Genomic DNA, 479,491 nt, shown 5'->3' with positions numbered 1-479,491 from the left:
GGCGCGGGCCCGGGAAGGGCCCCGGCGAGAGAACCAGGCTCGCTGTGGCAAGCTCCCGCGCCTTGTAGAAAGCACAGTCAGCAATTTGGTATTTTTCTCTTTTGTTTTGACTTATACACCTTTATTTAGGGGGCTCCATGTTCACTCCTCAGTAGATTTCACGTATTTTATATGCCTCTTCACTCATTCATCTAGTTCTGAAGGGTTTCTCCGTGTCATCTTGGCGGGCCAGCCCTCCACGTGACAGGACTTGTTGACAAGTCCCGGGAACTTCCGCAAGAGCGTCACCAATTTCATGGACTCCTCCTGACAGAGGAGAGCTCACGAGCTCTCACACTTTCCAAAGCACCAAACTCATATACCAACAAAACCCCAAGATTCCACCTTAAGAAGCGTGTTTGCACCATTTTGTCCCAATTTCAGGCACACTACAGTAAACATCTCCCAAAACTTCCTGTGCAAAATTGCTGAATCCCACTGTTCCATGCCATTTTGTGTTATCCATTCATGTTTCTCTCTGACTTTACACACCAACCGAAGATTGAGGTACCTGCTGCTTGCCCTCAGGCCCCAAGGTAGAGGGGTGAGGGGAGAGGGGAGAGCAGGGCACTGCGAGCGCCCACGCAGAGTGCAGGCTACAGGATTTGGTATTTTTCTGAAGGAAAATTTTTAAAAATATATATTTTATTGATTTTTTTTTTTTTTTTTTTTTTTTTTTTTACAGAGAGGAAGGGAGAGGGATAGAGTTAGAAACATCGATGAGAGAGAAACATCAATCAGCTGTCTCCTGCACACCCCCTACTGAAGATGTGCCTGCAACCAAGGTACATGCCCTTGACCGGAATCGAACCTGGGACCCTTCAGTCAGCAGGCTGACGCTCTATCCATTGAGCCAAACCGGTTTCGGCTCTGAAGGAAATTTTTGTGCTGCGCATTGTTTCAAGCTTTAAAAGATTTGCTTTTTTTTTTTTTTTTTTTTTTTTTTAAGCAAACATCTATTGAACATTTTAAAGAGCCAGGTACTACTAGCTAGAGTAAAGGCATGGAGACTGTAGGGAGCTCTGTGCACACACCTTCCCTGCCTCTTCCAGTTAAAAACATTTTCACATATTGAAAAGATGCCCCAATGTTAATGTAAGAAACATTCAAACCTATAGAGAATTTGTGTGAGTTTATTTGAGCCACACTGACAATTGCTGGGAAGCAAAAGCTCAGGGGATTAACATAATCCTCCAGAGACTGGCCGTTTTGCTTTGTGGGGTGCTCACTGAGTCTGCCCCTTGAATCTGTTGCTTATGGATATGAAGAATTGTAATCCGTATAGCCTAGGAAGTGCCCAGATGAGGACCAGCTGTGAAGCAAGGTGAACTGGTGTTGGTGCTGGGTCTTGGGCCTTTAGGTTTGGGGCTCTCTGACCCAGACGCAGCTTATTTGATAGGTTGTTAGACCATTCATATGCAAAAGCCGCTGTGCACAGCTTGGGTGGGGTGATAAATTGGGTGGGGTGGAGTCTCAGGTAATCTCCAGGGCAAGCAAACAGCAATGGCTGTCAGTCAGCCCTGCACCACAGAGGTCCCAGCACAGGAACAATGACTGTTGGGAGCATCTCCATCTGAAGAAAGCCACCCCATGTTCCTGCCCCAGTGCTAGACAGTCCAGTTTCCCCCCATATCTATCTGGGTCCCCCAGGGCACTGGAGCTCAGAGAAAACGGGAGCTTGTATCTCCCTCCTGATTAAAATGGCACACTGAACCAAAGGGGGAAATAATGATTTTAAAGGAATCTCCTAAGAAGAAACTAATCTTGAGACTGACTGAATGTTTGCTGTCTCTCAGGCTCTTAAGGAAGTTAAGAATGAAGAAAAGATGGTTAGCAAACATTCAGCCAGTCTCAAGATTAGTTTCCTCTTAGGAGATTCCTTTAAAATCATTATTTCCCCCTTTGGTTCAGTAGCTGGTACATTTAATTCTAAATACATATTCTTTTGGAAAAAGTATATGTGGGCATCACTGATTTCTAGTTGAAAGGAAACAGGTTTTGATTAAAAAACAGACATTAGTTAAATATTCCTGTCATTTATACAGAAGCTTTACTGTGAAGGAGAAGACACCTAGTTGGGTGTGGTTAAGAACAAATAAAGTAGTGGCTTCCCTTTTTATGATAATTTGAACTTCTCCCAAATGATCAGTAAGAAAAGGAAACACCCTTGGAGCAATCCCATTTGCTTTTGTTTGTTTCCTTTTTCTAAATCCTGTTTTAGTTTCCTATAGTCCTTAAAATGGACAGTTTTCTTGAGGAGCTTATTTAGTAATGTTGTTGCTTTTGCTCCCTGAAACCAGTAGGTATATTAATTGGAATAGGTTAGAATAGCCAGTGTTAGAAATAAGGCCAGCCCCCCATTCTGGTAGAATACAAAACATACTCGGGAGCCAGGCAGCAAGGCAAACATCTTTACTTCTACATAAAAGGGTGCACACACATGGTCTGGAAGCACTCGCACACCAAGCAGGTGGACTGCTCAGCTTTATAATCTCTGACATACAGGACCTGCCCTTTGCTCTCCATTGGAGCTCAGGCGCACAGTCTTTCTCGATTGGCTAATTGAAAGGGAGGGGTTGGCCTTTGCTGTTTCAAGATGGTGGCCCCCAGAGGAGTTGTAAGCCATGTGGCCAATATGGCAGCTGCCAAGTCATGCAGTACAAAATGGCAGCTGTCTAAACTGTTCTTTGACAGAAAAGATTATTTGTTTACTCACAATTCCCCCCATTTCTTTATTTAAACTCTTTTCTTCAAACTCGGCTGACATTCATTGACTTCCATGCTCTGCAGGGTCTAAGAGGAGACTAATTTGCTGTTTGGTCAATGTGGTTTCAATTAACCCTTGGATAAGACATGGGATGATGTGACATCCCTTCACTAACTCCTAATCAAAGTCGGTGAAGTGGACACCATTGCTCTAGTGCACATGTGTCAAACACAAGGCCCGCAGGCCAAATCCGTCCCGCCAGGCCTTGCAATGTGGCCCGCACCGCGCTGTCATCACTGCACTCCGCTGCGTTTCCATCACAATGACAGTTTATGACTGTTCAGTAAACCATTCGGTCCGCGATTTAGGCTGGATTTTAGATTTTGGCCCCTTCTCTGACTGAATTCGACACCCCTACTCTAGTGCATCAGAGAAAGGACCCTTGGACCCAGGTTCCAGCTCACTCGTGAAGCTGCTGTTGGGGGAGGGGGGGGGTGCTCACAGTGACAGTCTATGTGCTGTGTTGTCAGGGATGAATGTACAGCACTGGCCCCAATATTACACATCTTCCTCCTTCTTCTGCCTGTTCTCCCAGGGCACCCTGATGCTGGCATCTAGCTCCTCACTATCCCTTTAACTGCATCTCGTGTATAGTTAATGAGCCTTTGCTGGTTCTATAAAATATAGCTAAATCCACCACATTCTTGTTCACAGTGGGCTGCCAACCCAGGACAGACTCAAACCCTGCAGCAATCTGACTTCTACCCTTGAACTCCTTGGCACCCCTCATAGAACCCCAAAATGTGTATATGGGGGTCAAAAGAAACCCTCAGACTCTTTCCTCTTCCTAGTCTGCCTGACCATTGAAAAAGGTTTACGATATGCGAACGTGAAAGGGATAGCCAATTGTATCAGAGTGGAAACTTCACTCCATTTTCTGGACAAGGCCACAAGTCAGGGTCCCCCATAACACCTCCAGACATCAGCATGGGGTACCAACAGTGCAGCACAATGGGCTTCTGAGGATACTTGACCATTTACGTATCTGGATACATTTCTCATAAACTCCGAACACTGTTCCCCTCCTTGAGAGGCAGGAGGTATAGTTAACGTTGGAGGACGGGCCAGATTGTTTTTTGGGGTTTTTAGCTCTTTACCTTTGCTGGATGGGAACAACAGGGTGAGAGTCTTTTAGGAAGCATTTCCCCAGGTGGTTTCCTCCCGGTGCAAGGCAAGCACACATTCGTTACTGTCTGAGGTCCAACCGAATGGGAATGGGATCACTTGGGCCTCTAGCCTTCCTGCCACACAAGCATAACATCCACTTTTATTTAGGAAGTGTGCAGAATATCTAATCCATTCCACTCAAGCACTCGTTCCCTTATATTCTACTTCTATTTACATGGTGGTGGCAGTGGCCTATAGCCCTGGTATGCAAACTGTAGCTCGAGAGCCACATGTGGCTCTTTGGCCCCTTGAGTGTGGTTCTTCCACAGAATATCATGGCCTGGGCGACTCTATTTTGAAGTGGCACTAGAAGAAGTCTAAATTTAAAAAATTTGGCTCTAAAAAAAGAAATTTCAGTCGTTGTACTGTTGATATTTGGCTCTGTTGACTAATGAGTTTGCTGACCACTGGCCTAGGGGATCTTGTCCTGTGAAATTTACTCCTAAAACTAGTGCTAGCTTATCTTTTGACCTAAAGGCTAAAATATCCAACTCATTCAAGTTATTTATAACCAATAACTTAACTGGGTAAGCATGATCCAGAGTGTACACATTTCTCCAGCCCACATTGTAAGCCCCTGCAATTTGCCAGATTCCTTAAGCAAATAGAGCCCAGTGAATGATGATTATTAAGACAGCTCACAGTTTTTAGCATCACTTTTAAGGGGATATGTCCTGGTATGGCTGTTCAAGTTGAGGTGTGTCTGTCCTTAACCTATGTGTGATGGATCCCACCTCGCTCTGCAGTCCAAACAGCAGACTGTGGTAAGCAAGACAGGTAAGGTCTTTCCCAGGAGGGTTCCAACTTGCTTCCCTTCCAAATCTTAATTAGAACAAATGTAGTGTTCTGTTTGATGGCAATAAACTGGAAACTCAAGAGGAGAGCGTTGAGTCAGAAGGCCTTCTAACTTGAGAGAGATTAAAGTAGAAAAGATGACCAATCATCTTCTTAAGAAATTGGTCCCCAGTTTCCCTTGTAGGAAGATCTTGAGGCATTCCATGGCCTATTGGAATCACCTATAGCCAACTCTAGGTAAAAAAACACTTTTCTTAAAATTCAAACTCTAGGAAGGTTGTCAAACTTGATTTTACCAAAAGTTTATATATTAAAGTATATTCGACAGGAACGTAGGCCAGCAAACTTCAGTTCCTATGATTAAAAGATGGTCCTTTTATTAAATATACAATTAATATAATAATTTTAGTAGAAAAGAACTAACCTAAATAAGGCTTATTTTATAACTTCATTTGTCCTTGGGTGTGGATAACAAATGACACTATCTGTTATTTCTTCAAATAGGTTTTCAGTATCTTGCTCTCTCTCTTCTTTTGGCACCCCAATAATTCTGATGTTGGTGCACTTGAAGTTGTCCCAGAGGCTCCTTACACTATCTTCAACTTTCTGGATTATCTTTTCTTCTTGCTTCTCTGGAGGAGTGTTCTTTGCCTCTTTGTATTCCAAATATTTGACTTGATTCTTATGTTCCTCTAGACTGCTGTTGGGTCTCTGTGTAATATATTTTTTTTTATTTCCGTCAGTGTATGTTTAACTTCTAGTTGGTCCTTTTTCATATCTTCGAGGGTCTCATTAAACTTATTGGCCTTTTCTGGGAAATTCTTGAAAAACCTTATAACCATGGTTTTGAAATCTATGTCGTCTTTTGTTCTCCTCCATTTCTTTCATTTGAGATCTGTTTCCTTGTCTCGGCATTTTTGCTGCTTCCCTGAGTTGGTAGGGTGGCTTTTTATGCTTGGTGACCTATATAGCCCGGTGGGTCAGCCTCCCCAGTTACCTGTGGTAAACACTTTTGGTGCTCCCCTTTGTGTATTGCGTGTGTAGCCTTGTGGTAGGTAAGTCTTAATTGTTGTTGGTATCACTGGGAGGAATTGACCTCCAGACCTATTGGATGTGAGTATCAGCTGTATCTACACCAGGATACCTTCTGTATTGGAGACAGTCTTATAGGATCAGTCTTGGCTTCCAGTCAGTCTTGCCCTTGTGCGTGCCGCCTCAGACCTCTGCCTTCCACAGATCCCCTGAGTTTCTGCCTGACAGTCCAGATTCCCCTTGTAAGTGTGGGTGCCCCAGGGGCTCGCCCTGAACTGGGTTTCAGTGCTCAGTCCAGTCGGAACTGGGGATTCAGTGCAGTTAGGAACTTCCGACTCCCGCTATGGAGAGACCACAGCAACCTCCGTGGTCAGACCTCTCTGCACGCATTCTCTCTTGCGCTGCAGCTCCGGCTCCCCTGGTCTCCCAGTCTGGTCAGACCTCTGTGTGCTGCGGTTCGGGCTCCCCCGGATCTCCCAGTCTCTGAGTCTTTGGGTGCCTTTCTCTACAGTCCAGACTGGGTCCGGATGAGCCTGGGTCCATGAGGTTTCAGCTGGGGCTGGGGTTCAGTGCAGTTGGAACTGGGGTTCAATGCAGTCGGGGGCTTCCTTTCCCCTCCCGTCAGCCCAGGACTCGGCAGCCCTTCCTCTCTTTCGCAAGCGTCTCCCTGCCTCAGCGCCTTGCAGCTCCTGATTTGATCCGTGAACCTCTCTCCTTCTTTCTAGTTGTAGATTTCCTGCTCAGCCAGCTTTCCTGTGGTTTTGGATGATGTCCATTCTGTCTTTTAGTTATTTTGAAATTGTTGTGGGAGGCGGCAGTTTAGGCACTTACCTAGGCTACCATCTTGGTTCTCCTCCGGCATACATGTTATAATACTTAAATTTTGTTGTAAACCCATCAGATAAAATTGGGAACAATTGTTGGTTATTCTCTAGCTGATACCAGCTTTTCTCCAAAGGGAGGTGTTAGAATTCCTATTCTATAATAATTTTCCCTTCAATCAGTATGGAACGACAGTGGAGGAGATAGAAGGGGAAAGAAGAAGGGAGAGGGAGAGCAAGTCTGGACAAATAAGCTCAGAAAGCAAAAGATAAAGGGGAAGAGCTATAGAAGGGAGAGAATGGGGCATAGTTAGTAGCTTCAAAATAGTTCAGAGACAGTCTCTAACATTTATTATTAATTTCTTTAAGAATTTATCTGTCCTTGCTGAAACTGGTTTGGCTCAGTGGATAGAGCGTCAACCTGTGGACTGAAAGGTCCCGGGTTCAGTTCCTGTCAAGGGCATGTGCCTTGGTTGCGGGCACATCCCCAGTAGGGGGTGTGCAGGAGGCAGCTGATCGATGATTCTCTCTCATCGATGTTTCTAACTCTCTATCCTTCTCTCTTCCTCTCTGTAAAAATAAATAAAAAAATAAAAAAAATTTATTTTTATTTTTTAATAAACCTTTACTGTTTATATTATTACAAAAGTTCCTCATTTTTTCCCCCTCCACCAGGTTCCTATCCCACCCTCTGCCCTTTCTTCACCCCCCATTGTCCTCATCAATAGTGCACAGTTTATGTTCAGTCTCTTCCCGAACCCCCCATTCCTCTTTTTCCTGAGAATCATCTGTCCACTCCCCTTCCATACCTCTGATTCTATTATATTCAACAGTTAATATTGTTCATCAGGTTTTTTAATCCCCCCCCCCTTTTTTTTTTTGGCTTCCAAAGGGGAGTTTAAGGTCAAAAGGAGTTTTGGGTGTGCCCAGATCCTATTCATCAAAATCTGGGTAAGCACATTTTTTGGTACAAGATTTAGCATATCGAGACCTGGGTGAGTCAAGGTCCTATTTGCTCCTCATTCCAAGCACATGGATTAAGAAATCAGTACCGATAAGAGGATTCTGCCAGTGCCCTCAGGCTCAGCTGATAAGAATTAAAAGAATGTCCATGTGCCTTCTCAGGCAGCTCTCTACATCTCACCCTTTTTTACTAATTAAAATAAAATTTAAACACCAATAATAGGGCTCTAAAATTAAAAACAATTGCAAACAATGCCAATGCAAAAACATAAACCACATACATGTTATTTTCAAAACTTGAATGTCAAGAGCAAAACTCTGGCTATTAAACAATAACAACAATGCCAATGCAAAACAACAAAATGAGAAATCAGAAATATGGACATATTAATATTTTTAGCTACTAAATGAGTCTCCTTTGTTGCTGGTGTAGATTTACTCAGAGTCCTTGGACCTGCTGCACAAGAGTTTGCAGAAGACCGGAAGCTAACAGATGCTAGCATGAGCAGGAACATGATCAAAGAAGTAGCTTCCACTTCAGTCTTTAATTTCTTCAGATGACTCCATATTGGCACCTCAGTCCCTTGCATAGCCTTCAGCCTTCTTCTCCCACTTTGCTGTCGTCTGGGCAACTCTCCGTCCCTTTGGGTGAAGGGACACAGGAGCTTCCCTGAGTCCATTGTGATGACGGATATAACACTCTGGTACCTGAATTGGCTGCATTGCTCCTTCTTTCCTTTCATTTTGAACTCAGGGTTCGACCCCACAACACTCCGGGCCTGGCTGCTCTGGGCCTGGCTGCTGCTGCTCCAGGCTTTGCTGCTGTGGGCCTGGTTGCTGCTGCTCTGGACCTGGATGCTCCTGGCCTTGCTGCTCAGGGCCTGGCTGCTCTTGGCCTAGCTGCTGCTTCGGGCCTGGCTGCTCTGGGCCTGGCTGCTCTGAGCCTGGATGCTGCTGCTCCGGGTCTGGCTGTGTAGTTATTAGCTTCAGAATAGTTCAGAGACAGTCTCTAACATTTATTATTAATTTCTTTAAGAATTTATCTGTCCTTGCTGAAACCAGTTTGGCTCAGTGGATAGAGCGTCAGCCTGTGGACTGAAAGGTCCCGGGTTCAATTCCTGTCAAGGGCATGTACCTTGGTTGCGGGCACATCCCTGGTGGGGAGTGTGCAAGAGGCAGCCAATTGATGTTTCTAACTCTCTATCCCTCTCTTTCTCTCTGTAAAAAATCATAAAATATATGTTTTTTAAAAAAGTGATAAAAAAATACTGTATGTTTAAAAAAAAAAAAAGAATGTATCTGTCCTTCTCCTTAGAAATTCTAATTTACAAACCAAGATACAGTTCCCATTCATTCAGTTTAATTTTAGAGCTGGTATTTTCTGAATTTTTGCATGCACAAAGTTAATTTAGGCACCCAAAGACAACTGCATTTTGGCCATTTAAAGTTGATATCATTTCTAGTTAAATCTTCCCATTTCTGAAAATCACTTGCAAGTAATGGTTTCCTATTAGTATTAATGAGGGCTGGGGTCTTGGAGTTCTCAGCCTTAGAGATAGACTTCCCATGTCAATTTTAGTGTGTCCCCCCCCCCCCCCCAATATATCTACAGAGTCTGAGCAAACTTTTGAAAGTATTTGGAGGCAACCGATTGCTGTGTCTCCCTCACATCAATGTTTCTCTCTGTCTCTGTCTGTCTCCATCTCTGCCTCTCTTTCTCCTCCCTCTCTCTCTGTCTCTTTCTCTTTTCCCTTCCCCCCTCTGCACTCTAGAAATCAATGGGAAAAATATCCTGGTGTGAGGATGAAAAATAAAAACAAAAATAAGTAAAACCAAAGTTAAAAACAAGCCACCCATTTTTTCTGTATCACTTTAGCTTGTGTTCTGTTAACCTTTAACCTCGAGGATTTAAAAATACAGCCCAAATAAAGTCTCTACTACAAGCAAGGGAAGGTCCTGGATCCAAGAGACAACTCACCCAAGTTCACCCAATGGTCAGGGAGCTGGCAGGATCAATGTGCCCTTCGTTGGATCCTACCACAGGTCCGGGTCCACGGGGTGGTCCTGGGTGAATTTTTGAAGCATACCGATAACTGCTGGGAAGCAAAATATCAGGGGATAGAGAGAATGCTCTGGAGAAAGCCAGCTTTGCACCTTTATTTATACTTTACAATCAGAAGAGGCTTATGTAGATTACCTGAAATTCATTGGTGCTAGATTAGGGAGTGGGGAGAAAGCAAAGCCTGAAGGGATGGAAAACCTCTGGGATTGGATAAAAAGTAAAAAGATAGACATACTTATTTTACCTAGGTGGGTAAAATATTGACCGTTTACAATTAACAATTAACGTGAAAATAATACCATTGAGAGGGTTTATGGTTGCTGCCCTAGTGCACTGGTTGTGCTCTGTAGGATCTGGAAAAAGGGAAGTTACCCTGACATTTCAAAGGAATGTTATAGTAGAGGCAAGATAACAGACAGGCATAGTTAGGTAAAGATTGACCTTTGTCAAGGAAAATGCTAGCCTACAACATGAACTGCTTTTAGGTAAAAAGTTTTAATTTCAGACCACCTTTTGTGGTTACTTTAGGTTTCTGAGTTTGCAAGGCTTCTATGCAGACCTTACCTGACCTTGTCAGGTTTAAAATGTAGCCACTTTCTGTCCACATCAGTGAAACTTAAATTTTTGAAAGAAATAAAACCCCATACTATTTTTATTGTTTATGACAAGCTGTCACCAACTTTTCAGACCTCACAGACCACCAGTGGTCCGAGTACCATGGGTTGGCAACCGCTGGCTTTTGACTACATGATTTCAGAGAGAAAAGGAGAGGGAGAGAAAGGGCAGCCAGTGTGGCTCAGTGATTGAGCATTGATCTATGAACCAGGAGGCCATGGTTTGATTCCCCATCAGGGCACATGCCTGGGTTGCAGGCTTAATCCCCAGTGTGGGACGTGCAGGAGGCAGCCAATCAATGATTCTCATCATTGATGTTTCTATCTCTCCCTCTTCCTTCCTCTCTGAAATCACTAAAAATATATTTTAAAAAATTAAAAAATACAAGTAATTAAAAATACGAAAACTTAAATTTCAATCACTTAACCTCACATCTCTCCCTCTGAGTGGCTTTGTGTGGAAAATAAAACTTGCCATTTAAAATTATGGGGTTTAGCCGAAACTGGGTTTGCTCAGTGGTTAGAGCGTCAGCCTGAGGACTGAAAGGTCCCAGGTTTGATTCCTGTCAAGGGCATGTACCTTGGTTGTGGGCACATCCCTAGTAGGGGTTGTGCAAGAGGCAGCTTATCAATGATTCTCTCTCATTGATGTTTGTAGCTCTCTATCCCTCTCTCTTCCTCTCTGTAAAAAATCAATAAAATATATATAAAAAAAATTATGGGGTCTAAGGTAAAGGACACTAGAATAGAAGGTAGAAGATCAGTGCTTTAGTTTTATACTTATCTGCTATGTAATCTTATCATTAGTCACAGACTTCCCATTTTTCTAGTGTAAAATCTAGTCCTTGCCACAGCTCAAGAGACATTGCTCTCTGGCCTCCTGCTGTCTTTCCATCTCCATTTTCTATGAATCACTTTTCAGTTATTCCACCCTGATCTTACCCCAGAACCTCTTTTCAATTCCTGCATAGGTGCCAAATGAGTCTTGTCTCAGGGTCTTTGCAGTCGTCGTACCCCATTCTGGAACATTCTTCTTTCCGATATCCCAATGATATCAGATAGCTCATTTCTTCACTTTCTTGTCCAAGTAAGAATGTTCAAAACTTTAGAGAATTTTCATAAGAATTTATTTGAGCCAAACTGACAACAGTATAGGAAGCAAGATCGTAAGTGCTCAGAGAATAATAGTTTTGCTGTTTCTTATATAGCTATGCATTTGAAGTTAGGGGAAAAAAAATTATATGAAGGGGGAAGAAAGTAAGTTACAGGATAATTAACAAGATTATGTGCTCCCTTGAGGGGTCTGGAAAAGAGGATTACTTCTGGCATTTCAAAGGTGTGTTAATCTAGATGCATTAGGGAGGGTTTGTTTAAAAGCCTTAACAAACAAATACCCAAATAAACCCTTTACTGAATAAGTTATAAGTCTGGGGCATCGCTGCTCACCTTGACCTGCCCAGTTAGTAATTTATGATCAGATCACCTTGTGTGATTACTTTTTTAAAAATTAATCTTTATTACTGAAATTATTACAGTCCTTCCCTCCTATGGGGGGCCCCCCCCCCCAATAGCTCTCTATCCAGTTCCCACCCTGCCCTAGGCCCTCACCATCCTATTGTCTGTGTCTATAGTTAATGTATACATATATATATGCATATAAGGCCTTTGTCTAATCTCTTCCTGCACCCCCACACTCCTTTACCTCTGAGAATCATCAGTCTGTTCCATTTCTATGCCCCTGATTCTATTCCATTCACCAGTTTATTCTGTTCATCAGATTTTTTTATTCCTTTGATTTTTGGATTCAGTTGTGACAGATATGTATTTGTCAATACTTTGTTGTTTATTTTTTTTAATCTTTACCTTTTTCTTCTTCCTCTTCTTAAAGAATACCCTTCAACATTTCATATAATACTGGTTTGGTGGTGATGAACTCCTTTCGCGTAGAAAATGTAGATGGAAAGACAGCAGGAGGCCAGAGAGCAATGTCTCCTGAGCCATAGCTTTTTCTTATCTGACCTTCAATTCTAAATGATAACTTTGCTGGGTAGAGCAATCTTGGTTGTAGGTTCTTGCTATTTACCACTTTGAATATTTCTTGCCACTCCTTTCTGGCCTGCATAGTTTCTGTTGAGAAATCAGTTGACAGTCATATGGGCACTCCATTGTAGGTAACTGCTTTTCTCTTGCTGCTTTTAAGAATCTCTCTTTCTCTTTTGCCCATGGCATTTTATTTTATTTTTAATTTTTATTTATTTATTTATTTTGGACACCACCCCCATTGGAGATAAGCTGTGTTAGTGCAGATTGTAAAATATTCATGCATTGTTGATGTGTTTTGTTTTGTTTTTGTCCCTAAACATGTTCCCCATGAATCTCTGAGAGCTTTTAAAATGCTACAGAAAATGCTGCCACAGTGTGCATTCCATCCTCATGCTCTCATATTTTAGAAACTGTAGCTCTTGTGCCCATGGCATTTTAATTATGAAATGTCTTGGTGTGATCCTCTTTGGGTTCCTCTTGTTTGGGGTTCTCTGTGCTTCCTGGACTTGTAAGTCTATGTCGTTCATCAGGTGGGAGAAGTTTTCTGACATTATTTCTTCAAATAGGTTTTCAGTGTCTTGCATTCTCACTTCTTTTGGCACCCCCATAATTCGGATATTGGTACACTTGAAGTTGTCCCAGAGGCTCCTTACACTATCTTCATATTTTTGGATTCTTTTTTCTTTTTGCTCTTATGGTTGGGTGTTTTTTGTTTCCTCCTATTTCAAATATTTGACTTGATTCTTGGGATCCTCTAGTCTACTGTTGAATCTCTGTATATTATTCTTTATTTCAATCAGTGTATTCTTAATTTCTAACTGGTCCTTTTTCATTTTTTTTATATTCTCACTAAGATCCTTGAAGGTCTCACTAAATTCCTCAGAGGTTTCTAGAAGATTCTTGAGTAACCTTATAACTGTGGTTTTGAGCTCTATATCCAGTAGTTTGCTTTCTTCCATTTCTTGCATTTGTGACATGTTTCTTTGTCTCCGAATTTTGGCTGCTTCCCTGTGTTTGTTTCTATGTATTGGGTAGAGCTACTAAGTTGATAAAGTGGCCTTGTGTAGTAAGTGTCCTATAGGGCCCAGTGGCTCAGCCTCCCAAATCACCTGAAGTGGACACTCTTGGTGTGGGCTGTGTGTGCAGTTTGTAGTTGAGTTTTGATTGTTGTTGGTATAATTGGGAGGAACTGACCGCCAGGCCAGTTGGCTGTGAGGATCAGCTGTGTCTACAATGAAGAGCTGCTATGCAGGAGACACCCTTATGGGTCAGGACTTGCTTCAGTGGGGCTTGATGCTCATTGAGACTGCCCCTTTAGTGTGTTACTTATGGATGTGAAGAGTTGTAATCTGGTATGGTCTGACATTGATCACTGGCTCTTGGATCACCAGGGATGTGCAAAATCAGCCACTGCCTGGGGCCACCCAACAGGAACTACATGGAGATATGCAGATTCCTCCTCTTTATGGGGTTTGGAAGTGCCCAGATGAGGCCCAGCTATGAAGCAAGGCAGGCTGCTGCTACTGTGTTTCCCCGAAAATAAGACATCCTCCGAAAATAAGACCTAGCGCATGGAAAGATAAGACATCCCCTGAAAATAAGACCTAGCGCAACTTTTGGGAGAAAAAATTAATATAAGACACTGTCTTATTTTCAGGAAAACAGGGTAGTGCCTGGTCTTGGGCCTTGTTTTGATAGGTTTGGGGCTCCCTGAATGCTGCAGCTTGTTTGATAGGTTTTAACCTGAGAAAAGACAGGGCATTCATATGCATAGGTGGTTGCCCCAGCTTGTGTGGGGTTGTAAATTGGGTGGGGCAGAGTCTCAGGGACTCACCAGGGCAGAGCTCACAGCAATGCCAGTCAGCCCTGCACTGGGGAGGTCCCAGCACAGGAACAATGACCACTGCAAGCACCTCTGTCTGGAATAAAGCTCCCCTCGCCCCCCCCCCCACCCCCCCTCGAGTTCCTGCCTTGATTCCAGACTATCCAGTTTTTCCTCATATATGTCTGGGTCCACCAGAACCTTGCTCAGAGCAAGCAGGAGCTTGTAAATTCAGTTTATGGTGCCGGCCTTTTAAGAGGAGCAGCTGGGTCTCCAGCAGCCCATGTGTTACTCAGCTCCAATCCACACTGGTTTTTACAGCCAGTTTATTTTATTATTTTTATTTTATTGATTTTTTTACAGAGAGGAAGGGAGAGGAATAGAGAATTAGAAACATCAATGAAAGAGAAACATCAATCAGCTGCCTCCTGTACTGGGGATGTGCCTACAACCAAGGTACAGGCTCTTGACCGGAATTGAACCTGGGACCTCTCAGTCCACAGGCCAACGCTCTATCCACTGAACTAATTTGGCTAGGGCCAGCTTGTAGTTCTTATTGCCCATAGGAACTTCTTTTCCCAGTTCTGGGACCCTTGGCTGGGCATCTGGTATGGGGCTGGGACCCCTTGCTCCTCTGAGAGGCCTCTGCAGAGGCCATGTCTCTCCCAATTAAAATGCAGCACACAAGGGTGCCTGACCAGCCCGTTTTTTGTGCCTCCACACCTCCTACCAGTCTCAGGGTGCTTTCTTCTTTACCTCTCTAGTTGTAGTACTTCCATTCAGTCAGCTTTCCAGCGGTTCTGGATGATAGTTGTTCTGTATTTTAGTTTTAATTTTGATGTGGTTGTGGAAGGCAGCGAGTATAGGCGTTCGCCTATGCCGCCATCTTGGTTCTTCCTGTGTGATTACTTTTATTAGATTTATTACAGTGCCCCTCTTTTGTCCACATTCTTCATAGCACTTATCTGCAAGTTTTAATTGTTTTATTTGCTTATGTTTTGTCTGTCTTGTTAATAAAACAGGAACCATGCCTGTCTTGTTGACCATCACATTCTCAGTGCCTGGCACAGAGGCAGGCCTAACACTTATTTGTTGGATTAATTGGAATATTGGGATGTTCTCTGTTGCATAAACCTGAGAGAAGGGATGGTTATTTCAAATCCATATCTAACAAAGCATTTGTCATAAGTGCTAAACAAATAACCATACATGATTTGCTTATATTAATATATTTTGATTCTGAGGCTCTATGCCTCCTAAAGCAAATGTATTGTTTTTAGTATAGCCCAGAACAATCATTCAGCACCTTTTCAATCTTGCAACCTTCCCCAAGTCTGTTTTCTTCTCCTCCCTCTTCCTTTCTCTCTCAGATTTTAAAGATATATTTTAGAAGTATCTGCTTCTCACTACTGGTCTTTTAAGGCAGAGAAACAAGGTCATATGAAGATTCATTTGTTGAGTTTGGATTAACATCTTCTCGCCTTGGCTTCCAGGCCAATCATCTATCTTACTACCATTCTGCCTGGCATACTCTTAATTACACTGGCTACACATGAGTGAAACTTGTTATCCAGGTGCTGCTGTTTCACTGCTGATGTTTATTTTAATCTTCACCCGAGGATATTTTTCTTAGAGAGAAAAATATTGATTCTTAGAGAGAGAGTGAAGGGAGAGACAAAAAAACATTCATGTGAGAGAGACACATTGATGAACCCCGACCAGGGCCGGGAAAGGAGCCTGCAACTGAGGTACGTGCCCTTGACTGGAATCATACCTGGGACCCTTCCGTCCGCAGGCCAATGTTCTATCCACTGAGCCAAACCCTCTAGGGCTGATATTTAGTTTACATGATTACTACCCTAAATTTTGCAGACTTATTATAAAATTAATTATCTGGTCCTTACCAGATGCTTAGGATGGTAATTTTTTGGTTTTTCCAGAAAGGTCTCAGACCTCTGTATTTAAAATGTTACTTTATGAAAGTACTTTATTTGTTTTTTTTTAATATATATTTTTTACTGACTTCAGAGAGGAAAGCAGAAAGAGAGAGAGAGAGAGAGAGAGGGAGAAACAAAAATGATGAGAGAGAATAATTGATTGGCTGCCCCCAGCATATCCACTACTGGGGATCAAACCTGCAACTGGGGCATGTGCCCTGACCAGGAATGGAATCATGCCTCCTGTTTCATGGGTTGATGCTCAACCACTGAGCCACACTGACAGGGCTAACTAGCATTCTTGATAATGCTTTCTGTTAGAAAGTTCTGTTTTTTACTGTTACTTAATCTAATGCAATGTTTCAAATTAACAATAGCATAACGATAACATAAACAATAGCAATCTAGGCTGAAACCGGTTTGGCTCAGTGGCTAGAGCATTGGTCTCTGGACAGAGGGGTCCCAGGTTCGATTCCGGTCAAGGGCATGTACATTGGTTGTGGGCACATCCCCAGTGGGGGGTGTGCAGGAGGCGGCTGGTCTATCTTTCTCTCTTGTCGATGTTTTTAGCTCTCTCTCTCCCTTCCTCTCTGTAAAAAATCAATAAAATGTATTTAAAAAATAGCAATATATTCAACTGACACACTGCTTATCCATGGAACTTATAGCACTTCATGTTATATATGTTCACAGTCTCTCAAGATTGGTAGATGAATGTAGATGCCTGTTACCCCTTTATAAATGAAGGAGCACAGAGGCACAGGATTAGTCGATTTGCCTGCAGCAGAGATTATTTGCATTTCACCCACAATCCTTTTATCTTTTTCAAAGGCCTTAGGCACATGGCTAGGCTAGGCTTCATATCCCCAAATACTTTCAGTTATCTTACCAAACAGAAGAGTTCATCTGCCTGCACGCACAAACCCAAAGCAAAGCAAGAGCAGAAGTTTACAGTGGAGAAAAGTAATTTGTTTATTAGGATTGGTGCCATTCTGGAGGACAGGTGTGCTTGTGCTCCAAAATACTTGACTCCCAATGGCTTAGGCAAGAGGCTTTATAGAGCAAAAATCATAAGTCATCCTGAGTAAGAGGTTTTGGGCAATAAATAGTGATTTTACATCTATTTCCCCCCCCCCCCCCCCCCCGTCTCTATTTCTTTTGTTTCTGTTTTTCCTCAGGTCTTTAAAAACAATTTTTTTAATGGAAACTTAAAAAAATTTTTTTTAAAAATTTATTTCAGAGAGTAAAGGAGGAGGGAGATAGAAACATCAATGATGAGAATCATTGACCAGCTGCTTCTTGCACATGTCCGTGTCCCCCCCTCCCCCCTCCGCATTGGAGGCTGAGCCTGCAACCCAGGCATATGCCCTTGGCCTGATTTGAACCTGGACCCTTCAGTCTACAGGCTGACACCATCCACTGAGCTAAACTAGCTAGAGCAAAAAAAAAAAAAAAATTATTCATTTTAGAGACTGAGAGAGAAAGGGAGAGGAAAAAAGAGAGAAAAAATATATGGGGGAGGGGGAGAGAAACAGGGAAAGACTTGTTTCACTTATTTATGCATTCATTGGTTGATTCTTGTGTGTTGTCTGATCAGGGGTTGAATTTATGATCTTGGGTTATGGGGACAACACTCTAACCAGCTGTGCTACCTGGCCATGGTCATGACTTCAGGTCTTTAGGTCAGTTTCAGAGTAATTGGGATGTAGTCAGGAGCTGCCTTAGGGCTCAAGAGCTGAAATACAATTTAGGGCATGATGCTACTTTTAGCTTAAGGAAACCCATACCTTGTGACCATTAGTTATGATCTGGCCATGTTTTCTTGTTGCCTCAAATATAAGGGAAAGGTTGTTGTAGTGTAACCGCCATCTTACAAAGGACACCTCAAAAAAGTCTAATTATGGAGTCATTTATTTTTTATTTTTATTTTATTAAAAATTTTTTTTATTGATAAGAAAGAGAGATTTAATATATATATATATATTATTGATTTTTTACAGAGAGGAAGAGAGAGGGATAGAGAGTTAGAAACATCGATGAGAGAGAATCATTGATCAGCTGCCTCTTGCACATTCCCTATTGGGGATGTGCCTGCAACCAAGGTATATGCCCTTGACCAGAATTGAATATGGGACCCTTCAGTCCGCAGGCTGACACTCTATCCACTGAGCCAAACCAGTTTCGGCTATGGAGTCATTTATTAAAGGCCAGTGGCAGGCGAGGGGCTAAAGCTTAAAATCTGAGCCCCGAACAGCTTGCCAAGCCTGGCTTACATGGGCAGAATATCACAAAGCTATCGATTACATCTTTGGGTCTGGAATGCGGAACCTGTTTCGAGAAAAGCATTTTACAGAAGTGAAACTGAGCAAGTTATTTATCTAAAGTATCTATGAATCATTGAATCAACAGAAACACATTATCTGGGACGGACCCTCTGGACAATTTAGAATAATTGTGCTGTCCAGATTCTGGGATCACTGAGTCAACAGGAATGCACTATCTGTAGCTACTAAGGCAATTTAGGATCATTGAACTGTCTTGGGTCCCAGGAATGTGCTTTGAGGACTAGTGAGATCACAATCAGTGGGATATTCAAACCATCATCAATGGAGTATTGGGATAGCATTCATAAGTTCAGAACATCAAAATAACTTTTATTTTATTTATTTTTAAAAAAATATATTTTATTGATTTTTTACAGAGAGAAAGGGAGCGATATAGAGAGGTAGAAATGTCCATGAGAGAGAAACATCGACCAGCTGCCTCTTGCACACCCCCTACCGGGGATGTGACCGCAACCAATGTACATGCCCCTGACTGGAATTGAACCCGGGACCTTTCAGTCCACAGACCAACGCTCTACCACTTAGCCAAACCGGTTTCGGCCAAAATAACTTTTAAATGATACGGAACACAAAAGAGCAAGGTTAAAATATTAAATAGCAAAATGTACCCAAGTATAGTTGCTACCATACTTCACTGTGAAGAAATTGAATTGAGTGCTGCAGCTACATGTTAAATCGAAATCATACATTAATTCAGGACCCTGGGTTTCAGTTAGGTATGGCTCTATAATCTTCTACTGGCCAGTGGAATGTTATTAGAAATGCTATTTGCTTTCTTCAGGCCAAGGTTTAAAGGAGTCCTTTGCTCCTGTACATTCTTTCCCCACTTTGTGGCTGGGTACAGGCAACCTGAGGCCACGAGGAATGGCAGTCACAGGACAGAAAGCCCTGGGGCTCTGAATCACCACATGGAAGAGAGCTGCCTGCTGACAAGGGTGTGCTCCTCACACTATTATGTGAATGATAGGTGGACTCTGTTGGGTTTAAAGGATTATGTACTTTGGAGTCCTTCTGTTACCTCAGCCCAGCCAATTTTAACTAATTACATTGCTGCAGGTTATTTACTAATAGAAAGTCAGCAATAAACCTTTGTGTAGGGAGTCAGCAATAAACCTTCCGTCTTCTGAAGTAGAATTAGAATTAGGCAAGTGATTTACCAGAACACTGCTTAGTGCTTGGACAATAAGTCAAGATTTTAAAAGAACTCCAGCCAGAGCTCTGCACTTACAATCAGTTATAATCACAAATTTGCAGAGTCACAAAATGGCTGAAGACCAAAATTATTTTTGCTTATACCATTAGGTGATTGATTTTGTAATTGCATCATGAAGTAACCTACTGAGCCAAAGAGGGAGGCTGTCATTTACAATGTGCTTCTCTATGAGCTTTTCCACAGACATTCTCAGACCTCTTTGAATGTGCCTTTCTTTTACCCTCTGGCATATTATAACACAAGTACTTTTTAAGCCAACACAATAACAAGAGTGTGAGTAAAGGGATCTACCTGCTGAGTCAACTCTCTGAAACCTGAAAGCTTCTTTGTTGACTCTCCAGATTAATATGAAAATGTAAGAAATACTGATAACCTATAGACCTTTTCTGTTAGTGGATTCTTTTCTTTATCTTTCCAGTTTCAGTTCTGAGTTGCTTCTAGTCTTATCATTATATTCATTTATCAATATTTATTTATCTGGCAAAATTGACATAATAATTTTACATAATAATGCATTTAATGAGTTTTAGCTATCTTGAATCTGAAATTTAATTGTTCACTGGCTAGGGCCATGGTCGGCAAACTGCGGCTCGCAAGCCACATGCGGCTCTTTGGCCCTTTGAATGTGGCTCTTCCACAAAATACCATGGCCTGGGTGAGTCTATTTTGAAGAAGTGGCATTAGAAGAAGTTTAAGTTTAAAAAATTGAGCTCTCAAAAGAAATTTCAATCATTGTATTGTTGATATTTAGCTCTGTTGACTAATGAGTTTGCCGACCACTGGCTAGGGCATATTAATAAGTTGTCGACCTCCAATGGGTTGAATTTGCACAAAAATACCCTTAAGAATGAATTATTTATTGCCATTGTAACTTTCCACTGGAGATACAACCAGTGTTACAAACTTAAAGGGTTAATGCTTTTTGTTTTGTTTGTTTGTTTACATATTATCTTAATTTGGGTCTTCAATTTGTGGCCTATTTAAGGCAAAAATGACATTAAATTAATAAAACTCATCATATGACTTGTGGAATAATAAACGTGGTCCAGATATAGTTTATGTTATTTTGGTAAACTTAAATTCATTTATCTTGAAGGCTCATATATTAGAGATATTATTTCCCCCCACTCAATTGTACATATAACATTGAAATGGATATAAAAAATGATACATTAAAGATCACTCTGAATTACTGAACCGCTATAATTTAATGGAGATTAACTGTCACAATATGAAAAGACATTCACTCATCTGTATATTGCCTATAGCCTTGAATTTAAGGAATATTACCTGCTCTAGACTTTGAAGGAGAAGCTCAATATTCATTATATAAAGAAAGGATGTAAATTACATTTTGCCATTAAAAATCATTAACCCAAAAGATAATAGAATAACCAATTTCACAATAAAATTACTGCCTCTGCTGTGATAAAGAGGTTGGACTAGGTCAGGAGCAGTCCTTTCTACGTTGCTCAAGAACACTAGAAGGATTAAAAATTTATGGATTACCTCCTAGAAACAATGATCGGGTACAGAAATGTAATTAAATACCCACTCTCCTGTGTCTTCCCAAGCTGCCCTGTGCCATTTCATTTTATGATTCTATTAGTGTGACAACTTTCCAAGGCTCTAGAAACTATCTTTTGATGAAGGTGAAGATTTTCAAACCAAAAGATTTTTCATTGAAAATCCAGAGGCAGATGGCGTAGAAAGGTAATGTTAGGATGTGAACCAAATAGCATTTCATTTTGTATATTTGTAATTTTATCTTACTTAGATTGCTGGTAAGTTTAAGCAAAAAAAAAAAAAAAAAAAAAAAAAAAAAAAGTAAAAGTAAAATAAAAGGATAGTATTATTAAAAATGTCATGCATGCAATATAAATGTTTTTCCTGATAAAATTGTATGAAAAATACGATGTATTTTTTTATTTTTATTTATTTAACGATGTGAAATTTTATGTGAAATCTTTCCGAAGATAAAGCTGGCAAAGTTACTTCTTAAAAAACTATATCTAGTTTTCAAAAAGTACTTGTTTCTTTAACCTTTCAGACAGTTCTAAGTTTTTGGTATTGTTTGTTAAGAGTATTTTAAAGCACACTGTGTTTATATAATAACGCTGGAAAATAATCTCAGGGGGATAGTTGGTGACAGATGTAATTCCTTCTAAGGAATTTGGGGGAAATTGGGTCTTTTTACTTGTAGATGTCTAAAAATCATGTATTTCCTAAGTATTGATGGATGCTTTCATAGAGAAAGGTGTTTTTCTTTCAGTGACCCCTTTTCTATCTTCGTTTTTCCATTGATGGCTTTTTATTCTTCAATAATGAAACACCTGAGAATATACACCGTTTCAAACTTTCCATTTATCTGTTTTTGAGCTAAATTGCCTTGTGGTTTAGCAAAGGTAATGGAAATATGATTACCCAGGTGGAACATTACCATACAGGCATTTTCTGCTTTCTACAATTTCTTGCACTTAAAGTAATGTACTGAAAACTGAGGCTTGGGAGGAAAGAATGCCCATTCACAGCCTGTATAATAGAATATATGTGAATACATATCTCAGATTCTGTAGTCAGTGAATCCCTGAGGATTTCAGTACATCATCTATAGGAAGTAGCCAGGAGATCTGTTGAAAGGCATATCATTCCAAAGAAATGAGCCATGTAGCTTGCACTTGCTAGAAATATATCAACCGAACCAAACTAATGGGCAATCTTAATGTCAGATTTCAGTATGTCTTCACAGAATAAGCAAGAAATCTTCCCTCCCCCCCCTGAAGAAGTTGACTGATTTTTAAAGTTCTGAATAGTATAGATCTTTTCTGATGTGAGCTAGAAAGGCCTTTTTCAAAGTTATCACTGACGATAAAAAAAGGAGCAGTTTAAAAAAAATATTTTTGTCTTGGAGGCTGGTGGTGCAAAATAGGTTTCAGAGGCAAAGCCAATGTGTTTGTCATTCTTAAGTCTGACAGAGGGTAAATGTATTAACATGGGGAAACAAATGAGAACTAACCTTTTATGAAAATATGTATTAGGCCCTCATCTATCAGACATATCATTTCATTAGATCTGTTCTTTTAGGAGCTATAAGTAGTGCGTAAGACTGAGCAGAATAAAGCGAAGACTGACTGTGCAGTCTCATGGTGTGGCTTTCCTGCTTTATGATTACCTATTCTCTGAGATGCAGATTGGGAGGAAACAGCATTTTTTATTTATTTATTTATTTATTTATTTATTTATTTATTTATTTATTTTTAAATATATTTTATTGATTTTTTGGAAACAGCATTTTAAAAGCTGAAGAGAACACAGACCCAGCTTTCTTTTAGCCAACTGCCCAGGTTTTGAATCTAGTTTTATTGAAAACCACCGCCATCAGATATATGCATACTAAAATACTTTACTTTCCACTTTAAAACAAAAGGATAAACAACAATCTTTTGAGGACTCAATAGTATTTCTTTCAGTAATTATTTAGGCAGTTCAATTTTGCATAGACTCAATTACGCAAAGAATCTTGTCCAGGATAGGGACATTGGAAAACTACATCGGACACTGTTAGATCATAGCACCACACTTCTGGCACTTTGAGTTTTTAATATGTTCCTTGGTATAGGGGAGGAAAACGTTTTCCTTAGCCCTCTTATGTTCTGTGGCTGGTCTGAACATTCAACTGACAAAGATTAACAAGAGAAAAGCATGCAACTTCATTTAATATAAGTTTTACATGACACAGGAGCCTTTGTAAGGAAATTAAGACCCAAAGAAATGGTTAAAACCTGAGTGTATTTATGATAGGCTTGCTGGAGAATGGGAAGTCGGATAGGACGAAGAGTATAAGCTAAATGTAGTCAACTGGGGAAACTCGAGGAGGGTGCTCCTTTCCTCTGGGTAGAGAAAAGGCACCTCTCATATGAAGGTTTTATGACCGGCCTCAGGGGAAGGCCCAAAAGTCCTTTCTGTACATGACAGCTTGAAATATTAAATATGCCAAGGTGCCATATTTTGGTAGCATGTTCTGAGCCCCGTCACTGCTATGGAAATAATTGTCGCTTACATTGAATTTTCATACATATTATCTCCTTTAATATCAACCCAGGACAGAGCAAGGATGTTTATCCTTGTTTTATTTTGGGGGAAATGGGTGTTGCTATAAACGAAGTGACAGAGCCTGTCTCTGTAGAGGTAGAGCCTGTACCCATCGCCATAGTGTTCATCCACAACACCACCCTGCCTCACTGTCCTGGGACTCATCTGGGATCTCAGCCTTTGGCATGCAAGGAATCACTGATAAATAAGTGCTAATGTTCCAGTGGTAGTCCCAGGTAATATGCATTTTACCTGAGCTATGTCACTGGCATCTCTTACTGTGGATGTTTCAGGAAGATAGGAAAGATAATTTTATGCTAGCAAGACAATGGGGCTGGGTTGTGAAGGAAGAAAAAAATAAAAATGTTCATGCCCATAAAATTTTGGAAAGTATTTTTTGCAAGCCACTCCTGCTTGGCTTTCCTCTGAATTTTGTGACTGAGCTTTCTCTGCCTGGAGCTGGCCACAGGCTTCCTTTGTCTCTGACTTCTCCCCTCCTAAACAGCTCAGTACATTCACTCCCACAAGACTGGACTTAGGAAGATGTTTCTGGCTTTCCCTCCTTCTCTGCAGGTGGGGCAAATAAGGCCAAGGGGCATGGGTGCTATGATGCTTTCAGGGCCTGGGGGCTGGTGATATAATCCTTGGAATGTCCAGGATCTTTACTTAAAATTTTTTTTAAAATGATATATAATTGGCATATGACATTTTTTACTTTCAGATGTGTGACATAATGATTTCATATTTGTATATATTGTGAAATGATTTTACAATAAGTCAGCATCTATCATACATAGTCACAATTTTATCTTGTGAGAGAACTTTTAAAATTTATTTTCTTAGCAACTTTCAATTATTAACTATAGTCAGGTATTATATTTTAAGTATTATTAATTCTAGTCATCATATTACACATTACATCTCCATGACTAATTTTATACCTGGAAGTTTGTATTCTTTGGCCACCTTCACCCATTTCACCCACCTCCCACCAGCTACCTCTGGCAACCACCAGTCTGTTTTCGGTATATCTATCAGTTTTTTTCTTTTCACTTACAAGTGAGATCATACAGTATTTGTCTTTCTCTGCCTTATTTCACTTAAGGGCCTCTAGGTCCACCTATGTTGTTATAAATGAAAAGATTTCCTTCTCTTTTATGGCTAAAAGAGATTTCATTCATATACCATATTTTATTTTATTTTTTAACCTTTTTTTTATTAAATTATTATCTGTGTACATATTTGCACCTCCCCCTATACATACCACCCTCCACAGAGTTTTGTGTCCATTGGTTGTACTTATATGCGTGTATACAAGTCCTTCAGTTGATCTCTTATCTCCTCATATTTTTTTTAAATGTATTTTTATTGATTTCAGAGAAGAAGGGAGAGGGAGAGAGAGACAGAAACATCAATGATGAAAGAGAATCATGGATCAACTGCCTCCTACACACCCCACAATGGTGATTGAGCCTGCAACCTGGGCATGTACCCTTGACTGGAATCGAACTTGGGATACTTGTTTGCAGGCCAATGCTCTATCCACTGAGCCAAATATACCATATTTTATTTATCCATTCATCCACTATTACTTAGCTTGCTTCCTTCACTTCCTTCACTTTTCTTAGCATTTTTCTGCTCATAAGAATTTCCATCATGTGATTAGAAGTTGGGAATGGAAGTTAGAAAAGGGAAACTAGCAACCTAAAGCAATTTCTGGTAGTTAGCTAGGGTTGAGTTCCAGATGGAGTCACTTAGAGAGGCAGAACTGGATTGATCCTTGGTGACAGATAGGGCTAGGATAGGCTGAGAGATTAGGAGATCTAATCCTTTATCTGTATGTTTTTTTTTTTTGTGTGTGTTCTCACCTGAGGATATTTTTTCCATGGATTTTTAGAGAGAGTAGAAGAGAGGAGAGACACACACAGAAAAACATCAATGTGAGAAAGATGTGCTCTTTGACCGGAACTGAACCCTGGGTCCTTCAGTCCACAGGCCGACACTCTATCCTCTGAGCCAAACTGGCCAGGCATCTTTCTGTATGTTTTATTAGAGAGAAAATAATGGGTTTTCTTTGGGGTGAGATTCTTGAGTACTATTTCTTAAAACACTTTTGGAAAAAAATGTTCTCTTTCCTCCCCTTTGCTGTGTTATACTAAAGCTGCACCTCACCAATAGCTTTAACATGCCCACCATTTGAGCATTTTAGAAAATCAGAAAGCCAAAGGAGAATTTCAATTTTCACCCCACCACCTGGGAGAAGTCATTTAACTTCTCTGGATCTGAAAAAAAAAAGAGGGTTAATTAATAATACATACCTTAGGAAATGTGGGCAAATTAACTAACAGCACCTTACCTGTAGTAGAGGCTCAATCAATAATAAGGTCTTGTTCCCTTCTCCTAGGCCCTAAGTGATAGATTTGTTTTATCAGTCTGGCTCCTGGCAGCATGTGAAGAATGTGGTATCTCTGCTGAAATGCTTATCTCTGGAATTTGGGTCAACCTTCTTGAAAACCAAATCCTACCTTCTCACTGGTAGCCACCCACCCAAAAATCCTCATTTCTGTCTGGGAAATGGATGGTGGTACACTTCTTGGTACATTGCCATCCACAACCCTGAAGAGCCCTGGAACACATGTTAGCTGCATTGGACTGGAAAGGGCTGACGCCAGGCATATACGTTAAAAAGTGAGGGCATTTGTTAGCCATGGATAAGTGTGTACTGCTAGGACCTGGTAATCAGAAGTTTCCCAGTGAGCTGATCTAGCACAAAGCTACAGTAATTTTTTCCCCCATATATATCCCTGGGTGGCCTTCTATATAATCCTACTAGTGGCCCAGTGCACAGATTTGTGCACATTGAAAATAAATTAATTAGAAGAAATATTTTATTTTATTTTTTATAGTTTATTGATTTTTTACAGAGAGGAAGAGAGAGGAATAGAGAGTTACAAACATCAATGAGAGAGAATCATCGATTAGCTGTCTCTTGCACACCCCCCACTGAAGATGTGCTCACAACCAAGGTACATGCCCTTGACCGGAATCGAACCCGGGACCTTTCAGTCCGCAAGCCGATGCTCTATCCATTGAGCCAAACTGGTTTCAGCAGAAGAAATATTTTAATATTGCTATTTGTGCTTTCTCTACAATAGAATGTCAACCAAATTCATGATCAACAATGACAGGTAGAAATAAACCTGCCATTGGTGCCAGCAAGAGCTTTATATGTATCGTGCATGCAACGAGTCAACTTAGCCATATATATATATATATATATATATATATATATATATATATATAATAAACTTGCTTAATTAGACCTGCTTTCTGATGTAGCTAAACTTTTTTTCAGCCCAGTGAAGCACTCCAACTTCTCTTTAGGTAATTGTCAGCAACACAGCAGTAAAAATCAGCACAAAGCAGATTATTATTGTAGATCACACAAGGAGAACAAAGGGTAAAATATTTAACTGTAGGAGTGTTTAACTATATTCTGCACAGTGAGAAAACCTAAAGTCATTTTCAAGGCCCACTATTTCTTCAGGTCAAGTTTCTACAGTAAACTTTCTAAATCTCTATTTTCTGGCTAATGAAAAGAAAATAGGATACTACTGAGTCTCCTATCTACCTACTCTAGGATTTCTGGGAGGATCAAATGAGATGAGGCATGGGAAAACGCTTCACAGACATTTGGTTAAAGTGTAAAATGTTTGCACATGGCTATAAAGCAAGTTGTGTTCCTGGGCTGGAGAAACTCCAAGGAGAATAGTCTCTAGGGAGAGGAAGCCAGGCATTGCTACGTGATGTCATTACCTGGTACCCTTAGCCATCGTTTCCAGGCTGGCCTGGGCTGTGCATTTTGTGCCATGGGGTCTTGGCAGCATTGGCTGCGATTTGCTGGGGTGTCACTCTGGGGTAGTGGCAGGGCCTGTGTCCCATTTGGGGGAGCCAAGTATTGCTTTGTGGGCACTGGGTCCGTGGTGTCAGTGTGGGTCATGGTAGCTTCTGCATTGAGTATCTGCCCCTGGTTGTCAGTTCGCATCATAGCGACAGGTTGGATGGTTGGACACTTAGCATATTAGCCTTTTATATAGATATATAGATATATAGATATATAGATAGATAGTAGTGCAATCAGATGGGACAGATACGCTGGTTAAACCTGCTCTCTACTAGCAGAGAGGGAGAAATGACCTCTGTGCTCTATTAATTGAAACATCATACTGGGCAAGTAGCCAGTATGAGAGGAGAATCTGGTTTTGAAAATTGTTCTAACCCTAGAAATTGAAGAAAAGGGGAGGTTGCATGATCATAGGCTCTCCAGCAAGCTAAATACCACCCATTTAAAAGCTAAATGTAATTTCAGAGTGAATCAGATACACACCTATAAGTCCTTATGCTCCAATGTCACCCCAATAAATTTAATATATATTTTTAAAAGAATGATAACAGCAATGGCAGTGTTTCCAATCAGAGAAACAAATCCAAGGCCAAAAATCCCCCCAAACCTTGAAAGGTAAAGCCATCTGTTTTATCATTTGCTACTAACCCCAGAAGGGAAGGACTTTGGCGGCTCTGAGGAATTGCTTCTGCTGGACAACCATCTCCTTCACAGCAAGGTCACCATCTTCCACGTCTGCAGGGGGCCTCTGTTTTCCAGTCCTTGCTCTAACTCCTAGCTGGTCAGTAGGGAGGGATTGGATTCATGTTGGAGAAGGTGTTTATCCTTTGGAAGATGAGGTTAGGGTTGGTGTTGGGGACAAAGCCTTAGAGACGCTTTTAGACTGAGAAAATGATGTTGTTGTTACCACCTTCCTTTGTTTTTCTCACTTTAAATAGTCTTAAAAAGGATCACTCATCTGAACTGTTTGAAAATAAGCTTTTAAAGTTTTATGCAGCTGACTAAAGTCTTAATCAGAGTAGACTTGAACTGGAAAGTTAAGTGGTCGCCTGGTGGAAAAGGGAAATTAAAGGTATTATAGTTCCAACTATGTGATGAGAAAATTGACAGTCCTTTACTGTTACTTAATTATGGTGTGATATTCAGACTCCATTTAAACTGGGTCCTGAGCCTGTGTAAGGTGATGGCCTAAGATAGCTCAGAAAAAGATACCCTAAATAAAGTAGAGGATGGAAGAGGAAAGGATTTTCTTTAGGGAGTGCTTTTGCCCTCCCAAAAGCCAAAGGTTAAGTTTTCTGTGTCCCCAAGGTTCATTATATTTCTGAGGTTAATGATTAATTGATGTTGTCATGAACCCTCTATCCCCTTGACTCCTCTCCTCCATATACAAATCCTAGATTTTTTTTTTGTTTTGTTTTCAATATAAATAAAAGCCAAACATCAAGTTATCACAGTATAATCTAAGTCATCTTTTGTGTTGAAAACTTGTTTTCAATGGAAATTTAAGTTTAATTCTGTTCTTTTAAAAACATTTGAAACAAAATATTTCAGGGTTTTTAGATTGCCTGTGATAGTTAGGATTATACTGAGTTATCTCTAAATAACCAGTCAGGTTGAAAAGATTCAGCATATATACATTAAAAGTTATAGCAGCCAAAACTGGTTTGGCTCAGTGGATAGAGTGTCAGCCTGCAGACTGAAAGGTCCCAGGTTCTATTCCAGTCAAGGGCATGTACCTTGGTTGCGAGCACATCCCCGGGAGGGGGTGTGCAGGAGGCAGCTGGTTGATGTCTCTCTTTCATTGATGTTTCTAGTTCTCTATCTCTCTCCCTTCCTCTCTTTAAAAAAAAAAATCAATAAAAATATAGATATTAAAAAAGAAAAGCTTGCTTCCTAAAAAAAAAAGTAAACGTTAGAGAAAATTAAAAGCATGTTGTGTCACTGATTAAAATGTAGGTGTACTAGGGCATAGCAAAATCGGGAGGTGAAATCATTATGGCAGGGATTTTTAATCTGGGACCTGTGGATGGTCTTAATTTTTAAAAAAAATTTATTTTAGAGAGAGAGAAGAGAAAGTGGGGAGAGAGGGAAACACACATGAGTGAGAGAGACATCAATCTGCCACCTTCTGCACATCCGCTACTGATGAAATCTGGGCATGTGCCCTGACCGGGATCAAATCAGTGACCTTTTGGTGCAAGGGATGACACCCAACCAACTGAGCTACACTGGTGCCAGGATTTATGGGTGGTCTTTAGAAATTATATGAAGGCCCTGTGATTAAAAGCAAGATTTTGCACATCTATGATTTTGTCTCGGGAGAGGATTTTACCAGTTTCTCAAAAAAGGTCCATGTTTTCCCCAAATGATTAAGGGCCACAAACATTTGAAAATGTTTAGTACATTGGACTAAACTTTAAAAATAGACAAAAAGAAACTTCTCTGAGCATCTTACCTTCTCTTTCCACATGAAAGGCTGAGAATGTTTTACATGTCATAGGATATTCTACTTAGCATTCTATCAATAATTTTAAAGCCAAATGGCATGGTTATAAAAATTATTTAAAAAATAGAGAAGTTATTTAAAAAGAAAGATCTCGATTTACAGTGTGGTATAATCTTAATAATTCAAATGAAAATTTTCCTGAGAACTGGTGGGCTATAGAGAACATGGAAGCCGCGGTGCTGTGGGTGGAAAAATGTTACCCGAACGCCACTGGGAGGCGCTGTGGCACAGGGAGTGAAAGGAACCCAGCCTCTACTATTAATAATTCTCTGCTTTCAACTTCTTGACATTTTGAACAGGTCACTTAATCCCATCCTGAGTCAGTTTTGTTGTTTGAAAATGATATCTGTTCTCAATGTGTTTCAATTAGATGAAAATCTGATATATAGCAAAGTGTTTTTTTATTTAAAAAGTGTACCGTGGCTATTAAAATAAATATGTTGGTAAAGATTGCCAAGAATTCAGTGTTTGGCAAATTCATTAGTCAGCAGAGCCAAATATCAACAGTACAACGATTGAAATTTATTTTGAGAGCCAAATTTTTTAAACTTAAACTATATAGGTAGGTACATTGTTATTAACTTAATCAGGGTACTCCTAAGCTGGCCTTTGCTATAAACTCAAGGGGCCAAAGAGCCGAATGTGGCTCGCAAGTTGCAGTTTGCAGACCACTGGCCAAGATATATTATTAAGTATAAAGAGTGAGGTGCAGAATAGTAATTATAGTATGGTGCTTTTTTTGTGTATGTATGAATTTTTATTCAAAATTTTGTATATGCTAATAACATATAATGTCATTATTATTACTATTATTTTACTAGAAAAATAAATAAAACACTGGTTAGGGAATTCAGAGAGGGGAGTCAGGCTTCTACTTTTTATTAGTTAAATTAAAATATTAACAAGTATGTCTGGGAAGCTTTTGTTTTTATGGGCTGCTTTTGTTTTTATTATTTTCTCTTTAAAACTAAAAATAATTGTTTATATTAAAATGAAATATCCATGGGGAAGGGGTGCTGTGTAGATGTAGGATTATTATGAATGAAGACTAGTCATGGCTGATTTCAGGCCTGGTCTTAGAAAGGAGGGTATTTTCTGGAAGATGCTTCCCAAGGATGAGGAAGCACCCCAGATTCACTTCTGCACGCCCCTTAATTAGAGCCAACTCAGAGACAGTTCTTTTTTTTTTTTTTTTTTAAATCAATCTTTATTGTTCATATTATTACACAGGTTCCTCGTTTCTTCCCCCCTCCACCAGGTTCCCACCCCACCCTCTGCCCCCTCATCCTCATCCATTGGTGCACAGTTTATGTTCAGTCTCTTCCTCCCTCCCTTTCCCCAATAGTAAATCCCTTTTCAGATAGCAAATCTGTTACTTAGCATTTTCTCATATCAATAATACCTCCACATGCCCAATGATACACTTCACACAAAAGACATTTCCAAATAGGACAACCAGCCTCATCCAGGCCCCACCCAAGGCACTCACAGATCAACACCCCAGCACTATACTAACTCAACACATCCAGATATAAGCCTTCATCACTTGATTCAGCAGACCCTCAAGTTCCCGCAAAAGTTTCCAGCCATGATAAGCCTTCATCACTTGATTCAGCAGACCCTCAAGTTCCCGCAAAAGTTTCCAGCCATGTCTGAGAGGCAGCCATGGGGCAGGGGCAGGTGAGGAGCGAGCTGTTTTGGGCCAGGCTGCTCCGGGCCTGGCCTCAGAGACAGTTCTTGCTAAGAAACCTGTGCCCCTGGCATAATGTGGCTATGAGAATTGTGCTGGACTTATTTGCAGGTAACTACCTAATGCCTACGCTAGAGCATCACTCCAACAACTGTGCCCTCTCCCAAATGCTTTCCCTTTCTACTGGACCACGCTCTCATAGTGTACAAACCTTCTTGGATGTCTGCCATTTTCAGAAAACCCTGCGTCTCCCCATGTTCTTTTCCAGCTACTGCTGTGCTTTTCTGCTTCCCTTTACTGGCTTCTTTAAAGCGAAATCTATAGCTTGCTCTCTCCAGGTCCTCCCTCCCATTCTGTCTTTCAACCTTTTTTTTTTCATGATGAATTTTAAAAGATATAACAGCTCAGAGAGAATAGTAGAATGAACTACCAGTTGCTTCCCACCCAGCTTTAACAATGATCAATCATGCTATTTTGCTTCACCGATATCCTTATTTATATCTCCTTATTCATATTTTGAAGTTTCCTAGACCATGTTCCTTTATCTGTAAATATCTCAGTGTGTATTATAAAGGATAAAGACCTTTGTACATGACTAATACCTTAAAAATTAATGATTTTTAAATATCATTAAATGTCCAGGGGGTCTTGAAATTTCTAATCGTCTCATCTATGTACAACTTTTTCTTAATAGTGTTTGAAACAGAATTTAAATAATGTCCATTTGTGGCTTTTGTTTTCTGTTCTCTCTCTTTCTGCCTTTCACCTTCCCCTCATTTGTAATCTGTGTTTTGAAGAAACCATGATGCTTGCCCTTTAGTTTTTCATAGTCTGGATTTTGCCGATTGCACCCCTGTGTTGTAATGTAACAGGTTTCTTTACATCTGTAATTCCTAAGAATTGGTAGGTGATCTAGAGGGCTGATCAGATACAGGTTTGATTTTAGGGATCCAAAGGCGGTAGTAGAATCTTCCCTGATGACAGTTATAAAGTCTGCTTGTTTGTCTTTTTGAGGCCCTAGTAGCTGTTGATGATCAGTGTTTATTTCCACTAATTCCACTAGGGGTTCCAAAATGGTGATATTTGAATTTTATCCATTGCCTTTTTAATTATTAGCTGGGATACCTCTTGAAATGAAATTTATGTGCATCTCCTATTTGGATATCCAATGGTACAATTGATACAGGAAAGGCAGGATACATTCTTGAATCTTTTATTTACTAGTTTCAAAATAATGAGTTGGTTTCTTAGCATCTTCTAATCTGATTTGGGGTTACTTTTTGTGAGTTTTTTCCCAAGTATCATTATGAACTAATGCACAAGGTGTCCCAAAAAATGTATATACGCTTTAACAGCTGATAGCTCAATTTTGAGAAAGAAATGTATTTTAACAAACAATGCCTGCGACCCAGGCATGTGCTCCGACCAGGAATGGAACCAGCAACCCTTCTATGCACTGGACGACACCAACCAACTGAGTCACCTGAACTGTGACAAACACAGGCCAGATCAATATTAACTCTTTTAAAGTATACATTTAAAAAAATTTACTCATGCCGAAGCTGATTTGGCTCAATGGATAGAGCGTCAGTCTGCGGACTAAAAGATCCCAGGTTCGATTCAGGTCAAGGGCATGTACCTTGGTTGCAGGTACATCTTCAGTAGGTGGTGTGCAAGAGGCAGCTGATCGATGATTCTCTTTCATCGATGTTTCTAACTCTCTATCCCTCTCTCTTCCTCTCTGTAAAAAATCAATAAAATATATTTTAAAAAAAAGACTTAAGCTGTTGAGGAAATCTGGGGAAAATGTAGAGATTTAAAGGGAGTAGCATGATGAGAAAGGCCTTTTGTTAAAGAAAAAAAAAATTTACTCATGAGGTTGTGTAGGTACCACTAACCTCTAATCCAAGAACATTTTTGTCACACCCCCCACCCTCAAAAAACATCATATTCATTAGCAGTTACTCCCCATTTCTTCCCCCCCAAGCTTCTCGTCACCATTAATCTGCTTTCTGTCTCTATGTATTTGTGTATTCTGAAAATTTTATGCAAGTGAAATTATACAAGATGTGGCCTTTTGTGATTGGCTTCTTTTTACTATTATAAATGTTTAAGGCTTATCAGCGTTGGAGCATGAATCACGAAACCTCATCCTGACCATCAGGAGCATTTGATGTAATTGGCTTCTTTGTTCGTTTGACTTCTGGAGCACCTTCTCTTTTCTGTTCCTCCTATTCCACCGACTACATCTCATTCTTCTCAGGTTCTTCCTTCTTATCTTTCAGTTCTCTTAATGTTGGTGAGCCTCAAGGCTCAGTCTTCAGACCTCTTCTCTTCTTTGCATTTATTCCCAAGGGGCCCTCATCTGATCTCATGGGTTTTCATCATATATATATGCCATTAGCTCCTAAATTTGCTTCCCCAGCCTGGATCTTTATTCTTCATCTCTTCTTGGATGTCAATATGCATTGCAAAAACAACATGTCCAAAATGAAATCCTGAGTCATCCTCCTCCCTGCTTTTCAATTTGTTCCTCCCATAGCCATTCTTCTAGTTGCTCAGACCAAAAACTTTGTCATCATGCTTGACTTCATTTTTCTCACTTGCATACTGCATCTATCAGCAAATCCTGTTGGACTTTCCTTCAAAAATACATCCAGAATCCAGTTCCTTCTCATTACCTTCATAGCCAAGTTCCCTTGACTAAGCTCTCAAAATTGTATACTTAACTTAAAAAATTGTATACTTAACAGAGCACTAAGTTAAGTATACAATTTTACCTATATGTTCCCAAAAATTCTAGTTTAGCACTTCTTAGTTGGGATTCAGGAATCTGTATTTTAACAATTCCACCGGATGATTCTCATCATGAGAGAAGTTTGGGAAACACTGCATTGATGCATACACACACACACAGGTGTATGCATTCCCAGGTGCACACAATTTCTGCCTATGCATGCATGTACACCTACTTGCTTACTTGTTTATTTACCTATTGCCTGTCTTCCCCACTAGAATGTAAGCTTTGTGAGTACAGGAACTTTGTTCGCTGCTTTATTCCAAGCATCTAATAGAATAATGCCTGGCACATCATAGGTTCTCAACATAGTATCTTCATTGTATGAGTGAATGAATTGTCCACATACTTCTTTCTCCCAAACCCCATCCCCTGGAGACAACTGGCAAGGGTAGAAAATTTAAAACATTAGTTTGGTTGCCTTTTGCTTGACATGAAATGTCAGGGGCCTTCTGTTTTCTTTCCAAAACTTTGGCTGGTCAGGGATGACACAGTCCCTCTGAGCTCTGGGGTCACAGTGATTCATTCCTACTGGACCTTCAGTCAGTAAGCCTTTCCCTGCTTTGATCTCCCTCAGAGTCCTTGGGAATTTAACATTTATGCCCATCTGTGAATCTGGCACGAAGCCTTTCTTCCTACCAGATATATAGATGCTTGGCTTTTGTGGAGATGCCAAACAAAGGAAGGAAGTTTATTTTTTTTGGGCTGGGGATTACTTCCCAAAGCCAAATGTGATAGAACTGTTATCACAAAGGTTAGCACACCCAAATTGCTTGAAAACTGGCTTGAACAATTCTGCTTGCTACAAATAGAGATGAAAAGAAATTCTAAACATAGTCCCAAACATCAGACTTTCAGAATCCCTCCTCTTTCTTTCTTCCTCCCTCTCTCCCTCCTTTATTTCCTTCTTTTCTCAAATAGGACATCAAGGATTAGAGAAAGGAGGCAAATCTACAGGGTCACACAGATAATGGCAGAGTCAGAGCCCAAACACAGGTTTTCTAATTTTCATTCTTTGGAATACATTATGCTGCCTTCCTGATAAACAAGAAAATAATCAGAAAAATGCCCAGTTAACTGTTTAGCTCTCAAAAAGCTCAGTGCCTATTTACTAGTAGCTAGAGTATCACCCAAAAGATGGAAAAATAAACATTTCTTGGTCTTTACTCACTCCAATTTACAGTTTATCTCTCTAATCCCGAAGATTTCTCCCAAGGCTATTGCTTTTTAGCTCAGATCTTTATTTGCTCATTTGCTTGCATACAGCTTATACACTGCATGGGCTAGAGGAAACAGAGAGGGTCCCAAGGAAAATGTACTAGTTACAAAATTACTACAAAATAACTTAAATGTACATTAAACATGATAAAATAATAAGAGCTAACATTTGTTGAGTTTATTTATGCATGACAGATGCTATTATTATAGTATTTAATTTTTGTAACCTATGAGGTAAATACTGTTAATTCCATATTACAGGGGCAAGACTGAGGCTTGGGAAGATTAGGTAATTGGTATTGGTTTATTTCCAATCTTAAAAGTATTTTTAGTCTTTCAATGGACAGTTTTCTTCCACTCACATACTCTTTGTCTCCCTGTGGCTTAGTGAGTATGGAATTATTTCACTCTATACGAAGTTTTCTGTTTGTTTTATTTTTCACATTAATGGTTTCTAATGAGAGGACAATCTATACATATATAAAGATTGATCGCTATGATGTGCACTGACTACCAGGGAGCAGATGCTCAACGCAGGAGCTGCCCCCAGCCTGTAGGCCCCAATTGCTGATGGGGCTTGTGAGCCAACCTCCTGGTCTCTCCCCCTCAGCTGGCAGGCCCCAATCACCTGCTTGGTGTTGGGAAACCAGGGGTAAGTGGTGGAAGACATGACTACGCCTGCCAAATTCTGTGTTCTGCTGCCTGCTGCCAACACCCACCATGTTCCACTCATGTCCCCTGGTGGTCAGTGCACATCATAGTGGCGGTTGTTTATTGTTAGGTTGTTCTGCTGTTCAGTCTATTTGCATATTAGCCTTTTATTATCTATCTACACCAATAAAAGAAAAAGATGCAAATTGACTGTACCAGCCAATCAGGAGTGAGTATAAAAATTAACACAACAGCTGAGACCGGTTTGGCTCAGTGGATAGAGCATCGGCTTGGGGACTGAAGGGACCCGGGTTCGATTCCGGTCAAGGGCATGTACCTTGGTTGTGGGCATATCCCCGGTAGGGGGTGTGCAAGAGGCAGCTGATCGATGACTCTCTCTCATCGATGTTTCTAACTCTCTATCTCTCTCCCTTCCTCTCTGTACAAAATCAATAAAATATATTAAAAAAAAAATTAACACAACAGCTGAACCTGGTTTGGCTCAATAGATAGAGCATCAACCTGCAGACTGAATGGTCCCGGGTTTGATTCTAATCAAGGGCATGTACCTTGGTTGCGGGCACATCCCCAGTAGGGGGTGTGTAAGAGGCAGCTGATTGATGATTCTCTCTCATCGATGTTTCTAACTCTATCTCTCTCTCTTCCTCTCTGTAAAAAATCAATAAAATATATTAAAAAAAATTAACACAACAAAGATGGTGGGTTAATTTGCAAAATCAGGCACCACCCCTGGCTGCTCTGGGCCTCTGGGCAGTGTGAGAAGGCGGAAAGGTGGCTCCAGGCCCGAGCAAAGGCAGAAAGGTGGCTCTGGTTCAGAGTGAAGGCGGTGCAGGCAGCCAGGGGAAGGAAGGACCATTCTTGCACAAATCTTTGTATATTGGGTTTCTCTCTACCTATAAAAGCCCAAGTGACCATTTGACCATTTGCTATGATGCACACTGACCACTGGGGAGCAGACACTCTGACTGGTAGGTTAACTTGCTGCTGGGGTCTGGCCAATCAGGACTGGGCTAGATGGGCTGGACATACCCTGGAGCCCTTCCATGGTCCCTCCCAGTTGGCCAACCTCCCATGGTTACTCTCTGGCCCCAATCAGCTCCAATCAGGACTGGGGGAGATGGAGCTGGACACACCCTGGAGCCCTCCCGCAGTACCTTTCCAGCCCCTGATTGTGCACCAGTGGGGCCTTGGATTATGAGAGGGCACAGGCCAGGCTGAGGGATCCCACTGGTTTGAATCCGTGCACTGAGCCTCTAGTATAGGATAACATTGGCAAATATGTTCTCCCACTCAGTGGGCTTTCTTGTTGTTTTGCTGTGCAGAGCTTTTTATTTTGATATGGTCCTATTTGTTTATTTTCTCCTTAGTTTCCATTGCTTTAGGTGTTGTATTGGTAAAGATATTGCTTTGACATATGTCTGATATTTTTCTGCTTATGGATTCTTCTAAGATTTTTTATGGTTTCCCTTCTTATGTTTAAGTCCTTTACTCATTTTGAGGTTTTTTTTTTTTTTTTTTTTTTGTGTGTGTGTGTGTGTGTGTGTGTGTGTGTGTATGGTATAAGTTGGTGGTCTAGTTTAATTTTTTTGCATGTATCTGTCCAACTTTCCCAACACCATTTATTGGAGAGACTATCCTGACTCCATTGTATGCTCTTGCCTCTTTGTCAAATATTAATTGAGCATAATGGTTTGGGTCAATTTCTGAGTTCTCTGTTTAGTTCCATTGGTCTATATGTTTGTTCTTGTGCCAGTACCACGCAGAAACATCAAATTCTTATTTCATTTATGCATTCATTGGTTGACTCTGGTATGTGCTGTTACCTGGGATCCAATCTGTTGTAACCTTGGTGTATTGGGAGGACATTCTAACCAACTGAGTTACCCAGCTGGTTATACTCTTTTCAATCAGGACACACAGATTCTCTGAAGGAGCTTCTTAGATGAATCCAGGATCTGACTCCAGTAAGAATGATTTACATTATAATCCATTATGCTACAGAAGATGAAACTAAAATATATTTGTTTTCTTTTGTAATCCTTTTACAAAGGAAGCTTTGGCATGATAGTTATCTTACATAAACCAAAACATAATTTAATAAAATGGCATTTTGCAAAGCTATAAAACTCTTAGCAGGAAACAGGTGTAAATCTTCATGATGGTGGAGTAGGCAATGGTTTCTTAAATATGTATGGCATCCAAAGCATAAGCAACAGAAGGAAAAACAGATAAACTGAACTTTTTATTTTTATTTATTTTTTAAACATATTTTTATTGATTTCAGGGAGGAAGGGACTGGGGAAAGAGATAGAAACAAGGATGATGAGAGAGAATCACTGATTGGCTGCTTCCTGCATATCTGCTACTGGGGATTGAGCCTGCAACCCAGGCATGTGCCCTGACTGGAATTAAACCGTGACCTCCTGGTTCATAGATGGACACTCAACCACTGAGCCACACCAGTTGGGCTATTTTTTTTGTTTTGTTTTTGCTTTTAGAGAGAGAAAGGGAGAGGGAGAGAGAGAAAGAAACACAATTTGCTGCCTCCTGCCTGCCCTAAGGGGGGATCGAGTCAAAACCAGGTATGTGCCCTGACCAGGAATCAAACCAGCAACTTTTTGGTGCATGGGATGACTCCCAACCAACTGAGCCACACTGGCCAGGGCTGAACTTTCAAAATTAAAAACTTCTCTACATAGAAGGACACTATTAAGAAAATGAGACGACAACTCATAGGATGGGAGAAAACATTTGCAAATCTTAAATCTGATAAGGGTCTAGTATCTAGAACTTATAAAGAAATTTTAACCCAATAATGAAAAGTCAAACAATCAAATTTAAAAATAAGCAAAGGACATTTCTTTAAAATAAATATACAAATGGTCAATAAAAACACGAAAAGGTACTCAACATTTTTAGTCTTTAGGTAAATAAGTCAAAACTACAATGAAATACCACTTCATACCCACTAGGATGACTATAATAATAATAACAACAACAATAATAATAAATGTGGAAAATAAGTGTTGGTGAAAATGTGAAGAAATTAGAACCATTATACATTGCTGATAGAGGTTCAGACACTTTGGAAAATAGATTTGCAGTTTCTCAAAATTTTGGTTACTATATGACCCAGTAATTCCATTTCCAGGTATATAACCAAGAGAATTGAAAGCATATGTTTCCATATAAAAACAAGGTACACAAGAACTTGTACATAGCAGCATTAGTAATAGCCGAAAGGAGGAAATTACCCAAATGTCCACCAACTGATCAGTGGGTAAACAAACTGTGGTGCATCCATACAATGCAATATTATTTAGCCATTAACAAGGAATGAAGTACTGATAGATACTTCAACATGGATGAACCTTAAAAACATATGAAGTGAGAGAAGCCAGATAGACAAGGCCATGTATTGCATGATTTCATTGAGATGAAATGTCCAGAACAGGCAATTTATAGAGACTGAAAGTAGATTGGTAATTAATAAAGTGTTGGGGGAGGGAGGAATTAGGAGTAACTGCTAACGGATTAGGCATTTCTCTTTGGCGTAATGGAAATGTTCTGCAGTTAGATGGTGGTGATAGTTATACAAGTCTGTGAATATACCCCTGAATTATAGTTTAAAAATGGTTAAAATGGTGAATTTTATGTTATGTGAAATTTATCTCAATGAAAAATAGCATTTCACAAGCTTTAGATGATATCTATATTTGTTTTTTAAAATTCTTTATTATTGAAAGTATTACATATGTCCCTAAGTTATACCCTTAGTTGAATCATCTTATTTAAATTAAGCTTCTGTGCTCTTTATTGCAAGAAAGATTTGCTTCTTTTTATATTCTTTCAGGGTTTGATTTTGAGACAGCACCAGATTGGGGAAGGCACATGCTTCTTGAGTCATGTCAGGACCTGTACTGGGTCATTGTTTTGCTTCAACTTCTCTCTCTTTTTCTATTTATTGAATTTATTGGGGTGACCCTGGTTAATAAAATTATATAGTTTTCATGTGTAAAATGCTATAATACATCATCTGTATATTGTAGTGTGTGTTCACCACCCATGCCTTGACTTCTGACCAGCTAGCTTTATAGTCTCACCTTCAGAAGGTAGGGCGGAAACCTGGCCATCACCCAAACTGGCTCTATCTAATGGCAAAACATTTGACAAATTTAGTCTAAAAATCAAGCTAGAGAAATGGACTCTTGGAAGTTAGGCTTATGGTTGGTATGGTGGGGAGAGGGGATGATTAGGATTGGAAGGAAACGTGAGGGAGGTTTCTGCAGCGCTGGGGATAATTCTGTGTTATGATCTGGACACTAGTTATATGGGTGTGTTCAATTTGTGAAAATTCACCTGCTTATAATACCTGCACCATTCTGCATTCTTGTTATACTTTGATAACAAGTAGGCAATTCAGTTTAGCCTTCTGATGTGTGTGTATGATTTCAACAGTCACTTAAATGGGGACCAGAATCCACTGAACTGACCTGCTGCCTTAGAGATGACACCCTGCCACGGCCATTTTAAAAGTTTCTGTTTCCATGAATACGACTCTGAGCTCAGCATCAAACTGCTGATTTCAAGAGCAAGGCTATGGCTAACCTGTGGCTCCTGTGCACTGGGGCTGCTGGAATGGAACCCCTTTGGATGAGGTGCCACCCTGGGTCAGGGATAGCGCTGCTGGGCAGGTGTGCCCCATTCCCTGCTCTGTCGTCAATGTCAGACTCAGAAGCTGCTGACCTGGTGCTTGCTCTTTCCACCTGGCCCCAGAGATGTCCTTGCGGGTGCCCACTGCAAACGGATCCAACTGGCCTTCTGGTCCCATATCTAACATGTTGGTGCTGAGTGTACTTTGGCATCAAGGGGTTTTGGGTTTTAGAAGGGTGATACACTGCTTATACTGTGGAGTCTGTAATACTGCCAACACGGCCTGGGGCAGCTCTCTAATGGGACAATGATGAATATTACACTAAGTAGGGTGAAGACTACATATAAATGGTCTCCTGTCAGTTCAGGCCAGGGTGTGCTATCAAAGGGGTTTTCATCAAATTTTAAAAAACGTTTTGGTTTTCTAAGTTTAGGGTTTGGAATTGCTCATGAGAGAACATAGATCTGTATCAGCCAGTGTTGCCATCAGGCCTTTCTTTCTTAAAAAAAAATAAAATAAAATAAATAAATAAATATATATATATATATATATATATATATATATATATATTTATATATATATTATTGATTTTTTACAGAGAGGAAGGGAGAGGGATAGAAAGCTACAAAGATCAATGAGAGAGAAACATCGACCAGCTACCTCTTGCACACCCCCCACCAGGGACGTGCCCACAACCAATGTACATGCCCTTGACCAGAATCGAACCCGGGACCCTTCAGTCTGCAGGACGGATGCTCTATCCACTGAGTCAAACAGGTTTCAGCATCAGGCCTTTCTTGACAGAGGTTTTAATGGGCGGAGTTGCTAAGTAGGAAAGGGAATGGGGGAAAGAATCAGATAGGGAAGGTCACAGTGTGCCTAGGCCAGAGTGTGCTACTGGGCCACTCCATGTCAGTGGAAGAGTGGCCGGAAGACAGCCTCGCTGAGGTGGGACGGGGTGCCTGTGCAGCACACTCCTTTTTTGGATTCCACTCTCCTCTGTGGCACCTGCTAAGCTGTCAGCGCTTGTTAACATTTCATTGATTCCTGCAGCACATTAGGGCCTTCCTGAAGCGCTCAGCCATAGCCAAGTTTATAATGTAAAATTTCTGGAGATTAATATTTATATAAATTAAGCTAATTTAGGGATGATAAAACTCACTTGGACATGTGTTTTGAAGAGATGGGAGTTGAAATCCCTAAACAAGAAGCCAGCGAAGCCTTTCTTGGAAAATTGATTTGTCATCATTCCTGCTGATCATTCAACAGGACATAAGTCCACTGTGGGAATGACTTCTAGATGCCTTTCTTCAGGATCATCTAACGCAGTGGTTCTCAACATTTCTAAGGCCTAGACCTTCTAATACAGTTCCTCATGTTGTGGTGACCCCCAACCATAAAATTATTTCGTTGCTACTTCATAACTGTAACTTTGCTACTATTAATGAATCGTAATGTAAATATCTGTGTTTTCCATTGTTCTTAGGCTCTACAGCGGCGGTTCTCAACCTGTGGGTCGCGACTATTACATCCATGTTGTAGCAACCCACAGGTCGTGACCCACAGGTTGAGAACCGCTGCTTTAGAGTCTAAGAACATCGGAAAACACAGATATTTACATTACGATTCATTAATAGTAGCAAAGTTACAGTTATGAAGTAGCAACGAAAATAATTTTATGGTTGGGGGTCACCACAACATGAGGAACTGTATTAAAGGTCATGGCACTTGAAAGCTTGAGAACCACTGATCTATAGGGACTGGAGGGGAATAAGCAGACAAACCTTACATCACATTGGGAAGGTGTCCCCTGGGAACCTAAACATTGTAATTTCTTTGAGATTCTTTCCAACCAGTACCCTACCCCCACGCATCTCCCCAGAGGCACCCAGACAAATTGCCTTTGGTTTAGGCATTTTCCATAGGAAGAAGGGGAGGAAAGACAATCCCATGGAGGGAACATGTGTAAAGGCATGGACATCTGAGAAACTGTGACATACGGAAGGTATCTCCAGTTCTCTGGCATCGTATCTCTGGGGCTCAGGGCATGCCCTCTCTTTTGGATGAAAGTCTGACATTGGTGAGGCTAGGAGCCAGTCACCAAGAGAGAGGAAGTCAAGCAACTTGACTTTCATCCTATAAGACAAAGGGGCATGGAAGGGTTTCAGGCAAGGCACTGGTACTAGTATTAAGACCAGTGTACTTAAGGCCGTGGCCGGGTAGCTCAGTTGGTTAGAGTGTCATCCCAATATGCCAAGGATGTGGGTTTGATCCTCAGTCAGGGCACATACAAGAAGCAAACAATGAATGCATAAATAAGTGGAATGACAAATGGATGTTTCTCAAAATCAAATTTAAAAAAAGAGACCATTGTACTTAAGCTTTTAAAAGTTAAATTAAATTTATTTTTTATTGATTTCAGAGAGGAAGGGAGAGGGAGAGAGATAGAAATATCAGTGAGAGGTGATAACATAAAAATCATGCTCAATAGGATTACGCTGAGGCCCAGGGTTTTTTTTTTTTTTTTTTTTTTTTTTTTTTTTTTAATCAATGATGAGAAATAGTGATTGGCTGCCTCCTGCATGCCCCCTACTGGGGATTGAGCCTGCAACCCTGGCTTGTGCCCTTGACCAGAACTGAACCTGGGACCTTTCAGTGCACAGGCCAATGCTCTTTCTGCTGAGTCAAACTGGCTAGGGCCTTAAGCTTTTTTTTTTCCCCCCTCTAATTTAAAAATTAAAAAAAATAATTAAAAATATTTTTATTGTGGTAAAATATGCACAACATAAAATTTACCATCTTGCCATTTTTAGGTGTACAGTTTAGTGGTATTAAATACATTGTACAACTATCACCACCATCCATCTCCAGAACTCTTTTCATCTTGCAAAATTGAAACTCCATTCATTAAACAATAATTGCCCTTTTCTACCCCCCCACCTCCCACCTTTCCCTGGAAACTACCATTCTACTGTTTGTACTGATGATCTTATATTAGTGGAATCATGCATTATTTGCCTTTTTGTGGCTGGCTTATTTCACTTAGCATAATGTTCTCAAGGTTCATCCATGTTGTAGCAAATGCCAGAATCTACTTCCTTTTTAATGCTGAATCCTTTGTATGCATATACGCACATTTTGCTTAGCCATTCATCTATCAATGGACATTAGGATTGCTTCCATATTTTAGCTATGTGAATAATGCTGCTATGAACCTGGGTGTGCAAATATCTGTTTGAGATTCTGCTTTTAGTTCTTTTGGGTACCTAGAAGTGAAATGGCTGGATTAAATGGTAATTCTATGTTTAATATTTTGAAGAATAACCATACTATTTTTCACAGTGGCTATACCATTCATTTATATTCCCACCCACAGTTCACAGGGTTCCAATTTCTTCACATCTTCATCAACAGTTGGTGTTTTTTTTCCCTTCCTTCCTTCCTTCCTTCCTTCCTTCCTTCCTTCCTTCCTTCCTTCCTTCCTTCCTTCCTTCCTTCCTTCCTTTCTTTCTTTCTTTCTTTTTTTTTATACTAGTCATTCTAATGGGTGAAAAGTGCTATTTCATTATAGGTGGTTTTTTTTTGTTTTTTGTTTTTTTGTTTTTGTATGTCCCCTTTCCATTGTGATTTTGATTTGCATTTCCCTGATGATTAAGACCTTAATTTTAGAGATCACTTCTGGAAGCAGTGTGCCTGGGAGAATGAAAGGGAAATTGAGTAGAGGCAGAAATGCCCTGTTAGGAATGATTACAGTAATCTAGATAGAGGCCTGAGGTAAGACTGTGAGTGGGTGGTGAAAATGGAGAAAGGAAATGGATGGGAGAGGAATTAAGGAGATAGACTCATGCTTAGTGCTTAGCTGGAGATTGAAGGAAAGGAAAAAATTTAGAAGGTGAGGTACCTACAGAGCAGTAAGCACATGGTATTTTCTTTAGTAACACAGATTTTTGTGCCTCTCTATATGTCAAGATTTTGCTTATTCAAAATTACCAGCTAGTTAGCGGAGAATATTAGGACTCAGATCCCTGGCGCTCAGAGCAGGTGGGGAGAAGTTTTTTCTACTGTAACTTTAGAGCTTCTTAAATGTCTCAGAAATGAGCCAGTTGTCATGCTTAAACAAATCAGGGTTGGGTTCCTTTCCTCAAGGAGTGACTGGCATCGTCAATCTATTATTTTCAAAGAATAGTTTTAATAAGATATGATTCACATACTATGCAATTCACCCATTTAAAGTGTATAATTCAATGGTTTTAATATGCGCAGATTGTGCAACCTTCACTTCAACCCATGTGAAGATATTTTCATTGCCCCAAAATGAAACCCTGTACCCATTAGCAGTCACTCTCCTATCCTCCTCCCACCCCCGGCCCTAGACAACCACTAATCTGATTTCTGTTTCCATAGATTTGCCTATTCTGGAATGTTCACATAAATGGAATCATACAGGATGTGGTCATTTGTGACTGGCTTCTTTCACTTAGCATAATGTTTTCAAGGTTCAACCATGCTGTAGCATGTATTAGTACTTTTTATTGCTGAATAACATTCCATTGTATGGATATGCCAAATTTTATTTATTCATTAATCAGTTGATGGACAGTTGGGCTGTTTCCACCTTTTGCCTAATATGAATAAGGCTGCCATGAACATTCATGTACAAATCAATCAATGATTTTAAGTGGGAATGTCTATCACATGGGGCTTGTTGCAAGAATAAAGTGAAAGGATGCATGCAAGACATCAAGTACAGAGCTTGGTACACAACAATGCAAAATAAATGGTGATTTCATATGATGGGTTAGGGATGATGATGGGAGTCTCTTTTAGGAGCTGGTGGTGACTGTTGATGGCTCCCAAACATTTCTTTCTTTCCTTTTATGCTATTCCATGGTTCCATTCCCACCTTTCCCTTTTTAGTTTCTCCTTCTTTTCTTCTGTATTTCTTTTTCCTCCCCAACTCGTGTCTTAACATTACCTGTGATTCCCTGGTATGTTGCTTAGCGCTGGTACTCTGAGGAGAGCGCCACAGCCTTTGCTATTCTTTGGGAACTAACAGGACTAAACCTTGGGAGCAAGGAGGGCAAGTCTGGGGTAAGTCTGTAAGGATTTTTGTGGACTTTCAAGGCTCCTTTTTGGTGGCAAGACTGAATGTAAGGTTTTTAGCCATAATTATCCAAGTTTTACAACTTCTTTTTTAATATGCAAATGCTCGGATTTTTATCCTTCAACCAAATGAGTGCTTCAGAGTTTTCTGTACTGCTCTGCAAGATAATTCTTTTTTATAGACATTTATCTTAATAGTAAATAAATGATCAGCTCAGAGAAAATAGAAAATAGCTGTGGAGACAACTTGCGTTTTAAAGTTCAAGTTTTTAAAACCATTTTTAAGGCAAGGTTTTATTTTATTGATAGGAAATTATTAAATTTATTCCTTTGTACAATACAGTAATCTGACCTTTTATGTGAAGAGAGACAAATATCTAATTCAATAACATTGCTTGACATCAAGTAATTGATCAAATATTTCAGTGAAGACAGTTTTATGGTTGGTGTTGGTGTTGGATGGTGTCTGCATTTGAAAGTCGCTTTTGTATTAATTTAATATGTCATTGATGTCTCTCTTACATTCATACACAGGAAGAGATGATTTCTTTTTTCTGTAGGGAGGGCCTCAAAAGCAGAGATGAACTGATACTGCAAAAAAAAAAGAAAAAAAAAAAAGAAAAAAAAGAAATAAGATTCATTAGGCCTTTTTTTTTTTTTTTTTTTTTTTGGAAAGCCTGCTATGTGAGTGCACTTTCTTCTAACTAAATTGATAGTTTATTTGCTTTTAAAGTGTAAAAGGGAAAAACAGTTACTTGAAAGAAACTCCAACTTCTGGAGCAAGGATGGCCTGCCTGTCTTTGGGAGTTCTTACTCTCCTCTTGACTGGTTTTGTGAACTGCTTCTCTTTAGTCTTCTCCAAGGACAACACTAGAATGCAAATTTGTTTTTAAAGTTAAAGTTTTCTTTTCATGTTTAAAGATATAAACTTGGGTGAGTAATCACTTTCTCAGTGTTTTTAAGCAAAAATTAAGAGTACAGATCATGAAAACATGTCAGAAAGACAGTTACATAGAGTAATATGCTACTTCAAAGGAACTAAAATATATTAAGGAAGTGATAAATGACATAAAAGAACATTAGTCAGAATTAGAAACACTTACTAATGAGGTGACAGAATTCAAGAAAGAACAGAAATAAAGGGGAAAAAATCATTTTAGAAAAGAAGACCACACCAGAGGAAACAGTAGAAAAAATAGATAGAGGGTAAAAAGAAATATAACTTAAATGTCAGAAAGAGATGAATAGAGAAATAAAAAGGAGTTGAGAGAAGTGACAAATATAGACAATAAGAAAAAAGTCTGAAATATGGATCATAGAAGCCCCCAGAGAAGAAGAAGCCAAAAGAAAGGGAACAAAACAAGCACTAAAGCTGAAAGTCGAGAAACCTTTCCTGAACTATTTCCTGAATTGTTCTGGGCTGGGATTGGAAGAGCACAGAGTGTACCTAAGTGTACTGACACAGAACTACTGACACCAGGGCATTTTCTAGAACAATTACTGGACTCTACAGAAAAGCAGATTTCTTTGAGCACTTAAGGCACAAATATCTTGTGACTTATGAAAGAAAGTAAATTACATTATTATCAGGCTTTTTGACAGCAAAGATTTATCACAGAGAAAATGGAATAATATGGGCACCAGGCCTGAGCGGGAGAACAGAGGTGGGAGTGCTGGCAGAGAGACCGATGGGTGGTGTCAGACCTGCACCCCAGCTTCTAGCAACAGGATTTGCCTTCTGCTTGCAGTGTACTGAGGTACCCATGATGGGGTTACCCAAAAAGGAGAAAACCTGTTCCGGTGAGCCTGGGCTGCCCCGGAAATGTGATAGCCAAGGAGCAGGCACCAAGGGCCAGACTGCTGTTGGATTTCAAACCAAGAGACTGGATTCTACTAGTTTAGATAAAGAGCTCTGAGTGTGTAACAGTGAAAATGGCACAATCTGCATTAACAGCACACACTGGAAGACATGACAGTTAAGGAACACACATGGACTTGTGGCACCTGGAAACGTGCACAGAAAAAGAAAATCTATAATTCTTTAATGACCAGAAGACATTCTTTCTCACCAAAATGGGTACATTCTGCTCAGTTATCAAGTTTGAAAATCTCCAGGAGACTGTGCCACTGGGCTTCCATTGTAGCCCTTTATGTTACAGCTCTATGTCCTACCACAGCCATGGTTGACTCTGTGCTGTGGTACTGGCCCTTACATACATCAGGAGGAAGTGTGAATTTAATGTCAATACATTGGACTGTCATGATTCTCTGTAATTACTCCAGCGCCATACTTGTTGGTCCTGGCTTTTTCCTTCTGGGGCAGAAACCCCCACTGGAGATCAAGTTTGCAACCTGGGCATGTGACCTAACTGGGAATCGAACTGTGATCTCCTGTTTCATGGGTTGATGCTGAGCCACACTGGCCGGGTTCTCTAAGATTTTTTATGTGCTGCACACTGTGGGCCTCACTTGCAGGTGTAGTTTCCCCTTGGCCAGGAGCATCTGCATATGATGCTTCTATCTCTTTCTCCCTCAGTTGATATTTCTTGCATAACATTCTAGATATTATAGAACTTAATTTGTCAGATTCAGTTCAAATTTTGTTACCTGTCTTTTAACAGTGCTTATTTTATCATCTCTCTCTCTCTATATATATTTTAAAAAATATATTTTATTGATTTTTCACAGAGAGGAAGAGAGAGGGATAGAGAGTTAGAAACATCGATGAGAGAGAATCATCGATCAGCTGCCTCTTGCACACCCCCTACTGGGGATGTGCCCGCAACCAAGGTACATGCCCTTGCCCGGAATCAAACCCGGGACCTTTCAGTCCGCAGGCGGACGCTCTATCCACTGAGCCAAACCGGTCCCGGCTATCATCTATATTTTAAAAACCCAGTGGCCCAACCCCCTAACGACCAGTCACCAGGAGGTGCGGCAGATCTGGGGTCCTGTGGCCCAGCGGGGTCTGCAGCGGGGTCTGAGGTCCCACAGTAGGGTCTGGGGTCTCATGGCTCCCTGGGGTTTGGAGTCTTGTGTGGGTGGAGCCGCGCAATTTTGCATGGTGGGCCTCTAGTGTCAAATAAAGATCAATGGGTGTTTTTTATAAATAGAGAGGAAAATTAAATAGTATACTTAAGATACAGAAGGAAAGCAAATGTGAGCAACAGGTTTTATATCACCTTCTTGTGTTACTTTATGGTTTTATGGAGTAAGATTCACATGAACTGTGATCAACATGCAGGAACTTAGGGGATATTGTCCTCATGGGCCCTTAACATGTCTATTAGAGATTAAGTCCACCACAAAAATACAGAGACATTGACACTGGAACTGATTGATGAGCATGAAAGATATGATGCTTGCAGAGCTAAGATGTAATGAAGATTATAGAGGGAAATTGTAATATGTAAAGGTTACATGATTTGTCAACATAGATCCAGTACAACCATTCAAAAACAAAAGAGAATAAGATTAGCCTACAATTATACTTTTTCTAATCATAATTTTGGTATTATTATTATTCTAAGATTATTATATAATTATTATAGATTAGGACAAATGACCAGATATTCTAACCCTATCATCCCCTGGGTCCTTAGAACCAGGGTTTTTAGTATGGAAGAAAGGAGCTGCAATCCCCTGGTAACGATCCTCGAGTGTCCACATTATGGTCTTGAAATACTATGTTCCACTGAAAGAGACATGGGCTTCTGGCAGAAATGACTGATTCAGGTTCTGGAGTAGGAAACGCACAAGACGAACTGGAGCACTGTGACCTGCCATGTAGGAGGGAGGCTATGAGGGCTATTCGAGTTGTGGACAGAGGCTCCCTGGTCAAAGGGGAAACAATTTGAGCCTTAACGAGGATGATGTTTAAAATGTTTAAATCCACAGACTTCATAATGATACCTAAAAAGAAAGCGAATTTATCACCTTCTGAGGATGACAGATAACCAATTCATTATTATGAAAATTGTGTGAATAAAAACAAAGAATTGACTGTTTATCTTTCCTTTCCTTTATGAGCTGTGCAGCTGGGTATCCAAATGGTAGATGGAGGGAAACATCTTGTTATAAAATTATTCCAGCCAATAAATGAAAATAATGTGATAAAATGTCACCATCCTAACTATCTCAAATGAATTAATGAACCCTTGCATTGAGCACAAATAATTGCCAACATTAAAAAAAATGTGAAAAGCAGACATTATGTATCCCCTGGTGAAAGAAAACACCACCATTTTGTCTTGTCAAAGGGATAGAATTTGAGTCTCATCCATCCTCTAAATTCGGCAGCCCATTTGCAGCACAGGCAGAGGACAGAAAGGAATCTGCTGATTTGTACCATAGTATACAGACATCGAAGTCCAAAGTGGAGGAAAAAAATAGTCCAGAATGAAGGAAACTTGACAAGTGAAACAGCCTAAGCCCTTCAACAGATACAGTGTAAGAGAAAGAAAAAGACAAAGGGGGATCTACCAAGTTAAAAAGGGGAGCAAATTAAACAACTGTGCACACTTGGGTGATAAAACCATAAAGTAACACAAGAAGATGATAATACTTTTTTAAAAAATATGTTTTTATTGATTTCTTAGAAAGAGGAAGGGAGAGGGCTAGAGTGAAACATCGATGAGAGAGAAACATGGATCACTGCCTCCTGTACACCCCCTACTGGGGATTGAGCCTGCAACTCCGGCATGTGTCCTGACAGGGAATTGAATCAGTGACCTCTCAGTTCAAGGGTCAACTGCTGAGCCACACCAGCCAGACTCATTATACTTTTAAAAGGAGAGATGGAGGCTGTGATTAGTATGGGCCATGTGGAGGATAGTTCACCAAGTGTTCTAGCATTAAATATTACTATACTTGCTTTATCACATATGTAGCCATCTATCTATCCCTCCACCCACCAGTTGGTTTTATTTTTGGATGCATTTCAAAGTAAACTACACACATTTACGTACTTCCTCCCTCAATACTTCAGTACTCTAACACCCTTAACTAGAGTTCAATATTTATTTTGATGTAAAATTTCCATAAAGTAAAACACAAATTTGAAGTGTACATTCACTGAGGTTTGACAAATGCATAATCTAACTCAGATTCCTATCAAGATATATATTATCATCACCATGAAAAGTCTCTCATGTTCCTTCTAACTCTCTAAAATCTGAATATATTTTTCTCAAATGGTTAAATTCAAGAATGGAATTGCCTTCCCTTTGAGTAAAATGGAAAAAAAAATTACACGCTTTACTTCCTCTCTTACTCCCCTGACATTGTCAATTTTTGTAGATATTCTCCAGAATCTTACTTTGGATTATTGTTTTGTTGTTGTTGTTTTGATTATTGTTAATGGTAGCAGAGGCAGTGTAGAATGATAGTTAAGATTTGGAGTCAGCCTGGATGGCGTTGCTCAGTGGTTGAGGGACAACCTATGAACCAGGAAGTTACGGTTCGATTTCTTGTCAGGGCACAGGCTTGATCCCCAGTGTGAGGTGTGCAGGAGGAGGCTGATCAGTGATTCTCATCACTGATGTTTCTTTCTCTTTCTCTCTCTCCCTTCCTCTCTGAAATCAATAAAAATATATATTAAAAAAAACCCACCACACCAAATTAGAGCCAAACTGCTGTGGTTTGAATCCCAGCTCTATCCCTTATCAATGGTGTGACATTGCTTACTTGATTCATCTGCCTCAGTTTCCACCTTTGAAAGATGGAGATAATACCATCAAAGGGTTGTGAGGATTAAGAGAGGTAATATTCGTAAAGCACTTACAATAGTACCTGACACATAATAAACAAGATATAAGTGCTGTTTTTTTTAAAATTTTTTATTGTTTAAAGAATTACATAAGTCTCCTTCCCTAGTGCTTGCTTTTATTGTCATTAAATTACCATTTTACATTGTGTATTATTTAAAGAACTACTAGTATTTTGACAATTGCATTCAGATTTAAAATTACATTGACATAAGTTATATAAAGAACAATTATTTAGATATAACTAAATCTGAGGGCGGATTGGAGGTATCCAATGATTTAGCGATGGGTGGTGCATGTAATCTGGAACCATTCATTCTTGTGTCCTCCAGAGAACATCTATCCAGCATAGATCTTGTGTGGCCTGGAGGAAGCCAGACACCTGCCTCCTCTCTTTAGTTTCCTCTGGTATGAGATATGAGGAGTACCATAGACTCATGAGGAGATTCATCAGACTCCTCACAGGATCTACTTGGCTATAAATTAGATTATTTATGTGAAAACCTGTGGAAGTCTCTGGGAAATCAATACTCTACAAATGTCTGTGATTGTTGCTATTTATCATTCTCCAAGTGAGTTAGTCCTTTTCATCACCCAGGCATCCAAACTGTAGCAGCTGGGGTCAGCCTGCAGATAACCCATTACTGGTGTCTGCTTTCTTCTTCTGTGAGTCATCTTCCCCCAGGACACCTCCATCTCCACACCATCGCCCAGCCATTTCTCCTGTAGAGCATGGTCAGCAGTCATTCCATTCCGCAGCTCCAGCCCACCCACGACTTTGCTAGAGGCTGGATCTACCTTTACCCTGTAAGATAGCAGGGAGATGGCTACCTTTCTTTGAAATAGGTAGTTTTGCAGCTATGGAATTTAGTGCAGTCATTTGAAATTCTGTTTGATTTTTACCTTCTGCATTTTTATGTCAATGTGAGCAAACCTCAGAGGTTTACTGACAGAATGTGGAGTAGATACCTATTCCTCAAGATATATATATATATATATATATATATATATATATATATATATATATATATATCTCGCTTGTTTCCTGTTTTTCTAAAAAAATATATTTTATTGATTTTTTAAAGAGAGGAAGGAAGAGGGATAGAAAGTCAGAAACATTGATGAGAGAGTAACATTGATCAGCTACCTCCTGCACAACCCCCACTGGGGATGTGCCCGCAACCAAGGTACACGCCCTTGACAGGAATAGAACCCAGGACCCTTCAGTCTGCAGGCCGATGCTCTAGATGCTCTATCCACTGAGCCAAACCGGTTTCAGCAGCTTCCTGTCTTTTGAGGCACTTAATTTCTCCTTTCTCTTACACAAGAGAATCTGCCTTTAAAGTTAAAAAATATTAAAGCTGTCAATAATTGTTATCTTGTTAAAAAATCAGATTGAATTTTAACTCTTTTATTTCATATGTTCTCTGCATATATGATAAAGACATATCAAAGTCATGTTAAAATTTTTAAAGATTCAGTAGAATTTTATATTAAATTTTAAAAATGTCTAATATATGAAAATATGAATTCATAGTAATTCTAGCAAACTGAAGGACATAAACCTTAAGGAGGGGCTCAAAAAAAAGGAGGGGCTCAAAACCACATCTATGGTACTCTTCAATCTAAAAAGTTCAAGTATGCAGAGAGATTACACTTTCCCTCCTGTTCTGTTGTTTCTCTACCAATAGCCTTCCTTTTGTCTCTACTGTGTTCCTTATTACTGTCTATACCCATGAGATACTCCAGGTTATATGATCATGGATAACCACACTATATCAGAGAAAAGCAGCTAGATTGTCAGTTATGCCTCTTTATCTTCCACTTGCAAGAAACAGACAAGATTCTTGCAGCCAAGAGAACTGTATCCTTAGAGATATACAGAAAATGAACCTTATCCCTGATCTCCCATGTGATCTGTGAATTTCTGGGTACTTACATTCTCATGATCATCTCTAGGTATAACTTAATATTCTTCTTCTTTAAATCTTTGTTGTTGAAGTTATTACATATGTTCCCTTTTACCCCTCATTGACCTCTTCCAGATGCCCTCGTCCCCGATCCCAGGTTTTCACCACCCTATTGTCTGTGTTCCTGGATTATGCATATATACATACAAGTTCATTGGTTGATGTCCTCCCACCCACCACCCTCCCCTACCTTCCATCTAAGGTTTGACAGTCTAAGGTCTAACTTATTATTCCTTTGAACTCTAGATTTCATCTCTCATTAGATGTTCTCTAGGTCCTTGAAGCTTGCTTGGATATGAAACAGAACACCTTTGCTTTGCACATCCCAAGATGCCATATGCAAAAAGCATTATGTATCACAGATTTAGAACTACAAGGAAAACAATTTTAAAAAGTAGTTAACAGAGTCACTCAGCAACATTTTTCTATGGGCATTTCCTTCCTCCTATCATATTGATCTGCTCTCATCTTTTCACTTCTCTTTTCTCATTTCTCCACCCAATCTCATCACCAAGTTGTTCTTTATTTCTTGGGTAGAGGAGTTGAGTGAGTTATCTCTTGGTTTCCTGTTTCTCTCTCAAATCATGACTAAGGTCTCACTTTTGGACATCTACATTAATTCTATTGCTACACAAAAGTCTATGGTTCTGGAGGGAATTGTTCCACTTCCTTTGGGTTAGAAGAGATTATAGTTAGAAGTGCTTTTATTTTTATTTTTATTTTTTAAAAGTGTTTTTAAATAGTAGCATTTATTTTTTTCCTTATGGTGGAATTCTGCTAGCAATTTATCTCTTCTTAGTTGATTCTTTTTTTCAGTTCTTAAGTAAAGCACTATAGAGGCCTTGGTTCTACCATATGGCAATCAGACTTGACAATCCGAAAACACTAGATTAACTTTATGGAGTTACTGCTTTTTATTATACACAGTGTGTCTATGTAGATATTTCTGCATGTAATCTAATCACTTCTTTATATAATTGAATAGTAGTATCTTGATTTGATAATACAAATTTATTAAAATTGATTTGGGATGCTGGTTCTGGAATAAGATGGAGTAGATGCAGTTTTCCCTGATTCTTTCCTCCAAATACAACTAAACACACTTGGAATTGTTGAGCAGACAATTATGAAAGGACCCCAAGGCCATAAAAAAGCTGCAGACTGGTAAGAAACCTTAAGACATGAGAAACAACAACATGGTGAGTTCCCTGGCTTTTCTTTTTGTCTCCCATACGCTCTAGGCCTGGTTTCCAGAGAGGCCTGCAATCTGGAGCCACCAACAGGCATAGACAAAAGAACCCAAGAAAAGCCTGCTCTCTCTGGCCAAAGGATCAAGAGAGGGGAAGCCCAGCAAAGACCCAGTGGGGAGCTACAACCCCTGCTTTACACCCCAGACCAACGCAGGCAGTCAAGTCTGTTGGCAACAATACTCCTCAACCAGGGCACCAGCAGGCAGTCTGATCTAAACACAGTAATGGGAGCTGTAAAACCCATGTCTCCTTGTCCTTTCTGCTCAGTAGCATAAGAAGACCCAAACTTAGTGGGTTCCACTTCCCCCACCCCCTCCCCAGGAAGGTCACCAAGTGAGAGCAAGTGGCTGAGGAACTGCCAGATGGAAGCACCAGAATAGGATAGCAAGGCCTCTCAAAACTAAACTGTCACTGCAACCAAAGCCACAAAGTAGGTCAGAACTTGCAGGCTACACCTGAACAGAGTGACAGTCTGCTAAAAGAGAAGGTTTAAAAAAATATATATATTTTATTGATTTTGTACAGAGAGGAAGGGAGAGAGATAGAGAGTTAGAAACATCGATGATAGAGAGTCATCGATCAGCTGCCTCTTGCACACCCCCTACTGGGGATATGTCCACAACCAAGGTACATGCCCTTGACCGGAATCAAACCCGGGACCTTTCAGTCCCCAAGCCGACGCTCTATCCATTGAGCCAAACCGGTTTCGGCTAAAATAGAAGGTTTTACAAAAGGTTTAAATAGGATCAAAAGTCTCCTAAAGTTATAACCAAAGTGTCCAGTGATGAAAGAAATCACTCATTATACCAAGAACAGGAAAACCACAATTTGAATGAGAAAAGACAACAACTGATGCCAATCCTGAAATGAATCAGATGTTGGAATTTATGACCAGGATTTTAAAGTAACCATCCTAAGATTGCTTTAGGAATCAATTACAAATTACCTTGAAACAAACAAACAAACAAACAAACAAAAAAAAGAGAAAATGTCAGCAAAGAAAGGAAAGTTATAAAAAAGAATTACTACATAGACTCAGTGGTAGAGTGGAGCTAATGAAGGATAGAATCAGTAAACCTGAAGACAGAGCAATAGAGTTTACCAATCTGAACAACAGAAAGAAAACAGACTAAAAAGAAATGAACAGAGCCTCAGAGATCTCTAGTGGGACACTAGCAAAAGAGTTCACATTTGTGTCATCAGAGTTCCAGAGGAGAGGAGGCACTCAATGGTGCTGAAAGAGTATTTGAAAAAGAAATGGCTAAAAACTTCCTAAATTTGGTGAAGGTCTCAATTTACATATCCAAGAAGTGAGTAAACCCCAAAGAAGATAAACAAATCTACACCAACTTCTGAAATCTATCAACTTAAAAAAAAATTATTAAAGTATAGTTGCCATACAATATATTCATTTCAAGGGTACAACATAGAGATTCAATATTTATTATCCTTTTACTGTGATTTAAGTCTAGTAACCATCTATTACCCTACAAAGTTATTATGATAACATTGACTACAAAACAATAAAAAAAACTATAAAATGATATACTAAAAACATTATAAACAAATAATGATGGAACTCTAAAAAGTATACCCCAAAGAATTGAATATATGTTCAAAAGAATTAAAAGCAGGAACTTGAAAAGATATTTGTACACTAATGTTCACAGCATTATTCACAACAACCAAAAGATAGGGTCAACCCAAGTGCCCATCAATGGATGAAAAATAATTAATAAATAATAATACAAAAATAAACTGTGTTGCCCATACAACTACAAGCCTACTTTAGTCCACCCTGTATCTATATAACAACAATAAAAGGCATGTATGTAGAGTATACAGCTCCTATAGCTCACTGGTAGGGGCTGGTAAGGGGGAAGAAACAGTTCAGTTATTAGTATTCTTAACTGGCCTGTAGTGGAGGATCTGTATACTCCAGGTAGGTCTCCTGAGCAACCTGTTTAGTGGAACCTTAAGCAGTTAAGACAAGGCATGGAAAGGAAAGCTACGTTCTGGACTGTCAGACTTGAGGGTCTTTAAGTAGACATGCAGTTCTGAGTAACAAAGTCGCTGAACTTGATGCAATCAGGAGAGTGGAGAGAGCTTTGCATCACTAATTTCCACTCCTGTGTTTTCAGATGCAAATCTGATTATCAGCTGTGGAGTGATAAGGAGATGTACTGATCTAGAGAAGAGAGAATGCTTGTGTTTTCAGCCAGGACTGGCAGCCCTCAGGTTGACCTTATCTGATGTCCTTGAGCCATCTGCCGTCCCAGCCAAGTGAAATGCTCAGTTCACTTTGCCTTGGGGCCGGTATGTCCCTCTCTAAGTGACTAAGGCTGCTGGGGAAGTGGCCTCACATAGGAGGCGCATCCCTTCACCAAGAACAGGTCCCTAGCAACCCTTATATTGCACAGAGTAGACTGTTTTGATGGGATTTGGGCTGAGTTATTCCTGAAATTGGGCTGTTGAAAGATTAAATTTGGCCTTAGCTTAATTAAAAAAAGAGAATATTAAGATAGCTTGAGAGGCATATACTGTTTTAAGAACAAGATCCTTTATATAAACATTTATTGCACATGTGCATATGTTTATGTTGACCTATTAAATGTATCAGTTAAGTTCTTAGTCATTACTTACAGTTTTAATATATCCAGGAGTGTCGAATCCCAAGTACAGGAAGTCCTTGGGTTACGTCATACTCGACATACATCATTTCATGATTACGTCGATATCTCCCATTTATTTATAAAAAAAAACCCAACTCTGTCATTTCGACATATGTTCATATGTGCTTTATCTTTTATTTATTATTTATTTACCACAAGTAAAGGTCAGGGATTGTTATCTTTCTTTTAATTTTTTTTACTCTTTCACTTCATTACTGCAGTGTATGTGCACCATGTGAGTGACATAGGTGCTTATGTAGGTGGGTTCCGCCTACGTAACTAACATCACGCCTTAGAAACACATCTTGGACATAACCTGAAGACCTACTGCAATTTGTATCAAAGGAAGCATTGCTAGCTGGGAGACCATTCATTCAATTCATTACGCATTTAATCAAGTAGTGTGTACAACATTCTTCGCTATGCCTTGAATCCACATCTGAAAGTACTCTCCCTACACCTTTACTGCCATCAATGTTCCAGAAGCAGGGGTTTACCTGGAGGCCTTGGCAGGATGCCTCGCACTATACAAAAGCTGTTGTTCTCTAGCAAAGCCTAGGATTGTTTTGCTGACTTCCCAGGAATTTAAAGAACAAGGTGACCAGGTATTGGTGTTTGGCGTATAACGTTTCCTTTTCTTTTAATCATATCGATAAAGGGTTTTATTAATTTTCCATGTCACCAAGCATTTTCTCCTGAACATCCCTGGAAAGCAGGTGGGCTTTATCTGTTGCCCCCCCCCCCCCCCCAGAGAGTGGAGCCTGAGACACAGATGTGCATTGGCCTGCTCAAGTCATGGACAATTGGGGATCCCAGGTGCCAGGAAAATAAAGCATTTCCACCACCTTTGAAGGTCCTCACAGTCTTTCCTCCTGTGAGAAGCCTTCCTTCACCTTCCCAGGGAGTCCTGATCTCTCTCACCTCTTCCCTACAGAACCTACCCTACAGATTCCTGCCACAGCTTGGTGCTGTCTCATTTCCACAACTGGATTGTGGGCTCTATAAGTCTCTCAAGCCAAGGGTCACACATAGTGGCCTTCTATGGCAATGCTTTTGTATCAATCTCCTCTTCTTCCCCTTCCAAAATCGTATCTGTGCTTCTCCATGTTTCCTCTTGTAAGGGAGCGTGACATTCCCAAAACACAGGTGGATTGTCTCTTCTTGGGACAAAGCCTCCTGTTTATGTCTTGTGATCTACCAGAAAAGGAGCACTACTTAAGGTCTTGAAATACGTCTAGCTAGAAAACATGGTTTTCTTTCTTTTAAAATAATAATTTTAAAAAATTTAATACCTAAATATGTTTATGTGTACACACACATAAACATATATGTATGTTATGAAGATTAATAACAAAATGAATCCCAATGACATCATTACTTAACTTTATTATTAAGAGTAACCAATACTATTGAAACTACCTTTGAATTTCTTAATTTTATTCCTCTGCTTCTCCAACTTCATCACAGTCAACCACTATCCTGAATTATTTCCTTTATAATATTAATGCATAGATGTATATCACAAAACAATGCATTGTTTAGTTTTACATTTTTGGATTTTAGATAAATTATATCATATGGCATGTTTTTTAGGTATCTTGATTTTTTTTTTTTTTTTTTTTTTTTTTTTTTTTTACTTAGCACAATATTTTTTATACCCAAATGTTGTTGTGGGTAGCTGTACTTCACATATTCTCACTTCCGTGTCATATTCCACTGTGTGACTATTATGCATTGTTTTTCATTGTTTTCCCATTGATGAACATTTTGGTTGTTTTTCTTTTTCTTTTTTGTTTTTACTAACAGTGCTGCTAGAACATTCTTGTCCATGTCTCTTGGTGCAGATGTGCAAGAGTTTTTCTAAAGTATTTGGTATTCTTGGTTTGATTTACTCTGACATCTATTTCTTGCCCTTCTGCTGACCTGCTTGTGTTGGAGGAGGCTGACTCCTACAGGCTGTGTTTCAGGCTGTTGTGTCAGCTGGGTTTGGTGAGTGGGAGGCACGGGGTGAGACTGGAGGGCACAAGGAAGAGAGGCCATCTATTTCTTCCCCTCTTTCTGTCTTGCATAGTATTTCCGGAAGTGATGGTGGCTGAGTCTCCTCTTGGCTCTAGCTTGTGGACAGGCCACTGAGGTTCTGGCTTCTGCCAGGCAATTGCTGTCCACATGTTTTCTGTAACATTGTTTTCTCCCAATGTCCCTCTTCCTAGGAGTCATCAAATGTTTTCTATAAAGGGCCAGGTAGTACATATTTTAGGCTTTGCTGAACATACATTTTCTGTTGGAATTACTTGACTCTGTGAATGGCATGGCTGTATTCCAATAAGACTTGATTTCCTCAAACTGGGAAACATGAGACTGTTGGATAATTGTTCTATAAATTCCTGAGGCTCAGTTTACTTTTTTGAGTTTTATTCTTTCTGTTTTTAAGATTGGATTTTTTTTTATTGATTTGTCTTCAAGTTTGCTAACATTTTTTTCTACTTTATTTTTTTTAAAGAATAGTTTATTGATTTTTTTTTTTTTTTTTTTTTTTTTTTTTTTTTTTTTTTTTTTAGAGAGAGAGAGAAAGGAATAAAAAACATCAATGTGAGAACATAACATTCGGCTGCCTCCTGCACACCCCCTACAGGGGGTCAAGCCAGAAACCCTGGGCATGTGCCCTGACCTGGAATTGAACCAGCAACCTCTAGGAGCACAGACAAGGCCCAGCCAACTGAACCACAGTGGCCAGGGCTAACATTTTCTTCTATCAAGGCTCTCCAGCCAAAACCTGTTTGGCTCAGTGGATAGAGATCCGTCTGTGGACTGTAAGGTCCCAGGTTTGAGTCTGGTCAAGGGCATGTACATTGGTTGCAGGCACATCCCCAGTAGGGGGTGTGCGGGAGGCAGCTGGTCGATGTTTCTCTCTCATCTATGTTTCTAGCTCTCTATCCCTCTCCCTTCCTCTCTGTGAAAAATCAATAAAATATATTTTAAAAAAAGGCTCTCCAGTGCACTTTTCATTTCAGTTATTGTTCTTTTCAATTCTAAAATTTACATTGGATCTCTTGAAAAATTTGTTTTACCTTATCTGTTCATTCAGTGAGGCCATCCTGGAACATACTTATAACTGCTTAAAATTGTCTGCTATTTACAACTTCTGTGCCATCTCTGAGTCACATTTTTCTGTTTCTTTGCATGTCTAATACTTAAAAAAAAAATCTTTATTGTTGAAAGTATTACAGATGCCCCCTTCTTCCCCCTTTGACCCGCCCCCCCCCCCCCTTGCTCTCACCCTGCCTTCAGCACCCTATTGTCTATCTATGGGTTATGCATATAGACATATGAGTTCATTGGTTGATCTGTTCCCTCACTGATGATACCAAACACTTTGGTCATCCAGGAGAACAATGGGTGGGGCAAGGAAGTATAATTACACAGGGGTCACCACCCGGCTTCCCCTCTGTATGACACAAAATCAAACCACTGCTCCTTTGTGTGTAAAATTAAAGAGAGGTTTGTGGCTTGCGTGGACACCAAAGGAAGGGACCATCACTACTTCCTCCTGGGAGAGGTGCAGAAAATGTAACAAAGACCTTGTCTATACAAAAAGAAATTGACAGCCAGTTTGAAATGGAATTATCATGGCCTAGAGCAAAGAATATCCTTACATGATATTATTCTACAATATCATTATAATTTTTTCAGATGTATGTCTAATACTTTTAATTTTATTTTGTTAATCCTCACCCGAGGATATTTTTTCCATTGCTTTTCAGAGAGAGTGGAAGGAGGGTGGGGGAGAGGGAGGAAGGGAGAGGGGAGAGAAAGAGAGAGAGAGAGAAAGAGAGAGAGAGAGAGAGAGAGAGAGAGAGAGAGAGAGAGAGAAACATTGATATGAGAGAGAGACACATGGATTGGTTGCCGTCTGTGCATGCCCCATCTGGGGGCAGGGAAGGAACCCATAACCCAGGTACCTGTCCTTGATGGGCAATCAAACCCATGACCCTTTGGTGGGCAGTCTAATGCTCTAACCATTGAAGAACACCATCCAGGGCTGCATGTCTAATATTTTTGAATTGCATTCTGTGAATCGTTGCTGATACCTTGTAGAGACCCTGGGTTTTGTGATATTCATCTGAAAAGTGATGATATTTGTTCTAGTAGGTAGTTTAATTATTGGCAGATCACATTGAATTTGTGCTGAATTAGTTTTATCGTTTTTAGGATAGATCTGGGAAAATCCCGTATCATGCCATGCCCATCCCAGTTTCTTAAAACTCTGACACTGTCTCCCCTGCGGATCTTGTCAAGGCTGCTGAGCCATCTTGTCCTTATTATTGTTTACGTATTCCGAATACAAATCCTTTGTTCCTTGGATATGTTGCAAATGCATTCTCTCAGATTATGACTTGGTTTTTCATTTTCTTTATGGTATCTCGGTTGACAGAAGTCATTAATTTTAATGTAATGAAAAATTTCAATTTCTTTTGAAGGTTAGCACTTGTTTCCTTCTTTAGGAAATCTTTTCCTATTCCAAATCCATAAACATAATCTCTTCTAAGAATTTAAGTTTGCCTTTCCCAGTTAAGTCTTTAAAGCATCTGGAATTGATTTTTATACCTGTGTGAAGTAGGAATCCAATTTAAGTTTTTCATGTAGATAATTAGTTGTCTCAGTACCATTTATTGTTCATCATTCCCCAGGTGATACACAATGCCCCTTTGAGATATATTACATTTCTACACATGCATGTTGCTGTTTCAGGTTGTCTTTATTCTGTTTCACTGGTTACTTTGTCAATCTGTGTGTCAGTAAACATCACCTTCATCACCTCAGCTTTCTAAATCTTGATATCTGGTGAGGAAGTCTCCTCATATTATTATTCTCTTTCAGGAGAGTTTTGGCTATACTTTGATTTTTGTTCTTCCATATGTATTTTACAATCCTCTTATTAAATTCCTATTAGGGACCTATCATATTTTCAAGCTAAGAGTTTAGAATATGTGATGTGGGTTTTGTTTACGACGAGCTTGCATTTAAGTAGCTAAGAGGACTAACAGACATGAGCAATGAATAGCAGAAGATGTGAAGGGAAGAATTGTGTGGAATATATTAGATACACAGGAGAAACCCAGAGGAGAGTTGATAAAGAAGGTGGAAGAGGTTAGAGAGATCCCAGAAAGGGTGGTTAAGACTTGAAGCATGAAGGGAAGACAAGGAGGAAGAGGAGGAGAAGGAGAGGTATGCTCGGGGGTGATAGAAATAAAACTTATCGGAGTGTTCATGCACCCCAGTTTACAAAGTGCTTCCACATATATTACCTCCTTTGGTTTTCAAAAAATACGTTGGGTAGGGCAGGTAGCATTCTCATTTTAGGGACCTACAGGTAAAGTGATTTGCCTAAGAATCCAGTTCGTAAGTGCTAGGCTGGGACGTCAAACCTCATCTTCCGCTTTTAGGCCAGAATTCTTTCCACTGCATCCCCTTATCTCTCCATAATTAGGAAGGGGATTTTGAAGAAAGCCAGCAGGTCTGTATCTGAGGTCTGCGTTATGCACACGCCTTCTCCCTTACCCAGTGCAAGTCAGAAATCAGGACAAGCTGCTGGATCTGAGACCCGGTGCAATGTTTTTAGCCTCCAGGCCCACTCAGCTATGGGGCCTGAAGAGCTTACTGGGAGCAAATAAAATGAAAGTGGCAGATAAGAATCACCTGGCCTCCACGAGATCTTACATACCTCTTAGGACATTAAATTTAATGTACAATCATTTGTGTTAATACAATGGCTCTATTATAAGAGGCTTGTTTTTCCTTAAACATTTTCACAAAGTAATGATATTTTTTTAATCAGACAAAATTTGGAGTTACTGCAATTTGCTCTGAGCTTACAATAGGCACAGCATCGTTTTTGAGTGCAGGGCTAGGCCTCCAATGCAAAGCAGCTGAAGCAGATCAAGTTGAGACTCATTTCCAGCAATTTCCCTTCCCCCATCTGTCCCAGCCTTTCAGTTCCTGAGTTCACCTGGTACCCAGGGCCCACTTGATGACTCTCCCTCACTTCTGAGTAACACAGAGCTCAAGATTGAATGTGAACAGATTCATGCTAGTAAACTGACTTGTACGCTATTTTGACATCTTTCAGGAACATTTTCATTTAATTGAAGCAAAGCTTTAAGCTGAAGATTTGAAGGTGTGCAGTGGTGGGCTTTCCGGCAGTCAACACTGTTGGGGTGGGAGGTGGGAGAAATAAAATTTTAGTTTTAGTCCATCATCTTATATCTGAAATAAAACAAAAAAAAATTAGCAAGCATTTATTGAGTACCTATAAAATGCAAATCAGCAAACTTTTACTGAATGCCTCTAATATGTCTCACTATGGGAAATATGCCTTAATCTCAAGAAATTTAGGGTCTATAAGAGACAATGTAAATTTGGAATTCTTAGAGTTTATAGATATTCCATAAACTATTTGAAATTTATGCAGTATTTTTTTAAAGTATATTTTAATGTATTTCAGAGAGGAAGGGAGAGAGAGAGATAGAAACATCAATGATGAGAGAGAATCATTGATCAGCTGCCTCCTGCACACCAACACTAGGGATTGAGCCCACAACCTGGGCATGTGCCCTGAGCAGAAATCCAACAGTGACTTCCTGGTTCATAGGTCGATGCTCAACCACTGAGTCATGCTGGTTGGGCTCATGCAGTATTTGATGCATATATGTAAATCTTTTGGTGGGGGGAAGGGTTCAGACCATTCATCAGAATCTCAAAGTTTAAAAGTTACTGGCAAGTATTCTCTATTCTGCCTGCCTATAGACTCCAGGGCTAGAGAGGGATAGGCTCAGTTCCTTCTCAAATGGTGATGTCATGGTCAGGATTTGGAATCACAACTCACTGCTTGCTCCAGGTTTGTCGCTGCTGCAGGTTAGGTTGGGAAGCAGACTGCAACTGAGATTAGGATTCAGAAAGTTTGTAAGGAGTGCTTTTGGACTTAACACTTGTAAAAGGGAAGGGAAGAAAGCAGGACTGCCTGGCCCTCGTGGCTCAGTGGTTGAGCATTGATTGACCTATGAACAGAAGGTCGTGGTTCGACTCCTGGTTAGGGCACTTACCAGGCTTGCAGGCTCAATCCCTATTGGGGGCGTAAAGGAGGCAGCCGACTGATGATTCTCTCTCATCATTAATATTTCTATTTCTCTCTCCCTCTCCCTTTCTCTCTGAAATCAATAAAAATACATTTTAAAAGAAAAAAGAAAGCAGGACTGAACAGAAGGAGAAGCTGAGTTTTTATGCCATCTCATAGGACGCCAAATCGAAGCTGGTGTACTGAACTGGGCGAGGAGCTTGGCCTTTACCCTTCGTATTGGTCGGTCATTGGGTGTGGATGGCCCAGTGAGGAAGTGTTACCGTGGGTGAGGTGGCTAACTTTATCTAAGGCAGTCCCAGGCAGCAGTGGGTGGGGACTGACAGCTGGGGCTTTCTGCTGGCGGTCCTCTGAGCAGGGGAATTCTTCCTCTTCAGTGTTCACAAGTGTCTAGCCCTGTGCTGCTCAGATCTACTCTTTTGTGTAAATTCTGGGAGAAGCTGCTCCAGTAAAATCCATTTATTCAGGTCCTCCTGGGTAAATGGATTTTACTGATGCAGCAGTAAGTCTTGGTAGGCTTTATCTCCCACCCTCTGCAGAGAAGATGTCTTAACAAGTTCTTGTGTATTGGCCCATCTGGTCTATTAGCAGAATTGCCATCTATATAGAGAATCAGTATGATATTCCGTGAGGTTTCCAGCCAGACCACCAGGTTCATATGGCTCTGGGGCAAGACTATAAATGCATACTGTATATAAGACTATAAGTGCACACTGTTGTTTGTCTTCATTGAATGTGAATTGTATGTAATCACTTTTTCTCAGAGAGATAGAAAGGAATTCAATCCCCAGATCATACCGCATACCTGAGGCACCTTAAAATGCTCTACCAAGCACAGACCACCTAGCCAACAGCTGCAGTGGGGGGCGCTTGGTTGATTTTGCAGTAGTTCCATTCATCCTCCAGGATTTGTCTTGTTTTTGCAGGAGCCAGACTGGTGAGCTAAAGGAAGACATGATGAGGACCATCCTCTCTGCATCCTTTAGGTCTTTAAGGGTTGTGCTAATTTGTGTCCTTTCCCTTGGACTCAGATTTGATTTGGATTTACTATCTGGGCTTGGTGCTATTTTCGGCCTCTGAAAATTAATGTCCATTTGGACCCCGTGCCCAACAGTCCTTTTGGATAGTCCCCTGTCCTCATGTGTGGCTAGATGGGTGATGGATATAGGCCCGTGTGAGGAAAAATATGGGGAAACATTGCTGTGTACACTTGCTGTGATGTAACAGGTTCCTTCCATCTGGATTCCCCTTATTTATTTCTGTCTAACACTGGCTCAGGTTCAGAAACTGTGCAAGGGACCATGATCTTTTATTGGGGCTGTAGTCCACAGCCTCCTGATTATACATCGTGATTCTTTTGATTTTTATAGTTTAAATAATAAATACCATGTTGGCTTCCCACTGAGTTTCTCCCTAGTGACCCTATGTTCTATTAATGTTCTCCATGGCTGTGAGTCTCAGGCCTCTTGGCTTTCCCTCTGACCTTGCTACTCTCTGTGATAATTACTTCCACCTGCTCTCTTACCATTAAGCATTGCCACCTGGCCTCCTCTAAGTGGGGGCAGTACAGGGTGGTGGGGGTGGGTCCTATCACCCTCCTCCTCATTGCTAGAATAAGTTCAATTTTGTAATGGCGGCTCTACCCTCAACCCTGGCCCACAGAGGGCAGCCACCACAGAACATCTTAGCTTTGGTAAGCGGTACATCCTCTGGTGGGTTTTCTGGCCTTGAATGGTACATGCATGCCAGTACCACCCACTCTGGCCTTTTTAAAAAAAATATATTTTATTGATTTTTTTACAGAGAGAAAGGGAGAGAGCGAGAGAGTTAGAAACATTGATGAGAGTCATCGATCAGCTGCCTCTTAAACGCCCCCTACTGGTAGTGTGCCCACAACCAAGGTACATGTCCTTGACCAGAATCAAACCCGGGACCCTTCAGTTCGCAGGCTGATGCTCTATCCACTGAGCCAAACTGGTTTCGGCCACCCTGGCCTTTTAATTCTTCTTCCATCTTCTGCCATGGAACTCCTGGCATTTCTACTTCACCTAATGTGGCCCATCACCTTTCTGTGCTTCTAGGAGTCATCTTTGTAATGCATTTGCACCATTTCCTGGGATCCTTGCCAGGGAGTGATATCATGTGTCCCAGGAGAGTGCTCCCAAGGCTGTAAGCTGTCCACTATTCAATGGTATGTCCTGCCTTCCTTGAGGGAGCACCCTCAGGACCCCGGCGGTGTGTGCCCTGCTCCCTCCTGCATTGCATGCTGGCCTGGTTCTGCATCTCCTCTGTGGTGCAGTCTCCTTCCTCCCTAACAGATCCTCTTCTTTCACTTCTCTACCATGTTACCTAAACTTAGAGAGCATTTACTACTTACAATTACACAGCTGGATTTTGCTGTGACTTAACCCTTGTTATTGGCCTAGTGACCCGAAGAGGAGGTGAAGGTGAATCCTGAGGAGCATAAGCTGTTTTGCTGGGAGAAGCCTCTGCATCATCTACAAGCAAAAGGGAGGTGCTAGTCCCCAACAGGGAGGACTAGGCCGCTTCTGAAGGCTCAGAAGTATTTGGGGAAATATGGGGATTTAACATTTTCAAGCGGATCAACACAGATGTCTCCATCCTATATGTCATGGTCCAGTTTTCTTCCAACCAGGACTCTGTCCTGGGCCTGGCAAATCCACGTTGGTGGGGTGTTTGATCTACTGGGAGTTGGTTATTATTAAGTCCCGGGACTGATCCTGGCTTTTTTTGCTCTCCCACTGATGGTGATAAGAGCCTCTTCAAATGCCATGAAAGAAGCCATCTGCCTTTCTCGCTTAGCTTTTAATTGGTGATTAATCACTCTCCTCTTTCAGTGTCATTGTATTTAGCAACAGCCACCCAATTACATTATTCTGTTGTTACTTTTTTGCCTATATTTCAATGCCTGATACATCACACCAGCCAATGCCTTCCTTTCCTCTAGTATACAAGCCCAGGTCACCACAAATACATATTTTAACAATTGTACTGCTTCCTCAGGCCACCCAGTTCCTCCACCAGTGATGGGATCCTCATTGCCAACTGGTAATCCTGGTCCAAAATACCTACCCTCATGTTTGCTTTCTCATCTATGCCTGGTATTGATGTGAAGATTAGTGTGCAAGAGCCTCATTAGGAATTGCTTGTAGGGTCAAAATCTGTGGAAGAGAAGGAAAGGTGAACTGCGAGGCAGTCTCAGGGAAGCCCCAGCTGACTACACAGGGAGCTCAGCAGTGGAGATGGCATGACTCTTTAGGATTGTCCCAAGTTGGGGCAAAAGGACTTAGTCTTTAAACCTCCATGTCCAAGAGTTATTGGGTGCGGTGTGCCCAGGCCAGGGGCCATGGCCTTGGCAATGTGCTGTCTTCCACCAGGGTGACGGCTGAGAGCTTTTTGCTGGCAGCGCTCCTACAGCTGGGAGTGACTTTCATCCCCATGGGCACCAGGGTGGAGCCACAGCATCCATTCCAATAGTTAGGATTTCTAAAATTTTAATTGTGACACCTCCTGACCATATATGCCTTTGTTGATGATCCAGGTGTGATTGTCTTAAAAATAAAGAGTAAATAGTAAACTTGAAAATTAAGTGCTCTTTAACTTGTTAACCGAGCGGACCTATAAATACGTCAAACATAAACACTATTGGGAACGGGTAGGACATATGAATACGTCCTTGAAATACGTATATGTTGTGTCCTGAGAGGCACGGTATATATTTTTTGTAATCTTTATAATTGTTTGTAAAATTTATAATTTTTTATATTTTATTGATATTTTACAGAGAGGAAGAGAGAGGGATAGAGAGTTAGAAACATCGATGAGAGAGAATCATCGATCAGCTGCCTCTTGCACATCCCCTACTGGGGATGCGCCCGCAACCAAGGTACCTGCCTCTGACTGGAATCGAACCTGGGACCTTTCAGTCCGCAGGCTGACGCTCTATCCACTGAGCCAAACCAGTTTTGGCTATAATTTTTTAATTCGATGTTTCCATTTTTTTGTTGGTATTCTTTTCTATTTGTTTGTAATTTTGTATTTTCCTTTGTGCTTTATATATAAATAAACGAAAAAATATATATTTCATTTATTTTAATTAAGTATAAAAAAAATAATATAAAATTATGTCCGCTGGGCGTGACGTATTGACTCGTCCTAGTGAAAGAGTATGCGCCCGTTGTACGTTGAGAATTAAAAAGGGAACTCCCCGGTTAACAGGTTAAGGTTAGGAAAGCTAAGTGAGAAGAGCAGAATCTGGCCCCATGGTCTTGAGCAAACCTTTCCTTCTCTGTAAACTAGAATGCCAATCCCTGCCCTGCTTGCCTTCTGTTGATTGAGTACCTTATCAGTCATTAGACAATGCATTTGGCTAATTTCAGCCAACATAGCATGGTTTTCTGTGCAGAGTACGGCCTGTTACAAGTGATAGGTGGTGGAAGGATCCCCTTTGCCCGAAGAATTTCCCTACATTTTAAAACTTAATTTTACTGGAAGTCTTTTCAGAGCCCTCAACTCTTGAGAAAGCAAGCATTGCAAATTGCTAGCATTCATTCATACTCCAATGGGAAGTATGAGGGGTCCCAGAAAGAAGATACAGTACTCCCTTTAATTGGGATTTCACTTCCTGCAGTTTTCATTACCACAGTCAACCACAGTCCAAAAATATTAAATGAAAAATTCCAGTAATAAACAATTCATGAGTTATAAATTACATGTCATTTTGAGTAGCATAATGAAATCTCACGCGGTCCCACTCTATCATCACTGCCTGCGATGTGAATCATCCCTTTGTCCAATGTATTCATTTCATATATGCTACCCAGCCATTAATTACTTAGTAGCTATCTGGATTATCAGATCAGTTATCAGAGAGAGTGCCCGCAACAGAGTTACATTCACATAACTTTTATTACAGTATATTCTCATAGTTGTTTTATTAGTTATTATTAATCTCTTACTGTGCCTAATTTATAAATTAAGGGTTTGGTATTACCTACAGGTTCAGCCAGGCCAACAGGAAGTCTAGGAATGTAAACGGGGATTGCTATATGTGAGAGTGTTAACAATAAGCTGACCACCATGGCCATATATTGAACACTTGCCTCCCTGGCTCAGTTACTAGAATGAGTGGGCTGTTGTTTGCTGGTTTGCTCTGGTGGGAAGCTTAAAGTTCTCCTGCAGCAATAAAGTGATTTGCCTATTTTTCTCTTTTTGTTAATCTTCACCTGAGGATATTTTCCCATTGATTTTTAGAGAGAGTGAAAGGTAGGGGAAGAGACACAGAGAGAAACATTGATGTAAGAGAGACACATAGATTAATTGCCTCCTGCCCTTGTCCTGGTCTGACTGGGGATCCAGCCAGCAACCAAGGTACATGTCCTTGCCCAGAATTTAGTCCGAGGGCTGACACTCTATCCACTGAGCCAAACCAGCTAAGGCAGGGGCTTGCCTATTTTTCTAGTTAGATTCTAAATCACCAATGTTTTCAAGTCTACTGAATTCCACAGAAACCCAGAATCCCTCAGTGTTCTTCACAACCCCGCTCCTGGCAGTGTGTAAGAAATAGTGCTAGGATTGGCACTGCTCACTGTCTATTCAGTAGAAATTGAGGGGATAAAGAGAACTGATAAAAATGCAGTTTTGAAATTTACCTCATTCATCATTCCTAGTGTTTTAGATGATAGCTAGTGCACTCCACTCAATCACCCCTCAACTCCTGGCAGGAGGTAATAATGACACCTATTTTGGGCAGAGTGGATAATGATAAAAACCCTCTGCTTCCACAAAGAGCCAGCTCGCAATGCTATTCTCTGCTCACGGAGCCCAGCTAAAATGCATCTAGAGTATTCAAGCCCACTGAGAAGCAGACTTCAAGTTGGCATGAGACATGCAAGAGGTTTCTCATGGGTGGGAACAGGAGGAGGCAGACAGTGTGATGTGGGTCTGACACCTGAGGAAGGAAAGGGCAGAAGAAGGATTTGGTGAGAAGAATCTTGGACTGCAGCACGGGTCCAAAAGAGGTTCAGCCAGGCCAACGGAGAGTCCTTAAGCCAGTTACCCATTTGGAGGAGCCCCATGTCTTGCTGGAATGAGCCTGCCTTAATCTCCCCACTGTGCTTAATCATTGGTTGGGGCTGTCAGTCCATTGCATGCCCCACAGCAGGAGATCGGAGCTTATCATATCTGTTTAAGTTAGTAGCAGCCCCTACTCCACCACTCTTCCAGGCCCCTGAGTAAGGGGCCAGCCACTGGCCACAGCTCCAGAAACTTCATGTATCCCCACTTCAGGCCACTCCTACACATGTGCTTGGATTCCACCCATTGGGAGGATTTTCCTCCTTGGATGTCTTTCCAGGCCAGCTCTGAAAATGGCTGTAATGCAGCGGCTGTCAATTTTCAGCTCATATCCCCATTCAGCTTGTGACCAACATTTAAAAAAGTCGAGATATAATTCACATATCATACATATTTGGAGGTCAAACTTGGGCCTGTTCTGCTCTTTCAGCTGGTTGTTTATGACCAGAGGTGCAAGCTGGGAGAGGCACAGGCACAGCTGTGGTGCGTGGCCTGGGTCTGGGCTACCTGCTTATGCAGCTTTCTTGTGCCTTTTGTTCCTGCTCAGGCTTAATCTCAGGTGTACCATTTCCACCTTGGGGGCCTGTTCCATTTTATGACCGGTCAGACCCAACATAATCCAGATTTTAGTGGGCAGATATATGGTCCCTTGACTACTGTCTCTATCAGGCCCAGTAACACATCAAAAGCTGTTTGTTTGTTTTTAAATATATATATATATATATATATATATATATATATATATATATATATGTATATATATATACATATATATATATATATATATATATATATATATATATATATATATATTTTACAGAAAGGAAGGGAGAGGGATAGAGAGTTAGAAACATCAATGAGAGAGAAACATCAACCAGCTGCCTCCTGCACACCCCCTACTGGGGATGTGTCCACAACCAAGGTACATGCCCTTGACTAGAATTGAACCTGGGACCCTTAAGTCTGCAGGCCAACGCTCTATCCATGAGCCAAATGGGTTAGGGTAAAAGCTGTTTTTTTTTTTTTTTTTTTTTTTTTTTTTTTTTTTTAAGGCATAAAATCCTTCACTATAGATGGCTTGGCCTAGCTCTAGAATCCCAGGCACTTGCATTGAGAGTCTCCCATTGAGCTTGTCATAGACTTCACAGTGCATCTTTCCCCCTCACTAATACCCTCTCCATGATAGGGTCTGCTGGATTGTGCAGCCCAAGTAGCAGGAGGCTCTGCTGTTCCTGCCATATAGCTCTTTCCTGCTTTGGACTCTACCTGAGGCTGGCAGCCTTCCATGTCATCGGATACAGATTGAAGCAGTATTTCTAGGGGTGGAATGTGTTTCCTTCAGAATTTAAAGAGGTCTACCAGGCACTGTGTATCCTTCTTTATGGTAGGGAATCCAAGATACAGCAGTCTGTTTTTTACTTTGAAAGGGATATGTTGGCAGGCCCCTGACCATTGAATCTCTTAAAACTTTGTTGAAGTGACAGCTCCCTAATACTTCTTAGGGTTTATCTCCAACTCTCAGCAGCATGTGATTTACTGAGGCCTCCAGCAGACTGCCTACCTTTTGCTCATCCTGTCACTGATGTTCTTTGGGATGTCTAGGTGGCCAGATAACTTCAGACTATATCATGACACATGGCAGGAGATTAAACCTATTCCTGAGACAGTATGGTAGGTGAATGTTGTCATTGGTCCTATGTGAATGCAGAATGGAAAAGAATGCATTTGCCAAGAATACAAAGTCTCAAGTACAGGTCACATATCCTGTACTTGAGACCTTGTTATCTGCTCTAGCATTAATACTATGCCCAGCATGACAGTTACATCAGGATTACTATTTGCTTGAGCTTTAGTTTACAGGTGTCTTCTAGGATGTGTGCAGTTTCTGCAGGGGCCAGACTGGCGAGTCAATGGAAAAATGATAGATCTTCCATCCTGTACGTCTTTAATAATAGCACTAATCTCCACCCTTCCCCAAGTGAAATTGTCTTTGATTTACTATCTTGGATTGCGGGGCCTCAGTTTCAGAGTTAACTACTTGGTCTTCTCAACTATGATAACTCTTCTTTAATAGGCCAAGGTCTCAATATGCGTATTATTCCAACTTCCAAGTATATCGATTCCAATTATACATTCAGGGACTTAGGGATCACTGGGAACAGCCCACTGTGAACCAGGCTATAGTATGATAACAGGGAGGTCCTGGCAATGCTTTGGGTCTAGGTATCGTTGTTACTCAGAATCTGTCCAATCGTTTGTAAAATGTCTGGAAACTTCCATATCTCACTATGTAATCAATGAATAAATGGCCCTGGTTCTTTGGAGTAGGACTAGCAGAATCACTATAGTATGTACTTGCTATGCTGTTGGGGGTCTGAGGGATCTGGCCACCTCACCTCTTTTAGACAGTGACTTCCAGATATAAAAGTTACCGTGGGTCTGGAAACTGAGAAGGGAAGGTGATTTTGATTGAGGTGGCCACACTTAACCTCTTGTCCCTCCATTCTTGCCCCTCCATTTTTATTTATTTATTTATTTTTTTGCTTACAGATATTAAATGAAGTAGTGCTCTTGATGGCAGCCTATCTAATTTACCTCTAAGCATGCTATGCTCTATTATCCATCTCCAAATTCTCTATGTGTCAAGGCAATCACCCTTGAAGGTTCATGTCTATTACTTTGGGCCCCCTCATCCCCATAGATATTAGCGAGCCCAGCTCTGTGATTGCCTTTCCCATCATGCTCTCTGTCTTGCAGAGGAGAGCCATTATTTAACATCTTCATGATACCATGTGGATAGGGAGTGTAGGCCTGTTAGATTGAGTCTGTGTCTGGCTGGAATGAATGTGCCTTAGTACCCCTGCTATGTTCAGTTATGGGTTGAAAGCAGCCAGTGGGAGCTTGGCACAAATGTGGTGGCAAATGTAGAGAAGGAGCAGCTGGGGCCACCAGTCAGCTATGCTCTCTGCAGCAGGAGACCTTAGCCGTGTTTTCCTGGCTGCTGCACAGCCTCTCTCGGGAAGGCATACAAGAGTGACGAAGGCATCTAGCTCATAACATGGTAACAGGAAGAAATAACTGCACCACTAGGCATAGTTTCTGTTTGTTTCCCCACCCCTAAAACATTTCTAGAAACCTTACTTTCAACCACTACTTCTCTGTGCTCAACATTTAGAACATTTCACACAATTCACATAGGATAAAATTAACCTATTAAAGTATACAATTTAGAGGTTTTTACTATATTCACAAACTTGTGCAAGCATCATCATGATCTAATTTCAGAACATTTTCATCGCACCAAAAGAAATCCCCTACCCATTAGTAGTGACGTCTCACTCTTCCCTTCCATCTTGTTCCTGGCAACCGCTAATCTACTTTCTGTCTCCATGGGCTTGCCTATTCTGTTCATTTTATATAAATGGAATCATATAATATATGGCTCTTGTGTCTGGCTTCCCTCACTGAGCATAATATATTCAAAGGCCATTCGTGTTATAGTATGTATTGGTGCTTCATTCCTTTTTATGGTTAAGCAGCATTTAGTTGTATGGATACCTCACAATTGGTTGGTCCATTTGCCAGCTGATAGATATGTGGTTATTTCCACTTTTTGACAATTATGAATAATGCTACTTTGAATATTTATGCACACATTTTTGTGTGAATGTATGTTTTCAGTTCTCTTGGGTATAAGAGTGGATTGCTGGGTCAGAGGGTAGCTCTTTGTTTAACTTTTTAAAGAACTGCCAAACTGTTTTCCAAAGCGTGTGCCCAACGTTTTATATGCATTTTGAAAGACACAAAAGTGAAAATAATCCCTCATTCCAAAGAGCTTGCAATTTATAGTAGATGGGGTGATGAGATTAACATGCACACATAAAAGTATAATTACAATAGCCGATCTATAGTCATACACTCTTAGAGCTGAAAGAGAAGAGAAGAGGAGGGAACAATGACTGTGCAATAGATAATAAGGGCTCTGTCCCCCAAAGCTTGTGTTTCCACAATCCTCTTCAACAGACCAGGATGGGACTACGAAATGAATGAAAAAACAGCAAGTGCTTGAAACTCTGGAAAGCTTGCCTGTCTCAGGGTGTCTTCTGCTTTATTCTGTGAAGGTTCTGATGTAACGGACGTGGTTTAAACCTATGTTTTATATATTTTCCCCAAAAGTGGACATAAATTTGGGTAGAGCTATCCTCATTCACTGATTCGGTCTCCCTTGTGATGTATGTTTCAAATTTGCTGCTTGACTTGTTGGCATTATGGCTAAAATCTGTGGCCCAAAGCAGAGAAAAAGCAAGTAGTTCACAGAGGAAATGGAACCTAAACTATGCACTCAGGGTCATGGAAAGAAGTATCCTGGGGTATTTTCTATTTCATGCTAAAATAGTATTGTCACGTTAATATTCCACCACTGTTCTTCCTCCAGTGGTCTTCTTAATGGATGGAGTCAAATACTTTCCATTTTCTATCCATTTATCTTTCAGAGACCATATAAGTGGTAGAATGGAAGTTATTCTCACTGAATTATTCTGTTACTTCATAAGTAAAATGGGCATCACATTCGGTCCATTTCACTTTGATGTTTACAGGTGATTTCCCCCTCTCTGGCTCTCATAACTCCTCCTCTCAGCATCGGAGCCTCATTGCCCTAGAAATCAGCAGCCACTGGCAGCTTGGACTGTGCTCACCACACACCTTCACCTGAAACTGCTCACCTAGTTTGTCCTTCACAAAGAGATTTGCTTTGAGCTTCACACATCTTCCTTTCTGAGTTTCCTCCCTTTTTTTTTTTTTTTTTTTTTTTACAAGGCTCACACTCATTCTGAATCTTAAGTAAGAAAATAATGGGGGGGAGGGAGAGGGAAGCTTTTCTATTTGTGCACTAAGGAGCATGTCCTGTTCCCTTTTTGAAGGAGCAGAGACACGATAATGGGCTGTTTCCCTCTACTTGTTAAAATTCTCATCTCTTAGTATTTTTAAAAAAACACACCCCACCAAATTGCATGGTGAATCTGTCTTTATTTTCTCCATGACTAAACACTGCTTTTTTCAGCACTTAACAAGTCATTGTTCTGAAAAATTGGTTTCAGATCAGACCCTGCTTCCTAATGAGGCAATGACTTAGTTGGTAATACTTTTTATTTTCCCTGGACTGTAAACTGCAGCACACTTAAAGGCATAAAAATGGATGAGAAATACAATTTATGCAGTTGCCCCTTTTCTCTGGGGTCTATGAGAAACAAAGAATTGATGGCAGACCCAGGTCTTTGATTGAAATTCTATTAATCAGAAATGTTAATTAAACAACTGCTACATTACCAGCCCTGTTGAGGACCCAAGAAGAAGAGAATTTCTGCAATCTAATCTGCGAGGCAAAATTTTCATCTTGTCCAGCCAGCATGACTCAGAGGTTGAGCATCAACCTATGGGCCATGTTCATTTTCTGGTCAGGACACATGCCCATGTTGCAGGCTCGATTTCCAGTGGGGGGTTTGCAGGAAGCAGCAGATCAATGATCCTCTCTTCACTGATGTTTATATCTTTCTCTCCCTCTCCCTTCCTCTATGAAAAAAAATTATATATATATATATATATATATATATATATATATATATATATATATATATATATATATAAAGATTTTCATCTTGTTATTTTTGGGCTTTCTATTTCCATCACATGAAGTCAGAACCCTTCTCTTTTCTTGGAGATCTTTCATAATGTATTATTCACCCGCCCTTACAACTACTTCCCATTTTCTTGCCCAAAAGAAACTCCTTAAGTCTGTTTGGTCTTCTCATGTGCCATTTTCATTAGCCTTTGCTCATTGCTTTCCTTCACCTCATCCAAAACCCCAAGCATTCTATCTTTTGGAATCTGATTCAGGCTCCACTTTGTTTGGAAACTTCTCCAATCATGAAGCTTTACTGACCTTTTTACTCAATGTTCTCAATTTCACAGCACGAATCTATGTTAAATAATTTAGTTCTTGCTTATACATTAGTCTGTATTGTTCAGTAGTCCCAAGTGCTCCATGAACATTTCCTTTAGAGTTGAGAAAATATCTTAAGTTGTTTGCCTTTCTCAGAACATTTAATATCCCTCCATCAAATCAAAGATATTTATTAAGTGCTTATTCTGTATCAGTAATTCAAGTTACTAGAGATACAAAAAGTGGAATGCATGAAGTTTCTGTTCACATTGACCTTACATTTTAGTGAGGGAGGTAAACAAAACCAATACAAAATCTAATACCAGACAATGGGAAGTGATGAACACAGTTTGGAATACATGTGAGTTCTTGATAAATTGCTTGTTTGGGGAACAAGTAGTGACCAATTAGAGAATAACAGTAAATAATCTCATAGTAAAAAATCTCATATTAAACAATTACTTGCCATTTTACACTGGATTTATGGTACCATCTTGGGCATTTAACTTTGCAATGTTTTAGTTTCTTCATCTCTAAAATGTTAACATCTCTATCACGTTATGTTCCCCAAAAGCAACAATCCAGCTTTGGGGAAGCTGACTGGGTCATGTCTGTAGGTTGTGCTGATTCTTGATAACCATCACGCTCATGTTCCATAATGTGTACATGCATAATCACATCAGAAAGAATATCATGATCCCTTTCCACACTCTAGTAATCACACTTAGTTACTTGCATAATTCACTGGTTGACCAACTGTCCAAAACTAAGCATCTGATAATTATTCTCAGTTTTGATTCATATTGGGTTAAAGGGACCTTAGAATCACCTGATCCACTGCCTACATTATAGGTAGGGGAACTGAGACTCACAATGTAGATGTGCAATGCCCTAGAGTGATTTATTGGCATAATCAGGATGAGAATGTGGACTTCACATACTTTATTTTGCTGCTGTGATTTTACTATCTAATCTGAAATGGCTCCTCCCGACCCTTACAGGCCGCCAAGGCCAGTGACAGAAGCTACTATATTTCCTGAAGAAGGGGTATTTCCCCACCAAATAGTACACTCTGAAATCCTACCTTACTCAAGGCTCTATCCCCATCCTATATTGTACCTCTTAGTACATAGATGTATCTACCCTGTTTCCCTGAAAATAAGACAGTGTCTTATATTAATTTTTGCTCCCAAAGATGTGCTAGGTCTTATTTTCAGGGGATGTCTTATTTTTCCATGAAGAAGAATATGGTACACATTTATTGTTAAATGAAAATAAAGGAAATTTATTACCTGTATATGGTACGGTAGTACGGTAGTTGTCAACACAAACCAGACAAACTATGAATCCTACAGTATCAAGAATTTACTCATTTTTTTCAATGACAATCATGTCATCATCTTCTGGAACATCATCATAACAATCCAATTCCTGAATTTCCTGGTGAATTTCTTGTGACTCCATTTCTTTCAGAATCAGTGGACCAAATCTCTCATGTTTAGCCTAGGGGGGCCTTATTTTCGGAGGGATGCCTTATATTTCATTCAGAAGGAAACCTGTAAGTAGGTCTTATTTTTGGAGGATGTCTTATTTTCGGGGAAACATGGTAGTAAATGTTGACCAAATGAAGGTACTAATTAATGAATCATTTAAGTGCATCTTACTTTGCAAGAAATGCATTTCTAAAAAATGATGTGTAAAATGAATTTCAGTAAATTGAATGTGACTCTCTTCTTGATTTGTATTCAAATCAATGCCTTTGATTCACATTTTATTCCTTACATTTTAAACTTTAAGTATTTTGTTCAGCTTAGGGACTTTTTAAAGCAGTTCATAGTGTATAAACTACCACCGGAGTATCCAGAAGGAATTACTACTTAAAGCCACTGTGATTAATTTTTTGTTGAAGAATAATTTATTCTGTCTCTTTCCTCAACCAATTATATATGTCTATTTGCTACTCCTGAATTTCACATATTGAATTTTCTTAAAGTGAGGTTCACCTTTGGTATGTGTGAGTGTGTGCGTGCGTGCGTGCGTGCGTGTGTGTGTGTGTGTGTGTGAATAATCATAGCCAAGGGTGGATTTCCAAGAGTGAGAAAGAGGAAAGTATAAGCCATGTCATAGAACAGTCAGTGTCAGCATAAAAGGCTATCAAGAGAGATAGAGGACTAGGAGGTAGACTGAGCCACCCTGGATAGAAGAGCCTTTAGAGCAAAAATGAAGAAATGGCATTGAATTTGGTAAGTCTCTGAAGGGTTTCAGCAGAGTGTTTTTTAAAATTATTATTTTTAAAGTATTACAAAATTTCTTAGGGTAAATCAACTGCTTTTTTTGCATTTCAATCCAGGCAAGACTTCATATGCCCAGGAAAGTAAGGTTTTGAGCCTGATTCAAGGAATTTGGTTGAAATTAAGACCATTGACACAAGAGGCCTCTCTGGTGTCACAGTGATGGCAACTCTTTGAGGATAGCACCTATGACAAGTGATATTGTCTCCCCTCCCTGCACCCGAGTCTGACGTGTGCCCAGACTGCATAGGTGGGATGCATTGGTCCATGGCAGCTACACTGTCAGGTCAGGTGGCAAATGAAATGTTCTCTCGGGTAGGACTACTTTCAGAATTAACATCTGGCAAGAGAGCAATGCTGAGGAAGTTTGCCTTTGGCAATTTTGGTCACTTTCTCTCCACTTCTTTTTTTTCTTTCTTTTGACACTTATCCACTTTGACACTCAGTGTCTGATCTGGGCAAGGAAGTCTCTTGAAAGGAGTAAGATCATACCATTCAAAATGAGGTGTTAATGTGGGACCATAACTGACTTTAATTCCCTTCTCTGTGGCTTTCCTGTTCCAATAAGGATCGGATTCTCAGTAAGAGCTGAGATTGTTGGGAAGTTGCTCATTCCAGAGGCATGGTGCCTGATGGCAGAGAAAGGAGGGAGGGTCCTAGGTTCTGGTTTTAGCACTATTATTGACAGACTTTATGACTTGGACAAACTGAATGGATTCTCAGTTTTGTTTTTTATTTATTTATTTATTTTTTAAATATATATTTTATTGACTTTTTACAGAGAGGAAGAGAGGGATAGAGAATTAGAAACATCGATGAGAGAGAATCATCGATCAGCTGCCACTTACACACTCCCTACTGGGGATGTGCCCGCAACCAAGGTACATGCCCTTGACCGGAATCGAACCCAGGACCTTTCAGTCCTCAGGCTGACGCTCTATCCACTGAACCAAACCAGTCTTGGCACAGTTTTGTTTTTTTAATTTACAAAATGAGGTAGTTAAATGTAATCAGTGGTTTTTAGCCACATCAGTCATATCAATGTCTGCCCTTTCATTTTAAGCTCCCTTTTTACTATTTTGAAATATAATTCAGGAATAACATGCTTCTTATACACATACATAAAAATTTATATAGTATCTTAACTGTCATATAAAGGAAAAATAAAAGGAAAGCATTTTACATAAAACAATCTGCATTTCAAACCTTGAATGCTCAGGCACACCTATACTGGATGGCATTTTAAAGTAGTGAGACATTTGCAGCTATACCTAGAATCACCATAAATGTGACAGCAACAGGCACTGCAACCATGAGTGTGTGGTATTGGCCCTCTTTATCATTTTTATTGGCCATCAAATACAACTAGTGGCATTGCTGTCAGAAATGGTGATGTTCTGAAATTGCGAACATTTCTTGGTAAAGTTCCAAACAAAATAAAGTGTGATCTTCCCTTCTTGGTTGCTTTTCTTAAAAAAAAATTAGTATATATTTAAACTTTGCAAAAAAAAAAAAAATACCATGTGCTTATATATAGAAAGGAGTTTTGATCTAGGATAAATATCTGTTTTTCACCTAAGTAATTGGCTAGCTGGATGTGGGAAAGTCAAGGAGGAAGTGAGATAGTTCTGTGTGGGTGGGATTCTTCTCCTCATTGCATGATGTTGAGTATCTCTCATCACCACCCACCAAATGCTAGTAGGTTTTTCCGAATTATTGGGAGAACAATAAAAAATACCCACCACAATTTCCAAAACACACTTGCAGGGGCAGGCAGTATTACCTCCCTTGAGAATTGCTGAACTAGATGGTATTCTAAGGCTGTAAAGACTCTACCACAGGCAGATCCAGTCACTATGAGGTACAAAGCTCATTTAATTTGGGGTCCCTTCTTTAAACAAACAAACAAAAAAAATAAAAATTACAAATACAAAATTAAGTATAAACATGGACATTTATTTACACTGAGAAAAAAATGCATAAACAAGAATTAGAAATATTTTTAGTATTTCTCAAATGATGATTTTAGGCTGTCTATTCATATTTAAGGATGAGGTCTAAACATGAATAGAATGGTATGTGATACAAATGTTTGTGTATCTCAGAATATATCTGGAATCCTACCATCCTATCACTGTTACCATAATCTTTTGGTTAAAGTCAAGTCACACATCCTATCCATGCTCAAGAGGAAGGAATTACACAGAGGTGTGAACCTCCAAAGTTGTGTATCATAGGGTGCCACTTCAAGTCTGTCTTTCTCAAATGACCTTCAAGGCCATACATGATCTGGCTCCCTATTACCTTTCTGACCTCATTTCTTACAGTCGTCATTCTTTTTTTCTATCTTTCTTTCTTTTTTTTTTTTTTTTAATATATTTTATTGATTTTTTTACAGAGAGGAGGAGAGAGGGATAGAGAGCTAGAAATGTCGATGAGAGAGAAACATTGACCAGCTGCCTCTTGCACACCCCCTACCAGGGATGTGCCCGCAACCAATGTACATGCCCTTGACCAGAGTCGAACCTGGGACCTTTCAGTCTGCAGACCGACGCTCTATCCACTGAGCCAAACCGGTTTTGGCAAGACATCATTTTAATCACTCTACTCAGCCACAGGAGTCTTAGGCTTTGGCACATCTCATTCCCTGCCTAGAACTCTCTTCTCATGGCTCATCCCCTAACCTCCTTCCAGTCTGTGTTTGAGTATTACCTTCTCAGAAGTTACTTCTTTGACCACCTTATTTAGAATTCCTGGCACTCTCTATCCCCCTTTGTTGTTTCATTTTCCTTCATATATACCATACCATTTACTTATTTGTTGTATTTATTGTATATTATCTTCTACTAGAATGGAGGTGTTATGAAGATAAGAATTTCAATCTGTTTTATTCACTACTAATCGCTTAAAGTTAAAATATAGTAGTAGCTTCATAAATATTTATTAAACAAATGAATATGTATGTGCAAGTTGCTTGATGAGCTTAGGAATGGACAATTGGATAGGTGGCTGGCTAGCTTTTCTGGTGGGTTTCCCCATATGTCAGCATAGGATCTTCATAGGTCTTTGCTGAAATTTCATGCAGTTTCTCTAAGAAAGGGTCATCTATTTTCCTGCCCAAGGGGTGTAAGAATCAGCTGTAAGACTCTTGGTTGCCATTATTTTATAGGTATGCAGTGAGAGGGGCGGAAGTTCTCATAGTATGCAGGTTTTCACTTGGTCTCCCAGTTGTAGTTCTGTTCTTCAACAAACACTTTCTATTGTCCCAGGCTTAATGTCCTCTGTCTGAGTTGAAAATGATATAATATGATATACTTTTTTATTTAATGTCTCTGGTAAGAAGGGGAATCAATTGAATATGCCAGGTAGAGGTTGAGATCTTAGCTGCTGCCTCTGGCTCACCCTTGCCTTTAAAGCTTTTTATTTATTGATTGATTTTAGAGAGAGGAAGGAGAGAGAGAGAGAGAGAGAGAGAGAGAGAGAGAGAGAGAGAGAGAGACATTGATTTGATGTTGCACTTATTTTTGCATTCATTGTTTCATTCTTGTCTGTGCCCTTACTGGGGATTGAACCTGCAACCTTGGCATGTTGGAATGATACTCTAACCAACTCAGCTACTGGGCCATGGCCCTCACCCCGGCCTTCTATTTCCTGAATCCATCCAAGTTCTCGAGGGTGTATTAGCTTCTCTTTCACTGGCAGTGTCTTTTTTTAAATTTTTTTTATTTTTTTATTTTATTTTATTTTATTGACCAGTTGCCTCTTGCACACCCCCTACCGGGGCTGTGCCTGCAACCAAAGTACATGCCCTTGACCGGAATCGAACCTGAGACCTTTCAGTCCGCAGACCGACGCTCTACCACTGAGCCAAACCGGTTTCGGCCTGGCAGCGTCTTTTGCATGCCCTCAGATTTGACCTTTCTCTGTTCTGTGAAATCATTCATCCTTCCTCCATCCACTTTATGACTTTATATGGAGTTTCTCTTTCTGTTTCCTTCTCATTTTGGAAAGTCTTGAGAGGAGAAGAAGGCCATATTGATACTAAAAATCCTAAAAAACTTTTCATCCAGATGTTTGACATCTCCTTGGGGATAGGCTTCAAGTCTAAAAATAGTAATGGCAAAAGGAAAATCTTATCAGAAGCAGCCTGATTCTGTACTAAAGGTGAACATTAGGAAAAGGATTCCAAATATTCAAAGTGTTAAACGTAATTGGAGGAAGAGGTGAGAAGTACTATCTATAAACAACACTTCAGATAATTCTTTCCTTTTAACAGTGTAATTGCCATCATAGGACTCTGAGTTAAAGAAATAATCAGAAACTTGGGCAAAAATAAAAGTGTAATCATGTTTATCACAATATTAGTCATATGGTCAAAAGTGGAGAAATCATAACAAAATAAAACATGGTACATTAATTGGAATATTATGGATACATTAAGAGGTATATTTTTGAAGGTACTTGTGAAAAATCAAAGAAACCCAGAGATTTTTAAGACTGTTTTGAGGACATGAGAAAGAGCTCACTTTATACAAAATGACAAAAACAATATGAGCAGTTATTACTCTTATTGTAAAAAAGCTTTTGTTAAAAAAATACATTTTATTGATTTTTTACAGAGAAGAAGGGAGAGAGATAGAGAGCTAGAAACGTCGATGAGAGAGAAACACTGACCAGCTGCCTCTTGCAGACCCCCTACCGGGGATGTGCCCGCAACCAATATGCATGCCCCTGACCGGAATCAAACCTGGGACCTTTCAGTCCTCAGACCGATGCTCTACCACTGAGCCAAACCGGTTTCAGCTGTAAGAAAGCTTTTTAAAGGCACAACTAAATTAGAAGACATTTAATCTATTTTAAACCATTAAAAATATTCTTAAGCTACACAAAATGAGAAGTATTTGTACCAGAAAGCACCAAATTATGATTTATTAATTAGATCACAAGAAAATGCCTATTTCTTTTCTGAGGAACCCATTGCTTCGACAGGTAGATGTGAAAGGGAATAAAGCAGTTACTCCTTTCCAAGGGAACCAGTTACCTTTCCTTCAGACTGTTTGGTAAATTTATAAAGGCCTCCACTTTCCAGATTTCCAAAATAATCTTTGTACGTACTTGAAAAGAATGGCCTTTTCCAATAGTCTGCCAAGCGTTTAAAAAAAGAACTATTCTTGACCAAGTTTGGAAAAGCACATTAAGTTGAAACTACACATAAAATCCGTGTACTCATTTCATAGAAAAATCCTCCAGCATGAAGGCTGTATGAAGATAACAGGCACTCTGATGTTGATTATTAATATAAGAAGAGTTTAATTCAGGAAAAATTTGTTTATTTAGTGAAAATGTCAGTTCTTGTCCTCTAACCCTTCACTGTATAACATAGGTGTTGGGAAATGTCATGGCTTGGGAAATACTCAGCACAATAAATTTTCATGCTCAGCCAGCATTTATCTATGGAAGGCATAGTACCTATGAATCTAGTTACACATAACATAGCAACTTTCACAGGAGTAGAAACTATGAAAGTTCCAGGAGGATACCTCTAGCCCTTGTGGGGAGCAAGCACTAGGATGATAAGCAGAAGTTACAATAGGGTATGCTTTCAGTCCCCGTCTGTCTTCCTTCTCTTATTCTTTTTGTTCTTTGTTCCAAGCCCTGCCCCCAGCTCTATTGGAGGAGAGCTACGGTTTGTATTTGCTTTTCCAGCTCCAGAGGAGCTTCTCAAACACTCACAGCCTGACACCGACTGCACAGTTATCTATTTCCATCTCCCACCTTTCACAAAGTAAGATGCTGTATGACATGCATGGCCCCAAGGAGCGTGGGCACAGTTCAGTGTATACCCTGTATGGTGTGGGCAGACAGGGAGAGAGATTATAGGGCTAGATGCCATAGGGACTCACTTCTGCTCCGGGCATTTAGCTTTTTGGACTAGGGGGATTTTCCTTTTTTGTCAGCTTAAATTTTATTGTTACAGCCATGGATCAGACTTAGCAAACAGACTTCTCTGCCTCTGAAAGTTAGACATTGACTGCTGCAAACTTAGATGTGAGCTTTCCCTGCATTTCTGCAGAATGGCAGAGTTTGTGTGGCAGAAATGTTAAACACAGGTACTTTCACTAAAAGGAAGGAGAAGAAGAAGGAGGAGGAGGAGAAGAAGAAAGAGGAGAAGAAGGAGAAGAAGAAAAAAGAGAAGGAGAAGAAGTAAGAGGAGTAGGAGAAGAGGAACTACTAATGAAAAATAGATTGAGAGTCTCAGTTTTCATACATTTTAAACACTTCAAGTGTCTTTGTTGAGAAAATTGTACTGATCAGAGAAAAATATCTGAATCAGCCTCTACAGCACTTCAATAGACCAGTCCTTTTATTTCTCTGATGCACCTTTGGAGGATCCAGAATCTCTTTAATATTCTTGGATCCATGTGGCAGAGGTTGTGGTTTTTTAAGTTTTCAAGTTTTAGTTAACTTGAAAGGGGCTGTTTGGGATGACCGTAGCACATCCATTGTTCCGTTATGAAATCTTGTTCACAGGTTTCTAAAAACGAAGCAGAGCTTTCTGGAAGCCAATGCAATACTTCTGGCTGTGAAGGTGAATTTAGTGTTAACTCAGTCTGCTTTGGATCTTCACAAGGATATTTCATTTCTGAGAGGCACTTAGCACAACACTAAACACACCGTAGGAGTGTAATACGCAGTAATTCTTTGAATGACCAATCTTGGGGGAGCAATGCTATTATGTTTTTTTGCTTTGTTTTGTTAATTCTCACCAGAGGATATTTTTCCATTGATATTTTTCCATTGATATTTTTAAGTAGAATGGGAGGGAGAGGGAGAGACAGAGAGAGAAACATCGATGTAAGACACATCAATTGGTTGCCTCCAGCATGTGCCTGACCAAGGTCAGTGATTGAGCCTGCAACCGAGGTATGTGGCCTTGACCAGAATTGAGCCTGGGTCCCTTCAGTCCATAGGCTGACAGTCTCCACTGAGCCAAACCTGCTAGGGCTGCTATTATATTTTTAAGGAATTCCCATATGTCATGTAAAGCAGTGATATTTTGAACAACTTGTTTGTGCAGCTACATGGGACTGAAGGACTACTGCTGAAAGTAAAGAGGGTCTACCCCACTCTACAAGGAGAAAAGGGAAATTTAAATGCATTTCACAGCCCATCCTAAATCTCTGAAGCATTCTCTGTCCACTTGGTGCTCATTGTTTTCCCTTAGATTTCAGATCTTGCAGCCTCTGCACACAGTTGAGAACTGTTGATATGTACAAAAGTTACCGCTGTGCTTGGTAACTGCTTTGTGCTGGGCGCTGTACTCGTGCTAGATGTGCAGAGACATACCGATTCCTGCCCTCCTGGATGCTACCAAAGAGAGAGAAGGGCAGACAATATAAGTTATAAGAATGGACAGTTCATTGAGGATTTTCAATTCATTTGGATATAAACTTGTAATAGCTTTATTCCCTGCCTCCCTTGGCCCCAATGACTGCTTTCACTCAATTTCCTACCTCTTAGTGAATGTTTGACAGATTCTATAACTTTCCAGTCAATTTGAGTGGTTAAAATGCAGCCCAGGCAAGTTTAAAATTCAACCTGACTTCTTATTCAAAGAAAACCCTTCCTCCAATGCATGTTGTATTCTGTTAAGCCAGCCCATCTGGGAAGAGATTCGCAGGGGATGTGGTTGGTCTTTTTTTCCCTAGGGAAACTTACAAGAGCAAAGTTAGAGGGATGGAATACGTCTGTACCTCAGCTGGTCTCAAGGCTGCAACCAATCACCATTTCCTTCCTCTGTACAGGTTCTAAATTCCCCTCACCCCAGGCTAGCACAGCTGCTGGCTTATCTTCTGTGGTGAGGGCTGAACCCCAGGTCATTTCTGAGATCCAAGACTACTGTACTTGCCAGTGTATCATCAAATGGAGAAGGGGTCAGTGGGTCACTGGTGCTGAGCACACTCTTCCCTGTCCCTCTTGTGTAATAGCAGTTCTGCCTCCAGATTTTTTTTTAATTTCTTTATTGATTGGGGTGTTACATATGTGTCCTATTCCCCCATTACCCCCATGCCCCCACTCATGCCTTCACCCACCTGTTGTCTGTGTTCATTGGTTAGGCTTATATGCATGCATACAAGTCCCTTGGTTGATTTCTCCTCCTTACCCCCACCATCTCCTACCTTCCCTCTGAGTTTGATGATCTGATAGATGTTTCTCTGTCTCTGGATCTGTTTTTGTTCATCAGTTTATGTTGTTCATTATATTCTATAAATGAGTGAGATCATGTGATAGTTATATTTTTCTGATTGGCTTATTTTGCTTAGCATAATGTTCTCCAGTTCCATCCATGCTGTTGCAAATGGTAAGAACTTCTTTTTTTTTAATTGCAGCGTAGTATTCCATTGTGTAGATGTACTACAGTTTTTTTAATCTACTCATCTGCTGATGGGCACTTAGGCTGTTTCCAACTCTTAGCTATGGTGAATTGTGCTGCTAGTATCATAGGGGTGCGTCTATCCTTTCTACAATAATTGGTATTTCTAGTTTCTTGGGATATATTCCTAGAAGTAGGATCCCTGGATCAAATGGGAGTTCCATTTTTAGTTTTTTGTGGAAACTATATACAGTTCTCCACAGTGGCTGCACCAGTCTGCATTTCCATCGACAGTGCATGAGGGTTCCTTTTTCTCTGCATCCTCTCCAGCACTTGTCAGTTTGTTGATTTGTTGATAATAGCCATTCTGAGAGGTGTGAGATGGTACCGCATTGTCATTTTGATTTGCATCTCTCCGATGATTAATGACTTTGAGCATGTTTTCATACGCCTCATGGCCTTCCTTCTGTCTTCTTTCAAAAAGTATCTATTTAGATCTGTTGCCCATTTTTTGATTGGGTTGTTTATCTTTCTTTTGTCAAGTTGTATGAATTCCATGTAAATGTTTGAGATTAAATCCTTATCGGTGATAATATTGGCAAATATGTTCTCCCATACAGTGGGCTTTTTTATTGTTTTGTTGATGTTTTCTTTTGCTGTGCAAAAGCTTTTTATTTTGATATAGTCCCATTTGTTTATTTTCTCCTTAGTTTCCATTGCCCTAGGAGAGTATCTGTGAAGAAATAGCTTCGGCATATGTCTGAGATTTTGCTGCCTGTGGATTCCTCTAGTAGTTTTATTGTTTCCTGTCTTATGTTGAAGTCCTTTATCCATTTTGAGTTTATTTTTGTGTATGGTGTAAATTGGATGTATCTGTCCCATTTTCCCAACACCATTTGTTGAAGAGACTGTCTTGACTCCATTGTATGTTCATGCCTCCTTTGTCAAATATTAATTGAGCATAGTGGGTTGGGTCGATTTCTGGATTCTTTATTCTGCCTCCTGTTGATGAACAAAAGTAATGGCTCTGCCAGTATGGTGACACCTTTCCTTGCCTAGTGGTCTTTTGGGACAAGGAACTCAAAGTGACTAGGTGGCAGCTGTACCTTAAAGTTTAGTGGGACCCTCTTGTCTCCCCTGCTAGAAGTGTTATTCCTAGGGAAACAGGACGTCTAGTACCATCCTTAGTCTGAAGTTGGAGGGAGAAGAAACACACATTCTATTAGTGGGTCACCAGGGGTGATAGCAAGTGGGGACACTCCTACTTTTATCCCTTGGTTCCCAGACCCTGTATTCTTCTTGGGACACAGAACAATGTAATGGTCATTGCTTTAGGTGTAAGCTTTGTGTGTTCCTGTGGATATCATCTCTAATCTGTCACCTCAGTTGCAGCTTCAATAGGCTGTTACATCACTCTGAATGTGGCAGCTCCTAGAGAGATGAACAGCATGATTGGACCAGAGAGTCTCATGATTATGTGCCTCATCTCCTTTTCTGTAGAATGAGTCCCTTGGTCTAGTGCACTGTTGTGCAGGAATCTGTGTTGGTGGCACAAACACTCTGTAAATCCTCACATGATGGTGCTGGCCAAGGCCATGAAAGCATGAGAGACAAAGGTAAGTTGTAAAATCCCAACAATGAATTGCTGCCCCCTCCAGATAGAAGGGGTCTGGTGCAATCAACTTGACACCAAATAGCCAGTTGGTCTCCCTAAAGAATGATGCCATATCAGGCATCAATATTGTTCTCAGTTGCTAGCAGTTTAGATATATGTCAGCATCAGTGGCAAGATCATCCTTGGTGAATGAGAACCTATATGTTGAACCCATGCATGTCCTCTATCCTTGAGCCTTGACTACTTCATTCATGAGCCCATCATGCCAGCACTGGAGTGGCCAGAGGCTGGCTGGTTCATCTGGCTACAACATTCTGTCTACTTGATTGTTGAATGCCTTTTCTTTGGTGGATACTATCTGATGAACATCAATATGGGATATAAATATCTTCACCCTTTGTTTTTCTACATACAGTTCCATCCACATGCCTCTTCTCCAAACTTCCTTGTACTTCCATGCCTGTAACCAACCTGTCAGGTCATCCACTTCTGCCTATAAATTTATGTATATTCTCACTTGAGGCAATTTTCTTTCCACATAATGGGTGGCCAGGTGTAAGACACCTAGCTGCTATCAGCATTACCCAGAATGCAATAGTGGTCCATTTTTGGCTTGTACCTTCACGTCAAGTCATGTTTGTGAATCATGCTCTGTCCTTTTCCTCCTCTGTCAGCTGTTCACAAAGGACCTTCTAGGTGGCCAAAGTGGTGAACTACCTGGGGTCTCAGCTACCTGCTTCATGCAGCTGTTTTGTGCCCTCTGTCCCTGCTCATGCTCAACCCTGGATATACTCTAATACTTCAGTCTTAAGATGTATCACTGTTGGGCCCATTCAAACAACTTATGACTTGGTGGTCCTGACAGAACCCCGTTCAAGATGGGCAATTCAGCCATATGGTCACTCAATGTCTTATGACCACTCTATCTCTCTCACAGCCCAGTAGCATACTAGAGGAAATTTACAAAATGGTTTATAGTTCTCTGTTGCAGATATCATGGCCTTGCTTCAGAACTCTTGAGATTTATGTTGTGAATCTTCTGCAGGAGTTTATAATATCGGGTCTAGTAATAATTAATGTCGTTTTTAAACATTCGTTTAAAATCTTGCTTGGCGTTGACTTGTATTGACATAACCTTCAAACACGTGGTATCTACAGAACGTGTGAAGTGCAATTAACAAGTTTTGCTTGAAAAAGTTTGTGTTTGGTTTGGTTTTTGTTGCAAAACTAGGGCTAAGAAGATGGCAGATGAAGAGCATATTCGGCACTGCATGCTTTACGAGTTCCAATTAGGAAGAAAAGCAAGTGAGGCTGCAAAAAACATCTGTAGTGCTCTTGGTCAAGATGCAGTTAGCGCCAGAAAATGCCAGCATTGGTTTGAGAAATTTCGTGAGGGAAATTTTTCGTTAGATGACAAGAGTGGTCGAGGCCGTGTGTCCAATTTTGATCAAGAAGCTCTTCAAGCTCTTTTGGTGCAAAATCTTTCAAATTACCCAACAAGAGCTTGCGACAACTTTAAATTGTTCACAAAAAACAATTTCCAATCAATTGCGTGCACTTGGCAAAGTCCAAAAGTTTGGAAAATGGGTTCCTCATGAGTTGACGGACAACAACCGTAATCAAAGAGTCACAATTCGCAGTTCGCTCCTTTCTCGTCAAAACCGTTTGCCATTTTTAGAGCAAATTGTTACCGGAGATGAAGAATGGGTGCTGTATGTTAATTTGAAAAGGCGGCCTCAATGGTTGGACAAAAATGAGGCTCTGCAGCCCACGCCAAAACCTGACTTGCATGCGAAAAAAGTGATGTTGTGTGTTTGGTGGAATTTTAAAGGAATTCTTCATTATGAACTTTTACCATCTAACCAAACCATTACAAGTGCAGTGTATAGTGCCCAATTGGAAAGGTTAGCCCAAGCTTTAAGAGAAAAAGAACCCACGCTGATTAATCGGAAGGGCGTAATTCTTCACCACGATAACGCACGACCGCATACTGCAAGAATCACTGCTGAAAAACTGTGCCAGTTGGAATGGGAAGTTCTCCCTCAACCTGCATATTCTCCTGATATTGCCCCTTCCGATTACCATTTGTTTCGTTCTTTGCAAAACTTTCTTCTTGGAAAAAAATTTAATAATGAAGAATGCCTCAAAAATGCATTGACCGAACTTTTTGCATCAAAATCACAAGAATTTTACAGCAGAGGGATTAAAATGCTTCCTGAGCGTTGGGCACAAGTAGTAGAAAACAACGGCAACTATATTGTTGATTAAATTTTGTTGTATTGTTTAAATAAATTCGATTAAAAAAAAAAAGTATTAGAAACGACATTAATTATTACTAGACATAATAAACTCCTCATGGCATTTCCACCTTCCCCACTTCCATTGCCGAATCTATTTCCAGGTTCTGCCAGGTCAGATGGTCCAAGTTACAGAACTGCTTGGACTCTCTTTATTTTATTTTTAAAAATATATATTTTATTAAAATATATATATATATTATTGATCTCAGAGAGGAAGGAAGAGGGATAGAGAGATAGAAACATCAATGATGAGAAAGTATCATTGATCGGCTGCCTCCTGCACACCCCCTACTGGGGCTCGAGTTCACAATCTGGGCATGTGCCCTTGATCAGAATTGAACCCGGGACCCTTCAGTCCACAGGCTGACGCTCTATCCACTGAGCCAAATCAGCTAGGGCTGGACTGTCTTTAGAGTCCTTTCCTACTCCATACTCACGACTAACAGACTTTCTACTCCATACAAATGACTAGCAGACTTTCAGGCTACTTAGTAAATGAGTTTGGACCCAGACATGTTTCTAGAACTCATGGGCAGACAGTCAAGGAAGATGCCTAAATATATCCAAGCAGGGAGGTTTTGTCAGGGGAGTGCAAGAGAAGGAGAGTGGCAAGAGTGTTGAGGGTTTTTGCAAGAAAATGATTATATAAATGGAACATGGAATCCAAGGAGTATAGGAAGGAGTGGAGAGAGAGAGGACTGTTGATCAATTTGTGCATGCGAGAGAGGGCATTATAGTTCCAGAGTGATGTTGAAGAATTGCTGTAGTTGGGTTACTTGAGCAAGTAGATAAAAAGAGTAGGAGGTTGGAGTTTGAATTTGGAAAATAACAGACGTGACGTGTGTTGTGCATGCGCATGTGCACATTGATAAGGTCAAGGATGTCAGAAATGGGACATCGCAACAGTTATTTGAAATTAGAAGACATAGAGGCCAATACACTCCTCTGTTTTGTTTGTTAATTCCATCATAGTGTGTTTCTTCCTGAAGGCACTCAACACAGTGCTGAGCCTGTTGTGGGGATTCAATTTGTACAGAAGAACTACAGCCTTAAGATCTCATGTTACCCATGGAAAGAACCGTGTGAGACTCTAGACCAAAGAGCTAGAGCTTTTTAAACTGAGCTACAGCGTGTGCTCACCTATTAGCGGACAGTGTTACAGTTTGTAAGGAGGCCAGAGAGGCAGCCATGGAGAGTATATTTAACTAATTTTTTTTATATTTAACTATTTTGGATGTTTGCATTTGGTAGGGTGCCTGGGGGACAGGAGACATGACAAGCACACAGAATCAGTACAGAGGTTTGGTTTTGTGTTTCCAAACCAACCTTGTATACAGGTGTTGGCTCATTATTTTTAATACCAAGGAAAGCCTGCATAGATGTTTCTTTTCTCCTTGTGTCACAAATTGGTTCCTTTCCTTTCTTCTTCTGGGGGTGGCTTTGATTTCAGGAGCACCAAGAAGCTTCTGTAGCTGGGGTGTTTCTGTTGGGGGGAGCAGATTTTCTTTAAAGTGACTGGCTAATGCTGAAAATTCCTTTCACTGATGTGGTGTTTTTCTTTCATGAAAGAAAAGGCTTAACATGCAAACTCCTGGAAAGAAAGATGACATAAAGCCTTAAATACATAGTAAGGTGCAAATGAATGAAGATATAGAGTCTTTTCCAAGAGAAAGGTATATGTATATATATTTTTTTTTTCTGGGAGAAAGGGGAGGTGGGTCAGAAGATAGCGATGGGGTGGGTATGGGGAGAAACTGCTCTAAGAGGAGCTGAGATGCAGGAATAAACTTTTTGCCTCGTGTTGGCTCTCCCTCCATGAGCCTCTGGGTTGCAAGCCGAGTGGTGAATATTTTCTGTGAGCTCCCATGTCCCGATAGTGCTCTGGAATGACTTTGAGACCGGGCTGTGCTCACTTTCTATCACTCCTCTAGGAGTTCACCTGGTTTACCAAATTTACATTTCCTCAAATGAATGGAAATTCAATGTCCACCCAGTTTTCTTGTCTATGTGTTCCAAATCATTCTTTCAACTTTTTTTTTTTTTGTGGTTTACATATGCAGAAATGAGTCAGCTTACGCAGGGACTAATCAGTCATCAAATTAAAATGGGACCTGTTCCAATGCTTAGAAAAGCTGAATTCTGAGCTTTAAAATAAATAAAATCTTTTGAGAATCTTTTTTCATGTTAAGTCAATAGAGATTCCGAAGGTCTGAGTTTTATTTCTAGTTTTATCATGAAATAATTATATGACCCTGGATGAGTTGTTTTACTTTTCCAGAGCCTTGGTTTCTTCATGAAACATGAGAAATGCTGCCCGAAGGCAATTAATGTATATAAAAGTGCTTAGTAAACTCGAAACTGCCCTGTGACCATTGGATGGCAGTGCTAATGTTGCTGTGAACTCTTGGTAAATATCCCACAGTTCATAACTGTTTTTGGAAGGTGGTCGGGCTTTTTCTGCTTTTGGTTGTTTGAATTTTGCACCCATTTTAGGTGGTTGAAGGCAATATTGGAATCATTGATGAGTTTTATTTCTGGCACACTCGCCTCCTGAAAGCTGACTTTCAGAAGTGGTGTTGACTTTTCTGGCATTTTACTTCTGCTCTCCCTTGAGGCCTCTTAAATTTGAGAAGTAATTTAATTCCCCATCTCCTGTGGAGAGTGTTTTTTTTGTTTTTGTCAAAATGGACTTTTTTTATTCTTAATAAAAAAATGTAAATACACGAAATTAAGAATAAGTATATGTAATGATGAACAAACTTCAAGATGCCCATCACCCCAGATTCAAGAGTCACCAATTCATGGCTAAACTTGTGTGTTTTATAAATCTACTAACCCCCCACCCTTACCCAAGAGTATTTGGAAGCAAATCCCTTCATTATATTAATTTACCCATAAATCTTTCATTATGTATGCATTTATCCATATGCATGTATATCTTCTTTATATCTTTGAAAACTAACAATAATTTCTTAACAAAAAATATTCAACCAGGATTCAAATCTTCCTGTTATATCATCATTTTTTTAAAAATTTGATTCAGAATCCACACAAGGTCAATACATTGCAATTAGCAGAAGTTTCTCTTGCTTCAAGGAAGTTTCAGGTACAGGGGGAAACACTTCTTAGCATGTGAATGGTAGTTTTGGAGGCTAGAAGTCCAAGATCAAGGTGCTGGCAGATCTGTGTTTGGTGAGGACCCTCTTTCTGGTTTGCAGATGGCTGTCTTCTTGCTGTGTCCTCACATGGAACACCAGTGGGCAGTGTGCTTAGTTCTGTTTCATCCAAGGTCTGTGAGGAGACTGCTTGCTCATTCCTAATCTTTTCTTGTATTGTCAGAATTGAGCACAGTACCTGACTTCCATTTTTTGCAGTTTTCTTTTCTGTTAGTCTATTTCCTAACCATTGTTGCATCCACCTTTACCTTTAGTTAGATTCAATGATTACTGGACATGTGATGCTTCCAAAATGTGTTGTTTAGCCAAAACCGGTTTGGCTCAATGGATAGAGCGTCGGCCTGCAGACAGAAGGGTCCCGGGTTCGGTTCCAGTCAAGGGCATGTACCTTGGTTGTGGGCATATCCCCAGTAAGGGGTGTGCAAGAGGCAGCTGATCGATGATTCTCCCTCATCGATATTTCTAACTCTCTATCCCTCTCTCTTCCTCTCTGCAAAAAATCAATAAAAATATATATATTCAAAATGTGTTGTTTGTAGCCCAGCTCTTCGAATTCAGTCCAGTACCTTGATAACCAGAAAATGTAAGAGTTTCTCTCCTTTCTTTCCATTTCTAACTCTGTGACTCCACATGACTAAGGATGCACAGAATTTTACCAATTTGTGTTTGGGGATGGATTGAGTTTACCAGCGTTGGAGTCCCAAGGTACAAATTTCCATCCCAATTAGCCATCTACTTGGGGCTTTACTTTATCTCTCTGAGTTTCCTGATTCCTTATCTGTGCAATTGATGTCATAATTTCTTGCTTGTTTCACAGTTATGATGGGGAAATGGAAGAAGTTTTGTGATTTATAAAGTATTACATACACAAGTGATCCTTGTCCATTATTATTATTGTTATGGCTGATTTTCCAGGAGTTTACTATTAAAGTTACCAGTGATGGGGCTCTGAGATAGGCTGGCTCCCTGGAACACAGGGAAGGGTGATATGAGATTATTAGGGAGGGGGCAGACTAACAATGTGGAGCTGAGGTGCCTGAGATTCCAAAAAATGTGAGTGTGCTAATGAGTAAGACTAGGACACAAGGTCGTATCTTTTTAAAAAAATTATTATTATGAATTTATTTGAGCCAAACTGATGACAATTGCCAGGAAGCAAAATCTCAGTGGATTGAAAAAATACTCCCACTAGGTCTATCTGGATCCGCAAGATTGGAGCCCTAACCTCCCCAACAAGGCCTTCTCCAGTCTCTCTCATCTTTATAGCTCATTGTCAGTTTCTGACTTCCTATAATGCTAGCTATCCATACCATTTACCTGATTAAATCAGGGTAATCTATACTGTTTATCTTTTAATTTCCAAATTCTTTCTCTCCTACCAAAGTATAAGTGTTTAAAATCTAGACCATTTGCTTTCATGTCTTATTCCATAGTATAATAATGGCACATCGCAGTGATTTATAGCTGGTAGGCATCATTATTGTGTGGTGTTCATACAAAGCTGGGCCATGTTTTCCTTTATTAAAGATTGGTGAGAAAATAGTCTTTTCTGTATGCTCTGATAGTCTTAAATTTTTTTAACTTAGTCATACATGAACATACATTGAAAAGTTAAATAGTGGTAAAAGACTTATAAAAACAGTCCCTGCCAACCATACGTTTTAACCTGTTCCCTAGAGAAACTACTTAAAAAACAAATTTTTTTAATTGATTTTTTTTACAGAAAGGAAGGGAGAGGGATAAAGAGTTAGAAACATCACTGAGAGAGAAACATTGATCAGCTGTCTCCTGCACACATCCCACTGGGGATGTGCCTGCAGTCCTGGTACATGTTATTGACCAGAATGGAATCTGGGACCCTTGAGTCTGCAGGCTGATCTTCTATCCATGGAGCCAAACCGGTCAGGGCCACTTCTAACTCTTTAACTGCTTTCTCCTCCATAGTATTGTCCTTGATATTTATAAATAATATTAGAGCCCCCATGTACAAAATTTGTGCATAGGTAGGGTCCCTAGTGGCTACCAGCTGCTAGCTGGAACCTCCCTTCTCCTGGCTGCCTGTTGTTGCTGCTGGCTGGGGCGGGGCTTGCTGGGGGGAGGGGCTGTGGGTGGTTGGCTGGCCAGCCCCATCCCCTGGTTGAACTCCCAGTGGAAATCCCAGTTGAGGGGACAATTTGCATATTAGGCTTTTATTATATAGGATATGTTTATACATATAGATTTATCCACCATATTTATAAATTACATGTATGTCAAATAATATCCCATTATCTGGATATACCATAGTTTGCCCACTTACTTGGTTGCTTCCAAGGTTTTTTTTAAAAAATTTATTTTTCTATTTCTTACTGTTAAATTTTATTTTATTTTATTTTATTTTATTTATTAAATTATTATCTGTGTACATATGCTTCCAAGTTTTGATAATTATAAATATACTATACGCCTAGTGCACAAATTCATGCACATTAAAAGGAAACTAATCAGAAGAAATATTTTAATATTGCTATTCACCTTTTTTTTATAACCAAATTCATGATCTACAATGATAGATGGAAACACACGTGTGTGATTGGTGCCAGCGAGAGCTCTATATATATAGATAAACTTGCTTAATTAGACCTCTTTCTGACTTAGCTAAACTTTTTCTAGGAAGAGGAAGCCGGGCGTTGCTCTGTGATGTCATTACCTGGTGTCCACAGCCACCGTTTCCAGGCTGGGCTGGGTTGTGGGTCGCATTTTGTGCCATGGGGTCTTGGCAGCATTGACTGCAATTTGGTGGGCTGTTGCTCTGGGGTGGTGGTGGGGCCTGTGTCCCATTTGGGGAAAGCCGAGTGTTGCCAGGTCTGTGGTGCCATTTCTTTGTTAATGGCCAGTGTGTGTCATGGCAGCTCCTGCGTTGAGCATCTGCTCCCTAGTGGTCAGTGAGCATCATAGTGACTGGTCAGATGGTTGGAGGGACACTTAGCATATTAGCTTTTATATATACATATAAATGTGTTTGTATATATTAACATATAACATAAATAATATATGTAAATAAACTGCATATATATTACTATCTCCTGGTTTATTAATTTTATACATTATTTACCAACTTAAAAACTTACTAGATGGAGATTTTTCTTTTCCTTTCAGTTCTCTTTTTTCTTCCCATAATCCAGTCAATTTAGTTATATTTTAAATCTTGGTTAACTCAATTGTCAATGTTCCAGTTACCTAATCCATTGCTGCTTAAAGCAACTGCAATCATTCTATTCTCCCCCAGTTTCTGTGGGTGATTGGGAAGGGTGTGACTGGCCTGTTCTGGCCCCAGGGGTCTCAGGATACTGTGGTCAGGAAGTGGATGGAGGTAGAATGGCAGGAGTTGGACAAAATGTCATAGAATTGGAATCCTACAGCATGTAACCTTCTCAGATTGGCTTCTCTCACTTAGTAACATACATTTAAGGTTTCCCCATGTCTTTTTGTGGCTTGATAGGTCATTTTTTTTAATGCCAAGTAATATTCCATTGTCTAGGTGTACCACATTTTATTGTCCATTCTCCTACTGAAGGGCATCGTGGTTGCTTCAAGTTTTGGCATTACAGAGGAAGCTGCTTTAAACTTGCATGTGCAGGGTTTTGTATACATTCATTTTCAGCTCTTTTAGGTAAATGTCAAAAAGCATGAATGCTGGATTATGTAATAAAAATATATACTTAGTTTTGTTTGTTTGTTTTACCTTCTCAGCTTTTCCTATTGGGTTCAGTGGTATGGGAAGCATGCCTGTGCCGTGAAGCCCTGCAGGATGAATTTTCTGCCTCCACTCTCCCAAGTCCCCTCTTCAGTGCTAAAGTACGTGTGAAAGTGATAATCACTGTTTGGACCCCTAACATCCTGAGCAGTGATGTTAAAAAAAAGAATATATTTTTATTGATTTTGGAGAGGCAGGGAGAGGGAGAGAGAGAGAGAGAGAGAGAGAAACATCAATGACAAGAGAAAAATCATTGACTGGCTACCTCCTGCATACCCCACACTGAGGATTGAGCCCAAAACCCAGGCATATGCCCTGACCTGGAATTGAACCATGACCTCCTGGTTCATAGGTCATCGCCCAACCACTCAGCCACGCCAGCTGGGCTTTACTCAGCTTCTTGAAACCTGAAGTCTCGTGAGTTATTCTTACATGTGTTTAGATATTAATTCTTCTTGGACTAGGATAGCGTCTCCTCTGCATTCTCTCAACACTATGAATTTATAGGAGCGGCATTAATAAACTGCATGTTGAAATCCAGGTGCTTTGGGCACACAAGGCTCTCTGAAAAATGCCCGTTTTTCTGGTTGGTTTGGCTCAGCTGCTGACTAGCAAACAAACTTTAATATTACTGTCTCCGTGAGCCATTGGTCCTGGCGTCCACTTAGCCAGTTTTCTCTCAGGGCTAAGGCTGATCCTTATGCTTCTCAGTGATGTGTAGATCATCCTGAAAGGTGAACATCTTTTCAACAGACAAGGCTGCAAGTCTTAGTGCTGTCCTAGGTTTTAGGAAAACGATCAGCCCCCAAGCTTTTAAAAACAGTGCGTATGGCTGAAACCGGTTTGGCTCAGTGGTAGAGCGTTGGTCTGCGGACTAAAGGGTCCCAGGTTCGATTCCGGTCAAGGGCATGTACATTGGTTGTGGGCACATCCCCAGTAGGGGGTGTGGAGGAGGCAGCTGGTCAATGTTTCTCTCTCATCGACGTTTCTAGCTCTCTATCTCTCCCTTCCTCCTCTCTGTAAAATATCAATAAAATATATTTTTTAAAAAAGGAAATAAAAACAGTACGTATGGGGTGGCAGTCTAAAAGTTCAGCATTAGGAAAATATATTTATTCTCCAGGTTCTGACCTCTCTAATGTGTTTATTTTCCTTTCTTTTCTTTTAAAAGAAATATATATATTTTTATTGATTTCAGAGAGGAGTGGAGAGAGATAGAAAGATAGAAACATCAATGATGAGAGAGAATCATTGATTAGCTGCCCCCTGCATGCCCCCTGCTGGAGATCAAGCCCCAAATCTGGGCACGTGCCCTTGATGGAAACTGAACCCAGGACCCTTCAGTCCGCAGGCTGATGCTCTATCCACTGAGCCAAACCAGCTATGGCTCTAAGATGTTTCTGAGAAAAAATAATGTAAAACAGTGGCAGATCTGACCTATCAAGAACCCTGTTCATTTTGAAGATGAATCTAGCAACCTGGGTTCATGCCACCCATGTGCTACCTGTCTCAGAGGAGCTCCATGAATCCTCCTTAGCTACTAGCTTTCTCATCGACCAATAAACTTCTCTGTGCCTGGAAGCAGCTGGCACACAGACATCCACGTGTGCCCTGGAAATGCTGGCGTTACTGTGTAAAGTCTGTCAATCCAAGGATGAAGGGTGTATATGAGAACCTCTATTTTTTAATTAGCCTTCAGGACACAGCCTGCTCTCCATGCACTGTCACAACAAAGGGATCTTTATTCTTTGGGGAATCAGATTAAGATGCTGCAATTGAAATGGTGTACTTGTCATGTCTGAAACCACATTTATCTACTGTTTCATCAGTAATCTTTGAGAACTGATCTCCAATGCTGGCTTCCCCTTTTACTAGTTGTGTAACCTTGGGCACACTCATGTCCTAGCTTCATTCATCCAGTTTACCCCTTTATAAGGTGGGGGTGATATTTTCCCTGATCTCCTACTTCAGAAGCTTTAGTGAGGCTTAAATGGTAGCATGGAAATGGAAAAGCATCATTAAAAATATAAAGATAGATTGCTGATATTATGGCTTAGAGACAGTTTTCTTATGAGGAGGGGTACATTATAAAGTGAAGTTTTGGTTGCCTCCTGAGAGAGTCCAGTTCTTGGGGTAAACGCTGAATATAGGACAATCTGGCACTGAGTTTGTGGAAGACTCTACCCCACTGCCCCCTCCTCCCCTCCCTCTTCCTCCCCTTCCTCTTTGCCCCTGGGTGGAGACAGTGATCCACACTGGGCAGGCCTCCCCTTCCCTCCCCTGTGCTGCCAGGCCACCTATGCCTTGTCAGAGTGCCGACAATCAGCTCCCTGCTGCTTTCTCATCTTTTAAAATCCAATTAAACATCTCTGGCCACAGCGTGACAATTGTCTGGACTCCACACAGTGGAACTTCACCTGAGGTGGCCTTAGGAAGCCAAAAGAGAAAAGCTCCTTTATCACACCCACAGTTCCTGAGAGGGGAGAGCCATTGTGAGGTCTGCACTCCTGTTCAGACCTAGCACAGCACCAAACTTCAAGATGATAAGGTCGTGTAGCAGATGTAACCGTGTCCACAGAAGCAATCTGGTGGTTTAAAAGTCAGCAATGGCCAAGGTACGAGTGGGAAATAGCAAGCTTGAGTGGAATGTCCCAGCAGGGAGGGATGCTGAAAGATAAGATGGGCCAGATTGTGGGGAACCTTGAAGCCAGATCATCAGGACTCTTATACTGGATTGTAGGGCATGACCTCTTGTGGAAGGCAGGAGGATTCTGCTATAGGTAGGGTGTTCTACCTTGCAGATTGGCATCTTTAAAAATTTTAAAAAATATTTTTAGAGAGTGGAAGGGAGTGGGGAGACAGACAGAAAGAAACATTGATGTGAGAGACACATAGATACATTGATTAGTTGCCTTCTGCATGTGCCCCAACCAGGGCTGGAAATCGAGCCTGCAACCGAGGTACGTGCCCTTGACTGGAATGAACCTGTGACCCTTCAGTTTGAGGCTCTACCCATTGAGCCAAACCAGCGAGGGCCAGATTGCCATCTTGTAACATCTTGCCATCATACATGGTTCCTGAGGTTAGTCACTGTTTGGCAGGTCACTTATTTACTACCATGTGGGGCAGGTGTAGGTTTACAGTTGTGAGTACGAGAAATATAGAGTTTATTTTTGTATTATTATTTATTAACTATATTATTTTCCAAATTGTAATCCTACATTTGCTCCACCTTGTACAGTAGTGGCTCTTCTTAAACTTAGGAAATGCTGCATCTGGAAGAATCAAAAGTTTCTTGTTCTAGCCGGGACCAGTTTGGCTCAGTGGATAGAGCATCAACCTGCGGACTGAAAGGTCCCGGGTTCGATTCCGGTCAAGGGCATGTACATTGGTTGCGGGCACATCCCCAGTAGGGGGTGTGCAAGAGGCAGCTGATTAATGATTCTCTCTCATCGATGTTTCTAACTCTCTATCCCTCTCTCTTCCTCTCTGAAAAATCGATAAAATATATAATAAAAAAAGTTTCTTGTTCTAAAATGAATGCCAAGTGGCTACTGGATCAGACAGAACAGGGAAAACTCTGGTTCTGAATCTGCTGCTAACCAGTTGGTCAGTGAAGAAATGCTAATCTCTTCTCGACATCAGCTGCATTATCTATATAATAAAAGCCCAAGTGACCCTTATGGCAGGACGACCAGAATGACCAGTTGCTATGATGTGCACTGACCACCAGAGGGCAGAAGCTAAATGCAGGAGCTACTCCTTGGTGGTCAGTGCGCTCCTATATGAAGCCTGGCTCATAGTTGGCAAGAGCAGTGGCGCTGGTGGGAGCCTCTCTCGCCTCTGCAGCAGCGCTAAGGAGCAGCAAGCTGAGCAGTAAAGAGCAGCAAGCGGTGGGCAGTAAGGAGCGAGAGGTCCTGGATTGCAAGAGGGATGTCCAACTGCCGACATCCCCCAAGAGGTCCCAGACTGCGAGAGGGTATAGGCCAGGCAGAGGCACCCGTCCCCCTTCCCCCGCTAGTGCACAAATTTCATGCACCGGGCCTCCAGTCAATAAATAAAATGATAGGGAGAGAAACAGCTGCATCAGCATCTCTAAGGTTTCTCTTAACTTGAATGTTCTGAGAAATAGTTTCAGCTGCTGAAATGTCTACATTTTGCTTATTACCATTTGTCCTCATGTCCATAGGACCAAACTGTGGGACCAAGTTTCTGAGACATTTTAAAGATAAAATAAGTGACTTAAAAAAGGTCCACTGATCTAATTTGGCCTTTACCAGGTGGACTTTCTGCATTTGGGGCATTTTGCAGAAAGGGAAATGGCTTGCCAGCAGCTGCAATGTGCCGACAGTGGTGCCCATGTCTTCCCCATTGGTCTTCCTCCTGCTGCCAGTGGCTGAGGAATGACCACCACACTTCCTATAGTTGTGGGAAATTAGAGGAAAAGAGGACTAATAGGCCTTAGAGTGGTGGGGGAAGATAAATTATAAAGGGGGCCTGGGCTGGATCCTGTTAGAGGGGCCAGATTTAACTACACACAGAGAAGGGATTCAGGCATGCCAAGCGAACCAGGTGAGGAGGCAGGCCTGGTGTGTGAGGAGGAGTCAGGAGCAGGCCTGCTGAGAGCAGGAAGCAGTGGGAAAAGAGGAAGGGCTTACAACCACCGACACTCCCAAGTTATGCCGTGGTCCTATGCTTGGTGCTCTAGGACCCGAGACCGAAATAGGAAGTGTGGTCTGGGAACTAGAAGCATGGCATGCCCTGGGCTCATTAGAAATCAGCATCCTGGGCTCACCCAGCCCTCCTGAATCCAAATCTTCATTTTAACCGAGACCCAAAGGTGAATCCTCTGCATCTTAAAATTTGAAAAGTATGGTTTAGGATAATGATTCCCAGTGACAAAGATGCCTGGGCCCTACCCCAGGCTCCCTAAATGAGAATTTTCTGGGAGCGGAGCTCTAAGAAGCTCTAACTTGTAACCAGTGTTAAGGAATACTGTTTGCACGACTGCAAGGCAAGAATGAAAATGTTGGAAGAGAATAGTACAGTGAAAGGAGAGGTAATAAATATCGCTCAGGCAGCAGTGTGAAGAGCGTATGCAGGAGCAGAAATTAATGTGATGAGCCAAATAGGCAATGTGAAGACAACTCCATCATGTCGAGTCTTGGTGGCTGAATAAATGGTAGTGCTAGAAGTTGCTGTGGGGAGCTGGTTTGTAGAGGATAATGAGGTGTTAGTTTGGCTTAAAATGTTTCCACGTAGTTTTGATGGTGACCACGTCTGGCAGGTGTCACATGGTATGGCATTGGAGCTTAGGTCAAAGGGCAGGAAAAGAAGTATAGCTTTATAATCCATTATCACAGGGTGGGAGCCTGAGACATACAAATGGCACAAGGAGACTGGATAACTGAATAAAGACCTTTGTTGAGTATAAAGTAGAACAGTAGGCTTGGATGAACTTTAGAAAACCCCCGGCCTTTCCCACTTGGCCTCAGGAGTCAGGAAGGACCACGTCCGGGCCGTCGTGCAGAGCCCCAAGGAGGTCACCAGAAAGGACTGGCCTGTGTGAGTTCCCTGCCAACTCTGTGACTCAGATGCACCTTCCACAGTGGTAGTTCCAGAGTACAACTCTCTTTTCATGGCTCACAGAGAGGAAGGACACAGTGGGAACAAATTGGGAAACTGCTAAAACATGGGAGCCTAGGATCACACTCTGCAGCCCGGCTCCGGAGCCTAGCATCACTCCCCTAAGGGGGTGTGGGAGTTGAGCAGTGATGCACAGATCACCCAGCAGCAGGGTGCAAACCAGACTCAAGATATGCACGGAGATGAAAGAAGCAGGCTTGGCATTGGAAAGCCAGGGTTTAAATGCCAGGAAGCTCTGCTACTTACTGGCAGTAGCCTCGTTCGAGTTTCCTCTTCAGTAAAGGAAGGATTTTTCTGCTTCATGGGCTGTAGTTAGCAAGTGAAATACTGCATGTGACAGTGCTTTGCAAACTGTAAGGTGCAGTATAAATATAATACTTTTTAAAAAAGGGACACTAGAATGTCAAGGTCTTGACAAATGAAAGAAGAAGAACACCAATCGAAGTTGGAAGACCCATTTCCATGATAGTTAGGTTTTTTTTCTATCTTTCCTAGTGGCCCCAAAAGTAGAAATCTGCCCATTTGGTTCTGTCTCTGCTGTGACCTCCTGGTTCTTCCTTCTGCCTGAGACAATCCTTCTGGTTTTTATGCACTTACAATGTACACCTGGTACTGGGTACACTCATGGCCTTTGGGAAAATTGTGAAGGAAGTGAAGTTGCCTGTAGTGACCCCATGATTGAGGGCATGCTTCCCAAAAGCAGGCGTGGGCATCCCACTTCTGAGAACAAGGTGTTCGTGTTCTCGCCATCCCTCTCCCCTGGCGGAGAAGGAAACGGCTGGCTGTGATATTTCCAGGGATATTGGCATTTCAGGGGAGGACTAAAGCCTTAAGCTGTGATGATGGAATTTCTGGCATCAGTGAGCAGGGTGGAAATGTGTAGAATTTGATATTTCTGGTATGTTTGAAACCGCACTACATAAGCTTCCATCAGGTTGTTGGGCTGGTCTTGTGGTAGAATATTTCCCAGCCTTCAGAGGTGTCATAAATTGTAGGACCCACAGTATAAGTGATCTGGGATTCTGTGCATGGATCCAGTTGCATTCCTTTGTTGGGGTTTTGTGAGAATTGAGGAGAGAAGAGAAGAGAATAAGATATTGTGCTCCTCACATTGGCATACGGGGCATTAACATTCCTTACACTGCAGAGTCTGTTCAGAATTATAGCAGCTACAACCAGAAGAAATCTCCCAAAAAACTATTCATCTGAATAGAGCAGCACGTATCATCAGACTCCAACGTGGATTAGAAGCACTTGGAGGACTCGGTGAAGTACAGCTTGCTGGGCTCTCCCGGCGGAGCTAAGATTCAGTAGGTCTGGGTGTGCAGACAGTCTGCATTTCTAAGTTCTCAGGTGCTGCCGCTGCCAGGGGAACTGCACTGTGGAAACCATGGGTCTATATAATTTATTTATTTTTTGTTATTAGTTTTTAATCCTCACCCTAGGATACTTTTTCCCATTGGTCTTATAGAGGGAGAGTAGGATAGAGAAAGGAGAGAGATACATCCACTGGTTGCCTGCTATATGTGCCCTGATGGGAACTGGGGATCAAACCTGCAACTAAGGTATGTGCCCTTGACATTGGGAATCAAATCCTTGACCCTTTGGTCTATGGGTTGGCACTATCCACTGAGCAAACTGAGCTTGTCCTTTATAATTTGCAAAATGCTCTCCCACACCCATCTTTTAGGATACGCTTACACTTTGTGACCTTATGAAGTAGGCACGTCACAGGTGAAGAAGCAAACTCAGAAAGACTGTGACTGCTGGCCACCCAGCCAGAGACGGGCAGAACCTCTCCTACTGCCCTTTGCTACTTCTAACGTGTACCATGTCCAAGGTCTAGGATGTCAGCCAAGTGAGGCCAAAGCAAGAGCCTCAGTCTTCTGACTCTTGGTGCAGGATTCTTTTTACTCACATTGCCTTCAGCAGTCTATAGTGAGTTGCAATAATTGGGTCATTTTGGAGATTTATTGTGAGATATCTGGAGGAAGAAAAGGGACCAGAGGGAAGGAGCTTCTAAGAATAAAGGTCTAGGGGTAATAGAAGGAACCCAGTGAGGCAGGAGCTGGGAAAGAAAGCCAAGGAGAGGCCTGTTGAAGGGAAGGGAATGGGGAGCAGCAAGTTAAGAATCTCCTAAGGCCTTTTCTGCCATGTAAGCGTCTAGCCTCATGGGACAAGATGTTCTGTCTGTTGGCCACTTGGTCACTTTGCCACCGCATCAAAGGTCTAGTCTGCTTTTGATGTAGTATGGTTGCAAAACTCTCCAAGCCACCCTGGCTGGCATTCTTTGTTTTTTTACCATTAAAGTAGTGTCAGTCTTTGAAAAATTATGAAGCTCTTGATCTGTTTCTCTTTCAGCCCCATGTGTTCCTTGTATTTATCAAAATGGAACGCTAACAAATATTTATTCAGTTTTATAGACATGTTGACAATAAAGACTACCATGTGTGTCTCCCTGCCTTGGTGATTATTTTGCTCAATACATGATTGACTGAGATGTCTTCAGCGTATTATAAACACACATTAAAAATAGCAACCTAAAAAAAGATAAAACTGACAAATAGAAAGTTCCATATTTTTTGGATGCAACCCAGTGCCACCCTGGTTATTAGGACACGAAACAGATAATCCACTGAGTTATCTAAGTTTGTATAATGATTCTCCTTCATGTAAGTGTTTTTGGCTCCTGCAATGTTCCTCTCATTTATAAAAGTTTCTCAAATTGGAGCCTTTTAAAAGTCTCATTCTCCTCTGCCTCCTTCCTGATGTGTATGTTCTAATAACCTAGGATATATAAAGGTCTGGCTATTTACCTAAATTTCAAACCCCAGGATCCAATTCAAATTTTTAGCATCTATTTATCACCATAATTGTGAAGCTAAGAGAGGTTGCTGCATGAAAATATCACATTTTTGTCAAACAGAAATAAAATGTTCCTAAATTGGCTAAGTACTCTCTACTTTGCTAACCAAAGTGGATTAAAAGGATACAAAGAACTCAATATTTGTGCTGCTTATTTCTAAGGGTTTATTAGTAAAACAGATGAAATGGAGATTCTTAATATTTTGATTATTCACACTTAATGCTCCCCCAAAACATTGATTTGGAACTTGAGAAGGCTTATATCAGTGAACAGGTCTGCAAATATGGTCTGTGAAATATAGTGTAAACAGCAGCCTTTTAAACTTCAATTTTTGTTTTGTGAATTGAATATTTAAACGATTGCTCTGAAGAAACAGAAGAGAAATTGTAATGTTGGAACTATAAAATTTCTGATGTTTATTGACTCTCTGGATCTCCCGAACAACTTCCTGTCCTTGTAAATTTGCTCCTGTGGTTGATCAGATGCACACTTGGGTTATTTTTCCATTACAGTGTGTGAATATATCAGTTTTATTTCCAGTGGTTAGCTAATGCTTTTAACCTGGAGGTGACTATGCAGTAGTGTTGACTAAACCCCATACCGGGCATGATGTGTGTGTGTGTGTGTGTGTGTGTGTGTGTCCATTGTTACGTTGCACTTATGCGCACGTATATAAATACCTACTTTTACTATTATCTCTGTCCTTCTGTTCTATCTGTTTTGGGGGTTATCAGTATTGACTGTTGAATCTTAAATACTAAAGCATGTCCTGGAAATTGAAATGTAAGCAAAAATACGAAGACTATTAACGCCCCTCCCCCACCCACCCCGCCCCAACTGTGTTCTAATGCTTTGGTACCATGTTGAATTACAGAATGCTGCTCATGAAAAGAAGAGCCACCATGTGGGTTTTATTTGAATAGGGGCAGGGATTTAAATTTGAAAGTCAGGGCATATAAGTAAGAGCTAAGACCAAGCAAAAGAAGGGCAGACTCCTGCCAGCACTCCTCCCTCCCTTGCCCCCTCCCTTTCTCTCTCTGTAACTGTATATTTCAATCACATAAGCTATATGATTCAACTTGATGTATGTGTCAGAGGCTCTACAACATTATTTTTACTCTTTGCAATAAATCAATAAGATGGGTGATATTATCCTTGTGTTACCCAAGAGAGTGAGTTTCCCAAAGCAACCTAGCTAGTAGCTGACAACAGCAGGAATTGAGCACCAATCTAGCTGGCTACAAGGTCTAGGCTCTCCACTACCCCACCTCAGAATGGCAAGAACTCTCAGAGATCATGTTTTAGAACCAATTTATATCACAGATGGAAAACTCAAGACTCGTCTCCTTCACTGCTTCCCCCTCTCAGCATGGAAAATGGGGTCGTGTTGACAGTATGTATTGGACTTTGCCACAATTTCCCTACTGGGGAAATAGAGAGGATTTGCCACATCAGAGAGTGGTGGGTAAGACTTAATATTTGGGTCAACGGGGATGGAAATGAACCAGTTAAAGAAACTGGAATTACTTAGTCTGATGTAAAATGTAACTCCTACTCTTCAAGTGAATAGTTGCTGAAGGATAAAGACCAGCTGGGCTCTACTTTCCATGTGGCCAAAGCAAAAACAAAGGCCTTTACATTTTGCTGGGTGGGGCATAAATCAGTTGGGATTAAGAAGCCCTGGTGTTGGGTGTGGGTTAGGGTAGGAGCGGGTGTCTAATTAGCATGACAGGACAGGTGACCCCACGAGGCTAGAGGCTGTATTCAGCAGGTCTTTCCACTTTCCTTGCTTAGAATAATAGCATTTGCCCTTCTCAATAACTATAATTAAGAAGTAACATATTTTTTAAAAAAGATTAAAAAATATATATTTTATTGATTTTTTTAAGAGAGGAAGGGAGAGGGATAGAGAGAAATATCTATGACAGAGAAACATTGATCAGCTGCCTCCTGCATACCCCCCACTGGGAATGTGCCCGCAACCAAGGCAGGTGCCTTTGACTGGAATCAAATCTGGGATCCTTCAGTCCTCAGGCCAACACTCCATCTACTGAGCCAAACCAGTTTCAGCTTTTTTAAGATTTTAAAAATGATTTTTAGAGAAAGAGGAAGGGACAGGGAAAGAGTGAGATACATTGATCAGCTGCCTCCTGCCTGTGGTCATGCTCGAAACCCAGGCATGTGCCCTGACCAGGAATCGAACTGGCAGTCTTTCAGTGCATAGAATGACACCCAACCAACTATATACCAGGCAGAAGTAATACCTTCTTAATTGATCCATCAGAACAACCTACACCTACAAAATTTTCCAGCACCTGATCCATTCTGCCTGCTGGGATTAGAGCTGTTTTCAAAAAGCACAATTCTAATAGCAAGTCTCTGCTTAGCTCAAAAACAGCCTGTAACCTGGTGTTGTTCAGTGGTTGAGCATCCATCTATGAACTAGGAGGTCACAATTCAATTCTAGGTCAGAGCGCTTGCTTTGGATTGCAGCCTCGATCCCCAGTAAGGGGCATGCAGGAGGCAGCAAATAAATGATTCTCATAATTGATGTTCCTATCTCTCTTTCCCTCTCCTTTCCTCTCTGGAATCAATAAAAAGATATTTTAAAAAATGGCCCCAGAACAGCTGTTTTCACAGCTTGTTTTATGGATACCCAGAGGTAAGGTTGCTGGTTGTAGCAAATAAAGCTATTGGGCGCCCAATTACATTTGAATTTCAGATAAACAACAAATAACTTTTTAGTATATATATATATATGTCCCATGCAACATTTGAGTATCCTGTATTTTATCTAGTAATCCCACCTGGGGGACCTTAAAACCTTTTCAAGGGATCTTGGAGGTCAAAACTATTTTCATAATAGTGAGACTTGTTTTCCACTGTGTGGACATTTTCACTGATGGTGCAAAAATCAACAACAGAACCACTAGTGTCAAGGCAGTGGGACCTACGTGTACCAGCTGACACTGTGTTATGTACAATCTCTGTCATGCATTCACGGTAAAAAAAAAAAGTGGGGGGGAGGGAAAGTTTTACTTAAGGATCTCTTTGATGAAGCATAAAAACCATTATTTTTATTAAATCTCAACCCTTGCATAGATGTGTAGATATCTCTTCATATACTGGGTGACAAACTGGGACATATGCATAAGACAGTGTGCTGCATAGAAGGCTTGTCTCACTTGTGTGATGCTTTGAGGTGACAAGCTGAGTATATTGCTTTTCCATGGAATACCATTTTTTACTGACAAACTTTGGTATTCAGAACTAAGTATTTGGCAGGTATTTTCCTGAAAATGAATGAAGTGAGCCAGTCACCTCAAAGAAAGAGCCTGACAATATTTGTGCCATTTATAAAATTTGAGCTTTCAAGTGAAAATTAGAATTTCACTTTGAAAAACTTCTATCTACCACTGAGAACTTGACATCTTCCCAATACTTACAGTCTTTCTAATGGGATTGGTGGTGATAACAATGAATGTTTCAATACTATCTAATGAAATGTTTTGACATTTGGAAAGTCTGTGTAACTCATTGAACCAATATTTTACAAATAACCAATGCGTGATGTTACCAAATTACACATGGGTAAAAATATCCATTCAAAATGCATTAGGAGCTGTTAGATTTTAACGTAATAAAGCATGAAAAGTTTCAAATTCCACATCTCAACTAATCTTTAAAAGTTTGGTTTTTTAAAAGTTGATTCCAGAGAGGAAAGGAGAGGGAGAGAGAAATAGAAACATTAATGATGAGAAAGAATTATGATCAGCTGCACGCCCCACATTGGGGTTTGAGCCTGAAACTTGGGCATGTGCCCTTGACTGGGAACTGAACCATAACCTCCTTGTTCATAGAGCCACGTTCAACTCCTGAGCCACGCAGGCCGGGCTAAAAGTTTAGTTTTGGTGTCATAGCAAAGAAGAATATCCACAATAATCTGAAAAAGCTATTAAAACAGTTCTCCCTTTTCCAAATGTGTGAGGCTGGATTTTCTTCACACATTTCAACCCAAATATTCTGTCACTACAGATTGGATATCGAAGAAGATATAAGAATCTAGCTGCCTTCCTTTCAGCCAGACTAGAGAGATTTGTGGAAATGTAAAAGAATGCCATTCTTCTGACTATTGCATTTTGGAACATTTAGTTACTTTTCTTTCAAAAATTATGTTAACATGTAATGGGCTTATTACTATTTTAAAATGAATTGTAAGTGATTTTTAATTGTTCCCAGTCTGAACTTTGAGTATGGTAAAGATCAGTTGATATAACTTACATAGCAAGCAAAAGCATTTTGGGGTCTACCATAATTTTTAAGAGTGTAAAGAGTTCCTGAAGCCAAAAGCTTCAGAACCACTGGCTTACAAGACAACACCCAGAATGCTGAGCGAGATATTGGGGACTCTGCACCATCCCACTCCATCCTGCCTTTGCAGCATTTATTACTATTGTCTCTGAAGGACCCCAGGTCCCAGCCTAACCACCTAGTTAGTTATTTCTGCACATGTTCTGGGCTTTTGTGCCTGACATTCTCCTACCTGGAGCACATGTTCCCACCCCCTTCATCCCCCTGCCTGGTGGTTGGTGGGTCAGGGACATCCTCTGAGCACAAGGGCCTGAGGCTGGAGAGATGCAACTTCATCGTTGGTTGATGGGCATTTTCTGCATGTGGCCTTCAGGGTCCGTTTATTTGCCTTCCTTAATTAGAATTCCTGGAGTGCAAAGGACCACAATTTTCTCTCTGTTTATATTTTTTATCATCTAAGGGCCAAGTGTCCTGCCATAAACTTTATGGGATTTTTGTAAATAGTAGCTAATAATTTCTAGTGATATCTTTGGGCTTTTATGGCCCTATGCAGACTGATCAGAGTATTTAGTGTGTCTGCTGCAAACAGGACACGTGGCAGTGGAGGGAGGGGCCAAGGAGGTGATATTTGCGTAAGAACCTGCACTATGGTTGGGGAGACAGGATTTGTAGCCAAGAAGCAATCACACAAGACACAAGGAGGTATGTCATCCAAGGAATAACGAGATGCCATAGGCCTTTGAGGAGGAGAGATGGGGATGGGGAGCACATGTGTGTTTGCAGTGGTTGGAAAAATCAGAGTTGGCTTCTCAGAGGAGGCAGGGACTTGTAAGGGACTTAGCAGGGAAGGTTTAGTTAGGGGTCAGCAAGGCAGGGTTTCAGGTCAGCGAACAAACAAAATGCGGGGCAGGGAGTCAGAAACGAGCACAGCATGTCCATGGCCTAATGAGGAGACTGCTGACCACAGTGAAGGTGAATGGTGCGAAACGATGAGCTGAAAGCTAGTTAGAGGAGCTTGGATTGGACATGGAAGGAAGGAGAAACCACTTTTTTTTTTTTTTTTTTTTTCTTTTTTTTTTTCGGTTAGGGAAGTGACTTGGTGTTTTTTGAGCATGGTTATTTGTGGGAGGAAGAATGCAGATGGGGCATGTGGTTAATTACCCAGGAGTGTGAGGAGGTGAGGCTCTGGACTAGGGTATCAGCAAGGTTCTTTGAAATGAAATGCATGCAGGTAACCATGTCTAGAATGTCAGCTCAGCGGTGCCTTTAAATGGGCGTGTCTTACATGCCAAGGCACGGGGATTAAACCTCCACAGTAATGTGTTAGTGACATAATTGGGTCTCATCGCATGTGGCTGATTTAGAGCTAAAATCTTTTTTTCCCCTAGCCTTTCCTCATGTCTTATTTATGTCAGCCACTAAATAATTGTGTGTAGTTTGGGGCAGGTTACTTCACTCCTTGCTGTTTTGGTCTTGTTATCTGTGAAATGAAGGTATTGATATTATCTGTCTCATAGCTAAGTTATGAAAATTATGAGTTAATACATGTAAACTACCTATCCTAGTGCCTGGCACATAGGAAGTCTTTAAAAATATTAGCTATTATTTATTTACTTATTCAGTAATTTGCATTATTATCAGAATATAAATATTTAAATTACCTAGTGGGCCAAAGCATTCAGAGCTGTGCTAAATCAAGGTCCTCAAAAAAAACAACAACCCCCCCAAAACAAACAAACAAACAAACAAACAAAAATAAACAAAAACTTCCTTGGAGACATTGCAAAGATGAGACTCAGAAGCTGTGGTGGAAAAGATGAAATATTCTGATTCCAAAAACTCATTAAGATCTAAAGTGTAAAACCTGGGGACCCAAATCAAAATGTAACCACCTCACTACTCAGCTTAAACACAGGCTCCCACTGCAGAGAAGATAAAGCTGGTCTCCTTAGCAAACCAGCAAGCCTTTCTCCAATGGCTTTTGGCGGCCATCCCAGCCTTCCTCCCGGAGCCCAAGTGGCCTGCACCTCATATCCCATTTATGCCCTACAACGTCAGCCATCTGTTTTTAAAAGACTATTTTTTTAGAGCAGTTTTGGGCTTATAGAAAAATGTCACAGAAAGTACAAAGTTGTCCATATACCCTCTCCACAAGTCTTCCTTATTATGAACACCTTGCATTAGTGTGGTACATTGTTATAATTGATGAACCAATATTTGTGCATTATTATTAACTAATGTCCATAGTTTATTTTTAAAATTTTATTTATTGATTAAGGTATTATATATTTGTCCTCATCCCCCATTCCCATTAATGTCTATAGTTTACATGAAGATTCATTCTTTGTGCTGTACATTTCTATGCGTTTTGACAAATGCATCATGTTCTATATCCACTACTTCAGTATCATACAGAATAATTGTAAGATACTACTGTAAGATACTGCAGTATCATACAGAATAACTTCACTGTCCCAAACTGCCCTGATCTCCACCTATTTATCCCTTTCCCTTCAGTTTTTAAGAATCAGTAAAAATCTTCTCTCTTCTGTGAAATGTTTCTGTTCCCCCAATTAGAATGACTTCATGATGCTTGCATAGGATTCTTTTATAATGAATTAAAAATATTTTTATTGACTTTAGAGAGGATGGGAGAGGCAGATAGAAACATCAATGATAGTAATCATTGATCAGCTGCCTCTTGTACAACCCCTACTGGGGATTGAGCGTGAAGTCAGGAATGTACCCTAAAGGGGAATTGAACTGTGACCTCCTGGTTCATGGGTCCACCTTCAACCACTGAGCCACACTGGCTGGGCGCACAGCATTCCGCATTACCTTTTACACACCTTACGCTCTGTATGTATTAGAGGCATACACACACTTTTTTCCCTTTGTCCTTGTGGAAGAGGCCAAGCCATTGTCCAGACAACACCTAGAATTGCCCAGACAATACTTAGCCTAGACCTAGTTCTTAATAGATCTAGAATACCAGCTGAACTGAACTGAATTGTGAGCAAATATTAGGATGGGATTGTGCAGACTAGGTCTCAAGTGAAAGGTGTACTTGTGAGGTCTGTGCATGCTGCAGGACTCAGGGGTCGGTGGATGAGAAAATCCTTTGAAAGCAAACGGGCTTAGGAGCTGCCTTGGGTGGGATGGCCCAGGCCAGCTTTATATTATTACTAGGCCACAGAGCTCTTATCCACTTCTCTTCTCTCCAAAACAACAACAACAACAACAACAACAACAACAACAACAAAGGACAAGGAGCCTGGTTACTTCCATCCTTCCAACCCAGACCCCCGGAGAGTGTTTTGTTTGGTCCTCCCTGTCTCTTCCCAGGTGGCCCCCAACAATTGAGGATGCCCAGTGTGCCTTCCTTGGTCAGGGAGAACCTTCCCTTAATTTCTTATTTTCTTATTTCACGCCTAGCCTTTGGCTCTAAAGACACCGTTCTTAGACTCTCTAAAACGCAGCAGGAACATGCAGAACTGAACAAAAGCAAATAAATTGAATCTTGTGAAGTCGCAAACCAGACACCCTTCTCCAACAGCCGGCACAACACTAAATGAGAAATATCAGTCACCCACTGGATACAGCATTTTCCCTTTAGACTGCAGCTGCTGCTGGCGCCCCCCTCCCATGAGACGGAGAAGGTACCATAAAACAAATCACTCCCCTCGGCTCCTACTGGGGAATCAACAGCCTTAGCAGCACCACTATTCCTTTAAGCAACACAAGCTTTTACTTCCCTGTACCTGCCTCCAGATACAAATGGGGAGGAGATGGATGCAGAGAAAGGGAGGAAGAGGGGTAGAAGGAGTAGGGGGGGAGAGAGATGTTTCCCTGGTCGCAGCGTCTAGAGCCCACAGTGGCGCCAGAACGTGCGCAGGGTGAGGGCTGGAGGGGGGTACGCTCTGGAAACCCGTTAGCTCTGAAGGTGCTGTGACCTGGGGCAGTGAGTGCTCTCCCGCTCTCCCAAGCGCCTGGCTCTCCCATTCCTCCTCCACCCAATCCCCCTCAACCCCCCCCCCCCCCCCCGCAACCAGAAAGAGTCGTAGGGAAGGGGGGGGGGGCGCCTGCCTGGCTCGGGAGCCCTAGGGGAGCTGGAGAGCCCTCCACACCTGAGCCTTTGCCCGCTGCACCTGTGCCCTGGGGGGCGGGGCCTCCCTCAGGTGTGCGGAGGGGAGGGCACCGGCAGGGCGCGGAGCCTGGCTGCCGGAGCCCTGGCGATCCACCCCCGCCCGAAGCCAAGCCAGGGGAAGCGCAGTTAACCCGCACACAGCGTCGGCGGGATCCGCAGGCCCCGCTCGCCTCCTGGGGGGGCCGGAGCCGGGGAAGGGGCGGACACACCGCGGCGCGGAGGGGGTTAAGCGGGCGGCCGGCGGCTGGAGCGCGCTTAACCCCTTGGCGCCCGTGGGTTCGCGGAGCCAGGCCAGGGCGGCAGGCAGAGCCCGAGTCCCCCGCGGCGGCCACCCCGAGCGCGCGGGCCGTGCCGGGAGCGCCTGGGCCGGGCGGCCGGCCGCCGGGGCGCAGCGTGGCCCGTGGGAGGCTCGGGCGGGAGGAGGGAGTACGGGGACGGCGGCGGCGGGCGCGCAGCGTCGCTAGGGCGAACCGGCGTGCGGCGCGGCGCGGCGGGCGCGGAGCAAGGGAGCGAGCGAGCGAGCGCCTCCGTCCCCGGATGTGAGCGCGGGCTGCCCGCGGTCCCGAGCCAGCGGCGGCGGCGGCGCGGGCGGCGGCGGGCACCGGGCACCGGGCACCGCGGCGGGCGGCGGGCATGGGGGGCGCGCGGGGCGGCCCCGGCAGCCGGGCCAGCATCGCCGCGGCGGCGTCCCTCCGCTAGAGGAGGGGACCAAGCCAATTCTCCTTTGCAGCAAAAGCAAAAAAAAAAAAAAAAAAAAAAAATTAAATGTATATATTATTAAGATAATATATACATCTGGTCTTATTATTTTTTTTAAAAAAAGTTTATTTTGCTCCATTTTTTTTTGAAAAAGAGGGAGCGTGGGTGGGCGAGCGGTTTTTAGAAATTATTGTTTTTTTCTGTTATCTGTCCCCGTCCGTCCCTCCCCACCCCCTGCTGAAGCGAGAATAAGGGCAGGGACCTCGGCTTCTGCCTACCGGGAACCCCTCACCCGCCCCACCCCCGCCCTCACGCCCAGCTCGGTGCCCTGCACGCAGTAGGCGCTCAATAAATGTTCGTGGATGATGATGATGATGATGATGAAAAAAATGCAGCATCAACGGCAGCAGCAGCAGCAAGCGGACCACGCGAACGGTGAGCAGCCAGAGCCCGGGCACCCGCTGCCAAGCCTCATCCTTGTCACCGTCCTCCTCCCGCCCCCTCCTCGTCCTCACCCCTCCCGTCTCCGCCGCGCTGGGTGGGCTGGGGGGCCTGGAGAGGATGTTTCTGGCCCGGTGGGTGTCATCCACAGAAAGGGGATGTGCGCGACAGCAGCCACCCCGCTCTCCCCTCCAGGCCTTGAATGTCAGAGCAGATTCTGCATTTGTGGGGTGGGGGCGGCCGCGGGGCTGGCGGAGAGCGGTGTAGCAGGGGGGCCTCGCCCCGAGGTGATGTTGGGTTCGTGTCCTCGGGCTCAACTTTCCTCCAACGCTTTCCCCGGAGCGATGGAAGAGGGGTGGCTGTGAGTCTTCGACCGGAGCCCCCTTTCCAGCCTCCTCTCGCCTTCACCCCGTTCCCAGCCCCTTTTGGACTCGGAACAAGGTCTCTGGTGGCACCCTTAAAATTCTAGGATTGCTGGGTTTCACCCTGCGCACACCCCTCCCCGGAAAGGGAGGCCAAGTCTCCCCGATCGCTGGCCAGGGGTCGGCGGAGCTCGTGTTCCCGCTCCCCGTGCCGCCGTGCACACGTCGGTAACCTAGCAATGCCGGGGGAGCCGCCGCCGCCGCCGCGGGGCTCTCTGCCCCAGCTCCGGCCGCCGGGCACCACGTGCAGCCACCCAGCCGCCGGCTGTGCGGGGTCCAGGGAGGCTGGAGCAGCTGCTGCTGGCCGGCCCTCCTCCTCCTCCCTCCCAGGAGGTCGCCGGTGCCCTCCACAACCCCCGTGGGCATGCAGCCTTCCCAGGTGAGCGCTCCCCAAGGAAAGGCTGGGCGCCACACCTTTCCAGGCCGGGACTGGCTTCTGCCCCCTTCCCAGGGGGCTGGGCAGGCAGACCTGTGCTGGCTTGGACTCTCCCTTGTTCTGCACTTAGCTTTGCAAACGCCCGTACCTCCTCTTCCTCTTCCACCACTCTCACTTGGACTTCTGTCTCAGTAAGAAGGTTGTGACCCTTTTGAGGCAGGTGCGGGGACAGGCCAGTTTAGGTAGTGGCCTGACCCGAAGCCAGAGGGGGTGTTGCACGTCTGTCTCCTTGGGGTTCTGCCCTTGTGCACCGGGATGGGATGCCAGCTACACGGAGATGATTCCTGCTTAGGCCTCGAGGCCCCCTGGCCTCCGCCTCCTGCCCGTCTCTCCCAGGCGCAGGGGCGCAGGCTGCCTGCCTGGTCTGTTTCTCTGGATGCTGCTGGCGAGGCTGCTGCGGCTGCAATTTAAAATGCAAAAAAGCCCTAAAGATGTTTTCTGTTTTCGGAAGAAGCCCGCGGAGGAAATGAGTCCCAGCCATCATGAATTTTCATTTGCAGGAAGTGTCAGTGCATAATCTAGATATTTGTTACGGGGCTTTGGCTATGGCCCTGGTGCCAGTGGAGATTTCTTTCTTTCTTTCTTTCTTTCTTTCTTTCTTTTTTTTTTTTCCATGCTGAAAAATGAATCTGTGGCTGTGGAAAGATGTTGGAATAACACCTTGAGAATGATTAAGATGATTGAATTATTGGCATTGCCTTTTTTTTTTTTTTGGGTGTGTGTGATGGTGGTAGTTATTTTAGAGAAAAGCTGTTTGTACGTATCTGTTCACCCATGAGAGATACATGGGTTTTAAACCAGAAAAGTTGTGGAATAAAGGTGGGCATGACCTCCGTTTGTCTGGAGACATGCACTAGAGGATGCCTTGTGACTTCATGGACGGAGCGAGGTGTGCACACACACCCTGGGCGCCTGGCTGCGAGGTCCTGTGTGATGGCACTCAGGGCAGCATGCTACGTCTGACCGAATCCCGGTCACTGAAAAACAGAACACGAGGTTCAACATGATAACGTGGGGAGGTTTCCTCCTTGTTACTTATGGGAAGCAATCTTTGCTTTCTTTTGACACTGGGTTCTCATTTAAAAAAATACACATACATACATATATATTTTTTTCTTTTTTTCCAGAGGCAAACTATGCAAGAGGCACCAGGTTCTCTCTTTCTGGTGAAGGACCAACTTCTCAGCCGAACAGCTCCAAGCAAACTACTGTCCTGTCTTGGCAGGCTGCGATCGATGCTGCGAGACAGGCCAAGGCTGCCCAAGCTATGAGCACCTCCGCACCCCCACCTGTCGGATCTCTCTCCCAAAGAAAACGTCAGCAATACACCAAGGGCAAGAAACAGGGTAACTCGTCCAACAGCCGGCCTGCCCGCGCCCTCTTCTGCTTATCACTCAATAACCCCATCCGAAGAGCCTGCATTAGTATAGTGGAATGGAAGTATCCTTTTTTTTGGAGGGGAAAGTCTTTCTCATTTTCTTTTGCCATCTGTTCATGAAAAGGATTTGTGTTCTGAAATGGCACTTCCAGAGTGGTGGCAGTCTGGAATGTGTGCAACAGAAGCTGTGTGTGAAGGGCTTCATGGTATGCTAGTATACCCTTCTGTCTCCTCCAGGGGCAGAGGGTGGCTCTGTGGGTATATTTAACCTACTGTGTGTGTGTGTGTAGTGGTAGTAATGAGGGGAGAGGGTGACATCCCCAAATTTCAAAGTGGTAGATAATAACAATGTGAAACTTAACTTAACTTTTGGTCATTTGGCATTAGATGGCTAGTTTAAAGCCACTGTTGTTTCGGGGTAGGGGTATGCATTGAACCTGTTGCAACTAAGGTCTACGGATGAACAAAAACGAAAAGAGTGTATGAGACTCCACCAGAAGTAAATACATTTTGACCTTTCATGGAATCTTCTCATTTTGATGTTTGGGATTTGCTTCTGAAATTCCAATTAATGCTGAGGTTGCTTCCAGCTCTGACATTTGGCGATTCGGATGGTTCAGGGAACTACAGATACGAACCCTGGCCTCAGAGGGAGGGAGCATTGTGCTCATCAGTGTTACCACTTTCTGGAATCTCCTTTTGACAGGGTCCTGAAAGGCTTTTGAGATGTGAGCTTGAGGGAGCATGGGAAGGGAGAGGTTTGTGGCTGCCTGGGAGGTATTTGAACAGCCCTCTCAGTGGAGGAATTTGCAGTTGCTGCTTTTCTAAGAAATTCTGTCTCTGTCCTTGGGCTGGAGTTACATGTCTGGATGTCCCTTTGCATTTTTATTTTTTTCCCTTTGCATTTTCATTTAAAACGAACTCCACGTGCCCCAGGATGGTGGTTATGTCCCAGGACTTGGAAAACTAGGGTGCCAACCCCTTCCCCAAATCTGAAAGCCAGGCTCCAGGATCGCCTCCCTTCAGAAAAGGTTGACTAAGGCCTTCTTTCTATGCAAATGACTTTCTAATTAGTCCGTCCATTCACTTACCTGGGTAAAACAAAGCTTTTACCCAGATAACTCCTCTCCCCAGAAGTATATTTGGGGCTGAGGAGGGGCCTTAGAGCAGTTTCTAACTGTAGGAAGGCGTGTGAATCTAGGGCCTCCCCAACACCCACATCCTGTGGGAGGGGCCACCCTAAAAAGGGAGGATGTTGGAAAGGGCTAGAAGGTAGAGCAGAAACCCTCTTACAATGTGAGTACCTAGCCAGGCAGCTGTTTACATTCCCCCGTCTTAACTGGCTACCTCTGTGCTCACGCACACGGAGTTACAATGAGGTAATTCTCTAGAAAGGTTTCGGAGAGAGCAGCCAAATGCAAGGACAGGATTTGAGGGGTTTTCACGTTCTTTTCCTTTTTCGAACAGATGTCTCTTCTCTAGAGGGAGTTACGGTGTCTCTCACACGGCTGGAGTGGTGTGGATGTGTTTTCTCTGTAAGCTCTTTTCTGGCCTGAGAAGGAATACCAGTGCCGGCCCAGAGGGAGTGAGGCGAAGAGGGTGTGCCCGTGGCATCCCTGGGGTCAGAGGCTGTGGTTGCCTTTTGCCAGAAAGATCTCCTTCTCTTTAGGCTGGCTTGCGGGGGCTCTGAGTAAGCAGAGACCCCTCGGTGGAGTCCTTCGTTCTCTGTGCAGTGAGGTGGGAGGCCCGCCTCCTTGCGCACAGTGATTTGTACGTAGCAATTGATGTGCCTGGATCATGGCTGATTTCTTATGACTTCCTGGATCATGCTGCTGACTCCCCTTTCTGCCTCCAGACACGCGTGTACAGGAATTGGGGATGAGGCTGCCAGTGCAGGGAGGAGCCTGCCCGCAAACAGGACAGTTGGTAGATTAGATCCTTAAATGATATCGCTTGTTCGTTTGTTTGTAAAGGACAGTGTCCTTCTAGTGCAGGTTGTAGAAATCCTCCGGAAGCCAGCTCTGCCAGACCCAGCTACCCCGGGGGCAGAGAGAGCCTAGTTTGTGTGTGCACATGGGCAAGGCAGAGGGCGTCCTGCACCTTGCGGGTGTGTGTGTGTGTGTGTGTGTGTGTGTGTGTGAGGAGTGTCACCGTATCAGAAGGAAATTTTAGGATTCTACCCACCCTTTCCTCTATTGCTCTGCTCTCCCTGGCTGGTAACAATCTTGTGGCAGGGGGGTCACGGAGACTGCGACGGGACCACCATAGAGAGCAAAATACTTGTGTCTGGCCTTCCCGAACAGCCTCAGGACTTCTCTGATTTGCTGGTTTACCATTTAGGTATTGGGAAATCAAAAAGAAATCATGGTGGTGTGGAGGAGGGGAGAGACAGTGTGTTTCTGTATAAAATAACAAACACTGGGGCAGTTGGCTTTTAACATGTCAGTAGGAACTGCTAAAAATAAGGAGAGTCTGACATCTTAATTTGGATTTCCTTAAAGTTGGACCTCTACCTAAGAGACCTCAAAGGGCTAAGATGGGTTAAAAGAATAAACATGAATGAAAACGAACTGAATTTAAAAATTAACCCATCGACATCAGCGTGGGAATAACATCGCTCACTTCCTCACTCCAATGAGTGTTGGCGCTCTTCAAGGGGCTGAAGTTTCAGGAAACCCAAGGTATCCCCAGAGAGGGGAGGTGTTTTCATTTCCTGCAGCAGTTTTGGGGTTCCCAGAAGGATATCAGAATGAATGGAGGAGGATCTGCTCATGTTCTCAGTACTCTGAGATGTTTAGTTATACCCGTGGCCTTGACTTGTGGGTTGGCCCATGGGAGAAACACTTGGAAAATCGAGCCCCACACGTGCAGCTTAGGCTGGTGGTCAGGAAACCTTCCATTTGGAAAGGCTGAACACCAAAAGGAGAAAAATTTGACATTTTGGCAGGTGTCAGATTTGGTATTGCCCGTTTTGACAGTGTCTCTTAGTAACACCAGAATGTTTAAGCAAGTGTCTCTTGAAAGCTGACCTCGGTGATTCTTCCAGACAGAGCGACCCCCGGGATTTAGAATTGTTACATTTTACTTTGAGAGTGTCTGGTGCTAAAAAAAGAAAAGTGTCTGGTGTTGATTTCTTATGGCTTTTTAATTTAATGTGTGATAAAGTAAGTGCAGTAACAGCACATTGTAAACTCAGCTCCAGTCCAACTCTAATTTATAGCAAACGATTGATTAGTAGAGGAGGGAGGGGAAGCTTAGCTTGCGTATTGCATGTCTGAGGACTTGGGACAAGCCACGAGATCGTCACAGGTGGAATGGAGAAGGTCCTGGTGACATGGCCTGCCCGGTCCTGACAGGAGATTCAGACTGACCGGGCCAATATCCCCGAGAAAATGGCTCTGACAAGGATTTGAGGGAGAGATTTGTCTCATGATGACTTGTCTTTGGGTCAGGAAAGAAACAAACAGCCAGAAGTCTAGCTTTCTAAGGCCCTTGTTGGTTTTAAAACTAGAAGAAGCAGAAACCTGGTTCGCACGGTGCCCTCGTTGGATGTGCTTTTAGGTCTGAATATAAAATGCTCGGCAGAAGCATGAATGTAACGTGATCTTTGTAACAGAAGAAGAAGACACGGAGAGGTGATTTGATAGCAACATCTACAGTGAGCTGACCCCCAAGATGATTTCTCACAACAGTCAGTTTGTATATGTAACTTTCATTTTGAAAGTGATTCAAAGGTGGTGAGTTTGGGAGTGCGATTAGAGAGGGTTTGTGTTTGTATAACATATGCACACGTGTGTGTGTGTGTGTGTGTGTGTGTGTGTATATATATATGTACATACCTTAACAAAAATTTTCAGACCATTTGACATATTTATATTATTGGCTATTTTTGCCAATTGTGTGGCCTTAGCTATTTACATCCCATTCCCTGAAGATGATTCGAATTCAACAAATCATAACTTGGTAAGTGTCCTCTGAGTACCTCCTTGTCCTGATGTGTGGTTATCATTTGCCTGTGTGCTTACGGGCAGCTGGCTTTCTGGGCGGTGAAAGTTACAGCTATGCATGCGTTGCTTCCCGGCTTTACAACAGTGGCTGTGTTTTTTTAAACTTGTATTCTCAAATTTATCCTGAGTGAAAGTGTTCAAAGTCACGAATTCTGTATAAATAGATGTAGAACTTTTTATGGACGAGGTTTTAGCAGATTTTAAAATGACTTTTCTCTCCGTATAGGCTTTTGTTGTCTACCATTCTTTTCCTGATAATATTAGCTTTTTAAAAAAAATCCAGTGTTATTTGGGAGTGGTGGGTACTTGGGTCAACTTTTCTGGTAAGGAGAGAATTACCATAGATGTTGTGTATAAACTATTAATGTTTAGAGAAGTCGAGTGCAACGAAGCCAGGGAACTACGTGGTGCATCACTCCGAGAAGCACAGTGCAGAAGTGAAGTTCTCACTCCCAGTCCTATGAAATGCCCCCAGATAAAAAATGATCCCGTGGTTAAATAAATTGGGATACTTCCACATAGTTTATTGCCCTCCTCAAGATTTATAGTGCACATTAGCTCACGTGAAAGCTGCGGGAAGGTTTGTAGTTAAAAAACCCAGTTTCATTTTGTTTAACTCAGCTAGTCCTTAAAAGTAACTGGTCATGGATTCTTTAAACATTGTTTTGGCAGAATGCATCACAGAGCCAGTGCTTCGTGGCGCTTCCTTTGGCAAAGGGTGATATGGTTAAAAAATAAATTAAAAAAGCAGTGAGGAGCACGCATGGGGCTAGGAGCCTGTCCCACTTGAATGTCAGCTGGCTGTATTCCGGGCCTTTCCCAGGCCCTGTCTGCATCGCCTTTCACCCACCTGCCAATTAAGGGGATTGGATGAGAAGGTCACGAGGATTGCTTTTACCTCTGAAACTCTGTCATGTTGCCTTGATGATTCAGAAGCCATTTCGGGATTCTTTCTGGAGCCGCAGCCTCCTTGCCAGATCGGTCCTTTATGATTGGAGGCCGGGAAGGAAGGAAGGCAGGCAGATGGAGGAGGGGGCTGGCTGGTGCCCACAGGAAACGCGCTCCACTATTTTGCTTTCTGTTCTTTGAGCGAGTCCCATTTGTTTTGGCTTCTCCTGGCGAAGCTGTGGTTCAGTAGGGCCCGGTGATCTGGACGGAGGGTTGTAAAAGCAGAATTGGTGCGGGCAGTGCTCTGCTGAGTTCTGGAGATACTGAAGTTGTGCCCTTGCGATAGTAGCCCTCGTGGTTTATGTACCAGCTTTCATGGCACATGTAACAGAGGCGGCATAGTTCAGATGTGGCATGATGTCTGTTCATCTTTGGGGTTTTCTGGTCAGATTTCTAGGTAATTAAAAACATGTGGCTATTGCTACTGAAAATTCACTTGTACATGGGAGTTAGATACACACACACACACACACACACACACACACAATTGCTGTTAGTACATATTTATACTGGGCTAAAGATGATTTGTGTTACTTGTCATATTTAAAATAGCTTCTGCGTTCGTTGCAGATAGCGACATTAGATGATCACTTCACAGGAAAAGCAGAAGCACCGAAAAGCCCCCTCTGTGGGGGTAGGTCATCGTTGTCTAGGCCACAGATGGTGTCAGCCTTGTTACCAAATTTAACAACGTGGATGCTGACCCAGTTTGTTGGTTTTTTTTTTTTTTTTTTGTAGCTCAAGAGAACATGATTAAACAAACTTAGAAAATAAACACCTTTCAGAAAGGCAGATTAATTCAAGTCAATGGAAAAATTAATGAAGCTCAGCATGTATAGCCAATTAATATTCTGATTCTTCCCAGGGAAATTTGGGGCACTAATATATGTGCTGTCAAACCATCTGGGTTTCTAGCTAATAAGGGATGGAATGAAATATAGGAGAGATGGGTAAATCTCTCTTCTCCCTGGCAGCCCCTCTCCAGTTTGTCCTTTTTTCACAATTCTGAAATACTGGTCTTTCTTTTTTTTTGGGGGGGGGGGCGCGGGGAGGGTGGCGGGGCAGTGTGTTCTTTTGGCAGGCCTCTCTGAAAACCAACAGCTATTTCTTTTACTCCTTAGGATTCTGAGACTCACAGCATACCCGAGTTTGTCTTGTGTTCACTAGGATGGTCACATGGTCAGATGAGTTTATTCTCCGTCTGACTCTTTAAATATTTTTTCCCCACTGTGGGAAGAAGGGAAGAGCATGGTGGATTTCCCCTGACTCTTAGCGAGGTCCCATGCCATGTCAGTCCTCCCGCCAGGGAGCCGGCTGTTTTTTTTTTTTTTTTTTTTTTTATACATTTGACCCAATTTGTACCAGAGTGATTGCTCTATTTTTGGGACGGGTTTAGAGGCAGCTGCACGAAGCTTGTTTTTCATCTGTAGTAAATACCTTTCAGTGAATGTGAATGGCACCACAGAGGTCAGAGCCCGGGATGGGCTGCCGAGCTTTACGGCCCCCGGGAGCTCGTGGCTTCCTGTGCCCCCCGGCTCTGTGGGAACTGTGTATGTCGGGCACGCAGAGCGAGGTCCAGGGCCGGCTCTGTGGAAGGTGTCCCTGCCCATTGTTACAGGTTGCTGGCAGGGATGCGATTGCTTTGCTGGGTGAGGAACTCGGCCATTCCCACTGGTACAGTGTGTGTTTGGTGTAGGCTGTGCGCAACTCAGCCAGCTTTGGGGATTTAGAAAACTACCTTGGGGGCAGCAAGTTTTCCCAGGGTTAGATTAAAAAAAAAAAAAAAGTATAAACAATCTCAAGTTTTAATGCAGCGTACATCTGTGGACTTGCAGGGAACTAGTGAGGCGGAAGCCATGGAAACGGTGCAGCTCAGTTCCCACAGTAACATCCCCCTTCGTTTCCTCAGTTCCACTTATTGAAGACGTATATCACTTCCTTAATTTTCTTCTTAGCACGGGGTGTGGGGGAGCTCTTCTCTACAGGGTGTTAGAGTGGGGATGAATGCAACGTTGTACCTCACTGTGTTGAAAAATGCTTTATTTTGCTCCCCAGACTGGAGTTTCTCCTAAGCAAACGGACGCGGTTGAACAGTTTTCAGACTGTGCAGCCTGTTCCTGGGACCCCTGCCTCACCCAGCCCACCTCCCGTTTCTCTGTGGTGCTGAACGACCTCACCTTATAACGGTCTAAAGTAGGGATGTTCGCCCTAGCTGGTTTGGCTCAGTGGATAGAGCATCAGCCCGCAGACTGAAGGGTCCCAGGTTCAAGTCCAGTCGGGGGCGTGTCATGTGCAGGAGGCAACCCATTGATGTGTCACTCTCACATTGATAGTCCTCTCTTTCTCTCCCTCTCTCTTCCACTCTCTCTAAAAATCAATGGGAAAATATCCTCTGGTGAGGAATGACAACAACAACAAAAGCAGGCTGCCCAGCTGCCACATTACACAGGCCCCGAGGCCCGCTGATGCCCGCACCCATGGAGGGCAAGGCCCATGCACTTTATCAGGCAAAGTGCTTGGCTCCTGCCAGCTGCTCCATGAAGTCTGGGCAACTCAGTGAGAAGCTGCACTAAGTCTTTGGCGCCTTTTCTGCTCCCTTTCTCATCTTGTTTAGCCTGTTGACATTTTTCTTTTTCTTTTTTTAAAATATATTTTATTAATTTTTTACAGAGAGGAAGGGAGAGAGAGAGAGAGTTAGAAACATCGATGAGAGAGAAACATCAATCAGCTGCCTCCTGCACTCCCCCCCCCCCCCCCCCCACACACACACACTGGGGATGTGCCTGCAACCAAGCTACATGCCCTTGACTGGAATCGAACCCGAGACCCTTCAGTCCGCAGGCCGACGCTCTATCCACTGAGCCAAACCGGTTTCGGTAGCCTGTTGACATGTTGCCTCCACAGCATCCTCCACGTCTTCCCCTTCCTCCCCAGCCCACCACAGCGGCATGCCTGCTGCTGGATAAGTGATCCTGAGGCTTCCGTGGCTACCCACTGTCCTCTGGGGAAAGGCCACATTCCGCGCCGGGTCCTCCGTAGTCTGTCCAACCTTTTTTGGTTTATCCTACGTTCCTCTCCTTCACAGTTTCACCCATCTGTCCACCATCAGTTCCTAATCACCCTCCTCTCCACTTGTCCACATCCCGGTTTCTCCTCCGCTGCCTTCTCCATCCGAAAAGCCTCATTCGTCCTGCTAGTCTTCCTTCAGGTGTCCCCGTTCCTGTAGCTGCTCAGGAATAATCCCAACGTGTGTCTCTCCCAGGAGGTCCTTTCAGACCCTGGTCTGAAGGAACACTCTTATCTGAACCTCCCTTGTGGCACTTTACAGACAACATATCCTATATTTTAGTTATTCATCTGCATGTTCTATCATTACCTTCAGAATACAGTTCACAGCGAGCCATTTCCGGTCCCCAGCAGCGCCTGGCCGTGGCGCGGGAGAGACGCTCAGTAATATGTGTCGGTGGGGAGATGCATGTCTTTCTCAGCCACAGATCACGTACCATATTTATATATATAAAAAAAGGACTGTGTGAGAAACAAGAGACCCCTGTAGCAGATTTGTGGGTGGTTTACTTTTTTAATCCTTCCCTACCAGTATTTTTTATTTTTTTTCACTGACTGCAGAATGTGGGAAGTACCTGATAGAGAGGTGGCCACTTGCCCAGCAGCAGAGACACCTATGTCTCTATGGTAAATACTGGTGACGGAGGGAGGGGGGACTCCAAAACAGATCCCACCAGCTCCTCCCCAAAGGATGTCCCTAAAGAATCAGAAGAGGCTCCGGAGTCTGGGAGCGTGAGCGCTGGGTGGGCAGCGGGTGGCGGGTGTCCCTGTTGCGGGGATGATTCCCTGCGGGGAGTGCTGGTGGGTGTCCCTGCCCTGCGGAGTATGGGTGGTGGTTGGCAGGCCTTCCAGGAATAGATGTGAACATTCCCACGTCTGCCTCCTGCCGGGCGCAGACTCCCGGGGCTCTCCGCCCTCCGCAGGAGAGAAGCTGCTGCTCGCTCAAGTCCTCTCCTGCCCATGTGACTGAGAGGAGGAATGCCCGGGGAGGTCTCCCCTTTCTGTTGGTTTACTAGTGGCCCGGTGCATGAAACTCATGCACATTAAAAGGGCATTAATTAGGGGAAATATTTTAATATAGCTATTTGCCCTTTCTCTATAATAGAAGTGTCAGAGATGAAAGAAAATTAGTAAAATGTATATGAAAATCTTCCTCCTGTCAGAGTCTGGGGTGTGCCACGGGAACCAGAGTCAAGTCTCTGCCCACCCACGAGCACCTCAAAATTGTGTGAGACCTAGACCCATCCAGCCCTACCCACATTGGGCTAGATCCAGACCATGCCGGCCCCACCCCTATCAAGCCCCATGGGGTTGAGGGCGTGACTTCAGGACACCTGGCCCAGCACCAGGGAGGGGGGCACGGCATGAGGTTTTCAGGCAGGGGGGGGGAGGGGAGAGGGGGCAGGGCTGGGGGCATGCCTTAAGGTCTTGGTCAAGCCCCGTGGGTAGGGGGTGCTGCCTGAGGTACCCATTAAGCCTCCCATGGCAGGAAGTGTGGCCTCAGTTCCCCAGCTCATGCCAAGGTGGGGGGGTGGCCTGAGGTCCCCTAACCTAGCACTGGGGCAGGGAGTGCACCCTGAGGTCCCCCCACAAGCTCCACTGGGCAGGGGGCACTGCCTGAGGTCCCCGGTTAAGCCCCACCAGGCGGGGGGCATGGCCTCAGGTCTCCCGATTTGGCACTAGGGCTGAGGGCATGGCCTGAGGTTCCCTGACCTGGGCTGGGGTGAGGGGCGTGCCTTGAGGTTCCCCATCAAGCTCTGCTGGGCAGGGGCATGGCCTGAGGTCCCCTGTCAAACTCCACCAGGCAGGGGCGGGGCAGGGGGGGCGGAGGGGAGCACAGACTCAGGTCCCCTGCCCCAGCCCAGCGCCACGCAGTCTCAGGCCCCTGCTGATTGCTCGTTAAGGCTCGTTACGAGAACTTGGCCTCCACTGTGGGCGCAGCCATCTTGTGTTATGGAATCCCTGTCTCCATTGTGGGTGCATACATCTTGTTATGGCATGATGGCCAATTTGCATATTGCCTCTTTATTAGATAGGATTTTTTTTTAAGTTTTCAAAAAGTTTAATGGATCCAGTAAGGCATATAAGTTGTGTTCTGCAGTCTTCCCTTTTTAATTGAAGTGAGATTGGTATTCTCACAGCTGGGGCTCTTGCAGCGAGTGAGGCTGGGTGAGCAAGGTGGGCAATGGGTGGTGGAAGGAGGGCACAGAACAACTGAAGATGGGTGGAGGAGGAATCGCTCTCGGTGATCAGTGCCTCTGTCTGTCTGTCTGTCTGTCTCTCTTTGTGTGTTAGAGCTGGGGAAAGTGCTGGTGAGTGGATGCTAGCATGGGTGTTTTTGACACAGACCTTGTAGAATGAAGCCTTCCTCTGGCGATTTTAACTGAATAGGACCCCAGACACTGCCCAGATTGGGGAAAATGAGTTTCTTCTCCAGAACCTCAAAGCAGTGATTTCTGCTAATTTTTCTTCCTCCCTACTGGCTGAGTGGTAATTTTAGAAATCACAGGACATCTGCCGGAATTATTGAATAAGTGAATGAGAGGGTCAGGCTGCAGGGAATCGGGGGCTGACCCGAGGACGGGAAGGCGGGCTGCAGACGACTCAGAAGTGCGGGTGGCAGGTGGCCCCAGCCTGGCCAGCAGGGAGGGAGGTACGGGTGGCCAGCTGTGCCTGGGGACGCAAAGCGGACTGGGTGAGGGGCTCACACCTTTTCCTGCCTCATCCATCTTCTGAGGGGCCTACCCTGCCCCCTTTCCTGTGCCCACGGGGAAGCCTAGCACTTGGTAGACTCCCAGATATTTCTGTAGAGCTTGAAACTTGTTTATAAGAAAGGAAGTCCAGGCACCATCACTCAACATGTATTTACCGAGACCTGCCGTGCAGAGCGCACCAGGCTCACGCGTTCCTGACGTCCAGGCGGTGCTGCACCCACGCCCTGTACACAGCTGCCAGTGGCCAGAGACAGCCTTCTGTCGACAAGTAACGCACAGTACATTTTTGTAAACAATACAGATAAAGTGACAATTTCCCTTTACCTACCTAGCTCATTCTAATCACAGTAATTGCTTGGGAGTGATCCTTTCAAGAATTGATGTTCACTGTGTATATGTATATAAACTGCATTCTGAAATACATATTTATGCGGTTTGGGTATTTTAAACTTGACGCAGGTGGGAACATAATGCATGCATCATAGAGCTTCCTCTTCCCCACTTAATGAGTCTTCTAGATGTTCCATTTTCATATGGAGAGATCTAACAACTTCTTCGTGGCTGAAGACTATTCCATGTGTGATTGTACCATGGCTTAGTTTCTCTTGCTGGTGAGCATTTAGGTTAGTTCCTAAAGTCTTCCTATTTTAAACAGTGCTCCACCAGACATCCTTACAAGCCAACATTTTTCTGGAGTAAGTACTTAGAAGTAAACTCTCTGGGTGGGAGGATAGTGCATTTTAAATTTCCACACACATTGCCCGGCACCAGGCCTAAATCCATTCAAGCTCCCACCTGCACATCTCCTTGAGATCATGCTCATTCACCTCTGACGAGGGACCTCATTGGTTCTCTCTGTTAGTTTATGGGAAAGGAAGTCTTGAGGGCAGGGGACAGCCTCTCTCTTGGTTTTTGATAGGCATCTGAGCATCTGGTGGAGCAGAAGTTCCTTGTACCCTGAGCACTAGGCCTGTATGTAATCTGTTTTGAACCATAGACCCAGCTGGAAGGCACCAAAGCTTGTTCTCCCCCTGGCTCTGGGTGACATGCACTTTGGTACTGCCGGTCTTTTAAAGTGAAACTTCATTCTTGGTAGCTAATAGGTAAGTATGTGCCAATTACAAACATCGAGTCTTAGTTTTGGAATGTTTGCTTGCTATGGTTTGGTTTCAAGATGAGGACTGGTATGTTTCTATTGCCCCAAGTTCTTTGATCATTAATTATTTTATCTTCACACACACACAGTAAAATCTTGCTACCATTGTGGTGTTGTTACTGGGTTTATACCCCTCCCACTTTCAAAAGCTCTGTGGCGGCTGGGAAAATGGGAGAAGATGGAAGAAGGGGCACTTGGGAGTCCAAACAAAGGAGACTTGCCTGGTGTCCCGGTGGCCAGATGGTTAACACCCGGGCACCACCTTGGCAGGTAGGGTTTCCAGCTGTGGCTCCGGAAGGAAGCACATTCTAACGTACACGGTGTTTATCCTCTCCACACTGGGAAGCGGCCACACTCATTCCAGGAAGTGCTCTCTGGGAGCCCAGTCCAAGGAGAACCCTACAGCATGGGCCCTGGGGCCAGGCACACTGGCCGGGCCAGGTGAGCTGGGCTTTGGTTAAAGTCGGAAACGCTTCCCAGCAGATGGTGTCTGGGTTCCTGGCTTCTCCAGGGCTGGGCACAGCCTTAAACGGTGGTATAGTAAAGGCTCTTCTCTGTGCTGTAAGAGCTTGGCCTTTTGCTCTAAATTAGTACAGGACTAAAGCTGGGAGATTAAAAAGAGCAGGTTGACAGCTATCCTTTAATCATACATAGGGTACTTTCTTGGAGCGATTATTATGTGTGAAATATAGCCCATTAAACTCATTAGCTTACTGTCTTAATTTGGTTTAAGTCAGAATACAAAAGGCGAATATGAATGTCTACAAACAACTCCTCCCAAGCCCTCTTTTTAATCTTTTTTTTTGTTTCTGAAGAGATGTGGTTTTTATTATTCTAATGTAAACTAGGGAAGTGACCAATGCTTTTAAACAAAGATACCCTTGAATGTTCTTCAGTAAATAGGTAACAATGGGGTGCAATGAGACACGGTTTATCTTTAAATGACTGCTTTTAGGTTGTACATAGTAGCTTGAATGGATAAATGGTGACTTGGCTCTTTAGTACCTGTAATTAAGCCCTTAGTCCTTTTCCCCCAGATAATGCAAAAGTGAGTTGTCTTTGGGCTTTCACAAAGTCTGAATTATTGAAGTATCAGTGAACGGTGACTCCATTTAAAGCTTTTTTCAGAATTATTGTCTGGTGGGAGTGAAATGAAAACACCTGAAGTTCTAATTTAGAATGCCGGGAAGTGGCTATGCCAGCAGGAATTTGGTAAAAGAGAGATGTCTAATGAATCTCTCTCCAGAAAGCCACGTGGGGTGAAGCTGGTATGGTCTGGGCAGAGAAGGCTTTGTCTAGTTTAGGTTGGCCAACGGAATAAGCTAGTTGATATTAGAGTCAGCTGGGCACATCATAGGCTGGGTGGCTGGTCCTCATTGACCCAGCTGAATGCCAATCACAGGCCCACGAGGTTGGGATTGGAAAGGCCCTCCCTCAGCAACTGTCAGGTGGATGTCTTCCTTTTCCAGACTCGGCAGCTGACTTGCCCAGGGTCACACAGTGAAAGAGGAGTCACGTGGGGACTCAGGCTTCTGTCTCCGGTCTGTTTTCTTCCCGCTCGAATTACAGCGGGGAAGCTGGTCGAAGCCAGACACTTCCCTAATGGCCAGGGCTGGGTCTGAGGATACTGGGGGTGAGGGTGGGGCAGTAGAGGCACCTAGAAAATCACGTGACCAAATAATGTGTCTTCAAGATAGACATTCAGTTAGCTTTTAATTATCCTCAGCTTTTTTCTTAGTTTTGGTCACTCCTATAGTCCCTATTTAACTTCATAAATTATTCTCATTTCTTTATGTACACTAACAGACGGAAATCCTCTGGCTGTAGTCGGCCTCATTGTCTTATGGAAGGAGCCAGGGCATGGGCGGTGGATGTGGCAGGGCAGGAGGGACTCGGCGTGCTGGTGGGGGGACGCAGCGGGTCTCTGCTCAGACGCCTGGTTTGAGTGTGGTTGGCACACCCTGTCTTGTTGACAGCGGCTGGGGGCAGAGATAATTGCCTTTGTTACTAGCTCCTGACTGATGTCTAGGTGGGCTTTGTGAATATATAATCTCCTTTAATTCCCAGTTAATCCTCACCTTAAACCCCCGAAGAAGAAACTAAGGCCCTCCTCTTACAGGTGAGAAACCAGGCGGGGAGTGGCTGAATTGATTGCACTCGGCCACGAGGACTCGTAATTGGCGGGGCCAGGACTCACAGCTGGGCTTTCTGATTTAAGAGCTCACGCTCCCGGCTAGGCCAGGAAAGGAAGTCTAGACGCTGGGTGGAGGAAGGCGAGGCCGTGGGGCAGAGCTGGTGCGGGGACCTTGGAGAAGAGCATGTCAGCCGGACTACAGGTGGGTCTCGGGCCGGCTTCACGTTCCTGGTTTTGGTTAGGGCTTGCACTTAGGCTTGGGCACTGGCACACAAGCTTTCCATGCCTCCTCATTTCCACAGCCTGAGGCTTTTCCAGGCTCGGGGTGGGGGTTGTGGCTGGAGAATCGGGGGCAGGTTTTTGAGAACCCTGCCGCCCTCTGCGGATCGTCTGAAACGCCTCTGAAAAGTCCAGTTCAGATGGGACTGGGCAGAGGCGTATACATGTGGGCATGAAGCAGATTTTGTTGCACTTCAATTCCTTGGAACGTTGACTCGTGAGGGGGAAATGGGGAATGCTTGTGGTGAGGTCAGAGGTTTGTGCTGAGCGCTGGTCAGTGTGGGAGTAAGGGGTTAGGGGTTTGGGCTCTGTCCCCAGGTTTGCCATTTGCTGCCTGTGACCAGGCCAGCTGCTGCTCCTTGCCCAGTCTGGTCCCCTTCTGTGAAAGGGGAAATGCAGCGGCTGGAGGAGTCAACCCAGGCCCTGCATCCTGGAAAACGCGTAGTCAGTGTGGGCTACCGCGGCTGAGCCGGGGTGCGTGTCCTTGGGTTTCAGCACAGCCCTGCAGGTGGGGATTGCTGTCCCGGCCTTACTGATAAAGAAATGGGGGCTCAGAAGACTGACCGGCTTATTCCCAACCCAGTGAGGGGGTGGCAGAGTTGGGGCTGGACCACCAGCCACACCAGGAAAGTGTCCTGGATGGTGTGCTGGGTTAGGGGTTGGCTTTCCAAAGCCATTCTGTGATGTTTTCACCAGCCTGCCCCATTCCACTTGTCCTGCTGAAAAGGCTAAGGTGATGGTAGTTATAGAGGCTGTAGGTGGCTCTGGTGATGAAGTGGCTGAAAGTTATCCCGTGGGTCCCATGCCCCATCTTCACCTATACAGCAGTAAGGGGTTGTTTGTTCCCCTTGGGCTGGGGTAATGGCGGGAACCGATTCTATCACAGCTGGGCAGACGGACGCTGCTTCTACCCTGTGGTTACCCTTGAGGCAGGGAAGAGGAACCCATGAGTGGTGTCTGTCTGCAGGCTCCTTTCTCAGCTACTGTGGGATCCACCTGACCAGCTGGGCCCTGCTCCTGCTGGGCCCAGGTAGGAGACCGCAACATCTCTTGATTGAAATGTTACAGGAAGGAAAACAAGTGCTGAGGAGCAAAACAGGTGCTGGGAGTTCTGGCCCCAGGGCTGTTTGCTCAGAAAGGGAGATTGGGCCTAGGCAGTGTGGTTCAGTGGTTGGGGGTCAACCCATGAATGAAGAGATCGCTGGTTCAATTCCTGGTCAGGTCACGTAGCTGGGTTGGGGCTTGGTCCCCAGGAGGGGGTGTGCAGGAGGCAGCTAGTTGATCAAGATGTTTCCCTCTCATGGATGTTTCTATCTCTCTATCCCCATCCCTTTCCCTCTCTCTCAAAATAACATTTAAATAAAAGAAAAGAAGAGGAGATTGGGTGAGTCTTAGAATTGGAACAGGTGTTTCCATCATCGAGTCTGATTTCATTCTCAATGGCTACCACCACATTGGATGGAGCAGGCAGCTGAGCTCGGGGCTGACTTACCCAAGATCCGTGGTCAGCAAACTGCGGCTCTCGAGCCTCATGCAGCTCTTTGGCCCCTTGAGTGTGACTCTTCCACAAAATACCACGGCCTGGGCGTGTCTATTTTGAAGAAGTGGCATTAGGAGAAGTTTTAAGTTTAAAAAATGTGGCTCTCCAAAGACATTTCAGTCATTGTACTGTTGCTATTTGGCTCTGTGGACTGATGAGTTTGCCGGCTGCTGTCCAAGATCAAGTCGCCAGGAAGTGCCCGTGGCGGGATGCAGACCCCTTGGCCCTTCCTACCACGCTGGGTTCCTGGGCCTCACTGTACCCTCTGCACGTCGTCTGGGTGGGAGACGCGCTCACAGATGGGATTGCCTTGCCAGTACTAAGCTCACTGAAACACAGGTTCACTGCTGGTCCTAACCTCAGTGTCCTCACCTGTGAGATGGGAGCGACGAAGGGAACACTTGCCTCCCGTTGCTCAGAGCATTAAAGGGAATCCTCTGTAGACCCCAAGTGTGCACCCTGAATTTCCTTACACAGCGTCTCAGTTTCCAGGCTTTAGGGCACATGTGTCAAACACAAGGCCCGCAGGCCAAATCCGTCCCGCCAGGCCTTGCAATGTGGCCCGCACCGCGCTGTCATCACTGCACTCCGCTGCGTTTCCATCACAATGACAGTTTATGACTGTTCAGTAAACCATTCGGCCCGCGATTTAGGCTGGATTTTAGATTTTGGCCCCTTCTCTGATTGAGTTTGACACCCCTACGTTAGGGCCTGCCCCGATCGGACTCCCTCCTGGTTGGCCAGCATTATCCTGTCTTTGGGAGAGGCCTCAGAGGCAATAGATCTAGATTTGGGTTTCACATTTGCTGCTAGCTTGCTTTGTAACTGGACAAATTACTTTACTTCTCTTGGCCTTAGTTTTCTCACCTGTAGAACAGGTATACTGATGCCCGTCTCACTGTTAGCATGGAGTTTTTGTGAGGCATCAGTACAGTAACGGGTGAGTGAGACCAAGAGACATTCCTTAGTTGGTCAGGAAGTTCAGGGTTTAGCAGCGTGTGAGCCCTGGGGGGACCGCCTCCCGCTTCCCCCCTTGGAGTGCTGTAGGGCTTGTAACATCTCAGTCACAGGCCAGGCCTCTGAAATGTGTGTGTTCTCTCTGATGTGTGTTCCCATTCTTGGCCCAGTGAGTTCCCCCCACCCACTTCCTTTTGTGGCCCAGCCCGTGGGTGTGGGAAAGAGGAGCCTGCCCCGGCCCCTTTTCTTCTTGTTGCTGCTCCCAGCTCAGGGCCTGCTGGCAGCAGGCAGGGCTGCATGGGAGCCTGGTTGGACTGCCCAGTGAGTGGCGCTGCAGCAGAGGCTGCCTGCTGACCTCGCTGAGATGCTGAGGTCAGCGTTTTTGGCAGCAGGGAGCCCTGTGTTCATAGTCTTCAGTTAGACGAGTGGCCGGCAAACTCCTTAGTCAACAGAGCCAACTATCAACAGTACAACAATTGAAATTTCCTTTGAGAGCCACATTTTTTAAACTTAAATTTCTTCTAATGCCACTTCTTTAGAAATAGATTCGCCCAGGCCATAGTATTTTGTGGAAGAGCCACACTCAAGGGGCCAAAGAGCCGCATGTGGCTGGAGAGCCGCAGTTTGCCGACCATGAAGATAGACCAAAGAAGTCTTAGATGAGAGCATGTTCCCTTTGTGCAATGCACTAGTAGGGCCTGTGTCTTGGGCCTTGTGCCCTTGGTTTCAGGCACCAGCTGAAATTTTATACCTGTCTTCTTGTCTGGTCATCCTTGTAAGTCATGTGGTAATGACTAGAGCCCCGTTTTGCAGGTGAGGCAAACAAAGCTTAGGGGTGTTATCTGAACGACTCTTTGCTGAGGTATTAAACCTGTATGATAGTGAGCGGGGCCTGTGATCACTCCCCTGCATCGGCCCGGTGCTCGCCGTGTGCTGTGTGCACGTGTGAGGCAGGTCGTGGAAAAGACGCACAATGTAGAGTCAAGGGACCTGGCTTTGCGTTCCTGCTCTGGGACCACACGTCTGTAACCCTGCCTTTCCCATCAGTCATAAAGCAGGGAGTAAAAGTCAAACGGGAGATGTGTGGAAGTGTTTTATGACCCAGAAAGCAGCATTATCCTCCTTACGACTGTCTAAGGAGGGACTTCTGAGGCCTCACCTCACTTTCCCTCTGATCCCTTTAGAAAGCAGCTCGAGGCCGAGTCCAAATCCACTCTCGCTCCGTGATGCCGGTTCCCATAGGGCCCCACACAGAGGCGGAGTCACACCCACCAGCACGACCACAGTGGTTGTGCTTGGGGTGTTGGGGAGAGGCTGAGGTGGGGCAGAGAAGGACTGGAAAAGCCAACGAGACCCAAAGCTTGAGCTGACCTTTCCCACCTCCCGATTTTCAAAGACCAGCCGATATCGGAAGTCCTGACTGCTCCTTGGGATCCATAAGGTCAGGTGCTTGCGAAACGGAAACCACAGACGGTCCTGTGTTGTGACCAGCCAGCCAATGCTGCTTCTGGGTGTAAGGGTGAACAGACGAGCATAGATAACATCATGCCTTCGCTCTGTCTTCTTCTGGTCTGTGATGAAAAACGGAGCAATGAATGTAGTCCCAGCCTGAAGCTGGGGAGCCGTCTGCAGCTGGAGGTCCTGATGTGTGATTCTGACTCCTTCCTGTGCACAGCGGCGGTGTGTGCCACGGCAGGGGGTGTGCGTGGCAGTGTGCACCGTGGTGGTGTGTGTGCACGGCCCTAAAGCTGGGCGGGAAAATCGGCTGTTGGTTCTCTGGCACGCCACAGACTAGCCCCCTGGGGTGGAAGCCGCCCTGACATCTGAACTGCACACTTGCCTCTGTTTGATCTTATGCTGGTTTCTTTTTTCTAACAAGAATGGGAGCTGCTGTGGGCAGGGGCCCGGTCTTCCCCTGCTCCTGGTATCAGGTGAATGATTGACCGGGGGGGATGGGGCATCGCTGTGTCTACCTCAGGTACCCTGAGGCTGCTCTAATTGCTTTGACTGTTTGCTTTATATAAGCCTGATGGTCTCTCTTTCCAACTCAGGAGCAGAATCCTGGGCAGAGAGAGGGTGAGGGGGAAGAGTTGGGGGGCTCCCTTTTGGGGGAGACTGTGATTGGTTAATGAAAATATCAGAATGTATACAACCAAAGCATGATGTCCCCTCCATAGCAGATGTGGGGGCTGCATTCACACCGCAGTTCTGGAACGCTGTCTTCAGAATTGCTTTCAGAGCCAATTTCTACTTTTTATTTTGCTTTGTTTCTGGCTAAAAATGGGGTGGTTCAGATTGGTCACTGACCGTATTCACCAGTCTTTTCTCAAAGAAATTCTTGGGCATTTGTAAGAAAATCAAACCTATCTCTAAAGAACCAAGTTTTCTTATTTTGGGGCGGAAGGTGCCATGAGCCCTGGGGAAGGCTTGGCGCTGGCATTCTGGAAGTGTTCAGCCAATGGCAGGATGCCGGAAAGGATTCATCCGGCTTCCCAACCTCACGAGTTTGAAGGGAACAACACTTATTTACGAGATTCTGGCGCGTTTATGAAACAAAACAGCCTACCCGCTCTGCAGTCACACTTCCCTCAGTCCACAGCCTCCTCTGGTCTGAGACTTCTCCAGTGCAAAGAATTTTCTTTTTTTTAATACTATATATTTTATTGATTTTTCACAGAGAGGAAGGGAGAGGGATAGAGAGTTAGAAACATTGAGGAGAGAGAAACATCGATCAGCTGCCTCCTGCACACCTCCTACTGGGGGATGTGCCCACAACCAGGGTACATGCCTTTGACGGGAATCGAACCTGGGACCTTTCAGTCCGCAGGCCGACCCTCTATCCACTGAGCCAAACCGGTCAGGGCTGTGTAAAGAATTCTTGCTTCCATGCTTTTCTCTTCAGCCTCGGCCCCAGGAAAATTGGCCGAGCAGATGTTTTACTGCTGGTTTTGAAGGCCTTTGTCATCCCAGGTGAGGCAGATCGTCACGTTAGTCCAGGGCCAGGGAACTCGGGGTGGATTCTGGGGAGTGATGCTACATGCCTGACCCTCGGGGGTCCTTGGAGCAGAGGCGGTTGTATGGTTCCCAGCTGTCGCGCGGCAGTTTACGTGAGCAGACAGAACCACTTCAGTTCCCAGTAGGACTCCCAGGCTTGACTTAGAAGAAGACATTTCTGCATTTTTCCTCTTGCCTTTAAAGAGGTTCACTTTTGATCCCAGTGAAGTTAGACGTTTTAATCTCGGCTGCAGCAAAGAGAGCTCCACCCTTGCTGTGTATGAAGCTGGGAGAGACAACTAAGACTGCTTTAGAGGGAGTCTCCTTGCTTGTAAGGGAAGCATTGCGAGCTTCAGGTTCAGACGGGGGCCAATGGAACCTGGCCCTGGGACCTGGGGATGATAATTAACAATTAATTGATCTCCACTAGAGACGGAAGGAAGGCGTGTACAAAAACAAAACAAAACAAAACAAAAAAACCTTTTAAGGCCCGCTGGCGTGGCTCAATGATTGAGCATCAACCTATGAACTAGGAGGTCATAGTTCGATTCCCAGTCAGAGCATGTGCTCAGGTTGTGGCCCAATCCCCAGTGTGTGGTGTGCAGGAGGAAGCTGATCAATGGTTCTCTCTCATCATTGATGTCTGTCTGTCTGTCTCTCTCTCTCTCCCCTCCTCTCTTCCCCCCTCCCTCCCTCCCTCTCTGAAATCAATAAAAATGTTTAAAAAATAGCCTTTGAGATATAATTCACATACCATACAATCTATCGCTTAAAATTATATAATTCAGTGGCTTTTAAAAATTATTATATTCAGAGTTGTTCATCCATTATCACAATCAATGTGAGAGCCTTTTCATCATTCTGAAAAGAAACCTCATACCTATATTTCCTGCAACCTCCTCCCCACTTCCTTAGTTTAGGCAGCCTCTAATTTACTTTCTGTCTTTGTGGATTTTCCTATTATACAAGTTGAATTATACGATATGTAACCTATCTCCCTGGCTTCTCTCGCTTAGCAAGGTATTAGCAGGATTCACCCAGGTTGTAGCATGTATCAGCGCTTCATTCCTTTTCTTAAAGTCGAACTAGAGGCCCAGTGCATGAAATTTGTGCAAGAATAGGCCTTTCTTCTCCCGGCTGCTGTCACCAGCTTCCCTCTGCCACCTGGGAACCCGGCTTCCCTTCTGCCACTGCCAGCCACCCGGAACCCCGGCTTCCCTCGCAGCCCCAGCTTCCTCCGGAAGGTTGTCTGGTCTAATTAGCATATTACACTTTTATTATAGATAATATTCCACTGTATGGATAAAACACATTTTATTTTCCCTTTCATGAACTGATGGACATTTGGGTTGTGGCCATTTTTTAAAGCCATTATGAATATTGCTGTGTGAACATTTATGTCCAAGTTTTGTGTGAAGTTATATTTTTATATAATTCTCTTGGATGGTATGTACTGAGGAGTGGAATTTGCTGGGTCATGTGATAACTTTAACAGCTTGAGGAGCTGACTGCCTATTTTCCAAAACAGCCGTACTGTTTTACATCCCCACTTGAAATGTAAAAGAGATTTCCAGTTTCTCCATATCCTTGCTTACGTGTTGTCTGTTTTTTGGGTTGCAGCAATTCTAGTGGGTGTGAAGTAGTATCTCATTGTAGATATGCATTTTTCCTGGTGGCTAATAACATTAATATCTTTTCATATGCTTATTAGCCATTTATATATTCTTTGAAGCAACATCTATTTAGATCCTTTGTCCACTTAAAAATTGGATTATTTGTAATATTGAGAATGCTTGGTTTTGTTTTTATTATATTTGATCTAGAATATATAGCAACTCCATATAATGATAAAATATCAGAATTCAGATAACAGAGGTCATGCTCGTGAATTTTAGAAGCCTGGAAGCAAATCTCTCACCAGCTTGGGAGAAAGAACCCATTTTAACAATATTTGGTTAGTGTTCTTCATCTGAAAAAGGAATTTATACTTGTTTTAAAATGTAATTTAAAACAAATATATCTAAGACATACATCTGTGGGTAGAAATAAAACTTAAAATTATGGAGTCTTAGTATTTACATGATATTTTTTCTAACTAGAATCTCATTTAACTGCATGTATTCACTGCACATACAAACTAACATACTTTAAAAAGCCATAAAATTATGTACTAGAGAGCATAAAGTTTGAATATAAGTCCTAAGAAGGAAATATGAGTTTTATGACCTTTTAAATCATAAGACTTAACCCTGCAACTCAATGGTGAAGAAGAGCAGTATGAAAAGACTGACTTTGAAGTCATCTTGACCAGGGTTTGAATCGTTTTTCCATTGTTTACTAGCTGTGTGACTTTGAACCTCAATTTCCTTATCCATAAAATCTTTGTTATAAGGACAAGAAACATTTTAAATAAAATTTCCGGCTCCTAGTAGTTGCTTATTTAATGGTGACTGTTATTAATATGCAGGCTTTGTGTTCACTAATTGTGCTTTTATGTGTATACATTCAGGTTCTTACATAATATTTTTAGATTCTTACATATTTTGTCATCTTGTCCAGAAATAAGTGCTTTTTTTTTTTTTTAAAAAAAAATGATTGAGTTAAGAGTTCTTTACGAATTCTAGATAATCAGTTCCTTATCAGATATATGCAAACATTTTCTCCCTTTCTGTGTTTTGTCTCTTCATTTATTTGATGGTGTCATTTGGGCACAAAAGTTTAATTTTGAGGACGTGGCATGTATATTCTTTGAATCACACAGAGGGCCTTTGGGGTTGCCTGTTTCAACTGCCTTGTGCTGCTGATGGAAGGCTCTGTGGTTCAGGGAGGAGGGGTCTTGCTCGACGTTGCAGGCCCAACAGGCCAGGACTGGAGTTCAGGTCTCTTGACTTTGACCTTGGGCCATCTTCAGTTTCCCCCACTGTATCTGAAGGTGGGGAATGTAGGTTGTGTGTGTGGGAAGGAGAGTTTGTAGCTCTGCCCCCTTCTCATTTCCCTTGAAGCACACAGATTCCAAACTTGGCTCTGCTGATGGATGGGCGGTTAAGGCGCCTCCCCATAGTTCATTTGCTGCCCTCCAGCTTTATTGAGATATAAATGACACAGCTTATTTGTTGTTAAATAGAGAAGGGTCCTTCCTTTCAGAGGTAGCACTATGTGAGAGAATCACTTAATAGCAGAGCTGATGTCCAGAATGGTATTCACTAGCCATATGCAGCTACAAGACTACATTTTGTTTAATTTTCATGAATTTAAAATTCAGTTCCTCAGTCACACAAGCCACATTTCCATTGTTCAATGTCCATACACGGCTACCACATTAGACAGCATATGCAGGGGACATGTCCATCATGGCAGCAAGTGTTGCTCGACAGCGCTGGCCTATAGAGATGCGTGTCCCCTGTCTACTGGCATTCTATCTAGGCCCCTCACCTGGGCTGGTGCCCTGGACTCAGCTTTGACCTGTCTTCTGCATGTTCCTCTCCTACCTGCCACGAGGGCTTACTGTCTATGTAACTGCCTCTGGGTTTCTTGGCAAACTTCTACTGAGGTTAGGTCTGTGAGTCCAGCTGGGCTCAGCTTCTTCTTCGTAGTTTCTGGACTTGGTTGTCAGCAACAGACCCATGCCTTCCCTCACCCAGCTGACAGATGTCACTTGCAGAAATAGAGCTGAAAGATGCTTGAGAAGAACTCATTCTTCCTTGAAAGTCTGATTCCTAAAAGTGAATGAATGAATTGGTCTGTTGGGACAAGGGAAAGAGGTTGAAGAACTTTTGATTTTAGTTCTTGTAGCTTCATGGATTGGTGGGTACTTCCCTTTAGAGGTAGTTGGTGCCAAGAATTTGCAAGTGATGTGAGGAAGGAGACACACAGAGTCTGAACCTTGGAGTCCTGAGACAGTAACGTGGCAGATGGTGGCCTCGTCCTGCTTAGTGTCCTGGCGGGGGTCACCTTTATTTCAGACGCCTATCACCCTGAGGGTCGTGTGAGCCGCTGATCCCAAGGTCTTCAGGGTTGTACAAAGGATCTCTGTGCAGAAGCGTGGGAGACACGGGTTGTCCCAGCTAGCAGGTAGAGCACAGAGAGTGCAGGGGACATCTCCGAGGGGTTCACTTAGGCTCGCATCAAGTTAGTGGTGGCAAAACTGAGACGAGAACCCAGGCCCATTTGCATTCCACCTGCCATCTTGTACGTCTTCATTTACATGAAGGACGGTACTGCCAATACACCAACCAACAAAATGACTTCTCAGAGACATTGCCTGGGCACGGACTTTCGTGTAACCCGTGTTGCACCCTGAGTCTTGCCTTCAAGCCCTCCTTCTGCTCTTGTCGTTAGAAAGTATTAAGAAGCCTTTGAATTGGGGCAGGATCACCCAGCGTTCTCATTCCTCCCTCCAGCTTATCTCCACGATCTGCTTCTTCGGGGAGGTCTGCCCTTGATTTGAAAGGCAGAGTTTGGAAACAGGCTGGTTATTTTTGAGGCCAGCCTCTCCTCCGTCCATCAGACTGCGAGAGCCCTGAGGGCAAGGTCAGGGTTGTCTCTGTCACCACTTGGGGCCCTGGCACAGCGTGTCTATATAGGGAATATATGTGGAATGCCTCTTGTTCAGGAAAACTCCCTTTTGGATGGGTTTCTGAGGTCTGAGGGCCCTTCTCCTTAAGATCGTGAACCATTGTAGATTCTAATTTGGAAATAGTGACCAGAAGAAATGGGATGATTTTTCTGTCTGTGGCAGGGGCGATTGCCCACGTGACTTTGAACTTTATGGGAGCTGGAGAACTTTCACGTGTGTGCAGAGAAGGTTGCTTGTTGCTGAGCTGGGCAGTGGGTGTACGTAGCCCACAGGACACCCTGGGAAGGGTTCCCAGAGCGTGAGCGGGCAGGCTGGGAATCGGGGAAGGAATTCCATGTCATAAACACAGAGAATCTCCTTAATAGTGGAACTTCTCTGCTCTCTCTTTCCTGGGGTGGAGAGCAGTTCTTTCCTGAGGCAGGCTCAAGATTGTGGGGCCAGCACATGAGACCACGAGATAAATTTATGTAGCAGGTAGCATGAGAAATGCAGTCTACAGAAGATCTGCACAAAAATCTCAAACAGGTTGAAGCATCCGAGGCCCCGAGGGGGTACTTCCAGTTTAGTTCTTAGAGACGAGGCTCCAGGGTTAAGATCTCGGAGCAGGTATGTGGCCCGGGTCAGAGCACCTGTCAGCCTGGCCTTTGAAGGCTCTTTGGGCTCATTTTAATTAATTGCCTCCTCAGCTTCGCCCAGGGCCAGAGTTTCTCTGGTTGGAGCTGAGGAAGTTTTCAGGCTGAATTACTTGGATCATTGCCTTTGTTTTTCTTTTCCACATAGCCTGTGGATATCTGGCCTTTTCAGCCAAGGAAAGTGGAAATGGTTTTAAACACTCACTGGAGCCATGAATTTCAGTGTCAACCATTTCCTGCTTATTCCTTGATTTTCATGTCTCCGGAGAAGCAATGAGAGGATACTAAAGCCTCGGGGGTCCTCTGGAGGTGCCTGGGAGCTGGGGGAGGCCAGGGAAGGTGGAGCTGTGCCCTCCCACTCCTGTCTACACAGAGCAGCTTTCCTCCCTGGTCCCTCCTTTCGTCCCTTCCTCCCTCTCTCCCTCCCTGTCTCCCTCCCTCCCTCCCTTCCTCCCTGTCTCCCTGTCTCCCTGTGTATGTGTTTGAGGTTGCACTTAAGTTTTCATTTGGGGAGAAAGTTTCTGAAAGTCCTTATGGAGGCAGCAGAGGAGAGCTTGGCCTGTGTCGGATCTTCACTTAGTCAGCAAGGACTCTGGGCAGGATGTTGAGGGCAGATGTTGCTTTTGTTCCTCCTGAGTGAGCCACAGACAGATTCTAAGGCCGCCACTTTGTCCTTTAACTCATAGCTTAGCTCTCTGGGGCAGTGGAACCTGGTACCGCGTGTGAGCGCAGGCCCTAGAAGAAGTGATTTCTGCGTGTTACGGACATCTAGAAAAGAGTTTGGTATATCTCCCCTCTCATTCCTCCTCCCCACTTTTATATGAAAAAGGGCTCATTTCTGAATTCTTCCAAAATTGTTTCCTTGGGAGAAGATTGGGGAGGAGGAGTAGGTAGTGGGCCGATGAACCATGCAGCTTTGCAGTGGGGGAGGTAGAGGACACAGCGGAAATAAACTGGAACTAACGAGTAAGTGATCTGTACAGGCTTTGCAGGTTATTTTCTGCTTTGAGTATAGGTTTTGCTCTGTAAAGCCTGGAGGTGACCTATTTAATTCCTGTCTATTTGGAGCCCTCAGAATGTGCCAAGGATCAGCCTAATTTACTGAACGTTGATGGAGGGAGTCCCAAGTCAGTCCCTGACCCCAAGGAACTCCCAGTTCAGTATCGGACAGATGGCCCTTCGTGAGCTGGTATCTTAGGACTCTTCTGGTTCAAGCAATGGGCCCAATCCCAGCACAAACTGGATCAAGTCAACGAGGAATTTATTAGATCATATAACTGACCAGTCCAGGGATAAATCTGGTCAGCTGAGGGGCTCAAATGATGTCACTAGGATCTGGTTTCTCTCCCCATCCTGACTCTCCTCTGTGTGTGGGCTCCCTTAGCAGACCTGCCCTCCCCGGGTGATTGCAGGATGGCTGCCAGCGGTTCCCAGGCTGCCTCCTTCCACCTTCCTTCCAGCAAGAACGGAGCACGAGAATCTTTGTCCCAACCATACCAGACAGAATGTCTCATCTCCTTGGCTCAGGCTGGGTCATGTGCGTGTCCTGAACTTGCCATGTGGCCAGGGACATGTGAGGCACTGACTTAGCCCTTGTCCTGCGCTTCGCCCCTGAAGCCAAGTGGAGCCACGACTCCCCTGAGCCCCTGGCTGAGAATGGAGAGAAACGGAAGCAGTGATTGCTGGCAAAAGATAAGTGTCTGGCCTGACCTAGAACCTGGGGCTGTATTCCCACCTGAGACCCCCAGAATTTATTCCTCTGAGAGGGTAGCATCTGCTACCCTGTGGTTTTAACTGCACTATGGATTTAAACACCAAATCTTGTCTCCTCTGGGAGCATTGTTCTGTTGGGGGCGTGGGGGTGGGCACCTTATTTCTGGTGAACATTGGGACCTTGACTGTAACATTAGATATCTTCATGGAGATTACTATTTGAGATTATTGAACGGTCAAGTTGAATCAGGACAGGTGGTGCAATGGCACCCTCCCATTAGCCATGTTCTTCAGACAAACATGTCTTCATCTTTCTGGGCTCATATAGCAGAGTGTGAAGTGGTACAGATGTCAGATTTTGGAGAAAGACCTGGGTGTGTACATCTTGATTTTGTAATGAAGCCTCAGGTAGCCACCTCACAGAGCTGTTGGATAAAGCACAGTGCCCAGAACAGAGGAGGCAGCCCAGGATAGGTGTCTATTGCTATTTCCTGGTTTTTCAAATGAGCAGGGTGTCCTGCTGGATAAACTCTGAAGTTTGTGTCAGCATCGCCTTTCTGTAAATCCATGAAAATCTTTATTTATTTATTTATTTATTTATTTATTTTTAAAAATTAAATTATTATCTTTGTACATATACCATTGCCCCTCCCCCATACATGCCCTCCCTCCCCAGAGTTTTGTGTCCATAGATTGTACTTATATGTATGTATATAAGTCCTTTGGTTGATCTCTATTTCTGTCATCTCAATTTCTATAAAACAGCTTCCTGAGATTTTGATTGAGCTGACATTGAATAGATCAATTTGGGGAGAAAATTGAGTCTTTCATTGCTAAATATATAGTATCTTCATTTATTTAAAGCTTCTCCAATTTTGCTCAGCAATGTTATTAGTCTAGAGGTCTTACACATATTTTATTAAGTTTATCCCTAATACATTGTGTTTTTTTGCAAATGTAATTTAAAAAAGAATCTTCCAGCAGTTAATTGTTATTATATAGAAACATGCTTGATTTTTTTATATATTGACTGTGTACCTTTCCTTGTCAATTTCATTTATTCCAGTACTTGTTTTGAAGATTATTTACATTTTTCTATGAAGGCAGTTATTTTGTAAATAAAAGGTTGTTTTATTTATTGCTTTATAATATGTATGTACGCACATATATATTTTCTTGCCTTGTTGCATTGGCTAGGACTCCAATACAATGTTGAAATGCAAGTGGTGAGAGTGGACATCCTTGTTTTATACTTGTTTGAATTCAGAAGAAAAGTGTTTAGTCTTTCATCATTGACTACAATGTTAGATTTTGCATGGGTGTCCTTTACCATTTGAGAAAATTACTGTTTCTACATTTGTTGAGAGTTTTTGTTATGGAGGGATGTCAAATTTTGTGAAGTGCCTTTCTGCAAGTATTGACGTAATCATAGTTTTTTTTCATTATTCTATTAATGTGGTAAATGGCATTGCATTTTGAATATTAAACCAAATGTCATTTCTAGGTAGACCCTATTTGGTCCTGATATGTTATCCTTTTTTAAAATTGCTGGATTTAATTTTATTATATTTTGTTAAGGATTTTCGCATATGTGTTCTTGAAATGTATTGTCTTAATTTTCTTTTTTTATAATGTCTCTGTCTGGTTTTGGTATCAGGGTTATGCTGGTTTCATAAGTGAGGAGTAGTCTGGTTTGGTACTAATTACTCTGCCATGACCAGAAGCAGAGGTTTAGTTTTTTGTTTTGCTTTTTTACTTTAAAGTGAATAGAGTGATACCTGTTAGATAAAAAAGGTGGTTATTATCTTAATAACCAGCTAAGAATTTATATTTATTAAAAAATGAGATGTCTATGGAATAGTAGATTTGTGTGTATGAAGTAATATGCTGGAAAATACTTTATCTCAAGTGAAATGGACAATTCAACCCTCCCTTTTGCTAAAATTTATATTTTATTAGCAAAATTTCTTTTATCACCGAGGGAATGAATTATTTATCTGTCATTCCTACATAATTTATGAAGTAGTAATTTAATAAGGTTTTATTGTATATTAATACGACTTTCATTTTTCTCTCTCTATTGTCTTTTGGTTGTATTTCTCCCCTCCAAAAACTTGTAAGTCAGTTAGTGTTTTTATCTTTGAGTTGTTTCGCATGAAGCTGGTCACATGGTCTCCGATAAAATAAAAATATTTTTTCATCTGTATTTGTGGCATTATGGGTTGCCACTATGGTTTCTGTTTCAGCCAGACTCTATTTCAAAAGAAAGGATTATAAGTTCAGTCTAACTCAGCAGTGGTCCAGCATAGAAGGGAGTTGGGAGAAAACAGACTGTCAGTTTTGGTGAAGTGGAAATCTGTGAAGGAAGCAGTGGGTGAGAGGGAATTGGAGGCGATCATGCCAGTTCCCATGGTGACAGTGTATCCAGGGGAAGGACAGGGAACAGGGACTTGTTATGGAAGAGTTCTGGGCATGTGATGTGAGGCTTTAGGAAGCACGCCAACTTCTACACCTCTGTCTTCAGAATGACTCGTTTAGACACATCCTACACAATGTTTTCAGCAGTACTTAATGTGCTTCTCTGTGGCCCCTTCAACCAGTCTAGAGGCTGGCACCTCCAGGGGACTTAGTCCCATGTCACTGAGGAGAGTCTTCTCCCCCATTTTCTTTCCAAGAGTCCAGGGAAGGTGAGTGAGTTATGGCACCCATAAGAAGGAACCCACAACATTACTCGGAGCATCTGGTGACCTCTGACAGGTGTCCAGTCCCTCCTGCTGTTGTCTCCAGTCCTGGCTGTGTCACAGGATGCCTGTGGGGCAGAGTGCAGGTTCTGGGATGCCACAGGCCCGACCCCGGTGCTGCCTCCTGTAGCAGTTTCACTTGTTCCTCGGGGGGGGGGGGGGTCCTTTTAAAAGAGTCTTGGGACTATTTCTACATTGGCATAAGTTGTCCCCCCAGAATAAAATATCCCTCCTTGCTCTCTGCACATCCAGATCCTACTCATTCTTTTATTTTTTTTTTATTTAAAAATATATTTATTTCAGATAGGAAGGGAGAGAGAAAGAGAGACAGGAACATCAATGATGAGAGAGAATCATTGATTGGCTGCTTCCTGCACTCCTCCTACTGGGGATTGAGCCTGCAACCTGGGTATGTGCCCTGACCAGGCTTTGAACTGTGACCTCCTGGTTCATAGGTCGATGCTCAACCACTGAACCATGCTGGTTGGACAATCCTATTCATTTTTAAAGACTTATTTCAAGTCCATTATCTTTCAAGAAGGCTTCCCTAACTGCTCAAGCTCCCTCTCCTTCCCTTTAGGATCTCCCTGTGCCTATGGAAGGTTTAATATAGCCTTAACAATAAGGCATTTTTATTTTTTAGTTGAATTGAGAAGACAAGACGTATACCAGCAGATATAGTTCAGGTCTGATTTTAAAAATTAACCCAGAACAAAGGCATTTTACTTAGTTATTTGACATTTGCAAGTAGAGTTTAGTTATTTGGAGACAGGAGTAAAAAATGTTCTTACTAGTTACACCATACACCGGGAAATGAAGTGTTTGCAACAAGCAGACAATTTAGGTTGTATTAGCAATGAATGTCAGAGCAGAGAATTTAAAATAAACAAAGTTACATGATCTGGCATCTTGGTTTCTCTGGCATGATGCCCCTGGATTATTATTGCCCCATTTCCTTTACATTTAGATTCCGTGATAAGATTTTTCTGTAGAGGTACCTTCTTGTCATCCTTTAATTCTTTCCTCCATACCTGCTCTGTTTGGATTTCTGAGTCATTTCCCCCTTTCGGTTTCTGTGCCTTACTTCCTATACCAATTTTTTTAGGGTATTGGTACCAGAGTCAGGCATCCCCAGGACCAGATCACAGGCTGTGTCATCTCCAGCTAGTCAATCTCAGCGGACTTCTTTCTATTCATTTTTTCAAAGAAGAACAAGGAAGCTTGCTTTGCAGGATGGTGGCGGAGTTTGAGAAAATGTATGTCCCATGCTTGGCACATGGCGGGGACTCTGATGGTAACAAAACGGGTCTCTGCTTGCTTTGCAACAGGGGTCACATTGGTCCTTGAACTCAGCAGGTGCCTCCGAATGGGTTACTTAACCTTGCAGGTAGGAGACCTTCGTAGTGGGTAGCCGAGGGGAGGACCATCAGGCTTCAGATACAACTGAAGTTGGCTGAAATGTTGTAACGGCATGTTGCATGATGTTTAGCCAGTTGCAGGTGTGACATTTAGGAAACGAGGTCCTGGGATGACGCAATGCATTATATAACACCCAGGACGTTGGTAAGGCCACAGGAAGTCAGTAATATCTTACTTTGTGTCCTGCGTGGAGATCTGGGAGTAAATAATCAGGGGGGAGAGAGAACGAGGAGTGGACAGGGGATGTTTCCTGAGGACATGGGATTTTAACCACAGGAATAATTGCCACGTATGGAGCAGCTGCTGTGTTTCGGGGGCACTGTCCCCAATAGTCAGAGCCACACTCCATGGGGCCAAGAAGTAAACTGAGGCTCCAACAGGCTGTTTTGATCGGGGTGTGTCATATCCAGAGAGAAATGTAAAGTGGGAATTTCAGGGTGGATGAAGGGAATGAAGGGAGGAAGCAGGATATGAAATTTTAAGCACTTTTTGGAAACACTAGAATTTTATCACATCTCTTGGTTTTTAAGATAACTGGCATTGAGATGATGTTTGTCAAATTGACTTTTCCACGTAAGCTGACTTTGTTTGTGGTTTTTATACTTGTTTTTTATTTTTATTGTTTTAAGCCATTTAGATTTGTTGGGGTTTCTATTGAGTGAGGCGGTGAGTGTGCTGAATGGAAGGCCGGGAGCTTAGCCTCCGTCCCTCTCCTGCGGCCGCCCGGGCTCTCGGACGTTGGGACCTTGGGCCTGACGTGCCACATCGCAGAAGTGGGGACACTGATACTCGGGGCCCGGCTCAGGAATCTGGCCCGATGCCTTTTCTCAGACCCTTGGCTGAACCTCAGGGTTCTGGGGAGGTTTTGGGTCTGGTGGCAGCAACCGCACAACCAGTGAGGGAGGACAGTGGGGACACGGACCAAGAACTTGCCCTCTGACCCAGGCTCGTTACTAGATCAGCTGCTCCACTGTCTCAGCCATGTGACAGAGATATCTCTCTGCGTTGTTACTATATCTGTGTTTCCCATCATGTTTCCCTTTTTGTCCTGGCTTCAAAGAAGCTCAGAGCTAAATTTATTGCTTGCTTATCATTGCTGGGTTGGCCAAGTTTTTAAGTATATATATTTTTTACTTTTTATGTGATTCCCCCCCACCCCCCTCATTTTTATGTTGGTAATCTTATTATTTCTATGTCCTTGGTTACATATTACCTTAAATCATTTTGAGAAGTAGGTCAGGTATGCATTTAAAAATAATTTCTTTAGAAGGAGGGCTATCTGACAAATGCAAAACAGATTTGGGGGAATGGTATAAAATTTAGAGTAGATTTTATATATAAACTTCTTTGTTATTTGTTATCAAATAATTTGTATAGCTCATTTTACTGTCCTCTCATGGAAGGTAAGCATAGGGAAATGTTTTTCTTTATAAAGATTATTTACTGCCCAGCCAGTGTTGCTCAGTGGTTGAGTATGGGCCCATAAACCAGGAGCTCACCATTAGATTCCCGGTCAGGGCACATGCCCTGCTGCTGGCTTGATCCCCATTGGCAGGGTCTGTGGGAGGCAACCAATCAACGATTCTCTCATCATTGATATTTCCCCCTCTCCCCCACCCCCCTTCCTTTCTCTCTAAAAATGTCAGCAGAAACATATTTACAGAATGTTTTGTTTTCCTGATTATGCAAGTGCTAGTGGGTGACCTTCAGTTCTGCACCTGTAGGCAGACCTATGATTCCCTGGGTTGTGGGGACCGCACCCCGCACTCTTTCTTGTGAGGGGCCTGAGGCAGCTCCCCTGGGGTCCCAAGGCTGCTGTGGAGGCGAGGGCACCGAGCTCGGGCACCTGCCGGCCAGCCCTCCTCGAACGTGGAAGGAGAAGGTTTTGGGCGTAGTCATAGGCATCACTGCCTCCCTCCCCGCAGCAGTTGGCTTTTAGAAGTAGCTTTTATATATTTGACAAATAATGATTTGGCACCAGCTATAAGCTGGGCACTGAGACGGTGCTATATTTTTAAACACTTAATGAAATGATGACAGCAGAGTTGTTAGTAATTACCGATATGATGGAATCATCACAGGCAGTGCACTTCAGAGGAACAATACTGAGCACTCGGGTGGCTCTTGTACAGGAATGAGGCTCCTGTAGAGACTGAGATGCGGGTCCCGGGACAGCAGGAGCAGGATCCCCTGTCCTGGGCTGTGTCCTTGCCTGTGAGGGCCTCTCTGGACACCTCCTCATGGTCATTCCAGAAATGTGGGCTTACAAAGCAAGCACGTTGGATTCCCTCAGCCTTTGGTGGGACCCCCAGGGATGCCTGCGTTGCTTTCAGAAGTGACGTGAGTGGTGGCGTATATAGGCTTGTCCACGCTCACCCGCCCGCCGCCTTCCCCCAGCCATTCCTTTCCCTAATTCAACTGATTGCTTTTCTTTTCAAATTGCTGGCTTAAGCTTTATTTTCTCTAATTTTATCTCCTCCAGCCCCAGTGCATGCATAGCATCCTTAGGGCCTGTGCTCATTCTGTCCCTTTCACTTCTCCTGTGTCCCCGCCATGTCCCGAGGGGATAGGGACCAGATTTGCCTAATCTCTGCATTTTCTGGCACCCGGAGGTAGTTGGTGTGGTCCTTTCAGCCTTGGGGACCTCCCCTTTCTGTGACATAATTTGCTTCTTGTTTCCTCTTTTCCCACCTCTCTCTGCCCACCCATTTCTTTTGAGCCTTCCCATCCCCATTCTGTCCCCCCACCCCTCCCTTTTTGTGCCTGCTTGCTGGCTTTTCTTACTTTTTTTTGTCACACTTACATGCTTACGATTTCTTTTTCACTCCAAGCATCTGTTCATCTCACTCTCGCACTGCAGTTGGTATAATCAGATATTCAACATGTTTATTTTAATATCAGTATGCCACTTCACGGACATATTAGTGATCTGGCGGTCAGCGGTGGCCTGGTCACTCTTTGAAGTGTCCAGTTCTGCCAGCTCCCCCCTCGGGACACTTACTAAGTCCCTCATCGGTTCTCGCTCCCTGTGTCTATGCTCCACGTATGTTTCTCTGAGTTTCTCCTTCTCTCTCTGGCACAGGTCATTCACACAGGCTGGCACCTTTTCCTCTCCATACATCCCTGTTTGTAGGCGCACACAGACACCGGGGAGGGTAGGAGGAGCAAAAAAGTGCTCAGTCACGAGGCTGCACGCAAGAACCCCGGAGAACTAGAATTCCATGCCACATCTTCATTATCCTTCCTGCTAACTTTTCTACCAGGGCAGCACTTTCAGCCTGGAACCCGGAGCAGCCCGGCATCCTCCCTTGAGGATACTGCTGATGCAGAGGGAGGGAGGCAGGAGCAATCGGCCTCACCTCACCTGCCTGAGGTCCCAGGTGACCCCCGTCCCACCCGAGAGGTAGAGGGATCAGCCCTCTCTGTGAGTGGAATGCCGGGAAACAAAGGACTCAGTATTAGAATAGGTGACATGGCTTTTGCTTGTCACTTCTGTTCAGAGGTCAGGGGAAATCTGTCGTTGGCTGGTGGGGGAATTTGACGGACAGCCACTACCTCCCACATAGAAAATGCTCGCATGCAGGGCTATAAATTAAAGCTCCGCATGGCAAGTATCGTCTCAGCGTTTTCAGCTTGGGTGGAATTAGAATATGTTGTTTCTTTCGAGGTTACGGAAAGCAAACAAGGACCCCCGTCCTCCCAGCCTGGCAGAGAGTAAGCTAATACTTGAAATCCGGTTTCATCAGCTGCAAAGGTTAAATCAAAGCTGGGGCAGTTAGAAGACTGTGATAACATTTCGGACCACAGATTTCTACTCCTTTTCTGGAAGAGAAAAACTGCGCTCTTTAATTTAGATAACTTGGTTAAGTTTCATTGGCTATCTGATATGAAGGACACTGGACTCAGTTTCTAGAATCTCGAGTTTTAGTGTCAGGAGGCACGTCACCTCCCCCCCAGGCCCTGGGTCGCTTGGGCTCTCTAAGTGGAAGAAAAACTCCCGTCTCATGGGCAATGGTGACAATCAAATGAGAAAGTTGTGTCAAGCACATAATAATAATAAAACTTAAACCTACATTTTCTCCTATCCCAGTTCCTCTCCTCTATGTGCTCAATAGATATTAGGAACTGATAAGCCCTCTGATAGCTCCAGTGAGAGCCGGGGAGGGCTTTGGCTGCTGTTTGCTGGGTTTCTTTTGTTTGCTCTCATGTGCCGCTGGACCTACAGTAACACACGCTGCTTGTGCTCCTGTGGACACTGGTGCTGTTTAGGGTCTTCCCTGTATTGTTTCATGTAAACTTGGAAAGAACGCGTGGCTCCAAAAAGAAAAGGCTGAAAAGTTTTGAACTTTTTTCTCTTTGCAAAAGATTTTGAAGCTGAAGTCATGTAATTAATAACAGGGGAGGTTAAGAGTCACAGCCTTTTCTCTTATTCTGGTCATTTTTCAAGCCGAATTTGGCATGGGTTGAAGCAAATTCATGTCTTCTTGACCATTCACTTTTTTCTTTTTTTAAACTGAGAAAATAGATTCTATCTGTAACGAAATAATTACAAACAGTCCTATTGCCATATGCTGCTTATTTTTCACAGAAGCATTGTTGAAATGCATGGGAACGAGCAGGTTGAAGTATGTAAAAACAGCCGACACTCCTTACAGTCCGGCATGAGAAGCCGTCTAGAGCCGGGCTCAGCAAACCAGACCGCTGTCTGTGTGTGGCTGCGAACCAAGGACGCCATGTGGCATTTTAAAAATGGTTAACAAAAAATATAAAGACTGATGCTGTCTTGTGACATGTAAACCTCATATGAAACCCACATTTCAGTGTCCACAGGTAAGGCTCATTGGGACACAGACTCCCACCTGTTCCCATGTTGTCTGCGGCTGCTGTCGTACAACAGGGACTAACTCCAGGAGTTGCCTAAAATATGTACTGGCTGCCATTTTACAGAAAAAGACAGCCAAGCCCAAGTCTAGATGGTGAGGCATTTCAGCCCTAAAATGTATTAATTTGTTCATGGCTTCTTTTTTCAAGTTCAACTTTTAATTTTAGTTTTTCTTTTTAACTTCTATTTATTTTGTTAAAAATGTATAAAGAACAAACATGTCCCTTTTCTTTTTCCAAGGATATATTTTTATTGATTTTAGAAGGAAGAGAGAGAGAGGGAGAGGAAGAGAGAGAGAGAGAGAGAGAGAGAGAGAGAGAGAGAGAGAGAGAGAGAGAGAGAGAAATAGGTTGCCTCCTGTATGGGCACCGACTGGTGATTGAATTAGAAATTTAGGTACATGCCTTAATGGGAAGCAAACCCATGAACTTTAGGTGTACGGGACGACACTCCAACCAACTGAGCCACCCAGGCCACCCAGCCAGGTCAGAGGCCACCCTTTTTAAAAAGATTTTTGGGGAATAAAAATGCTCATGGTAAATTTTTTTCAAACAGTTTAAGAAAAGTATAAAATAAAAACGTATCCCCTACATTTTCTCCTATCTCAGTTCCTCTACTCCAGTGTTTCCCAAACTTTTGACATATGTGTACCCCTTCTATAATATTCGTAACGCTGAGTATCCCTCGTACTCATGAGAATGTAGAATTAGGCGCAGCTAAGCACGGTGCAGTGCATATCCCCACCAAACTCCAGTGCAATGCGTACCCTCACCAAACTCTTCCCATACCCCTGGGGGTACGCGTACCACACTTTGGGAAACACTGCTCTACTCAAAAGGTAATACTGTTAATAATTTAATATTGAACATAGCAAATATATTTTGTGGTTATACCAAACTACATATGTATATCCTTTTAAAAAGGCTTCTCATAGCATGCCTAATTTGCTAGTAAAATTACTTCTTAAAAAATTTTTTTTATTGATTTTCCAGAGAGGAAGGAATAGGGATAGAGAGCTAGAAACGTCGATGAGAGAGAAACATTGACCAGCTGCCTCCTGCACACCCCTAGCTGGGGATGTGCCCGCAACCAATGTACATGCCCTTGACTGGAATCGAACCTGGGACCCTTCAGTCCACAGACCGACGCTCTATCCATTGAGCCAAACCAGTTTTGGCTAAAATTACTTCTTAGTTAATGATTTCTCTTTTATTATCAAAAATTTCTAATGTATGCAGCACGAGACAGAAAAACATAACCAACCCCATGAACTCATCTTTCAGCTTCAAAACCTTTCTACTCGTGTCCAAATCTTGTTTCCTCTGTGAAATCCAGTTCCCATATGACTTTGAACAACTCCCGGGTACACCTTCTCATCTGTAAATATTTCTGTGCATACTTTAAAAGAATGACTCTTTTAAAAACAATCACAAACCATTAAGACGTAAGAAAAATAATAGCAATTCCTTAATGTAAATTTGGGTAGTGGGTATTACTTCAAGCTATCTTTTGTTTTTTAAATCTCATAGTTTCTTTTACACTTTGTTTGAATCAGATTTGAGCAAGGCTTACACAGTGGGATTGGTTGTTGCCCTTTAAGTCGGTTTTAATATATAACTTCCCCCGGTACCTTTTATTTTGTCCTTGTCACTTATTATTTTTTTAAAAAATGTATTTTATTGATTTTTTTTACAGAGAGGAAGGGAGAGAGATAGAGAGCTAGAAACGTCAATGAGAGAGAAACATCAACCAACTGCCTCTTGCATACCCCCTACCGGGGATGTGCCTGCAACCAACGCACATGCCCTTGACCGGAATCGAACCTGGGACCTTTCAGTCCCCAGACCGACGCTCTACCGCTAAGCCAAACCGGTTTCGGCCTCTTGTCACTTATTTTTCAAAGAAGGGAGACTCTTTTCTCTTGTAGATGTGACATCCTTGTGGTTTTACTTGGTCCTTCCTCTGTCCTCTGGTTTGCTAGTTGGATCTAGAAGGCTCGAGCACATTGAAATGTAGTAGTAGTAGTAGTAGCAGTAGTAGTAGTAGTAGCAGCAGCAGTATAATACTACTAGTAGTACTACTAGTAATATATTTAGCTAGGCTACTTCATATGTGATGTTGTTGGGTTCATCCAAAAGGAGGCACTTACAATCTGGTTGTCTCTTTTTGGGATGCTAGTACTTGGTGTTTGATGTATACATCCAATCATTCGTTATGGATTGTAAAATGTTGATACTCTAATTCTGTCATTCCTTTGCCATTTATCAGCTGAAATATTGATTTTCCCCCATATTTGCCAGTTTTGAAAGTATTGAGTTATTAGCTTTCTTTAACAGTGACTGGCTTGGATATTTGTTTTTGTAATAAAAAAATGATGGATTTAAAAAATATTTACTTTTTTATTGAAGTCATTGATGCTCAACTTGTCCCCTTTTGGTGAGTGTGACCCAAGTCAGTCCCTGAGGTGCCCCCCCCCCCTTTTTTTAAAAAAAAGAAAAACTTATTGATTTTTAGAGAGAGAGAGAAACAGGGAGAAGAGAGAAACATCGAATTATGTGAGAGCTAACATCAATATGCTGCCTCCTGCATGTGTCCTGACCGGGAATTGAACCAGCAACCTTTCAGTGCATGAGATGATGCCCAACCACTTGAGCCACCTGCCAGGGCTCCCTGAGCCCTTTGGACATGAGCCTTCTAGTCTCTGGATTCTATCTTTCTATCTGGTATGACAAGATGTTCAAGATGACATTTATCGTCCCAGATCTGGAATCAGACATTTTTCCAAGGAGTTAGTCCTGTTTTTTTAAAAATTATTTTTATGATTTTCCCCCCATCACCATTTATCCCCTCTATGCCCTCTTCCACCTCCACCCCTGTTTCTTTTTTAGTGGGAAATAGTGTTTCAAGAGTCCAGTCTGGACCCAGAGATACATATCCACAAACAAACATCATTGATAGTAAAAAACAAACAAACAAAACAAACCCACAGGCATAGAGAAGATGCATAAAGCATAGCTCTTCTGTAATCCTCACCTACATCGAGAAAGAGAACATGCAGAACCTCAGAAGGACTTTAGTGGGTCCCTCTTGACCATAATCCTCTCCTTCTTCCCCTCAAAGTAACCACTCTCTCGACTTTTCTGGTAATCACTTCTTTCCTTTTTTGTTGATCATTTATGGATATCACTTATATCCACATCCTTAAACAATACAGCTTGGTTTCCTCTGTTTTAGCATTTTATACAAATGGATCATGCTGCGTGGGTTCTTGTATATCTTGCTTCTTTCATTCAACATTGTGAGATTCATTTATGTTACCTTTTTCTTTGTAATATGATAATACATGGGTTGAATAGACCACAGTTTATCCATTTCACTGCTGATGTACATTTGAGTTGTTTCTGGTTTTGAGCTATTAGAAATGGGGAGACGGTCCTCGTGTCTGTCTCCTGGTGCGGATAGGTGTTTGCGCATCTCTGAAGGGCGTGTGCATAGGACTAGAACTGCCGTGTCAAAGGGTGTGTGTCTCTTCTTTCCGAAGAGTTGTACCTGTCAATATGCTCACCAGCAGCATGTGAGTGTTCCGAGTGTCCTGTTGCCTCACAGCCTCCCTCACACCTGGAATTGTCCGACTTCCCATTTTTGCCACTTTATTGATTAGAAGACTCACTGAGACTTCAGTTTGGTGTGTCCCCTTATGGCCATTGAGGTTAGACACCTGTCAGTATGCTTAACTGACTATTTGGATTTCTTTCTTTGAAGTTTCTATTTAAATAGTTGGTTCATTTTTTTTTTTATAGAATTGTCTTTAACTGATGTGTAGGCATTTTTGTAAGTATTGGAGACAGGTTCTCCTGGGTTGTGTGTGTGGTGAATACCATCTCCCATTCCATGGCTCATCTTTCCACTTGCTTTATAGTACCTTTTCATTACCCGTGAGTTCTTGGGCTTTTTATATCTTGCTTTAGGAAATGTTCCCTCAACCCCGAGAGAGGCAAGGACATATAATAAAGATATAAAATATTATATAGTAAAATTACATAGTAAGAGCTGATCTTTATAGCTTTTTTCTCTCTCTATGCACAGTCCCTTCAAAAAAATCTACACACAAAAGAATAATATCACATTGTTCTGTACCTTACTTTTTTGCATAATGTTTTATTTTGGAGATATTTCCACGGCATTCAGATGCTAATCAACGTTTATTTCCAGTTTTTCCCCCCTATTAAAATGGTGCTGCAAAAAAACTTGTGCATGAAATTGGCATAATTTTGTGCATATATCTATAAAGCCAAATTCTGAACAGTGGAATTTCAGGGTCTAACAATTTGGTTATTTAAATAGTAGCAGACATTACGATTTGCTCTCAGTGAATACATGTAAAATAGTCAGCATTTCCTTCAGTCTAAATTAGAAGGTCCTACTGGCCACGTCCAGAGAAATGATCTGGGTGTGAAAGTGCATTTTAGACCCAATTCGTATTAATTGCAATATAGTTATTTTAAAAAAGATTGACACCTGTCATTCTCCATGTTGCAAAGGAAGAACTTGCTGCTTTAGCTATATCTTAGTGTGGAGCTTCCTGGAAGAGTCTGTGCTTGTGTGGAGCATGCATCGTGGAGGACAGGGAAGCAGGCAGATGCTTATTAACTGTGTTGTGCACTCGGCACGGAGAAGCCTCTGCTAATGACTGCGATGCTCACGGTGACGACCGACTGGCGGGTTCTTGGATCCTGAGTCATCCTCCTCCCCACGCAGGCGCTCTCACCGGCCTTGGGGATATTGGATTTTCTTCAAATTGAGATGTTTTCCCTCTGTCTGTTTTAGCAATTCTTGGATGGTAACTGTTTCTTTCTCAAACGTTTCCTGAGCACCTATGTGTGTTCTGGGGAGCAGTAGATGCTGTGGGGAAAGTGGGGGGTCAGTGCATGGTGGAGTGTAGGTGGCTTATTATTTGTATAATGGTCTTTTACCATTAATTGGGTATTACTCGTTTCAGGGCATCATTTAAATCAAAGGAGCTGAATCATACAAAAGCCTACATATTGTATGATTCCATGAGAGTAAGGAAGTGCATAAAGAACGAAAGTAGATTAGTAGCTGTTTAGAGCTGCGTGTGTGTGTGTGCGCCCGTGCGCGCAGCTGGGGACATAGGGCGATGACAGCTAAAGGGGACAGGGCTTCTTTCTGAGGTGATGACAGTGTTCTAAAGTGGGCTGTGGTGATGGTTGCACATTTCTGCGCATATGCTAAAAACCATGGAATTGTATGCTCTAAATGGGTGAATTGTATGGTATCTGATTACATCTCAGTGATGCTGTTAGAAATTGTAAGGGGGGAGGGAAATCAATGCAGCTACTTTTCCTCACTTGGTTCAGTGAGTTTTTCCCCTATAAGTGCATTGCTTTGCTTTAAAGAATGGATGGTACAGAATTGCCAGGTCTGGAGAAGGGTCCTAAAACTGATGTCAGCTTGATGGGAGCAAAATAGCCAGTTTACTTACTGACAGAGAGGAAAGTGACTTCCTGTGACAGTGACTTCTTTCACTGAGTATCAGTTAGTGCTATTCAGAGGTTCTTTAAAGAAGGGGTCAACACTATTCTTGTTTCAGGGCAAAGCCACCCCAAACAAAACACATCCCACACACCAACTCTTCCCATCCCCACCTTAATATAACTCAAAGCTAAGTGATGTTTCTGAATCTATAATTAATATGGATTGTAAATGGTACGTTCCCTCACCCACCATTTCTGAGTAAACCTTTTCTGATGCCGGGGTGAGGAGAGGAGTAAAGAACATCAGTGTATACAGTTGATTAGTATTTGCTATTCCTAGGGCTCTCTCTAGGGTGGGCATATGCTATACACTCAGGAATCAATTCGTATTTATTGAGTTCTTAATGCCTTCCCGTCCTTGTGTAAGACACTCTGGCATTACCCAAGAATATAGCATCCGATTGAGACAAATGTGTGAATAGTAATATTATTCTAACAATACATAACATGTGTTGGTTGTTTACTGTGTGCTAGGCCTAAACAGTTTAAAGTTGTTATAAAAGCCAATTGGTAGATGAGTGGATAAAGAACTATGGTATATTTACACAATAGAATACTATGTGGCCATAAAAAATAAGGAGATTTTACCTCTTGCGACAGCAAGGATGAACCTGGAGATCATTATGCTAAGTGAAATAAGCCAGTCGGAGAAAGACAAATACCATAGGATCTCACTTATATGTGGAATCTAATGAACACAATAGAAATAGAGGCATGGATACATGGAACAGACTGACAGCTGTCAGAGGGGAGAAGGCGGGGGGGGGGGGGTGCTGGATGAAAGAAGGTGCAGGGATTAGCTAAAGAACACCTGTGCATAACCTATAGATACAACAGTGTGGTGTGGCCAGAGGGAGGGGGAGTGGGGGCTGAGAGGAGGTGGGTAAACAGGGGAAAATGGGGGACATCTGTAGTAGTGTCAACAATAGAAAAGCAAAAACAAATATCCATCAAAATAATTAAAAGCAGAAAAGGACTATGGCAGTTAGAGGTGTCATTATCTTGTTCAGATCTCATAGCTGCAGTGTGGAGACACTTACTACCATGTTACATGTGATGACTGAGATGAGGAGGTTAGGTGTTCTGCCCAGTGTCACATGGCCAGTAAGTGGTAGATTCACACCCAGATCTGTTTGCAGCAGAGACTGAGCTTTTTCCAGTTGGGAAAGGGGTCATGCAGTTGATGTCTTTTTTGTTTGTATAATAAAAACATTGAGGAAAAACACCAAGAAGAAAATAAGTCACCCCAGCCCTAGCCAGATTGGCCCAGTGGATAGAGCATCGGTCTGCAGACTGAAGGGTCCCAGGTTCAATTCTGGCCAAGGGCACATACCTGGGTTGCGGGCTTGATCCCCAGTAGGGGATGTGCAGGAGGCAGCCAATCAATGATTCATATCATTGATGTTTCTATCTCTCTTACCCTCTTCCTTCCTCTCTGAAATCAATAAAGAAATATATTTGGGGGAAAAAAGAAAAAAAACTCACCCTAACTCTACCATGTAGGCACATCTGTCTTTCATGCTTCTATTATTTCTTTTATTTTTATGCCTTCCGATTTATTTTTATATCCACCCAACCTTTTGTCAGCTCATCATCGGTGAAGGCCATTGCTCACTAAAGGACCTTGGGACAGAGGACGTACAAGTCCTAAATCAGGATGTTTCATGGCTGAGGGCAGGGGCAGAGCACAGCTCTGACAAATTCTGACCACAGACCAGCTCAGGGGAGGCCTCACTCGTCCCAGAGTGTCCCTTCCATTTCTTTCTACTCTGCCAACTGGAACGGCTCTCTGTCTTGTGAGACATTTAAAGAAAAATATAAAGGGGCGCATTCTGCAGCATGTGCAGTTATAGCAAGTATGTAGCACGGTGTGGAAAAGTGCAGGGCTAACAATAACTGCTTTGAGGTTTCATAGATGAGTGAGGTAGGTGATGGGGGCAGGGCTGCGTCTCTGCCAGGTGGAAACCTGCAGATCTGAGCAGGCAAATTCCATATATGTTGAAAAGGTCATGAGAACCTCCAGTGCTGGGAGGATCGAGGCGAGGGGAAGTCAGACGGGGCTTTACCCGGCGAGCCATTAGCTATTTGCCTGGTCATTGGCGAGGGTCTCCTGCCGTGGTGCCTGTTTCTAGTGAGTAACGGGGTGTTAACACTTCTTCCCTGAAGGGATGTGAGAAGAGTACTGAGGACCTGGCTCCAGCTCACATGTGCATATTGTACCTTGGAACAGAGGTCCGAGTGGTGGCTGGAGGGGTCTGTGGGCAGCGAGCTGTGCTGGTGAATGGCTCAGGCTCTGGTGCTCCACTGTGTGGCTTACTAGCTATGAGACCTGATAGGTTGCTTAGCCCATGAAACAAACATCCTGAGTGTGGGGTCACCCACAGTACCTGCTTCATAGGCTCCCAGGTTGTTGGGAGAATTAAAGGAGACAAAGCACGAAAAGCACTTAGCACAGTGCCAGCCCAGAATAAGTGCTCAACAAAGATGAGCTAATCTGCTGAAACCGGTTTGGCTCAGTGGATAGAGCGTCAGCCTGCAGACTAAAAGGTCCCAGATTTGATTCTGGTCAAGGGCATGTACCTTGGTTGCGGGCACATCCCCAGTAGGGGTTGTGCAAGAGGCAGCTGATCGATTGATTCTCATTGATGTTTCTAACTCTATCCCTCTCTCTTCTTTTCTGTAAAAAATCAATAAAAAATATATTTAAAAAAAAAGATGAGCTAATCTACATGGATAAAAGAGAAATATGCAAACTGACCATATCTCCACGACACCCACCAGCCAATCAGGAGTGAATATGCAAAGTAACCCAACAAAGATGTTGAATTAATTTGCATATGCAGGCATGGAGCAGCTGGGCAGGGCGGGATGCTTGCTATGAGGAGGAGGGAGCAAGGAGTGGAGGGAGCTACAGGAGAAGCTTACTATGAGAGTGGGGGTGGGGTGGGGCCAGAGGGAGCTACAGAAGCAGCCCTCCGACTGGAGCAAAGAAGACTAAAGGCTCTGACCCGAGAAAACACTGAAGGCTCCAGCAAGAGTGAAGACTCTGGCCAGAGCTAAGGCCTGGGTGCCAGAGGAAAACGGGTGCTGGCAGCCAGGGGAAGGAAGGCCTGTTGCATGAATCTTTGTGCAACGGGCCTCTAGTTCTCTAAAATTTCAGAGAAGGGGAGAGAGGGATGTTAACGCTAGACAACTCTGGATTCTTCTCTCTGTGTCCACAAAGAATACCAGGCTTATGAGACCTTAGGCAAGAGTCACGGTAACATTTTGGGCCTCAGTTTCCTCAACAGGGAAATGACGGATAGTTCTAAATGATTCCTTAGAGTCTACCCATGATTGTAATTTTATGATTCTGCAGTTTTTTTTTCTTATACATAGTGACACTATTTTTTCTTGTGATACCTTTTTAGATCTACTCTCTTAGCAACTTTCAAATATGAAGTATAGTTTTATTAATTAGCCAATCTGCTATAAATTACATCCCCATGACTAATTTTACAGCTGGAAATGTGTACCCTTTGACCACTGTCAGCCACCCCACAGAGGATTCTGTAGTTTTAAAGTGTGTCTTATTGAATAAAAGCACTTCTTGGAATATTGGCAATCTGGGTCTCCCCACAGCATGGGCGAGACCATGGCTACTCCTGCCCTCTTCCCAGCTGAGGAAGCAGGCTTACAGATGTGGAGTGACTTGCTCTCCCGAGGCGTCAGGGCTTGTGGGAGCATATTCAGAAAATGAAGGCTAAGTGCCCTTTAAACTGAACATGTGAAATGTGGATGCGCTTCTTCTGGGTGCATATTTTGCCCTTGACTCAAAACTGAGTCTGGAAGGGGTTCTGGGGGCGGGGGGCGGCGGTCAGGCTGGGCGAGGATTTCGGGAGAGCTGGTTCCCAGGGGAGCTTCAGGCTGGGGCTGTCACAGTGGAGCAGTGATCCCAGGGCTTCTGACAGCTGGACAAGGTCATGGTGTTCTTCCTTTATAGATGCAAACTTGGGGTTCAGGGAAACGCCTTAGAGCTTGTGAAGAATGACCTCAAAATCCCTGGTTGTTATCATGTAAAAAAAAAAAATCAATTTCTTTGATGCCATTAGCTGAATCTGGACAGTTTCTGATTCTGAAAGCAGTTGGCATTCAGGGCCCAGGATGAAGCAGCGCTGGGCAGGGGTGGGGAGGAGGCCCTCGGGCGCAGGGGGAAGGCTGGTTGTTTCTGTCGTGTGTCCGGATGTAATTCTTTTCCTGTGTGCCCTCTGTGGTTTATCACTTTACACTTCATGCACCCTTCTTGTAAGGCAATTACAGAAGCAGGGGAAAATAGGCAGGAGCAGTGTGAACCGGTGCCTCTTAGAACGGATAACTGATGCCCACTGGGCTTCCGCTGGGCGCAGGTGAGGAGTGTGGGAGGAGGGGGAGGAGGGAGCTGCTTTCTCAGGGGCGTGACGGTGCTCACAAGGGGTCACAAACACGGCACCGCGGGCCTCTCCGGCCAGGCCCTCAGCACCTGCGTTCCTTCTAAGCTGCTTACTGGCTGCCTGAGGACCGTGGCTGCGGTGGCAGCAGCCGAGCTTGTAATTTAGATGTTACCGCTGCTCAGCCGTGAAAGGTCAGCGTCAGGCTGCTCTGTCCTCGTGCTGGGAGGGAGATGCGGGCCCTGGGCGTGTGTGCGGGAGAAGGGGGTAGAGACTAGAGACTGGCTGCTGGATTTGGAGTCTGATTGATTCCAGGAACCCACAGAGTAGTGCTTGGACCCTCACCTCGGTGGGTTAGAATTTGGGCTGGGGGTTCCGCATACCGAACTGTCTGCTTCTTTATGTACAGGCACCGAGTATATAGCTACTTAGTGGTCAGGGTTCAGAGGAATCGCTGTCCTTGGTTTGGTTATCATTTTGGTTTAGGCTTTGGGTGACGGACTGCTCAGACCATAATTTAGCCCTTGCAAGACCATGAGAGCTAGGATTTGGCTAACGGGGGTGAGAAGCCAACTCCAAACAGACCCTGCTTCCTTTATGATTGGGCATGTCTTCTGCATTTATTTATTTATTTTTTACAAAATATTTTATTGAATTTTTTTTTTTTTTTTTTTTTTTTCTACAGAGAGAAAGGGAGAGGGATAGAGAGTTAGAAACATCGATGAGAGAATCATCGATTAGCTGCCCCCCCCGCACACCCCCACCGGGGATACGCCCGCAACCAAGGTACATGCCCCCAACCAGAATTGAACCCGGGACCCTTCAGTCTGCAGGCCGACGCTCTATCCACTGAGCCAAACCGGTTTTGGCTTCTGCATTTATTTTTGTCCTGGTCTCCTACTCCCAGCCACCCCGCAGGTCTTTGATTGTGGAAAGTTTGTATTATGGGGCTCATCTCACCAGCCTGATCCTCAACTCACCAGCTTGGCCCCATCAGCATGACAGCAGTAAGTGCATTGTGTCACACAGACACAGGGAAGGACAGCAGGCCCTTGAAGAGAGTGTTATGGTTTCAGCCCATGTTGTTTTGTGATGATGGTGGGCTGCTGCAGGAACTTAACTCCTGTTTATTCCAATTAGCCAATGGTAAATTTGGTTTCATTACACATCATTTCACTTAAAGTCACAGAACCTATTGATGATGCTAAGTGAGGACTTAATGTAAATGGATAGAAAGTAGTCCTGTTTCCCAACAGCGGGCAAGTTGTGGCTCAATGATTCTGACTTTGTAAAGGTTCATTTTCACGGTGGGATAAGAATACCAATATACAACGTGGTTATGAAGAACCACATGTGAAAGTTACTCAAATGATGAAAGGTTTGTAAATACAAGATGGCATTCTCTTTTTTCAAAAATTAAATGAAAAGGAAAGGAATTTATTGGAGTGATGTTGGTGAAATTTATGTAGGTTTCAGGTGTACAATTTGATGCCAGGAAGGGACAGGGATTGTTCCCCTCCACATTGAGACACGCAGGAGGGCACTGAGGCTCCTGAGGTTGAGGGACTTATCCAGGGTCACTTACAAAATCAGTAGGTGTCCTGAGCCTTAGCCCAGCGCCCTTGTCAGCACTGTGCCGAGTGCAGAGTGTGAAGGCTCGTTGGTCATGGAGCTCCGCCAGCCTGCCCGCCCCATTCACTTGCCTGGTAGCTGCTGACAGAGGGCAGCTGGCGGCCAGGCCTTGCGTTTGGCTTGGGAACGCCATTAACAAGGGAAACGTGACTCTTGTAGGGGAGGCAGACTTTCAAGATAACAGTGTCAGCTGGTCTTTTTCCTCTGTCCTGTGGATGTGTGGGGGGTTGAAGTGGAGAGAGAATGAGGCTCGGTCCCCTCACCTAGAGCTTTGTCCTTCTCTCTCCTCGGGGAGGCCCCGAGCTGGCTCCTCAGATGGGTGTCTCGGTTAGGGTTCCTCCTGCCTCCACTTGGGACTTTGTGCACTCAGCAGTTGAAGACCCTGGCGGTTGCACAGTGTTGGCTGGAGAAGCGACAGGGTGGTATCTCCCTGGAGAAAATTGGCTCTTAAAGATGATGACAGTGGCCCCTGCGTAGTGTCTCTTCTGCTGGCTGTCGTGAGCCAGGGTGGGACATGGGCAGCTTTCACTGAGGCCTCTCATCCTACTTGTGAACATGTAGTGGGGTACTGGCTCTGAGCAGAGCTGGAAATAACAAGGCACTAAAGCTCTCCCTTGGTCCCTCGAAGCTCTCCCTACCAAAGCTTTCCCCAGGGCCCAGTGAAATGCGGCCTCCTCCTCGGCACGGCTGGGCAGCCTTTCCCGCACGAGCACGGGTTGGTGCAGAAAAGAGGTGCATCCGGCTGAGGAGGATTAATCCAGATTTCACAGGGGCTGGAAGGGAAGCCTGGGCTCATAGTGGAAGTTTTTCCCCTTCCCATCACAGAACAGAGGCGATGCGCAAATCTCTCCGTGGTTTGGCTTTCCGCTTCCTCTCTTGGTCCTGATTCATTCTGCCTGGGTCTTGCCTTTGATCTTCCTCTTTGTACCTTTCCCTCCTGAAAGGTGATTTGGCAGGATGGTTAGGAATAATCACATTAAATACATTAGTTCTTGCGGCTCCGCAAGTAATTGGAGAAGGAAACACACCTTGGCTGTGTTCCTCTGCAGACCAGACCCGGGCCCTGCAGAGCCGAGCTCTCCAGAGGGCTGACGCTGGATTTCAATCTCTGCCGTAAGCAACAAAAGCTTACAAAAGCTTTTCTTTATTTTGCAAATTGCATTTTGGAAGGAGATTTCTCAAAGTGTAGTCCACATACCCTGCCTGCTGCTTGGAACTCGCTGGACATTTTCTCCATCTCGTGGGGTCGCTGTTGGGAGCAGCGAAGGTGATGCCGCGCTGGAGAAGGGGTGGGTGCCTTTGGGTTTGCGCCTATAGTACATGGCTCCAGGGCCTCACACTTTCCACCTCTTGTCTCTGATCCCTCCACGGCCCCCGCCCATCGGCCCCTCTGTTAGGTATTGCTTTGCTTGCTGTTCCTCTCCCCTTCTAATGTGGGTGTTCAGGAGCAACGTCTGTCTTATGGTGGGTGCTTGGTGCAGGCCCTGAGGGGTGCTCTACCCGCATGCCCCTTCGATGCCCGCATGGCTACAAGATATAGTCCTTCCTCCTTATTTTATAGAGGAGGGCCCTGGGCAGCAGAGGGGTGACCACAGAGCCTTCTTTCCTGAAATATAGGAAATTAATTCAGGGGCATTCATGGGGGCTCCTGTTGTCCTTGTGAAGCAACATTAATGAAAAAAAATTGATGGTGAGGAGGTCTCCAGCTGTAACAGAGTTTGAATAGTAGAATATTGTGCAATATCCTCGTTATTTACAGGACTTAATAAATTTCTGTACTGTTTTAGAACACTTACAGGACTTTAAGAATCTTACAAACAGCCCACTGGTGTGGCTCAGTAGCTGAGTATTGACCTAGGATTCAGGAGATCACACTTCAATTCCTGATCAGGGCACAGGCCCCAGTTATGGGCTCCATCCCAAGAAGGAGGCGTGCAGGAGGCAGCCAATCAGTGATTCTCTCTCATCATTGATCTTTCTTTCTTCTCTCGCTCCCTTCTTTCTTTCCTCTCCTTTCCTCCCTGAAATCACTAAAAATATATTAACAAAAAAGAATGTTACAAATAGTCCATACTTGTTAATAATAGTACTTATTAACAAGTATATAGTTATAAGCAGAGGTGTTGAAGTGTAATATCAAATTCTTTAAAAGGTGATTCTTTTAAGGATATTATATTTGACCTTGGAGTCTGGCTTATTTAAAAAAATATTTTTTTCACTTCATGTTCTTCATTGGCTTGTCAAGCATTTTCTTTGTAGATAGATAGCACAGAAGTGGTTTTCAGACCTGTTTCAGATGAATTTATCACAAACTAGAGGCCCAGTGCACAAAATTCATGCGTAGGTAGGGCCCCTAGGCCTGGCTGGCGATTGGGACCTTCCAGCTGCTGGCTAGGTCCTTCCTTCCTTGGCTGTTGGCTGCCAGCCAGGGCCTTCCTTTGTTCCATGCTGCACCCTGGCGGTCAGCACATGTCATAGTGAGTGGTCTCCCGGTTGAAACTCCCAAAAGTATACTGCATATTAGCCACACACACACACACACACACACACACACACACCCCGTATTTTCCAGGGTATAAGACGACCCCCTAATTTTACAGTTAAATAAAACATAGGTTTAGGCCTATATTCGCTGTATAAGACTACACCCCACTTCAGAGAAAAGACTTACTTTGCCGTCAAGATCTGCAGGTAATTTTTGTGCAATTTTGGTCTTTTGCCCCCGATTTTCGGTTGACTTTTTTGTTTCAAAAGTCGTCTTATACGCCGGAAAATACCACGTGTGTGTGTGTGTGTGTGTGTGTGTGTGTGTGTGTGTGTATGTGTATATTCAAAATTGCTATACAGGAAGCCATATATATATATTTTCAAAATTGCTATATAGGGTTGGTAGAAATAGCTTATAGTTGTATGTGAAACAGTTTATTCTTGTGTTGTGATAATCATAACCCGCCTGTCTTTTTCCATGTGAACAACTGTAAGACTACTTTTGCCAACCTCTGTATTTTCTATCAATGATGTTCTTGTACTCTGTCCACCCTGGCCCTTTAACTTTAAGTAAGGTAGGGAGCATGGGGGGAATTCTCTTTCCCTTCAAATACTCAAAGGGTTATTTTTCCCCCTGAGCTGTTCTGCTTATCTAAGTGGGATGGACATGGAATAACGTCAAAGCAGAGGAGGTTTTGGCTGGTTACACAAAGGCTGACAGCCCCCTGGTGTGTGCTCAAACCTCTGCAGGGGCATGGGGGAAGGGGCAGTGTATGTGCTGACCTGTTCCAGATGCGCCCTCCCCCCCCCAAAAAAAAAGAGCATTCTCACTGGCTGATTGGAGGGCCAGCAGGAGGAGAGGAGAGCCAGGAATGCCCTCTAGGGGTGCTGGCAAGGGTGGAGGGAGCAGTGGGGTGGTCTGGCCTTCAAGATTCCCTGCTGCACACGAGGGCTCTCGTCCGGAACTGGTGAGGTACAGCACGCAGGGCAGCGGCCAAGTTCTCCTGTGTTTTTAACATGTCCTGACCGGCAAGGTGTGCAAGGGCGCTGGCGGTGGTGCCGTTACCCTGGAGCATAGGTGCTCCTTCACCCCAAGCTCTCCCCTCGACATGGCACCCGGGGGCGAGGGACCCTCCCACTCTGCTTTCCTGGCTCTTAATGAACAACGCCCAGGCTTCCTCCCATAACTGGGTCAGGCAGCCATGTGACCTGCTCACTGCCAGCTTCTTGTTTGAAAAGATGTTTACTTCATGGATCATTTTGAAGATTCTCCGTGGACATGCCGCCTGGTTTTAGGAGGCGGGGTAATTTTTCATTTGTTCTTTGAGGTGGGTTGTTTTGTCATCTTTGCCGTCAGTCACTGTAGACTTTTAGGAGTCTCTTAATGTCTTCGTTTTATTGCTGCTTGTCTGACCCCAGGACCATAACTTGCTTGAGAGAGAATGTTGGGGGGAAAACATGGATTTCTGAGTTATTCCTATTTTAAATAAGGGGGAAGAGAGACAGACCAGAGTGTTTTCTACCTACAAGAGTAATTATTTCCATAATTTGGGGATGGAAATACATTCTAAAATTTGTTTTGTCAGCTCCCTTCGAAATAAATAAATTACAGCGATGACATCATTCCATTTAAAATTTTTGAACAGGTATCAAGGCAAAGTGATTAGGCCTTTGCTGTTTGCCAAATTTCCTTTAAAGCTACATTTTTTGAGGTGTTTCTGTGCCAAAAAACATCTTAAACTGATGAACATACAGTTCTCCTCACTTATTTTGGCTGGTTTTTAATTAGACGGCTGTTTTCATAGTTGAGGAAATTAATTTTCGTTGGGGCTAAGCCCCAGGGTGCCAGATTTCAACCCCAGGAAAAACGTTACCCCTCGGTTTGGTGTTGACGGACGCTTAAAGGGCACAGAGCAAGCGGGCTTCCTTGGCCAAGGTCACATGGTGACGTTCCAAGCGGGTGATTATTTCAGAGTTGGGGGTGTGCGTTTGGTGGTGAGCACCTCTTTGCCCTTCATCTGGAGGAACCCTGTGCTTCTCTCCAGCTCCTGTAAGTGCAGCCTCGAGAGGAAGTTGTCCAAGCTCCCCAGCCTCTGTCCCCTGGGCCAGTCTGTCATGAGCAGCATGGGAGTGGGCACAGAAGCTTGCGTTCCTGCCCAGAACCATCGACCTTGTTGTGTCCCCTCTGTCACGCCCCTGCCACGCGCATCGCCAGCTCCCACGTTTGTGTGCTTGCTCCTGTGAAGTGCTGGTAACGAGAATTTACTATTTGCCACTGACTGTGGTAGGTGCCGGGAAGGATGGTCCATCGTTTCCCTACCACCACACCTGAAGACTTACCACGCTAACATTCCACAGTTCTTTGCCAACCCCCCCGGCCAGGCAGCCTCCCTGGTTCTTTTTTACCAGGACACGAAGGCTGGACTCCTAGCCAACACTGGGTCCACTCCCGGCAAGCCGGTCCTGCCTCCTGCCTCCAACCACCTCAGCCCGTCTGCCGGGCTTTTGCCTTGCAGGGGGCAGTGGCCGGCGGACGGTGGCTCTGTGCATTTCCCCAGGCGCCCTGCCTGTCTTACTGGAACAGTTTGTCTCCTCCTGGGCTGCAGGCGGAGTGCTGGGATTACTGTCAGTCATCTTTTCTGCCCCCAGGGGTGCCGAGGTGGGATGTGGGGTCTGCTTCTTGCTCTTCCCCATGGAGTTCTGTTACCCACCTACACTCCGGCCCTCTTCCATGTGGGAGTGAGCCCGCTCCTGGGGGCATGGTGCCCTGGAAGATGGCAGGTCCGGCACTTCTTGTCTCTGCCCGTGTCTCTGTGTGGGGCTTCACTCTTGGGGGCTTTTGTTCACCTGTTGAAGACTCTAGGATCCCCCCCCTGCTCCAGCCTGCAGCCTCCAAGTGAGACCCTCAGGATTTGGTTGAGTCCCCTTTGCTCAGAATGGCCTCAGAAACTTCCAGATTCTCACGTTTCTGTTCTTGACATATGCGGTGTCAGGTCAATTTCCTTTTCTTGTTTGATTGCTGCGGGTGTGACATATCTTCTGACCTCTTATTTATTTATTTATTTATTTATTTATTTTTAAACCTTCTTACATGCATTTGCTTGACTTTGTAGTGCAAAGTTAACATGTTACCACTGACCCTCTTCTGAACTTGGAACAGCCGTGGTACGATTTAGGGTTTAGGATTCCCGTGACTGATCTTCCTTCCTAAGCCATAGCTTCTTCGGTCTGGTCAGGAGCTGCATTTTATTCACCTGCACGTCTTCTACCTGCGGAGTGCTTCACGCACACAAGCCGGAAGGACGCCACGCCGACCGTGCACAAGAGCAGTTCCTTCCATTCGTGAGAGGTGCCCGGGCACACTAGACAAGTCCCCGCAGACACACATCACGCTGCCCGCACACGTTACACGGGAATACCGAGCACCGCTAGGAGGCAGGGATCGTAGCTTAGGAAACAGTTCACTTTGAAAAGGGATGCTCTTTCACTGATGTCAACAGGTTCTAGTTGACACGCTGGTTCAGAATGGCCTTGTCGGTGGAGCATTTCAGTGAAGTTTTTTTTTTTTTATCAACTCCCAATTCCTGCGACTTGGCTAAGTAGGCTAGGCATGTGTTCAGCACGATCCCTGTTTCCAGTTACCAGGTTCTACAAAGCATGTGTGGACACTGCGGTGCGGCTGCCTGTCGGTCTGCTTCCCCTCCCGGCTCCAGAGTCCAGGCATCTTCGCTCTCCTCCTGGTCCTCCTGAATTTTAAGAACAAGCCCCTGCCATTCCCAAAGGGTGGGCACTGTTGGTGAGGGTGGAACAGACAGCATTTCAGGGGGCAACCCCTCTTCCCTCCCACTCCCCACTCCTGTTGCTAATGGGAGCCAGCATTGGACGAGCACTCTTCTGCCCAGCCCTGTTCTAAGCACTCGGTGTATATTGTCCCAGTGAGGCCTCAGAAGAACCCTGTGAGGCAGGCGCCATTGTCACCCTTAGTTTAGCAGGTTAAGTGAATTGCAGAGATCACTGTTTGAAACAGTGGGTTTGGGGGGGCAGGGGAGAGGAGACTTGGACTTTCCCCCTTAAGGCCACTTCAGTGAACTGGAAAGTAATCAGAGCTTACTGATAAGAGAGACATTCCCCCAAGATTGGGGGCGGGGGCATCCGCTAAACATCACATCTTGTTTGTGAATACGATCCAGAAGACGGGGGGAGGGAGGGGTCAGGGAGGACCATCCGCCGAGAGTCACCTGTGGTGCAGGTGCCAACATTCTTTTTTCTTTTTCTTTTTTAAAATATATTTTTATTGATTTTTTTACAGAGAGGAAGAGAGAAGGATAGAGAGTTAGAAACATCAATGAGAGAGAATCATTGATAACTGCCTCTTGCATACCACCTACTGGGGATGTGCCCACAACCAAGGTACATGCCCTTGACCGGAATCGAACCCGGGACCTTTCAGTCCGCAGGCTGACACTCTATCCACTGAGCCAAACCGGTTTCTGCAGGTGCCAAATTCTGGCCAACAAGTTCCACTCTGACTTGTTAGCCACACAGGAACGACAAAGCACAGATACAGACCAGAGAGGAGGAAATACCGTAGAGTTTACACCTCTCCTAGGTGGACACGGCTTGTGTCATGCATGTGTGGGCATTTCTCTCAAGGACTTGCCCAAGCAGCTCTTTAAAACATAGTAAGATATAAGATGGATATGTGTGGGTGATCTCCAAAATTTCTACAAGGAATACTCGATGAGTAAAAGAAAAAGAAATAGCCATTACACTAACAATGTAACGAGAGCCATTTTCTTCTCAAGGCAGTTGGAACAGTGTCACACTGACCAGGGTCTTTCCCAGCTCTATGCTGAGTCACGGGTACACACGTCACACATAGGCTGCCAGGTTCTGTAGTAGTGAGCCCTCGGGTCAACACATTTGATCCCCGGGCAGTCAGTCTCTGCTCTAGAGCAGTGGTCGCCAAACTTTCGGACCTCATGGACCACCAGTGGCCCGCAGACCACCGGCTGGCGCCCGCTGCTCTAGAAAACACGTAAAAATTAGCACCGTTAAGATGAAGTTCAAAAGTTCTTCTAAGGACTCAGATAAGCTCTCTATACTCCACATAAGTTTTTGTTGCCTACAAACTTGTGTTAAAGTAGAAAATTATGGTGCAAAACTCAATTGTTTAAGTACTTTGGAAAAGCATTTTAAATTGTGTGTATGCATGTGTGTTTTGAAATTGGGATTTGAAGGATCACATCACAGAAATAAGATATGTACGCTAAATAATAAAACTACTTACAAAAACGGACAGAAATTGTGAGCTAGCAAACTGCGTTTACAATAGACTCACTGCTGCGAACAGTCACAGGGGGCTCTTAGAAATCATGCTGTGTCCAGCTTCACTTACCCTCACAGACGGGCAATTTTCCCTACTCACCGGGCACGGTGTCCTGTGTAGGCCTCCCCACCGAACTTCCCTTTCCTGTGAACTTGTCCCCTGAGTTCGAGAGATCCCTGTCCTGGTGCCGCCCTCTGCAGCTCACAGCAGAACAGTCATTGGGCTGAAGGTGCACTTGGAGTCCCTTACCATTTCCTAGGTCTTTTTCAAATGCATTGGTCACCTCTCTTCAGTGACATTTTAGTCTCCTTGAGGGTGGGGGTTGGCTGGTTCTTGGCTCCTTGTCTCTCAGCACAGTCTACTCAAAGTGGCTTTCACTGCATGAGGTTGAAACACGTTGGTGGCTCCCACTTCATGCCTTTGTCACCACTTGGTAACAGCACGTGGTCTTACACTCAGTAAGCAGTGAGTAAATATTTTGTTGGTTAATAAAGCTGATTAAGGTTCTAGGATCCTGCATTCAGTTTGATGAGGATGTATTTCTAATTATGAATGGGAAAGGGTTCTGTTGTGGTTAGGTAGATAGTCCACTCCCCTTGTCTCCCACACATTGATTTACTCACACATAATCCCTCCTTTAAAATTTGCATTCCAAATATGAATATTATTGGCAAGTATTATGGGCATGTACGAAATGTTAAAAATTACATACTGAAGTATAATCAAGGTGGAAAATGATTGTGACTGGAGTAAAATCGTGTGTTTGTAGTCCATATTCCACTACTTCTGGATAGTGTATCTAACAGTGTCCCATGAGGATGCTGTACCCACATGATTGAATTAGAAATGGAAAAAGGCTTATCAGACATTTAGTGCCACAGACTTGTGAGATGAATCAAAAGAGCAGAGTTTCCAGCTGCATTTTGATGGCATCCTGTTTTACAAAACCGTGGGAAGTATTGGACATTTGAACGAAGGTCTCAGTCACAGTGATAGAACACAGTGTGTGATAGGGCTTTGCTAATGGAGTTCAGCTGCATAGTGGACCTCCTGCCCTCTTCCCTGTTTGTTTCTGGCTGCTTTTTTTTTTTTTTTTTCTTTCTTTCTATTTTTCCTATGAGATACTTCCCTGGAAATAGAGAAATAGGTGGACAAAGGCAAGTATAAAAGAGGGATTTATGACTTTCTGTATTCAAACCTCACAGACAGCCCTTTTATTTAATGCCATATTGACTCATCCCTTCTTTTTCTCTTTAAATCATTCTCAGTGTTGCCCTATTCCTCACTTCCTCTCTCTCTCTCTCTCTTATCAACTGCAGATGATCTATTGAGAGCAAGAATCTTTAGGCTGAGTTTGCCTCTCAGCAGACTGCCTGCCTCTCCCCAAGGGCTCCTTTTTTTGCCTTTAGGTATTCTGCCTTATCTGGATAGTCCTTGCCAAGATGATTCTTTCATTTATTTTTAGAAATTAATGCACAATAAACATTTCAAATGTTTTATAGTTTTACATTGAAGTCTGTGATCCAGTTTGAGTTAATCTATAATAGGGTAATATGCAAATTGGTCATGATGCCCTCACAGTAACAACTGAACTGTGTGGGGCAACCAGACCTGGCAGGGTAGTTAGCAAAAGGATGACTAAAGGACTGATAAGCAGGCTGCGTGGGGCAACCAGACCAGCAGGGGGGGGGGGCAGTTAGGGGCGATCAGGCAGGCAGGCAGGTGAGCAGTTAGGAGTCAGTTGTCCTGGATTGTGAGAGGGATGTCCGACTGCCAGTTTCGGCCTGATAAACTGTCAGTCATATATCCCCCGAGGGGTCCCAGATTGGAGAGGGTCCCTCTGCCTCCCTCCTGTGCATCAATTTTGTGAACGAGGCCTCTAGTTTTCTTATAAAGTATGAAGTTCAGGTTGCAGTTACCTTTTTTAACTAATGATGTTCAGTGGTTCCAACACCATTTGTTGAAAAGCATATCCTTTCTCTGTTGTTTTGTACATTTGTCAAACATCAACTGGCCATCCTGGATGCTATTATTGGACTCATTATCTTCCATCTCTGTGTCTCTCCCTTTGTCAGTTCCACAGTGTTTTGGTTACTGTAGCCTTACTGTAAATTTTAGAATTGGATGATTTGAGTTCTTCAACTTTAGTCTTCAAAATTGTTGTGCCTATTCTCTTTCCCTCACCTTTGCACATAAATTTTAGATCCAGCTTATGGATTTCTACAAAAAAAAATGGCTGTGATTTTGATTTTGACTGTATTGACTCTATAGAGAGCAATTTATGAGGAACTGACTTTGCAACTATGTTGGATTTTTCAACTTATTAACATGGTATATTTCTCCATTTATTTAGGTCTTTTAAGATTTGCTTTGTCAAAGATAACCTTAGTCTTTTTATTAGTATGTTTAGATAATTTATATTTTGATATGTTTAGATTTAAGTCTACCATTTTATTATGAATAGTTTGTTTGATCTCTTCCACTCTCCTATTTTTCTCTCCTGCCTCTTTTTTGGTTTATTAGAATATATTTTAGCCTTTCACTTGAATGTATCTTTTACTCCTGATCTTAGGTGGAAAACACTATCTTATATATTAAGTATGATGTTAGCTATGCATTTTTCATAATGGAAAGGAAGTTTCCTTTTATTCCTAGTTTGTTGAGTGTTTTTATCACAAGAGATTATTGGATATTTTTCAAATGATTTTCTGTTCTTATTGAGATGGTCATATGGTTTCTATTCTTCATTCTGTTGTATGATGATGTATCACACTGATTTTCATCTATTAAACCCACCTTACATTCTTAAGATAAGTCATATGGGCCTGGGGTTTTCTTTGCGGGAAGTTTTTGATTACCAATTCAGTCTTTTTCAGATTTTCTATTTCTTCTTGAATCAGTTTCAATAGTTTATTCTTTCCAATAACTTGTTCATTTCATCTAAGTTATCTAATTTGTTGGTAGCATTTTTTTTTCTTTTTTAATAAATCTTTATTCTTCATATTATCACAAATGTTCCTCATTTTTCCTCCCCTCCATTGCTTTCATCCACCAGGTTCCCACCCCACCCTCTGCCCTTTCCCCACCCCCCATTGTCCTCATCCATAGGTGCACAGTTTTTGTTCAGGTTCTTCCCGCACCCCCCACTCCCATTTTCCCTGAGAATTGTCAGTCCACTCCCCTTCCATACCTCTGATTCTATTATATTCAACAGTTAATATTGTTCATCAGGTTTTTTAATTCCCTTGGCTTTTAGTTTCACTTGTTGATAGTTACGTATTTGTTGATCATAATTTTTATCTTTCTTTTCTTTCTTTTCCGAAAGAACCCCCTTCAGCAATTCACATAATTCTGGTTTGGTGGTGATGAACTCCTTTAGCTTTTTTTTATTTGAGAAGCTCTTTATCTGGCTTTCGATTCTGAGTGATAGCTTTTCTGGGTAGAGTATTTTTGGCTGTAGGTTCTTGTTATTCATCACCTTGAATATTTCTTGCCATTCCTGTCTGGCCTGCATGGTTTCTGTTGAGAAATCAGCTGACAATCGTATGCGTGCTCCTTTATAGGTAACTATCTGCTTTGCTCTTGCTGCTTTTAATATTCTCTATTGTCTTTTGCTCTTGGAATTTTAATTATGATGTGTCTTGGTGTGGTCCTCCTTTAATTTCTTTTGTTTGAGGTTCTGTGCGCTTCCTGGACTTGTAAGTCTATTTCTTTCCCCAGGTGGGGGAAGTTTTCTGTCACTATTTCTTCCAGTATTCTTTCTGTATCTTGCTCTCTCTCTTCTTCTTCTGTATCTTGCTCTCTCTCTTCTCCCATAATTCTGATGTTGATTCGTTTGAAATTGTCCCAGAGGTTTCTTACACTATCTTCCACTTTCTGGATTCTCTTATCTTCTTGCTTCTTTGGAGGAGTGTCCTCTGGCTCTTTGTGTTCCAAATCTTTGACTTGATTCTTGCAATCTTCCAGTCTGTTTTTAGGACTCTGTATAATATTTTTTATTTCATACAATGTATTCTTTATTTCTAGTTGATCCCTTTTCATATCCTCATAGGTCTCGTTTATTTTATTGGCCTTTTCTAGGAAATTCTTGAAAAACCTTATAAGTGAGGTTTTGAACTCTATATCCAGTCGCTTCTTTTCCTCCATTTCTTTTGTTTGTGATCTGTTTCCTTGTCTTGGCATTTTCACAGCTTCCCTGAGTTGGTAGGGTGGCTTTGTGTGCTCCGGTGTCCTATATGATTGAGTGGGTCAGCCTCCCAGTTACCTGAGGTGGACAGTCTTGGTGTAGCCCTGTGGGCTGTGTGTGCAGTCTTGTTGTTAGGCCTTGCTAGTTGTTGGAATCACTGGGAAGCGTTGATCTCCAAGCCAATTGGCTATGAGGATCAGAAGTGCCTCAGCTAGGAGGGTTTCTGTATTCCGCTTGGATGGGGTGGAGTCTCAGGGTGGCACAGCCAAGCTTTGGTGAATCCCACAAGATTGGTTGCAGGCACGCATACCTCTTTGGTATAGGTGCAGGCAAGCTTTGGATTCCTGTCTGTTTCTCCCTAGGAGAGTCCTTTTCGCGGTGAACAAGAAAGCTAGCCACTGGAAGGGCTTCCGTGCTCCGCTTGGATGGGGTGGAGTCTCGGGTGGTGCAGACAAGCTTTATTCAGCCCCTCCCTACGAGGGTCTGGTTTCTGACTCCTGCAATAATGGCCGCTGGCTTCACACACCTCCAAGAGATCTTTGCCCACTGCCTGACAGTCTGGCCTCTCCCTGTCTGGGGCCATCTATCAGAGCAATAGGGTGGTTCTGTTTTCCTCCCGAACAAGAAAGCTAGCCGCGCATTAGCTGTCCGCCCTCTCTGCGCGCAGGGAGTAAGCAAGCAGCGAACTTCGCCCGCCTTCTCCACACTCCGCAAGCAAGCCAGCAGCAAAGTTGGGTGGCCACCTTTTAGCGCACACAGTTCTCCGCACCTTCACAGTTCCTGAGGTTCAGCATGCCTTCTCTCTCCTTCCCACATGGTAGAGCCTCCTCTCAGCCAGCCATCCAGCGCTTTAGGGTGATGTTTCCCCTGTTTTCTAGTTCTAAATTCAAATTTGTTGTGGTAGGCCGCATTCAGGTGTCTACCCTATGCCGCCCTGTTGGTTTCTCCGGCAGCATTTCTTTTATCATAGGTCCCTTGGACATGAATTCTAGTTTTTTTATTCTTCTGAGAATGATATTCACCTTCATAATCAAAGGATGTTTATTACTGGATATAGAGTATAGAATTGCTTCGTATTCAAAGGGTGTTTATTGCTGGATATAGTCCTTTTCTTTCAGCACTTGATAAATGTTGTTGCATTTCTCTCTGACCTCCATGGCTTCTTCTGAGAAACCCATAGTCATTTAAATTATTGCTCCCTGTTTAGTATGTGTTGTTTTCTTTTGGCTGTCTTCATGATATTTTTCTGTCTTTAGTTTTCAGCAATTTGATTATGATGGGTTTCTTTGAAATGATCCGATTTGGGCTTTGCTGAGTTTCTTAAAACTGTCAGTTTAGGTTTCTTGCCAAATATAGGAAGTTTTCAGCCAGCATTTTTTTCCATATATTTTTCATGCATAACACTCTTTCTTCTGGGACTCTGATGACATGCATGCTAGACTTTGTTATTTTTTCTACAGGCCTCTAAAGCTCTGTTTATTTTTGAACTTTCTCTCTCTCTCTCTCTCTCTCTCTCTCTCTCTCTCTCTCTCTCTCTTTTTATATAGGATAGACTATTCACACATATATATATATATATATATATATGTATGTATATATATATGTATAATTTTTTTATTTTTTATTTTATTGATTTTTTACAGAGAGGAAGAGAGAGGGATAGAGAGTTAAAAACATCAATGAGAGAGAATCATCGACCAGCTGCCTCTTGCATACCCCCTACTGGGGATGTGCCCGCAACCAAGGTACATGCCCTTGACCGGAATCGAACCTGGGACCTTTCAGTCTGGAGGCCGATGCTTTATCCACTGAGCCAAACTGGTTTTGGCCTATTCATCTATCTTTAAGTTCACTATTTCCTCTGTCACTTTCATTTTGTTCTTGAATTTATCCAGTGACATTTAAATGACATTAAAAATTTTGTTCTAAAATTTACATTTGGTTATTTTTGTCTTTTTTTCTGAGGTTGTTATAATTTTATTAGTTTCAACAGTGTCCTGCCTTACTTCTTGGAGCATGGTTATAGTAACTCTTTATATCATTTGTATGATAATTTCAATACCTATGTTATCTTAAGGCTGGAGTCTATTGATTGTCTTTTCCCTTACAAGTTGAGAGTGTTCTGGTTTTCATATGCTGAGTAATTTTGGATTGTATTCTGGACATTTCAGATATTATGATTATCTGGGTCCTGTTTGTATCTTCTGGACACTGTTTATTTTATTTTATTCTTTTTTAAGCAGATGATTGATCTGGTTACAAGTTATGACTTGTTTCTGTAGGCTGTATTTCTAACATCAGCTCAATTTTTAGAGCCTTTACAGTGTCATTTGGATCTGTCCTGTGAGTGTGTAACCCACTCTTCAGTCTGGGATCTGGGCAGTGATCTATTTGAAAGTGCAAATCTCAAAGCTGTTGGCTTGCTGTTTGGGATCAGATCCACAACGAGCAGCTGGGAGGGGAGCCCAAATGTCAATATACCACTTCTTGTTACATCTCCCTCCTCTCTGTAATATCTCTGACAAGTTCTGATTCCCTGAGATTCCCTTTTACTGTCCCCAGCTGGAAATCCAGGACTTTGGTCCCCTTCCCCTGCTGCATTCTTTCTGTGGCTGCCCAGAACCAAGCAGTGGAAGTGGAGAGAGGAAAAGAAGCAATAGGGATTCACCCCATTGTTGTTGGATCCACACTTCTGAGAGGGAATCATTCCTTTTAGAGTGGTGAGCGACTGCTCACCCCTGCTGCTGTTCTGTGGCACTGTGGGATTGCCTGTGGCCGAGGTGGGAGAGATCAGAACAAAGCAATCAAATACAGGAGATTTCTCAGAACATTAGTTCCATTTTTTGATTTTTAGGCTAGAAAGAAATGAGCTTGAACTTTCTCTTCGAATTCACTCTGTCCATTCCTAATGAGCACCAGCGGGTGCTGGGCTGTCTTTGCATCCAGGCTGGGTAATAGGAGAGGGAATAAACAACAGAAAAGTCACCACTGGTTTGGTGGCGCTCTGAGTTCTAGCTAACTCCCCTGTCTATCTGCTACCATTTCCTTTTCAGGATCCTCAGAGGCTCCATGTTTTCTGATCAGTTTTTACATTTACATTTAGTGAGAGAGAGAAGGTGGGTATTCTTAATCCATCTTCTAGGGGCCTCCATATTAGTGTTAATATCATTGTTTATATGCCTGTGGCTTAGCACAAGTCAAAGCCGTGGCCCCAAACTGCTAGTACCGTGTTTCCCCGAAAATAAGACATCCTCCAAAAATAAGATCTATCACATGGAAAGATAAGACATCCCCTGAAAATAAGACCTAGTGCAACTTTGGGAGAAAAAAAAATTAATATAAGACACTGTCTTATTTTCGGGGAAACAGGGTAGTCATATAATAGTATTCGTCCTTGCTGTCACTCTTGGTAATAAAATAAAACAAAACAAAAGCAGAATCCAATTTCAATTAAGAATGTCCTCGATAAAGCAGTAAAAATGACTAATTGTGTTAAATCTTGACCTTTGAATACAGGCGTTGTTAATATTCTGTGACAAGTGGGAAGTGCGCATAAAGCATTTCTGCTGTATATTGTAGTATGATGGTTGTCTCAAGAAAAAATATGTGCACAATTGAATTGCTAGATGAACTAGCCACTTATTTTCATGGGACATCATTTCATTTGAAAAAATATCTGACAAACTGTGGATATTTAGACTTGGGTACTGTATTTAGCAGCTTTTTTCTTGCAAATGATGGAAGTAAGCCTTACACTTCAAGGGAAACAGCTGACAGCACGTGTTATCAAATGATAACATTAGAGCTTTCAAATAAAATTAAAATTTTGAAAGATTTGTATCCATCATTGTGAGTGTGAAAGCTTCCCAGTATTTATTAGTTTTTGTTAATCTTCACTTGAGGCTATTTTTTTTTTCATTGATTTTTTTAGACAGGTGGAGGGGAGGGAGGCATGGAGGGAGATATATACAGATAGACAGAGAGAGATACACACAGGCCCCAACCAGGGATTGACCTGTAACCCAGGTACATGCCATTGACTGGGAATCAAACTCTTGACCCTTTGGTGTGTGGGCTGATGTTCTAAACACTTAGCAACGCAGGTCAGAACAAAAGCTTTCCAGTATTTAAAAACTTTCTGGTAAGCTGACTGGTAAGATCAATGGTGATATTAACAAATATGTTTTTTTGAAATTATATAAAGCAATGTGTTAACATTTGGATTATCTTCAGTGAACCGTTATTTTCAAATTATCGATTCATGATTTTATAGAATCATGTATGGGTAATAGATCCATTCAAAGTGCACAATAAATAGGTGAATTTTAATGTAACAGTGTAAAAAGTTCATTGTTACGGTTTCAGAGTTCATGTTGTAACTAACTTTTAAGGGACTATCTCAGAGTTTTAATATAGTATCAAAGAAGAGTATTAAAATACTCTGAAAAGGCCATTAAAATACTCCTCCTTTTCCCAACTGTATATCTGCGTGAGGCCAGATATTCTTTATTCTTCAACAAAACTTATCTATTGCAACAAATTAAATGTATCCAGTTGTCTCTTGTTAAAGTCAGTGATTTGCAGAAATGTAAAAACAGTGCCAATCACTACTTTATTTTTTATTGGAAAATATATTTTTTATAAAAATATGTTATTTATGCTAACATAAAAACTATCATTGTTTATTAACCATACCCTGCATAGGGTGGGATTTCCCAAGCCTGTTTTTCTGAGTCCCTAGGATGTGTTCGTAAGATATATCATAGAATTCTCACATAAAACTTATACATATAAAAGCCTAGGTGACTGCCCAACTATCTGACTAGTAGCTATAATGCACTGACCACCAGGGGAAGATGCTTAATGCAGGAGCTGCTGAGTTGTGGTGACTTGGTAGCTGTGGTTCTTGGGTGCTGCTCCCAGAACCAGAGAGGAGGGAGCCCGATTCCAGGGTGCGTCACCTGGAGAACCGCCCTCTCACAGTCTGGGACCCCTCAGGGAATGTTGGAGAGCGGGTTTCGGCTCCATCCCTGCAGGCCAGGCTGAGGGACCCCACCAGTGCATGGATCCATGCACTGGGCCTCTAGTGATTAAATAGCTTATCTTTTTATTTTATTTTATTTTATTTTTTTATTTAAAGGGGTGTGTATGTATGTGTGGTTTGGCATAGTATTTATGTAAAGGGTTAATTAGTAAATTTAAGTCTTGTAGCCATATTGCCTATATCACAACTTGTTAACTCTGCTGTTGTCATGTAACAGCAGTCATAAACAATACTGAAACCAAGGAGGATGGCGGTGTTCTAATAAAACTTTATTGACACAAATTTGATTTTTCTATACTCTTTATGTGTCATGGAATGTTATTTTTTATTATTATTTACTATCATTTTGTAGGTAGTGGGCATATTCGGCTCGTTGGCTAAAGTTTACCAACTTGTTTTTGTCATGAGTGGGTGTATGGCCCTAATCAACAACGCTTTTTGATCATAAGGACTATTTTCTACTTGTTATGGAGAAATGTAGGTAGAAAAGCAAGCGTTCCATAAATCTGCTGATTGTTTGCTGCCGAACCCTGTAAACCAAAGTAGCTTCTCAGTCTTCTTCAAATTTGCATGGAGAAGAGGGCCTTTTACATCTTTTATCTTAGTTTATGCCCATATGACTCTGAAAGGAAATGCTTTAATCCTTTTTGGATAAAGAAACTGAAGTGCAAACGACAGCTAGCATGTCCCAAATCACAAGTAAACTGGGGGCCGAGTCCAGGCTGGCACCAGAGCTGCTGTGCTTCACACACCAGTGCTGCGCTCCTTACCCGTGTGGACCTGAGTCTGTACAGACAGGCCTGTCGGTAACTGTCGGGTCACCGAAAGACTTCAGACCCAACGCTGAGAAAAACAAAAAAGAGGAGGAATGAAGTCACAGTTGGAATGCAGCTGCATGCTGGAGATTTTTGCATATCCTTGTACAAAGTATTCTCATTTTACCACAGCGAAGAAGACTTGGTCTCTACCTATAAGGAATTTAGAGTCTGATAGGCTTAGTGATTCGCAATTAGTATTGTCCTCCCTCACTATTTGGAAATGTGGAGGGCAGTTGTAATTGTCACAAATACTGAGAGGTGCCATTAGGATTTTGTGTGTGGGATTAAATGACAATGGAGGATTGTCCCACCCAAAGTTCTGGTAGAGACCCTGCTGAGAAACACTGGGCCAAATAAATAACAGTAATGATGAGGATCAGCTTGCATGTTGAGCACTGCTTCTGTGTTCTGTGGGCTCTACAAATGCAGGCCCATACTCTCTGATGATCTGCAGCTCTAAATGAAAAACCTCTAAATCTGAGTTGGATTTATTTATTTTTTAATAAGCCCATTTGGTGGTAAAATGGATGTGAATGGATGTGAGACTTTTTAAAGTTGAAAACTATTTTTAGCAGCTTTATTGAGGTATAGTTTACATGCCATAACATTTACACGCATCAAGTGTATAATTTAGTGATTTTTAGTAAACTTGTTAAGTTTATAATTATGACCATAATCTAGTTTTGTAACATTTTCTTTATCCCCTCAGTTCTCTCGAGCCTGCCTGCCTTTTTATGGGTTTTGCCCTTCAAGTGTCAATTTTCAGATGCTCCACGGAAGGAATAAGAAAAGTGCTTGTTACTAGGGTGCTGCTCCAGACCCAGTTGGGATGTCGGGTGTTACTTTTCTGGAAAATTGTGAATTCTAAGGCACACCTGGACTCAGACGCTTCTGGTAGGGGACTGTGGACTGAATGGACACATTCAATCCCTACAAGAACCTGTGGAGTAGACGCCATTATTGTTCCTCACTTTACTGTTGTAGAAACTGAGGCACGGAGAGACTAAGCAGTCTGCCTAAGATAGGCAGTGTGTGAGTGATGATGCCATAGTTAGCACTTAGATGTGATCTTAGCTACTTGGCTTTTACCACTGCTCTTTCTGTCTGTGGCTGAAAGGAATGCCACGAGGACGCCTGGTGGGAGTCCAAAAGAGAGAAACCCCCCAAAAAATGACAGGACAGCTGGGTGGGTCTGTAATAGAATTTGCCTGTGTTTAGAGATGGAGGAAATCATGTTATTTTACTTTTACTTGAGTCGATACTAAAGAATATTTATAAAATACTTTAAAGTTCAACTCAGGATATCATGAGACCCAGTGGACCTACATTCCCTATAAGTAAATCATTACCATTCACCCCTCTTTGCTCCCCTTTTCCTCCCTCTCCCCCCCTTCCCCCGGCACATAGAGGAGACCACTGTAAGCCAAGTTTTCATGCTTATCTTTCTTTACTTTATGGTTTACCCATGTATGCTTTAAGATAGTAACCTATCTTTGGTTTTGTACCATTTCGAAGTATATATAAGTGGAATTATATGGAATACATTCTCCTGTAACTTGCAGTTTTCTCCCAATTATATTTCTGGAATTTATCTATGATTCGTTTTCATTGCTGTGCACTAGAATATGCCACCATCTGTTTATACATTTACTGTTGGACGCTGGGGATGTTTCCTTCTTTTTCTAGTTCAGATGGTGCTGAATTTCTCGGTGCATGTGTGCAGAGGACTTCTAGCAGTGGTGTTGCAGTCAGCGTGTATCTTCAGCTTCCCCAGACAAGGCCCAGTTGTTTTTCAAAGGGTTATATGCCTTTCAACTCCCCTCCAGTAATGTAATGCTTTCCTGGCCTTGTTAACACTTGATGTCACGCCTTTTAATTTCTCTAACCAAATGGTGTATCATTGTGGTTTTAATATGTATTTCCCTGGTGACTAATGAGATTGAGCATCTTTTTAGGTAGCCATTTAGTTTTCCTCTTTTGTCTGTCTAGTCTTATGCCCATTTTTCTATTGAATTGTTTTTTTTTTATTATTATTTACTGAAGTTCTTCATATGTTCTGGACCCTACTTCTTTTAGACCACATGCTATGAAAATATTTTTCCCAGTTTGTGGTTTGTTCTTTTGGTCTCTTTATTGTGTCTTTTGATGAATAAAGTTGTTAATTTTAATGTGGCTTATTTATCTTTTTATTATGAATTTTTTAAATTTAACAAGTATTTGTGGAGTACTTTCTACTATTACCCAAAGTGCACATTCTGTGTGCCAGACACTTTTTTAAGCACTTTATAAATATTTACTAATTTAATCCTCATAACAACATTAGAGTGAAGGCTGTTTTATAGGTGAGGAAACTGAGAGATGGATGGTTAAGTGACTTTCCAAGGTACCCAACTAGTAAGTGGGTGCCAGTAACTTGTTTAAGAAATCATTTCCTACCATGACACTGTCCAGGTGATTTTCTTATATTGTTCACTAAGACATTTATTTTCTTTAAAATTTAGTTTTTTAATGGCTCTGTAATAGACTTTTGTGTAAGGTGTGAGGTGGGGGTTATTTTTTTTCTATGTGGCTAACCAGTCATTCCAGCATAGACGACTTAAAAGTCTAAAAAATTACTTCCCAACATATCTGCAACACAAGTTGTATGACAAATCAAATTTCCTGGTATGCCCAGATATGTTCCCGGCTTCTCTTTTCAGTGGTGAATCTGTCTGTGCGTCAGCACCACACTGTGTTAATTTCTGTGACTTTATGATAAATCTTGTTATCTGGTAAGTCACATCCTTTCACTTTGTTCTACTTCATCGAGGGTGTCTTGGAAAGCTTTTTACTTTTTGAAAACAAAATGGTAGAATACTTCTTACGTTTTTGAAATCAAAATTGTAGGAGAATTTCTTGAAAGCAAAATGGTCGGAGCTTCTTATTTTTTGAAACCAAAATGGAAGGAGAAGCCCTTTTCATATAGGACTTTTGGAAAATGGTTTATCACTGCTTCTGCCATTTACTTGTTTGCTAAAAGTTCAGTAGACACAATTTCATTTGAATGGCTCAAGCTTGATCTACCCTCATGGCAAAAGTCTCTTCAAATGAACCCCACGAGTGGCCCATGGAAGGCTCTGAATCTGGGGGAGAGGAAAGCTGTTCGATGGATTAATAATCCCTGTGTTTAGCTGTTACACTGGTAGTTCTAGAACACATGCCAAGGAACTTCAAAAGATATATGTAGTATGCTTCCTTGCATTGGAAAACAGGATGTTTAATCTTATGATTAAGTTGTCTTATTCGACAAGGAAGAGATAGTGGCTCCCAGCAGACCTTAAATACAGTTTGGAACTTAATCTTGCCTTGACTCTACTGAAGGAATTAAAGTGGAATGCCTAGAGTCTTCATTGGGAATATTTCTGCCCCCAAATATTACATCAGAGTAATACCAAATAGAATGTGTGTATACCTGTTCGGCACAAACTTCTCTTTCCTGTCATCCTCTTCTGTCGAAAGTATTATTTATGCTGCAAAAAGCAGTTAATTTGCAAATAACACTAGTGTGCTAAGTCATAGCCTTTCTCAACCTAGTTGGCCGAAGAGTAGCATGATTAGGCTTTGTGAAAATTATAGTTGCAGTTGCTTTTTGATAGAAGGCTGTGAATTCCTGGGCCACAGGGGGCATTTCCCTAAGGAAAACCTGCCAGCCCCAAGTCTCTGCAGCTGCAGACGGCAGCCACATTTTATCCCATGGACTTAAGAAATACGTCATCTGCTGTTCTTCAAAATGCCAAGCACACCTGTATCTCAGACTTGGACCCTTCTCTTCCTTCTGTCTGCAATGTGATTCCCCAGATATGTTTGGTTCACATCTAATCACCTGTGTATCTACTCATATATCACCTTCTCAGACAGAACCTTTGACCAAAAAGAAGAGGTTTGACACTGTCCCACCCCTTGCTTCTCTTCCTGCCTGATTTTCTACATGGCACCAGACACATTACATTGTCTGTCTCCCCCCATCGCCCTGCCCACTGGGAAGTCATCTCCTAGAGCAGTAGTCAGCAAACTCATTAATCAACAGAGCCAAATAATCGACAGTACAGTGATTGAAATTTCTTTTGAGAGCCAAAATTTTTAAACTTAAAACTTCTTCTAACGCCACTTCTTCAAAATAGACTCACCCAGGCTGTGGTATTCTGTGGAAGAGCCACACTCAAGGGGCCAAAGAGCCAAGTGTGGCTCTAGAGCTGCGGTTTGCCAACCTCGGTCCTAGAGGTCTTTTTCATGCTGTATTGTCAGTGCCCAGCACAGTGCCTGTCATATGGAGGCCACTTAATTGCTCCTTGCTGAGTGAATGAGGCTGCTTGCCAAGGGGAGAAGGGCAGAGAGGGACCGGTAGCAGGCTTGTCCCCACCACCAGCCAGCTGGCCCCTTCCTGAGGCTCCCGCAGCATCCTGCTGGCCTCTCTGTTAGAATCGGGCCCCCTTTAGGTAGCTCTTCATTTACATGCTGAGCTCCTTGAGGCAAGGGTCTGTCTTACATTTTTTTCCTTCTGTCATCCCGCTGACTCTCTCTGCTCTCATGGTAGACTCTCTGGCTACTAACAGGACGCAGGTAACCATTGTCTTCCCCAAGGAGGAGAGCGGTAAAGTAGGCAACACTCCGATTTCTTATGCAAACTTCTGGCTGAAGGAGCATTTTCATTCTGAATTCTTGTATGTACTTTTCTTGAGTCTCGTGTAAGAAAACACCATCGACTATAATCTTGATGATAGTAGTAAACAAGGCCAGTCTGTCTTGTTTGCTATAGTCTCTTGCCTGACGCCTGACACCCAGGCGCGGTAAATGTTTACTAACAACACAGTGCTGAAGGTGACGTTACGTTACTTTTATTATTGTTGATGTCAAAAATTACACTTTAAGATCACACCATCTGTACAGGATCAGTAAGGAATAACAGTTTCTGTTTGTGAAACTCCTTTGTTGCTCACCTGTCCTCATGGACAAAGGATCTAGAGAGACGTGCAACCCCTTCTATAGTCAGAAAGTTCACAAATGTTCTAACATTGAAGTCTCCCTTATGTAATTGATTGCTTTTACTTCATTGAATGATACCAATAATTCATGTAGCTTCCAGAAGAGAGCTGTGATCCAGCTTCCTCCTCACCAGAGAGTTGATGCCTCAAGTGTTTGATTACTGAGGAAGGAGACCCTACAGTCTAGGATCAATGTACAAGATGAATGTACAATGTACACTGCCTTTGTAAAAAAAAAAAAAAAAAAAAAAAAAAAAAAAAAAAAGTAAAGCTAAATGTCTACAGTGCAGAGCATTCTCACTAACAAATAGTTGATTGTGATGAAGAGCAGGCAGTGGACTACGCTCTGCGTAGTTACAGCCATGTCTTGTATATATCACCTGGCGTGCTTAGGCAGAAACAAGGGCCAGAGCTTTTGCTGGTTTTGCTGACCAGGACTGTGTCAGAAATTCTTAGAGAATGAGGAGTTCTGGTTTGTGGGTTTCTTTCTGGTTGGGAGGAGCGTGGCCTGGCCAGAGCACTGAAGTGAGAAGACCTCGCCATGTGTCCTAAGTCAGTCAGGAAACCTAACCGAGCCTCACTGTGCTCCCTTCACGCAGGTAGAGCATCAGAAGGTGATGTTTGGATTAAGTGAGAGAATGCGATTCTTTGTGGATGATGAAGTTTTATGAAAATAACATGATATGATAGTACTGCATGCTTGAATAACTGCTATTATTTATCTTCTTAGGTACCTGCAGCCATGCAGCCAAGCATGGATGAAAATGTCATTTAGCTAAGATGATTGGTGATGATTAAAATGGTCACCAACCTCAAGTGACAACTTAATGCTACTGGCATTGATACTATCTTTAATCAAATCCATTGTCTCTCATTTTTTTTTTTGGACACCAATTATATATATTAGCCTCTCTCCTTACACCCCCTTTCCATCCTCACTCTCTGCTCATGGCCTTCTCATTTCCTTGAAAAAGTTGAAGCTACCAGATTTCGCTGTCACCCATCTGCCTGCATTTCTATCCATGGGCGCCACTGCCCCTCCCGGGGCCAGCCGCTTCAGCTTCACTCGCACTCCAGCTTGCCCCCAGCCTCGCCTGTTCAAGTTCTCCTGCTCTATCTATTTGGCTATCCTGGTTGTTTCCCATCAGTACATAAACATGAGGTTATTATTTCTCCCATTGGGACTTCAATCCTCCCTTGATTTCTTTTCAGCTACTACCTCATTTCCTCTTTTCTTCTATAGCTGAAAATTTCAATTTATTTTCTATACTCCCTGTTGCATTTTTTCTTTTCACATTCCCCTTTGTACCCATCTCATTAGGCTTTTGCTATCACCACTCTACTCAAACTGCTGTCATCAAGATTACTACTGACTTTCCTGTTGCTTAATTCAGGGGTCAGTTTTCAGCCAGCTTTGTACTTGATTCAGATAAAGTACTTGCCACATGCAGCATCCTTCCTCCTTGATGCGCTGCCTTCTCATGGCTCCCAGGATGCCAGTTCTGCTTCACCTGGGACTCCCTCTCAGCCTCCTTTACTGATTGCTCCTTGACCTCTTCCTATTGGCATGCTCTGGGACCTCCTCTTGTTTCCATCAGCACTCCCTCCCTCAGGGATCTCCCTCAGGGATCTTACCTATCTGTGACTTTAAATGTTTCCAGAAGCTGATAGCCCACGTGCCCCAGCTCAGCCTTCACTTCTGCACTCCAGGCTCATCTATCCACCTGCCCTCGGAGAGGCAAGCCCTGTCCCGCTCGCCCTGGGTGTCCTCCACCACTGACTGGTTGTCGCTGTATTCGCTGGCTGTTGGTTGTCATCTCTGTGCCCTCCACTGGAATGGAAGCTCCACAAGGGACGTCTTTTGGCTTACTATTGTAGCCATAGCATCTAGAAGGATAAATGGGCTAGATTGCAATATTCAGTGAAGACTAATAATTCACTGTTATGCCCTGTTTCAGCTCTCCCTATGTCCAATGGTGCTTTAACCCTTCATTGATGGTTCTGGCCTCTAAAATCTCTTAATCCATTTGGCAAAATGATATCACTGCCTCTGGATAACCCTGTTTAATTGTTTTAGTGTGCAGTATTAAGTATATTTTCATGATTGATTTAGGGAGGTCATTGGAGAAGTAGAAAGATGTTTGACTTTAAAGCCAGGCACTTCTGAGATTAAATTCTTGCTCTTCCACCAAAGAGCTACAGAACCTTAGTCAAAACAGAACAACCCTAGGCCTTCATTTTCTCATTTGTGATGTGAAATGACATTTCTATGTTAGGGCTGTTAGGATAAATTAATGTAGAATATATGAACTGCATCTAACATACTTGTAATTCTTGGCACATAATAGGTATTCAGTAATAACTATGAGGTGACTGTCCTTAGCTATACAGATGAGCTTTAAGATTGCTTGTAATTCTAATAATTTTGAAATTAAAATTTTGCCATTTCCCCCTTTTAAATGTTGGCAATTGGTCTTTAAGTTGAAAACATAATTGCCTAATGTAACACTGTTTCTATGGTAAAAATTAGATTTGATTTATGTTATTTCAACTTACAGAGTCTTTTGCAGGAATTTACTCTGCCACAGAGTTCAAGGGCTGCCTTTCAGTAAATTTTACTTAACTAGAATGCTTAGGAATGGAATGTTCTGGAGGAACTGAATCTCCCAATTATTGAGAAAGGAACTCATTTCATGGGGGAGGCTCTTTCTAAAATGCCTTTATTTGTACATTGAGCATAATTCCCAAGTGTACAGTAAGTGCACAGCAAATACGTAGTTACTTGTCTTGACCTAGAGACACTCACCTGATCTCTTCTGTATTGAACTGCCCTGAGATATAGAAAGTATTGGTGATACTGCTGAATACAAACTCAACACAGGCCTAAAAATATCTTAAAAGAGCCTTTTGGCTTTGAATTCTAAATGTCAATGGTAGCCACATCCCTGATAATTACTTATTGCTTGTACCTACTAAGAGGAAGGATTGTAGATGGCCCTAATTCAAAGGAAGCTAAATGAAGACATCTAGACAATGCATGCAAATGCAACGGGGCTCTCTCTCTCTCTTTTACACCCCCCCCCCCCCCCCACACACACACTCACTGTTACATGATTAAGAACAAACTGTTGAATTCAAGATACTGTCTAATATAGATCATAGATCACTGGGCATTATGTGGCAAGTGCCAAATTAACAGGATGCATATAAGTTCTGTGATTTCAAAGAAGGAATGATTAGCAAAGGCTAACAATGGTCAGAAAAGGCTTCCTGGAAAAAGTGAGATTGGAGCTGGCACTAGAAGGTGAGTCAGATTGTGTCTCATGATACAGTTTCTGAGGTTGTCCACCCAGAGACGAGGGGATGGGTCTCAGGCCAATCCATACCCACCTCTGGGAGGACTGGGCGAGTCTGGTGATTGCTTTACAGCTGCCCTGAGGAAACAGCTCATTATTCCTAAGTCATATCCTGTTTGTCCTGGGATTTAGTGTTGTTTTTTGGACTTTGGGTTAAAACTGAGGATAGTTCTTATGTTGGAAGGGCAGTTTAGGACCAACTCTGTGGTGGGGAAGTGTTTGAACCGTTAGTTTCCTGTGTGTGCCTGGCTCTTCGGAGGGGGGTTCATGAGGGCAGCCTCTGGCTGTGGGTTTCTCTTGGGTGATGTGATGGCTGATTCTGTGGGAGAAGGGAAAGGAGATTCAGGCTTTAGACAGAAAAAACATGGCGCCATTCTTAAATCCCCCACCCACTGGAAACCAAACACAGAGAGTATGCTACTTGGCAGGGATGGGAGCAGAGGGGTGGCAGGAGAGAGCTGTTGCACAGGGTGGTGCAGAAGGAGGTTTACAGTTGTGAGACCTTGAGACAGAGTTTATTCTTGTGTTATTATTTATTTATTTATTTATTATATATTTTAAAATATATATTTTATTGATTTTTCACAGAGAGGAAGGGATAGGGATAGAGAGCTAGAAACATTGGAGAGAGAGAAACATCCACCAGCTGCCTCCTGCACACCCCCTACTGGGGATGTGCCCGCAAATCAACGTACATGCCCTTGACCGGAATCAAACCTGGGACCTTTCAGTCCGCAGACCGACGCTCTGCTCTATCCACTGAGCCAAACCGGTTTCGGCTTATTTATTAATTATTGTATTTTTTTTCCATACAAACAACTGTAAACCTACTTTCCCCCACCCTGTATATTGGTGTACTTTCTCTACTCTTAGGATTGTTTCCTGGGAGACTGTAGCTGTCCCTAGTCGGTTGTACTAGCTGGGGGTGTAGGGCCAAGAGCCCACCGTCTTGCCTTGGCTTCATGTGAGTCATGAGGGGCTCTCTGCTGGTGGAGGCTGAGATGGGAAAGGAAGGGCCTTTATTGTCACAGGTGACAGGCACACTTCTCCATGGCAGCTCCGTCTGAGGACGTGTGCTTATGTCAAACACGAACCCTAACCAGGAAAATAACCTTGTCTTTTTTATTGAAGCAAAATTGACTTACAATTATTATGTTAGTTTCAGATATATAACAGTGATTCCATAGTTATATATATTATGAAGTGAGCACCATAAGTTTTGTCACCATAAAAAGTTAGCACAGTATTATTATTGACTGTGTTCTCTATGCTGTTCATTATATCCCTAGGATTGATTTATTTTAAAACTGAAGGTTTACACCCTTGAATTCCCATCACCCATTTCACTCAGCCCTTCCACCCCCATCCTTCCTCTGGTAAACCACTAGTTTGTTCTATGAGTCTGTTTCTATTTTCTATTTTGTTTTCGTCTTTTTAGACTTGACATTTAAGTGAAATCATACAATATTTGCCTTTCTCTACATTCAAGTGGAATCATGCAGTCTGACTTATTTCACTTAGCATGATATTGTTGCAAATGGCAAGGTTTCATTCTTTTTTATGGCTAGGGTTGTGTGCATTTAACATGGTCCTTGTCCATTCATTTATCATTGGACACCTAGGTTGCTTCCATATCTTGGCTATTGTAAATAATGCTGCAGTGAATATAGGGGTGCATATATCTTTCTGAATTTTTTTTGATAAATACCCAGAAGTGGAATTGCTGGGTCATATGATAGTTGTATTTTTAAATTTTTGAGGAACATTCATACTGTTTTCCATAGTGGCTGCTCCAACTTATATTCCCATGACAATGTGCAAGGGTAAAAAAAAACCCTTGTCTTTTTAGAACCTCCCCAGTTTCAGAGCTTCTCTGTATAAGATGGTGAGCTTTTTGCAAAGGCTCACTCCTGAGAAAGTATAACCCATGTGACAGTGAACTTGAATCCTAGATGATGTGCTTTGGTAAACACCCAGACCATCCCTGGTCCCTGGCCTGCTTGTTCAGTGCTCTCTACATAACAGGTGGTGGGGAACTGCTGGCTCTGAGCAATTCGGACTCATAACATTTCCTGGAAGTGCCTTAGGTATCACCCTGTTTTTACAAACAAGAAAACTACCTCACAGCCTGTAGGTGGATTTGTTTGAGGTCAACAAGGTCTATTTGCTGTTGAGACTCTAAATTTAGATATTTACCCTGACCTCTTGGTCATCTTGACTTGTATGTTTCCAAGGCTCAAACGTGACACTTCCCGAATGGAACCCAGCTCCCCCTCTAGCCTGGCCATCCCAGCCTTCCCTGTCCAAGCAGCTGGCATTTCGTCCACCTCGGCGCTGACACCTCAAGTCTGGGAATTTCTTGGATTCTTCCTTATTCCAGATCCTACCATCAGAATCATCAGCCAGGCCTGATCTCTCCGCCCCTGGGTTTATTTGGAAACTCTCTACTAGTACATGTCTTCATCACGATGACCACCTCCCTAATCCAAACCACCATCTTTTATATCTTCAGTCTCTTCTCCACTCAGTGGCTAGATGGTCTTGTAGAAACAGATCTGAGCATGTTACGCCCTTCTCTGTATCAGTCTTATGTGAATCCAACAGGCTTTTTGTTGGGGTCTATGAGGCCCCGTGTGACCCCTGCTTCCCTCTCACATCCTGGCTTCTATCTTCTTTGCCTGTGATGCTCCTGCCTCATCAACATTATCTTAGGTTCCTTAAAATAATAAGCTCTAAAATTAAATAAAGATTGTGCATATATTTTTCTTTACTATTAAGTCTATTGCAAAGCTACATATATTTTCAAATTAAAATACAATATTTAAGGGGAGAGTAAAATATAAACGTTCACTTAGAAGATTAGTGTATAAATAATGCAAAACCCTGAGAAACGTAATTGAAGACTCAATTTGAGTAAAATATGCATCTCTTAAGTACAGCATTTCTTTCATTGCCATGGAGAGAGCATCTAAACATTCTGTGACTATACAGAGGTCTCCCATTTCTTGGTGTGTTCAGGGAATTCTTCTACTATTCCTTATATTTGGGGGGATTGCGGGCAGGAGCTGACAGCTGTGTGCAGTGTGCGTGGAGGAGGAGGAACCCCAGCCCAGGGAGGGGACTCCCCTGCATTCCCTGGCATCAGGGATGGTCCCATGGAGATGGAGGCGAGTGGCACAGTGGCATCTGGGGAGAGGAGGGAACAGTGCTGCTTTAAGACCCAGGCCCACTCCAGGGAGGTGGCCACCAGGGCGCGGCTCCTGGCAGGTTTGGAAAAGCTCCTTGTGAAGTGATTTCCATCACCTCTTCTAGGGATTTGAGTGTTTTTAGCATCTCGGCCATCTCCTCCTCTTGCCTGAGCATTTGGATCTCTCCTCCTTCGGTACTTAGGCCAGGGAAGTCATTTCCTGCCTCCGGATCCATAGGTCCTGGTCCATTTTCTGTAAGCGTTCTTGGGCGGGTGTATTTAATGACCCTCGCACCTGGCGTCGTCCAAGGATGACCCGATCCTCACACACTCCTCTTTTGCCGTGCTCAGCACCTCAGTGAGCGGGCATTTCTCCTCATTCAGTACAGACAGTGCTTTTGTGCGTCTGACTGTAAATATAAGGCCCGCAAGGAAGCCGATGACAGGTGGACACACCAATGTCTACCCCTGGAGGACGTGGGCTTGAGGTGTGGACTCCGACCACGGGGCAGCTCCACCGCCACCTTGCCCAGCTCCACCGATGACCACAGCCCCTCCCTGGACTGTCCGCACAGGGGCTGCCCCATCACCAGGGAGCCTCCTGCCCAGCAGTCCACCTGGAACCCCAGCAAGGGGCGCCTGATGAGTCATCAGTGATATGGTTGGGGTGGGGGGAGATTTGTAAGTAAAATATCCTCATCTCTATGGCTACCTAACAAACATTCTACTTCATTTCTACCTGTATGTTTTTGTATCAGTATAAATGAAAAGATAGTCAAAATATTTTTTTAAAAGCTATGATTGCCACAGAGCTTTCAAATATATTCTTTCCACCTAGAAACTCCTTTTTATCCATTAGTTCCTCACTTAAATGTCACTTCCTTTAGGCTTTAGCTAATTCCTCTACTTAAATTCTCCCATATTTGTCTCTATCATGATACCTGGCATTATCGACAACTGTTTATTGGTTAATTTTGTTATTTCCTGTATTGGTTGCTGTGAGGGAAGGGCCAATGTTTATTTTGCTCACCCATGTGATTCCCCCCGCCCTCCCCCCACTCTTTTGTGTACAACTCCTATTACTCTGACCTTCCTTCATTCCACTCAAGCAACACTGGTCTCCTTGCTGTTCCTTAGACATGCTGGGCTTGCTTCTGCTCCAGGGCCTTTGCACTCGCTGGGCCATTTGTCCAGAAGGTATTTTAACCCAGTTATCTGCATGGCTGACTCTCGTTTTTCTTTAAACCTTTACTGAAGTCAGCTCTTTGGTGAAGACTTTTCTGGTTCCTGTGTCTAAAACTGTACCCATCCTGACACTTCACACTGTCCTCCAGTGCTTTATTTCTCTCCCTTATAATCGCCACTGTCTATTACATGGCACATTTTACTTATTTATTGTCTGTCTCCCCCACTAGAAGGAAAACTCCATGAGTTTCTGTTTTTTTTCTCTGTATGCCCAGTATCTTAAATAGTTTTGGGCACACAGTACTGTATACATTTTTGCTGAATGAATGAATAGTTGCAGGAATAATGTATGTTCAGTGAATGGTACATAGTGGGCACCGTACACTTGTTATAGTGAACTGTACATAAAATGTACCATGTTAACCATTTTTACATGTACAGTTCAGGGGCATAGATACACTGACATCCTTGTGCAATCCTCACAACCGTCTTCTCTGTATGCTTTTCTGAAATGAAAGCATTCCAGAGTGAGTAACGAAATGAATGCAAAGCAGGTTTACAATGTAGGTCTCTTGACTTGGGGCCCAATGTTCTCTGCACATTATTGTGCTAAGGAGGAGGAAGTGTGAGATGAGTCGGAGCACCATCTCAGGAGGCCTGGTGGTTACAGCAAAGATGCTCAGAAACGTGGCACATGTTCTATGTGGCTCCTCTTGTAAGTGACGAGGGCCCTACGCTGTGTTCCCTTCTCCCCGCCACGCACACCTATGTCCCTTCTTTCACACCTGAGGATGTGACTCACTCCCCCCCGTGGGATGGTGTGAACAGGAGGCGCTTGCCCTTTGAAGCTTTCTCCCGGGACCCACATCATGAGAGGACCCCAGCTGCCTCCCTTTGTGCCCCTCAAGACCATGCCATTGATGGCAGGGCACTGTTGATTTTTGATTCTAAAATAAACACAAAATGTTAAGTGTAGGCCAACACCATTGGCTATGACATTCTCCCAGATGGATGGGAGAGAGCGTTGTTTTAAGCCCTGAGAAGTCTCTTTTCACTGGCTTTGTTGAATTCTGTAGAAACCTGCCTTTCCACGCACCTTACCATTTCAGAGCCTTTCCTTCTGAAACCCACACGGCGGGTTCCCACGGTTCTCCATCGCCTGTCCTGCCCTGGGCTCCTCAGTGACCTGGCAGTGGTGGCTTCCCTCATGACCCCATTGCAGCCTTGAGACAGAAGGAGAGGGCAGGCACAGCTCCGTGTCTGGGATCTTCTCTGCTGACTCCCTAGCATTGGGTGTGCTCCCTTGATGTTCTTGATGCTGTTTGGGATGCAGGGAGAGGATCAGAGTGCAGGCTCGACCCCAGAGGAGCGCAGTACAGTGCTGCTGCAGGTAGAGCTGCCCTTCCTGGCTACCTCATGCTGCTACGAGGGACAACCTGGTCTGTACACAAAAAGCTGTGTGTGTGTGTGTGTGGGGGGGGAGGTGAAAGGCGGGTTCCAAGGGCAGAGAGACACTTGTATGGCATGGGGGTGCAGGTAAAGGCCAGGGGAGACTTCACAAAGGTACCTGTCGAGGCTAGGAGTCTGGTGGTGTGGCAGAGGGGGGAGCAGTGAGGCAGAGAAGTCGGGGTGCTGGGCGGGATGGTGCTTGGGTCAGCTTCCCATCTGGTTCTTGCCAGTGATAGACAGGAACTGGATTTAATTGGGATTATGTTCATCTCTGTGGTCAGCTCTAATCATTGGTTGTTTGGCTTGCTTCCTGCCTTCCCTGCATTTCCCTGTCAGGAAATCCCTGCACCTGCACAGATGTGGTTGGTGCCCAGCATTGCAGGGCCCAGGGCCAGTTGTCATTTTGCTGGTAGAGACAGTATTCAGTTTTACCTAAACCCAGTGGGGTTACTCAGCCAGTACAAATATAATGGTGTCCTGGTAGGTCATTAAATGGTACTATATGAGAGTCCAGACACACACACACACACACACACACACACACCCCAGTTGGTTTAATCTATTTTGATAGATTTTATTTTTACTAGTTACATCCACTTGAAAAATCACTACTCTTTTCTCTTTATCTTAAAGGGTGCTAACGCTTGTAGTCATTTATATGATCAGACTTGGTGTCGGATTGTTAATTGCACTATTGACAATACTGGTGCCCCCTGCAGCGTGCATGTCGCTCATTACCTCCTGATCAGCAGAAGCCAAGGAAAGCTTGGAAAGTCTTACTGAAAGGGGGACACTATCCCTGACCTGGCAAAGACTCTTTTCTGTTCTTAAAATTAAGCTCACGGCTACTAACCAGGTGAAAAAAAATTATTTTGCCGAAATTACCAATCTGTCCCATGTTCACTGGGAGGAACGTTTGGTTTGGAGGCAGCTTCCTTCTCAGCCCCGGAAACATGACGACGCTGACGGTCCTTGTCCCAGGTTTGTCTCTCTGTTCTCCCGGAGGATTTGGTTTCAGCCAGATGCAGGCCGGTGGAGGGATAGACCGCTGTCTGTCAGTTGGGAATGTTTCGATTTGTTTCCACCACAGTGGCCCCTGAAGAAGTCGGAAGATGGCCACTGACCTTGGTTATATTATAAAAATAGTAAGATGCCAGTTGTTCAGTTGGTTGGAGCATCGTCCTGTACACCAAATGGTTTCACTAGTAGGTCAGTTTTTTTTTTTTTCTTTTTGTTTTTTTCTGGTGAGTCTATCCTATTAAATTTTAAGTGGATTTGATTGCAGTTTGGTCTCTGGATGTGATGATTCTCAGTGAAATCTTCAGTGTGCAGAAATGCTGAAAGCTGTCGTATTCAGAGAATCATTCTCTCTCTAACGATTTCCTGTAAGAACCTAAGACTGTCTGTTCTCCGTCAGACTAATGGTTTTTCCAGTCCGGCATGCTGACGCTGATGGTGGACTCGAGGGCGTCACTTTGGGAGGACCTGGTGACCCTTTTGCCATCACCTTAAGACGTTAGGGTGTGGTTCAAATACGGACAGCTTCCCTTAATAAGCTCTTACGGAGCCATTATTCACATTATTCTTGAGTTTGTCTAAATTGCTTTCGCAGCAGTTTTTATTTTTGGCCTTTACCATCTGGTGGAACGTGGCAGCCAGTGTGAATGCAGCGAGTCAGGATTCACCCATGTCACCCGCAGTTTTCCACACATATTCACTACATTCGCTCAGAACTGATGAATGTTACAGTGTTGACGCGTGTTTACTTTAAACCGTGTTCCTCTGAACCTGGTCACCAGTATAGTTCACAATGATATCTTTTTCCCTTCATTTGCTGCAGGGGCTCTGTGAGCTGCGGCCCTCTGCTGGGTAGCCCCTGTCTGAGAGTAACGAGACATGCATCAGAGAGTCCTGGGCTTAGTTTCTGCACCCCCCACTCCACTCCCCGCCCAGCCCCAATTTCCTGGCTCTGTGGTCTGGGTGTTTCACCAAATCTCCCTGAGGTCCAGCTGCCTCATGTGTGAGGTGTGGGTGACGTGCCTTCTCATAGAAATGGACTCATTCAGACCCCGAGTCGCAAGTGATAGAAGCCCAGTCCGTCTTATGCAGAATGGGGGAGTTACAGCTCCTGCGGCAGGGAAGCCAGGGGGCCGCTGACTTTGGAGACACTGGATTGAGCTCTAACAGTGCCCGTGAGGGGCTGACTCTTCTTCTCATTTTTTTTTTTTTTTAAATTTTCACCCAAGGATATGTCTAGAGAGAAGGGAGAGGGGAGATATCAGTGGTTGCCTCCCATATGAGCCCCAACTGGTGATTGATTCTGAAACCTAGGCATTTGGCCTGATTGGGAATCAAGCCCACAAGCTTTTGGTGGATGGGATGACGCTCCAACCACCTGAGGCAATGGCCGGGGCAGGACTGACGCTTTCCTTCTCTCCCAACAATGCCTGCCTTTGCTTGACTTCTTCCTAGCACAATAGGAATACCTTTCAGCATTTTATATAATTCTGGTTTGGTGGTGATGAACTCCTTTAGCTTCTTCTTATCTGTGAAGCTCTTTATCTGCCCTTCAATTCTGAATGATAGCTTTGCTGGGTAGAGTAATCTTGGTTGTAGTTTCTTGCTATTCATCACTTTGAATATTTCTCACCATTCCCATCTCGTCTGCATATTTTCTGTTGTGAAATCACCTGCCAATTGTATGGGTGCTCCTTTGTAGGTAACTGGTTTTTCTCTTGCTGCTTTACAACAAGACTAATACACAGCCCACAAAAGGGTGCATTAAGAGTGTCCACCTCAGGTAAGTGGGGAGGCTGAGCCACTGGGCCCTGTTAGGACACCTAGCACACAAAGCCACTCCATCAACTCAGGGAAGCAGTCAAAATGCGGAGACAAAGAGGCAGGCCACATATGAAGGAAATGGAGGAAAGTAAAGGAAGGGATATAGAGTTCAAAATCATGGTTATAAGGTTTTTCAAGAATTTCCTAGAAAAGGCTAATAAATTTAATGTAGCAGAGTTTTGAGGAAGAGAGATGAAGGGCCTCCATGAGGATGTATACTGAGGATGGAGAGGGGACACCACCTGTGGTTGCCAGGGGTACGGACAGGCTATGAAGGGCAGGGGCAAGAGGAGCAGAGTGGGGTCCAGGGACTTCTGCTCAGCGCTGTCCCCCGAGCCAGGGACTCACTTCCAGTGGGTAAGGCTGGTTTTCCAAACTGAGATTACAAGACTGTCTTAATATTTCTACTCGCAACAGTAAGCGAAAGCTGACATTGGCAGGCTCATTCGGGGAATGCAAAATAACCAGAAAAGACATTCGGAGACATTCTGGAATCCAACAGATGGACCAAGCAATCCTGTTAAAAACAGTAAATCACAGCTCGAACTTCAGTTAATCATAATCAGATTTCTCTCTTCTTATTTAATTTTGAGACATCTCTCTAAGGAGTTTCCTATTTTGGCTTCTATTACTTAGAAGACCTTGTTATTACAAAGCGGCCTGCTTAAAGACGCTCGACACATGCCCTGGGAGCCAACCAACGCTAGCATGTAGAACACGATCTCCTCTCTGAGGGTTCGGAAGTGGTCATTTCGTCTCTTACAAAGATTACTCGTGAGTGAATTTACTTCCCCTTGTTCAGTGAACATAGAAATGAACACCATTGCGTATTTACCCTCTGGTTTTCAAACACATGCTTCAAGAAAATGAAGGTGGTGCTGAGCTTCATGTAGGATCTTGCCTAGAAGCTGACGGGTTACACCCCAGGAAGCAGGCACTGGGCAGTGGGGAGGGAAGGGCATGCTGTTTTAACATAGCGCCTTCTGTCCTGTCCGGCACAGACCTAGACAAAGCACTTTCGATGCAAGGACAGAGGTCAGGGCAGTGTCGTCCAGCCCCAGATGCTGTGCTGGGGCGTCTTGAAATCGAGGAAGCGGCGCAGGGCCTGAAGGCACCAGGGTGAGGCTCCTGAAAAGACTAAAGGGCTCCACTCCGGCCTTGTGGCCAGATGGGCGTCCGTCCCACATGTTCATCAAGATCTGGGCTCCAGGTGGATACAGAGGCCACTGCAGCTCCTCCTGTCCTGGCGGTGTCACCTGACACCCGGTCATCCCAAGTGGCCTTCACTGACTCATGCACCTTTTCTGTTTGGTACCATTCAGGGGTACCAAATGCTAAACACGGAGATGATACCTGCTGCTTTTTAAGGGGGTTGTGGAGGAATACCTGGTGTCATAAATGGGAGCCCGTGCAGTTTGTGAGGTGAAGAATGAAGCTGCCCTTGTTCTGATTGTTTGCTCTCAACCATCATGATGTACTTGATTTCACGGCATACTCCTGCATGGCTGTGCTGACAGTGCAGGCTCTGGGGCCCGGATGGGGAGCACTGCTCAGTTGGAGGTGATGTAGACACTTGGCCAGTTCTTTGTTGTTTCCCACGGCACAAAGCATCTTGCTCTGCACACAGGAGGCACTTGGAGTTGAATGAATCCTGCTGTACTTGTCTGGAGGAAGATGCTTGCCATCTGTAGAGTGAACGGAGGCCTCTACGCACAGGGGCAGCTATGACATCCTCATCTCTCACTTGGCCTCTAGAGCTGTGAAGGCAGAGACCACTGCCAGCTATTCCCCAGAGCCTAGGGCAGGGCTTGGCACATCGCAAGTACTTAATAAACATTCGAGTGAGTGAATAATGAATAGGATACACCCGTCTTTCTTACATTATAGTACAAGTTCATTTCTAAGAGTCATGCCTGAGTGTCACCAAGCACCTACTCCTCAAGATATTGGCTTTCTCCTTCACCTCCTGCTCCCTGTCCCCTCCAAGTCTCAACACAGCGATTGACACATCGCAGTCATTTGGTGTTCAGTAAGTGGCGGTAGGTACGCTGACGAGGATTAGAAGGTCTGGATTCCAGTCCAGACTTGCCCACTAGTCTCGAGACCTTGCTTAAGAAGGCTGGGCATCTGTCTGTCTGGGCCGGCAGAACCCTGCTTTGTAAAATGGGGCTGCCCGCTGCTGCTCTGCGTATGCAGCTCAGAAGAAAGGAGGGATGTGAGATGCTGGGGAAGTTATGTCTCGGACTATGGGAGCACTTGTTACCAAAACATGTTGGAATCCCACTTACAGGATGTGCAGCCAATGTGTGCGCATCTCCTTCCCATCCGCCCCAAGAGCTGGTGGCTTTATGTTATCTAAATAAGTGGAGAAATAAATCAGATACACTGTCAGTGAGAAAATTTGGAAGTCGCAGTAAAGTGTAAATTTGAAAACAATAATCGCCCAGAAGAGGAAGCGGAGAGAGAATCACTATGAACCGTGCGGAGTATTTCTAGAGCCTTTTCCTGGGCAGGTGCGCACACAGGCACACGCGGTGCGACGTCAGTCATCCGACAGTTACTTCTGTGTCTCATTTTCTGAAGTGAGTGGCTGTGTCAGTCAGCGTGGACTGCTGTGACAAACACCACAGCCAGGGTGGCTAACACAACATTTGTTCTCAGAGAGCTGGAGTCTGGGAAGTCCAAGATCAAGGTGCCAGCCGTGGTGACTGGTGGGAGCCCACTTTCTGGTTTGTAGGTGGGCGCCTTGATGTACTCTCACATGCAGGAGAGGGATCATCTGTCTATTTTTACGGGAGCACTAATCCCACTCATGAGGGCCCCACCCTCCTGACCTCCCAAGGCCCCGCCTCCAGATACCATCACCTTGGGAATTAAGTTTCAACATACAAATTTCTGGATGACACAGTCCATAGCAATGGCTGATTCCAGGAGAGGAAAGAGACTTGGCTTGCCATTTTTCTGCCACTTGCTCAAGCCCAGTCTGGTGTGAGGCAGAGCAGGTATTTGCTAAATACCCAGTAGGTTTCTAGAATGTCAGGGCTGGAGAGAGTCTGAGCTATAATATAACACTCTCATTTTAAATGCAGGGAACCTGAGGGCCTGGGAGGAAACAGGCCCAGGGCCCGATGGCGGCAGCACTGGCATTCCAGCCCTGCCTGCTCACTGCCGCTCCCGTGAATGAGTTAAAGTGCAGGTGCCAGGAGGGCCGTTGGATTGGCACTTCTGGCTGCCAGGCCGGTGCTGGGTTAATTGTGCCTGCATCTCCGGGTGTGTGGGTACTGCTCTGTCTCAGGATACTGTCTGGCTATCAGAGCAGCTGTCTCCAGAGGAGCCTTTGTGCCGCTCTCACACCGTTCTGCTGATTTTCCGTACCAGCCCACATCTGGGGCTCCCTCTGGTATCACCATTTGTATTGTATGCAGACGCCACAGGCCTGATTTCTCATTCGAGTCTTGATGGTAATTGATTCGAGTGTGTTTTTCATTTGACTGTCTTAACATGCCTCTTCCCTCGCCTTGCCTTTTGGGCACAGTGGAAAGGGGGCCTCCTTTTGGCAGGTGGTCCGCGCCTCACACACGCGTGTAGCTCTGCCCCTCCCTTTCTGTGGCTGTCTTCTGAGCAGTCTTTCACTCACTAGCAAACATTTAAGGCCCCCTGTGTGGAAAATTCAGCATCTGTGAGCCTCCCATCTTGAACAGTCTGAGTGTGAAGAGAGATGAGCCTCCCATCTTGAACAGTCTGCGTGTGAAGACAGATGACATGAATATAGGAAGATTAGAGCTCTATTTATAGGCAGAGCCCTGCATACCCAGTGGCGGGAGGCCTTCCTCGTGGTCACTGGGGGTAGGAAGACTGGTAGGTAAGGCTTGAAAAGCAGGTTGACTTGGAAAGGATGAGAGGGTTTGAGCATTTGGAGGCAGGTAAACCATTCCCAGCAGAGAAGAGAGTAGGAGATGAGAAGGGGTGAGTCCCTAGGTGGGGCAGGCAAGAAGGGACGTGGGGCATCCTAGGGTCTGGGACTCAGCGGTGGCAAGTTGAGTCTTTGCTTCGAGGGCCATGCTTTGTGGCCCCCTCATCCCCGCCTGCCTCCTGCTTCCAGCCTCCCGCCTCTCGCTCCAGAGTTGTTGGTGCAGCTAGCTTTCCTCCGGGGTGGGGCTCCTGACAGGAGTCCATGGACTACATAGGAGTCTTCTGCTGGGTTTCAGGAAACCTGGGAACTTCCTGAAATTGTGTGCATGGCTCTGTATCTGTGTGCCCCTTTTCCCCTCCAGTTTTCTGAAGTCTTTGTTACCCTTGAAAGGATATGCCCAAGTCTAGGTGCAAGAAGGTTGGCACTTGGATTAATTTTTACAATTTAAGAACTCCCAAATCATCAAGTTTATTGGGGAAAGTTGCATTCAGTGTGCGAGCTTTCATCTCCTCAGGCACAGTTCACTGATCTCCTTAGACTGCATCCCTGATGACCAGGATTGTCTTTTATTCTTTTCTTCTGTCCCCACCCCCACCACCTTGTCCAGAACTTGGCCTTGGGCACATGGCTATTGGTAATGTTTGTTCAGGGAATAAATAGCTTTGATATGGATATCAGTCCACATGTATGCTCACCTGCAAGAGAGTGGATGTTTTAGACCCATGGGCTACCTCTAGGATCCTGAGGCTCGCCCTGTGGAGAGCAGACCTTTCCAGGCTGGTCTCCCTGCCTGGTCCCTCCTGACTCAGCACAGGACAGGCCGTGGCACATCCTGCCAGCACCCGCCAAATGCAGTCTGAGCCGTCTTCTCTCAAAAGGGCTCTTATACCCTATGATCCCCAGGTGTAAAACTGGACCCAAATGTTCTCCTGTTCCTATGTGCTGGGGATGCTTGGGAACCTCATCTCACCAAGCCTGACCTGAGAACGGCTTATGCCAGCAGCGATCCCTGCGTATCTTAGTCTGAGGACTACTTGTAGCTGTGGGGCTTCTGGTGACTGCATTGCTTCCAACCAGGAGCTCTGCCAGGTGGGTGTGAGGTGCCCAGCAGAGGGCGGGCCACGGGCAGCTGCCTTGGCATTCTGTGATGTGGGTGTGCATGTGAGTTGTGGCCCATCAAGAGCTGCAAGGAGCATGATGGGCGGGGCATTCGTTTCCCTTTTGACTTAGACCTTGACTGCTGTAGAGAACGGTGGGTGAGGTCAGGGGGAAGCATGGGTCCTTCAGAGGATTTCAAAGTCGTTTTTCCCTTTTGAGAAAAGCACTAGGTGAGCATTTGGTTTCCACTGTTAAGGGCTTTGGCCTCACTTGGAAAGAAAGCAGCCATGGCACGTAGCATTTTAGGGGGATAAGCCCAGTCAGGCAAGTCCTAACCGGGTGGGATTGGACCCTCCAGCCCCAGCTGAGCCCCGCCTCCTTCAGGAAGCTGGCCTTCTATCCCTCCATGCACCCTCTCCTCTACCTCACTCTCATTCATCAGCTCACCTCTACCTCACTCTCATTCATTCAGCAGCTCACTGGTTGTCTGATGTGCCAAGAGGGAGACAGTGAACAGATACACACACACCCTCCCTTCGAGTTCTCTGTATCACAAGGCAGCTCCCAAGTATCCTAAGAAATTCTGCGACGTATGATGGTAGGGGCTGGGGAGGTGGTTGGATCGATGCTCTGCTTCTTCAGAGATGCCCTGTTTACTTTTCTATTATCCTGAACCTGCAGGATCCTTCCCACTTGCTTCCATCTTAAACATCTTAATGCATGAATAGCTCCTTCATTTGTCCATCAATACTTACAGGCTGAAGGCAGGCCTGCAGAGAGAGACGACTCAGCCCCAGCTCCGGGGAGCTCACCTTTCACTGCTTTCTCACTGTTTAAGTTGCACTGGGGTTTTTGTTCCCCAGCATAATTCTAAGCTCTCATCTTAGATATTTCTGGAAGACTGAAAGGTGTGTTAGATGGTGGCTTGCTGGGACTGTAGTCCTGGTGCATCTGGTGAACGAAAGGCTTATAAGGAATGGGTGTCTGCAGAGTGAGTCTGCTGGACATCGGTGTGAGAGGCTCTTAGTCTTGGTTTAGAAATCCAGAATGGCAGGACTTGGGAAAAATGTCTCAATAGGCAGAGATCCCCAATGTATGTCTGTGCTTGAGGCTTTCCTGAAAAACGAAAGCTCAATTCATGCCTTTTCTTTATGCTTCCACTTCTTTTTCTATTTTCTAAAGAAAGAGATGTGTCAAGTTAAGCCACTTAATTAATTTTTCATATGGGTCAGAGCTGCCATTGTCAGACACCTTTGTCTCATCACACTTCAGACTTCCGCTGAGTTGCTTGCTTCATAAATTAAGTTTAATTAATAGAAATAGTGAGCACACTGCCTGCCCGCCCAGCGTGGCCTCGGGGGCGGCATTCCTCCCTTGCCCGTCATGGGAGGTGGCAGTCTTGCTCGGGAAGCCAGGCTGCTGGGACTTGAGCAGGGCATCCGTCCACGTGGATCACAGATGTGCTTCTTAGCAGACGCAGCTGGCCCACTCAGTCCTGATGCCAGAAGGATTGTCATTCTCTTAAAAAAAATCCCCACAAAAGAAAATATTGACTTAAAAAAAAAAAAAAGTCAGGCTCTGGGATGGGGCCAGGTTTGATCTTAAAGCAAGTTGACCTATTTGCATCCCAGCCTTATCAAAGCCTGCTGTGTGGTTCTACCTCCCCAACATGCTTGGATTGGTGTCACATGAACTGAACACCTGATTCCAGCGGGAGAGAGAGTGAAGACCTTGTCTGGGGAGCTAGGTTTTCACAGGGCCTGGGGCTGAGTCTTCGTTAGGCCTCCTCAGCCAGCCTGAATGCTTGCTCCCTGCTGGGGGAGGGCCTTCTGGACGGGATAGCAGCTACCTACAGCCAGCATGTGGGGCTTTACCGCTTATCAAGTGTTTCACGTCCTCCTATTTGACCTTGACAGTTAACTGCCTAGGGAGGGAGGCCTGGCAGGGGCACTAGCCTCTCCACAGAAGAGGACACTGATGCTCACAGAGGCAGGTGGTGAGCACATTGGATGCTGGCTCAGCATGGGGCCCTGTCAGCACTGAGCTAGCGCCCCTATCTCTGGGAGCTTCCACGTCTGTCTAGATCTTTGTCTTTTTTCCTCACTTGGTTTTACGAGTTCTAGCTATGGTGCAGAGACTAAGTAACCCCAACTCTGTGTCGGATCTTGTGTTCTAGACCAGTAAGCTCACTCCTCTGGAAAATGGACAGTGAACTCTACAGAGCGTCCTCCTCACGTGGCAAGAACTCAGTTTCTGGGAGACTGGGGACAGCCCCATGGCAAGTGTGCTAGCCAGAGGAGTCATGCCAGGGAAAGGGAGAAGAGGATTTTCCCTCTGACTTCTCCTTGCCTGTATTCTGGGTTTTCCCCTTTGGAAGATAAGACCGCTTCTCCTTGCCTGCTACTTTGGTTTTCTGGATTCTCTCTGAGGCAACATTCTTCACCCAGATTTTTGCAGTGTCCCCAGTTATAAGAATGATAATCATAAAAAATACCAAATCAATTAGTACACTTCAGTTTTTTTTAAAAAAATGTCTTTATTGATTTTAGTAAGAGATGAAGGGAAAGGAAGTGGGCAGAGGGGGAGAGAGAGAGAAACATCAATGCAAGAAATATTGTCTGCCTCCTGCACACCCCCTACTGGGGATTGAGCCACAAGCTGGACACATGCCTGAACAGGAATCCAACATGTGACCTTTTGGTATCGATACATGGGACAACACCCAACCATCTAAGCCACACCAACCAAGGCCACTTCAGTTTTTTTTTAAGTCACTGAAGCCCACCAAAAATATTTACAAGGACCAGAGACTGTTAGTATTATGAAAAGAACCCCCGTAATAATAGTCCTTTACTTTTTTTGTGGAGAGCTTCGAAATTAGAATTCTGAGTTGGGGAACCCTGGGGAAAGTGCAAGTTTCAGAAAGGAGGGCAGGCTCATGGATTCCTGGGCTCTGCGTAGTGAGAGATGCCTGTACAAGCACGTCCAACTCATGGCCAGCTGCGAGTTTGACATGCTTGCTGTAAAATGTCCAAGTAGAAACATTGGTAGGAACTTGGGCACATGGGCTGGAGTTCCGGAGAGAGAACTAGGCTGGTAGTGCGAATTTCAGACCCATCGACACAACTCGCGCCATTGAAGCAGAGGCATGCGTCTGTGTTCCTCCACCTTTAACATACTTCTCCAGAGGATATTCCATGCAAGGCCTGGATTGGGAGCCAGAGCTTTGAGGGAGCCATTACCACGTGTGGAGTTTAATAAAGGCTATTCAATTATTTAATATTTAAATAGTTAACAAAGGCTATTCCTCAGGTCCCAGGAAAGACCTTGTAATGCAAAAGGAACGTTCAGTAAGTGAGTGCAAGCACCAGAAGAGTTTGGTATGCGATGGGAGGGTTGCTAATTGAATAACTAATGGTTGGCAGAAGGCATGCTGGTTACACAGTCGCTGTGGTGACAACCTTGTATGGCTGTGTGTGTGTGTGACCAAGTTGTTCTACTTAAGTTTACTTACCTAGACCCTTGTGGTACACTGCACAGTTAGAAGTAACTCTGAAGTCCATTCATAGTATTTGCAGATTTTGGATTAATTTTTGGATGAATACCCAAAGGCTGGTTTCTTTGTTATAAAGGACACACATTTTTATGACTCTTTATCATTACCAAGGCAACCAATCGGTCCTGCCAACAAGAATTCTGGACTTGCTGGGGCAAGAGCTTCGGGGTCTCTCTCACCTGAAGGGTGGCCCCTCCTTGGGTTTGCAGGGTCCCCCCTGTGGGTACCAGGAAGGCCCGGGAGAAGCTCACGCTCACCAGCCCACTCGCAGTGCCAGTGAGCACCCTCCTCCTTGCTCGGCATGGGCACACACAGGACTCGGACCAGCCCTGCTGCTGGCCTGCACTGGTGGCTTCGGAGCTGTGGCTGCTACACGGGCAATTACAGCCAAGGAGGAGCTCTGCTTCATGAGTTCTGGGGGAGGCGGGAGACGTGGAGATGGGAGGGCCTCCCGCTTGAGGCTGGAGAAGGGCTTCGCAGAGGCTATGACGATAATTGAATTAATGGCGATGACTCACGGCTCAGGATGCCTCGGTCAGCGTCCCGAGGTCTCTGGCCGTCGGAGAGCTCTAGCTGAGGGCGCAGGTCAGCCGGCTGGGCCACGTGTGCCCGCGAGCAGGCGAGGCCCGTGAGAGCACCAGCGCTGCACGCCCAGCCAGCTCTTTCTTACCTTCTTGTTTTTGATGTGTGACTCTCGAACCAGGCATTTTCCAACCTTAATGCTGTTTAATGTTCCTGAGGAATCGTTTTAAAAGTTGGAAATCTTAACTTATGACTTACAGAGTTGATTCATCTCTCTCTTGATGGTTAGGGATATATAATATGTAGAATGTATATCAAACTGTAACAGACTCTGATCTCCTTTGTGGGAAAAAAAATAAAATCTCTCCAGTGGGACACAAGAGGGAGGTGCTGAGGAGCATTGTCACGCTCACATCTGTGGGAGAGCACCTGTCACTTCCTCCAGGTCGCGAGGTGCCACGGCTGCCATTACTGCCGCTTCCGCGTGGTGACAGATGTGTGATCTCTCATCTCCAGATATGTAGGGCTTTTCCTAATGCAGAAATCAGTGTCTTCCCCCCACCCCCAACTTAATTAAACCTTTAATGAATATTTTATCAAATGAACTCCATATCTTGTATTTCATTATTAATGGTGTTTGTGAGTCCCTTCCTCATTAGCCTAATTTATAAACAAAGAGATTACCAAGGAGGGGTGATATTTCAGAGACGGTGCTTGGGATCCGGGGAGAGAACATCTGGGCGCGCAGACACGCATGTTACAGAGGCTGCAGCAGAAGCTGGGCTGCTGAAGCGTGTGTCTCACCTGGGTGACAAATGGAGGGTGTGCATCCTGTGAGGATGAAATTGCCCTACATGTGTGACTGTTCCCACAGCATTGTGGGTAGGACACAGCACAGACAGAGCAAGGCTGTGGGTGCAGAGGGGCTGAGTCAGGGTCAAGGTCACTCTTACCCTAGCTGGGGCACCGAGGGGCAGCAGCGAAGCAAGTAGGCAGGGTTTCTGTCCTCCTGGAGCTGGGTTCCGGTGGGAAGAGACAGACAGTAGACAGGTGCACCCCATAGGTGGAGCTTACCGAGTGGCAGAGGAGACGGAGGGAAGGAGAAGTGGGGAGGGCAATGCTGTGGTGCATTTTGGGGGGCCAGGAAAGGCTTCCTTGATGGGGTAAGATGTGAGCACAGGGCCCTGAGGAGGTGGGGGAGCAAGCCTTACAGGAAGCCATGGGAAGGATATGCGAGGCAGAAGGGCAGCAGGCGCCAGGGCCCCGAGGAGATGGGGTGTGTGTTGTCTTGGGAAGACAGTGAGGAGGTGCGTTTGGCAGGAATGGAGGTGGGAGGGCTGGACAGAGAATCATGGGAGACTAGTTTGTATAGCGCCTTCTCAGCCGCCCCTCGCCTTGGGTTTTATTGTGAATTAGGTGGGAAGCCATTTGAGGATTTTGAGGAGCAGAGGGACACAACTTAACTTATGTGATGTCACCTCAGATCTCTCATGACTTGGAGGAGATGAACTAACAAATTCAGTTGCAGGAGAAGGGAAGTTACTTGTGCTTTCACAGAGAGGCCCCTAATTATGGGAAAGGCCCATAAGCAAAAGGGAGATAGCACAAGTGGAGTGAAGTGACTCCAAAGCCTGATGCTTCTCTCATGGCAGATGTAAACCGTCAACAGTTTGGGGAACGAGGCCCGAGCCCAGGGAGCGCCCTGTGCCCTGGAGGCACTGTGCTGGTGGTGATGAGAACCTGACTGTGATTCTGTAAGTCAGGGTGCGTCCCCTCTCTCTGAGGATCGTAAAAGCTTCAGGAACACCCTGCTGGTGTTGAAATGATGAGCAAGTGAGGGGAGAAGGAAGAAAAGGTGGCCGGCTGTTCTTCATCCTTGAAGTATGAAGAAAGCACGGCTGGGAGACAGAAAGCTCTGGTACAGGCTGTGCAGTGGTGCTCCCAGGCCACCCAGGCAGCTGGAAAGGATTCCTTCTGAGTCTGACCTCTCTCCCCACCCCCGCCAACCAGCAGGTGGGCCAAGGCGGCGCCCTGCCTCCCCCCAGGCTGAGGAAGGCCACGTGCCCCGCTATGCACCTGAGTCACCAGCAGAGATGGCCACGGTCCCAGCCAGCTTTGCAAGAACTTCAGTCAGAAATGATGATGTTCGAATCCGTTTTGCAGGGCGCTGCTGCTTTTCTTAGAAGGTGTAAAAAAAGAAAGACGTGAGTAAGGTGGAATCTTAGAAGAAGGAAGAACAGAAAATGTCTTCAGCAACAGACAAGTCTGACAAAATCTGACTCAGGAGTGTGTGAGGGACTGTGTGTGTGTGTGTGTGTGTGTGTTTGTGAGAGAGAGAGGGAGAGAGAAAACACCTCTGGAAGGAACACAGTTGACCAACACCTTAGTTTTATCCCATGTGACCTATGCTGACATCGCCCTCTATTGCCATAGGTTGCATTGTGTTTTTTTAAGCCACTGCATTTCTGATAATTTATTATAGCAGCAGTAGGAAGCTAATGTTACTCACCCATCTAGATTTTAGTTGCCTCAGCTCTAAAATGGGACAAAAAATGTTATCTGTCCAAAAGCTGAGAATTGGACCATGTGATTCCCTCCCCGCCACCCCCAATCCTTCCAGTTCTAAGATTCACAAATGAGAAAGTGATCCTAAAAGAGCATTGCAAAGTTCAAAAGGAGAGGGCAGAAACGAACAATTATTGAATATCTACGAGTGTCAAGTGTTGCCCATGGTTATATCACTTAATTCTTATAGCCATCTGAGAAACATGATAGGGTTCTCATTTTCTTCTTTCAACAAGTATTAGAGTGGCTGTCAGACCGTCATTCGGGGTATTTTTAACTCCTTCCCGTCGTCTTGTCAATAAGAAATGTCAGAAAGCGAAGGCCAGTTCCCATGCTGGCGAGGAGCAGGGCCTGCAGGGAGCCCGAGAGGCAAGTAGGATGCACATGGCCACCGTTTCTGCTCCCTCCGCGGAGTCTCCTCTCAGCGAGGCCAGGAGCAAGGCCGTAACTTAGGAAGATGATGGTCAATAAACAGCTGGGGGGAGGGGGCCGTCACTACATAACAGTTATGATCATATTTTTTTTTAGTATGGCCTTTCTCTGGCTGTTTGATATTTATCATCTTTTGACATTTTGGAATAGGTTATTCTGGGGAGCTGTCGCGTCTTCAGCGGGAAGCTCTAAAACTGTTCCTCTGAGCTCCTCTGTCCGTGAGCTTCCCTTCTCAGCCCGGTTCTGATGTGATGGTGAAAGGTGCGTGGCAGGTGAAAGCAAAGCGTTTCGGCATTATACGTGAACCAGTCACCATCAGCAGGGATTAGTAAAGTGTTCACAGGCACAAACGGTAGATTTTAGAGGTTGTTTTTGAAGTGCAAAACTGAAGGGATCTGAGGGAATGAATGGCTGCTGTCTTTTCGTCCTCAGTTTGAGGCTTCCTTTCTCTTTTATTTCCTCTTTCTGCTGCTTCCATGGGCAGTTTGAAAGAAAAGCCAGCTTACTTCAGAATAATTACAGGAATAATTGCAGGACTCATACTTATTGGACGAAGGCTGGGGCATGCCTGGTGCAGAGGGATGGGTGCAGAGGGATGGGCCAGGCCTGGGCATCGAGAGCTGAGTGTTGGGATCACTGCCACTGACCTCTGTGCCATCTTGGGAGACGTTTCTGGGCCCCAGGACAGCTGAAAGACTTGATGCTGTTTGAAAATGCTCTCGAGGGCGCCAGCCAGTTAGCTAATCCTGAAAGTGAAGTAGCTTTCGGTGGCCAAATTTGGATATGTTATCAGTGTGCCCTTTTTTACTTTAAGACCACAGGTATGTTCCTGGTAAAAAGCTGTACGTAAATGGGGTTTTAAGTAGTTTTCCAATGGAAGGAATTTTTGACCTTTTTGATGCATTAGGCTCTCCTGAAGGGGCAGCTCTGCCTGCATTTTTTTTTTCCTTTCCCACACAAGCTTACAGAGTTTTAAAGTAAAACGTATTTATTTCAGGACAGATAGGTGTCACAGAGAAACAAAAACACAATAAAATATCCTTTTTAAAAAGGGGGTCATTTAAAGCATATGCTTTTGAAACCAAACGCGTGTTGTGAATGGCTTTGAGCATGTCACGTGATCTTCTGTCCCTGTCCCTGCCCACTGCATTGCGTTTCATTAGCCTGGTTGTTCCACTCACCCATGCTCTGCTGTTGGACATTTTAGTTATTATCCTGTTTTCACCACTCCAGACCATGTTGCATTGAATATCTTGATGGCAAAATCGCTGTACAGGTCCATGATTATTTCCTTAGAATCGGTTTTTAGACATGAAATTGCTGAAAGCAGAGTATACAGAATTTTATGCGTTTTGACGTGAGTTGCAAACTATTTGCTTTGGTGTTGATTTCTTTAAAGGGGAAAACACTGTGAAATGTCGATGTTAAAATAATTGAATGCTCAAGAGTCCAGTCAGATACAAGTTACTGCATATTTCCAAGCCTCTGCTTCCTCATTTATAAAATGGGCATCCCACTATCCTTAACTAAGCATCAGTTGAATCCCATAGGATCAGTAAGGCTGCATGTGAGTTCTCTATATAGAGGTTATTCATTGCTCCCTGCACCTCTCCTTTTGCCCCCGGAGAGCAGGGACCTTAGCAAGTCTCCTCTCCACTCCACCCAGGTCTCCCTGGAGGCACCGGAGACACAGAACAGCCATCGCCATCTCAGGGTTGAGATGTCTGTCCTAATTCAGAGAGCCTGCCTTCAGACATTCATACGTTCCGACAGGCTAATCAGGCTGCGGTTCCTCATGCTTATTTGCAGCCAGATGAAGCAATCTATTTGGTGGTTTTGGAATTACCCAGGCATGGAAGACACTGGTTTCTCAGCCTGGAGAAATTCTGCAGGTCCTGAGGTACTGACAGGCACCCCCTGGCTGAGGTCAGGAAGCAGGAAGTCTGGGCTCTTGGTCAGAACCTTTCTCCTTGGCAAAACTGTGGATCCTGCCTGGGACACATACCCGCCTCAGCTTCTGTGTTCCTGACTCACGTCCAGGAGGTCTTCCCTGTCCCCCCCCAGGGAAAGGCTCTGAGCTCCTCACGGGAAGGCAGGGCTTTGGTTTCCTTGCCCTAGAAGTTTCCTCATTGGTTCGTCGAGATGAGAAGTTTCCTCATTGGTTTGTCGAGATGAGAAGTTTCCTCATTGGTTCGTAGAGATGAGAAGTTTCCTCATTGGTTCGTAGAGATGAGAAGTTTCCTCATTGGTTCGTAGAGATGAGAAGTTTCCTCATTGGTTCGTAGAGATGAGAAGTTTCCTCATTGGTTCGTAGAGATGAGAAGTTTCCTCATTGGTTCGTAGAGATGAGAAGTTTCCTCATTGGTTCGTAGAGATGAGAAGTTTCCTCATTGGTTTGTAGAGATGAGAAGTTTCCTCATTGGTTCGTAGAGATGAGAAGTTTCCTCATTGGTTCGTAGAGATGAGAAGTTTCCTCATTGGTTCGTAGAGATGAGACGTTTCCTCATTGGTTCATAGAGATGAGATGATTCTGTTTTTCGTTAATGAGAGTGCCAGAGGCCCTTAAAGAGTTGCTTTCTGTTAAAACCTCACCAATCCAAATTCGGGCTGCACTAGTGCCGTGGGGCAGAGGACTTGAGCTGAGGTTGTTTTTCTTTAAATTTAATTAAATTATATATTTAAAAAATTGATTTCAGAGAGGAAGGAAGAGGGAGAGAGAGATAGAAGCATCAATGATGAGAGGGAATCGTCGATCGGCTGCCTCCTGCTCTCCCCACACTGGGGATCAAGCCCATAACATGTGACCTTGACTGGAATCGAACCCTGACCTCCTGGCTCATAGGTCGATGCTCAGTCGCTGAGCTATGCCAGCCAGGCTTGAGCTGAGTTTTGAGTCTCCAGATTCTAGAGTGGGAGACACCTCCTTTATCCAACTTGACAACCCACGAGACGAGAACAGACAGGGACACTGAGGTGCCGAAGAAGAATGTGGCCAAAGACGCGCAGCTAGGAAATGTCAGAGTTGGGATTTGGTCTGCTTCCTTGGCTGGTGCTTTTAACCACTACACAGTCATCACCTTTCAGCGAGCGTCTGTTTACCAGAATGTCTTTGGTGCCAGTCTACACCGTGGGATTTATCATCCATTCTCTAGTCACACAGTAGTTGCATGGGAGTACGCAAAGACAAATAGGTACCTTGCTCTTAAGGAATTTTTATGTAGTGATAACAGTAGAAGCAGCCAAATAACTATATTATTATATGAAAATATCTCACCTGTTTGATACATAGCTCTAAACCCCCAAATCTCTGGAGAATTTTGTTCTGAATGCTCAGAATAGATGACCCTATAACACACAGATACATCCTTTGTGCCCACTGCCACTCCTGCTCTCGCTTAGCATATGTGTTGATTTTTTCTTTTATTCGAAGCCCTAATGTGGGCACCTGTCCTGTACCTCCAGAGCACACGGTGAGTTTGTGGTGGGAGGGAAGCCACCTTGGGCACACACTGCGCAGTGATTTCCTGCCCCCCTTCCTAAGGTCATGCGCTCTTGTCATGAATATAAAAACTACACCCACACTTCAAAGATGCTGACACGACTTTGCAGGGGGTGGGGGCGTTCATGCCCGCTGCCCCTCCCCCACCCTCCGGGGGATCTTTAGTGTGCAAAGAGGGTGATGGATTTTTCCTCTGTACATCTCATCAGCAAAGGTTTGACCAAACTTGGCTTCCTGCCATATGCGTGAAGGTTTTAAATGTTAAAATATGAAATTACATCCCAATATTAAATATATTCCTTTCCTCTATGCCTACTGCTGTGACCCTATCCACTCTACCAAGGCACATCTCTCTCTGAGATATGCCCCTGGTTGAGAACCACGGGTCTCGTAGCGAGGGAGAAGGCAGGAGACTGATGAAAACAAGCCCCAGGGTTCTGAAAAGAGCCGGATGGTTCTGAGTTGGGGAAAGAGTCCTGCAAAACTCAGTCTTCCCCGAGGAAAGCCTTGAAGCCATTGTAGCTCAGTCACTGGTTTCCCTAACTCCATAGAGAACATGTAACGTTGTTGGTAAAGACTGTGATAATGATGATAATGGCAGTAACTACCACTTACTATGTGCTGAGCATTGCGGGAGGCACTTGTCATACTCATTTCATCCTGAGTGTGCCCCTCTATTGTGGGTATTTCGCCCTCATTTAGATACGAGAGGCCTGGCGCATGGGGGTAAGCTTTCCCAGTGTCCCACAGCCAGGTAGTGGAGGTGCTGGGGGTCAACCTGTGCTACCTGAAACCAAAGGCTTGTATTGTACTTTTCACCAGGATGCCCTGCTGTGGCTTTCAGAGCATTTGTCTAAGTCACATGTGCTGCCATCCGTCCCTCCCCTATCCCCACCCCCTGGGGTCACAAAGCTCTCACCTGAATTGTGCCGTGTGGTCTTTGCTGTCACAAACCCTTTCTGGAATGAGGATTGGTAGGAGTGAGTACGTGGAGTCTCATTCACCAGGTGGTGCGCTGTCTAGTTGTCAGAACGGATGGCTTTTATCTTGGTGGGAGCAGATACTAGAAGTTAACACCAGCCCAGAGTTCATGCTTAGGAGGACGATGCCTGCGCCCCGGGGCAGGAGCCAAGCCTGAGCCTGGGTGGTAACCTGCCATGAAGTGTTTATGTGACTTTGGAAAGCTCCCTTTCTATCCATCACTAGTTGATCATGCTTCCTGATAGATTAAATAGAGAAGAGCGGAGACTGGGATGGCAGGACACAGGCTTTTGGAGAAAGGGAGGATCTATTACTTCCCTTCCCTCTCCTTCCTCCTCCCCCCTCCCCCCTTGCTTAGTTTCCCATTCTCAGCCAGTAGAGCAGAGCTGGTGTGTAGATAGAGCCTGTTCTCTGTCTACTTACATTTGTAGAACTCTCACCTGATTATGTAGTGGGTGCAGCTTTGACAAGCTCTTTCTCACAGGTGACTAGGTTGTCCCTTTGGGCAGTGAGGTGCAGTGTGTGTGTCACATGCTGTGCGTGTGGCATAGGGAGGTGCCTAGAGGCTGGGAGGGCTGGTGGGAGGCATGGACTCACATGGAATGTGGGTTTTTAAAAATTTTATTTTATTAATCCTCACCCAAGTATATTTTTCCATTGATTTTTAGAGAGAGTGTAAAGGAGGGAGGACGGGAGCAGAAGAAGGAGAGGGGGGGAGAGGGAGAGAGAAACATCTATGTGAGATGAACTTGCAGCTGTTCTCTAAAGTCTTTAAGGTGGAAGTGATGCTCATGCTTGCTCTGAAAGGCAGTAAAGCAGAGTAGCTGAAAGTATGGGCATCAAAGACTTGAAAGAGACTGGAAGATCGCTGGGGTTCGAGTCCCAGCTCTGATGTTACTGTAAGACCTCGAGCAGGTTCCGTAAGCTCCCTGTGCCTCAGATTCCTCGTTTGTTAAACCAGAGCATAATGAACCTGCCCCCTGGCATTCAGTGACTTTCTACTTTCAGCGTCAGAACGGTTTCTGAGACACAGCATCACGCTGCTCTAGCATTTGATTTGCTAAATCCAATGAGAATGCTCTGTAAATTGCAAAATACCATCCAAATTCTCTTAGTGACAAAAGGTGAAGCAATTGAGTGTTCCAGCCTAAATGATAGCTGCTAATCCCAATCCATGCCACAGCAATAGGATTGCCAGTAGGAGAAGAGGGAGAGCCCATGGACATGACCGAGCTCTCTGAAGTGGTGGTACCCTAACTTAGCTATGTACTAAAACCCCTGGGAGACTTCCAAAGCACACAGCCCTGGCTCCTTCCCAACCGAGTGGAACGGAATCAGAGTCTTGCAGGGCAGGGAGAAGGCGGCCCAGGAAGTCGTTGTCCTCATTGCAGCTGGTCTGTTTGGGAAGCTCTGACTCTCAAGGTCTAGCAGAATTCGTTTTTATATTTAATAGGTGCAAGCAGGTTTAGTAGAGGCTCTGATAGCAGGTGCCTACGCATATACTCATTTTCATTAGATAATGTGGGTGAGGCCACACAGCAGGTCTGTCTGAAAGAAACTGTAGACACATCTAAAGACACCCGAAACCCGGGGCTGAGAGCATGGCTGGGTTTCTCGCTGAGGTCAGTTTTTCCTGGCTGCCTGGTGCCCTGGCTGTGGGGGGAGGTGTTCACGGAGACTGTTACTGGGCGAGGAGGGGGCAATGAGTGTAAAGAAAAGGGATCTGGAACTGGGCAGTTTGGGGATCCCGGTCGGTAGGCAGCGCAGTGGATTCTCAAGTTTCCGTGCGATGTGACATGGCTCTGTGGTTAGGGTTTTGCAGAGGCGGGAGCTCAGGTGGAGGGGATAGTGCGGGGGATCAGGGAGCAGACACTGGGGTGACTGGCTGGCAGACTGACTGGGGAGGGGAGGCAGAGCTAGTGTAGATTCCTTCCTTAGTCTGGGAGGAGGGGGCCGTTCGGGGGCCACAGGCTAAGTCAGGAGAGGGGCTGGGCATATCCTGGGAGAGGGGGAGGGTCACTGAGCACTTCCCTCTCCCTGCTACTTGGCACTTCACCCTGTAGCTAAAACATCGTAAAGGCCTCTTGATGAAGAAACTGTATAAGCTAAGGGAGATGGCAGGATGGGCCAACGGTCCCCATGGGTCAGCGCCTGGCAGCTGGCTGGTTCGCTGGTCCTGGCTATAAAGTGGGTGGATGTTGCTGGTGGCTTCCCTGTAAAGAGCCACTCACAGACCTGGAAGCATTGCCTGTGGTGTGGGTGGAGCCTGCCCGGGTACTGGGTACAGAGAGCAGGCTGTGCCCTGGATGGAAGCGGGGGCACTGGCTGCTGAGTTAGAGCACCAGATCAAAGATCTGGCAACGTTTCCTATCATCTTCATTTCATGGCCTGAGATGTGGGAGGGCGGGCCTTCCTGCATCCATCACAGGTGGCCCTGTGCCCACTCCAGTGGTGGCCGCTGCAATGGTTATGCCCAGAGCTCTGCTGTGGCTCCTCCATTCCTTTCTTCACTGTGACTCATGTTAGCAAGAAGGACATCATTAAAGAGGTGACCCCAATTCCACCCAACTGATGAAACCCCCCAAACAGCAGGTTATTCTGTTTTGGACACTGCACTGTTAGAAATAAGTGACATACAATATTCCACCCAGCAGTTGTCAAGATAAGAACCACGACTCCAGCAGGGAGAGCCTTCCAGACATCAGAAGCCACCAGCCCTTGTTCCATAGGAGCTGCTCAGAGAAGGCAGTGTTCTAACTGGCCAGCATGCTGCAGGATAGGTCGCTGGCTGGCTGTTGATAATGAATCAGAGTAATGGCTCCTAGGCAGTGCGTTTTACACATTACATTTTCTACAGGCATTGTGAGCTCTGATGCCTACGGGAGCCAGACAGGTAACACAAATTGGGGAAGCTGTTACGGTGGTGGGGATGGTGACACCTTAAAACACGGCAACCGAAACTTTAAAGCAGAAGCATGACACACCGCTTCCGATTTTCAGAGAACGTTTTCGAGGATCCCGCTTCCTGTTCTGATGACCAGGGCCCATTTAATGTCCACTGCACCCTAAGGAGGCAGGGCTGTTCTCTTCCTAAGATAAGAAAACATCAGCCAAAACTGGTTTGGCTCAGTGGATAGAGCGTCGGCTTGTGAACCAAAGGGTCCCAGGTTCGATTCCGGTCAAGGGCATGTACCTTGGTTGCAGGCACATCTCCAGCAGGGTGGTGTGCAAGAGGCAGCTGATCGATGCTTCTCTCTCATCGATGTTTCTAGCTCTCTATCCCTCTCTTCCTTTCTGTGAAAAATCAATAAAATATGTTTTTTTGTTTTTTGTTTTTTTAAAGAAAGAAAACATCAAACATAGCGTAGGCAGAGACAGCCTCTGCGTGGCCTGGAGTCCCCAGTGCCAATTTCCAGGGTTCTGCCCCAGAACTCCCTGGAGGCCCGGCCCTGGGACTGAGCCCCGTGGGAAGAGAGAGGTCTTGTGCTCTCTGAGTGTGTCCGCCCCCGCCCCAGTGCTGCCTCTGTCTTTCTCTGAGTGCAGCTCTGGGACCACGGCTCAGCCTGTTTGTTTCTACTCTTACCCAGCTTCTTAAATGGACCCAGGAGGGAAAAGGGGGCGGGGGGGGGGGGGAGACACCAGCAACCCTGCCCAGGAGCTGGAGGGAGCCACCTTCCCTGTCAGTCTCCAGGTCCTTTTGGACTTCGTAATAGGCCCCATGTGCTGAAGTCAGCTCTGTTACAACACCTAATTGGCTGACTTGAGTTTTCCCAACGGTCTCTTCCTTTTTCTCTCTTAATTATCTTAGTCATTTTTCATGGAAAGGAAAAGTTAAAGAGAGAGAGAGATTGAGAGATACAGTTGGGGTTACTTGAATCCAAAGTGAAGAACCCCCTGCACCCGGGTTGGGTTTACCCGAAGCCAGCGCAGGAGGTGTCAGTTACAATTAATGTGAGAAGCTTCTCTGGCTTCTGAGACCTCTGGTTACAGCAGATGTGACAGCTCGGATTACCTTCAGTTACAGGGAACTATGTTTACCTGCGCTACTGCCGGCACACCTTGGTGGGCGCTGGCTGCTTTGATAGCCTTGACCCTGGCTGAAGAAGACAAGAGGGGCAGACTTGGAAATGATAGATGCCTAGGATCTGGGTGTGGGCACAGCATCTGCCAGAGATGGTGGACTTTCTGTACTGTCACCAGAGGTTGTATATTGTTTGGGATCTGATTCCCATAAGTGCCTGAGGAAGGAACAGTGAGGTAGAACTTACACATGATAATATGTTCATCTTAAAGTGGACAGACAGACAAGTCTTGGTAAATGCATTTACTTCTGTAACCTCCCCCTTCTGCCGCCTCTGCTGCTCCTGCCAGTGAAGATAGAGCATTCCCATCACTCCATTAAGCTCCTTTGTGACCTTTCTGGTCACTCCTACCCCCATTTCTTGACCCAAGGCAAAATGATCTGCTTTTTACTATTATAGATTAGATTAATTTTTTCCTAGAGTTTCATAGAAATGAAATATCGGGTCTAGTAATGATTAATGTCTTTTTTTAACATTCGTTTAAAATCTTGCTTGGCGTTGACTTGTATTGACATAACCTTCAAACACGTGGTATCTACAGAACGTGTGAAGTGCAATTAACAAGTTTTGCTTGAAAAAGTTTGTGTTTGGTTTGGTTTTTGTTGCAAAACTAGGGCTAAGAAGATGGCGGATGAAGAGCATATTCGGCACTGCATGCTTTACGAGTTCCAATTAGGAAGAAAAGCAAGTGAGGCTGCAAAAAACATCTGTAGTGCTCTTGGTCAAGATGCAGTTAGTGCCAGAAAATGCCAGCGTTGGTTTGAGAAATTTCGTGAGGGAAATTTTTCGTTAGATGACAAGAGTGGTCGAGGCCGTGTGTCCAATTTTGATCAAGAAGCTCTTCAAGCTCTTTTGGTGCAAAATCCTCAAATTACCCAACAAGAGCTTGCGACAACTTTAAATTGTTCACAAAAAACAATTTCCAATCAATTGCGTGCACTTGGCAAAGTCCAAAAGTTTGGAAAATGGGTTCCTCATGAGTTGACCGACAACAACCGTAATCAAAGAGTCACAATTCGCAGTTCGCTCCTCTCTCGTCAAAACCATTTGCCGTTTTTAGAGCAAATTGTTACCGGAGATGAAAAATGGGTGCTGTATGTTAATTTGAAAAGGCGACCTCAATGGTTGGACAAAAATGAGGCTCCGCAGCCCATGCCAAAACCTGACTTGCATGCGAAAAAAGTGATGTTGTGTGTTTGGTGGAATTTTAAAGGAATTCTTCATTATGAACTTTTACCATCTAACCAAACCATTACAAGTACAGTGTATAGTGCCCAATTGGAAAGGTTAGCCCAAGCTTTAAGAGAAAAAGAACCCTCGCTGATTAATCGGAAGGGTGTAATTCTTCACCACGATAACGCACGACCGCATACTGCAAGAATCACTGCTGACAGCATAGTATTCCATTCTGAAGATGTACCATAGTTTTTGGATCCAATCATCTGCTGACGGGCACCTAGGCTGTTTCCAAATTCTGGCTATTGTAGATTGTGCTGCTATGAACATAAGGGTGCATATATCCTTTCTGATGGAATACTATGCTGCCATAAAAATGAAGGAATTCTCATCATTTGCAGCAACCTGGATGGAATTGGAGAACATCATGCTGAGTGAAATAAGCCAATCAATGAAAGAGAAACACCACATGACCTCACTCATTTGTGGATAATAAAGATCATTATAAACTGATGAACCAAAAGATAGATACAGAGACAGTAAAGCAACAAGCAGATTGTCAAATTTCAGTGGGGAGGGGAGGAGGATCTGGGGGAGATAATAGATCAACTGAAAGACTTGTATACATGCATATAAGTACAACCAATGGACATAAATCTCTGGGGAGGGAGGGGATGTGTGGGAGGAAGGGAGGGGGGAAAAATCAATAAAATATGTAAAAAAAAAAAAAAAAAAGAATCACTGCTGAAAAACTGCGCCAGTTGGAATGGGAAGTTCTCCCTCAACCTGCATATTCTTCTGATATTGCCCCTTCCGATTACCATTTGTTTCGTTCTTTGCAAAACTTTCTTCTTGGAAAAAAATTTAATAATGAAGAATGCCTCAAAAATGCATTGACCGAATTTTTTGCATCAAAATCACAAGAATTTTACAACAGAGGGATTAAAATGCTTCCTGAGTGTTGGGCACAAGTAGTAGAAAACAACAGCAATTATATTGTTGATTAAATTTTGTTGTATTGTTTAAATAAATTCGATTTAAAGTATTAGAAAACGACATTAATTATTACTAGACCTAATAATTGAGAGCATACTGTTGTGTGTGCATCAGAGGTTTGCCATGATAGCCCATTTTTGACCCACTTACCTGCTACTGGAAGTTTGGGTCCAAATGTTGGAAACGTTTTTTTGGGTTTTGGCTATTACGAAACAAAGCTGCTGTGAGTATTTTTATTCAAGTCTTTGTGTGGACATACATATATATTTTTTTGGTTTTGTTTTGTTAATCCTTACCAGAGGATATTTTTTCCATTGAATCCTTTGTCTGATGGCTGATTGGGAGTAACCTGGGTGCTGAGGAGGTTCCCAGGACCCAGGTATGTATGCAAATTAACCACCATCTTTGTTGGGTTAATTGGCGTACTCATTCTGATTGGATGTGGGCGTAGCGGAGGTACAGTCAATTTATGTTTCTCTATTAGGTAAGATGTGTATGTGAGATAAGAGTTAAGAGTTTAAGTTTTTTTTTTTTTTACATAAATACCAAAATTTTCCAACATCATTTGTTGAAAAAAAGAATTCTTTATCTGTTGAATTACCTTGACCCCTTTATCAAATCAATAGACTATACATATATAGAATATGTGTGGATTTATTTTTAGACTTTCTTTTCCATTGACATCTATGTCTCTCTTTATGCAAATACCCCTCTATCTTGATTACTGAAGCTTTGTAAGAGAGTGTATGTCTGGAAACCAACTAGTAGAAATTCCCCAGTTTTATATTGGACCTCTGTATTGGTATAAATTTGATAATCAGCTCACCAATTTCTACAAAAGAAAGAAAAAGCCTTCTTGGGATTTTGATTGGCATTTCATTGACTCCATAGTTCAATGCAGGGAGGAAAGGTAGGGACAGAAAAATATATTTTATAAAATTAATGATTAAAAACTTTAGGTTTAACAATTATAGCCCTCATATTTAAGAAGCTCAATAAATCCAAATAGGAATAAACAATAATAAAACCCCTCATATTATAATCAAATAATATAAAATTTATGTAAAGAGAACATCTTAAAAATAGAGGGAGAGAATGCATTGTATGCACAGGTTCAAAGCAAAGTTCCTAAAAGAAACAATGCAAACCATAACATCTTTAAAATGCTGCAAAGAAAACCATCAACCTAAAATTCTATATCCAATGAAAATACCTTTCTAAATTATGGTAAAATAAAGAGAGGATCAGTCCAGAGGATTCATTGCCAGCAGAAATGCATGGCAAAGATGTTAGTCTTCATATGAAAGGAAAATGACATTAAGTGGACACTTGGGTCCATAGAAAGAAATAAAGAGCCTTGGAAATAGTAGATACGGGTAAAATAGAAAAGCCCTATTATATAGAAAAGATACGTAAAGTTGGTTCAGCTAGTATAGCAAGAGTAGAGGTAAAGCCCAATGCTAAAGAATACTCAGTTGTACCAAAAGGGTAGAAAAAGGGGAAAAGGAAACAAGTAATAGATAAATAAATAGGAAACACATAGCAACATGGTAGACAAAACTAAAACCAAAACATAAATGGCCCAAACACTTTAATTGAAGAGCAGAGTTTCTCTTAGTGCTGAGAGGCATAGTCTACTCCTTCCACTACTCAGCTTCCGTAGGCAGCTTCCCACACCGGAACTCCTGTACAGCAACCACTGTTTCTGCCAATCAAGATCCAGCTAACGTTGTTGCACACCTGTTCCCCCAAATGAGGAGACTCGAAGTCCCAAGAACCATTGTGTTCCCCTCTGGCTTCTATCATTTGCTTCTCAAATTCAGTCCCAGTGCCTTTGATTATTCAGTTATGCAAAGACTACACTCTGCATTAACAACTTAACTAAGTTAATTGCTAACAACTTGTATAAATAAAATTGGGAAGGAGAGAAAGGAATAAAGGAATTAAACATATACAAATAAAAACACAACAGGCAAATTAAAAATATGTCCTCAATCTATAATTGAGCACACAACCACAGTTGCCTTCCTTTTCCAACAGCCCATTCTGTATTTCCTCTGCTCTCAAGCAACATCCTCAGCTGGTGGGTTGACCCAAACCTTTCTTCCTGAAAGTCCGAGTCTTCAGTTTCCTGACTGGCTTAGATTGCTGGAGTTTTCTATTAACCTTTACTATAGGGCATGGAAATACTACCGGTGCCCCGGAAAACCACCTGGCTTCAGATTTTTCTTTCTTGTCTCCATTGTGTAGAAGCACCCCAACTTTCCCTGGCTGATCAGAATCAGTCACTTCAGCCAGTATGTGGAACCCCTTTCTCTCTGCCTGTTGGGTCAGTGGCAGCAGGGACAAAAATGTCCACGTGGTAATCTCGTGTTCAAATTCAGTGGAACCAGAGTTGTATACCCTGGTGGGAGCACTCCTCCCTGAGGGACTGACTAATTTCTCCAAACCAGCACATTCCAAGGTGCTGAGAGGGAATCGGGTGTTCTGCGAGTTGGGTCTTAGCTGTGAGCAGCTCCTACCTCACTTATCCCTGGAAGCTGGATTCATGAGGGAGAGGCCACAACATATATTGGTTTCTGAGGCAAAACATATGCTGCTCCTGTGAAACGGAATCCCATGCTTCCAGGGTGCTCTGTCCCGTGTGATGGCATACCGAGTCTTAGGGAAGCCATTTCACCTCTCAGGCCAGTCCCTGCCCGTGACAGGGCGCTGGCAGTTCTTGACCTTGTACTGACAACAGGGTTCCTGCAGTTCCTGTGTTCCCGTTACAGCTGGCTTATTGATGCTCACATTTGCTTATCTAATCTGCTTTCTGCCATGAATTCGGTGGGCCCCTCAGGTAAATCACTTGCCCTCCCTGGATAGTTGCATTGTAGCTGAAGAGTGGGAGGTTTGGCCTCTATCCTTTAAAAATCTTCCGCTCCTGTGTGTGCTTGTTCCAGCAACCTTGCGGGGCTGTGGTGAGGTCAGTTGGGACCGTGTGGGTAAAAGTGAACTGCTAATGCAGGGCTTGTGCACCTGGGAGTTTGACAGTTATAACCCTTGTGCATTCTTATTCTCATCACCAGTGTCCAGGGCTTGACTCCATTCTCTCTGCTGCCCTGTTCCTGCCCCAGAGCGCCTGGGGTCAGAGCTCTCCATGCCCTGGGTTGGAGCCTGTCGGTGAGGATGTGGAAGGGGCGGCATTGTATAGAAGCCTGAGCAGGAAAGCGGAGGAGTGTAAAGTTCCCAGTCTGCCTCTTCCTGCCTCCCTCTCCTCATTACCCATCTCCAGAGGCAGAGGCGCACACGCAGATGCACACGTGCGCGTGCACACAGACTCTCTCTCCCTCTCCCCCTCTCCCCCTATCCCTCTCCTCTCCTCTCCCTCTCCCTCTCCCTCTCCCCTCTCCTCTCTCCTCTCCTCTCCCTTTCCAACACATACAGTCTGCTCTGGAGTGAACCAGACTAGGTGAGGAGACCGCCATCCGGTGTCTTCCTCCTCTCCACTCCCTGGCCCGGGGCTGCCCTTGGAAGTTGCAGCAGGCCCAGGAGGAAATACACTATTGCTCTCCCTCTTTCTTGGTTTTTCTTTTGAGATGTGAAGACCTAAAAATACTTCACCCTATAATTGGCTCTCCAATCAGCCATGCAAATAAGCACTGTGCCAGAGCCTATAGGAAACAAGGCAGGAAGCATGCAGCTCCCCGTTTCCTTTCTCTCCCTTTAAAAAATGTGCTTAGGATCTGGGTTTGGAGGTCAAGGGAGGAGGATGTGCTGGGTGCGTTTCCATGGAGGCAGGCACTGGCCACTGATTTGATGTCTTGCCTGTTTGGTTTAGGGCAAAGGGGATAGGATTTGGGGTCGTGGAGGAGTTTGGAGGTGGTGTTACTGAATACAGTTGGGGTGATTTGACTTGCTGTGCCTTGAATATTTATCTATCCAGCCTCTGAGCCTCCTTTCCATATGACGCCTACCCCCTGGTCTCCAGCACAGCTGCTGAGAATGCCCCTCCCCCCTCATTCCTGCCTCTCCAAACCTGCCTTTCTCTCAGGGCTAGCACTCCTGGTGCTGCCAGGATCAACCCTGCATAGTGACCATTGTCTGTCACAGAAGTAGCCACCTCCCGCCCCCCTGCCCAGTGCTCGTGTGCAGAGCTCACGTGCACTCTGTCATCTCCCCGGCCTCTCCCAAGGCCTTGGACACCGCGGGCCTGGTGTGAGGGAGGCAGAGAGAGCTCATTCAGGGTGCGGGCTAAGAGCTTTAGTGTCATAGTCTCTACTGTGTGTGACCTTAGTTAAGGTGCGTTGCCCTTTTAGCCTCAGTTTCCTCATCTGTAAGGTTATGCCTGTGAAGTACTTAGCACAGTGGCAGCATCAGAGTCAGTGCCCATTAAGTGCCAGGGGGTGACTATTACCATCGCAGAGTTGGGGAAAGGCAGCCTGAGGAGGAGGCGACCACGTCCACTTGCACAGTCAGTCGTGGCTGCCCAGTGAGGACTGGGTTATTCAGCGCCGGTTCTGAGCCCAGCCCACGCTGGACACTGTGCTGGAATAGGGACTGGTGCCGAGGGAGGGGTGCCGCCTGGGAGAAAGGACCTTTGCATGTGAGCACCCACTGTGCTGGGAGGGGGGATGGAGGCAGGTGCATGCAGTGGGGAGTGCACTTGACCTGGAGATAGAGCAGGAGGAGTGCCTCCCTGACGGAGCCAGACACACAGCAGATGCTTTGTCCTCCCTGGAGAAGAGTGAGCAGAAGTGCTGAGCTGCAGCTCTGGCTGTGCCCTCACTTGGGTAACCCTGATGGGCTCCTGCGACTTCCGAGTCACAGGGATCGGCCTGCACAGGAGCCGCTGGCCTCTGCGGACGCGGCTCTCGTGGGCTTCGCTTCTGCGGCCTGGCAGCTGTCTGCCACCCAGCATGTGTCTTGCCTCAGCCATGCTTTTGGGGAACTGGGCGGAGAGGTGAGAGCGTGAACGGCCCGAGGGGCTGGCTGGCAGCAGGGGTGCCAGGTGCTGGCAGCGCACAGGCCGTGTGTGTGGCTGTCCTCAGATGGCCGGGCCGGCTGGGCATTGCAGGCATGCACAGCTGGTGGACAGCCGTGATTTGTGCTGATGCTGAAGGACTTCCCTGGCAGCCAGATTTGCTGCTGTTGCCACGGCCTCGTCAAAGTCAGGCAGAGCTGTGACAACAGGCATCATGCCGTGCTGGCTCTCGGCTGCCGGAAGCCTCTAAGTCTGCTTGGCCACAGGATCAAACTTCTGAGCGCGGCCGTCAAGGTCTTGGAGGTGCTCTGGCTTCCTCTCGTGTCAACTCTCACTCCCAGTGCCCAGGCCCAGAATTCACGCTGCAGCCACCTCAGCTGTTTGCTGGTCTCCAGATATACCCAAAACCCTGACTTTTTCACATCGGCCATGCATTGTCCCTCCCCTCCCCTGTGCACACTGTCCCTCTTTGGGCTTCCACCCATCTTTGCTTAGGTGTCTTCCTTCAGAAGGAGTCTCCTCCCCTTCCAGAGTGCGTGGCTTCCATCTGTCAGGGGCTTCCCTCTGTCAAGTGTTAATTGCACTCTAGAAGCTCAAATGTTGGCTTTGCTGCTGAACAGACGGGATTGAAATGATGGCTCTGCCCATCACTAGCCGTGTGACCCTGGGTGAGTCACTTCCCCTGTGGGCTTTAGTATCATTGCGGGTGCAGTGGCGTTAACACTGCAGTCAGGGGGGTTTGTGAGATGGTGTCTTTGTGGCCATTTGCAAGTCGGAACTAGTAGGTCTCCACAAGGTAGCTCTCTCCGGCATCAGCTGTCCCATGTTGGTTCAAGTCTGCCTCACCACCAACTCCACCTCCTCCCAGGCAGAAACAGTGCCTGAGAAGTATTAGCATGAGGGCAGGTCCAGTCGGGGTGCAGAATCCACCTCAGAAGAACAGATGTCTGCCCTGTGGCTCTCATTCCAACTCCACAGCACATGGCTGTTCATGGACTTAAGTCTTGGTAGAAAGAGGTAAGTCAGCTGTTGGCATTTGCTTGAGCCTTATCTCTCTGGTCCTCAGAAAAATCAATATTCAGAACTGGAATAAGTCATGGAAAATTCCCCATTCTCTCCCCTTTCACTTCTCTGAAGATTATAGTTTTAGGTTATTCCCTCGGATTACTTAATTTGGCAAACCTTGGGAAGCATTGGTAATGTGCCTGTGACCGTGAGTGCTGGGAATGATAACCAGCATTCTCGGATGGATGTGTGCTTTCCAGTCACCCTCACTGGTGCTGACTGCCTTGGGCCCTCACCGGGCTCCAGATGGCTCAGGGGGCCATTATTATTGTTGCTATCATTTCACCGAGGACTGGGCTCCGGCCCTCATCTTTCGGCTCTTCTGAGTCGGGTGTCCTCTCCCTCTGAACTTGACCTCCTTCCTTATTCGTTAGAGGGACTATGGAGGATCCTCTTACAGGGCTTACTTGGCCCACCAGTCTCGAGTGGAGGCTTCCTTTTGACCTGCTTCTCTTGTGGTGAGAAGGGAAGATGGGGTTTCTTTCTAGAGATGTGCAGTCTCGCCGTGGTGCGTAGGACACACAGGTCTTCACGGAGCAAGTAGTTCCTGGGAGTCAGCTTTGTGCCTGGCACTGTGCTGGGAGTGGGTGACATGGTGGCAAATGAACAAACAATAAAGTCTCTTAGGCACCGGGACATTTTTCACTGGGAAAGAGATCATCACAATAGTTACAGATTGCTGTAAGTGCTACTAGGAAAGATTATGAAAACTTAAATAGCAACGCACATAGAACACAATACAATGAGAATGCACCAAGAGAAATGATAGGATCATCACGTATTAGCCCTGGAAAGGCCCTGGTCCTGCTTCCTGCCCTTTAAGGTAGAGAAATCCAGGTGGGGGAGGGCGGTGGAGTGTTCTAGCGAGTGGGTTTCCCACGGGCAGTGTGTGTGGAGGGACCTGAAGGAGGGAGTGGGCTCTTGAGAAGGGTGTTTAGATCTGTAATTCCTTCCACTTGGACCCACTTCTGGTCTCTCTTAAAAGCACAAGAAAACCCCCAAAACAAAATTTGTACATTGTGGTGTGGGAACATTTCTTCCAACTGAGAACTCCTCCCAAGCATTTGCAACCCTAATTTTGTATAAGAACGTGGTTTGCACATTTTTGGAGGGATTAATTCAGGGTGGTTTCTGAAAGATTCACTGCTATTTGAGAGATTTGGAACTTTAACATCAGGTGAGGACTGGGGCAACTGAGAGGCAGGGGCAGATGTAGGCTCTGAGCCGGAGGAAGGGGAAACGCTGCCCTCCTGCAAGGCTGGCCATGCAGAAGGGGAAACGCTGTCCTCCTGCAAGGCTGGCCATGCTCTGCCCCAGGAGCACAGGCCTGGGACATGGAGGAAAGAGCAAGGAGGGCACGTCCCGAGTGAGGAGGAGGGTCTGCACAGACACCACGCAGGGGCTGCTGACTCTCACACATTGTTGGCGGGACTGTCAGCGAGTGGTACACCACCTCGGAAAAACTCAGGTGGCTTTCTATGAGACCTGTAACGCAGCACTTTTATTCCTGGGTATTTACCAGAGAGAGATGAAACATGCCCACAAAAAAGATTATACACAAATGATTACAGCAACTTTATTCATAATATAAAAAAAAAATCCTAGAAACTATACAGGTGTCATCAATAGGAGAATGGATAAACAAACTGCTATTTTCATAAAACATGGAATACTACTCAGCAAGAAAAAGGGCATGACCTACTGGTATGTGTAGCATAATTAGCTGAGTGAAGGAGTAAATATTATATACTAGTAAGTCCATTTATACAAGTTCTTGGACAGGCAAAACTAATCTTTGATGGTAAGAATCAAAATAGAGGTTGCCTCTAGAGAATGTGGGGTGGGGACTGGGTGGGAAAAGGCTCATGAGAATTTTCAAGGTGATGTAAGGCTATCTTGATGGGGGGGCGTACATTTGTCAAACTCATTAAATAGCACACCTGAGGTTAATGCATTTCTGAAAGTCTAAATTTCACTTTAAAACTAAACAGGCATGCTTACGGGCTTAGGGATAAATTATACAGAGGGTATCTGAAAGAAAGATGCATTGGTAGGTGAATTGAGGAATGGCTAGGTACGTGATAAAGCACTCATGGCAAAATCTTAATTGTGGAATTTAGGTAGTGGCTCTATGGGTATTCGCTGCAAAATTCTTTTAGCTTCCCTGTGTGTTTGAAAATGTTCATAACGTTAGAATAGATATGCTCAAGCGGAGGATGCAAATTGCAGTAATATGCATGCAAAATAATTGTGATTTATTGCCCCGTTGCACAGGGCTATATTGCTTACCTTCTTCAATATTCCATTAAACCCCACCGGGGGAGCCTCTGCAGTATCGCTGATTTGTCACATTCGGGACAACCCTTCCGTCCTCTGACTCATTTGCATCACCTGGCTACCTTTGAGTGCATTTTCTCAGCACAGCTACGATTCTCTCTCCCCCTTAACTGTCGCCCTTGAACGTGACCATCCAGAGTGGGAGCTTGCTTAGGTGCCGAGTGATTGCAGTAGCTTTAGAATTGTTGCTCTCACTGTCTTTTCATTTGGAGATGAAAAACACCAACTGAAGGAAGTTGGGAAACAGTGACCAGGGAGACTCAGAGTTCACGAAATAACTTGAATTATACTCAGTGACCCAGACAGAGTTCTGGTGTTTCAACAAAGGTTTAAATAAGAGATGTGGTAGGACATCTCATTTTTTACCCGCTTCCAGTGCAATGGTGGATGTTGTGTGCAAGAGTCAAAATGGCTGTCCGTGTTAACTTTCTGGGCCTTGGACAAAAAATACCAGAGACATCGTTCAGGTTCGCAAGGGCAGGCAAGCCTTTGTGTGGGGAGGGGGAGTCACCAGCCACTGTGGATACTCATGGAGTGAACTGAGGACAGAGATTAGATCAACATTCATTCCTTTTTGTTTTTCTGGAATGAAGTCAGAGCAACATTGTTCTCATTTTTATTTGCAGTGAACCTAATTTTTGAACTGAGCTCTGCAATAATAAGCACAGGAAAGGCAAGCTAGAAGGGAGAGTCAGCACGTTGGCTAGTGCATTCTTGCACGATAATGAAAACAACAAAACAGAGAACTTCTCTGCCCTTCTGGTCAAGTTCACGCTGCCTTTCTTCCTGGGCCCATTCCCCCAGCTGTGCTGAGCCTCTCCCCACCCCTCCCCCAGGTGGCAGCCTTGACTCTCCCGCTCCCTGCCAACCCAGCCCCAGCTACCTTCACCATCTGCAAAGTGTATTCTCCTGGGGCTTACCTCCCAGTCCTTGGGAAGGACTCTTATGGAGGCTCTCTGCTCTATGCTACAAGCCCTTCATCGTGTTCGTTATTTCCATCATTCAGCACACCCCTCAGTGCTGGAGCTGAGGCCTTGATGGGAGCAGTTCCTGGAAATGGAAGGTGATAGGCCTGGGACTGGACTTGTCCAGGCGGTGGCAGTGGGATTGTGTAGGGGCATCGCAGAGATGGACGCCCTGTTGGTGCCCTGCGGAACTATAAGAAACCCACAGCATCCTAGTGACAGGGGAAATTGCATTGATAGAACAGGGGTGTAAAAAAGCTGATGAGCTGCCATATTTTTATAAAGAATTGAAGAGGGAATGGGGGGAAAGAGTGTGTCAGTCTGCAAAGACTCACAGTGTCTAATGTGTTTCTTGCATTGCTCTAGGCCCAGAATAAAGAGGCTCAGCTTGTCTCTGTGTCATTGACAGTCGGCAGAGCTCAGTATAGCGGACTAGACTGAGAGCAGGGCACACACAGGAAAGACCACATTTCACTCATCTCTGGGCCTTGCCATCCTGCATTGAGAGAGTACCTGGGAGGACCCCTGAAGGGCATGAGGGGCAATGGGTCCCAGCACGGGTGCTGATGCAAGTGAGCTGGACCGCAAGGTCTGCCCTCCTCCCTGCATTTGGCAGAGCCATCCAGTTATAAATGAGTCCTTGGCCCTGTCCCACTGTATCTCTGCACTTTCCTGCTGGGCGTTCAGAGGAGCTGCTCTGTGGTTTTCCTGCACCCCCACACGTGCCTCTTGTCTCCAGCACGTCTCCCAAGACAGTTCTTTCACTCCCCTAATGGCTCTCAGCTCTGTGAGGGCCATGGTGGCACCAGTCACCCTTCAGGAGGGTTTGCTGCTCTGGGACATGGGAGTGTTCTCAGTGTCAGCCCTGTACTCCCCTCCCTCCTCCAGCACCCCGTCTCTCCAGGCTTGGGCCCCGCTTTCTAATGCAGTCAGCTTTAGAAAGGCATACACGGTTGTTCATTTATGTGCTCACTAGCTATTATATGCCCATGTTGTGTCATGTGTAGACAAAGGAACTTGCTAAAACTGTAGATAATTTGTGACCACCCAGATCTCTATGTGACCTTCAAATCTGTTTATGAGCTTGCAACAAATTAAGGAAATAAGTCAGACGGTGGGGTGACTGGTCCCCCGGTGACGTGCTGTTGGGGGAGTGTGCAGGGGTTCAGGACATCGGATGCAGAGAGACACATGGCGTCACCCGGTCCTGCTCCCTGCGTTCACAGCAGAGGGGAGTCAACTGAGAAAATTCAGACCGTATCGGGGTGGAAGGAAAGGAAGACTTTGGTTTTTAGTTCTGTTCAGGTTTTTCTAGATTAGCTTAGAAACTGGACACTGACCAGTGAGATGCACTGAACTGGTGGAATTTGGGAGCAGAAGGGTTTGGGGCTCTCTATATTCCTGCTGATGAAAGGGGGCGCTTGTGGAGGTGGTTTCAGGCTGGACTCTCGCTACCTAAGTGTGTGGGCTGGGGTGGTCAACGCTGTCCTGTGCATAACCCTCGTGGCCAGAGGGGAGAAGAAGATGGCCAGCTTCCAGAAAGGCCTGCTCTAGAGCCCCCGGACTGGAAACAGCTTAGAACCACAATGGAGCTTGAGTATTTGGGGACTACCTGTCCACCCAGGAAGGTCCAGGTTGTGAAAACCAATCCGAGGAGGGGAAAGGGGGCAGGCATGGCAGGCGACAGAGTCACCTGCTGGAAGAGGGAGGAAGAGAGACGATGGGGAAGGCTGAGTGGTGACATGAAGAGAGAGGAAGCTCTTAGGAAGGCCCCCAAGGAGGGAAGACCTGTAACCTGACCCAAGGCCCTGAGCCAATCCCTCTTTTTTTTTTTTTTTAGTGAAACATGATAAAGTCACACTCGTGTCATTGTGCAGGGGAGGTTTCACTGTAGCTACTGTCTTGGTTTATGTGATGGATAAGTTCTTCTCTCTGAGCCTCAATTTACCCTCCATATCTCACCGAGGAATATCACATTTTCACAGGAAATAATTTGGTGTTTCAGATCACTGCACTCACCTGTGCAGAGGTGTCTCGACCTCCCCCCTCCCTCCCACCCTCACATCTGGCAGACCCACACCTTCCCAGCCACTTTCAGTCACTATACTTCAGTGTGGTAACCTGCTGTAGGGGTGCTCCCCCCACCCCCTGTGCCTCAGCTCTAACCTCCCTATTTTGAGGAAAGGGAGGAGGAATCCAGTGAAAGGGCATGCACCATTTAACCTATGGGCATAACTGAAGGCTCTTCCTGGTCGGAAAGGGCATGTGCCATTTAACCTAACGGGCATAACTGAAGGCTCTTCCTGGTCGGAAAGGGCATGTACCATTTAACCTAACGGGCATAACTGAAGGCTCTTCCTGGTTGGTTTTGCAGCTTTTCCAGCTAAAACCAACCAGGTGACAGACCCTCCAGCTGGTGGTGTCCACCCTTGGGATCTGTGTGGGCTTCTGTGGAAGGCCTGGCCTGGCCTGGGACATGTGGCTCTGCTCAGCCACTTTGACCCTAACGCACAGCCTGTCACTAGGACGACTGGCTTCTCCTGGTGACCCGTCCCCAGGGTGGTATGTGACTTCCCGGCCACTTGGCTTTTCCTGCCCAGGGACGGGACCCTGGGGATGAGGTGCTGGTTTTCCTTGTCGCCAGCACGACTGTCTTTATGGTTCTCTTGTGTCCTTGTCACTTGGATTTAGGGAGGGGCCTTCTCGGGCCTCCTGGGACTGTGGCGGTGGCAGGCCGTTGATGGTGGCGGCTGCTTGGCAAGCCCCACTGGGGAGGTGTCTGGTCCTCCCTGTTTGTTGGTCACTTGGGAAATGGGGCCTGAGTCCTCGTTTCCAGCAGGAGGTGCAGGAGGGCCTGTCCTCTGATCCCTGGGTGACAGGAAATGCCTCACCAGCGCCTTAAGGACTAAATAAATTTTATTCTCACGCCTGCTGCCATCCTTCCTCCGCTCACACGTGGAAGGATCAGAGGCAGAGCCGTGCCCTTTATTTGGGGCTGTCTTTTCCCCGTGTTGCTGCGCGCTCTCTGATGCTGCCATTTGCCAGAGTCCGAGGATAATTTCTTGCAGAAGGATGGAGGTTAAGTCTTATTTAAGGCTGTGTTCACTCCCCCCACCTCAGAGAGTTGACACGCGCTGTTCTGGGCCTGTTGCGCGCTCCCATCAGGGCCGGCAGCCCAAATTACAGCACTCCCTGACCCAGTTCCAAGGATGAATGCCACGCACTTAAAGTATCTTGCAGAAACTATTATTTTAACTCATTTTCACAGTGGCTATGGATTTTTATAGTCTCGCAGGAACTTTAGTGAAATGCAGAGTAAAACCTGAAGCTTCTCCGAGGATAAGGGGGAACGAGGTCCTTCAAGGTCTTTAAGAAAATGATGCCCGACGGAGCAGTTTCCTTTGTGCCACCTTCCGAGTGGCCGCATGTGCCTCCAGCCGGGCAGGGCCGCGGTGACAGTGCTCGCGTGCGCTCCTGGCCTCGGTGGCCTCTGTGGTGTCAGTGCTGTGAGCCTCACAGGAAGCAGCGAGGAAGAACCTGTTGTACCTCTCTCGTGGGCACAAGGGTCCGGAGCAGGGGCAGCAAACCTTTCCTGTGAAGAACCAGAAAGAAATATTTTATACGTCGCAGGCTGCTAAGTGTTTGTCACAGCTACTCAGCGCTGCTGTTGCAGTACAAAGGCTCGCATAGGGAGGACATAAACAGATCAGCATGCTGTGTTGCAACAACACTTCAGTTACAAGAATTGGGCCATTGCACCCCAGCCGGTGTGGCTCAGTTGGTTGGATGTTGTCCTGTGCCAGTTTGATTCCAGGTCAGGGCACATGCTTGGGTTGCGGGCTCAGCCCCTGGTAGGGGGTGTGCAGGAGGCGGCCGATTGATGCTCGCATATCGATCCCTCTCTCTTTTCCCTCTTCTCTTTCTAAAAAATCAATAAAAATGTTTTAAAACGTGGGCCAGTGAACCAGATTTGGCCTGTGGTCCATGATTTGCCAACCCTGGTCTAGTGAGACGTGCCAGTTTTTGAGTTGTCATGGGGAGTCTCATCTAGCCCAAGGAGGTAGCACTGCTTGCCTGATCGCCTTTGTACCACCCTGTGCTTTCTGCGGCTGGTAATGGATGAGGATGTGAGGTTAAGTGGCTCTCCAGTCTTCTCCTACAAACCTTCTCACACCTGCGGCCATCTGTGTAGACCTGTGAGAGAGAACCTTATTTTCCTTCTACACTCCATCTGCACACAGCAGATGCTCAGGAACTGTATCAGAGAATGAAAGACTTCCTGACCTTTGAGAGGAAGTCATAGTTTAGGATTTAGCAGCGGGGACCTGGGTGATTTTTCCGGGGAACTCGATCCAGGTGTGAATTTCCACCCTCCTGCCCACGTGTGATGCTCTGCGGGCCTTTCTTGCTCAAATGCGTTCTCTCTCTCTTTCTCACTTGTGCTCACATACGTGGCCTCCCTCCCTTTTCCCCCTTACCCCAGCTCATAATGCTGCTGCTTTCAGCACACACACACACACACACACACACACACACACACACGCATTTCCCTGCTCTCGCACACTACAAGGATAGGTGGTGACAGAGCATTCAACTCTGGGAAGTTTGCCAGCATCAAGCCCAAGTACAATACATAGTCGGGGTACTTTGTACCCTACCAGTGCATCACAACTTGCCCTGCTGTTTATTGACATGCTCACTTCTGACCGACCATACATTTGCACCCTATTGTGCAATTTCTAGAAACAAACTCATGGCGAGCGTAGTCAGATGCTGGAACTGAGCACAAAGTGAGCTCTGGCGGGTCTCGCTAGCTTCCTGCTGTACCTGCCCTTATATCTGACCTTAGAAGTTGGTTATTATAAATAAATAAAAAATCAGTTACAGGGTGAGTCATTGAAAAAGGCAGAAACACATCTTCAGGCTTTTTCTGACCTAGAATATATAACAACGTTCATTGCCAATCTTTTGGAGTGGGGCCAAAGGGTTCCTTTGGATATGTGCATCTACTAGTCAGACTTCCAATTGTTTTTCTTACATAAACTACATCTATTATGTACTCACAGTTTCCAGTTGTGTTTTAGTTAAAAATAGAATAAAATAAAAATACACGAGAGGAAATCTGAGAGCAATTCTGAAAGTTTACTGTGGTTTTTCCTTTATCTTTTGCTGTCATTTCGCCCATGTCCAATTCAACAACAAAACCTTTAGCTACATTTTTTATCCAGTATTAGGTCAAGGGCTGAGCCTCTATCCTCAATTCCCAGGATAATAACGCCCATTTATTGTGTGCATACTATGCTCGGGGCATTGCACATTATCTCAGCTATTCTTCCAACCACACTCACCTGTGATTAGGAAAGCAAGGCTCACAGGGACGAAGTGCCTGCACAAGGCTGTGTAGCTGGACCACCAGGGAACTTGGAACCCAAACTGACTCTAAATGCACAGTGTAACCAGTTTAGGACTGGCAACCTGTCATCCAGCCAGAGTTCAGATTTCCTTTTCCTGGCTTCATGGATGGCTGGTGGTTTAAAGATGGCCAATTAGCCCAAGCTGGTTTTGCTCAGTGGTTGGAATGTTGAATGTTGGCCTATGTTCTGAAGGGTCGTGGGTTCAATTCTGGTCAGGATACATACCTCAGTTGCAGACTCGATCCCATCGGGTGCATGAGGGAGGCAACCAGTAGATGTGTCTCTCTCACATACATGTTTCTCTCTGTCTCTCCCCCTCCCTTCCACTTTCTCTAAAAATCAATGAAAAAATATCCTCGGCTGAGGATCAACAATAAACAACAACAAACGTGGCAAATGAATGGCATATAGGCCCTGCAGAGATGAAGCAGCCACTTGTGTTTCAGAGCCCCTCTCTCTACCTTCCACTTGTTCCAACGAGGGTTCATCTTATAATATCTCACATCTTTGTGTCTCTCTGCACTCTCATGTGTCTGGGCTGGAAAAAAAAAAAAAAAAAAGATGTTACAGCTGAACTACTTGTTCAGGATTTGGATTTTTGTTTTTTATTTTGTTTGACATTTGAGCAGAATCACAAGCTATAGAAAGTAGTAATTTCCAGACCTTTGAGGTCTGATTCACCAGCATAACACTGTAATTAAAGGAAAACCTGCATTTGTTTGCTCTATTTTATCCTAACTCCCTACGATGCTTTATAAAGAATGTACCTAGATACTTAGAGAATAGCATCGGTTTCACTGTTTACGCGTCACGGGCTTTCACGTTCAGATGTCTCAGGATGTCACATCCTGAGGGTGTGAGTCTGCCCGAGCCCTAAGTTCAGCGGGACGTGACAATGGAAAGCGCCCTGTCTGACACGGGGAGGCAGTGGCCCTGTGCAGAGGCTGGGCGTGCAGCAGCTTGCCAGTGCTCTTCGGAGGTACGGCGCTCCAGTGGAATGTTTTCAGCTGGTCACAGTGTTAATGAATTTTGAATTGGGGCAGTTATGATTGAGCCTGTTGCGTTTTCAACACTAATCATTATTAAAATGATGATTGATCTCAGTGATCATGAAACCATTAAGAAGGCATCTGTGCAGAATGAACGGGCTGCAGGCGGTTTTGAGCTTCAGCTAGCCAGACAGGACTTAGTGGTTGTGATTGCAAGTTGCTTGCTTGTTGATGATCTTTCCTGTGTCTTTCTGAGCCTTCAATACTGTGTTTTGTCCTAGAATATAAACTTTGGTTGGGGGTGGTGCTTGGTGTACCCCTTTGGGCCCCAGCATTGTGGCAATGTTTAGTGAAGTCAAGTAAGATGACTTCTCAACTTCCTGGAACCTCACCCTTGATTGATAGGAGGTCCTTCGCCCTCCCCAACCCCGGGGCTGTGGAGACCCTCCTGTGGGGCGGTCACAGCACAGCTGGTGGCGGAGAGTAGCCCATGTGCCAGGCATTTCCTCTTAATCCCCATTGAGAGCATTGGGGGTCTCACTTCTCTATTCACTTCTGGGGCCAGGACAGAACCAGGATTGGAACATGTTTGTCTTCACCCACCATCTGGGCTTCCTTAAAAGAGCGTTCTTTTGGGAGCTGGCTTCACCGTGAAGAAACATGCTCTAACATGACAGCCTCAGTGCTTCAGAGCCTGCCCAGCTGAGAGCTTTCTACCCTAGCTGACCACCCTTCGCAGGGGTAAGAGGAACCCCTTCTGCCTCTCGTAGCTCCTGGTGAATTAGACGCCCCTTTGCTGACAGCCCTGTTCCCAGCAAAGCCGTGTTTGTGCCTGGCCGCAGGCGGCCCCGTGCCTGCCAGAGGACGCAGCTTCACGCAGCTTCTCCCATGCCTGCGTGCTCCAGACCCAGGTGGGGACCATAACCAAGGTCTTCATGCTCCCTGCCCTGCTTCTCTCTGACCCGCTGGCCCACTGGGGGTGCCAGTTTGCTTTCTGTCCTGGAATGTTTATGAGCCATTCCCTGCGTGGACTCCAGGTGGATTAGGGAGATTGGGGGTGGGGCGTGAAGGGGGGGGCACTGTGGCACTTTGTCTCTTTTCCATGCCCAGCTCCCAGGGGTCCAGGCTGCTTTCCTCGCCTCCAGGTGCCCCTTTCCCTCCAGGGCTCACTTTCTCCATCTGCTAGAGGACAGTGCTGCTGGGCCTCTGGACTGCGTGCCTTCTCTGTGGGCACTTCAGGCCTTTGGTTGGTGCTCTTCTCCGCCGGTCCTCCCTTCTGCCTTCGGTGCCCCCTGCAAACATAGGTCATCTTCCTTCCCATGGAAACTCTCATCTTGGCTGGCCCCCCTTGCTCTCCTCCCTCTCCAGATGAATGACCCTAGAAAGTGCTGACTCCCAAGGTGGCCCCAGGTGATCTCCTAGGACGAGCAGGGAACTCACTGCCCAGCCCTGGCCTTACTCTGTCTCCTTACCTGGAAACCCCACAGGAAATGGACTCCACGCCCGTCACTTCCTGGATTGGCTTTTCCTATTAGGTTTGTTTCTTGGGTTTTGTGGACGTATGTGTGGGGGGCAGAGAGTGTGCAGGAGTGAACATGAGAGAAAGAGAGTAGATATTTGTGCCCACTGTGGGACCACTGTGGGCCTGGTTATTGGCTGTGGTTTTCAACTCTTTCTTCAAATGTAATAGATACATTTTACATTACAACTCACAAACATATATGTATATGTCATTAAAACATGAGTCTGATGAAAAAATACTTAATAAATTCTGACATTTTTCTATGCATTCTGATAATTTTCCATTTTATTTTCCAAAAATTGGTGGATATAAACCACAAAATTAACTTCGTATGTATTCCTTTAAAAAAGTCCTCTCTCTTCCATTACAGTATAAATTCCATAAACACAAATATCAAATATTATTCCACCTCATAAAAAGGGTCTCACTTCATATTGTCAGCTGATTGGTTTCTCTGCCAACCCTTTGGAGAAATACTTTTCTGTGCAGAGAAATAAAAGATGAGGTGACTTGTGTCACTGATCTGATTTCCTTCTCTCCCATTAGCTGTTAGAAATTGCAGAGACATAGTAATAAAATATGTCTACACAGTATACATCTTTCAATGGTCTTATTCCTGTTTCATTTTCTTTTCCTTGTTAATGTATTTATTTTTCTTAACTTACTTTTTTCTAAATATTTAGAGTTTCATATGACTTTCATGAAAGATAGCCAAGGAGAAAAGCTTACACAAATCAGAAACACCTCAAAGAGAGATAGAAAGTCTATCCTTTTCCTCGCTAAGACCTTGTATTCACAGACAAGCCTCCTCACTTTTAGGAGCCTGCACAGCATACTGGATTATTAAGAGATCTTTTCACTCATCAGGGTGTCATATTATTTGCTTATTCATATCATTCATACTGTTCCTGTAGTAGTGTATCCTTCCCTGCCCTTAGCATAGATCTGCTGCCTTTTCTTTAACAGCCATAGAGCTTTCCCTTTCTTAACTACTTCACATCTTGATGTTCTTGTTGCTTAGAGTTCTTTTTTGGAGCGAGGTAGGTACTAAATAAAAACTTACTTTAAAAAGAACAGTAGGAATATTAACCAGCCTTAGCCACCTGAACAAATAGAGCCTTCTAGTGACGGCTTCTGGAGCCACTGTTTTCCTGGGAGTGGATTTGCTGTGGGAAACCTGGGTGGGTCCACAGAGGTTTGACTGGCAGGACCAGGCCATTGCTGTGACCCTCCCCAGCTCAGAGCGGCTCTGCGGAGACTCCGTCTGCTCCGTCATTGACCTCTGTATTGATTTCCACTTCAGGGCCACAACCGGGTGGTACCTGGGTTTAAACTTCATTTTACTTTCTATTAGTAAAACAGTGGTGAACTACCCTCATGGGATTAATCTGAGTAAATGCAGAAAACACTTTATCTCAGTTATAGACCTCATGCTTTGTGTTTTTAAACTTCGATTCATAAATGTATATAGGAATATCTATGTTCCTATGCTCTCAGCACATCCACTGGAAATAGGTGGCCATGAATGAGGGCTGTTCATCCCCAAAGTGGATTTCATGGTGGAGTAATGAGTGGGGAGCTGAATGCCACCTGCTCCCTAGGGACCCCCAGATGTCCCTTTTCTGCTAGCGGTGAAGGGGCAGGTAACACAGGTCTGGAAGCTAGTCCCTGGCTCATCTGACTGTCTGTGATAGCCCAGGCAGACTGCTGGACAGGCCAGGGGGTGGGAGCAGGGTTAGACGGAGCCCTTCTCTCCCTCAGAGGGCAGCAGTGCTGACCAGCAGACCCCTGAGGGACCGGCTGCCTGTGAGCTTGCAGACCTGTGGGCCAGCAGTGAGTGGGCTGTTGTCCCTGTGCCGGTTTAGGGAGTAGTTAGCAGTTGCCCCATGCAGGCCCTGTGCTGTTTTTGGGTGGCGGCCAGTGCTATTCAGGGCTTGTTACAAAGACACAACAGTGAAATTAACCCCCGGCATGGGAGCGTGCTGCACGCAGACCTTGGCTCATTGGCGCATGTGCTTACCTGTGTTACCTCATTTATGCTCAACAACAAACCTGGGCACTTGCTCACCTTGTGATGAAGAAGCTGCAGTGAGAAAGTGTAGCCACTTGTCTGAGTCCACAAAGCCAGTAAGTGGCAGAGCCAGGACCTGACCTCAGGCTCTGAGCCTCCTTTAGGTGGTGCACGTGTTTCTGAGCCCCACCCGCCAGGTACCACTCCTACCGTCAGCAGCTGTGACCTGCAAGGTGCAAGTCCGGTTGCTAAGTGGAAGTGCGTAGGTGACCCGAGGCTGAGGTCATTGTGGTGTGACAGGTGGAAAAGCACAGAAGCCCAAGTGAGATTTGACAGGCATGGGAGTGTGGTTCCCCACCAGGTAGGTGTGGTCCGGCCTCTTCCCATGGACCATGGCCGGGAGTAACTTAGAGCCTGTGACCGTCCTAGGTGAATGCAAACACTGATCCCTTCTCTGCCTGTCTTACTCTGTCGCTTGGAGAATCGGCAGAGATAAGATGCTGGGAAGTTGCTTTCGCCCAAGTGCTGTGTCTAAGGGTGCACGTGCACAGGGAAGGAGGTGTGAGATTGACTTATAGTTCACAGGGCAGGGGGTTTAAGTATATACAGTGCTGAAAGGCTTTTCTCCAGCCCCATTCATGGAAAGAACAGAATGGCTGTTTTCTTGTCAAAATGAAATGTTTGGTTTTAAACATGCTCACTTCCTGCCATTTTGAAATGTTTGCTCATTTCTTTTCAGCCAAGGAGGTGGAACTGTTGGAGCTTTGGCTTGTGTCATTAGAACGAACCAATGCCAAGAACAGGCTTCTTCTCTGAAACGGTGGATGTTAGGCAGTGGTCCCACGAGCCAGGCCCCACAGGTCATGGGGAGGCAGCGAGGCGCTCGGTCGGCCCCAGCAGGGCTCGCACTCCCACAGGGCTCAACCTTGACCTGGGCTGTCAGGACAGAGTGTCTTTCTGACGCTGGTCAGAAAGAAAGCAGACTGCGGCTCCAGCCAGAAGAGGGCGAGAGGGACCTTGGCTGCGCGTTAGAACTGCTCTCAGGGTTCCCGACAGTGGCGGGGTCTTGGCTCAGATGCTTGGACATGCAGCCTTGGAGTCATGGCTCTGTCTGTCCCTTTTTTTTGTGGGCGATGCCATCTTGGTGCACTTACCGAGGCTAAGAGCTCAGTTCTCAGGTTGGGACGATGAGAGGATGCTGCAGAGGGAGATACAGTGGTGCCTGCCTCATACAAGACAGCACATGTAATAGGCCTACCGTCCCAGGGGACAGGAGCTCCTGAAACAGGGCAATGCTGAGCCCATCTCTGCCCTCTCTCGTGGCCTTGAACAGAGTTGGTGCTCAAGTGTTTGTACGGTTCACTTTCCTGATTGAATGCAAAACCCATGGCACAACTCTCAACTCTGGGGCAGCAGAGTGTTCTGACTCCTGTGCCCACTGCAGTCAGTGGTGATGCTCGACTGGGCACCTAGCGAAGCTGCAGCAGGCTGCCGTGGGAGGGGTGCCAGTGATGACTGGTGAGTGATGTCGGCTGCAGGGTCCCCAGGCGTAGAGGCAGCAGGCACGTGGCAGACATTTGTCTTCCCTAATAAAGGCATCAGGTTTGCAAGAGGGGGCAGAGTAGTCTCAGAGGAAATAAAACTTCCTGGTTGTCCCTGAAAGGGTGGAGAAGGATTTAGAAAACAGAAATGCTTTCGTCACGGATCAGAGCAGTCACAATACGAGGGGTTCCGGTAGGTCTCATGTGAGCCCAGGAGGCTATGGGAACTAGCAGGTGGGAGCCGAGGGAGCCATGGAGAAGGAAAGGGGGGAATGAGGTGGAGTGGGGGCCTGCACATGGTGGGGTTGTCAGTATGTAGAACACAGACAGATTGTGGAGGTCCTTGGGGATGCCAGATGGAGGAATTTAGATGTGTTACAGTCCTGTGCTTTTTAGGAAGTTTTCCCAAATGCTCCAGACACAATCAAGTGCTCCACCCTCCCTCCCTCCCCTCCTCCCCTTCTCCCCTGCATTCTGCATTAGCTTTGATTAGTGTCTGCTTTGGAATTTTTACATATGCGCCCAATGTCCCCCTTCAGGACATGGACAACATCTTAGCCATCTTTGAAAACCCAGTGCTCAGGACTGCATCTGGCAGGGAGTAGACACCTCGTGAATGGTGTTGAATTAAACTGAAGTGGGGTGTTTGAACTGCCAGACAAGGTGGGGTGGAGGTGGGCATGCCTTGACATTGAAGCTGGGTGAGGAAGGGCATGGCTGCCAACCGTACACGGCAGCTACTACCAGGGATCTGGGCATGCATGTCCCAGGATGGGGAGGGTGGGAAGCAAGGCAAGTCCCAGGCATCAAGTTTACAAGAGTGTGTAATGTACAGGAAACCAGTTGGAACTGAAGACAGCAACAGAGGATGAATGAGATTGAAGGAGGCCATTTAGAAAGCCAACCCTACATGAATTCTCAGAGAAACCTGGCTTGTAGGGCTCATGGGTCCTATGCATAGAGAGCCATCCGTAAGCCTGCGGGGCAGAAGGAATCACAGAAGGGCTGAATCTCTAGAGAGAGGAGGAGCTGCTGAAGATTCTCTTCGATGCTTCAACGTTCAGAGAAGCAGAGTGAGCTTGTAGGACCCAGGTATTTGTTAGCGAGGACTCTTTTGTTTGTAATTGGTCAAAAGACCAAACTGTCTCCATCTATTGGATTTTGCAATTGAATAGCTCAAGGTAAAGGGGAGAATTTTAGCTTCAGGCTTAGCTTGACCAGGTGCTCAAACAAAGGCTTCAGAGCCAGATGCTTGCCTCTGTCTGAGTTTCTCTGTCTTTCTGCTTGACACCCTCTCCCATTTTCTGGCTCTGTATCTTGGAGCTACATCCAGCCATTGATAGTATTTCTTGCCTAGTTGCTGAAGTGAAAACCCCCAGGATTAGCTCGGAGTGGACCTGGTTGACATGCGCTGGGTAACACACCTATCCCTGAACGTGTGACCTGGGCCACATGCTGACCCCTGCAGCCCCGGGACCGGGAGTAGGAAAGAAGCAATTCTTGGGGGAAGAGAAGTTGCTGTCACCTGAGGTGTTTTTCTGGGGGGCCAGAACTGTAACTAACCACCCCACCAAAGCTGCTTGTTTTGTTCTCGGCAGCAAAGCAGCAGCTGCCTCTGGCTCTGCAGGTGAGCGAGTGGGCCACCTCCAGAGAGAGTGCCCTGCCAGCCTCCGCTGCCCAGGCGGGATGCTGCCCGCTTCCCACACCCCAGCTGCCACTGAAGCTGGTCTCTGCAGTGTCAGCCAGGCCACCCTGCTGGCCCCCTCCATGTCCTCTCAGTACATCCTGATGACATCCTGGGCAGTGGCCTTCCTGCCTGGGTGGTGATGGGGTCACCTGACCGTTAGGGGGTTTCAGGAGAAACATCTTCAGAGAGTTTCCAGATCTCCTGTCCACTCCTCCTGCTCCATCCTGCCCCGGGCAGCCTGTGACAGTGCCCTGTTTGACCGATGGTATAGCTTTCCCACCTTTCATTTCATCTGATTTTCACTGTAGCCTGGTGGTGGGGTGGCTACCCTTGCTTTATAGAGAAGCAGAAAGGGTAAGTGACTCAGCCAGGGGTGAGTGACCCAGCTGACAGGCTAGAATTGGACTTAGGACACAAATGTCATCGAAAGTTTATACTTTTAAACCAAAGGGGAAGAAAGCCAGGGGCAAGCTGACTGTTCCTGCCAGCTTCTTCATGTAACGACGGTGTTCAAGTACCCACTGGAGGCCCGCTAAGTACATGCTTCATTAATACCTGCAGAGAGAAAAATGACCTGGGCTGCCGTCCTCGCTCGGAGCCGAGGCCAGCTGCTGGTCACCCTCCTGCGGTTCGCCCCCAGATTTCATAGAGAGTGAACAGCTTATTGAGACCCTGTGATAGCAGCTCTGTGGCTCCCCAGTCGCCTCCTTGCGAGTGGTCTCTCAGCAAGCCTGGCCTGAATATGGCCCGGCCACTTGACAAAACAGCCCCTGCACTTGGGTGGGTGTCTTCCAGGGTCTTTAGCCTCACAGACCCTCCTGTCACCACCTGTGTCAGGGCTTTGCTCATCAGGGCCCAGGGAATCATAGTCTTATAGCGGGAAGAACTCATCTGTGCTGTCTGCTCCTTTTACACCAAGAGACGGAGGCCATGCTCTGCAGCCCGCCATACGGGGCCTTTCATGGCCTTCCTTGAGCGGTCCACTCAGCCTTGCCCAGTCCCTCCCACCTGCCCCCACTCCCTGTGCTCCCAGTCTCTGGGCTGCTCCTCACCACCCTTACTGCCTTGCCTGTGTGTATACTCCTCACTCACTGGATGAGGCTGAGGTTAAGGAAGAGGACGACTGTACTCAGAGGCTTTCCCCTGACACTTTGGGACAGTTTCCCAAAACAGGGCAAAGCCATGGGCCCCTGGTATTATTGCTATGGACTGAATGTTTGCATCCCCTCAGATTTATATGTGGAAGCCTCACCCCCAACATGTTGGCATTTAGAGATGGGGCTTTTCGGAGGTTAATTAGGGTGGGGCCCTCATGATGGGATTAGTGCCCTTAGAAGAAGAGGTGAAGAGAGGGGTCTCTCTCTCATTCTCTCTTTACACATACACGTACCAGGCAAAGGCCAGATGAGGACATAGAGAGAAGTCAGCCCCCTGTGAGCCAGGGAGCTCTCACTAGACACCAGATCAGCCAGCACCTTGACCTTGGACTCTCCAGCTCCAAAACTGTGAGAAATAAATCTGTTGTTAAGCCACCCCGTCAATGGTATGTTGATACGGCAGCCTGAGCAGACTAACATAATTATGGAACTTATTAGCAGGAAGAGACATGGAGTAATGTTTGGTCGAAACCTCTTATTTTTTCTATTTATTCATTTATAAATATGAGTATTTTAATGACAGGCCTTGGAAATACAATGATGCATGAAACAGAAATGGTCTCTGATCTTAGAGAAATTATCATTTATTGGGGGAGTCAGATACTGAAGAGATAATTTTTAAAGAGTTTAAAACTTGCAAGTAAACTTATGAAGAAGTGTAATGAGTTCTGACAGCACCTAACATCAGGCCCCGATTTTGTCTGGGAGGTCAGCAGGGGTTTTGCTGAGAAAGTGTCATTTAAGCTCAGCCTTGAAGGAAGAGTAGAACTTGGCCCAGTGAAAGCAGGATGGGGGAAACCATTCTAGAAAGCGGGGACAGGAAGTAGACCTGAGTTGGGCTAGTAGAAAACGGATATTATGTGTGACTCTGAGCTGGGCATTCATTCCAGTCAGCAGTGCTGGGCTTGTCGTAGGCCTGTGTCATTGTCGTGTGCTCACTGAGAGGGGGTGGGGCTCCATATATTGGGGGAGGCACACTGTGTGGGGCAATCAGGGTGGGCAGAGGCATGGAGGCGGGCAAGCATCAGCATGGATCAAACAAGTACCAGTGCATCCCTGTTGAGGGTCCTGGCCCCTCCCACCCCCAGACAGTTGCAGGTTCTGCTTCTCAAGGTTCTGGGTAGAGGTAAGTGTTTAGAGACTGTTGGTAGAGCCTCTCCTGATTGGTGAAACTTCTGTGTATAAAGGAAATAACTCAGGTTTCAGAGTTAAATTTGGGGCCTTTATTTCTTTGGTGGGTCGAGATCTCAGTAGGGGAGATAGATTGGTCTCTGATTAAGAGGAATTGGTGGTTTCTTTTTTAAATTATCACTATCTACTAGATTTTTAAGAAAATATGTTTTTATTGGTTTTCAGAGAGAGGAAGTAGGAGGGAGAGAGAGATAGAAACATCAATGAGAGAGACATCGATAGGCTGCAGCTGCCTCCTACACACCCCCTATTGGGAATAGAGCCTGCAACACGGGTATGTGCCCTGACTGGGAATAAAACCAGCGACCTCCTGGTGCATGGGATGATGTTCAACCAACTGAGCCACACTGGCCGGGCTGGTGGTTTCTTAAAAGGAGGTTTGACTGGCCCTGCCCACCCAGGATCCCCTGTCACGTGACTCTGCCTGCAAACACAGAGACATTGAGGTGCAGGGATCATTTACTCTCTCTGTTTAGCCTGGGATAGGACTTTAAGGGGAAGCCCAGCCCTGGGACACCTCGGTTCATGCCCACTTCTGGAGGCTTCTTGCCTGCCTCTTTCAGCCCGTTCCTTCACCTTTGCTGCTTTTGCTTCCGCCGTGCTCTCCTCCATCCTACACAGACTCCAGCCTTCTCCACAGACCTCACCGGCCCCTCAGCTCCCTGCCCACTCACACCACCTCGCCCAGTTAAGAATCAGGGTTCCTTTTCACATGACTAACTCAACATGTTTTCCTCAAATGAGCAACTTTGTGTGTGTGTGTGTGTGTGTGTGTGTGTGTGTGTGGTAAATGACCTCCTTTTCCCATAATTGTTGTTTTGCAAGATGTTTTTTACTCGACATTTGCTTAACGTGGAGGGGTATTTGTTGCATAGGAGTCCTTTCTAACAGCAGGACTGGGGACCAGGAGGACACTGGCTTCTAGGCAGAGGGCCTGCCTTGCTCTCCAGGCTGATGTTGAGTTGGCTTATGGCAACGCCACTGTGATAAAGCATCATATTAAAGCAAGTTGTATTTCTTATAGTCAGTTCCATCTAGTAATGCACTGAGGATTCTGAAAAGAGAAACCCAATTCTTTAAAAAGGAGAGAGAAGAGGACAAGAGAGGGGGATAAAAGAGCCCTAAACAATCCAGTTATACTAATGGGCCGTGCATTATTGTGGCTGAATTACTTATAAATGAAAGCCGAAGAGGAAAAACAAGCAGTGTTGGTAGGTGTACTCTCTGTTCCTTGCCTTGTTTTTCTGCTCTAAAGCATAGCACTGTGTTGACGTAGGCATGTAACTGCTATGAATATTGATGGCAGCAAAAGCTCCCTCCCCCAGTCTGGCCTAGTAAATAAAGCAGAAGGGATAAAAGGGGGGAGCGAAATTGTAAAATCAGCATGCTGTTTTCAGCTTACCCTGTTCCCTTAGAACTCCAAGTCTCCAAAACATATTGACAGTTCACATTTGGTGGTCAGGGGCTAATTTAAGTACCGTGGATTGCTATTTTCAGGGACTGTTGCTCCTGGTTAAAACAACAGAACAGCTCTTCCTTTTAGCTCTCAAAGTTAACGCCACTGCCTCACGGGAGCCCTCCCGGATGTCTCCTCCCCACCCAATAGCGAAGTGGGCCCCTGTCCCGCAGAACGCCCACAGCGGTGTGAATGCCTCTCCCGTGGCAGCACCCCGCTGGGGGACATGGCAGTGCTCAGGAAAAGGAGCGGGTGTGCCTGGGAGGTTACAGGGAGAATGGAGAGGAACCAGCGGCCTTGGAGGTCTGTGTGTGGCAGGGAGGGGGCGTGCCTGCTGCTGCTCTGGGAGCATTTGGCAACCTGCTCACCTCAGCCTGGTCTGGGGGAGGAGGTCATGGCCAAGCAAGTTCTCCACTGCCTGGAGGAGGGGTTGGGGCGCATGGGTTGAGGGAACCCCAGGACAGGGCCTACTTTTTTTTGGAAGGTCTGGAGGAAGCATGGGTCTGGAGTCTGTGGAAGAGCTAGGCTTTAAAAAATGTTTTTTTTATTTTATTAAAGTATAATTGGCATACAACATTATATTAGTTTCAGATGTACATCATAGCGAATTGACGTTTATATACTTTACACTGTGATCACCCTTGTAAGCATAGTACCCTTCTGTCACCAGGCAAAGTTATTACAATATTATTGACTACATTCCCCTTGCTGTATATTACATACTGCAGCATATTTATGTTATAACTGGAAGCTCATACCTCTTACTACCCTTCACCTTTTCCTCCCACCCCCCTGTCTCCATCCCCTCTGGCAACTATCAGTTTGTTCTCTATTTTTTACCGTTTAAATTTATTTTCTTTTTATTGTATTTACTGAGGTGATATTTGTTAATAAATTACATAAGTTTCAGGGGTACAATTCTATAATACATCATCTGAGTATTGTTTTGTGTGTTCATCACCCCCAAGTCAAGTTTCCTCCCATCATCATTTATCCCCCCTTTACCTTTCTCCTCTGTTTTGATGAGTCTGTTTTTGTTTATTCTTTTTAGATTCGACATGTAAGTGAAATCATAGGTATTTGTCTTTCTCTGTTTGATTTGACATAATACTTGCCATAATACTCTCTAGGTCCATCCATGTTGTCGCAGGTGGCAAGATTTCATTCTGTTTTATTGCTGAGCAACATTCCACTGTGTATATGTCTACCGCATCTTCTTTGTCCATTCATCTATCGATGGATACCTAGGTTGTTTCTATACCTTGGCTGTTGTAAATAATGCTGCGGTGAACATAGGGATGTATATTGAACTAGGCTTTTAAAATGGAAGACACACTGACTCTGGCGAACTCACTGCACAAAAGAATTGATTAGGCTGCCATGACGGTGTGCTGAGGATCAAGGGCACTCCGAGGGCGGGATGGGAATGGCAGGGACCTGGAAGGGAGATAAACTGGTAAACTGGTTTCTGGCAGAACCAGTGGGGAGTCGGGAGTGGGGGGTGAAGGCTAGGGTACTGTGGTGGTTGGATGGTTCCCCTGGTGGCAAAGAGGAAGGATGCCATGAGAAGATGCGCAGAGGTTCAGCTGGGGCCTGGAGCTGGCCGGCAAAGAGGGGTAGCACTGGTGGCAGATGGTTCGAGCCCAGGGTGGCTGAGCCAAAGAGCAGTCATGTACCTATGACAAAGCAGAGGTCTTACAGGGGAGAAGTGGATGGACCCTTTGGCCTTATCAGTGGGCTAATGATGCAGACTTGCTCTTTGTCACTTACCTCTTTTGGGACTGTCTCTGTGTGCATGTTAGAAACTGCCCCCCCCCCCCCCGTGGGCCCCCTCTCCCCCAGGCTAAGCCTTTTGAGGCTGGGGACTACAGAGGAGACTTTTTTTTAACCTGGCTCCGGGTATGGGGCCGCCAAGCGGAAGAGGTGCTCACTAAGTGTTTCCTGGGCCAGGCTGACTTGACCTCGTGCACGAGGCATCTTAGTAAGTGAATTCCTGGCTTCATTGTCCTGACCTTGGTGACTTTCCTCAGGTCCCGCAGCTCAGAATTCATATCAGTAGAGGACGTTATAACCCATATGGAAGAGTTTCGTTCCTGAGGATTTTTCAGTTAGTTACCATTTACCAGGGAATGCCTCTTGTAAAATGAATCACACACATCTCGGTCGGCCCCTATTTCTAGGAAAGCTGAAGTTATATAAAGAAAACCTTTATAAAAGAGGGAAAAGGCAACATTTTTAGGCCGATGGGTGTGTTTTCTATACTCGTGGAGATGCAGGAGTTGGAACTGGGAGAAGGTTCTAAGAGTCATGGAGCCCAAGGACGGAGTCTCAGAGGTCTGTGGCAATCATGTGGCAATCGTGCTGAGAAGAGAAGGTTGAGCCTGGCCTGGGAACATGTGTGGTGACCCCTCAACACTCAGCAGGGTCATCTGAGAAAGGGGGCATACCAATAAGCAGACTATGGTCTTTCCATCCTGAATTCACCCCCATGACTGTGCGTGTGGATGAGGAAACTCAGGTCCAGAGGAGAGATGGGGCTTTGCCAAGGTCACCTTGCTGCTCAGTGATAAAGCTGACCCTGATATACACCCAAGATCAAGAGAGGGTCAAAGCAGACACATCTTCCTCTGTTCCACAGGACGTTTTGTTCAAAGCTGCCGTTGGAGTCGTTGCTGCACCCTCATGCTTTTCTGGGCCCGGTTTGGCAGCCTCAGGAGGAAAGCATGCTGCATTTTGCAAATGTGTGCAAATAGCAAGCATGCTTATGTCCTCGCAGCCTCATGGCACATGCATCAGGGCAGGTGGCAGAATGCAGTCATGCAGCCCCCAGTGAGAAGAGGGTTATACTTAGCTGCTTGTGAGGCATTCGTGTTAGAGGGAAAATGTCTTCCTGGCCCAGGTGCGGTGTTAATGGTTCCATGTCTCGTAATGAAAATTTGACTTGGGGGAAAAATGCTTGGAAATTGATGCTAATATTTTAATCTGTATTTTAAAAATCCTTTTCTCCTTCTTCTCCCCCCCCCCCCCCCTTGTCTTTGTTTTTCTTCACAGGAAAAAGTAGAATATGCCTTCCTGATTATTTTTACAGTCGAGACATTTTTGAAGATTATAGCTTATGGATTATTGCTACATCCTAATGCTTATGTTAGGAATGGATGGAATTTACTGGATTTTGTTATAGTAATAGTAGGGTAAGTCCCTTTTATTTGGGGGGGGGGGGATGTTTGTTTGGAGAATGGGAGGTGGGAGTAACAAGAACTGCGTCTTTTGAGGAAATAAGGTTACTCCTCTGTGCCAGTGATTGCAGCCAGACCTGGCAGGTGTTCTTTGAAGACTGGTGATGCTGCTGTCAATCTCCAGGCAGAACTGGTTTGAAATGCTCTTATGGCTTTGCCCTGACTGGTGTGGTTTAGTGGTCATAGCCTTGGTCCATGCACCAAAGGGTTGATGGTTCGATTCCCAGTTAAGGGCACATACCGGGTTGCAACTTTGATTTCCAGCCCTGGTCAGGGCGCATTGCAGGAGGCAACCCATCGATGTGTCTCTGACATCGATGTTTCTCTCTCATCTCTTTCCCCTCCCTTCCAATGGGAAAAATATCCTCAAGGTAAGCGCGCGCGCGCGCGCGCGCGCGCGCGCGCACACACACACACACACACACACACACACACGAAGCAAGAAAGAAAAATCTCTCACGGTTTTTACTCGTGCTTTCAGAAATGGCTATAGCAGGAAGTCTAACCTCCTGATGTGAGAGGGTTCATCTTACAGGGCCTCTGGCTTCCACAAATAGGCCAGCCCTACTGATGATCTGTCAAATGTGTAGAGCTCTTATATTTAGCACCCTGTTAAGTTAAAAAAAAAAAATCGGAATAGTAAAAAAGTAATAAATCCTTATAGCAGTGAGGTACTCTGCTATTTAACATTCCTTGAACAAAGCTATTAATTCTTTCTGCTGACTTGTGGGGGGGAAAAAAACTTTGGCATGCTACTATTTCATTTTAAATAACAAAACAAGTGTCTGAATAATATCAGATATCTGGCATGAAAAGAAATAAGCCAGAAAATGCGGAGAGGCAGGCATTATCCCGAAATCCTGTCACAGGAAGAAGACACCAACAGATTTATTTAAAGGAAAATTGGTGAAGTGAAAACCACTGGCCTGTGTTATTCTGATCCTTCCACACCTGGAAATGTTGCCAGCAAGAGAAAAATGAATCAGTGTTAAAGGAATGCTGGATCTTTGGACCAAATACCCACATGGAAAAAGAAACCATATCCCATTGCTGGGTCTTCGCTACGTGGCTACAAAATGCGTTGCTCCTAAAATTACATTTGGCTTTACAGAGATAGATTGTTAAATGACCTCTCTGTTTTCATCTCTATGACTTGTTCCGTTACCTTTTATAGTTGAGCAAGATAATTTATCTTTTGGATTATTCTTTTTAATATATTTTATTGATTTTTTTACAGAGAGGAAGGGAGAGAGATAGAGAGCTAGAAACGTTGATGAGAGAGAAACACCAACCAGCTGCCAATGTACATGCCCTTGACCGGAATCAAACCCGGGACCCTTTAGTCCGCAGACCGACGCTCTACCACTGAGCCAAACCGGCTTCGGCTTGGATTATTTTTTTTTTTATCATGAATCCTTTGGCTTTTTATGGGAGACTAATCTAGTTGGATATTGGGAGAGTGGGAAAATTTTCGAAGCTCTAATTTCAAACCTTTGAGGTTAAAATGGGATCCGCAATGTCGGCCCAGTGGGATAATTAGACTTTTGGTGAAAAAGTTAGCTTTTGCAAAACTCACCATAGTATATTGGCATCTAAGGTATGACAGCCAAGGTAGTGCAGCTAAAATGAATAGATGATAGATATGTATCATACTTTCCTGTATTTGGTGAACTCTAATAGGATTGGCTAGCAGGACCCTTGCAGGTGTCTTGATTCTGGAATAACCTTGCTGTGCCTCTCCTGACCTTGGACTTGGTGTTCAGCTAGAGGATGGAGAGCTTCAGCTCCATTTCTTTGTCGCTGCCCTACAGTCACCTTGACTTTCTGCCTGGAGAGACATTTTTTCAGACCGTAGTACAGCACAGAGAGGGAACCAGGTACAGTGTGGTGGTCTTGTTACCTTGAGACAGAAACAAGAGGTCAGGGAGGCTGAGGTGGCTGAAATTTGAGAGGCAAAGTGTAGAAGGGGAGGGAGCTATTCAGAGAAAGAGCTCTATAAATATGGCTTGGGGTCCTCTTGTGTTTTGACTGAATGCTCAGCTACAATTAATGGGGTGAGATTCCGTGAGGCCAGGCAAAGAACACTGTTAGGGAACTCCAACCAGTGTGGAAAGATGTCATTGAACACCCTGGAATGTCAATAGAGACTCCAGAGGGACATTAGTATTGGGGATAAACTAGCTTCAGGCAGGAGTTGACTGACTATGGCCAACAGGCCAAATCCAGCCTGCCACTGATGTTTGTAAATATGGTTTTATTGTAACAGTGTCATATATTCACAGAGTAGAATTGAGTAGTTTAGATCCAGAATGTCTAAAATACAGAGTGGGGAAAAAGTCGGTTTGCAGTTGTGAATATCTGAAACACAGAGTTTATTCTTGTGTTATTACTTATTAATTATTATATTATTTTTTATATGAACAACTGTAAACCGACTTTTGCCATACCATCTATTTGCTCTCTGGCCCTTTACAAAATACATTTGCCAGCCTCTGCTGCAGAGTAAGAACCACCTGAAACCCTTACTGATAAAATTTGGAAAGAAGCCTGAAAAGGAGAAAACTGATATGCAAGTTACCTAACTGCCCGTTAAAGAAAACGCCACACTCTTTAAAAGAAGACAACAAAATCCAGACATTTTAAATGTGTCTAGCCTCCAGCCAAATATCCCCAGGCATCTGAAGAAATGTGGCCCATAACCAGGAGGAAATTCCATCAATAGAAGCAGACCTGGAAATGACAGAGATGATGGAATTAGAAGAGAATTATTTTACAGTGCTTTAAAAATAGCTATTATAAATATGCCTTATGGATTTAAAGGAATGAATGACTATAGTAATGAAAAAGGGACAATATAAAAAACACACAAATGGGATTTCGAGAGCTGACAAATATCTGAAGTGAAAATTCTCTGGATTGGCTTAACAGCAGGATAGACACAATAGAAGAAAAAATATCTAGGATCATGAAGACATTTCAGTAACACAAAGAGTAATGCTGTATACAAACATGAATGCACTTGGTGACTTGTGGGACAATATCAAGTGCTTTAGCATACAGATACTCATATTTGGCATCCCAGAAGAGAGGAGATAGAGGGAGACAGCAAAAACTATTTTAAGGAATGGCTCCAACTTTTCTAAATGTGATAAAAAAATATATATATAATTTAAAAAATCCAAGAAATTCAAGCAAGATAAGCATGAAAAAAGCTACATGAAGGCATTTTACAATATAATCATAATTGAATTGCTCAAAACCAAAGAGGAAATCTTAAAAGCAATCAGAGATAAAAGATGTTACAGACTTTTTGTAAGCAACTGTGCAAGCCAGAAAGCACTACAGCGAGATCTTTCAAGTGTTAGGGAACCTAATTTTTTTTTTTTATTCAGTGAAGAGATCTCCAAATTGAAGTAAAAAAACCCAGAACTTTTTCAAAAAAAGCCAATGCTGAGAATTCATCACCAGTAGATCTGCATCTCAACAGACGTTAAAGGAATATCTTCACACTGAAGGAAAATGACACCAGATAGAAATGTGGATCTACAAAAAAGGAATAAAGAATGTTAGAAAGGGTAAATATCTAGATAAATAGTAAAACATTTATCATTTTAAAATCTCTTTAATATTTATTATTCAAAGCAAAACAACGTATTATGGAGTTTATAGCTCTTATAAAAGTAAAATACATAATAATAGTACAAAGGGCAGGAACAAGGAAAAAGCCATATACTACTGCAAAGTGCTTGTATGGTAGGTGAAGTGACAACATATTAATTGAAGGTAGACTGCAATAAGTTAAAGATGTATCGTGTAAATCCTGGGGTGTGTGCCAGCAAACTTCAGCCCATCCCTCCCTTTCCCCATGTTGACAAGCGTCTTGCTGTTTGCTTTAATAGATAAAATTTTATTGGAAGACAGTCACATTCATTCATGTCTATGGCTATTTGGTATTAGGATGGCAAAGTTGAGTAGTTATGATGGAGACTTTATGGCCTGCAAATCCTATAAGGGGTACTCTCTGGCACTTTTGAAAAGTCCCCCCCCCCCCCCGACAATTGTTCTAAAGGAGCCACTAGAAAAATAATGAGGTATAGCTAACAGGCCTGTATTGCAGGAGATTAAATTTTGTTTGTTTGTATTTTAAAAGCTCAACCTAAAAAAAGACAGAGAAGGAAAAACTATCAATGGACAGAGCAATAGAAAAGAAATAAGATGGTATATTTAAACCCAGATTTATAAACCCTTATTAAAACCCAGAGTTTATCAAATTTTATATGTTAAAAAATCCCCATTCTACAGTGTCTATAAAAAACTACTTTAAATATAAACACACAGACAGTCTGAAAGTAAAAGGACAGGAAAATACATGCAATGAAAAAACTAAGAAAAATCTGAATGGCTATATGAATATCCAACAAAGTAGACTTAAAAACAAGGAGTATTATCAAGAATAACAAGAGAAATTTCATAATAATAAAGGTTATCATTTAATCCAGAAGATGTAATAATCCTAAATATATATGTGCCTAATAACAGAGCTTCAAAATATACAAAGCCAAAACTGATAGAACCTGAAAGGAGGAAGAGACAAATCTACAGTTGTAGTACATTTTAATGCCCTTGAGGAGTGTTGATAGAACATGTAGACAGAAAATCACTATGGACATAGGGAGCTTTGGACAATACCATCAATCAACTTCACTTAATTGACATTTTTAGAACATTCCACCAACAAGAGTAGAATACGCATTCTTTTCACATGCACATGGAGTATTAACCAAAAGAGACATATCTGTGGACATAAAACAGGTCTGGGTGTATTTAAAAAGGATGAAAATCCAACAAAGTTATGTTTTCTGAACGAGTTAGCAATGTTTCTGGGTAAAAGGTCAGTATGAAAAAAAACCCCTGATAATTTCTATGTAATAGTCATGAACTAATTGGAAAATTAACTTTATAGACTGCTATTTACTGTAGCATTAAAAAACATGAAATATGTAGGGATAGTGCATTGAAAGTGACTAAACCTTTCTGAGAAACTAAAGAAGACCTAAATAAATGGAATGATGTACAATGTCATAGATTAGAAAACTCCATATTGTTAGGTTATCAGTTCTTCTCAAATTAAGCTACAGAGTGTATCCTAATCTAAATCCCAGCAAGGTTGTTATCTAGACAAATTTATTTGAAAATTTAAATGGAAATTAGAGAGGCTCTAGAGAAGCCAAAGACATATTTAAGAACAAAGCTAGAACCTGCTTTTAAAGCTTACTATAAAACTACAGTAAGTGGTCAAGACAGTGTGATGTTGACGTAAGGAGTAGATATCAAGATCAATGGAACAGAATAGAGTCTTGAAATAGACTCACAACATTGGTTTTTATTTTTATTGATTTCAGAGAGGAAGGGAGAGGAGGAGAGAGAAACAACGATGAGAGAAAATCACTGATCGGCTGCCTCCTGCACGCCTCACACTGGAGATAAGAGCCCATAATCCAAGTTTGTGCCCTGACCAGGAATCAAACCGTGACCTCCTGGTTCATAGGTTGATGCTTGAACACTGAGCACACCAGGCAAAAAGCAATTCTCGCCCCCCCCTCAAACCCCCACCACCAATAAAATTGGTTTTAGACAAAGCTTCCTTGATCATTCAATGGGTTGAGAAAGCTGTTTTCAGGAAATGATGCTGGAACAACTATTTCCCCCATATAAAAAAAAGATTATATCCTTACCTCATACTGTATATAGACACTACCTTAACAGATCCTAGACCTAGGTGTGAAAGTTAAAACTATAAAATGTTTAGGAGAAAAATATTTATGGTCTTGGGGTAGGCAGAGATTTCTTAGGACACAAAAAGCACTAGCCATGAAAGAAATCATTGAAAATTTGGACCTTATCAAAACTGAAAACTTTTCTTCAAAAGATAGTGTGAAGAAAATGAAAAAGTAATGCATCGATTGGGAAAAAATTCACAGTACATACTGATTAAAGATTTGTATTCAGAATATATAAAGAACTCTTTCAACTCAATAGTAAGAAGATAACCAGTACATTAATAGGCAAAAAAAAAAATTGAACAGATCTTCACAAAAGAAGATATGTAAATGTTCACCAAGCATCTGAAAAGATGTTCATCATTAGTAATTAGAGAAATGCAAATTAAAGCCACAAGGACAGCGTTTTCATACCTACTGTGGACACTACCAAAATGTTAACCAAGAATTGGAGCAACTGAAACTCTCATACACTGCTTGTAGGAATAGAAAATGGCACAATCATTTTGGAAAAGCTTGCCAATTTCTTACAATATTAATCAGATACTTACCATATGACCACATTACCAGTATTATTAGTAGACCTTTAGCCAAGATGAGGGAAAATACATGTTCACAAAGAGACTTTATTTCATAATAAAGAAAAGGTGGTGGAAACAACTCAAATATCTCTCAACAGGTGAATGGGTAAGTCATTGTGGTATCACTCAACAATAAAAAGAAATGAACTGCTGATAAATATAACAACTTGGATGACTCTCAAAAACATGGTGAGCAAAAGAAGATAAACAAAAAAGAACAAGCTGTATGATTCTGTTCAGATAAGATTCAAGAAAAGGGAAAAAGTCCCAACTGATAATCAGCCAACCCGTGGCTACCCAAGGCTGGGCTTGGAGGGAGGAAGACTACCCCAGGCTTGCTTATACTTTTGTCAAAACATGTCATTATATGCTTAAAATAAATTATTATAAATTAGTAGTTATAACATTGTTTTTTGAAACGGTAAAAATTCAAGAAAGTTAAAATACTAGAATAGGACTTGGTTGTTTTTTTCCCCGTTAAATATTAAAAACTTTAGAACATTACATTATTCTTCTAAAATATGCACTAAATTGTAGTCAAAGAGTGGAAGAAAAGTTAAAAAGGGGTAAAAAATTAAATGATGTCTTCACTGAAATCAAAGTCCTACTCTTTTAAAGTTCCCAACTACAAACTGTATCTCAATCCAATGGATTTTCCATTCCAAGTCAGCCATGACCTGCTTTTGTTAAGATTCCTATAACGGAGACTTTAGGAAAGTAATTGACAGGTCTAAAATGTGACGTAGGAGGACTCGGTGGGTCTACCAGAGCTGATACTGTGCCCTGTTGAGGAGCGTTTGATCTCAGCCGCTGTTCTCCCGCGCCTCGGATTTTTCGATGAACAGCATTCGGGCTCTTCATTTAAGCTTTGTGAAGAAGGTGGGCAGTGCTCATTCTGGTGCTTCTGACTTGAGTCAGGTTGGGTAGCTGCTTGCCTTTTTTCTCCTGTCTTGGGGTAAATTATTTAAAAAAAAATATTTTTAAATTGATTTTTAGACCGAGAAGGAGGTGGGGGTTGGGGAAGGGGGGAGGATACATCCAGATGTGAGAGAAACATCAATCGCTGCCTCCTGCATGCCACCTACTAGGGATCAAGCCCACCACCCAGGCATGTCCCCTGACCAGGAACAGATGGGGGACCTTTTGGTGCATGGGATGGCACTCAACCAACTTAGCCACACAGGCCAGAGCTTGGGGTCAATGTTTAATAATAATCTAATATCAAATACTTTCTCCTCATGTCCTTATCTCTTCAGGCACATGGTACATTTTTTAAAAAAAAATTTTTTTTTTTTTTTTTTTTTTTTTTTTGTTGGAGGTGGTGTTGAAGGGAGTAGAATCACAGAATATTAGGATGGGAAGGTGTGGGGCTCTGGATCATGTAATCCCATTTTCTCATTTTACTCAGAGGAGACTGAACCCCGGGGAAGGCGAGGGGCTTGCTTTAATGCCTCCTGGCTCACAGGAAGGAAGCCAGCCCCAGCCCCTGACCACGGCCACTCATGGCTGTCCGGAAGCAGCAGCCAGCTTCCCTCCCAGACCCCGCTTCCTCTGCAGTGGGAGGGAGACATTAGTCACCTGTCTTCAAGGACATTGCTGAAGAACAGGGGATAAAAGACCACAGAGTGTACACTGCAAAACTGGTACTTAAAAGCAGTTTTAAGTCACTACCTGCATAAATTACTTGCCTAACTCTTTGGGCTGGAAATTCCTGAGGCTGCCACATTTCAGAAAAGTCTGAGGTTTTCTTTCTTCCCCTTTGTTTTTTGTGAGGGCGACTTTGAACTTTAGCCTTGCCGCAGGGGTTTATGGTCATTAAAACACATTGCTAATACGAGAAACCTGTCATCGGAAGCTTTGAAAAGGTAGAGACTGACTCAGTTGCCCCCTCACCCGCCCGGGCTCATTGCTAACTGCTGCAGTGTTATTAAAACAAACGACTGGACTTTACATGCCCCGGAATGGCATGTCCGTGCCTGGTCAGGGCTGCACTTCAGACCACCCTGTGCTTTATGGACGCGGTGTCTTGGCCATCCAGAGGCGTGCCAGTGGGGCCGAGTTTCTGCTTTGGCTGCTAATGAAACTTTAGAGACCTTTTCTTTGTTGCTGGGCCAGTCTTTCCCACAATCTGATTGGCTGGAGCTGATTCTATTTGAAATGGGCAAATTTATATTTATCCTGAAAAAAAACAAGCAGCAATTCCAAGGAGTAAATGTTTATTTGAAAGAGCAAAAGGAACTGTCAAGTGCGCAGATCGCTTGGAAACCGCTCTATCCGAGAAACCTTCTGAGAGAAGGAAAAAATTGGTCGCGGCTGCCAGATGCAGCGTTGTTCACATTTCAAAAGAGAAACGCTGGTCTTCATGCCTCAGGTTGCTGCGTTTGGCCTTCGCACAGCCCCCCGGCCTCTGGTTTACATCATTCTGCACACATCCCTCTGAGGGTGGAGGTGGTGGATGGCAAGCATTCCGATGAAGATGTGGGACTTCGAAGTCAATATACGTGCATTGAATTATCCATCAAATATTTTTGAGCACCCCTTTAACGTATCAAGAACTGTTTGCTAGACGAGACTCAGTGAACAAATGAACGGCACAGGCTAAAACTCCCTGCCCTGTGGAACCTTCGTCCTCCTGGAGCCAACGTACCTGGATCCATACGCTAGTTCTGCCACTGGTTTTGTGAGCATGGGCACGTCCCTTGCTCCCAGGAAGTTTGTTTCCTCAGCTGTAGAACGGGGTTAGTAATAATTGCTCCTGCAGAACGTTTTGTGAGGATTAATGAGATAATGTACGTAAAGTAACCAGCACCTGGTGAGTGCTCAGAAATGGTAGCTGTCACCACCATTATTGTCGTTCCTGTCGGGGCAATTCCGTTTGTCATCGCTGGACCCCAGGAAGGCCCCTCTGCCATGCTGGTGGACTTGCTGGAGGACATTCCTTTGGCAGAGAAATAGGAGATCAGTCCCTGATCCAAATCATGTTAGACACAGGGGTCACCTTCCGGAGTCCCCGCCCGGTCCTTGCCGTGGCCTGGCGTTCCCTCTGTTCAAGCAGCAGCCACGCAGAATTAGCCCTGGTTCAGAAATAACTGCTGTTGTCACCCTGTTTTGCTTCCCCGGGTGACAGACTCTGACGCTTCTCCCTCTCTTCTCCTTTCAGATTGTTTAGTGTAATTTTGGAACAATTAACCAAAGAAACAGAAGGCGGTAACCACTCTGGTGGCAAATCAGGAGGCTTCGATGTCAAAGCCCTCCGCGCCTTTCGAGTGCTACGGCCGCTTCGGCTAGTGTCAGGAGTGCCCAGTAAGCTCGCTTTGCTTCCTAAAGCCGGGGTTTTGTGGATTTTTCCCTTCTGGGTGGGTCTCGGGAGTGTGAGCCGAGGGCCGCAGGTGAGTTGCGGTGGGCCGGCCCAGGCTCTGCGGGCGACCGGAGGCCTTTGCGGTTTGCAGTGCACTTCGGCCTCTGTTGTCCCTGGATCCCGTGATGGCCCCTAGAGGGGCTGGCAACCGTGTGCCGTCCCATTTTGTAAAAGAGGAGACGGAGTAAGTGGTGGCATGAGGCCTGTTTCAAGGCTGGTTTCCTTTTGTGACAGCACCCTGGCCGGCACTTCTCTGAAAGTGGCTTATCCAGGGCTCCACTCTGGCCCCTTTTCAATGTGAGGAGTGACGGGGGCTAGACTGTGCCCATCCTGTTCTGGGGAAGAGGTGGATGCTTTCATGCCCCCCTGTCCATGCCAGGCCCTCGTGTGCTGCCTGCTGCCGACCAGGCCCAGCTGAGTGCCACCTGAGTGGGAACAGATGTCCTGCCGGTGCCCTGGCCGGGAGCTGCAGGCTGCTGCTGCCATAAAGGGTGTGAGGTGTGCCTCTCGGGGCTCTGTCCCTGATGGGACACCCCCTGTGGGGACCTCAGAGGCTAGGGGTCTTAGCACCTTTCCCAGGACTGGTGGGGAGGACTGGGCCTGCAGGCCGTGCCTGTGTCCACCCTCGGGAAGCCGTCAGGAGGGCACAGACCACGGTCTTGTTCCTCCAGCACCTCTCCGTGAGTTTTTATGAAACCTGTTGGCGCTCAGAACACACCAGACATCCTCTGGAAGAAAGAGCCATTTCCACATTTAACATTTTAAAATGTAGGAAGTGGTGTTTTGTGTGTACTTGTTTTTCCAGATGGTTCATTTATTTTCATTGAAAAAAGATCAGCGCAAGTCAAAACCACAGAACTGTCTGGAAGCGGTTGAGAAAAACAGGAATACCTTGGAAATGCCTGGCTCTGTTAGGGTGGAACGTGGTTACACGAGAAGTTCAGTGAGCAAACACGTTCTTTCAGACGTAGTTGTTACAGCTTAATCTAATTTCAAAGTAACCACGACATCCCCCCCTCAGACGGCAGGGAGCCTGCCTGCGTGCGTGCTGCAGAGCTTGCGTGCACGGTGGTGAGAACTCGGCACTTACTCGGCCAGGTCTGGCTCCCTTGCCTCGTGAGCTTGTCACTGAATGACTAGTCGAGTGCTCCCACTGCCTCTCACGAACCAGTGCTAAACTGTGCTTCTTCCTTTCCCCCCAAAAAACCCCACTCTGAAATCTGACCAAGGTCTGCATCATGTTCTCCTGGGGGTTGGCAGGGAGACACGGGCTCTGAGTCTTGTGTGAGAATGTGTCAGCCGTGTTTTAACTGCCCTGGAGGGACCACCCAGGCCTCTCGTCAGACCCAATGGGCTTTGGGGAGAGGGGTTGGGGGTCTGGGTCATGCTGTTGCCCATGCTGGTTGGCATCTGAGGCCCAGTGACTTCTTCTCAAGTATTCGAGATGGTTAAAGGTGCCTGGGAGAGGGTGGCTGCTTACACTCACCTGGGAAACGCCCAGTCATGTCTAAAGAGAATTGAGACTGTCCTATCAGACAGGATTCTCTGTGTGTGTGTGTGTGTGTGTGTGTGTGAATGTATTTGTTCAGTGGAAGGTAGAACAATGCATGTTTCGGAAGAGAGTAGTGCAGACATCTGCGGAGCCCTTGGCCACCCACACGCAGTTAACTGATAAGTGTTCATCCGAATCCCAGACCGTCCGAGTGGGAAAGATCCCTAGAGAGCATCCCCCCAACAGCACCTTTCCCCGAGGAAGCCGGGGCCCGCCAAGGGGCAGCGACTTGTTCAGGTTCCTGTAGCTGGTGGGTGGCCAACAGGGCCGGACCCACAGCCTCCCAGTTCCTGGTGCTCTTTCCACGTCACCCCTCTGCCTCTGTGATCAGAGCTCCCATGAGGTCTATACACATCGACAGTAGACAAAGGAGCTTAATGTCACATAAAAGTGTACAGTTCACATTGAGATACAACCTCATCTCCCAAATATGGCTGATCTGAAATACGGTAGAACCTTAAATATTAACATACTCATGAAACACGTAGCTCACTGCCATGGAATTGAGACGAGCTAACTGCTGAATGGTGATTTTGGATGGCCTCTCCACATCTAAAAAATAAACAACAGCAACAACAAACCCTATCCAAGTAGATTAAAGCAGATGTTTTCTTTCCCCATCTGTTCTTTCTAGAAGGTAAAAACATTAACAATCATCTTAATGATCATTTTTCCCCCCCAAAAGAAACCATTTGAGCATTTAAACATCCAAAGGCAGTACTTAGGATTTGGGTAACAATGAGGGTCTTAGAAAGATGGGCTCTTTGTGAGACTGAAATCCTCTGATCAGTCTTCCCTCCCAACCAGTCCCCCACCTCTTTCCCATCTTTCTTATCATTGCTGATAACCATTCTCCTCTCTACTTGGTGTGTTCTGATTTCTAACTTAATTCTAGCATCTCAGCTTACATTCCTTCATTCTTTGAGTGTGTACTGGAAGAGTGAGAAGGTTTTAGAAAAGGGCAGTTTGAATGAGGTGAGTCAGTGGGGAGGAAGAAGAGGGGAGGGGAAGGGAAAGAGAATAAAGAGGAGAGTGAACGGTGCAGAGCAGTAGCCGTGGTCACGGGTGGCGGGAAGAAGGTAGGACATTAAACGTGGGAGTCGCGTTTTAGGGTGAGTTCTGATTTCCTGGCCATCACTGTCCCTCGGGCTTCTGCCTCCTCCCACCACCATCCCTCTCTCCATTCTCTCTCTCTTCCTGTACCGTGGCTCTGACAATTATTGCATAGACAGCCTCCAGGCTTTCGTGTCCCTTCCTCCTCTCTCAAGCCCAGGGCTCCGCTGCAGGTGCTTTCCTCTCCATGCTGTGCCGTGATCTACTCACTGGTTCTGAGTTGCTCTCACCTTCTTCCCTCCTTTCCCTCATTCCAGGAGAGCCTCCTTTTGACATGCTTTTTTTTTTTTTTTTTTTTTTTTTTTTTTTTTTGGCTGGGGACTAGGATTACCCCATGACACTGCCTCTATAGGTACCTTCTCCCTCAAATTCAGTTGCTCAGTCTGGTCTCCCCTGATCCTGTCTCCTGCTGCCCCATTCGTCTTTCTAAAGAGGCTGCCTTTCGCTCATGGACTAAAGATGGTCCTGTAGCCCAGCTTCAAGCCCAGAGCTACCCAGCTGCAGTCTGCTTTTCCTTCCTGCTTGTTCTCACCAGCCAAGACTCCCCGCCCCGAGCCCCTAGCGCGCTGGCTCACCTCTGCATTGGTGCGCTCTCCCCTCTGCCTGGCATAGCCTCTCCCCTGCCCCCCTGAGGAGGCAGTCACCCTCCTCAGACCCAGGCCCTGCCGAGGGGAGGCTGCCACCCAGTCCTCTTTCTCCTCCCCACTCAGAAACGATGTTTAACTATGACTGATGTTCCTACAGCATTTGTGTGCCACCTTTAATTTGCATTTCATTCATATGTCTCCTCCTAGAATATAAGCTCTCTGAGAGAAGGCACTTATTCAATACACCCTCATTTCTCCCAGAGCACCCACCTGATGCTTGCCATGTGGTAGATGTTCAAGGAACTTTGTTGAATGGACGGACAAATGCACGAATGAATGACTAACTTTGATACTGGACAGTCCCCTCTCTGGGTCTTCCTCATCTGTCAAGGGAGGAAGTTGGATGAGATGATCTTTAAGTTTTCATTTTAACTTATTTCACATCCAGATTGATGTTAATGAAAATATTTGAGATATCTGAGTTTTATTACTGTGTGTCATATGCAAAGCAGGCACCTTTAGGAAATATATATGTGCATCACTGGAGTTTCTTCCTGGCTCACAAACTTATTTCTCTCTCTCCTAGGTTTACAAGTTGTCCTGAACTCCATTATAAAAGCCATGGTTCCCCTCCTTCACATAGCCCTTTTGGTATTATTTGTAATCATAATCTATGCTATTATAGGATTGGAACTTTTTATTGGAAAAATGCACAAAACATGTTTTTTTGCTGACTCAGGTGAGTAATGAAAATGGTCGCTAACCCAACTTTTTATTTCCTCCCAAACAACTTTTGTGGTTTTGAGAAAAAATCTAAAACAAAATGAGAGTGAAAAGAAAAAAAAGAAAGAAAAAAAAAAAGCCAAATGTACCAGTGAATTTACTGAGCCAGTTCCTAGTGTGAATTAGATTCAAAATAAATCTATCTCCTTTTTGGTCCCAATTTTCTATATAATGTGTCCTGGCAAGCAAGATGAGGGATCCCCAAAATTAGAACACGAGGCGAATCAGTGGTGTTGTATACAGGCTTGAGAAAGGCGCTGCCAGTGAGCACAGGGGGAGAGCCCCAGGAGAGAAAGGTGCTGTGAGCTCAGGAAATGGTAGATTCCTCGGAGGAGGCACTGTGTGGCGCGGACCTGAAGGCTAAGTGGGATTCTGAGACAGCAGAGATGGGAGGTAGTAAGGGTGCCCGGCCTCCTCCGGCCTGGGTGTCCTGATGCTCATGGTTGGGTGGTGAAGCCCTCTTGCTCTGCCTGCAGATATCGTAGCCGAAGAGGACCCAGCGCCGTGTGCGTTCTCAGGGAATGGACGCCAGTGTATCGTTAACGGCACGGAGTGTAGGAGCGGCTGGGTTGGCCCCAACGGAGGCATCACCAACTTCGATAACTTTGCCTTTGCTATGCTCACCGTGTTCCAGTGCATCACCATGGAGGGCTGGACAGACGTGCTCTACTGGGTAAGCAGCGTGGGGAGGGAGTGGGCGGAGTGCTCTTTCTTTGGATAACAGCTGCATTAGCTAGAGCCACCGGGGAGTTGGCTGACAGAGAAACCCTGGAAGTCAGTGTTTTGGGCAAGGGAAATAGACCCTCTCTTCACTCAGCAAGATGCATCCCCTTTGCTCCTCAGGGCCTTAGTGTGTCCTTTCTAGAGAGCAGGAGGCTAGTGCTGGCTCCCTCCACGCCCCTGTGCTGCCTGGGGAGTGCTTGCTGAGTGTGCCTAGTGGCCCCTGTCTGGAGGAGCCAGAAGGCCAGGCTGGCCCCACTGAGCTCTTAGAGAGCCAGGAGTTATTTCCCAGGTGAAGAGGCCTCCGGGGCTAAAATTGTTCTTTTATACACAAAGGAAGGTTGCTTTATTAGTCTCCTAAACAGAAGATAGGGAACATAAATTGCATACCTTTCATGCTTCCCATAACTTAGCACAGCCCTAAAGCCAAAATGGGTTTTTCCCCTATTATATTTCCCTTGCCTCTTCAGTACAATATAAATCAGCCCATACAAGCCCTTAGCTCTCTCTTCCTTTCTCTTTGGAGCCAAAGGACCCTGGCAGAGAGGGTAGAAATGGAGTGGGGACCCATCCAACTGGCTGTGAAAACAGGGGGGACATCCCTTCGATGGCTGGATTCTGGTTCTTCTTGATCCAGACCGTGCCAGGAGGCTTGGCCATGAACGAAGAGCGGTAGTATTTTAACGGCCATTTCCCAGAGCCGAGTCTGTTTTTATTTGTTTGGTAGAATTTGAAGAAGCGCACAGAAGTTTAGAAATTATTTTCCATGCCACAGACTTGCCGGGGAAAAATGGCTGATGTATAGATTTTGAGGTTACACCAAAAATCCAAATGAGATTAACCAGGATTCCAATAATAACTTGTTAAAAGGCAATTCATTAGTAATACAATGCCGCTTGAATGGGCAGTCTCTAGCGAAGGCCCGGAGATTGAGATGTAGCTTTTCCATCTTAGACACTTTATAGGATTTCATATTACTCTGTAAATTCAGAGAACAGAGCATCTGATGGTTACAGTAGGTTTTTGCTTCCCTTCACCAGTGACCACATACTTACAGGATTATAGAAGTCCCTGAATCCTCAGTGTTAGGCAGCGAGGGCATGTTTTTATTTTCAACCCCAAAGTTTGTGTATAGTTTGGTCATAAGGTTTAAGCAGCACCAACATGTTATTCCTTATTTCTCCCCTTTTCTTTCCTTTGCCTTGTTGTTATAGGAGTGTGTGTGTTTGTGTGTGTGTGTGTGTGTGTGTGTCTGTGTGGGTTTGCATATCTGTTGTTTATATTTATATGTCAAAGCCTTCCATGGAGAGGACAAAGGAGATTATATTGGATGAGCCAAGACTCTGGCCATGCAAGGGGACCCTCACATTAAGCAAAGGGTTCCTTTTCACTGGTATCGTTTAAAAAGTCACAACTCCTGCTTAGATTAGTTGAGATCTCACTCTCAGATTTCCCTTGAAATTTCTGATAAATACAAAAAGTATCATCCAAATAGCCCAAACTCTAATCCTTCCCAAAACAGTACAGAAAATAGCATTTTGATTAAAAAAAAAAAATCTGTGATCCTCTCCACTTTGTTGTTCAGTCTAGTCATGGTAAATTGTTCTCTGCTGATCCAACATGCCTTGACTAAAGGACAATTTTATGCTTTATGTTATATTTCTGCACATTCTGCAAGTGAAACCTCTGGGAGTGTGTGATTAAAGGAGAGAAAACTCCATGTACCCAGAAACGAGTGTCCACATGCCTTCCTGAGGACATTTCAGTCTCACCTAAGATCATGTAATTATGATCTCTATTGTTAATATGATAATCAGCGTTAATAATTTAACAATACAGTAATTGTAGTATCTATGAACTACATGGCATCTTTATTTCAATGGAGGAGCACTCATAACTTAATATTATTCCAGCCTATATCCCTTTATAGAAAGTCTGGGATTTTGAAGATTGAAACAGTGGAATATAGAGAGACCACTGAAAATCCCTAGGTCCTACAGCAAGAGGTGTGGTCCTTGATCTAGAATGTGGCTATATATGCTTTTTTAAAAATATATTTTATTGATTTTTCACAGAGAGGAAGAGAGAGGGATAGAGAGCTAGAAACATTGATGAGAGAGAAACATCGATTAGCTGCCTCCTGCATGCCCCCCCCACTGGGGATGTGCCTGCAACCAAGGTACATGCCCTTGACCGGAATCGAACCTGGGACCGCAGGCTGATGCTCTATCCACTGAGCCAAATCGTTTCGGCTATATATATTCCTTTTTTGTAAGAGGCTGGATAGTAAATATGGTCTTGCAGGCCATGATGTCTGTGTCACAACTACTCAATTCTGCCCTCTGCCCAGGTTGCTCAGAAGTAGCCATTGATAACACGTAGACAGTTGGTTTCTAATGAAACCATTTTTATGGAAACTGAAATTTGAATTTTGTATAATATTCATGTGTCATAAAACATTCTTTTGATTTTTTTTAACCATTTAAAAATGTAAATGCCGTTTTTAGCTCAAATGCTGTACAAAAGCAGGTGGCTGGGAGGGTTTGGCCTGCAGCTCATAGTTTGTCTGGTATAGACTAGAACCCAGCACTCTCTCCTTGGTATTCCTCCACCCTTCTATAACATTTGGGGCAGCAAAGTCACGTCTTCCACCGTCTTCACCAATATCTTAGTCTCTGAAACACATCAGGTTATTTATTTATTTTTTTAATTACCTGTTGATTACATCTTAGAGATAGGCAGGCGAGGCACCAAGCCTTTTTAATATGCTATGGGCCACAGTCAGCTGGAAGCCACATAGCTGTTCCAGAAGAGAACATCCATGCCCAGCACAGCAAATACTAATTACTATTACTCTCCAAGTGTAAAATCCCTTTGCCTCAGTGTAGATGGGCCATATTTAAATATTAATTTTTACCCACAACTAGGGTATCAAGGAAACATCTTAAGAAATAACTAAAAAGATTTGATTTTAAATATTGATGGCAAGCAAATTTTCCAATCCTTTGGGTGTTTGTATATGGTGGACAAAGTCTTTGCCCAGGGATTATGTTGCATCTTGTCAGGTTTATATTCAGTCAGTGTTCCCAAGCTCATTAAGACCTCAGATCTTAAGAGAGTCTTGCAAATGGTCCTGAGAAGGAAAGTACAGGTAGGCCCGATATTCAGAAACACACACTTAGAACAGAGCCATATGGATGTGTGGGGAGTGGGATTATTAACTCTGGTGGAAAAAAGTTATTAATGGAGCTTTTATAAATTGAGTTCCATAAACATAATTAACTGTCATCTGACCCACATGCATTTGTTGACCACAGAGGCAGAAGGGTGTAGTGTAAGGGAAGAACGTTAGGGCTGGGCTAGGGCTTGGTGTTTGACCTTGGACACGTCACTGGGGCTCTTTAGGCTTTACTTTTGTTGTCTTTAAGATGCAGAACAAGACTACATGATTCTTTCCCCCCCCCCCCCCCTTCAACTCAGAGACATATTTTTGAATGTAAGAAGTTAATTTAAAAAGTATTGGTTTCAGGAGAGAGCTGTCCATGTAAATTATATATGGCCGCTTGCCTTATTGCCAAGCTCTTTTCAGTGAAGGCACCATGGAGTTACTGGCTGTCAGGATCTAACGGGGAATTCTCATGGTCAACTTGACCATTGACTTCCTTCAGGATACCTGGGAATTCCTCTCTAGTTGGCCAAGTGCTTGCCTTCCTGTACCATTCTCTTATTCCATGCTCAGGGAGTCTATAACCAGCATCCCAACTGTATCCAGTGGTGTTTCTAGTAGTTTTAAAATGGCCTTTAATTGGAGATATGAATACCCATTTCAACCTTTGAAGTAAGGGAAAATTGACACTCAATAGAATAGTATTCCCTGGGCACCAGGTGGCTCCACATGATAACTCTGAGATAGATATTTCAAAAAGCCATCTAAATTGAAATGCTTCAACTCATACCCATTTCCCCATTGTGGATAAAGACCTTGTAGACAAAATCCCAACTAGTGTCTCTATTTTCATGTGGGTATTTTGGGGAACAGCTTGCCACTTCTGATTTGTCCTGTGTATATAAGGCCTGGGAAACACTAGCCTCTGAGAAGAGCCTGGGTTGAGAAGGTTTAGTCGGGAGAAAGATTGCCCTCAAAGCTTGAGCTCTGCCTCTCCTCCCCGATGTCTGGGGATTAGGGTCTCCTATGGCCTTTGTGTAGATTTAGCCTTGCCCCCAGCCTCCAGTGATCATTCCAAGTGATATTTCTGATTTGAGCAAATCTGAATCTGTCAAACACTCCTAAGAAATCATAAAGGTCTTTCCTTAAAAATAGAAGTTTCCTCCCAGATGGAGCAGACAACACAAAACTGAGGCCCAAATGAGGGGGTGAAGCCGAGGGCTCAGTCCCACTGACTTGGCCAGAGTTGTTGAAAAGCGAGGTCTCCTGATGAGAATCCTGGGCTTTGGACAGCTCTCTCCCATCCTGTGAACATGCTCTCTCCTGTCATATATACTCCTGTTCCAACAGAGAGGAAACAGGCCCACAGAGGTCCCTCTGGAAGGTCCTGCCTCCAGGCTGGGCTCTGGCCACTACCCCAAGCAGCCTGTTTACTTGTCCTGTACACGTGGGTTTTTAAATAAGTTTGGTGGCGGGTTGCTTTGGAAGAATTATCCTCTGCCTTCCTGCTGAAACTAGTTTATCCGGCTTAATTAGATCAACAGTTGCAGCCATGGCCCTGGCTCATTCATTACTCTAATTGCCAATGTAAGATGTGCAGACTGATATGAGTTCTATTAAGCACATCAGTTTTCATGTGGCCAAACAGGTGTTTCATAAGGGACTTAATGCCCTTTCCCTAGACTTCAGTAACAGATGCTAGGTAATTTTTTTTTAATGTTCTCCTTTTCCTGTTTGGCTTCTGTGTGAGGCAAACAGTAAGATGCATGAGCCTCATTCTGTAAAGCTGAAACCCGGAGCCACATAGCGTGGAGGAAAGCACATGCGTAAAGGCTGAGGTGCCTGCACCTGCAGGGCAAGAGCCACGAATCGGCCCAGACTAGGTACCGTTCTGTCGGCTGGAGATGCTGGGTATCCTAGCAAAGTCGGGCCCGGGGCCATTCCTGTTGTCCCCAACTGGTCCTTAGCATCTCCTTCCTGGGAGAAGCATTTGCCCAAGTTAACACTGACCTGAGCTGTTGGAAAATTCCATCTGGCCGTGAACTTCCTGTTTGCTCCGGCAGGAAAACTGCTCATGACCAAACCCTCCTGGGGGTATCTGTTGGGAAGGCCATGTCTGACTGTCCCACAGAAGCTTGTCCCACAGTGGGGCATGGGGTTCCTCTAGAGAAAGCTTTATCCACAGGTTTCTAGGTTGGGTCATCCAGGGTAGGTGTGGGAAATAGTGCTCTCCTTCTCCTGGGTCCTTCCTGTGGTGCAGGCGTGAAAATCTCACTCCCCAGAGCACCCTGGAGTAGGTCAGCTCGCTGACTTCTGAGCTCTGTCTTCTTTGCATTTAGCTGTGCTTGGCTTACGGACTGCAGGCCATCCAGAATTAGGGCGGGTTAGATTTCCTTGGAGAGGTTGGCTCCCAATGGAAAGTTATTATTTTAGTTTTTTTTTAAAGAATATAATTTATAAAGTCAAATGTTGCCAGTTTGTCTCTATAACTAAGACTTTTCCACCATCCCAAATTTCAAAAGCAAAAAAAGCACTAACAACTTGGACAGAGGAGGAAATAATTTTCAGCAAAGCAAGAGTTTTGTCCTCTACCACGATCCTTTCAGGAAATCCCGAATGGTGGCAGCTTCCTGGGAGGAAAAGCCAAATCCCAGAGGATTGCCCTGCTGGTGGCTGAAGTTGGCTCTCATTTACCCTTAAAGCTTTGATGACTGTGTGTGTGTGTGTGTGTGTGTGTGTGTGTGTGCGTGCGTGTGTGTGTGTGTGTATGATATAATGAATATGTATTGGCTACTGTTGTCTCTGATTTGAATCTAAGTAAATGTTTCATTAAATGTATAAAATGCTGTCTCTAATGTGACCCTCTTTCCTGACTGTATTCCCTTATTAACCCTCCCCTATGAGACCATCTTGTTTCTTACAGATGAATGATGCTATGGGATTTGAATTGCCCTGGGTGTATTTTGTCAGTCTCGTCATCTTTGGGTCATTTTTCGTACTAAATCTTGTACTTGGTGTATTGAGCGGGTAAGCTACACCTCTTTCATCTTGAAAGCAGAGCCCTGAGGACAGTTGCCAAGACCACACAGGCTTTGCTAGATGGGGCCGCGGGTGGGTGGGTGCCAGGCCTCGCATGTCCTCCAAGATGCTCGTCCTCTGCCGGGCCTTCCCAAGTCACGGCGGTTCCTGGAACCCCACCAGCCTTCATGAGAGGAAGCGATAGAATAGTTATTGACCAGGAGCTAATCAGCACTGTTGCTTGGGACTTAAATACTTTCCATTGCTTGCCCTTTTGTCTGTCCTAAAATGAGACACATTTATAATTGCTTTACTGGTCTGGATCCAAATGTAATGCAGATGAATTGGTACAAAACAGTCGCTAAATGAGCTGGTCCCAGCAGAGTTTTGGTAGGCCCCAGACCTTCCACAGCAGAACTTATCCTTATGTGAAGACAAAATACAAAATGAAAAAACGGATGACCCTGGGTTCCCGCCCTGGGGGCACTGACCTTCCACCAAAGCCCCACATGGTCTGGCAGCTGCTCCTGGGGCTCCGCTCTTTTAGTAAATAGATAACTGATAACTGATCTCCTTACATTTTACAGGTAAATGATGCGATAGGATGGGAATGGCCATGGGTGTATTTTGTTAGTCTGATAATCCTTGGCTCATTTTTCGTCCTTAACCTGGTTCTTGGTGTCCTTAGTGGGTAAGCAGTTGGATTCATGTTGCCCATTCTGCTGCCTCATGTGCGGGGGCGGCTGTGTGTGTCCCCCCCCCCGAGGCTCCCCTGCATGCGTGTGGACTCTGATGTTTCCTCCGTGTGTGGCTTTTGGATTGAACTGTGATTCTTCCTGCCTGTATCTATCTGTCTGTGGGATTCTGTGTTTCTGATGCTTGCCAAACACTATTAATTTAATGAGAACGTTTCCCTGAAGCCAGTTGCATTAATTTGCTGAAGTGCAGAAGTGGATTACCAGTGAGGAAAAGGAGTCCTGACCTTGGTCTCCCCCCAGCAAAGGGCGTCTTTTGTAGTTTTATTCCCATTGGTGCATAACCTGCCCCTTTGAAGTAATCATGCATATTTCCAGGGTGTTTTAGATTTCATTGTGAAGGAGAAATAAGCCTAGGTTAGCATATAAATACTGGACAAATTTCAGAATCTTAACGTCCTTCTCTCGGGATTGTTGATCAGCTTGGTTTTCTGCTGCTGTCACTGGGAGAATTTTCTCTCTAATTCATCTTTAATCTTAATTAGTAGAATCTTTCTTTAATATCGAGTAATGATCAGCTTTTGCACATGCATTTTTGTTTTGTTAATACTTACCTGAGGATATTTTTCCATTGATTTTTTTTGGGGGGGGGGCGGGAAGGGAGGGAAAGAGAGGGAAATAAATATCCATTGGTTGCCTCCTGTACCCACCCCAACTGGGGGGTGGAGGGTGGGGATTGAATCTGCAACCCAGGTATGTGCCCTTGACTGGGAATCGAATCCATGACCCTTTGATTTGTGGGCTGATGCTCTAACTAGTGAGCAAAACTGGCCAGGGCTGCACATACATATTTTTTGGTCTTATCACGGTCCTTGTCTCTCCTTCACTGTTTTTGGAATTTCATTTTACTTACCTTCTATAGAGAGGGCTCAGGGGAGCCTGGGACTCGGTGTCTCTGGGCTCTGCCCTACCTCGGGGCAGCTGTGCCACCTCACTGTCCTGCAGGTACCCCCCCAAAGGGGAGTAAGTACCCCAGGGAAGGGACCCGGAACTGTCGAGGCTCTCTCAGAAGTGGCTCCAACGGGGGGGTGTAACTGTTGGGGGCCTGCAGGGGATGCTGGGTGCTGCTGGAGGCCCAGTTCCACCTCCCAGGGAGCTGTGTTACTCACTGAGTGCGGATGTCCTCAGGAAACGCTGCTGATGGCTTTGCTTCCAAGTGCGTTTATCTTCCTCTTGTCACTCCCTTTATCTCCCACTTTCGGAGCTTGTGGGGCTTGTGTCTTGGGCAAATGATGTCTTCATGTAACGCCGAGTCAGTGGAGAGACCTCTGTTGCCTTTTTCTCAGAGCAGAAAGCCGAGCCAGCTGTCCATCTCTGCTCCCCTCCCCACCTCCCTCCCGCCTGCTTGCCCGTTTGCAGGGGGTAAGGATTTGGAATTCTCCTTGACCCAGGGGGTCGGTTTCATACATGAAGGCCTACCTAGGGCCCAGCAGCATGCCTCCCAGTGAGGAGAGCTGGGGGGACTGGGGGGGCTGGGGGGGCTGGGACTGAGTTGGGGGGTGGAAACATGCCCTGGACCCCCCTCCCCCCCACCCATAGCAAAGCTTCCTTCTACAGAGAAGCGGCTCCTCGGGCCTCATGCTCTTTCACTTACACCTTTAAAGTGCCCTCCTCCTAGTGAACCTCTGTGGCTCAGGCTGGTGGTGGGGTTTGAGGGTGGAAATTACTCCTGGAGAAACAGCATCGTGCTTAACTCTGCCGCGGGAGCAGCCAGTCCAAGGTCAACAGCAATTCTGTTGTGACTTCCTTGGCGCCTCATGTCTCCTAAACCCAACCAAACTGACTGAGGCCATGGAAACCGCTAGTTTCAACAGCGCCTGGGACGTGCCTTATCTCCGAGTTCCGCGGAGCGCCCGGCGCCCTGGCACGGGGAAGCTGCTTAAAAAAGAAAAGAGGAAAAGCTGGGAGGAGGGGCTCCTCGTGAGAAAGGTGGGCATTAAATATGCACCCCACGGTGGGGTACCCAGACCTGGGGATAAAACGATGGAACAACCAGTTTACCCAACTGTATTTTGGGGGGAAAAATTTAATTGGAAATAACTTTAAAAAAACATTTTTGTATCAAAACAAAACTAGCTCCCTTCTGAAGGAAAAGGCAAACGATGTATACATTTTAAAATAAAACCTAAGACTCGCTAGTGACTTCCCCCGTGGGTGCATGTGTCCATGGGCTGCATACGGACTCTACTCCACCGGAAGCCACTTGGGTAGGAGATGCTGGGGGGCCTTTTGTGGGAAGTGAGAACCACGTCTGCAGAGCAGAGCCTGTCAGCCTGTTGGCTCATTTGGCCAGCGTGTCCCGAGTTCCGCTGAGTGCCCGGCTCCGGGCCAGAGGCCAGGGGTGCCAGGATGTCTGAGCAACAGACAGAGGCCCGGTGTTCAGACGTTCACTGTCTGGCGGGGAGACTAGCGTTAAGCAGTGCAGGCGGGCAGAGCTAGAGGAGAGCTGTGGACCGAGGGCTGTCAGTGGGTCTTGGAAGATGATAAGGCATCTGTCGGGGAAACACACGAGGAGCTGGCAGGCTCCCACCTGCCCTAACCGTGACCTGCAGCTCTCTGCCAGCCACCTCCCCTTGGCTTTCCCCCAAGGCAACCGGAAATCAAAATGGGTGCCTTATATTCATCTTGTTCAAGCAAATTCAAAATACTTTTCGTTTTAGTCTTAGGGTTCTTCTTCACAATTTTTACAGAGATGACAACACCAGCAGGATGTAAACCTTAAAAGGAAGACAACTTACATTGCAAAGCCCCTCAAGGCCATGAGACCAATACAAACGGAATCCCAAAAGCGCTGAAACAAGACTCCTAGTGTAGGCAGTTAAGACCTTGCTGTGGCTTTCTGATGCAGAATCACGAGATGATGATGTGTGTCTTTAAGCCTGCTGACCACGGGAAGTATTTGTTTCTGCTCCTTGGCTCCGTCTCAGATTTGGCGTGGCCAGGCCATCCCATTTATTCTTGAACAGATTTTAATCTGCCACTTGATTTGTGGCTGGTACACTTTGAAAGCATTCTAAGGTTGATGCTTCGGAAACATCTTTGGTTTCACAGCAGACCCTTTTCCTCAAGGTGAGTACGAAGTTTGCAAACTGCACCCCCTGTAGCCAGGCCTGAGCAGACGAAGACCTTGGCCTCTTGAGGACAGGGAGCCGCGGGAGGAGCCGAGCTGTCTAGCTTACGTGGCAGCTTCACATTAAGTTGTCATTGAGGAGATGGGCCTGTTATGTCCAGTGACTGGAAAGCATGTCTCAGTTAAATCTACAATTCAGGCAGGCCACGTCAGCCGCCGTGCTGGCTTTTTAGAAGCTTCGTGATTTTTTCACTTTTAAAATTGTTCATTTAACTCCTTGTCTCCGTTGAGGTGTTTGTCGGTAAATAGACAAAATAAGAGAGCGTGTTGGTGCTTCGGTGCTTTGTTTCTCTGGCATCATTGCCAGACTCCCAGGGGAAAGGGCGCCATAGGCAGTGGGCTCTGTTCTGCACCCGCAGGACCCGCCTGGTGCTGGGCACACCTGCCATGAGCCAGCATGGTCCCCAGAGCTGGGGTCCAGGCCCCGAGGAGGGACTGGTAGGTGAGAAGGGAACTAGGAAACCTGGGTTTTGGTCCAACCAGTGTCACACAGTAACTCTGAGATGTCACTTAGTCTCCTCATCCCTCACACAGGGAAACCCACCATCCACCTTCCTACAGGGTGCTGGCTTTCAATCCGCTCAGGAATGTACAAGTGCTTCAAAAAATACAGAGTTTTACTCATCAAATGTATCTGTGCATTAAGTCTTTGCCCCCTCCCCTGGGGTTCATTGGAAATTACCTAAAGGGTCCCCTTCTCTGGATTTCCCAGGAAGTGACCAGAGAAACGTGCTTGGAACACATGTTACTACTGTGCTCTGTGCCCTCCCTGAGGAGGCTGTGGAGGTTCTTTGTCAAGTTCTGAGTCATTGAGATTGAAATTATGTTTGACAGTGTTTGTGTTTTTTGTTTTTGGCCACAAATAGGGGTAGGTAATGGCATTTCTGTAGCATAGTGGTTAAACACACTGGCTTTAGAGTTGGATCACCAAGACTTGCATCTTTGCTCTGCCTTTTACCACATGAGCTTTGGGGCAAATGACTTAACCTCTTTGAGTCTTACTTTCCCTGTCTGTGAAATGAGGATCCATTGAGCAAGAGTGTACAGTGCTTGGTCATGTTGTGATGGCTCAAGTAAGATTGTATAAGGCATATTTTTAGTTAATGGGATGTAAGGAAAATCTAATTAGCTCAGTCCTTTTAAACCAATTAATAATTGTAGGCCAAGGTAGGCCTGAATTAATGAAAAGTCAAAGTTATACTTTAAAGTGTTTTATTATATATATATATATATATATATATATATATATATATATATGGACATAGCAAGTAATTACTAAAGAATATTACCGCGTAATCCACCTCCTGGGCCTGCTTTAAAGAAAGATGAAAATCATTTGTAATTCGCCCATGAATTCAAAGCTGTGGTTTTTGTCAATCTCTTATGAAAAAACATTTGAACCACTTCTTTTTGTAAGCAGTCCTTGTATATTGTTGGAAGATAAATGCTCTTTGTAAATCAGATTTTATGACATTAGATTGAATGTAAATTAAACCCATGTCTACAAATTCAACATCGTTCAGCTCTGAATTAATTTGTGTCTTTGTGCCCCACTAAGTTGCAAGTCTACCAGGTCACAGGTTCTCTTTTAAAATCACTAATCTAATTTTATATGACTGGAGGCCTGTTTATCTTAACTTTAGAAGTTCTGTGGGGACGTGGTGAAGTGAAGTATTATAGAAGAGCCATTTTCAAACCAGGTGATGATTCTGAATTTCACTATCTCATCCTTCTGATTGTCCATTCTAGTCGCATCGGATCCCAGGGCCTAGACTGAGATCCAGGACTGGGTGCTTTCTGTGGTAACTGCTGATGTGTGGAGATTGGGGAGGGACGGTGGGGCCAGTGCTGGGATTGTCAGCTAAATTTTATCAGAATTACATAGAATAGGAGCAGGTTTGGGCATCATCATTTGTACCCTGGTCCATTGAAATTCGCACCCTCATGAGTTGTGTTAAATCAGAGAGTGCCTCTGATTTCCTCCCCTTGAATGTTGGCAGAGGAGGCAAAACCTCTTAAGGTAGATGGTGGTTCTCTTGCTTGTGAATCGTTTCTAAGTGGCGACATATGCTCTGGGAACAGGCACTCTTATGCATTATTCATGAGTGGGATTAGATTTGGCTCTCATTCAGCACTTGACCAGCCTCTGCTGACAGAAAAGGAACAACAGAATTTCTTTCTATACACACCCCTCTGACATAACCTGCATCTTAAGAGGGTAGCTGAATTGCTTACAACATTGAAAGGCATATTGTTAGGTCATGGGATTAACCAGGAAATCAGTATGCCTGGTTACCACTGTATTACAGAATAAAACTGTACTGAGTTCATGAATGAATTTCCTATCTTGACCAACAGACTAAGAAAAACAAAAGTCATGTTGGAGGGTTCTTTGTAGATAGTTTTTACAATAAAAATAAAAAAATAAAAAAAGCGTTCCCTATGTGTAATTAGTGATGATCAGGCTGCCAGAATTCCAGAAAAAGACACCCCGAATGATCACTTATAGCAAAATACTTCCCACCGTATAGCTGGATCTGAACTTGGCTTGTCTAGCTTAATATGTAAAAGATGTGTTCACGCTGTCGGATGTCTCTTTTCTTGAACTTGGAAGTGATGTCGTGAATGGAGGCGGAAGCTGGGGGAGAGACCCATGTCCTCTAATAACTTCACAAGGTTTGGCTTTGGTAGAACAAGAGGTCAGGCGCCGCTTCAGCCACAGGTGGAAGAATGCTAACTTCCTTTTTCAGATAGAGAACCGAGCTAGACATTTCTCTATACTTTTAAACACTGAACTTTCTTGTTGCAGAGTTAAAAGGCTGTCTGTCGGGGGTAGCCGGCAGCTGGATGCTGGTGCTGCTGGTACCCTGGTACCTGAAGTGCACAGGCTGGTAGCCACACCTGACATTAACAAGTGAGTGGTAACCTCTGTGCCACCTCGCGGCTACTGTTTCCATAGAAATGGCTGTCGGGATCAGTGGAAACGAGGTAAGTGAAAGTTTTCGCTGATCCTTGTTTCCATCAAGCTGACGTCTGTTTCCCTGGCAACAGCAGTGGACGGCAGCCAGGCACTAGCAGCAGATTCAGTAGCGCGCTCTCACTTGTCAGCTGTGGCTATCATCTGTCCCCGACCAACTTCCTCTATCTACTTACTACCTGGCAAAGGCCTCTGAGAGCCCAGGAGGCACCTCTGGGCACCCACTTTGCTGATGGAGAGCTCTAGTCCTAACCTAAGCGGCGGCTCCATCGGCAGCATTCCCTCCACCGCACTCTGGTTGGTGGGTGTGCAGCTCAGGAGAGGGAGAGGTAGTTGAGGGCATCCGTGTTGCAGGGCAGGCTGTTTCGTCTGTTGGTCTCAGGTCCTAGGGGAAGAGAATTCATCGCGGTGCCTTTACGCACAGAGCCGGCTCTCTATAAAGCCGCCTGTACTTTAACGGTTGAAATTAAAGCCATCATTTTCCCGTGTTCCCTGTTGGATCGGTGGCATTAACAATTGCTATCACTTTTTACAGTGGGAGGGATATTTATGAATTTAATAATTTTACTTCTTGTGAGAAACATTTTTGATGATTGCCTCTAAGATGCTATGCTAGTGTCAACCGTTGCTAGTTTTTCCCCTCCTTCTATGTAATTTTTTCTTCTTGTTCAGGCTGATAAAATTGCTTGCCCAGATCACATATTGGTAGAGCAAGGCAGCTCAGTGTGCAAAGACTGGCATGTCCATGGTATAGGGAACTCTTTTTTACTGAAGTTTAGCACGTGCCCCTTTTCTGGAGTTTCATTTTAATATTTCAGCAAATGCGTGCACCCCAGACATCAGTGTCTTCCTGCCGTATGACACAGTGTTCACGGGCCCCACACTGCAAAGGAGAGCCATCGTCCCTGCCCTGGTGTGTGAAATGAGAACACACAGGGAGAGGCACAGAGTGAGTTGTTGGGCACTGTCTGGTTTTAAATAAGATATTGTGAAAAAAGGTTTCATTGGAAAGAAAGCAAAGCTCTGAGATTCAGCAGGGTCTGTCTGAGGCTGGAATAAAGGTATGGACCCACAGTGTCACGAGAACTAGACTCTCTAGGACACCACTGAGAAATTGTGGGTTTGTTTCCTGCAGGGGACTTTCTTTAATGACTTTGTTCCTCCGCAGTGTGGACGAGGACAGGTACGTTTGGCCTGGAGGCCGTATGTAGGGCTGATCCAGTGTCACCTGGTTGGGTTCAACACAACAGACTAATAAGAAGCAGACAATCTTGCTAGATCACCTTTTCCTTCGGCTTAGACTTAAGAAAAATTGACTTGAATTCCCACATTTAATGATTTTTTGTTCTGTGTTCTGATGCCTTCAGTTTGTTACAATGCTTCAGAATAGAAGATGGGATAGGAAGGTGATTAAAAAAAAAATGTAGAAAATGTTAATTGTGGAATCTAAGTGGTAGGCATTTGGGTGTTCACTATATAGTCGTTTATACTTTTATGAATGTTTTAACATTTTCTTGATCACGTTTTGGATCTGCATATAGCAACCACTCTGGCTGCAGCAGTGTGAACGGACTAGATGTGGGGAGACCGAATTAGGACCATTCTAATCCACTGTCAGCCACAACATAGTAATGGTGCTGGAGGGAACCTTTCACCGTAAACAACTGTAAAGCTGGTGTGTTTTTTCCCTCTGAAGATGGAAATAGGCAGCACAGGATTGGGGTCCCTAAGAGCAGGGAAGCACATGAAGTGTCTCCCACAATTGTCCTGGTTTCCTGCCCGAGTCACCTAGGATTGTAGCTGAGGAGGCAGAGCCCAGCAGGGGACAGCAGTTTATTTGCTAAAGAGGCAAAGAGTAAAGTTTGGGCTGTGAGACAGCTGACATTTTCAGGGCAGATACTGGGAGAGGTGTGCAGAGGAAGGGCTCCAGAAATCTGAGTGGGGATTCTCTTCAGTATTTGACCGTACACTAAGCTGCTCTGTGCCAGGAGAGACTATTAGGGCTTGGTAAAGAACAGCTGCTAGGAAGCTGGAAGCTGCTGGAACTCTCCCATTGCCAGTGGACAGAGGAGTTCTGACAGCTGGAGTTCACTGACCCTGATGAATGCATTGGACATTGATTGGCAACCTCAGAAAAGCCAGGCATTAGAGGTGGGGCTACTTTGACCCCGGAGTAAGAGTCACTCGGAACCTTTCTCAACAAATCTTATAAACAAGTGTCACAAGGATCAGGCCAAGTGACCCAATAATTAAACACCTGCCTAAACAAAAGTCAACACCCATTAAAGAAAGAACAAAATGCAGATGTTTCCCCATCGTTAAAACCACAGGATGTGAAAAGAAACAGGAAAACATGATCCATAATCAAGGGAGGGGGAAGTCAATAAAAACAAATTGAGAAATGACAGAAGTGTTGCAATTAGCAAAGACTTTAAAATTGCTATTATAAATCTGTTCAAGGAATAGAAGGAAAGGATGAAGATAATAAAGAAACAGATGACAATTCTCAGTAGAGAAATAGAAACAATACAATATCTGAAGTAAGCAGCAGATTGGAAACTCAAGGGAAGAAAATCAGTGAAGACTTGGTGATCACCAGAATAATAATAAGCACTCTGAGATAATGTGAAATTGGAGTCCCAAAAGTAGAGGAAAGAGACATTGAGGAAGAAGACTTTTTTTTTAAAGAAAAAAATGGCTGAAAATGCTTGTTAAGTTTCATGGATTTGTGAATTTATAGTTTCATGAAAACTATAAATTCACAAATCCATGAAGCTTAACAAACCCTAAGCAATAAAAAACAGAAAGAGAAGCATAACTAAACACATTAAATTCAAATGACTGAAATTAAAAATACAGCATTTTAAACCAAATCACTCAGGAAAAGACAATTTCATACTTTGAGAAAATAATATCATTTAATGACTTATTTTAGAAATAGTGTAATCCATAGGACAGTGGAAAGGCATCTTTAAAAAGCTGAAAGAAAAACTAGAATTCTGTATTCAGCAAAAACAAAACAAAACAAAACAACCCCCCCCCCCAAAAAAAAACACACACAAAAAATAAATAAAAACAAAAGCCATGGTGATTGGTTACCAGCAAGAAGTATTAAAGGATTAGACTAAAGAAAATAATACCAGGTCAAAACTTAAATATACATGAAAAAATAAGGAACACCAAAAATAGTAAACATGAAGGTAAAGATAGAATTTTCCTCATTTCTAACTTTTTTTTTTAAAAGACAATCATTTAAAGTAAAAATATATCTAGTTATCAAATAATGTTTTGTTCAGTGTCATTTCATTATAATGTTGATGAGATGCAGTAGGACTTTAACTTTTGTTTATATCAGTTAGCCTATGGTAAAATTGATTTTGTAATACATTATTTTGCTGCAGTTCCAAGAACCTATTTATAATGTTAAGTGAGGCTTTATTGTAATAACACAGTATTATGGAGATTATAGCATGTAGAAATAAGCTATATGACAATAGCACAAAAAATAGAAGGGAGCTAAGTGGAACTTTACTATTGTAAAGTTTTACACTATAATATAACATGAATTAATATAATATGAATTAATGGTTGGCCATAATAAATTAATGATGCACGTGATAATCTCTAGAGCATGGTTAAAAAATAAAACAAAGTAGCACCTAAATGGCAGAAGAAAAGATAAAGTGGAATACTAAATAGTAGTGGTTTTCAATTATCTGCAGGAAAGGAATAAAGAACAGATGGGGTGAATAAAACCAGTAACAAAATGTCATAAACCCAACCATATCAATAATTTCATTAAGTTAAAATGGATACAACATTTAATTAAAAGGCAGGAGTTTTCAGACTGAATAAAAATGCAATATCTATAAATATAACAACATAGATTAAAACTAAAAGAATCAGATAGATATATTAATATCAAATATACAAAATAGACTATAATACAAGAAGTGTTTCCAGAGAGAGAGCTATTTCAGAGATAGACATTCCATAATCATAAAAGCGTCAATTTATCAAGAAAAACACGATTGTTAATATGTTTGTACCTAATATGTTTTAAACTACATGAAGGAAAAGCTGTCAAAATTAAGTGAAAAGATCATCAAATCCATATAGATAAATTTTTTATAATCCTCTTTCAATAATTTAGAGAGCAAAAAAATGAAAAATAAATGCTAAGTATAGATAATATCTAAACACTTTCAATCAAATTGACCTAATAGTTACAGAGCACTATATCTAATACAGCCAAATATACATTCTATTCAAGAGTAATTAGGACATTGACCAAGATAGACCACAGCTGGACAATAAGAAAAAAAGTCTCACTAAATCTCAAAAGATTGACATATTACAAAAGTATGTTTTTCTAGCAGCAATAGATTTAAAATAGAAATCAATAACAATAAACTGTCTAGAAGTCCTCCAAATCCCTGGCAATTAAATAACACATCTCTAAAATACAATTCATAGAAAAATATTACAATAAAAATTAAAAAATATTTTAAACTGAATGATAATAAAAATACAACACTTCAGCATTTGTATTATCCATCTAAAGTAGCACTTATAGGGAAATTTATACCTTTAAATGCCTATATTAGTAAAGAAGAAAGGTTTAGATTTAGTTATCTACATTCCGATCTAAGAATTGATAAAAACAAGAGCAAATTAAGTCCAAGGAAAACAGAAAAAAATAATGAAGAACAGAAATGGATAAAATAGAAAATGCAAATAATAGGCAAAGTCAACAGAAACAAAAGTGGATTCTGAAAAGTTTAAACTTGGTAAATCTCTAGCAAGACTAATAAAAAAAATAGAGGAAATTGTGATGGTATTAAAATGAGAGAACTGATATTAAAGACATTGAAGCAACAAAAGTAGGGTAAATAATCTTGTGACAATAAGTTTAATAACTTGGGAGAAATGAGCAAATTTCTTGGGGAAAAACAGCTTATCAGAACTTAAGAAATGAAAGGCTGAAGAAACCTATATTTCTTTTTAAGTGTTATTCAGAATGATAGACCCTCTCAAAGAAAATTGGTGCCCTAAATGATGTGAAAGTGAACTCTTGTCAAACAATTTAGAAATAAATAATACATTTTTTAGAAAAAAATTCCTGTAGATAATAGAGGATGAGAGGAAATTTTCCAACTCATTTTGTGAGGCCAGAATAACCTCAGTAGTAAAACTTAATTAATACCCTAATAGGAAAAGAACAATATCCTCCTTTAATATAGACGCAAAAAAATTCTCAAGCATTAGCAAATTGAACCTAGCAATATTAAAGGAATATTAACACCTCATGACCAAGAGAGTATGTACTAGAAATATAAGATTGGTTCACTATTGGAAAATCAAACAATGTAATACACCACATTAACCGAATGAAGGAGAAAAGTAATATATTGATAAATGTAGACTATTCCATTCATGATAAAAATTCTAAGTAAGCTAGGGATATATGAGAACATCCTTAACCTAAAAAAGGCTATCTACAAAAAATTAAAATAAACTAAATTGTAATTAACATCATCCTTAATGATGAAAGACTGAATATTTTTCCTTAAGATTGGAAACAGTCATATAATGGCTCAGCAGTTCCATTTCTAGGTATTTTCCCAAGAGAAATGAAAACCTAGGTCCACAAAATGACTTGTCTGTAAATATTCATAGAGCTTTGTTCATAGTAGCTCCAAATTGGAAAAACCCAGTGTCTGTCAACAGGTCAACAGATAAGGAAATCATGGTCTGTTCCAACAGGTGAATAGACATTGGAATATTAGTCTGTTCCAATCATGGTCTGTTCCAACAGGTGAATAGACATTGGTTCAGACATTGGAATATTACTCAGCAATAAAAAGCTTTGAAGTAAGAATACAATGAAGCTCAAAAAACATGTTGCTGAGGGAAAGAAGCCAGACACAAAGGAGAACATACGTGTAGTTCTGGTAGAGGCAAAATCAATCTGTAGTGCAGAATCAACTCATTGATTTCCCAGGGTGGGAGGAAGAAGAATGGTTGGCAAAAGGGAATGAGAGAACTTGCTGAGAGGTATTATACATGTTCTGTATCTTGACTTTGGTGTTGTTTACGTGGTGCCAACATTAGCCAAACCGTAAACCTAAATTGTGTACATTAGATAAAATTGATTTTAAAATAGAAGTAAAAGAGACTTCTGCTACTGGTCATGATAGGATTCCAGATACCAGAACCACCCTCCCACCCAAGACAACAACACAACCTAAAACAGACAATATATATAAAACAACGGTTTTCAAGACACCGGACATCAAACAATTCTGATCCCCAAAAAACAGGAAATAAATGAGCTCCGTGGCTGGCACTGCTCACTGGCTTAAGCAAGAGATCCTGGGCCCTGGCATGTTGAGGGGAACCCAGACAGTGTCTTCTCCCTGAGATGAGGAGACAAAGAGTCTGTGGACACCACGGTGGCTGAGTGTTCAGGACAGAGTGCCGGAGAGGAGAGAACTCGAGATAAGCAGAAAGTCCCCTTAAGTGTTAAGACGGAGTACTTTTCCGCACATGCATGTGAGGAAACTACTTATGGCTGGGGAAAGAGCATCCAAATGGATTAGGAAGGATGGTGTTCAGTGGCTCACACAGGGCCAGGAACATCGCTTGTCCTCACCAACCAGCCTGGAAAAACTTGTAATTCCCACGACATTGGGCAGAGTAAGGATCAGAAGGGATTTGCCTCCGTAGTGAGGAATGATTAGTCCCAGACTGAACATTGCTCCAGATTGACCTGACCAAACATGAAAGCAAAACCTGAGAGGATCAAACAGTTTGATCCTAGTTACCTAATCGCCTCCCGGAACAAAGCATGAGGTTATTTATAGGAATACAGAAAGCTCGAGCACCCGACAAGATAAGACTTACAATGCCTGGCTCCAATCCAAGGTTATTAGGGATGCAAAGAAGCAGAAAAACAGATGTTGGAGTTAGCAGAAAAGGACATAAAAAGGATCATTACAACTGTATTACATATGTTCAAAGTGTTTGACAGAGACATGGAAGATACAGCCTCCCCGCCCCCCAAGAGAGCAAGAATCCTGGGAGTGAATCTGGTGGAAGATGTACAAGACTACTTCTATATAAAACTCTGCTGAAGACATGAAAAGCCTAAAAAAATGGAAGGTTATATGTTGTTCGTGGATTGGAAAACTCAGTTTATTAAGACGTCACAAGACAGGGAGTATTGAGAGAAGGTGCTGTTCCTTGTAATGAAAAGAAAGGAAGAGAAAATGGGGCAGGCGTAAGTTTGGTGTGGTAATGGGAAGCTGAGAGTCTTCCTGTTTGATTTCCTGGTTTTTCTGAGGAAGGCAAGGTTAACTGCGGAAGCTGAGTGAGTAAGTAGCAGAGTCAGATGTCTCAAGAGCGTGGGGAAGGCTCAAAATAGTCATTCTGGGGAGTCAGGGAGTGAGTGGGCCGGAGAACGGAGGTAGAAGATGAAAGGTAGCATTGAGGTGTCTGTGGAAGCTGGCGATGGCGGATCTCTATTGATGTCAGTCTGTCCCATTGTGTGACTTCCTATAGCCATGCTTGACTGCTCATCCCCAGCCATGGAGAAGAGAAAAGGAGTATTTGAGTTCATCTGGGGTGGCAGCTTTGCTATCTGTGTACAGCAAAAAGATGGAAGAGTGATTAGGGTCTGGGCAAGAACATCACTGATGGGTCATAGATTAAGTGGGAAGGAGAGGCCTAATGGATTGAGAGAAAATGCATTGTTAGCCTTTTGGACTGGTTCCAAAGAGGTTAGCAATGTTTATAGTGGGAGTTGTCGAACAGGTCCGCTGGGATGAAAGGAGGTGTTGGTCAGCGGAAATCTTGAATTTGTGGTTGGGGGTGGTAGAAATATTTAGGGTTTGACAGTGGAATTGGGTGGCTGAAGTAGCATGGAGGAGAAGGTCATTGGAGATGAGCATGTCAGGGAGTTGAAAAGCCAGGGATTGGCTTCTGGGCAGAAGCCAGGGGTTGCACTTGGGCAGACATTCGCTGAAGCCCTCAGTGAAGAGGGCAGAGGCTTGGTGGTAGGTTTTCTGATGGGGGAGAGGCCTCAGCTAAGGGGGACTCTGGCTCACTTGGTCTGGGGTGATGTCCAGCCCTCAGGGTTCTAGGCTCACCCAGCTTGAAGAGTGTCAGAAGCTTCAGTCTCTACCTGGCATCTTCAAACTACTGCCCGCGGGCCACATGCGGCCCGCAGAGGAGTCTGATCCGGCCCGCCAGGTTTTTTGGGCAGTGAGCGCAGCCGAGGTGTTACAGTAGGAATTAGTAGTTCATATAGCCCGGCCCTCCAGCTCTCTGAAGGACCGTGATCTGGCCCCCACTTTAAAAAGTTTGAGGACCCCTGCGACAGACAGTGTTGCTAGCCCAGCTGAAGGTGTGGCAGTGCTGTGGTTGGCATCTCTGAGTGCTGCCCGGCCTTCGGTGGCTCCTTTGACCGAGGGCATTACTAGTTGCTGTGGTTATTGGCTTCCACGTGTTGTAGTTGGAAGAGTGTAAGGTCAGCGTCCTGGCTTTGTAATGCCTAGAATTGTGACATTGGTCAATGCAATTCCCTTCTCCAATCAAGGTTTTCTCATCCCTAGACTTGGCGAGCACCACTGCCTTGTAATTTTTTTCCAGCAGCTGTCCTAGGTCTTAGGAGAGAAGTGGATGGGGAGGGACTTTGTAAATTGAAGAGACCTTTCCCAGTATGAGATGTGCTCAGCCTTGGCTAGCTTGCAGTCTCCTTCCAGAAGGAAGTTCCTGCGGTTTGAAAAGCCTTCTTGTTTGCCATCTGAACACCCACTCGCTGCTCTTCTCTCCAAGGTCCCACATCTTTCTTACAGCCTGGAGTGGCACTGGGAACTCTGACCTAATTTCTCTAAGTCTGATTGTCATAAGAGTTCGGATTCAGGGGTAAAAGATCATTCCCTTGAAGCTCTGCTTTAAAATGAGCTTGTTTAAATTACCTGCTGGCAGCCTTGGAGCCTTCAAGCATTTGGGCTTTTCAGCTTCTGGGTCAGAGGCTTTTACTGCCACTGAAGGGTTCTAACCCATGAACGATGGCTCCCCAGAGGAGTCCTGGTCTCTCCCTCGTCAGCTCTCAGCTGAGTGTCCTTTAGCACCACCTGTACCTGGCAGTGTGCCCGAGGAGTGTAATGGAGGGTTGGCAGAGCCAAGAGGGCTCCCCCGAGGAAGCCAGACTCGGGAGGGCATCAAAGGACCGGCATTTGTAAGGATGGGGAGCAAGGAGGGCTACATGCCAGACCCCCAGAGTGTGAGGGAAGCAGGTGCACCATGTGTCTGGGGCTAGTGAGGCGTCTGTGCTGGCCAGTGAGCTGTGGACCAAACATGGGTGCGTAGTTGGGAACACCCACTGAGGGAGGCAGGATCTCTTAATTCACGGGGGCTGTTGAGGTGTTTGAAAATAAAGTGATGGGGCGAGCTGGGCCCAGAAGGAGCTGGTGCCTCCCATGGTGGCACGCACTGAGGAGAGCTCTGGGGCGGCCCTGGTGGGGATGGGCTAAAGGAGTTGATGCAGAAGGCAGTTCTGGGCCAGTGCCTCTCAACTGAGAAGGAGTCATCTGTGGACTTCATTGTCAACTCTGGGCTATGGATTGTATGAGAGGACCTTTTACTGCTTATCATTGTTGGTATAGCAGCTGAGATAGGCCAGGCACTGGATGACTGCTTTATTAGGTTATTTCTTTCACCCTTCACTACTGTTTGATGAAGTGGCTTTGCCTCTGTTTTACAGATGAGGAAAGCAAAGCTCAGAGAGGTTTACCCTTTTTCTCAAAACCACACAGCTACCGTAGTTAGTAAGGAAAATCCTAGTAAGGGAGGGATTAACTTTTGATCTGCTTGTCTCTGCAGCTGGAAGTTCTTTCTGTGTCTGGTGAGGGGTGAGGGAACCCCCTGTGGGATCCCATCTACCAGACCGGGAATGTGCTGATATCTCCTGAGCTGTTCTGTTCTCCATGCCTGGTCACTTTCTTTCTCTGCCTGGAATTAATTACCCAAAACAAAGTTGACTAGTGGAATATGGAGGCCTCAGAGAAATTGGTCTCTTTTCCCTCTTAAAACCAAGTGTGAACAAGTTTCATTCTAGCTCAAGGGGTCCTTGGGGATCCTGTTCCTGGGGGTGGATCTCTTTGGATCCCTGCACCTCCCCTATAATATGGTGCTTGTTCCCTTGTTCTGAGCTAAGCCTGGTGATTCAGCAAGGGCACTGCCCACCCTTTCCACCTTTCAAGGAGGAGCCCTGCTTGGAGGGAGACCCCATCTCCTCTCAGAGCCTCTCACCAGGTGACTTGCCTTTGACCTGAGCAGTAGGTGGGGTTGGGGCTGAAATTCCTATAGGTATTGCTTTGAGGACATCCCAGCAGGCAGGTTTAGTTCCAACTTCTCCTCAGTAGTCAGACCCAGCCAGCAGATGTTTGCACAGGCAGGTCCAGCTGCTGTGTAACCCATCAGACCCTTCACACAGCAAACCATCGCTGTCCAAGTCTGCCATGCCCTGAGGTGGCTGGTACCTTCAAACATGTTAATTTTAATGGTTCTTCCACCCTCTCCAGTCAGACTTCAGGTACACATTTTCTTTATTTTTCTCTAAAAACTGGGATCTGTCAAGTCTACTGAGGCGTGTATCTCAAGTGACATCTTAAACAGCAGTATTTGAAGCCCGTCATGAAAAAAGTGTGATGTTGGCTTGGCTCATTTGATTGATGGATGAGTTCTTTCAGAGAAAGTGATGCCGGGCAAGAAAGCCCATGCTTTTGTGTGTGTGTGTGTGTGTGTGTGTGTGTGTGTGTGTTGTAAATAATATCTCTTGAAGTGTGTGTGTGTGTGTGTGTGTGTGTGTGTAAATAGAATGAAACAAGAAGTCTAACTTTTAGCATGCAACCTGCATGGATGCTTACCAGCAGGGGAAATTGCCTGGTAGGAGCATTGGAAAGTCTTTAGTAGCCATGGAAACCCAGTCTTCAAAGAGAGAGTGTTCCTCTGTCCCCAGACAAGGAGATGGGGCAAAGGAAGGGTGTGCTTCAGTCTAAGAAGCAAGAACTTATTCCCATGCATGATTTTTTTTGGACTTGTACAGGATTCTGGCTGTCTTTCTTTTTGTTTCTTCATGACAATTTTAGGTGATAGAAAGTTACATGGGCATTTGTGATCCAATACATGTAACACAGAGCATACTGACCATGTCTCTGACAGGACCATGAGCGTATGGTTCTATCTGTTAAATAAACTCAGCCTATTCTTATTGAGCAACTACTAATAGCCAGGGTTTGTGATAAGGAACCAATATACAAAGATAAGACAGACACAGTGCCTCCTTCACAGACCCTCCGGTCTAGTGTGGTGAAGAGAATATTAAATAACAATTGCAGGGCTATGAAATAAATTCTTACCTATGAGACTCTTAAGGACATTGGATAAATGTCCTTATAGACTGACCCAGACAAGGAGGGTCACACAGGGGCAGTTGAGGTTTAGGGAAGGACACAGTGGCCTAGAGCTAAAAGAGAGCTCTGTGCCTTGAGTGAACGAGTGAACTTCAGGGCGGCTGGGGTACAGAGTGCGAGGACAAGTGGTCCGAAAGGGCCAGTGGTGGTCAAAGAGCACCGGACAGCTGGTGCATGTGTTCACTCCGTCCCCATCCCTGTCCTTGTGGCATAGTGCCCCATGTACCCAGCCCACTCATCTGCCATTCACAGTGGATAACTCAACCTACTCATTAAACTCTAGGAATCGCCTACTTTGAAAATTGCTCATCTTCCCCCAGAGATGGAAACTGTTTGCTATTTAATGCATCTTCAGAGACTTGTATGTCAACAAAAGCAGTCAAGGACATGCATGAAAACGGGAGGGTTGTTCTGAGGAAATCTCAGTACACCCAGACCTTTGCAAACCGAAAAATTAGGAGGCACCGAATCCTCATGAAAGGATGCACCATGGGGTTTATTTCGGTAAAGAGTTCCCAAAGAATAGTTACAACGTGTTTTAATGATTAAAAATAAGATTGTGAAAAATGCCCCTTAACATATTTACTGTGTGAGCAAGGGTCCTTCATGTTCTCTTGTCCCTCTGCCAGCCAGTGACGCCCCTCTACTTGGCGGCCGATGCCTAGCTTGCCCTGGAAGGATGCTGTCACAGGTTAGCGCTCTGCCCTCCTTGGATCTTCCCCACAAAGGAGTGGATCTTGTGAAGGGAGAGCTGCATCCCGAGGCCCCTTATCTTGGCCCGTTTGCCTCCCGCAGAGAGAACAGGAACATACTGTGGCTAATCTTGGCTTTTTGTGGTTGATTGAAGGAAAACTGGAGCAACACCAATGATTTTGATGAACTTTGAACCGAATCAGTGCCACTAATTTAAATTTATTGTGAAACATCACACTTTATTGTTGATTTTTAAAATAAAACACTTAGTTGTTTTTTTCTTGTTTTTTTTTTTTAACAGAAACTGAATTTACATGCTTTCCAAAAAAATTAAGGTTTAAATAAGAAAATATTTTTTGAACCAAGCTACTTTTTCATCTGTTTTCTTTCTTTATGTCTGTGTAGAGAAAATAATTTAGGTCTAAGGAAGACTGGCCTCTAATGATAAAAAATTAGTGGGTTACTCTTCAACTTCCTCCTACATTTTATAAGTGCTGCCCCCCCCCCTTTTTTTTAGGGGGTACAGGGGAAAGGAGTGAATCTCTGATTCCTCAGTTTTGCCTGAAATCTGGGACCTAGTGATTCTGTTGTCCTTGCTTTCTGCATGTGTATATATTTCTAAGTATTTGTCTAAATTTTATTTGTGTGAGTCAGGTTAGAACAAGGAGCATTACAGTCCTTCAAGAAAAAACCACTCTCTCTAAATCAACATGACTTCCAGTGGCCCCTTTATTTTAGGGGCATCTGAGAACTAATACATTCCAGAGCAAATGGTGGGTGATCCTTCAGCATCTGTGGCATCCGCGGCCCTGCACTGCCTTTGGAGGCAGTGGCTTGCTCCAGGCTCGGTGCTCTCCCCAGCAGTGCTGATGAGCCAGGGCTCCCAGAGCCTGGATGTCAGGGCCTGGAGATTCAGGCAGTGTCAGGCTTGGGAGTTCTCTGCATGTGCCCAGCCCATGGGGGTGGAAAGGGCTCCCAAGGAGGAAGGCTGGCTGGGTCCCAGCACAGAGAGTCTTTCCCGGGTGGTGTCTCATGGGGAGATGAGCAGAAAGGGTGCTGCCACCTTCCTCTGAGCCTGTGTTGGGGCTGTGGAAGAAGGTGGGATGTGGGGTAACCAGTGCATTCTGCCCTGCCCTCTCTTCCTAATCCTGATCAATAAGCACCCATTCTGTGCATCTCCTGAGCCAGGAGACAGAGGAGTTGGCATTCCATGGAAAGAGCAATGGTTAGGAGCCCTGCAGTCCCTGTGTGCAGGGCACATGCATGGGTCAGCACAATACCTTGTGGAACCCCAGCCTTGGTCTTTGTGAGATGGGAGAGAAAATCCTCCTCCTGCTCATCCCACACTGAGGTCGCAAGGGTCCTGAGGGACAGTGCATGCAAAGACAGGTTGAGGGCTCCAGATAAAGGTTGAAATACATGAGGTTTTTGTTGTTACTAAAATGAGGGGCCCTGGCCCAGGTGGGCTCTCCTGCAGGAAACCAGGTCGGCCCCCAGCAGCGAAGGCCCAGATTCTGCTGCGACTGCCATGGGTTGATGGGTGGGGCCCAGGGCTGGCATAGTCTCGGGTGAAGGACTGTCTAAGGTGGTGGTGGGCTCAGGTGGGCATATGTCAGGGTCCTTTTTCTCCATCTGACTTCCTGTTCATCCTTCCTCTACCTCCCTATCTACCCGACTTTCTTTCCTGAGCAGGTAGGCAAGGGATGTTTGCATGGCAGGTGGGCATCATCCGGCCCTGCAGGAAGGTCCGTGGTAACTGGGGTGACAGCACTCGGGCACCATCACAAAAAGGGGTGAAGGTGAAACTTCCCAGAGAGGGAGGGGTGGTTGGGGGTCATCAATGGCGGGCCTCCCAGGTGCTTCTCCGTGTTATAGTGTGAGAAAGATGGGGATGTTATCAGAGCCATATTACTTTCACCTTGCATTTTTATTGATGTTGTATCTAGGCAGTCTAACTCATTGTTTACTGAATGCCTTCTGGCTGCCTCACCACCATCACATCTTCTTATTCTTATCTCATCTTCCCAAGTAACTCCTGCAAAACAAAGCTGATAAGGAAACTTCAAACTATCAAACTTCTGTTGGTTCCCCATTGCCTACAGGGAAACAACCCCACTATCTTGGTTTGGGATTTAAGGCCTGTTTTCTAAACTCATCCCTTCATACTCTGCCCTCTCCTTCCTCTGCCTCCAATGTGCCCGTGTTGAGGTCCTTAGGAGAGTCATTCGGGAGCTAGACGGGCTTGTGTGACCAACCTCCCAGTGCCTCAGTTTCCCCTGTGTCTGTACCCTCCCTCACAGTGGGCACTCTCCAGGGAGGGCGGGGATGAGGCATTGCGCTGGGCTCTGCTCCAAATATCCATGGAGGCCAGCTGGGAGAGGGCACACACACATCCGTGCCTTGACGCTCAGTGAGCAGAGTGTCCTGGTGATTGGCAGGAGGCAGGACTCTGGGTGGGGTAGCCACAGGAAGCTGGGTCTGGGAAGGTGAGCTGGAATTAAAGATGGAAGACGGCTGTTCAGGTGGATGGCATTTCGTGGACAGGGGCTCAGAGCATGGAGGAACTGAGAAGAGTGAAGCCAAAGTACAAAGTGTACGTGTCCTGTGGGAGAAGGCCAGGAGGCTGCGTGCCAGCCTGAAGCATTTGACCTTGGTTCTTGAGGGCAGCAGGGAGGAGCCACGAGGCATCCTGAGCAAGACAGCACCGGGATGAAGTCAGGTCTGCAGTAGAAACTGGAAGCCAAGAGGGAAGCAAAGCCGGTGACATGCTCTGGCCCCGACTTGGTCAGGCGCTTTCGGTGGACGTGGTGTGGGCAGACCAGCCCCATAAGACGCTTGGTAGTTGTCCAGCTGGCAGGGAGGTTCCTCCCTGAGAAATGGCTCCTTCCAGAGTACATGGGCCTGGAGGGAAGATTGTCTAACAACCGGAGACAGCCAATCCACAGCCCCCGAGGCCCGTAAATGGCAAGAGGAGACGGCAGGCTGGTGGCTGAGGCTGCTCCAGACGGCATGTCTGGCTTGGTCACACTCGTTTCATGCTCCTGGGACAGCTCAGAGCTGTGGGCTCGCTGTCCTGATGCACTCTGGCCTCTTTAAGGATAGGCCTGTTCTGTTGTGTGCATTTGTTTGGTACCCAGACTTCCTGCATGGCTGCTTAAAGGGGGGGCTTTCTGGGGGAGACGGAGACATGGAAAGAAAAAACTAAGAAATGGACAGCATCGTCCATTCCTGCAGGGAGCCTGCCATCTGTCACCTATAAGAGTGTGGACTGATTTTCAAAAATGTTTTATATTCATCACTACCCTTAGTTATAACTTTTGAGGTGCAATCACAGATTTGGCCAGTGAGAGGCCCTGCTTTGGCTCCTGTATCTTTAGGACAAGCCCCCATCATGTTTTTATTTATTTGTTTGGGTGTGTTTTTTTAAAAGACCTTCTTTACTTGTTTTGTCTTGTACCTATCCTGCCCTGACCCTGAACCAGCCATTTCACCACGGTATGGTTTGCACCTTCTTTTTTGAGATACAAGGACTTCTCCCTTCGGGAGGAGAGGCCTCTGAGCGGGGAGTGTAGACAACATCTCGGGGTCTTCGCCATCTTCGCTCCCCTGCCCCCTGCCCACCCCTGGAGGGCGCTCCTCTGGGATCCGGGCCCAGGAGACAGCCCAGCCCTGCCCTTCTTGCTTCCCTGGTGACCTTGGGTGACCCTGGGGACGGATCAGCCCCCACAGAGCCAAGCACAGGTTCTGGAGCGCCAGAAGAGTGGGTGATGAGCAATGAGTGTGTCCTTTCAAACTGAGGGCAGAGGGTGAAGCCTTGGCAAGGAAGCCAGTTGCTTATCTGAACTGCCGGCGTCACTGGCTGCTCACATATCTGTTCAGCCCTGGACAGCCCAGAGTTGGGGGGAGGGGTGGTGGTGGTGAGGAGTGAGAATGGGGGCTGGCTTTCTGTAAGCAGGTTGTTTCCCCTTTGTCATTGGGGTTGGGGTAATGTGGCGCCTGAAAGGCAGATGTGCTGGCTTTGGGCAGGATGGAAGGCAGAGGCAGGCAGATGTGACCTCGGTTGGAACCCGGGGGTCTGTGTGCAGAAGCTGCGCTGCCTGGGACCTCATCCTTCTTAGCAGCTTTTCATGATCCTCATTAATCAGCAACTCACATAACTTGGCTCCTGGAACCGTTCTCGGCTGGAGAGGCAGATGGTTCCTGGTATATGGAAGTGGGTAATGGTCCACCTGACTCTCGGACGTGCTGAGCCGTGTGGGGTTCTGTGTGCGCGCAGAGATGTAGGAGTGCAGACACGAGGGCAGAGTGAAGGCGGCCGGTTGGGAACATGGACACGTCCGCCAGCCTTTCCAGGGCAGGTGCTCCCCTAGTGGGGCAGCGAGTGGACCGCACTGCCTCGCACCTCCTGCAGGAAGGCTTGGGGGCAGATCACGGCAAGCAGCGGGGTTAAGCCAACAGTGGCGCCCCGCCAGTGCTCCGCTTCCTGGCTGGGATGGGGGACCGGGGCTGAGGTGGGCCTCCCCTGAGTCTGTCCATTGCTCTCCCGGAGCCTGCGTGTGGTGGGAGGGAGCCTGGACTGCTCCGCCTCTCAGGGCTCTTGTTTTGGACAGAGGGGCCAGCACACAGGAGGAATGCTACGTTTCTGGAACTATTGCAGAAACACTGACTTGGTGTGCTCTGTGACCACACCATGCCCTCCCGGGTCCTTTCTCTTTGAAGTATGATGCCTGCAGTCAGGGGCGGGGCTGGGAGGTGGGGAATGAGGGGTGGAGGGAACCTCTGAGTCAGGCCCCTGGGGCCGGAGGTGTCAGGCCTGCCCTGAGGGCACGTGGTGCTTTAGGCCTAGGCTCCTTGGGAATCTGGAACCCTGGAGGGAGTTGGTTTGCTCGAAGCGGGTGCATGCGTGTGGGGTGGTCTCTGCAGCTCTCACACCCACAGTCTTGCTTGGGAAGCCACTGTCCTGTCTGTCACGTGTGTGGCCCTGTTGCTGTGCTCGTGTGGCTGCACTCACGCCGTGTGTCCTGCCACGGGGCTGTGGTGCCGCAGGGCAGGCGGCTCAGGCCGCGGGTCCCTGCGGGGTCCTGACATGTGCTTGTTCTCTTGCCCTCCCCCTCAGAGAATTCTCAAAAGAAAGGGAGAAGGCGAAAGCCCGGGGCGATTTCCAGAAACTGCGGGAGAAGCAGCAGCTGGAAGAGGACCTGAAGGGCTACTTGGACTGGATCACCCAGGCGGAAGACATTGATCCAGAGAATGAGGAGGAAGGAGGAGAGGAGAGCAAACGAAATAGTATGTAGCACCTTCCCACGCCTGACCAGTGTGTGTGCCGTGCAGAGCTGCCCGGCAGCGGGCATTCCTGCCCCCTGCCCCCGCCTGAGACCCAGGGCCCCTCAGCCACCGGTTCCCTCTGCCTAGACATCCCAGAGCACAGTGCATGCACCTGCCTCTGGATTTCTGCCGAGGAGTGGATTTTAGAGTTGTTTCTGGTCACGTGGCGTTATGGTGGCAGAGGGTCAGGCAGACTCACCGATCGCCTCAGAAATTCAGGAAGCCCCTCGCAGCGGGACCAGGTGTAGGAAAAGCACATTCCCCTGCATCTCAGGAGACAAAGCCGTGGTTCCTTCCCTTAGTGAGCAGTGACATTGGAACTTGGAGAGCAGGGTCCCTCTCTACCTGTCTGCTGCCTGAGGCAGCTCCCACCTGTGCCAGCCAGGGGAAGCCGAAAGCCAAATGCTTGGCCCATTAGGGGCTGAGAAGAAGCCAGTTCTGGGCAGCGTTAGGAGGCATGTGAGTCAGTGTGGCTGCTGTGGGGCCCTCCTCCTCTCCCCCCGGTCCCCACACGGACACCAGGCACCCCCAGCATCTCCTGCAGTAGCAAAGCCCAGTGCTCAGTTGACTACTGGAATTCATCGTCAGTGTCCATCAAGATGTCTGTCTTACCATAGACTCTTCTCACAGGCATGTTCTTCCTCTCCCTGGGGCGATCCATGCCTCGGGTAAAGTGGGTGCTGACATTCAGCAGTGGATTTGACTAAGATATTTGTTATTTGTTTCCAATCTAGACTAGTTGGTAGTAAAGACCGACAACCTGCCGAAACCGGTTTGGCTCAGTGGATAGAGCGTCGGCCTGCAGACTGAAAGGTCACAAGTTCAATTCCGGTTAAGGGCATGTACATTGGTTGTGGGTGCATCCCCATTGGAGGGTGTGCAAGAGGCAGCTGATCAATGATTTTCTCTCATCAATGTTTCTAACTCTCTATCCCTCTCTCTTCCTCTCTGTAAAAAATCAATAAAATATATTAAAAAAAAAAAAAAAAAAAAAAAAAGACGGACAACCTATTTCAGAGGTGCATGTCCATTGAGAGGCCTGGGAAACCAAGCCAGGCACTACCTCTCGGAAGACGGCCAAGGGAGCTCCAGGGAGCGGAGGCCCTCAGACGTCATGCAGGCGTTCCCTCATTCAGCAGAACCAGTGCTGATGCCGGGAGGACTCCTGAGATGGAGAGGTTGTGTGTGCTCCTTCTGGGGAAGGCTATGCCTGCACACACACAAGGGCAGCAGGGAGACAGACACGGGTCTGAAGGAAGGCAGGTGGTGTGTGGGGGCTGAGAGGACGAAGGGTCGTAGGAGAGAGCTGTGGAGACATTGGACCTGGGCCTGGAAGGTCGGATCTGAGATGTGCCGCAGCTCAGTGTCAGTGAGCCCTGGCAATGGCATGAGGAGGACATCGAGGTGGGAAAACTAAGGCTTAAGGAGGAAGCGATGAGCCATGGGTTTGGCTGGAACCCAGAGGGTGTGCAGGCCAGGGAGACGTGAAGCAGGGAGGATGAGGCCCGTCTGTGTTGCTTCTGTAGGCAGTGGAGTGTGGGGGCTGAGGCCCATGCTGGAGGGGAGTCTTGACTGAGATGGCCTTCAGTGACTTCTAGCCCGGCATTCTGAGGCTGCGATGCCATGGGGAGTGAGGGTTTCCTGCTGTCATGGATGACATGATTGCTTGAGTCCTGTGTGCCAATGGGGAGCCAGTGGGGTGCAGGCTGCTCTCCTCCCCCCCCCCCCCGTTTCCTCCAGGTCTCACCCACTGTTCCTCAAGGAAGAACCTGTGTTCACCACCTAAGAATTAGGGAATTGCAGGAGGATTGCTAGAGCTGACTGTGCCTGCCGAATTTGAGATCAGAGTTTATAAGCAGAAGTTGGTTTACGTTCCAAGCTCGGTGGTGTCCTCTAGATGACTGGGTGTAAGAAGAGTGTCTGCATGCCCTCAGCACAGCACTCCCAGGTGTTAGAGCCAGCCTGAATCAATCCCCAGGGCCTTCCCACCTGCAGTGTGGCGGCAACTTGTATGCAGCTTGGGGCCTGCCTGCCGTGTTCTTTTCCTCTTCGTTCCCAAACCCCAGGTTTGCTGCTGCCCCCTTCTCCTAAGCCCAGCCCCTGGCAAATGCCGAAGGCACCCTTCCGTCTTCTGAGCAGCGTGCCTTTCTTTGCTCTCTTAGGCGTGTCCGTGAAGGGAGCTGAGTGAGCGGTCATGCAGGCTGATGGCCTTTCATCTCTATTGCTCCACCTCTAGAAAGAGGCAGAGACCCACATGGTGGTGGCATCCTCAGTTGTGGTGGGACCCTTTTCCTGGCCTATGATTGGGGAGTAGGAGCGTTTGTGGATTAGAGGCGTTGCCTTCTGGTAGTCCTGCGGGTCCACGCTATGTCTTAGCCCAGCATCTCCTGTGTTTTGCTGCTGTCCGACGACACAGCCAGTGCCTCTTTCATTGGAGACCTTGCCGTGGAGGGAAGACGGGGAAGCGGCACCTCAGAGGAAAGCAGTGGACAAGCTGGCGCCGTAATCAAGGGCCAGCGGTCCGCCGGGGAAGCCCAGAGGGCTCAGCGATTCAGCTAGCGGGAATGCAGGGAGGGCTTCTTGGAGGAGGTGGGAATCCTGCTGAGCCCCCTCGTTTTTTTCAGGCTGAGGAAAGGGCATGAACCCGGTGAGGCAGCTTACAAAAGGTGAAAGCTCTTAAAAGCATCACTTAGTAAGATAATGAAGGAAAGAAATGCCCTTCAAAAGTTGTAGATCCTCAGAGTTCACTTTGAAGGGGGGGCTCCTAGACCCCTACAGCTGCCCTGGGTCTCAGGATGGTCAGCGTGGTGGCTCCTGCTGCCCACGGTGATGTGTGACGCTGCCTGCGGAACCAGCTTGGCAGGCGTCTGGTCCAGAAAAGCACATCCTTCGTGGGGCACCCTGCTCTTCGTCAGCCCCGTCTGCCAGGTGCCGTGGTTGCCCGTGCAGCGAGGCTCCAGTTTTTTCTGAGTCATCAGAGCTCAGAGCCCTGATGACTAGGGTTGGAAATGCGGACATGAATCCCGGGCTGTGGGAATGCGTTGGGGTGTAACTGACTTAAGAGCCCAATCTCCTTCCGATGAGGAAGTGGGCTTCCCTGCATGTATTGCCAGCAGCCCAGACCTGGAAAAACATCACTGTGGGTTTCCCTGTGACCTCCTGTGGCTTCTAGCCATTTTCCTCTTGCCCCAGCCAGAAGCACAGGGGAGAGGCTTTCAACAGGCCCATGTAGTCCTCTTCACCGACAAACAGAGGTTGATTTGCCACCTGCATACCCAGGCCTGGCCTCTGCCATCTGTTAGCTGGCAGAGAAGTGTGGGCATGGTTGGTGCCAAGGAGCCCTTTGGGTGTGTCAGATCCATGCCCACATACACCTCACACACCAGCCTGCTCCTGCTTTCCATCTGAGGAAGGGGGGCCGCACAGGGAGCCTGGCCTTGTCCACACTGCTTTAGGATGCAGACTTCACCAGCTTCCCTTCTCAGGTGTGTACGGGATGGGATTCCCCAGACACAGGCATTAGGTGACAGTGTGAGAAGGCCTTCCTTAGGGCCCAGCCTCAGTGGAGAGGAGCCAAGGGGAGAAGAGGAGGCCATTAATAATAGCAGGTGTCAGAGCCCACAGAGGGGGCGCGGGGCTGGAGGCCATTCTGACGGCACTTCCCTGGAGCTGGCTGCAGCGAAGTTTTGTGACTTGGGATGTGGACTTGAGCGTTGGGCACATTACCCAACGTCCCTGAGCCCCATTTCCTTGTCTGCAAGAAGGGCCAAGATATCCGCCCGTAGGGTTGTCATGAGGGTTAAAGGCTCAATAGCTGGTAGGAGCCACCACAGCTGTGGGTCCGTGCTGCTGCTCCTGACATCAGACTGCAGCAAAGCTTGACTGAAACAGTTATTTTTGCAGATGCTACTGGACCTCTGCCAGCCTCAGGCCAGGACCTGTTCTAGGACCATGTCCCTACACTTTGCTATTTAGAAACTATAAGGTCCCCAAAGTCGTGATGGAAAACAAACTTGGCCTGGTTACTTTCGAGATGCGGTGGCACAGCTTTCTAGCTCCCGAAGCCCATCTAGTGGGTCAATGCTTCTGTCAGAGGACAGATGTTAAGTCCAGTGCTTGGACATGCGTTCATAGGATCTTTTTTCTCTGATCTTCTAAATGCCATTTTCTGCATCTGTGGTACCCAGCTCTGGCTGTACGTGACAACCCCCGTGGGAGCTCAGACGCTTCCCGATGATGAGTTGGTCAGTGACGGGACTCGATGTGATGTGGCTTTATTTACAGTTTCCTGGAAGTTGCATGGAAAGCTAGGGCTGGGAACTCCTGAGTGCTCCCCCACCCCCACTGAGGAGCACACTGGTCTAGAAAGAAGAAAACGGAGAGGCAGGCAGTCCCTTCCAGGCCGGGTGGTGGCTGAGCGCCTGGTGGCTCTGGCTTCCTGCGTTCACGGACCACTTACTTAAAATGTCAGCCCCATACATGTGCTGTTAGAAAGCTGGTATTACACAATTAATGGAATGGGAAAAATTTCCTTGGAAGTTAGTTCCCGAGCATTTGGGAAATTTTCAAGCATAATTTCACTTTTTGCTGAGCTTCAAATTTCCTAAGAAACCCTGCCAAATCTCCAAGCGATGTTTTAGACGTATGCAGCTGCTTCCGAGTTAACAATGGGGTTTTTCTAGGGCCATTAAAATCTGAAAGCCTAAAATTCTATTTTAAACTCTTCTCGTTGTCAGTGATTAGTCTTAAAATATGGCATTAAAAATAATGAAATGGCTTTGAAGGAGCTCTTTCTGAAGTTTGGGCCAGAAAGCAGGGCCACTTCACTGTGGGAGCAACGAGGGATCGGCAGTCCCCGTCAGAGGTGATACTGATGTCAGGGAAGGAGGGGAGGCCTGAGGCTCCACCTCCGAGCACAGGGAGAGCCTGTGTCTTCATCAGGGGCCCAGGCAGAGGCTGTGGGCACCGCCCCTGTCCGCCTCCCCTGGGACCCTGCCCCTCGGGCCTCCGGGCACAGGTGGCCATGGCCGTAGCCTCCCTCCTGCACTTGCCACCCTGACGACTTTTACTGCGGTGTCTGACTTGAGGCTGGGCAGACAAGTGATGGGATAGCTGTTTGCAAGCGCACAGCATGGACATTTTCTGGTCCTATTTCAAAGGGTTATGCCTTCAAAATTTGATTTCTAAAACTGCTTTCATCTCAAAGAAAACTACCTCAGGGCACAAGTTCCAAGCGGAAAACCTTCAATTAAAAACTGAAACGCAAATGTGGATTTGATTACTCGCTATAATCCCATCCCGTACACACCTAGAGCTGCATGCGGCAGACATGGGTCCAGGCGGCCTTCCTCCGGAGCGGCTGGCCGGGAAGTGCCGGGAGCTGGTGTCGCGGGAGACTTTGGCTCCCCGGGGTGGTCCTGGGAGCAGTGTGTAGCATCCGAAGTGCTGTAGGGAAGCAAAGTGGAGGGTGGTTGCCCCAGTGGATACTGGAAGGAGGAGGTACTCCTGCCAGGTTCCTGGAGTCCCAGTCAGGGTTGTTTTTTCTGCTTTTAATGTATTTTAATTACAAAAGAAATATTCTCCCACTATAAGGAATTCATATAATATTGAAGTATATAAAGCAAGAAATAACATTCTCTTGCCCCTCTTCTGAGAGCGAACCAAACTTGGAAGTGGGGGCCTGCTCTTTCCGACCTCATTAGTTCCCAGAAGGAATAAGGACACAGGTTTTGCACAGACACCTGGTCCCCTGGTCCCACCAGGAGATCGCCCAGCACAGCTGGCCCCCTGGTCCCACCAGGAGATCGCCCAGCACAGCTGGCCCCCTGGTCCCACCAGGAGATCGCCCAGCACAGCTGGCCCCCTAGTCCCACCAGGAGATCGCCCAGCACAGCTGGCCCCCTAGTCCCACCAGGAGATCGCCCAGCACAGCTGGCCCCCTAGTCCCACCAGGAGATCGCCCAGCACAGCTGGCCCCCTAGTCCCACCACATCACCCAGCACAGCTGGCCCCATGATCCTACCAGATCACCCAGCACAGCTGGCCCCCTGGTCCCACCAGGAGATCACCCAGCACAGCTGGCCCTGAACTGTTAGCCATGACAGCTTTCCATGTTTTTAAGACATCACCTTGGCTATTTTCAATAATTTGCCACAATAAAAGCTGTCCCGATGGGCTGTATATAGCACGTGGACCTCTGCTTTGTGGGGGTTGTCAGGGTTGCAGTTTTGGCCTTGTTGGTGTGACTGGCCATCTTCTGTGCCACGAGACTGTGTGCCATGGGGCAGGATCAGGGTCTGTTTCTGCTCTTCATTGTGCTGGCACTGAGGGCAGTATTTGTCACATGTTCTTTGTTGAGTGAAAGAACACAGACTAACATCTCACATTGGTCAAGTGCTCCCTGTGTCAGACACCGCTTTAAGGGCTGTGGGTGCATTAACCCACTGTTCCTCAGCAGCTCTGTGAGACTAGGGCTTGTCAGATGAGGAAACTGAAGCATGAAGAGGTTTGGAGCTTCTCAGGGCCCCATGAATGTCAAGTGGCAAAGGTAGGAGTTGAATCCAAGGCTCTGCCGCAGTCTGCCCATAGCCATCGTTAATCCCCACCAATGCGTGCACCTGGGTCTGGGCCCACACGTTCCCGTGCTTGTGGGAGAGCTCATTTGAAAGGGCCAAAGAGCATGCCCTTTAGAAATACGGGTGCTATGCCAAGTGACAGCAGTTTACATTCCCACTGATGGGTCCATGCAGGTCCTCGCCTACTTGGCATTCCTTCTGCGGCCCCACCTGCCTCTGCAGGTCCCTTCCCCGGAGCATGTGGCCTCTGCCACAAGGACTAGCCCTCATGGAGCGACCACCATATCACGGACCCTGTCATTTCTCTCGTGACCTGGTAGTGGAGTTGCAGTTGTCATGGTTGACCGTGCCTTGCCAAAGCCGAGCATGCCACTTGTATTCCCGCATTTGCTAGCTTCCTCTGAAAGCAACCCTATGAACATCTCATGAGGGATGAAACTGAGGCTTACCCAAGTCAGGTAACTCGTCCATGGTTTTCCCGCCGGAAAGTGAGTTTAGACCTGATCTGTCCAAGTCCAGAGCCTCCTCTTCAGCACCCAGGCGCCTGCCCCAGATAGCAATACTGGCCGGACTCGACAGGCAGCCGTTCAGCACCCAGGACTCCTGACTCCCTCCTAGTGCTGCTCCCGAATGCCCTTCTTACCCTCTTTAGAGGGGAGGTCAGACACTGGGAACCTGTGCCTGGAGAGAGGGTGGATTGCTTGTTTATTGTCCTTGGTTGTTTACTTAGGACAGGTTCTTAAAGACAGGCACTTTGATTACTCGCTATAAAATGCGCGCTTTCGCTCCCTGGCCAGGTCCTGAACGGTAGGTTTTCTCCCGGGACAGTTTGGGGTTTTGTGTGTCTGAGCCCCTGGATGTGGGCACCTCCCGGGTGCCGGGGCCCTGTGTGCGGTGCTCTTGCTGCCCTCTGCCGAACCATAATGAAACTGCTTGTGTTCACCCTGAAGGGGTCACCCTGGCCGACTTGCTAAAAGAGGACAAGAAGAAAAGGAAGTTCTGCTTTCGCCAGCGCAGGGCCAAAGACCACGGTAAACAGCTGGGAAGAACTCCGTCTCCCGCAGACTCCTCCCCGGGCCCTGCTCACAGAGGGGCGGTGTGCGGTGCATGTCCGTGTGCTGCGTCTGCAGGTGTCGTGTGTCTTACTTGCTTGATTTCTTGGAAACTTGCTCGTGTTGTTTTCTTCTTGTCTCTCCCCAAACACGTGTGTCTTTGCCAAGGCAGCATTGCAGTTTCCTTTCCGTGTGAACTGTACCTTTCCAAGAGGCAGCTGAACCAACTCAGAAAATGTGTTAATCCAGCATGAGTGACGTTAGCCTGGGAGTCAGACTTTTTTGAACACTTTCCCCACAGGATGCTGTTTCCTCTGAATTGTCTCCGAGTAGAGGGCAGTGCGGTGCGGTAACCGGGTGGGTGTTTTCCCCGGGGCACGTTTTCAGGTGGCCTCTTGGGATTGCCCTTCCTGCCAGGTTTGCCCAATTCAGGCTAGTAGGCCTGTTCCACCCCGAAGTTAAAAACATACTACTTCCAGGCCCTTGTGGGCGTGGCTCTGTGGTTGAGCGTCAACCTACGAACCCGGAGATCACGGCTTAATTCCCGGTCGGGGTGCATGCCCAGGCGGCGGGCTCGATCGCCCATGTGGGGTCTGCAAGAGGCAGGCGATCACTGATTCTCTCAGCATTGATGTTTCAATCTCTCTCTCCCTCTCCCTTCCTCTCTGAAATTAATAATAATAATAAATACACACACACACACTTCTAGGAGGCAAAGATTTTTGGGTCTTTGCCTTTGCGAGGAGGAATGAGGAAAGGGCTCTGGTGGGAAGTAGTGAAGTTTCCAGCGAGGTCCAAAATGATGCTAAACATCGCCCCTCAGTGGGAGCCCTGGGGTGAGCATCAGGGCCATCCCTGCGCAGGGCAGTTACGGGAACCGGCACCCTGCCTGCCTGCCAAGGCACCGCTGTGGTCCCACAGCATCACGGAGCTGCCTCTGGACACCACCCAGCCCCCTGCCTGCTGCCACCCCATCGGCCCTAGCCAGGCCGCTCTGCAGCAAGGAAGACTCCGTTTTGAGAGGCGTTAGATTGCGGGCACACAGAGCCAGCTGCTGAGAGAGGAGAGCGGCGGGCGGCCCTGTTTTCTTGGGAGTGACCGTGGGAACGCTGAACCCAGAGGCCAGGAATGGGGCTTGAAGCAGCCAAGGCGGTCTGCCCGGAAGATGTAGGAGGACCCTGCTCTTGTCAGAAGGCCTGCCAGGGGGAAAGGGGCAGAGGCTGTCAGATGAAAGCCCCTCGCTATTCCGAGAAACTCTTGTGGCCCCAGGAGGAGGAGGACGAGGAGTAAGACCTTGCCTAACTGTGAGGGGGCAGGGAGTTGGGGGTTGAGGGGCAGACTTGTTCGGCTTCCGTGTTTTCCAGGAAGAGGCTGGGCTGCCTGCAGCTCCTGGGGCCTCCACAGGGAAAATGGGCTCCAGCTGAGCAGGAAGCACTGTCAGGGATGCAAGGAAATGCCAGCAGAGACAGCCTTGGGCTGCAGCTCTGCGGAGGTGGCCTCGAGAAGATGTGTGGTTTCTGTCCCCAGAAGGGACCTCGCTTTGGGCTTGTAGGCACTCCCCTTCCTCAGCCAGGGCTTGAGGCTTCTCTGTTAGCTTTCTGAGCGGTCTGCAGGGAGCAGAGGCAGCATCCTGTTTCCAGGAAGCTGTCTGTGTGTTGAGCAGGGGAGGAGGTCTCCTCTTGACGGAGACAGTCAGGGTCCCTAAGGGGGGCGCTGATGCTGCCCGTAACGCATGGGCAGAGGCTGTTGTGTGGAGGCTGTACTCCCATGTCACAGGCCATATAGAAATAGTCATTGTCGGGGAGTAATTCTTGCTTCAGACACAGAAACCTTGGTCTGGCCTTGACCCACATTCTCCAAGAAGAGTCTGGCTTCTTTACAGCGACAAGAATCTGTCACCCTGGAATGGCTAAGCATGTCACCACCAGCAAGCACAGGCAATGTCCTCACGGTTTGTCATGGCACTGCTCGTGCTTGTCATGGAAACAAGATAAAAACACAAGGACTTGGCTTTGGATGCCCCCTCTTCGCGGAAGGCAGCCATGCCCGCCGCTGCTCGGTTGTCTGACCTCACCAACCCATAGCCTTCCTTTGAAAGGAGCGAGAAGCTTTTAGGCTGCCGGGCATGGAGGGAGATGCTGACAAACCTTGAGCCCACATGAAAGCCTGCTGTATGGAGGCGGACAGGAGTGAGGCTGCTGGAGGCCAGGACGCCTGTGGGCTGTCTGGCTGGCTCGGGGTCTCTCGGGGACTGCTCTTCCCTGTGCTTCTCCAGGCCCCAGGGTGTCCCCTGGAGGTGCCCTCTGGTGACCCTCCTGAGGGGCAAGGAGGGGCTTCCCAGTCCTCATTCCCTGCTCCCCTTGCCCAGCTCGGGGAACACCAGGGAAAACCCCCTTGGCGTGGGTGCCAAGCCAGACAGCCTGTGGGCGTTTCCTCTTCACACAGTTGCAGCGGGTCAGAGGTCAGTGGGTCTCTGAGATGACATTGCCCGCATTAGATCACCCGGGCCAGGAGGGGAAGGGTCTTATCCCCTCATCGCCAGTGACGAAGACCGAGTTAGCCGCCATCACTGAAGGAGGTTGGTCTGAGATTTTGCTGTGCCTGTCAATGGTGAACATAGTTTTGGGGCTACCTACTTGGACTCATGCACAGACTCATCCCCTGTGTGTGTGTGCCCGCACATGTGTGTTTTTAATTTCCCTCTGAACTCACAAGCCAGGTCGATTCTGTAGAGAGGTATGTTGTCCTTGAGAGTGAGAGTAGCGAGAGGAATAAACAACCATTTCACTGGTGAAATGCTTGTTGTTGCACTGGCCAGAGCACGTGCATTTCCTGGTTGGTTTTGTGTGGCGTTACCTAGGATGGCATCTGGGCCGAGTGATACGATCTTAGAAACAATGTGGCCCAGGCTGGCATCTCTCGTCTACAGTCCGGGGTGCTCTGGGCTGCTTCCCCACCTCTTCTCCTCATTGAAGCAGCACTAGGGGCCCCTCCACGGTGCACCCACACTCGGAGCCTCGCCTCCATCCTGGGACCCTCTCCAGAGACCCCAGTGCCTAGAATAGACCATGAACAGAAGCTCTGAGCTTCCCCAGGTTCTCAGCAGGTAAATTGCAGTGCAAGCCGGCATCCCGTTAAAGGCGTCAGGCTTGTCCCAATGCCCAGTTTCACCTAGATTCATAGAAAATAGTTTTTAAGTTTATATTTAAAAACATAAAAACTTCCTCGACAAAGCTCTGAAAATTCCCTGTAGGGCGTGAGGAAGAAGGACTGACAGCGTCGCTGCCCGCAGAAGGCCCCTGCTAGCTGCTGCAGGAAGGTCCGGTGCAGGCAGGTGACGCGGTGGGCTCCGGGGTCTCTCTGTTGAGCCCGGCCACTTGTCAGCCATAAACACCTGGTCCCCGCTGAAGGGGACACAGGGCAGTGGTTGGGGAGACAGGCATGTGTTCCAGTCATTTGCCTGTGGCTTTACTTACTTGGGTTTCTACAATTCTTTCTGTTTCAATTTTTATAAAATCCAAATGATCACCTTGCCCTAGCTGGTTTGGTTCAGTGGATAGAGTGTCAGCCTGTGGACTAAGGGGTCCCGGGTTCAATTCCAATCAAGGGCATATACCTTGGTTGTGGGCACATCCCCATTAGGGAGTGTGCAGGAGGCAGCTGATCAATGTTTCTCTCACATTGATGTTTCTAACTCTCAACCCCTCTCCTTTCCTCTCTGTAAAAAATCAATGAAATGTATTTTAAAAAACTAAATAATCACCTCATCAGCTTGGATTTTGTACTGTATCAGCCATTCTGGGCTGATCTTCGGTGAGTGGTCAGGCTCTATGTCGTGTTTCTCGGGGTTAATCGAGGTCATTAGGACAGTGAACCAGTGCTGATGGAGAAGGGGCTTGCTTGGCTTTTGGAAGTTTTCAGTGTGTGGATTTTTAAGTATAAACCCCCGTAGATACCAACCTATACTAGCATCAGAGGGCACCCCAGTATGATCAAGTGTGTGCCAGAGCCGCAGGGCGGGTGGCACGTGGGAAGGGTGCTGAGGGGAAGTGGGAGCTTTCTCATGTCTGCGCTGTGTGCCCGAGGCTGCTGGCCGAATCTCTCATCTGTGAAATCACAGTTTGTTCATGTAATCTCAGAAGCCCCTGTCCTCTTTTAAAACATGGAGGAGATCGTACTGGGGCTAAGTTAAGAGAAACCCGTATCAATGTGTTAACATTGAAAAAGATGAATGTCGAGTGCAAGTGAAGGGTGAAATGCTTTCATGTGCGTACAGGCTCCTGCTTATGCCCACCGGGCCAGATGTGTTCTGTGTTCCAGAGAAGGAACTGTGTCCTGAGGCAGGGACGGGGAGGCCGGAGCAGACAGAAAGGCTGCCAGGGCCCAGCCAGGGCCTGGATCCTCTGCTCAGAATCAGGAACTGGACCAAGGTCCATTCCCAGGACCAAATGAGGTCACCCCATTCTAGCATAGTCACTGTCCTCTCCCTCTCTCCATGCACCCTCCTCCTCAGCACTGGTGCCATCCTTCTGGAATAGGTTCATTTATTATGGCTGTGTAGGTGTCAAATACTTACAACGGGAAAGTTGCTGTCCCCGCAACAGGCTCAGTAGAGAGAAATTGCCCAGCGCAGGGCGGGAGAAGTACACACCAAGAGTGGTTGGGAGGTTAAGTGTGGGGGACTTCACACCAGAGGCCTCCGTGCGGGGACGGAAGTGGCCGGGGAGCAACGCCATGTTTGGGATTTGGGCCACACGGGGAGTGCTGCTTTGTGCCCAGAGAGCCCCACGAGAGCTTTGCCAAGACGACAGAGCTGCCGTTCGTGATTGCCTGGCACTGAGGACCCATCTGGGGTAACTGCCATGAGGTGACCCACTCCAGCCCTGAGATGTAGGTTCCCCTCATTTTGCAGACGGGAACGTGGAGCCTGGGAGAACTCAGGTCACAAACATGAAGTTAAGGTTAGATCTGGCCGACCCAAGAGCCTCTCCATGAAGGATGGAGGCAGCCTGGGGAGCAGCGGACTCCTCTCCAGAGGAGCCCTGGAGCTGGGTAATGTCTCTTTGCTGCTGCTGCTGGAGGAGTTCGGCTTTATTTCTCCTCTTTCCCCCGCTTAGTCAAGAGAGCAACTAGTGCCTTTCAGCCACTCCTCGCTGGCACCCAGCCAGAAATGCAAAAGCACGCCCCCTCCCCAACAGGCAGGATGCGCTATCACCTGCTTCGGTCGTATTGTTTGACAATGAAGCTTTAGAAATGAAACGCAGCAACTGTATTGCTCGCATCTTGGGACATGGCCCCAGAGAATAACAAGCCACCAGACTCAGCCTGTTCAGGAGACGTTTGCTCTTCTTGAAATAATAACTAAAGCTATGATATGCGTAGTACTAGAACCTTGAAGTAGTCTATGCTGAGAGACCGAAGTGAGCACGACCAGGATGCTAACGCTGGGAGTCAGGACCTAACTGGGCCCGAGGACCCTACAGGCTTCACCGCGAGGCGGAGTGCTCCCACCTTCTGACCTCAGGCCTCCAGGAAGAGCTGCCACAGAGATGGTTCAGGGTCTTGTTTATAAGGAGCTCCCTCTGTGATGCTCTTCGTCTTGTTCTTGAAAAGAAGGCTGGCCTCATGGGAAGAACCCATAACAATGAACTTGGTTGAATTTTATGAATTTTTAGTCTCTCACGGAAGCCAGGGCATGGGGCAGTCCTGGGACAAATTGTAGGAGCATCTCAGATTCTCTCTCCCTCTCTCTCCGGAACTTCCTGTTAAAGGTTTTTTCATGATTGGTTTGTTGGTGGGGTTTTTGTGTTTTGTTTTCTGGTTTGGTTTGGTTTGTCTATATTTTTGCATGGGGTTGTGAGAATTTGAATCAAAGTTTGTAGTTGCTTTCTTTCAACTTAACTAAGAAAGAAAAAGGTTACGTATTCCACGAGAATACCGGCGGTGTGCTGTGGGTCTAGAATTCTGCTCATGTTGCCTTTCCTTTGAAACCTTTGCGTACGTGTTGCTGGACGTGGCTCTCGGGACTCCTGCCCAGCAGGCTCCGTTTCCTGGGTGCTCACAAGAGGAGTGGGATCTTCTTTGTCGCCCTCAGAACAGATGTTTCTCAGACCTCTGGGCCCTTTGAGTCAGGTCCCTCCCCTTCACCCATCCTTGTCATTCACACCATGTCTGTTGCCCGAGCAGGGTCAGCAGCTGCATAGCTATGCAGACAGAGACGCTGACCCAACCTTCGCCCTCCGCCCTCCGCCCCCTGGGCTGCCCATAGAACCTCCACCACGTGCTCAGGCACCCCTCCTGACCCCCTTAGCCCCCCAGTTTTTGTGAAGGAAACCGAGGCATCCTTGCTAAGAGGAACCTATGGGCAGAGGCCACGAAGGGAAGACTTTCCTGTTGACCCATCAGGTTGATAAAGACAGTTGCTCCAGTTGAAAATGATGCATCAGGGGAAAGCAGTGCATGTCTTTGGGTGATCCTCCCCTGTTCAGTCTCCATGACCTCTCCTGACCCCAGAGCAGAGTTAGTCATTCCTAACTACACGTTCCAGATTCCTTGTCCAGCCCCCTGAGCGGGGGGCGGAGGGGTGCGTGTGTCTATATTTCTGTATTTCACAGTTAACTGAATCCATTGGGCTTGCCTCTCCCACTGGCCCTCCAGGGCAGCGCAGTGCTGCGCCCTCTGGGTGCCCGCACCCCCTTCCCCACCGGGTCTCCAGCACGTGCTCATGTTTATGGGGCTGAACCCAGTGGATGCAAACAAACAGCCACGCGCCAGGTGGTGGCTCCAGCGGGTCCCTGGGCCCCCCAACACCAGTGGGTGCATTTCCACATTTCCTCCGCTCTGCTCAGGACCCTGACGTGGCGGCGTGAAGCAAGCCCAGGGACACGGGCGGCACTGGGACCACAGTCAGCTCTGGCCTGGTCACGGGGTGGAAGGAGACCTCCCTGAGGCTCTCGTCCCGCTTTGGTGGCGAGACCTCTACACATTGGCTCACAAGCTCGGCACGTCTTAGGTATCAGAGAAGGTCACTAACACCGAGTAGGGTTTCCAACTTCTCAAAAGACGTTGCGCCTGGTACCTCATGTACTCCTCCCCCCACAGCTCCTCCTCTCCGATATATTTAAAATAAGAATGTGTTCCTGAAGTATTGGTGTATTCACAGGTTTTCTAGAGTCCACCTGCCGGGCCAGGCAAGGAGTCCCTAGATGTCTTGGTGGCCTCAGTGCAAACCTGGAAAACCAGGAGAATAAGCTGGTACTGAGCGCAGGGCAGGGTCCTGTTCGGTCCACAGGCTGCTTTTCTCGGGAAACGTCTGGATGGACAGAATTTCTTCCTGAGGGGGCCCTGGGCTTGCTGGGCAGGATACGGCAGCCGAGGCTCCCCTGCATGGAGGTGCTGGCTTCTCAGCACTCATGCTGGTCCATTGCCTCCTCCCAGGTCTCCAGAGGGCCTGCTGGTGGCGGATCTCCCACCGGCCCCTCCGGGACGTGCAGCGCCTCCAGTGCGCCCTCTGAAGCGTTTTCTCCCCCCCCCCCCACCCCCCCCCAGCCAGCATGCCCACCAGCGAGACGGAATCTGTGAACACGGAGAACGTAAGTGGCGAAGGCGAGAACCTCGGCTGCTGGGGAACTCTCTGGTGAGTGTGGAGGCAGCTTACCCTCTTGGCTTCCGCCATCATCGTCTCAGGGAAGCAAATAAGAGGAAGACACCCCAGATTTCCATGAAGCCTGGGGGCCATAGTCTCAGGGGCAGGAGGGGCGGGTGGGCCCTTTGGTCATCCTCCTTCCCTGGGCCCCTCCCTGCCTCCTCCCGCAGAGCAGCGCTCCTGCCTAGCGCCTGTGGCAGGGGGTGCCAGGTAACTGCTGTTCCCTGTGTCCACTAGGTGCTGGTGGAAAAGAAGCAGCGCCGCCCAGGCCGGGCCCTCTGGGTGCCGGCGGTGGGGGTAAAGCCTGATTCTCCTCCGGGGCTGGTGCTGGCATCAGTGCTTGGAGAAGAGCTTGTATGGCAGAGTGGCTGATGAGAATATTTAAGTTTCCTTGCTCCTGGGTTCTCCCAACCTTATGCACAGCAGCTGGATGGCGAGACCCTGCTCTAAGCTTATAGCTCTTTTTCTTGGGAGCCCTGCACCACCTCCTCCTACCAGTGGAGGGCGCCATCCCATTAATCCCCATTGGCTTTTTACTAGAGGATTTGGACTGCAAGGGGGCGGGGGGGAGAGGGGGCATTAGCAGGGTGAATGTACAGAGTGCAGCCTGCCTTTTTTCTTTGGTTGGGGGGGGGAAGGGAGACCCATGCAGCTTCCTTTTGTTTGCTTCCATCTGGTATTTTTTTTTAAATCTTATCTCTGCAAAGTGCAGGTGTTGTTTTTAAGAGAATTTGACCTCTTGGGCAGGGCTGCATGAAAAATGATGTGTTATGGGCAGGATACTCAATAATTTACAAAGTGAATTTGCCTCTTTGCTCTGCCCTCCCTACCACATTGGAAATTAGATGGGAAATGGGTTTGTCCTTCCCACTTGACAGATGAGAACACGGAGGCTCAGAAAGGTGTGCCCCTTGCCCAGACTCACACAGTGAGTGGATACCAGGACTCCTAGTCCAGTGCTCCATTTGCTAGGGCAGCAGCATATGCTGCTCTTGAGATGAGTGCTTGAGTTCCTCCGGACCTCAGTGTGGGGAACACAGGTCGGGGAGAGAAGGACCCCTGGAGTCACTGCCTGTGCCATGACTGCTCAGGGCATCTGGCTAAGAGTCTTCTCTTGCCAGGGCTTGGCAGGTGCTCAGCCAGGCATACCTGGACCTGCAGCACCTCGCTACTGCTCCGCAAATGCCCCAGCCAGCCCGCTGTGGGAACCGGGTGCTGAGCCAGGCTGCTGTGCATGGCTCTTCCAATAGCTCAGCTGACGTGGTGGGGGGAGCATATGCTTAAGCCTTCCTGATAGGAATGATGTTCTTTTTGTCTTTCTTTCAGTCAAGCCATCTCAAAATCCAAGCTCAGGTCAGTATCTTCTTTCCGTCTTTTCTTAAGCATGTGTGTTGGTTGTTCCCTTTAACTTCTGAATTTTGCACGGAGTTGCTTTAGACTTGCATTTTCTCTTTGGGCTGCAATATTCATATCGAGGATCAATCTGCCCAGTAAACATTAAGTACCCGTTTTGGAGATCAGTGTAGTAACCATAGTAGGTGCCGAAGATGTTGCCCCAACACAAACCAACAAGATGCAATATTTCTTGCCACAAATCAACCCTTCATATCCCCCCTAGAGTCATTTTTCCAAGAGAAATACTTCTTGTCACTTTTCTGCTTAAAAGATTTTCAATCTTGGCCGTTTTTCTCAGTGGTTGGGGCATCAGTCCACGAACTGAAGGGTCGTGGGTTTGATCCCGGTTAGGGGCATGTACCTTGGTTGCAGGCTCAATCCCCAGCCCCCGTCACAGCATGTGCGGGAAGCAACCGGTTAGTGTGTCTCTCCCACATTAATTGATGCTTCTCTCTGTGTGTGTCTCTACCCCTCTCTTTACTTTCTCTAAAAATCGTTGGAAAAAATATCCTTGGGTGAGAATTAACTCCCACCCCCTAAAAAAGTTTTTCATGGAAGGAGGTTCAGAAGGTTTTCTGAGGGGTTATGTTCTGGTTTTTGGGCTATGACATGCTCAGTTGGCAAAAACTCATTGAAGTGTACACCTATGATTTGTGTAGTCTTCCATATAAATGTTCCTTTTTAATTTAAAACATTTTACCACTATATATAAAAATTAACCACTATCTATAAAAATTTACCACTATATATATAAAAGTTTACCACTATATATAAAAATTAATGAACATAAAACTAAATGTAAAACCTAAAACTGCAAGTATTCTAGAAGAAAACATAGAAAAATCTTTGACCCTGGGTTAGGCAAATATTTTCTTGGACACAATACCCAAAGCACTGGCCATAACAGGAAAAAAAATGGTAAATGCAAAATTAAAACTCCTGTTCTTTAATAGAAAATAAAAAGATAAGCTCTAGACTGGAGGAAAAATATTTGAAAAACTATTTGATAAAAGGCTAATGCTCAATTTATATAAAGAATAATATATAAAGAATAGTGTCAATAATAAGGAAGCAACCCAATTGAAAAGTGGTCAATAGATTTTAAGAGGCATGTCACCAAAGAAGAGAGATGGATAGCAAGTAAGCACATGAAAAGACTATTGGTCATTAGGAAAAAGTACACTAAAATCACAATGAGACATCACTATATATCTATTAAAAATATGACAATATTAAGGTCTGACAAGGAGGCAATCAATGAGAATTCACAGATATTTTTTAAAACAAGTTGGTAGTTTCTTATAAACACATATTTACCTTATGATCCAGTAATCCCACTTTAAAGGTATTTATATAAGAGAAGTGAAACTATATGTCTGCATAAAACTTTTTATGTGTTTATGGCAGTGTTATTAATAATTGCCAAAAACTCAAATGTTCGTCCAATATTGACTGGGTAAACAAATTATAGTTCATCCATATAATGGGAAAATGCTTAGCAATAAGTGAAAAAAACCTGATAGAAATAACAGAAATTAATCTGAAAAGTATTTTTTAAATATATTTTTATTGATTTCAGAGAAGAAGAGAGAGGGAGAAATAGAAACATCAGTGATGAGAGAGAATCATTGATCGGCTGTCTCCTGCATGACCCCCACTGGGATCAAGCATGCAACCTGGGCATGTGCCCTTGACCAGAATCAAATCTGGAATCCTTCAGTCCACAGGCTGACCCTCTATCCTCTGAGCCAAACTGGTCAGGCCTGAGGAGTATTTTTGCCAAGTGAAAGAAACCAGTCCCTAAAAAGCTATATGCAGAGTGTGGTAAAAATAGGTTTACAGTTGTTTGTATGGAAAATAATACAACCTATATAGTATGTAAAAGGCTAAGCGACAGTCCGACTGTCCGAAAGGTAGCTATGACATGCAGTGAGCATTGGGGCAAACGCTCAATGCAAGCTGCGGTGACTTGGCAGTGATGGTTCTTGGATGATGCACCCCAGAACCAGAGAGGAGTGAGCACAATTCTAGGGTGCATCACCTCAGAACCACCATTCTCTCACAATCCGGGACCTCTGGATTGCCAGTTTTGGACCGATCCTTGCAGGCCAGGCCGAGGGACCCCACCTGCTGGAGGGACCCTGCTCACTCCGCAGACACCCTTTGAGCCTGGTGCCGCCCTGGATGCAGTCAGCTGGGGAGGGACCACGGGAAGTTGGCTCCAGGTTGTGTCCGGCCCATTTTACCCAGTCCCGCCCCACCGGCCATCTTCTAATTGCCTGTCAACATGCACGAATTTGTGCACCAGGGCACAAGTAATAATAAATAATACAAGAAGAACTGGGTTTTGAGTACTCACAATTGTAAACCTACTTTTGCTCCCCCTGTATTGCATACTTCTATTTATAGGACATGCTAGATAAAGCAAAACAATAAGAATAAAAAACAGCTCAGTAGTTGTCAGGGGCTGTGGTGAGGAGAGGGAATTGACCCCAAGGGCCATGAAGGAACTCAGAGTGATGGAAACAGTCTATGTCTAAATTGCGGTGGTGCTCACAAACAGTATACCTACAACAGTAAATTTTATAACCTAAATTATGTCTCAATAAACTGGGCTTTAAAAATAATATTAAAAGCCTTCCCATTGCTCCCTGTTGCCAGAGGGCAGGCAAATTCCTTCATGATTTGGCCTGTGGCTCAGCATCTGACCTCATCTTTTGATCCTTCTTGCTCCCCACTGCTCTCAGTTTTCAAACACACCACACACACTGCTTCTTCTTACCTGAGTCCCTTTGGTCCTGCCGTTTCCTCTGAGTGGAGTGCCCTTCCCTCTGCCCCCTGGTATGCTCCTGCTCGGCCGTGGAGAGGGGAATCTGTTCTTCAGTGAAGACTGTCCTGAGTCTTAAATTTTCAGCCCTGGCCTGTTGCTCAGCGGGTAGAACGTAGGCCCACAGATAGAAGGGTCTTGGGTTTGATTCCCAGACTTGGTTGGGTGCCTGCAGGAGATAGCCAATCTCTCTCTCTCTTTCTCTCTCCTTCCCTCCCTCTCTCCTTCCCTCCCTCCCTCTCTCCCTCCCTCCCTCACTCCCTCCCTCCTTTTCTCCCTTCCTCCCTTTCTCCCTCCCCCTGCCTCCTCCCTCACTTCCACTCTCTGTAAAAGTCAGTAGAAAAAACATCTTGGGATAAATTTTTTAAAAAAGACCATTTGTAGCTCCCTTCTATTTGTTCCTGTACCCAGTACCCGGGAATAGCCCTTGGTGTGGATTTATAGTCTGTAAATCTGCGTACTTTACAAGGACAGGGGCCACGGAGCTGTGTCTTCCTCATCTCCATCTGCCCAGTGCCCAGCCCAGAGTCTGGGGACTCAGCACCCAATGAGGAGCAAGACGAGGAGTGCTACAGGGTTTCGGGGAGGTGACGATCACGTTCCTGGATTTGGGAGACACCGATGGCCTGTCCCTGCAACACAGACCCACCGTGGCCACCGAGGCCGGGTCCTTTCAGACTAGTGCACACCTTGCTTGTGTGGCCTGAATTGCCTGCCAACGAGCATCTCGTCCCAGGGACAGTCCTTAGTGTCTGTCCCTTGCAGAATTTCTCTTAGCTGGTCCATCGGAAACCACACAGAAAGAGCAATAACAAAACGCACCTTGTTTGTTCCAAGTCTTGCTAAAGTGTTAGCACAGATCTCTCTCTCTCTGCTTGGCCCCCGGGCGTCAGTGTTTTTCACAGAGCACAGCTGAGTCAGCCACCTGCAGCCCGGACACAGCCCGGAGAGTCCTCTGACTCAGTCCCCTGGGCACCGCCCACTTCACCACGCCATCCTGAGGCAGGGAGTGTTTTCCGTGGGGAGACAGCGTAACGGAGAAAATTCCTCCCCTGATTACAGACCAGGACTGAAAGTCAGTAAAGGACATGCTACTTGTCTGTTGGGCTCGGCTCATCCTATTTGTACGAAAACATGATTCAATATTGGCTCTTCTCCGGAAGGTGTATTTTGAGCATCACTTGTTAGAAAGGGCACCTGATGACTCAGTCTGAAGACTCATGTGCTCCTCAGCGTTGACGGCCCCGCCAGGCCCCAGAGAAACCTCCCAGGGTTAAGGAAGGATGGAAAGTTTCTCTAAAAGGAAAGCTGTGGTTTTGGGGCACTTCGTTGCCTGATCCATTTTGTATGATGATGGAGATGCTGCGAGAGATGTAATGATAAGCTAAATGGCTCTCTGCACCGACAGACCCCTCACCATATGGTGGGGATGTGCACTGCTTGTGTGTGTGAGCTCCCTTTTGCATAATCTATGAATATCTAGATTTCCTGACTGGCTTGAGGGCTGTGCAGGGTGGCTTGTGGAGTTCTGTAAAGCCATAGGAAGGAAACAGATAGCATGATCAACTCAAGATACAATATTTTTAAGAAGTTGTATCTGAAGATCAACATAATTTGTATTGTGAGGTCTGTTCTTTCTACGCCATTTGTTCTGTCTTTCCTTCCTGCACCCCCACCCCAATCTGGACCCCCAGGGTGGGAGACGGATGCTTCCCCAGGGATGCTGATTGGACACGCAGGTGCCAGCTCTGTCATCCGGGGAGTAACGCCTGCTTCTCTTGCAGCCGCCGCTGGCGTCGCTGGAACCGGTTCAGTCGCAGAAGATGTAGGGCCGCCGTGAAGTCTGTCACGTTTTACTGGCTGGTTATTCTCCTGGTGTTCCTCAACACCCTAACCATTTCCTCCGAGCACTACAACCAGCCTGACTGGCTGACGCAGGTCCAAGGTACACGCAGGAGCTCTTCTCTCTTTGTTCTGAGTGAGGGAGTCCCACGGCTGCACGTTAGTCCTGCCTGCTCTGTGCGGGACAGGTGCGGGAGCATTTCCATGCGCCCTACTGGGAAGAAGGCAGAACCGTCCAAACTGAGGGTGCACCTGGCGTGGAGGTGCAGGTGATGAGCGCCAGGCATGTCATCGTCTTCACCCTGTTACAATCTCAGATGGAGGAATCTGCCAGTGAGGGAGCGAGTCCCTCCCTCCCCGCCACGCCCCTGCCTAAGGGAAGCTGTATTTTCCCTTCTGGTATTCTGGGCAAGTGGTGATGATCCCCTCCCCCAAACCGCCCGGACATGTGGTGTGGGAGGTCGTCCCCAGAGACGGTCCATTCTGAGAGTGGCAGTTTTGAGCCATCGAGAAGGCCTGTCTTACATCAAGTTAAATCTGTTTCCATCCAACTACTCCATCCTGCAGGGAGGGAGGTATTTTCTGCTGTTAGACATGACCTTGATAAGCAACTGCTGCTTCTGTAAGCAAGACCAAGAGCTTTAGTGACCGGTAGGAGCAGGGGATACAATATGCCGGACTGAAGGGAGAATCATGGGCTCCGAGGGCCGGGAAGCATCAAGAGGCTGCACGGAGAGCTGCCCCTCCCTGTTGCGCAGTCCGTGAGACTGAGGCCCTGAGACCAGGGACCCTCTCCGGAGTCTCACGTCTAGGTAGTGGCGGCAGCAGGACTAGAACTTGGCGGACACGCAGACCGTCATGTTAGTGCCACGTCTCTGCGGTGGAGGCAGTAGTAGGGGTGGGGGCAGTGACAGCAGGGACCTGGCTTGGGGGGTGGGGGTGGGCAGAGGAGTCGGAGGAGTCAGAGGCACCACAGAAGGAGATCCCCAGGACCCCCGCACGCCTCTGTCTTCCCAGATATCGCCAACAAGGTCCTCCTGGCGCTGTTCACCTGCGAGATGCTGGTGAAGATGTACAGCCTGGGCCTCCAGGCGTACTTCGTCTCCCTCTTCAACCGCTTCGATTGCTTCGTGGTGTGCGGGGGCATCACGGAGACCATCCTGGTGGAGCTGGAGATCATGTCCCCCCTGGGCATCTCCGTGTTCCGCTGTGTGCGCCTCCTACGGATTTTCAAAGTGACCAGGTGAGGGCGGCGGCATCCCCCGTGGGTGTTCCCGCGTCCCGGCCGGTGATGTCCTGCCCTGCGTGCCGGGCTCACGCCCTCACCTTGGCTTGCAGGCACTGGACGTCCCTGAGCAACCTGGTGGCGTCCTTGTTAAACTCCATGAAGTCCATCGCCTCGCTGCTGCTCCTGCTCTTCCTCTTCATCATCATCTTCTCGTTGCTCGGGATGCAGCTGTTTGGAGGCAAGTTCAATTTCGACGAGTCTCAGACCAAGAGGAGCACCTTCGACAACTTCCCTCAGGCGCTTCTCACGGTGTTCCAGGTGAGGCCCCCTCCCTGCCCCCCGCCACCCCTCCCTGCGAGGCCTGTATGAGGTGCCTCCTGTCTGTGGTCTCAGGAAGGTAGAACGGTTCTGCTTTCATTAGCAGCCTCCACCCCAGGGATGGATGCTCCGATACATTTTGTTCCACTTAAGCAATCTCTAGTATAGGGGTGTCGAACTCAATCAGAGAAGGGGCTAAAATCTAAAATCCAGCCTAAATCGCGGGCCGAATGGTTTACTGAACAGTCATAAACTGTCATTGTGATGGAAACGCAGTGGAGTGCAGTGATGACAGCGCGGTGCGGGCCACATCGCAAGGCCTGGTGGGACGGATTTGGCCCGCGGGCCTTGTGTTTGACACATGTGCTCTAGTGCATCTCGATCCTGCTCTCTGTGGGATGTGATTTAATGTTGTTGTTGTTTTTTGGGTTTTTTTGCAAGACCACAAGCCCTGGGGTGTCTGAGATCGGCTCTTTTCCGGTTCCGGGCTAATTTTTGATGGAGGGCAAGTTTTGTCATTCTGGCTGTAGCAGATTTATGCAAAGACGTGACTTCCAAAGCCCCCGTGTTGTGGCGCAGTCAGAGGAACCAGGGTGATGGAAGAGCTGTGGCAGCCTCCTGCCCCTTTCTGTCTTCCCTCCTGTGATGTGATGAGGACACATGGCCTCGGAGGGGGCTGTGTGGTTGGGGTCCCTGCAAGCAACGAGGCTGAGGAGCAGGGGGCAGTGTGAGGCCGCCGCAGCCTCGCCAGCCCTCCTGGCTCGAAGCCGAGTTGCTCTAAACCCCTCTCCATCTTCCTGTGCTGTGAGCGGAAGCCGCTCCTGGGACAGAGCCTGGCCGGCAAGTGGAACAATCCCATCTGCTCTCGTGGCTTTCCACACGCCTGTCTGGGCGCTCTGGGCCCGGCTGGAGAGGCCATAGGGCCGGCGGGAGGGGCAGCGCTCCCAGCGCTCAGCTCGGTGACCCTGGAAAGTCACTGTCCTTTCCTGAGAGAGAGAGAGGGAGGGAGAGAGAGAGGGGGAGAGAGGGAGAGGGGGAGAGAGGGAGGGAGAGGGAGGAGAGGGGGAGGGGGAGAGGGAGAGGGAGGGAGAGGGAGGAGAGAGGGAGGGAGAGGGAGGAGAGGGGAGAGGGAGAGGGAGGGGGAGGGGGAGAGGGGAGGAGAGAGGAGAGGAGAGGGAGAGGGAGGGGAGAGAGAGAGAGGAGGGGGAGATGGAGGGAGAGGGAGAGGGAGGGAGAGGGGAGAGAGGGAGGAGGGAGGGAGGGAGAGGAGAGGGAGGGAGGGAGAGGGAGAGAGGGAGGGAGGAGGGAGAGGGAGGGAGAGAGGGAGGGGAGAGGGAGGGAGGGAGAGGGAGAGGGAGAGGGAGAGGGGAGGGAGAGAGAGGAGGGAGGAGGGAGAGGGAGAGGGAGAGAGGGAGGGAGAGGGGGAGGAGGAGAGAGGAGAGAGAGAGGGAGAGAGGGAGGGAGAGAGGGGAGGAGGAGAGGGGGGAGAGAGAGGGAGGGAGAGGGGGAGAGGGAGGAGAGGGGGAGAGGGAGGAGCGGAGGGAGAGGAGGGAGAGGGAGGGAGAGGGAGGGAGAGGAGAGGGAGAGGGGGAAGAGGAGGGAGAGGGGAGAGATGGAGGGAGAGGAGGAGGGAGGGAGGGAGGAGGGGGAGGAGAGGGAGGGAGAGGGGGAGAGGGAGGGAGAGGGGGAGAGGGATGGGAGAAGGAGGGAGGGAGGGAGGGAGGTGGGAGGGAGAGGGAGGAGAGGGGGAAGAGGGAGGGAGAGGGGGAGAGGGAGGGAGAAGGAGGGAGAGAGGGAGGGAGAGGGGAGAGGGGAGGAGGAGAGGGGGAGGAGATGGGGAGGGAGGGGAGAGGAGGGAGGGAGAGGGAGGAGAGGAGGGAAGAGGGGGACCCGATTGGAGGCGGGAGGGGAGGGAGTAGAGGGAAGGGGGAAGAGGGAGGGAGAGGGAGGGAGGGAGGGGAGAGGGAGAGGGGGAGGGGGAGGGGGAGGGAGAGAAAGGAGGAGAAGAGGGAATGATCTCTAAGATTCTTTCCCACTTGGCCATTGGAAGTGAATGGGATTTCTGTCACTACTACAGGCTGTGACAGAATGATACTTAATTTTTGAAAATATTTTGAATTATACTTAATTTGGGGCCACTGATGAGTCAATGGCTTTTCTGATTTCTTTCAGAGAAACCTGTGTGGTGATTGTTTTGTAATACATGCATATGCCACAAAATTCTAATGTTGCAAAAGGATATAAAGGAACAATCAAGACCCCTCCCTCCCATCCACCCACCACGTCCCCTTCTAGGAGACAACCCGTTACATAGCTTCTTGTGTATTCTCTGAGATCTGTTTGCTCAGATGTAAGGCAGTTGCCTGCCCACCTGCCTCCAGGTGAATTCACACAGATGGTAGCTCATGCTTTTTATCACTTAAAGTGTCCTTAAGAACCTCCCTGATTGGCCCACAAAAGGTTGCCACCTCCTTCTCCTGCTGCGTAAATTCTGGGGTATGGGTGTGCCATAATTCATGGAGCACTCCCCTGCTGGAGACTATGTTATTGTCTCCAGTCTTGGCTCAGTGGGTGACCTTGAACATATGCCCTGGGGCACATGTGTGCGAGCAGATCTGTAGGATACCCAGAGTCTGCTGGTTTCGAGGGTATGTGTGCATTTTCAGCTTGGATGCTCTTGCCCAAGTATTCTCCTTGAAGGTGTGCTCATCCACCCTCCAGGGATGGGGTGTGGAACTGCCCCTGATGGGTGAAAACGCTATTATCAGGAGTGAACTTGAATATCTTTTCATGTGACTAGGGCTCACTTATCATTCCTTTCTATGAATTGCTTTACCAAATCCCATTTGCCCATTTTTCTGTTTGGTCATGACTACGACGGTTTTAATTTTTAAAGTATCTGGTCCAGATAGGATATCTCTCTCTCTCTCTCCTTGCTGTCTCTTTTTCTTTTTGGAAGTTAGTGCATTTTTAAATTGCTGTAACTGTTCATCTAGTTCTGTTTTCATGATGGATTGAGTGATCAAGTGTCATCAGTAGAGAAGATTATATTTGAAACTCAGGTAGTAGTGTGCAAATTTACATAAGATACTTAGAGATTTCCCTGCTTATAAAAATTCATAGCTATAGTCTTCCATTTCCGCACTTGGTTAGCGATGTGGAATACTAGGCAGCAGTTACAAAGAATGAAATGAGCCCTGGCTGGTGGCTCAGTTGATTGGAGCACCATCCCGTGCACCAGAAAGGTTTCGGGTTTGATTCCTACTCAGGGCACATACTTAGTTTTGTGGGTTCAGTCCCCAGTTAGGGCATGTGTGGGAGGCAACCAATCAATGTTTCTCTCTCACATCAATATTTCTTTCTCTCTTCCCATTCCTCTCTCTCTAACATCAATGAAAACATATCCTTGGGTGAGGATTTAAAAAAAAATTTAAAGAATGAAATGAAGTGTGTCTCCAGAGTATACTGTTGAGGGGGAAGGCAATTTGCAGAAAATTTATATTGTATATGATACCCTTTATGTCTAAGAAATCAGAGAAGACCCCAACTGCCCATTTCCTCTGAGTGTGCATATGAGTTTAAATCTACAAGTAAAGGCCCCAGAGAAAGACACCCCAATAGCATGCTATCTGGGCTGGGGTACATAAGTCTTACACGTCATGTTATTTTCACTAGAATGATGAACGCATCTATTGGTGTAATTAAAAATCGTTTTGTAAACTCTGCGGGATAGCAGGTGGATTTGTTCAGGGAAGACCGGACTGTGAAAGGCAGCGTAAACCAGACCTAGGTAGCCGCCACGGAGCTCTGGAGACACCTGGGAATTGTGGGTCCACCGGCTGACCCACGTTTTTGGCTTCTTAGATTCTGACAGGTGAAGACTGGAATGCCGTGATGTACGACGGCATCATGGCGTACGGGGGCCCGTCCTCTTCGGGGATGATCGTCTGCATTTACTTCATCATCCTCTTCATCTGTGGGAACTGTATCCTTGAGCGGATCGGGGTGTTGCGATTGCCCCCTCTTGTTGGGTGTCTCCCTCTGACACACCCCATGGTGGCGTGGTGGCCGCTGTGATGGGGAGGTGAATGGTCTTCCCCTGCTCTGTCTGCTCTCCTTCACCGTCGCTGAGTCAGCAGAGGATGGGAGGGTCCCAGTAAGGCCTTGGAGGGTGAGAGCAGGCTCCGGGAAAGGAGCCCCAGACAGTGCCTGGGCTGCAGCAGTGGTCACCCCTTGAGGTGGCACATTCCTGTGCCAGTCCCATGGGGCAGCGCAGGGCAAAGCCAGGTGGCCCGAAGAGACTGGGCACAGTTATGTCTTCTTAAGACCCCTCATAACTGATGGGGACCCACCTTCCATGGCTGAGCTAAGCTCCCCTGAACCCGACTTCACTTTGCTGACCTGTACATCTTTGAAAGTCAAATATCCATTGGCCTGTTGCTGTATCATGCTGTGTGACTTCTCCAACTTGCTTTTTCCTTCTCCCTGCCACGAGGTACTTACTCTCTAGCCCCAGGCTTTTGGAAACTTGGGTCTCTCTTTACCTCAATTGAAACCTTCACGACCCCATCACCTTTGCTTGTGTCTGCTTTATCTCTCTGTCCTCCCTGCCTCGCACAAGACTTGGCTTGCAGAGCCCCTCAATAAAGGCTGGGTGGAAGAGCTGTTGTGCAAACATATGAATGCCACCTCAGGCTCCAGAGACTCTGTGTAAAAAATAGCCTAGCATCTCGAAGGCGGTTCGAAGTCTTAATATAATTCACTCATGTTCCTGCCCCCTTGAATGACTCGACTCGATTAGTCGAGCACAAAATCCCCTGGAAGCTGTCTCATCATCAGTCCCTGTTAGGTTATATTTGCATGTTCAGCGCCCACCTGAGACCTCAGTCTGCACCGGGCACGTGAGCAGTGTGTGTTGCTCCCGCCTCGGGTCCCGGCTCCCGCCGGCAGAGGGTCCTGTCTGTGCTCAGCTGGAGATGCTGAGTCAGGGAAGGAAGCCGCCTTCACTTCCTGCCCTCTCATCTCCTGCTTCTCAAAAACATACTTACCTGCTAGTAAATAAAGAAACAGGCATCTTCTGATTTGGAAGCCTTGTTCTGAATTTTTTTTAATCGTTTATGGAAACCACATATACGATATAGTAAAAGCCAAAAACCCTTTAACTTGTTCAAATACCTAACTTTTTACTATTAAAATAATAAAATAAAATTCAACCACAGTAGTCAAAGATTTAGCCATTGTGGGCCTATTCAAAAGAAGAGTGCAACACATCCGGCAGGGAGTCGGGCGTGTGGTGGTCAGTGGATGTGCAGGGAATGAATGAATGAGGTGTCTGCACACTCTGGAGGCCATTTCCAATGAGAAAGGCTCAGACTGCCTTGTGCAATGGGATCCTCATTTGCATAATGTGTTGTCTTAAAAGAGATCTATTTTGGAAAACATGCCCGAAATGTGTATGCGTTACGGTTGTGTGTATTCTAAATGAAACAAAACAAATGCAGAAAGCAAAATTGCAAAATGAAAAAGATTCTCTGTTTTTATGTTATAGATTGTCTCATGCAATGTGTCCCCTAGCTGTAGATACCTAGATGTGTAGAGGCACACAGGTGCACGTGCAAGCACACGCATGCACACTCAGGAAAGGTAATGTTGACGTGTGTAGGTTTTCACGCCGTTTAGTGAATCTTAATTTTGCTTCTATCCAGACTATCTTCTCCAGTTTTCTAGTTTATAAAGGAAGACAACGACAAAAACACACAGCTCTGGTCCTCTGGCTTTACAAGTGAACATGGCACTAGGGGACAGTCCCCTGTTACCAGCCTCCTGCAGGGCACGGGTGTGTGTATGAGTGTGTGTGTGTGTGTGTGTGTGTGTGTGTGTGTGACATTTCTATTGTTGACCATGCATCAGAAAGGTGTTCTACCCTTAAAATGTTCCAATTAGATATTCTACTGAATGTCTTCTTGGCCATCGCTGTAGACAATTTGGCTGATGCTGAAAGTTTGAATACTGCTCAGAAAGAGGAAGCTGAAGAAAAGGAAAGGAAAAAGATTGCCAGGTAACCGTGTTTTCACTTAACGGTGCTGCCAGGGAGCCAGCTGCGGGTGAGGCCTGGCCGAGCCACACGGACTCCAGAGCCGCTCCACGTTGCCTGTCGGTGGTGATCGTGGATGGCCACGTGGGGCCGGCCCCTAAGGCTGGGATCTGGGGCAAAGCCTGGGCTCGTGGTTTGCATCCCCTCAGAGCTGGAGGTGGGAGTCACACGTCCCTGTGCCTAACGAATCGCTGTGGTTAATTTTGGCACCGTAAAATAAACGATGCATTCAGTGCCGATTTGCTTCTGGATGAGAATGCTAATAAGATGACCCGTGAAATGAATCCAGCGCCCTGAGTGAGCAGGAAGCTCTGAGTGTGGGCTGTGCTGTGTTCCCGCGGGTGGGGATGTTTCCAGTGAGATGCTGCCCTTCCCCGAGCCCTGATGAGTGTTTATGGGCAGCGGCATAATTACTTGGTGTCTTGGGTTCTGTCCTCTCCTCTGCAGAAAAGAAAGCTTGGAAAATAAAAAGAACCACAAGCCGGAAGTCAATCAGATAGCCAACAGTGACAACAAGGTACATGATCTGAGACACTTCCCCCCTGTCTGTTTCAAAATGACTCACCATAATTGTGCACTTTCCACCGTGAGAGTGTGCTGTGCGGTATTTGGGTGAGTATGGCACACTCTTGTACACGCTGGCTTCCAGGGGATCTGAGCGAGTATAGGGACTTCACTGGTGATTAGCCAGGATTTTACCAGAGAACCAGTGTGTTACATATTGGACTGGTCTGACCACTTATTTTTTTCTTTTTTGAACTTGTGCGGTCAGACCTGGCCTGTTAGAGTCTTCTCGGTGGGGATTGAAATGCCCGAGGACACTGCAGGGCGAGGGCCTGTGTGCTCTGGCCTGTTCTGTGAAACCCCACGGATGACAGCTCTGGGCTTGGTTGTTTGTTCATTGAGTTGGTAAATACTTTTTGTGCAGTTACCATGTGCCAGAGACTGAGGATTGAGGCTGAACGAGACCAGCAAGTTGCCCAGCTGCATGGCGCTCACTGTCAGTATGTGAGGCTGCTGGGCGCTGTGACCACAGCTGGGAGGGGCGTCGCATCGTCTGCCCTCAGACCTCAGTCTCCAGCAGGGTCTGCCTGGGCATCTGCTGCCCTTGCACGCTCAACCGTCACCCTCTGAGGGACTCCCCTGCCCCGTGCTGAGTGGCAGGGGTGAGGCCCTCCTTGGCCCCCAGAGCATTCAAATCAGAATCTCCCCTCCTCCCAAGATCTCTCTGTCATCCTAGGTCACAATTGACCAGTACCAAGAAGAGGATGAGGACAAGGATCCCTACCCGCCTTGTGATGTGCCAGGTATGGTGGCGGCCTTTGCCGCCGCTCTGTGATCTGCGGCTGCATCTGCGGCTGCGAGCCCGGCTGGGTGCACACTGGGCTGCTGAGGTCGCCGAGGCCATGAGTCCACTCCCTGCTTTTCCTCTGGGTCACAGGCAGCTCACATAATCCACATTCCAAGTGGTGGGAGAGAAAGCATAGGTGGGTCAGGATAACCCCAGCCTTTGCTGGAAGATCTCTTTAGGAACAACAAATTATCATGACTTGCCTGACACTTTCACATTTGACCGCTGCCCGTATTGGCTGATGTAGGAGGGACTGTGGCAGTAGAGGAGCATGGGGGACTGATCATGTGATCATGTATGACTTGAAGGCCCACACAGTGTTTTGGGCCGAAGCTGAGCAAGGAGGTCACTGGGAACACAGCTGGGGGGTGGCCGTGAGAATCACATTGTTGCCACCTCTTCCCTGTGCTCAGATCTTCCAACTGCTGGGCACCTCATCCCCACAACTACACGCACTCCCGTGCAGGCAAGCTGCTCAGTCCCTGCCTCACCCAGACACACACACAGCCCATATTCTACAGGGTTTTGATTCTTGTAAACTGATAGATGTTGTTAAAGTTTAAGTTAAATGTCCATGTGACATTGAGAGTGATTAAAACCCGAAGTCAGCCTTTATTTATGCCTATAAAAAAGTGTCTCACTTAAAGTAGGGGAAGAGGAAGAGGAGGAGGAGGAGGAGGAGGATGAGCCTGAGGTCCCGGCTGGCCCCCGTCCTCGCAGAATCTCGGAGTTGAACATGAAAGAGAAGATCGTCCCCATTCCTGAAGGGAGCGCTTTCTTCATTCTTAGCAAGACCAACCCGTAAGTGTGCCCCCTCTCCAGTCACAGCCCTGTGACCTTCCAGGTTGCATGATGGGGAGGGTGGCTGGGGACAGAGCAGCTCCTTTCTGCACCTGAACATGGGAGCCCACCCCCCAGGCTCCAACCCCTCCCCAGCCCCAGCCTTTGTCCTCTGCTCATCTCTTCCTAGCCTTGCTTTGCTGGATGTAGAGGTTGCAGGGGTGTGGCCAGGGCCGGGAGGAGCCTAGTCAAGATTCTCCTCCCCTTCACCCCTGCTCTGATCTCGGTAGTGGTGAAACAGCTGCTTCTCCTTCGGAAGGAGCCCACGGCTCTGGCCTTCCCTGGGTGGTCACCTGTCACGTGATCTCCATCCAAAGGACCCTTTCTTCCCAGCTGGGTCTTCTGTTAGGATGCTTTGGGGGATGGGAATTTTGTCATCGACTTCTGCCCAGCATCTTCATCCTGAGGTCTAGTCCAGCTGATCGCTTTTCCCCGTTGAGTTTTCTGGCAATAGATAATATTGCTCAGTGATATTTTATAGGCTGAGTTAGTCAATTCAGCTCTGTGGTACCCTCTTAAAATGGCATTGCTCTTGTTAACGTGACAAGGCGCTCTCCAGGAGCGCAGCACCTGCTCACAGCTATGGGAAGAGGAAGATGCTTCTGTACTAGTGGGGTTCTAGGTTTCCAGGCATCTGGGACCGAGGGGAATGCCAGAGGGAATAGATGACTCCTGGAGGAAAGGTTCTAGAATCTTCTCCGGGCTGTCGGATAAGAACTCTGAATCTCAGGCCCCGGGAGACACAGGCGGGAAGCAAGGCCCGCTGTGGTCCTGAGAGACTTGAAGATGTGATGATAGCTTTTCCACTCACCACCGTTGAGAGTTTGGGCATCCCTGACCTCACTGACACCCATGGCCCACTGTCTCCCTGTACTGAAGGACGAACTGATTCCCTGCCCTCAGCCCCGGGTGGCTTTCCCCACACTCGGTTGCTATTGGCTTGCACACTTTGCAGGGTACTTTTAAGCCTTAACCAGCCCCAAAGGGAGGATCTGAAGCGAGGAGACACTTTTCCTATAGAGTTGACTCCAGTTTTGAGAGTGAAAAAACTTCCTGAAGGAAAACCTACTTGTATTCTATAGGCAAAAATCCCCCCCAAACCTTTAAATTCTAAAGTCAGGTATTGGGGTGAAGGGTAGTCAGGCACTGACTAGCTCCCGGATGTCAGCTCCGATGGCCATGGAGCTATCATGGGGGTGGGGGCCAGACAGGGGTGCTGGGCACATGTTTCCCTCCCAGCTTTATAGGCCCTATTGCAAGTACACTAAGATCCTTGTGAGATTCTTTTTCTTTTTTTAATACATTTTATTGATTTTTTACAGAGAGGAAGGGAGAGGGATAGAGAGTTAGAAATCTCAATGAGAGAGAAACATTGATCAGCTGCCTCCTGCACACCTCCTACTGGGGACGTGCCTGCAACCCAGGTACATAACCCTTGACCAGAATCAAACCTGGGACTTTTCAGTCCACAGGCCGACATTCTATCCACTGAGCCAAACCGTTCCTGGCCCTTGTGAAATTCTTGTGTGCTGATGTAACTCTCACTTCCCATTCTCAGGAGTGCTCATTATGGGTCAACTCCAAATAACAACAATAGCAATAATAATAATGCAGTCTTATGATAGAATCCCCACATAACAGGGCATTCACCAAACTTCCCTCACCCTCACTGCCGCCTATGTTAGCACAGCCCCGCTGCAGCACGAGAAGGGGATCGCTCCTCCCATTGGTTGCGAGCTGCTGCAATGATGAGCTCCCATCTCAGTCTCCTTCTCGGCCAGGCGCCAGGCTTCATGTTGTAGCAGGAAACGTCACAGTCAGCCCAGGGATGGAAACCCTGAGACAGTTCTTTCACGAGCTTAAGCCCAAGTCTCTCCTCCTTTAGCAGGTGGTAATCCCCACGCTGAAGGACTCCGAACGGTGTCCGGGAGCTCCCACAGGGTCTGCCGCTGGGGTTTTGAGGGGCGAAGGTCAGCTGGGCGGGTGTTGGGGGCACGGCGACGGCCACCCCCGCCTGACCCGGCCGTCATGCGGGGCTGGGGTACTGGTGGGGCGGGGTCCATGCTCAGGCTCTCCCCACAGCATCCGCGTGGGCTGCCACAAGCTCATCAACCATCACGTCTTCACCAACCTCATCCTCGTCTTCATCATGCTGAGCAGCGCTTCCCTGGCCGCCGAGGACCCCATCCGCAGCCACTCCTTCAGGAACACCGTAAGCCACCGGGTGGGCGAGGACAGGAGGGTGGGGCCCTGGGTCCTCGCTGGCCTCTCCTGTTGCCTGCAGAGCCTGGGAGGTCCGAGGGGCTTAAAGCTAGAGTAGGCATCGCGTTCCCCTGCAGGCTCATCCCGGTTCCCACTTGTAGGTACCAGCTCAGTTTTGTCTTATCAGGACAAATCTTTCCTGAATCATGTGCTTTAAACTGCATTTTATTTTTATTTTTTAAAATACATTTTATTGATTTTTTACAGAGAGGAAGAGAGAGGGATAGAGAGTTAGAAACATCAATGAGAGAGAAACATCGATCAGCTGCCTTCCGGTACATGCCCTTGACCGGAATCGAACCTGGGACCTTTCAGTCTGCAGGCCGATGCTCTATATCCACTGACCCACACCGGTCAGGGCTCAAACTTCATTCAGATAACCTGTAGTGTATTCAGGGACTCCACTTCTCTTCTTCTTCATTCCTGGCCGCCAATATTTCTGATCCTTCTTTCCTCCCACTGCCTACTCCTCATCCGTGCCTGCTTGGATACCTCTGCTGGGTGGAAGACCCGGCAAGAGGGAAAGTAAAATTGAAAGCAGGTGTGAGGCATGCCCAGGAGCTTACTTAGGGCTGACAGGGAGGACTTCTGTCCCCTAGGGGTAGACATTTGCCACCCTACCTGGCTGGGTCACTGGGAGAAACACAAGTTAGGGAGGTGATGCAATATGGAGTTGAGTGGTTCTGTGGAGAGGAAGGTGGGGCAGGTGTTTTATGAAGAAAACGAGTGGAGGGTTATGTTTCCTATCAATGGGTTTCATAGCGTAGGGGTAGCTCCTCGCACTGCGAATGCTGGACAGCACGGCACCCAGACAGTTCTTGCCTAAGAAGTCCCAGCTTCGCAGGCAGCTGGTTCTGCTGAATGTTCCAGCGTGAGATGATTTGGAACCAGGACCTGCAGCGCAGTTTCAGATGGAAACTCAGAAACCCGCCCGGGCGGCCAGCAGGAGCCATGAGGCGTCGCTGCCGTGCCTGCGTGGGACCTGGGTCTGCTTGTGAGGTTTAGAGATTGGAGCATTAAGGCCAGTCACCAGATCAGTGCCCCAGGATTTCGGTTGTGACCACCAACCCTCGTGCGGTCTTTCCACTTCCAGACTCTCGGTTTGAAGCCTGGCAAAGCCAGCCTATCTGGCTGATAAGCACACCCTCTGACAGGAAGATAAAGAACGTTCCTCAGAGGCACGTGCTGGTGCTGATGTGACGATAACAGCCCTGAGCTTGTCTTAATCTTTGCATGCAGACGGAACCAAGGCCCGGGTCCATTGGGTTCCATGATAAAAATGAGACCCCCGGGAAAAGTATCCTCACATGGCAGACTAGGTCCGGAGCTAGTCTGGAACACAGACTGACTGAGAATTAATTTACGTCCGGGCCTCATAGTCTCATTTTTTTTTTTATTGTAATTACTTGCCCATGAGTTTATTCCCCTGCTACTTTCCCCAAGAATCCTGTTTTTAAATAGATGTACATGTGTCTGTGCATTGCTTTTTAAAGCACAGTCTATTTCTGTGTGTCTGGTAAAAACAGATAGCATGAGGTCTACCCTTTGAACCACATTCTGAGTGTACAGATGGTACTCGTAGCGATGGGCATTGTATGACTGACACTATGTCCTTTGGACAGCTCCCCAGGTCCCCTCCCCAGCCCCTGACCACTTCCATTCCACTTTCTGTCTGTGGAGTTGGCGATTTTTATCTCATGGAATTGCAATCCTGCAGTACTCTTTGTTTTGTTTTGCTTTTGAACTCAGCCAAGTTATCAGTGAAAAGGAGAAAGGAGGCCGGGTGGATCCGAGAGATCTGAGAGTGTGGGCAGCGGTGTTTTTCTTGGCCGCCCAGGTGCTGTCAGCAGTAACATCCTGCTGTGACTGTGGAGGAATGAGGAGGAGCAGAGGCCTGTAGTGGGTGAAATGCTTTGCGTGGCCTGGCCAGAAACACGGATACGCAAAGTTCATACACTCAGAAATGGAAGTCCTTTTAGAGAATGAATACCCTCTGAAAAGAGAACTTAACCTTGAGCTGAGGAGAGCTGGCCTTTGGGGCAGAGGTCCTCACCTCATTGGAACAGAGAGCAGAGACCTCCTGGGGTGGCCCCCGCCCTTCAGCAACAGGCCTGTGGCTCTTGGCTAGCATTCCGCAGGCCTCGCTCCGTGCTCCGTGATGCCAGGTCGGGCTCCGAGGCCCGGGCAGGCAGCCCCTGTGCCCTCCCCAGTACCCTCCTCTGTTAAATGAAAGGAGTACCCGGGTTGTTACCAGACTCTCAATGCTGATCTGTTCAGTTCTTAGACCACAGTTGTCACGACAGTCAGTAGCTGAGACGGCTGCCTCTCCTGGGGGTCTCCACCGTCTCCAGGTGGCTGAGGCCCCCGAGCAGCCTTCCTTCGGTGGCGGTCAGACCTCTTGCTGTAACCCACCTGCCCCTCTGTCCTCCTCCCCGGCTCTGAGAAAGGCAGAGACCCCAGAAGGGGTAAGCCGGTTGGAGAATAGATGATATTTTCAGGAATATTGGCAAAGTAGCCTGGACTGATGATTCGTAACTGGGCCAAGAGTTCTTTGGGTGGGAGAGGTTAAAAAGCAGTGTTGGGAGAGAGAGAGGGCTTGATGCAGAGCAGGGTGGTGAGTGAAACTTCCCACCCAGCCCCGCACATCAGGGTGCAGAGCGGGGGAACGTACTCCCTGAGGAAATGGGCTGGCATTGGAGGGGAGTCCGGGAAGCTTCTGGCCCCTTTTCATGCCCCTTGCATCATCATTTACGTTTCCCCACCAATCCGAAGCTCAACTGGATGGCAGTATATTTCATTCAGCCAAAGATGCCGTTAAAAATTAAAGATGTGCGCAAGACTCTAATTTACCTGGTGCCACGAGTAATTTGTCAACGTGGTGCTCTGATGAGAAAGGGTTACTCACGAGGCACTTTTAGAAATGAGTCTCCGTCTGAGACGTGAGATTGGGGCGGGCGAGCAGGGGTGGCCGAGAAGGTAAGTATTTCCAGATGCTCCCTGTCCATCATCCAGAGGAGCAGTGACTGGCCCGCGTGGGGCACTCCAGAGAGACAGGCTTATCCCGGGAGGGTCTCCGACTGCAGGCGGGAGTCCGCCCGTGGGCGTATGTACGGCTGTGGGGCCTGTCCGGGACCCTTCTTCTCATTTCGTTGTTATGCCTTTCAGATACTGGGTTACTTTGACTATGCTTTCACAGCCATCTTTACGGTTGAAATCCTGTTAAAGGTAATGCCTTTTTCATTGATCCTCACCTACTCTAGTTCAGCTGTCGCAATAATAGTTTCACTTCTCTGTTTGCTTTCCAGATGCTAGGTTATGCAGACTATGTCTTCACAGCTACTTTTGCGTTTGAGATTGTTTTGAAGGTAACAGGTTCCGCAGGGCGTGAGTAAGGGGCCTGCTCCTGCGTGTGACACGCCACAAAGCAGCGTCAAGTGCTTTGGACGATTTTTGTGTTTTCTTTTTTTTATGTCTTCTGTGACCAAGCTTATACTTTTTTTTCAATCAGAGGATTCCCCCCCTCCCTCCCCCCCCGAAACTTCAACCTGTTTTGGCTCTTTCTTTTTAACCCTTGATGCATGTAGGACTTACTGTGGCTTCATGACAGTGATTGGAAATGATGCGTTGTTCTTTTTTTATATATCCTCTGAACTGTGTCCGCTGATAGCAGACACATCACTGTGTGTGAACTTTCTCCCACATCAGAGTCGGAGGAAATGCATTTATCCCGTGAAGGGCCTGGATCTCTTCTCGTTTCTTTGACTGAATTATGATCCAGCGGCCTAAAAATAGTAACGGCGCTATTTTCTTGCAACAGGATTTGCAAGATAACTCGGATCTGTTTGTGTTACGATGTTTTTCATATCTGTTTTAATGGATGGGCTTACATTTACACAAACACAAGGAGCACCTTTCGGCCAGGGTGCCCGAAATGTACTGCCCATGCATGAGCAGACAGGTGCATGCCGTTTGTGTACTGAGGGTGAGAGCCGCCTGGGACCTGGAGACCCCCCGCAGAGAGCCCGGCACCCCCCTGCCCCCCGACGTGTGAAGCGGTGTGGGGCCTAGCAGCCCTGGAAACGTGGCCTGTGACAACCGTCAGAGCAAATCATCTCCCCGTGGGGTGATGAGCCTGGAAATGAGGAATTTTAACCACAGTTTTCTTCAAACCTTTTTGAGGGTTTTTTTGTTGGTTCTTCTCAGGGGAAAAAAAATGTATTTTATGTTAGACTACTGTGGAACTTGGGCTCTTTACAAAACCTTCTGTAAAATGAAACCTCAGTTAACATGGCTCAGGGATGGGGTATTTATTTTCTTTCCATTATTATTATTACTACTTGGCAATGAAAACATGAGCGCAACACCAACTAAACAACCAACCTCTGTGTAAACATTAGTTAGAAATCTAGACATCTCAGTTCCTTTTCTTGCCTTGAAGCCAGTGAATTTGGTTGTCAGCTCTCAGTCAGACCCGTGCCGGGCCCGTGAGCAGATTCTAACAGTGGCCTCCACAGTAAGGAGCACAGAGGCGCGAGGCAGTGGGTGGGCGTGGGGTGAAGGGTGCTCCCCCAACCTCTGCTTGATCCCAGCTGCTTTAAAAAAAAAAAAAAAATCCCTTCTCTTCCTCAAACCAAATGGGGGAATGTTCTACTTCGTCTGTTAGCCTGGTTAATTGAGGTTTTATTTTCCACATGTCTTAGTTATTAAATGAATATAGTTACTTTCTAGTTTTGGGGCAAGTGAAATACAGGTCTATTGAAAAGAAAAAATATATATATTGCTTTTCGATTTCTGTATATTTACCCCAGTGACACAAATCTTCCACATCATGCATCATTTTGAAAGTATTTTAGAGAGTGGAAAATAAGCTAAAACAAGGATTCAGAAAGCGGGAATTGGCCAAGAAGCATCCGACGTGTGGAACGGTGGTTCTCGGTGGCCTTGTGAAAATTTGGAAGGCTTTTTGGTTTAACGCGTGAAATTGCCATTTTTGTATGTCAGTAAAGGTTGAGTATTGGCGATTTCATATGGTCCAATTTTATGAGTTCCCAACTCCGCCTCTCCTCTCCTCCACTCACCTGAGCCTTCCCCATTCTTTTATTTATTTATCGTGTAAACAGTGAATTCTTTGTGTCTTGCTGTTTCCGTTCTGGGGAACTTCCTCACCCAACTCCTTTCCCATCACCAGTGAGAGCCTCACCGGAGCACCCACGGGTGGGCTCAGGCCTCGGGTTGGAGAGTAGTGGGCGGACTCAGGTGAGATGCGTGAGACGCTTCCTTGCCCCAGCTTCTCCACCTGGAGAACGGAGTGGGAGAGCTGGTTAAAGTGGGTATATCATGAAGGACCGTTAGGGCCAGGAAGGGGCCTCCCTGGGAACGTACTAGTTTCTGTGTAGACAGAGCCGGTGAGGACTGGACCCCAGCACTTTTTAAAAAATATTTTTATTGATTTTAGGGAGAGAGGGGAACATTATTTTATTTTTATATAGAGAAAAGGAGGGGGATAGAAAGTTAGAAACATCGATGAGAGAGAAACATCAGTCAGCTGCCTTCTGCACACCCCCATCGGGGATGTGCCCACAACCAAGGTACATGCCCTTGACCGGAATCAAACCCAGGACCCTTTAGTCAGCAGGTCAACACTCTCTCCCACTGAGCCAAACCGGTTTCGGCAGAGAGGAACATTATTGAGAGAGAAACATTGATCAGCTATCTCCTGCACAAGCCTGCAACCCAGGCATGTGCCCTGACTGGATATTGAACCAGTGACCTCTTGGTTCATGGGTAGAAGCTCACCACTGAACCACATCAGCCAGGCCCCAGCGCTCTGTCCAGCCCCTGGGTTGGAAGAGTGTAGGCTCTCCCGGGACTCAGGGCCTGGAGCAGCGTTGTGTGGGGAAGCCAAGCTGTCTGGGCAGCAAGCATGGTCACGTGGACTCTCTCCTGAGACAGGCTCTCTGGACATGCTTGTGTTGTTCACGTTTGAAATTTGTTATTGCTGTAGTAAGGCCTAGATTGTTCTCTTCTTTTAATATGTCCCCAAAGTGAGCTTCCCATTTTTCCTTTTTGAACAAATAGCTCAGATGCTCAGCCCTGTTGGCTTACATTTCTGGCTTTCATAGCGCACTCTTGTTAGTGGAGACTGTCCTCCAGGCGTTGTAAAGAGCCCAGGTTTCTCTTCCTCTGGGAGGAAAACCAGTCCCCTCACCCGGATTCTGCCCGTAGATGACGACCTTTGGAGCTTTCCTCCATAAAGGGGCCTTCTGCCGGAACTACTTCAACCTGCTGGACATGCTGGTCGTCGGGGTGTCCCTGGTGTCCTTTGGGATCCAGTAAGTGTTCCGGGGTGTGGGTGTGTGTACACGACTGCTGGGCTGGCTGGTTTACGTGAGGGATTTTAACATGACTCATAAAGGCTGGGCATCATTTTAATAATCACATTTAGGTACCTGGCAAAGCTTCATGGGTACCTAGGCCAGAAAGCACTGGGCAGCCCCTGCTTTCTTGTGTTTCTCTTTTCGTGCCCATTGCTAGCTTGGATTTATTGCTCTCTGTGATATTGCTTTCAACAGAGTGAAAAAAGCCAAGTTCTAGTTCAAAGCTTTTTATCCCGCTTCCTCCAGGGCTGGCCCCAGGACCTTGAGGGCACCTTCTTGCTTCCCCATTGGATGGGAGGGACTTGGACCAGGTGGCTTCTTGGAGCCCTTTCTCCCGGACATATGACCCTTTTCTTTCGGTTCAGCGGGGAGGGGCTTGAGACTGCAAGTTAGGGCACCCAGTCCTCTTCATGGCATTCAGAGATTTCTGGTGGGAAATAGCCCGAGCTGCATCCTGCTCACCTGCCACACGCAGGAGCTCCAGTGGGAGCACCCAGGGGTGGCCTTGCTTTCCTGTGGACTTCTAAGCACCACTGCTCAGTGCTGACCACAGTGTTTCCTCCGGGGGTCCATGCGGTCCGAAAGGTTGGCGACCGCTGCTCTAGGGGAGTAGTCCCCCTCACCGCCCACCACCGCCCAGGGGCAGGGAGAGCCACATAGCCGTTAGCTTGGAAGGACATTCTAACCAGTATCTCTGCAGCTCATATAAACTCCTGGCTGTGCCTTCCTCTCCAGCTCAGTCCTTGCCCACTGCCTCCCGAGCAGGTGCTCGGGCCACACGCAGCCACCTGCCCTACTAAGCGAGCTGCACGCTCTCACACAGGACCTGCCCACCTGGCACTCCCTGGGCCTGCAGCCCCTTCCCCTCTGTCTAGCTAACCCTCACTCCCTCTGGACACACCTGGATATCACCGCCCCAGGGGGCCTTCCCAAGCTCCCCAAGGTGACACTCCCCTCATGACATCCCTGTGTTGTCACACCTGCCCCATGGGGTTGCGATTTCCCATCTCATTCCCCAAGTAGGGGACTCCTTGAAGGGCCGCAAAACCCAGCACCAAAGCAGGGGTCCAAAGTTAGAAACACACACAAAACAAACAAACAAACAAACAAACAAAACCCACACCAAATAAAACAGAAGCCTAAAAGCCAAGCACTGCCTAGCATTTACATCCCCTGAAAAGAACAAGGCAGATTTCCTCAGTCCTGTCTCTGCCGAGGCCAGTTGTGCAGCTGATGCAGGGCCGCTGTGCCTGGGCCTCGCTGGGGAGGGTCCCTGTGTTGTGGCCATGCTCACCTGTGCGTCTCAGGGAGAGGTGAGCTCAGCTCCACACGGGACCCAGCACGCTGTGCAGTGGTAGTAAAATGAGAGCCAAGTGTAGTATCTGTCTCTGGGTTTTACCCAACTCTAATGCTCTCTGCTTTCTTCCCTCCATTTCTCCCCGTAGATCCAGCGCCATCTCCGTGGTGAAGATTCTCAGGGTCTTAAGGGTCCTGAGGCCGCTCAGGGCCATCAACAGAGCAAAAGGACTTAAGGTTTGGGCCTCTCTCCGGCAGGTGGGGCTTGCTTCGGCGGGGTGAGCTCCAATCCCTGACTTGGCTAGCGTGGGGCGGAGCCCTGATGGATTTTAAAGTGGGCTCACGTTTGAAAAGGACATTTCTACCCAGTGGAGCTTCCTCTGTCAAACCTGATACCATTTTTAACTGTTATGATTTCCTTTATTTAAAATATTTTCTTTATGTAATTACTCTTCATTTATTACTTTTGTATTATTGATGGTGTTTACTTTGGTCTTTAAATCTATTCTCATGCAGGTTGTACAAAAGAGGGTTTATGTTTTCCTAAGTCCTTCGATGGGGTGGGAAGTCCTGTGGGCCTGTGTGCCAGTCAGTGCCATCCCTGTCCCCGCCCCCCTCTCCTTCCCCACACAGTGGCAGGAAACCAAGGTGGGACCCATTACAAGGTGCTCTTCCCAGGCAGCCATGATGCACCGGGGCTAACTCCCCACAGATAACTACCTGAACACAGAGCCTCACAGAGTCAGGAAATCACACGCAGATGCAGAGACACAGTCTTGGCTGGTATTAGTCTCCCCTTTATCCCCTCCTTGCTCTCCCCACAGCACGTCGTTCAGTGCGTTTTTGTGGCCATCCGGACGATCGGCAACATCATGATCGTCACCACCCTCCTGCAGTTCATGTTTGCCTGCATCGGGGTCCAGTTGTTCAAGGTACAGGACGTGCCTTGGGGCACGAGGCCCGGATGATCTCGTCAGGGGCAAGCTCACGTTTGACTCTCTATGTCTGTTTTGTACTCAGGGAAAGTTCTATCGCTGCACAGATGAAGCCAAAAGTAACCCCGAGGAATGCAGGTGAATGTCCCGCACACAGGAGTGGGAAGTAGGGGAGAATAGATGAAAGACTTACAGGATTCGCCTGTGCTGGCATTTCAAAAGGCCCGTGTGCTCAGCCCACGGCTGCAGCGATGGAGGATGTCTGGGTTTTGTTTGCTTGTTTGAAGTGAAATTCACATCACATGAAGTTAGCCGTTTTAAATCATACAATTCAGTGGCGTTTAGCATAATCCCTTTGCGGTGTAAGCACCACCTCTATCTAGTTCCAAAGCTTTCCATCACTTCAAAACAATGGGTAGATGGCCTTTGATGTTTGGTATAGACTCGACAAACTAGAGTGGAGGGGACTAAACCCTAACGTAACGTCGAAATGGTTACTAACCCTACAGCAAGCATGTCCAACTCAAATGCTATCATAGGCCAAGTACATGAGGCATGCAGCCTGAGGGCTGTGAGTTTGACATGCTTGCCCTTACAGCCACATGGATTATTTTTCCTCAAACCAGAACTCAAAGCTCAACTCCCTGGAATTCAGGTGCTGGCTGCCATCTCCTGATAGGTTTCCTGCTACCCACATTTTGGCCATATTTCCATTCACAAGAACGGGCAGAGGTGAGATAAGATGGGAAACACTCATGCCTCCTATCCCAAGTCGTGCAAAAGAATGTGAGAGCAGACATGGAACCATGGCCTAAAGTCTAAGATTGGGCAGAAGTCCCTGTGTCCCCATCTTTTGATGACGTCCCCAAGTGAGGTCCAGCTGCCTGCACTGGTTTGGGGTTTCTTTTTAGCAGAAGGTGCAGTCAGCACCGATGCAATGCGGCTGGCTCTGCCCCTCCAGGGGCACCATGCCTGTAGGTTGGGGATGAAGGGCGCCCCCTGGAGTTGAGCAGCTCAGTGACAGTGTGAAGTCACCTTCCCTTCCCCCTCTAAGCCTCTGCTTCCTCATCTGTAAAACAAAGACATCGACTCCTTCCAGAAATGAAATTCCATGAGAAATATTCTGTGCCAGAAATTATAGGATCTTGGGGGTAGGGGGAATGGGGGATATTGTTGGTATAAAAAAGAAGGAATTCAATTAAAGCTCAAATGCAGATTAAGAGGATGCCTAGGCTGGCTTCCAGAGCTTATGGAATTCTCCAAGGCCAAAGCTTCTGATTCTTCAGCGTACACGCCAAGCCCAGTGCCTATGAGAAATGCTTACTATTTGGTAATTTTCATTTGTTATCCGGCACATGCTGGTGGCTGCCTCGTTGCTCTGGAGAATACTCATTAAGCTAGTAGTTACCCGACTGTTATGTGAGCCGGAGAGGAGGTTGAATGCAGGGCAGGAGAAGGAGAAACACAGGCGGTGCCATGCTCAGGTTAGCGGCCATGCTGGTGGACCAGGCGTGCCTGTGCCTGCAGGGTGGGGATGGGGCAGCCGTGACCGATTTCACATCACGCCAATGTGACCCACATTTCTTCTCCTCCCCAGGGGGCTATTCATCCTCTACAAGGATGGCGAGGTGGATAACCCTGTGGTCCGTGAAAGGATCTGGCAAAACAGCGATTTCAATTTCGACAATGTCCTTTCTGCTATGATGGCGCTGTTCACGGTCTCCACATTCGAGGGCTGGCCTGAGTAAGTACAGAGTGACGTCCGCAGGGAGGCGTCTCCTGCCTTGGGGCACCCCAGCCCATCCTTCTCTCCTGAGCGAGTCCTGCTTTTCTCCGCACTTGCAGGCTTTCCCTATGACTTTTAAACTTTGGGCCACTTATCAATCACTTCTTGGCCCACAGGGCCCCTCTGTCTGATTAGACAAAGGATTAACCTTCAGCATTCTCAGATTTGGGGAGCCAAGGGAGGGGGCATAGCTCCTAGGCAGGGGCTCATCTCAGCTGGCTCCTAGGGAGCAGCTCTGGGTGGAAATGGGGAGCCCTCAGAGGCATTTGTTTTTCATGCCAACTCCCATTGGTAGCCATGTCAGCAAAGCTGCCATTGTACTAAATAGGGTCTTGATAATGTCCTGAGCCATTCATCCACCCATCCACCCAGTCAGCAGCCACCCCTAGTACTAATATGTGCCAGGCATTGATGACTGCCATTGTGCCATGTCTTTCATGAAGGCACTCACTTGCTCATTCATAAAATGTGCTTTTGGTACCAGCTCCAGGTGACCTGCTCTGCTAGACACCTTGGGAAAAACAGTTGTCTCGATATGGTTCCTTCCTTCAAAGCCCAAATGCAGTTAGTGTGTCAGGTGATCAAACCAGGCAGGAGGACCTGGTATGTCACAGACGTGCAGAATAGGGTCCTGAAGAATGGCTAGGGTTTTGATGAGCAGAGTAAGAAAAGCAGGAAGAAGGAAGGAGGTGGAATACAAAAGGAGGGTCTCTTGTACCTTTCCTACTCTCTGCTCTCTGCTGCCCCACCCCACCTCTAGCTCCTGCCACCAGAGCATAGGTATGTATCGATAGATGGGGTCCTGAATGTCGAGTTCCCAGGCCTAGAGGGACTGCAAAAGGTGGACAGCCTGATCTTCTCAGGCTGGCAGACCTTCTGGATGCACGAGAGAGCGGGGAGCTCTACAGGAGAGCCTGTGGGGAGAGGCTGGCTGGGTGGGGCTGTTCACCGGGGAACTGGTGCTGAGGAGAGAAGAGGCGTGGAGTAAGATCTTTTCCTCTACGGAAGTTTTGAGTCTCAGGTTTCGAACATTGTGCTTCAGCAAATCATGGGGGCAGCTGAAGGGAAATGGACAAGGTTGGAACTTGAGGCCCAGAGGAGCTGGGCTCAACTCCGGGTCTGCCCCCAAAGAGTGTGACCCTGGGCACTGCGATCCCCCTCTGAGCTCCCCTAATGGGGTGACAGGGATGTCCGCCTTTGCACATGGACGTGAAGGTGTGCAGCACACCATCCCTGGGTGCCCTGGAAGTGTTGGCCCTGCATCCGAATGGGGTTGAATTTAACTTGGGGGCCTTTTGTAGTGCCCCCTGTCCCTGTTGAGCTCTGCTGGGCCTGTATTTACCGCAGATCAGTGGTATTTCAGCTTGAGGAAGCTCTCTGAATTCTTTGGAAAGCCATGGTTGCCCGCTGTAGTCTTTGTCAGTGTGCAGCTTTCAGTTCAGCCAGTGCCTACATGAGACATTCCTCCTCTTCTACCTGGGAATAGGAAGGAGTGAGGTTGAATAATTGTGAAATCTTTTGTTTTTCATTCCTCCAAGCATCAATCACAAATATATCCCAGCTGCCCCCGCCTAGGTGCTGGGCTGACCGGACCTCACACTAAGGAGGGTGCCTCAGAGACCCGCCTGTGTGTAGGGGCCTTGGGCAGGGGCTCCACCGAGGAGTCTGCCCAGCAGCGCCAAGGGGACATGCAGAAGAGGGGCACCCTGGGAAGGCAGTGGGGTGGGGCTCCCGGACTGGGTAGGGCTGTTGCGCTCATTGGGACCTTCTGCTGTCCAGGTTGCTGTACAAAGCCATCGACTCGAACGGAGAGAACGTGGGCCCGATCTACAACTACCGCGTGGAGATCTCCATCTTCTTCATCATCTACATCATCATCGTCGCTTTCTTCATGATGAACATCTTCGTGGGTTTCGTCATTGTCACGTTCCAGGAGCAGGGAGAGAAAGAGTATAAGAACTGTGAGCTGGACAAAAATCAGGTTAAAGTCACACACTGTTTGGGCTTCCGTCCCTCGAGCAGGAGAGGGATTGCTTCTCCGTTGATGGTTTCCCCATGCACAGAGGAAGGTGCTGCCTGTGTGTGTCCCTGGGCTTTGGGCCCTGCTCAGAGCACACCCATGGCCGGTCTGAGTCATGGCTGTGGAAAGTGAGGTTCTCAGATTCAGACTTGACTTTGTCATTGTGGGATCCACCCCCAGACCTGGCCACCTCTGTGGTCACGACCCACCAGTGACAGCTCTCAGTGTCATCTGGTGGTGTGGCCAGTGGCCAGAGCTCCTAACGACAGTCTTTTATCTCCTCAACCACTGCACTGTTGGCATTTCAGGCCAAGAGTTATTGCTATGCTTTGTAGCATGTTTAGCAGCATCCCTGGCCTCTGCTTGCTAGACTCCAGGAGCATGCCCCAACCCCTGTTTTGGTGACAACCCCAAAGATCTCCAGATATTGCCAGATGCCTCCTGGTTGAGAACCGTTGGCTTAGAAGGAAGTGTGCTCTCACACCACAGGAAGAAGTGCTAACTTTAAGCTTGGGACTAAGATCATACTGGCATCAATCTCTCGTTATCTAGCACCTTGTTCTAACCAACTCAATAGAAGCAGGGGCCTTGGCTCTGATTGTGTGGTGGTGTGAGGGAGCCAAGTGGCCTGCATCTGGTCTCCCTGTACCTGCTCTGGGACTGTGGGTGTGTCCCCGATCCCCTCTGTGTCTGCTCCTTTATGGGTAAATTCAGGAGTTGCCTGTAGAGCCCCTTTCAGCTGTAAAAGACTGTGAGCTGGAGATGCTGCTCTGAGAGTTTCCCCGGGTCCTCTATCATTGGCATCTTGCTTTGATGATGACAGAGCGAGCAAGAATAGTCTGCCAGCCTGGGCTCCCTGGGGGAAGTGGCTGTGGTGAGGCAGTCTGTCGGTCTCGCCTGCAGCCATGCCCACAGGGGGACACGTGAGGACAGTGCTGGCTTGGTTTCTAAGAAGCTGTTGCTTTGAGTTGTCAGGAGATCTCTGCAGATTCCACAGTGACAGTCAGAGGGAGGCCTGGCCCTGCTCTTCACCCCCAGCCAGGCAGCACCAGAGTTGAAATTATGTCACCACCGAGGTCCAGAGCAGACTCAGATTGGGGGTCGAGGGGGTCCCCTGGAGTCACTGTGTGAGGGCATAGCAGGGCCAGGGCCTAGACAGGAGGGAGCCTGTCTGAAGTCAGAACTGAGTCCAAGCAGAAGAATGGAAGTAGGTCTGGGCCAAGGTGCCAGCCAGGCCTGATGCTGAGTTGTGGGGGCTGGAGGCTCCCTCGGGCTCACTGCAATGGGCAGACCAGCCTCAGCCCCAGAGTGAGTGGGGAGGCCGTTGTTACTGACCCAGAAGTCTGAGAAGGGCGAGCCCCTGAGCCTCAAACGCTTGCAGATGGACACACAGCTAGCTCACCATCAGTCACTCACAGCTAACACACCCAGTCCTGAGAGATGACTTGCATGGGTCCATCCTGGACAGCTGTGGTGCTCCAGTCTCAGGCAATAAACCAGCCCATTGGGTTCTTGGGGGTGTCCGTGCCTCTTGTGACCTGGTCTCCACTCCTGGAGGGCCAGCGTGGGCAGGAGGACTGCAGGTCCAACCCACTGGCTTAGACATTGGCAGGAATGAGAATTGGGGCAAGGCCATGCTTGTGCACCATGCAACCTCGGGCAGGCCATTCACAGCTCTGGGCTCAGTTGTGGGTTGTTTGTTTGTTTTGGTTAATCTTCACTAGAGGATATTTTTTCCCATTGATTTTAGAGAGAGTGGAAGGGAGGGAGAGGAGAGAAAGAAACGTGAATGTGAGAGAGCCATATCCATTGGTTGCCTCCCAAAGCTCCCCAACTGGGATGGGAACCTGCCACCCAGGTATGTGCCCTTGAACCAAATGGAGCCCACAACCCTTCAGTTCCCAAGCTGATGCTCTGACCACTGAACCATGCCAACCAGGGCTTGGCTCAGTTTTGTAATAAGTAAAGTAGAAGCAGCCTGGGGGATACAGGCACGCCCAGGGTGCTGTGACAGTCAGAGGAGGTGATGGACCTGGGGCCCTTTGTCCCTGACGCAGAGTAGTGCCCGCGGGGGCTGTCAAGTAGTTTACCCCTGGATCCCGGGTCCCTCCCAGCAGATGCTGCACCGGCTCTTTCAGAGCAGGTGGGAGCGTTGTCCTCCCTCTGTAGACGGGCTCAGGACTCCCTGTTGCTCTTCTCTCCCATTGCAGCGTCAGTGTGTGGAATACGCCTTGAAAGCACGGCCCGTGCGGAGATACATCCCCAAAAACCCCTACCAGTACAAGTTCTGGTACGTGGTGAACTCCTCGCCTTTCGAATACATGATGTTTGTCCTCATCATGCTCAACACACTCTGCTTGGCCATGCAGGTAAAATGGAGACGCGTGGAGATGGGGATGGAGTCTGGGCCTTCTGCACAGCCCGTGCCTGGATGTGAGGGTGGAAGGCCAGCCTCTCACCAGAGGATGGGTTTGATTTCTGATGAGTCCGGGCTGTAGTTTGGTCAGAATCCAGTCCTGGCTAGCAGTCATCATGGTGGGAGTGTAAGATCACTCTTTTAAGAGGCTGTCTGTACAGCGTGGCCATCGGTAACATTGCCGTGGAGCCAGAGCATTCAATTCTGTAACCTTTCCTGGGCTCCCAGGGCCAGGGCGTGGCTGAGGACTGCCGCTCTCTGTGTGGAGTTGGACAGATGGGTTCCAGTCCTGACTCCTCACGTCAGGGCGGGGGGCGGAGTGGGGGGCAACCTTGGGAAGGTTATTTACATCTCCAAGGCTGCTTTCTTTATTGCCAAAATGGGAAGTCCACAATGCCTGCCTCAGATATCAAGTTTATGTTGGATACTTTGTGCCAGGCACTTTGCGCTGGGCCTGTCACCCAGTGTTGGAAAACAACATACAAGTCCCATGCCTGTTTTCAGGGAGCTCTCAGTGTGCGGTGGGGACCCTTCCATTCATGGAGCAGTGAGTTTGGTCTGCGGCACAGCTATTCCCTGCTCATACTGGGGGCAAGAAGTACAACTCTCCTCAGTGGGGCACACTGGATTACAGTGTATTAACTTTTAATATAATTATATATATATTCAACAAATCACTATAATTTCTAGACTAATTAATAGTTAGCCTTTCCAGTAGTTTATTGTCTAGTTGCATGAGGACAAGAAGCAAAAACCAAGGTCTAGATTCAGTTTTCACACTGACTTGAAGAGCGTTAGCAAGCCAGCTCCCAGTGTTGTCTGGAAAATGGGTCTAAAGACAGCCAGTTATAAATTCACTAGCACTTTCCTTTAATGTAAGAAATCTTTATGCATGAGAAAAGGACCATGTGCTGATGTAGGGGCAAGTGGGAAGTCAAGATATTACTGCCTTTTATTAAACATAGAACTAAATGGCATAAAGTTTATGCCTAAGCAGATGCTACCTTTATTCATGGGCATTTGGGTGGATTCTGCATTGTGCCCGGGTCATGGCGCTGAGTGGGATCCCTGCCAGAAGGAGGGACGGGTTCCTTTTATCCTGAGCAGAGGCGATTGATGTCTTTCCCCTTCCGCATCCAGTCACCCTCGCCTTGCCAAGGCTTCCTGCACTTCGTGGGGAGGGCTTGTGACCTGGCAGTGCCAGTGGAGTCATTGGGGGAGGGTGCTGGCCTGCGGAGGGTGCCTGTGTCCTCAGAGGGCACTCGCCTCAGAGGAGGGGCTGGGGGCCTCCTTCTGTGAGCCCGGAAGGGGCCTCTGAGAGCCGTTTTCCCGTCTCTATCCACAGCACTATGAGCAGTCCAAGATGTTTAATGACGCCATGGACATTCTGAACATGGTCTTCACTGGGGTGTTCACTGTCGAGATGGTTTTGAAGGTCATTGCGTTTAAGCCTAAGGTGAGTTGCTGAAACCGTTTCACAGAGGCTGTTGCTGAATCACCCCAGAGAAGCGCCCGCTTCCTGTTAGTCTTGTGTCAGTGAATTGTGCTGTATTGTTCTGGCCTCTAACTGGGTTATCACCTGCGAACATTAAAATCTGATTAGGGCATCCGTATACATAGGGGACAATAAATCTGCAAAACCAAAACCTCATAAAAACAATTCTAAGAAGAGGAAGAAGGGAGGAGAGCGTTGGGAATTGGTGGGATGGAGGCTGTTTTGAACCCATTTTCTGTTTCTAGAACAGCATTATCAGGTTGTCTTGGGGACACTTGCTTGTTACTGGAGCACTTTCCCATAACTCATTAGAAAGAATTCGGCCCCGATTTTACTTCTAGATTTCTAGGAAAAAGACTTTGGTTTTGTGTGTTCTTGGTCTGCAGCATCTTCTTCACCTTTTATGGAAACTTCTACCTGCTGCAGACCTCTCAGAGCCATACCATTTTCTTGTGTATTTAATTTAGATACTTTTCACTTTAAGACAAAGCAAGACATGAAATATGTCTAACTGTATTGGACAGTTCAGCATAGTGTGTCTTTTTTGGGAAGCAGTGGATCCACCTCACATCCGTCAGTGTCCGTAGTATAACAGATAGGCAGATAGGACAGTGTCGAAGAGCACGCCCAGCTCTGGAGTCAAATCCCTGTTCGGCACCCGCTCATTGAACAAGTTCCTTAACTGCTAGATGCCTCTGTTTCCTCCACCACAAAGTGAAGACACGATGGTCCTGTCACAGGGTGCTGTGAGGAGGAAAGAATCCCTAGGTGTGCCATGCTTGGGCACGTGGTAGATGTGCCAGGTGGTCACAGGCTGTAATACTGTGACTGTCACCACCACCACTAATCACCTCCAACCAATGATGTTCCCTTGTTCTAAAACCCTGGGCAGAGCAGCAATCCTGGCTAAGCTGTTGGATGTTTGACCCTCAAATCCTTTTCTAGCAAAGCCCTAAACTGTCAGTCAGAGGATGACAAGCTCAGCGACCCAGTTATTGGTTCATTTGTATGGAAGGTATCTGTCAAGACTCATTTATCCTTGGGTTATGATTTTACATACTCCTAACATTCATGGAATTCTAATTCAGAACTGTTCCTTTCTTTAATTTGAATTAATTTCTATGCAATCTTTGTCAGCTCTTTGTGGACCCAAAAGAAAGGACGCTAGTAAGTGACCAGTCGGGGCGATTGCAGTGGGGTCAGATTTGGCACTTTATGCATGGCCAGGTGTTACTTCCTGTGACTTGTCCATTCCTACACATACACACATTCCCTCTTTTTCCAAACTCATCTTAATTTCCTTTGGAGATTTTGGTTTGCTTCCCTCTCACCTTTACTTCTTTGAATAATTTGTGTCTGGACTGATGGAAGTTCGCAAAGTAACAAAGAAGTCCTTGAGAAATGCAACACGGATCGTATCTATGGAGCATTTCCCAGATCCCACGCCATGTCTCCCCTCCCCTCGCTGGTGATTATGCTCTGAGGTTTCCAAAAGCGTGTTTGCTCTAGGCTGAGAAGGCCCACTTGCCCATGGCATGTGTGTGAGTGTGTGTGTGAGTGTGTATCGGTGTGTGTGTGTCAGTGTGCTTGTGTCAGTATATGTGTGAGTGAGAATGTGTGTGCATGTATGTGTGTATTTGTGTGAATGTGAGTGTATATGTTTGTGTGTTTGTGTGAATTTGTGCATGGGAGAGCGTGTGAGTGTGTGCCCTGCAGCAGGCCATTGCATCAAGGGTTCGTTGCACACTCCTCTGCCCAGTAAACTGCTGATACCAACCCTGGGGTGCAGGGGGAGTTCGGTGGCCTGTTAACAGACTGGAGGTACTAAGGGAAAATTTATAATCAGCACTGATCAACCAGAGTTTTAAAATGAGTGATTTCCGCTAGACATTGAGCTGCTTTGTAGTTTTACTTAGTAAGGTATTTTCATAGCATAAGACAGCCTCAGGTTGCAATTGAGAACGTTTGTCACAGCGACAGCAGTCTCTCTGTGCTTGGGGGAGCTCTGTCACGGGGTCACCAAAGTCCCCGTGCAAAGCAGGGACAGGCAGAGCTCTGCCTAGAGCACTCTCCGGCTTATCCTCATCTCCCTTCACTGTTAACATCCAGCCCCTCGAGGCGGCCTGCACAGGCCCAGTGGTGAGGTGAGGGCCCCTTTTCCTGGGCTCAGAGACCCTGGGAGAGGCTACAGGGGGGAAGATTCTTTGAGGAGATGGCCACATGGAATGGAGGCGTGGGAAGTCTCTCCTGGGAGGAGCTTTGTAACACAGACTCCACAGTGAGGGCACACCTTCTAGAAGAACTTCAGCATCTCGGTCAGAGCAGCCTGGGTCACAGCTGTTTGTCATTCAGATACAGGCAGTGAGTTGGACAAAACCCTTCTTGGTAGACATAGGAGGAAAGGTTAAAGCAAATCGAGAGACCTGACCCTGGGGACTTCGTTCCTATTCAGACCCTGACGGAGAAATGGGGCCTCTTGAGAGAGAGCTCAGTGAGAGGGACACGGTCCCAGGACCACAAGGGGAGGTCACCCGGCCGCCACCAGCAGGAAGGGCTGAGGTGGGCAGACAGAGCTGGGGGCTTCCTGGTGGGGAGGCAGGCTTCCTGGGTGGGCAGAGTTGGATTGGGGAGGTAGGAGTGCAAGGCCTGGGGTGGGGCGGGAGCCAGGTAAAGGGGGCAACAGGGAGAAAATAGGGGACATCTGTAATACTCTCAACAATAAAAATAAATTTAAAAATTAAAAAAAAGAGTGCAAGGTGATGAGAAGCGACTGAGCCAAGGAGTAGACCAGCAGTTTTCAACTGGTGTGCCACAAAAATTTTTAAAACTTGCAGTACTCAACTGTTTAATCAGGAGCACAGACCCCTTCCCCTTAGATTGTAAGTAAAAAATGATAATAGCCAGCACAGCCATAGCGATCTAGTGTGAATGATCAAAATTATCCCTCTATTTTTAATTTTGGTGTGCTGCAGAATTTTAATAGTTTATGTGTGCCATGAGATGACAAATGTTACAAAAATGATGGATCAGGGCAAAGCAAGCAGGCTGTCTAGTGTGTTGTGTCAGCTTCCCAGGGAAGCTGTCGACTTGGAATTGACCTTGGAGTGTCCTAGGGTTTTGAGGGAGCAACAAGTCCCGTTCCCCTGGCCTCGCCCTCCAGTGTTCCCCGGGAAGCCCCTGGAATTCTCTGACGAATCCTCTTGCCCCAAGGAGGGGGATAAAGGGCCTTTTCCAAAGTACTGGCTCCCACAGGTAAGGAGAACAGGTTGAGTTCATCTGAGGCTCCTTCTTTGAGCTTCTAGATGTCAACCACCTGCTGTTTGGCCCAGTACGTGTTCCGGACAGATTGCCTGCCATTGTCATGAGCTTATCCCCAGAGAGCCAGACGCTGTTCCCAAGTCTTAGGCGATGAAATATTTTGATCATGCTTCTACCTCAAAAAGGGCTAATTTACGTGCCTAGCCACTTGGGCTTGGCAAGAGTAAAGAGTAGTTAGGTTGGGAGAAAAAGTGAGTTTTAGTACTGCCTGGGTGCTTCTGCTAATGCACAGCAGACACCAGGCATCTGGCCCCATCAGCCTCCCAGGATGGCAGTCTCCACCCCAGGGTCCCACCAGGCGTGGGGCTCACTAAGAAAACTTTAGCAATCTTCCTAGCAGACGTTCTTCACCTTCTGGGGAAAGAATTTGATGCTGTCTTCTCATTTCTTCAGGGGTCACATATAATGCAGATGAGAGAGAGACTCTGGGCAGCAAACTGACCCTGGGTTTGGGCTCCTGTTTCCCATATGCAGCCATCCCACAGGCTTCCTCCTCCATGGTGCCAGGTCTGTGCTACCTCCTGGCTTCAGATCAGACATCGACAGGCAACCGGGGTAGAATTCTTGGACGTAATGGAGTTGCCTGGCCTCAAGGCCCACATTAGTCTGGTTTCTGGTTTTCAATGTCTGGAGTCAGACTTGTTGTGGGTCATAGATGTTATTGCAAGTGACTGATTTGCTTGGTCTTTTCAAGCAGGTGGCACTGAACAAAAAATAATCTAAGGGCTGACTCTGGCTGGGCTGGCAGGGGCTGCTGGTTCCACTTGAGGGCCCGGCCTCAGAATTCAGCTGGAGATGTGTTGTGTGTCAGTGGCTGAGGGGGGTGGAGAGGGCCCTCTGTTGGAAGCCAATGTCTCATTTTCATGACTGGTAGGAAGAGACATTGCAGCAGGTCAGGCACTACCTAGTTCAAGGCTCTGGGGCTGATACCGGGATTAGTGGAGGAGGGGACAGAACCATCAGCATAGCCTCCTCCTCGGAGTGATAGGCCAGCAAAGACCCAGATTGTGTGGCCAAGGTCTAAGATGCAGTCACCCTGGTGGGGGCGGGGGGGTGTCAGGAGGGTCTGAAAGGCCCCCTCCTGGAGGCAGCATTTGATCTGACCTTGAGGGAGGAAGTGATATGAGCAGATAGTCAGGGTGGGGAGGCATCAGGAGGTGGGAAAGAACCTGGTGGTGGTTTTGACAGAGGGAAAGGAGTCCTCTTAGCCTGGAGGATGAGGAGGGAGGGAGAGAGCAAGAGCTGGGTGCAAGGAGGAGCTGCTGGTGTTCCCTTGGTGGCCATGGGAGCCCTTGAGCACCTCCATCATCCGTCAGTGCTCTTTTCCTCCACGAGCCAGCCTGGTTCCCCAGTGAGCTTCTCTGCCATGGCTCGGTGCCCGCCTCCCTGCCAGCCGTTGCCTGTGTCTGCCCTACTAGAGACAGAGAGCTGAGTGACAGGGACAACCTTTGTAATTCTTGTTGGCTGGTGAGGAGGGTGAAGGGTTACTGGTTTGTGTTAAGGGCACAGAAATGAGAACATGTGGAATGTCTGCTGACAGGTGTTCTTTAAGTGGAGGAGAAGGGGTGGGTGACGGGGGTCCTTGTGGAAGGAGTCAGGGGCTTGCTCTTCCATCAGCATATGAAGGTTTGGGCCTGTCACCCTGGGGTCAGGGCAGAATTGCCAGATGCCTCCCTGTATCCTGCAGATATTCTGCTCAGTTTATGCTGCTAAGGATCATGGGTCTGCATTGTGTGTGCGTGCATGCATGTGTGTGTGTATGTGTGCGTGCTTGTGTACGTGTGTCTTTGCGTATGGGCAGCCTCTCTCACACATGCAGGCGCATACCATCCACTGTGCCCTTTCCAGTGGGTAGTGGTATTGCCTCCCCGACCCTGGTTGCCGTGGGTGCTGCGGGGCCTTGGATGGGTGCCCATCTGGCCCGTGTGGCGTTTCATTCATACGCGCTCATACATGTCTGCCCCCTGCCTGCTCTGTCCAGGGGTATTTTAGTGACGCCTGGAATACGTTTGACTCCCTCATCGTAATCGGCAGCATTATAGACGTGGCCCTCAGCGAAGCCGACGTGAGTATGCGCCCGCCCGCGGCCGCCCGCCTCTCACCCTCCGTCTGTGTACATCCCGCTCCCCGCCCGCACTGGCATCACCTGGACAAGTCACAGACCCCAGCCTCGCTTCACCTCGCAGCAGGACTTTCCTAGTAGGAGCTGCAGGAAAGAGGCTTTGCCAGGCAGAGCCCCCCGCCTGGGCCTCCTTAGACACGGGCCGCCTTTCGGAGGACGGGCTGTTTTGCAGCGTCACCCAGGGCACCGGTAGGCAGGGCACGCGAGGCGTCTCTCACGGTTCTTGTTTTCTGTGTCAGCAGAGATCTCCGAGGCGATGTGTCTATAACATGTTTGTTTCAGGGCAGTTTTTCAAGCAGCCGGCGGCACAACGCTAGAATGTTCCCTGTTTATAACACTGTCCTTTTCTCCTTTTCTCTTGTTGTGCTTCCTGTCCTCTGTGGCTGAATGCTTGCCCTCACAGCACTATTTCACTGATGCATGGAACACTTTTGATGCCTTAATTGTTGTTGGTAGCGTCGTTGATATTGCTATAACTGAAGTGAATGTAAGTAGCAAACTTTGTGTCCTACATCGTCTTTTTTTTTTTCTCGTTAAGTCTGACATAGAAGAGACCAGAAACGAACCCCCCTGCACCCCCATCCCTCACCCCACCTCCAGGGACCTCTATGTTTTAGAAATCCAGGCACAAAAGTCTCTTGAAAGATAAAGGCCATTTTTGGTCTCCCCATCCTCCCCCCTCTCCCTCCCCCTGAAAGAGACAGGGAAAATAAGTGTAGAATGACCGTTTTGGAACTAAAACGTTTTAATGGAATGTCGTGTCACAATGTTAAGGGCTAGGAGTTATGTGTGTGCATATCAGCACACCTTGGCACGTCACCTGCCTGCTTTGTGCCTCAGTTTCCCCAGCTATAAAACGGAGTTCACAGTGTGTGTGCCCTGGTACCCACAATGGTTCTGTGAAGGCACGGGAGGGAAGCCCCACAGCTGTGCCCTGAGCATGTGGTCGTTGCTGCTGGTGTCCTCAGCTGTCCTGTCCCGTGTCTGCTGAGTCCGACTGGAGACACTGGGGAATGTCCCCATCCCAGCTCCCAAAACGGTGACGCAGCGTGACAGCTGCCCAGGCCCCGGGGAAGGAGGCCTGGGTGCACCTAGGGGGTGGGGGTGGGGAGAGTCATACTCCTTTGTTGCCCACAGTTACATCCTTTGATGAGGGGCTAAGCAGCAGGGTAGGTACAGCGACCCTCCCTCCAAGAAGCACCCCAAGAACCCTCCCCCCTTTAAAATGAAGAGGCTTGAGAAAGGGGAGCCCCATCCCTTGCCGGCTCCTCTCGTGTTTGACCCTGGGTGAGACTGATGGGCCTGAGGCAGTAATAAATGGCCCAGCCCACCTGGTCTGTCCCAGGTCGCCCGCAGTCCTCGTGGGTGTCCAGTGTGTGTGCCAGGCTGTGTCCAGTCCTTTGTGGGGACCGCTGTGCAGTGTTGGCTTCCTGCTCCACACCCCCAGCCTCGCCACTCCACACCCTCCGCTGCCACCCTCTGCCTGGCTGACAGTGGCAGGATCGCACGGTCCATCCTGGTGCCCCGACAGCCCGTGTCCAATAAGGACGATGAACTCCCCATGGTGCCACCTGTTTGGCGCTAGGCTGGTTCTGGAGATAGGAACAGTGGGACATGCAGGCCAAGGTCTGGCGGTTCTAGTCCTGGTCCAAATGGCTTGTTGCCTCTGGTCCTCAGTTCCTTCTTGGGTCCACTGGGGTGAATGAAATCTGTTCTCCTGGCTTCGTAGGTATGCTGTGATAAAATGATGTGAATTACTTGTGAAAACACTTGCTAAAAAGCGCAAAGTGGTCAGGAGATTTCCCATGCCACAAGGAGTGAAATGGGCTAAGACATTGGCACGTGCATGAATGTGCGGCTTAAGTCTCATCACACCCAAATCCATGCCATAACGAGGTACAAAATGGCATTTTACATCCCCTAACCTCCATAAGCCCAGACTTAGGAAAATTTCACTTCGTGTGAGATGTTCCGTAAGTCAGCTAGAAAATTGCCACTCATAATGTATAAATTACTCTTGGTCATACGTTCATAGTAATCTGATGTTAATGAGAACATAGCAGGACCCTAACGAGGCTGCCGCCGGGCTCTCTCCGAGTTGTTGAGCAGACGTCTGCCTGCTGCCTCATCTTGTGAGAGGTGCTAGTAACATCCATCACCGTGTGCTGCGCGGGAATTCCAAAACAGATGCTCTGAAGTCAGAGGCGGTCTGTAATGGAGACGAAAAGGGAATAAACCACACTTCCAGCAGGTCCCCCTAGAGCGCTCGGGGCTGCCAGCCTCGTGCAGGGGTTGGGTGCAAAGGCTTAGTTTCTGGGCACCAGGATGTGGCCAAGGCTTGTTTATGGAGGGAACAAGCCAGCCCTCCAGTGCCGGACCCGCCTGCTGGCTGGCGGGGTGTGGCACCGGTTCATTCTGCACCAGCACCTGCCAGGCTGCTCTGCTGCCTGGCTGCCCAGCTGCTGCGTGGCTGCCTCTCCCTGTGCTAGGCGCAGGAGCCCACTGCTTCTGTCCTCTCTGTCCAGCCTCGCTCATCCGTGTCTCAGTGTTGTCCTCCTTCATGAACTTCGTCAGTCAGGTCTACAAAAGCCCACCACACTAAGTTTCCTAGTTAGCACTCACACCAGGGTCCCTGCCCAGAACAGGCTGGCATTGGGCCCGTTCCTGGCATTCCCTGAGACTTTCAGAACCACACGGGTAATCTTTCCCATAATGTCCTTTCAGTCAGAGGCCTTTTCCCAGCCAGACGTGGCTTGAGGCCGAACCGTCCTCAGCGGGTGGCAATGCCAGCTCCCTGCCCTGGGCCAGTAGAGCGCCACGGTGGGAGCTCTCGGCATTTCCGTGCGAGGCCTCAGTGCAGAACGCATGCTCCAGCCACCTTCTCGTTTATTCAGTCGTTCAACGCTTGTTTATTGCACGTCTAGACTTCTCAGACCACAGGGGAAGCGTAGGTGAGGCACAGAGATAAACGAGACCGGGTGTCCTCAACCTCTGATGGGAGAGCTAGCTCAGTGGGCTTCTGACTCCTATACCCCCTCGCCCGCACCTGCTGCCACGGCCTCCAGGGTAGCAGCACCTAGTGTGTCTCCTAGTGGCCTGTCCCCAGAGCTCCTGGGTCAGCTGAGCATGAACGCTCTTGGTCCATTGCTGGCTGTGTTTAGCTGCCCTACGTCATCATTATTTGCAATATTAACTTGCTGTGCTCTCTCCCCCAACTTCTGTTGATCTTTATTTTCTGTTGCCTAATTGATTTTCATGTTTTATTTTTAGAAAATTGTAGCGGCAAGTATATATTTATACATATATACGGTGAAGTCATTAAAGCAAGCGCACTTTAAGACTGCATACTTGTTTTTGGCTTCCCCACCTTTGGTTTTCGCTGAGTTCCACGGGACATGCTGTCGGTCATGGTCATCTAAACTGTTTCCCGCCCCACCATTCGTTGTCTCCAGCCTGGGCCTGAGCCGAGACCATGGTGGTCAGTTATGCCTGGCTCTGCGGTTTGCCAGCAAAATCTCCAGGAATGAATGATCCGACCTGGAAATGAGAAATCGAGCTTGCATTGTATTCTTTGCAGAAACATTTTGGATGGCCCTTCCCGTTGTCCTGCCTGCGTGCTCACCCAGCCCTCTCCCTCCTGCCGCCCTCCCGTGGCCCTGGCCTGCTCTGTCATGGTTTTCTCTCTCTCATGGATGCGTCTCCAGCACTTTCATCGTCACATCACCAAGCTGCTAAAATGTCAGACGATGCCTGGCAGGCTCACGTTTGCTCCCTCTCAGATGCCCGTTTGCTCTTTGGTGAAACGCATCCCGTCCTCCCTAACCTGAGAATGGCTGCTTTGCCGTTACCATTATTGCTGGGGGGCAACGTACTTGCGTAGAGCCCACGTCTGCCTTTTTATCACCTACAGAAGAGCATGTCAAAGGTCAGCAGGGAACCCACTTCCAGGAACCCTAGAGTTGTCCCTGGCTTGTCAGGCACCCAGCTTGGACCAGGTGGCCAATAGCTGCAGTCAGCTTCTTGTTCTGAACCCACAGTCAGGTTGTCCGGCCCTCCGTTCCATATGCTCACCCTTTTTTGGAGACCAGGTTGCTGGTTTCTGGACACAGACTCAGCAAGCCCTTCCTCCCAGAAGCATTACATGCCAGGTCAGAAGTCATCAGAGGGACCCCTCCCGCCCCCCAAAGGGCACCTCAGGTTAACTGGTTCTGGGATGTTGGCTTGCTTTTTGTCTGAATTTAAAAAACTGCATTCTTTCAGCTTTTCCAGAAAAAGGTGGGAATGAATTCAGAAAGTGCAGACTGTTCCCTTTGGTTGCACTTGTGGGGGGCTGACTTAGATCCTGTGGGAAGGGGCTGGAGCGAACATCAGGAGAGCCCAGGGATCTCGGGAGCTTTCCTGACCTGGCATGTAGTTTGGCCTTCGGAGGCTGTGGATCATCTCTCTGGAGGGGTCCCAGCGGATGCCTGTGGCCTCTCAGGCTTGGGAGGAGCCCCTGAGGTCATCCAGTCCCAGCCCTGAGATGACACTGGAGTCCCCTCTAACAGCTGCCCGGGGAGCAAGTCCTCTCCCCATCGGGGGTGTCCAGTGGTTGACTCCAGGGCCCAGCAGAGAGTCCTCCTCCGCTCCTTGTGAGGAAGATGGGGTGGAGTCTAATCTGTGCACACAAGTACCAAACCCCCGCCAACCTCCAAAGAGCCCACCGTCGGCTCTAACAGCCCAGGTGGGCTTTTCTAGGGCTCCCACTCTGCCCAGCCAACCCATACCCACAGGGAAATAGCTGGTGTGGGCGGTCCGCTGGAGACGTGGCCTGCCCCCCCCGCCCCCCCCCCCAGGACTGCAGTTCCTGGCTCTGGCAGCATGTTAGTTAGAAGAGCCCAAAGCTTAGGCACCCCTCCCCCGTCAATGAAATGAGAATCTTGGGGGAGGACCTAGCCATCGGATTTCGTCAGTGATCCCTGGACTCCAGTCCTAATGTGCTGGCCGGGTGAGAGCTGGCCTGCCCTTTCTGCAGGCTGGCATTTGTGGTTTGAGCAAAGCCATCCTCAGGGTCCTTCCGATGTGTCAGATGTTTTAGCAGCTTGCACTTTGCTCGTGCTGCGTGCGACACCTCCCCCGAGCAGCCTCCTGCCCACTGCGGCACACGACAGGGAAGGCTCCGCAGGCTGCTCGGGGACACGCTGCTTGATGTGCTGTTTGTTCTTTCCTTCCTCCCGTGCATGTTGTGCTGCTTTGTCCCTCCACAAACACTGTCTCCTCCTCCTCTTTGCTTTTTTGTTTTTTTTAACTAAAGAATATCCATGGTTTCAAGTCCATAGCCCAAGATTTGTCTACTTCAAAGACATTGATTGAAAGAGAGATGGGTACTTGAAAAGTCAGGGTGGCTGCTGATTTGCCCATGTCAGAAGGAAGAGGGCGGTGCAAGGTCTGTCAGACATGGAGCAGGACAGTAGCAGCAGCAGAAGGGGCCTGGCCAGAGCAGGTGGCCAGGAAGTGTGTCTTCCCCACCCACAGGCCTCATTCTCCCCCAGGCCCAAATCACAGGCTGTGTGCACGCATACACACACACACACACACACACACACACACACACACTCACACAGCCTCGCACTCCAGCTGCATGGCTGACTGAAAGCCGTCCTGCACACAGGAGATGGTGTGGGAGACGCCGAGAGCTCAGCAGAACTAATTCCCTCAGTTATTAAAGCCTTAGGTTAAATACCACCATCTGCCCCTTTCTGGAGATGCCAGTTGTTTGAGGTGAGAGGAGAGAAGAGGAGAATAAAAATGGTGACCTGGGCTGGGACAGTCCCACTGCAGAGTTCACCTCCTCAGCATCCCAGGTGGCGCAGGAGCCCTTCGTACAGTATCAGACCTGTCAATCCTGGGTGCGGAGTCACGTGGCTGAGACTCCGTGCTGATGGGATGTGCCCATATTTTCCCATGAGTTTTGTGGAATTTTATTTTTGGTCCCAAGAGGCAGCTGCTGACAAGAGTGAGGCTTCAGTGTGGGGCCGAGATGGTCCCTGTATCCCCGGGGAGGAGGACCTATCAGGTTGGTGTGCGCTTCCACGGCGCACACAGCCCTTAGCTGCACGGAGCCGCCGTGCGTGCGGGAAGGCTCTTAGCAGCCCGAGCGCACGCAGCAGTGTTGGGCCCCACCCAGGAGCGCCTCGCTGCCTTGGGGGTCAGTCGCCTGGTAGACCAGCTGCTTCAGCAGAGGTGCCACTCCCGAAGGAAAGAGAAAGGCCATCAGCCCTCCCTGTTTGTTGTAAAGATGCCTCCTGATATTTGCTGCAGTTTTCTTACAACCACTTTGTGGTTTCTGAAGCACTTATCGAGCATCTAATAAGTGCCAGATCCCATGCTGGGCCCTGAGTGGAGTGAGGCGAGGTCCTTGCCCTCTGGGGGCTCCCAGCCTGAGGGGGAGGCAGTGAAACAGGGTGGTGAGTGCTGTGATTCTGCACCCCGGGCCCCAGCTCCAGCGCCCCGCCAGACCTCTGCTGGGGCAGAGCTCCCAGAACTCACGGCAGGCTGGTCCTGAGCAGTTGCTCTCCAGTAGTCACCAGCGCGGGGCTTTGTCTCCCGGAACTGCGGTCTGAGCTGCCAGTGGGCAGTGAAGGGGAAATAGATCTCCTGCCCCCACTGACTCAGTCTGCCTAGCTCCCCGGCAGCCCCACCAGAGAGGGCATCATGGGACACACCCTGCCCAGGCGTGTGGCCCCAGCGTCAGAGTGTGGTCCAGAGGGCATGTGGGCCACAGGCAGCTGCCACTCCATTCGCCCCGTTTGGGAGAGTCAGTCTGTTCCTCAGAGTTTGGTTGGCCCATTGCAAAGCAGTGAGGTCTGAGACCCACAGCCCAGATTCAGCGAAGAGAGCCAGGCTCCCCAGAAGGCACAGAGAGAGCCCCACTCTGCATTTCAGTGTAGGGACAGCTGAGGTCATGCAGCATTACCGTTCCTGGGTGCCTGTCAGCCCTGGGACCTCACATCCTGGAGGTGACTTAGAAAGGAGCGTGAGCCTGGGTCCATGGCTGCCTGCCCTCAAGTCCATTTCCAAGCAGAGTCCCTGGCATTTTCTCAGGGAGGGAGCAGGTGTGTCGTCCTAAGACGTTAGCCACACATTTTTTTAAAGGGGGGAGGGGATGTCCTTCCGGACCTCTGCTTCCTTCCCAGTTCATTAATTCCTGTTCAATCTTTGATTTCTTAAAGCCAACTGAGAGTGAAAATATCCCTGTCCCAACTGCTCCACCTGGGGTAAGACCAGCGACTAGTGCCCAGGGCTGGGCCTTTTCCTCGAGTTTATCTGGCCATGTCTGGTTCCCAGTGTTCTGTATTCTCCATGACTGTTCTTCCAGAACAGTGTCTGCAGTGGTTTGCATTCATCATCAGTGTCCAGTACTCTTGACCAGCCCAGCATTCACCTCTTAACACACTAGACCACATGGACATGCATGTGCTGTGTGGACACAGTTTTCCACGCCCTGTGTTGTTAGCATGTAACTTTTCCTTTCATATCATGCTTTTCAAGGTGAAAAGGCCCTAGAAACACATCTTCAATTCTTACTTCTGTCACCTGTGTTTGCATCTGTTGCTGTTTTTTCTGAAAGTGTTGCATGTTCTACTTTCCATTGGGTTTGACCTCTCCATGATAACCCTTCAGAACTCTGAAGAGAGCAATAGAATCTCCATCACCTTTTTCCGTCTTTTCCGAGTGATGCGATTGGTGAAACTTCTCAGCAGGGGGGAAGGCATCCGGACGCTGCTGTGGACCTTCATTAAGTCCTTTCAGGTAAGAGCCAGGCCACGGGCTTCTCTTTGTCTGATGAACCAAAAGTTAGAGACAGTAAAGCAACAAGCAGACTGTCAAATTACAGCGGGGAGGGGAGGAAGATTTGGGAGAGATAGATCAACTGAAGGACTTGTATACATGCATATAAGTACAACCAATGGACACACAACTCTGGGGAGGGTGGGTATGTATGGGAGGGGGGGCAATGGTAAAATATGTACACAGATAATAATTTAATAAACACACACACACACACAAAAAAAAAAACACAATGAATTCATGTAATAATCTTACTTTTAAAGAAATCGCTAAACTTTTTTTTACAGATTTATGTCATGGGGTAGTAGTTCATAAAAACCTAAGAAACTGTGCCAACAGAATGCTTAAAATATTCCATAAATTAGGAAGAAAGTGCATGTAGGTATAGGAGAGCCTGATGCTCACACTGTGGACTCAGTGAACTGGTCCAGCCACCAGGATGGTGTTACTGCCCCTGGTCATGCTGGTGGTCACAGGTGCAGAGATGGCACACATTGGGAAGTGTCACAGCCACTGGCCTCCAGCAGACAGGAGAGGAAGTCAGTGCTTTAAACGTGTGTGCCTAGCATTAGGGTTAACAATCTGGGCCTTCCTTGGAGGTGTGCCGGGCACATGGACATCCTCTGTCATGTGGGATGAGATAAACAGCAGTTGAAGAACACTGGGTCAGAGGACAAGGGTTCTGACCTGACACACAGGCTTATATCTGATGTTCCTAAGGAGAACCCAGGCTTGAGGACCACCCAGCTAGCTCCTGGCCCAACCCCCAGCTCAGTGTGCATTTTAAGAAAAGTGTCTTGTTTTCTACCGTGACAGCCAGAACGTGGTTCTTTCCCCCTGGCCCAGTAATTCCACTCCCAAGACTTCTCCTTAAGGTAGGGGTGTCGAACTCAATCAGAGAAGGGGCCAAAATATAAAATCCAGCCTAAATCGTGGGCCGAATGGTTTACTGAACAGTCATAAACTGTCATTGTGATGGAAACGCAGCGGAGTGCAGTGATGACAGCGCGGTGCGGGCCACATTGCAAGGCCTGGCGGGACAGATTTGGCCCATGGGCCTTGTGTTTGACACATGTGCCTTAAGGGAACACGTCAGCAGATGGCCAGGTGATTTTGCATAGAGCTCGTCCTTGGCAAGGTGAACTACAGTAGCCCCTCGCTTCCATGCACACAGGCCCACACAAGAAAGTGGGAGCCATCCAAATGTCTGCTCTGGAATGGTTTGATCAATTGTAGAATTTCACAAAGGAATTCTGTGATGAATTTAAGCATTATTATGAGAGTGGAGTGTCGGTGGTGACACTGCCTCGGGTTAGGATACACTGTTGATGACTGTGGGAAGCTGTCCTGCCTGCAGCTCCGTGACACCAGGTGTGCACATGGCTGGCATCTTCAGGAGTGAAGCCGCTGTGCTGGGCTGGGGTTTAAGAAGTCCATTCTCTCTGTGATGTTCTTTCAATATAACGTGGAAGAGAAAAGCACATGTTGATCTTCAGTTTGTACCAAGCAGCACGGGGACTAGAGGCCAGTGCTGAGCCAGTGCTTCCTCTCTTCCAGGCGCTCCCATATGTCGCCCTCCTCATAGCCATGCTGTTCTTCATCTACGCAGTCATCGGCATGCAGGTGAGCCCAGCTCCTCAGGGTCCCGTGTGCTCGGTGGTCCCAGATCTGGGGCAATTGCACGTTTGCCAGGTGGAATGGAAAGCCAATACGACTGCTGCTTAAGGGAAAAGGAGATGAGAAAGCCGTGGCTCTGAAGCAAAGAGCCGGTGGCACAGAGAGCCAGTCTCAGAAGAGCAAGAAGGGGTTGGACTAAGTCAAGAAAAGCTGGGTTTGGTGGTACCCCTCACCTCACTCTGAGTCTTGGGAGAGTCAACTAATCAAGAAAAGCCATAGCTGAGTTGAGCAACAGGAAACGCCATACTCAGAGAAGCCACGATTGTACTGTTTTTTTTTTTGCATCTGACGTGGGACCCCTGTCTTGCCTCATTAGCACCCTGAGAAGAAGCATGAGACCAGGTCCTTCTGTGACCCGGCTTGGGGGCTACAGGAGGCTACTGGCCAGCTCCTCCTGGGGTGGGAACAGGACAGGGGGCTTCATCAACAGCAGCCCTGACCGGAAGCTGCAGTGGGCGGAGCCTCCAGGAGGAGGGGAGGGGAGAGCTCCCCGTGGAGCCGAACCTTCCTGGGTGGTGTCTGCCACTTTCTCAGTGGGTGCGGGTAGATGCCCTCTTCCAAGATAAGGGAAGGTGTGAGTGTAAAGAGATGGTGTGATTCCTCCCGAGGAGAGAAGGAGTCATGCTTATTTATTCTACTCTTGACGGCAGAGAAGGATTCACAAGTCCCTAAGAATCGTAGCAGGCGTTATGAACCGTCACACGCTAGAGTCCCTGTCATTCAACAGCATGTGCCCTGGGGGCCACGAAAGGTCCTCTATGGCAGTACGCTCTCACCCTAGCCCAGAGCTGTCTCAGAGAACTGGGCCTTCATGCACACCTTCTGGCTCCACGCTCTTCTCAAATGTCAGTCTGCTTTTCTGAGTCCCACACATAATGTCCTAACTTCCCCTTACCCTGGAGAGAAAGCCCACCCTGCCCTCTGTGGCCGGCAGCCCCAAAGGCCTGCCACCTGACCTTTGTGCACACCCGTTCTCTTTATTTCCTGGCACACCTCTGAGGCCCCAGTTCTGGGCCTTCATCTCACTGCCAGGCACCTCCCTGTGCCTCCTGTGCGGCTGGCCCACCTGCTCTCATCCCAGGGCTGCTGCCTGGTGCTGGCTTTTCTGTCTCTCCTCCAGGGTCAGAGCTCCTTGAGGGGAGAATGTATCTGCCGCCGCCTGTTCCTGTGGTTAGCACAGTGCCCGGCACATCTTTGTGAATACATGAAGAGTCTGGCGTGTGGGAAAGCTCTGTGGGTGTGGCTCGAATTTGAGTTGGTTCTACATTTAGACAGGGAGAGTTCCTTGTTTCTTTTTTTAAAATGACAAAATCTATTCTTTTTTCCCCCTAATAATTTCTCCACCTAGATGTTTGGGAAAGTTGCCATGAGAGACAACAACCAGATCAACAGGAACAACAATTTCCAGACCTTTCCCCAGGCGGTGCTGCTGCTGTTCAGGTGACTGATCCCCACCCGGGGCGCGTGGCTCCAGCTGTGGGCTGCAGAGTGACAGAGGACACGTGTTCCTCGGCAGCGCGGCTGTTCCCAGTTGGTCCTGGTGGCTTTCTGTGCTTGTTTGTTTTGTGTTCTTAAACAGAGACACGAACAGCTCAGCCACAGGGGAGTGGTGCTGGCTTGTAGAAACTGCTGTGTTCATTTCGATTGTGGTGGTTTAAGGCTTTTCCCTCTGGGAGTTAGTGGGTCTGCTCAGGCCGCCAGGGAACTGGGAGGAGGTGAGCGAACGCATGGGAGCACCCACTGAAACACAGCCAGGCAGACAGAGGTTTTGCAGGAGCACAGAGGCACATCCTAAGATGTGGAATTTGAAGTTTTACGGGATTGCTTTTAACCCCAGTTAATTAACTTTGCAAACAAGGGTGCCTCAAAGTGAGAGAACTTTCTAGAAATTATACAAGTAATTGATAAGGACTCAGTGACCAGATAGCAAGTCATTTTGCAAGTTAGGCAGTTTCCAGTCCTTGGCTTTCAACAAGGTGAACGGGGTCTTATCAAGTTGTCCGATGTTAAGTCATTAAAAGAGAACAATCAACAAATACTATCACATAGGGGTTTAAAGAAGAGAAGGCACAAAACCAAACATCTAATTTTACAAAAAGAATTGATGTACTCGTATCGATTGATAGGAATCAAAGTTATAGCAGGGATACTGAAATAAATTGCATTTGAAAATAAGTAGGAATTTCATGTTTTCACTAATTCAAACTGGCTTTTCAACAAAGTCCTTAGGTTTTGCTCCAATGAGAAACTTTTTTTTTTTTTTAAATGTTTTAGAGGCCTGAGCCTCAAATCCCTCTACGCCCACTAACAGCCCTTCCTCTGCTGGCTCTAAAAAGGTGTGCGACGGGCGAGGCCTGGCAGGAGATCATGCTGGCCTGCCTGCCGGGGAAGCTCTGTGACCCCGAGTCAGATTACAGCCCCGGGGAGGAGTACTCGTGTGGGAGCAACTTCGCCATCGTGTACTTCATCAGCTTCTACATGCTCTGTGCGTTCCTGGTACGTGAGCAGAGGCTCCCCTCGGCTCAGCCGGCATCGGGTGTAGCACTTGGAATTCAGACCAGGGACGTTGCCCCACTCACCTGCTGGGGGATTCTACGCCGATGGGCAGCTACCTCCACGCCAATAGCAGGCTTGGCGGCTTTTGTGTTTTGTTTTGTTTTAATTTCCTTATTGATTATGGTATCCCATAATTGTCCTCATCCCCCCATTCCCATCCCAAACCCCTCCCTACATAGGCCCCGACTCCCCTGTTGTCCATGACCACTGGTTAGGCCCATATGCATGCATACAAGTCCTTTGGTTGATCTCTCCCTCTTTCCCCCACACTCCCCCTTTTGTTTTAGTTGCCAGTGGTAAGCCCCTTCTTTGTGAGCAGGGCCTCAAGGCTTTGTCACGGGCTTGTGTGCTCACTACCCCACTGCTTGGGACCTCTGGTTTCTTTCTAAAAAGATCAAAGCCCACACACATAGCAGTGACTTAAGAGTGTGAGTTATTTGGTAGCAGTGAAGCGATAACACTGCTGTGTGCCTCAAAGGTCCAGATAATTCCTCGCCCAGCCCTCCCCTGGGACTAGACCAAAGCCATCCCGGAGAGCTAGAAGTCTGCTTTGTCGTTAACCGTTCTGCAGGAGGGGTTTTCCAGCCTCTGGGGAAATGGGGTCACATGTTTTGTGCCCCTATGCTGAGGAAGCACTCACCGGGGTCCGGCCAGATGTATCTGAGTGCCCCTGAGGCTCCCCCCTCTGGTTTGCTTTCACAGATCATCAACCTGTTTGTGGCCGTCATCATGGATAATTTCGATTATCTGACCCGGGACTGGTCTATTCTGGGACCTCACCACTTAGACGAATTCAAAAGAATATGGTCGGAATACGACCCCGAGGCCAAGTAGGTTGGGGAGGTGCCCTGGCTGTTTGTGGGGGCTGTTTCTGGAATGGGGGGCCATGGTTTTGGGGAGGTGGGCTGGGCTGGACTGCATGCTCAGCACTGCTGCCCGGACCTCACACTCTGCTCTGCCTCAGGGGGAGGATCAAGCACCTGGACGTGGTCACCCTGCTTCGCCGCATCCAGCCGCCCCTGGGGTTCGGGAAGCTGTGCCCGCACAGAGTGGCCTGTAAGGTGAGTGTCCTCTGGGTGTTTCACAGAGACTCCCTGGCTCATTCAGGAACCGCTCGGTGACCTCCCCTCACACCGGCGCCCAGGATGCCGAGGCAAATGGCCCATGGTTCCCATCCTCAAGGCGCTCTCAGAAGTGTCACTCCTGGGTCCCCCTGTCAGCCGGCCATAGGAATAGGAGGGGAATGTGTCCTTCATCATTGGGAGAAGGCAGGGGACGGAGACCTTGGCATAGGCCCAGGAGGAGAGACGTGGAGGGTTGTCAGAGATGGAAGGAGCACAGAGAACGCCTATGCGGAGGCACATGGTGGTCACTGGTGTGGCTGGGACAGAGAGGAAGCGGGGGAGGGCACCGGCGCATGTGGTGTGGCTGTGGGGAACCCTCCAGCCCAGGCGGAGTTCCAGGGAAGAAGCCCGGCTGGACTTCCGCGCTAGAGGGAGAAGTAGATCGGGGCAGGGGACACTGGGAGAGCTGTGGGGCCTATGTGGGTGTGACGTGACAAGAGCCAGAGTGAGGGCAGCGGAAGAGGGAGAGAGGAAGTGGCTGAGGGCTTCACTGAGGAACTGGAGAGGAGAAGACCGGCTCCTGGGTGTTTCTAGCTTCTTTGATGGTGGACGTGGCGCCGGACCCCCTGTACCCCCTGTGCCAGCTCTCCCGCCCCGAGCATAGGCGGTGGCCGGACGTGGGTGCGTCCAGACCTCCCACTCCGTTTCTGTAGCTCTCACCTCTGACCCTGCTCTCTCGGAGCCCCTGCTGAGCTCAGTGTCCCCTCTGGAGAGCTCACAGTGACTCAACTCGAGTCGGCTGTAGCAACAGCAAAGAAGTCCATTTCTTTTTCTTCTTTTTTAAAAATATATTTTATTGATTTTTACAGAGAGGAAGAGAGAGGGATAGAGAGGTAGAAACATCGATGAAAGAGAATCATCGATCAGCTGCCTCTTGCACACCCCCTACTAGGGATGTGCCCGCAACAAAGGTACATGCCCTTGACCCGAATCGAACCTGGGACCTTTCAGCCTAAGCTCTATCCACTGAGCCAAACCGATTTCAGCAAAGAAGTCCATTTCTAAGCGAAAGGCAGGGTTTGCCTGTGGAAACCCAGCTAGCCTGCATTCCTGGACAGACCCAGGGAGCAGAGTAGAGTCTACCTTGTATTTCCAGCTTTCAGAGATTTTCTCAGCCCCACCCATTGTTCCCTGCCCTGAAGGACCTCACACTTGCGGAAACCATGTGGACTCCACAGGGTCACACCAGGGCAGGTCCCTAGAGGACACTCTCTGTGTGAGGAATAGTCATGCACCCCGGCTGCAGTTGGAGGGTCCGAGCCCCCTGCCCTGTGCCTGGCTCCTTGGACCTGGTGCCACGTTTCACCCTCACAACAGCCTGAGCGATGTGCCCAGAATGGAGGCCTGACCACAGGCCCCGGGGAGAGCTGGTTGTTCAAAAAGGGAGGAAAGTGCTGGAACAGCGAGGTGGTTGAACAGTCAAGGTTAAACACAAAGGCAGAGCACACCGAGGGTCAGCATTTGTGTTCGTGATAAAAGCTTTGGTCTTTGTCGTGTCAGAGCCCCAGCTAGTAGATGCTCCTCAGATGGCTGGTGAGTTACATGTTTAGGATCAAGTGGAAAAGAGGTCAGGGGAAACAGAGTCACCGCGGAAAAGGGCTGCGCGGCCATCAGTCACTCACAGGCCGGTTAAGAGACTCCTCTTTCTGTTTGCAGAGACTAGTTGCCATGAACATGCCTCTCAACAGTGACGGGACAGTCATGTTTAACGCAACCCTGTTTGCTCTGGTTCGAACTGCTCTTAAGATCAAGACGGAAGGTGAGCCCTGGGGACACGTCAGGGGGTAGAACTGGAAGGAAATGATACCTCCCACCTGTGCTCTTCCTTCTGGGCCTCTCCTTGACAAGGGGAGGGCCTGGGAAGGGCATGGTGAGTGCAGTGAGCACCTCTGTGCCAGCGGGCACCCTGTTCCCACCTCCCTCATCTCCTTTTCTTCTTCATGCTTCACTTTGTCCCTGAGGTTTTGAGGTGACTCCTGCCACTGCTCACTAGAGAGCAGACATGGGTGGGAGATCAGGGCAGCGTCAGCACCGTCACCCACGAGCTCACTCCAGCTGACCCTTAGTACTCGGTGACCTTTGCTAGGGGTGTTTCTGTTCTGAGCTGTGGGATGTTTCTCTGTGGGAAGGAGATGAGCACACCTACGTCAGGGGAAGTCCTGGCGATGAGGTGAGAGGATGCCTGCAGAAGCCCCTCTGCAGTGCTGGCACGTGGCGGGGAAACACTATCCTGACCAGCTTCCTCCCAGCTGAGGTCAAAGCACATGGGTCTTTGGGGCGACACCCAGCGCTGGAGCGTGCCCATGGAGGTGGCATGGAAAGCAATTGCAGCAGGTTGAGGAATGACCGTGAGGTGGAGAAGCAGAGACTGTGAAGGAGGAGGGGGAAGAGGGACCGGTGGTGGACACCGCGGAGTCGTGGGCAGCTGTTTTCCCGCAGCCCTGAAGCTCAGGGGGACTCTATCCAGAAAAGCCAGTCCCCGCAAGCCAGCGGGCTCCTTGCTGTGGGCCTCCTGCACCTGGCCCCCCCCCTGCATCAGTGAGGGATGCAGGAGGCGGGATGGCCTTCTGCACCGACCTGTCCATTGAGGAGACAAGCATCGGCCCATCTGATAAGACCAAGACATGCGGATGTTACAGATGGATCCGCACAACGGGAGTTGAACATCTTATGTGGGTGGAATCTAGTCTGGGTCTACAAGGAAGGAGGCAGGATCGGCCCTCTAGGCAGGAAATGTATAGGTGTGGGCCTGGGAAGGTAGAACATGGGTTCCAGAGTAAAACATGGTCCTTCCCACGGTGGAGTGACTGCAGCTCTTAGGAAGTGTGAATGGCCCTGGCCAGGGAGCCTGCGGTGAGGAGCGCCCCTCTGAGGGCCGCACCGCCCCGAGGGCCATGCTCCTACCCAGGTCAGCATGGTCCCGGCAGAGGGATTGCTGGGCAAGAAGCAAGGCTTGTGTTCCCCTCTTGCTCTTTGCATCCAGGGAACCTGGAACAGGCTAACGAAGAGCTCCGAGCCGTGATAAAGAAAATCTGGAAGAAAACCAGCATGAAGCTACTTGACCAAGTTGTCCCTCCAGCTGGTGGTCAGTGCACTCTCTTTCCTAAGTAGCTCTTGGCCACCACGTGGGTCTCGGGGTCGTGCCTGCCGCCAGCCGGCTGCGGGCTGCTTTGGGTGTCAGCCAGGTCACTGAGGCCAAGCCAGAGAAGGCCTCCGGCCTCTGGTGTAATCACTTGGGGTCATAGAAGTAACATCCCAAAGGAGAGGCCTCAGTGCGAGGGGACCAGACAGGGTGGCTGGCGCCAGGCTTTTTTGCTGGTGGGGAATTAATGTTGAGGACACGCCTGCTGCCTCAAAACGAAAAGCCTGGATTCTGGGGGGTCCAAAATGGAATTTTTAAAGCTAGTTTCCACTTATCCTTTAACTTATTGTTGGAAGCTTCTCACCAAACATTGATAGCTGTCAGAAAATGGCATTTTCAAAATGTTCTTGTCAAGACTGAGATTACTACCATAACTAGCTTTCTTGTAAATGTAAACATCCCTATCATTAGAACTTAAGTAGGGACAGGACTAACAGGCATGCTTTTTTCTTTCGTTATTTATCAATTAAAAACCAACTAAACTTTTAAAAGATTTATATATTGTATATTACTATATATATGTCAACATATATATAGTAATATATATAATATATATATAATTTATATATTGTTTTTTCCACTTTCGTTTGAATGCACATGGACTTAGAAGTTGAGGTGGCTGTTTTTCAACTTTTATTTTCAAGTTTTAAAGGTGCAGGATCCGTTCAGGTCTGGACACTGACTCCAGAACCCCAAGCTAAGATGGTGGCCAATTCCTATTCCTCTGAGAAGGTGACAACCTCTGGCTCTTGAAGAGAGAGCGTTGTGCTGGCCAGCTCTGGTCGTCAGCATGAAATGAGAAGCAGAATGAGATGTCACTGCAGAGGACACCCATAGCTAGCATGGTCACGGCTCAAAGCCGGGGAAGATGACCCACAAAGAAATGATAAAGGGGAAGCAAAAAGGCCCCCCAAACCGAAAAGAACAAAACCCTCAAACGCCCCTCACCCCCACTCCGGGAACTGACCCTGCACACACGTCCACGGGAGAACGGATACTGTTGTCCACAGAACTGATACTGCACATTTAAAACAGCCCTAAGTTTCCTTTTCTTTAGAGCTGCACACCCAAGTGCTCGCATGGCTGAGGTTAATCGCTTTATTAAAAACTGTCGTAACAATGTGCTTGAGCTTTTTCTGCAGCCTCCATTCCTTTCAACTCAGTCTTTCAGAATATTCTGAAGCAATTCTGTTTTAGGGTGGTGGCATGGAATCAGAGTTATCTCTTGCCAACTGTATTCCCCTACAATGTTTCTTGAAATGCAGATGCATGCTTCAGAATAGTGCTCTGGGCTGGCTGAGTAAACCTTCCCCTGAAACACCACCTTCATTACAAACTAGTCTCACGCACACACGTCAGGGCCCATTCTGGCTAAAGCCCCTCGGACAGCATCCTTCGAAGCTTCGTTTCTTTTCATTGGACCAGAAAAGGGTCCAGAATTTGGCTCACCATCTAAGCTCCCTTCCTTTGAAAAACTGGCCAGCTTTTAGCTCTACTAGACATCTACTAAAAGCTACATATTCTTCCACATTCTTGACCCAATGACGGGCCTTGGCTTTCTCTCTGCATCTCTTCCAATGGAGTGAGTATTCATCTGCTTCAAAATGGCATCAAGTGGCACTGTGAAACCGGAAAGTAGGAAAGGGGGCTTCAGGAGGAGATGGGGTTCTCTGGAGTCCCGTGTCATGGCCTGTGTATGTGCTGGGATAGTGTTGTCGGGCTGAGTCTGCCACTGCAGAAGGTCGAAAGGCCTGGGTTTCTGGCTGCAGTGAGCTGACCTGAGTGAGGTGCTGGGCAGCGTTCTAATTCTGTCTCTTGTTTTTGAGTCTTTCTCATGCCAGTTGGCCAGTGGTTCCCACCTATCCCTCTCCATGGCACACTTAGAAAGTGAGAATATTCGTTCAGCCCTCCAGGCCAGCAAGTGGGTAGCTTCCATGGCTGAGGGGCTCTGTGTCCCCCGTGCTGTAACCTCGCAGAGGGCAGCAGACTGAGCCAGGCCAGCTGTCCCTGCGCTGGGACTGGCCGATGTGGGGTGATCAGGGAGACCCTTCCAGACCCGGTAACAGTAGGTGCCCATCTCAGGAGGAGTTGCTGGCACCGTGTGATGTGAGGTGCCCAAGGTTGTCATGAGCTTGATAATCAGGGGCCACTCAGGATGGAGCCCTGGAACACCAGCTGGGGACTTCTCTGTGCAGGAGTCTGTGGCTGTGGGGACAGCCTGTCTGCTGTCTCTGTCATAAGGCTGATGTCTCATTGCCCATCTCTGACCCTTGCTCATGTGCTCCCCTCCATTCTTGTCACGTATTTCTTGGGTCCTCCCCTCCCAGAGGCTCTCCTTGCTTTGGGCCTTTGCTCCTTGATCCCTTTCCCCTAAAGAGCACTCAGAGCCGGCTCCACCTTTTTCTCTCCAGTCCTGAGCCCAGGCAGCCTCCCTGCACTCCTTCCTCCTCTGGCGGAGGTGGGGAACATCCTGCCCCGGGCCTAATAACGCCAGAAATCATTTGGCCTGGCCCTGCCCAGTCATTAGGGGTGAGTTAATGAAATGTTTGACCAAATATGACAGGCTAATTTTTAAGCTGATAGTTCATATGGCCTGTGAATGACATTATAAATATCCAAATGGCCCTCCTCAGAAGAAAGGTCCCTGCCCTGTACTATGGCTTTCATTCTCCTATTTTTAAGAACCCTTCCTGGGCTCAGTCTGTTAGCTCAGCCTTCCAGTAGAGCAGACCATGCGGACCTTGCACCCTGCCCTGGAGAGCCAGGGGTGGCTGTGCTCTGCTCCTTGTGGCCCCTCAGGGAGAAACACGTCAGCTCTGCACTGAGGACACCGCGGCCTGGCTCCAGGACAGGAGGAGCTCAGACCCCCTGCAGGACCCCCTGGGCCCGTCCAGGCTCGCACAGTCCGGGCTAAAGGGATAGGAGGGTAGGCCTATGTGGGCTGGAAGGAGGGGGTGGTCTTCTGTGGATAGAGTGGCCTTTTCCTGCGAGCTCCCAGAGAAGGCTTGGAAGTCTTGACTGAGAGGCCGTGGTGGTGCAGCAGGCGGAGAATCCCCCGGGCCCCCAGGGGTCTCTAGGCAGTCAGCAGTCAGTCCCCCTCCTGATTGCAGCCCAGTAGCGAGAGAGCCTTGTACTCTGGGAGAGGCCACCCCACAGACATAGGTAGCCCGTGTGGCAGGAGATAGGCCATCCTTCAGGGAGGTGATGCCGAGGAGGAGGACAGCTAGCTTGGTGCTCATGTCCCAACATGACTGGCCTGGGGCAAGTCTTCAACCTTCTCAGCTGTCAGCATGGGCGAGCAGGTCCACCATCTTAGAGTTGTGGTTGAAGGGGCCGGGCAACCTGAGTGGAGCTCCCTGACTCGGGGCCTGGCACCTATAGATGCCCAATAGGAGGGGCGGCTGGAACTGGTGTCCAAACACCCCTGGGCAAAACAGAGAGCAGCTCAAGGGCAAAGGGTGAAATGTCAAGACCCGCATGGTCTCTCTTCACCTCTCGTCTCCTTGCCCACGAGGGCATGATTGAACCAGCCTGGGACAGGTGAGGGACCACGGTTTCACATGCTGCACAAAGCCTGGGCTTCACGTTGGTGGCCCCTGCACCACTCCAGACTTGCCCAGCTTGGCTCTGGAAGGAATGCAACACGTTCTCAAAGTCAAACCACTTCAAGCATCTCCTCTGACAGTAACACTGAGTAGCATCTGACAAGAATGTTTAGAGAGGCAGCCCCAGAATGCCCAGCAGTGTCCAGACAGTGACATGGGCACCAAACAAACCCCACCCATGGTGCATTGGGGAACACGGTGGGCCTCGGTGTCCCCCAACTGTGTGCTGCAAAACCTATTGCAGGGGATCTCACTGTTGGCCAGGTGTAAGATGATAGTGATTCTCGTGGCTCAGTCATCCAGCCCCCAGAATGAGGGCCACCCAAGCAGGGGGCTGCGCGTACTTTACCTGCCTCTCCTCCTGTGGTCCCCACAGATCCTCTAAGAGACATAGCCCCTTTTATACATAGAGGTTGAGCTCCTTGCCCCAGATCACGTGACACTCTTTCCTGGGGCAGCCTGGCCAAAGGCTTAGCTGTGCTAAAGCCTGAGGGCTAGCAACCATTCCGGCCCCAGCCTCTGCAAATCATGGTCAGTGGTCCATGCCCACAGCTGGTGGTGGGCTCAAGCTTCCCACCCAGGAACCATGGGCACACTGCACCCTGGGGGAGCAGGGCTTGTGGAGATCCTGGGGCACACACACACTGCAAGGTGGTTTACCCGAGACAGCCAGAGCCTCTATTTCTGCCTCATGCATCACCTGTAAAATGCTCAGCAGAATTCCAGTTGTTTCTGAACAAAGAAGAAGTCAGCTCCACCACAAGGTTAGTTGGTGCTGTCACTTATAGCACCTCCCCCGCCCCCCCGCAAAAAAAGCCAAAACACACACACACACACACACACACACACACACCCCACAACTAGTTCTGAATTACAGACCAAGAAATGGCATATGGAGGCTATTGGCAGAGAGTCAAAGGGGCACATAAGAATCTGGGTTTGCAGTCACTTTAATGAACCTTCCTCCTTTTCTGAGCTTGTCTGTCCCCTTTCTGAGGTCTCTGTCTTTATCTCCAGGCATCGGGATTTGAATGGTTAATTGCCCTTGGAGTTCATGGTAATTACACATGCAAATCTCTGTGCACAGGAGTGAAAATCTGACCTAGGAAAGCCTTTTTCTTTGTTTTGTAATTTTTATTTTAAGTAAATAACCAAGACAGCACTTGATAATGTTACTAATACGCTGCTCTACTAAACGTATGACAAACGTTACTTTCTGCAATTTTGAGCGTCAGTCTATCTAACTGACTCTAACTTTGAGCCTTAACTGCTTTGCCGAACCCTGCTTTTCGCTAGAGCTAGTCTCCCTCCTGTGTGATAAGCCGAGAGCTCAGTGCCTCGGCGCTGCCCCCCCCCCCCCCATCCCAGAAGCCAGGGTGTAGGCTCTTGGTGCAAATGTGCTGATTCGGGAGAGCTGTGTCTGGTCTCTCCGTTTAGATGATGAGGTAACCGTGGGGAAGTTCTATGCCACTTTCCTGATACAGGACTACTTTAGGAAATTCAAGAAACGGAAAGAACAAGGACTGGTGGGAAAGTACCCTGCGAAGAACACCACAATTGCCCTACAGGTGAATTGTTGTTTTGTTGTCTTACCTTTGCACTAACCACTTTTACGAGCTTATTTGAAATATTAGTGAGCTGACAGTTCATGGTTGAGCAGTACCACAAGGATGTGTTTAAACTGAGCTACTGCACATGCCCTAAAATGTGGACTAGCCATTTCTGGGCCACCAGGTAAGTGCCTCCCTCTCCTTGCTTCCTCTGGCGACTGCGGCCTGTGGCACAGGAACTCCAGGACAGCCCTGGGGGAGGGGAGCGAGCACTGCCTCTCCTCCAGGCTTCTCCCAAGGCAGTGCCCTCCCGGCAGGCACCCACCCGCCCCCCCCCAAGCCCTGGGCTCCCTGCCCTGGCTGCCCAGGAAACAGCTTTCCATCTGAACGCAAGTGCTTTGTTTTGTTTCTGTTTGTTTCTTACCCCACTGCTTATTGGTTTTTTGGTCCATTTCAGTAACATCCATTACCTCCCGGTATGTGTGCAGTATGCTCTCGCGTGTGTGTGTGTGTGTGTGTGTGTGTGTGTGTATGTATGCATTTGTGCGTGTGTGTACGTGTGTGTATGCCTGCGGCATGTCTGTCTCTCTGTGTTGTGTCTTGGTGGCTGTGAGGCTTGCTGTGCAGATGCTGCTCTCTCCCACCTGGCCAGCCTCTGGTCCCTACTCCTGAGCCAGCCTGGCCCTGCCCCAGGCTCTGAAAGCGTGGAGGTGGCTTTCAGGAACCTCTGGTTCCAGCCGGGGTGTGAAGATACCGAGTCCTAGGTGAGCCCCAAGCTCTGGGAGGGGAAGCAGGAGTGCAGGTGAAGGGAGTCCCAGTGGAGACCTGCACACGGGGGCCAGGAGGGGGACTTTGTGAGTGCTGGTGGTGAAGGATGCAGGGAGAAGAGGGGAAGAGAAAAAGATGCTAAGAACTGGAGAAAGGGAACTAGAGAGGTTGGCGAGTGGTCAGAAACAACTGCTTAAATTAATCAAAACCCCTGTCATCTCTGATACCCACAGTGCTTTGGGTCCGTCACGAAATGATAAAGGATTTCTCCCTTTTTAGTTTAATCTAAAATTGCTTTTCTGACCCTCTTATCACCACATCTTAAATTGGGCCTAACTGTTATTGGTAAGGGTCAATGTGAAATAATCTTGCACTTGTTTCTTTCTGGGGGAAAATGCCCAGCATTGTCTTTTTTGTGTTCAAAGTGATGGTCAGGACTGAAGCAAAGGCTTGTGTGTGACCTCGCTGAGCGAGGGAATGGGAACATGAGTGATGATGAAAGAGCGAGTGAAGGAATGCGGGGTGCATACACACATGTTGGGTTAGTAGGTGACCTTGTGTGACCGTGACCTGCTGTTTCATGATAAAACCTCTGCTCCACCCAGACAGCTGCAAGGTTGGGGGCGACAGGGGCTGGGGGGACTAACTGAACCCAACTGCAGGCTTCCGATCTTCCTTTCTCCGATCACATCTCCCACAGGGAGCTCAGTGGACCCCAGGCTCAGGCAGGTGGCTCATTGCTGTGTCAGGTTGCAGACTTTGTGAGCAAAGTGCTTTCGCCTCTGGCTGACCCAGTTTGCCAAGGCGGCAGCCCTTTGGTCACAGTTCATAAGGAGCCTTAGACGAAGCAAACTGAAAGGTGTCCATTTGAACAGGCAATGTGGCCACGTTGGATGCAAAGAGAAGGGGTGGCGAGCGTGTCTCCGATGGCTCTTCCTGGAAGGAGCTCTGGGCCAGGAGGGTGAGGCCGGCCAGGTGTCAGAGCGCCAGGGTGCCCTCTGCCCGTGGGACCTGCTTGCTGTTCTCAGGGTCTCTGTAGTTGGTGGGGACGGTGGAATTTGATGACTTTTCTGGAGGGGGAAATGCACTCTGTCATGAATAGCTGTGTCGTAATTTACGTTCATCAGGTCAGCTCTGTGTTGTTAATCAGGTCAGATCCTGTCTTCTGTGGAAGGCGTGGCTGATGACCACAGATGATACAGAGTGATATCTTTGAATCCCCAGAACACCCCAATTAGGTGGCTTCAGTGCTTGCTCTGGTGACTGAATATAGTTTTCTGATATTTTAAAACCTGAAAGAACACATAGCTAAGCAATTTTCACATTTCACGAATGAGCTCCACTGAGTCTTCAAGTTGAAGGTTCAAATGATGTTAAAGCTGCCTTTTTAAATCATGGGTTAAAAGACTATTGCATTGTACTACGGTAATGCTGAGGTGTGTGTTCTTCCCCCTCCTAAACATGTATCATCTTGTTATATACAGAAAGAGTTTCATTTTCTTGGTGAAATGCAAATATTTCCAGTTAGGTGGTAATATCAACACACTTCCCCTGGTTCCGGTGGGAGCTGATGTCAGGGCACAACCTAGAAAATTAAGCTGTGTTCATAACCTCGACAGATAAATTCTCGAAATGCGTTTGGTTCCGAGGCGAATATTAAAAGTGGAAAATTTTTGTCTCCTTGGAGGGCAATCCTAATTACATTTTTGGCTTCCTCTGCTCTAAAAATGGCTTTACATGTGACTTGTCACTGTACTTCTAATCGGCACGAGGAGGCCCCTCCTCCCAGCATGACGAAGGGCATGTGATGGCGTAGCAGTTAGGGAGATGCGGTCCCGTGGCCATGAGAGAACTGCACCCACCATGTCACTAGGATGGGCACACGGGTCCTCCAGGAGGCATCGGAAGGGGGCACAGCACATTGTGAGGTGGGTTGGGCCGCCCCTCCCTGTGCCAGGGTGCCACACGGCTGGCCGGTGGCCAGTGGCAGCGGAGTGTGGGCATAGGCATGTGCGTGCTTGTGCTGCGTCGAGTGCCGTCTGTCTGAATGGCCTCGGAACCAGTTCGTGTTCTGGGACCCTCCCCCGTGGGATGGTTTTCCAGGACACACAGAGGCACTGCGGTTCCCGGCCCTGTGGCTGCATCTGGGCTCCCCGTGTTCCGACCAACGGCGGTGTCCCCTTCTTCATGAGGAGGAGTGGCTTGAGGAGCTCCGTGCGTGGGCAGGAGCTCAGCACCCAGTGTCCTCTGGCCTTGGTCTGAGTGAGTGTGCAGTTTCCATCCGTCCCTCCATCACCATCATCACTAAAGCCAGCCTTCTGTCCAGCTCCTCTCCAGAGGGGACCGGAGAGAAGCCGCCTCAGGCCTTTTGTGTTCTCACTCATCCCCTCCATGCCATGCTCACTTTAGTTTGACTCGGCATTTGCTCTCCATCCATTGTTGCTGCATCCGAGGGACCTGCATGCTTCCACGAGGAGCAGGTACATAAAGGAGCAGAGCTCCGCGGCCGTGAAAAACTCGGCCCCTCCCAGCAGCTGGTAGCGCCCCCCCTCACACCTTCCCGGTGAGGGTCCTGGGCACAGATCTGTCCAGTATCTCGTGGAAAAAGGAAAAGAAAAAAGAAAGACTCCAAAGTGGGAAAAGTTTTGTTCATTTCCTTCTTTCAACATTCAAGCATCCCCTTTATGCAAAAGACGCTCTGAGGAGCCGCTGTCCCTGGCCCACTGGAATGACAGCAGACTGTAGGGGAATAGTCTTTTCTTTGTTTTTAACCCATTGGGCTTGAGGAAGAGGCCAGTATTCCCAGCTGGCACAGAGTCTGGTGCTCAGGTTTTAGAATGGTGGAGTCTGTACCCCAAGGCACCAGATGGTGACATAGGCGGTCCAGTGGAAAGGTGGGTGGTACAAAGAGGCAATGCCACTTCTCCCCGATGGGCCGTGATCCGGCTTCTGCGGGAGGCTCGGGCATCCGCACAGAGGGAAGCGGGATGTGCAGCAGACTTCAGAGTCTGTGGAGTGCAGGCTCCAGTTTCTAAGTCACCATCGTCTACAGAGGAGGAAGCTTTTTTTTTTTTTTTTTTTTAAAGCATGATTCTACCCAAAGCCGTCAGGCTTTCCTTTTCCTTTCTTTTTTTTAATCTGCAAGGAGAACAGGTGCTAACAGATGGGATTTCACTGGCTGATTCATTTGTTTCAGATGCTTGAACGGATGCTTTAGAGTTTTCTGCCTGAGCTACAGCACCAAGCTCGTTAGCCGGAAGGCGTTGGTGGCTGAGGCCTTGAAAGGGAAAAGTCTCAAGTGGGCTTGTTTCTACTGAAACCGCATTTCGGGAGAAATGCAGGAAAAGGCCAATCCAAGGCCCCAGGGAGACCCCTTCCACGCCAAGCGGTCCTGCGGAAGGCGGAAGCCGGGCCGCGCCACCTGCGGAGCCGTGGCCTCCCGTCGAGGACGCTGCTCACGGTGGCTCTTTTTCGAGAAAGGGGACGTACGAGGCTTACCCGGTTCCCCTTCCCAACAGAGACTCAGAGAAAGGGAAAGAGGGAGAGAGCGAAGGAGGGGGTCAGCCGCCCCACAGAGAAACGAAATGAACACAACTTCCTGATGCTGGCCAGTAAAAAAAAAAAATAAATAAATAAAAAATTTCAAATAATAAAAAGATTAAGCAGACCTGCCCAAGGTGGGCAGCTGACTCCGTTCCAAAGTCCTGCACCCCTAGTTTGCCCGGACTCCCAGAGACTGCAGGCCCGGGCACCGAGCTGGCAGAGTTCCTTCTGTATGGCGGTCGGGCCTGGCCTGGCCACCGGCTGCACTCTCCGCAGTGGTCCGGGCAGGACAGGAAGCTCAGACACACCCATTCACACTAACACCTACACCCGCATGCCCAGACCAACCCAGGCAGCACCTCAGGTTCCATCTCCGTGTGTCCGCGGGAAGCACCACCACACCCCAACCTCATCCGACATTGTCCGTCTGTAAGTCCGTGCTCAGAGCCAGGCCGGGGACGCCTCTTTGGAAGCGGCGCGGTCTAGTTTCGGAGGACACTGGGAGTCAGGGAACCCGGGCTCTCGCCCCAGCGCCAGCATTCGGTGCTGCGTGACCTTGGGCAAGACACTTAACCTCTCTGTGCCTCAGTTTCCCCCATCTGTAAAATGGGGATAACAATGTCGACCTACCTCACAGGGCTGTTGTGAGGAATAGCTAAGTGATTGTAAAGCACTTTGAACGTATAATTGCTTAATTATTAAGATTACAACAATAATAATATCCTATGCCTGTTTGCTACCGGAACTTTAAGACATTTGTTTTTCTTCTATCTCCTTTCTGTTCTGTACTGTAGTGATCCGTCGAGAAAGTGAGCTCTCCCCCTTAAGCTAACTGAAAAGGCGTACACGTGTAAACAGAGGTAACTCCGCCGGTTGGGTTTTCACATCTTGTGAACAGGAGATTTTTGTCCCAACCGTTGCTCCGTGAGGGCCTCCCCTCTGAAATTCTCAGCCAATGCCACACCCTGGTTGAGGAGTCTGTACATCCATGCTGAGCCCACGATGCCCAAAGGAGCCAATTTGAGTTTTAAAGTCAATGTTCAAAAGTCCCTTTGGTGCAGAAGCTTGCCGTTTCTGAAGTGAATAGAGAGAAGGAGTGTTCTCAGCCCCCTTGGCTGCCCCAGTCTCTGCCGACGTAGCGGCTGCCTGTGCGGGGCGTAGAGGGTGAGGTGGAGAACGTGGGGGAGCCCTGCACCCTGCTGTGCTCGTCCAAGACCAGGCACAGCGGGGGGGCCCAGCCTTGAGTCCTATCCAGGAACATCGTGTGTGCTGTGACTTGGCCCTTTGGCCCCAGTGGCTCATGATACCAAGTGATCTGACCTGCCTGGACTTAAGTGGACTCCCTGGCTTCAGTATGGAAATGGGCTCAGCCCCAAGTCTGCTCCCGCATGGGCAGACAGTAGAGAGTTGAGGAGCTCACAGTGGGTTTCACACATTCTCTCACAGGAGACCAGGTTTGATTTCTTTGCAATCACCATGGTTGGTGATACGGGGGTAGGGTTGGAAGCTGGCCAGAAAACTCCGGGTGGCCGGACTCTTGTGATGCTGAGTCTGTACCTGCTAGTTAATATCTAAGGCCTCCAGCCCCTCCGCATACCCTTCTGTGATTCAGCAACTACAGGTCTAAGCCTGACTTTGCATGGGCCTCCAGGACCCTGCTGGGTCTGAAGTCCCGTTTCTGCTCGGATGGGGCAGCACCATGTGGCATATCGTCCCTGAAAGGGAAGCTGGTCAGCCTGTGGGCACAGACGAGTAGCTAGCTCACCCCTGACAAATGGTCCCTCTTTGTCTCTGACCCACCCTGATGTCAAGTTTATTCCACACTAAAGGCCACACAGGATGCCCCTGCCCCACTGTCTGTGTAGCCCTGTTTCAAAGGGCCTGCGGGACCAGCTGTCCGCTAGACCTGAGTCTCCATGGGCCAAAGCTGCAGCAGAATAGCCCCAAGCAATTCCACGGTAGGTGTTTCCACAGTCCTTCCAAATAGATAAAAACTGCAAAGAACGTTCAAAGGAGACTGGCGACTCTTGCCCACTGTGGGCCTGGCTGTGTTTGCTGAGTGATGGCACTGGCTGTGGTTGGTAGCCAAGGCCAGGCAGAAATCGTGGGGGGGCGCCTCTGGCCCAACCCTGAAGCTTGGTTCACTGTCAGACTGTAGACACCTCTGTGCTCCTAGAATCCAGGCAGAAGGCATAGCTTTCGATGTAGAACAGTTGTAGGAGACCACTCAAGTTTATTATCCTAGACTCTTCATGGCTCACTCAGCAAACTTGGTACCCAACACCAAAAACCATGGTGCTACACTCTAAAACCCCTGGCTGGAAGGCACGGCACAGGCCGGTATCCATCACAGGAAACAGAAAAAAAGATGGGGCATCGGGCCCTTAAAAAGCTGACACTGTGGTGTGACCCTGTTAAAAACTACATCCACCAGATTACGGGGTCCTGGATTCTATACTCTCAGAAAAGCATCCCCGCTCTGGGAATAATAATTATTCTTTTCAAAAGTCTTGAAGATAAAATTACTGAGAAGGAGTTAAGGCACATGATGTAATAGCAAAAGGTCTTAATTTCTGTAGCATGTTATTGAATAACACCCACCTACGACCCTTCATGAGCCAAAATGTGTCACAATTCAGTTATGCATGGGATGGAGCTTGCTGCCACTTGACTGACGGTCCCAAGGTTGGGAGGGCACCTGTGTTCTCCTTGGCACCCTGTAGACCTGAGAGAAATGGCTGTTTAGGGTGAGAAAAGGGCACATCATTCTAAGGCACAGTGAGAGTGATCTAATGCCAAGTGTCAAGGCCAGCTCCGAGCAAGGACGTTTCTCCCCCAACTGGGAAGAGTGGAGAAGGGTCAGCGACATAACGGCGATGCTAGATGGGTGAAGAGTCTGTCAGTCTGTCACCTGAGGAAGAGGTGGTGGTACCTGTCTGAGGACAGCGTAGCAGCAGTTCTTCAGCGCTCTGGTCTCAGGACCCATTTTTGCTCTTAGAAGTTAACGAGGGTCCTTGTGTATCAGTACTTAATGCTTTGGAGATTTAAAGTGAGAAGTTTGAAAAACAGGATATGTAAGCACAAAGATGCCAGGGTGAGGGCAGCATCGCAGGCCACGCAGCCTTTGGGACCCTTCCTGTGTGCTCTGGGGAGAATGGCGTGTGCAGGCGGAGGGCACCTGCTTCATGCAGACTGCGGGACCTCAGGGACCCCTGGCGCTGTCTCGGAGAGCCCTAGGGTCCCTGGAGCACACTTTGAGAACTGCTGCCCTGGGGAAATGACCCCAAGTCCCCCTAAGGGGAAAGGGTGCTGGGAGACATTTAATGATCCTCCTGGTTAAACAGCCTCTGCGGATACCACCGTCCCTACCTTGAACCCTTCGCTTCTCCCAACCAAGTCACCCAGACTCAGAGCTGCCTGTACCCCGGTGTCCAGCTGAGTTCACACTGAGGGTTGTACGTGACGGCTCGTCTCCCTGCCCGTGATCTGGAGCCGTGGTTGGCAAACTGCGGCTCGTGAGCCACATGCGGCTCTTTGGCCCCTTGAGTGTGGCTCTTCCACAAAATACCACGGCCTGGGTGGATCTATTTTGAAGAAGTGGCGTTAGAAGTTTAAGTTTAAAAATTTTGACTCTCAAAAGAAATTTCAATCGTTGTCCTGGTGACATTTGGCTCTGTTGACTAATGAGTTTGCTGACCACTGCTCTGGAGGGATGATGGTTTGAATTGGTGCATGACTGGCTGTGTTTTTCACAATCTCGGCTCCTCAGAGCACTCGCTGAGCCAATGCCGTGGGCAGAGCCTAAGAGCAGTTTTTCTGACACCGTTGATTGATGGTCACTTCCGTGGTGACTTAGTGACCCAGAGCTCTGCTGAGTTAGTGGAATGAGGTTGACCTTGGTTGAGAGGCACCCACAGTCATGTAGGGAAATGGTCATGAATGAGCGTTCGATTGAGACTTGACCCCAGCACTCTGCCATGGACCCAGTGACTTTGTCTTGGTGGTGGAAGGTGGGGCCAGCGGGTGTCATGGGAGCCTCTGCTGTTTGGGGCAGGTCACTTAGCCAGACAGGAACAAACTGGCCCACCCTCCCTCCCAGGATGCAGACGGATAAAGGATGTGGACCCCATGGCTTAGCATACAGGGTGATGTCACAGTTGGCTTTTCAGTGAGGGTTGGACTCACCGTGGATGACTCATGGAGCGTCATGCTTACGATTCTAATCCTTTCTGTAACTTGAGGAGTGTTCCGAATGGACACACCATCCCATTCTCCCTGGGGAAAGCGATGACAGAAGAAGGGGTGTGCATGCAGAGGAGGAGGCGGGGACAGCCTGTAGATGAGCAGGTTTATCTGTCAGAAGTTAATCTTTGACGGGAGCTCATCTAAAATCGACCGGCTGGTTGGGTAGGGGCTGAGTCCTGCTGAGGGATACTAGAACTGGCCGAGCAGGGCCAGCCGCCGGTGAAACTGCCCGTGATGGAGAGGAGGCCCATCGGGCGCAGGCTTTGGGCTGGAGTGTGCGAGCCTGGCACGCACTCCTGAAGATGCACAGCCTGGCCCTGGGCCGACTGGAGACTGGCATCTCTTTCCTCCTCTGCTACCATGTAGGCTCAGAGGGTGTGGGCGAGCCTGCCATGGTCCTGAGAGCCGGCCGGTGACCATGTCTGATGGCGCTAGCTTAGGGGGACAGGCAGAGACAGTGTGACATGCGCCCCCATTGGGAAAACGTGCCCCTGAAAATGGGCGAGAGGAAGGAAGGTAAATGAATGTTCAGATTTGATGTTAAAATATCCTAATTTTATGCTATTGCTTCAGAAATATTTAGAGAGATTTTATAGTTTTTGTTGTTGGTGTTTTTTTTTTTGTTTTTTTTTGTGACTTGACATTTAGTAAATATCTATAACATCCCAATTAAATGGTGTCTAAATTTAAAGCAGCAGTCTACAGGCAAAGCACCATTTCTTTTTTAAAAACATATTTATGATAACACCTGGCATTTAACAATCAACCAGAAACTAGGCTTGATTCTGTTTAATATTTTATATAATTGGACAATCTGAAGTCAATAATGTTTCTATTTTATAGCAATTCTGTGTTTATTCAAAACCATAATTCTCCTGTGATGTTAATGGAATGACTTTATATGGCTTTAATTGTGTTGGTTTAAGTGCTATGACCACATTTCCAATTAAAATAATATTTTTGCTGAAAAGAGGTAGACACAGACATGAAATATGAAAGAATACACAATTTTACTGGTTGTAAAGTGTTTATTTCAAGAAAAAAAATGTTCTTTTTTTTTTTTTTTTTTTTTTTTTTTAGAGCTGTAAAAAAATATTTTTTCAAGGATTTAAGATAGTTTTCTGAACTTGGGGGGATTGGGATTTGTGCCTATGGAATTTTTGGAGCAGCGTACGCTACCTTCTAGCTCGATATGTGTGCTAGAAAATTTTCATTTTCCTGTTTTGTGATATGTAATACATTCAGGGTGCTGTGCTTCAGCTTTGTTTTTGTTCAAGTTCAGTAACATCTGTTTCCCTCGTTCCCAACCATCCTTCTCCGGGACCCACTTGAAAGAGTCCAGTCAGTCCCTGACTCTTAGAAGGTGTGTTTCTTGCTGCGAGGAGCAAGCCAAACGTAACTGAGACTACTACTCGTAAGTCTGCTTTCCTGTCTGGCAAGAGAGATGCTTCCTCCACTCCTCCGATGTCTCTGTAATAAATATGTTGTCCTTGCTTGTCTTCAGGAACGGCCTCCTGGGCCACCTCTCGGTTTCCTCCATGATTTATGTTGCAAACAAACTCTCTGTCCTGTGTCTGTTCACTGCGCTCACCTGCTCTGGTGTATCGTTGACGACGTGCTGGAGACAGTTTTTGTTTCTATGATGCAATTGTGTTACATGTGTATTTCAGTGAAATGTCAACCTGTCAACAGAGGATGATGTTAAAAATTATCCAAATAAATAGTTTTCTATTCCTTTTCATCGGACCTAGTGCAATCAGTTGGACGACAGTGAATGGGGCTGTTGGTTGTTATTTAACCTCCATGTTCCTGGCCCACGCTGCCCTGTAACAGGGATTAATACACATCGTTTAACTGGGGGTGTTGACATGGTGCTTTGTCACCTCTGTTTACTCTGTGGGGGCAGCAGCAGGTCTCTCAAGCCTGGTCCCTTCTTGTCCAGGAATCTCAGATATCCAACAGCCATTTCTCTCAGTGATCCAGAACCTGACTTAGATTTTCTTCCCTTGGTAACTGTGCCCTGGAACAGTGGTTGGCAAACCACAGCTATGGAGCCACGTGTGGGTCTTTGGCCCCTTGAGTGTGGCTCTCCCTCACAGTACCATGTGTGGGCGTGTACAAACAGTGTGATTGAAGGAGCACCCTAATTAAGTTAATAACAATGTACCTACCTATATAGTTTAAGTTTTAAAAATGTGGCTCTCAAAAGAAATTTCAATCGTTGTACGGTTGATACTTGGCTCTGTTGATTAATGAGTTTGCCGACCACTGGCCTAGGAAATGCTGACTGAAGGAACCACAGGCTGTAATGCTGCTGGGCTCACCTTCCTGCACATGCCTGCAGCCCTGCTGTGTAAGGGCTTGCACCCCTGACATAGACTTGACTTGATGATGTTTCCATGAGAGTGGCAAGTGGGTCCCCCTCCAAGCCCGATGACTCCTTGGGCTCAGACGGGCTGGACTTGGGGATCCCGAGAGAGGGAAACTATGTGTACACCTGTGCATGCATGTGTGTGAGTACCTATGTGAATAAGTGTGAGTGTGTGCATGTATGTGTGTGAGTATGTGTGTCTACACATGTGGGCATGTGTACCTGTGTGTGTGCACGTGTGCATGTGCATCTGGTGCCTGTGATCAGAGGGACAGGAAAGGAAGTGGTGACCTCATTGGCACACCACAAACTGTTCCAGGTTTGGCTGTGGGACGTGTGCGACTTTTCCCCTGCGAGACCACGGCACTCCTAGGTAGGAACCTGAAAGCTTTGGCTCTGGAAGGCTCTCTCACCCCCACAGTTCACGAAATGGAAAGACCCACTATCCTCTCTCCAAAGCCCGGTTCAGAGCAGGCCCAGGCTCATCTCCTAGGCGGGTGCTACTAGGGAGGAGGCCATTCTCGAAAAGAACCTATTGGGAAGTTTTCATACAACTTTATCTTCTACATCAGTGTTTCCCAAACTTGTGGCATATGTGTATCCCTTCTTTAATTTTCATAACACTGAGTACCCCTCGTACTCATGAGGACATAGAATTAGGTGCAGCTAAGCACGGTGCAGTGCATATCCCCACCAAACTCCGGTGCAACGCGTACCCCCACCCAACTCTTCCCGTGCCCCTGGGCGGACGTGTACTACACTTTGGGAAACACTGTTCTATGTACATGAACGTCAGCACCACTGGTGTCTGCAAAGACCAGTCTGAGCATTCCCACACCAGTGGGCCCAGCTGGACCTGCCCATGTCCCCTCCCCCAACCCCTCCCCCACCTGGCCACTGCTGGGCCATCTCAAGAATGGTCACCAGGCTCCGTCTGTATCCTGTGCCCACCGCTGCTGGGGGTTGTGGAGGAAGGACAGGGAAGAGGTCTCCCTGACAACCCACACTCGGTCCGTCCTTGTCCGCAGACCGCCTGGCGTGGGCGTGGTAGCCGCAGGCGGAGCCCAGCACAGCCAGCCTCTCGTGGCTGCGTGGTTTGCGGGCTGGCTGGCAGCAAATGAGGGTGCCGCCCCCATACACATGGGCAGCCTTAGGCCTGGGGCAGGGAGGACCAGCCTCTGCCAGATGCAAGTCTTTTTATGGAAAAGGGTAAATTTGCTATCAGGTGCCTCTTGGTCTCTGAGTCAGCATGCTCCTTTTCTTCAGACTGATGGTCACAACGTCATCCTGTTCTCAGAGCCAGGGACTGGCCCGTCCCCGTATCTGGCCCATACGCACCCCAAACGTTTCTCTGCGGAAGCTGGGGACAGCAGAAAGGCTTCTCGCAGGCCCTGTCCCCATGCAGCCCGGGGCCTAGGACAAGGAAGGCCAGTGAGGCCACGGGGAAGGCAGAGTGTCTGTGAGGGGCCTGGGCGTCAGCGGTGGGCTGGCACGGCCTCCGAGGCTGGTGAGGCCCTGTCCGTGTGTGGCGGTCTTCAAGAGGACGCCCGGCTGTTGGCGAGGTCTCGGCGGGAGCACGGGCTGCGGCCAGGGTCCCCTGATGGCCCAGAGGCGGCTCTGCACAGCGGCCCAGGTCTGTGTGCATGCCGGTCCGTTCTGTCACGTCCTGAGTGTGCTGGTGGTGGCCGTGTGTTGTGTCCCTCCCTCGCTTCCATGCTTTTCAGCAGAACCAGTGGCCCTGACGGCTGCTGGGCTGCTTGCCCTCCAGCACTGGCTCCTTGGCTCCCTCATCCTGGACACCACCAGCCAGCCCTGGCCGCCTCCCTGCCCAGCAGCCCGGCCTGGGGCCTGGGAGATGGCGCTCTGCAGGACATCCTTCCGCAGACTGGCGCTTGGACAGGAGCATGGGCTCTCGGCCATGACAGACCTAATACTAGTGACCGGGCGCTGTCGCCTGCAAAGGGAAGGGGGTGGGGCATTTGCAAAGGAGTTTCCTAAGTTGGGCCTTGAGCATCCCAGGTTCGGACCATCTCGAACCCCTGACCACACCCTACAACCCTGAGGCCGCAGGGACCCCCGCTACCCTCAGACAGCGGACAGTGTCCCGGGCTGTCCTGGGGAGACGCTTCCCTCCCACAGCCCAGCCGGCAGGAGCGGCGCCAGGACCCAGGCGGGGCCAGGGCTCCTTGCCTTCTGACCTGTGTGCCATTCTCCTTGATCTAGGCGGGGCTGAGGACGCTGCACGACATCGGGCCGGAGATCCGGCGGGCTATCTCGTGCGATCTGCAGGACGATGAGCCCGAGGACACGAAGGGAGAAGAGGAAGATGTAGTCAAAGTAATTATTCCGCGCACAGCTCCGCACTGGCCGCCGGGGGATAGGGGGGCAGGGCTCCAGTGGGGGCAGTTAATGAGCCGCAGCAGTGCCCAGAAAATCAGCCCCGGAGCGTAGGGGGCTCTCGGACCATGCCCTCCCCCCAGCAGCCCTCCTCACTCACCAGCATCTCCTCTAGGGCCCGGCCTGCCTTGCCACGCTGGCTCCTCTGCCCCATGAACTTGGCCACAGCCGCGGGCTGGAATGGATGAGCATCTGAGTGCTTCCGGCAGCCCACACAGCCCCTCGTCTTTTCCGGGCAGTTCTTTGAGCTGCCAGGGGCCCTCAGCCTCCCAGTCCCCCAACCCTGCAACCCAGGGAGCATGTCTACCCCCCAACCTCACTCTCGGGGGCTGCCAGCCAGCTCTGCTGGGTATAAGTCACCGCATCTCGGAGCACCTGGAGGCGCACGCGCAAGTGACCGCCGAGAGCTTGCTCCTCGGCTCAGGAATTGGTAACCTTCCTCGTTTCAGGGGGACCAGCCCCCGTGCAGACATGTTGAGGCCCTCAGGTCATTCTCCAGGGATCCTTCGGAGCTTGCCTAGGATTTGTTTTTCATGTAGAAGAAAATTACCTGACGTAGCTAAGCCTGCATCAAATGCTTGTTAAATTACCTGGTGTTGTCTCCCATTATTTTGCAGAGAAATGGTGCCCTGCTTGGAAACCATGTCAATCATGTTAATAGTGATAGGAGGGATTCCCTTCAGCAGACCAATACCACCCACCGTCCCCTGCATGTCCAAAGGCCTTCAGTTCCACCTGCAAGTGATACTGAGAAACCGCTGTTTCCTCCAGCAGGAAATTCGGTGTGTCATAACCATCATAACCATAATTCCATAGGGAAGCAAGCTCCCAGCTCAACCAATGCCAATCTCAATAATGCCAATATGTCCCAAGCTGCCCCCGGAAAGCAGCCCAGCACCGGGAGCCTTGAGCATGTGTCTGAGAACGGGCATGATTCCTCCCACAAGCACGAGCATGAGCCTCCAAGAAGGTCCAGTCGGAAAAGGTAACCTTCACCGTCCGTTGGCACTTGGTGGTGCTGTGTCTGCCCCCCACCCGCCCCCATGCGCTGGCACAGGCAGGAGGCTCCCAGCGGACATGGGCAGTGGAGCCTGTGAGTGCCACGCGGTGATGGCCGAGCTGCAAGAGGGCCCTGAAGGCCATCCTGTGTCCTGCTGAGTGATCCTCTCCTTAAAATGGCAGTGGGCGCAAACTCCACCCTCCCCCATTGTGCCAGCAGACTTGGGGCCGGGCTGGCAGACCCTTCCTGGGAAGGGTAGGCGGCAGGTGGGTGAGACTCTGAGCACCTTGCAGTCCATTGTGGTGACTGAGCTCTGCGGCTGTGGGAAGGAAGCAGCCACGGCAGCGGGATAAACATTTTATTTTGGACACTGAAATGTGAACGCCATAGAGTCACGGGTGAAGAAATATTCTTCTTCCTTTGGTGGTGGTCAGTGGTTTAGAAACGTAAAGACCATCCTCCCTAGGTCATGGCCACACGGGAGCCGGCGGCAGCCGTGTGTGTCCCGTGACCCACAGTTTGCCAGCCCTGCTCTCGGTAGCAGCCTGGTGACTGCACTTCAAATTCTGTTGGGAGTGTGTAACGTTTCTCTTCTCCCTCCCTCCCTCGCTATGCATTGCCTGGATAGAGCCCGCTATTATGAAGCTTACATTAGGTATGTGCCCTGCCTGTGTTGCTGTGTGAAATGCTGTGTGTTATAGGTATGACCAGTTGGCCTCTCTGAATGCAGAGAGATGAGACGTTCCTGCGACTTATAGCTCAGGGCTGGGCACTCAGGAGTTGGGAGATGGGGGGGGGAGTGGCTTTCTGCCACACACCAGGGTAGGGAACATCTGGCCTGAAGGCCACATAAGGCCTGTGAAATGGGTTGGTCTGGCCCTGCCAAGGCATTAGGGGTGAGTTTATTAAATATTTGACCAAATAGAACAGGCTAATTTTTAAAAAATATATTTTATTGATTTGTTACAGAGAGGAAGAGAGAGGGATAGAGAATTAGAAACATCAATCAGCTGCCTCCTGCACACCCCATACTGGGTACTCCCCAACCAAGGTACATGCCCTTGACTGGAATCGAACCTGGGACCTTTCAGTCTGTAGGCCGACACTCTAACCACTGAGCAAAACCGGTTTCGGCGAGCAGGCTAATTTTTAAGTCGATAGTTCTGTATGGCCCACGGATGACGGTATCAATATCCACATGGCCCTTGGCAGAAAAGGGGTTCCCACCCAGGGACTGGCATTCACTTGCCAGGTGCCCACAGACTAAACCCTGAAGACCTCGGATGGCACAGGAGAGCCGCTGTGCACAATGCCCGGGCCTGTGACACTGGGCAGTGGCTGCTGCTTTCTGGGGTCAGGCCTCCTGGGGGCGTTGGTGAGAGCAGGGCCCGGCATCCGAGAGACCAGGGGCCACCTTTGCTCCTTTGCCTCCCTCACAGCCCTCAGCACGTGCAGTGTCACCTGCTCCGTGTCCGCTGAGCGGGTGGGAGTGGGTGGGATGGTAGATTTGCTGGCAATGGGAAGAGAGGTCCCTGGTTTAACAAGTGAGATGTTGGGCCCGAGGCCAGGGAGAAGGTACAGCGCTCAGCCCTCGGAGGGAGCGCATCCTCTCCCTGGAGGGAGCAGGCCTCTCCCTGGAGGGAGCAAGCCTCTCCCTGGAGGGCAGCAGTGTCCCAGCATGGCTGGTTTCCCCAGGACCCAGGCCCGCACGGCCAGGCTTCGGGGCAGCATGACGATGGTCTCGGGGCAGCGGGCGGGCTTGGGAGACATGGCGGACATCCTGCATGAGAGTCTCCCCAGGGACACTGCATCCAGAGCTCCCGTCCCCTGGGCGGGTCGGATGCGGCAGGAAGTGCGTGGCCAGGGAGTCTGTCCCAGGCTCTGGAGTCACAGGGCCCAGGTAGGGAGGCACAGAGGTCAGATAGGCCTGGAAGCTCAGTCTTTCCTTTGGGACTGCTGGTCTCTAGGTCCCTTTTCATGCTCTGTTCCCCAAACTACATCGTGGTCTGGCATCAGTGTTATGCAAGGTACTGAGAGAGAAACTTCTGGTGTGTGTACACACACACACACAGGCACACACAGGCACACACACATATATACACAAGCGCGCACACACAGAGACAGGTACACACAGGCACACACACTGGCACACACAAGCACACAGGCACACACGCAGGTGCACACACACACTCACACATACACAGGCACACACACATGCACACTGGCACACACACTGGCACACACAGACACACACACAGGCACACACAGGTGCACACACACACAGGCACACATATATACACATGCGCGCACACACAGAGACAGGTACACACAGGCACACATACTGGCACACACAAGCACACAGGCACACACGCAGGTGCACACACACAGGCACACACACATGCACACTGGCACACACACACTGGCACACACAGACACACACAGGTGCACACAGGCACACACACACAGGCACACACATATATACACATGTGCGCACACACAGAGACAGGTACACACAGGCACACACACTGGCACACATATATACACATGCGTGCACACACAGAGACAGGTACACACTGGCACACACAAGCACATAGGCACACACGCAGGTGCACACACACACTCACACATACACAGGCACACACACATGCACACTGGCACACACACACTGGCACACACAGACACACACACACAGATACACACAGAGGCACACAGGTGCACACACACACACACGCACACACGCACGCTGTGCTGTTGCCAGTGGCCTTAGGCCAGCCCTGGCGGAGGCAGGTTGCCCAGGGAGAAGCCGGGTGCATGGGCAGGATGCGGCTGCGGGTGGAGGCACAGCTGCAGGACGTGGCTGCCGGCTGCCCAGGTGCTGACGTCCTCTCTCCCCAATGCAGGTCCGACTCTGGAGACGAGCAGTTCCCCACTATCTGCCGGGAGGACCCAGAGGTCTCGGGCTACTTCAGGGACCCCCGCTGCCTGGGGGAGCCCGAGTACTTCAGCGGGGAGGAGGACTACGAGGAGGACAGCTCGCCCGCCTCCAGCAGGTGAGGGCTCGGGGCCCGGGCTGATGCAAGAGGCCTGGCTGCCGCCCGCCCTTGGTGCTCTGCCTGCTCCTGCAGCCACGGGCCACCTGCAGCTGCACCGGGCCCAGGCTCCAGGCTCCAAGCCGGGAGAAAGCCTGAGAAGGGGAAACGGCCAGAGGGCGGCCAAGTGCTCGGGCTGTGAGCATTTCCCCCAGGGCCTGTGGGCCTCTCAGCGAGGGTCCGGACAGGAGAGCTGGGCCTGGGCGTGCAGGGTTGGCTTTCACCAGCTCCTGGTCTGCTGAGAGGCCTGCTATTTGGTGAGCGCGGCACACTGAGCACCCATGCCAGCCCATCGCCCAGGGCCAGGGAGGGAGGGTGGGTCATAACGGAGAGCACCTGCTTCCCCACTCTCACCAAGGGCTCGCTCAGCAGGGCTGCCTCTCCGGGCTTCTGTCCTAAAGGGAGAATGTCTGAGGGTAAAAGGGACACTTGCTTGGACACATCGCGGGCAGCACAGGGGATAAGGCCACCTGCCATCCTCTTCTCTGTCGATTGCATCTCACCAGGACCAGGTGGCCACGGAGTGGCCGTGGTACTGCCTGAGGTCCCTTCTGGTGCCGGAGTTGTTACTGTTCGCCGTGTACCCAGGCGGCACGGCCGGGGCCTCGCGCCCCTTGCCCTCCCCTCCACCAGTCCCTCCCGCCAGCCCCACTTCCAGAACCAGTGATCCTGACCACGTGGGCCCGACCTCCCTCCTCATTGCCCCTGCACCCCACGCCCACCACTTGGCCACCCTTTCCCGCTTGGCTGGCCTGTCCCACCCTCTCTTCAAGGACCTGCTCCAGGCTCTGCTGCTCATTCCCCGAATGGCATTGAGGTGCCCTCACCCCAAACGCACCGCCCTCCCGAACCCCTCTCCTCGGGCGCCGGCCTTTTCCGTCTGCGTGAGCTGCGTGCATGTGGCATCAGCTCGGCTCCTGAGGGGCAGGGCCGTGTTTCATGCATCTCCATGTCCTGGTGCCCAGCCCAGCCCCGGGCCGAGGGCAGGCGCTCGGAGGGCTTCTCCAGGAGGGAGTGAGCATGTGATCACCCAGCTTGCAGGAAAGCTGCGGTCCACCTGTGCCCCGGGCCTGAGGCTGCCCGGCCTGGGGGAGCCCCCAGCACCTCATTCATCACAAGGCCTGCGTCCTGAGCCTTCCTGGGCCAGCCCTGGTCCTCCATCTAGAATCTTCTGGGAAGCGGAGGGCTGCCTTGTTCTCAGCGGGTCCTGCTGGGCCTGTGGATGGGGGGATGGGGTGTTTGAGCCAATGAGAAGCTGCTAACTGGGAGCTCAAGTGCCCCTTCCGCCTCTGACCACCAGGCAGAACTACAGCTACTACAGCCGGCGCCCGGGCAGCAGCCTGGACTTCGAGCGGCCCCGGGGCTACCACCACCCCCACGGCTTCCTGGAAGACGACGACTCGCCCGTTTGCTACGATTCCCACAGATCTCCACGGAGACGCCTACTACCTCCCACCCCGACAGGTGAGGCCAGGTTTTCTGTTCGGGGTGAAGCCTCCCGAGACCACGTGCCTCTCCCCGGGCCCCGGGGAGTGGGGGGTGGGGAAGGTGGTGATGGCTGAGGAGCTGCCATGCCTGGACCTTTAGTCCTGGTGGGCGATGCTGTCAGTTCTCCATTCTCATCCGTGTCCGTGTGTCAGAGCTCAAACCCGTCCGCCTGCTCTGGCCCCGGGAGCAGAGGAGGCAGCGTGCGGCCTGGGGTGGCACCGCGGGGAGGACCTTGAAGGGCCGTTTTGCACGTTTCCCTTGCCTTTGAGCTGGGGATCCTCCCTCAGGGAGCAGGATGTGCGGCACTGCTGTCTCAGACCCACTCTGGGGGTCAGTCAGGTCACGGCCCTCAGGGCAGAGGGATGGAGCTGGCCTTAGCGCTGGTCCCTGGGATCCGTGGTGTCTGCCTCCTCAGGCCACACCAGGTGTCTCCTTCCTCCCCCTCCCGCTTTCCTCCCTCTCTCCGTTGTTGCCTCTGGTCTGCCAGTGCCCTCTGCCCCCTGGGGCAGGTTTTGGCCCTGGTGGTGAGCTCTAGGGTTGGCTCCCTATCCTGGGTCCGGGAATCCCCTCCCACTGAGCAGGGGGCATGGCTGGCACTGCCTGGAGGTCTGGGTCACCCCCCACCCCTTCCCGCCCCCGGGAGGAGCTCAGGCAGCAACAGGCCTGCCAGCTCCTGCCGGGCCGTTTGATGTCGGACATGAGGGCATTTGGTGATGGTTAACGATCCACTTCCAGTGTGTCTAAGGTAGGGGTGTCGAACTCAATCAGAGAAGGGGCCAAAATCTAAAATCCAGCCTAAATCGCGGGCCGAATGGTTTACTGAACAGTCATAAACTGTCATTGTGATGGAAACGCAGCGGAGTGCAGTGATGACAGCGCGGTGCGGGACACATTGCAAGGCCTGGCGGGACGGATTTGGCCCGCGGGCCTTGTGTTTGACACATGTGGAAGGAGTGAAGCATATCTTTGGATAGGACTTGAATCAGTAACCAAAAAATAGCCAAGACACATCGGCTCCCACTCTGCCGACCGCACACACAATACCGACCGTGGCAGGGAGGCGCCAGCCCTCCCTCTCCAGCTGCCACTCCCCTGCCGGGCGTGCAGTCAGACCATCTCCATGGTTAATGTTTAATGTCGCACCCTGACCACAGGGCACCCTGGCCTCCATAAACACTGGCTGACGCACATGCAGTGCGGCGGGGTGGGGGCCGTACCTGCGAGCCCACGGCCTTCCCGGGACCTCCCTTTGGCGGCTGCGGTAATGCCCGCCGTGCCCAGGTGCTGCCCTCGGGAGTGAGGATGCGAGTGGGCAGGAGCAGCTGCCCCCTTTACCTGAAAGGGCAAACAACGCAAATGTCTTTTATTTGCTTTACTGCCTGCAGGTTCAGAGCTTGGGCGGGGCGAGCATGGAGCTCCCCAGCCCATGTTCTCAGCCTCCGGAGGGTGACTCCCTCCAGCAGAGTGGGTGTGGCCCTATGAGAGGAAGGGGGGGTGTGGGGTATGGACCCCTTTTCAAACCTGAAGGACACTATCAGGGGGAGAGGGTGTGGTTTTCCTCTCCTGGCCCTGAGGACCCCCCCCCCAAATCTGATCCTGGGATGGGCTACCACGGAGGCCCTTCCTCCTCCGAACACTATGAATCCGGCCCCCGTGGCGCATGGAGGAGGCTGTCCCACGAGGAGGCCCAGCAGCCCCGCAGTGCGCCTGGGGCCTGGAGGCCAGGAGTGCTGCCTGCCTGTTCCTCTGGGCTCCGTGCGCTCTGGGGGCAGGGCCTCAGAACCGCCGGTGTGCGCAGTTCCCAGGACAGGAATGGGGGGTGGGGGTTAGCTTAGGGAGCTGAGGTCACAGAAGGAGCTGTTGAGGAGCCTGGCCAGGCGGGCTCCTGAAACGCCTCCCGGTTTCCCAGGGGAAGGCCCGTGGCCTGTGCTGGGGACCCCGGACCAGATGGCTCTCGGGTGCCCGGTGCCCTGAGAAGCTACAAGCTCTGGACCTCTGGCCCTCGCTCACCTGTGCATCAGCCTCTGTGCAGAGCGGCTGCTAACAGGACAGGCCGCTCTTGAGAGCCAGAGGTGTCCTTCTGTCCTGTCCCCAGTGCTGGGGAGCTGGCTCTTCCCCCAGGACGTTTCTCATTCCCCTACGAGCTGATAGGTAGCGGGTCCCTCCCTTTAAGGCAGAGGTGTGAACCCAGGAGCACAGGGCAGTGTCTCAGGCCAGTGAGCGGGCTGTGAGCAAGCGCCGCGGTCCAGGGCCAGGCTGTGCTCCTGTCTGAGAGGCCGGGTTTCCCCCACAGGGGCTGCAGCCCCGCCCGGGAACAGGCATGGCGCTTGCACTTAAAACCCTCAGGGGGCTTCCTTCTCACGCCCCCTCCAGAGGCCTCAGTACTGACGGTTGGATGACGGTTGGAAGTATGGCTCGCTGCCTCCGGGCTCCCTGCTGGCCTCGGTGGGCCACAGGCTCCTGGGCCCGGTCCTGCCGGAGCGCTGGCCGCACAGCCGCTCCCACAGCTGCTCCTGTGCTTTCCCCTCAGCGCATCGGAGATCCTCCTTCAACTTCGAGTGCCTGCGCCGGCAGAGCAGCCAGGAGGAGGTCCCGCCGTCCCCCACCTTCCCCCACCGCACAGCCCTGCCTCTGCACCTGATGCAGCAACAGGTGAGCCGGCCCCCCGGCCTGCCCCGTGGCTTCACGGGCACCCTGTGGGGGACGCGCCCTCCCCCAGAATACCTCGTTCCTCTTGGCTGCCACCCCAGGGGGAGGGAAAGAACCTTCACATAACTGGGTTCCACTGTGTGACAACCCTGTGAATAGACACTATCATCCAACCCAGGCGTCTTCAAACTACGGCCCGCGGGCCACATGCGGCCCGCAGAGGAGTCTGATCCAGCCCGCCAGGTTTTCTGGGCAGTGAGCGCAGCCGAGGTGTTACAGTAGGAATTAGTAGTTCATATAGTCCGGCCCTCCAGCTCTCTGAGGGGCCGTGATCTGGCCCCCACTTTAAAAAGTTTGAGGACCCCTGATCCAACCCCTCATACGGGTGAGAAGACGTGGCTGAGGGGGTGAGCGCCCGAGCCCACACGGGAGGTGAGTGACCGTGTGGCACCTGCCAAGCTGGGCTCCGTGTGGGCACCGTCTTCTCCCCACGTGACCCTCAGCGTGGAAGGCAGGGCCCGGGCACAGCTCAGGGCGCGGGGCGTGGCGGCCACTAGCCCAGCCTGAGCAGCCAGCTGTGCCCTTTTTCTGCTCTGAGAGGCTCTTCCTTCACTCACGGAGCCCTCTGTGGGCAGGGCTCTGTGCTCACGGGGTTGGTGAGCCCCCAAGCCTGCCTGCAAGGAGAGTGTGGCCCAGGAAGCAGGACGCCTCCACGGTGAGAGTGCTGGACGGGAGGGAGCGGGGCCAGAGCCGCTCACTGGGATTTTGCTTCAGGGACGTGGACATCAGAGGGCCTGTCCCCTGGGAGGCGGGAGGGGCGGGGCAGGCGGAGGGCCTAGCTCATGCGGCCCACCCGCTCTGTGACCGCTGAGCCGGCCCTCGGGCAGGTTTCCCATCCTGAGCGTCCGAAGCATGTGAGCGGTAGCTGCCATTTCAGATTGTCTATTTGCGTCTCTCTGCCAGCTCCGTACTCTTTTGTCTTCAGCGTTTCTGTTCGTTTTGATCTGTGTCCTGCTTCGTCCAAGATGAAGGACAGACCTGGGAAGGCCCAGGCCATCGAATGCCACGATGCCTTCCCTCCCTGCGCCCCCGGCAGGCCCGGGTGCTGGCTGCACGGCTCCCTGGGGGGCATGGCTTTGGTGTGGCCAAGGGCCTGTGCTGTACACCAGACTGAGCCAGGGGTCCCCTGAGCAGAGCGGGGGTCCCCTACACAGAGCCATAGTGCCCCCGAGGCAGAGAAGCAAGGCCTGTGCCCGGGGCCTCAGCACAGGCAGGGCCAGCCGTGGGCACATTGCCAGAGCAGCATACAGCTGGCGTCCCTGCGCACGTGCCCTGAAAGAACGTGCACATTCACACCAGAGCGCTGGCTGCCGTGGCCACACGCCCAGCTTGTATGTCTTCCTGGTGCTTCGTCCTTCAGAAACCATTTCAGTTTTACTTGGGAACGGCCGTAGGAAATGGATTTGGGGGAAAGACAATACAGTCCCTTAGAAAGCCGAATTCCCACTGCCGATCGCTTAATCTTCTCAGCGAGCTGTCCCAGCCCTGTCCGAGGCGGCCCCGCAGACAGGGCCTTGCGGTGAGAAGCCCGAGCCCAGGCCGCTGAGGACTCGGGTCTCCCCGCTCCCTGTCTCCTCAGGTCATGGCGGTCGCGGGCCTGGATCCAAGCAGAGCCCAGAAGTACTCGCCGAGCCACTCCACCCGGTCGTGGGCCACCCCTCCAGCCACCCCTCCGTACCGGGACTGGGCGCCGTGCTACACCCCCCTGATCCAGGTGGAGCCCTCGGAGGCCCTGGACCAGGTCAACGGCAGCCTGCCCTCCCTGCACCGCAGCTCCTGGTACACGGACGAGCCCGGGATCTCCTACCGCACCTTCACACCAGCCAGCCTGACTGTCCCCAGCTGCTTCCACAGCAAAAACAGCGACAAGCAGAGGAGCGCGGACAGCCTGGTGGAGGCAGTGAGTGGGCCAGGCACAGCAGGGGCGGCGTCCTGGGAACCACATGGCAGGAGCGGGCAGCGGTGGGAGGGCTGAGGGCGGGAGGGTCTGGAGCCAGGCTACCTCGCTTCTGCTCTGGACTCTGCCCACTTAGTAGCAGCTCGGAGGGTGCCCACAGGACGCGTACAGACCCACCAGTCGCTGCCAAGTCTCAATCAGCGGTCCCTGGGACCACATGTGTGTTCCTGAGACGTTTCCCCGTTTGCTCTGAGAGTCTTGTCTTCCCCAGAGGGTTTCCTTCTTGTTGGGCCGAGTACAGTTTGTGAGCTTCGTGGTATTTCAAAGCCAAAGCCATTTCCACCGACATGTAGTTACCAACCACGAGATCGGGCGAACGCGGCCAGCCGTGTTGGTGCAGTCAGTGCTTGAAAAGGTTTTCTGTCCTTGTCCCCCACAAAGCTTTTCAGCACATTCACTCCGTCCGTCCTCTTTCCCGGGCAGGTCCTGATATCCGAAGGCTTAGGGCGGTACGCGAGGGACCCGAAATTTGTGTCGGCGACAAAGCACGAGATTGCCGACGCCTGTGACCTCACCATCGACGAGATGGAGAGCGCGGCCAGCCACCTGCTGAACGGGACGGTGCACCCCGGGGCCAACGGGGACGTGAGCCCCGACGCGAGCCGGCAGGACTACGAGCTCCAGGACTTCGGGCCAGGTTACAGCGACGAGGAGCCAGAGCCGGGGCGGGAGGAGGAGGACCTGGCGGATGAGATGATCTGCATCACCACCCTGTAGCCCTCGGTGGGGGGAGGGGTGGACTGGCTCTGCCCTCGGGCGGGGTGTGCCCGGGGGCCAGGGAAAAAGTGCCTCATAGTTAGGAGAGTTTAGGCACTCGTGTGAAGTCCGTGTTCCATTAGACTTTTGGGCAGGTGATTATGTCACGCCTCAAGGAAGCCATAAACCCGTAGGGAACAGCCGTGCTCGGGGCTGAGCCCCAGCTGCGGGAGACAGCAGGTCCCGTCCCGCCCACTCACGGAGGCCGGGCGCGGGGCAAGCCTGCCCTCCTGCTCGCAGCCCACCGCCCGCAGGCACGGTGGGGAAGGTTCCGGGTGATGACGATCACCGTACCTGTGTCATTACCTCAGCCATCGGTCTAGCATATCAGACATTCACTGGGCCCAGCATATCCCTCCCCCCAGACGCCCTGCTTCCTGGTCCCTGTTCTGAAATGCAGTCAGTCAGGGCTCCCCACCAGCCGTCCTCCATCCGCAGAGGGAAGCAGGACCTCGCAGGCACGGTTTTCTGTCCCGTGACGCCGGTTTGCGCGGGAGCGGGCGCCGCGCAGACGGCCGGTTTCCGACTTGTCGGGCAAGGGCAGCCGCCAACTGGAATCCTAATGCACTCGCAGCCAGGTCAGCTTAGGTACGCTAGTTTGTTTCACACGTAGACTTACTGTACAGGACTTGTAATATACGACGATTTGTATTTGTAAAGAGATGGTCTATATTTTGTAATTACTGTATCGTATTTGAACTGCAGCAATATCCAATATGGGTCCTAATAATGGTAGCGCCCCCCCCCCCGCTAAGATCTAGAAATTGTTGGAATTTTTACACGGACTAAACGGAAGTAGGAGAAATTGAGCCAATTCTCATGTATGCAACGAGCAGTCTTTTTGGGGGGTGAAATTTTAAGTTCAAAAGAACTTGACCCGATATAGATTTTTCTAAAGTATTATGAGTCCCTCTAAGAGATAACTCGACGACTCTTTGTGGTCTTCTCCCTGAGCAAGAGTGCTGTGGTTTGAGAGAGGACCTTTCACTTCACCACGGGTGGTTTTATTTTAACCCCCTGAACTGTAACTTCAGGACAGGCCTGACCCCGTGGCATTCCCCGTGGCGGGTTTTCTCACCTGCCCCCACAGGACATTCTTGCAGGTGAATGAAGTCCCTCTGCTCGTGTCCCCTGGGCAAGGCGAGGTTGCGTGTCTTAGGAAATAAGGGATGTTGGGGGTGGAGGGTAGAGGGAGCGAAGTGACGCGATCCTTGGAGGGTTAGAGGGCCGGGGTCTGGACAAATAGTATTGTTGCCTTTTTACAACACATTGCTGTGCTGTGTGTTCTCTCCGAGGGCTTTTATATGCAACTGAATGAGGGCTGATGTTTTCACTAGAGTGCACTCCCACAGCGATTGTACTTCCTGAGAACACCCACTTTGGTACCGTTAGACCCGTCCAGGCTTCCTTTTCTGTTCATGGAATAACGCTGACTTTGTCAAGTTACCTTGGCAGGGGTTCTCTGCAGTTAAAAAACAAAAAAAACAGGTAGCAATTTTTGGGTTCAACGTTTTTAAATTTTAAATAGACAACCTGTTGATGATTTTTTTTTCCTTTTTTTGTAAATAACAACACTTTGTTATGAAGACCTTACAAACCTCTTCTTAAGATATTCTTACTCCAGATCCAGGCAAAAACTCTTCAAGGTTTGTAAATGATTATTTCTTGACGTAAATTCTTTTTTAATTAAATGTAAAATGTTCTTCAGAAGAAAATGGTGTAATAACTTTATTGTATTTTGGGGAGCTCTCCTTGCAAAGAGCTGGCGTTTGCCGGTGAGAGCTTGGGAGGGGCGGGCACTTGGTGAGGGCAGTTCTGTAATTGTGTAGACTTTTTCCTTCTTCTCGTCGCTCCTCCTCCGTCAATGCCTATGGTAACTTGATACCAGCTGCAGAGAGCACTGTTTCTCCTAAAGGGCTAAACCACTGTTACCATCTCCTCGGACTCTGTTTCTCTCTTAGGTATTGGTCTCATTGTGTGGCTCACCAGTCCAGCATTGCCTACCAGGACTGGCTTTTCTGGGATAGGCAACCATGTTTTCCAGTCAGTACTTAACAATGGGCATTTTTATGGGCTGCACCACTCCTGATGTCTGTCTGCTTTAAGCCTGGTTTAACCTCTCACCTAACATTAAATTTTTCTTTGTAAGAAAAATTTGAAGTTGTGTAGAGCATGGTTTGTTTGGGTTTTCCTTTGTTTTAGGAAAGTTTTATGATTTAAATGTCTTTTGTTTTGGTTCCCCTTCCATCCCCCCCCCCCAAAAAAAAAAAAATCACTTGGTTGTGTCCCCGGGAAGTCTTTAGTTTCTTTAATCTGTTTTTTTCATGGTAGCACAACATGGAAATGGCAGCTCTGGTGTAACTATCAACAAGCAAGAGCCCCATTAAGGGTCTCTGCGGTCTGCATCCAGGCGTGGTGGATGGTGCTTCCCAGGTTGATTTCAAGACCTTTCGGCTTTAGCCCAAGGCCCGGAAGGGTGGGTGGTGAAAGCAGGGAAGCACCTCAGTGCACAGTGTGGGCTTGACCTGCTGGACAAGCCCAATTTATTGCTGACCCCACGCGGGTGAAAGAAACCAGGGCTGCTTGTGTTGTTGCTTTAATAGGCTACACCAGTGGTCGGCAAACTCATTCGTCAGCAGCCAAATATCAACAGTACAACGGTTGAAACTTCTTTTGAGCGCCAAATTTTTTAAACTTAAACTATAAAGGCAGGAACATTGTTATTAACTTAATTAGGGTGCTCCTAAGCTGGCCTTTGCTAAAAACTCCAGGGGCCAAAGAGCAGCATGTGGCTCGTGAGCCCCCGTTTGCTGACCACTGGGCTGCACCATGGGAGTACGTGTCTTTGCCAATCGTTTGCTTTTCTACAAAAGTTTTTGTTGTTATGACGGCGGTCAGTCAGTTCTAAAAAATGGTCACACACGGCTCCAGCTCCTTGACGTGATGACCCAGCTCAACAGACTCCAGCTATGCTTTCGTTTGCTGATGTTTTTACTTCTTACAGTGATATGTCTCCGGGGAACTCTGAGGGCAGGCAAGGCTGAGGAGCAGGCCTGGGCCCGGCTCCCACCATGGGAACAAGCTGAGCGTGGCCTTGAGGACGGTGACAGGAGACGAAATGAGAGGACTGCCTGGGTCTCGAGACCAGGCCAGTGAAGGGGTTGTGTGGGTCTCCCTGGTTTTTAAGAAAAACGGATCTAGGTGTTAGATCCGATGTTGAGTGGATCAGTGGAAACAGGCACTGACCCGTGGGTGGAGGGGCGTGGTCTGGCTGGCAAGAAGAATCTACCCGGATGTATGGAAACAATGTTCTTGCTGGCTGCACGGGGAACAGAAAGGAGGTGGTGCCCGGGCAGGCTGCTCCTGCCTGCGTGTCAGCCCTCGTTCTGTCAGGAAGACCATCTGCTGACTCGTCGGCCTAAGCATAGGCTTCTTCAGAGGGGTCAGCGCTCCTTAGAGCCTGCTCCCTGGACACAAACGCAGCTTTTATGCTTTTAAACCATTTTTTTTAATCCATTACATTCTTTCATTTTTTAGCTACTGCAGGCTTTTGCTCAGGGGTTTAACGGGCAGTCAACCCCTACTCAAAGCGGACTCCTGCTATGCTCTCCTTTGTTGAAAAGCCTTGTCTCCTGGGAATTTGGGGGGCAGGCTTGGGGGCTCAGTGCGGCCCAGCCGCTGCAGCAGCCTGACTGGCTCCTCGCCCCACCTCCGGTCAGCACCTCCTGCCTTCCGGCTCCTCAGACAACAGCCCTCCCTCTGGCGGCAGGTCCCTGCGGCCGCAGCGGAACCTGCAGGCAGCCTGGTGGCTGTGACGTGGGCCGCTGCTCAGCTGTCAGGACTGAGGGGACGCTGCTTAAAGTCAGGGCATTCCATCCCCGGTCTGAACCCTGTGGGTCTGTGACAGGAGACAGTCTTCTCTTTTGAAACGTATGCCTGTCGTGGCTAACCTGTGCGATCGTAGAAGGCCCTGTATGCGAGAATGGGAAAGGAGCCGAGTTATTTGCTAGCTTACAGCACAGCCACAGCAGCAACAAGCCACTGTGTTGGAGACGGGACCATCCCCGGAACACAGGGTGGCAGAGCCGGATGGCCGTGCACCTGCCATACCGGCACCGCGAAGGTCAGTGCCGTCTCCTGGACCCCACGCGCCTACCTGGCTGCGTGGCCTGCGGAGCGGGGGGCGGGCACCCGCACTGCTGCTGCTCCTTCGCCCCGGCAGGTGGCTCCCAGACCCCAAGGATGGCGGCCACGGGCCACGGCGGCAGCCGTAGGAGAAATCTCTTGGCAGATCTAGAATTTTCTTCTCCGGCCCTTACGTGGAATGGAAGTAAAGCAGGATCCAGGTGAGATGTCGCAGGAGGAGAGGTGGTTTTCTGGGGAACACACGTGTGGCTGTCAGGCCTCCGAGCCACCGCAGTCCACTCCGGTCCTGGGAGAAGCCTTAACTTCTCCTTTTCCTCCCTCCCAGCATGGCAGGCTTCCACGCAGCTATGCTTTCATTCCCTGCCACAGACTGTGGCTCTGAATTACTTTAAATGAAAACAATCAATCCAAAATGCATTTAGTTTATTACCTTGTAAGAGCAGTCTGGGAAAGGTATCTCAGTTAAAAAATAAATTATTGGATTACATTATTGAATTAGGAGAAATTTAAAGATCAAAGGGCTGTTTAAAATGCTGCTTGTATCTAGGTTTTCTTCCCACCACCCCAAACTCAAATCTGACAATTTACTTTTCTCTCTCAATCCAGGCTGCGTAGTTCTACTGACCGCCATTTCAGTCTGCCCTGCTTGTTCCCACGGACGGCTGGAGAATGAGAATGAGCCGGCCCTGCGCAACGCCACGGGTGAGTGTCCGCACGGCCTGGCGTGGAGTGAGGTCTGGCATGTGGGGTTTGCGCTGGGTTCCACGTTTCATGGTGACAAGAAACTTCGTCTAAAATGCCAAGACGTGAAACCTGTCGTGGCGAGACACTTCTCTCCTCGAACAAGACCCAGAAATCCTATCGCCAGGCTGAGTTCAGTAAGAACCAGGCAGGGGGCTGACGGCCCCTCTGAGGGTGAGACTGGGGAGCCCAGGAGAGAGGAGAGGCTGGTGCTGTGTCTCAGCCACAGCTTGCGGCCCAGGGGGAGGGCGCCCCTCGGAGCAGGCAGCACCGGCCTCTGCACAGCAGCCTGCTCTCTGAGGGGCCTGCCTTCAGAGGGGGGCCTGGGAGAGGACCATCTTCCTCCGTCCAGCCAGGAGTGAGGAAGGCAGCAGGCCCCTGGGTTGGAGCTGAGTCTTCCATGGGCCTCCTGCCAGAATGCTGGCCTTCCCCAAAGGCCCGCAGGGCAGGGCAGGGGGAGAGGAACCTGGCGCTGACCAGGACTGGTTTCACTTAAGAAATTGTCCAGTTCTCTGCCCTTGAACCCTAACAGTCTAGAGAGTTTCAGGAAAGAGCATTTGGAACAAGGCCCGTGTGGCTCTCTTGGCTGGTTGGGGGCCTTCCCAGGCGGCGACCGCCTCAGCGCTGGGTGTCCAGGGTCCTGGGTTTGTACACGGGCACGTCCTTGTCGCAGAGCGCAGGCCGCCCCCTGATGATGTCGGCCGCTTTCTCCGCGATCATGATCGTGGGGGCGTTCAGGTTGCCGCTGACCACGCTGGGCATGATGGACGCGTCGACCACACGGAGGTTTTCCACCCCGATCACCCTGGTCTGCGGGTCCACCACGGCCGTGGGGTCGGAGGGCTGGCCCATCTTGCAGGTGCACGAGGGGTGGTAGGCGCTGTCGGCTTTCGCCCGCACAAAGGCGTCGATCTCTTTGTCGGACTGCACGTGGCTTCCCGGCTGGAGCTCTTTGCCCCGGAACGGTGCCAGCGCGTCCTGGGCGAAGATCTCTCTGGTCAGCTTCACGCAGTTGCGGAAATCGTGAATGTCGGCTTCTGTGGAGGGGAAGACACAGGTGAGCGTCCTCTGACCACGCCGGCCTTGCAGGCAGACTCGGCCTGCAGAGGCTCAGTCAGCTGCCCGAGGGGAGACCGTTCAGGACGCGGAGGTCCCGGCCACCAGGCTGCTTGTGGCCTCTCGGGTTCCTGCCCTCCCCACAGGCGGTGGCGTGCAACCAAGCAGAGTCCCATGAAGCCCCAACAGGGAGCAGGCAGGACGGACACGCGTGCCTCAGAGGCCCAGGTGTGAATCGGGGCTCTGGACCGTATCTGCACGTTAGGAATCAGAACTCACGCCTGGCCTCTGCCACCGGATGGCTGGGAGGCCCCACGGCTTTACTGGGCATAACCTGCCGATGGGGAGCGCTCATTTCTGCTGTGTGCAGAGAGGCAGGCGGGGAACACAGTCGCTTTTGAAGGTGTTCACAGTCACAGAGGAAACACGCTCTGAGCTGTGTGTACACAGCCAGGTCGCCGCCGTGACCCGCCAGGTAAGTTGCTTTGAGAGCCACACATCTCTCCTCATGTGGTTACCTCAAGGAACCACCCCCCCCAGGACCCCCCGCCCCCCGCCGGGCACCACACAGCGGCGTGTGCACGTGTGCGGACTGGAATGATGGGCGGAGGGAAGACAGAGACTGTGTCTCAGAAACAAACCCACAAAGCAGCCATTGGGTCTGTGACCGGCAGGCGCAGGCCTGGGGCACATAGAGGTGCAGGGGAGTTAGTTACCTGTGGACAAGTAGTTGGGCTGCAGCACAGGGTGGTCGTGCGGGTTGGCGCTCCTCAGCTTGAGCCAGCCCACACTCGTGGCCCGCATGGTCCCCACGTGCACCTAGGTGAGTGCAGAGGGAGCAGTCACTTCACCAGCCCCAGCTCGGCTCAGAGAGGTCCCAGCTTTCCCGTGGGTGGGCCTCTGCGTCCAAAGTCGGTTAAAAGCAGGGGTGTCTTAGCATCTGCCTGCGTCTCACCTGCCCACACTCCACAGTGATTAAAAACCACCTGATGGAGCACTCCTGCCTCTATAATCGATTGTCCAAAACTTCCAGGAGCTGGCGAGCCCTGGGCAGAGTCGGTGCCATGGGCCCACTCCCAGTGCTCAGTGCCAGGAACAGCTGCCCTAAGCCGTGTGGGCCTCACCTTTCCTGCCGCGGGCAACTGCCTGTCCCTGCTCAGACGTATGGAGCGGCTGCAGGGCAGGCACAGGCTTGCGCACTCCCCACCCGGAAGGCCCTGCTGCCGTGGGGAAGACGGAAAGGATGGGACTGGCTCCTCACCTGGTAAGCCTCCTCCTGGGTGGGGACTCGCCCGTGGTCAATCACTTGGGACGGCAGGAAGTGGAACTGGATGTCCGGGTGGGAGACCCCAGGCCGGCTCCTGATGAACCCTCCTGTCTCCAGATGGGCCGTGGCTCCGTCCCCTGAGGAGTGGAAGAGAAGTCAGTCAGGGCAGGGCGTGGGGGCCGGCCTCAGAGCCCCGGTGCGCCTACCTGTCCTTCCTCTCCCCGCAGGAGGGCTCACCGGCGCCACAGCTTCCAGTGTCAGCTGCCTGTCTACCTGTCGAGAGTCTTCAGCTTTGCCTCTCCCCCCGACTCCACCACTGAGACTGGGCTATGAGGCCTGGGGTCCCACAGGGAACCCTCACCTGGCCTGCCTCCTCGTGACCAAGCCCTCCCCCCTAAACCTCCCACCAGTGTTGCCATCTCTCTGGCCCAACTAATGAGATGCCTAGTCCAGGCGCCTTTGCACATACTCTTCCTGCCTTTCGGATCTCCTGGTCTCTCTCTCAGTACTTAACACTTAGGAGAGAATCAGGTAACCATGCTCTGTCACCTCCAGGGTAAATGCCGGAGGATACCTGCCTTTCTGGGACTTCTCACCACTTCCTGGACTTGGAAGTCTATTACTCTCACCAGGTAGGAGAAGTTTTCGGTCATTATTTCTTCAAACAGGTTTTCAGTATCTTGCTCGCTCGCTCTTCTCCTTCCAACACCCCCATAAATGCGAATGATGGTGCCTCGTAGTTTGCTTGCTTCCATTTCATTTAGCGTCTCTTTTTGGAGATTTCTTCTGTTCGTTTGTGACATGTTTCTTTGTCTCTGCATTTTGGCCGCTTCCCTGTGTCTGTCTCTGTATTATGTGGAGCTGCTCTTCTCCTGGGATTGGCAGAGTGGCCTTGTCCAGTAGGTGTCCTGTAGGGCCAGTGGCTCAGCCTCCCCAGTCACCTGAGTGGGGCACTCTAGGTGCACCCCTTTGTGGAAATGCAGATATGGCTGCCAGGCAGCTTTGCCACTGGAGGTCTTAGGGGTGCTTGCAGGGCTCACTGTTCCTGAGTTTTTGCTCAGATGCCAGGCAATCCAGGTCCTTCCCATAAGTTCCTGGCTCCCCCGAAGCCGTTGCCCCAGCACCAAACTCTGATGGAGTCTGATGGAGTGAGTCTGTGTAAGTTCATTCCTTTAAGAATTGCCTCCTTGTCACTCTGCCACAATCCCTGCTGGTTTTTACAGCCCAAAGTTACAGGGACTTCTTTTCCCAGCTCTGGGACCCCTTGCTCCTCACGGGAGACCTCTGCAGCTGAGCTATTCCTCCCAATTAAAAAAAAAAAAAAAAAAAAAAAAAAAAAAAAGCCACACCTCGGTGTCAGACCGGCCGTTCTGTGCCTCCGCCCCTCCTACCAGCCTTCCTGTGCTGTATCCTTTACTTCTCTGGTGGTAGGACGTCCGTTCAGCCAGCTTTCAGGTGGTTCTGAGTGATGTTCTGTATTTCAGTTGTAATTCTGATGTGGCTATGGGAGCAGCGAGCACCACCTTTACCTATGCCACCTCTTGGTTCTCCTCTACTTTCTCCATTTGTTTTCTAACTAAGAAATGGACGCTGATTCTGTAGTCCAGCACCAAGTGCCTTTTCTCCTGGCTCCTTGGCCACCTCACGGTGCCCAGCACCATGGTGCCCACCATCGGAGGGAAGAGCAGCACCTCGCCCTGAGGCCTCTCACCCAGGTCAGGCCCTGTGCTACTGAGTCTGTCCTCACACTAGACCATTAGGTAGGAACTGTGTATCCCATTTTTCAGATGGGAGAGCTGTGACAAATGTCCCCTCCGCAGTCCATACTAACAAAACCAGCAATCTGGGGACAGAGCCCTTGCTCAGCACCTCACAATGCCCACAGACCATCTCTACTGACCTGTGAACTTCCAGAGCCACTCCAGACCAATCCGGACCTTCCTCAGGGGCTTCTGTGCTGTGTGGAGGGTGATGGGGCGGGTGCATGCCTGCTGGATGTATATCTCCAGGTGGTCTTGCAGGTTCTGACCAACTCCTGAAATAGGAGGGAGTGGTGAGAAGGGCTACCAAAGGGAGCTTAGGTGACCTCTCAACTTCCCCCTGGTTTTAAAACTTCTCCCCTACCCACTTATCTGCAGGCCAGTTCCTGTGCAGGCCCCGGATCACCTCCCAGGGACACCATTCTGCACTCCTGGCCAAGTCCAGCCCCCTCAGATGTTGCCAGAGCCACCCATCCAGTTGCCTTCCTGCCAAGCAACTGGGCAGGGCCCACGTGTGCAGCAGGTACTGCTCAGGAAGCTGTCACTGAGGGGCTGACAGCCCCGCCTCACCTCTGGCTGGGGGAAGCAGGCCCCCTCAGGCTGTGCAGACCCTGCAGGAGCTCATCCAAGCTCAAGGGCATGCTGGGCAGGTCACTGTCGTGGCCCAGCACTCGCACAGACCCCTTATGAGGAAGCCTCAATGCACAATGGCCAGGACTCTGGGAGCTGGGGTTATGAGAGGGCAAAAGGGACAGGCCCCAAAGGGCATCCAAGACAGTTTGTAACATAAATTGCAGGCCTGGAGCACTGAGAGGGCAAAAGGGACAGGCCCCAAAGGGCATCCAAGACAGTTTGTAACATAAATTGCAGGCCTGGAGCACTGTCTGAATGGGAGAAGCATGCCCAGGAGTGCTGAGCTAGCATCTTTAACATCAGAGCAAGTGGTGAGTACTGAGGATGGAAAACACAGAGGCTGGGCCCCTCAGCACAGAGCTGCCCTGGTGACCTGCTGAGCCTGGCCCAGCAGGCGTAAGGGGCAGATGCTCCCTGCTACAGGGCCTCGCTCTCAGCAGATTGGGTAGCTCTCCTCCTGTCCCTGGCCATCCTAAGACCTGGGGGAGGGGTCCCTGGGGGGCCTTCAGGCTCTTGAGAAAAATGGGACAGTTCTAAAAAGCACCGACTCCTGCCCCTCCCCAGTCCACACTAACACAATACAATACACCGTTCTGTTTAGCAGAGACCCCCTCCGGGAGCAGGGGAGGAGGACACTCACCCGGAAGGTGGCACACCACGGGGATGCCCAGCTTCTTGAGGTCGTCTGCGTTGCCGACGCCAGAAAGCATGAGCAGCTGCGGGGAGTTGATGGCACCTCCGCTCAGAATCACCTCCTTGCTGGCGTAAGCCTGGAAGAGGCAGCGGGCCCGGCAGGTCACACTCCCCTCCCAAAGGCAGACAGACAGAGAACGTGGCCTCGGCGTGGGAGTGGGGAGGAGGATGCCCAGGGTGCTGTGTGAAAGCTCCCCATATGCTCGGCTATCGCGTGCGCTCATAAATAAATCACGATTACACTCTGGAATATTCTGCGACTGTCAGTAATGATGGTCATAAAAACAGGATCATGGAACTTAAATGAGAACCACACTAGAATGAGGGGCTCCCATAAAGCACACAGTGGGATGAGGACATTCTGGCACACTGCTAAGTAGAAACCAGCACAATGCAGAAATATGAAGTTCCTCGAAAATAAGAGTATCTTATATTAATTTTTTCTCCCAAAGTTGCACTAGGTCTTATTTTCGGGGAAACACGGTATGATCACAGTTACGGTTCTTAAAACCTACCTACTCCTAAAAAGGTGTGGAAGGTAGGAGGGACAGGGCTGAGGTGGGGAGCGGCAGGCAGGCTCACAGGGGCACTTATCCGGGGCACAATAGGCTCTGCAGGCGCCTAACCTGGACTCCACCCCCAGCTAAGCCCTGGGAACGATCTCTCAGGCCACGGCCACCAGCTGCCCACTCCCCACCACAGTGCAGATGGAGAGCGTGACTGCCGCCCATTCCCGCCCGCCCTCCGAGCTGCCTAGGCCTGGGGTGCTGGGCTCACCCTGTGGCGCTGGCCATTCTTGATGTACTCCACGCCCACGGCGCGGGTGCCTTCAAACAGCACCCTGCTCACCAACGTCCGGGCCTCGGCGGTGAGGTTGGGCCGGCTGAGTGCGGGGTGCAGGTACGCGCAGGCTGCGCTCCAGCGCTTGCCTGCAGGACAGAGCGGGGATGTCAGGCACAGCCCCTGGCCCCTGCCCGGGGGGGGGGGGGGGCGGGGAGGAAAAGGGCTGGAGAAAGAGGAAATGTCTTTCCCTGACTGTGTAAGCTCTGCCTTCCAAGTACCCTGTCCACGGAAACCCACATCCACCTGGGGCCCCTGGAGGTTCCATGCCCGTTTCCCCATCTGTAAGTCTCTCTGGCCAGAGAGCTAACTCCATTATCCACACCCTCAGGGGCCAGAGACCCAGAGAATGCCAAGGTGTCACACCCCTCCACTCAGACCCGCTCCCGGGGGTCCACCCTTACTCACCACAATGCGAGCAGGAGGGAGGGGCTGTAATACTAAAAATTTTTCAGGGAAGAACCAGGGAGAGGGCCTGGGGGACAGTGGGTGGGCACCTTACGCTACCTTTGTGGATGGTCATGTCCATCCAGCCGAAGCCCTCCTGCTGGAAGCCGTTCATGTCCTCGGTGAGCGGGTAGCCGGCCTGCTGCGCCGCCTCCAGGAAGGCCCGGTGCAGCGGGTGGTCGGTCTTGCCCCGGGACACGTGCAGGGGGCCTCGGTCGCCGCGGTAGCGGCTGGCGCCCAGCTCGTGGCTCTGCGCCCGGCGGAAGTAGGGCAGGCAGTGCGCGTAGCCCCAGCCCGCGGCGCCCTGCCGCTGCCAGCGCTCGTAGTCCTCGGCGTGGCCCCGCACGTACACCATGGCGTTGAGCGACGAGGAGCCGCCCCACACGCGGCCGCGCGGCCAGTACAGCACGCGGCCGTCCATGCCGGCCTGCGGCTCCGTGTGGTAGCACCAGTTGTACCGGTCGTCGCACAGGTTGGCCACGAGCGCCGCGGGCATGTGGATCTTCCAGAGGAGCCGCTTGCTGCCCGCGCGCGTGTCCCTGGGCCCGGCCTCCAGCAGCAGCACGCGCGCGCCCGGGTCCTCGGTGAGCCGGCCGGCCAGCACGCAGCCCGCCGAGCCCGCGCCCACCACCACGTGGCTGTACTCCTGCCCGCTCCCCGCGGCCACGCCGGCCAGGGCCCGGGAGGCGGGGGGCCGCTGCTGCCCCTGCACCCCCCAGGGGCTCAGGCGCCCGCGCCTCCAGCCGCGCAGGACACACCACATGCTTCCTGTCCGAGTCCTCTGATCTGCACGGAGGGCTTGCTATTCCTAGAGCAGAAAAAACAGGCCTTCAGTGTTTTGACCCGGCATGCAGATGAAGAGTCAGCCTGCAGCTGGGCAGCCGCCTGGGGCAGGCTCATCACGACGTCTGCCCAGAACTGGGAGGGACAGGCCTGGCTAGCATAGCCCTGCCCTGGGTCCCCGGAGGAGGGAGCAGAGGTGCACACAGTTCTGTCAGTACTGCAAGGCTCTGTGCGAGGGCTGGGGCACAGGAGAGAGGCCTGTCCCCAAACCTGGGGAGTCCCCAGAAAGGCTTCTCTGCGACACCTGTGCATGAGCCTGTGGCTGGCAGGAGTCTGTCTGCTGGAGAGCAGGGGAGGTAAGGGCTTTCCAGCTTCCACTCATTCCTCATCCTTTCCAGTCAGCTGCTGAGCCATTCCATCGCTAGCAACACACAGAGAACAGGATACCTGCCCTCAAAACGGAGGGTCTGGGGCCAGGGAGACCGATGAGACTTAAATCAGTAACTGGTAGAAAGTCGGGGTGGGGGGCTCTAGACTGCAGAGCTGAAATGAAAGCCCTTGACCCGAGGGCCACAGCATACACTGGACAGCTTTTCACTGAGGTGGGATCAGAGCGGCTGTTTTCAAAGATCACTCTGGAGAATGCCGAAGTTCTAGCAAACAAAACCTGGCAGCAGCTTTTGCAGGGTCCATTCCCAGCAAAGTGCAGATCCATCCCAACATGCTCAGTGCAGAGGCAGAAAAGAACCAGAGCTCCAGAACACAAGAACTTCTGAGAAAGCTCAGCCATGAGGCTAGGGCACAAAACGCCTGCCCGAGACTAGGGCTGCCACAAGAGGCCTGAGAAACCAAGAAAGCCCCAATAGACCCCCTGCCCCTCCAGGAGGCAGCCTACCACTGGCGGCAGGCTGAGGTCAGAGTGCAGAGAAAGGGGCCTCCTGCCCACTGCCCCTCCCGCAGGCACAGAGAGAGAGGCCCCAGGACTCCTGAAAGCCACGCCTGAAGCAGCGACACGGGGAAGAACCTTCCAGCGCCCCAGGCCCCATACCAGCCCCAGGTGGTGGCAGCTCAGCTTCCCACTGGGTTAACTCGGCCCCCCACACTAACGACCTGATAGGGTAAAAGGCATGCCCTTTTCCAGGTGAATTTTATCAAACATTCAGAAAAGGACTAACACCAATCCTCAAACTATTCCAAAATTTTCAAGAGGAGGGAAGACTTCCGAGCTCATTTTGTGAGGCCGGTGTCATCCCAATTCCAAAACCAGATGGAGACACTACAAAGAACGAAAATTAGAGGCCAATATCCCTGATAAACATAGATGCAAACATCCTAACAAAATATTAGCGAACTACATCTAACAACACATTAAAAGATCAGCCCGCGCCGGTTTGGCTCCACAGGCAGAGTCTGTCTGCGGACTCTTGGTCCCAGGCTCGATTCCGGTCAAGGGCACGTACCTTGGTTGCAGGCTCCTTTCCAGCCTGGGCCTGGTCAGGGCTCGTGCAGGAGGCAACCAAACGCTGTGTTTCTCTAACATCGGTATTTCTGCCTTTCCCTCCCTCTAAAAATCAATGGAAAAATAGCCTCAGGTGAGGATTAAAAAAAAAATCATAGCCGAAACCGGTTTGGCTCAATGGATAGAGCGTCGGCTTGGGGACTGAAAGATCCCGGGTTCGATTCTGGTCAAGGGCATATACCTTGGTTGCGGGCACATCCCCAGTAGGGGGTGTGCAAGAGGCAACTGATCTATGACTCTCTCTCATCGATGTTTCTAACTCTCTCCCTTCCTCTCTGTACAAAATCAATAAAATATATTTTAAAAAAATAAAAAATAAAAAATAAATCATATACCATGATCAAGTGGGATTTATTTCTGGGATGCAAGGTTGGTATAATGTCCACGAATCAATTAACATGTGACACACCGCATAAATAAAATTAAGGATAAAAAGCATATGATCATATCAATATATGCAGAAAAAGCATCTTACAAAATCCAGCACCTATATATGATAAAAACTCTCAACAAAATGGGAATATAGGGAACATATCTCAATATAATAAAGCCCATATATGACAAATCCACAGCTAACATCATACTCAATGCACAAAAAAATAAAAGTGTTTCCTTTAAAGTAAGAAATAAGACAGGGATGTCTGCTTTCACCCTTCTTATTTAATATGGTACTGGAAGTCCTAGCCACAGCAATCAAGAAGACATAAAAGGTATCCAAATTGCCAAGGAAGAAGTAAAATTGTCATTATTTGTAGATAACATGATACAGTATACAGATAACCCTAAAGATTTCTTAAAAAAAAAACACCCTAGAACTGATAAATTCAGTAAAGTAGAATACAAAATTAATATCCAGAAATCAGTTGAGCTTTTATATACCAATAATGAACTATCAGAAAGGGAAACTAAAAAAAAAAATCAAAAAAAAAATCCATTTACCAGTATAATTGTATTTAAACAAAATACCTAAAATAGCCCTAGCTAGTATGGCTCAGTGGATAGAGCGTCAGCCTGCAGACTGAAGGGTCCCGGGAAGGACACATGCCCAGGTTGCAGGCTCGTTCTCAGTGGGGAGCATACAGGAAGCAGCTGATCAATGACTCTTCCTCATCATTGATGTTTCTATCTCTCCCTCTCTCTTCCTCTCTGAAATCAATAAGAATACATTTTAAAACAAAAACACCTAAGAATAAGAAAATTATAAGACACTGAAGAAATTGAAGATACAAGTAAAGGGAAGCATATACTTATGCTCAGGGATAGGAAGAATTACCATGATTAAAATGTTCATAACTAGCCGAAACCAGTTTGGCTCAGTGGATAGAGCGTTGGTCTGTGGACTGAAAGGTCCTGGGTTCGATTCTGGTCAAGGGCATGTGCATTGGTTGCGGGCACATCCCCAGTGGGGGTTGTGCAGGAGGCAGGTGGTCAACGTTTCTCTCTCATCGATGTTTCTAGCTCTCTATCCCTCTCCCTTCCTCTCTGTAAAAAATCAATAAAATATATTTTAAAAATAAATAAATAAAATGTTCATAACTACCCAAAGCAATCTATGGATTCAATGCAATTCCTATAAAAATAATGGCATATTTCACAGACCTAGAATAAATAATCCAAAAATTATACAGAACCACAAAAAGACCCCAAACAGCCACAGCAATCTTGAGAAAGAAGAACAAAGTATTACCTACCTGATATCAAACTATACTACAAGCGTTTAGTTATCAAAACAGGATAGTCATGGGATAAAAACAGACACATAGCTCAATAAAACAGAACAGAGAGCCCCAAAATAAACCAACACTTATATGGACAATTAATATTTGACAAAGTAAGTAACAACATACCATGGGGAAAAGACAGTCTATTCAATAAATGGTGTTACAAAAATTGGACAGCAACAGGCAAAAATAAAATTAGACCACCTTCTTACACTATATACAAGAATAAACTAAAAATAGATTGAAGACAAATATAAGACTTGAAACCAGAAAACATAGGCAGTAAAATCTCTGACATTTCTCTTGTAATTATTTTTTCTGATATATCTCCCCAGGCAAGGAAACAGAAGAAAAAATAAAATAAACAAATGGGACTATCTCAAACTAAAAAATTTTTGCAGTTAAGGAAAATAGTAAAAAAAAATGAAAAAAGAACCCACTGAATGGGAGAACATATTTGCCAACAATACATCTGATAAGGGATTAATATGCAAAATATATAAAGAATTCATACAACTAAAATCCAATTAAAAACGGGCAAAGGACCTAAATAGATGCTTCTCCAAAGAGGACATACAGATGTCCAATAGACATATGAAAAGATGCTCAATGTCACCAATCATCAGAGAGATGCAAATTAAAACCACAATGAGATAGCACCTCACACCTGTCAGAGTAGCCACCATCAATCAATACATCAACAAACAAGTGTTGGAAAGGATGTGGAGAAATGGGAACCCTTGTGCACTACAGATGGGAATGGAGATTGGTGCAGCCACTATGGGACACCGTATGAAATTTCCTCAAAAAATTAAAACTGCCTTATGATCCAGTGATTCAACTTCTGGACATATATCCAAAGAAACTCAAAACACTAATTTGAAAGAACTTATGCATCCTTATGGTTCATTGCAGTAGGTTATTTACAATAGCCAAGATATGGAAGCAACCCAAGTGCCCATCAATAGATGAGTGGATAAAAGAATTGTGGTACATATATACAATGGAATATTACTCAGCCATAAAAAAAAGAATGAAATCTTACCATTTGCAATAGCATAGATAGACTTAGAGAATATTATGCTAAGTGAAATAAATCAATCAGAGAAAGACAAATACCATATGATTTCACTTTTATGTATTGTAAAATCTAAAGCACAATATAAATGTACACAAAACAGAAACAGACTCATAGATATAGAGACTCATAGATGGTTGCCAGAGGGGAAGAGGCAGTAGGGAGCTATGTGAAAAAAATGAAGAGTTTGAGAAATCTATATAATAAAAAAGAAACATGTAAATTGACCATACCTCCACGACACCCACCAGCCAATCAGGAGTATGCAAATTAACCCAACAAAGATGGCAGGTTAATTTGCATACACAGGCACTAGACAGAGAGCAGAGTGGGGAAAGCCAGTGGCTTGGGGGGATGTGGCTCCATTGATCGTTCCCCTCAAGCTGCTGAGCAAAGAGTAGAGTGGGAGAATTGGTGGAGAGTGGAGTGGCTTGGGGATCTCCAGAGGGAGAGCAGAGAGGAAGAGCTGGAGACTTGGAGGACTTGTCAGAGCAGGAGGCCTTGGGATGGAGACAGAGCAGGAGGGAAAAACCAAGAGTGTGAGGAGCAACACGAATTCTGGGAATCGTAGTTCTGGTGGCAGACAGATCCTAGTGGTCGGCAAACTCATTAGTCAACAGAGCCAAATATCAACAGGACAACAATTGAAATTTCTTTTGAGAGCCAAATTTTTTAAACTTAAACTTCTTCTAAAGCTACTTCTTCAAAAATAGACTCCCCCAGGCCGTGGTATTTTGTGGAAGAGCTATACTCAAGGGGCCAAGGAGCCTCATGTGGCTTGTGAGCCAAAGTTTGCCGACCAAGGTCTTAGACACTAGAGTAGGGGTGTCGAACTCAATCAGAGAAGGGGCCAAAATCTAAAATCCAGCCTAAATCGCGGGCCGAATGGTTTACTGAACAGTCATAAACTGTCATTGTGATGGAAACGCAGCGGAGTGCAGTGATGACAGCGCGGTGCGGGCCACATTGCAAGGCCTGGCGGGACGGATTTGGCCCGCGGGCCTTGTGTTTGACACATGTGCACTAGAGCAAAGTGAGCCTAGAGCAAGTTACTGTTGCGGTGGGGGGCGGGGGGGGGGAGCAAAGGTGAGAGACATCAGTAAAATCAGAGTGTCTAGGAAAAATTAAAAGGAAGATATAATAAAACTTCCAGGAAATCTCCACCACTGAAGCAAAGGGGAAAAAAGCCTCCATTATTCTATGAGCAACAAACCAAACTGGGTTGGGGTCTCAGACAATTTGCTCATATGATTGCACAGAAACTCCCGGATTGAAGGGAGTGCAGATCAGGCTGAGGGGCCCATCCCCTCACCCCCCCGTGCACGAATTTTCATGCACCAGGCCCCTAGTACAGATTGATAGTTATAAATTAATCATGGGGATGTGAAGTACAGCATAAGGAATGTAGTCAATAATACTGTAATCTATACTAATAAAAGGTAATATGATAATTATACCAGGAGACCTGCCGGGGAGGGCAGTTGGGGGCCATGAGGCTGGCTGGGGAGAACAGTTGGGGGTGATCAGGCTGGCAAGGGGGGGGAGGGCAGTTGGGGGCGAGAAGGCCAGCGAGGGGGGGTCAGTTGGGGATGAGCAGATCAACAGGCAGAGTGGTTAGGGGCAATCAGGGAGGCAGGTAGGTGAGAAGTTAGGAGCCAGTGGTGCCAGATTGTGAGAGGGATGTCCAACTGTTGGTTGGGATCAGGACTAAACCAGCTTTCAGACATCCCCCAAGGGATCCCATATTGGAGAGGGTACAGGTTGGGCTGAGGGGTAACGAATTTCATGCACCGGGCCACTAGTAACTATATATAGTGCCAGGTGATTAGAAATATCAGGGGAACACTTTGTAAAGTATATAATTGTCTAGCCACTATGCTGTACACTTAATAAAAAAAAAATAATGAGATGGCACAAATAAAGAGCCAATAATAAAATGGTATATTTAAATTCAACCATATCAATAATTGCAATAAATGCAAATAATTAAATATTCCAATGAAAGTGCAGAGACTATCAAATGAGTTTTTTTTTCTCAAATGAGATTTCAAAAAGAAAGACTCAAATATATGTTGTGCACACACACACACACACACAAAAAAACACTTTAAAAATAAAGACATGTAATAAATATCAAAGTGGGAAAAAGATGCACCACATAAGCACTATACAAATAGAGTTAAAGTAACAATATTAGCTCTAGACTTCAGTACAAAGAATATTAGCAGGGTTTAAAAGACTCCTAAAAATGATAAAGGAGACAATTTATCCTAAGGCAAAATAATTCTCAATGTGTGTGTGTGTGTGTGCAACAGAACTCCAAAATCATGAAGCAAAAATCAGAGAGCAATGAAAGGAGAAATGAACAAATACATAATTCCACTTGGAGACTTCAATACTCCCCTCATTGTAATAGATAAAACATCTAGTGACATGTTTATAAGATCACTCCTTTCTGCTGGTGGATGCTGCCGAGTAAGTAAGCATCCTTAAAGTATCCCTCCCTATCATATCCAAGTCAGAATCTCCAGAGGGGCCCAAATAGCTGCAGAAGCTCTTTATGGGAGGGTTGAGCTTTAAAACAACTCATGAGAGTCTGAGGAGCCATATTTAGCAATGGGGACCATTCCCAGACTGTGTGGTGAGAGACATCTAAACACCAAGCTACCCAGAGGCTTCGGATTTGGAACGTATGCCATGGTGGAGGAGGTGGATGCAGCCTAGATGGAAGGTGGATGGAAGAGCTGTGGAACCAAAGAGGGCTGTCTCAAGAGGAGATTCTCAAAGAACTGGGGTGATGCCCACTTAACTGTAGAAAAGATTTTTGTCAATGGTATTAAAGAAGACACTTAAGAACATCACTTAAGAGAATATTTTGAACAGTATGGGAAAACTGAAGTGATTGAAATCATGACTGACTGAGGCAGTGACAGGAAGAAAGGCTTTGCTTTTGCAACCTTTGATGATCATGACTCTGTAGACAAAACTGTCATTCAGAAATACCCTCCTGTGAATGGCCACAACTGTGAAGTAAGAAGAGCCCTATCTAAGCCAGAAATGACTAGTGCTTTGGCCAGCCAAAGAGGTTGAAGTGGAGGGAAACCAAGATGGCGGCATAGGTATACACCTAAACTGCTGCCTCACACAACAATTAAAGGACAAAACGTCTATCACCCAGAACCACGGGAAAGCTGGCTGAGTGGAAGTTCTATTGTACAATTAGAAGGAAAGAGAAAAGAGCACTGAGACGTTCACAAGTCCTGAGAGGCTGAGGTACGGAGGCACGCGAATCAGGCTGGCGGTGGGTGTCTGGGTGTGTTGCTTTTTTCAACTCGAAGGGAGACAAGCTCCCGATTACTCTGAACTCCAGTTTCTGGGGAGACACTGGGAACCCAAACTCTTATGGGGAGAAGCTGGACTGTCTGCCATTGGATCAGAAAGTGAGAGTGGATTTCTTGCAGAGGTGTGAGCAGCAATCATTGTTTATTACACTGGGGCACGAGACACCAGGACTGGGAAACTTGGAGATAGAGATGGCTGACTGGCAGCCATCACTGTTTTCCACACCCTAGCCTAGTGACTCCCTAAGACTCTGCCCTGCACAATCTACAAACCCACCCAAGCTCCACACAGTGGCTTATTCATATAAATGGCCTGCCCTATCACAGCTTAACCTAACAAACTGCAGCTCTGGTCATACAGCTCCAAAACCTCTAAACTCCAAGCAAAGATGAGAAAATTGTAGTGCTCACTGTAGCTCCTGCTGGGTGGCCTCAGACAGTAGCTGACCTTCACCCCAGGAGCCAGTGTACCCAGTGGTCAATGAGATGACACCAGATTTCAACTTCTCACATCCATAAGTGACACATTTGGGAGGCAGACTCACTGAGCACCAAAGCCCTACTGAAACAAGTCCTGCCTCATAAGAGTGTCTCCAGCACAGAAGTTCTTCCATTATAGACACAGTGGTCCTCACATCCAATTGGCCTAGAGGTCAGTTCCTCCAGTGCACCAAGAGCAATCAAGGCTTAACTGCACCAAGACTTTGCACTTAGCCCACAAAGGGGTGCACCACGGGTATCCACCTCAGGTGATAGGGGAGGCTAAACCACTAGGCCCTATAGGTCACGACCACAGAAAACCGCTCCATCAACACAGGGAAGCAGCAAAATGCGGAGACAAAGAAACATGTCATGAATGAAAGAAATGAAGGAAAGTAAACTACTGGACATAGAGTTCAAAACCGGATTTATAAGGTTACTCAAGAATCTTTTAAAAACTGCCGAGAAACTTGATGAGACTTCCAAGGAGCTTAGTGAGACCTTCAAGGACCTTAATGAGAATGCCAAAAAAATGGACTGACAATTCTCACTGGGAAGGGGATGTAAGGGGTGTGGGAAAAGACTGGACAAAAATATTACACCTATGGATGAAGACAGTGGCAGGGGGTAAGGGCATGGGATGAGGTGGGGAATCAGGTGAAGTGGAGCTATTGGGGGTGGGAGGGGGAGGAACACCTGTAATAATCTGAACAATAAAGATTTTAAAAATAAATGAGGCGGAAGTGATTCTAGAAACTTTGAAGGTGGTCATGGAGATGGTTTTGGTGGGAATGACAGCCTTGATCATGAAGGAAACATTCGTGGTGGTGGCGGCTTTGGTAGCAGCTGTGATGGTGGTGGATATGGTTGGTGGCAGTGGGTATGGCTATCATGGATTTGGTAATGATGGAAGCAATTTTGGACATGGTGGAGCTACAATAATTTTGGCAATTACAACCATCAATCTTCAAATTTTGGGTCATAGAAGAAGAAAATTTTGGAGGGAGAGAAGCTCTGTCTCCTGTGATGGTGGAGCCCAATGCCTTGCCAAACTATGAAACCAAGGTGGCTGTAGTGGTTCCAGCAGCAGCAGTAGCTAAGGCAGCGGCAGGTTTTAATTACTGCCAGGAAACAAAGCTGACTAAGAGAGGAGAGTCAGAAAAGTGACAGGGAAACTACAGGTTACAATAGATTTGTGAACTCAGCCAAGCACAGTGGTGACAGGACCTACCAGTTACAAAGAAGACATGTTTTTAGACAATACTGGAGTGTATAGGCAAAAAAAACCTCGAGGACTTTGTGACTAATGGTAGAACAGGTTATTTCTGTTTTTGTTCTGTGGAAAGTGTAAAGCATTCCAACAAAGGGTTTTAATGTAGAATTTTTTGTACCCATGTTGTTGATTGTAATATAGTCTAATCATAATGCTGAATGTCTTTTTAAAAAACCCATCTAGTTGAAAAAATCAGTAAGAATATAGAAAATTTGAACAACATTAAAACTAATCTGACAATTAATCAAAAGTTATTACTGAACAGCAGCAGAATACATTTTCAGTGCAAATGTATATCACCTAGACAGACCTTATTCTGGGCCATAATAAAAATCTCAACAAATTTAAAAGGACTGAAATGAAACAAAGTATTTTCTCTGACCACCAAATATTTGATTTAGAAATAATTAAAATATTTCTAAAAGTTCCTAAATATTAAAATTTTAATACACTTGTAAATAACCCATGAGTCAATGAAGAAAAATGAAGAAATCACTAAAGAAATTAGCAATTTTTTATGTTTTCTTTTCAACATTAGCTAGATTTTTTTAAGCAACTGATTATCTCTATTTAAAAAATAGTAACTTGAGAGGAGGGGGGAAGGAGGGGGCGGGATGGGCATCGATTGGTTGCCTCCTGCACATTCGTGACCAGGGATCAAATCCACAACTGAATATGTTCCCTGACCAGGATTAAACCTGCCACCTTTTTTTTTTTTTTTTAAATATATATATTTTATTGATTTTTTACAGAGAGGAAGAGAGAGGGATAGAGAGTTAGAAACATCGATGAGAGAGAATCATCGATCAGTTGCCTTTTGCACGTCCCCCACTGGGGATGTGCCCAAAACCAAGGTACATGCCCTTAACTGGAATCAAACTTCGGACCTTTCAGTCCACAGGCCAAAGCTCTCTCCACTGAACCAAACCGGTTTTGGCTAAACCTGCCATCTTCTGGACACAACTGTGTATGAGACAACCCTCCAAACAAGTGCACCATACTGGCCAGAGTGAAAATTTTTTAACTGAATGAAAATGAAAACACAGCAGACCAAAATGTCTTGAATGCAGGGAATGCAATGCTTTAAGGGAAATATATAGCATTAAAATCCTTATATTAGTAAATCAGAACTCAAATTGATGATCTATTATTTTTATCTGTAATTAGAAAAAAGAAAATTGATCTCACAGTAATTAGAAGAAAGTAATAAACATAATGGCAGAAATCAATAAAATTGAAAACATTTAAAAAATAAAAAATTAATAAAACCAAACTGTTGTTCATTAAAACAATAAAATTAATAAATACCTTTCCAGACAAAGAAAAGAGAGATAACACAAATTACCAGCATCAGCAATGACAGAGAGGATATTATTGCATATTCTACAGTATAAGAAATATTATGACAACTTTACCCCAATAAATTTGATAAGATAATATGCATACATTTCTTAAAAGATAGATTATCAAAGCTCACTCAAGAAAAACTATATAACTTAATTAGCTATATACATCTCTTAAAGAAATTACATTCCTAATTTAAATTTTTCCCACAAAAAAAAACAACCCTCTAAACTTCATTGGTAAAATCTAACACACACTAAAGATGGAATAATACAAATTTTATAGAAAACAAATAGTGGAGAACACTCCCCAACTCATTTAATAAATATCTTGTTATCAAACAAGAGAAAGCTTTCACCAGAAAAGGAAACTTACAGACTGGTTTCCATCATGAACAAAGATGCAAAACTCATCAACAAAGTTTTAGCAAATAATATTCAGCAATATACAAAAAGCATATATTGTAACCCACTAGATTTTATCCCAGGAATGCAAGGTTGGTTCAACATTTGACAATCAATCTTTGTATTACATCATATTAATAACCCAAAAAAGAAAAATACATGATCATCTTAATTAATGCACACATCATTTGGCAATATTCAAAATCTATAAAATCTCTGTGTTACTCAAGAAATGAAAGAGAACTTCCTGATAAAGGGCATCTATGAAATACCTATAGCTAACTTTGCACTAAATGGTGAAAAACTGAAAGCTTTCCCCCTGAGATCAGAAACAAGGCAAGAATGTTCATTTTCACCACTTTTATTCAACATTGTCTGAAGGTTCTAAATTAGGAATTTAAGTTTAATTAGTTTTAAAAAGCATACCAATTGGAAAGAATTACAAATGTCCTTATTTGTAGACATGATTATCTACATAGAAATTCCCAAGAAATTCTTTTTAAAAGCTACTGAAATTAATAAGTGAATTTAGCACTGTTATAAGGTAGAATTTAAACATATAAAAATCAACTGTATTTTTATATGCTCTTAATGAGTAACTAAACACTTAAATGTAAATAAATGTAATAAAGAAGTCTGCATCCATTTTTTATGCTACACCATTGACAGCTTTCAAACCTCATTCCTCACTCTTGCTCCAAACTGGGCAAGTCAATAAGAAAGTCCTGGCATTCCTCCACTGGCTGTCAGTGGGGAAGTTTAAATGATGCAAATCAAACCTATATATGGGAATCATCACATTAGTGCTAGTCTTCAACCATAACAAAAACCAGATCTACTTGTCCCTCTCTTCACTCAAGACATCCCATAACAATATGGGTACCTACCTGCCCTGCTCTCCCCAAAAAGCCCCATTCTGAGAGTAATCATAGCCTCAGTACATGTGTGTTGCATCAGTCTCAATATTTAAACATATTTTGGGTGGTGGTGGGATTGATCCCACCCTCTGTGGGGCAACCAAAAAAAAAAACAAACAAAAAACAATACGAATTTCAAAAGCATCAGGAAATATGAAACGATCCAAGATGGTGGCTTAGGTCAACACACCTAAACTGTTGCTGTGCACAACAATTTCAAAACTACAACTAAAAGACAAAACGTCTATCACCCAGAACCACGGGAAAGCTGCTAAGTGGAAGCTCTACAACTAGACTGAAAGAGAAAGGAGCATTCAGGGCACAAGTGCTAAAAAACTGAGGTACAAGGGCTCGCTTGCAATAAGGGCTGGCTGCAGATCCTGGCGGAGGGCGTTGCTTTCTTCAACCAGAAGAGAAACAAGCTCCCCATCTCTCTGAAATCCAGTTTCTGGAAAGAAGCTAGACTGTCTGCCATCGGGTTGGAAAGTGAGGGTGAATTTCTTGCAGAGCTGAGTGCAAGAATAATGGTTTGCTGTGCTGGGGCACTAGACGCGGGATGCAAAGAGGCAGAGTCAGCTGACTGGCAGCCATCGGTGTTTGCCACCCCCTAGCCTAGTGACGCCATGAGACTCTGCCCCACACAATCTACAAACACACCCAAGCTCCAAGCAGTGGCTTTTGGATATGAATGGCCTTCTCTATTGCAGTTTAACTTAGCAAACTTGCAACCTGGTGCAGACAGTTCCAAAGCCTCCAAGCTCCAAGCAGGGAGGAGAGGTCTGTGGTTCTTGCTGTAGCTCCTCCAGGGTGGCCTCAGGCAGTAACTGAACTGCACCCCATTGGAGATCCAGAAGCCGGTGTATCTGATGGTCAGTGTGAGACACCAGGCTTCAACTCCTCACATCCATAAGCGACACATTTGGGAGGTGGACTCAGGGAGCACCAAAGCCCCACTGAAACAAGTCCTGCCCCATAAGCATGTCTCCAGCACAGCAGTTCTTCCATTATAGACACAGCGGGTCCCCATAGCCAATTGGCCTGGAGGTCAATTCCTTCCAGTGCACCAACAGCAATCAAGGCTTAAATACACCAAGACTTTGCACTCAGCCCACAAAGGGGTGTACCAAGAGCAACCACCTTGGGTGATTGGGGAAGCTGAGCTACTGGCCCCTATAGGTCACCTACCACACAATGCCACTCCATCAACACAAGCAGGCAACCAAAATGCGGAGACACAGAAGCATGTCATGAATGGGAGAGATGGAGGAAAGTAAACTAATGGATGACAGAGTTCAGAATCACATTTATAAGGTTACTCAAGAATCTTCTAAAAACCACTGAGAAACTTGAAGAGACCTTCAAGGACCTTAATGAGAATACTAAAAAAATGGAAAAGGACCAGTCAGAAATTAAGCATACACTGTCTGAAATAAAGAATATATAGATATTCAACTGTAGATCAATGTACCCTAAGAGTCAAACCAAAGATTTGGAATATGAGGAAACAAAGAACACCCAAACAGAGAGGCAGAAAGAAAGAAGAATCCAAAAGTGTGAGGATAGTGTAAGGAGCCTCTGGGACGGCTTTCAGCATACCAACATCCGGATTTTTGGGGTGCCAGAAGAAAAGAGAGAGCAGGATATTGAAGGCCTTTTGAAAGAAATAATGACAGAAAATTTTCCCTACCTGGTGAAAGAAATAGACTTACAAGACCAGGAAGCAAGGAGAACCCCAAACAAGAGGAATCCAAAGAGGACACTAAGACACATCATAATTAAAATGCCAAGGGCTAAAGACAAAGAGAGAATCTTGAAACCAGCAAGAGAAAAACAGTTACCTACAAGGGAGCACCCATATGACTGTCAGCTGATTTCTCAACAGAAACTATGCAGGCCAGAAAGGAGTGGCAAGAAATATTCAAAGTGATGAACAGCAAGAACCTACAACCAAGATTACTCTACCTAGCAAAGCTATCATTCAGAGTTTAAGGTCAGATAAAGAGTTTCAGAGACAAGAAAAAGCTAAAGGAGTTCAACAGCACCAAACCAGGATTACATGAAATGCTGAAGGGTATTCTTTAAGAAGAGGAAGAAGAAGAAAAAGGTAAAGGTAAAAACTATGCACAACAAAAAGACATCAAATACCTACCAACAAGTGAATCTAAAAATCAAGTGAATAAAAAAATCTGAAGAACAAAATGGACTGGTGAATATAATAGAATTAGGGACATAGAAAGGGAGTGGACTGACAATTCTCAGGAGGAAGGGGGTCTGAGAAGTGTGGGAAGAGATTGGACAAAAATCTTACACCTATGGATGAAGACAGTGGCAGGGGGTAAGGGCATTGGGTGGGGTGGGGAATCAGGTGGAGGGGAGCTGGGGTGGGTGGAGAGGAACACCTGTAATAATCTGAATAAAGATTTATTATATATATATTTTTTTAAAAAATGAAAAAAAGGAAATATGAAACACTTAGGAAAAAGATTAACAAAATATGCATAAGGCCTATACATTAAAAACTACAAACATGGTTGATAGAAATGAAAGATGGCCTAAATGGAGAGAGATTCTATGAATAGGAAGACCTAATATTGTTGTGATGTCATTAATCCCTGAAAGGGATTGATAGGTTTGATGCAGTGTCAATCAAAGCTCAGCAGGATGTTTTGGGTTTGTTCTTTGGTTGTTTATTTGTATCAATAGAAATTGACATGCTGATTTCAAAATGTATACAGAAATACAAATAATATAGAAAAAAATAGTACAGTCAATCAAAAAAAAAACCCACACACAACAGTGAAAATGAAGGAACCATAGCACTTCACATCAACAAGGATGAATCCTAAAAATATATTCAAAATATAAAAAACAATCTACAACAGAGACAGTAAAGAAACAAACAGACTGTCAAATTACAGTGGGGAGGGTAGGGATATATGGGGGAGATAAGAGATCAACCGAAGGACTCGTATACATGCATATAAGCATAACCAATAGATGAAAAACTATGGGGAGGGAGGGCATGTATGGGAGTTGGGGGGTGGGGGATTGGTAAGGTATGTACACATATAATACCCTAATTTAAAAAAATGAGGAAAAAAAATCTACAGATGGTATCACCTGAATGAGACCTTTGTATAAAGTTTTAAAGCATGCAATTAATATATGGATCAAACATCAGAACCCCAAAGTATATGAAGCAAATATTCACAGATTTAAAGGAATAAATGCAATTCTATTGCAACAAATGGAGACTTCTGTACTCAAATTCAATAATGGATAGATTAACCAGAGTGAACATCAATAAGGAAATAGAGGACTTGAATAACACTACATACCAACTGTATCTTACATATAAAACTCCACCCAACAGCAATAAAATCGACATTTTTTCCTCAAGTGCACATGGAACATTCTCTGGGACATACTACATATTAGGCCATAAAACAAATATTAATGAATTCTTAAAAGATTGAAATCACAAAAAGTATGATTTCTAATCATATGGAATGAAATCAATATCAGAAGGAAAACTAAAAATGTCACAAATATGGGGAAGTTAAACAATCAATGTGTCAAAAATAAAATCACAAAGAAAATCAGAAAATACCTTAAGACAAATGAAAACAAAAACACAACATACCAAAACTTATGAGATGAAGCGAAAGCAGGGCTAAGAGGGAAACATAGTTGTAAATTCACACACTGAAAATGAAGAAGTTTTTTCAAATAACACCCCAACTTTACATCTTTTCCTTTTCTTTTTTTTTTTTATTAAATTATTATCTTTGTACATATTTTAACATTGCCCCCCCTCCCATACATACCCTCCCTCCCCAGAGTTTTGTGTCCATTGGTTGTACTTATATGCATGTATACAAGTCCTTCGGTTGATCTCTTATCTCCCCCAGATCTCCCTACTCTCCCCACTGTAATTTTACAGTCTGCTTATTGCTTTACTGTCTTTATATCTGACTTTCGGTTTGTCAGTTTATAATGTTCTTTAATATCCATAAATGAGTGAGGCCATGTGGTATTTCTCTTTCATTGACTGGCTTATTTCACTCAGCATGATGTTCTCTAGTTCTATCCAGGTTGCTGCAAATGATGAGAATTCCTTTACATCTTAAGTAGAAAAAGAAGAGCAAACTAAAACCAAAGCTAGCAGAAGAAAGGGAACAGAGCAGAGATAAATGAAATTAAGAACAGAAAAGTAATAGAGAAAATCAAGCCAAAACTTGGTTCTTAAGAAAGCTGACAAATATTTAGGTAGATAGAGAGTAAAATCAGAAATGAAAGTAGAAACATCATTCTTTATTTTACAGAAATAAATTAGTAAAATCACAAATGAAATTAGAAACATCACTATTGATCTTACAGAAATAAAAAGGATCATAAGAGTACTATAAACAATTTGTACCAACAAATTGCATAACCTAGAGGGAATGGACAAATTCCCAGAAATACACCATCTACCAAAACTGAATCATGAAAAAATATAAAGTACAAATAAACCTATAACTACTAAGGAAGATAGAATCAGTAATCAAAAACCCCCCAACAAAGAAACAGCCTGGCCACAATGGCTTCACTCATGAATTTTCCAAACATATAAAGAAAAATTAACATCAGTCCTTCTCACTGTCTTCCCAAAAATTGAAGAGGAAAAATGTCCTAACTTATTACATGAGACCAGTATTACCTAGATACCAAAGTCATACTAAAGACACTAACAAGAAAACTACAGACCAATATCCCTTGTGAATCTTGATGCAAATCTTGTGAATCTTGATCCAGCAAAGTTACAGAATCCAAAATCAACACACAAAAATCAGCTACATTTCTATACACTAAAAATGAACAATCTAAGAAAGAAATTAAGGAGGGGATTCCATTTATAATAGCATCAGAAAAAATAAAATACTTAGAAATAAACTTAACCAATGAATTAAAAGACTTACACTGAAAACTATAAAACACTGCTGACAGAAATTAAAGAAGACAAAGAAATGGAAAAACATCCCATGTTCATGGATTGAAAGACTTAATATTGTTAAAATGCCATTATTACACAAAGCAATACACAGATTCAATGTAGCAATCCCAACAGTGTTTTTGTTTATTTATTTGTTTTACAGAAATAAGAGAAACCCATCTTGAAATTCATATGGAATCTGAAGGGACTCTAAGTAGCCAAAACAATCTTGGGGGAAAACAATAACACCAAAGTTGAAGGATTCAATTTCATGATTTCAAAACTTACTACATAGGAATAGTAATCAAAACAGTATGATGGTAATGTAAGGACAGACATGCAGACCAATGGAATAGAGGGCCCAGAAATAAACCCTTGCATAGATGGCTAATAAGTTGTTTTTTAATTTTTTTATTGCCTTGAGAGAGATAGAGAGATAGGGAGGGAGAGGAGAAAGGAAGAGGGAAGGAGGGAGAAATAGAGGGAGGGGAGGAAGGGAGGGAGGGAGGGAGGGAGAGACAGATTTGTTGTTCCACTTGTGTATGCACTCATTGGTTGCTTCTTTCATGTGCCCTGACTAGAGATCAAACCCACAACCTTGGCATATCAGGAAATGTTTTAACCAACTGAGCTACCTGGCCAGAGCAATGATTAATAGATTTTTTTATGAGGATGCCAAGACTATTCAATGGAGAAAATACAATCTTTTAAGGAAATGGTGCTGGGAAAATTGATATCCATATGCAAAAGCATAAATATGGACTCTCATCTTATGCCATGCACAAAAATTAAAATAGATAAAATATCTAAATGTGCTAAAACTTGTTTGGCTCAGTGGATAGAGCATCGACCTGCGGACTGAAAGGTCCCATGTTTGATTCCAGTCAAGGGCATGTACTTTGGTTGCGGGCACATCCCCAATAGGGGTATGCAAGAGGCAGCTGATCGATGTTTCTAACTATCCCTCTCTCTTCCTATCTGTAAAAAAATCAATAAAATATATTTTTAAAATATATCTAAATGTAAGAACTATAATTATAAAACCCTTACATGGAAACATAGAGCAAAATCTTTATTTTTTTATTGATTTCAGAGAGAAAGGAAGAGGGAGAAAGAGTTAGAAACATCAATGATGCAAGGGAATCATTGCTCAGCTGCCTCCTGAATGCCCCATCCTGGGGATCAAGCCTGCAACCGGGCATGTGCCCTAACCAGGAATCAAACTATGACCTTCTGGTTCATAGGTCAACACTCAGCCATGCCGGCCCAGTCATAGGGTAAAACCTTTATGACACTGAATTTGGTGATGAGTTATCGGATAAATCACAGGCAAAAAAAAAAAGATAAATTGGACCTAATTAAAATTTAAAAATTTTGTGCATCAAAGACCCTCACCCAGAGAGTGAAATGAGAACCCAAGGAACGGAAGAAAATATTTACAAATTATATATCTGATAAGGGATTAATATCTAGAATACAGAAACAACTCCTACCATTCAACAACAACAAAAAGCAAACAACACAAAAATGGGCCAATAACTGGAATAGACATTTCTCCAAAGATATACAAATGACCAATAACCATATATATGTATGCTGCACATTACTAATACAAGTTAAAACCACAAGGAGATACGGCATCACACTCATTAGGATGCCTATAATTAAAAAAAATGTAAAATAACAAGTGTTGACAGGAAGTAGAGAAAATGGTACCCTTGTTCACTGTTGATAGGAATATAAAATGGCATAGCCACTGAGGAAAACAATATGTTGGTTCCTTGAAAGTTAAACCTAGAATTACCATAGGATATAGCAATTCCACTCCTAGGTATACACCCAAAAGAACTGAAAGCAGGGACCCAAACAAATACTTAATACACTCATCTATTTAGCAACACCATTCAAAATAGCTAAAAGGTGGAAATAATGCAAATGTCCATCAGCAGGTAACACGGAATATAATTCAACCTGAAAAAAAAGTAACTACATTTTGTCTCCCCCTGCCTTTCAGAAGCCAGGCCGTGGGCTGGGGGGATGAGGAGTCCCTCAGGCTCCAGAGGCACTGGGCCCACAGTGTTGGGAGGTAGCAGGATCTACACATACTCCCTGTGCACAGTGGGTAGAAGGGGGATGGGCGGGGCTGCTACCCAAAGGAACCTACCTCCTTGGGGGCGGGGACCCCTTTGCTTCTAGTGCAGTACTCCCTCAGGCTCCCATACCGGGTGGGTGGGCAGATGGACCAATGGGGGTGGGAAAGCGGAGGTGGCAGGAGTCACAGAGAAACAGCCCTTTCCATTTTCCTGGACAGGGAAGCAGCCCCCTGGCATTGGCTGTGTGAAAAATTAAAGATGGGATGGGGTAGGACATATGGGACCAGAGAAAGACAGGAAAACATGTGTGTTCATTAGAGTGAGTAGAGTGTGTGTGCGTGTGTGTGTGTGTGTGTGTGAGAGAGAGAGAGAGAGAGAGAGAGAGAGAGAGAGAGAGAGAGAGAAATGGGGGATTCCTACCATAAATGGAGGCTGAAGTGAGGTGGCATCCAAGGCTCCCTTTGACTCCAGGTGCCTGTGCCCTTGACCAACCTGGATGCTGTCTCTCCACTTCTGTTGCTTCGTGCAAGAGGGAGAGGAAACTACCACCTGCCCTGCCTCCCAGTCAAGGGGAGAAGACCTTCAAGATCACACTCATCTTCCCAGGGCACAGGGCAGCTCCCCTGAGCCACACCTTCTACCGCCCAGTCAGCTTGGAGCTGGGCACATAGTCCCTGTGTCGCTTCTGTCAGAGTAGTAAGGCTCGGTCAACTGAAGGCCACTGTCCTCAAGGCCAGTGGTGAACCAGCTGAGTTGAGTGCAGAGATGACATAAACGGAGGAGTAATAAACGTAGGGGCCACCACGCCCTACTGACTATGGCTAATGGATTTCATTACCACAGCACTCTGTGGCAACTAACAATTCTCACATCAGTAGGTGAAGACTTGGTATTAAAAAGGTATTGAAAAATTTGCCACATTTCATGGTCAGAATTTCATGCATGACAAGACAGAGTTCCATGTAATTCTGAGCTTGTGACCAATCGCACGAGTCCGATCATTTTGGTGGCCTCAAATGCAAAAGAACTGCAACCAGAACAAAACGCTTACCCACCATCTCAGGAACACCTGTACCTGGGACACAGCCTGCTGCAGTCACACAGCTGGGGAGCTGACAAAACTTTCTGAAACTACCCTTTAAATGGGGTTCTTCCAACTTCTTGGCACGCATGTGTGTGTGTGCCCACACATGTACCTGTGCATGCATGGTTCATTGTTAGCTTTGGGCCAGTGCACTGGACTGGGGTGGGGTTAGTTCCTTTGAGTCACTGAATCCTGGCTTTTGTGGGTCACTCGAGAAGAGAGGACAGAACCCTGGAGAGGGATGGAGCAGTCTCAGCCAGACCTGCTTCAGCCTCTGCGGTCAGCGGAGGGGAGGCCCACAACGGTGATTCTGCTTTGGGCACAGCTGGGAAGCAGGTGAAACCTCCCGGAAGACAATGGATGTGTCGGGATTTTAAAGGGGCAGCATTCTGTCTCAGCAATCCCACTTTTAGGAATTTAACCAAAAGAGAGCTCTGACAAAGCAAGCACAGCGCTCTGTCTTGAGATGTTTATGCTGGCAGACAATGGTGAAAAGCTGACTGTCTGCCAGCAGGTATGGCGCAGTAAAAAGTGGGACCATCCTCAGAAAGGACCCCGTGAGCAGACCCTAACACAAAGCTCTCGCTTCTCGGGAGCATCAAGGTCCTCGGTGCCCCGAGGCTGGCGCTGTCCCTAGAGGTACCTGGCCTTCCCACCTGTCCCTATGCCTATGGGCCAGGCACAGTATGGAACCCGGAGACCACCAGAAGCCTGGTGGCCTCGTGGCCAAGAGTTACCAAGATTTCCGCCTGCAGGACCTGTACCCGGAGCTGCAACTGTATCTGCAGTGGGAGGCGCGCACAGCTCTCAGGGCCAGGCACGCGACAGGCTCTCAGTAAATGCTTGTTATGTGACTGGCATATAAAAATGCATTGCTCACTTCAGGAGAGGCGGCAAGCATGGAAACCAAGGCACCCAGAGGCAGTGACTTCTCTTAAAAGGGGTAGGGCCAGGTCTGTTGAATCTGCCCCCTTTCTGTCCACCCCGGGCACTCCTGCCTCGATCAGGCTCCACCATCCCAGGCATCCCCTTGGGCTGGAGCCCTTCCGATGGCATCTTAGCAATGTCCCTGCCATCACAAACCCTTCCCATGTCATCTCACAATCTGCTCTCCATGGGTGTTCTCAGCCCAAGGGGCTTCCAGAACCCACGGAAGATCAGCTTGGGCCTCACCAAAGTAACATCACACACAGGAGAAGTTAACAAAACAAACAACTTCTCCAAGTCAAGACAGGCCCGATTGGGAGAAGTCCTATACAATATCCTTGCCAAAAAACTTCAAATCCGAATCTGCTCACACCTCTACATCCACCCCCCAAATCAGAGGACAAAGGTCAGAGGAATGTGTGAAAGAAAGCCCAGGGACCCCAGGCTACGCGAAACGCCACTCATTTCCTGAACAATAAATTTAAGTGAAAAGTAAACCAGCGGAAACCGGTTTAGCTCAGTGGATAGAGCGTCGGCCTGCGGACTGAAAGGTCCTGGGTTCGATTCTGGTCAAGGGCATGTACCTTGGTTGCAGGCACATCCCCAGTAGGGTGTGTGCAAGAGGCAGCTGATAGATGATTCTCTCTCATTGATGTTTCTAACTCTCTGTCCCACTCTCTTCCTCTCTGTAAGAAATCAATAAAGTATAGTTTTTTAAAAAACAACAACAAAATAAACCAAATAAAAGTAAACCAGACAGACAGAGATGGAGGGTAATCTATAGATTACGAAAGAATGTGTGCATCTTATTTGGGTCCTGGGAATGTGAGGATGTTAAGAAATCACTGCTTGTGTGTCAGACGTGACAAGTGTTGTCTTAGCACAACTCTTTCAGAAACACAAACTGAAAATGTGACACACACACACACACACAAAAAGGATATTTGGAATTTGGCTTAAAATAACCCCAAGGATCCGGGAAGGCGATAAAACAGGGTGGCCCGTGAGATGATGAGAAATCAGAGTGCAATAATCTCTTCTGGTTAGTTTTGTACGTGTTTCAAGTTTTCCATCACATGCAGGGTGTTTTGTCTGATTTAAATCTCAAACATCCGTACCAGAGGAGGGAGGAACAGGAACCAGGGCGGGAGGGCCTCTCAGGTGAGAGCCACGTCCGGGTTGAGGATTTACTTCAAACCATTCTACAGAAGTCCGGGGTTCTGCAAAAGCTTGCCACCAGCTTCCTCTTTCAAGGACTCTTTCCAACAGTTTGCAAAATATCAATTGAAAAGCACCCACCTTCCACCCAGATGTGACAGGATCCGGGCTCTGTGGCCGGTGCAGCCTGCGCGCTGTTGTCGATCGTCTGTGAAAGATAAGTACAGAATCGAAAGTCAGAGTTCAGAAGCTTCTGCAGGAACTTGACACACAGTGGCTTTGTGTCTGTTGAATCTTATAATAAGACAGTGGGCTTTAAAAAAAAAAAAAAAAAAAGACAACGGGCTTAAATTTTGTGTATCTACATTTTTATTATAACAACTTTTACTGCATTTTATAACTGGCCTGGAAGAGATTAAAATTCAAAAACCTAACAAATGACTGGTCCTTCAGCACAGAGAGTCTGGGAAGCACTGCTGGGGACTGCACATGAACCCCTAGAAACCAAACCCACCTGCTCAGGTGTGCCGAAGATCCCGGCTCCAGTCCTCCCTCTCCTGCGAACCCGGCACTGACTAGACGCTGCAGAGCCCACTGGTTTTCCTCGGGGAGCAGCCTAGTGGGCAACGCCCACACTTTCCTCCATAAACCGCTGGCACGGCCCTGGCCCGTGTGCTCAGTGGATAGAGCACTGGCCTGTACAAGGCAGGTTCAACTTCTGGTCAAGGGCACATACGGGGACTGTGACAAGTTCAATCCCGTCCCAGTCGGGGCGCATGAGGGAGGCAACCAATCGATGTCTCTCTCTCACATCAGTGTTTCTCTCTTTCTCTTTCCCCCTTCCTCCCTCCGTTCCCCACTCTCTAAAAATCAATGGAAAAAATATCCATGGGTGAGGATTAACAAAATAATAATAATAATAATAATAATAATAATAATAATAAAAAACAAGTTACTGGTGCAGGGAGGAGATGCGAGTTAGCCAGCCCTCTTCCTCACACTTTGGCTGGCTTTCTCCGCAGCAGGGTCTCAGCCTGCAAGGTGAGCTGCTTAAAACCCCCACTACTTCCGTGTGCCAACTACAAATTATTCTCTCACTGAACTAAAGTGCAGAAATCAATCAGGCACCAGGGCTTGTGTAAGACACCAACCAGCACCCTGGTTTCAAGAGTGAGCTCATGATCATAGGATCGCTGCTCTGACTAGGACATGAAAAAAAATCACAGGTGGGAACTTACAAGCAGACTGATATGCAGCCATCGCCTGCATGTGTTCTATATATCAGGTCTCCTTGTCCAAGTTTCACTGCTTTAAAAAACGTGACAGGGACTGGTGGTCAAGATCCTTCGGGTTGCTGTCCTAACCGTGCCACTGTTCACAGGTTAGCAACTCTTGGGGGCCTCAGTTTCCTCATCTATCAAATGGGAACAGAGCCACCCATTTCACAGCTCCGTTAGAATTAAAAGTGCACACCAAAAATACGTGCTACTCTACTTCTTCCTTCATAAAGTGTGGGCAGTGATGCTGCAACTATGATCAATAAATAACATTATAAATAACAGATGAAGTAAAGTATTGCTAAGCAAAAAACAGATCACCAACTCTGCTACATGTGCCCGACAGGGTGCTCCCTGTCCCACCCTCTCAAGTGGCCAGAGATCCCCCTTCAGCCCTGTGAGGCCAATTAGAGAACAATAGCAGCTGCCCACTCCGTGCTTTGGTCTTGATTTGAGACCTCCATGTGACAACACATGTGAAGATCAATGCAGGTAACATGGGCTGTGACTTCACAGGGTTTCAGCAGGCGCAGTGATATTAAGGTGGAGTTAGGCCTGTGGCCTGTCCCTGTGTGTGCTCCTGGGCCAGCCCCCCCCCCCCCCCCCCTTTCGGGAGCAGAGAAAATGTTTGCAGGGCAAGTCCTCTGTGTGGCTTCATGACTGCTGACTCCGTGAAGCTCAAACCAGCTGGAGCAGAACATGGGTGATGGGGGTGGAGTGGGGCGGGGGAGTACTGGGGGCAGAGTGCTCCCAATGGCCCCCTCTCCCAGCTTGGGCAGGCACCAGGGCCCTGGAAGGCAGCCAGTATTCGCCAGAAACGGCTTGCTCTTCACAAGACAATGAGTCCACTGTTAACTGGCGGGGCCTTGATTAATATTTGCAAGAGGAACCAAGTGGAAAATTCCACCTGTGTGGGCGGAGGCAGGGCCTGGAACATGTCAACAACCCTAATGGCCCTGTTCTCCCAGGATGGCTCCAGCGGAGATACAAAGGTCTGATAACAGTGACAGAACCTGAGAGTGTCCTTGCACCGGGTCCAAAGGAATTTCCCTATTTGGGCCATAGAGCCATTAACTCGTTCTTTAACTGCCCTGCCTCCCCTGCCCCTAAATTTACACAGCACCTTTAAACCTTTCAACTTTCCTCCCATCTCTTCAGAGTCACCCAACAGCCTGGCCAGTCCAGCAGGGCTGGTGTCAACCCCATTGATGGATGAGACTGAGGCTCCAAGACACCAAGAGCTTGGCTGAAGGCTGCAGCGGGGGAGTGAGTAGCTCAGCCAGAGGATGAGGGACCCTGTATTTCTCGACCCCTAGCTGTGACCCAGAGCCTGTCCCAGAGGGCCTGGGGTCAGGGGCCATGGGGACTGGAAAGAGTAGTCTTCCAGCTCCAGCAGAGGCCCTGACCTTCGCCCACCCGAGGAGGAAGAGGAACAAGCCCAAACCAGCTCTCCCAGCTGGGTAGGCTTGGGTGCTGGCCTTGCAGGAAGGTAGGCATTCACTCATTCATTCATTCAAGCATTTAAGGAGTACGCTCAATACCTGGCATGAAGTCACACTGCACGGTGGCTCTTTCAGACACAAGACCTGGCAGAATTCATGACCGAAGGGGTAAGGTCACAGTATTTCCAAAGGCCACATCCCTCAGAGTTGAGTCACCTCATTTAGACACTGCCAAGACAACTCTCATCTGCTGATTTTACAGAACAGGAAAATGAGGCTCTGAGGAGGGGAGAGCCGCGCCTGAGGTCACGGAGAGAGAGAGAGAGAGAGAGAGAGAGAGAGAGAGAGAGAGAGAGAGAGAGAGAGAAGCTGACACCTCCTGACCCGCAGTGGCCCTGCCTCCGTGTATAAAGCCACCACAATCCTGGGCTTAGGCACCCAAGCACGCGGGGTCCCCCCCCACCAGCCTCCTCGGAGACTGCACCTGCATCGACAAGGGCCTCTCATGGGGGAACACCTGCAATGGCCTTCGGAGCAGCGTGGCACCCCCCGAGAGGACAGGCGGGCACACCTTGTTTGCCCACAGAGAACACCAGGTGTGGCTGCAGGGCTCACCTCTGGGCCCCGCACTCTGCCATCCTGTCGCAGAGCCTGGGCAGCACTGCCATCCTACAGGGGGCCAGACTTTCAGCAGTGTCATTCCTCTGTGCCCGCCCCCACGCCTGGACCCAGGGCAGTGGATGGGGGACTCAGTCTGTGTCTCACACCAATGCTCAGTATCCCTTCCTCCCCTCCTACCCACATGCTCAGCGACCCCTACACCACCTCACCTTCCCCTCCCCTTCTCCATTGCCCAGCAGTGTCTTTTCCTGAAGAACCTCAGCTTCTCCCATTGCTAAAAAAGCCAACCCCCATACTCGCATATCTGAACCCACTTACTCCCATGGCCCTCTCACCTCCTCTAGCCAAAACCATACCTAACTGCCAGTGACCTAAGCCGGGGGGCCCCTCAGATCAGATGCAGCCACAGAAAGCAGGGCCACTGTGGGTCAGGAGGTCTCACCTCGCCTCTGCGTGACCCCTGCCCCAGCTGTCCTCACGAGCTGCCTCCTCACTCCTGGTGCAGCCCCTCCTGGCCCTGACCTCCACTAAGCTCTCCTCCCCTCTCCAGCACCCCCTGTAAATGTCTGCCTCAAAGATCCTGTCTCCAGGCTTGACCCCTGCACCCCTGGTTGTCCCCAAACGCTTCCCACTCAACAGCCCCACGTTCCCACAGAAAGGCCTGTTTGGCGCTGCTGAAAACCCAGTGCAGCTCCAGCCTGGCCCTGGCCCACCACAGGGCCGCAAGTGTTCGGTTAGCAGCTCCCTCCTTGCTGGTCTCGGAGGGGCTGGCCTCCCACTGACCCACACGGCCACCAAGGTAGCCTTCCTAAAACTGAATGCTGACCACCACCTAAATAAACCTCTGCCGGGACTCCTGGCCACCACGGGACAAAGTTCATGATCTCAGCACTTTCACAGCAGGGCAGGCACATGCCCTGGAACATACTCTCACCACACTCATCCTCAGTGCGAGAGGGCCCGGCAGCCCGCACCCGTGTGGTGTTCACCTTTGCACCCCGGCACTGGCATCCTGCAGGTGTTTGCTAAGAAGACAGCTATTAGAGCTGGAAACGAGATCAGGAACCACAGGGCTTAAAGCAGCTCAGAGGAGTTGAGCAAGGTGTCCAGGGTCACCCAGCCCCAGGCAAGGGTGAGGCAACCACCTCACCTGAACCCCTCACTCTCCTTGGGCGGGAACCGGAAATGTCACCTAGAACCCCACAGGTATGCATGCCAGAACCCTAGGTGGTCTTGAGGCTGGGCCCACTCTATGCAGGCCCCTGGCAGGAGGCCAGGCCTGGCACACATAGGACTGCAGCAAAAACAGCTGCTTGACTAAGTCAAGCTCCTCCAATTCCATCCATGGGACCCACATCCCTCTCTAGGTCTTAGTCTTCTCATCTGTAGAATGGAGCTAACTTGGGTTACAAGTTTACGTGACTTGGTCACCTCAACTTTGTCCTTTGCAAACAGAGAGGGCTGAAGCAGCTGAGTTCCAAGCTCTGCGATGACTGTTAGCCCAGCTGACTTTTATTAACCTTCCCCTAAACCAGTGTTTCCCAAACTTCTCTCATGATGAGAATCACCTGGTGGAGTTGTTAAACTACAGAGTCCTCAATCCCAATTAAGAAGTGCTAAACTAGAATTTTTGGGAACTTAGCTTTAGAGCACTCGTTAAGTATACAATTTTACCTATATGTTCCCAAAAATTCTAGTTTAGCACTTCTTAGTTGGGATTCAGGAATCTGTATTGTAACAACTCCACCAGGTGATTCTCATCATGAGAGAAGTTTGGGAAACGCTGCTGGAACCACTATGTCTCCAAAAAGCAGTCCCCCACTGCCTGTGTCAGATTTACCGGGGAGGGCTTGTTAAACGCAGACCTCAGACCCTGCCCCATCTGTCTGGTAAGAATCGCCGAGAAAGGGCCAGGATTTGCATTGAAGGCAATGCTGAGAATCCTGGGCACAGTGAAACCGGAGAACCAAAGTTGCAAACTAGATCAATCCTCTAGAAATGCCACCTGGAACCCCGCATATATGCATGTCAGAGTCCCCACCTGACCTTGAGGCTGGGCCCACTCCATACAGACCCAAAGCAGAACCCCGCAGGTGGGCCATATACCTGGCACACAGTAGGACCACAGCAAAAACAGCCTTGGGAGATCCAAGTATTAATGCCAGCCTTCATTTTTGGGGAAATCTACATTTACCAGAAAAACCTGGGGGGCGGGGGGGAGGAGTATTTCTGTTACCCTAAACCTAAATAACATAGAACTTAGTTCCTGCAACACGAACTAGCTCCAGGAAGAATTCAATAAGGCGTGCCCCACCCCTTTTGCTGGGGGGGGGGGGGTGGCTGGATTTTGCATAAAGTGGTGTCCCAGTCTCAGCGCCCAGCCGGGGTCTCCCTGCCTCACCAAACCTCCGGCCTGAGGCCGGGTCCATGCGGGGCGGAGGAGGCCCCGGAGCGCGGACCGCGCCGTTGTGGGCTGAGTCGGCGGGGGTTGGGGCCCGATCCCTGCTGCTACTCACCCTGGGCGGCTAGGCGCAGCGCCTGGACGGGACAGTGGGCTGTGCGGAGCGGGAGGGGGCAGAGGCTGAGCTGGAGGAGCGGCGGCCCGGGCCCCGCTGCACTTTAACTGCCGGAGCCGCGCCCCGCGCGCTCTCCGCGGCCGGGAGGGGAACGGCGGGCGGCGGGCTCGGGGCGGGGACCAACGCCGGGCGGGCAGCCGGCTCGGGCGGGCCGGGCGCGCGCAACCCGAGGCGGGAATGCCGCCTGCACCTGGCTCACTCCGCACCCACGTGTGCCCGTGCTCCGGCCGCGAGGGGTCTGTAGCCGCTGGGACCGGCCCATCCCTCTGGATCCCGCAGGCGAGGGCTCTTCCCAGGTCCCCACCCGGGGAGTGGGCGGCGGGGCCGGTTGGCGCTGTGGGAGGCGGAGCCCGGAGGGGTGGCTCCAGGGCGCCCTATAAGAGCGCTATGGGAACCTGGCGAGGACCGCGCGGTGGGGGGCGGTGGCCCTGCGATGTCGCTGGTGTTGCTGAGTTTGGCTGCGCTGTGCCAGGGTGCCCTGTCCCAGGAGCCGGTAAGCTCCCTTTCCCGCATTTCCATCCCTCCAGCCAGGACCTTGAAGTTGGCTGAAGGATCAGCTTAAGCCTTAAGGCTTTCTAAGAGAGGGCAAGTCTGCACCCCTGGGGTACCCAAACTTGTCCTGGTCAGGCGGCACCCGGCTTCCTGCTGCTTGGTCAGACAGACCAAGGCTCAAATGCCACTCTTTTACTCGGATTCCAGCTATTTCTGCTCACCGAGCCTATGTGTCCTCATCTGTAAGGCAAAGGATAACCACCTAACTCACCAGAATCTAGTGAGGAGGAACAGGAGGGCCTGCCGCAAAGAGCCCAGCACACCGGAGGTGCTCAGCACTGTTTCTGCTTGGCTTCTTGAGGCCTTGCCTACCTTTTGGGGGCAGGATCTGCTTCTTCATTCCCACTCGCTGTTTTTGTCATGTTGGTTCACACTGTGCTGGGGTGCCTGGTCCCCGGAGCTGGTAAGCGCTATCCTCTCCCGCACGAATTTCCTTTCTTGCCCAGCACTTTGAACAGGGAATGTTCTGTGTCACTAAAGAGGAAAAAGCTCACTCACAAACAGTATTGGAAGGTACATCCCTCCCTTTTCAGCACAGCCGTATCACATAATAGCACGGTCTTTATGGAAAGACAAACCCCATCCGGGTACCCTGATGTCTTCAGCTGCTATCCCTGCCGCACCGGAATGGGTTAGGCACCCCCTCGGCCTTTCCCACTAGAGAAAGAACTCTGTGCCTCTGCCGTGGTTGCTATTGGGCTAACGGTTTGCTCTCTAACATATAGATCTGTTGCTTTGCTTCTTCCTACAACTTGTCCCACCAGCCTTTTGGTGACTGATTTGTTTTTTAAAATGTCTGACATTATCCCTTGGAGTTCAGCTTCAAAAGACAAAGGTGAGGGACTGACAATTGCACCTAAACCCAGATTACCCAAACCATCAAAAGTCTTGCCTTCTGTCTGACACAGTGTTTGGAAATGTTGAGGTGAGAGAAATCAGCTCTCAGAGCTGGTGGACTTAGGGCACTGAGTCTTGTCACTAGTACTTGTTGCTGCCTAAAAGGTTCAGTATTTTATTTCAAAACCAAACTACTAGTTGTTTCTTTTTCTTTTTTTTAAATGCCCTACTAGCCAGTTTTGACTGAAGGGTCCCAGGTTTGATTCCGATCAAGGGCACATGTCTGGGTTGTGGGCTCACTCTGCAGTGGGGGGCATGCAGGAGGCAGCCGATTGATGATTCTCTCTTATCATTGATGTTTCTCTCTCTTTCCCTCTCCCTTTCTCTCTGAAATCAATAAAAATATATATATTTTAAAAATGGGCAGTTAACTCCAAGAGGAGGAGGTACTGGCCTTCTTGGACACCAATGATGCCTTTTTATTTATTTGTCTAAGTTCTTTTAAAAAGATAACATGATGAGCTCACAGTTGCTTCATGACTTTGTAAATAACACAGACGAGTCCATCCTTTTGCATTAGAAGCATATTTTCAAGAACCGTGGAAGGTACTATGAACTGCATCTGTGGCTTTCTTCTGTTCATCTTCTTAGCGTAGCCAGTTCTTAACCTGGGGAAAATAAAAAGATCCGATATACTAGCTGGCCCTGGAAACCTATGGTTAAATGTTAGAGTGTGAAGGGTCTTCATGATGGTCCAGAGCCATCCCCTCCGTCTTTGAGGTGTTAAGCAGGCTTCCGGACCTAGTATGCTGATGGCTGGCCCATGGTCCATCACAGTCCACAATGGAGCAGCTTAGTCTCCCCCACACCTGCGTGCGTGCCCCCCACCCCCCCCCCCCCGCCCCGCGAAGGGGAGTCAGCCCAGCGTTTATTTAAGCACTCAGCACTTGTATATGCATTTAAGACAAACAGATGGCGTTTTGACTAATTTGGCTAGTGGTTTGCTGGCATTCAGCATGACACTTGCTTTTCTCTCTCTTGCAGACGATTCAGTGTGGCTCTGAGAATGGTAGGTGTCCTGGGGAATGGGTATTTGGGGCTTTGCATTGAAATTGAAAGCACAGTTGGACTTTCACAGGGCCCGAATCCAGGCCGTGGGTCATCGGAGGCCAGGCTTACAGTGAACTATTGCTTTGTTAGCTGATATACCGTATTTTTCGGACCATAAGACACACTTTTTTCCCCCCAGAAGTGGGGGGGAAAAGTCCCTGCATCTTATGGTCCAAATATAGCCTACACATATACTTTAAAAAAAAAGTTTTTTTACTTGCCCGGCTCTGTGTGGTCTCTGTGTGCTCACCCTAAAATGGTTCTAAATGCTGCTGTTTACTTTACAGGGTTGATTACATGTGTTTATGACTGTGATGTTGGGTTTTAATGCACATAAAATATTTTAGGACACTATTTGTTTCAGAATCTTTTTTTCTTCATTTCCCTTCTCTAAAAACTGGTGCGTCTTATGGTCCGGAGCATCTTATGGTCCGAAAAATACGGTATATGCAACCTCTTTCAAGCTCCCTGTGTTTCAGATGGGCGGGGAGGGGCAGGGGGAGATCCTGGCCAGAATGACAGCAAGAGGGGACAGGCAGGCCAGGAATGGCTGTGCAAGGTAGACAGTGAGGTCTGCCTCTCGAGGTGGGGAGGAGGGGGGAGACAAGTGTGTGTGTGGGGGGGTCACTTACACTTAGAAATAGGAAGCAAGTATTTTAGAGGATTGTTTGAGAGTGTAGCATTTGAAGACTGGGTGGATTTCTGTCCAAAAATGTAGATGAAGAGGGTGAGCTAGAGGACTAGGAAAAAGCAAAGACCAGGAAGTGGGAAGTGTGTGGGCCAGGCTGAGGCATGGGGAAGGCTTGAGTCTAGTAAACATGTCAAATACATTGAATACATACATACACAGGCATACAGAGGCACCTAGACTGGTCCCGAGTGGTGTGTAGGTTGGGGCCAGGAGGTTGAGTCAGTTAACACTGAGAAGTGTCAGGCTGCCTCAGCAGGGAGAAGGGATGGACTGTGAATGAGGGTTGGATCAGGGAGAGTCACTCGGAGGAGATGGCATTGAATTGGGCAAGGGAGGGGTGTGTCATGGGCAGTCTCACCTTCTCCTAGGACCATCTCCAGAGTGGCTGGTCAGACACACTCTGACCCCAGGAGACTTGAGGGACCTTCGAGTGGAACCTGTTGTAACGAAAAGCTCTTCAATTTTGATGAACATAAGCTGGATACTCCGAGCAGATGGTAAGTTTGCATCAATCAAAGTTAAGGTAGAAATGTGCAGGTTATGTGATCCTTTCATTTTAATCCTAGTCATATACCCAGAAGAATATATACATACATGCACCCAAAACAACATACTAGAATGTTCATCGTAGCATCATTCATAACAGCCCAAAGATGGAAATGCCTGACTAGAATTGGAATCACAGACTGGAATCCAACAGTGCAATGAGCATGAACAAGCTGTGACCGTACACAGTGTGGATGAATCTCACCCATCCAAGAGGCCAGATTCAAAAGCGTTTCTACGTTCATATCTGCATACATGCCTATCGTCGCGTGTACCATATGATTCCATTAATAAAAATGCAAAGCAAAACTAACGCAAGCAGTTAGGAGTCAGGACAGTGGTTACACTGGGGTGGGAGTGACTGAAAGGAAGCAGGAGGGACACTCCTGCGGTGTTTCCGATGTGGGCACTGGCCGCCTGAGTGTGAACCTCATTAGGTGGAGCCCTTCTGATCTGTGTACTTCTTTTTTTTTTTTTTTTTTTTTTTTAAATATATTTTATTGTTTTTGTACAGAGAGGGAGAGAGAGAGAGAGAGAGCTAGAAACATCGATGAGAGTCATTGATCAGCTGCCTCTTGCACACCCCCCACTGGGGATATGCCTGCAACCAAGGTACATGCCCTTGACCGGAATCGAACCCAGGTCCCTTCAGTCCCCAAGCCGACGCTCTATCCATTGAGCCAAACCGGTTTTGGCTGATCTGTGTACTTCTATGTGTAATGTCACACCTCATGGAAGAAGACACGTTGAGGACAGAGATGACCCCCCCCTCCCCCCCAAGTTCAGGAAAAGTACCTCTTGGGTGGTGAACATACAATATACAGATGATGTATTACAGAATTGTACACTTGAAACCTGTGTCATTTTATTAACCAATGTCACCTCCCAGTGAATTCAACAAAAATTTAAGAGGAAAAAAAAAGGAAAAGCACTGGCTTAGATGAGTTTTCCACTCCTCAGTAGCATTGTGACAGTCCTGGCAGTCCTATAGGCAGCTTGTGAGGAGCCAATTCTGGGGTCCTAAAATCCACACCTGTGGTTCCCACCCTAAATTCAGTTAAATCCCATTTGGTCAGGAAATCTGGGAGTGCCAGGCACAGAGAGGTGAGTCAGCTATGGACCCGACACAGGGATATTTCTTGGAATCCCGGAAGGGGCTGTGAGTCGATGGGGGCAGGGAAGAGAGGAGCAGGTCCTGGTGAGGTCACTTTAAATTAGATGTTGTGAAAACACATTTGGCCCCATACTTAGCAGGGTGTGCTCTCGTATCTGCCAGCTGTTGTTATAGATATAAGTTCGGCCTTGAGGGAGCAAGCCCTGGAGAGGTAGGAGAAAAGGGCACTCCAGGAAGAAGACTCGGCATGAATAAAGGTGCAGTCAGAGCAGGTCTGGCTTGGTGATGCCATTCTGGAAGGTTTTTACTTCTGAAGAGACTCAGAAGAGTGCAGAGCCAGAGCCACCTCTGCAGGTATCCTAAGAAATTCAGGCTTACCTGTGACGAGGAAAACATTTGGGCTTTGGGATCTGAATCCATATTCTACCCAATGAGCTCTGTAAGCTGAGGCAAATCTCCCCGAAACTTCCTAAACGTCATACACCCCATGGTGAGCTGGGGACAACCATGGTGTCTACCTTTTAGGTCTGTGGTATGAAATGTACACCCATAGCATCGAGCCGGCCACATACTGGGTGCTAAATAACCAGCTGCTCTCGTCTCATTAGCCAGCATCCGCTTTCTGAAGGCCACCAAGATCTGTGTGTCGGGCAAAAGCAACGTCCAGTTCTATGACTGCGTGAGGTGCAATTACACAGAGGCCTTCCAGACTCAGACCAGACCCGCTGGCGGCAAAGTAAGCACGTGGAGAAACTTGGAGAATTGTCCTTAAAACTGGGAAGGCCCTTTGCTGGGGGACATGGATGGAGGGCTGCACACACAGGCTGGCGAGCACCTGCAACTTGGGTTCAAAGCCCATTTGGGGCCACTTTTCTGCTGTGTGCCTTGTGCAGGTCAGCATCTCCCAGACTTAGTTTCCCTGTCAGTAAAGCTAGGGAGGCTGATCTTAAATTATATCCTGGCTCTAAAATCTTACACCTTTCTGATTCTGTGAGTTACACTGACAGATTGTGTGGGGGTCATGCCCTGTGTCGGGTGGGGAACCTTTTTTTCTGCCAAGAGCCATTCGGGTATTTACAACATCATTCACAGGCCATACAAAATTACCAAGTTAAACATAGCCTGCTGTATTTGCTCAAACGTTTAATTAAGTCATCCCCAATGCCTTGGCAGGGCTAGATTTCGAGGGCCTTACATGGCTCAAGGCCAGACATTCCCCACTGCTGCTCTAGGTAGACATCGGTTAGAGACCTGTTTCAGCAGTAGGCTAAGGAGTGAAACTATGAATGAAAAGGCCCCACAGAGGTACTGTGTTCCTGCATTGCCATGTTTCAGAAATTTAGGGGCCCTTCCTTTGCCTTTCAGTGGACGTTTTCCTACATTGGTTTCTCTGTGGAGCTGAACACTCAATACTTCATTGGGGCCCATAACATCCCCAATGCAAATATGAATGACGACAGCCCCTCACTGTCTGTGGATTTCACCTCACCAGGTAAACTTCTTCAGTCTTCTGTTCTTCTGTCTTGCTGGGAGGCTTGTGTTGGGGATGTGGCTTAGAATAGAGAAGCCAGGGTACCCTGGACAAGGTGTTTGCCATTACCAAGTCTTGTAATACGGACACCACGGTAACTGCACCTCACAGAGGCGAGGAGAGGTAAAATTGGGGGAAAGCCATTTGTATGTGTCAGGCACTATGCTGAGCACTTGAATGCATCATGCCACGTAAGCCTCCAATAATCCTGATGATGGGAGAGCAGCTTTACAGGTGAAGACATTTCTCAAGTAACTTGGCTGGGTCACACACACAGTAAAAGAGAACCTGACATTCAAACTCTGGTCCTTCTTGGTCCATGCACATTAGCCACTCTTTGTCACTGATGCAAAACATTTGTTCCAGACCTGGCCGGTGTGGCTCCGTTGGTTGGAGCATCATCACATATTATACACCAAAAGGTTGTAGGGTCAAGTCCCAGTCAGGATGTGTGTGGGAGGCAACTGATCAATGTTTCTTGCTCACATCAATGTTTTCCTCCCTCCCTCCCTCCCTCCCTCCCTCCCTCCCTCTCCCTAATTCTAATTTTTTTTATATTTGAAAATAATAATGTCGTTCCAGTCTTGGTTTCCTAGCACGCTGTGTTGAGAGCATGCTGCAGGGTCTCTGAGGATATACAGCCATTAGTCGGTGTGTCCCTGAACTGTAGGTGAAGGCAGGTGGCGCTATGTTGAATGTTGGGTTCTTTCCCCAGCTTTATGTCATTCCATCAGCTCCCCAGTGTCACACCTGCAATGCCACACATGGGGCCGTGGTTAGGATGAGACAGGACCATGGGTGAAGGTGCCAGCATGGTGTCTGGCTGCAGCAGTTCCCACAGCACTCCCATCTGGAATGGTCACCCGTTTTGTACCCCACTCCTGTTCTCTGTCTCGGGTGAATTTCCAAATGGGCAATTCCCAATCTTCTTTGAGACTGTGGTCCAGGGTGTTCTTGGTGCCACACCTCTTACTACACAGCACTTTCCAGCTTTCTTCTTGATAACAAATCTCATCTTAAATAATATAAATGTGTTTGTGCTGGAATGATTTTAAATTTATAGAAAAGTTGCAAGAATAGTTCGCAGAGTTTCCATATACCCTTTAACGTTTCCCTTATCATTAACATCTCACATTACCATGGGACATAGGTCACAACTAAGAAACAACGTTTGTACTTTTCTATTAACTAAGCTCCAGACTTTATTTGAATTTTGCCAGCTTTTCCTTGAATGTCCTTCTTGCTGTCCCAGTCTCCTCTAGTCTGTGACAGCTTTAGTCTCTGTTCCTCTTGACCTTAACAGTCCTGAGGAGTACTGGCCAGCGTCTATGGAATGTCCTCCATCTGAGTGTACTTCAGGGGTGAGGCACCTTCTCGTGGCACCCCATCAGGGGTGGGTGACATCCACACATCATTGGTAGTGTTGACCTTTATCACTTGGTTAACTGGACCTGCCAGTCTTCTCCATGGACTAGTGAATCTACTGTTTCCCCTTCCCAAGTCTAGTTTTGGGATACAAGTCACTAAGTCTCCCCCACTTGGGATGGGGGTGTGTTGTGGACTAAGTTCCACCACCTGGGAGAGGCAGTATGGACACGTCACCAAACCTCATTTTAAACGTTGGTTTGAATCTTCTTGGGGGATCATAGATCCTGTTGTGATAAAGGCTGCATTTAAATTAGGCCTGGTTATCATTGCATGGGTAGATAATCTTCTGTTCAACAGTAAAATGTTCATGTCCCACTTAAATCTGCTATCTTACTTCGCATCTTGAATGTTCTGGCAATTTGTATGGGGTGTGGTGAGCATATATAATATATGTGTGTGTACTTGTTGGCAAGGGGGTGGAGCAGATACCTTTTCTAAAATGTAAAAACTTTCATGCAAATTTCCAGGCTGCCTAGACCATCTAATGAAATACAAAACCCAGTGCATCCAGGCAGGTAAGTAAATACACCACTGGCTTTTGTTATGTGAAGGAACTTGTAACTTGAGCCAACGCAGCTCAGCCCATCTCCCATGAGGAATGGAGGCAAGGTCAGAGGGCCATGTATCCAAGCTGCCCGGGCAGTGAAGGCTGACGCCGCCAGGGCTTTGCCCACTGAGTCCCGCATCCAGTGCGTCCGAGGAAGGACAGACCGGAGTGGGTTTATGTAGTAAGCAAGTGACAGAACCATGCCACACCCTGGTGGCTAAACCAACATTTTAGCTCAAACCACATATGGGGGTGCTGATGGAAGGCCCTTCCTGACTGGAGGGGAGTCTGTAAGTCCTTCCATCTACTCAGAACCTATATCTCTGACCTGTGGCCGTAGGGCCCTGGGAACCTGCTGTGTGGTTTAGCAAACATTCCTGGTGAGTGCTAGCTGAAGCAGTGACCTAAAAGCATGTTCTCAACCTGTGTCCTCACAGGGGTCACCTCTTATATGCGTGGCCACTAGAACCTACCCCTACCCTTTCAGTTTTGAAATCAGTCCCAAGTGTCCAATTTCCAAGGGTTGTAGAAGGACTTGTGTAAATTTCTGGGTAATATAGTCTGAGGACGCTCAAGAGGCTAGTGGTGTTTAGCAGAACTGGTCCCTAGCTTTTAGGCACCCCCATTCCACAGGCATCCTGTGTCAGGCTAAGCAGCACATAGTCTCCTTGTCAGCAGATGTAGAGGACAATAGGGTGTGAAGAGGTCCGAGGACCTTGAGCCAGTCCTGGAGCTGCTCCTAAAGACCGCCTGAGCCTGGGCTGGAAGTGGTCTCCTAGATGGGGAAACAAGGCATGCTATTATATATCACCTTCCTGGAAATGAACCTCGTGCTGATTTGCAAGTTACATGAACTTGCAAAAAAACAACTATTTTCTCCTCATAGAGTAGTCCTGAAAACTTGTATTTGTTTTTTGCCAAGCCCTTTTGGGGGCTTTAATGAGGGAAGAGTTCGCAGCTTCACCCATGTGATTCTCTCTGGACCGACAGGAAGTCTGTGGGATCCAAACATCACTGCTTGTAAGAAGGATGAGAAGACGGTAGAAGTGAATTTTACAACCAGTCCCCTTGGAAACAGATACATGGCTTTTATCCAAACTGAAACTGTGATTGGGAGTTCTGTTCTGGAGGTACTCTTTCCCTTCATTCCTTACCACCACCCCGTCCTCAGCCCCAGCTTGCCTTACCTGCTGAAGAACAATGTGGACACTCTAGTATTCCTTTCTTTTGAGAGACCCCGGGGAGGGCTGTCTCCCGTCCAAGTGGGGTGGGTGAGTCCTACTGATTCAACAGAGAAAAACAAGTCCCTGGGGCTTCCCTGGAAATGTCCCTGTGAACCTAAGCTGCAATCAAGGGAGAGGATCCGAAGCAGGAAAGGAACACGTGTTCATGTAGTCTAAGGAACTGGGGGAGTTTGGGAAGAGTGGTTTCTTCACTGGCTGTCTTCGATCTACTCACTCACATGGCACATCCTTGATTTTGTCTCCCTTCTCTGCGCCAGAGCAAACTCACTCACGTTTCCGTCATGGTTCCAGTGACTGAGGAGAGTGAAGGTGCCGTGGTCCAGGTAAAGCTCAGCGAGGACTCTGGGGGGGGAAGACTGTTTCTCCACCGTTAGTGGCTTCTGATGAGTCCTTTCAAAGCTGTGGCAGTGAGTTCGCATCCTGTGCGTTTCTGCAGCTGTCTCACAGCAAGTGACGTCAATGGGAAATCCTTGGCTGGCCCAGGAGTGGGGAGGTCAGGAGGCTGACCTTACAGCGATGGCCCCTTTTGCTTTTTTTTATTAGTGGCTGCTGACGTTCCAAAGGACTTTTGTTTTCATTTTCTGTCACGAAGTCTATGAGTAATTCTGAGACAGGAGTACCATGTTATTTCCCCAAGCCTGTTTTAACTGCAGCATGAAGTAACACACACTGTGAAATGCCAAGACTTGGGTTCCCGGTTAATGTAGAGCCTTGGGAGGGTTGCTGCCTGCCCTTACAGGCCTCAGTTTACTCAGGTGGAGGGAAGCTGGATGAGCAGATGCTCTCCGGTCCCATTCAAATCTGAGTTTATGATGTGGGGCCGTGGAGGGTCTCAGTGGGGCACAGCCACACCTAAGATAGGAGGAGCTTTTGTTTTCTATTCCTTGGAACATAAAGGCAGTGCCCTGCCCTGCCAGAGGGAGCAGATACCTGTCCACACCCTTTTCCAGGGAACCAGACTTTCCTAGTCCCTAGTCCTATTGATTTCCACTTTCTTTCATCAAGTGGAAATGAATAGGAGCTCTGCTGCCGCTTGTTTGAGGAACTATTTGTGTATATATGGGACGTGACCTAACCCACATAGATATGGAAAGTAACATGATAGCAACATGTACAAAGTTTAGGTTCAGACCCCAGAAGACTTACAAGGTGTATCATTCTTGGGTCACTGGATTGGATTTTAGGGCTTTATCACCGAAGTGTGACCAAGGGGAAAATGTCCTTATCATAAGGGGTGGGAGAGTGGGGACAGGGTTGAAACCAGAAAAGGGAGGAAGAGAAGTTTTGGGAGAAGTGGGAATCACGCTGAGACTCTGCTCCGACATCTGATGGGTACTTTCTGAGCCTCTCCTCTTCCCTCAGTTGACACCGTATTTCCGCACCTGTGGCAACGACTGCATCCGTCGAAAAGGAACTGTTGTGCTTTGTCCACAAACAGATATGTCCTTCCCTCTGGATAACAGTAAGTGCCCAGTCACTGTCACCAGATGATCAAAGAGGTTCAGGACATGAGGGCCACTGTCACCACTCCCCACGAATCTGACAGTGTGTACATGGGGATGGGACAGAGTCCCTGCTGTGGATGCTGAACTAGGGGGCAGGGAAAGATGTCAGAGCTGCCCAGAGCCTGTGGTTAGAATAAGAACGAAGGCTTTATTTATAAGACCACCCCAAGTCCTTTATGAAGCACGATATATACAAAAAGGGGGGGAAATAAACAGTGCAAAATGGATGTTCAGAGCCACAAGGATCTGCTGAAAAAAGGTCAAGAGCATAACAGGACTGAGTAAATAAGAGAATATGCATTTCCCTGCATTTATCTCATCAGTCCCCATGGCCCAGGCCTGGCTGTGGCTGTAACTTGATGGGGACACATGGCCAACATTTGGATAACAAATTAGGAATACTGGCACCAGAAGACACGCCTCATTGGAGAGCAGAATGTTCTGGAAAATGTGTCTCCAGATTTAGAGAAGTTGGTGTTCCCATTTACAGATGGACAAATAAGATGTTCTGGAACTAGCCCAAGGGTGGAGTCAACACTTGACAAGTGTCCTTAGAAATGCAGCCAAATCAACTGAAGACAACCCAGGTGCCTAACAGTCCTGACTGTGTGGCCACAGTGACTGTGGGCTCCTGAGCGCATCTGTGTGCCTGAGATTACCTAGTCCTGGCATTCTGTGAGGGGTGGCAATACCCCCCACAGACCCAAGACTTACAAAACAGCCTTTAAAAAGGCCATCTCTGGGTACTAGCTACTAAGTATGTGCCCAGAATAAAATTAATTCATCAAAGAACAAAACAAACAAACAAAAAAAGAACATGAACTCTGGTTACCACGGTGTAAACACGGAGTAGGAAGCCCAAGTGATTTGAGAGGACTGTTCTCTGCCTCCTCCTATATCCCTCTTGAGAATGGAGTGAAAGAAAGATGTGGACACTGTAGGAAAACATACCATTCTGCAGACCTAGAGATCTAGAGGCCTTTGGTTTTAAAGGGGTCTAAACTTCTGCAAAGTATAGAGTAAAAATCTTAGTTTCCAAATAGGAGGTCATGTGGTTTGGTTTTGTTTCTGCAGGCAGAAGCGTGCTCAATGGCTGGCTGCCTCTCCTCCTGGCCCCACTGGCCGCCCTGTGGATGCTGGCGGTTGGGATCTGTCTCATGCGGAGGCATGGTAAGGGCAATAATGCCGTGCTTTAAAGAAACCTGGATGAAGAAATAACACTTTGAATGTTTTTAAAGGAGATTCTTCTAGAGCAGTACTGGTCAGCAAACAGCGGCTCATGAGCCACATGCGGCTCTTTGGCCCCCGAGGGTGGCTCTTCCACAAAATACCATGGCCTAGGCGAGTCTGTTTTGAGGAAGTGGCGGTAAAAGAAGTTTAAGTTTAAAAAATTTGGCTCTCAAAAGAAATTTCAATCATTGTACTGTTGATATTTGGCTCTGTTGATTAATGAGTTTGCCGACCACTGCTCTAGAAGCAATCCCATTTTGGCACTGGACAGGACTCAGATAGCATTTACTTAGTGCCCAGAGCGCTCTTAAAAACTGACGTTAACGACTGGGTCACATCTGCTGAAGTAAAGCAGGGACTGAATCTCCAAACCTGTGGCTATCATGTTTTATTTTTACCACTGAAGCATGGGCATGTACTGAAAAGGGCACAGATCGCTAATAAGGAATGGTACTGTACCTGTGACAGGTACTCTCTGCTAGTTCCTATTTTTAAAAATAATTCTTTTAAGAACAGTGGCAACTTAGACTCATACACTCTAAGGACTTGCCAACATTAAAATATTGAGAACTGACTATAGAAACATGAGTAAAAACACCACACTGCGAGAGGAGGAAATAAAAAGGCAGTCTACATCTGATAGATAGAACAAGCTTAATCTCGTGACCTAGGCTAAGAAAGCTGTGGAACTTGGACCTCGGGAATACTTGTACTTAGAAGATGTTGTGTGGCCTGAATTAAAGTACTTTCAAAAATGGTTTCTGTTCGGTAGCACACATAGGGCAGCTTTCCAGATCCGTTCCAGCTGAAAAGGGGCGCCACTTAACTATGGATCTATAAAGAAATGCTACCACCTGCAGGTAGAAAATGGAATTACTACTGAATTGACCGGAAATGTGAAGGGCAGAGGCCAGGATGTTTGTTCCTGTTTATATATGGTACTAATAATACTCCAGTTACAACCACCCACCTAAAACAGAATACCTCAAACCTATGAATTTACCTGAAAAGGTATGGCTTGACTAAGAGACTGATTTAGTGATAAGGACTTACAAAATATAGCTTTTACAACATCTTTACCGCAAAGGACTGCCATTTGCTGTTTATAGAAAACAAATGCTTTTCTCTCTCCACAGAAAGGATCAGTACTTCCTTCCCCACCACCACGCTACTGCCCCCCATTAAGGTTCTTGTGGTCTACCCACCCGAAATATGTTTCCATCACACAGTCTGTTACTTCACCGAGTTTCTTCAGAACCACTGCAGAAGCGAGGTTATCCTGGACAAGTGGCAGAGAAAGAAAATAGCCGAGATGGGTCTGGTGCAGTGGCTCACCACGCAGAAGCAAGCTGCGGAAAAAGTCGTTTTCCTTCTTTCCAATGATGTCAACCCCGGGTGTGATGGCACCTGTGGCAAGAGCAAGGGCAGCCTTCATGAGAACTCCCAAGACCTGTTTCCCCTGGCCTTCAACCTCTTCTGCAGCGACCTGAGGAGCCAGACGCATCTGCACAAATACCTGGTGGTCTACTTTAGAGAGGCTGATACCAAAGACGATTACAATGCTCTCAGCGTCTGCCCCCGGTACTACCTCATGAAGGACGCTGCCACTTTCTGCGTGGAGCTGCTCCGCGCCGAGCGGCACGCGTTGGCGGGGAAAAGGCTGCCAGCCTGCCACAGCCTCTCCTCCGTGTAGCCCACCCCCAGGAAGCGAGAACTCGAAGCCTTCCTAGCCCTCGTTGGAAAAGCCTGTGTTGGTTCTGGAGTTTACTGTACAGACTGCTCGTAGGGCGGATTGTATGCATGTATGTATATAATTGCGTTAGTAATAGGGAGGGCTCGTAAAGGAACGTATACGCCTTCGTCTAGTCATTAAAAATCTTATGTCACTCGTTACAGATATTACTGTAGACTAATACTATTGTAGTATTAACTGAACGGAAACTAAACTTGTAATTATAAAGCTAAATCTTATTTCATAACTAAAACAATCGTTACAACATGAAACCGTACCATCGGACAGTGCCTCTTCCTGCTGAACGTTGTCTTGAATAGACCCTGCCCTGCATTGTTGGCAGACGTGTTTAGCTTTGTAACGTGCTAAGATTAATTAATGAATGCTAAACTTAGTAAGCCCTAGCTAATTCACTCAATTTTTTAGGTAAAAACGCGCTCTCACACGCATCTTCATTTTTAACACAAATAGGAACAACAGGCTGGACCCATCTTTGCTGACCAGACGAACCTAGTACATCTGTATCCACTTGTAGTATTTGGCATTTTCATAGCACCTTTTCTCTCCAAAGTAGGTTCGTGTCCTATTTTCCTCTTGTATAGGTGTCTCTTGTACATGAACACCAAAATACACTTGCAGACCCGTAGTCTACTTTTGTCCAGTTACCTACTAGAGGTCACTGTCAGAGTTCAGTTTCTTGACTATGTAAGTTTCTGTGTTTAGAACAAAAATAATTCCTATGTTGGAAGACAGCCCTCTTGAAGTAAACTTATAAAAATGAGTTATTATAATGGCTTATTAGGTAAAAACAAACTACCATAGAGTTACAGAATACAAGAGTTATGTGGTATTTTGAGACTTTTTTTATTTTCCTAAAAGCATCTTTTTTATCCTACGACACCAAAAGGTTATATATGTTAGCATATTTCTGGGAATGCCTGTCCTTTCACACAGCAAAATACTAAAGCACAGAAAGAAATCTCACTGTGTCCAGCTTCACCAGCAAATACTTAGTAATGACTCAGTCAATATGTTTAATGTGGCAAAAGTCATTTGTCAGATTAGTCTTCACAGTGCTTTAAAGTGCTGGTGATAAAAGACGGACATGGCTGTTAAAACTTGGACCAGAAGCTAACTTCCTCTGAATCAACACCTACCAGTTATCAGAGCAATATGCTATTACGTGAAAAACCATTGCAAACAGAAGCAGCCCTGGCCCTGTGACTCAGTTGAGCGTTGTCCCATGCACCGGAAGGTAACTGATTCGATTCCCAGTTGAAGCACATGCCCAGGTTGCAGGCTCAATCCCTGGTTGGGTACAATCCACCCTACAAGTAGCCTGTACAATACAGCGTTTAGGAGGTAGCTGATAGATATTTCTCTCACATAGGTGTTTCTCCATCTCTCTCTCTCTTTTCCTCTCTCTCACATCAATAAACACATTAAAAACAACAACAAAAATTATATTTTTGGAACTAGGTAGCCAATACTAAATTGTATTGATACAGCTCAGTAACATAAAATCTTATGTAAATGTATTTTTAAAAAAGGTTTTAAGTCAAAGAACATACGACTTTCAAACTGAAGGCATACATTCCAAATAGTACTACCAAGTTACATTTTGTTACACCCTCCCTTGTTCCTAACCTACTAGGCAGATACATAAAATACTCTTATTGTAAAATGCTATTACCAGCATTGCTCCATGTCTAAGGACTTATTACCATCCTTATTCTATATTCCACTCTTATTTACCCCTTAACTGTCCCTATGTTCGTCTTTGCCCCAGTCCCACCTCCAGTTCTTGGTGGTGAGATAGTGGAAGCAAGTGCGAGAAACTGGCAGGAATTGGGCACTGCCCAACCCTTCCAGGTCTCTGAGCCCCCATGCTGTGCTCACTGACTGGCTCTGGTTCAGTTCAGCAAGCAAGGCCTCCTCTTCTGCTCAGGCTTCTCTAAGGCCTGGCCCTCTGGTGGTGATAGCTGTCTGCTTCACACTGCTCACAGGTTAAGGTCAACTGGCCACACTGAACACAAAGAACTCCAAATGTTTTCACTGGTCCTTCAGATAAAGAGAATTGTTAGCAGTAATTGCAGCAGTCAGCCGGCTTATCTGTACAACACATGCTAACAACCCTAAATTATACCAAAGTCATTCCTATTGGCCGTATCAAAGAAACAAAATTCCCTTTCCAGCTCTCGTTCTGTTTTGGTCAGATGATGACTGTTTTCTTTTCCTTGCCCTAGAGCATGTTGAGTAACAAAAACCAGACAGCCCAATCTGCCCTGACAAATCTAGACCTGAATCTGCCCTCATCGTTTTTGTAATGTAACAGAAAAATTTTAAAAACAAAAACTTGTTCCTATTTGAAATTCTGAGAACACTCAAGACACATGATGTGCTCGCTGTTCTAGCCAAGAGGGAAAATGTCATGACCATACAATGCATGCTCCCAAATCACACCCCCCTCCTCAGGGATGCAGGAGACTGTCTCATGTCACTCAGAAGTCAACTGCAATGAAGAGCTTCACCACTCGACAATGGCTCAAGCTCTCACATCACTGGGAGGTTCCTGAGACCCTGAAAGGGGCGGGAGACACTAGTGCATTTATTCTCAAAGGTCGATTGCAAAAGTAGCTTATAATTTCACAACAATGTCATGTCCTCAACACAAGTTAAAATTCATTTATTTTCCATGAAATTGAAGCACTTAGGATAATAAACTTAAAAATATACGTGTGTGTGTGTGTGTGTGTATGTGTGTGTGTATATATATATATATATATATATATTCTCTAAGAGTCTTTTATACCAAGAGGCTTGTTTCGGGTCTCCAAGAGTGACTTTTCCTGTCCATTTCACCATACGAAGGCAGCTCGCTCTCGTAACATGCGGACACCAAAGCGCTGCCATTCTCGCTGGTAGATCCACAGTTCCTGTGTCGTATCCAAACAAGCCAGCACTGCGCCCCCTTTCCATGCGATCAGCCGAGGATCCATGTCCTAGAGCGGCAGTACAGATAGGTCAGCACAAACAGACAAGATGTCCCCTCAATCATTTATTTGAATTTTGGGGTGGAAACTCCCCCTCCACTTCCCCACCCCCAACTGAGTTAATACCTGATAAGCCAGATTTTAAACCTGCGTTAAGTACTCTGTATCAACTGACAAAACTTTTTAGTTTGTATTTCTATAGCTGCTATTATTCACCATTATTCCACAAACAACTCTGAATACAGAACATATGTAAGGAAATAACTTACTTTGAAATTGGGGTAGAATAAATATATCCCACAATCTCTTCCTCAGGATTAAAATTAAGTGAGAACATTCCCAGGAATTGTCAATGAGACAATGAAGCATAGGCACAATTTGTTTCTAAATTCCTAGGTTTATATTTCAAAACAGCTCAAGTCTAAATGATTCTTAACGATCACCTGGTCTAGGGACCGGTAGCAGACTCTCAGCATGAAAGATAACGGAGTCGTTCTGGCTGGTGGCATGACCCAGGCCAGTCTCCTCCGGGTCCCACCGTCCTACAAAGGCAGTCAGTCTTGCTAGCTTTGGAGAGCACAGCAGGGACTAAAACCCAGAATCCAGTCCCCTTGCTCAGAGCTCCTTTCTCCACATCTATGACCTGCTCTAAGTAACATTTCCACTTGCCCCAAACCCTCAAGAACTCCCAGACATATGACAATAACTTCCAGGACTTTATCTGTCCACATACAATAGAATTAGAAATATGGAGGTTCCATTTGCACAGTCCATACCTTGGGCCTTGTGATGACTTCTACGTTTTCAATAATTCGCCTGAAGGAAGGTGGCATTTTGTTGAGAATTCTGTGCTGCAGAAATTCTTGTGCTTTATGAAACATCAGGCCACCTCCCACCACCAGGATGGAACTGTACATTTTCTTTTTGGTGTCATCAGATGCTGCAAAGACAGTGATAGCCCTTCCATGCTTACCCACCCACCCTAGGCATACCCACCACCACCTCTTGCTTAGTTAGAAAGTGCAAAAGCCCTCTTAAGGATCTCTCTCCAACCCCTCAACAATGCAGCCAGAGGAACCTTGTAAAACACAAATATGAGCATGTTGCTACCCCAACCCTGGTACTTGCAGCAAGATCCAAATCACTGAGGAGCCTAAAAAGCCCCATGTAGCGTGCACTCACTTCTCTAGCCTCCTCCTCACACCGTGTCCCATTCACACTGGCCCTCACTCAGGCTTCCTCCTCAGCCTGAAATGCCACCCATCCGTGACTGGCTAACCCCCACTCACCACCCAGATCTCTCTCAAGTGGTTTGCTCAAACAAGCTTTCCCTGTCTCCCACCCTCCACACCTCTCCTATGGTATAAAACACCCTTATTAAATCCCTCATTCAGAAGCTCTCTGTCAGTACTGTTTAGTTCCATTCTTTACACCTGCCACAGTTGTAATTTCACATTTGTGTGATCATTTGCCTAATGCAAGCACAAGATAGATGCTCGGTTGTTTTTGAATGAGTAACGCTATGCTACGCTGCACAACCATACCTAGCTTTAGCCAGTTCATGTAATTGCATCTCCCGGCCTCCCCGAATGTGCTTACAACAGCAGTCTATGCTGTGAAGGATGGCTTTGTCCAGGCCTAGGGCTTTCCCTTCAAACAGCGAGATGGCAGTCTTCCTGGACATCAGCACGGTGAGGGCCTCCTCGGAGTCGTTGCCAGCCATCAGACAGTCTGCCTGGGAGGACCCCAAATCCACCTCCTGGGAATGGAGTCTTTCTGGAAGATCCGAGGTCTGCCCACGAAGATCCCCTTCAAATCCAATGGGCTTGGATGCAGACTTGCGGTCAGCAGTAGCTTTTGCAGACTTTAAATGAAAAGGACAATCAAGTAGATGGTATGACTAAGAGCGTGGTCGATGCTTTTCAACTAAACTCCCCTCCCCCTGCTGCTCCCTCACTATGCACATACACGAGGGCCTGCCGCTGTGGTGCAGAGGAAATACACCAGAGTATACAACCAATCACCTGGAGTGAGTGATGACAGAAGAGGGTGCACTTCTACAATTCTAAAGCAGTCTCTGGCAGGGAGGGCAATCTCAGCACCTTACTATTACAGGCTGGATGTTAAAGTTGAGATATCAGTACAGACTAACTTTTCTCCTTGAACTGAGTTTTCAAGTAGAGTATTTCAGAGTAATTCTTGGGACAGTATTATGAAATCTTCATTTAAAAAAAAAATATATATATATATTATTGATTTTGTACAGAGAGGAAGAGAGAGGGATAGAGAGCTAGAAACATCGATGAGAGAGACATCGATCAGCTGCCTCTTGCACACCCCCTACTGGGGATGTGCCCACAGCCCGGAATCGAACCTGGGACCTGTTTCAGTCCACAGGCTGACGCTCTATCCATTGAGCCAAACCGGTTTCGGCTAAAATCCTCATTTTCTAACCACCTTGTATTCACCTTTGGGGCAGGAATGAAGATTAGAAACCGCTACGGCCCTCTTCTCTTCACCTTGAGCTGCCGTTTCATTAGCTGATAACAGCTCTAATTTGTGCCCCCGCATCAGCCATCCTATTACTAGCATCAGCTCTGTGCTTATGCCACACAACTCTCATACCTTATAATTAAACAGAAGTGAGGTTTTACTGAAAATATTTAGCACAGATAAATATTCAAATATAACTCCCTTAAATTTACTTTCAAATATATGGACTGGTATTCTGAAAAATGGATGAATGCTTGCAGAACCAAAAGATCTGCCACCCAGATTTTAAATTTAGACTTCATTTCACCCACAGTTCTAAAACAGGATCAGCTTTAGCACTGTCAGATGGCAGGGACTGCACTGATCCATCAATTACGGGCCAACTTCTCCTGCAGGGACAAACCGTCTCCTCTCATGCCAGAGCCTGCGGACCTGCTCTTGCTTGCTCTGTGTGGCCAGCAGGTAGTGTTCATCATGAGGGTCCTCGGGGTCACCCTGGGACCTGTGCTGCAGAGTCGTCATTTTTTGTCCGACGATTCCAAAGGTTGCTGGGTAAAACAAAGCCATTGGAGCCTGCATGTGGAAGAAAAGAATAATCAGCTGAGATACTGCCTCTTGAAAAAAACTGACCCACTAAATTTTGTTCTTCCAAAAAAATAAAACTGGCAGATTAGATCCTAGAAGTTAAGATTGTGCAGTGTCCTTTTTGGGGAAAAGCATTATTTCTTCAGTGCAAACAGGCAGAAAACTCACTTATCATCTAATGAATGGGTGATATGATACCACAAAATCTCAAAGCAAATGTTACCTAGAAGAATGGGATCTCTCTCTAAATGACTTATCACGTAGTGACTAATTAAAAACATGGTTCTCAGATCTATTCTAAAATGAGTTAGTGAATAATCTACAACCAGTTCACATTCTGACCTCACATTCTGACCTCATGAGGTTTCCAGCATGACATGGAAACCTGGCTGGCTTTCTTTCTAGCCGAAAAAATATATACCCACACATTACCTGGAGTTTTTCATCTCCCAATCGAAACTGGTAAAGCAGGGCAGGTGAGTCTGGATGCCGAATCTGAAACTCATGGTCCTGAAGCCCAGAGATGTCCTGGTTCCAGGAAAAGATGCTGTCAGTGAATCAGTAAAAGTGCAGGTAAACTCCTCCAATTACAATGAAGCCTCCCTGCCATCTTAACCGTACCTATAAAAGGGCTGCCCTACAACTTTCTACCACACCCACTGGAACTTCATAAGAGCTTAATGGTGACTTGCTTTCTTTTTAACATTTGTGAAATTGACACAAATGTTAAATGTTTTGTTTTCTTCATTATCAATAAAATCTTTTCTAATAAAAGAGTAATATGCAAATTGACCATACCTCTGCTATACCCACAAGCATAACCACCAGCCACGCACACCAGTCAATCAGAGTGAGTATGCAAATTAATCCGAACCAAGATGGCTGCAGCCATAGAGAGCAGGAGGGAGGCTTGGGTTTCCCAGGCAATGGAAGAAGCCAAGCTTTCCGCCTGTCCTAGCCTTGGAGCAAGGCGGCTTTGCCCCACTCCTGGCTACAAAGTTTCAATTGTAGAAGATAAATAAATCCCAGATCCCAGGCCTCTGCTTGGGTCCCCGGGGGGCATGGCTGGCCTGCAAACCACCACAGACCCCACTCCCAGGCTGCCCTACACCCCAAGGGGACGCTCACCCAAACCAGCTGGCGCCCTCCCTCCCCCCATGCACCAGGCCTCTATCCTATCTAATAAAAGACTAATATGAAGATTAACTATCACTGAACACAAAAGATCAAGATAGCTGCACTATATGATCAAAGATCCTTCTCCCACATGGACACCAGATGGCCACCACAAGATGGCCAGCAGGGGAGGGCAGTTGGGAAGCACCAGGCCTGCAAGGGAGGGCAGTTGGGGGCAATCAACCCTTCAGGGGAGGGCAGTTAGGGGTGGCCAGGCCAGCAAAGGAGGGAAGTTGGGGGCAAACAGGCTGAAAGGGAAGCAGTTAGACATCAATCAGGCTGGCATGGGAGTAGTTAGGGGGTGATCAGGCTGGCAGGCAGAAGAGGTTAGGGGGAATCAGGAAGGCAGGCGAGCAGTTGAGAGCCAGCAGTCCTGGACTGTGAGAGGGATCCCAGATTGGAGGGTGTAAGCTGGGCTGAGGGAATCCCCCCTGTCCCCCAATCAATCAGAAAATGCTCTCAATAACTGAGAATGTTTCCTAGCTTTATATTTCTCAAAAATTCTTATCAGAATTATATTACTTGAAAAGGTGAGCCGAAACCAGTTTGGCTCTGTGGTAGAGCGTCAGTCTGCGGACTGAAAGGTCCCGGGTTCGATTCCGGTCAAGGGCATGTACGTTGGTAGGGGATGTGCAGGAGGCGGCTGGTCAATGTTTCTCTCTCATCGACGTTTCTGGCTCTCTATCTCTCTCCCTTCCTCTCTGTAAAAAAATCAATAAAATATATTAAAAAAAAAAAGAAAAGAAAAAGAAAGAAAAGGTGAAAAAAATATCTAAAAGAATATAAAAAGGTAGCAAACCATATACAGCAATGATAAAATGTTGACTTGTTCACAATCTGAGAAAGTGCTTCCAAAGGTGCCATTTTACTAAGTGTCTGTACCTACATATTACCTGCTACTATTCTTCACACATAAAGATTTAACTTCATCCTTCTTCAACCTATAGAGAGGTATCTGCTAAACTCTTAAAAAAACACACACACAAAAAAAAACAAGCCGTCTCCAGAGCCTGAGACACAGCTCTGACCTCACCAAAAGACTCACTCCAACAGGCTTCAGCTTCAAGGCTTTATCAGCTTAAGCTGAAAGAGTAGCATGATATTGTTACATTTTTCCTGAAAGCAAAAATAATCAATTCTAATTTTGCTCCCACCTGATCCAAATGACAGAAAGTTTCCTTTAGGTGCTGTAGAAGAAGGCAATCCATTTTATTTGTCAATTGGCATTCTCTGTAAGGGAATCCAGCTCGCTGCATCAGCCAGTAAAAACATCTTGATACGTCAGACCCTCCATATGCCAGACAGAGTCTAGAGTTAAGAGAAAGGGCAGATGGGTAATCTCCCAGTTCAGAAGGTGCAAAGGGTGATTCAAAAACTCTATTAGGCACAAAGAGAAAGTTTTAAGAAATGTTTTTGTTGTAGGAATAAATTAAAAGAATGAAAGAACAGCCCTAGCTGGTTTGGCTCAGTGGATAGAGCGTCAGCCTGAAGATTGAAGGGTCCCGGGTTCGATTCTGGACAAGGACATTTGCCCGAGTTGAAGGCTCAATCCTCAGTAAGGGGGTGCATGAGGCAGCCAATCAATGATTCTCTTTCATCATAGATGTTTCTCTCTCTTTCCCTTTCCCTTCTCTGAAATCAATAAAAATATATTAAAAAAAAAAAAAAAGAATGAAAGAACAGATAAATGGATGGGAGGGAGAAAGGGAACTCTGGAATAAATTAGTGGTAGAGCACCTAGAAGCAGTCATGCTATTTGCAAAAAATATCTAAGAAACAAAAGAACACACAATTAAGTCCAGCTCATTTCCAACATTCACCATTTGATAGTTGTTTGCCTATGTATATTCCCCAGCAAATAGAGGTGACAAACACCATAAGACAAAGTTATGGGAGAAATCTGTGAGGGTAATACCCACTAACTGAACGTGTCTACAATTTGGAAAGACCACTGCTACGTTGTTTTAGTGGTTAGAGAACTGAAATCCAGTGTTTTAACCTTGAAAACCACTGGTATTAGACAATATAAATAATGGATGAGCCAAACTAAATCATACTGGGCTTTAGAATGCTTTGTAACATGGGTTGGGAGGCAACACATTAACCTTTCTCATGGACTTCTTGGGACCTCTTTTGTATTTGTTTCTATACTTTGAGATTCACACTACCTAATGTAAGGGACAAGAATTCATGCTTCCTGGTGAAGCCACCTGGGAGCACTCAATGCTGCAAGGAGCCCACATGTGCACTACAGAGTGTGCTTGCTTATCTGACAGGCCTTGTCCCAGGAAGGACAAGCAGCAAACCTGCTAGTTATTTTATTGATTCTCCTATCAGCGATGACACAATAAGGGAACTACCCACCATAAAGTTACTCACTGAACACCATTTATGGCAAGAAAAGCAAATACTCAAAATGCTAGCTAGAGAACTCAAACCTGAAAAACCTATTTTCTCCTCCACAACTTGCCTAAATCAAGCTTTGTTGAGTGATTGGTGTGTCTAGGCCAGACCACAGCAAAAGACACAGAGCTAACTTATACGCTTCCTCTGGGACAGTGCAGCACACACTAGGACTTTCAGGAGCTGCTGTTGAACTTACACTACAGAGTCCCAAAGGAAAGGGTAAAATCAGTTGTCTCTAGTCTTGCTAGAATGTGCACTTCCACAATATTGCTGGTTTCCCATGCAAAATCGGGATATATAATTCCTTACAAATAATTTCTTTCTGACTTGTGATGCTTTATAGCTGAACAGATTGTGAGGGGAGAAGGAGGGCGAGTGCCACCTCCCATGTCCCTTACCGAGTATTCCGATGAGAGACTCCATCCTCCACACAGCATACACTTGTCTTCTGGTCCCCAACATCTACAATACACGTGCTGCTTAAACCACTTCCAAAAGTGGCACACACAGACTCCTGATGGACCACAATCCCTAAAACAAAAGGCAAAAGAGTAGGGAGCTGAGGAGCAGCAACATTCCTAAAACAAATCATCAACTAAAGCCTAGGAACTTCTGGGCAAATATCCAAGCATTGCCGAATCTCTCAAGTAGCTACTTCAATAAGGCAGTAAAGTGGATTAACTTTGTCAGTGAAAAAGAGATTCTCATTTCAAGTAGGCTTCACTTGAGTATCAGACATACCTGAGAAACCCATCTTCATTAGGATCATATTCACTAATTCTTTCACATGCTGCTTATTATAAATATCAGGAATTAACAAGATACACCTATAATACTAAGAAGAACAAAGAAAAAATATTAAACATTTAACATTACAATCAGGTCACAATACATTTCACCACACTTATATTCAAAGAGGAGTCTCTCTAAAGCAGAAGCAGAAATGGTTGGAGCCATATCGATTGGGCGACCAAGAATCTTAAAGACAATCCAAGTATGCTGAGACTGGTTTGGCTCAGTGGATAGAGCATCGGTCTGCGGACTGAAAGTCCCGGGTCAAGGGCATGTACCTTGGTTGCTGGCACATCCCCAGTAGGGGGTGTGCAAAAGGCAGCTGATCGATGATTCTCTCTCATCGATGCTTCTAATACTCTATCCCTCTCTCTTCCTCTCTGTAAAAAAAAAATAATCAAAAAAATATATTAAAAAAAAAAAGGCAATTCAAGTAATTGGGAATCTGAGCTCACCTTTAAATCTTTCAATGGAATTTCCAGGTATTTTTGTATTGCATGAGACCATATTACTTCAATATCTGCCAGAACAGCTGTAAGGGAGCCCCCAGGTCCTGGGTGAGTATTTAACTGCCCTCTTCTAATAGGCCAGTGGATATTGTAACAGTCCTGTGGATTAACATACAAGGCCTAGAAGACAGGGAGATGAACACATCAAAACTCTTCTCTCAGGTTTTCTGGATTCACATTCAAAATCCTAAAGCAAGAAATTATCATTAACACTTGCTAAATGTTCTAAGTATTGAGGGTAGAGTATCTGTTAATTTAAGAACCAGCGTGACTATCTGGTCCTCAAAGTAGGATTAGGGAATGCCAGGGAACTAGAACTGGATGGGAAAGTAAATGAATTTCAGCATTAAGATGAGTTTTCTTCTTTCATTTCACAGTAAAGAAGTTTCCTACCTCTTCCCCTACCAAAAACTCAGGGTGGTGAGATGTGTTTGTCCATTTATTTCCAGAACAGTGATCTAAAATTGCAGGTCGCATCTGCTTGTTGTAGGAGCGTGCCTGAAATGAAAGTGCATCATTAATTCTCTGAATTTAGGCAAGGGAAAAGAAAGGCTGTGTAGTTGAGTCCTCTTTTTTCTTCTCCCTCAGGGACCAGCTATAGTGGCAAATTTTAATCACAAACCAATATACTTGGGGGAATATTGACTGGTAACAAAAGGATTCTCTTGCCCTTTTCCACAATCTAGATTTTCCCTGTGATTTATGACACCTAGGCAGTGATTCACAGCTAGTCCAAAATTAATACTGCACTCTACCTAAAGTTTAATACAAATTTACATATCATACTGACTCATAGCCATTCCTAATTGTATTGGTTTATTGCATTAAAGTATGGTAAGACTACAGCTTCCCAACAAGGTCTTGGAATTATACACTTAAGACTCTCAGGTAAACTGTAAACTTTATCAACTTGTGACAGGAAATACCATCTTATAAATCATTTGGCTTGCCTAAACATTTGTGACACTGATTCAGGTATTCAAGAGGTGATTAGGAACGATTTTTCTTCCTTTTTAAGAAAATCTCTTATTGCATTTGCATAATGAAATGGGTAGAGAACTTTAATAGCATTATGCTATACTAACTGTGCAAAAAGAATAAATCTGAAGAATTGAAACTGAACCTGTTCAGGAGACACAGGAATCCGTCTTGTACCATTTGACATCTTTTTAGACCATATCGCTTGATCCACCATTTTAAGACCATTTTGTCTTTGTTCGTTACTTTCAGGTTTCTGGGAAAAAAGAAGGAAAGATGAGAGGTACAAAGGACTTAGTGAAAAGGGAAGGCAACCTAGAAAACTAGTACTAATTTAATGCAGCAATGGGAAATGCTCCCTCGTCAACAAGTTGCTTCCCTAATCTGTCGTATGTAGTAATCTTCAGAATTCAAAGTAATTTTTATGTCATTTATAAATAAAAAATGTAAAAGAACCCTCACTATAAGCCAACTATTTGCAAAAATCTACTTTGAGTAACTTTGGGTTGATAAAAAAAATTTCATAATACTAATCAGAGCATAACTATTTTGCATTTACAAAGGATTTCAGAGACTCATATAATTACATCATTTCCATGTTGTGAATTTGTAACAATGTTATACTTCTTCATGTGTTATTTTGCTTAATCAACAAGTGTTCAAATTACTATGATACTGTAAAGAACATATTCACACATTTTTTGTAGAAAATTTTATTTTCTTTCAATTTTTATTCTCTAAAGTCGAATCACTCAATATGTGATTTTTAGGTTCTTATGTTATTAAGTTATATAGACTTAAGTAAAGTCTGCTAGATATGCTAAAAAATGGAACCCTAAAGCTTATTATCAAAATTACAGAAACTGCAAGTTCCTAAAACTACCCTTGATTTAAAACTTAAAAGTGGATTACAGTGTAATATACACATTTAACACTTATCACAAACTTTTCCTGATAATTACCATTGTAAAATAGGATAAATATTTACTGTATAAGGAAATACATTTTGTCTTTAAATTATTATTTGACCTAAGATTGTAATAAGTGCTTTGTATAGAAATTTAATTTGCTTATGAATTAAAACATGAATTTAAACTCCTCTAAATATCTGGAAGAAAAAATATCTGAATGCATCATTTTAAGTAAGTGATAAGTTTGTATCTTCCATTAAAAATCACTTTCCTCGCCGGGACCGGTTTGGCTCAGTGGATAGAGCGTTGGCCTGCGGACTGAAGGGTCCCGGGTTCGATTCCGGACAAGGGCATGTACCTGGTTGCGGGCACGTCCCCAGTAGGGGATGTGCAGGAGGCAGCTGATCGATGATTCTCTCTCATCGATGTTTCTAGCTCTCTATCCCTCTCTCTTCCTCTCTGTAAAAAATCAATAAAATATGTTTAAAAAAAAAAAAATCACTTTCCTCAATACCCAATTCATCCTAATGGGTTAAAAAACAATTGAATTGCTATATTTACTTCTTTACAATTTAAAGTTGTTAGCTCAGATGAAAAATGGTATTTGTAACCCCGAATGATGCTAGTATTTAAAAACATAAAGCTGTGAAGGTGTTTATTCAAGGTTATGCATATATTTGAATTTCTAAGGCTTCCCAAGGAGACAACCTTGGGCTTTCTCTCCAGGCCCTCCGTTTCTAACTTACATTCAGTCCTTCCCTTAGGAGCCAGTTGTCTTTGTACAAGGGTTGCCCTTGTTGCTTGTGTCTTCGTGCAATGACATGAGGAATGCTGATAGGAAGTGTGTCTGTGGCTCGACCAATCCTTAAAGTTGTTGAACCCGGATGTATGACAACAATGAAGTTGCTCTGGATTTGCTGCAAATATAAAGAAGTGTGACCTTAGTTAGGTAATACACAGGTAACAAGTTAAACAACGTACAGGTAACAGGATAGACTAAAAGAGTTAGTTTCCTGTAACGGTCATCAGACTCAAAGGTATCAAAGTTAATTTAATACAGGGAGTTCTTTGAGAAGCATCCAATTAACTGATCTTTACCTGAATACAAACTCATCTCATAGTTTGTATTCCCAGGATCTAAGTACAAAGCCCAACAAATGTTTGCTTAAATGAACAGAACCATGATTATCCAATGCAAATTAACCTATTGGGCATTTCTATGCCAGGCACAATGGTGACTAAGACAAAGTCCCCCAAATCAGAGAACTTTCCATTTACTAGGGAAGATAGTTAAACCAGGAATAAGAGTAGGGAAGACTCTGAATAGTGAAATTTGGGGTTTCCTACATCTGAATCACCTAAAGATGCTTGTAAAAAAAAAAAAAAAAAAAAAAAAAAAAAGCTCTCTACACTCTCACTACAAATTTTGTTCAAGATGAGATAGACTTAATAGCACAGGTGCCTCAGAGGACATGGAAAAACCAAAGGGTGTGCCTAGCCGGTTTGGTTCAGTGGTTTGAACATTGGCCTACGAACTGAAGGGTCCTGGGTTCAATTCTGATCAAGGGCACGTACCTGGGTTGCAGGCTCAACCCTCAGCAGGAGGCAGCTGATTAATGATTCTCTCATCATTGATGTTTCTCTCTCTGAAATCAATAAAAATGTTTTAAAAAAACAAAGGGTGTTAAACAGCTGACTGGAGGTCAGGAGATGTTGCTATAGTGATAAGGACCCAGGCTCTGGATTCAAAGACCTGGCTTCAACTGAAGCCGGTTTGGCTCAGTGGTAGAGCGTCGGCCTGCGGACTGAAGGGTCCCGGATTCAATTCAGGTCAAGGGCATATACATTGGTTGCAGGCACATACCCGGTGGGGGGTGTGCAGGAGGCAACTGGTCGATGTTTCTAGCTCTCTGTCTCTCTCCCTTCCTCTTTGTAAAAAAAATCAATAAAATATTAAATATTAAAACAAAAAACAAAAACAAAAAAACAAAGACCTGGCTTGTATGACCTTCATAATATGTCCCCTGCTAATACCTCCATTCTCATGTCTCGCTCCCTTTTCTCCCTCAATTCCAGACATCTGTATCTCTAACACTTCATATCCTCTCAGCCCAGGTCTCTTCCCTCCCTGAGATTTCCACCTCCCCACCCCTTAGCTAACTCTAATCATTCTTCAGATCTTAGTCCAGATGTCACCTCCTTTGCAGAAACCATTCCTGACCATCAGTGCCGGAGGAGGTACCTGCTGTGCTGCCCAATACTTCCTGTGATGCACTAGCCCACCCCACACCATGCTCAGATACCAGTGACCCCAACAGTCAGCGCCCCTTCAGACCTCGCCCTCAGAGTGGGAGAATCCTGGAAGGTGGGTACCCAGCGGTCTGCCTCTGAGCCTGTTAAGTGGAAAGACTGAGTCGTCAACAGTAATAACCACCTGAGGCTGACCAGCTGCCGGCCCTGGGCCCTGTGCTTCCAGCTGGACCTCAGGGCATCATCCTTCTCCGTCCCCCAGGAAGGAACCAGCCTCAGAGGCGTCCACCAACAAGGTCTGAGCACTGACATGCCTCCTGATTTCTGCTGTGAATGGACATGACCTTTGCCCATTTTCCTATGGGAATGCGGGTGTTTTCTTCACTGGTTATTAGTAATGTGATATATATATATATATATATATATATATATATATATATATATATATAGTCTAACATCACATGGTCTAACAATCTTGCTTTTCGCGGGTGTGTGTGGATTAAATAGGTGGTACTGGGATCGGTCCTGCCAGCAATATCCTGTTTTGAGTGTGTGTATTTATATACATATATAAAGGTCCTTTGCTTACCATTACTGCAAATAATTTTTTTCTGGTCTAACTTAATCTTGTTTTTCACACACACGAACCCAATGTCTACATAGACAAATGTTGCTTTTATGCTTGAAATGACCTCCACTAACTGAGACTTCTTTAACACAGAAAAAGGCCTGAACCTCTAACTGCCCCGTACTAGGGTCGGCATGCACTCCCTGTGGCCAGGGCGCTCAATAGTACGTGCGACCGCCGCGCCCTCACGGGACTCGGGGGGTGGGTGACGGCCGGGAGGCGGCGGCTCGCTCGGCGGGTGGTGCTGACGGACGGCGGGGACCCAGCGCACCACGACCCGGAGGAACGAGACCCCGGGCCCGAGGCTTCCGTCGCAGCCAGCCCCGCAGCCGCAGCGGGTCCGACGCGGGGAACCCGCCCTCCCGAGCCCCGCCCTCGGCGCCTAACCTCCTGCAGCGACTCCGGCACCTGCGCGGGCACGATGGGCCGCTTCACTCCGCGCTGCTCCTTCTCCTTCTCCCCGCCCTTCTCCTTCCCGTTTTCCGCGTCCCCCTTCTCCGCCTGGGTCATCGCGGCGGCAGCGCCCACGAGCTCCCAGCTCCCGCGCCGCGCCACACCAGCCGGAACTGGAGGCCCCCACCCCCCGCGCAGGCGCAGTCCCCGGCCGGCCGCCCACAGTCAAGATGGCCGCCGGGGCGTCGCCCGCAGGATTCCCGGAAACGGAAAGGCGGGGCCGTCCGCTGCGGGATGGGCTAGCGGGTGTGTGCGGATTAAATAGATGGTACTGGGATCCGTCCTGCCAGCTATAACCTGTGTTTGAGTGCTTACTATGGACCAGCCATACCGGCATCTCATTTCGTCCTCACACCCGTCTGTCCTGGCAAAAGGATTCCCAGACATCAGGCATGGCTTCTATTTCACAGGCCCTGCTCAGCCAAGCCAGACGTTAGGGTTCTCTGGAGCTGGGCCACCTCTCTACACACTTCTTGGATGACCTTATCCGGTTTTATGGCTTTAAATATAAAGATAACACCCAAATATATATTTTCAGTGTGGAACCTTTCCGAGATCCATTGATTATTTGGTACCCCCATTTGGATGTGGACAAGGCATTTATGTCCAAAATGGAACTCAATTCTCTCTACACGGTGCCCTCAACACCCCCACCCTAAAAAAAAAAACAAACCTACTCCCACTTTTGCCATCTCTGTAAATGTCACTTTAATATCCCCATTTCATGGCAAATAGGGTTGAATAAACTTATAAATGGATATAAAAATTCTTTTATCTTAACACTTATCTCGGTTACAAAGTCTTTTAAACATTTTAAATAGAATTATCTGTATTATTTATTCTTCCAATAAATATTTCAGTGCCTATTACATGTCACTGTTCAAAGTACTGGGGTAAAGACGACAAAATCTCTAACCTCATAGAGCTTCCATTTTGGTGAAAGAATGTGAGTTATCAGCATTCCAGATAAGGGTTAAAGACAAAACTCTTTAGAATTAAAACTTGTCTATATAGCATTGAAGTTTGTATGTTTAAGGACCATTAGTCTTCATTTTGTAGCTCAAGTTTTGTTGGTTATGGCTTTATAAATACTCTGATAATTGTATATAGCAGCAAATCAAACACCTTGTATTAAAAACTTCCGGGACAAACGTTTTTATATAAAAATTCAAAAACACAGATATAAACACTGAAATAAATACATTGTGATTTATTTATAAATGAGAACAAATTAACATGAACACTTCCAGAAGTTGAAAAAGGACACCAACAGTACTAAATACATAGCCTTTTAATTTTCTTCAAATTTGGAGTTTTAATTATATAAAGATGAGTAGTTAATTATGTAACCTAAAAATATTTACTTATTAAACTATATTAATACTTTCAATAACAACTATACAAAAAGATGAGACAAACATGTGCATTTATAGAATTGTATGTCAGTCATGCCAGATCCCTGTGAGGGAATTCCCAACACGACTTCATTCGTCTGTGAGGACACAGAGTAATTCTTTAGACAGACACATTCATTTACTTGTCCAGCCTGGTCAGCCCTCCACTGCTTGATGGTTTCCTTCCTCTATGAATGTGCATGTCCAGTTGTCTGCTTCTTAGAGCAGACATTTACCTAAAAGAAAGCGTTATAATAATTAGTTGTTAGTTATTCATTCAGATCTGTCTGAAAAATCCAACAATCATTTCATGTTATAAACCTGTTTCAGAAGATATTTTCATAATAAAGGCAAAGGATTTTTCAAGGATTAGAATAGAAATATTTTTACAAATAATGTTAGGCAACTTCTACTTTCTTAAAAACCTTCCTAAGGAGGCATTTACAAAATAAAATCCCTGTAGAATAATTTCAAATTTTAAGTTACCGTCCTCATCCACCAGCCATTGGAGGAGGACTGGGGCCACGCAGATGATTAATTCGACCCATTCTTCTGGGAGGGTTTCCTGGGGGCCTAAGAAAAGAAAAATTAATTTCTACTGTTTAGCAGACATCTTACATGGGTTCCTTTTAAACACTCAAACAGACCCTTTTATTTAAAATACCATTTAGGTAAAAAATTCAAACTTTGACAGGGGCCAGACATATAAATTGAATGAGAAAAGTGAGTCAGGCAAGGACTATGATGAACTAAGCGGCACTTCCTGTAAATGCCCAAATAAAATCCAGCTCCAGTTGATTTTTGCCACATGGAAACACAAACCTAACCCCTGCTGCTTGATCTTCTGAGTTCTTCATTAGCAGCTTGAAATCTAAAGTGAAATCTCTAGATTTCAATGTTGGCTCTCAGTTTTCATCCTCTAACTTAGATATTTCCCATCAGATATATGATGTACATTTTAGCTTTGTCAGGCTGACTATATTATCAAATCAGAGGCAACTTGACTTATTTACAGTAATGTATTAATTTTGTGAAATAGAATTTAAACCGTTAATTTATATTAAGCCTGTCTATCTAATCAACCTAATTTAATCTGATTAAAATACACCGAAGGGTAAAAAAAACACACACCTATTATCAATTTAAAAAGCTATATCCTCCTTTGAGGCCGTATAGAAACCTGGAGAGTATTATGCTAAGGAAAATAAGCCAGTTAGAGAAAGACAAATATCACATGATCTCAATGTGGAATCTAATAAACAAAATAAACTGACGAAGAAAAACGATCCAGAAACATGGAAGCATGGAACAGACGGATGAATCTCAGAGAGAAAGGGAGGGTCAGGAAGACATTAACCAAAGAACTTAGATGGGTGCATGCATAACCCATGGACAGACAATAGTGCAATGAAGGTAAGAGAGGGGGTGAAAGGAGTCAATGAGGGAAGGAAAGGGGGACATCTTTAAAACTTTCAACAATAGCCAAGACCGGTTTGGCTCAATGGATAGTGTGTCAGCTTGGGGACTGAATGGTCCCGGGTTCGATTCTGGTCAAGGACATGAACCTTGGTTGCAGGCATATCCCCAGTAGGAGGTGTGCAAGAGGCAGCTGATTGATGACTCTCTCTCATGGATGTTTCTAACTCTCTATCTTTTTCCCTTCCTCTCTGTATAAAATCAATAAAATATATTTTATAAATAAATAAATAAACAAATAAATAAATAAATGACTAAAAAAATAAGTAAAATAAAATGAAGTGGGGGTCAAACTACCATGATCTTGGAAGTTTATTCATTTTCCCCTTAGAGTTAAAGGTCTAAGATATAAATATTATAGATATAAAAATAAATAAAATTAGCCGAAACCGGTTTGGCTCAGTGGTAGAGCGTCGGTCTGCGGACTGAAAGGTCCCGGGTTCGATTCTGGTCAAGGGCATGTACCTTGGTTGCGGGCACATCCCCGGTGAGGGTTGTGCAAGAGGCAGCTGGTCGATGTTTCTCTCTCATCGATGTTTCTAGCTCTCTATTCCTCTCCCTTCCTCTCTGTAAAAAAAAAAATCAATAAAATATATTTAAAAATAAATAAATAAATAAATAAATAAAATTAAAAGTTGTACCCTCTTCCATCATCATATCTGGAATCAGATGAGTTTCCGTAGCCTCTTCCCTTTTTCACATCTTGCTGAAGCAGAGTTTTGAAACTGAAACAAGGGGAAGAAAACAATAGAAGAACCACTTTCAGCATTATAAAATGTATTTCATGATTTCGACTATCATCTCTGAGTGGAGTTAGCTCCAAACCCACATTTTGAAAAGCCATTGTGACACCAGCAGCTAACACAAGCAGTTGTCTAAACAGGGTTCACTATGTTTGGTGCCAAAGCCGCCCTTCCTTATCTTCTTATTTGCTGATAACTCTCCTAGACAGTCATCCCAACTTCTTCCTCTACATCTGCTGTCCCGCCTCAGTCTGTTTTTAGAGTATTGCACATTCATTGCTCTTGCATTTCCCCCACCAATAGCCTACCTTCCATTACCTTGGAGAGGGAAGGGTTAACAGTGGTATGCCAGAGGTATAGACCTTCTGGAAATCCATTTAAAAGAAATTTTATTTATGAAGGAGGACGAATTTAACTACATTAAAACTATTTTTAACAAACAATACAGAATACCGTAGGTAAAATTTGTAAAACCATAAAGTTTTGCCCTGGGTAACTTAAGTTGGAGCTGTCGCTTCCATTTTATTCTTTCTAATTTATGATACATGCAGCCACGAGATTAATCTTTCTAAAACATAGCAATACTCAGATTAAGTATAAAGATCACAGACTGATATTCAAACTTCTTTGACACTTTTTCTATGTTTCTCCCACCTGGAATAACGGCCTCTGATGTCCACCTCCCACAATCATGCCCACCATTCCCCCATATAATATAAAGATATTTACTGATATTAAAGTCAATGAAAGGACTGTCTCCCACATCTATGCCTCCCTATATTTCTCTATCCACAACACATTCAAATATATATTCAAATTTAGTATAAGTAAGACTTGTTAGTAGTAAATGGATACTTTTCATAAAATACACAACAGGTGAAAAACCAAAAAGTGCATGTAAGTAAGAATTGATTGAAATTATGGTGAAGTTTAAATTTTTCTTCTCTGTATTGATTCTAACCTTTAATTACTGAAAAAACAAAAACAATGCCCTAGCTGGTATTGTTCAGTGGACAGAGTATCAGCCTGAGGACTGAAAGGACCCATGTTTGATTCCCAACAAGGACACATGCCCGGGTTATGGGCTTGATACCCAATAGGGCGTGTGCAGGAGCCAGCCGATCAATAATTCTCTCGCATCATTGCTATTTCTATCTCTCTCCCCCTCTCCCTTCTTCTCTGAAATCAATAAAAATATATTAAAAAAAATTAAAAAACAAAAAACCAACTTTGTATAATATTGAATAAAATTTGCACATACACAGTAAAGCTGGGAATAGACAGAAAGTGGGGTGCTGTCATTAGGTATTAGAATGGGCAGGCCTGGCTCCAGAGCTGCAGGTTGATATGATTACCATTAAGACTAAGGTATAGTCAAGCTTACCAACTCAACTAATATATGCATAATCATAAGATGTCTAGTGGCATTTCCTTTAGTAAAGCTATTAATTTAGAAAACATTAAAAACTGCTTCATGAAAGCTGAGCTTGTTTATGATATGAACATAATGGTACCTAACATACCTAAAAATCAGGGCTATTAAGACTACTGCTATACTTACAACAAAACCACGAACTCAGCTATTCCCCAGAAGAAATCTGTTATCAAAGATAATCTCCATGGGGACTGACTCCTGCTGTCCAACACTTGTCCTACAGACAAGATTGAAGAAACTTTAGTTAGTACTACAAATCCCTGACAAAAGATACATTGCATTTAATAAGTTAAGTAACAATCATAGATTCTGTTTTCAACTTGTCCATTGTTCCAAATAGCCAACAAAAAAGAGAGGTCTACTATACACAGCATTCTAAGGAAAGATTAAGAGAAGTAACTCTGTGATCTAGGGGCCATTCCCTTACTATGTCAAATGCTTTCCTAAAATTTGTAATTTTGGGGGAGGATCATTCAAGTATTCTGTCTTTCTCTTTAAATGTAAAATATACACACACAAAAATCTACCATTTGAAGTATACAATTCTACATCTTATCCTTCCTATATAATAAAAGTATGATAAGCAAATAGACCGAACAGTGGGAAAACTGGTCCCTATGACGCGCACTGACCACCAGGGGCAGCGCCACTCAACCAGAAGCCAGGCTCACGGCTGGCAAGCCCAGTGGAAGTGGCAGGAACCTCTCCTGCCTCTGCTGCAGGTGGGCGGTAAGGAGTGAAGGATCCCAGACTGCGAGAGGGATGTCCGCCTACCTGTTTAAGCCCAATCCCTGGAGGGAACAGGTCAAATTGGCAGACAGACATCCCCCAAGGAGTCCTGGACTACGAGAGGGCACAGGCCGGACTGAAGGACTCCCCCACTCCCACCCCAGTGCATGAACCTCATGCACCAGACCTCAAGTTAAGAATATTCACGTTGCTATATAACCATCACCACCATCCACTGCCAGAACTTTTTCATTGTCTCAACTGAATCTCTGTACCCCTTAAATACTAATCTCCTATTTTCCCTTTCCCCAGCCCCCTGTGAACTTTCTGTCTGAGAATTTGACTACTGTAGGAACCTCATGAGGGCTCACACAATATTTGTGCTTTACCAGCTACTTCACTTAGCATACTGTCTTCAAGGTTCACCCATGTTGCAGCATGTGTCAAAATGTCCTGCTTTTTTCAAGGCTGATTAATATTCCATTGTATGTGTGTACTACATTTTGTTGATCCATTCACCTGTTGATGGACATTTGGATTGCTATTGTGAAAATGCTGCTATGAACATGAGTGCACAAGCATCTGTTTATTCAAGTATTTTGAAGAAATGGGTAAATGTAAAAGAATGCTCACATCACTTCAATTTTTCTAAATGTGTTTCACTTGCTAAGCCTCTTGCCTGTATAAAAAGACTGTTTATACATACTCTTACAGGTCTTAGTTTCAATTATTTCGATAAAATTTTCAGAAATCAAAAAAATCTGTGTGCTCTAAGTATTGAAGAGAATTGGATTTATTCATTAAAATGACTTTTTCTATAAAAAGCTAGTAGTATGCATTCTAGACTTCAGCTTTATCTTAAGCAAAAGAGCATCTATTTTTCAAACCACTTGAAATGATAAAAGCCATAACCTGAAAAGTTAGTACTCTAGTTTCAGCCTTGCAAATTAAGAGGTCAGAATATTTTGGAAGAGCTGTGTGTCAACTACCTCTCCTTATTTCCCCAAGGACTTCTCCATGCTTTTTACTGTCCCTCTTTCCTTGACCAGTTGACTTTTGGGTTGTCTAACACACAGCTATTGAGAAAAAAGGGCCACACTTAAAGACAGAGCCTGGGTGACAGGTTCTGCTCCTTACTGGCTCTGCATTGCTGGTGGGTGTGACATTTTCCTTCTCTGAGAAAAAACATTCCAGGGCTAATCATATAGAATTGTTTGGGAAGAAGTAACTTGACAGAGACATGTCTTGTCAACTTTGAAGTGCTGATGAGTACAGAACTCCTAAGAAAATAGATATAACTGGAACCCGTCGGTTCTTCCTGAGCGATTCGAAGGAACCTATTGCAGGCACTTGCATCATTCTTGCACTTTCCCTCGGTTTCCAAAGGCAGAAACCTTCCCTCCTAATATCCTTGGAGGGAAATGAGTTGTTTGGATGCAAACTGACGTTTCCCAACTATACACGAGAAATAAAATGCCTTTATGTTATTTAAGTGGATCAAATGTGACTATGCATGCACCATAATGCACCACAAACGCAAGGCATCGTTCAATAATGCATCTATAGAAGCAGCCAACCTTAATCACAAAGGATAAGACACCGATAATAATTTAATAATAATAATAAAAAAAGGATAAGACACCAAGTTTGCAAGTGCCAAAACCAAATTGCAGCTTTAACTGTCGTGTGTGTCCATCAACCCTACTCGTTTCCAAGAGTTTTAAGTGGGAGAAAGGAGAGATGTTGCAGAGCAGAGAAATGCAAAGTCGCTGACGATCTTAATGATCTCTGAAGATAAACAGATGACTCAATACAACCAGCCATCCATGAGCTACTCGTTAAGACTGCACCTAGGCATTCATTTCCCCTGAATCAAACAGGTGGCCGCGGCGCTGGCACTGTTCTGACCCAGTCCCACTACTGCCTTTGCTTTCCAGGCATTTTCTTTGTGAAGTCGAGGAACTGAAGTCTCTCTCCGACTCTCTATTCCAGGCCTAATGAACTTCCTCTCGAGGGACTGCGGCTTCTTCCCGTGCCTCTTGAAACCAGGCAAAATACTCCATGAATGACTAGGCACCCTCCCCTGGGGAAAAGGCCCACCCAGAACGCTCATCCACTTCTCTCAGATCAATCAGTTCCAGAAAGAAAGGCGGTGCGCCCGGTAACAGCAGGGACGCTGACGTCAGCCATCTCGGTTCGAATCCGGACTGAGCCGTTCACGACCATTGTCACCCCGGACAAAGGAATCTACCGCGCCTTGGTAGATTCCCACCGTAAAGGTGGGAAAATAAAATATCAGGGCTGTCAAAAAGGCTGGATGAGATGTTAAGCGAATAACGCTAAAAGTGTCTGAGGCACAGGCGCTACGCAGATGGCGTTAATGCTGTTGTTACTATTTAAGGACACAGACACCCGAGACTCAAGTCCCCTTCCCGAGACCCACAATAAAAAAAAAATAATAATAATAAAAAAATCAGAGGTCCGACGAGGACGCCCGGCCCGGCCCGTGGACCCCGGGGGCCTCGGCCCTCGCCCACCCGCGCCCGGACGGGCTGCTGACGCGCCGCAGGCCGGTGACTCCGCCTCCCGCTCCGTCCGGCCCGCGGCGCCACGTCCCGCAGAACCGAAGAGGCGCGGGGGCGCGGGCGGCGGCGACGCTGGGAGAAACCCCGGCCCGGCCCCGGCCCAGCGGCCCGGGCAGCCCACCTCCCCGGCCCGCTCCCTCCGCTCACCGTTCGCGATGTAAACCATCTTGATCCTCGAGCCCCTCCTCCCGGGCGACCGAGCGGCCTCCCAAATACCGTTCGGCCTTCACGCCCCGCCCCTCCCCTGACGTCACAGGCACGCGTGACGGAGGTGGAGGTGGACGAAGCCCATTGGCTGCGGGGGACACGCCTTCGATTGGTGTTTTTGCCTCGTCATGCCGGCGACTTCCGGTAGAGGGGGCCCGCCCGGAAAGGGGCGGAAGTGACGCTCGGGGGTGATTCCGTAGGCGAGGTGCTCAGGCTCCTCTTGGATCCGGGCCTCCTCGCAACGCCGCCACGAGGAGAGAAGCTGTTTTCAGTCCTCCGAGGCCCAGGGTTGGGGGAGGCCAGGTTGCCACCCGCAGGGAGAGGGCCGCTGGCACACAGGAGTTCCCCCGAATGTTTGAGAATTGTTGGAGGAGGGGTGGAGACCGCGCTGTAGGGCTTAGTGGTTTTTAAAAATATATTTTATTGATTTTTTACAGAGAGGAAGAGAGAGGGATAGAGGGTTGGAAACATCCATGAGAGAGACCCATCGGTTAGCTGCCTCCTATACACCCCCTATGGGGGATGTGCCCGCAAC

The 479,491-nt window shown here is 46.5% G+C and overlaps 5 protein-coding genes, 1 long non-coding RNA gene, 1 other non-coding gene and 1 pseudogene across 18 annotated transcripts; 5 read left to right on the top strand and 3 right to left on the bottom strand.

The window, feature by feature from the left end:
* Window positions 1-43,582: 43,582 nt before the first annotated feature.
* Window positions 43,583-43,660, top strand: LOC118715851. The gene has a single exon (XR_004986990.1). It is a non-coding gene; the product is annotated as a small nucleolar RNA SNORD115 (small nucleolar RNA).
* A 72,725-nt stretch (window positions 43,661-116,385) lies between these two features.
* CACNA1D (calcium voltage-gated channel subunit alpha1 D) lies at window positions 116,386-401,019 on the top strand. 6 transcript variants are annotated; one of them, XM_036430837.2, is made up of 49 exons: window positions 116,386-116,678; window positions 118,670-118,982; window positions 122,778-122,883; window positions 253,347-253,486; window positions 263,053-263,195; window positions 267,089-267,241; window positions 267,762-267,958; window positions 274,777-274,880; window positions 298,341-298,510; window positions 313,725-313,812; window positions 314,059-314,118; window positions 315,148-315,174; window positions 319,828-319,988; window positions 320,903-321,128; window positions 321,224-321,431; window positions 325,296-325,416; window positions 327,375-327,489; window positions 327,973-328,042; window positions 328,766-328,832; window positions 329,524-329,677; window positions 331,799-331,928; window positions 335,144-335,203; window positions 338,204-338,310; window positions 339,801-339,888; window positions 340,476-340,583; window positions 340,672-340,724; window positions 342,184-342,330; window positions 344,152-344,353; window positions 346,603-346,761; window positions 348,154-348,264; window positions 353,603-353,686; window positions 360,955-360,999; window positions 361,406-361,534; window positions 363,131-363,196; window positions 364,599-364,690; window positions 365,587-365,746; window positions 366,509-366,636; window positions 366,771-366,867; window positions 368,587-368,689; window positions 369,914-370,015; window positions 375,115-375,245; window positions 388,378-388,491; window positions 389,169-389,536; window positions 390,180-390,206; window positions 392,452-392,601; window positions 393,941-394,104; window positions 396,659-396,780; window positions 398,417-398,737; window positions 399,218-401,019. In XM_036430837.2, the coding sequence occupies exons 1-49, from the start codon at window positions 116,606-116,608 to the stop codon at window positions 399,509-399,511; spliced, it is 6,558 nt and encodes a 2,185-aa protein (XP_036286730.1). In that variant the 5' UTR covers window positions 116,386-116,605; the 3' UTR covers window positions 399,512-401,019. The 6 variants fall into 6 exon arrangements, with proteins under 6 accessions (XP_036286730.1, XP_036286732.1, XP_045435000.1 ...); XM_036430839.2 differs by lacking the exons at window positions 274,777-274,880; window positions 353,603-353,686 and adding exons at window positions 274,095-274,198; window positions 354,147-354,230; XM_045579044.1 differs by lacking the exons at window positions 314,059-314,118; window positions 353,603-353,686 and adding an exon at window positions 354,147-354,230 and having other exon boundaries at window positions 116,387-116,678.
* A 3,636-nt stretch (window positions 401,020-404,655) lies between these two features.
* On the bottom strand, window positions 404,656-440,340 carry CHDH (choline dehydrogenase). The gene is made up of 9 exons (XM_036430849.2): window positions 440,087-440,340; window positions 434,372-434,438; window positions 411,194-411,941; window positions 410,624-410,775; window positions 409,794-409,923; window positions 408,661-408,795; window positions 406,755-406,897; window positions 406,210-406,312; window positions 404,656-405,474 (listed from the first exon to the last, which is right to left on the bottom strand). Exons 3-9 carry the CDS (start codon window positions 411,894-411,896, stop codon window positions 405,056-405,058), a joined length of 1,785 nt encoding a protein of 594 aa, XP_036286742.1. The 5' UTR covers window positions 411,897-411,941; window positions 434,372-434,438; window positions 440,087-440,340; the 3' UTR covers window positions 404,656-405,055.
* On the top strand, window positions 408,795-410,093 carry LOC118715125. The gene is made up of 2 exons (XR_004986779.2): window positions 408,795-409,043; window positions 409,755-410,093. It is a non-coding gene; the product is annotated as an uncharacterized LOC118715125 (long non-coding RNA).
* Window positions 411,982-421,173, top strand: LOC118715731 (annotated as a pseudogene).
* Window positions 440,341-440,446: 106 nt separating the features above from the next.
* On the top strand, window positions 440,447-455,017 carry IL17RB (interleukin 17 receptor B). 2 transcript variants are annotated; one of them, XM_036430850.2, is made up of 11 exons: window positions 440,448-440,639; window positions 442,580-442,604; window positions 443,705-443,833; window positions 445,605-445,732; window positions 446,362-446,488; window positions 448,423-448,470; window positions 449,493-449,632; window positions 450,004-450,069; window positions 451,109-451,208; window positions 452,326-452,421; window positions 453,618-455,017. In XM_036430850.2, the coding sequence occupies exons 1-11, from the start codon at window positions 440,580-440,582 to the stop codon at window positions 454,172-454,174; spliced, it is 1,476 nt and encodes a 491-aa protein (XP_036286743.1). In that variant the 5' UTR covers window positions 440,448-440,579; the 3' UTR covers window positions 454,175-455,017. The 2 variants fall into 2 exon arrangements, with proteins under 2 accessions (XP_036286744.1, XP_036286743.1); XM_036430851.2 differs by lacking the exon at window positions 452,326-452,421 and having other exon boundaries at window positions 440,447-440,639.
* Window positions 453,542-470,526, bottom strand: ACTR8 (actin related protein 8). Of its 6 annotated transcripts, none has more exons than XM_045579045.1 (14): window positions 470,322-470,522; window positions 467,803-467,973; window positions 466,291-466,401; window positions 465,561-465,665; window positions 465,114-465,287; window positions 464,608-464,701; window positions 464,265-464,397; window positions 462,615-462,768; window positions 460,717-460,812; window positions 460,132-460,272; window positions 458,806-459,070; window positions 457,983-458,146; window positions 457,026-457,215; window positions 453,542-453,888 (listed from the first exon to the last, which is right to left on the bottom strand). In XM_045579045.1, exons 1-13 carry the CDS (start codon window positions 470,442-470,444, stop codon window positions 457,072-457,074), a joined length of 1,875 nt encoding a protein of 624 aa, XP_045435001.1. In that variant the 5' UTR covers window positions 470,445-470,522; the 3' UTR covers window positions 453,542-453,888; window positions 457,026-457,071. The 6 variants fall into 6 exon arrangements, 2 of the variants coding, with proteins under 2 accessions (XP_045435001.1, XP_045435002.1); XR_006741080.1 differs by lacking the exon at window positions 453,542-453,888 and adding an exon at window positions 455,792-456,945 and having other exon boundaries at window positions 456,984-457,215; XR_006741082.1 differs by lacking the exon at window positions 453,542-453,888 and adding an exon at window positions 455,792-456,949 and having other exon boundaries at window positions 456,992-457,215.
* Window positions 470,527-472,263: 1,737 nt separating this feature from the next.
* Window positions 472,264-479,034, bottom strand: SELENOK (selenoprotein K). Its single transcript, XM_036430853.2, has 4 exons — window positions 478,897-479,034; window positions 475,562-475,652; window positions 473,899-473,982; window positions 472,264-472,354 (listed from the first exon to the last, which is right to left on the bottom strand). The coding sequence occupies exons 1-4, from the start codon at window positions 478,913-478,915 to the stop codon at window positions 472,264-472,266; spliced, it is 285 nt and encodes a 94-aa protein (XP_036286746.1). The 5' UTR covers window positions 478,916-479,034.
* Window positions 479,035-479,491: the final 457 nt, after the last annotated feature.

This window comes from Pipistrellus kuhlii, unplaced genomic scaffold (genome assembly GCF_014108245.1).
Source record: "Pipistrellus kuhlii isolate mPipKuh1 unplaced genomic scaffold, mPipKuh1.p scaffold_m20_p_11, whole genome shotgun sequence".
Lineage (NCBI taxonomy): Eukaryota > Metazoa > Chordata > Mammalia > Chiroptera > Vespertilionidae > Pipistrellus > Pipistrellus kuhlii.
This window is presented reverse-complemented; position numbering and strand designations above follow the sequence as displayed.

What these genes read in the sequence shown, in the direction of transcription:
- CACNA1D (XM_036430837.2), top strand. Translation starts at nt 116,606, where the DNA reads ATGATGATGATGATGATGATGAAAAAAATGCAGCATCAACGGCAGCAG. An exon ending in GCGGTGCTGCTGCTGTTCAG is followed by an intron (nt 364,691 to 365,586) that starts GTGACTGATCCC and finishes GGCTCTAAAAAG; the next exon opens with GTGTGCGACGGGCGAGGCCT. An exon ending in TCTTAAGATCAAGACGGAAG is followed by an intron (nt 368,690 to 369,913) that starts GTGAGCCCTGGG and finishes CTTTGCATCCAG; the next exon opens with GGAACCTGGAACAGGCTAAC.
- CHDH (XM_036430849.2), bottom strand. Translation starts at nt 411,896, where the DNA reads ATGTGGTGTGTCCTGCGCGGCTGGAGGCGCGGGCGCCTGAGCCCCTGG. An exon ending in GTGGCTCTGGAAGTTCACAG is followed by an intron (nt 406,898 to 408,660) that starts GTCAGTAGAGAT and finishes TCCACTCCTCAG; the next exon opens with GGGACGGAGCCACGGCCCAT. An exon ending in CCCAGGAGGAGGCTTACCAG is followed by an intron (nt 406,313 to 406,754) that starts GTGAGGAGCCAG and finishes GCACTCACCTAG; the next exon opens with GTGCACGTGGGGACCATGCG.
- IL17RB (XM_036430850.2), top strand. Translation starts at nt 440,580, where the DNA reads ATGTCGCTGGTGTTGCTGAGTTTGGCTGCGCTGTGCCAGGGTGCCCTG. An exon ending in CTGGATACTCCGAGCAGATG is followed by an intron (nt 443,834 to 445,604) that starts GTAAGTTTGCAT and finishes TCGTCTCATTAG; the next exon opens with CCAGCATCCGCTTTCTGAAG. An exon ending in CTGTCTCATGCGGAGGCATG is followed by an intron (nt 452,422 to 453,617) that starts GTAAGGGCAATA and finishes CTCTCTCCACAG; the next exon opens with AAAGGATCAGTACTTCCTTC.
- ACTR8 (XM_045579045.1), bottom strand. Translation starts at nt 470,444, where the DNA reads ATGACCCAGGCGGAGAAGGGGGACGCGGAAAACGGGAAGGAGAAGGGC. An exon ending in TTCCATTGAAAGATTTAAAG is followed by an intron (nt 464,702 to 465,113) that starts GTGAGCTCAGAT and finishes TGTTCTTCTTAG; the next exon opens with TATTATAGGTGTATCTTGTT. An exon ending in CACAGAGCAAGCAAGAGCAG is followed by an intron (nt 459,071 to 460,131) that starts GTCCGCAGGCTC and finishes TTTCATTTAAAG; the next exon opens with TCTGCAAAAGCTACTGCTGA.